Source organism: Pelodiscus sinensis, chromosome 1 (genome assembly GCF_049634645.1).
Source record: "Pelodiscus sinensis isolate JC-2024 chromosome 1, ASM4963464v1, whole genome shotgun sequence".
NCBI classification, from domain to species: domain Eukaryota; kingdom Metazoa; phylum Chordata; order Testudines; family Trionychidae; genus Pelodiscus; species Pelodiscus sinensis.
Window position 1 is genome coordinate 268,144,265 of NC_134711.1, and position 576,716 is coordinate 268,720,980.

The 576,716-nt window shown below is 42.2% G+C and overlaps 1 protein-coding gene across 10 annotated transcripts; it reads left to right on the forward strand.

Annotated features, from left to right (window-relative positions):
• The first annotated feature begins 101,730 nt into the window (after nt 1–101,730).
• On the forward strand, nt 101,731–468,659 carry KLF12 (KLF transcription factor 12). 10 transcript variants are annotated; one of them, XM_075918894.1, is made up of 9 exons: nt 102,046–102,479; nt 105,429–106,753; nt 212,673–212,736; nt 263,866–263,955; nt 337,537–338,074; nt 365,614–365,749; nt 382,315–382,374; nt 444,122–444,279; nt 466,744–468,659. In XM_075918894.1, the coding sequence occupies exons 3-9, from the start codon at nt 212,716–212,718 to the stop codon at nt 466,923–466,925; spliced, it is 1,185 nt and encodes a 394-aa protein (XP_075775009.1). In that variant the 5' UTR covers nt 102,046–102,479; nt 105,429–106,753; nt 212,673–212,715; the 3' UTR covers nt 466,926–468,659. The 10 variants fall into 10 exon arrangements, with proteins under 10 accessions (XP_025043529.1, XP_075775009.1, XP_075775008.1 ...); XM_025187744.2 differs by lacking the exons at nt 102,046–102,479; nt 105,429–106,753 and adding an exon at nt 101,731–101,820; XM_075918893.1 differs by lacking the exon at nt 105,429–106,753 and having other exon boundaries at nt 102,047–102,479.
• Nucleotides 468,660–576,716: the final 108,057 nt, after the last annotated feature.

A 576,716-nucleotide genomic window follows, 5' to 3' on the forward strand; every position in this document is an offset into this window, starting at 1 on the left:
ACTTTGCATTTTAAATTTAACTTAAAGTAAAAAAGTAAATTAAAACTGGTGACTTTTTCAAATGTTTTGATTGCATTAAAACAAAATATTGATTAAAATAATCTGAATTGCTTTTGGATTTTTGGCTCACCAAAATTTTTAAGATATGATTTTTTTTAGTTTGGTTTTGTTCTGAGTCTGGATGGGAAAGTATTTTTTGAATTTGCAAATTCTCATGAGATGGAAAAAATTGTTTTCCATTCTGCTCCACTCTGGAGGAGGATGTACATTTTACATCTTGCAAACTAACTTTCATTTTTAATATTACATATGTCAACTTGTTCAAAACATTGTTTACTTATTTTTAAGAATATACCATGTGCTCATGCGCTTCATAACAGTTTCACTGTTACTGACAGGTAAACCCTAGTATAGAATACTATGCAACTAAATACCTTACGACTAAAATTATAGCACAAGGCATAATACTCATCATGTTTCGTGCTGTGTATAAATACATACTATAGCATTAAACTGAAAATCACTATATTTTCCCCAAGTTACTGGTATTTAATATACTGTTCTACAGTATTGCATATTGCAATGAATCCATGACTGCAATTATTACAACGGGAACTGAGGCAGTTGACTTCAGTAAAAATTTAATTTGCCAATAAAGTTATTTGGATTGTACTCTGAACCTTATAGCTGTAGTATTCAAAATGTATATGCCAAAATGTTTTAAACTTTACAGATCCATGCTTCTTTTAATGATATGTAGAATTGCTTTGCTTGGCTTTATCATCCTACCGCACATTGTAGAATCCTTATTATTTTTTTAATAATTAAGTGAAAAGGGAAGCTGTCCTTAGTTGAACAAGCTCCCATGCCTCCTGTTGAGTTTATCTTCAAGCAATTTACATAATGAGTTTCCTTCAAGTATTTTACAATGTAAGCACTCATTTGAAATACAGAGTAATGATGCAGGCCTTGAGCTTGGAAGATGCTCTGTGTGGCAACAGAGGGTGCTTAGCACCTGGCAGGATCATACCCACAGAGATCAATCATTGCAATGACTCGTCTTAGCTCAGCCATTTATTCTGGGTATTTTATTACTATTATTTATATCATTGTATTATCAGTTGTTAAAAGAGAAACAAAGAGGAGAGTATTTCTGCTTCCCGACTGCTTGCCATGAGAATGTCTCTAATCATAGGACAGGTTGGAGCAGCAAAAGCTTTGTCTACATAGACAGCTTTGATATGACTTTGTGTAGGAGTTGGTTTTCTCCCCTTTAGTGACTTACTGTTTGAGAGGTGCTGTGTACGGGAAGATGTGATGGTTAATTGATATAAAATATGAAAAAAATGATGCTACTTCAGTCAAAAGATAGAAATTCCTTTCTAATAAAAACCCTCTCAGCACTGGCAATGGTCTCTGATTTTAGTGGCTCTTCCAGATACTAAACTGGAAAGGTAGTGCCTTGATTTCTGCAACCATGGAAGAATGAAGTAGTGTTATTACAGTAATACCTGGAGGCCCCAACTATCAGGGCTTCATTGTGCTGGACACTCTAAGAACATATATAGGAGATAATGTCTTCCTTAAATGCATAAGGATCTAAGTAAAAAAGCCAGAGAAAGGCTGAGAGTGGTATCTTCAGTTTACAAATGGGAAACTGAGGCACAGAGATTAAATGAGTCAGCGTTTATGCCCAGAAGGGACTACCAGACATCTAGTCTGACCCTATATATCACAGGCTGCCAACACCCTTGCACATGCTAGTCCAGCATCAGAAATAAAGCCAAAATAAATGAGACCCACAGGAGACTGTACTAATATGTGCCATTGGCAGACAGTAGGAGGAACTGAGGCAAACCAGTGCACAAGCTTTATGCAGTTTCAGGGAAATGATTAAATGAGAGAGACGCAGATAATCCTGGTAAGTGATCCACACACAAATGCTGCAGAGGAAGGTGAACCACCACCCCCATTGTCACAGTTGCAAGGCTGATACGCTCCATCATCCTCGGGGGAGAGGGGTACTCTACAGGCCTGCAGTTGGATTCTATACCATGTGACTCAGCAGTCAAGGTACTTACTATGGCCTTGGATACTGGAACAATAATAATCCATATGATGGATAGGAGGAGTGCTGGTCAGTACCCGGTGACTAAGGGGTTAAATTCAAGTAGCTAGCAAGGGTGTTGGCAGGGAGTCAGAAAAACCAATGGGAATACCATGCCGAAATCTGAATTGTACAAGACATCTTGCCTCTTTTCTTTGTGCAGGGAAGTAAGCCAGCAGTTGAGAGAGACAGAATGATTTAAACCCAGGCAGGACTATCGTGTCTCCAAGGAATTCGGGGCATGGATGTGGACTGAATCAGGAAAGATCATGAGTAAATAAAGGGGAAAAATGTATGTAGTCACAAACAGGGTGTTTTTCTTTATTTTTGTGGTTTTGTTTGAACTGCTCTGTGTGAATCTACCTCCTCTCCCCTATTTGCTATCTGAGAGTTGTTCCCAAAGATTTTCTCTTTGTTTTAATTTGTTTTACTTAGTTGCTTGGTAACACCTACCAATCAAATATGCTTTATCAAGTATATCTCTTGTTTTGTTAATAAAAATCACCTTTTTAAGGCAATGATTTGATTCTTATATCCTGGGAAGGAACAGGGACTCTGTGTGAGTGTCTGCCTGCCTAGACTGAGCAGTCAGATACCCGAGACTACAGCTTGCTTCATTCTTTGTTTTTTCAGGCCCTCTTGTGGCAGAGGAATTTGGGGTACCCTTGGGGAAGAAAGTTCAAGTGCTTCCTTCCTGGGTTCAAGAATAAAGGGGTTTGTTTCACTTTGTGGTGGCAACGGTTTTGTTTATTTCTCAGAGCCAGTGTATACGTGACTCTGGGTTTGTTTTTGTTTTTTGTAAGCAGAGAATAGAGGCCAAGGTATTTAAGGTCTTTCTGAACCCCCACCTTCTGCACTTAGAGTGCCAGAGTGGGGATCAGCCCTGACAGTCTGACAACCACAGTCCATAGCACAGCCCTTCTTACCAGGTCTGCACAAACTGGCAACCAGAGTTAATAACAAGGTATGCAGGGCCATCATCTGGGGGGTTAGGAAAGCCCACAGTGGGTAATGCAGGGGGACTCAGCCCATCCCCTCCACCATGTCCCAACCCAGGGCTCTGAGACTACGTCTACATTGCACAATTATTTTGAAATAAGCTATTCTGGAAGAAATACTCCAAAATAGCTTATTTCAAAATAGTGTGTCTGCACTACAGGAAACCCTAGAAATTAGTCCAAGGCAGGCTCTCCTAATGTGGCTGCATTACCTTGATTTAGGAAGCACTAGGTGGTAATTAATTTGAATGACCTCTGAGTGGAGCTATTTTGAAATAGCAGCAGTGGAACATCCACTATTCTGAAATAGCTATTTTGGAAGAGGCATTATTCCTCATGGAATGAGATGTACAAATGCCAAAATAAGCATTACTTCGAAATTATTTTGAAATAACAGGCTAGTTGTGTAGATGCTTTCATAGTTATTTCAGAATAACAGACTTTACTCCAAAATAAAACTGTTGTGTAGACATACCCTAACAGTGCTAGGCTGGCCAACCACCAGCTTGGTGGGTTTGAACCAAAACATACTGAGCTTGGTTCTGGCACTGTAATCGCTCACTGCAAAATTTCTCTTGGTCACTTCCTATCCAACTCTCTGGGGTTCTCTATCTCTTCCGCTCAGTGGTGTCCTGAGGCAGTGTTGTTGGCAATCCTCCTTCAGCAACTAGCGTAGCATCTCCTTCCCCATCAGTAGTCAGCTGCTCTGCAGGCTTTTATATCTTGCCTGCAGCTGAAGCATGCCCTGAGAGGGGGCTTATCAGCTGGAGAGCAGGGTTAACTCTTGCTGCCCCATTTCAGGGTTAATATGCCCCCTAGCAGTCATCACTAATCTTACCTGGGAGAAACTTCCTTCCAGACTGCACATATGGCAACCAGTGTGAGCAAGAACCAGACAGAACCTAAGAGAGAGAAAGCTCCATTCCAGCTCAAGAGCCCAGGTCTACCTCAGCCAGTGTCCCATCCCCAGTGATGGCCATTCTTGATGATTTAAAGGAAGAAGATTAACAAAAACTATTGCAGAATATACTGAGAAAAAATCCCTTCCTGATCTCTGCAGATGGCCAGCGAAACCCTGAAGCATGAGCTTTAGGAACGTAAGATATGAGCCCTGTAGCCAAGTTGGTACTCAACTCCAATTTCCTGAATCTGAGTCCAGCATCTTAACTACAAAAAACATTCTATGTCTCTAAAGAAAATGAATCGCTTTGGAAAGAATGCTAAGATTTTATCTCCATTCTGGATGTACCCCAATTACAGCCAGAGGTGACCAGTCATCTGTGTGCTTTTCTGGTAAAGTCCCTAAAGTAGATAGGCAAAGCAGCTATTTTGCACCAGTGGAGTTTGCCATTGCTGGAAACAGGTAATCTGTACCAGGCCATTCAGTTTAGAGTGGTTTACCAGTGTCCATTGCAATAGACAAGGCGTTGGTTAAGAATTAATTTTCATTTCACAATTAAAATATATATAATATGAATCAACAAACACTATATCCTCCTCTTTAATCTTGGGTTAATTGAAAAGGCTGAAATGTGTCTAAATGTGAGCCTAGTTTGTATATTTAAAGCAATATTTTAGGAGCATAAATCCATTTCTAAAATTTGGGCCCACAGTCTAGTACATGTCTATGCATATTTTAGCATGAATGCAAATGGCACCTTCATACTCTAGGCAGGAAAGTGAGATGAAAATATATTTGTGTCTGTAATTGCCAGTGTTTAATATCACATAATTAAGATTTTGCTCATGGAGCATTTTCAGATTGGTAGCTGGAAGTAAACAATCATAAAACAATCTCCATAGTAGAGATGGCCAAGCTAGGAAGTATGGATCCAAGTCTGAGCTTCTCAAAAGTTGAAGGGATTTTAGATCTGGTATTCCAGGCCTATCTGTACATATATTATACTATGTATTTTGAATGTATCTAACTAAATAAATATGCTTTTTTTTCTAGAACTATAGCCAGTCACTTGTCTTGCTGAATCTTTCATTCACTTTCTCTCTTCTACATATTTATTCTTTTCTGTTATAATACACAAACAGCTCTTTATATTCAATCCAGCATCACTTCCAATTTTTAGTGCCCATTTCTATGCATTACCATGTATGTTATAGCTGCCAGCACACACGAATCAAAATCCTAACCTTAGAGGTTCGATTCAGATAAGTATTCACAACTGCAGACTCTTTTAACGAGTGCTCATATTTTCCAAACACTGTAAGCACTGTATAAACTTTACCTCATCTTCACAGCATTCCTTTGAAACAGATAAATATTACTATTCCCATTTTATAGATAGTTTCTCTATGTCTTAGTTTTACTTAGGCTATGTCTACACAGCAGCATTATTTTGGAATAACAAAGAGTGTGTCTACATAGCAAGCCGTTATTTCAAAATAATGGTGAGCTGGAGGACTTCTTACTCCGACTCCTGTAATCCTAATTTCACAAGGAGTAAGGGAAGTCATAGGAAGAGTGTTCTTCCTTCAACTTCTTGGTGTGTAGCTCTGTGAATGGCTAACCTCTGCCCTCAGACAACAGGATACTCGATTGAGAGCCACTCTCACCGTGCAGAAGTGTATGGCTATTATCTTCTGGAAACTTGCCATGCCACACAGCTACCATTCAGTCGGGAACCAGTTCAGGGTGGGGAATCCACAGGCGAGGCTGTGCTCATACAACTAGCGAAGGTTATCAACCACATCCTGCTATGGAGAGTCGTGACTCTGGGAAACAGACAACATTGTGCAGGGCTTTGCCACCAGGAGCTTCTCTAACTGTGGGAGTGCCACTGATGGAACACACAGTCCTGGCACCTGATCACTGTGCCATAGAGTACAACAGTTGGAAGAGGTACTTCTCCATGGTGCTGCAGGCGCTCATGGAACACATGGGCAACTTTAATGATATCAGTGTTGGATGGTCAGGAAAGGCACATGATGCATGCATCTTTCAGAACTCCTGCCTCTTCCAAAAGATGTACGCCAGTACTTTTTTCCCCCACCAGACAATCAGAATTGGAGAGGTGAACATGCTTATCGCAATCCTGGGTGACCAGCCTACCTAAGTCTTGTTCCACTAGCTCATGCAATTCTAAACAGGCAGCTTGGACCCCAACAAGGAGAAGTTCAATAATAGTCTAAGCAAATGCAAAGTGGTGGTGGAATGTGCATTTAAAGGGGAAGTTAAGGAGTCTCCTGACCCACTTGGACCTCGGTGAATGGTACATCCCCTTCATAGTGGAGGTATGTCGTGCGTTACACAACCTGTGTGAAAATAAGGGGGAAACCTTTCTGCCAAGGAAGAGGGTTGAGGCAGAGTGCCTAGCCAGGGAGTTTGAGCAACCAGACACCAGCCCCATAAGGAGAACATAGGAAGGGGCAGTGCTCACCAGAGAGGCATTGAAGGACAGCTTTATGCAAGGCCAGTTCTGAGACTCTCCCATGTGGCTCTCCACAAGGGGCCCCTATAGTCCGTGTGTTTGCCTTCATCCTGCACGCATCTTCTCCCCTCCCCTCACGTGTCCTCCCCGCCCCACATCTGCAGTTCAAGCAATAAAAAGACTGTTATTCAATTAACAGGACTGTTTATTTGGGGAAAAACAAAAGAGAAGGGAATGAATTGGGAACTGGAAGTGGGAGGGGGGGCTCAGGAATGGGATTGGGACTGCCGTCTGTCTTCAGAGGCCCTAGAGGCTCTGTCTGCCCAAGAGCACTCCTCCCCTCCCCACACACACACACATGTTCTGGGCCTCCAGCTTTCCCTGAGTAGCCTGGCAGTGGAAGCCATAGGGTGGGTGGGGTTCTGGCTCGTGGCCCATTCCAGGCAGGTCATCATGCACTCCACCACCAAGGTTAGAGTGAAGAACAGTCTCCTGCTCGTGCATGAGTTACTCCCCGGTGGCCTTTCTCGCCTCTCACTTGGCTTCCTCTCCTGCCACTCAGCCCTCATCTCCTTTTGCTCAGCCTTCTTGTCCTCTTGGTCAGCCCTTCTCTCCTCTCGCTGAGGTCCAGGATCTCCTAGGCACTCCAGGCTGGAGCCCTGGGCAGCAGAGGCCTTGGGAGCAGAAGTACTCACAGCAATCAGCGTGTCCAAGGGAGCACTTTTGTCACAGTGTGCTGTTTGCTCACACAGGGCTTGCAAAGCTGGTCATGTAGGACAGGCTCTTCTCCAGGTCTTTTTGATCTCAGCATGAGGAGAGCAATCTAGATGCAAGGTGTGGCCAGAGCAGTCATATCAGACAGCTGCAGGAGGCTTCGTGGAAGCCAATGGGGTCAGATTTCCCTCAGCATAGCATTTACACTAGAGTAATTTCAGACATGCATGCTCAGGAATAGGGTTACTCCTCATGAAAAGCAGGACCACACTGTCCACGTTAGGGCAGAGCAACAGGCTTGGTAGTGTGGATGAATCACTTAGATAAGCAACCACGAAGGGCAAATTTGGGATAAAGTCCTTGTGTAGACCAGGCTTATGGTGCCACAGGACTACTCATGGTTTTTAAAGTTAACACAGCAAAACCCATTAAACAAATATTAATGAAATTATTTTCACAACAGCCCTGTGCAGTGATGTGATAATATCGTCACTGTTTAACAGATGAGACTGGAAGGGTACTGAGGGAGTTGGCAAATGTCATTGAGGAGCCTTTGGCTATTATCTTTGAAAAGTTGTGGAGATTGGGAGAGATCCCGGATGATTGGAAAAAAGCACATGTAGTGCCCATCTTCAAAAAAGGGAAGAAGGACAATCCAGGGAACTATAGGCCAGTCAGTCTTACCTCGGTTCCTGGAAAAATCATGGAAGGGATCCTTAAGGTATCCATTTTGAGGCACTTGGAAGAGAGGAAAGTGCTCAGGAATAGTCAGCATGGATTCACAAAGGGCAAGTCGTGCCTGACAAATCTGATTAGCTTCTATGATGAGGTAACTGGCTGTGAGGACATGGGAAAGTCAGTGGATATGATATACCTTGACTTTAGCAAGGCTTTTGATACGGTTTCCCACAATATTCTTGCCAGCAAGTTAAGGGAATGTGGATTGGATAAATGGATGGTAAGATGGATAGAAAGCTGGCTAGAAGGCCAGGCCCAGCGGGTAGTGATCAATGGCTCAATGTCAGGTTGGTGGTCAATTTCTAGCGGGGTGCACCAAGATTCAGTTCTAGGACCAGTTTTGTTCAGTATCTTTATTAATGACCTGGATGAGGGGATGGATTGCACCCTCAGCAGGTTTGCACATGACACTAAGCTAGGGGGAGAGGTAGATACTCTGGAGGGCAGGGATAGGGTCCAGCGTGACCTAGACTGATTAGAGAATTGGGCCAAAAGAAATCAGATGAGGTTCAACAAGGACAAGTGCAGATTCCTGCACTTGGGATGGAAGAATCCCAAGCATTGTTACAAGCTGTGGACCAACCACTTAAGTAGTAGTTCTGCAGAAAAGGACCTGGGGGTTACAGTGAATGAGAAGCTGGATATGAGTCAACAGTGTGCCCTTGTAGCCAAGAAGGCTAATGGCTTATTAGGGTGCATTAAGAGGAGCATTGCCAGCAGATCCAGAGATGTCATTATTCCCCTTTATTCCGCTCTGGTGAGGCCACATCTGGAGTATTGTGCCTAGGTCAGGGCCCACCACTACAAAAAGGATGTGGACGTATTGGAGAGAGTCCACTGGAGGGCAACCAAAATGATTAGGGGGCTGGAGCATATGACCTATGAGGGGAGTCTGAAGGAGTTGGGACTGTTTAGTCTGCAGAAGTGAAGAGTGAGGGGGGATTTGATAGCAGCCTTCAACTTCCTGAAGGGAGGTTTCAAAGAGGACGGAGAGAGACTGTTCTCAGTAGTGACAGATGGCAGAACAAGGAGCAATGGTCTCAAGTTGTGGTGGGAGAGGTCCAGGTTGGATATTAGGAAAAACTATTTCACTAGAAGGGTGGTGAGGCACTGGAATGGGTTACCTAGGGAAGTAGTGGAGTCTCCATCCCTAGAGGTGTTTAAGTCTTGGCTTGACAAAGCCCTGGCTGGGTTGATTTAGTTTGGATTGGTTCTGCCTAGAGCAGGGGGCTGGACTTGATGACCTTCTGAGGTCTCTTCCAGGTTTATGGTTCTATGATTCTATGATACAGAAAGATTAAAATCAGAGTTGTCCATTTATTATGGGGGTTTCAATCTGAGATCCCTAAGGTTTGCATTTTCAGAGTACCTTGCTTTAGTACTTAATATTTAGTTGAAGATGTTTTCCACCATAGTGCCAAAGACCTGCAAAATTTGTGTGGCATTAAATATGGTAGAGCAGTTCTCACTTGTGTTACTGACAGATCCTCAAATATAAGGGTGAAGTATGTTGTGTCTTTTAAGGGACACAACTAGGTTCCAAACATAAATTTTAAAAATATGCTTTGGTGTCAGGTATTAGGGTTTGTCAAAGAAAGAAAAAAAAACATAGCTGTCAAATTCAGCCAGGATATCTCTTATTTGTGAATTTCTGAGCAGCTTTGTCAGTGGTGAACAGAGACTGAGTAGATGGATCAATACATCCATTCTTCTTCTGAAACCAAGTGCAGTGAAAGGTGAACAGAAAAAAATCATTGAAAGAGAATCAGCAGCAAAGTGACTTTGTGCACCAGCTAATAGAAAAAAACCTCATCTTTTCTAAAAAAAATCAGTGAATAAAAATTAGGGAGAGTCAGACAAAATTGTGTCATTTTTTTATATAAAATGTGGAAAAGATGTGATATTTACAGTGGATACAAATCTGTTTATTTATGTTAGGAAGTCAATACAGTATGCATGTATTTAATGTTAAAGTCCTCTGACTCTATAGTGGTAAAAATAAGACCACTATAGAAGGCCATTTCTGTACATGTGAGATTTAACAAACCAAATTTTCTATGGGACCTTAAGCCTGCCTTTATATTTATATGGTCAATTTTGGGTGCCAAAAATCTTAGATGTGAAAGATCAAACTGAGGGGCTGTGTCACAGAGAGTGTAAGTGACTTGCTCAAGGCCCCAAAGAAAGCCAGAGAGGCCACCTTCACCACACAATCATCCGTCCTCTCTAAAGGGCAGATAAGATGGCAAATGTTAGCAAAGTGAAGAGGGTAGACAATAAGGGTAAGAAAGGCAAAGGCAGATAAACAGGGTTGGATGGAGTTAAAGCCATTGACAAGATGCTTGAGTTTTATGTGACAGAAGAGGAGGAAGCTATAATCTAGTTGATAATAAGAAAAGATTATTTTAATTGCAGCATACTCTCTATGGACTGGAGGGTGAATAACATGGATTTGTGGGAGACTAAAGAGATCCGGGCAAACAATCTGTGTTTTAGTACAGCCAAATGTAAAGTCATACATATTATAACAATGAATGCAGGCCATATTTACAAGATGCAGGATCTGTCCTAGGATGCAGGATCTGTCAGCTAAGCATGAACTCCCAATGAAGTGCCAAAAGGGCTAATGCAATGCTAGGATGTATTAGCATGGGAATATTGAGTAGGAATGGGAAGGTTGTGTTATCTTTGGCACTGGTGTGACCACTGCCAGAATACTGTGTTTAGTGCTGGGCTCCATACTTCAAAAAAAGGTGTTGATAAATAAGACTGTCCAGAGAAAAGCCTCTAGGGTGTCTGAAGAATTGCAAAACATGCCTTAAAGTGAAACACTCTAGGAGCACTATCTATTTAGTTTATCAAAGAGAAGGTTGAGGAATGACTTAAATCAGTGTGTAAGTACCTACAGGTGAAGCCAAAGTTTGATAATAGAAGGCTCTTCATTCTAGCAATCAAACATATAACAAGATTCCTTGGCTGGAAGATGTTGCTAGACAAATGTGCACTAGAAATAAAGCATTTTTTAAGTGCAAGTAATTAACCTTCGGAAAAATTTAGCAAGTATTGTGGTGCATACTCTCTCAGGGTATGTCTACACTACAGCACTAATTCGAACTAAATTCGAACTAGGCGTTAGTCCTCATAGAATGAGATTTACCTAGTTCGAATTAAGCGCTCCGCTAGTTCGAATTAAGTTTGAACTAGCGGTTTGTATGTGTAGTGCCTATTAAAGTTAATTTGAACTAACGTCTGTTAGTTCGAATTAACTTTGTAGTGTAGACATACCCTCAATGGTAATTTTTAAATTAAGATTGGATGTTTGTCTAAAACAGGGGTAAGAATCCTAAGGCCCATGGGCAGATGCGGCCCCTGGATTGCCTGGATCTGGTCCCTAAGGCTTAGGGCCTCCTGTAGTCTTCGGGAGCTCGCGCTACCACTCCAGGCGCCTATGCCCCACTGTTGCCTCTCCACAGCCCCCCTGCCTCCAACTGATTTTTCTGTGGGTCAGCATGCCCTGACCCAAGAAAGGTTCCCCACCTCATGTCTAAAAGATATTCTTACTCTTTTCATCCCAGAGGATGACGGACACGGAAAGCAGAACAATGTCACCATTTGTTCCTGTCCATGGCTTTTTCCTCCATTAAGCTTATTCCGGCATATAATGTTGCATGATCTAGTTCAGCAGTGGGCAAATACCAGACAGTAGGTGACGATCTGGTCTGCCACGGTTAGCCCCTGGTGGGCCCCCACATTGCCGAATTTACCTGCACCTCTGCAAGTATGGGGGAATCACAGCTCCTCTTGGCTGTAGAACAATGATCCTGGCCAATGGGAGCCGTGATCGCTGATATCTACAGAGGTGCACAGAAATCTAGCAGCAGCAGCCCACCAGGGGCTAACCATGGTGAACTGCAAAAGTGACGAGGAGTCCTGTGGCACCTTATAGACTAACTGAAGTGTAGGAGCATAAGCTTTCGTGGGCAAAGACCCACTTCGTCAGATGCATGGTGAACTGCCACCTTTTTATTGCTCTCCCCAATCTAGTAAACAGTCAGACTCTAGGTCTGACTCACCTGTTTTCTTTGGCATCCTATCATTTGTTTGTCTTCCAAAGTGTAACCACCATTGTAATCTTTTTTATTAGAGTCAATCCCCTATCCTGATTTCACAGCCTATTTTCCATCTAAATTCTTCATTTTGTCTTAAAATCAGTCCACTTCATAGTTGCCATCTCTCAAAGAATTCTCATCTCTGCTCCTGACACCCTTCTGATGCCTGTTTCATTTAATGTAACTACTTCCAGGCCACATAGTAATACTGTTAGTATCAAATGATACATTTTCACTTTGGTACCAAACTTAATGTTTTCATCAGTCCATAATCTTGTCAATTTCTGTGCTGCTGTCACAGCAAAAGTACAGGCAGTCCCTAGGTTATGTACAAGATAGGGACTGTAGGTATGTTCTTAAGTTGAATCTGTATGTAAGAGGGAACTGGCGTCCAGATTCAGCCGCTGCTGAAACTGACCAGCGGCTGACTACAGGAAGCCCGAGGCAGAGTTGCTCTGCCCCCGGCTTCCTGGAATCAGCTGCTGATCAGTTTCAACAGGCTGAATCTGGACGCCAGTTCCAACTTACATACAGATTCAACTTAAGAACCCCAGGCGTCCCCAAGTCAGCTGCTGCTGAAACTGATCAGCGGCTGATTCCAGGAAGCCCAGGGCAGAGCAACTCTGCTTCGGGCTTCCTGTAGTCAGCCGCTGGTCAGTTTCAGCAGCGGCTGACTTGGGGACACCTGGGGCAGAGCAGGTGGGGTGCTGCTAGCTGCGCCCCCCTCCCGCCCAGCAGACCAGGGAGACGCAGGCAGCAGGACCGAGACGCGCCACGGTCCTGCCGCTGGTCCTCCGCAGCTTTTCTCCCCGTCTCCCTGGTCCGCTGGGGGGAGCCCCCCCCCAGCAGACCAGGGAGAAGCGGAGCAAAGCCGTGGAGCATGTGGGCAGCGGGACAGACCAGGGAGATGCAGAGCAGCTTTTCTCGCCCCGGAGGACGTGGGCAGCGGGACCGCGGCGCATCTGGGTGTCCCACCGCTCCTGTCCTCGGGGGCGAGAAAAGCCCCGTTCGTAACTGCGGATCCGACGTAAGTCGGATCTGCGTAACTCGGGGACTGCCTGTACACATCCATTAGTTTTGATGGAACTATCAATACTGATCCAAGCTTCCTGGGAATGCACAAGATTTTACTTGTTCTGTGACTGCCCCGCTGATGCATTTCAATGCTGTTTATTCTCCCTTTTCCAAGATTCACCTGCTTCATCACTTGGTATGTATTGTAAGGCCAAACTGACTATACCAATTGTTCATGGTAGCAAAAGGTACCATCATTCATTCAAATGTGTCTGCCAGTTGTACGATGTCATCTGCATAGACTGAGTAGTTTAACTCTAGATCACTCAATGCCATGTCCTCCAACTTGTCAAGCATTCTTAATCTCTAACTTGAGAACATAGTGAAAAGAGTGATAATGATTCTATGCTTTCTTGTCTTACACCAAATTTTGACTTGAATCAGGTGCTTGATTTTCCACTAGTTCTCATGGCACTGCATGAGTTTTTATACATAGCTTTTGTAATTAAAATTATCTCATCTGGAATGCCATATGATCTTGCTACTTTCCATAATGCTGCTTCCAACCCAAATCAGATGCTTTTGTGAAGCTGATGGAAAGAACAAACTTTGCTTGTTTTCTCCTCTCTCCCATTAACTGTTGGAGTTTGCATATTTGAGACAATTTAGGCCTGATGTGAAGCCACACTGTTCCTCACAACTACTACTTACTCTAAAAATGGCTGCAACCCAACGACAATTACTTTAATAATATTTCCCAGCAATGACAAGGGCTCGACAAATCCGTTTATCTACTTGCCTGTGGCGAGTAGATTTCAGCCGGTCGCCCCATTCACTAGCTTCATTTAAATTTACATGGCTGCCGCGCTGAGCCGACAAACAGCTGATCAGCTGTTTGTCCGCTCAGCGCGCTAGTCTGGACACTCCCCTGCCGACATCAAAGCCCTTTGTCAGCAGCCCCGTTATTCCTCGTGGGATGAGGTTTACCAGGGCTGCCGACAAAGGGCTTTGATGTCGGCAGGGGAGCGTCCAGACTAGCGTGCTGAGCGGACAAACAGCTGATCAGCTGTTTGTCGGCTCAGCGCAGCAGCCATGTAAATTTAAATGAAGCCGCGATCATTTAAATCGCGGCTTCATTTGCCTTTGCCAAAACAACAAATCTACATGGCTCTGTCAACGGAGCCATGTAGTTTAGACGTACCCTCAGGTGCCACAGGACTCCTCGCCGCTTTTGCAGATTCAGACTAACACGGCTACCTCTCTGATATTCAATACTCCAACTAAGGCCTAAACAGCGCAGAGTGTCTTGCTCACAATGCTCCTCTTAATGCATCCCAGAATCATGTTTGTTTTACAGCAGCATCATACCGTTGGCTCATATTTAGCTTGTGGTCCACTATGACCCCTAGATCCCTTTCTGCCAAACTCCTTCCTAGACAGTCGCTTCCCATTCTGTATGTGTGAAACTGACTGTTCCTTCCTAAGTGGAATACTTTGCATTTGTCCTTATTAAACTTCATCCTGTTTACCTCAGACCATTTCTCCAGTTTGTCCAGATCATTTCAAATTATGACCCTATCTTCCAAAGCAGTTGCAACCCCTCCCAGCTTGGTATCTGCAAACTTAATAAGCATCCTCTCTATGCCAATATCTAAATTGTTGATGAAGATATGGAACAGAACCAGTCCCAAAACAGACCCCTGTGGAACCTCACTTTTTATGCCCTTCCAGCAGGATTGTGAACCATTAATCTCTCTGAGAACAATTATCCAGCTAGTTATGCAGCCACCTTATAGTAGCTCCATCTAAGTTGTATTTGCCTAATTTATTAATAAGAAGGTCATGGAAGACCATATCAAATGCCTTACTAAAGTGTAGGTATACCACATCTACCGCTTCTCCCTTATTCACAAGACTCATTATCCTATCAAAGAAAGCTATCAAATTGGTTTGCCATGATTTGTTCTTTACAAATCCATGCTGGCAGTTACCTATCACCTTATTAACTTCCAGACGTTTGCAAATTAATTCCTTAATTACTTGCTCCATTATCTTTCCTGGCACAAAAGTTAAACTGACTGGTCTGTAGCTCTCTGGGTTATTCTTATTTCCCTTTCTATAGATGGGCACTATATTGCACTTTTCCAATCTTCTGGAATCTCTCCCGACTTCCATGATTTTTCAAAGATGATAGCTAAAGGCCCAAATACCTACTCTATCAGCTCCTTGAGTATTGAATATTTTCTTTAATATTTTTCCCATACTTCCTTGAATGTTTTTTCTAATGATTTGATAGCAGTTGTCCTACTAGCTACGAGCAGCTTGGCTGTTATATTGTTTAATGTTTCAGCTCTCCCACTGTCAACTGCTTCACTGCTCTTGTTATTTCTTCTTCTGATGGTGGCTCAGTATAGATATCCATTCTGTTTTGCAAACTGCCATTCATCTAGCTGTCTAGAATGCTTGCATCTAGATGAACTAAAGGGTTCTGCACTATGTGAGCATGTTCCTTCTGTACTTCTGCCATTGCTTTGTTGTGAGTTTACTGGTAGTTTTTCCTACCACTTGCATCATTGGCCTGATATGTGTTTCCATACAACTTAACTTTTGTGTGTATTGTTTTCATGTCAGGTTTTCTTAAAGCCTCTCCTAAATGCTGAGCCACTTCTTTCCATAACTGTTGCTTGTCCAATCTTTGATTGACTGGTAAGCTGGACTGTTTTTCCAAATACCAGGCCAAATAACATGACTTGGTCGCTGATGGTAGCTGAGGTAAATTAGTGTTGTGCACCTGAAACCAATGTAGTCACCATCCACTGAGGAGCAGGCACAATAGTTTGCATGGTTCGAGCCATCCCTAAGAAAATAAATGGTGCAGAACAAAGTGGCAATACTTTGTTTAGCTTTGGGGCTGAATAGTGATGCTCCTCCTGCTACAGTTGGATAATAATGAATTGATACTGGCACTCGGTTAATCTAGGTTTGAAAAACAATTCAAAATATGGATTAGATCAAAGAATGTGATTGGCTCACTTTTGATACAGTGTAAAACACAGTACTGTTCAAGGAAATACACAAGACTCTACAGATGCAGCGGTTGACAGACTATGTGACATTTTTAAAGTGGATTTGATGAATACAAGCAACCTCACTGCTGCATAAAGTGAAAAATTGCATCAAAGTGAAAGCTTCTCCCCCTCCTTCTGCCATTCTCTATATTTCTGCCTACTGTGCTACAACTCTCCAGTTCTGCACACCTGTGTGCCACATAGTTAATTTGCTAAACTGCTTAGTTAGTACATTTTTTACTTTAGTCACAGTGGCTTTGCTTTTTTTAAAAGTCCCTGTAAAACACAACAAAACCAAGTCAGAGGTATGTAAATATTTAACATTGTTTGAACATTGCAATTACAAGACATACACTGCAACGGGCAACCATTCCAATGATCTGAACTAAATAAAAGAAAGCCAACAAGATCAAGCCCATTAGTGATCTGCAAGAAAACTATTTTCAGATGGACTTGTAACAAAAAATATGATTGAGTGTAGTATCGATCATTCTGAATAGTTTTCTTTTCTTTGTGTAAGTGTTGTTACCTGGAAAAGTAATCAGGGGATGCTGTATTTGAAAGGTTAATGTATCTATGTCCTACTTATAGTTCTAGACTTCTGAAACACCTATCAGAGTCCATAGGGGTATTGCATAAAAGCTGATGACAAAATATTGTCCTAGGAGTGACTGTTGCATAAAAACCTTTTCAAATGCTATAGCACTATTTAGAAAACAGCGTCTTTGCCTGGTTAATGTGCTCACAGTGTTGATCTGATAGGCTGTGTCTAGACTACATGCCTCTGTCGTCAAAGGCATGTAGATTAGACACATAGGCAAAGGCAAATGAAGCCGCGATTTAAATGATCACGGCTTCATTTACATTTACATGGCTGCCGCGCTGAGCCAACAAACAGCTGATCAGCTGTTTGTCCGCTCAGCGCGCTAGTCTGGACGCTCCCCTGCCGACATCAAAGCCCTTTGTCGGCAGCCCAGTTATTCCTCGTGGGATGAGGTTTACCGGGGCTGCCGACAAAGGGCTTTGATGTCGGCAGGGGAGCGTCCAGACTAGCGTGCTGAGCGGACAAACAGCTTATCAGCTGTTTGTCGGCTCAGCGCGGCAGCCATGTAAATGTAAATGAAGCCGCAATCATTTAAATCGCGGCTTCATTTGCCTTTGCCAAAACAACAAATCTACATGGCTCCGTCGACAGAGCCATGTAGTTTAGATGTACCCTTAGTGAGCACTGCAGGAAAGGAAGCAGATGAAAGTGCAAATGTATTAAAATCTTTCTCATCTAAGAAAGAAAGTTCCACAATGAACCTGACAAATTGGTTAAAGTTTTCACATCAGGGTGGTGGATATTTAATCACCTAGCTGAAGTGAAGGCTGTAGGAAGCCATCTAGTTGCTACGATTTCTTACTCTGAATCAATTGTGACTGACAGGTACAATGAGAATGAAACCAATGAAGCAATAAGTTTACCTGGTTTTCTGAAGAACCCAGGAAAAAAATCTGTTTCCTGTCTTTTCACATAGATTATCTTCCAGTCATTAGGAGAGTGTCCAAATTTTTCTAGTCAAATGGTCTTTGTGTAATCTGAATCATCACAAACCAGAAGCAGAAAATAATTATAGAACTAAGGTGTTAAAGGCCAGTTTAAAGGAAATAAAACATATTGAGTTTTGATTCTATGATGTCATATTTCCTTATTTTTGCTGAAAAAAATGGTTACTACCCTTTCATAACATTTGGTTCTTTGAGAGCCCTGCACACAGTCACCGGAAGTTTTTTTCTCAGTGGTACCCATTAGGGCAGCTTAGGTACCTTGTGCTTCCACATGCCACATGGCATCTGCATAAAGGGCTCGGCCAACCCTGGTCCCAGCTCAGTTTCAGAAACTCTGATATAGAAAGGCATGAAGGCATGTCACGGAATGGATATGTGGAACACATCTCAAAGAACAACAGTTACAAAAGTTTAGTAACAATGTTTGCTTCTCCAAGTGACTACACATGTGCATTCCACCATTGATGACTCCCAAGCAGGAACACAGGCAGAGAGATCAGAGTTCAAGTACATATAGATGGTAGAAAGAGCTTGATCAAATCCATCATCATCTCTAGGCCATCATCCAATAGTTTGGGAAGAGAAAGTGTATGCTGATGACCAGGTTGCTATTTTACAAATTTCCTGTATAAGGATCTGCAGTAGCAATGCCATAGAGGATGCCTGCAATCTTGTAGAGTAAGCAGTCAGTGTAACTGGTGGTGAAACACTTGCCAAACCATAATAAATTTAGATACTGGAAATTATACAAGACTACATTCTTTCTGAGAAGGTTGAAGGACCTTTCCTTCATAATGTCCACTATAGCTATGAAAGTTTGGCCTTATCTAAGTAGAACATGAATGGGTGTCTAATGTGCATCACCATTGCTTATCTCTATTTGCATGTGGTTTAGTGTAAAGAAAAAAACAGGTAAGTAAACTGACTTTTGAAAATATGAAACTATTTTAGTGAGAACACAGATGAGGGCTTATATAATCTGTACCTTTAAAAAAGACTCCTTCTGTCTCCAGATTCGATGGAACCTGCCTAGGTACCAAAATCAACGGTACCATTTTTCTGAAGCAAATGGCAGCTTAAGCCAGGGGTCTCAAGCTCCCAGCACAATCCAGCCCAGGAGTTCCAGTAGGCCTAGTGGGGCGGGGTGAGGTAGGCACTTCAAGCAACCTGAATGTGGATCAAGCAGGGACCTAACATTATTACAGGGAATGCAGGCCTTGAAGCCATGCCTGGAGCATCTCTTGGCTCTGGGAATTGAATAAAACTCTCAGATGGGATAAAAACCTAATCAACTAAACAAACAATGAACTATTTACAAAGAAACACAGGAGAACACAGTCCACTGAGAGTACTTACAAAAGCAAGAAGAGCATTTCCAATGACTCTCATGGGTGGTAAGAAGGAACAAACCCCTGTTGTCCGTCCACACACGCCTTTTTGCACAAGAGCTCTTGCACAAAAAGGCATATTCCTCATAGAAAGAGAAATAACTCTTACGCAAAAAACCCTGTCTTCTGACGATCTACTGTACTCTTTCTTGCACAAAAACATGCTTGTAGTGTGAACGCACTGTGAGTTTTTGTGCAAAAATGGCCATTTTTGTGCAAAAACTCTGCAGTGTAGATGTAGCCCAAGAGTGGAATGAACTTACCCAATGACTCAGAGAAGAATTGTCCATAAAGTTTTTTATACCACAGTGTACAGGCTCTAGTCATAGACAGATTTTACCTGTTGATCCTGCTATTAAGTTCTGTATGTTTTGTAGGACATAGGTGAATATGTTATTTCACTGCCCTGATATCAAGGAGAAATATGTATTATGCAAAGAATAAGTTCCAACTGAGATTAGCTTATTGAGACTGACTTGATTCCTCACATGCCTGTCACCTTGACATTTCTGATGACTCCCTTTGCTGTGCTACCAATGTCAGCCATCTAGATTATGATCTTCACCCCTATCAATCGGTATAAAATAAGGAATTTAAGAGTGTAGATTTCTCAGCCCTGGTTTATTTAGCTGAAGGAAATAAAATCCTTTGTTTCCATGATGATTCTAGCCTGCTACATACGCTCTTACCTCAGTAATTCTGCAGAGCACTCCAGAAACAGAACTATATAATGTTAAAAGTATCTGTGCACATCTTTTATAAGGGCCAGTTCAGGTCAAGAAATTCATGAATATGTACACACATGCAGTGTTTATACTTAAAAAGTTGACTGGTATTCTAGATTACTGATTCTAGTGGTAGTCTCCATTGTTAACACAAAGGAGACATTTGAAGTATGTAAAAATGCAATTCACTTTCTGAGGGCCCAAAAGACTCCACTAACATCAGTGATATTTGGAGCAGACCCAGAGTTCACCCATTGTATTTACATGCTCACACAAATCTTGACCTGACAAGGGATGTTAAGGACTAGTCGACTATCTGATAAGCAAATGCTCTATCAGATAGAGGCAGCAAAGGGGGGAGGGAAGGGTGCACTTCAAAGTGGCAGCACCGCACAGCTGAGCCCGGGATCAGCCGTGCGGCGCTGCTCTGCATGGAGACTGGGGTCAGCTGGGTAATCCTAGGATCCAGCATGGCATTTCCATGGAACCCGGAATCAGCTGGAGAGTCCCCAGCTGGCCCCAGGTTCTGGGGAAATGCTGCGTGGAACCCACGGTCAGCTGGGGGTGTCCCCAACTGACTCTGGCTCCATGTGGCATTTAAAATCAGCAGCGCAGTCCCCCGCTGATCTCGGGCTCCACGCTGGGGACTGTTGTACAAAGTCCAACAAAGCTGGCATGCCGCATGCAGCCCAGAATCAGCAGGACTTCCTGCTGGCCCCGCGCTGCAAACAGAGTTTCACATTCCTCCTTTGAAATGTTCAAGAGCGCTCTTGTACATTTGAAAGGAGGAATGAGGAAGTGCCTATCAATTAGTCGAGTAGTCGATGGAAATGCCTAGTAAATTAAACATTACTTAACATCCTTACATCTGACAGCATACTCTGGGGTTTGGTTGCCTGTTCTTATGCAAAATATGGGCACCATTTGGTAATGGGACAGGCACCCAAGTGAGTTCTCAGATATAGCAGAGAGAATTATGAGACTAGTTGCTCTGCCCACAATTCCCCTGGCTTCCTGGATTTATCCCAAATTCTAGGATGAAAACTGTGAGGAATGCAGCAGGCCCAGGAGCAATGCCAGTATCTGGGTATCTACCCAGATACAACACTTGATGTAGCACAGCACAATGTAGGCACACAACAGCTATGCAAGGAACCTTGTAATAGTGCCGCCATAACAGTATGAATACCCACAACTGAAATAAGATACAGTAGTTTAACTACATTGATACCATAAATTCTAAGACTTCTCTAGATTTGGAAACTCCATTCGATGAGATTTTTTAAAGATTTCAACCACATTTATAGAGAACTAAACTTGATAGAAGAATATAGAGTATTTCTCTCTGACAATGCTCAACCACAGAAGCTTCATTCTTTCTTTACTTACAGTTCCACATAAAGAATCTAAGGAGAAAAATGGAAACATTTATAGCAGAAGTGCAGGAACATACTTGTTTTTCTTCTTCATCAGACTTCATTTATCTGAAGCAAAACAAACAGTGAATTAAGTTTGATTTTCATGGAAATTTTCATGCATGTTTATCGTAACATGAATTAGGAAATGCCTTTTAGTTGTCCTTTAGAACACTTACTCAGCTTTGCATTTTTTGTTGTTGTTCTCAATACATTTCTATTGCTTTCATGAATACGGTCTTCCACAGGTTGCCAAAATACAATCCATAAATGTCCATGGATATTAAGCAATGTCTTTGTGACTGAGATGACAAAGCAATTATTTCATAATTCAGATAAAATGGTTTCAAATACCATGAAAGCTGTAATTTAATTATGTTGCTCTGTTTTTACTCTTCTTGTCTAAAGTATCAAGATAGTGTCAACATTCTGTTATGTAAGTGAAAAAAATAACCTGCCTTTTTAAATATAAATGTTTCTGCATGTTGATAATGTATGAGATGATAATCAGGACATTTGTATTGTATTACCTTGTTTTCATCATTCCCAGAATCCCTTCCTTGAATTCAATGATCATTCCAACTCAAACCTTAACTTTCTCAGCAAAATACTTGGGGAAGTAGCCATCTCTGATTTTTCACACAGCACTGCTACTTGAGTTATGTAATGAGTTTCATTCTGACTATAGATTGCAAATCTCATTTTCATGGTATTACCAATCTTCTTCCTGATTGTTGCTGGCTCTTTTCATTCTCCATAACACCACTATAGCTTTCAAAAGTATGAATCACTCATTCGTCCTGAACAACCGACATGCTAATTTATGATATAACAATTCTATTTTGTCCTCACTCTCTTACAAATTATCAAACTGGTCTTCCATTGTCCTCTTTGCCAAGACATTTTTATTAACTCCTCCAAGACTTGTGCTTTTTTGCCCACCTACCTCTTTTCCATCTTGATGTTTACCTTTAATTTCAGAATCCTAAATGACTCCTGTTCTTCTACTTTCTTCATAAATTACAGATGATATTTTATTCATATTTATTTACCTATATTATAGTACTGCTCAGGGGCCAAATAAGGACTGAAGCCTCATTGTATTATATAGATTAAAATGGTATCCACTTACTCCAATTTCCTTCTTTAGACATTTCAAAGGTACTTTGTTGTCACACACCAAAGCATAGGCCGGGGTGGGGAGCCTCCAGCCCACAGACTGCATGCATTTTGTCAGGGTTAGCAGCTGGTGGTTTGTTCCAGATGGTTTGTTTACCTGAGCCTCTGCAGGCACAGAGCCCAGCAGCTCCCAGGGGCCGTGATTTGCTGTTCCCGGCCAATGGGAGCAGTGGGAAGTGGTGGAATTTTTTGCAGCTCCAGTTGGCTTAGAACAGTGAACCATGGCCACTGGAAGCTATGGGGATGTATGTCTGTGGAGGCTCAATGTAAATAAACTGTCTCACGGCTCATCAGCAGATTACCCTGATGGACCACATGCCTGCTTTAGTATCATCTCAGACATTCAACCCTCCTGCTGTAATCCTCTTCCATACTTCATCTTATCTTTCCTTGAATATTGCAATCCTTTTACCTGTGGCCTGTGCAGCTATCCACTCTCCACAAAAGAAGAAAAGAAATGGTCACTGCCTCAGTGATACAACACTTGACCATCATAAACAATGGTGACTTGGGTGGGCACAATCCATTAGTCACTAAGGCACCTAATGGCTTGTTTTATTTTACTGATAGAGTAAAAAAGCTGCTATGAACTGTCAGAGATCAATAACATAGATTTCAGCACCATTATTATACCTATTAGTGCCTAGTCTAGGACACAACACTGCAGGAAAGAGCTACATGAGCATCATACATAGCACATAATAAAACAGACGTCTGCCCGTATTTGGATAAGGAACGGTAGAAATCTAGATTGATTATGCCAATTCATGCCAACAAGCCTCTCTTGTAATATATGGCTCAGATGCCATGTCATTTCTTAGGCATTCAATATTCCAGTGATGAGCACGAGATGGATAGGTATATAGATTAAATGGCTGCAGCTGACCTATGTTACAGTGTTCCCTTTCACCCATTCATCTCTAGAACCATAATGGCTTGATTATTCAGAAGTGCTGAGCAACCAAAACACTGTTTGAAGTCAACGGGAGCTGTCAAGGTTCAGCAACTCTGAAAATCATGCCCTTTAGCTTTGGCTTTTTTCTTTGGCTCTGTAGCACAATTCACCCCAAAGTGAGTAAGATTTTGAGGAAAGCTAAAGGCGCCCTGCTCAAATCTTTGGTGTAGACAAATATTGGATACACACTCTGAGAACTGTTTGAGACTATCAGCATTGTCCAGACTAGCCAGTCCAAAACAAATGTCCCCAAACATGTAATAATGTGTGTCAAAGGGTTTGCGAGTGACAGAACTCAGTGTATGAAACTGCTGGATTATTTGAAGCATCAATTTTGAATGTGTTTTACCACCAAATCTCTGAAACCTTGATTTACTGTGTGGGTTGAGAATACAATAGAATACGGTAGTACAGGATGGTGGTCATACACACGGCTATATGGTTCATGTGGATTAGTCTTGTTCACTGCATGTATCCTGTTTGACAACAATGGTATTGAAAATATATAAGGGGTAGCAAGTAATTTCTATGAATGCTTCCCCTTCCATAAAGCCTGGAATTTTCTGAATTAGTTCCAAGGAAACAGGAGCTTGCCAAAACATTAGTTCAAGCAGGTGGTTCCAATTCATAGGACCTTTACGTTCTCTGTGCTTGAAAGGTTCCTGGAACAACAAAAAAGCCTCATATGACTATGCTGGCAAGTGTAAAATCTGAAAGGCAGCTGTAATCCTCTCATCCACCTACTGGACTCTTCTTACCAGATGAGTTAGAACCTGAAGTATTCCTTAGCATTTCCACTGGCTACTTCATAAAGCTGCTATAATAATGAAACTATAAGCCTTGTGATGCCACTTATCGTTGTGCCTCTTACTGAGAAAGAAATAAAAATTGAATGGCAGTTTCTTACCTGCTAATTTGGTTTCTCCAAATATCTTAATATGTCCATCCAGACAGCTACAACTTTTCTTTACAGATGATGGACACAGGAAAATGCAAAGCATTTGTGATGTCACACCTGTTATAAAGGGATTTGGCTCCATTCCAAATTTCTTATGTTTTACTAGCTAAACACTTCTAATTCCTTCTTTCTCCTGTCTTGTGTTACCTGGTTGTATCAAAAACCTTTCAAACAAATCATCACATGGCATACTAGAACCCAGTCCTAAAGCATAATTCAGCCCAATCATTTTTCTTCTTCCTTCTCACTGTTTGATTTTATTTTTGTTTCATTATGGCAAATTTTAACCAAAGAAAATATATAACTATAGGAAGGTGACAAGTTAAAATTCATTTTTCCACACAGAATATTCCATTTCTTAAATACAAAGTGTTTACAATGAAATATTTGATTCCCACTGTAAACTTTAGTTCCCATATTTACTTACTGGAGGTGTAACAAGCCCCTGAACAGATGCATACAGGCATAAATGAAGATCGAACCTACCACTGTCAGCACCAAAACACAGCTATCTATCCTTTAAAGTAAAAAATAGTTCGGTCACGAGGGCTGTGTCTACACTGCACCCCTTTTCCGGAAAAGGGATGCAGATTAGACACTTCGGAATTGCAAATCCGTGGGGGATTTAAATATTTCAAGTAGGAATAAGAAATCCTCTGGAAAAGGGCTTATTTTCCGGAGAATCGCGTCTAGACTGGCGCTTTTCTCCGGCTTATCCCCTAGCCGGAAAAAAGCGGCAGCCATGTAAATGCAAATGCCGTGGGGGATATTTAAATCCCCCGTGGATTTGCAATTCCGAAGTGTCTAATCTGCATCCCTTTTCCAGAAAAGGGGTGCAGTGTAGACACAGCCCTTAAGGAGAATGCCTACACGGCAGGGCTAAAATCAAATTAAGCTGTGCAATTTAGCTTAACTCAGCTTTTGGCGCTGTCTACACAGCAGGAAGTCAAATGAAGAACACTCTTCCTTCGACTTCCCTTACTCCGGATTATGGGAATCAGAGTAAGAAGTCCTCCAGCTAGACATTATTTCAAAATAAAGGCTTGTAGTGTAGATATGCACTATTTTTTTTGGAATAACAGCAGTTATTCTGAAATAACTCTGCTTTGTAGACATAACCTACAAAGATTCTTATCCTTTATCGACCAGCCACCAGTGGACATTAGTTAACCAGTTCTGCATGTACACCAATGATTTTGGGAAATCACTACAGACTTGTCATATATTTATGTCGTTCCTGGGTGTATACTTTTGGGCTACACAGGCAATAATGCCAGGCTATCAGTTAGTCGGGGCTGAATGCTCTTTTGACTGCCATTGAAATCAATGGAATTTAGGAACCTAAATCTACTTGTGCATTCAGCCCTCAGGCTCCATCTAGACTACAGGCTTTTTTCGGAAGAAGCTTTTTACAGAAGAGACCTTCCAGAAAAACTTCTTGGCTACGTATAGACTGGCCCCTTCTCCGGAAGAGGCATGCAAAGCAGGCAAGTCAGAATAGGGAAATCCGCAGGGGATTTAAATATCCCCCGCGGGATTTAAATAAACATGGCCGCCGCTTTTTTTCCGGCTTGGGGAAAAGCTGGAAAAGAGTGTCTAGACTGGCGCGATCCTCCGGAATAAAGCCCTTTTCTTGCAAGTAGGAATAAGAGATCCTCCGGGAAAGGGCTTTATTCCGGAGGATCGCGCCAGTCTAGACGCTCTTTTCCGGCTTTTCCCCAAGCCGGAAAAAAAGTGGCGGCCATGTTTATTTAAATCCCGCAGGGGATATTTAAATCATCCCCGGATTTCCCTATTCTGATTGCCTGCTTTGCATGCCTCTTCCGGAGAAGGGGCCAGTCTAGACGTAGCCCTTCTGAAAGAGAGTGTCCACACGGCAAAAGTGCATCGAAAAAGCGATCTGCTTTTTCGAAAGAGATCATCCACACTGAATGGATGCTTCCTCGCATGTAAGCTGTGATTGCTATGGACAGAATGGCCACCGGGGCACCTGTGCTTTTTCCTCTTTCCTCTTCTGCTGAAAGAACTCCCTCTTCCCCATCCACACACGCCTTTTTCCGAAAGAGCTCTTTCGCAAAAAGGCTTCTTCCTCATAGAAAGAGGATTAACAAGGCTGGGGAAAAAAAAACTCTCTTCTTTTGATTTTCTTGTGGAAGAACACAATTGCAGTGTGGCTGTTCCTCAAGTTCCACTTTATCATTGTCTTCGGTCCACCCTCTCTGGGGTACCTGATGCTGGCCACTGTCGGCAGACAGGCTACTGGGCTAGATGGACCTTTGGTCTGACCCAGTATGGCCGTTCTTTTATTCTTATGTACCTCTGCAGACATACTGCTCAGAAGTGGCCAAAGACTGCGGAGAAAGGTACAGTGTTCCCTGCTTCCAATATATTTGCTGTTGTTAAAAGACTTTCAGAAAATGGCTTGCAGATGTTAGAATTACAGCCTTTAGCCTCCTCCTTTGTTCCAGGATTTCGTAAAATTAGGTATTCTGGGCCACATTCTTCTCTCTGTTACACCAGTGAAAATCCAGGGAAGCTCAGTTGGCATTGTTGGAATTACTCCAGATTTAAACTGGCAAAGTTGAGGTCAGAGTCTAGCCTTTTGTGTTTAAATTACTGTAAATCAGGAGGAAAAAAATGAAAAGATTCATAAAATATTATCAGATGCACTCTGCTGATATAAATCTGAAATGCTCCAATTTAGGAACATTACAATAATTTAATTATTGCCCTTCTACTTCACCTATTTCTCTTTTGTTGCTTTTTAACTCCCACATCCGCTTGGTTATTTTAGTCAGTGCCAGAAATTACTGTGACCTTCTTTATCTGAACTCTGATCCGAGACTGCCTAGTTTTCTCCAGGTTGGGTGGGGTGTTTTTTTGTTTTTTTTTTGGCCTTCTTCATCTCCCCTTAAACCAGGAAAGCAGCTCCTGAAAGCAGAACAGTTACCATAGCAACCTCCTGGCAGCTTTCTCAGAGTGTCTCAGACTGAGCAACAGTGTTGATTCCTGAGGCTGGGTGGGAGGGGGTGGGGCTCTGAGGAGGTAAAGGAAGGTTACTGTGCACTTATTTAATATGCAAAACCACTTACTGCAGAACTGGATGAGCAGTGAATGAGTGCAAACAAAGCTATGCTTGATCAGCTAACATGGACTTTACACACAAATTGCTCTGTCCAGAGATGCAGATGGTTGGCTCAATGAGATATTTTGCAATCAGACTGCAGGAGACACCAGAGGTAATACTGAGTGCATTCAGTAATACAACTGTATTTTTCTAATGGCCTATTGACACTATGGGGAGAAAGAAATAGAAATCTGGATTACATTGCCCTATCTTTCTATTTGTGTTCTGTTCAAAGGAACATACTGTAGCACTGAATCACAGTGACAGCCATTTGCCCAGAAGACTTCAACACCCTGAAGTTCAAGTTTGTATTCATTAAATTTCATGTATGACAAACCAATATGTTCTGATGGAAATGAGTGTATCATGTAATGTGGCTTATATTTACACAAATCATAAGGCTCAATAAGCATAATTGACTGAACAAAGAGACAGAAAAATGGTGCAAACAATGAAATCCACTTCTTGGGACCTGGTTAGGTTGGAAATGGATTCTGCAGAGAACAGGGTGTGTGCCTGTGTTCTTGTACCATCATTGCACTGACAGAGTTCACCTGCATTGGAAATGAGAGGGCCATTTACCCTGGGGAGGGAGAATAACCAACCTCTTGCATAATTGTCATCAGCTCTGCACTGCAAAGAGATTTAAAGTCTGCAGGAAATGAACTCTATCCTCACCGGCAGGTGTCACTGGGGATTGAGAGCATTGCATGCCTTCTGGTCTTGGAGGCCACAATTCAAAAGAAAACTAAAATACGAGCATTAACAATACTGAATTAAAAAATTCTTTGTCAAGGGTTTTTTTCTTCGCTGGGTGGCCAGAAGCCAAACTGTTCTAGTGATTGCCTCTTGCTAACTGGGAAAAGCTGGCTCAGTTAATTAATACTGGCCCTTTTCCCCAAGCCCAAAGAGAAGTGTGCCAATTATTGTAAAGCTGGAGAAGCCTCAGAGCTATCAAAGTCATGAAAGACATATTGAGCCCCTCCTTTCCCAAAACAAAGAGGATGAGGGAGAAATATACAGAGGCAAGGGGGAAGCATGGGAAAATCTCAGTGACTATGGAAGAGATTTGATACAATATTGCAATGTTTATTTGCTTGACAGTTGTACCCTAAGGAATTCAAGCCATTGGTAGGTAGCATTTGCTGAACCTCCCATTTAGTGCACAAGTTCACCCACTCACTGTGTACAGAACATACAAAGAACTGCTATGCGTGAATTTGTGATGTCAGAAAGAGATGTTAGAAAAACTATATGATGTGTAGTTGAAGGGGGTGTATTTTAATGGAGAGATGTTTTTCTGGCATGCCTGCTCCATGTTTCCTGTTTTTCTGGTGTTCTCAAAACAATGATTTACTGGATGGAAGAGATGCAACTAGATTATTGGTTTGCGGACATAAAAGTATCAACATTCTGATTGGTTTTAATAAGCAAAGTAAACTTGTTTGTACTGAATATAATCATCAAATTGTTACAATGGAAAGATAGACGTTTCTTTGTTTTTTTCAGTGCTTTGATGTTTTATCCAAGTCCTAAGCTCCTGAGTCCTATTCCCCTGGGGCAAATGTGGTTTAGCTGCAACTGCGAATTTTTCTATATGTTTATAGCACACAGATTTGTTTCAGATTGTCTGTTATTTACTCTTTGTCTTTGACATGGGTTATTTCTTCTGTGCGGAGGAAAGTAGTCTGCAAATTCTTTAATGAGGTCCTATTTAAAATTGTTCACTTATATCTCATGATTCCTATTCCTTCCATTTTAAACACCAAAACTATTATCTGTTTAGATGAATTCAATCATAGCTTTTTTCCATGTTGCACTCTGAGAAAATGATTTGAAATCAGATTTATCTGCAAGCGCCATTAGAACAGTTACTGTAGTCATATATTAATATGGAGAAGGGAAGGGACTCCAAGTAACAGATACATATTGACTGTACTGGGGAATACAGGATTTAAAAGTAGTAGGTCCAGGATGGTATTTTATTTCCTCACTACCTGCCAAAATGTACAGAATCTTCAAACTGAATTCTCTAATAAGCTGTCAGCTCTGAAGATGAATATTAAATTGGGATTGGTATGGGGGGGGGGATGCACTGTTCACAGAACCACACTTTTAACACTTTATTATGAAGCTGAACACAGAGGAGCTTTTGAGATGGTTGCCATTAGAAACTGAGCCATGGTCGCTAGGGCTGTGGTCATGCTGCAGTCCCCACCCCCTCTTTCTCCTCAACAACCTCCTCTTGCTTAATTGACTGACCTTGCTATGGTTGGCTGAGCTGAACTTTGAGGTGCTGCAGAGTGTTTTACTTTACTGAGTTACAGTGCTGAAGGTGTGAGCATGCAAAGGATGGTACCACGGTAGGGGCAGGAATTTTCCCCAGCTGAAAAGCTGTCCAATCAAACTAATCTATGTTTGATTTAATATTATCCAGGAGGAACATAAAAAATAATAAATTGACATGAAAGAGGAAATGTCTCTTCTGCAATTGATTTAGTTTGGAATACAGCATTTACTTTAGGCTACCGTGGAGAGAATGCTCTGTTGACCTATTTTGACATCCAGACAGGGAGGTGATAGCATCATGTGTTAGTTTTCTCCACTCCCCAGATAGGGGTCTGATCCTTCAACAGTGAACTCAACTGAAGCTTTGTCATTTTCTTCAATGGGAACAGGATCTCCTATATATTTGTCACAATTCAAGCCAACTGCACCTGTAGAGCAACCAACTCCCAGGATTCAGGCTCCCCAGCTGTTTCTTCTGCTGCGTGGAGACCTGAATCCAGGCTCCCTGACAGGAAAAGAGAAAGGGGGCAGTTGCCCTGGAGCCCAGGAATTTAAAGGGGCACAGGGCTCCCAGCCACTGCTGCTGCTACTACAGTAGTATCGGTGGCCAGAACCCTGAGATCTTTAAATCACCACCAGAGAATGGTGCCAGGCATTCTGTGTGGCTCTGAGGGTAGAGGGGGAGGGTACAGCACAAAAGGCTGGCTGCTCTTGACTCTGCCCCTTCCATACAAGGCCCCACCCCTTCCAAGAGCATGAAGCCATCTCCCCATCCACTTTGCCCAGGGTCCTAAGGGGCTGTTGGTTCCCCTGACTGCCTCTCACTATGTTCTGACAGGGGCATTCCCAGGCTGCACAATTTCCTACCATGTTCTTATTTACAACAGAGACACTTTGCCTAGGCACATTCTGGATGTTTTCTCTTCAGGTTTGGCTAACAGTATGACTGCCCACAGTTGTAAGTTACCACAGAGGTCTTTTGATACAAGCCTATTTTATTCATAAGGTAAAGAATGCTACAGGTAAAACATTTAAAATCTATAAAAACTTGCACATGTGCTGCTAAGCTTACTAGAGATCACCCCAACTACATTCTTCCAACCCCACCCAAGGGAGTTTCTGTATAGCTTCCAATTCTAAAGATATTAAGAGGCAGGTCATTCACTAATTGCTTAGTTGATATCTTTTTATTAACTACACGACTGGTCGATAAGAGAAGGCTTCCTCAGTCCAGCTCGTGCTGGGTCCAGAAGCTACTCCCGCTGCACCTCTGCAGTTTAAGTGTAGTAGGAGCCAGGTTGCCTGCACACCCTGCTCTCACTACATTTAAACTTCAGAGTGGGGCCAGGTCCAGCAGCCCCTATCCACGGTGGCCTAGGCTGGTCATGGGCAAAGTCTGCTCCAGCAGCAGCCCCTGGTCGTGGCAGCCCTGGCCACTGTGGGCAGAGGCTGCTACGACAGCAGCCCCTATTTGTGGCCAGCATCAGCTGCCATGGGCAGAGGCTGCTCCAGCAGTAGTCCCTGTCATGGTGGCCCAGGCTGACCATGGGCAAAGGCTTCTCCGGCAGCAGCCTCTGGCTGCAGCGAGCCTGGGCCTGCTGTGGGCAGAAACTGCTTTGCAGCAGCCTCCCTTGCCCACCCACCCCCCACACTGCTGAATCTGATAGAGGCAGCAGCATGGGGACGGGCAGGCAGCACCACAAAGACAGTGCTGGGGGAACCAGCTGGTTTTAACGTAGTGAATACAAGCAGAGAGAGGGTAGGTTTAGAAGATAGGATTCACAAAGAACAAGTTAAAAGTCACTTAGGAAAGTTAGATGTCAGCAAGTCACCAGGTCCTGATGAAATGCATCCCAGGATACTCAAGGAGCTGATAGAGGAGGTATCTGAGCCTTTAGCTATGATCTTTGAAAAATCATGGCAGACAGGGGAGATTCCAGAAGACTGGAAAAGGGCAAATATTGTGCCCATCTATAAAAAGGGGAATAAGAACAACCCAGGAAACTATAGACCGGTCAGTTTAACGTCTGTCCCAGGGAAGATAATGGAGCAGGTAATTAAGGAAATCCTATGCAAACACTTGGAAGGTAATAAAGTGATAGGGAATAGCCAGCTTGGGTTTGTGAAGAACAAGTCATGCCAAACTAATCTGATAGCTTTCTTTGATAAGATAACGAGCCTTGTGGATAAGGGAGAAGCGGTGGATGTCATATACCTAGACTTTAGTAAGGCATTTGATACGGTCTCGCATGATATTCTTATTGATAAACTAGGCAAATATAACTTAGATAGGGCCACGATAAGGTGGGTGCATAATTGGCTGGATAACTGTAGTCAGAGAGTTGTTGTTAACGGTTCTAAATCCTGCTGGAAAGGGATAACAAGTGGAGTTCCTCAAGGGTCTGTTTTGGGACCCGTACTGTTCAATATCTTCATCAATGATGTAGATATTGGGATAGAGAGTACGCTTATTAAGTTTGCGGATGATACCAAACTGGGTGGGGTTGCGACTTCTTTGGAGGATAGGGACATAATTCAAAATGACCTTAGCAAGTTAGAGAAATGGTCAGAGGTAAACAGGATGAGGTTTAATAAAGAGAAATGCAAAGTGCTCCACTTAGGAAGGAACAATCAGTTCCATACATACAAGATGGGAAGCGACTGTCTAGGAAGGAGCATGGCAGAAAGGGATCTAGGGGTCATAGTGGACCACAAGTTGAATATGAGTCAACAGTGTGATGCTGTTGCCAAAAAAGCAAATATGATTCTAGGTTGTATCAACAGGTGTGTTGTAAGCAAAACTCGTGAAGTCATTCTGCCGCTCTACTCTGCACTAGTTAGGCCTCAGCTGGAGTACTGTGTCCAGTTCTGGGCGCCACATTTCAAGAAAGATGTGGAGAAATTGGAAAGGGTACAGAGAAGAGCGACAAGAATGATTAAAGGTCTAGAGAACATGACCTATGAAGCCAGGCTTCATGAACTGGGCTTGTTTAGTTTGGAAAAAAGAAGATTAAGGGGGGACATGATAGCGGTTTTCAAATATCTAAAAGGGTGTCACAAGGAGGAAGGAGAAAATTTGTTCCTCTTGGTTTCTGAGGACAGGACAAGGAGTAATGGGCTTAAAGTGCAGCAGGGGAGGTTTAGATTGGACATTAGGAAAAAATTCCTAACTGTCAGGGTGGTCAAATATTGGAATAAATTGCCAAGGGATGTGGTGGAATCTCCCTCTCTGGAGATATTTAAGAACAGGTTAGATAGACATCTGTCAGGGATGGTGTAGGTGGAGCTTGGTCCTGCCTTGAGGGCGGGGGGCTGGACTCGATGACCTCTTGAGGTCCCTTCCAGTCCTATTATTCTATGATTCTATGATTCTATGGATATAAAGTGGATATAACACGGATATTCACAGATTTGCAAGGCTCTAACTATTTGACTCTGCCCAGGTTCCTAGACTGTCTATCCTAGCAGAACAGCTTTTGTTGACCTTGGGACAGCCAACCAAGCATCCAAGAGAGAAAGCTCAGCACCATTTCAGAACTCTGGTCCACTGTAACCAATGTCCCATCTCCAGATGTGTCCATCCCTGATTCTTTAGAGGAGGGACACAGGAAAAACCTCCCAGATTACATTGTGGGGGATAAGGAGAAAGTCCCTTCCTGACCCCTGAAGGTGTCTGGCTAAAACCCTGATGCATGAACTTTAGAACTTATTGAGTAAACTGAAACTGAGACCCCTTTTTCCTCCCTCCCCCCCCGCCCACACACTATCCCAAGTGTAGTATTATCATGGCTTTAGGGGAATTAATAGAATCTCCAGGATGTGGGAGCTGACAGTGCACACAAGCAGTGGGTTCCAGGTTACACTGACAGATGGACCTGAGTTGAGATATAATTTATATACGCTAACTAGGTATGTAATAAACTGTCCTTGAGTACTAGTAATTATTATTATGAGTAATGAATTACTTTAATATAAAACAAATACATGATGCTAGCAATGAAGAAAGAGGGGAAAAAACCATCACAGTGTTTTGGGGGGAAATAGATAAAAGTACTTAGCAGTTGAAAACAAAATTGAACAAATTAGCTGGATGAATTGAGAGTTTCCACATTTCTAATAATGTCAGAAAATGCTGTAGAAAATTGGGAGGGCATTTAAAGAAGAATTTGCTCTCTTATTTGAAGGGCTTTGAGATCTGCTCCTAAGGAAAATTAACAAAAGATTGTCATCTTTTTGCAGATACTGGAACCATTTCATTATGTAATTCTTCTGAGCTTAATGTTAGACAAGAAGCTGAATACGAGTTTGTCTTTAAAAAATTGAAGAATGCTATTTACCAAAAGAAATGAAACTTTTGAAAGATTTTAATTTCACTCAAGGAATCAAATGGAGAAAGACTTTTATATCATGTTAACAGATCTAAAGATAAGAATCAGACATCAATGTCCAGAATCTGAGTTAACAATTACAGGTAAAATAGTGATGAGTATAAAATATATTAGTGTAAGAAATAGACTGTTAGAAAAGTAGGATTTAAATCTGGAAAAAGCAATGAGAATTTGCCAAACTGCTGAACTTAATCAACAATTGTACCTTTTAGAAGAAAAACAAATTGATGTGAATATATATTTAATAAGAAAAATATATTTTAAAAAGGCCTATGGAGGAAAACAGTAAAAGTATTAAAGAATATTCTAGATGTGGAAGGAAGTACCAACCTAAATAATGTCTAGCAATCAGTCATATCCAAGAAACTGAATCATTTCACAAATGGTTGTAAATAGAGACATGTGGAAAAACTTACAAATATATATTTAATTCAAAAGTCTTCAAAGAAGATACTGAATAAGGCATACAGATCTGACATTACAGATGAAGAAACATTGTTTCTGGATATTTTGAAGTTAAGTATACATGAAGTTATACTTTTTGCTAATGGAATATTTGTATATACTAGATGCAGGTGTACAAGCTAATGTAATTTTTGAAAAAACATCTAAAAGTAAAATATAGCTAGAGAATGAATGCATGTTAGTTAACAGTCTTATAACGCTAAAACATCCTGTTATGGGCTATTTATGAATTACATATCATATTTAAAAATAATTTAGGAGATATAAGTTTTGTAGTTGTTAATGGAGAAGGTATTTCTATTTTAGGTTTAGAAGCATGTATAGCACTACATGCTAGATAGAGTTAAGACTACTCAGGAAATAGAATATTGGAATTATTCATTGACATTGGTAAATTGGATTCAATGTATAATATAGAGTTAAATGAAACAAAGTAACCATGCAACTAGAAAATTATCTTAACTCTAAGGAATGGGATACAAAAAGTAAGGAACATTGGCTAATTTAGATATGATTAAAAGTCTGGACATACCAAATGAGTAGATGATTAGAAAGATTTGAAAAGAAAGATAGACATTTAGGTTTAGATCCAAAATACTTAAATAAGTATGTTCAAAAGAACATTTTAAAACACTTATCAGGGAAGAAATACTTGAACAAATGTCAGGAGCAAAATACTTTCTTCTTTAGATGCTTTGAAGGAATTTTGGCAAATACCACTGGAGCAAGAAAGTCAATTATTATGTACATTTAAAACACCTTTTCGACTTTATTGATTTTAAAAAATACCTTTTGAATTATGTTTTGCTCCAGAGGAATTCACAGAGCAATTCAAAAGATTTATGAAAATATAGATGCCACACAATTATGCATAGATGTTGTTATAATATGGGAATGAACTTTAGAAGAGTGTGAGATAAGATTAACTAAATAATTATCTAAATAAAAGAAACATGATTGAAACTGTACAAAAATATTATAAATTTAGAGCTATTGATAATATTGCTTACCCAAAAGATAAACAGTCATTACAGAAATGTTTGAATATGAAAGTTTTGTAGTAAGATACATAACTAACTAAGCGGGGGGAGGGGAGAAGAAGCCCAGTACATTAAGGACTTTACCTTGTAAAAATAATCATTGGAAATGGATCTGTCAACAACAACAAAAAATTAAGCAGTTTAAGTCACTAATAAAAACAGCTACAATAGTTAAAAAAATATTTGATAGCAAAAGACTAAGGGTATGTCTACACTACAGCATTAATGCAAGTTATCCTAATTCAAAATAGTTAATTCGAACTAAGCTAATTTGAATTAATGCATCTACACACAAAATGCAGTTCAAATTAGCATTTTGCTAATTCAAAATACTGCATCCACACTGACTGGACACAGACTCGGATTTAAGGCCAGCCAGAACCAAGTTAGGCAGGGCATCAGGTCAGGAGTGTCTGAGTGTGGCTGCTGTCTGAGGCTATCTGATGCCTGTGCTAAAAGGGACACCCCCTCCTGCCCCCTGGGCAGCCAGTTCTCAGGTGTCTCTACTTGCTTGCCTGTCTTGATGACGGACAGCAAAGCATTTGTGTCTCTGCGTGCTCTGGATGCCCTCACTCGGGACACCACAGCACTCTGTAACATCGAGCCAGAGCTTCCCCAAGCACTCTGGTACTTATTGTGGATGTGTTGCTGCGAGCCTGGCTGCACTTTCTGCAGGCTGCCATCCCAGAGGTCCATCAGGGAGGCTGTCAGTATCCAGGAGGCCCTGCAGGAGAGCTTCCACCCTGAGGAGCACTAAGGGTATGTCTACACTATCACCCTAGTTCGAACTAGGGTGGTAATGTAGGCAACCGGAGTTGCAAATGAAGCCCGGGATTTGAATTTCCCGGGCTTCATTTGCATAAAGCCGGGCACCACCATTTTTAAATGTCCGCTAGTGCGGACTCCGTGCTGCGTGGCTAAACACGGACTAGGTAGTTTGGACTAGGCTTCCTAGTGAAACGAGGAGTAACGGTAGTTTGGACTAGGAAACCTAGTCCAAACTACCTAGTCCATGCCACGTGTAGCCGCGTGGCACGGAGTCCGCACTAGCGGACATTTAAAAATGGTGGCACCCGGCTTTATGCAAATGAAGCCTGGGAAATTCAAATCCCGGGCTTCATTTGCAACTCCGGTTGCCTACATTACCACCCTAGTTCGAACTAGGGTGGTAGTGTAGACATACCCTAAAAGACTCCCTGGTGTGCCCCACTGGGGGCTTGTGCCTCATTCCTCCCTCCTTCCACTTACCCCTTCCTAACCTCCTTTCCTGATGTCAAATAAAAACACATTTCTTGCCAAAAACAAACTCTCTTTATTGACCAAAAGTGGGGTGGGAATGAGGGTGGGAAAGGGGAGGGGGAAACCTGGGAGGAGGGAGTTGGAAGGGGGAGGCAAGGGGAGGAAAAGAGAGGAGAAGTTCAGGGCTCAGGGTTGGGGGGTCTTGCCAGACCAACTTGATTTTCATGCAAACCTGCACCTGGGTTCGCATGTGGCCTTTGGTGGCCAGGCTGGCAGCTTTCCTGCCATAGATACCCATGTTCCTCTGTCTAGTGTGGAGATCATGGACATTGGGGGCATCCCCCCAAACCTGAGTACGGTCCACCCTGATCTCTGCCCTGGACCAGGAAGGCACCTGCCTTCTCTGGTCCCTGGCAGGCTCCTGGGAGCTGGCAGACTGTTCCTGGGGTGCAGTGGGGGGCTGGCTGCCAGTGGCTTGCTGGTTCATGTTTTGGGGCCACTGGGTCGGGGCAGTGACTGCTGGCTTTGGGCCGGCAGGCTTGGAGCTGGCACAGGCACTATGGCCAGAGTCTGCCCCTTTAAGGACTCTGGGGCTGGGGGGAGGGAGAAGAGTTTTCCTGGTTTGGCCCAGAGTGGCCACTAGGGGAACCTGGGAAGGCTGGAGGCCAACTAATTCGGACTAAGCTTCTACACCGCACTCATTCCAAATGAGCTAATTCGAGTTTGGTGTTACTCCTTGTAGAATGAGGTTTACCAAACTCGAATTAAGTGCCCCACTATTTCAAATTTAATTCAAAATAGTGGTTTGCTTGTGTAGACGCTATGGAAGTTAATTCGGAATAATAGCTGTTATTCCGAATTAACTTTGCAGTGTAGACATACCCTTACACAATTGTCTTCAGAATTGTCAAATTTTTCAAAAGTATGGCGGTCTATAGAAACCAACAGTTTATGCATCTAGAGCTATATAAAAAACAGGAATGGAATTATGCTGAAATAAATAGAAAAAGAAGTTTTTGCATTCATTTCTGCATGCCAAAAATTCATGTTTATTTGTAGAGCTGTACTAAAAGAAACAGATCATAAACAATTAATATTTCAAAAAGGAATATGATTGATATGCCACCTCAGTTACAAAAATATTTTTCAATTGTATTTACTTGATTTAAAATTAGAATATTAGCCAGGCAAAACATTAATTGTTGCTGGTACTCTTTCTGGAGCTTATGATATAATCAATATAATTGAAGAAGACTACGTGATACATGTAGTAGTCTTAAAATTGGTTTCCATATAAGAAAGACTATGGGAAGAAATTGAATGAGCACTGAGACAGGATGAGAATTTAAAAAATTTAAAAGCCCTATTGAAAAAGGGATGTAATTAAAGATGATACTGAAGTCATATAATCAATTTATTCAAGCCTCATCAGTAATTCAAAGAATTCTGTTTAAAGGTAATAGAGTAGTAATTCCATTAGGGTTAACAGCAGAGATGTTGAAACATATACATGAGAGACATTTAGGCATAGAAAAATGTAAATGTAGAGTGAGAGATGGCCACAGATGAATCGAAACTTAGAGGATTATGTGAAAGAATATGGTGTCATACAGCTAAAATATAGAAAACTATAGAAATGAAAAATACAGAAATATATAACAATAATATAGACATACTCAGCCTAAACAACCTATGACATTTATTCAAGAAAACTTAAGAATGTGGTGTAAAGTTAATTTAGACCTAACTGAATAAAAATACATGCATATGCTATAGTTCTTGATTATTTTTCACATTTTGCTGAAATAGCTGAATTTCAAAACACATGCACCAAACAAATCATTAATAACATTTAATCAATTTTTACCAGCCCTGGAATTCCCAATTCAGTAATGACTGAGAATGGATCTAAATTTCACAGTTAAACTTGTATTGTAAAAAAACACAAATGACAGAGTTCATATCTATAATGGTAGAAACTGGGCTCAGAAAGCCACTTTGGTATAAGAGGTAGAACTTCAGTCTTATGACACCGAGAGGTTTAATAAATGTCAAATGTATAGACAAAATCAGATAAATTTGCAATTGTTACCTGCAAGACCAGACTCAGATGAATTAAGAAATGATATAGTATAGCAACAAGAACAGAAAGAAAATGAGAATGGCATCATTCTTCTAAATAGAAAAGAACATAAATAATACTGCAAATATAGGCATTAGACCCTAATTGCATCAAAGGACACCTCCTACAGGACTTATAGACAGTTGTTATAACATATCATATTATATTATATATAAGAATACATTTGTGTTAAAAATAAAAGGAGAGAAAAGAGATGTAGTGTTACTGTGATTCCCAGGGAATAGATAAACTCTCCAGGGTGTGGGAGCTGATAGCTGAAGCAGACAGTTGGTCTTAGGTTAGATCGAAAGATTGACCAGGGTTAAGATGCTCTGTTTGTGTTAACTGTGTAGCTAATAAAGACTGTTGTTAAATTATAGCAATGAATAAGACTGGTGGATTACTTGAGATTAAACACCACAAGTCACTCTTACATAGAATTGCTATAATAAATGTGTCAGTCTCTCTCTTAAAACTAATAAAGGTGTTTGCCTCACAACTCCTCTTGGGAGGCTGTACAGAACTTCAGCCTTCTGTTGTGCAGAAGTGTTTTTCTAAATTCTGGCATGAATTGGTACATGGCCAGTTTATAGCCATTTGTTCTTGTGCCAGCATTGTCCTTTATCTTAAATAGCTCTTTAGCCTCCCTGGTATTTAACACTGTGATTAATTGAAATTAATTTTAATCATGTGTTTAATAATTGAAATTAATTTTATTAATCACTTGACAGCCCTAAACAAAACCCTTTGTCACTATGTCCTGTCCTAGCGACTCAGCTTGCTATTCACCTCCATCCAGACTCCTTCCAGGCTGTGTGTTCCAGGAGCACAGCTTCAGTTCTGCTCAGACTTTTTCTGGGACCTGCCCTCCTCCAGGGCTTCCTTTGTCCTCCAGAGTCTCCCTCAATTGAGCTGTAAAAAATAATTTTACTTGGCCCAGATTCTTTCTAGTTTAGTGGTCTGCCATTTATCTAGGCAGTTAACTGTCCCTGGTTGGCTCCTGTGGATCTTCTCAGGAGGCTACAAAATCTGCTTGTGGAGCCTCTGAGCCAGAGTTAACAGACTTGGGTTGCACTGGCGCTCTAATAGGAGGTGTGTGGTCATGCACTTTAAATTGCTGCTGAAACTGGAGCTCGAGTACTAAAGTCCATCCAAGACGACCAACAGGGAGGGGGAACGGGGCAATTACCCCAGGCCCTTTAAATCACTGCCAGAGCTCTGTGCCACATGTTTTAGGCCTCTCTTAGGGCTGCTAGGGCTGGCTGCCCTAGCCCTGCCCCTTTTGCCTGAGGCCCAACCCTGTGTGGTGTCCCCATACCTTGCTCAGGGTTCCCAAGGAGCCTGTTGGCTCCTCTGAATCCATCCCTGTCCCTTTCAGAGGTAAATCTTTCTTACCTGTCATTCAGATGCTACCATAATATTTACTCTTTTAACAATTGTATTTATTTATTATTTTTATTATTTATTTAAATATTTTTACCCTGCCTTTCTATTTAAAATATTCAAGGCAGCTTAAAAGGACAAACAAAAAAAATACAAATATATATAAAAATTTAAAATATGAGGATTTAAAATATGAGACCTCAGAAGGACATAACCAGCTAAAAACATATAGAGAGGAGGAACACACACATACAGACTCAAACATTAATAAAAGCACAAGTAAAAAGGGTGGCTTTAGCCTAACACTGAAACAATGCTAGCGTTGGTGCCATGCAAATATCCCAAGGAAGAGAATTCCACAGCCTGGGAGCAAAAGCTGAGAATGCCCTGTTCCGTGCAGATGTTAATCTTATCTCCACAAGTGGGGGAACACGAAGCAAAGCCTCCCCAGCTGATCTCAATCCCTGGGCAGGTTCATATGGGAGAAGACAGTCCTTCAGATACCCTGGACCCAACTCATTTAAGGCTTTATAGGTCATAACTAAAACCTTAAATTGTGCCCGGAAACATACCGGAAGCCAGTGCAGCTGCTGAAGCACTGGCATAATGTGCTCCGTATAACTAGTGTTAGTTAAAACTCGAGCAGCTGCATTCTGGACCAGTTGAAGTTTCTGAAGGCTCTTTAGAGGCAGTCCTACATAAAGTGCATTACAGTAATCCAGTCTGGATGTAACAAGAGCATGGATCACTGTGGCCAAGTCATGTTTGTTCAGGAAGGGTCGCAGCTGGCAGATCAAATGAAATTGCCCAAAGGCACTCCTGGCCACCAAAGAAATCTGATTTTCAAATGTTAAAAAAGGGTCCATAAGGACTCCCAAGCTGCGTACCTGTTCTTTCAGGGGGAGAGTAACCCCGTCTAGAACAGGTGCCATTTCACATTCATGAACAGATGGACTCCTGATCCACAGGACCTCAGTCTTATCTGGGCTCAACTTCAGCTTATTTGACTTCATCCAAACCATCACTGCCTCTAGACACTGATTTAGATCAGTCACTGCCACACCTGGTTCTAATGTCACAAGGAAATAGAGTTGGGTGTCATCTGCATATTGATGGCACCATCCTCCAAAACTCCTTATGACCTCTCCCAGCAGCTTCATGTAGATATTAAACACCATAGGGGACAAGATGGAACCTTGCAGGACCCCATAGCACAATCGCCACGGGGTCAAATAGCAGCCCCCTACCTCCACCTTCTGAAAGCATCCTGACAAGTAGGACCGGAACCATTGCAAAAAGTGCCTCCAATACCCAACTCTGCCAGGCGTCCCAGAAGGATATCATGGTCAATGGTATCAAAAGCCGCTGAGAGGTCTAGGAGAATCAAAAAGGATGCACTCCCCTTATCTATCTCCAGGCATAAATCGTCTACCAGGATGACGAAGTCTGTTTCAGTTCCAAAACCAGGCCTAAAGCCAGACTGAAATGGATCCAAGTAGTCTGTTTCTTCTAAAAAAGCTTGAAGTTGCAGTGCCACTGCCCACTCAAGTATCGCCCAAGAAGGGAATATTAGCAATCGGACGATAGTCATGTGGGTCCAGGGAGGTCTTCTTGAGTAACGGTTTTATCACTGCCTCTTTCAAGGCAACAGGAACCATACCAGATCTAAAAGATGCATTGTAGTCCCCTGGAACCAGCCAGTTATCCCTTCCTGGCTAGATTTAATAAGCCATGAAGGGCAGGGATCAAGTGAGCACGTGGTCAGTTGCACTCCTCCAAGCACCTTCTCCACATCCTCAGTCTGCAATAACAAACTGATCTAGAGAAAAAAGACTGAGTGGTGCACTCAACACATTCTGTGCCCCACTTACACAGCAACCAGAGTCTAAATCCAACTAGATGCGGGCGATCTTATTTGCAAAATGCTTTGCAAACAGATTGCAGCAGGGGGCCAAGACTCCTCTATTTCGTCATGAGTGCCAGACTGCAACAGGCCCCACACTACTCGAAACAATTCCACTGGATGGCATTGCGTGGATGCAGTACGGGTGGAGAAGTAGCTTTTCTTCGCTCCCAGCACTGCCACAGAGTAAGCTCGCAGTTCAGCTCTAACTCACAGTCAATCAGACTCAGCTCTAGTTCTCCTCCAGCGGCGTTCTAGCCGTCACACAGACTGTTTTTTGCCATCAGCTCCCCAGAACACCAGGGAGCAAACTTGGCTCGACTGGTCCGAAGAGAGCGCTTAGGAGCAATCATATCAACTTCCTGGGCTACCTCGGTGTTCCATGTATCAACTAGGGTATCTACAGGACCATTTGCAATAATGGCTGAACATACTCCAGGTTCTATCCCCAGATTAGGAACTATCAAACAGGCACTATCTGTTCTGATTCTGGCTTACATCACCAGGGCAGCACCTTAGCTAATTGCTGCAAAAGGAGTGGGGCAAGGTAGAACCATGACCCAACTCCTTTTATCTATCAGCTGGCAGAGTTGACCAGCTGTGGAAAGGAGCTCACCATCTACCACCTTAGGAAGTGTACACAGTTTATGCCCACCATATCTGTAGGCATGGCAGCATTCTGCCTTCCGGAGTTCTCACGAGGGTGTGCAACTGGGCACTGTATCCAGTATAATTCTTTGCCTTCAAGACACAACAGAGCCCTCAGAAATCTGGTAATGAGAATAGAGGGGAGTTGACAGAAAAATAATGAGGCTTAAAAAGGTTCATTTGAATGGGGAGAAAACTTGTGAAACCATGGTACAGAGCAATATTTTCTAATCTCTGAGATGTGTCCCCTAAAATGATAGGTTGAGATGATGGGAAGGAGATTTAGAAAGGGTTTCTTTCAGGTTGACAGATTTCATCATGAACAACTAGGGTCCCCAGATTTGGTTAAAATTAAATTAAATTAAAAATGGCTATAGAAGCTTCATAATTCAGACAGTCATTGTCAAGCAATTTAGCAACTTATGCCTAGATGTTGTGTGTGTGTGAGTTCACATGCTTGCCTACATGGGAATGTAACACACACAGAGAATGCATCAAATTTTCACTCACATTAACACCAATGTATATCTAAAGTAATTCCAATGACATCAATGAATTTACTCTGTTAACATTAGTGTTCCAGCAAGCAGAGCTCAGCCTGTTGTACATCCTTGTATGTGTGTATACTGATTGTGTACTGTTCCTACAGTGCTGACATACAATAATTGCACCACTGCCTTTTTCTACATATATTCTGAAAGTCTTCATCAGAAATATTAGAAAATCTCTCCACATGGCCCTGAATTTGAAAGAGTTTGTCTTTGAAACTAATATTCTACATGGGATATGTACTCAGAGGTCCACCAAGAACTACTCCTTAAGGCTTTGTCCATACTGCTGGCTTTTGCCGGCAGAGAGTATGCAAATGAAGTGCTGATTAGCATTTTGTCGCACTTCATTTGCATACTCTGCCAGCAAAAACTGGCAGTGTAGACATAGCCTTACCCTCCTAAGTAAACAGTCATCACAATAACTGACATTTGATTAGCTTTCCTCATCCTGGTACATAGTACTCCACATGTTGTTCCACTGAAATAAACAGGACCTCTTGTGGAGTAAGATTTCACACAGTGTGAGTAAAGCTATCAGACTCTGGCCAATAATATTGATTTTCAGGGAGGTATGCTGCAGCAAATTAATGACTTTTCATATGAGTGTGACCAGTCAATCATGACACGAGATTTTTCTCATACCTGAAACAATATTAAATATTAATGTGTATGTTGGCCTGAACATGTCAGTGCTTAAGATATGACACACAAATATTTGGTTAAAGCAAAGGCTGCAAGTATTACGTAACAGAACTACAAGAAGAATGGCAATGTAGCTGCTCCCCAAAATAGCCATTAAGAAAAGTACTAGACCCACTTAGGGACAGGGACCCAATCATGCAAAAGTGGAACTTAGTAAAGTCTGTCCAAACAGCACTCAGACAAGGCCATCAGAGAGCAATGAAAAAATGTCATTATTCTTCCCTACACTAGCCAGGACCCTAGATATGTTCTTCCCCTGACAAATCACCCCACTATTTCTCATATTGCCGAGCAAGAAGTGTGAGGGGGTGATGGATTGGTTTACAACTCAATTTGTCAAAAAAGAGACACAGAAACAATGTTAAAGTGAGACTCAGAAGATTAAGGGAGTGACTAATGTATAAGCACCCACATCAGGATACGTAACCGTGATTCAGTGACTTTGTTTTTTCAGGATTTGGATAAACTGCCTTGTATTTTGTAACTGTCTTGAAGTCAGATTGGGACTTAAATTTATATTTTAATCATGGGTTTATGCTGACAACATAAATTTTAGGAGTAAGTAAAATCCTATTACTCATAATGAGGAAGGTCCAGATTTATGATATGTGCAATAGATGGATTGTAGTTGAGTAATGTCGTGGTCTCTTATGCAACAGTTTGGCATTCCATAGTTATTCCGAGTAATTAAGCTGCTCTAGATTCATATTGCATTTTGCAAATGTTAATTTCAGAAATTATATTGCTGTTGAGGAAAGTCACATGTTTTTGCAATAATCTAGAGCAAGACTCATTTTTCTCATCAGAGCAGAGTGTGTCCCCACTTCAGCACAGAACTTGATCATATGCTTAACTTTAAACATGTGAATAGTCCCGTTGATTTTGAAGGAACTACTGACATGCACAAATGCTTTGTTAGATTGAGGCCTATGGCAGCAGGAAAGAGCCTTACACAGGACAAGGAGAAATTGTAGCACCAAGATAGCTAGCCACAATTAATAGCCAGAAAGTTTTAGGCTTGATTTTTTAAAAATGCACCCAAAACTCCAGATTAAGGGAATGAGAGCTGTAAGTGCTTAGCACCGCTGAAACACTTGGTTCTAATGATAAAAGAGGTATAGGGAGAAGCTTGAATTTAACTTCACTGTCTAAAAGTGAGAATTATCCCTAGAAGTTTGCAGTGATGCCCATGGATAGTGTATACAGTAGTGATACTTCTGGATAGAGAGAAGAAATGAATTCTTATCTTCCTGGACTCCTCTGAGTCATTCAGCACTGCTGACAGTAACTTATTACTGTCTCACCTAAGAGGTGAGAGAGGTAGGATAATGTGCTAAAACAAATCTTTCCAGGTGGGATGCATCAACCAAAACGTGAGGACAACTACATCTCTACACTAGACCTCTCTAGTGTGGATTTCTACAAGGATCAGTCTCCCCCTCCAGTCCTTTTCAACATCTGCTTCGCGTAGAATTTTGAATCCAGTTAAATGTTTCAATCCTAATCTTCAAGATGCTGGCCAGGGCCAGGATATCTAAAAGACCTCCCAAAGTTCCTAGATGAAGAGCATGATTGACCACCACATGTATTCTTAGCATATGCACAATATGCCTCAGGTGGTACATGACCAGGATTCATCACTGACAAATAAAGATCTCATCTGTGTGGGACAGAGAACTTTCCCAGGGACCACTGGAGAATGCAATCTTTCAAGAACTCATCTCCGAGATGAGTGCCGTAACCACTGGGATAATGCTTATAAAGTGATGCATCATCTCCACTATCTCCTCCATCTTCAGCCATTTTGTGAATGGAACCTCTGTCATGAAAAAAACAAAACAAAAAACTCTGAATCTATTTGGTGAATTTCTGTTTTGGTACCATGAAAAATGAAGTTTTGGTGAATTTACTCTTTGCTGAAAATTTTTTTTCCCAATCTAAATAAGTGACTAACCAACATGTGACAGATGTGTAGTCAGATGGCTTAATGCACTACTGGAAATCACTCAGATACTAGAGAGATAATATAAGAACAATACCAGAACTGAATAAAATAGCCTTTAGGGAGTGAGAAAAGCATTTATCACCTTTGATAAGCTGTGATCATATCTCATGGGCTTAGTAAAATAGTTTTGTGAAATAAAGCAGCCAGCATGTCTGTGAAAAGAAGCAGCTAGAAAACCAGAGCCATGAACAGGTTACTCAAAGGGAATTTGAACAGCTTCTGGTTTGATTAGCAGTTACTGTGGATAGTGCTGCTGCAGAAGGAATAAGAATGCCAAACTGAAATGGGAGATGAGCAGTGAAGAACACCAACACTGCTCTGTCTCCTAAATTACACAATAAGGAGATATGTGAGGCAGAAAAAAGTTAAGAACAACTGGAGCTGGAGTGAAAAACTGATTTACATTAAAATTCTGGGGAAAATAACAGTAGATTGCCAGCCATCCAAATTTATGATGGAAAGAAGTGGAGTAATGTATAGTGTCCCACTGGAAATGACTGAGGATGAAATCTAAAAACGGATAGGTGGGAACCAGGTGCTATTCATTAAGCAGTTTATTAGTAGGTGAAGGGTATAAAGCAAACCATCCACAGCTGTGCAAATAACGTTGGGCGGGAGGGTTGTAGCTGGCAGGATCAAGCTAAGATACCAGACGTTTGGACTAAACCACATGTTCTGCCCCCTTTGAGACATTATAAGGGGAGGTATGACTGTAATGCTGTCTAGAATGGCTCCTGACCATGAATGCCTACTTCAAGATCAGAGTATCAAAATCAGAGCAGACACCCTAAACAGGTGACTTGTTCTATAATTAGGTCTCTACTATTGCCCTAGGGACGTGGACAAGCAATTAAATTAAAAATGGCCAATGGTGAAGATGTAAAACAGAGAAAGAGAGTCCCTACACAGAAGAGAGATCCGACCTGAGAGCCGTATCTAATCACTGGTGGATCACTAGCCACAAATCAGGCATACACAATTTTAGGGCCAAACCATGCATTTGATGGAAATAAAGTGAACTGATATACAACTAACAGCAAATCACAACAAACCAACCCACCCTCACCCGAAGAAAGGAGATAGAACAGTTCCCTAGGTACACAAGGTATATATACAAAGCCTGAGGCGATCAATGCCTGCGACCTTCGACCCTCGGGTTATTTGGAAACCTCTGGGGAGGACAAGCAGGGAGATCCCACGGTGGCGAATCCTCTTTAGAGAGATGAGCCCCGATCTGGATCCTTGATCTGGAAAGGAATCCCCTCTGGAAACAATCTGGTCTGTCCTTCGGCAACACCGTCTGATCCAGTAGGCAGGTAATCCAATGAGGATGATAGAGGGAGAGAGTCCTGGTTCCAATGGCCGATGCAAAAGGAAACCTTGTGAGTATTCACCACACAAGGGTAGCACAGTCCAAAAGTCCAGGCCTCAGATTACCAAGATGGTATCCGAGCTTCAGGCAGAACAATACACAAACAAGGGAGCCACAAAAATGATGAGATCCAAGGTTGGGAAAATCCAAGGACCCGAGCCCTTGATACCTCAGGGCTTTTATTGGCTCAGAGGCGGGAAAAATATGTTAATGAACCTGGGTGTTGAGTGCGGCTTCCCAGGGGCGGTGTACAGCGTTTTAGTGCTGAGTGCACCTCTTTTGATGCTGAGTGCACCGGATAGTAATGAGTGCACAGCCTATTTGGGAGGGGTGCACAAGGTGGTACCATGTGCAAATCAACAGTTTGAGCGGGAAAACCTCCATGATGGAAAAACCTCTTGAGGCAAACTGTCTCTTTTAAAATGGAACCCACTGAACAAAAACTATAATATAGTTTCCCTTTTCCAGGGTAACACTACTAACCTAAAACCAAATGTGAACTTCCAAAATACCAAAATAGTCTTATAATGGAATCATAGGGGATATCTACACAGCATAGAAAAACTCAGGCTTGAGTGGCAGGAAGTCATGTTCTGCAGGGCTCTTTCATTACTGTATGGACTCCTGAGTTTGGCCTGGAATTTGAGCTCTCAGACCCTGTGGAGTGTGGGACATACCCACAATCACCTTAGATACTCCACTCTTTCTTGCCACCCAGCCAAGCTAGACTGTGTGACAAAATAAAATAAAATAAAAATCACAAATATTCCAAATTACTCCCAGTGCCTAGACACCAGTCACTCATTCAGTCTGAGCTGCCTCCTAGATCTCACACCAAAGGTAACCTATTATATTGTAGCCAATTCCACAGTAAACTAACAGTATGTTAGTTAGGAAAAAGAAATAGGGGTTATTGAGAGGTTCATGCAAGTAAAATATATGTACAGGTGAGACACAGTTTGCAATTCCAAGTAGCAACAAAGTTGTAGCAAATGCCAGTTTCCCAAAGAGCTATCCAGAGTAACTCTGGGGAGTAGCTGAAGCAAAATGCAGGACAATGTAGCACTTTAAAGACTAACAAGATGGTTTATTAGATGATGAGCTTTCAGGGGAGTAGTAATCTCTGTCTTCCCATTCAGTTTCTTCTGCTCTTTTAAAATCCAAACTGTCCAGAGACTTGGGCTCTTTCCCTGAATCCATACTTCCTCTTGCAGAAAATGAGCTAACAAGGATACTACCCATGTGGTCTCTTTTTTTGATTGGTGAGGAGAGCGAGAAGTACATAGAGTCTTTTATCTTTCTGATGATCACAGGCAATGATCATTTGCTTTCCAATATGCAAGACTAAATATTTTCATGCTAAAGTTCTTTATTTGCATTTTAAAGGACTTCTTTCTCATTTGATAGGTTATTTAGTTCCAAGGTATTTACAATGTAAATGTTTGCCATTACAAGTATAACAGAATACAGACAAGTGAAAACAATGCATGTAACATACCATTAGTTTTCATGAAGTTTGAACACATTTTTTATACATTGACCACTCAATTGATCTATACTAATGCATAAGTGAATTGGCTGTGAGTTTTTTCGGTTTTCAGATGAGTCTATAGTTCTGATCAGAGCTGGCATACATGTCACAGTGGCAAATATGTGTAAAGGCAAAAGAAGATGTGGCAATTGTGGAGGGGAGCATTACTATGAAATCTGTATAGAAGGAGCCAAGCTAAACATTTAGATATTGTGGGGATAAGCAGCTTATAGAGGATATATGATCACTAAACAAGCTACTGAGATATGACGAACAAAAATTATCAACAAGATACTTTATACAGAAGCTAGTGAAAGGCATTCAATGTGACAAGTAGGAAAGAAGAGAAAACCATTAAGGGGAAGGTACTGTTCCTACAAAATAGTGTTACAAAGGTATGTTATACAAAATAAGAGAAATAGGTGAAGACATATTACTTATAGAAAAAAGGGAAAATCATATCGTTTATGGTAGAAATAATAAACGGCGCTTCACATACAGGAAAGAGAATGGAAAAAAATTAAATGTATAATACGGCAGTGGAAAAGTAGCTGCATGTTAGCAATCTGGAAACAGACTGCATTCATGCTATTTTGGGTGAGGACAATAATGTGGTTTAATGAATATGGTGCTAAAAAATAAGCATATTGTCAGGAACTATAGAAGCCTATTTTTGAAATGGAGGTCAAATTTTATATTATCAACATACAATAGGGATGGGGAACCTCTGGTGTGCAAGCTGCAGGAAGTGGTGAGCTGGCCCCTGCCACTTTCTGCAGCTCATATTGGCTGGGAACATTGAACCATGGCCATGAGGAGCAGCGGGGCTCTGTTCCTACAGATGTTCAGGTAAACAAACCATTGGTGGTCTGCTAGCAGCTAACCCTGACAAACCACATGCGGTCATGGGCCGGAGGTTCCCCACCTATGTTATAAAGTAAACGTGGGTTAATGGAAGAGTTGTCAAGTCTCTTGATATAGTATAGACAGAAATGATAGAGAAATGCAAAGGGGCAGGGTTGTACATTTATAAAGGTAAATCTAAGTTATTTCGAAATGAATGTAAGCAAATTGAGTTGTGAGTGTATTGCTATTGAGATTCCAATGCTGAATAAAAATACCTCTTTAAGGAGCCAGTGATTCCCAGCCCATTCTTTACCATTTTGGGTTGCACATGCAGCTCTCTGTGTGTTATGGGGATCACGTCCACACAAGATATATACTACCTGTGTGGCCCTGAGGAAGTCACATGGATCATACATACATACTGATGTGGCTGTATACTGCCAATGCTTTGCAGATTGAGACTCGTTGATAAATGTTTACAGTCCTATGAAGGATTTCTAGCAGAGAGCCACAAGGATCAGTTCTAGGGCTAGTTTCATTCAACATCTTTATTAATGACCTGGATGAGGGGATGGATTGCACCCTCAGCAAGTTTGCAGAGGACACTAAGCTAGGGGGAGAGGTAGATACTCTGGAGGGCAGGGATAGGGTCCAGAGTGACCTAGACTGATTAGAGAATTGGGCCAAAAGAAATCAGATGAGGTTCAACAAGGATAAATGTAGAGTCCTGCACTGGGATGGAAGAATCCCAAGCATTGTTACAGGCTGGGGACCGACTGGCTAAGTAGCAGTTCTGTAGAAAAGGATCTGGGGATTACAGTGGATGAGAAGCTGGATATGAGTCAACAGTGTGCCCTTGTAGCCAAGAAGGCTAATGGCATATTAGGGTGCATTAGGAGGAGCATTGCCAGCATATCTAGAGAAGTGATTATTCCCCTTTATTAGACTCTGGAGAAATGTATCCAGTTCTGGACCCCCCATTATTGAAAGGATGTGGACGTATTGGAAAGGGTCCTGTAGAGGGCAACCAAAATGATTAGGGGGCCGGAGCACATGACCTATGAGGAGAGCCTGAGCAATTTGGGTTTGTTTAGTTTGCAGAAGAGAAGAGTCAGGGAGGATTTGATAGCAGCCTTCAACTTCCTGAAGGGAGGTTCCAAAGAGGATGGAGAGAGGCTCTTCACAGTAGTGATGGATGGTAGAACAAGGAGCAATGGTCTCAAGTGACAGTGGGGGAGGTTTAGGTTGGATATTAGGAAAAACTATTTCACTAGGAGGGTGGTGAAGCACTGGAATGGGTTACCTAGGGAGGTGGTGGAATCTCCATCCCTAGATGTGTTTAAGTCTCGGCTTGACAAAGCCCTGGCTGGGTTGATTTAATTGGGATCAGTCCTGCCTTGGGCAGGGGACTGGACTTGATGACATCCTGAGGTCTCTTCCAACTCTATGATTCTATGATTTGGAGAACTTGGAAGTACAAAAGCCATTTAGAGATGTATGAGAGTCATATATTACATGTGGAGATTTGAATAACCATAATGAGTTATGGGGAAGAGGGAAAACTGGTAGAAATGTCAAATGTTTGAAACAGTTTCTCGATGAGAACAATCTGGTAATACAAGATAACAGGGCACCAAGTTTCACTCGAATCTAGGAATTGCAAAAGCCTATGTAACTAGTAAATGTAGCTGGGAACTACACAAAGAAGAGTGAATGGGAAGTGATTGTTTCCCTACACTTTTTATGTACTAAGGGAAAGACAATGTTGAAGAACTGGAGGAACTCCTACTTGGAATTTTAAGAGGGCAGACTGGGAGCTGTTCAGGAGTAAGTGTGGTAGGTGTTAGAATAGCAAATGTGCAGGTGATAATACAAAATAATTTAGTGTGATGTAATAAAGGGAATTGTGGCAGCAACCAGAGAAGCTATTCAAAAGATACTGAATTGCCCTATAATCAGAAAATCAGTTTTATGGTGGAACAAAGAATGCGAGACTGCAATTTAAAAACAAGAATATCTGGGATATAGAAAAGTTAAAACTCTGATGAACAGTGGGGATTGGATGAAATATATAAAAAAGCAGGGGTAAAAACCAACAAAAGAGTTAGAAGAAATATTGTGGCAAGTTAGGAGAGCCAACAGAAGCAATAATATGTTTACTAGTTTTATTGAAGAGGTTAAAGTTATAAGTTTGAACAAAACAAAATCAGAAATCCAACCATAAGTGTTCCATAAAGTTTTAGTAAAGTTTAGCAAAGTATGAGAAAAAAAAGTACAGGGTTTTTTTGTAGGACTAAGGAAATTGATTGAAGAAAATTGTGAGATCCTACATGGTTTGGAAAATGATGATATTCAAAATGGAAATTTCAGCAACTAGAGCAGGGGTAAGCAATAAGCAGCCCACAGGTAGGACGAGATTCACCAAGATTCACTGCTGGTGAGCCTCAAGATGCTTTATGTGCCTGAGCATCTTCATGTATGGCTGCTTCCAGCTACTGTTGGCCATAGTTCATTGCTCCTGACCAATGGGGAGCTGTGGGAATCAGACTGGGCCAGGCCACTGCTTAGCGAAGCTCCCATTGGCTGGGAACACAAAATGCCGCCAACAGGAGCTGCAAGTGGCCAAACCTGTGGATGTTCAGGTAAATAAAGTGTCTTGTGATCTGCCAGTGGCAAACTCAGTCAAACCATGTCCAATTCAGAGTCCACTTATTGCTCACATCTGTACTAGCAAAATGTCTAACCATTTAAGAATGAAAATGTTAGTTCTGATATTTTGGATGACAGTGAAGGGAAATAGTGCAGATAAGAATACTAGACAAATATATGAAGAATATTGAGAATCAATCAAAAGAAATTTATTCTGACAATAGACTTCCTCATGCTTTTAGAGTTAAAATGTGGGTAAAAGTTAAGTGAAAAGGAAGGACTAGAAGAGATTAAAATCGATAGTTATGGGGCAGTAAATTATACCTTGAAAATCATTTCTTCAGATAAAGGTTTAGAATTATAGCACAAAAACAAAGGGAATGAAAGGATCATCCCATAAGACAGATAATGTTCATTAATTTTTATATGGCAAGTGAAGTCATCATAACCAAATGTACACTGAGGGATCTAATAATGAAAAATAGGCCTTCAAAATCAAAAGAAATATCCAATTTTGTAGACATTGTTTCCACCAATTCCACCAATTCAGCTGTCATAATATCAGCATTAGACTGAATAAGGGACGTGTGGCCTACCCCTGCTATTTTCTCTTCAGGTTCATTAATAGATATATTGTCAAGGAAAAGGGCTACCTCAGAAAGCACAAGTGATCTAATAAACTAAACATTATTTTTGTCAACAGAACAAGTATGCTCAAGTGTTAAAATAGTACACACACGGATTCCAGAACATATTGGTATATCTAGCAAATGAAATTGTGGAGAAAGAAGTAAAAGATGCTCCAAGATTGAAGAAATGGCAGTTCTTTTGTTTTGTACATTACATGCAGAAATGTAAAAGATTAGTTTAAAAAGATTTTAAGTGGAATAGTAAGTCCCACTGTAAAATGGTGCCCAAGAATAGTGAGTAGTTTACTTGAAATCAAAAGGGAAAGTGTTCTGTTTTTGTTGGAAAATATTTTGCAAGAATGCCAAATGTATGAAGGTTGAGTCCAGGCTCAGAAAACCAGAGGATTATTAATTAAGAAATCCAGTATCGGAGGAACATGCTTGTGCATCTAATCTCAATTACCTTCTTCCTTACAAAAAATAATTTGGCTTTCAGGGCTCATCAGATACGTTGTTCACTGAACATAATGTAATTTCCTTGGTTTGGTAAAGCTCCTTGGGAAATACAACAATGTAACGCATGTCATGAGTGAGCACCTACATTGAGTGGTTTGTAAAGAAGCTATGGATCACTACTGCAGCAAAACAATTGAAAACAAACTGATTGAGCTCATGGCAAAGAAAGTACTTGATAACATATTGATGTGGCTTAGCAAAGCAAAGGCCTATGTTGTAATAATGGAGTGTATTCCTACCATTAGTTACAGCGGTAACATGTCATTTACAGTAAGATTTGTTGATGAGGAGGATGGCTGTATCCAAGCAAAAGGACACTTTAACTATTTCTGGTCTGTGGTTTACTCTGCTGGAAAAAGCCTAACAGAATGGTTTATGAATGTTTTGAATGAGAATAAATAAAGCATTAGGACTGCCGCAGCCAAGGCTATGGCAATGGTGCAAACATGAAGGGAAGAAACCCAGGCAAGGATCTTTGCACTGAATCCAAGAGCTTTTTTCATGCATTGGGGCTGCCCTTCCCTGAACCTGGTTGTGTTAAATGTAGCTTCATCATTTTCAGATTCAATAACTCTCTTTAGAGTATCTCCAAAGGATATATGTCCTGTTTTTCAGCATCTATGATCACGTGGGAGATCCTTATGGGCAATGTTATAGACTTGACTGTGAAGGCACTCTACGACACTTGCTGGGAGAGCCGCATTGATAGCATAAGGCCAGTGAAGGTACGTCTACACTGCAATGCTATTTCGAGATACCAAAGGTACCGAAATAGCTACCCTATGTCTTTTGAATGTGTTCGCTATTGCAAAATAAAGCAGATGTGCTATTTTGGCATCCCTGTAAACTTTGTTGCATGAGGAATAAGGGATGTCTCAAAATAGAGTTTTATTTCAAAATTTGGTGCTGTGTAGATGCCCCAAATCTCAAAATAGCCTACAGTAATTCCTCGCTTAACACGTGCCCACTTAACACGTTTTCACGTTTTCACATTTTCTAAATATATTTTCTGTTTAGCCACAAAACCAAAAAATTATTTGCTCAGTTCAAATTATATCATATAACATCATGTATAAATATATTCAAAAATTGTTTTAAAAGCAATTATACAATTAGATAATGGCATGATGTTGTCGTTTAAAAGTGAACAAACACCAAAAAGTGTGGTTCCCTTCTCATGAATTTCAGATATCTCTCACAGCTGTTTTTCCTTAATGAAATAGGTGAATTCTACCACATAGAATAGCTGTGACCCATTTTCTCACTACAATGTTAAGTAAAACACTCATTTTCCCCCCATTGGTTATGGAGGGTTAAGGATGTTCTTTACTGTATGTTACATTGTATTACTTGGCAATATGAGATATAAGCCCACAAGACAGCATATATTCTGAAGCATATTTCATAATTTCATGCTACTAACCATGAAAATATGTGGGCAGCCAGACCTGTCTGCCTGACCCCTCTGCCTGTAATATATACATATTATATACATATTCTAGCTGTATTATATATTTCCAAGTTTTCTTTGTATTCTGAGGTAGAAAAAGATGTCCTGAACTACATATTGTTATTTAAGCAAATTTGGGTGCATAAAAATATTACTTAAACTTCTAGGTACATGGGTTACACACATGCGCCAAAAATGACAATGTGAAGGTAACCTAAGAAAGTTTCAAGTGATAGGGCAACAAATAACAAAGATAGAAATTATTTTCTTATTTTGAGGAGAATGTAACATTGAATTTCACCAAAAATATTTTCAGTCAGCATTTTTCCTTATTTGCTTTAACAATTTTTATTACATACATTTAGTTAATGGACGTGAGGAAAGAAATCTTTCATAAAAAGAAGCATCTCTACATTCTCTCCCCATCTCTTCTCCTCTACTGCCTCATGTGTCTTACTGGGGAGCCCAATGGTGGGAGTATATTAATTCTTCACACCTATTCAATTCTTGGATTTCTGCTGAAATGCCAAAAGAGTAGAGGTTTTTGTAACACGGACATTGGTCCACCAGGACCTGAAATAAAACTACCAACTAATTTCACATAGGCCAAAATCTATCTTCCATTCAATGACAATGACTTGTGATCAATATTGACTTGAGCCAGATTTTCAATCACTAGCCCACAGATGAAAAATCATGTATTTCATTTCTAGTCCACTTGCACATGCTTTTTCAAACCATTGTAGGAAGATGTATATTGCTATATCACTTGTTCACAGTGCTGATGTTAATGATACAGTGATGTCAATAACTCTGCTTTTAAATAACTGGCTTCTAAATACTTTTTGTAGAAAAAAATGTCCTAAATGTTTTCTTCAGCAAGCTTTATATAAATATCATATCCTCACAAATTCACATTTAATGACTTGTATTCATCACTGTACGAGTGGCTGAGGGAGAAAACTACAGGCCAATTTCATTGCCAGATTAATTTTTACTGCAATCTTGAATTTTTACTATACTTTGATGAAGGGCAATAATAATCTTTCACAAGTACAGTCAGATGCCAGTTATCACTGAATGTAGAATATTGAATTGAATTTGATATAGTGGCTATTATTGTTACCATGAAACAATCTTACTGCTTCATTATTGAGAAGCAAGGGAAAACCAGAATTTGCTTGCCCTATCAATAGGTTAGGTATGTTGTTAAAGCACATTCTTCATCTTCAGAAATTGGCAGAGATACATGGATATTTTTTAAACATTCTCTTTCTTTTTTATGTAAATAAAACATCCCAGGACAGAGATGTAAATGGGTGTGTGCTTAGAATCAAAGTCAAGTCCCCAGCCACGGACCTACAAGTTGAAATGTTTTTGAGAAACATACTTCTACTAACAGAGTCAATGCTGCGGGAGGTGAAGCAACTGCCCCTCCCAACAATAAAAAAAAGTCAATATTCAGCACCTCTCCAAATCTGATCCAGCATATCCAGTGTATACACCTTCTAATATGGCTGTCAAGTGATTAAAAATTAATTGTGATTGTGTGCTCTTTAACATCTTTTGGGTGTTTTCTACATTTTCAAATATATTGGTTTCAATTATAGCACAGAATGCAAACTATACAGTGCTCACTTTACGTCTATTTTAATTAGAAATACTTGCATTCTAAAAACCAAAAGAGATGGTATTTTCCAATTCACCTAATACAAATATGATAGGGTAATCTCTTATCATTAAAGTTGAATTTACAGATATAGAATTATGTACAAAAAATAGCTGTATTCAAAAATAAAATATAAATCTCTAGAGCCTATTGGTGTATCTAGACTATTTGGAACGGTCAAAAGAGGATATGCAAATTCCGTGGGAATTTGCATATCTTTTTCTGATCGCACTTTCAAAAGTGGAGCTTTCAAAACCTCAAAAAAGGAGGTTTATGCGACTTTTCGACAAAGGGGGGGGGTCGCCAAAAATGCCGCGTCTTAATTAATTAATTTCACTTTCAAAAGCTCTGCTATTGAAAGTGCGATTGGAAGAAGATATGCAAATTCCCGCTGAATTTGCATATCTTCATTTGACTGTTCCCTGTAGTCTAGATGAGCCCTATGTGTCCACTTGGTCCTACTTTTTATCCAGCCAATGGCTTAGACAAACAAGTTTGGTTGCAATTTGTAGGAGAAAGTCCTGCCCACTTTTCATTTACAATGCCACCTGAAAGTGAGAACAGGTGTTCACATGGCACTGTTGTAGCCAGTGTCACAACTTATTTATGTGCCAGAGGCACTAAATATTTCATCTGACCCATCATGCTTCAGCCACCATTCCAGAGGACATGCATTCATGCAGGTAACAGGTTCTGCTTGATCAAGATCAAAAGCAATGTGGAATACTACTACTACTACTAAACCCTTGTACTCCAAGTCATAGGCGTGCACAGCACACTTCATTAGAGTGTGCACCCAAAGAATTTTTTTAAATGTACTTTGACCCCCATTAGCCACATGCTGACCCCTGTTAACCACGCCCCTGACCTCCATTGGCCACACCCCCTGACTCCCATTGGCCAACCTCTGGAGGTAACACTGGTGGCAAGATGGGCACATAACCAGAAGTAAAAGGTGTCATGTGACCCCCCCTCTAAGGACTTTTCCCACCATCCTCCTACCAACAGGGATTAACTTGGCCCTCACCAAACCCCCCTCATGCAACTATCCTACAGTTGCATTAACCCAAAGTGTGTGACATTAATTCGGGGGCGGAGAGACTGGGGGAAGTGTCCCCTCAGAGTATCCTCCCATGAGCAGAATGAATTTTGTGTTGTGCACTAGTACTGTGTTCATGTGGCTTGTTTGGATGGGCCACTGTGGCACCCAAGTTATTAAAAAATATCTCATAAACCTCTACCTTTTCCCTCTGCTGCCATGTCTCCTCCCCTTGCTCCATCAGCTCCTCTGGTGCCTGCTGCCCCAACCCCCCATCCGCCTCTGCTGTCCTGACTTCTGCCCTTCTCACTGCCCTCAGCCCTCCTGAGACCTGCCCCCCTCCATCAGCCCTTCTCTCCCCCCTGTGCCCACTCTTCCAATAGCCCCACTCTGATCATGTGAGCTACCCCTCCTCATCCCCTCTCCTAACCCCTCCCTCTACACACCTGCCCTGCCTCTCTCCTCTGGTGCTGGTCCCTCCCCTGCAGGTGTCTGCCCTTCTGCTTCACCCCCAGAATCCCCTGGAATCCGCATCTTCCCTTAGCCCTGCATCCTCCTGGTGCCTCCCCCTTCCCTCACTACCCCTGTCCTCTTTTTCCCTGGTGCCAACCCCCTCACCACCCTCTGCCCCCATTTCCCTCATGCCCGTGCCCTCACACATGCCTTGCTCCAGACTTGCCTTCCTCATGCCCACCCCTTCTTTCAAGCATTCTCCCAGTACTTCTCCCTTCCCCCTCTATCTCCCAGTGCCCTTACCCTCTCCTTTCCCAGCATCACCCTGTCCCCCCTCACACTGACACCTCCCCTCCTGCCCTTTTCCTCATTGTCTCCACTTGGTCCCCTGGCATTTGTCTCTTCTGCACCCTGTCCCTTGGTGCCTTCCCCTTTCTTCTCCTGACCTGGCTCCTCCCCTCAGCACAAGCCCCTTCCTCTCCCACCCCTTCTTCTTATTTTTTTCCCTGCCCATCCATTACCTTACCTTTGGCTTCTGCCTTCCTATTTGCGGGGCTGGAGTCAGAGCCAGCCCAAGCTACAGGCCAGCCGGGCCCTAGCCTGGGGCGACTCAGTGGCGCCGCGCCATGCTCCCATGCCGGGTGGGGGCATTCCCAGGTGCCTCGGGGTGCTGCATGGTGCTGCCATGCTGGGTGCTCCCAGGCACCTCAAGGGCACTGTGCTGTGCTGCCGTGCTGGGCGGGGGCATTCCTGGGCGCCTCAGGGGCGCTGCACCATGCTGCTGGGCCGCACAGTGCTGCCAGGCCGGGTGGGGCCCAGGGCGCAAAAATGGCCTGGGCTAGCCGGCCCGAGACATTAGAGTGTGCCCGGGCACACCCAGCACACCCCGTGCGCGCGCCTGTGCTCTAAGTAGAGCATAGGTCATCTGCAAGTCTCCTCCACTTCACTCTGTCTCAAGACAAAACTTCCAGCTGACTCCAGAAGTACCCCAATTGTCATCCTTCAGTCTCAGTAGATCTTCTCCACGTTGTCTGAGGTCTTTCTCTTTTGCGTTTTCCTTGCGGGTTCTATGTGAGAGCTTGACGGACTATACTGGAAAATGGTTTTCTGAGGAATGTGGACTGAGGTATGTCAGACACTAACAGAAGGTTGATTTTTCTTTTTCAATGATTTGAGTTCTGTAGTTTCTGCATCAGAATGTTGTTCTTTGAAGAGTTTTGAAAGAAGGCTTACATCGTGTCCCTCTCAGATTTTCTATGGCACATCAGATTTTTAAACCTTGAGTCAAATGCTGTAACTGTTTTTAGAAATCTCAGATTGGTACCTTTTTTCACTACTCAAATTTGCTGTGAAAGTATTTTTAAAATGAACATGTGCTGGGTCATCATCCAAGACTTCCATATCATAAAATATATGGCAGAATGTTGTTAAAATCAAACAGGAGACATACCATTCTCCCCTAAGGAGTTCAGTCAGAAATTTAATTCATAATTTTTTTAACAAGCATCATCAACATGGAAGTATGTCTTCTGAAATGGTGGCTGAAGTATAAAGGGGTCATATGCAAATGTTTAGCATATTTGGCAGGTAAATTACCTGCAATGCCAGCTACAAAAGTTCCATGTGAATGCCAGTTCTCATTTTGAGGTGACTTTGTAAATAGGAAGCGGTCAGCATTATCTGCCACAAGTGTAAACAACATGTTTCTCTTAGCGATTAGGACTATACAAGAATTAGGACTGAGTGGCACTGAAGTTTTACATTGCTCTTTTTTTAGTGCAGTTATGTAATAATCCATATTTGCACTTTCACAGTAAAGAGATCTCACTGTAGTTCTTGCATGTGGTAAATTGATATTTCCTTTGTTCATCATTTCTACAGTTTAAATCTTTGTAAGAAAAAATAATACAAAATGACACTGAACACTTTGTATTCTGCATTGCAATTGAAAATGTAACAAAAATACGAAAAAAATAAATGTAAATTGATAAATTGTTTAGCCGTGATATTAAAACTATGATTAATCATGATTAATTTTTTAAATCATGATTAATTTACTTTAGTCATGTGACTTTGCTGCTGCCATTCAAGTAAATAGGAGCTGAGACAGCTATAAACATAATGTTTGTAGAAGTAAACCCAGAACTGAGCAGCATTCATATTTAATTTTTGCTTCCAACATCTTAAATGATAGGTTCATAATTCTACTATCACAATCATGTACAAAACCCACAAACCCAAGCAGGAAAAGCAATGAGCTCCCATGCACTTTACAATCTTATGATGAAAGTAGAAAATAAATTCCTTTTCTTTTTAACTAGAGTCAGTTTTCCTCTGCAGGAAGTGGTGCTGATGTTTCAGTACATGGCAGTCTTTCCTCTCAGGAATTATTGAACTAATGTCCCAGATAGTATAGCATTGTGGTGCCAGAGGTTGAGTCTTTCAAATGAGATGTAAAACCAAGCTCCTAAACATAAACATTTAAAAAAACAGTGGTATTTCTTTTTAGCAAGAATAGGAATTGTCCCACCCAAATTTCATGTTGGCCTATCACACTGTCCTCTGCATATCAAAATTCCTCTACAATTTCTTTCTTCTTTTAGTTCATTCATTTCTTGGTGGATGCAATGGAAATATATTTCTAATTATTTTCTCTTACTCCCCACTGAAGTTTCAGCCAGACATAGTTGATTCTTCTCTATTTCTTAACCTAAAATGTTGGGTTATGCTGTTCTGCAGTAGTAAACATTTATCGAATCCCCCTCTAGAAGTGGCTGCATTTGACTGGAAACTCACATGATTCTTGTATGTATGATTTGGTTATCCCATAGTTGCAAAGTGCAGTATAAATGCAAGTTGCTATAAAATAAGTGATAGCTTATATTTTGGTCATTTTGTTATCTGATCAATGGTTCAACCTAAGCAGCTGTAAAGTGAACATGAAGTACATATAGAGCCAAATACACTTCCAGCACTGCCTCCTGTCACCAGTATTTGCCAGTTAAAGAGCCAGCATTCCAATGGGTGGTTGACCCTTCAAATTACACTGCTAAGTCTAGCCTTTTCAGCAGTTCAGTGGCTAAAGTTTGCCTTGGGTGGTTCTTTTTTTATATCACCTAAGCACTAAATACAATAGAGTATCCATTGTGTATTCAAGTATTACTACACAAGTACACTCAGATCTGTTTCACCATTATTGTTTACATTACTGCAATCTTTTTATTACAGTCGTGTGAGATCTGGATTATGCTAGGCACTGTATAAACGCATAGTCAGAGAATTCCTGTACTCGAGAACATACAACCTAAATAATTAAGACAGAGGAAAGGAGAGAGGTGCAGAGACTTGCCCAACATTAGGTCAGAGACAGAGTTGTGAGACTAGACCTTCACTTATTCCAAGTCCCAGTCCTATGCAATGAACCACACTGCCTCTCCTGCATATGTTTATTTTCTGTCTTTTTAGAACATGTAAGCCTTCAGAATACTGTTTTCTGTTGCAGAGAATTGTTAATGTTTTGCCTATTAATAAGATACAAATATTGAGCAATGCTTTTAACAAATACTAGCAGCAAACCAGCTATCTCCTTACTGCCGTCAAGGCTCACCTTTCAAAAAATTTGTTACTTTCTGTTTCAGTCAATAGTGCAAACTGGCAGCACTTCTTAAACATTTCTTATAGCATTCTCTGACTTGAATAATTAACTCCTCTGACTCTGCCTTGTCATTTATGGGCTGGCATGGTCAGAAACTGTTGTTAACTTTCAGCCTGAGATGTGCTTTCTCATACTTTCCATGTGCTGATGCAAATATCCAAGCTGAAAGCTCACATTTCTAAATGTGGAAGTGCATGAACTCTTCAAAGGCCTCCTCCACAGCTAAATATTCCTTGCAAATGCTGTTGCATTTCTGACAATGAAAGTGTTGTGGTCCCCTCTGTTTTTCTTGTCTTCTTAGGTCCTATATTTCTGAGCCGTCACAGAGGAAATGTGTTGGAGAAAAAACAGAGGTTTACCTCACAGTCGCATTTTTTTATCAGCAAAGCCAGGAAGCTGCACAAACCTCTTGGCAAGCTGCCACTTTCAGCTTTCTGAGATGCAGATAGTGTGTTCCAGTCTGTGCTTCATTTAAAAGAGGCCAACACTGCTTGGAGTGAATTTTTAAGAATATGGAGCATAGCACATCATAATTTTCCTGGCTTGTTTTCCATCAACGGAAACATGCAACCAATGCAATATTTTGAATTCTGCAATTTACTGAGTGGTAAACTCATTAAGACAATGGCACTTCAATGTGTTACTGAGATACTGCTCTTTTCTTTCTTCAGTATTTAGTGGTCCAAATCCTGCAGTTCTTTCTCACTGATGGGAGTTTTGTCCAAGTAAGACCTACAGGACTTGGTCCAGCATGTGAAGGTCTCCCCCTGCACTACCATTGGGCTAGGAAACTGCAGCATAGTTATCGGTCTCTGTCCTCTTGACACATCGGCAGCGAGCCATTTGTCATCAATCTAGATGAATGATTTATGTTCTTGTTCCTTTACATCCCTAGTTTGGATTACACCATTATCTCCAATTTATAAAGCAATGGCAGAAGCTGAACAACCCTTTGGAGACTGTTTACTTAGATTTAGTGTAAACTTTTAAAGTTGCCTACTCTGCATTGCCAAAGAGTGGCATATTTTGAATCTATAGGAAATATGCTGTGTTCAGCATCATTCTAGAATGTTAATTACTGAATAACCCACTCTGTGGTCTTCAGTCTTAGCCTAGAGAGAGAGATGGGAGATGCAAAATTAAAACTATAGCTATGGTTATTAACTTTGCCTGTCACTAATGAAGCTAATTCTTTGATTATGGACATTAGTAAGCAACTTGATTCGTGGATCAAAAAATTACTTGTGAATTCATTGGAGTGGAAAATCTCTGAAATGTTCTTTAGTGCGTTTAAGTGTTACTATGCTTCTTACAGATGCAAAATCTAAAATAAAATGTAGTAGGACAGGAGTAGGATTTGCTCTGATGCCAGAAATTCTTTAATTAATGTATGTGGTCCTTAAGGTGACAAATGAGTCTGTCAAAGGGTAATAATTAATTATTAATAGTATGAACTTCTCAAGGTCATTTTGCCCTTAGTGTTGCCAAAAGTTTGGTATAGCCATAAACAAATCTAGATTCTCTACCGTTGTGGTAGCATTATGTGTTTTGTATCAGTAAACTCAGATCCATGAAGAAAGGAACATTTCATCTCGGTGTTTTGTCTACTGCTCTCCCACCCTTTGTTTGCACTTTCTCACCCATAGTGCAAATGGCAGTGTTGACTCATACTGTCCTGTTCATAGCAAAGACTGATCCACATTCTGTTTTGAGGCCCTTAGCCAGTATGTGGATGGAGTGCCACCATCCATATCCCAACCTTTTCTAGATGGGGACCCATTTTGACAATTCAGGAAGACTTGGTGACCCAAGGCAATTCAAAAACGGGGGGAGGAGAGGAGGCACAGCCACCTGGGGACACAGTTGGAGATCCTTTTGAAATGTAATGGTGACCCATATTTGGGTCACGACCCATAGGTTGGAAAACCCTGCTCTATTGTAACATTCCCATTGTTAAAACTTGTACTGTGCAGCCAAAGGGGCCCACGTTTAGAAAAATATATTACATATTCAAATGGACTTTTAAAAAAGTGGTTGCATGACTAGGAAAAAAGAGGGAAAACATATTTTTATAGAACTATGATCTCTGTTGTTTATCTACCCACTCATTTATTCTCTGAAGTTGTCAGAGACCCATTCCAAACTGTTCTCTCATGGAAAAACTGGGCAGGAAGAGGTCACTGAAAACATTCTTGGGGATTGAGGCTACAAGCATTTGCTTCGGCAGAATTACACAAGCAGATCTTTTTGAAAACAATGTTAAGAAGGAAATAGGGAGCTTATAGTGAACAAGAGAACAGTAGTTACTGTATCTTCATGCCTAGCCCTGAATTTCCAGTTTTTAAATTAGGCTATCCTAAGCAATTACTCAAGAGTAATAACCTAGAAAAAAATTAGATACTAATCTTTATCTTAATCAGTTTTGACTTTGCTCTAAAATCTTTTTCTAAGCAACAGACAAAAATTTAATAAAATTAAGTTTACATTTAAAGTGAAAGAAATGTATTAGTTCTTAAATAAGTGATTTGTACTTAAATAAGTGATTTGTGTGTGTATAGTTTCTTTTTTTTAACATGGGTCTCTTTCAAGGTTTTTGATACAGCGGACTTAGATCACAGAGCTAAGTAAATACAGTTATGGATTCTAATAACTCTTTCATTGCCAATCAAGCTAATGATGATCTTGTCCTAACCCTGTATCTCTCCCACTTTGATTTTTACTCAGTTATTTTGTTTAAGTTTCAAAAAAGTTAAAATCATAATAATAATTAAACTCATTTATATTACAGATGATTTACATCTGATTGTATTTTTCTTAAGTTGTCACTCAAGAGTTCATATGGCTGCCATTGGGTAACAGATGTTCAAAATATCTGCCTTTCTTTCTCCAATCTAAACTAGGGCTCTGAACCTACTCCTCTACCATATACAACTCCTGCCAAAGTCAATGGAAATTCCTTGCATGGAGTTACTGAAGCATTGTGTCCTTAAGATTGTCAGCTGTTGATGTCAGGGGACAAATCTTATCTAAGACATTAATAGAGCTATCAAATCTGACTAACTAGATACTTACACATTTGCGAAGTTAAATTAGCTTTAGTGTGCATGGATCTGCCCCTATAGCTCCAGATGCAAAATCAGGACCTACATTTGTAAAGCACCTTGTAAATCAATGACCTTCTCTTTTAAAACAAAGCTGATGCATTTTATTAGTATTCTAATAGATTAAGGTATTCTAATAGATTAAGGGCTCTTATAAAGAGGACTGTGATCAGTTGTTCTCCTTGTTCACTCAGGGTAGGACAGGAAAGTAATGGGTTTACTCTGCAGCAAGGAAAATTAGGCAAACCTTTCTAAAAATATGGGTAATTAACCTATGGAACTGGCTTCCAAAGGAAACTGTGGAATCCCATCAATGGAAGTTTTTAAGAACAGATTGGATAAAAACCTATCAGGGATTGTTCTGGTCCTGCCCCAGCATCGAGGATTGGACCTGATGATTTATGAAGATCCCTTCCAACCCTACATCTCTATGATTCTGTGACTCCATATTGTACCTCTAATAAGCTTGTTGATAAGTGTTCACATTATACATATGCTTCACTTAAAAACACTGCCCCACTTCCTAATTTAGTATTACTATTAAGTAAATTTTGTATTCTACCATTAAATGGAATGTCATATTAAACTCAATGCATTTCTATTTACAGAATCTGAAGAATAGCTCATATGAACATATGCATTACTTTTCTGACCTGAATGCAGATTTTTTCTTTCACTCATAATCATGCTACCCAATCCCACTGTTACAAAAAGGGTGAAGTCACTGTGCTTGCACAAGTTAAAGAGATAGAATTTTAATTTAATTTTTTTGACTGTTTCCTTTTTGTGTAAAATAGGTCTTTTGTGTAAAATAGGGCCCATGAAAACTGACACTCTCAACTATGCAGATGGCCCTAAGTGACACTATTTTACACTAGCTTCAGAGGGGTAGCCAAGTTAGTCTGTACAGAATAAACTTAAAAAGCAACAAATAGTCTGGTAGCACTTTAAAGACTAACAAAACATGTAGATTTTTGTTTGTGGGCTGTGCCCACAAAAGCTCATGATACCATCTACATGTTTTGTTAGTCTTTAAAGTGCTACCAGACTACAGGCAGTCCCCGGGTTACATGGATCTGACTTACATCGGATCCCTACTTACAAATGGGGTGAGGCAACCCCGCACTAGCTGCATCCCCCCAGCAGACCAGGGAGAGGCGAAGCTAGCGCCTCCCCCCAGCAGACCAGGGAGATGCGGAGCGGCTTTTCTCAGCAGACACCTCAGCTTGAGAATAAAGGACTGAGGGAAGTGAGCTGTGGAAGAACAAAACTGAGCTCTGGAGAAATGTTTGGCTAGAGTTTCCCCTACAATATGTACCAGTTCCGACTTACATACAAATTCAACTTAAGAACAAACCTACAGTCCCTATCTTGTACTTAACCCGGGAACTGCCTATATTTGTTGTTTTTAGAGTTTATTTTACACTAGTGATTTCAGATATCAGTATCATTAAAATTTCCAATATTTATTAGCCTTGTAAACTCCCTTTGTGTATATCTATTTAGTTCTCTTGCTTTGGTCTATTTGATAGTTCCTTTCTATTATTGCTCCTTATCATCAACAGACTAGTGGTATTTTGCACTCACAGCAGGCATTTTTCTTTGCTGTCTATATCCCTTCATATGAAAAAAATATCCCTGAATCCCTTGCTAACATGTATAAAGATTGAAAAAATAACCTAAAAATGCTGGTGTGTTTTTCCCCTCAAAACAAACTCTGTGCCTGTAATTTTAGAAGCTCTAATTTCTGCCTTAGTGTGTGTGAAAGTTGCAAACACCATAAACCCTCATTATAGGGAAGTCAGTTTCTTATCTAAATAATTCCATTGAATCAAGTTTACAACAAACCCACAATGCATTGAAATGTTTCACTGTGAGGCTCATCTACCTCCTTCTTTACATAGAGCAGGGGTGGGGAACCTGTAGACCAAGCCTCCACTTCCCACAGCTCTGATTAGCTGGGAATGTTGAACCACGCCCACTGGAAGCGTCAAGGCTCTGTGCCTGTGGACACTCAGTCTACACTGCAGCACTATTTTGGGATAGCAGAGGCATCCCGAAATAGCTATTCCACATCTTTTGAGTGCACTGATTATTTTGAACTATAACGGGCTTGATGTTCGACGTCCCTGTAAACCTCATTCCATAAGGAGCAAAGGACGTTTTGGAATAGCGATTTATTTTTAAATAAGTGCTGTATAGACAGATCTAAATTTAGAAATGAGCTTTTTTGAAATAAAATCAAAATAAGATACGCAATTTGCGTAGCTCAAATTGCGTATCTTATTTCAATCTATGGTGCAGTGTTGACACACCCTCAGTAAACAAACCATCTTACAGCTTACCAGCAGCTGGCCCTGATGAAGCACATGCAGCTTGTGGGCAGTGGGTTTCCCACCACTATCCATAGAGGTTCCCTTGGCAGCAAAAACAGGGTTACTTCTGCCCAAGAGTTAAGGCGGGATTCCAAAGCCCCGTGGAAGGCTTGTGAGCTGAAGCAAGGGCAGAACCAGAAGTTGCATTGCTGCATAGACACTCCAGTTCATACACACGTCAATATCAGAGATGTGAGGGGCTACTTCAGCCCAGGGGGCTAAAGTTTCACCCCTTTTTATTACCACCTTCCACTCTTTGTTTCTCCCCAGACCGAAATGTTCTACTTGGGCTAGATTTTTAATTGCCATCTGGACTGTGGGTTTGCCCCCTAAGCATATCTCACCAGAACAGAAGAAAAGAAATGATGGAAGCTTTTTGGGAGTGATTTAACCTGACAATAGGCTGCTTCTAATCCTGTGGGAGTGTAGTTGCTGCTTCTGGGTACGTCTAGACTACATGGCTCTGTCGACAGAGCCATGTAGATGAGGTTTCTAGACATAGGGAAATGAAACGGCAATTTAAATAATCGCTACTTAATTTACATCAAAATAGCTGCTGCACTGTGCCAATCAGCTGTTTGGCAGCACAGCGTGGCAGCCATTTTGATGTAAATGAAGCGGCGATTATTTAAATCACCGCTTCATTTCCCTATGTTTAGAAACCTCATCTACATGGCTCCATCGACAGAGCCATGTAGTCTAGACATACCAGCTACATCTCGACTGGCACGATTTTCTGGAAATGCTTTTAACGGAAAAGTTTTCCGTTAAAAGCATTTTCGGAACAGAGCGTCTAGATTGGCATGGACACTTTTCCGCAAAAGCACTTTTTGCGGAAAAGCGTCCGTGCTGATCTAAACACGCTTTTCTGCAAAAAAGCCCCGATTGCCATTTTCGCAATTGGGGCTTTTTTGCGCAAAACAAATCTGAGCTGTCTACACTGGCCCTTTTGCGCAAAAGTTTTGGGCAAAAGGACTTTTGCCTGAATGGGAGCAGCATAGTATTTCCGCAAGAAGCACTGATTTCTTACAGTAGGAAGTCAGTGCTTTTGCAGAAATTCAAGTGGCCAGTGTAGACAGCTGGCAAGTTTTTCCGGAAAAGCAGCTGATTTTCCGGAAAAACTGGCCAGTCTAGACACAGCCACCCTCTCTGAAGTGTGTTTCTCCAGCACACTCAGCGGCATCTACACTGCAGGGGTTAATGTGAAATAAGCTACACAAATTGATCTATGTCAATTGCGTATCTTATTTTGAAACAGCTGATTTCAAAATATGGAGCATCTACACAGCATTTATTTTGAAATAGAGCACTCTTCTTCCGACTTCCCTTAGGCTGTGTCTATACTATGAAAAAAAGTCAGAAAAAGATACGCAAATTGCAGACTGAAAAAGGTTTTTCCGAAATTTGTTATGTCTACATAGCGCCAAATTTTGGAAAAAACATCCTCTTTTGACACATCCCTTCTTCCTCATAAAACGAGTTTTATGGGGATGGCGAAGGAGCGCATCCGCGAGTGTATCCCAGAAAAGAGCTACAGTCTAGACTTAGCCTTATTCCTCCTACAATGAGGGTTACAGGACTCAGGGTATGTCTACACTACCCCGCTAGTTCGAACTAGCGGGGTAATGTAGGCATACCGCAATTGCAAATGAAGCCCGGGATTTGAATTTCCCGGGCTTCATTTGCATAAGCGGGGCGCCGCCATTTTTAAATCGTGGAATGAGGAGTAACGGTAGTTCAAACTAGGAAGCCTAGTTCGAACTACCTAGTTCGTGCCACGTGTAGCCGTGCGGCATGGGGTTTGAACCAGCCGGGATTTAAAAATGGCGGCGCCCCGCTTATGCAAATGAAGCCCGGGAAATTCAAATCCCAGGCTTTATTTGCAATTGCGGTATGCCTACAATACCCCGCTAGTTCGAACTAGCGGGGTTGTGTAGACATACCCTCTGAGTAAGAAGTACTCCAGCTTAACAGTATTTTTACACTATTTCAAAATAACTGCCTGCTTTGTAGATGCGGACTAAGTTATTCCAGAATAAGTGCTAGTTATTTCAAAATAGTGTTGCAGTGTAGACGAACCCGGGGCACTGTATGTGTATGAAAGCCCTTGTATTTTGTGCAAAACACTTGTAATTTTGTCTGGCTTCACTTCACATCTCCATGCACAAGACATGAGGTTGATTTTCTCTAGTTACTGACTCTTGTCCAAGAGGGTCTAACACAAAACAAGGGTTCTAAGATGGGGACGCTGGAGGGATTTTTTTTTTAAATTCACATGGAAAGAAAACAAGGAAATAATGGAACTGGAATGACTTGCAGTAAGAAGGTAGTGTCGGTCTTTTGGCTTAAATCAGACTCTTCAAGTTATTTATACATTGTTTTTTGTCTTTATTTCCTTGGTATCAAAGAATGAAAGGGATTAAATATTTCATGGAAGTTGATATAATGTATGTATTATTTACAGAAACCTGAATGGTTCCTTTGGCATCAAGATACCCATTAAGCAACTGTTGTTAAAAAGCATATTATGTATCAGGTAGACTTGATGGCTCCAAGAGGGCTGTCCTGCTCTGTCTTACATTAAACAGATAGCTATAATATTTTGTAGATGAGATATTATTTGTCCTATAAGGCAGTGTATCTTTCATAAAGTCTACCTGAGTCTACTGTATGAATACACATTTAGGACACAGACAATGTATTGTACAAATGTATATAAGAATAGATGTTACAAGTTTTCATGCATACTCGGTTAGCTGATTTATCAACCTCATTACTGGGGCCTTTAAAAATGTTTTGAAGCTATCAAAATGAATTAGACTACATCATGTAATTATTTGCAACATTTCCTTTTTTAATTGGAGACAACCTACAGTAAAGTATCTGAAAATGAAACTTCAGTGTTCTGTTTTAGTCATCAATTTCTTAACATTTTTATAAGCAAATAACCCGGACTCAGAAAAATAATTCTGGGAGCAAATCACAAGCATCTCCCTGTTTTGTTGTTTCAAAATTTGTCTAACTTAATGGTCAAATGGAATCTTGACAGGTAAAAAAATATGTATTATTATTAGCAAAAGCTGTATTCAGGTATTTGAATCTTCTGACTTGTGCCAACAGAACCTCAGCTGCTATTGCCAATAGCAGAAAGTCCAGCTGCAGATGGCAGCACTGTGGCACATGGCACAAGCCCTCTTCTTCTGGGGGGACCTGAAGGCATCTGGAAAAGTCCACAAAGTGCGGGGAGGCCAGGCATGGCAAGGGTGGAGACTGGGTGGGCAGCAGATGCTCTGTAGCAGGGCTGCTTTTGATCTACACCTGAATCTGCCTTTACTAGATGCATCCCTGGAGGAATGTTGCAATGAGTCACCTCCTGCTCTTCTGTAGGATGAATTCCTTCTATAGAGCATCTGCCCTTATAAATGCAAAATGTGGGCATGGGATAGAATTTGGCTCCTTGTATATGTAGTTGAAAACTGTTCTGACTGAATTATAAACTGCTGACACATAGGGTATGTCTACACTACAGGACAAAGGTGAATTAAGATACACAACGTCTATTATGTTAATTCTAAACTGCAGGAAGTCAAAGGAAGAACACTCTTCCTTTGACTTCCTTTACTCCTGATGAAAGCAGGGTTACTGGCAGGGTTACCGGCATCGACCAGAGTGCCCCTCTCACTTTGAATTAGCTGTCTTAACTAGACCCGCTAATTCGAACCCTGGAAGATTAACAGTGGCAGCTTCAATTTTCCTCTGTGGTATAGACGTAACCATAAGGCCTATAATGGTAAGAATGCCAGACCTTTGACATTGATGTTATAAGCAAAATCTTCTTTCTTTACATCTAATGTCATGTGCCTAGAGCTGGTTGGAAATTTTTAAACAAAATGCCTTTCTTTTTTAGTCAGAAACATATTGATCTCAACAACACTTGAGTTAGGAAGGTTTCTCAAATCCAGAGAGAGATAAACAGACCCCCCCCAGAGTAAGCCAATAGTACAGGGATTAGGGCACTCAGTTGGGAAGTGGAAAAACTGGTTCCTTCTGCTCTGATGCAGCACCTTGAACCATGGGTTTCCTGCAGCCCATATGAGTGCCCTAACTATGGTGACTACATTTTCCAAACCAAAAATGGGGACACATGATATAAGGGCTCTACCATCAATTAAACATTAGCCATACCCCTGACTCCATTGGCCACACCCACCCACCACAGGAAATCCCGCCCTTGGCGGTAGTACTTCCGGGGTCAAGATGGACACATGATCCGAAATAAAGGGCATCATGTGATCCCTTTAAATACTCCTCTTGCCATCCACTTCCCCAACCACTCCCACAGTACCTTCTCCCTGGAACCTTGATGAAACCTCTCCTACTTGCAACCTCCAGTTCTCCACTCTGCACATACTCTTCTCTTTCCCTCTCCTTTGCTAGGGGAAACTTTTTATAGTGGAGCAGCAGGCCCTAACTGGTTGCAGGTATCCAGTTAGCCTGCTGCAACAGCAGGACTCTGAATCAGTCTCAGGTGCCCACCTGTCTTGGTTGCTGAGCAGCAGTCTCTGACAGCCTATGATAAAGGGGAAAGCAATCCCCTAACCCAACTCCCGGCGTACCTGCCCTCCACCAAAGTTCTGCAGCCTGCTGACTTTGGTCTGCCACATAATATACACTACCCATACACATCCTTTAGCACATACACACACACACCCTCTCTCTCTCTCTTTCCTCCATACACCTTTGGACGCAGCCCTGCACTGACACACACACCTGCCATCAATCCCTTATGACCCTTACTATAGAGAAGAACAGATCTGAGGACCTGGTGGGGGGACTCTCCTCATTGCAATCAGTGGTCAATGGGGAAGGTGTAGGCAGTTAGATATGGTGAGGAGCAGGCTTCCCACAGAGCCCATGATGACCCCATAGTCTTTCATGCACCAGGGGCAAATCCCCTTTTGAACCTCTATGGAGTAAAGGGCTTTTTGCAACACACAAACAGTTTGGAAGGCCCTGACTGTCAGTAATGGGAAGTGTGACTCCTGACTCTGGTGTCCTTTGGAAAGGTTGACTGCCTGGTACAGAAGAAAAGCACTGATATCCCTGTCCCCTCTCCCCCCCACACACACACTCACAGGGAGAAAGGTGGGGGGATGTGACACACTCCAATATGGAGGATCTTGGCTTTCAGTGGGGGCCATGACCCCTTCCCATCTTCCCCTTAGTCGCTGGTCCATGGCCGGAGAGGAGGGACTGCCTACCCTTTTTTTTATACCGGACAGGCAGTAGATCCCCTTCTTCTCTGGGGCACTGTGACACTCCCCATGTTGGGAGTCTTGGGCTAGGGAGGAGAACTACAACTCCCACCGTAGCAGGGAGGGTCTGGATGCTGGGGAAGCCTGACCCACCCTCTCCTCCCCTGGGCGGAATAGGCCATTGAGTCTCAGGCCTGTCACTATGAGGAGCTCAGGACAGCAAGGCCTGCAGCTCCCAACAAAGCCCCAGCTTGGAGTTTTCTCTCTGCCCCTCTGTGAAGAAGGAGAGAAGCTGAAGCAGCACAGGGGAGAAGGCACCTGTGGCAGCCCTGGGAGGACACGCGCACAATGCTCCAGAGCCTCTTCCCCCCACCCGGGATGGCAATAACATCAAGCCAACACCCCCTGCTACCTGACAGTGCCTGCTCCACAGCCCTGCTCCCCGGCCTCCCCACAGCCAGGCATGGGGACTGACAGGGGAGGGGAGGAGCTCCAGCCAATGGCCCTGTGTCCTCAAACAGGGTACCTGGAGCATCCCAAGGCTCCCAGATCCATTCATCCCAGCAGGCAGGGTGCCACACTGCAACTCCTCAGGCAGGGGAGACCCCCAGCGCCCACAGCATGTGCTTGTCCCCCAGCAGCCCATTGGACCTACCCTGTTCCTCACTCAGTGACCCGCTCCACAGCACCACCCCCACTCACCAGTGTTCCCTCAAAGATTTTCTGTTTATGAGCAGACTGAGTTTTGTCTTGTGTACTAATACTGAGGTCATGTGCACTTGTGAAGATGTGTGACATAGTGGCACCCAAGTTATAAACCTCTCCCTTTTCCTCTCTGCTGCCATGTCTCTCATCCTCCCCTCACCCCATCTGCTCCCCTGGTACCTGCTGCTGCCCCCCTCCCCCAAACTCTCACCCTCCTCTGCTTTCCTGGCTCTTGCCCTTCTCACTCCCTCAGCCTTCCTGGGTTTGCCCCAGATCCCCATCCTCTCTGACCCCTGCACCTGCCCTTCTCCCCTGTATTTACCCCTCCTCTAGCTCCCCTCCCTATCCCTTCTTCTAACACCTCCCTCTACTCACCTGCCCTGCCTCTCTCCTCTGCCCTTTGGTGCCCGTCCCTCTCCTCCACTTAACTCCCCTCCATATGTCTACCCTTCTGCTTCACCCCTACAATCCCCCTGGCATTTGCACCTGACCTTACCCCCGTACTCTCCTGGTGTCTCCCCCTTCCCTCACTGTCCTTGCCCTCCCAACACCTGCCCCCCTTTGCCCTCTTCCTCCCCACTGCCCACCCCCTTTCCACCCTCTGCCCCAGTTCTCCTCACACCCCTCTGCACCCTCACACATGACTTGCTCTAATCCCCACCAACCTCATGCCCAATCCTCCTTTCACCCCCTCTTCTCACGGCACCCACTCCTCCCCTCTCCTCTTCCTTCCTCTTGCCCCCATTACTCTTCCCCTCTCCTCTTCCAGAATCACCCTTTCCCCTTCCTCCCCCCCACCACTGACACCTTTTCCATTCCCCCCTCCCCCACTCCTCTTGGCCTTTCCCCTCATTGTCTCCTCTTGGCTCCGTGGCATTTTTCTCTCTTCAACCCTGCCCCTTGGTGCCTTCCCCTTTCTGCTCCTGCTCTGGCCCCCTCCTCACCTCTCAGCACAAGCTCCTTCCTCTCCTTACCCCCACCTTCCCTTTAATTATTCTCCCTACCCCTTCCCTTCTCTTCTGCCACCCTGATACCTGCACCTGCCAGGCAGGACAGCATGTCAGGCAGGTGCCTGGTGTGCCAGGGCTGCAGTGCTATTTTTAGTACTGCAGCCTCAGTTCAGCAGCAGCTGCACCATGGCCCAGGTCCTGTCCTAGTGAATGGGATAGCATGCCCCATATGCCGGGACTGGAGCCGGGGCCACAGTACTATTTTTAGTAGTGTTATTTTTAGTACCATAGCCCAGGATCCAGCTCCAGCAGCTGCCATTGAGGCTGCATGGTGACTGCCCACCCAGAACCAGCTGGGCCACAGGATGCTTCTGGTACCCTATTGGTCCTGGGTGGGCAGTCACCCACCATGTGGCTTCCCGCCCCCGGGAGCAACTAGGGCCATAGCTGTGTGGTTCTGCTGAGGGGGTGGGCAGGAATGAATTTCTTAGAGTGTGCCCATGCAGGCGCACACCTTACAGGGCACCCTGTCACTCACCCCCACCCCGGCTGCTTGTGGGGCACCTCACTGGGCTCTGACAGTTTCAGCTCAGCCGGCTTCCAACTCCTTCACCATGCAATAAAGTGCACTTACATACATCTTGTGCTACACCCCCCACGCTAAACACTTTCCTGCAAACTTTGAGGATTTGTGTCTCCCCTACCACGCCCAAATAAAATAAAACAAAAATGAGATGTGAACCTGTCAAACATTTTAGATCATTCCTTAGGGAGCACTAGTCTCTATAGGGGGTGGGAGAGGTTGGAAATGCCACCACAATCCCCACTTTGCCAGGTGAGCATGGCGGAAGGGATGCAAGATGTTGGGAGGGGGGTCAGGCAAAGACTTGGGGGGGATGTTTCCTTTACCTGAGACCAGCCACTGGCCTCCATTGTTGGCATGGCTTTATCATGCCTTCACAGGGTAACCTTAATCAAATCAGTTAAGCATTGTTCAAGTGTTAGGCTGTCTAAAGTAATTGTGTGAAACCTTATTTAAAAAACAAAACCCACCTCCTTGACAGGTGCTATGGACCTTATACTTCTGTCATTTTAGGTAGAAGGAATTTTTAAATCAGCAAGAATAGATAACTTGCATTCAAGAATTTTAAAAGCGGGCTGGACTATTAATGTTGATTTTTCAATAAGTCTTGGAGCACTGGGGCAGTTTCAGAAGAGTGAAAGAAAGCAAGTGTTATGCCAGTTTTTAAAAAGGGTAAGTGGGCAGCCTCACATTTATCTCAGACAAGATAACTGAGCTACTGTTATGGGATTCGATTAATAAAGTATTAAAAGAGGGTAATATAATTAATGAAAATCAGCATAGGTTTATGGAAAATAGATCCTGTCAAGATAATTTGCTATCTTTTTTTAATGAGATTACAAGTCTTATTGATAAAGATAACAGTGTTGAAGTAACAGACTTCTGTAAGATGTTTAACATGGTAGTGTACCACAGTTTAATTAAAACTAGAATAATATAAAATTAACAGGGCACATGTTAAATGGATTTTTAAAAGGATAATGGATAGATCTCAAAATGTATTTGCCAATGAAGAATTGTCATCAAGAAGGTCTGCATCCAGTAGGGTCCAGCAGAAATCAGTTCTCGGCCCTACACTATTCAAGGACCTGGGAGAAAACATAAAATCATCACTGATAAAGTTCGCAGTTGACCCAAATTAAGTAAGCAGTAAATAAGGTTATGTCTGCAGGCTTCTTTCGGAAGAAGCTTTTCTGAAAGAGATGTTCCAAAAATATATCTTCCAAAAGACACACTGAAAGTCCACACTGCCGAAGCGCATTGAAAAAGCAATCTGCTTTTTCGAAAGAGAGCGTCCACACTGATTGGATGCTCTCTCACATATAAGGTCACTCGGAACCACTTCAGGCAGGGCTTTAGGTCACCAGTTGCTTCCGAGTGCTGGTGCCGAGCCTAGCTGAGACACGTGCTTAAACGGACCCCACTGGACAGCCGTTTCTCTGCTTCTGCTGTGTGCTTGCCTACCTCTTCGAGGTACGGAAAAGCTCTTGCAGTGCCTGCTTTGGTTACCCACCTTTTTTGGATGCCACAGCTTTTTTGTTAGTGCCATGGGACCAGAGCTGCCTCTGGGCATGCAATGGTCCCACACGGCCATGCTGCAGTTTCTGCAGCAGTTTCTGCAGGCTGCCTTCCTGGCCCTGCATGAGCTCAACTCTGAGCTCATTCTAGAGACCCTCTTTCTGAGTGTGGGAGGAAGACTTGTGCAACTTCACACCACAGTTGAGAGGCATTTTTGGAGGCTGAACACTAGTTTGGACTGGTGGGATGACCAGCAGAGGCTCCAAAACTTCCTCATGCTGAAGGCCACCTTTTTGGACCTGTGTGCCTGGCTTGCCCCTGCCCTCTGACAATGCAACACCCACCTGTAGCCCATCATCCCCCTGGAGAAGTGGGTTGCAATCACCGTCTGGAAGCTCGCCACCCCAGACAGCTTTCAGTCAGTGAGCAACCAGTTCTGCGTGGAAAAGTTCACCATTGGGGACCTCCTCATGGAGGTAAGGCACTCTCTGGCTGCAGTCCCTGCATGGGAAAGGGGACATGCCTGTACCCTTGTGACTAGCCTGCTTCTCGCTGTAGCAGGTGGTGAGAGGGCATCTCCCCGCACTCTGGGGCCAGACATGTTTGTGGCTTCCCCTGAGCCTGGGAGCAGGAGCCTGGGTGGGCTCAGGGGCTGCCTGCTGAGTCTGCATGGCACGCAATAATGCTGCATATGGTTCCACATGCACGGACTGCAGCATGATGTCCAGCCTGAGCAGGCTGAGTGATGCTCATACCCTTCCCCCTCTGCATCCACATCCCCCGCACTGTATGTGTGACAAACTGAGAGCACTCACCTGAAGATCCCTCCTTGGTGTCAGACGTTGCCTGGGACATGTCTTGACCCACAACAGCCGGCTCCAGGGACAGCACCACTGTGGCTGTGTTGTCCTTCTCCTCCTTCTTGTTGGTGCTTGGTTCGGTAAAATGGCAGAAGTCCCAGAGGCTTGAGGCCAAATACCCAGTGAAAATACCGAATGATGGCAAGACAACAAGTTTTATCAAAGAAGGAATGATTTATTAAACTGAACAACTTAAATGAGTAACTACCTAATATTTGTCACACAACAATTTTTTAAACCCTACCTAAGTTACAGCTAAGTCAAATATATACACATTTAAAAAAAAAACTGTTTCTTTAACACTGACAATAACAAGGGTAAAAGTTACCACAGAGCAATATATTTTCTAATCTGTCTGTTTTAAAGGGTAGATTAAATACTTACAAACTCAGCAACAACAACACAAAGACACACAAGGAAACGGAGCATGCTCGAGATTCGTACACCCCTTTTTAGATTCGGTGGGTGGGAGGCGGCCTTTGGGTGATCAGTCCTAAGCCAGACTCAGATTCTGTCTTCCAATATTCGGGAGTCCTCTCCGAGCTAAGGGCAGAGAGGTTTTTATGTTCTTGCCTATTACCATATTTGGTGTTGTTTGTGCTCTGGGAGTGGCATGGGTGTGGTCTGGGTGTGGTGTGAGGCCCATATATGGTGTTGAGTGCTGGACTCTGACAAGCTCCATTTTGTTGGTAGATAAGCCTTGTTGCTATCCTTGTGACGTGGTGAGGTTGCTGAGGTAGATCTCGGCTTTTCGCGCGAGGCCTGGCCAAGAGAACCCATACTGGACACTTCTGTCCCTCGTCCTTCTCATCCTTCTCCATGATCTCCAGCCAGACGATGATGGATGTCTCAAGAGTCCACCATGACGGGTGGGAAAATGGCTTCCCCGCTCCCCAGGATCTTGTGGAGCTCCTGGTAGTAGAGGCAGTTGTGGGGTCCTGCCCCAGAATGCAAGCACACATATTCCTGGAAGAGCTTCTTCACCATACTCTGGCCCCATTCTAAGGTCTGGGGTGGGTGTCCCTGCTCCGCCAGGGACTCAGCCATCCAATCATAAATCTCTGAATCGCAGCATTTGGAGCGGAGATCCTGTAGTGTCTCCTCCTCACCCCACAGCTCAAGGCAGGACAGGATCTCTGTTCCAGACCACGAGGGTGCCCACTGCTTGGTACCCCTTGATGGGTCCTGGGAGCCCTGGTGCTGCTCCTTGAGAGGGCTTGAGGCTGTGTCATGGGTGAGGAGGCCTGTGGCAGGGAGAGCCATGCAGTCAAGTGCTGCTCCCAGGGCTGGCTTCCTGCCATAAGGCTTGTCCAGGGTCCCTGCAGCTTTAAGAGGGGCCAGGAAATGGCTGGTTTTCTGAAAAAAAACTCTATAGTGTAGACATAGCCTAACAAGGAAGACAGGTCACTGACTCTGTGAAACCTAGATTGCTTTGTAAACAACAGGCAGTTTAATATGGCTAAATATAAATGTGTACTTCTAGGAACAAAACTGTAGGCCTTACTTACACGATGGGAGATTCTATCCTCAGAAGCAACAACATCCACCTCTCCCCCGCAAAAAATGTTAAAGATCATAGTGGATAATCAGCAAAACATGGGTTCCCAGAGTGATGCTATGGCAAACAAACAAACAAAAGCTAATGCGATCCTAGACCAGTAGTGCACAACCTTTTTTCATTCGCAACCCCGCAGCCCCTTTAATTGTCAGGCCACGGCAACTCTCCTACTACTCCCCCCATCCTCGCCACGTGTACGTAGGACACCAAGCCGAGAAGCCAGGAAAAGTGGCCGGCCGGATCCAAGCGCTCTGATCCCCCAGGAAGGCAGTCATGACCCCCAAGGGGGTTGTGACCCACAGGTTGCGCACCGCTGTCCTAGACACCAGAATAGGGTAATCTGGAGTATGAGTAGAGAGATTGTTTTACTTCTGTATTTGGCATTGGTGTGATCTCTGCTGGAATTCTGTATCCAGTTCTGCTGTCCACTGTACAAGAAAGATGCTGATAAATTGGAGAAGGTTCAAAGCAGAGCCACAAGAAACAATTAGAAAACATTCCCTATAGTAAGAAACTCAAAGAGCTATATCTATTATGTATTTAATTTAATTTAACAAAGAGAAGGTTAAAGTTTGACTTTATTACAGTCTATTTACATGGTGAACAAACCTATACTATTATTAAAGGAGAGGTGTCCGTCACAGAGAACATTTGAGAACACTGGAAGACATGAGAAGTCTGGGGCTGTGGTTGTTGTGGGTCCTCCAGTGGCCTAATGGCTGTGGTGTAAGCCTCCAAAACCTGCGGTTCTGTGTTTGAGTTCTGCCCCAGGGTCAGCCAGGAAGCTGATGCCAGCTGAAGGCAAGAAGTTAGCTTTTTCCAGGGCTGGGTCTGTCAGTGATGAGCAGCTCTCAGCATCCTTCTCTCTGTGCAGGCCAGGTTTCAGCCCTGCAGCTGGGGACAAGGGTGGCTCAGGTTTACCCAGTCTACTAGCCAAGCCATGAAGGATAGGAGAGCAGCCCCCCGATCCCACTGGGGCAGAGCTCTCCCTGCAGAGCAGGAACCTCCAGCAAAGGGTTTATTTATTGTAACAGTCACTCTCAGATGACAGCCAGATGCTGCTCCAAACAGGGAATGAGTTAGCAGCCACTTGGGCTGAATGTGGAATGGAGGCTGGCACCTGGATGATGGACTCCAGCAGCCCCACAGCACTCTCCAGTGAGTGTGAGTGGATGGCATGAGGAGGGGGTAGAGCAGCCGGGACACAGCCATGGCAGCAGTAGCTCCTTCACAAGGCAGATGGTAGTCAGGTCTGCTTTTGCCCCCGTGCCAGGCCAACCTGAGTTTACGTCTACCGTCACAAGGGGATGGGTAATGCTAGTATATAATAATGTGCTGTTCAGTCTGCAACTTCCAGCCAAAAGCAGATGGAAAATAAGGCATAAAATTTTTAGCAGTGGGACTAATTATCCATAAAACTATTTTACCAAGGGATTATCCATCACTGACAATATTTAAATCAAGACTGGTGTTTTGCTAAAAGATATGCTCTAAGGATAAATTTGGGAAGTGCTATGCCCTGTGTAATGCAGGAGGTCAGAGTACATGGTCGTAATGGTACCTTCTTAACTTAGATTTTATGAAATTGAAAAATAAAAATACAATGAGGGACAGCTGAAAAAATAGTTAACAAATGAGTGCATCCATATATATACATATATATAAACTGCAGAAAGGAGTGACTGAGATGTGTTACAGATCCTGGAAAATTTGATATGTGATCAAACTGATAAAAAGAACTAGGATGTTTATGACAACAAACCAAACAGATATATAACGTGTATGTAGATAACTTGACTTTTGTGAGAAAATATGAATACATTAAAGAAATTATGGGTGGGACATTTTTACTATAACTAGCATTACTAATTCATGGTGCAGTGATTATTTTTTGCAAAAATTATTCCTTCACATGCAAAAATAGACCCAGAATGGTGCTATCTTATGTAAGGTTCCAGTCATAGGAAATAATTATATTTAATTTCAGTATATGCACCTAATACTTTTACTTATTATTAATTATACTAAGCACTGTACAGACATATACCAAGAATCTCTGCTTTGGAGAACTCGCAGTCTAAATAAACAAGAACAAAGAAAGGAAGGGGGAACGGAGGTACAGATGAGCACCAGTATCACACCGTAGCTAAGTTACAAAAGTAGGATTGGACACAGATTTCCTGAGCCCAAGTCACGTGCCCTGTCCATTAATCATATTGTCTCCCATTTTAAAAAGCTGGCAGTTTAATTGTCCCCTGTCTAAAATAATCTGCTGTAATAAGAGACCTAAATAACAGATTCCTATGCAAATTTGCAAAGAAAAACAGTGTCTGAATTTAAAACTGATCTTAAAGACATTCTTGTTAGTTCCATGTATATAAGGCTTCTTTCTGTGTGGATTATTTATTTCTAGGAGAGATACACAGATTTATATTTAAGGTAATGTGGGTCCAAAACAGTTGCTCTAATCATACTCCTACTAGGCGTATTAATAGACATAAAATCCTTAAATCTTGCCCTTTCATTTCCCTCCTCATCATACAATCAAAAAATATATTAACTCAGCATTCTATTAGTAAAAGAATAAATCTTAAAACATAATATTATAAGTTTTGAATGCCAACAACCACACTAACAGTGCTTTGGGTTTTCCTTAGAGGCCTCCCACCCAAGTATTGATCAAACCAATTACACAGACCTATAAAAAACTAAGCACCCAGCACTCTCATTGACTTCTATACATACCAACACATAGCACACAACAGCACTGGTGGGCAAAGTGGGTGATGTCTACTAGGAAAACTACTGCAGATATTGACTTGGAATAATGGGCAAAGTGCCTGAGTCTGCTGTGATGTCTACTCCCTTTGAGGTTTTGTGAGGATCCCCAAACCACTACCCACAGCCTGCTTTGTATCCAGCTACTGAATAGTAACACAGCTAGTGAGTAACAGGACAGGGACACTCTGTTGTTGCTGTGCATGCTTGTGGTAGGTTCTGACAGTGACCCTGTGTGTCAGATGTGTGAGGGATTGCTCATTTCATGGGCTTACGGTTTGCTATGGCTGAGAGTTCTCTGAGTCTGCCATAGGAAAGCATGTGTGCATGTACATCAAGGTAGCCATGGTTGGCCCGGGCCAACTGAATTGGGCTCACGTGGCTTGGGCCAGGGGACTGTTTAATTGCAGTGCACTCCCCTGGTCTCATGCTGCAGCCCAAGCTTGGAGGTCCCACATACCTAGCACATTCCTAGAAGTCAACTTCTGGGTTCCAGTCTGAGCCCAGAAGTCTATCCTGCAATTAAACAGTCTGGCAGCCCAAGCCCCGCAAACCTGTGTCAGCTGTCACAGACCAGCTGTGGGTGTCTAATTACAGTGTAGAGATACTTCAAATGGTCAAGAATAAAACCTTGGGCAGATAGAATGGAAACTAGGACAAATAACAAAGGATGAATATAGGCAAGCAACAAGGTAATGCAGGGGAAAGATTAGAAAGGCAAAGGCACAAAATGAGATCAAACTAGCTACAGGCATAAAGGGAAACAAGAAGACCTTTTATAAATACATTAAAAGCAAGAGGAAGACCAAGGACAGGGTAGGCCCACTGCTCAGTGAGGAGGGAGAAGCAGTAACAGGAAACTTGGAAATGGCAGAGATGCTCAATGACTTCTTTGTTTCGGTCTTCACCGAGAAGTCCGGAGGTGTGCCTAACGTAGTGAATACAAGCAGAGAGAGGGTAAGTTTAGAAGATAGGATACACAAAGAACAAGTTAAAAATCACTTAGGAAAGTTAGATGTCAGCAAGTCACCAGGTCCTGATGAAATGCATCCCAGGATACTCAAGGAGCTGATAGAGGAGGTATCTGAGCCTTTAGCTATGATCTTTGAAAAATCATGGAAGACAGGGGAGATACCAGAAGACTGGAAAAAGGGCAAATATTGTGCCCATCTATAAAAAGGGGAATAAGAACAACCCAGGAAACTACAGACCGGTCAGTTTAAAGTCTGTCCCAGGGAAGATAATGGAGCAGGTAATTAAGGAAATCATATGCAAACACTTGGAAGGTAATAAAGTGATAGGGAATAGCCAGCATGGGTTTGTGAAGAACAAGTCATGCCAAACTAATCTGATAGATTTCTTTGATAGGATAACGAGCCTTGTGGATAAGGGAGAAGCGGTGGATGTCATATACCTAGACTTTAGTAACGCATTTGATACGGTCTTGCATGATATTCTTATTGATAAACTAGGCAAATATAACTTAGATAGGGCCACGATAAGGTGGGTGCATAATTGGCTGGATAACCGTAGTCAGAGAGTTGTTGTTAACGGTTCTAAATCCTGCTGGAAAGGGATAACAAGTGGAGTTCCACAAGGGTCTGTTTTGGGACCCGTACTGTTCAATATCTTCATCAATGATGTAGATATTGGGATAGAGAGTACGCTTATTAAGTTTTCAGATGATACCAAACTGGGTGGGGTTGCGACTTCTTTGGAGGATAGGGACATAATTCAAAATGACCTTAGCAAGTTAGAGAAATGGTCAGAGGTAAACAGGATGAAGTTTAATAAAGAGAAATGCAAAGTGCTCCACTTAGGAAGGAACAATCAGTTCCATACATACAAGATGGGAAGCGACTGTCTAGGAAGGAGCATGGCGGAAAGGGATCTAGGGGTCATAGTGGACCACAAGTTGAATATGAGTCAACAGTGTGATGCTGTTGCAAAAAAAGCAAATATGATTCTAGGTTGTATCAACAGGTGTGTTGTAAGCAAAACTCGTGAAGTCATTCTGCCGCTCTACTCTGCACTAGTTAGGCCTCAGCTGGAGTACTGTGTCCAGTTCTGGGCGCCACATTTCAAGAAAGATGTGGAGAAATTGGAAAGGGTACAGAGAAGAGCGACAACAATGATTAAAGGTTTAGAGAACATGACCTATGAAGGAGAAAATTTGTTCCTCTTGGTTTCTGAGGACAGGACAAGGAGTAATGGGCTTAAAGTGCAGCAAGGGAGGTTTAGATTGGACATTAGGAAAAAATTCCTAACTGTCAGGGTGGTCAAATATTGGAATAAATTGCCAAGGGAGGTGGTGGAATCTCCCTCTCTGGAGATATTTAAGAACAGGTTAGATAGACATCTGTCAGGGATGGTGTAGACGGAGCTTGGTCCTGCCTTGAGGGCGGGGGGCTGGACTCGATGACCTCTCGAGGTCCCTTCCAGTCCTATGATTCTATAGTGATACACTAGCCTCAAAGAGATGATTTTGATTCAGGTGGGCAATAAAAGATTTGGCCCTATCTGTCTGTCACCCTGGTATCTAAGTGCTAATCAACAGCTGATGATAGCATTTAGCATCCCTTGAAAAATCAATTTTCTCAAATTATCCTGCCACCTGATACAGTGTATCTTCTATCTTCTTCCTGCACCCATACCTTGTTACTTATTTTTCTCTTCTTTTCTTCATCCAGTCTTTCCCCTCTTCCCTCTCCCCCATATCTGCACAGTAAGTTAGATCCTGTTCTAACATATAGGAAAATCTGTGCCCTTGAAATTGGACAGGACAGGAACTCTCAGGAGAACAGGGTTTCTAACAAGATTAATGGACTAAATTCTTCAAATTCTTTTAGATTCTGATTTGGTAAAAAGTAGTGCATGCTTAGACATCTCTGTGAGGCCTTCTGAAGTGTAGAAGTTAGTTGAATATTTCATGGAACTAGACCCTAGTAGAGGTTATTTTTTCTTAAAATAACAAAAAAGTGAATTAACTGCCAAGTCTCCATTTTTTGAACCATGCAATTTGATCCATGGGGAATATGGTTAGTAATTGTTTGGTCATGTCTAAAATAAGGAAAAGTCATACCATTATGGTATTTATCCACTAGCTAAAAACTAAAAAGTTTCTGTTTTGACTTGCAGGTACATTAAGATTCTTCTCCCTATTGTGATAGAGTGGCAAATACCAAGTAATCCCAAGTGGAAAAAATCTCAGCCTAACTTGAGTTATAGGGAAACATTCTTTCCCCTCCTTCATTTCATCTGGTCATGTGCCCATGTGAGCATACACACACATACATACAGTAGCCTGTTCATGCGTTAGTGATTTAGCCTTTTTTAATCTTAAAATTCACCAATACTCACAGGCCAAAACACACACAAACACAAAAAAAGTTTTGTGAGCCAAACTGACAGGCTGTTATAAATTAAAAAACTACAAAAAGCCATCTCAACCAGAAATGTGATACTTTTCTTTTGAAGAAAAAAAAAAAGAATGCCTGGCTCTGAAGGGGCCCTGGAGACATTCCGATATTATTTAATAGGAAGGGAATTTATTCTGGAAACAGGCCATAGTGCACTTTAGTGGCTGAAAGGGATGAAGAATTCAATAGCAGAATCACAAGTTGATTTCTATAACATGAAGCATTTCATTTTCAAATCAGATAAATGGGTGGATCTTGTAATTCAAATGCAGATTATATGTCCATGTAGGAGTGTACAGGTGCAAACTGCAGGGCATGACAGCATGCTGCACTGTAACTCCCCCATGTGGATGCTGTGGGAGCAAACTAAAAGGTACGTAGTTCGTGTTAATTTAGTCTGTTGAAAGAGGACTATGTTAACACAAACTAGGTATATTTTAATTCATACATACAGCTTCCACAATACAGTGTGCTGCAGTTCCCACCTTTGTAATCCCAACTGTGGAACTGTACCAACATAGGCCAAAAAGAATCCTGTTTCAGTAGAGGTGACAGGAATTGTTCCATGTGATGTGACTTCTAAATGCATTTTACAAATACATCATTATTCAAGCACATTCAGAATAATTTGGTAAGCAATTGCACACACAATTTTGTACATGTAATTGCATGTCTGACTGTTTGAAAAAAGCCCCTTGATATGTATTTAAGCCCAAATCAAACTGTCCAAAGGTTTTCGGCCTATGAGACTAGACAGTTAATTTTGAATAGGCTTCCAGTCAATATGAAAATACCACAGTGGACAGCTTATGCACTTGAACTTCTAACTAAAATTTTAATGGGCAGAGGTACTGAAAATGATAGAGATATAGAATTGGAGGATTTTTCTTAATTCAAATATAGGTCCTGTTTGGGTTTGGTGCAGTGTTTGAGTTGGAAAATATTTCCTGGTATCTACCTGGTTTGTGTTCCCCCCAGCTATTCTTTGCCATATAATCAGAAGAGCAACACAGTACTAATAAATTCTATCAGCTTAATGTGTATCCTGGTTCAGTTACAGTATTCTTACCAATTCTCCAAGTCACTGGGCAAGAAAATGTACGAGGATGACTCTGTAATCTGGGAGCTAGAGGACTCCTGCACTCATAACTTTTAAGTTATTTAACCACAGTGGAACAGGTTCAAGAGGAGAGCAAGGGAGCCATACATTATCATAGCCCTAACCTGGTGGCTCAGGGAGAGAGATAGTAGATCCCTAGTCAAATTCCTTTTCCTCCTCAGGCAGATGGAAGATTTGATATGGGGGTCTCCTACAGTTTGGGTTAGTACCCTATATGTTAGCTTAAAAACACAAGAGAGGTCTCTCACCTCAACTATTTTGTGTGAGTTCACCCATTGGAGCCCAATCCAGCAGGTGAGCTCTGAAAACACAAGATTGGGCCCCACAGGTAAGTTAAGTGGAGGGATGCCTCTCTTCCCCTTGTTCATATACCATTCTGGGGCTTAGGTATCTCGGTACTTGGTATAGGGGTGAAGTGAGCATGCTCAGAGGCAGAAACATAACACTGTAGAGAACTTTTACTGCAAATATTTCTGCACCAAGTGGCTGTGTCTACATTGGCAATCTTGCCACCTGTCTACACTGGCTGCGAGTATTTGCGCAAGAATACTGACGGTCTAATGTACAAAATCAGTGCTTCTTGTGCAAATACTCTGACACTCCCGCTCAGGGATAAGCCCCCTTGCGCAAGTATTCTTGCGCAAGAGGCCAGTGTAGACAGGCAACGTTAATTTCTTGCGCAAGAAAGCCCGATGGCTAAAATGGACATTTCTTGCACAAGAGAGCGTCTACACTGGCACGGATGCTTTTACTCAAAAGCACATCTCTTGTGCAAAAGCACATGCCAGTGTAGACGCTCTCTTGCACAAATACTTTTAACAGAAAAACTCTTCCATTAAAAGTATTTGCGCAAAATCATGCCAGTGTAGACGTAGCCAGTGAGTTTAGGACCCTATAGAGCTCAGTGACATGCAGGAATTTATGGATCCCTTTGTTGGCTGAAGACACAATTCGACAAGTAGGCACCTGAATCAATTTTTTAATCTAGCTCTGTCCCTTTGTATAGGAAAAAGATCCTTTATGTGGATTATTATTGTATTTATTGCTTACAGTAGTGTGCCTAGTGCTGTAGAAGACATAGCAATGAGATATTCTCTTGCCAATATAAAAAGCAAGTTTAAAACTTCAAAGACGCATACAGAAAAGCCAATGATACACTGGGAAGCCCAGAGTGACTTACTTTTAACAAGCTATTGTGATACAAAGGAGGAGTTTCCTTGTGCCTTCTTCCACAGAACACTCATGGAAAAGCCAGTCACAATCCAATCTAAAAAGATGGAGACAAAAAAGGAAAGGGGGGCAGGGAGAGAACAGAAAGAGAGAGTAAAGAATTTATTTTGGCATTAGTGTTGTTCCTTCTGAATCTCACTTTTTTAAAAATCAAAACATACTCATTAAGTGAGTGCTGCAGAACTTTCTGAATCTGCTTCCCCAATTTGTGATGCTCATTAGCAGCTGGTAGGAGTACAAATGGATCAAAATTTGACAGAATTCTTTCACCCTGTTATCTTAAAATCTCTGCATTTTAGAGAAGGGCTTCACTAGGCTCAGTCTCTGAACTCCTAGCTTTTAGGGTTTGCCTCTGTACAGTTTGGCCTAAAATCCTAGCTAGAGAAACTATTCACTCACGTATGTCATAGGTTTCAATCTCTCACTTCTATAGATTTAATGAGGTCTGCCTTTTCTCTCTCACCTAAACAAACAGATTCATGTTTTAAACAAATGTCATCCACAATGTTAATAAATGTACTGTCTGTGGGCACAATTAGTTGCAAATAGCCTTGGTGGAGTCTACCCTGCAGATACTCTGTGAAACACCACAGCCATAGATTCTAATTAAGGGATTGATTTCAGAGGAAAGATTAAAATAACTAAATATGCTTATCTTTGCTAAATGGTGACTTAGGGGCTGCTGGGAAATTAGGCTGCAGTCAATCCCTGGGAGGAGTGTTTGAAGGCTGGGTAGACATGTGCTTGCAGCTCCTCCCTAGAAAGAGGGAGTGGTGAAACTCAGAGAGGGGAGTGCCAGGCAGTAAATAGAGGGCTTGGGAAAAAGCAGAATATCTAAAAGGAACAGGCCTTGTCTGCTGACTAGCGGGTTCCTGAGCTGGAACCAAAAAGAGAGGGGGGATCTAGATTCCCCTCCTAGCCACTAAGGCCCTGTCTGCATTAACCGCCTCCCCGCTCCGATTTACCCTATTCAACTTCATCTATGCAAATAGGGTAGCTGAAGCTGACATATTTACTGTGGTGTCTTCCATGCAGTAAGGTCGGCAGGGGATGTTTTTCTGTCAACTCCGGCTACTCTCCCCATCCTGGTGGAGTACTGGAGTCGAGGGGAGAGTGCTCGGAAATTGATTTATCACATCTAAGCAGACGCTATAAATCGACCACCAGTGGATCAATTGCTGCAGTATTGTTGCACTGCATAGTGAAGACAAGGCCTGAGGGAGTGGCACTATGCAGCAGTGAATGGAAAGACTATTTAAGACTGAGAAAGAAACCCTTTGGTACCCCAGAAGGGGAAATGCAAATAGTGACTTGGCAGAAGGTCTGGGTCATGAAAGGCAGCAGCTGTTCAGGGAGAAAGAGAGAAGCTGCAGACCCAGAGAAAGAAGTGGAGAGATAGCATGTGACTGTGGGAAGAGGTGTTGACCTTGTGAGCTATTTCCAAAAGTGATGAGCAGGAGACCCTTCTTAATGTTATGCCTCACTAAGAATACTCTGCTCTGAGTCCAAAGTGTATTCTGGGCTTTGATAGCTGAAATGTCTGTTAATTGGAAAGCTTTGATCTTGGATGTAATCTGCACCCATCCCATTTAGCCCCATTAGAAAGGTATGATCCATTTTCTGTCCTTGAATTGGATCATTATTGGGTGAGTATAGTGTAGTGCCTGAAGAGCTGAGTATTCAAAAGCAGAGAAGAATCCAACAGGACTCTAAGATTGTGCTGTCCCTTGGCAGTTTAATAACAGCCTCTGACATTTCCTCAAATTCCTTCCTTCATCCAAATACCATAACTTCGGATTTACCCAGGCAGAATGTGTGCTTCTTCTCTTCTTCAGGTCCCTATTTCATCCAGACTTTAGGGACAGCTAGGGTCACCAGCAACATAGTGGCATTGCGCTCGCCAGTGTGGTGATTCTAGCAATGATAACCATCAGTTATTCCAAGTGGAGACATTTTTTTTTGGTCCATTATAACCTGTGCATGCACAAGAGAGAAGCAGAGCATTGTTATTAGCAGAGCAATACTTACAGTAATATTACTGTAATGGTAATGTTTCCAAATATCTCATTCTACAACAGAAGGTCAAGAAATAACCACTCAGGCAAGCACAATGACTAACCTCTTTTCTTTTCTGCATGACGTCTTCTCTGAAAATAAGGCAGAATAACCAAGTCTACTTGTAAAGACATGGAGTGAGAGGTGTGTGTGTGTAAAACCAATTAAGGAAAGAATTGCTTTTAGCTGCTATTTTCCTCTGCAATCTTCTGGAAATTTGCCTTTCTATACTAATTAACCTCTGGGTGACTATGTAAATTAGATGGTTCCCTTGCAATATTCCCATGCTAGGGAAGTAAGGGTCTAAAGTGATTTAAAGGTAAGCAACAATGTTTTTCCCCCCACGGGCTCCACAATACAGTCATGTTATAGAAATGGGCAGGATGTCTAGGGAATTAGCTGTGTGAACATTTCATGTAGTGAGTGGAGGGGATGTCAGATGGAAAGAAGTAGGGAGAAACACTACTCCCCCATATTCATGGGCCAGATCCTCAGTTTGTGCAAATGAAGATAGCTCCATTGTGAATAAAGAGATTTGGGTGTACATCACCTGAGGAACTGGTTTCATATGTTTGTGTTCTTTTATGCCACTCTAATGGGAGAAATAGAGAGTGTGAGAAATGTCTTGGGAGTGGAGCCCTTTGTGATTGGGGAATTAATTTTAGTAACTGGGCTGAGCAAGCAGCATTTGTGAATTAGGAGTTTATTTTCCCTTTTGAATTCTCTGTAGTTGTTTAGAGTGGGTATCAGGTGGTGGGAGGAAAGGATGCTTAGGGAAAAAAATAATTGAGGCAGAAAAGGCTAGATATAAGTCAATGTGAACTGGGTGATTAGGTGTTCTTGAAAATATCAATAGGCATCTATTTGCAGCTTAAGATGCCTGAATATCTTTTCAAATCTGGCACTAAGTTCCTTTTGAACCATTGTTTTCCAGTAGGACTCTGATCCGCAAAGGGATTTCAGCACTACAACACTTCAGGCACTGAAGAAATCATAGGAACACGATTATGATCCACAAAGTCTGTGGTAGGCATCTAGACTCCCTAATCAATGAATAGGCAGAAAAAGGCACCAAAGAATGCAGTCCACAAAATTCAGTTCACTGGAGGCAAGCTGTCTAACCTGATTAGCACACCTCTGCCCCTTTCCAAAGACAGTTCCTAAACTTAGGCTGCAGGGATACTCCTTTGTCTGCTTAGTGATTCACGGATGGGAATCCGCTGTCTGGAATCAGGCAGCTGGGGCATCTCAGGTATTCCTTCAGAGAATAAATTAGGTGCCTGCCATGCACCACACAAATGAGCTACAGAAGGAGATGAAATGACCATGTCTATTTTACAACTTTTAAAAGTGTTTAGAGCACTCATCTGGGATGGTGGCAACCCAAGTCCTGTGCTTCCCCCCAACCCTCAGAGGAGGAGAAATGATATAAAGGGGGCTTCCTGTTCTCAGTAAAGGCTCTAGCCACAGGATATGGAATTCCAGTGAGTGGAATTCTCTCCCGTTGAAGCTGTTCCACTGTGGACAAATACTTTTAAAAATCAGAGCCACAGTCAATAATGATCAGGGGACAGTTAAGACAATAGAATAACACCAAGATATGTTGGGAGATGCAGGTGACAAATGTTTACGGAATAAGTCTATATAAAGGAAATGTTATTGTCAGGCTTCATCTGTGGGGTGTGAGATTCTTCAGTACTGTTGAAGTAGGTGTGCAGACCTATCCAACCTAATAGGGAAATTTGTATTTGGGTGCCCATTACTCAGATCCATTCTACCACACAGGTGTTTGGACTGGGTTTCCCTTGATGTTGATGTGAGAAAGCTGCTGGAAGGGGATTCTCAACGAGGGTCCTATTGACACCGGTATTTATTCTCCAACCTCTGCCCACAAGAGTCTGGATTTGTTAACCACAAGGCTCTCCTTATTGTGCCAGTATTTGGACAGGGGCTAGGCGGATGGAGGAGGTGGTAATAACTTGTAGTTATTTTTATAGGTTCAATATAATTGTGGATTATTGTATTTTAAATATTGAAAAAGTGACAATATGGGGAAGGACACTCCAACTGTGTTTTAAAATCAAAAGAAGGCACTTTTTTTAGAAAATAGACAGAGTACATATTTTTAAAGCAACAAAATTACTTAGCTGCCTCCTTACTCCACCCCATGATCAGCCTTATGCTCCAGCTGGTTTCCATGGTGGTTGTTACTGTCACTGTATGGCTTATCCTGGAGTATCACATTGGATGGCAGCCAGCTCAACAAGAAAAATAAAGATAGTTTTTAAGAGGTAATGTAAATATTCTTTTCAGCCTGGCTACCAATATGTGCTGGCTAGCTTCAGGCACTCGACACAGATGGGTAAAGCCACTAAAGTTTTGTATTTTAACTTTGCAAGTCATTTTCTAAAAACAAAAACAAAAAATGTGGAAGGTTAAACTCTAGATAGCTAGGGAGGGGCATGATCTAGTGATCTGATCATAGGTCGTGGTGCCAAAAACTCTCAAGTTTTTCTCCCAGTTCTGGCAGGGTTTTGGAAAAGTAGTGGTAGGGGAATTTTCTAAGGGCCTCCTTCATGTGTTCTGAAAATAATTTAGCCAGCCAGTTTGAAGTGCTCTGATAAAAAGGGGAATATTTAAAGCATAATGTGAGTGATGCTTGTTCTTTGAAAATCTTTTCTCAGCACTGGGTGCCCAAGTTGTCTGGGCGGTTATGCTCAGCTGGGTAATAGCCACCGAATGCTGCATGGTGCTATCCTTTCCAAGCGCAACAGTTATCCTTAGTTATAAGAACTGCAGCCTCTTCTCCCATTCAAGGCACTTCCACAATTCTTTCTGGTTGCACCAGTGGGCTGCAGGGACATTACTGCACCTTTATCCATACCCAGATTGATAGAAAACCCTCAGAATTAGTTGTCCGTAGATGTGGGGAAGTGTGTCTTTTTCAATGAGTGCTATCAATACAAGCTTTACACAGTTACATTCTGCAACAAACATTACGGAGATGGAATAAGAAGTGAATTACAGCCAATTTTTTCAAAAAGTTGGGCAAGTACAAATATCCACTTGGCTACTTGTCTAGGAGTTCAAGTAGGAGTTGGGCACCCACAAATAGCAAATATTCAGATTGATGCTTGTCTGTTCCTAAGTTGTCCGCACACTCAGCATTTAAAAACATTTTTATATAGATTCATGCATAATTCCTGGGTGCTCAGGGACAAGAGGAGGAGAGCTCATGTGCTGCAAAATGCCAGTGATGTCTGGGTGGCCTGTCCTGAGCAATGCAAAAGCAGGCTATTTTAACATACCACGATAGAATGGTCAAACTTTCAGAATTTAGTGTGAGAAATTATGGTATCTGCCCAAGTTTCTGCAAACGTTGGTTTCAACTTTTCTGCCTCAGTCTGATCTGTAAGTGAAAGCTAATGTAACTTAACTAACTACATTACAGGAGTCATAAGGATTTTGATGAGGCAATTTGTAGGTTAAAAATTACCTGTTACTGAATTAAATAGGAGCTTGTCCATTTACTTCAACAGCAGCATAGTTGAGTCTACTGTTGACATTAAGTAGATAATACAGAGGAAGGCTCTGATTCTTCTGAATAAGCTGCATCACTTGTATATCATATGTGTCTAAAAAGCTGGAAGCTAGAATCTGAATCCTGCTGTGCTTAATCCTCACCCAGACAAATCTCTGATAGATGATTTCCCTGAGAAATTGAAGTTGAGGAAGGATGGAAAGGGCTGACTTTGTACTACTTCTACCAGACTGCTACTTCAGGGTCTGATCCTGAACTGGATAGACTATGTCAAGAGGACTGTGCAGGCACAGTAGTCTGCCTACATGCTGTTAGTTGCAAGATTGGGAGTTTTCTGTCAGTTGTATCAAAGGTATTTTCTGAGCTTTGCAGTTAATGAAATAACTTAATTTTTCTCGGTAGAGATGGGCAACAAACAATTATTTAAGAAATAAGTAGAATTATATGCTTAGGATTTACAGCTGTTATTTTTAGCTGTTGTAACTGGACTGATGCCAACTGGTTCTACTATAGGTCACAATCTGTCATGTTTCCTTTCTAAACCTCATTTTAAAAAAATTCAAAAAGTACTCACTCATATCTGAAATGTGGCATACACGATCTAGCAAGGATGCAGCCTCTAAATGCTTATAAGGTTGTAACATTCAGAAAGCATATTAGTCATCCCAAGTTTGTATCTGACCATGATAGCCAGAGCAAAAATCAAACTTTTCAAAGCAAGCTATTGAAATAACATGAAACATGTTCCCACTGGCTATGTCTATACTTGCGGCTTCTTGCGCCAGAAATATGCAAATAAGGCTAAGCGTGGAATATCGGAGAGCCTCATTTGCATACATAATGAGCTGCCATTTTTGCAGAAGAGGCTCTTGTGCCAGAAGGAGCTGTCTACACTGCCCCTTCTTGCTCAAGAAAACCTCTCTTGCGCAATGCTGTTACGCCGATTATTTTCAGGAATAACGGCATTGCGCAAAAGGGGTTTTCTTGCGCAAGAAGGGGCAGTGTAGACAGCTTCTTCTGGCACAAGAGCCTCTTCTGCAAAAATGGCGACTCATTAGGTATGCAAATGAGGCTCTGCGATATTCCACACTCAGCCTCATTTGCATATTTCTGGCACAAGAAGTCGCGAGTGTAGACATAGCCAATATGCCCTGATCTTTTTCTGAAAATGAACATTATTTAAAACCTTTTTCTGCATTCTTGAAACTGTAGTAGTATCTGTTAAAGAGATTACAGGGGCAGGAAAGAGATATGGTACTGACTGAGCATCCAAGCGGTAGTTAACAGCGCAAAGCTTTCTGTAATAATACAAAAAAGGATCTGTAAGATAAAAGAGAAGATGGGAAAGGAAGAAAACATAACTTAGGTGCTTATTTTCTTGGAGATTGATTCTTCTGTAATATATTTAGCACCTCTATAGAGAGCAAAAGTCTTTGCTGACTCAAAACGAAAAGGGAAAACCAGCACTTATTATTATTTGAAATATTTATTATTATACCTAATATTTGTCAGGAAGAATGTAAAACATTTATTGTGATAATATCAGCAGAGAGAAGACTGCAGATGCTTTTGGTCAGTTAGTAAGTGCAAAATCAGCCAGCAGTCTCATATATGCTAAGCTAAATATATTTCATTGCTAATTCATCTCAGAATACTCTCTGTGACATGCCTTATTTGAAAAACAAAACAACCCCCCAGATATTTATTTAGCATATTTCTTCACTTAACACATATAAACATTGAGCCTGATCCTGAAAGCCCTTTGCATGAAGAACTTCTTTTAAAGCCTATGAGATCAGAGCATGGAGAACAGGCAAGACTGAAACCTATACACGTAATAGGATTATACAGAGAAACTCTGGCTAGAATGTAATGGCCAAGTAGGATGCATCACACACCAGGACAGGGGAGATAGGGAAATGTTGAGGACACTGACTCAAGCTCTTTACCTTACAAAAGGTGCCATGAGATCATCAATGTCTACATAGAATAGATAGGAGCTCAGCTTTTAAGGCACCATTTGAAAGTCCCCTTTCCTCCAAGACTGCATATTATTTTATTTATGTACCTAGAAAGAAGGCAGAGAGCTAGTCAATCCTAGAGAGATTTGAATATGAAGTTCTAAAGAACTCCAAGCATTCCCAAAGTGATTCTTAGGTCTAGACACAAAGCTATACATTTGAGTTGTATGTTATTTACAAATGAAAGTCTAGAAAATCCCATTGTATTAGTGATAGTCTAATTGTTGTTGTCTCTTGGGTCATGAGATGACTTTTCCTGCAATTTTATTTTCTTTAAAATAATTAAAACCAGCATGATATACTTACTGGTGATATGAACAACACAGGAGTAGCCTCCTTTTCATTGGTCACTTCCTGCTCTCTGTTAATTTGCTTCAGTGTATAGTTTTCTTATTCTAGAAATATTTTTTCCCTAGGGCTGGCCCTTTAATTTTGGCAAAATCAAGAAGTGGCCTCCCTGAAATGGCCATTCTACAAATGGCTGTATATTTGGCTTTTCTAACATGTATATTTGGTATGCACCTGGCATGTTTTCCCTTTCCTGTTTTGGAGGAGATGGAGTACTTTCAGAACAGGTGAATCTCACTGGACTCAGGGAGTAAAGGTGTGCTATTTTTAAAAAAATTAACCATTCAAGAAGAAACAACTTGACTGAGCAATGTCGTTTGTAAGGGCCATTTGACTCAAGAAAAAGATTGAGGTCTTTGGTTTTGAAAAAAAAAGATAGGATTTCAAACTGATCTTAAATATCCTTGATTTGAATCTACTACGGAAGCTTGGCAGCCTTTAAAATCCAGCAAACGATGTAATGCAATTAATAATATGCAGACCTAGTTTCCTAAAATATGTATCTCATCAATATATCTGCCTATCTACATCTGGAAAATTGAATATTTTTATCTCTGTCCTTGGAGAAAAACATGCACATATTATATCGTATTATAGTTTTTTCTCACTCATTGTAATGGAACTCTTTCTCAGTTAAAAAGCATTATAGTATCAAAAGAGCTCTATTGTATACACGGAGATTACAAGGCCTTCACTCAGCTGTTGTTTTTAAACAAAGTCAATGGAAGAAAAGAAGCTTAACTTGTTGGCATTCAAAAATATACAATGATGTATATAAAGTGCAGGAAAACAAAAATGTGGAATATATTATATAGCTCAGATCAATCATAAGTAAAATGGTGTTGCGGCTCATAGAGAATACACTACCACTATTATCTAGTGGTCATATTCATAAGCTTTTGGGCAATCCGTATGATTAATAGCCATGTCACTATACAGGGGCCACTAGTGTGCTGCATCTCATGCTTGCTATGGATTGCCAAACCCCCTCTCTCTGGCCATTTTTGCTTTCGTCAGAGAGGTAATGACATCATTCTGTTGCCCGGCAGGAAAAACTATTGTATATATAGAAAGAGATAATATGCTTGAAGTAGTGTTGCCAATCCGACAGAGTTGTCCTGGAGTCTCCAGGAATTAAACATTAATCTTTAATTAAAAATTAAGTCATATGATGAAACATCCAGGAATATGTCTAACAAAAATTGGCTATCCTAGTATGGAGCTTTTCAATAAGATAAAGAATGATGTCTCTTCCTCACAAATTGGCCAGACCCTCTACTCATATGCAGTACTGTTGAATTATTTGGGGTCCTGATGGATGATTATATATCTGATTTAAGGACAAAGGGTAGGGGGATTACATCAAGGAGACCATGTGTGCTGATATGATCAGTTCCTCAGAAAAAAAATTTATTTCTTTAGTTTTATTCAGAGGAGTTCTGAAGGGGTAACACAATCCCTCAACTGTAGGTATTTTAATTGATTAGCTATTATCCCAAAGGTTTACCCAAGTTCAGCAAATGAATGCAATCTTTCTTACAACATATATCATGTAATATATGTCCAATGATGCATTCCAAACTAAGGATTTTTGTTTCTTTGTTTTTAATTTAAGTTAGGAAGTGAAATCTGAGTAGAAAGGGAAAAATTTAAGGTGAACTGAAAATTCACTTTTCAAAAAATTACAGAATGACAAAGTAAATACTGAATGTCTCAAAACAGTAGGAAAGAGGACTCAGGGAGTCCATATATGCTTTAATTTAAATGTATCTTTGTTTGTATCAAGTCTAAATTGTCAAAATATGCTACTGATTTCCTGTTTTGACTTGGCTGATTCTTAGAGTCCAGCAAACCTGTGAATATCTGCACCTTCTGATGAGATGGATATCTGACAACCATTTCTGTGGACTGAAGATGGATGGAGATGCAAATTTTATATCTAGAGCCCTGCAAATCTGCAGATATCAACTTTATATCTGCAGATATATGCATCTGGCTGTGGATCCCAATTTTATATCCATGTCAGGTACTATAGTGATGCTCTCTTTTGGTGACATGGCACACTAATAAAGAACCTGACTGCACACAGTCAATTGAGGTAAGTTCTTTTGGAGAAAACAGTGTTCTGTATGGAAAAAGCCTGGAGCATACTGAGACCTTGATCCTGATATGACGTAAGCATGTGCTTAACTTTGAACATAGAATTAGCTAACCAGAGTTCAGTAAAACTATTCCTTGTAGAATCAGAGTCTAAAAGATAGCATAATTAAGGTGCAAAACAGTGAAGACTTTAGAGGACAACAGGAAAGAAATTTCCTTATCAGTGGCAGGGGAGAAACTTAAAAGGTGAAAGAAAAAGAGAATGAGGATGGAGGTTTCAGTTGATCTTACTTTTTAAAAAAATTAGCAAGCTCTGATGCAGAGAGGGAGAGCTTTTAAGAAGGAGCAGAAGGTAGGAAATAAGTGGCTTGGTAGTGTGGGTTTTGGAGAGAATGAAGGTGGCACAGCAAAACTTCCTTGTAAGGAATATGGAAAAACGGAGTGAGGAGAAAATGTATTTGTAGTGAACGAAGCACATGTAGTCTCTAGTGGTATTCAGTGGTCATTATCATCATTGTCCTTTACGCATGCTGGCGTATAGGGCAGGAACAATTTTTTATTGCTGTTTCCATAACAAAAGGCTTTTTCTAGGTAAGGGTTGTTAGCCCCAAGCCAAACCCTCAATCCTGGAGGATCAGTGTGCATGCTTAGTCCGGCTCCTTCCCGCTTGACCTTGCCGGCTTGGTTGAACCTACCAGGAACACTAAGCTCCTGCCGGCATAGCTCCTGAGATCATAAGAACATGCAAGCTGCCCCGCCCCGACAATGCGTATGTACAAGGGGCAGGATATTCAGTGGTAGAGCTGGCATAAACATATATATTTTTAAAAATTAATATTTCAAATACTAGTTTGTTCTACTGGGGTTTAAAAAGGGCTAATTTTCTCTCAGAATTTTATGTGAAAATATTTTATTGATTTAAGTTTTCAAAATATAAACATGTTGTTTCAAAATCTCAGTTTTTGAAAAAAAAGTTTTAAAAACCCTCATCAATTAGTAAGAAAAATGATGAAACACTCCAAACCCCAAAAATAACAAAAAATAGGCAAGAAAGGAAAATTTTGAGATAATAAACATATTTTCATGGGTATTTGGTTTTGAAAAACGGTAATATTTTTGGAAAATTTTCAAACAAAAAATGTGTATCCAGCTCTGATCAGTGGCAGAAGAATGAGAATAAAGGAATCCAGTATTATGAGTGAGTCATGACTGTGATTTAATAGGGGACAGACTTAATAAAAGTATGTGACTGAGAACTATATTTCTCTATATATCAGCACTATATATTAAATATTAATGTACATTATCACTATTTCTGTATCAATTTATTGATATATAATCATGTAATACATCTTGATTTCTATTGTAAATGCAGTCATATTTTTACCTTGGATATAGTTCTGCAAATTCAGGGATATGGGTAATAGTTCCTAGAAACAGGCAACAGACCACATAAACAGCAAACGTAGCACATAATGAAGTTGACAGAACAAATTTTATAACCACAAAATGTCAGCTCAACCAACTCTTCCTCTGGATGATTTCCTTAGATAAATTAGATACATGAATAAAATATTCTCAGTGTGATAAAATAAATATTGATGGTTTAAATATTTTATCAGAAATTCAACAGAAATGAGCTTTACCTGCCTTTCACTGCACAACAGCGTGTATAACATGATGTTTCTCTATTATGTACCTCATCACACTGTCTACATACAATCTTCTTCCTACTATCACTATTCATTTTTCATATGTCAAGTGCTCATTAACCCTTTAACCCCAGTGGGTGAAAGCCAGTGCTATGATTTTTCCTTATGTACACCCAACACAGGGAAATCGCTGCTCCTAGCACCAAGTGGAAGAATGAATGTAAATGCTTTTGCTTTGTATTGATAATTGTGAGTACATGATACAAGTCTATCACTGGAATGTTTCCAATGGAGTGCTATTATAGTCCACTTAATATGGACTAAAGACTGATGTTTAAAATATTGTGCTATAACTCTTAATTTTGACAATGGTAAAAAATTATTTTATATAATTTAATACATTATAATATATGATAAGATTTTTGGAATGTGTTCTGTATAAAAAGAGCATTATGAAGGAAAAGCTGCCATTCACTTTTTGAAAGTTGGTGGCACTACTATTTCTGATTTGTTAGCATTGCATACTCACTTTCCACAAGAGGAATTGTCTACATGTGTTATTAGGCAGTGGAGAAATAAGCCTCATCTCTCTCTCTGTTGTACATGTCTGTGTATAGGCATATTTGTATATGCTTAACTTTGCTTATTTGTTATCTTCCTTTCCTTAACAATGAAGAAAATGGAGTTCAGAACCAGTGACAAATAGCTGGTGACAATAACTAATTCTTTTTTTGCCAAAGGAAGCCATATGGAAGTGGTTCATGTTATAACAGTTAATGACAAATTGCATGAAAAGACACATAGTTGTAGATTACAGAGCAGGATGTAGCTACAACACATCATAGTATAAGGAAGTGGAAGCTGTTTGTGGTTATTTTGGCCTCTTAGGTAAATACTGTCTAGGCAAACTTTACTTTGTATATGCTACAAGCAGTAATATTTTGTAAGTTTCTATAAACTTCCCCAAAACAACAGGGAGCCAGTCTGGTTTCTTGTGTAAATACGCTTATAAACAGGATTGTTGAAATGTAGTTATATATTTTAGCTAACAAGTCAGGTAATAATCTATTGCATCTATTACAAGATGATTTGCCCTGTATGTTTTAATGTGTTATTCACCAAACGATTGTAACAATTGCTTTAAAGATTATAGGTTGGATTTTCTGGACCAGATGAGCTGCACTTGCTGCAGAACTGATGTGGAATGAGAAAGGGTGGAAGTGTCTTATGCCATCTGTACATCCCCTTGATTCTGGGGTTAACCAGGGGTCAGTTTAGCACTCAATTTAGAGCAGCCCTAAATTGAAGGGTAGATAGCATAGAACAGTTCTACTAGCTCTGTACCACGCAAGGATTTCCCTATACCAGGGGACCCCATTTAATTGATTAAAGTCTCTAGGTCGTACAAGGATCAGGATCTTGCCCAAAACACTCTATAGTTCAAGTACATATTTAGGTACATGTTTTATTTAAAAAAAAAATAAAACCTTACAATATCTTTTTAAAGTATATCCTGTACATTTTCAGTCACAGCTTCTCAAAATTTAACAATTTGGACATAGTATTTTTATTTCACAACATATTAAAGATTATTCTTGCTTTTTAATATATTACAATATATACAACATTTGCCCAAGTTTCTAAGTGTTGGTTATTAATTTTTGCCCTGTCATTATTTTAAATAAACTTAAAAAATAACAAATGGTCTGGTAGCACTTTATAGACTAACAAAATGTTTAGAAATAATTTCTGTGTATTTATGATACATGAAGAGCCTGACCCTGCAGTGCTTACAAATACAAATTTCACATTTTAGGATGTTTTGAGACAGAATTGTAGCAATGACACTCAGATTTTCCCACAGGATGTTTTACCACATCTTTCAAGAAAACTAATTTTTTAAATTTAATTACAACCCCTTCAAAGCAGCAGCATATCTATAGGAACTGTTTTGTGTTGCCATAAACCAAAAACAGGTCAATGGTTGATGCTGATCAACAGTGTTCTGTATGTCAAAGCTCAGTAAATAGTCTCCTGTCTTTTTAATTGAAGTACCTGGCCAGTGGGTCTCTATCAGCTTTCTTTTGTCACACCCAGTGGTCAAATTGTTAGCAGGCTAGAAGGAACATTGGTCGATGCCTAGTTCATTGTGTTGTGTTTTAAACTTTGACCATCCTGGTGACTAAGAGAGAAAATCTGGCAATTTTTAGTTTAGTTCCCGTTTTGCTTGTGTCCTAGTCTCACTATTTCTTTGAATGAGACACTCTTAGCATAAAAAACATCGCTTCTGAACCTGCCATTGTTATAAGCAACACACCTCACTCGGTACATCCAACCCACTCTCCTTGCCCCTCCCCTCAGCCAGCGCCTCCTGTCACACACATTCCTCAACTACCCCTCCGCGCCACCACCGACACCCCCTAGCCTGGGTAATCTGCTCTCATTCCTAAACGCCCTCCCATCTGGTTCTCACCCTCCCCCCTCCCCGCCGGTGTACCCCAAAGGCTGAGCTGTTCTTACACTTCCCCCTCCCCCGTCTGCTTCTCCAGCCCACCTCCCTCCCCGCCTCCGCCCGGCTCCTCCGCCGCTTGGCCTCGCGCCCGCTTAGCTCCTTATCCCCCGGCAGAGCTCCTGCGCCGCCCTTCCCCCCGCGGAGGCCGGGGGAGAGCGAAGCCCAGGTAGGGCGCACCGGGGAGGGGAGCAGGCGGCTTCCCAGCGCAGACGGGCGCGTGCAGCCCGAGGCGGAGCTTGTGCACGAGCGGCAAGGGCACGCTCGGAGCCGGTCCCGGCGCAGCAGCAGCAGCAGCAGCGAGCTGCACTAGCGCGCCCGGCGGGGAGTGTTCCCAGCCCACCTCTCAGGCCGGGGAGGGGCTGGCTGCGCACCGGGGATTTCAGCGAGCGAGAGCCGCAGCTGGCCGGCCCCGCCCCCTCTTGCTCCTCCCCCGATTGATTGTATTGGGGGGCGGGCGAAGGGAAGGGGGGTGCGTTACATGCCAGCAAAGCAGTTTAGTTCCTGCTGATCCATCACACGCTCAGAAAAGGGACTTGCCCGCGCGCGGGGTTTGGTTTGTTGGGGGGGGGGAGAGGAACGGGGGCCCCTTTTGTTTGCGTGGCCTTCTCCCCTCCGCTCCGCCCTCCCCTCCGGTCCCCCCCGCTCCGAGGAGGGCAAAGAGAGTAGGAGAAAGGGCTGCCTCGCCACCCCTCCCCCCTCGAGCGGGCCCCCAGTGCAATTCGATGCGTCCCGGGTAAGGCTCCCCCGCGCTATATTGTGTCCTCTCTTGTGTCTGAAGCCTCCACCCACTGGCCCACCCTACATTTAGCACATCATGTGATCCGGGTAAGTCATTTGCAAGTACAACAGTTCTCTGTGTTGCCCCCATTCATTTCCTGAGAACTGCATAGAGCAGCTGAGGGAGACTGTGTGTGTGTGTGTGTGTGTGTGTGTGAGCGAGAGCGAGCGAGTGTGTGCGCGAGAGTGTGTGTGTGTGTGAGGGGGAGGGAGGGAGGGAGCGATCGAGAGGGAGAGGGGACTGTATAAGGGAAAGAAAACAGTTTCTCCTGCTCTGCAGCTTCTGTTCAGGTCTGTGCCTATTCCATTTCTTATCCGAATAAACACCTTTTCTTTTTTCTCTTGCTGTCCCGATCAATCAGCTTTCAGAGACCATTGCATTTTCCGGTCATTAAACCATTTTAAAACGTTAGAAGGCTGATCTCTTGAATGGGGCAAGCATTGGAGGGGTAGGAGGGGGAAGCTTTTGCAAAACAAGGCTATGGGCAAGGCTCTTGTTAAATTACCAGTCAGAAGGACGTTTTCAAACCAACCCAGTCCAAACCAAACCCAGCTTTGTCAAATAATGCATGCGAACGTGTAGTTCACACGGAGTGGGGCTGTTTGGTCACGTAAGTGACAGTGGCAAGGAAACAAGGTGTCATGTTGAATTTGGGGTTTGCTGCTCTAGTTTGTCATTCCAAAAAAAAAAAAAAAAATCGGTGTGCATGTTATTTGGAGGAGGAGGGTAATGGGTTAAGATGGGGATGACACTATTTGGCATTAATAGTGGTCATTGTGCTACAGTCATTATTGTCTCCAGTAGTAATGATGTGTAACTGTCACTTGCCACAGTGCATAGTTCATGGAAGTAGCTGGGAGATGGCCTATGGCTGTTCTTTTCAATTAAGGTGGATCTAGCTAGAGTTGACAAGGGAGAACTTTCCATTGAGACCAGTCATGAAATGAAGAGTGTTGAGCGTCATCTTGGGAGCCACCGCAGCTTGTCTGTTATAAGCTTGCTGTATCCTGACGAGTGAGTGCTGACCTCAGTGACATTAGTTTGCATTAAAGCAAGAGGCTTCTTTGCAAGAGGAATCAATTATGATTTTGTTCATTATAGAGTCTACGATCAGAACTTTCAGTGCATGTTTATATTGAGGGCAAAAAATAACTTGCCAGATCTGATTAACAGTGTATTTAAGCTGACTGTTTGGGGGGGGGGGGGGGGCAGGGGAGGGACAGGAGTACCAAATCCTTTGTGCTATATTCCTTCCATCTCTCCCCTTCTATGCTTCTCTCCTTGCACAAAAAGCTTATAGTTCTGTATTTCTTAATAGTAATAATAACTTTAATTCAACTGATAAAAGCTGACTGTGCTCAGTTAAAGTCTAAGTACAGTGGAATGTGTAATCTGGATAAATAGTCTATGTAGTTGATATTGTCAATCTTACTAATTTAACTATTCAGATGATTAAATAACTGTTCTATACAGATAATTTTAAGAAATTCTAGTGAGTAATGTTGATTTTTTATCAAACTGATTATTAAAAAAATAAGTGACTGCTCTACTAGTTACACTCCAATGCTGGGGAAACAAACACTCTAAAATTTACATTAAAAGCATGTGCATAGAGCTGCTACCGCAGACGAGTGCCAGTCAAGCAAACGTCACCCTGTAAATCCACCTAAACCATTCCATTCTCTTTTCTTACTGGAGGATAGAGTTGTTTAGCCAAGTAATGATCTGACATGAAATGTTACTGATGACAGGCAGGGTGGTGCAGGAGTTTGCAATGTGAAAAGGAGTGGTCACTTTTAAATACTGGGTGTATTCCTGTTAGAATTTTTTAAACTGTCATTTACAGAAACATAATTTTAATTCAGTCTCAAGAAGCAGTCACTTCAAATATGGGTTATGTGGTGTTATTGTCGCCAGCTATTGCCAGTTTTGTTGATATTATTTTATGCATTTAAAATGAGGAAAAAAGTGAGCTGTTTTTATGTAAGATATTGAAGATAAACAGTTTAGTTCCTTTCATTTCTTATATTAGCCTTGTAAAATTCTACATGCCTATGGCAATTTTTCTTCCTGCAGAGAAGGCAAACCATCTCTTTTTTCATGATCAGTCATGATGTTTATTTTATTTTATTTTATTTTATTTTATTTTATTTTATTTTATGCCGTGGCAGGCAGACATTCGTTGCAACTTTGCAAGGGTGCTTTATATAGTACTGGTGTATGCCCTCCATTTTCTGGTTGGTCTCCAAGTCTAAAATGTTACAGGAACAGCAAAGTAGTCTCTATTGTAGAATTAGTAATTATGCTGAATATATTGGAAATGAGGGTGACATGGGTATTTTATTGATTTTATATAGCTATAGTAAATCTAGGCTGAATGCTTGCTTTTATATACTTTGTGTATGTGTGTGTAAAGCTTTTTAACAGGACACGGTCAACTTAAACATTTCATTACTGTCTGAAAATGTTACACCCTCTAGAGCAGTAGTTCTCAATCTTTCCAGACTACTGTACAGCTTTCAGGAGTCTGATTTGTCTTGCATACCCCATTTTTACTTCACTTGAAAAGACATAAAAATACAAAAGCGTCACAGCACATTATTGCTGAAACATTACTTTTTCATTTCATATGAAATTTTTGTTTGTACTGACTTTGATAGTGCTTATTCATGTAGCCTGTTTATAAATTTAGGCAAATATCTAGATGAGTTGATGTACTTCCTGGAAGACCTCTGTGAACTCCCAGGGGTATATCTACCCTTGGTTGAGAATCTCGGATCTAGGGTCACAAATGAATCCTTGTGACCACCATTGCTGAAAGAAGTTAGCAAATACAATGTTCTCTATTTTTTATCTTTATAGCTTTGGCTACATATATGTACAGTTATTTTTGCTGTTTTGGTGATGGTCATTTTGCCTTGTCTGTATCATGCCCTAGCATGATGGCATCACTTGTTCATTGTTCTGAAGGGGCCCATATGCACACTCTTCCCCAGGTGGTGGAGTAAGTGGGATTTGCCAGAAGCAGCAGAACTGCTGAAGTTCCTGAGTTTGGAGCAAGGAGAGTATTTGCTTTTCTACGGATTTCTATTTGGAGACAAAAAAAAGACAGTAAAGAGTGGACAGTAAAGAGAACACCCATCTTTACATCGGACTTTCATGGAAACGGAAGCTTTAGAAAGTGAGTTGGGGAATGCAGTGATGAAACCTATCCTGGAGTGCTGTGAAAACCTCCAGTTTCTTTTTTATATTGCACCATGGAGACTGGGGAGAAGCTGAAGGTTGACATGGAGGTCGGGGAGCTCTCCTGCGCCAGGTCTCTCTCTGTGATCCAGGAGCTGTGGGTGCCTAGGAGGTGGGGTGGCAGCAGGAGGAAACATTTTTGATTCTCTTTTCTACTTTACTATTCCGGATGCTACTGCTGCTATTGTAGAAGCTGGCTGGCATGTGCAGGGGTGAGGGTTGTGGCCAATCACATTTGCTGGTGGTGTTCTCAGGCCTGCATAGCGTCTCTTGTTGAAAAATCTCTTGATTGACCCAAATAGAAAAATGCTCATAAATATTTTTAAAGGAATTGTGTTAAGATTTAGGTATAAGATTCAAAGGCTGCTCTGTTAGAATTTTTGTTGAAACTAGTCAGTTGAAAAAATACTCAAGTTGACTGTCACTTTAAAAGAGAGATCCTCTAATATTTTGGGCTTGATTCTGCCCTTTGCTATGGCGATTCACTGGAATGGGCATGGCAAGGGGCTTAGACTATAAACTCTTTGGAGTAAGGAACCACCTTTTTATTCTTTGTACAATGCCTAGCACATTGGGGTCTTGGTCTATGAGTGCAATGTCTGGGTAACGCCACAATACATGTAATAATATATAGAGCTTTTTTCCTGTGCATATACCAAGCAGGAATGCTCCTGAACAGTCAAGGACCTTTTATTATACTAATGTCAATGGACAAAATGCTCAGTGAATTCAGTGGGATCAGGATTAAACTCTAAGAAAGCCCGGAGGGAGAATATTCAATACTGGAGGTGTGGTTAGGGTTTGGGTGTGCCAAGTAACAGCCAATAGTTATGAAAATGTGGGTACATCTCCTGAATAGGGAAGAAACAATGTGTGTCCTCTGTTTGTACTAACCTGTGCTGAGCCATAATTCTCTGAAGCTGCAGGATTGCATTTGTGAAGCTTGTGTGGCTGGCACTACTCCTCACATTGCTACCCAATCACCTGGTCTGCTCCTTAAAGAAAGGGGATAGCATTTTTGCCTATGGATTGCAGGAAAATACATCTTAAAAAATGTATCTGGGACTCTTGCATTCAGGTAAAACATTGTTTCCTAAGGGTATGATTTTGTTTGAGAAACTATTTATATTTGTCAGATCAGCTGTGTGCCCACCCCTGGATAAATTTATTTTTATTAGAGGAATGAAAAAATAATTAACATTATTTTTGTCAAATGTTTTGTCTGTGGCTCATCAATGTTGTTCCCTCACTCCTTTTGTATGGAAATGACTGTGGTTTACTTTTCTCTGATATTAAAAAAATAATAATTTCCCCTTCCAAGAAATTAGATTTCATTTTTGGAAAAACTGATATTGGTGCAGCACTGAGGCCTTGACCTTCTCAACTCTTGGCTAGTGGTTGTTTACTACAGCTGCAGCTTGTGTGTGCATGGCAGGGGAGGAGCTCAAACACAAGCATGCTCACTTTCTCCAACTAAAATAAAACATATTAAAAATCATATTTCACAGTGAGCAATAGCGAGACAGTGTTAAACAGTCATATTGAGGCTTTTTCTATATTCATACGCAGAATATGCTAGGTTATGTCTGTAAAACAGTCTGACCCTTGAAAGTGCAAATGTGAAAGCATGAAATGGCTAAACTTCTCATGCACCGAAGAAAGTATTTCCTTTTTAAAAAGATGAAATACAAGCTTGATGTTAGGAAAGAGAAACAAAACATTTTAATATAGGTCAGAGTTGTTCAGTCAATCAAGAGCACTTGTGTAACTTCACCCAGAGAGAAGTAAGGGTTCAACAAGTGAACTTTACACAATCCTCTTTTCTCAACTAAACAATATGGAAAGGGAAGATTTTTTTTTGTTTAAAGGCCACATTCAATGAGAAAATAAACAAGCAAAAGAATAATATTTGAAGAATCACAATGTCAAAATGACTGTTTTAGTTTTAATATCTTTAAAAACAACTCTTTTGAAAATCTTGGCAAGAGTGTGGACTCTGGTTCTAGTACTTGTCACCACTGGAAAAGTGGGCAAACTTGGACAACTTCTTTTTGTAATGAAGATTTTGCAGTGTTTTCCAGGAAATTAATTCTCTGTGTGTTTACTTTAGGGTTTGTTCCCAGCAAAGCCAGTATAACTGTGTCCCTCCCCCCTCCCCCCTCCCCCATGGTAGTCTATTCTGAAATCTTTTTATTATTATACAGAATAAATCATTTGGTTATAAAAATGGTTTTAAATAATTTTTTGAGCTAAGATGAGACAAGCATACAATTAGCTTTCCTTTAAAGTCAACGTTGACTACTCTGCATAATGGAAATATACTGGGCCTGGTATGTGTTACTATCTTGCGTTCCACTATATGCTCTGTTTGTATTTGCTAAGGTCTGTGGTAAGTGACACAGATTTGGATTATTTCAGCCAAAATCAAGCTATGAGAAACCCACAAGGTAAGTATTGCATTTTCATGGAACAGTTGTTTTCTGTATCTTGCCTGTGTCTGAAAGAGAATGTAGTCTAAACGCAAAATGGGGAATCTGTAACTCTTGAAGTTTAATACTGACTGGGCCACTTTGTGACCTTGCACAACGTAACTACCCCTTATCTCATTTTCTCTGTCTGTGACATGGGGCTAATAGACTGTGGAAATACATGTGGTAATACTTAGTTCATGTGGAAGAACTAATTTTTTAGTGATTGTAAAATTATTTTGGAGAAGATAAGATAAAGATAGACCAAATCTAAGGATCAAAGTAATAGACTTGCGTGCTGGGTATCTCTGCCAGGTGAAGGAATCCTCTCTTGTCTACTGCTATCTACCCAGGATACAGGTGGTCACTCAATAAAATCTATTTTAGCCTACTGTTTGAAGCAACTTTTATGGCTGCATTGTATCCCTGTTACAAAGCAAAATACTAGACTCTCTGCTGCACTGGATCCTTTGGCATTGCCTTTCTTGCCCCATACACTGTTCTGTAGGGAATCTCAACGCAGCTTGTCCTCAGGCTTCATGCTGATTGCCCCTGAATCATGTTTTCAACACCCATACCCATAACTGTATTGGTTGACTTGTCAAGGGAGCTTCTGTAGCTGCAGACAAGGGCTGGTTTTTTCAATGAAATGCTGTTGCTGATTCTTATTATATACATTAAAACATTTAAAAGAACATTAAGGTTGCAAAGTCAAGTACTCAAAAGTTATGAAATGTCAGAATTAGGTGTGCTTATATAGGATCCTGTAAGAAATAATATGGGCTCATATAATTAAATACTGAGTGTTCACATTATTTTACAATGAAGCCCAATTCAGGTGGCACAGACAACCCTAATTTGGTATTTTCTAACTTTTGAGCACATGACTATACAGCCATTAACATTTTAAGGGTTTTTAAATGTAACCCCTTAGGTCTCGAAAAAGAGAACTGAAAAAAGAGAATTCTGTTATGGAGTACCATATTTATCCCCAGATGACTCATCAGTTGTGAGGGAACCAAAGAGCTTTAGATTCACCCCTCCAAGCACTACCACTTGAGTATAAGTGCAGGCTGTTTTCCTTTATGTGAACTAATTGTGAGAGAGGGCTGAGTCATATTCTTCACTAGGGGCTTAAACAGCCAGTTGTCAGATAGCAGAGTAGTTCAGGAAAATGGAAAGCCTGGGTGCTATTACTGGCTTGGAAGGTGAGCATTATTAGTCTTTAAATGCAGCACAAACACGCACGTAGATTTGGAAAAGCATAGTAGCCAAGGCCAGGTCTACAGTGGGGGAGAAATATGATTCAAGATACATAATTCCAGCTACAAGAACAGCGTAGCTTGGGTTGACTTACCTTAAATCGAATTTCCCCAGCAGCTCCACTGCAGGAAGTTGATGGGAGAAACTCTTCCAGTGACTACCTTTACTCCTTGGCTGTGTCTACACTGGGCCACTTATTCCGGAAAATCAGCCGCTTTTCTGGAATAAGATGAGAGCTGTCTACACTGGCCCTTGAATTTCCGGAAAAGCAACGATGCTCTGCTGTACAAAATCAGCCGCTATTCCGGAAAAACTATTCTGCTCCCGCTCGGGCATAAGTCCTTATTCCGGAACACTGTTCTGGAAAAGGGCTAGTGAAGACAGCCCAGTAGTCTTTTCCGGAAAAAAGCCCCGATCGCGAAAATGACGATCGGGGCTCTTTTCCGGAAAAGCGCGTCTACATTCGCCACAGACGCTTTTCCAGAAAAAGGGCTTTTCCGGAAAAGCAGCCTGCCAATGTAGATGCTCCTTTTCCGGAAAAACTGAAAACAGAATAGTATTCCGTTTTAAGCATTTCCGGAAATTCATGCCAGTGTAGACACAGCCCTTGTGACCTCATGGAGTACCAGGGTTGATGGGGATGAGCATCATCAGAGTTTGATTTAGTGGGTCCTAAAATCAATCTCTGTGTAAGTATAGAGAGCCTTAAGTAGGTGACACTTAGCTCTGTCATTTCAGAGACTAAGTTCTATTCCCAGTTCTGCCAGGGGTCATCTTAAAACAGCTGTCTCATATATAAAATAGATTAATGATATTTGTCTGCTTCTTAATTGCTCAGTAGCCAAGGCTATGTGAAGTACCCAGAATTATCAACACAAATAATGGATTCTAATTTATGATCTCTTCATACTTCCCACTACATCTTCCCTTATTTAGAAGCATGTGTGCAGTGCACTAGTATATTCAGAAAGTTTCAGCAGCAGGCCTCTAAGAAGCTCTGCTGAACATGTGGAAGTGGTGATTCTAACATGCCTACATCTCATTCAGATCTGTTTAGGTTTTCACTGGAATTTCAAAAGGCACTTCACTGACCCCAGGATTATTTCCTCTGCCAAATATAAATTCCTAAATTTTCCCCACTAATCCCATGGTCAGAAGTAGCTGAACAGTTTTTCTTGAAACAAATAGACGGAATGAAAAATTTCAGACCAAATTGTTGAAGTGTTTTAGATATATATGACGTTGGAAATAATAAAAATGAATGTGAAAGAAATCCCTGATCTTCATGCACAATGTAGTGTCTTTCTTTTATGAGGTCCAAAAGCTTTCCAAGGAGTCAACTGCATAATGAGGCCACAGAATTCCTGATGAAGAGGACATACACACGAGTGTCGTGAAAATAATCTGTAAAAAATTGCAAAACATCTGACATGTTTCAGTTTAAAACCGTGGTTTTCAAACATTTATATTGATAACCCTTTCACATAGGAAGTCTCTGAGTGTGACCCTCCCTTATAAATTAAAAACACTTTAATATTTGTATTTAACACAATTATAAATGCTGGAGTTTGCCAACTTAATAGAATTACATTCCTCCTATTCTGGAAAAACAATTTGTGACTTTGACTTCATTGGGACAGACTCTGCATTAGTCATATCAAGCAATAAAATTGAAGCATAATACAGTAGCATATAATAGTCACAATTTTTTTTACATTAGATTTAGTACATATGTTCCTGTAGACAAGCCAATGTCCAGATTTGGTTTATTTTGTTGTTCTTGTTTCACGTTCAAGGTCTTTCTTCCTCTATACTTTGTTAGTCATATGTGTTAAGGGTCTGCTCTCATTCCCATTACAATATTAAAAGGGAAGCATTTGAGATGCCTTGAATTATTGTCAATAACATATTTAATGCAGGGACAAACAATTTAATTTCCTTTTACAAGCTATGGGAAAAGTTATATGTTGAATAACTAAAATACCAGAGAGAGTGAGTTGGACTTTAAAATATAGTTTTTTGGACTGGAGTATTTACTAATGCCCCTCTGCCTTTTGTGATAGAGGTCAATCAGCATAACTACTTTCATATGTCATCTTCAAAGACTGGTGCTTGCACAGGTCTCAGTTGCTGGTTAGGTTCTCATCTGAGGACTAAACCTACTAGCATAGGGACAATCGCTTGTGCTTCTATCACTTCCAAATACTAATTTGCAGATTTGGAGGGCTGAAGAACAGGCAAAGGGCATTTCTCTGAAATGAAAAGTCTGTTTTCCTTCTAGTCAATTGTGTCCTATGCTCTATGTCCCATGTCCCAATGGTCTGATTTCTCTCTGCCCCCCTTTCCAGTGCTGCTCTGCTGCCCTTGTTATTTTGGCCAGGAAGGAATCTGTTGGCCTCTTGGATGTTCCTACTTTTTCCTATACCCGAGCTTTGTCCCCACTTCGAAAGCAGTGCCTAGTAACTCAAATGCTGGTTTGATCTTTAGTTCCTTACAACCCCTCTCCCATCCTGGCCATTATACACCCTATATTACCTCCTCTAATTCTGTAAAAAATGTAGCAGGCCTAGCTACTCTGCTTCATTTCTTGCTGTCCCTTCCCTCAAAGAAGCAGGTCCACAAAAAGGATTAGTGGTGGTTGAGCAACTTTGCTCCTTTCCTGCTCTCTCAGGAAGAAGCCACCATCTCCTTAACTCACATGATGAATAAGACTCCTTGTCCTGAATGAGCAGGTAGGGAGATTTTTTAACCATATGTAGAAATTAATCTAAGGTTTCTATCTCAGTATCAAAGCCCTTCTGGAGAGGACTGTCTACATGACGATTCAATCACCAATAAATATTTTATATTTGTACAAATATTTTCTATAAGCAGGAATAGAAGTGAACACAATTTATTATCTGGCTAATATGCCCTAAAACATACAGCGGTGAGAGTGTTATAGTGAAACTCAAGCCAAATTCATCCTGGATGTAAGTTCATTAACTTGAAAGGCATTTTACGTCATTTCACAGGGCCAAATTTGATCCTGAGTCTTGAAGTCACTTTATTTCTCTACCCCCCAAATTGACATGGGTCCTGGTGAGAAAGTCAGCTGGTTTGTGTCCCAAAATATGTAGGTTTCTTTTTTGAACATGAAATTTTTATTTGGTGGGTATAGCAGTGGATTCTCACACACTTAGGACTTCTCACACCACATTCCCTGAGGTTTAACTGTTAATTTGAACTATGGAGTTTATCTTGGAATCGCGTTTCTCTGCCGCGTCTAGATGCAGGCAGTTATTCCGGGCTAGTCAGTTTCCAAAATGGCGACCGCCCGGGAACATGCTAATGAAGCGCAGGATATTTAAATCCCGCACTTCATTTGCAATTTCAGTCGCCCTTTTTAGCCTCGTTCGAAGTAGGGGGCTAGTGTAGACTACCCTTAGTTATTATAAAAGCCTTATTTGTGCATGAGTAATATTGTTTGTCTAGGACTAGATTTTTAGCTTCTTTAATTGTAACTTTTTCACTTGTTCTGTGAAGCTTAATTGATTTTTAGATCTTTGAAAACTAGAGGAGGAGAGGGAGAAGTTATAAATAGGACTGTTAATAGACAATGAATCTGATTCTGCCAACTCTCACTATGGTAGTACCTTTGCACATGTGAATAATTCTCTTTAACTCAATGCGACTATGCACATATATGAGTGTTTACAGGACTGGGCATCCAAAATTAATGGATCTTAATATTTTAAGTGTTTTTGTTTGGGTTGAATTCTTTGGGGTATCACAATAGAAAAAACAAACTAAAAAGTACTTTCTTAAAAATGGAGAAGTGCAGTTAGAGTGAAGAGGCCTAACAACCCAGTGGAAGCATGGGAGAACAATAAAGAGCAGTGAAGTTACCTATACAAATATCTGCTCTTTGTACCTTATTTTGAGCCGTGTTCGTCACCCATCTTTATTATTTACTTTAGCAGGAGGAAGAATAGGCCCTTCGTGTAGTTTTTTGGTACCTATTTATATCTTCTAATTGTGTGTAGAGCTGAATTGCTTAATATAATTAATATTCTTGAACATAATTAATTAATTACAATTATTAAGTTGAAAATTAATTATAAGTCATTTATTAATCCATAATAACCAACAAACCCACAGATATTTACAAACTAGTAGAGCTGCAATAATTTGAAGTTCAAGGTAAGCTTGCTGCTGTTTTAAAGAATAGATGCTTCTTTGACCTGTTATTTAGATTATACCTAGTTGTATCTAAAATCTCCTTGGGTGATAGAGATATCACCACATAAGCAGACATCAGACGTTTGTTATTGTAGTAAATACAAATTGAACTACATAAAGTGAGGGTCAAGAGGGTAAACAGTTCTTAAGTTACATGGCTGAAAATAACTTATTTTTAAACTGGCAATGGAATAACACTTCTCTTGAAAAATGTAAATTTCCCCCCCTTTCTCTGCTGAATTCCTGCATCCTTTTGCCATGGCTGAGTTATAGAATCATAGAACACTAGAACTGGAAGGGACATTGAGAGGTCATCAAGTCCAGTCCTCTGCCCTCACGGCAGGATCAAGCACCATCGAGATCATCCCTGATAGATGGCTGTCTAATCTCCCTAAGCAATTTATTCCAGTGTTTAACCACCTTGACAGTTAGGAAGCTTTTCCTAATGTCCAACCTAAACTGCCTTTGCTGCCATTGAAGCCCATTTCTTCTTGTCCTATCATCAGAGGCCAAGGAGAACAATTTTTCTCTCTCCTTCTTGTGACACCCTTTTAGATACTTGAATACCATTATCATGTCCCCTCTCAGTCTTTTCCTTTCCAAACTAAACAAGTCCAATGCTTTCAGTCTTTCCTTATAGCTCATGTTCTCTAGACCTTTAATCATTTTTGTTGTTTTTCTTTGGACCTTCCCCAATTTTTCCACATCTTTCCTGAAATACGGTGCTCAGAACTAGACACAGTCCAACAGAGGCCTGATCAGCGCAGTGTAGAATGGAAGAATTACTTCTCGTGTCTTGCTCACTACACTCTGGGATGGTGCGTCGGAGAGCCCCCAACCCTGCACCCTCATCCGCAGCCAGATGTGACTCTCTGCTAGCCTGCAGAATAGAAAGTTTTATTGCTTTTCAGAGATACAGCACAGCATAGGCTCGATGTTGACATAGGAGCCAGGGCAGATAGCCTTAGTCCTCTTGGGGGGAAGGGACTTCACCCTCTTCTTTGTTCTAAAAATATTTTCTCTTCCCTAGTCCAGCCGAGACTGCCCCAGCTCCCAGGTCTTACTCCCCCTTCCGCCCCGCCCCAGCCAGGTGGCCATCTACGCCTCTCTTCCTTTGTCTCTCTCTGCCTTCTTATCTGCTCCGGCTGGGACTAGGTTTCTGGGGCAATACACATGTGAAGTGAATCAAACAACACACAGCCAGGAGAGAGCACTGATCAAACAACACAGCCAGTAGAGAGCCCTGAGTTACAAGACAGACAGCATCTCTACTACATCACACACTCCTGTTAGTACATCAAAGGATCATGTTTGCTTTTTTTGCAACAGTGTCACACTGTTGACTCATATTTAGCTTGTGGTCCACTATGACCCCTAGATTCCTTTTAGCAGTACTCCTTCCTAGACAGTCACTTCCCATTCTGTATGTGTGAAATTGATTGTTCCTTCCTAAGTGGAGTACTTTGCATTTGTCCTTATTAAACTTCAATTTATTTACTTTGGACCATTTCTCTAGTTTGTCCAGATCAGTTTGAATTATGACCCTACCCTCCAAAGCACTTGCAACCCCTCCTAGATTGGTATAATCTGCAAACTTAATAATTGTACTCTCTATGCCATCATCTAAATCACCGATGAAGATATTTAACAGAACTAGTCCCAAAAGAGATCCTTGCAGAACCCTGCTTGTTATGCCCTTCCAGCATGATTGTTAACTGTTTATAACTACTCACTGAGGCTTAGTCTAGACAGTGGCACTATTTCAGGATACTGGACATATCCCAAAATAGCTATTCTGCGTCTTTAAATGCGCCCGTTGTTTAGAAATAGATTTTGAAATAATGGGCACACTATTTCCACAAGGGTTAAGGAATGTTTCAGAATAACACTTTATTTTGCAATTTTGAAATTAGATTGAAATATGATATGCAATTTGTGTAGCTCAAATTGAGAATCTTATTTTGATCTATGGGTGCAGTGTAGATTGACCCTGAGAACGATTATCCAGCCACTTATGCACCCACCTTATTGTAGCCCCATTTAAGTTGCATTTCATGTTGGTTCTTACCTGTCACCTTATTATCTTCCAGGTGTTTGCAGATGAATTCCGTAATTACTTGCTCCATTGTCTTCCCTGGCACATAATTTTAAATTGACTGGTCTGAAGCTTCCTGGGTTGTTCTTATTTCCCTTTTTATAGATGGGCACTATATTTGCCCTTTTCCAGTCTTCTGGAATCTCTCCCATCTTCCATGATTTTTTCAAAGATGGTAGTTAAAGGCTCAGATTCCTCCTCTATCAGCTCCTTAAGTATTCTAGGATGCATTGCATCCGGCCCTGGTGACTTGATGACGTGTAACTTTTCTAAGTAATTTTTAACTGGTTCTTTTTTTATTTTAACTTCTAAAGCTACCCCATTTCCACTAGCAATCACTATGTTAGGCATCCCATCACCATCAATCTTCTTGACAGAAATGGAAACAAAGAAGTCGTTAAGCACCTTTGCCATTTCCAAATTTCCTATTACTGTTTCTCCTTCTTCACTGAGGAACGGGCCTACCCTATCCTTCGTCTTCCTATTGCTTCTAATATATTTGTAGAATGTCTTCTTGTTACCATTTATGTCTCCAGCTAGATTGAGCTTGTTTTATGCATTTGCCTTTTTAATCTTGCCCCTGCATACTTGTAGTTTGTTTATCCTATGTAATTTGACTTAGTTTTCACTTTTTATATGACTCTTTTTTTGATTTTTAGATCATGCAAGATTGCCTGATTAATCTAAAGTGATCTCTTATCATACTTTCTGTCTTTCCTACACAGTGGAATAGTTTGCTTTTGGGCCCTTAATAATGTCCCTTTGAAAAACTGCCAACTCTCTTCAGTTGCTTTTTCTTTTAATCTTGCTTCTCATGGCTCCTTACCTACCAGCTCCCTGAGTTTACTAAAATCTGCTTTCCTGAAATCCATTGTCTCTATTTTGCTGTTCTCCCTTCTACCATTCCTTAGAATCATGAACTCTATGATTTCACGATCACTTTCACCCAAGCTTCCTTCCACTTTCAAATTTTTAACCAGTTCCTCCCTATTGTTAAAATTCCTGCTTACCAGTCCTTCTTGAAAAAACATTCCACTGTCAAGGAACCCAAAGCCCTCCTGATGACACCATCTTCGCAGTCAGGCTTTGACTTCCAGGATGCACCTGTCTGTGCCTGGGCCCCTACCTTTGACAGGAAGAACTGAAGAAAATATCACCATACTCCTGCATTCCATACTCCTTCACTTGTACTCCTAGAGCTCTGTAGTTACTCTTGATCTGCTCAGTATCATTAGTGCCCACATGGATGAGAAGCATGAGTTGCTGCTTTCTTACTTATTCTTTGAACATGCTCAAAGACAGCATAGTGCCCTTTGCTCAAGTCATTAATGTGGGTCCTATGGAGATGCTCTAGGCCTGAAGAAGAGGTGTACCCTACCTATGTTGCCACAGTGAGCCATATAGCTACAGAAAATAACCAATTGCCATTGAAGCCATTGGAAAGACTTGTCTTTGAATCAACCACTAAATAAACATTTTTAAGCCCATCATTAGTTTACTGTACATGCATATATGTTTTAAGAGTACATTCTAAGATCTCTCCTTTCTTTTATATAATCAGGATAATTTTTCTGTGATGATGTGATTATTCAGGCACTAGATTTTCATGCAGTTTCTACATCATTAATTAGACCTGTTTTAAGAGTAAATTAGACAGAGTAGCCTCTTACTCAAAACTCTGCTGAGGAAACACTTTGACTGCGTCTAGACTGGAATGATTTGCAGAAATACTTTTAACGGAAAAGATTTTCCATTAAGAGTATTTCTGCAAAAGAGTGTCTAGATTGGCACGGATGCTTTTGCACAAAAAGTGCTTTTGCGCAAAAGCATCCGTGCCCAATCTAGATGCGCTTTTGCGCAAGAAAGCTCCAATGGCCATTTTAGCCATCGGGCTTTCTTGCACAAAAAATTAAGGTTCCTGTCTACACTGGCCCGCTTGCGCAAGTATTCTTGTGCAAGAGGGCTTATCCCTGAGCGGGAGCATCAAAGTATTTGCGCAAGAAGCACTGAATTCTTATATTAGAACGTCAGTGCTCTTGCGCAGATTCAAGCGGCCAGTCTAGACAGACGCACCCTTATATACTTCTTCCAGGAACCTATGTTTTTCTTTGTAATTCTACAGTTTCTATTCTAGTAAGTAGTAGGATAAGTTAAATCCTCTCCTAATAATTGTCCCTTCTTAGAGACAAAACATATGCTAAAAACATTATGTATTTCCTGATGTGTTTCCTTAATCTGTCCAGGACATAATAACTAATTTCAATGATTCCTTCATTTCTACTTTTTCTGTGTTTTTGTTTCTTTGCAAATTGTGGTTGCTGAAAAGATAAGATTGTTTTGTAACAATAACAAACCAACCAACCAACCAACCAACCAACCCCGGCTCCCTATATTTCCCTCCCCGAAGTGTTCAAGTGGCAACTGAAGACTGAAACATGATTCACATAAACTTTTTTTACTATGTAACTTTTGTTAAATGTCCTGCACCCATTCTTCCTTGAATCATTTTGGAAGTGAACAAAAATTATGTAATGTAGACTCCAAAAGCGTCCTTTGTAGACTAACTTTCTGAGCTAGAAATGTAATCCCCTTTTACTGGGTAAAAAAAAAAAAAAATCCATTTTATTAACTCTGTTTCTCTTCCTCTTTTTTAAACGAGTGTGTTTAATATAAACCATACTAGGGTAGGCTCCTCTGAAACTAGGTCAGGATTAAGAAAAGGAACAAGGAGAATTAGTGCAACAGACTCCTTTGAATGTAGCAGTCTGAAATCTCATTTGGAGACATGACTGTAGTGATACTCCATTCTGTCCAGGAAGAATATGCATAAGTTGCTCAGTAAAGAGCACTAAAAATGTATTCAGGTTTAATGGCCGAAAAAAAGAAAAAAAACAACCAAAAATCCTCACCATGCCCTGGAGGGAGATTTAAATTAGTATACTTTTATCCATTAAAAAAATACAGCATAAAACAAACTTTATATAGCACTACTACAAAACTATTAGACCATAGGGAAATTGCTCATCACCTATCTGATATATTACCATACCAGCGTTTTCTCCAATTCCTCCTTCTAACAAACCCTCTTTTATTTCATAGTGCAGCATCTTTATTTAGGTTTCCACTGGGGTACTTTAAAGCAGCTGTTTCCAACTGCCGGTCCGCGGACCGGTACTGGGCCACAAACCCCTGCCTATCAGGCTGCGGCATACTGCCAGGCCATGCTCCTAGCTGGGTTCTGCTGTGAAGCACAGCAGTGTTCCCTCTAACATGTGCGCCTGAGTGGTGCACACCAAGAATTTGAGACCCACGCGGCTGCTCGGCTGCTCTGGGGTGGGGCCACATGGCAGGCAGCTGTCCCACCCCAAGAGCAGCACAGCAGCCACCACATGGCCCTTGCCCTAGCTTCAGCCCTTCCCCAGGGCTGGAGTTGTGAGGTGGGCAGCAGCTGCTTTGGTGGCCCCAGCTAGGGCCAGAACTGTGGGCCGCGTGGCCAGAGCTGGAGCTGTGGAGAAGTGAGGTGAGGGGGTCACATCAGTGGGCTGAGTAGAGTGCAAGGCGCGGGCAACTTGAGGTCCATGTGCAGGGAGAGCTGCTGCAGGACGAACTTCCAGGGCTGAGGAGGCTGGAGCTGCATTTCTGGCCCTGCATGTACCAAGCGCGGATCCTGCCCCACTCAGGCTGTACCATGAAGGAGTGACAGGGACCTCCTCATCTGCTGGCCGCTCTGCCTGAGCCCTGCCCTGTCCAGCAGGGGAGCCCTGGGAGCCGCCGGATCTGATTTGGACCTGGAGTCTGGTAGCAAGATTCTCCTGCGCAGCACCACTCCTGGGGGCTGCAGCTGGGCAAATGTCGAGCTGTTAATCCTTGTGCAACCGCCCTCTGACTTTGCAGCGGCTCTGGGGGCTGGGGCTTTTGACAGACTGATAACATTTTATTTGCATAATGAATACACAAATATACAAATAAAATGTTACCGGCCTGACAAAAGTTTGTGAATGAGTTTGTTGGTCCACGGTATAAAAAAGATTGGGAACCACTGCTTTAAAGGATCCATACTGTATTGGTGACTTGCTACTATTCATGATGCTTGTACTCTTTTCAGACTACCAATAAAAACAAGCATTTTACAGTCAAGTGAAGGTGTTTGAGATTTGTAAACAATGCTTTTGAGGTTTGAACTTTGTCCTCTGGGTGTAGGTCTTTACTTGAAAAAAATGAAGACAAAAAAAAATCAGTTTCAATCATTAACTTAAAAATAACTCATCTATCTTGGGTGAGTTTTCTATTAGGATTGTGTTGTTTACACTCCACTTGTTCTCCTCATATAACATCTCCTTCAGTGTTCATGTCTATATGAGTACTGATATCTGTAACAAAAATTCATTTTCATAGCACACGTTTCCATGTGTGGAAAATAGTTATTTTTATATAGATTTGCATGTTATGGATGTGCCAATATATAGGTCCACAGAGTCTTAGAACTGAAAAAATCTAGAGAGAATGTATTTCTCAAGCTCCCAGGAGCACTGCTGTAAAGTAGTAAACCAGAGTTATGTTCTGAGTTACTGCATGATATAGATTTCATGTGGCATCTCTGTTGACTGTATGGAATTACCTTTGGGAAAACTTGCGAGATCTCACAAAATGCTGCATGGAAAGAATTTCCACTTCTGCTGTTTAAGGTCAGGCTGTCATTTTCATTACACACCCTGCTGTTTATAATTAGGGCTTTTTAAAGTTCATGGTGCTAACCCTGATGAACAATTTCCCTTCCAGAATTATTTTCATTGGGCCGTTTCTGGCCACCTTGATCTTCAGGAAAAGGCTACCCTTTGTGCATTGCCATCTATTTCCTTGCAGCTCTCCACTTCTCCCCACATCTTTTCTCCTCCTTGCAGAGATCTGCTACGGACTGGGATGTAGGTGATCTGGCCTGCTAGTCAGAGCTGAAGAAATGCAAGTGGTCCCTCACTGCCTAGGAAATGTACTATAACATGGGCCTCAAAACTTGTATTTCTTCTTGAATTGACTTTTAACACAGTGGTTTCTCTTATTGCAACACTCACAGATGCCTGCTTATATATTTCTTTAGAAATTCTAGAAACTGCAGCATATGTATCAACTTCTATTCTCCTATTTACAATTGTGCCAGACCCTTAGCTGGTGTAAATTGATATAGATCCAGTGACTTGAATGCAGCTATACTGATATACACCAGTTGATGTTCTGGTTCAGCATTTATCTTAGCCCAATAGTGTTGGAGTGGGTTCATTCTTTCACAAGAAAATGACTATATTTTGATGGTTTCCTCCTCTGCTTTGGAATACTGTACTTCCTTTGCCCCCATATTAAGGGGATTTCTCTTGCCTTAGCCTGCTTATTGAAAATACATTTTATTTGGTAGTGTTAACAAAGAGAAATATGGATCCCATCTAGCCTCCAGATATCCTCGTTGGTGGAGTAATTCCTATTATCTTTCTTGTCATGAGAAGGAAGAAAATTTCAGTCCATAGGCATGTAGGTAGAGGGCTGTCACAGAGGGAGAACCACACTGATATAATGTACACTTTTCTACCTGGAATGAGTTCTTTTTTGTGTCAACAGTAGTCAGCAGCCTATGAAAAATTCTAAGCACTAAATCAAGAAGGCAATAAGCAGCCCTCGGGCCATATTAATTTTGCCTGAGTTAGATCCTGGCGAACCGCCAGATACTTTATTTACTTGCACATCCGCAGGTACAGCCACTTGCAGCTCCCATTGGCCGCAATTCACCATTCCTGTCCAAAGGGAGCTAAGGGAAGTAGTGCGGGTTTGGCCAATGGGCCACTTCTTTGCCCAGCCCTGATCCCTGAGGGCTTCTTGCAGAAAATTACCAAAACAGCCAGTTGTGGACATCTTGGTAAGTCTGTCCCAAAAATTGTGAGGGTATGTGTGCATATGTATCTATATCAATATCATATTCTCTTCTACAAGTTCTGGGAGGGAGTTGTGATCTGTGACAGGGAGGGGAGTACAGAGGGTTTGGGAGGTGACCCAGGGCAAGGAGTTGGGGCGCAGGAAGGGATGCCAGAAGCAGGCTGTGTCTTTGAGGTACTTATGTAGGCAGCTCCTGGTCAGCAGCCCAGCAGGACCTTCAGGCAGACCCCCTGGCTGCCTCAGCCCCAGAGCTCAGAGATGCTGACTTCTCCATGTGCCTCTCTGTGCCACATGGGGATGGGAGTATGAGGCTTCGCAGTACCGTCTCGCAGCTCCTGCTGGCCAGTTTCCATTAGCTGCCATAATCAGCCAGTGGGAGCTGAGAGATTGTGCTGGGGGCAGGGGCAGTGCGTGAAGTTTCTCCCTCCTCCTTGCCATGCAGAGAGGCAGTTGGAGCAGTTGGTCCGAGCCCTTGATCTGCTCCTTGCTGGAGAGTTCTGACAGGGTTGCCACAGGATGGATTGAAAGGCTGCATGTGGCCCATGGGCTGCATCTTGCCCACCTATGGACTAGCTCCATCCTTTCTGGAATCCCTTCCCCCTTCAGGTACTTAAAGGCTGCTATCAGATCCTCCCTTCCCCCATATTCCTCTCTTCTGCAGACTAAATGAGCCTAGTTCCCTCATCCTCTCCTCGTAAATCATGATCCCTAATCATTTTCATTGCCCTCCGCTGGGCTCTCTCCAGTTTGTCCACATCCTTTCTGCCCAAAACTGGAAGCAGTATTTCAGATGTGGCCTCAGTAGAACCACATAGAAGGGAATAATCGCATCTCTTGATTGGTCCACACTGCTTCTACTAATGCAACCTAATATGCTGTTAGCCTTCTTGGCATCAAGTGAACAATGTTGACTCTCATTCAGCTTCTCATCCACTGTAATCCCCACATCCCTTTCTAGAGAGCTGATCCACAGCCTGTAGCAGTGCATGGTATTCTTCCATCCTAAGTGCAGGACTCTGCACTTGTCCTTGTTGAACCTCGGCTGATTTCTTTTAGCCAAATCCTCCAATTTGCCTAGGTCTCTGACCTCCAGAGTATCTACCTCTCCCCTCATCTTAGATGTCATCCACAAACTTGCTGAGGATGCAATCCATCTCATCAGATAATTAATGAAGATGTAGAACAAAACTGGTTCCTGACAGACTTCAGCTGATACTGGCTGCCAACTGTTGATCCACTACCCATTGAGTCCGATGATTTAGTGAGTTTCTATTCATCTTCTAGTCCCCTATAAATACATGGAATGCCTGGAGGAGGGACAGCACAATTCCAGCCTAAGTCAGGACGACTACATATAGGGACTGGAGCTGCAGGGCAGAGTGGGAAGTTGAAGTAGAAGGGACGCACCTAGAACAGAGCATGGAAGGGGTCCCACCTCACTGTTTGGGGAGGCAGAGCTTCCCCCAGCCTATGTGTTCTGTTGCCTATATTCCTCTTGTGCTTTATCTTTTAGGACACTGATCCATAAACATTCAATGTCATTTTCTTTCAGATGAATGACTAGAAAATGGGTAGTGCCATTTCTGTTTGACTGCTAATGCCTTTCCTGTTTTGCTTTCTTAATCCTTCCTAAATTGGTTATAATAATTGATTTTAACGGTCTAATCATATGAATCATCTCACCAGGTTTTAAGTAATACATGTAACTCTCATAGGATTCATTAAATAACATACCATTGAATGAGAAAGGAATAAAACTTTAATAAAACAAACTGGAGAGCTTTCTTATAGTGAGCTGCTGTACATAGCCATGTGCTGTTCCCACCCCCTGCTTCCATTGCATATCTCCACATTCCTAAACTCACAACACTGTCCCTTATGAGGGAATGTCTCCAAATCACAGTCTTTCATAAACATGACTCTGTATCTTCCTTTCTAAAGAAAAGAAATGAATTAACTTGTATGGGCACATATACAAGTGAATTATTTAATAATACATACATTAAATGATCAACCCACCTAGAAAATTTCCATTAATTCAATGTGTCAGCTACCTGGAGAGGAGAGGTTACTAATGCATCACTCTTGAGTGAATTTTTACCACTCACTCTCCTCAGATACCCCTTCTCAGGGAAGGTTAGCAGGTCTTTGTGAGTCTTTCAGCATATTTACTCTTTCACTCTGATCTTCTGTGTATCTGCCTTTCATTAGAATCTGAGTTGTTCTCTTGACCCTTGACATTTTCTCCTTTGTGCATTGATGATAAAGGATCAGACAGATGGGAAATACCAAAGTCCACCTCAGCTGTCAATAACTGTGTTGGAACTGTCTGGGATTCTTTTAATTATGTTGAAATGCATCCCCCAGTCTGTCTGGACTGTATAAGAACTTGGATGCAGCAGTTCTTCAGTGGTATCTCTTTGGCTCCAAGTATTAGAGGTGTGACTCCCCCTCAGGCACACTCTATTTCACCTGGGTTTTCCTTCATCTTCCATATGGCTGAATTGTGATGATATTTCAGCAGCATATCAGTAATTGGTAAATAGACTTGATCCTTCTTCCCATTTAGAACTGGGCTATAGGAAACGCTTTATAAAAAGGTGTACTTTGGTAAACGAATAAAGCTTTATACACATGAAAAATCTTTTTCATAAGGTTCTTTATTGTCTGTATAGACCTTTCCAGAAGGTGATTTGATAGAGGGTAATTTGGATTGTTTTATTATGAAAATCACGATGTATGGTAAATTGCTTAAAATGTGCTGCCCATTATCACCACTGGAAAATTGTGGCCCATTATTGCTAAAAACTTCATCTGGAATTCCATGTCTGTAGAAGATTCCCTTCATGCTGATTATTACTGACTTACTATTAGTACTCTATAGTGTGCACATTTCTGGATAAAAAGAATAATAGTCTGTGACTATTAAATAATCCTTTGTTTGACAGATAAATAAATCTGAGCCTTCCTTCTCAGAAGGCCTTTGTGGAACTGGAGGAAGTGTCAGAAGCTCTGCTTGTTGGCAGGCTAGTATTTCCATCATGAAAAGCAGTTTTCTACCACTTTTAATAATGTTGCCATAGATGTACGGCTAACATAACACCTCACATTCAGCCAAAGTAACAAAATAAGATTTCATATGGTTGAAAACAGAGGATAGCAGATCTGTTGAGTCCACATATTGTGCAACATACAGGTACAATTGAAACTACTGAAAAACAGTGGCTCACAATGCTGAACTTGAATAAAAAAGCACTAAGAAAATTGTGCTAAATGGATTGTGGTGCCACATGTAACCTAATTAACTATTTGGATTCTTGTAAAACAAGACAAGATGAAAACAAAAATTTACAACATAGTAGAGTCACACTAAAGTTATGTGATGGATTTTACATGGACAGCCATTAAGCCAATACAAATTAAACTGCACACTAAAGGCTTGTTTGCCTAGTGAAAGGGGTACAGAAGCTCTATCTCTCAGCTCAGATATATGAGGAAACGGAACTATTTTCTGTTCACATGGAAGAAGTTTTGTCCGAGTCAAAAAGTGAAAATGTACAAGATACTCACTGAGGGTATGTCTACACTACCCTCCTAGTTCGAACTAGGAGGGTAATGTATGCATACCGCACTTGCTAATGAAGCCCGGCATTTGAATTTCCCGGGCTTCATTAGCATAAGCGGGGAGCCGCCATTTTTAAATCCCCGCTGCTTCGAACCCCGTGCAGCGCGGCTACACGGGGCTCGAACTAGGTAGTTCGGACTAGGGTGCCTATTCCGAACTACCGGTACACCTCGTTTCACGAGGAGTAACGGTAGTTCGGAATAGGAACCTAGTCCGAACTACCTAGTTCGAGCCCCGTGTAGCCGCGCTGCACGGGGTTCGAAGCAGCGGGGATTTAAAAATGGCGGCTCCCCGCTTATGCTAATGAAGCCCGGGAAATTCAAATCCCGGGCTTCATTAGCAAGTGCGGTATGCATACATTACCCCGCTAGTTCGAACTAGTGGGGTAGTGTAGACATACCCTGAGGTAATATCAATATTGTAGGGCAGGACCCAGGAGATTGGTCTATTCAGATTTATATAATCGATTTTGGGTGTCTAGTTGGAGAGTAACACATGGAGGGTCACTGAAAGTTAAACCAGTACAACATCAGCCAGATAAGGTACTAGTGCCCTTAAACACATAGGTTGGAAAATCTTTTTGGTTTTGTGGTTTAAGTATACCTTGCTCCTCAAGGGTATCAACAATACAATGGCAATTAAAAAGCAGATCACTACCAAGTTCACAGTTATCCCCTGTCCAGCTACTGAAGCATATTGCTAGATCTAGTAAAAATCTTTTCAGTTCTAGCAATTATAGCTAGACACAAGAAGCAATTATATGATAGTTTTCTGGCCTCTGCTTGAATGATAATTGTTGGTTCAAGAATTTGCAACTGCTTCAGAAGAATTTCTGCAGGAACAGCATGAAGCCCTAGAAGTATTTCCTAAGGCAAAGGTCACTGCCACTGACATTCTGGTAGTGAGATAATGAAAGAGGCAATAGCTGAACATGACCACAAACTCATTGCTTTGCTGGAAAGAGCCAAAGAGAGCAATCTCAATTTTGAATACAAAGAAAACATACACAACAGCGTTTTTTGTTCCCTACATTCATCACCTGCTCATATCTGAGGATGAATGTCCAGATCCTGAAAGTCTGAGCATTTCAGTTTCTACCAATTTGATATGTGTGAAAATCTCTGTTGATGATAAGATGCTGTCTGGGCATGGGTCATGTGACAAAACCACCAAATCGAGAAAAGCACTTTGCATCCAGCAGGCATTGTGATCTGAATAAATATTTACAATTTTGTGTGGTGCAAGCAAGGACAGACTAGGTGCAACTCTGCTACTGAAAGAGTAACTTGTAGCTTTCCCATCAAGGTCTTTGCCATCTACTGTGAAGAATGCATTGATGATTCAAAAGCACTTTTTCGTAATAGTATTAGTTCATGAGAAATTAGATGAGTGCATAGCTGAGATGCCATGTATATGGATTCAGACCATTTAGCATCTTCCTCTATATGTTTTACTCACAAATATACAGTCTGAAGATGCACTGATCACAGTGAAATGGGATCCAAAATTGAAATGGTAGACTTCCTCTACAGCTGAATTACTTCCCAGACAGGTGAGATCCAATATACCCGATTATAAAATGTTCCATATACAGGGACTCTGCATCACAAAATGTAAACAAACTAACAATGCTAAATGCCTGTGTGTGTCAGCTTAGTGTTTGGCCCTGATTAAAAAATCTATCTAGCAAGATGAGATACTTTCAGTCTTGCAGTAAGTAACATATCAAAATGGCCAGATGTAAAGGATGAAGTTACAAACAGAATTAGGGAATACTAGGCATAATGGGAGAAAATTAATATGGCAAAAGAAATCTTGTGGATAGGATCCAGAGGTAATTCACTCAAAGTTCTAAGACTTGAGATGTTTGCAAGAATTCTCTCTTGTTAACTGACTGCAGAAAGCTGTCACTGCAAAGCTAGGTTTGTTCCATACATACTACAAACCATGTAAGTGAATATTTATTCAATCAAGAGAAGGAGCTAGTTTGAGTACATGTGAAATTCCTAAGAGGCAAACTTGGGATAGACAAGGGAAAGACTAGTTACCAACAGCTGATTCTGACTTTAGGGAAGTCAGTATTTCTTATGAATGCAGCATCTGCTACAATTCAACTAATAGTCCACAACTCAACAAATTGTTGAGTTGGTGCAGCTTGGTAAAATAAGAGCCTAAATTTAGCTGTATCCTGTCCCATCATTTGATCTCAGGCTCATGCATGCTCATTGCCAAAGTAAATGTCTCCTGAACCAATCATTTGATCAAGGAAGAGAGAGAAAAGAAGGAAAGAGAGCAGAGGTGTATAACAACTGTGGGATCTATGAGAACTTGAGGGGAAATAGTTCACTGGCTAGAGCTGATGAAAGGATGGGATCAGGAGGGCATAGGATATAAGAAAGAGATGGATGCTTTCCTGGTAGACATGAGAAGTTATTAGGATTCAGAGGGGTCTTAGAAATGTGGGGGAAGGTCCTTTAAATTTCCATTTTAAGGGTATTTAAAACTTAAGAAAATACCTGCCCCCCACTCCACTCCCAAAAAAGAGCTTAGTTAAGGTTGCAGACGTGCATCACTTTTCAATAAAGTTATTTAAAAAGATAAATCCAAGGACAGAAACCAGAAAATAAATCATTAAAGTTGCACTTTTCACACAAGGCAAACTACAGTAACTGCTATTGTAGAAATGCCAGAGTTCCATCTTCCTGTCTTTACATCTAAAATATTGAAAATGTGTCTCATGTGATACACATATTTTAAGACCTCCAGATGAAGAATTGTGATTCAGAGGCAAATCAAATTCATAATGCCTTTTGGGACTACTCCTGGCCTGGTTTTGTCTAAGTGTATCCCACACACCTAGGGTACGTCTAGACTACCGGGTTTTGTCAACAGAAGTTTTGTCGACAATATCTGTCGACAAAACTTCTGTCGACAAAGAGCGTCCAGACACATTGAGTTCTGTCGACAAAGCAAGCTGCTTTGTCGACAGAACCCGGTAGTCTAGACGCAACCCTACGGGCAATTACACCTTCTGTCGACAGAACTCTGTCGACAGAAGGTGTTATGCCTCGTAAAATGAGGTATACCAGCGTCGACAAAACTGCTGAGTTCTGTCGATGTTACGTCGACAGAACTCAGCAGTAGTGTAGATGCTGGTATAGTTTTGTCAACAAAAGTCCACTTTTGTCGACAAAACTCAGTAGTCTAGACACACCCCTAGTGTGGTTACTGAGCAATGCAAGTGGTACCTAGACCACAGTAACAGTTAAGATCAAGAGACCTCTACAGCATGGGCTGGGAACCAACTGGCTTTTAGCTCAGAGGATAGAGGCCCCTATACTCCAGTTCAGATATTGCAGGCTCAAATCTGTCTGGTGGCAGTTACAAGTAGGGGCTCATCTGGGATCTCAACTGGGTCTGTGAAGCTCAGGATGTGCTTCCTCACCTAGGAGAAGTATGTAACCCACATACCTAGTGTGGTTCACTGTCCTATGCAGTAGCACCTAGACCACAGCAAGAGCTAAGATCAAGAGACCTATACAACATAGGCTGGGAGCCAGCTGGCTTTTAGCTCAAGAGAGTAGAAGCTCCTATACTCCGCTTCAGATGTCCCAGGTTCAAATCCACCTGGTGGTGGTTACATAAGCACCACCCCTTGATTAGGGCTTTGTCTAAAAACAGAATCTAGCCTTTAGCTCTCTTTAGATTGTACATGACTGTTTACAGAATGTGGATTATGTTTTCATAGCTTAGAGGTATGGAGAATAAATGCACTTATGAGAGTGTTAAGCTCTCAGTTACTTAATGGGGCCATGTAAGTAGACAGATAACTTTCTACATAGAAACAGTAAACACATTCGTCTTCTCGTATTTGCTAACCTCCACAAGTCCCAACTCACTGAAGATTATTTACTGAAGGAAGTAATATCCCAGTGGCAAAGTCCAAGTAGCATAAGCAGGAATTCTTTGAAATAGTTACCCTTTAAAAAAAAGTCAGGAAGATGAGTCTGTCATAGAAATTAACAAGCCCATTTATGTTTAGAGCAACTGGGATATTGCAAAAGTAAGGTTTCAGTGTTTTTTTTCTTCACTGCTCATGAAAGCTTATATTTGTAAGTAATGGCATCTTAAGGATTTTAGCCTTGTTAGATTTATTATTTGGACAGTTGTTATTGCAGGTAATGTAAGTGACATACAAGTACTATTGATTCAAAGTACTGTCTGATTCTTGAGATTTATAATAGTGAAAAATTAGTTAATCGTGTAATGCTGAAGACTCTGTAGACATGTTGAATTAACAACATGTTGAATTAACATATTAACAATGTTTTTGACTTTTTGTTCAGAAATCAAAGTCACTTATCCCATTTTCCAAAGGGAGAAATCTTTTTTGTTAAATAACAATTCTTTGAAGTGCAATCTTACTCCAGAAGGTGACTATAAACGTGACATTGTAGGGTTCTAAGTTTTTCATTTCTCTGTGACACAAGTAAAATATTCTCCTTATGAGTAAAAAGATCTTGGGGTTTTGGAGTTTTTTGGATGTAGTAAAAACTCAACTTAAACTCTGAATCACATGAACTAGTTCCTTTTCTCTCCTTAACACCCAGTAATAAATATTCAGCAGGCCAGATTAGGTCCTTATTTACATCTGTGAAGTACACTCCTAGAGTATAAACTTGCCTGAGTATAGAACTCTACCATACATTAGCTTGCTGAGCTAGTCTTTTATAGAGGCCATTAGTTAAATCTTAAATAACTAAAGCAAGAAACTAGCAACAAGACAGAATGGACTGAAACATGTACTGTCTGGAAAAAAATTATGTGTATAATTTCAATTTCTCTTTTTTGTGGCTCTGAAACACTCTCCTGTGTTAATCTAAGGGTACGTCTACATTTGACTGAGAGAGGTGATTGACAGCTGGCACAATCATACCTGTCTGAGCTAGCACACTAAAAATAAATACATAAATAAACAATAGCAGTATAGCAAAGGAAACATAAATGACAGCTTGGGCTGCTATCCACCCTATGTACATTTTGAGAAGCTGGAGGGGAAGGAGAGCAAGGCTTTGTACTCAGGTGACTAGCCTGAGTCATTGTCCATGCTGCTTGGCTATATTGCTATTTCTAGTATACTAGCTCAAGCAATCATGTCTATGCCAACTGGGAATCACACCTTCGAGTTATATTCAGATGTATGCTAAGAAACAGTTTTCTGTTTAAATGTATTTTGAAATTAACTTGAAACGTGTACAAAACACAGCACATTAAAATGTAGACGGGTATTCTTGTAGTTAAGGCAAGGGTGGGGAGTATGTACATACTGTCCTCCAGTGATCTCCCAGAGCCGTAGAGGAGCAGACAACAAACCAAAGGAGTGCTTGATGATCGGTGAGAGTGAATGGTGTTTCAGTGATCAGCACTTTGGTTTTTTGTGCCTTATCTTCTGTAAAGGAATTAGAGTCTGGCTCAATGCTATTTTGCCATCAGTTCTAGAGTGATGTCATGAGAGCCATCAAGTAGCTTGGCAAAAGTGTTTTTTTCATACTGACCGTGTCAATTGTAAACACAGTACATAAACCCTGAGGAAACAAAAGATCCCGTTTTCACATTAGTGTCCTCAGTTGTCTGGGAAGTTAATTTATTGCAGGTTGTAACATTGTATGATAGCAATAACAAGATTTTCAAAGTGATGGAAGAATTGTTTTAGGAGAACATGCTGCTTGTACAAGTGATCCCCCAACTATAAGACCCAAAGAAAATTTTGATCTTTGCTTAAGGAACTGCAAATATAATGAATTTTCACATTTTGGCCAAGTTAAATATATTAGTAGTAAGACTGGCAAAGAAAGAGTAGAAAAATAATTCTACACTTTACTTTTTATTCTCTGAGGGTATGTCTAGACTGCATCCCTCTGTCGGCAGAGGGATGCAGATTAGGAAGGTCGACATTGCAAATGAAGCAGCGATTTAAATATCCCGTACCTAATTTTCATAAAAATGGCCAACAGGAGGCATAAGGAATCTGTTGAAAAAGTCTTTCTTTCTCGACAGATCCCCTCTAGACTGCCACTTTTTGCCAACAAAGTGCTGAGTCAGCAAAATGCGGTGGCCATTTTAATGCAAATTAGGCACAGGATATTTAAATCGCTGCCTCATTTGCAATGTTGACCTACCTAATCTGCATCCCTCTTCCGGCAGAGATTGTATCAATAATGCTATGCTTCCAAATGGATTATTGTTACTGTACAGCACATCCAATAAAACAAATACTGTGGTCATGCTATTTGCCTAGAAAGGCCTTTCATCTGTATCTGTAAGTATGTAAGGATTTTTTTAAAAATACAGTAACAGCACATGTCCCTTCCCCTCCACAAAAAAAAGTTTCCATCCATTAAGAATTTACCAGTTAAATCAGACAGATTACAGTGAAGTATGAGAGCAAACAAAAGATGCCAGAGATGGCATTGGAGAATCAGTAATAGAATGGTGAGATATATATGGTCTTTTTGCATGCTTCTTGCTGGAACTTGGCATGGAAGGAGTTCAAAGGTTCTTGCAGGAGGAGAAGTAACAGCATTGTGCTTGCAGGAAAGAAAGATGACTTCAGTACCAGCATGTTCAGTAGACATGAGCAATGCAAGTACAAATGGGAGAGGTCAGAGAGAAAGATGTTGCAGTAGCCAAGATGAGATTATCAAGGTATGGAGTGAGGCCTTGATGGTGAAGATGACTAGGAAGTGGCAGATTATGGTAGAGGAAGAACCAGCAGGATTTAATAATAGTATGGATGCTGGTGCATAAAAAGAAGATGGAAAAGACTGATATGTCCTCAGGTTGGGAAGATCCCCCCTTAAAGGAGACTTTAAGGGATGTGAAGAGTAAGACATTGATTTTCATCATAGTATGTATGAGTTGGAAGCTAGTCATGAAGGAAAAGATGTGGGGTATTCTGTTGCCAATGTATGACTGAATCGAGTTTCTTAGTTATCTTATTAAAGTACCCAGAATTTGTATTTACAATTTTTTATTTGTTTTTGAGATTGTAAACTCTTCAAGGCAGGGACTAAGTGTTCTTATGTATTTTCACACTCTCTGCTACAATGGAGTCTCAATCCCAAATATGTTTTCGTGCACAATTTAGATGATTAATTAGTAGAATCTTTTTTCACATTGTCCTTCCTTGACTTTTGTGGCCCTTCTCATCTGATTCTCCTTTTTCTGACCATTCTTTGCATTCAAAATGCAGCTGCTAACATTACCTTCATTGCATGTTGATAAGACCATATCATTCCAACTTTCCAGCTGTATCAAGTTAATATTTCCAACACTGTCTTTCAAGGCCCTACATGAACCTGCCCCAGTCTTCTTCTTGGATCTTGTTTCTTTCTGTTGCCCTCTCGCTCTCTTCATTCTTTTAGCAACATCAGCTCATTGCTTGCTCCAATGTTTTCTGACTGTTTTTTTTACCTTTCTCTGTGTTCTTTATGCATAGAAAAATCTCTGTCCCTGTGAATCAATTCCCCAAGCACTAATCTGTCACCCTCACTCAAATGCTATTTTATACAAGAAGTGATTTTCCCCCTCTTGTATAATAACTCCCTCTTGGTTTTTCAGTTGTAAAGTGTAAACCGTTTTGCGAAGTGACCCCTTTATAAGGGTGCTTATGAAATAACAAAAACAATTAAAAACATGAGCAGAAAAGGATTATTTGGGTGCGGGAGTCAGGTGGAGAGGGAAAAGGACAGATCTCCAAGGGAAAGTGAGGGAATTTTGGGAGAAGAAGAAAGGAGAATTCACTGAGGGAGATGGTAAAAGAACAATTCAAAAGGCAGGAGAGCCAATCAAGTACAAGGAGGAGGGAGTGGTTGACTCTGTCAAAGGCAGAAGATGGAATAAGGAGTATGAGGAGTGAAAAGAGTCCCTTGGACTTGGCTGGAAGCAGCTCAGTAGTGACCTTTAGTGAAAGTGGTCTCAGTAGATTAGAATGGAGTGGGCTGAAGCCAGATGTTAAAGGATCCAGGAGAGAGCAAGTTAGAGAAGAGAACACCAAAGAAGCAGGCACAGCCAGCACTCTCAGAGCTTCGATGTAAAAGGGAGGAGGAAGATGGGATGATAGCAAGAGAGGAAGAAGCTCTCAAGGTAAGGTTTTCATACTCTGGGTATCTTGAAACACTTCACAGCAATGAATTAGAAACAGATAGAGCAGGTGAGCTGTAAATGTGGTAGCTTCTAAGCACTCAGTAATAGTTGACACACAGGCTTAGCTGGTATAACTTGCTTTATTGAGACAGTATTTTGGCCGGGAAACAGGGATTAGTTTCTACTCTTTCTTTGTACTTCAGTGGTAAAGAAATGTTGTGTTATTATGTCATCCGAAGGACAGCATCCTTAGCAGTGCAGCACTGCACTGCAGCATCAGCAATGTGTTCAGGCAGGAACACAAAAAATGTGATGCCTTCTAATCGACAATTGACAAATCAAACAAGAAAAAAGGTAGCGTTAACAGTTTTTAGCAGCAGGGAGGATATTGCAGAAATCTCTACGTTTATGGCATTGTTGATAATAGCATGCAAATCTGAATATTTAAACAAGCCTTATTAGGCTATCAAGTAACATTAGCTGGTGACATGGTGCTTAACAATTATGTCATACTGTATGCTGCTGAATAAATAATGTAAAAAGTAGGCTACTTTTGATGTTTCATTTTTGGCTGGAAAACCACGATAGATGTTAAAATGTTTGGCTTTCTTTTGTCATTCTTACTGCTTGTGTAACAGTATCTTCAGGCAACACTGATGTGCCTCATACTTGTTTCATGGTTAATGCATTTTCTGTAATTTGCTGTAATAATTTTGTGTTTGCAGTGGTTTGTTGGTATTTTCCATGTTTATGAACTCTTGGAGTACATCAAATGATCTTCTGTGTGGCCACACTTGAAACAAAGCTTTCTACTTTCAGTGTAATTTACTCAGCAGCTGGTGCAACTGAAATCAGATCCTGAAATGTTCAAAGGACAAGTTCAGTTGTGGACTGTTTTTTCTAAAACATCCTGAACAAAGAATTTCCTTAAGGAACACTGAACAGGATTCAGTACTTCCGAAGCATTATTCCTTTCCTTCCCCTGCCCTCTCTCCCCAAAGATTTACGGAAGTGCAAAGGTCACATACTTTTCAGGGATCACTTGTTTCAGTCTATGACAATTGAAACCCATATTTTTTTAAGCATCTGATTTGAAATTATAGGCCAACACCTCCCTTCCCCCAAATACTCCATAGAAGTGTTAACATTATGCATAATATTAGCCATGGTTGGAGGATTTGAGATCAGCTCAGTGCCACTGTTTTTTTTTTTAAATAAAACTTTTTATGGGTCTTCAATGCTGTGTCTACCTTGTGGCTGGGAGGTGTGATTGCCAGGATTAGAACCCTGCACACATAAGAAGTTCGTGTGCTCAGCTGATCTACAGTTCACAAACATGCTCCATGGACATTCACTGATATAAAGTTGATATCCAAAAATTTGCAGAGTTCTAGATAAAAATTTGGATCCATATCTATTTGTAATCTGCAAACATAGTCTGTATAATCATGGCAACAATAGTTCCTTAGTCTAGCTGCCATTACTTGGACTTTAGGCTAGTCCTGGTGGCTAACCCAAGTTATTACCAGTGCTGCAGTGTCCACTCTGCTTTTTTAAGTGTGTGAGCTAGTGTGAGTTTATCTGGATTTATTGAATCCTGACAGTGTGAACTCACCACTGTGGCACCCCTGCTTAATATGCTGGATATAGAATAATAGAATCATAGGGTTGGAAGAGACCTCAGGAGGTCATTAAGTCCAACCCCTTGCTAAAAGCAGGACTAATCCCAACTAAATCATCCTAGCCAGGGCTTTGTCAAGCCGAGACTTAAAAACCTCTACGGATGAAGATTCCACCACCTCCCTAAGTAACCCATTCCAGTGCTTCACCACCTTCCCAGTGAAATAGTTTTTTCCAAACTAGACCTTCCCTACTGCAATTTGAGACCATTGCTCCTCATTCTGTTATCTGTCACCACTGAGAACATCCTTTCTCCATCCTCTTTGGAATTCCCCTTTAGGTAGTTGAAGGCTGCTATCAAATCCCCCCTCACTCTTCTCTTCTATAAACTAACTAAGTACAAATCTCTCAGCCTCTCCTGAGAAGTCATGTGCTCTAGCTCCCTAATCATTTTTGTTGCCCTTCACTGCACCCTCTCCAATGTGCCCTTTCTGTAATGGCGGCCCAGAATTTGATGCAGTACTCCAGATGTGGCCTCACCAGTGCTGAATAAACGGTAATAATTACTTCTCTAGATCTGCTGGCAATGCTCCTCCTCATCACTCCAATATGCCTTTAGCCTACATGATTACAAGGGCACACTGTTGACTTATATGCAGCTTCTCACCCACTGTAATCCCCAGGTTCATTTCTGCAGAACTGCTGCTTAGCCAGTCGGTCCCCAGCCTGTAGCTGTGCTTCGGATTCTTCTGTCCTAAGTGCAGGATTTTGCACTTGTCCTTGCTGAACCTCATCAGATTGCTTTTATCCCAATCCCCCAATTTATCCAGATCACTCTGGACTGTATCCCTACTCTCCAGTGTATCTACCTCTCTCCTTCTTTCCCTCGCTTAGTGTCATCCATGAACATGCTGAGGTTACAATCCATCCCCCCATCCGGTTCATTGATAAAGATGTTGACCCTTGGGGCACTTCTTGATACTGACCACCAACCAGACATCAAACCATTGATCACTGCTCATTGAGCACAACAATCTAGCCAGCTTTCTATCTACCTTACAGCCCATTTATCCAATCCATACTTCTTTAACTTGCTGGCAAAAATACTATGGGAGATTGTATCAGCTGTGGTAGCCTGTGTTCCCTTTTCTGGTGGTATCTTGTCCCTGACACTTGTGCTCCAAGGATCTACATTGCTCACAGGAGCATGGCATCTTCCTTGTGACAAAGCTCTCCAGCAATGCCACACTCTGTGCTCCCCCCTTTCCGGAGTCATTTCTGTAGTCCCTGTTCAGCGACTTCTCTCAGTGGTGACCATAGTCTACTCTTCAGTCACTTCTCCAGCGGCGAGTAGGGAAGGCCCAGGCCCACCCGGTACTCTGGGCCCAGGGACCCTGTAGAAAGCCGTTGTTTGTGGCATCCCTTCTGACTCCTCTATAGATCTCCTGGACCTAGCCCAGCCCTCATTCGCTGCTCCTCACATCCCCTCTCTAATTGGCTGCCTCTTGCACAGCCTCTCTATGGCTTTATTAACCCCTTATGGATCAGTGTGGTACACACACCCCATCACAAAGGGGTTCAAGCTATAGATAGATTCTTTTCCCTTCACCTTTGAACAAAGTGATCACAGGTACTGGGAAGGAGCCTGAGGCAATTAGCAAAGAACAAACAGGTAAAGGGATTGGGTATGACCTATTAGTCATCCCTCCTCAAATCACCTCACAAAGGAAAATATATTTGCAAAGTTTGACAAGAACCTGGAGTTCCTTTGAAAGGCAATAAAATGAAATTTTCCCATTGTGTGATCCTCCGCTCACCTTTTCTGCAGCATACAGCAGTCATGGGCTGTTGGTAATCCTGCTACATCTGTTCTGGGCTGCTGATAAACAAAGAGAACTGCACTGTGGCAATTCACACTCGCAGAACCTTCTGTTGAGGAAATGGACTCGGACCACAATACTCATACAGGGTGTCCCCATTATAAGTTGCCATGGTAAATATCCACTCCGCACTAAAGTTGTTAACATTTGTAGAAACTGATGCGTTGTAAGTCCTCCTGTTTTCTGCTCTTAAGTCACACAAAATAAATAAAAAAATAAAACATTGCACAAATGGAAGCTAGCCACAGAAAAACAATTCCCCACTTTAAGTTGTTTTGCTATAAGTCCAAGTTTTTTGGAACATACCTTGGACTTATAGCGAGGATGCCATGTACCAGAATGCTAGCAAAGGTCCATTTTGGAGGTAACAGATTGGTTTTCTAAGAGGGTAATAAGAAGTTTTCTATGATCTCTAATTTAAGAACCTGTGTACAAATGAGTATGTTCAATTATACAAGTAGCTTTAGAGAGGATCATTTTAAATAAATGGAGTCTCATTTAAAGATCTATATGGATTTCATTTGCATATAGCATATATACTCAGCATAAATCTCAAGTAAAAGTTTCAGAAACCTTCAAAATTATTTAGGAGTCTAAGTCACATTAACTCCCAATGGGATTGAATCTCCTAAATGACATAGAGGCTTTAAAAATGGGATATAAGCTCCTAAATCAGTTAGACACTTTTCAAAGTGTTACCCCTGAGCTCTACACAGTAAGAGTCAGTTAGGATACATCAACACAGCAACATTATTTCAAAATAACTTAGGGTATGTCTACACTAGGCTACACGCGGCACGGACTAGGTAGTTCGGACTAGGCTTCCTATTCCGAACTACCGTTACTTTCTAGTCCGAACTACCTAGTCCGTGCCGCGTGTAGCCACGCAGCACGGAGTCCGCACTAGCGGACATTTAAAAATGGCGGTGCCCGGCTATATGCAAATGAAGCCCGGGAAATTCAAATCCCGGGCTTCATTTGCAACTCCAGTTGCCTACATTACCACCCTAGTTTGAACTAGGGTGGTAGTGTAGACATACCCTTAGTCTGCATCTACACAGCAGGCAGTTATTTTGAAATAATGTCAAAATACTGTCAAGCTGGAAGACTTCTTACTCTGACTCCTGTAACCCTCATTGTACAGGAGTAAGGGAAGTCAGAGAAAGTGTTCTCTATTTTGAAATAAGTGCTGTGTAGATGCTTCCAATTTCAAAATAAGCTAGTTCAAAATAAGCTATGCAATTGATGTAGCTCAATTTATGTAGCTTATTTTGAATTAAGCCTTGCTGTTTAGATGAACCCTTAATAAAAATAAGCCAAATTATATCTCTTTGTGTTGGCATCTACCATGGGAAGAAATTAATGCTGTAATTTTGTGCCATACTGTTTTGTGTCTGCATCATTGCCAAACCTCAGTCCCTGTTGAACCCCTATGGAAATCACCCATACCCCTAAAAATCTAAAGCATGAGCAAGTATATAATGCCTTGAGTTAATCAAAATGTCAACAAGAATATGTGTTGACCATGCTTGTTGGTCCTTAAACAGAGTTCAGGATTCTCTTCTCTGGTTCATGTATAGGGTACCCCTTGTGATTTTACAAAATACCAGTCTTGCAGTTTTGGGATAATTTGGATCCTGGTAAGGATGTTAAAGAGGTTATCTGGCTAATTTCATAGTCAATACAATTTGTATCAACTACACAATTAGTCCATAAGGAGCCGCTCTGCAGAGCCACAGTGGGGGTAGTTCCTGGAGCTGGCTGGAGTTGGGACTCAGCAGTCCTGGCTCGTGCCAGCTCTGGAAGCCATCCTTGCTGTGGCTCTGCATTTTAAATGTAGTAAGAGCCACCCGGCCACCATGAACAGGTGGCAACAGCTCCAGTCCACAGAGGGGCCCAGCTCCCTGTTGAGACCCCTGTGGACAGAGGCTGCTACTGGAGCCTTCCCCCCCACTGCCTCTGGTTGAGGTAGTGGGGGACAGGCGGCACTGTGGAGACAGTGCTGGGGGGAACCAGCTTTTAAGCAATCTCCCCCCAGGACCAGCTCCTGTTTTCGCTCCCCCCCCCACTTGCTGCCTCTCATACAGAGGCAGCAAGGGGGGAGGAGAAGCTGTTTGTACAGAGCCAAATTTCAAAATAAGGCACTATTCTGACAAATCCCTTAACCCACGAGGGTTACAGGGATGCTGAAATAGTGCACCCGCTATTTTGGGAAATAGCAGGCACTTTTAAAGACACAGCTTTGCTATTTTGGGATACTTCCGGTATCCTGAAAGAGCAATGTAGTGTAGACATACCCTTAGATGTATCAAAGCTCTAAGTCTTCTATCTTTCTCTCAGCTCTCCAGCTGCTCTTAGGGACATTTATATATCTCTGCCACTCTCTCCCTTTCTGAATCTGGTGAATATCTGCAGAGCCTTCCTCCTTTGTTGCTCACAGCCTAAGTAGTAGCAGAGTGAAATTTGATCTGATTTCTTGTCAGTTTCATTGCTGTCCACAAAGTTGTTGGACAGCCATACAGCTTGTGGTACTGTAGCCTGGAAAAGCTCAGAGCAGCAGTGTGCAGCACTGGAGATATATCTGCAGACTTAAGTAGATAGCATCACATTAGTTTAACTTATTGTGTGCTTGGATGGTTATCTTTGCAATCATAAGGGCTAGAATTCTTTAAAGGGAAAGTTAGATTCTGAAGAAGCAGTTGACTCTCGCTCAGGCTTCCTACTCACTGTGTGTGGGTAGGGAGTGAATTTTTCAAGTTGTGTTCAAAAGCAAGATTTTTTTTCCATAGTCAGAATGAAAGTGAATTTTCATATGGGGGAAAAATCCCCAGCTTTTTTTACCCAGGAGCAGACTGTTAGAGGTCTGCCGACTGGCCTATTTGAGAGAACTAGTGAAGTCATCAAGCCAATTCTATTTTAATATGCTGATACAGTGCACTGAGGCAGCTGGAGGTACAGACACACAGAAAGAACAAGCAAGAGAGAGATGTTTTTCCTCCAGCAGAAATGTTCTGTAATAACTGACAGCATTGTAATTTCAAATCTGTTGAGATTCTGATAGATCAGAAGGATTTGAGGAAGTTTGCACAGGGTCTTAGCGAAAAGGTCTTGAGGGGTATCTGTCTCTTTGTTGTCTGAAACTGTCTCAACATCACATTTACGGCGCTCTCTAGCAAGCTACTGTGACACTGGCTATTGAACAGGTTGCCATGGGTAAGCAAAATGGTGATTTTCAAAAGCTGCAGACAGAACCCTTTGTTTAAACAGGATGTAAATTTTTTTTACTAAATAAAGGTCAGAAATGCCAAGGCAGAACTGACACAGTCTTTCAAGGGAATGACGAGAAAAGTATTATTACAAGAAATAGCACACACATCATATATAATTTATCAGTATATTGGAATATGCATCTAAAGTCATGCTGGGCAATAAATGTATCCACTACAGGATCAGGAATTAGTGATAAGAGGCTGTTTCCAAAATTCAGCACCCCTAGAAGAACCCTCCTTTCATCAAGTAAAAAGATATTTTTAATTTCCTTGATTAAGAGCCCCATTTTGTGTGTCCATATTTGTATGTTTAGTATGGAAAAAATTAAGATTTTGATTCTGGGACCCTGAAATGAGAAGCTGCTCTTTCTTCTGTAGCAACTATGTAAAAGTATATCACAGGTTTCATATCATAAATCACTTAATGCAAAACAGTATTATTTCTCAAGCTTTAAAATGCTAAGGATGCAAGTTAAGATATTCAGTCTAACTGAACATGCTGGCAGATTCTTTGCTGTTTTTGAGGAGGGTGCTTAGCCTGCTTTGAATCGGTGCATCTGAAATGCTATCTCACACTGTAATGCATAGTTAACAGAAGCCAACACCAGTCAACACTGTGCATGCATTCAGGGGTCATGACTGTGAAAGGTGCCATGATTCAACCTGATTTAGCAGTGGGAACCCTGAGACAGGAAGTTGCCTTGTTTACAAGAAGAAGAGAAACCGCAATTGCAAACAAACCTGAAAGATTCCACTGTGACTTTCATTATGAATAGCAAGCAAGATGCTGAGAATTAGTGCTTTTAAATCTAAATACAAGCGGAGAGACACAGGAAAGATTACATATATTGTCACAAAAGTCTCCAAATAAAAAGTACACAATGGTATTGTTACATCTGATAAAGCTGCTTTGTATGCTGAAGTAAATCTAATATGAAATTGCTGCTGTTAGGATAGGTAGGGAAAGGAAGGGGCAGCTTTCATCTCCCTGAAGCTATTTGAATCTGAAATTAGCAATATATAGTGTGAACCCTATTCGTGAGTTTCTCGCTTGACTGGGTTAAAAGACAACTCAAGTCAATATCTTTGCTCCATTATAGAAATAAAATAGTATTCCACTAACGAAAAGACATGCCAAAAAAGATAGGCCTCACTAATCTGACTTTTGTCAAAACTCTATGTTCTTATTATGATTTGAATGCCAAGTAAATCCATTTCTTTCTATCACAACATGACTTGGTGTTCAGATTGAGACAAGTGACCTGGAAGAAAAACCTAAGGATTACAGTTTATTTATAAGGAGCACATTCTCCCTCAATCTGCCTGCTGTTCTATGGGAGTTCCAGACATAGGTCATGGGGAGAAAAAGCCCCCAAGTGATGCATCTGCTCCTATATAAATGGGCTATATTTATGCATGAAGCACCATATGCAAGCAGTTATTAATCTTTGTCTATAACAACAAATTAAACAGACATACAAGCCATACTTTTTGGCTAGCATACTATGATGAAATAGTAAGTTTCAGTCAACTACTGATACTCATCCTTAGTTTAATTAATGTGAGAATTACTAAGATTACAGAGAGTGTGCTAAGAATTCTGACCTCTCCCTCCCCCGCAAATCTGTTATTTTCAAGAAAGCTGCAGGAAAGATGAATTTGGCCTTTGACTTGCTATTTTTCTTGTTGGAAATGCTTGCATTAACCAACTTCAGAAAAATCTGTTGTTTCACTGCTATTTTCCCGGCTTTTCATTTCTTAGATTTTGCACTTTTCATCTCGTTGCTCTTCAGATACAGGTGAATGGCTTTATTAGTTGCATTTCAGCAGATGTTTAAAGTGGACACTAAACATTTGTTGGCCCATCCTTTGACCTGCTTGTGGTTTGCACTACACTGTAGGTAGGAGAAAAGTGATATTAGATAGTAATTGAACAAAGGCAGGTCATCATAATATTAAATAGAATATTGTAAAGTAGGTCTGGGAAAAATATGGCCTGTGGACCGCATCCGGCCCACCAAGCCACCAGATCTGGCCTGCGGATGTTGCTGCGAGCCCCAGGTAATCTCCCTACGTGCCTCACACCACCCACATGCTGCTCAGAAATGCAGCTGTCGGGCGGTTTCACTTTAAAAACTGAGCCCAGAGGGGAGGGAAAAGCTTTAGGAGTTGTTTCCACCCCTAGCAAAATCCCATTGGCCGGCTTCTGGCCAGAAACTGGCCAGTGGGAGCTTCCTGTTTCAATAACAGGCAGCCACAAAGCACAAGGATCTTGTAGTTATTTACAGAGTACATGGCTGCAGCCTTTGCGGGGGCAGGGCAGGAAGGGAGGCTGATTGAGGAACCAGCTGCTGGCTGGTAAGTCTGGCAAGACCCTGCCTTTGGCACCCCAACCCCTCCCTTGTCCAACCCTCTGCCTCCCACTCCACATACCCAAATCTTCTGCCCTGCCTCCCAGATCCGGCACCCCAATCCCCTGCCTCAGATTACAGTCCCCTCCGATCCTAGCTCACAACCCAAACCCTTGCATCTACCCCCATATCCCAATTTCCTGCCCTAGGTCACAATCCAACCCCTTACACCCAAGTCCAGTGCCCCAGGTCACAACTGCCTCCTTCACCCGAATTCCCTCCCTTGCCCTAATCTCCCTTCTGCACCTACTCTTCATTCCAGACCCCGCACCTCCTCTATTAATATCATGGAAGGGTGCGACCCTCGATCACGTTCCAAATTTTTGGAGTGTGTCCCCCCCCCATGAAAAATTATTTTCCACCCCTGTTTTACAGCCTTTTGGGTATGTCTACACTACAGCACTAATTCAAACTAACTTAATTCGAATTAGTTAATTCGAACTAAACTAATTCGAACTAGTGCATCTAGGCCTAAAAACTAGTTCGAATTAGCATTTTGCTAATTCGAACAAGCATGTCCACATTGAGTGGACCCTGAACCGAGGTTAAGGATGGCCGGAAGCAGTGCCGGCAGGGCATCAGATTAGGACTTAGAGCATGGAGCTGCTGTCTCAGGCTAGCCGAAGGCTGTGCTTAAAGGGACCCAACCCCCACCCTGGACAGACAGTTCTCAGGGGTTCCCCGCTTGCAAGCAGTCCTGGCTTGGAGTGCCCTGAATGCCCACACTCGGCACATCACAGCACTCGGCCATCAGCCCGGCTGCACTTGCCTCAGGCTGCCATCTGAGGGGGGGGATCAATCGGGAGGCTGCAGGAGAGCTTCCACCCTGAGGAGCCACCCCAGTCCTCCCCATCGGGGGCTCGTCCCCCATTGCTCCCTCACCTCCTTCCACTTATCCCTTCCTAGTCCCCCTTCCTGATGTACAAAATAAGGGACACGTGTGTTCAAAAATAGAAACTCTCTTTATTGAACAAAACTTGGGGAGACTGGGAAAAGGAGGTGGGAGAGGGGAGGGCAACTAAAATGATCAGAGGTTTGGAACAGGTCCCATATGAAGAGAGGCTAAAGAGACTGGGACTTTTCAGCTTAGAAAAGAGGAAACTGAGGGGGGATATGATAGAGGTCTATAAAAGTATGAGTGGTGTGGAGAGGGTGCATAAAGAAAAGTTCCTCATTAGTTCCCATAATATAAGGACTAGAGGACACCAAATGAAATGACTGGGTAGCAGGCTTCAAACTAATAACAGAAAGTTCTTCTTCACAAAGCAAATAGTCAACCTGAGGAACTCCTTGCTGCAGGAGGCTGCGAAGGCTAGAACTATATCAGAGTTTAAAGAGAAGTTAGATAAAGTCATGGAGGTTGGGTTCATGGAGTGCTATTAGCCAGGGGGTAGAAATGGTGTCCCTGGCCTCTGTTTGTGGAAGGCTGGAGATGGATGGCACAAGACGAATGGCTTGGTTATTGTCTTCGGTCCATCCCCTCCAGGGTACCTAGGGTTGGCCGCTGTCGGCAGACAGGCTACTGGGCTAGATGGACCTTTGGTCTGACTCAGTACGGCCATTCTAAGCTCAGGGCTCAGGGTCGGGGGTCTCAGTGGACCACCCTGATTTTCATGCAAACCTGCTCCTGGGTGGCCAGGCTGGCAGCTATCCTGCCCTAGACGGCCACTTTCCTGTGCCTAGTGTTGAGGTCGTGGACGAGGTCCACGATGTCTGCACTAGACCAGGCGGGCGCCCGCCTCTTGCGGACCTGGGCAGGATCCCGGGAGTTGCCAGCCTGGTCCTGGGAAGAGGCGGAGGGCTGGGTGGCAGCGGGTGGTTGGCTCGTGCCGTGCCAAGTGCAGGGTCTGCTGGCTGGGTGCTGGCAGGCTTGCACCTGGCACGGGCACCGTAGCCAGCCTGTGCCGGGAGGGGGACAGAAGAGTTTTCCTGGTGGTGCCCAGAATGGCTACCAGGGAAAGCTGGGGAGGGCTAGCCTCCCACTAGTTCGAATTAAGTGGCTACACAGCCCTTAATTCAAACTACTTAATTCGAACTAGGCGTTAGTCCTCGTAGAATGAGGTTTACCTAGTTCGAATTAAGCGCTCCGCTAGTTCAAATTAAGTTCGAACTAGCGGTTTGCCTGTGTAGCGCCTATCAAAGTTAATTCGAACTAACGTCTGTTAGTTCGAATTAACTTTGTAGTGTAGACATACCCTTTGTTATAGAGGGACATGTTGCATAAAAAAGCTTCCGCCTGAACGCACTAGATTTATATACATGGATTTTCTATAGCTACACCAAACTATACGGTGTAAGGTTTTAAACTGCAACTTATTATGATCCTTTTCAATCTTTGCAATCTGTGTAACTCTCAAATTTACTGTAAACTGCAACTTTGTAATTTTTGTAACAGAATCACCAGGCTTTTCTGTGTTGCATGCTCTGTGTTCAGTGTTGTGTTTGGGAAAAGAGAAATACCTAGTGTACACTCATTTTCCTACTTTCCCCATCTCTAACCAAATTACCAGCCACTCTCCCACCTCTGTGAAAAAGCCTTAGTCCCCAATACATCAGGTTTACTTTTAGTTTCTCTGATTACCATTTTGTTTGTTTTGTTACTGAGATACATTTGTATTATCTGTTTTTTTCCCTGTTTGATTTTGTTGTTGATACCATTTTGTTTGTTTTGTTACTGATATACATTTGTATTCTGTTTCATTGTTAAACTCTCTCCCATCTCCAACCAAACTGTCAGCTACACCTCCATCTCTGTAAAAAAGCCTTTGGCCAGGTTTTTTCTCTTATCATTTTTGTTGTTGATATACATTTGTATTGTTCTGATTATCATTTTGCCTTCCTTGATATACTGGTACATTTTCTCTATCTGTATGAAAACCTCTGAAAATTGTCCTAGTAATTGAAATATTGGTATGGATGGGCGGAGGCACCTTTGTGTGGTCACCATAATTTGGGGTGACCAAGGGGCAGATAATGTTGCATAAAAAAGCCTCCGCTTGAGCTCACTAGATTTATATACATGGATTTTCTAAAGTGGCACCAAACTGTAAGGTCTAAGGTTTTAAACTGCAACTTATTGTGATCCTTGTCAATCTTTGTAACTCTCAAACTTACTGTAAACTGCAACTTTGTAATCTTTGTAACATGCATCCACCCTGCTTGTAACTTTCCCTAAGATGCATCCTCCCCTGAGCAAATGTGTGTGTGTTTGAAGAAGTCTTGGAACAATGGACCACATGGCAATGAGTCATCACAATATGGGCATGCTCCCTGCTGGATAAAGGGAAGTCTGGGCATGCTCTCTGCTGGATTTGTCAGGCCAGCATGAGTGCTGTGAGAGATATACCTATCTCATAGAGCTGGAAGGGACCTTGAGAGGTCGTCAAGTCCAGTCCCCTGCCCTCATGGTAAGACCAAGTACCATTCCTGGCAGATCTGTCCTAGACCCCTAAGCAGGCTCCCTCAAGGATTGAGCTTACAACCCTCAGTTTAGTAGGCCAATGCTCAAACCACTGAGCTATCCTGTTGGGTAAATGAAAATCTGGGCATGCTCCCCGATGACAAGGTGAATGAGTCACAGGAGCCATTCAGACACTAAAGAGAAGGAGCACATGTGAAACTCTCTCTTTTTCCTTCCCCTGATCCTGAGAAGCTCCACTCCAGTGTGTCTCCTCCTGACCAACTTCCCCAGCCATGATGAGCAGACAGATCCTCCAGGATCCACATGCCTTGGCTCCTTCTGCAACCCATATGTCTGTGTGTAAGTGTGTGAGTGCTTGAGGGCAGGAATGAATGGGTGTGAATGAATGGAGGGGTGTGTGCTTGCTTGTGTGTGTGTGTGTGTGTGTGTGTGTGTGTGTGAGAGAGAGAGAGAGAGATCTTCTTTAGTTTAAACCTTTGGTGGCTGCTTTCTCCTCTTTAGTTTTACCTAGTGGCAATAAACCTGTACTAGTGTAACCCTGTATAAAATATTCCAGTGAGAATATTTTTGGGGTAACAGGACAGAGTTCAGGTTGGGAGTACAACCTTCACAATGGGCAGGCAAGAGTTTTAATAATGATTTGTGTGTGTGGAGGGGGTGCCTCAGCTTGAGACCTTAAAGAGGCCAGATTTTAAGAAAGTATTCAGCCTCCCTATCAAGATGTCTGAAGATGAGCACCTAAAAATTGGAAGAGGTAGGTTCTGAGCACTTCCTGGAAATCAGGCTCCTTTAAAGTGTCTCTGTCCATTTTTGGGTGCCCTAGTCCCCTTGAAAGGGGGGCTGAGTATATTCCAGAAATCAGGCTTCTTTAAGATAGCTATTAATGTCCTCTTTGAGATGCATGGAACCCTCAGGTTATGTCTACACCACCACCATAGTTTGAACTAGGGTGGTTAATGTTGGCAACCGAAGTTGCAAATGAAGTCCGGGATTTAAATATCCCGTGCTTCATTTGCATCTTGCCGGGCGCCGCCATTTTTAAATCCCCGGTAGTTCGGACTCCGTGCCTGCAGCTACACGTGGCATGGAGTAGGTAGTTCGAATTAGGCTTTCTAATTCGAACTACCGGTACACCTCGTTCCGAATTAGAAAGCCTAATTCGAACTACCTACTCCGTGCTGCGTGTAGCTGCGGGCACGGAGTCCGAACTACCGGGGATTTAAAAATGGCGGCACCCAGCAAGATGAAAATGAAGCCCGGGATATTTAAATCCCGGGCTTCATTTGCAACTTTGGTTGCCTACATTATCCACTCTAGTTCAAACTAGGGTGGCAGTGTAGACATACCCTAAGAAAGTTGTGAGAAAGTGTCCAGTGTCTATTTTGATGCAAAACTGAAGACTTACAAATATATGTACTAAGGCTGCTGCAGTATTTCTAACAAGAACATTAGAAATAATTGCAAGAACAGATTTATTTTTCTAACTCTGATTGGAATATAGAGGTTTACAGTTATTGAACACTTGTATTCCCTTTAAGGAGTAGGTGACATGGAATATAAGGACATAATGAAATGCTTTGAAAAGTACAAGGTGTCCCAAACAGCTTAACTGAGTTATGAATTTCACCTAAGAAACCACAGAGAAGAAAGAAGTAAAAAAAACCTGTCTGCTTTCCTGGATACTTTTAGCAAGCTCTCCATTCCTTGTCCTGTAGATAAGTCTTCAAAAAAGTCCTCATGGGTTATTTGTATTTAGGATCAGAAATCCAGAATTTAGGAAGCGGTGGCCAACCATCATTTTTATAAATGAACTTACTGTGGAAGAGCACATGGGCTATCTATTTGGTGTTAGTATGACAAATGAAACATATGGCAGTTTGATAAAACATCTCTGCCTGCATACTGTGTAAAGGAAGGAAAGCACAATCCACAGGCCATATCAAATAATAGATGGGAATTTTCATCCTTATTAGTGTAGAAAAATGGAAATGTCAGTAGAGAAGATTTGGGGCGTGAGGGTAGTAATACCACAAAGCTTTCAACCTACAGAGTCAGAAATATTGCCTCAGTATTACCAAGGTATATTATTTTTTTAGTCTTATAGTTTTTGTTGTGTGGCTTTTTAAAAATAAAGTAAATTCCATTATATGGATCATAAAATACTAGGAATGGAAGGGACCTTGAGAGGTCATCGAGTTCTGTCCCTTGCCCTCATGCCAGGACCAAATACTGTCTAGACCATCTCTGATAGACAATTATCTAACCTATTCTTAAATATCTCCAGAGATGGGGATTCCACAACCTCCCTGGGCAATTTATTCCAGTGTTTGACTACCCTGACAGTTAGGACCTTTTTCCTGATGTCCAACCTAAACCTCCCTTGCAGCAGTTTAAGCCCATTGCTCCTCGTTTTATCCTCAGAGGCCAAGATGAACAAGTTTTCTCCCTCCTCCTTATGACACCCTTTTAGATATCTGAAAATTGCTATCATGTCCCCCCTCAGTCTTCTCTTTTCTAAACTAAACAAACCCAATTCCTTCAGCCTTCCTTCATAGGTCATGTTCTCTAGACCTTTAATCATTCTTGTTGCTCTTCTCTGGGCCTTCTCCAATTTCTCCACATCTTTCTTGAAATGCAGTGCCCAGAACTGGACACAATACTCCAACTGAGGCCTAACCAGCACAGAGTAGAGTGGAAGAATGACTTCTCATGTCTTGCTCACAATGCACCTATTAATGCATCCCAGAATCATGTTTGCTTTTTTTGCAACAGCATCACACTGCTGACTCATATTCAGCTTGTGGTCCACTATAACCCCTAGGTCCCTTTCTACCCAACTCCTTCCTAGACAGTCGCTTCCCATTCTGTATGTGTGAAACTGATTGTTCCTTCCTAAGTGGAGCACTTTACATTTGTCTTTATTAAACTTCATCCTGTTTACCTCAGACCATTTCTCCAATCTGTCCAGATCATTTTGAATTATGACCTCATCCTCCAGAGTAGTAGTAACCCCTCCCAGCTTGGTATCATCTGCAAACTTCATAAGAGTACTTTCTATGCCAATATCTAAATCATTGATGAAGATATTGAACAGAGCCGGTCCCAAAACAGACCGCTGCGGAACCCCACTTGTTATCCCTTTCCAGCAGGATTGTGAACCATTAATAACTACTCCCTGAGTGCGGTTATCCAGCCAGTTATGCAGCCACCTTATAGTAGCCCCATCTAAATTGTATTTGCCTAGTTTATTGATAAGAATATCATGCAAGACCGTATCAAATGCCTTATTAAAGTCTAGGTATACCACATCCACCACTTCTCGCTTATCCACAAGACTCGTTATCCTATCAAAGAAAGCTATCAGATTGGTTTGACATGATTTATTCTTTGCAAATCCATGCTGGCTGTTCCCTGCCACCTTCCAAGTGTTTACAGATGATTTCCTTAATTACTTGCTCTATTATCTTCCCTGGCACAGAAGTTAAACTAACTGGTCTGTAGTTGCCTGGGTTATATATCTGTCCATCAGAGCACCCTATCCCAAGAACCTGACAAGGCCTCTCTTTTAAAACATTTCAGGAAGTCTGTATTAGAGACCCCTGCATGTCCAAGCCTTAAGAACTACACTGCTCTAATTTCATTAAATGCAGACAGAATGAGGCGGGCAAAGCTGCTTTTCTACCCACAGCTGTGTTTATATTTGGCAAAGTATATCTTTCCACTATCCTCATGCTTCAAAATGGCTGAAAAGTTTTATTCTCCAACTTTCCAAACAAACCCTCCTCTTGAGACAGAGACCAAGCCTGGAAAATTTCATACCAAATGATGACTTTCTGAAAATTTAGTGACTGCAAGCAGTTAGAATGGCAATAATGGAGAATATTTTTGAAATTACATTTTGAGTTACTTATTTTAGGAATGCCTACATTACAGGACAAAGTCGAATTAAGATACGCAACTTCAACTATATTAATTGCATGGCTGAAGTCCAAGTAGCTTAACTCGGCTTCTGGCATTGTCTACACTGGAGGGCTACATCTATACTACAAGCCTCTTCTGCAAGAGGAAATAGAAATTGAGTGCTGATTTGTATATGTTGCGCTCTTATTTGCATTTCCGCTTCGGATCCCTTTTGCGCAAGAGGTTTGTGAGCAAAAAGAGCCGTGTAGACAGCTCCTTTTTGCACAAAACCCTCCTTTTGCAGAAGAGCCATTCTTCCTCAAGGACCAAAAGGAATCCGAAGAAGAAATAAAATGAGAGCGCGACATACGCAAATGATCACTCCATTTGCACTTCCTCTTGTGGAAGAGGCTTATAGTATAGACATAGCCTAGGAAGTCAAAGGAAAAACACTCTTCCTTAGACTTGTAATGCTCTGAGTGAAAGCAGGGTTACTGGCATCGACCAGAGTGCCCCTCTCATTTCGAATTAGCTGTCTTAACTAGCTTCAGAGAGGTAGCTGAGTTAGTCTGTAACTGGAAAAACTTAAAACACAACAAATTGTCTTACAGCATCTTGAAGACTAACAAAATACAGGCAGTCCCTGACTTACGCGGATCCGACTTATGTCGGATCCGCAGTTACGAACGGGGCTGCCCCAGAGTACACGGACTGCGGGACCTCGCGGTCCTGCCGCCCGTGTACTCTGGGGCTTTCTCTGCGTCTCCCTGGTCTGCAGACCAGACAGACGCAGAGCAAAGCCGCGGAGGGGCTCGGGCAGCCCAGGGGCGCCTGGGCTGCCCGAGCTCCTGCCCCCCCCCCCCCCCCCCCGCGGCCTTGCAAAGATGCGGGGAAGCCGGCAGCGGAGCGGTCCAGGCGCGCCTGGGCTGCCTCGCTGCCGGCTTCCCTGCGGCTTTGCAAAGCTGCAGGGGGGCTCGGGCAGCGAGGCAGCCCAGGCGCGCCTGGACTGCTCCGCTGCTGGCTTCCCCGAGGCTTTCCAAAGCCGAGGGGGGGGGGGGCTCAGGCAGCGGGGCACCCCAGGCACGCCTGGGCTGCTCTGCTGCCGGCTTCCCCGAGGCTTTGCAAAGCTGCGGGGGAAGCCGGCAGCGGGACAGCCCAGACGCCCCGCGGCTGTCCCGCTGCCGGCATCCTCAGAGGCTTTGCTTCCTGTCTCCCTGGTCTGCTGGTCTCCAGCAGACCAGGGAGACGGGGAGCAAAGCCGCGGAGGACTCAGGCGGCGTGACCGCGGTGCGTCTCGGTCTGCCGCCTGTGTCTTCCTGGTCTGCTCGGGTGGGGGGGGCGCAGCTAGTACGCCCCCCCCCCCCCCAGCAGACTAGGCTCTTCTCCGGACGCCTGTGGCAGAGCAGCTGGGGTGCTGCCGGTTGGTTCCGCAGCGCCGCTCTGGGCGCTACTGGTCCAACCCAGCAGCACCCCGGCTGCTCTGGTCCTGATTCAGCCGCTGCTGGTCAGTTTCAGCAGCGGCTGAATCAGGATGCCTGGGGCAGAGCAGATGGGGTGCTGCTGGGTTGGTCCAGTAGTGCCGAGGAGCGGCGTTACTGGAGCAACCCAGCAGCACCCCAGCTGCTCTGCCCCAGGCGTCCTGATTTAGCCGCTGCTGAAACTGACCAGCGCTGACTACAGGAAGCCCGAGGCAGAGTTGCTCTGCCTCGGGCTTCCTGGAATCAGCTGCTGATCAGTTTCAGCAGCAGCTGACTTGGGGACGCTTGGGGTTCTTAAGTCGATTCTGTATGTAAGTCAGAACTGGCGGTCAGTTTCAGCAGCGGCTGAATCTGGACGCCAGTTCCGACTTACATACAGATTCAACTTAAGAACAAACCTACAGTCCCTATCTTGTACGTAACCCGGGGACTGCCTGTATGTAGATGCTATCATGAGCTTTCGTGGGCACAACCCATTTCTTCAGATGAATGGAGTTATTAAAGGTCCAGTTTCGAAATAAAAGAGGGATGGGGGAGGAGAGAAGGAAAAAAAGGGAAAGAAATAGTCAATTAGAGTCTCCATGCTACATGAAGCTGAAAGTGAAGTTGCAAATTGTTTTTAAATACCCATTATTTGATTTTTTTATGTCCTTAGGATGTGGAATGTAGCAGCCAATGTCTTTATTCATACCTTTGTGATAGGAAGCAAACCTGTAAATGAAGTTAAGTTCCAAGGCTTCCCTGTGTATTTGGCTTGCGGAATTGGCCTGAAACAGTACGGTGGCTGAGATCCATTAGTAAGTTCCCAGGCAAGTTAAAATGTTCCCCAACAGGTTTCTGTGTGTTACCTTTTCTGTGTGTCCATTAATTTCTTCCTGTAGAGAGTGTCCAGTTTGGCCACTATACATGGCAGAGGGGCATTGCTGGCATAGATCACATTAGTGGATGTGCAGTTAAATGATCCTCTGATGTGGTGACTGATGTGGTTAGGCCCTATGATGGGTAGATGTATAGCTTGTATAGATGTGCGGACAGAGTTGGCTTTTAGGGTTGATTGGAAGGGTGGGTTTCTAGATGAGTATGATGGAAGTATGCTGTGTGGTTACTGGAAAGAATTTGTTTGAGGTTAGGTGGTTGTCTGTAGGCAAAGATTGGTCTGCCCCTCAAGGCCTGTGAGAGTGAGGGGTCATTTTCCAGGATAGGTTGTAAATTGTTGATAATGCATTGGAGATGGGCTGTTGGTGATGACAAGTGGTGTCCTGTTGTTTTCTTTTCTTGGCCTATCTAGAAGTAGTTCATGTCTGGATACTCTTCTGTTGATCTGTGTTTTCACTTATCCAGGTGGGTATTTCTGTTTTAAGAATTCTCAAAATAGATCCTTCAGGTGTTTAGCTTTGTCTGTGGGATTGGAGCAAACCAGGTTGTATCTTAGCACTTGGCTGTAAGCAATAGATTAAGAAATGTGTCTTGGATGGAAGCTTGAGGCATGAGGGTGAGGGTGAGGGTAAGCGTAACGGTCGATAGGCTTCCGGTATAAGGTGGGGAAATGTGTCCGTCATGTAAATGTATTTGACCCTGGAAGATCGACAGTGGCAGCTTTTATCTTCCTCTGTAGTGTAGACTTACCCTTTGAGATTATCTTACAATATAATTGTGACCAGAATCCAGAGGTGCCAAACTGAGGTTACTCAATTAGAACAAACTGCAAAGAATGGGTTAGACAGTCTCCAAATATGGTGGATATTCCAGTAATTTAGAAAGATGATAGTCTTGTGGAACTTTAGAGACTAACAAAAATACAGGTTGGACCTCTCTGGTCTGGCACCCTCAGGAATCTGACAGGTCCCAGATGAAGGGAATTGCCCGAACAGGGAAGGTCTTTCCCGTTGTGGCTGTGCTGCCAGCAGACTAGGGCTCCAGCCTTCCCCCACTGCTGCTTGGGGCTCTTTCTAGCCCCACTGCTGCTGGGGGCTCTCTCCAGCCCCTCTGCTGCTGGAGCCAGAGCACCACAGCCAGAGCTGCGTAGCTGGGACAGAGCTCTGCAGCCCCCTGGCTCTGTACCTGGGGCCAGAGCTCCGCAGCCTGGTCCAGAGCTCCCTCTTTGCCACTGTGCCTTGGGTTGAAGTTCCCCAGCTGTTGGAGCCAGGACATGGCCAGAACTCTGGGAATGGGGCCAGCGCTCCCTGGCTGCCGCTGGTGTTGGCGTTGGTGTTGGTGTTGGAGCTCCCTGGCTGGGGCTGGAAGTCCATGACTGCGGCCAGGCTAGAGCTCTCTGGCCACTGGGGCAAGGGAGCTCAGTTGGTGCCAGAACTCCCCATCATGCCACCCGTCCTTTTCCTCCCTCCCCCCACACACTGGGCTTCTGTCTGAGTTATCGGTGCCCCTTACGGTGCTTCTGCCCCACCACAAGATCTCCCTCTTCCTGGACTCTGTGGTCCAGGAACATCCATGGTCCATGCGTGACCACGGATGTTGCCGGACCAGGGAGTCCCAGTTAAGGGAGGTACAACCTAGATATAGTATCATGAGCTTTCATGGGCAAAACCCACAGACCACACATTGTTTTTAAAATTATAGACTAACATGGCTACCCCTCTAAGACTAATGATTTAGGTTTACCTAGCCAGCATAAAACAGCTTCTGTATAATACCTTAAAGTAACCCAGCCTTAGGCCTCTACTCAAACAAACCAAGTCAAATCTGATGAAGTGGGTTTTATCCACAAAATCTCATGATACAATGTTTCTGTTAGTCTCTAAGGTGCCACAGGACTACTTGTTGTTTTTCAAGTCAAATATGAAAAAGATAACTGAAAAGCTTAGTAATCATATAAGAAAGTTCTATCAGTCTCAAAGAATTGGAAACATTACCTCCCTGAAACACGTAGTCCTGTGGCACCTTAGGGCATGTCTACACTAGGAAATTATTCTGAAATAATTTATTTCAAAATAGTAACTCCTGAAATAACTATTTCAAAATAGTGTCCACACTAGAGGGAAGCCTCAAAATTATTCTAATGCAGGCTCCCTTAATGCGGATGTATTACCTCGACTTAGAGCCCCAGGAAGCACTGGGGAGTAATTACTTTGAATGACTCTAGAGTTATTTCAAAATAGCAGCAGTGGAATGGCCACACTACCGCTATTTCAAAATAACTATTTCAAAATAAGTGTTATTTCTTGTGGAAAGCAGTATTATTATTTTGAAATAACCAGCCCCTTATCCACACTACCAAACCCATTGTTTCGAAATAAATAATATATCTAGTTAAAAAGACTGAGAGAAAATCTGGGCTCTGTAGTGCTAAACTCGAATCTTGAAATTGTGTGTTCTCTGCCAACTGCTACTCTCTATCAGTATGCCATACAGACTCAGAGAGTTATTTTTATTTGAACTTGAGGTAACTTTAGCACTGGAGAAGAAGCATGAATTTGTGTTTGTAACACTGGACTAGGCATTGGGAGACTTGTGATATATTCCTATCACTGCAACTCACTTATGCTACAACTTTGAAAAAGTTACTTAGCTTTTCAAAACCTGAGTATCCACATCTGCAATTGCGAATGATAATGTTTCTTTCAGAGGCAGCAGTGAGCTAAATTAAACTTCATAAAATGCTTGAAGATCCTTAGATAGAAGGAAACATTTGTTGCTGATAATAAAAGCACTATACAGTACTTCTTTTAAACATCTACTATTACTTTCAAGAATGAATGGTGCTGTAAAGAAGTGAAAAGCTTTTTTATGTATTCATCAGTAGTAAGATTTTTGATATATTTCTTATTTCTTGCATTCAGAATTTATAGTAAGATGCTGCTATTTCCATGTTAAGCTTTTATTAATTCATATTTTTTTGTAAGAGTTGGTGAGAATGTAACAAATCAGAAGTCTATTCTTAACACTTATCACAATGCATAAGTTTACTTGGAGCTCTCTTGTTATGCCTCTTGGACAAATGAAATGGGTTAAAGCAGTGTTTCCCAAATGGTGTTCCGCGGAACCCCGGGGTTCCACAAAGTGAAAATAAAGGTTCAGCAGGAAAATTCCATTACAATAATATTTTATGATTTAAAAAATAATTAATATTATGTGATTTTTGTTTTAAAATATGTTCAATTAAACTAAACGTTGATCTCATGACCTTGTTTAGCATTTGTTTATTATTATCCTTACTTATTCATGGTCTATATTTTCAGCTCCATATTTTAGACTGTTTTTAGGGATTCTGCAAAATCCTTTCAAGTTTAAAAGGTTTTTGTGGCCAAATAAAACTGGGAAACACTGGGTTAAAGGAACCAGCTTCTTCAAACACATTTTCAGTTTTCAATTTTCTCTAGTGAAAGCTACAAAATAAATATATATTTGAAACTGGAGAATAAACACTTTAAAAAGGGATACATTCTCTTGGTTTCAGTCTATATAAACCAGTGTATAATGGAAGATAAAACTCCATAATGAATTTAAAACTGAAAAAAAAATGTTAAAAGAAGATTTTGTGTGTCCGTGCCCCACTCTGGCACTCTGAGTGTAGAAGGTGGGGACCTGCAAGAGACCTTAAAAAAACCTTGCCTTTATAGGCTTCTGTATACAAAAACTCCCCAAAGTCACAGATTCACTGGCCCTGGGAGAAAGGCTGCCACCATCCTGTGAATTAAAACCCTGAGAACCAGGAAGAAACACTTGAACTATCTCTGATAGCTGACCTCTCAGTCTAGGCAGGCACACACAGACATCCTATTACTTTTCAAGACACAAGAATCAAATCGTCGCCTTAAAAAAAGTGATTTTATTAACAAAACAAAAAAGATATACTTGATAAAGCATACTTGGTTGCTAGGTGTTACTGAGCAACTGAGAAAAGAACAGATTAAAACACAAAGAAACGTAGTGTCTTTGAGCTGCAGCTTAGATAAGAAGCTTAACGAAACAACAACAACAAAAAACCTAATCACAACTAAATATACATTCCCCCCTATTTACTCATGATTCCTTCATGGTCTGGTCCATTTCCATGCCCAGTATTACTTGGAGGCATGGTAGTTCTGTCTGGATTTAAATCATCTTGTTTCTCCCAACTCCTGGTTTAAACTCACAAAGAGAGAAATGGCAAGCAGATAATCTTTACAATTCCAGTTCCAGCACTGTATCCCATTGGTTCTTCTGACAACACATCCTAGCTACCTGAGTTTAACCCTTTAGGGTATGTCTACACTACACTACAGTTAATTCGAACTAAGCTAATTCGAATTAGTGCATCTAGACTTAAAAACTGCCCCAGCAGACCAGGTAGACGTGGAGCAAAGCCGCTGAGGACCTGGGCGGGACCGCGGCGCGTCTGGGCGCTCCCGCTGCCCGGGTCCTCCGCGGCTTTGCTCCGCGTCTCCCTGGTCTGCTGGGGCCCCCACCCCCCAGCAGACCAGGGAGACACGGAGCAGCTTTTCTCACCCCGGAGGACGAGGGCGGCAGGACCTCGGCGCGTCTGGGCGGTCCCACCGGCCGCATCCTCCGGGGCGAGAAAAGCCCCTTCGTAAGTGCGGATCCGACATAAGTCAAATCCACGTAACTCGGGGACTGCCTGTATTCTTTCTGACTTCAGTATCTTGTTGGCTGTTCAGAATGATTTTGCTGAGGTCATGTGACCTGAGCACAAGAATTGCCCTCCTCTTCTCCTGTTGAGAAGACATGTGGTGTAGCATTTCTGTAGGAAACAGACTACTGTAGGAGTGGCAAACTTCTATCCTTCTCAGGTGCAGATTTTCTGACAGCTTCCTACTTATGACACTCTTATCCTGGCTTTTTATCATGTGGGCGATGTTTATATCTAAAGCCTCCTGTAATCTGTGGCTGTGGGAATGCTGAATTCACCTCTTTGCAACAGAATTGTGCTTCAGCATCTGAGTTTTCATTTTGAAAAAAAAAGTAGCCTTATGTTAGCAAAGAAAGCCTTCCATGCTTGAACAAAGAATGTAAACTGATGTAAGTGGTGTGCGTCAACAATTTGAAATCTGGCTCCAAGAGGTATGCACAATTCCATTCATCCTCTTTGGATTTTAACTCTGAAACAAACTGTCAGAATTGTTTAACTACTTTACTGGCGATTGTTTGACCAGAACATACTACTAATTTCCTCCTCATACTCCCAAATCATCTCTTCTTTCCAGGTGCAAAGAGCACCATCTTTTTCCAAAACCAGATCCTTCCTACTAAACTTAATCATTACCCTTGCACATTTTCAGTAGTGCTTTGAAAATAGAAAAAAAATAAAGGCAGAGGAAATTGTGTTATTTAATATCAAATAAACAACAAGGAAGTGGTTGTACTCATCTCATATACATTTCATTCAGTCAAAACGTAACTTTATTTTAAAAATTTATTTGAAGTTGCCACAGAATCAGAAGAGTGTCAGTGCATCAGAAGTTAAGTCAAGCTTGCTGCAGTCTGTGACACCGTGTTTTTGACTCCTTGTTTTAAAGTACTGCCACACAAATAATCTGAAGGTAAAATACTGCACATTTTAAATTTGTCTTTTATAATTGTCCTGAATGTAAATTAGAGCTCTCATTGTACCTTCTCAACTCCTCCTGCCTTGCACAATAGGCTTCACTATTTATTTTTTGTAAAATGCTTAGGGTACATCTCCACAGCAGTGTTATTTCGGAATAACTGATGTTATTCCAAAATAACATAGTCCACATCTACACTACAGGCAGTTATTTTGACATACAGTCAAAATAATGTCAAGCTGGAGGACTTCTTACTCTGATTCCTGTAACCCTCATTTTATGAGAAGTAAGGGAAGTCGGAGGAAGAGTGCTCTGTCTCAGACTTCCAGCTGTGTAGACACCGCCAAAAACTGAAATAAGCTATTTTGACTTAAGCTACGCAATTGACGTAGCTTAAGTTGTGTAGCTTATTTTGGCTTTAGCCCTGCTGTATAGATGTACCCTTGGTTTGTTGGCTGGCGTGATTGACCCTTTATCTGGTATGCTCTTTTGACTCAAATAGCCCTTTGGGCATAGTGACAAGTCCTCCATCTGTGCACAGGGTAGGAAGGTTTTCATGAATAGTATTCTTGCAGTATGTATTCATTCTTTGGCTATTTCTACTGGGTTTTTATTCATATTACACAGAAAAACTGCAGAAATACAATGTAATTTAACAAATTGGCCTCCTCTGCACTCTACAGGATTGATGTACAGTAATTTCTGTGTATAAAAGTTAACACTAGAACAGGAGTCGGCAGACTTTTCAAACCAAACAGCCAAACTACATCAAAATTCAGAACAAGTGGTCAACAAAGAGCTGTATAAGAATGCCAATTTTCATGACTGAAAATATATAACTTAATGTTATTGATAATTGACATAATGATTAATAGTAGCATAAATGAAACATTATACTCATAGACTTTATTTAATGAGACTTCTACTGCTGCATCTTTTTGCACATTTCTTCAAAGTCTACATCATAAGTGGTCATATCTGGCTTCATGCACGCATTCAGGCTATCTTCCGTCAATCTTAGGGCAGAGGCTGGGGATGTGGGGATGCAGGAGTCTGGCTTGGGGTATATGAGGGACTCAGGGAAGGGGATTGAAGTGTGCGTGGGGGTATAGGAATGTTATGGCAGGGGACTGGAGATGTGGGGGTGCAGGGGACTGGGGATATGGAAGTATGAGGGGCTCACGGCAGGGGGCTCAGGTATATTATGGACTAAGGGTTGATGTGTGGGGGATGTGGGAGTGTTATGACGCTGTGGCCAGATGGGGGCTGGGCCCCAACTGGGGGCTTGTTGGCCAGGCTTCATTTTAAAATAAAGTAAAATATTATGTCCATCACATTGTCTTTATTCATGGCAGGAATGTGTTACCTTTCTTGGGTTGGGGGCCACTGAAAGTGTCAGCTCTGTGCACTGAGCCCCGAGCCTCTGACTGGATGGAGCTGATTAATCACCTGTGAAATTATTCTGCTGCCCAGTTTAGAGGGAACACTGGCTACTGACCCACAGAAAAATCTGTCGGGGACCACACAAGTGAGAAGCAAAATAAAAACACCGTCCAAAAACCTCCAGCCCTCACTGATGTAGCCCTCAACAGAAACACCTCACTCCCTTGATATACCAGCCCTGTGGTAGGGGGAGGAGCAGGGAGGACTAAAGTTTAAGGCCTTAGGCCACATTAACTCTTCTGGGGTTCCAGGGTTATGGGGTAGGCCCAAAAATGAGGGATTAAGTATGTGGGACAGGGCTTCCAGTGAACAGGATAGGGATGGGGGTGAAGGATCTGGGCAGGAGGTGGTGTCTAAGAAGGTGTGAGGATGCAAGGTCTGGGTGGGAGGTAGGGTACAGAAACAGGCTCGGAGTAGGTTGTCTGGCTGGGGACAGGAGGCAGGAGTAGGTTCGGAGTAGGCTCTTTGGGCAGGAGTGGGCTGGGGGCAGGGTGCCTGGCCAGAGAAGAGGAGTGGCCAGGAGGCAGGGGGCAGTAGGCAGGAGAGGGCTGGAGGCAGGAATAGTCTTGGGGCAGGATATATAGCCTGGGGGGGCAGGATATATAGCCTGGGGGAGCAGGAGTGGCAGGGGGTAGGGTTTCTGGCCAGGGGATCTGGGCGGGAGGTGGAGTGTAGGAGGGGGTGAGGGAGTGAGGTCTGGGTGGGAGGTGAGGGGCAGAAGCTGGCTGGGAGTAGGGTGTCTGGTCAGGAGGAGAGGGAACAGTGTTTGACCAGGGGGCAGGCTATTTGGCCAGGGGGCAGGAGCGGGCTAGGGGCAGTGTTTCTGACCAGGGAGGAGGGGGCAGGAGTAGGCTGGGGGCAGGAGCGTGCTGGGGGAAAGAAGATGAGTGAGGGGGAATGTGGGGTTGGGGCATGAGGGTTGGGGGGCACTTACTTGCTTTCATGCTGTGTGTAACACAGCCTCCTGGTGCTCCCATTTGCCAGGAAGGATTCCCAGGAGAAGCCTGAAGGAAGTATTTTCTGGGGGAAAGAAAAAGGCGGCGTACAGAACCATTTTTGGTTCTGCTTGTTTCCTGCGCTGCTGGATCCTGCAGGGAGGCTCGGGGTTTTCTCCCCCTGTACTCTGCCCTGCAGAAAGCTGGCGCTGGTGTTCCAGTCTTGTGGGAAGCCGTAAGGCTGTAGCACCAGCGCTGGCTCCATGCTGCGGGGGAAGTTGGAGGGGGGAGGGTCTGAATTGGGGCTCCAGAAGAGCCATATCTAGCTCCCTAGTGAGCCATTCTTGGCTTGCGTGCCATTGGTTGCCAATGCCTGCACTAAGTTGCCATGAGGTTAGAGTCCATTTAGAATGTTCTTTATTACACCTACTCCCCAATTGCTCAGAGACTCAGTCTTTGCTGTGGTAGAGTTTTTTTTTTGCTGCTGTGCAGTAGCAAATGTAAATGAAAGTCCTTTTACCACCTTTCTATGGAATAAATTACTTCTGAAATAGAGTGCTTTGTCTTAGTGGATATTAAACAAATATATACACTAGTCGCTCCCCTCTTCTCCCCACCCTGCATGCTGCAGGGCTAAACTTCATCCCTGCAGCGTAGAAGGGTGGGCGGGGAGCCGACTGCACTCAGAGCCTCAGTCGCTGGAGCCCCGAGTGCTGGTGGATCCTCTCCCTCTTCCCTCCTCCCCACCCACTGCAGGGCTGAAGCCCTGCGTGCCGGCGGCTCCCCTCCCCCACCCTGTGCAGCTGGAGCCCCAAGTGCCGGCGGCTGCCCTTCTCCCCCCTGGAAGTGGTGACATGTTCCTCTGACTCCTAGACATGGAGGTGACTCCTCACCGAGAGGAATACAGGACTGGTGAAAGAATATGTCTTATTTTTCAGAAACTGTTTCAAAAAAGCGGATGCATTCCTTGGACGCGGCAGAGCTCTGCAGTCTAGACATAGCCTAAGGGTACGTCTACACTGCAATACTATTTTGAAATAACAAGCACTATTCCAAAATAACTTAGTCCACGTCTACGCAGCAGGCAGTTATTTCAAAATAGTGTCAAAATACCATCAAACTGGAGGACATCTTACTCTTGACTCCTGTAACCCTCATAGTACAAGGAATAAGGGAAGTCGGAGGAAGAATGCTCTATTTTGAACTAAGTGCTGTGTAGATGCTCCCTATTTCGAAATAAGCTATTTCGAAATAAGATATGCAATTGATGTAGCTCAATTTGCGTAGCTTATTTCGAGTTAAGACCTGCAGTATAGACATACCCTAAAGGAATAAAATAATTTTATTTCAATAAATACCTCAAATGGGTACTGTTGACTCGTGTTTCAGTATCCTTGGACTAGTATACTCTATTTAAAAAATGTGTAGGTGTACAACATGCTCAATTACTTTTTTTAATTATACTTTACAACTTGTTTCCTTACTTCAGGTGAGCTAATTACTACATGCAGTTTAGAGATTCTTCACAAATATATTATATAATAAGAACTACATGTAATAAGAGAGAAGTTTCTATTCAGTGTATTTTTGCCTTTCAGTTTTCCAGGAATATTTAGTGGGGAAGAGATTGGCTGCAAAAGTGGACCTAGTGCCTTATACATCTGCAATTTAGATCAGAAACATAATAAGCCATTCTTGTTCAGAGTGCACATATGTGTGCATCATAAATACTTCCACACAATCTGGCTCAGTTTGAGAATTACCAGCTCCTATTTAGTAGAAGGTATTCAGTGTTAAAATATTAGTATTTCATAAGAACCACTATTTCCTCTCATTTTTTCTTTCAAATTAACTCCAAAGGATTTTTTTCCTGTTTAGTTTTACTGGACATTATCTTTCAGCTTCTGTGTGTGGTCCTTAGAATCTGGTGGGCAAAACCACTAGGTCTTCAAATTCTAGAGACAAATTCTGCTGGTGTTATTCACTTGTGTGGTCCTAATGAAGCCAATGAGACTGCACAAATAAAGTGAGTAGAGCCCCTTTTGTTAAATCCATCAATCTGGTATAAAGAAATAGAAAAATAACCGATAGCCAGTCATTTTTATTGAGTTATTTTCCACTTTTTTCTTTTACCATTCCATAATTGGCTCCACTTTGAATGTGTTCCAGGATACGTCTACACTGCATGTCTGTTTTGGGATACGGGAAGTATTCCAAAATAGGTACCCCACACCTACACAAGCCACCTGTTATTTTGAACTATTTTTTGAAATAATGGGCATGGTATTTCACCATCCTGGTAAACCTCATTGCACGAGGGATAAGAGATAGCTCAAAATAGTGTGTTATTTTGAAATTTGGCGCTGTTCAGACACACCAAAGTTCAAAATAAGCTATTTTGAAGTAATTTTGAAATAAGATATGCAATTTGCGTAGCGCAAATTGCGTATCTTATTTCGAGTTTAGGATGCTGTATAGACATACCCACAGAGAGAGATATTTCCATTCAAAATTATTTACAGCTTTTGGCAATAAATAATGTCATTTATTCTTTGCTTTTTTTAGAGGCAGCCTTGAATCCATCAGAGGGAATGTTAAGTTAGCTCACTGTCTTTCTGAGAACTGTACTGATATATGGGATGCTGATTCATAAGTACATAAGCTTGGTTATATGCTCTAAGGGCCTCCAGCAAAAGCAGTGCTGAGTTTCTTTAGGGAACGCTAGGGAGTTTCCTCCATCTTCGGTCATGAGTGGGAAGGTTGGGATTTACCTTCCTTTGCAATGACAAGTTAGCACAAGACAGAGGGCTCTGAAGTAATCATTTACTCTGTTTATTTGAAGGGATGGCAGTACAGACAGAAAGAAAGAAGTAAGCAAAGAGATGTGGGCTTATAGAATCATAGAATCATAGAATACTAGGACTGGAAGGAACCTCGAGAGGTCATTGAATCCAGTCCTCTGCCCTCATGGCAGGACCAAATACTGTCTAGAATATCCCTGATAGACATTTATCTAATCTACTCTTAAATATCTCCAGAGATGGGGATTCCACAACCTCCCTGGGCAATTTAATCCAGTGTTTGACTGCCGTGACAGTTAGGAACTTTTTCCTAATGTCCAACCTAAACCTCCCTTGCTGCAGTTTGAGCCCATTGCTTCTCGTTTTATCCTCAGAGGCCAAGGTGAACGAGTTTTCTCCCTCCTCCTTATGACACCCTTTTAGATACCTGAAAATTGCTATCATGTCCCCCCTCAATCTCCTCCTTTCTAAACTAAACAAACCCAATTCTTTCAGCCTTCCCTCACAGGTCATGTTCTCTAGACCTTTAATCATTCATGCTGCTCTTCTCTGTACCCTCTCCAATTTCTCCACATCTTTCTTGAAATGCAGTGCCCAGAACTGGACACAATACTCCAACTGAGGCCTAACCGGCACAGAGTAGAGCTGAAGAATGACTTCTTGTGTCTTGCTCACAACACACCTGTTAATGCATCCCAGAATCATGTTTGCTTTTTTTGCAACAGCATCACACTGCTGACTCATATTCAGCTTGTGGTCCACTATAACCCCTAGTCCCTTTTCTGCCGTACTCCTTCCTAAAAAGTCACTTCCCATTCTGTATGTGTGAAACTGATTGTTCCTTCCTAAGTGGAGCACTTTACATTTGTCTTTATTAAACTTCATCCTATTTACCTCAGATCATTTCTCCAATTTGTCCAGATCATTTTGAATTATGACCCTAAAGTTTTTCCATTAAAAGTATTTCCGCAAAAGTATGTCTAGATTGGCACGGATGCTTTTGCGCAAAAAGTGCTTTTGTGCAAAAGCATCCGTGGCCAGTCTAGACGCGATTTTGCACAAGAAAGCCCCGATCGCCATTTTAGCCATCGGGGCTTTTTTGTGCAAAACAATTCTTCCCTGTCTACACTGGCCCTCTTGCGCAACTATTCTTGCGCAAGAGGGCTTTTTCCCGAGTTGGAGCATGAAAGTATTTGCGCAAGAAGCACTGATTTTGTACATTACAAAGCCAGTGCTCTTGCGCAAATTCAAGCGGCCAGTGTAGACAGCTGGCAAGTTTTTGCACAAAAGCGGCTGCTTTTGCGCAAAATCTTGCCAGTCTAGATGCATCCTAAGAGTTTGGATTGTGATCCCTCATCAATTCATGCTTCCTGTTTTCATTTGTGTGTTTCCAAATTCCTAGTGTGGAAGAAATATATTGCCTGCATACCACAAGTTCATTTCATATTCCATTGGCTCTTTAAATATAAAGGCTTTTCTCACTGGTTATTTTTTTTATCTGGTTGAGAACGCCTAATCATTCTAATTTAAGTCAGTTTAATTACATTGATGTTAATTCCTTTTCTGTGAAGTCCACCAGCCTTCTCCTAGAACATGTTTTGACAATATTGAAAACACACGAATCAAACTGTAGTTATTGATCTGTGTTTGTTCCTTTTCAACAGACTGTGGTTCCATCTGGCCACCTGATGGTAAGAATGTCCTTCTATAGCATTACCCGTGTTTAAAATGAAATTATGGCACTCTGCCCTGCAATGTGGTCTGTGCTCCCTAAAGGGTACCTGAGTGGGTGATGCAATCACAGGGCATTTAGCCACTCTTTCCTTGAATACACCACCCACTTAGGCACAGTGCCATGCTTTCACTTTAAAATGTATTACTTTGTCAAATCTGCTCACAAGAGTAGTTTTGCCAAAACTATTCTGCCATTCTTGTAACAGGGAGAACTCCAGTAGCATTGTGCTACCTTTTTAGTCTATTTCCGTCTAATGCACAGGGAGACTCTGCCTTTTCTGTAATGAATCAAACCACGTGTCCATGTGAAGCATCTCTGTCTCATTGGGTCTGCACATGAGTGCAGGGTCGCTTCTGCAACTGACTGCGTGCAGGAGCTTAGCATTGCTCACTATGCAATGGCAAACAGTGAAACTGACCTACAGCAAGGTCCTCTCATTTTCAGAAGCAAATGGCAAAACCAGAAATTCTGTCTCATCCGGGCCCTTTCAGTTATAATAATCTTGGGTGTTGCTTCCAAAAAGAATAGTAATAGGTTAAAGTAAATTGATAGGAGTGTAATTTTGAAATAAGATGAGCCAGAGTCTCTATTACAGTAAAGGACGCTGCATTGGCAATGTAAGAGGGCCTTGAACTTGAAGTAATTTATGGTTGCACGCTATATAAGGCCCCTTTTCAATGTCAGTAATGCAAAGGGCCATAGTGTAAATGGGAATTTGTCTTGATTGTGTCTATTTAATTCCCTGATGAAAGCAATGTGTTGCACAAATAGAGGAACATTTATAGAAGCCCTGTTGAGGAATCCCAATAACTAGTACAGGTTGTATTTCCCTGAACCATGACTCTTTGTGCTGACCATGGATATTCCTGGACCAGAGAGCCCAGGAACAGGGAGGTCTAGTGGCAGGGCAGGCATGCAGGAGGGGAGACCCATGACTCAGCTGGGAAACCCCATCATGGCAGGATTGGGGGTGGGCAGCAAGGCAGAGAGTTCTGGCCCCAGTGGCCAGGAAATTCCTAATCGGCAGCAGCTCTAGAACTCTGGCCTGGACTAGGAAGCTCTGACCCCAGCCGCAGCCAGGGATCTCTGGCCCCACCTGCGGAGCTCCATCACCAGCCACAGAGCCAGATAGCTGTGGATCCCTGGCACCATCTGTGGAGCTCCAGCCCTGGCAGCAGCAGGGCCTGCGGCAGCTAGAGAGCCCTGGGAGGCAGAGGGGCTAGGGCAGGTTGGACTTCCCTGGTCCAGCAAATCCCCTCATTCAGGACTGGTCAGGGAGGTCAACCCTGTAGTGCAGCAAAGACAGGGACACAAAATAAGATACAAGGTAACATTTTCAAAAGTCCATAAGTGACAGAGGCACCTGAATCCCTTTCACTTTCCCTTGGACATAGGTCTGTAGCTTAAGTACCACTGAAATTTACCAACGGTGAATAAGCAGTGATTGTAAAAATAAAACCAATAAACATGCATAAATAGGAAATAGGTGATTGGATAATCTGTATTCTTACACATGCAGCTGCTTCATGGGGCTGTGCAAGTATGAGGGAGAGCAGAATTTGTCCCACTTAATAGTTTATATAGAACTGAAATGGATTCTGTGCCCAGTGTGCCATTGCTTAGAGAGAGATTTAGAAACAGTAATTCCATTTCTTCTTTTCATTCTTCTCTGTATTGTTTCTAAGGCTATGTGTCTTCCTTGTCACTGCAGCTTGTGAAATTAAATTGAGATATTATAAGAGGAGAGGTTTCTAGCAAAGGAATACTTTCTATATGGTTTCAGGAAAGGGTGAGTTATTTGAATTTTTTGGTGGAAATTGCAAGAAAGGATAAAAGACAAATAGAAAAATAAAATTCTTCATGGCTCCGTGGAGACTGGCATTGTGTGGAATTGTTTTATTATATTCATGTATGTTTCTGTTTGGGGAAAATAGCCAAAAGTGCTGCAAGAATCCAAGAAATTCACTTCTTGAAGATTTATAAGAAAATTGGTAGAGTTGTGTGGCAGGCATCTTCACGCTGAATGCTTCTCATATTACAGGTGAACCAGATGAGGTTTTCTTCTTTGTGCAATTTTTTTAGCTTGTATCTAAACAATGTTTGGAAACTAAAGTGTGTGGAAAGATGATAGGATAACAGAAATGTATCCTGTTCTTTGCATTACAGTTTTAGAAAAATTCACAGTACGTAAGTATTTCAGTGGCTCCACTGCGAGACAGAGTTGGCAGCTCCAACAGGATATTCTACTGTTAACTACTGTTACTAAACTTGTGTTAGGGTTGTGTAACTGCTTGGAATATACAGATATCGCATACACTGAGGTGGAGAGGCATTCATATGGGTCTTTAAACTTTCTGAGCAAGACCAAATTTTGGCCTAATTCCCTGCCTCACTGATGATTTAAAATAGTCCTGTAGGGACTGGAAAAATTAGATAATTTTAATACATGTCCCCTTTGCTGTAGGTGACATGGAGTCTGACTGCTTAGGCTCTGTGCATGGTAGCTGACATTATTTGAAAAAACCCTTTCAGAGCACAGTTCTTGAAATAATGTAGAAGTATGGGTCGTAGTAATCGCCTATCTGATGGTTGATTTTGTAAGCAGCCTGGCAAAATATAGGTTTTGTTTCTTGGTCTGTTTTTATCTACAGCTGTTTATCTGTAGAATTCAGACTAGACAGTGATGTTATTACTGTATAATGTAGTAATGCAAAATAGTCATGTCCTCTTTTTCCCCATCTGAACAGAGATATAGGGAACCTACCATATAAATACACTGTTAAAATAAAGAAACCACAAGAATTGCTGCTGACTGTCTTAATTTCCCCCCATGTTCTCTTGTTTTTCTATACATTTTCACCTTTCCTTCCATCTGTGACTTATTCTGTCCGTCTCCATTCCAATGTCTTTCATGCTTGTCTGCTGTTCTGTTTGTTGTGCTTTTTTTTGTCTTTCCTTTTCTAGCCTCCCTTGTTATCTCTCTCCCATATGCCCTCGGGGAAGGATGGGCCTGTGATTTAAATATTGGAAGTCAGGAACCCTGTTCCCCTGAGTCTAACAGACTTGTAGGTGTGACATTGAACAGCTCACTTCACCTCCTTGTATTGCTGTTACTACTGCCTTATCTGGCAAAGGTGCTGTGAAGGTTATTTCATTAATTAGAATGATTTAAAATACACATTTGGAAGGTTCTGTAGCAATGTGCATCATTATTATTCTCTCCTTTCTGCCACTCTGAACTCTCTCATGTTTATGTTTTTCTTTCCCTTTGCTCCCCTTTTCTGTTCTCCCTGAACATTTCCTCTCCATAGATTCCCCATATCTTCATCTCTTCACTCTTGCTCTCTTCCTTATCGGCCATCCCTTCCTTTCTATTGCCATCACTTTCCCGTTATGATGGCATATTCTTGTAATTCTCATGTTTTTTTCAAGGCAAAAACATGGGTCCCTCTTTCTCAAGCCTCAAGAGGACAGAGGCTACATTCTCCTCCCATGCAGCACAGTATCTTATCCTACAGCTGAGCTGTTTGACCTACTGAACTGTCCCCTCTTGACTAGGAAAATTATTTTTTCAGTGCATTGGTGGTTTTCTGAATCTACAGATTAATTGGAGAGCTCTTCCAAACATTGGAGCTGACCTGTAACCTTTCGTTCATGGCTTAAAATGCTGATGTTCAGAGGTAATGGGGAAAGAGTAGTCAGTGGGTCTAAGAAAAACTCATTGTGACAGTGTTTCAACCCTGGCAACTGGTTTATGGTTGGGAGGCTATCTTTACAACAGATGCTAGAAATGAAAGTGGTCATTAACGTTATCAATTTAAGGGTCCTGAAAAACCCAGTACTAACAGGATTGCAAATTGCATACATCCAAGTTAGTGTGCCTGCTAAGATTTCCCATCCGTGAGTGGAGCGAGTTTTGTCTTGTGCACCAACAATGACATCATGTGCACTTGTTCAGATGTGTGGCACTGTGACACCTACCAGTTACAAACAAAATTATATATATATCTCATAATTTAAATTATATATATATATATATATATATATATAAAAGAAAAAAATACTAAACCAAGGATAATTAACAGGGTTCATGACCCTGCGGCACAGGAATCTGACCAGAGGATGGGAGGTATGGATTGGCTCAGCCCAGGGGGTGCAGTATTCAGGGCTGTGGTGATCTCAAGACGGGGGTCTGAGAGGTCATCTCCTTGCTAGGGAGAAGCTAGTGTTGGGCTGCCCATTCCTCCAGTGGTCCCTTGCAGGGGGTGGCTGCCCAGCCTCCCAGGAAGATGCTCGCTGAGGGGGAAGCGAAGCTGGGCTGCCTGACCCTTGGCCAGCCCACAGCTCTTTATGGGAGAAAGGGCTGGGGCTTGGCTGTCCGGCTCCCTCAACCGGTGGGCAAGGGGGGACCTGGGGCTGCACTGCTCAGTGCTCCCAACTGGCTGGCCAGCAGCTCTTGGGGTAAGGGGGCCAGAGCTGCTGGCTGGCGGCCGCCCACCTGGCTGGTGCTGCAGCTGAGAGCTGGGGGATAAGTTTGGGGATTATGCGGTGGCTCCAGCCTTGGTGAAACTGCTGCCACCAACGACGCTCATCATGTGGTGACTCCAGTCCCCGTCGCCAGAGCAGTCACCACCGCCTGTTACGTTGCAATTTCCAGCCTGGCTAGGGCCATCTGAGTAGCCGCTGCCTGCCATGCAACCCCACCAGCCAGGCCATGGCGTTCCACCCGCCATAGCTGGAACCGGGGCCAGTGAGGCTGCCCCAACACAGACAGCCTCACCACATTCCAGCTCCAGCTGGAGCAAAGGGGGGCAGGGCAGTCACCTGCTGCCACTTGGCCCCGCCAGAACCCACCTGGCTGCCATTCACCTTCCAGTCCAGAAGGAAAGTCAGTGGTGGCAAGTGCTGCAGTGCAGCTCTGCAGGCGAGGTGGGTGGGCGTGAAATTTGTTGTGTGCGGCTGCGCAGGTGCACAGCTTAGACGGATCCCTGATCTCAGTAATTAGCTGATCGTGGAAATTACTTATTTGTAGAGAGATAGCATCGTGCTCTTGATTGGAGTTAAAACTATTGCCCATGCATGGCTGTTACTTTGAAACCTGCACAAGAGGCCAACCTTCTTAAATAACTTTCTTGTTTTTAGAGACCCCCAATATTCCTGAATGAATGCATGAATGTTTGCTGCTCCATGGTTAGTATACTACTTCCAAAAACAAGCTCTCTTTTAGTCCCTTCCGTGGTCTGTAAAGGGAAGTTTCACTGTAATTTTTGTTTTTATTTTTGCTTTCTTTACTACACAGTCACCCCATAGGCATATATATATATATGACTGTGAGGCCGTGTCCAGACTCAGGGGTTTTTTCGGGAAAAGTAGCCTTTTCCCGAAAAAACTTCCCCTGCGTCCAGACTCAAGCCGCGTTCTTTCGAAATTATTTCGAAAGAACGCGGCTTTTCTTTCGATGGCGGTAAACCTCAATTTACGAGGAAGAACGCCTTCTTTCGAAAGTTCCTCTTTCGAACGAAGGCGTTCTTCAATGTAAAGAGGCCGTCTTCGAAAGAGAGCATCCAGACTCGTTGGGTGCTCTCTTTCGAAAAAGCGGATTTCTCTTTCGAAAGATCCACCTGCAGTCTAGACGCGATCTTTTGAAAGAGGCTCTTTCGAAAGATGCTTTCGAAAGAGCCTCTTTCGAAAGAAGCCTGCAGTCTAGACATAGCCTGACTGTGTAGTAAAGAAAGCAAAACAAAATTATCTATATATATACATGCGCACACACACACTACTAATATAGCCACTAAGTTGCTTATTGTGAAGCAGCCTGAAGAGGAAGAGACACAATGGAGCTAATCACCTTTCATATGATGAAGCCAGAATACAGACTACATCAGTCTCTTGATAGCTTACCCCATACATATTGTGTTTCTTGGCTTTTCCAGAGGCTGCATTGGCACAATAGCTAAATGTTAAATAGAGCATCCAGGTTGTGCACATTTAGAATGTAAAGAGCAAGTGTTGAAAAATTAAAAATACAACATGCTCTCCTCATCTTCATTTCACTTAGCAGACCCCTCCTCATGCATCATTTCCTGTTACAGCTGAGGTCCAGTGACCTACCCATTAAGGTTTGAGCCTGCTCTAATCGAAGTTTAATGGCAAAATTCACATTGATTTCACTGATAGCTTGATCAGACCCTAAGGGGATCCTGAAGACCTGGGGGGACGGGGACGGGGAAAGGTCTCTCCTAATCCTAGTATTCTAAGATTCCATGAAAAAACAAAGCCTCCTTAAGTGTGTAAAAGTCCATCCTCTCAATGTCTGATGTTTGTAGTGTCCTTGTAGCTATGTTGGTCCTTGGATTTTAGAGAGACAGGGAGGATGAGGTAATATCTTTTATTGGGCCGTCTTCTGTTGGTGAGAGGGACAAGATTTCAAGTTGAGAGAGCTTTTATTCCAGTCTTGAATTGTGTGGTATTTAAAAATATCTTACAAGCCTAAATCATATTTAGCACTTAATACACCTTCCTAGAGCTTTGCATACATTAACTAGTTCTTTTAATATTTCTGTGAGGTAGAAATAGTATACTGTTTAACAGGTGGGGAAACTGAATCAGGAGGGTGACAGATTTACCAGATCCCACAGAGGGGAACAAAACCAGTGTTATAATTTGGGATTTCCTAGTTTGGGCCTAGACTATACCTCAAAAATAAAGGGCATATTTTCCTAGCTCCCTTGCTATGGGTAAGTTTTACAAGGAGTTCTGAATGATGAATTCGGTTGGGTCCCACAACACAGTGTTTGTAATGGCTTTGATAACACATGTCTTGAACGGCCTAGCTAAAAGGTGGTAAATTAGGGATGCCATTTTGACACTCCCTGAATGCAGGGATTGGGGTGGTGTAAAATAGATCCTCCATGCTACGTAAACTTATTTTTCTGCATGTTCAGTCTAGTTTGAACATGTAGAAAAGATTAAAACTATTGATTGCCACAATCATAACCTCTTGTTGGTTAAAGTATTGGTTAAAGTTGGTTAAAGTTAATGATCTTATTATAGAGGCCAGTCTCACAAGATGCTGCGTCTCTTGCCAGGTTCTAAGTGAAGTAGACGCCCACTAACTTGAGGATTAGACAGGGGTTCTCGACATCTTGCAGAATTAGGATAGATATTTTTATACAAGAAAAGCAAACATTAACAATATTCTACCTTTAAGGATTAGTTAAAATATGTATTAAAAACTTGAGGGTTTCAATTTAAAACCACAGGGATTTTCCTCTCTCCAGTCATGTTTATACAATGCAATCCTAATTAAATGTGCTACAAAGCTGTATTTTTCTGTTATTTTCAGTGAAAACTAATATATAAAACTGTAAATGCCATACCTTTGGTAATACTCGTTCGTGTTACCATTATAATAATTTATTGTAATAATCCCCGATGGTGGCCACTTCAAAATCCACTGGGGTGAAACTTGATTCGTACTCAGCACAATTCTGTTCCTTTCTTTTTAAGAATAATGGTTTAAATCGTGAATCATTTATTACTAACATTCTAAAATGTTTATTGCCATTTTGTTCATTTTTTTAATATTCAAGAACAGACAAAATGTAAAAGAATGAAAACATACAGGTGCATTCTAAAAGATCAGATATTTTGCTTTGTTTTTTGAGACTAGAATTTGCATGTTGCTTTCTGAACACGAGTTAACAACTTAAAAATCTAGTGATTCCACTCTGCATTGAAGTGAATGAAATAGCAGTAGTGGCTGCAAGGGGTGTGTGCATGTGGTATTTTTGAGGGAAACCCACATTTCATTCTTATTATTTACCTATAGTTTTGTGGATCAGTTGGACTTTACCTTGGCCCTTTCTTAAACTGTTTAGGTTCTGACAGTGCTTGGTGCTGTATAAGACCTAGAGGAAGCCTAGATCCTGATTCTGCAATCCATGGGTGGCTTTGTCTATATGAAGCCACACTGAAATCAGTAAGGACTCTGCACAGGTGCCCACAAGTGCAGTGAAATGCAGGGGTTGGGAGCAGGTGAAATCCTCTTAAGTTTTCACAGGTATGTCCTAAGGGCAGATTGGCCACACAACCAAAAAAGATCTCCCTGTTTTATGGCAGAAAGGCAGTCATGATTCTCTAGGGTAGGATTTCAAGTAAGAGCCAGATCACATATTTATGAGGAATAATCAAAATGTTAGCGAACAAAATGTTAAAACTTTACCTTATTTTATTGCAGGGACACAGCTGTAGTTTTTAAAAAAACTATAGATTAAATAAAATAAGATACCAAAGATGAGCAGGAAAGTGAACCTGGTCTCCTAAACCCCAATCTCATTAGCCCAAGCTCCCTAACCACAGACCTGTTCTTCCTTCCATTTCAGCTCTAACTGTATAACATCTAATATGCTATAAATATTAAAGTTGTTATTATTCTACATATAATTCCACTGTAGATGTATGAGCAATTACCACTTACATTTCTTAGTGTTTCATTTATAACTGATTAGACTTTGCTTCTGTTTTATAATAAGAGTCATATTCTTAGTTTGTATAAAAAAATCTGTAACTCATAACTTTCTTGCCCAAGAACCCTTTATTTCAGTTGTGTAAAATAGATGCTTACAAACTCAATGCTAATAATTTTTTTTTGGGGGGGGGGGGGAGAAGGAAGAGAGAGAAAGAGACTTGGATTTTTTCTTTGGAAATCTACATGTTTTTCTGAACACCAACGTGAACCATTGAGATGAACAAGTTCCCATAATGTAGCCAAACAGCACCTGCTGGTGGTCAGGGGAAACTGGTATGATACTGGCTCTTTACTTCCAGGTACAAACATGGCAAATACCTTTTTAGTATTACTTTCCCATAAAAACAATTGCTGTTATTGTTACAAGATTATGAATGGGAAAGATAGAGATTTATGACACAATCTCTGCAGTAACACAAGGTCCGCAATATGAATAAGTTTGAGAATCCTGGGTATAGGTCCTGAACAACAAAAATAGATTGCTGTTTTCTAATCTTAAACTGTACATATTTTGGTTGCTTTTCCTAGGGCTGTGTGGAAAAAACTCAAAGCTTTCACATATTTTTGCAAAAAATAAAAAAACATATTTTTGGTCACAGTTATGAATTTCAGTGAAAAATGTCATCTCATTTTTGAGCTCTCTCTTTAGCAGGTCTTCATATGGAAGTATTTTGGGATTTTTTTATCCTGGAAATTAAGGTCCAGTAGTTCTTGTCTCCAGATTTTTCTCCCCAAGCCCATTTCTTATCAATTACCCTTCTTTTTGAACAATTTGAAGCCCTCTGAGATTATCTTTGTCTTTCATCAGTGATACTGTCCTCTGATATGTAACAAAAGGCTTACAAGAATGCAGTGTTTTCTTCCCATTCCCACAAAGTCCACTGTAGACCTAATATTGAAGGGAGAATGAACACAGGAGAGCAGCTCTGTGCAAAGAGGCCAGGGGAGGGCAAGATATGACCTGGGGGCTGGATGCAGCCCTTTCAAGCCTATCAGTCTGGCTGGACCCACAGCCAGGGAGCAGCCTCAGGGCTCATAGTGGCTGGCTGCTCTAGCCGCCTCTCTGTGCCAGGTGGGGGCTGGGAGAAGGGCGAAGCTTCATACACTGCAAATCCCTCCTTCACCCAAACTCATTCTAAGACCACACACCCTCTCCTGCACCTCAGCCCTCTACCCCAAGCTCTCTTTGGCACCCATGCTCTGTCCCAAACCTTGAGCATCTTACTTGAATCTATCTGTTCCTGACAGCCTCCTTGATGCCATCTGCAAAACACCCATTCAGCTCATGTTCTAGTGCCCCTTCATAGACCTTGCTTTCCCTCTGTGTTGCAACTAGAGCAGTGGTCTCCAATCTTTTTAAGCACAAGATCACTTTTTGAATTTTTACGTGCAATCCAGGATCTACCTTAAACCCAAATACCTTTGCCCCACTTCCTTTCCCACCACTTCTCTGAGGCCCTGCCCTGCTCATTCCATCCTTCCTACTTTCAGTAGGCTGGGGCAAAGGAGTGTGTGTGGGGTCGGGGGGAGGTTACATGCTCTGGTCTTGAGCTAAAGAGTTCGGAGTGTGGGAGGCCATCCAGGCTGAGCAAGGGTTGGGTGCAGAAGGGTGCTCAGAGTGCAGGAGGGGCTCAGGGCTGTGGTAAGTGTTTAGGAGTGAGTTCTGGGCTGAGGAAGGGGTTCAGGATGCAAGCTCTGGCTGGGCACCGCTTACCTCAGGTGACTCCCAGGTATTGGCACGGTGGCTTACCCTGGTCCTACACCGTTCCCAAAAGCAGCCAGCATGTCCAGCAGCAGCTCCTGGGGGAGAGGGGCAAATGGCTCTGTGTGCTGCATCTTGTCTGCAGGTACCACAAACCTCCCATTGGCCGTGCTTCCCAATTCCCAACCAATGGGAGCTGTGGGGGTGATGCCTGCAGGTAAGGGCAGCATGTAGAGACCTCTTTCCCTCCCTCCCACCAGGGGCCACAAGGACCTGCCAATTGCTTCTCAAAATGATGTAGGGCCAAGGCAGGGGACAGTCTGCCTTAGTTCCACTGCGCTGCTGGACTGTTAGTGGCCAGTCTCCTGATTTGGCTCCAGGAACATCCAGGAGTTTGAGCCCGAATCTTGGAGGCTCCCAGCCAGTGTTCCGCATGTGGATGGAAAAAATGAGAGGGAATGAATTTTGTTATTTACACTAGGGATGTGAACAACTCCTCGCTCTATCAGAAAGAGGAGGTGGGGAGGGAGGAGGAGAAGGAGTACTTCAAAGTAGCAGCGCCGCTTGAAGCTCAGGGCCAGACCCCGGGCTCCATGCAGAGCTGCTGCTTTGAAACACAACGTGAAGCCCAGGGCTACCTGGGGTGTCCCCAGGCTCCTTGCAACATTTCAAAGCAGCAGCTCTGCGTGGAGCCCAATATCAGCGGGGGACTCCCCCCACTGATCCCGGGCTCCACACGACGCTTTGAAACACCCCCGGGCTCCATGTGGTGGTGCCACTTTGAAATGCCATGGAAAGCATGGGGCCAGTGGGGGACTGCTCCACTGGCCCTGTGCTCCCCACAGCACTTTCGCCTTTGAAGTGTAGCAACAGCCCTACAGCTGTTGCTACATTTCAAAGACAGAGGCACCCTATCGATTATTTGCTTCGACTATTCGATTAGTCAATTACTCGAAATTTAACATCCTTAATTTGCACCAATATCAATGTAATGTGCAGATGTTCACCACCAGTAGAAACCAAAAACCTAAATACCATATATATTTTTTAAAAAGTTACCCTCGGAATAATGACTCCAGCTGGGCATTTTAGAATTCACTACTGAAAGAATTAAATTAAAACGTAAGAGAAATAAAAATTATGAAATGCCGAGGCCAGTCAAAAATCAACACACTTTGAAAGAAGCAAAAGAAGTAACAACGATATAAGTATGTGTTGGGGTCAGAAGGTGAGTGTGAAAGTGTGTTTGTGTGAGTGACAGAGACTCATTGGCTACGTCTACACTGGCCCCTTTTCCGAAAGGGGCATGCTAATTTCACAGGTCGTAATAGGGAAATCCGCGGGGGATTTAAATATCCCCCGTGGCATTTAAATAAAAATGTCTGCCGCTTTTTTCCGGCTTTTAGAAAAGCCGGAAAAGAGTGTCTACACTGGCCCCGATCCTCCGGAAAAAAGCCCTTTTCCAGAGGATCTCTTATTCCTACTTCAAAGTATAAGAATATACTTATCTCTTATTCCTACTTCAAAGAATAAGAGTTATTCTTATTGGATATTTAAATATTGGATATTTAAATCCCCCGCGGATTTCCCTATTACGACCTGTGAAATTAGCATGCCCCTTTCAGAAAAGGGGCCAGTGTAGACGAGCCCATACAGTGTGTGGGAGTGACAGAGATTCACATTACCCGTTTAAATATGCTGAGACATAGGAGCAGCTTCCCTCTTTTTCAGACCCTGTTATGTCCCTCTGGAGATACAGTACAGAGACACCCAGACATCAGCATCCCTCTGCTCTGCCTCCCCCACTTAGCACAGCAAGCAGGAGGCTCCCAGGTGAGGGAACCTGAAGGCAGAGAGCAGGAGAAGTAGGGCAGTGGGGGCAGGGGCATCTGAAGTGCCTGCATTTGATAGCCTCCCAGCCAAAACAATCGGGATCATGTGTTGGGGTCCAGGACCTACCAGTAGTGACCACTGATCTAGAAGAATCCTGCTGTTCCTAGACACAGGAAGTTAGCCTGTTGTAGAATCTAGTGCTTTCTCTTCTATCTGTTGCCCTGTCACTTACTAGGCTGAAATCTGTTCCTCTTTAATGTTATTTCTTGTCCCCCTTCTAGTTACTTTTGTTCAAATCCTTTCCCTTTCAGTCTCCATCTTTCTTTTTATTCTATATTTTCTAACACGTTTATTTTACAAAGGCTCCTCTCCTTGTGCGGCTGCTTTGCATGTCTCCCCATTGTGTAGATTGGCACTTCAATTAGAGCCAAAACTTCCTGTCTGTTACTGATAGGAGGCCTGATTCTCATACATGCTGAATCACACAGGAAAGAACTTACAAAACATTAGTATCAGGGTGTGAGACTTCTACAAACCTCAACTTGACCAAAAAAGCGAGTACCTTTTAAAGTTGGTGTAATGAAGAGAGAAAGACTGGGTCAATGTCAAGGTACTGTCACCTATTCCTTGACCTCCATTTAAGCTAATGAACCAGAATTTAAAATTATTTAGAAGACATATATATGCAAAAAACAAGATAAACTTCAGATTACACAAAGTATACCATAGAGTTCAGTGACTTTTTCCAGGAGAAATTTGAGCAATAGAAAGCTATGGAATTTTTGGCACAGTGGCACAGTAGTTGAGTTGCTTGGCTGCTATACTAGAATTTGTAAATTCAAATTTTGCTTGATCTCCCACAGAAAGGCTGTCTCTAGTCCACCCAAGGCAAAAGGGCACCAGATCCATTGAGTTAGAGAAATCAAAGGCCGTTGAACATGGTGCTAGTCAAATCACTATCTTGCCTACCATTGGTTATGGAAGATGGTCTCCCTTTTCCTGTGCCCCCCTACTTCCTCGCTGCCTCTGTCTCCTGCTCCCCTCTGGTCTTTAAAAAATATATGTCAGTATTTGAAGCAAAGATTTGATAGCTGTTTTTAAAAGTGCTTTTCCATTGTAGGCCAGGACATCTTATATCTACATGAGCGCAAACTTCTGGAAATGTGTTCACAAATATTTTGTTTTCAAACTTTAAATTGCTTTGTATAATTTAAAAACTCTGAAGTAGTTTAGAGAAGAGAAATATTCATATTGGCAGCTTCCAGGTAAGGTAGATTTTAATTCCTGTGATCTCCTGTGACCCTAAAAATGTCCATCTTATTCCTCTAGCTAAAAATTCTAACATTTTAATGATCAATTTCTTCTATTTAAAGTAGCTAATAGTGTTTAATTCTGTAGGTGTGGTTTTCCTGCAGAAATTAAATCCTCAGCGATTAAAGGTATTTTACAGCACCTGTGCCCTGTAATAACACATTCAGCCTTGTGATTGCCTTGAAGAACTCTTTGTTTTCTAATGTGTCCTATTAGTTTGGTTTATATTATATTGGTGAGAACATTGTGTTCACAAATATTCTTTGATAACACATGCCCTGTTCTGTGACACAGATTTGCTTTTTTTGGCTTGACCTGTTCTGACTCATGATATATTGTCTGCCTACAAAAAATGTAGACCATATACTGACTTCTGTGTTTCATGGGGAATCACAACCAATTAGACCACCAACTGCAAGGACCTTGGTAATGACCTAGATGTGCTAGTATTATAGAGTATCCGGACACTTTATCTGACTGGGATTAACAACAGTTTCCTCTTGTCAGAAAATAGATTTAACTGAGGGACATGGCATTTGCATAAGGGAACTTCCTTTTGACACTTTAAGGAGAATGGTTTAGCCTTGCTTGTATATCAGGAAGCTGGGTTTGAATCAGGCTTCTCTACAGGCTCTGCAACAGGAAAGAAAATAGAGAGGAGAAAATAGTCTCTGGTTTTTGTTTATTTTTTCTCTTGCTCCTGGCTATCAATATCTATTATTATGGAATAATAATACACCATTCCTCTGTACCACTTCTTCATCTTTAAAGTGCTTTACAAATATCTAGAGTAATAAAGCATGAAACCACTTTGTAAGGAGAGGCAGTTATGAATTCTGAAACTTTGATTACAGGCAGTCCCCGGGTTACGTACAAGATAGGGACTATAGGTTTGTTCTTAAGTTGAATTTGTATGTAAGTCGGAACTGGCTCCAGATTCAGCCGCTGCTGAAACTGATCAGCTGCTGACTACAGGAAGCCCTAGGCAGAGTTGCTCTGCCCCTGGCTTCCTGGAATCAGCCGCTGATCAGTTTCAACAGCGGCTGAATCTGGACTCCTGGGACAGAACAGCTGGGGCACTGCCGGGTAGGTCCCCGCAGGACCAACCCGGCAGCACCCCAGCTGCTCTACCCCAGGCGTCCCGCAACAAAAGCCTGGTCTGCTGGGGGGGGGGGCGCTAGCTGCGCCCCCTCCTCCCCCAGCAGACCAGGGAGACCCGAGCAAAGCCGCGGAGGTGCAGAGGTCCCGCCGCCTCTGCGGCTTTGCTCCTGTCTCCCTGCTGTGCTGGGGGAGTCCCCCCCAGCACAGCAGGGAGACAGGAGCAAAGCCGCAGAGGCGGGAGACCCCGTCGCCTGTGCGGCTTTGCTCCGGGGCAAAGGAGCAAAGCCGCACGGGCAGCGGAGTCCCGCCGCCTGTGCAGCTTTGCTCGGGTCTCCCTGCTGTGCTGGGGAGTTCCCCCCAGCACACCAGGGACACCCGGAGCACCTTTTCTCGCCCTGGAGGACGCGGTGGCGGGACCGCTGCGCTCTGGGCAGTCCCGCCGCCCGCGAGCTCTGGGGCGAGAAAAGCCCTGTTCGTAAGTGCGGATCCGACATAAGTCGGATCCGTGTAAGTCGGGGACTGCCTGTATTGAAAAGGGAGGGGACTCCATCTCTCCCCTTTTAAAACTTTATCTAACTTAGCTTGCTCTTGAAACACCTCAGGTAAAAATATCAGCATTAGGCTTCCTAATCCGAACTAGCTAGTTTGTGCCGCGTGTAGCCGGGCGGCATGCAGTCCGAACTAGCCGGCATTTAAAAATGGCGCCGGCCGGGATCATGCAAATGAAGCCCGGGAAATTCAAATCCCGGGCTTCATTTGCAACTCCGTATGACTACATTAACCCCCCTAGTTCGAACTAGGGGGGTAGTGTAGACATACCCTTATTGAGCAAAAAAAAAAAAAAAGAGTCTCGTGTCCCAAGTGGACTACCATTGCAAGCCCAGCCACCCCAGGAAATGAGATGCCAGGATGCCCAAGGGGAATGCAATTCATTTAATTTATGCAGGGAAAATAGGTGCCGGTATGCCATCCTGGAGTGTACCGTACCAAAAAAAGAACTGGATGTGCCCTACATATATGGAGAACAGAACCTGTGAGGGAGAGGAGGTGTTGTCTATGGCAGTCAGTGGGGGGCAACCTACAGCCCGTGGGCCAGACAGCTCATCAGGCTAATCCACTGATAGGCTGTGAGACATTTGTTTACATGAAACATCACAGGAATGGCCTCCCGCAGTTCCTAGTGGCTGCAGTTCACCAATCCATTTTGAGGCACTTGGATGAAAGGAAAGTGATTAGGAATAGTCAGCATGGATTCACAAAAGGGAAAGTTGTGCCTGACCAATCTGATTAGCTTCTATGATAAGGTAACTGGCTCGGTGGACATGGGGAAGTCAGTGGATGTGATATACCTTGATTTTAGCAAGGCTTTTGATATGGTCTCCCACAATATTCTTGCCAGCAAGTTAAGGGAATGTGGATTGGATAAATGGACGGTAAGATGGATAGAAAGATGGCTAGAAGGCCGGACCCAGCGGGTAGTGATCAACGGCTCGATGTCAGGATGGCGGTCTGTTTCTAGTGGAGTGCCCCAAGGTTCGGTTCTAGGACTGGTTTTGTTCAATATCTTTATTAATGACCTGGATGAGGGGATGGGTTGCACCCTCAGCAAATTTGCGGATGACACTAAACTGGGGGGAGAGGTAGATACGCTTAAGGGCAGAGATAGGGTACAGAATGACTTAGACAAATTGGAGGATTGGGCTACAAGAAATCTGATGAGATTCAACAAGGACAAGTGTAGAGTCCTGCACTTGGGACGGAAGAATCCCAAGCATAGTTACAAGCTGGAGACCAACCAGTTAAGTAGTAGTTCTGCAGAAAGGGACCTGGGGGTTACAGTGGATGAGAAGCTGGATATGAGTCAACAGTGTGCCATTGTAGCCAAGAAGGCTAATGGCATGTTAGGTTGCATTAAGAGGAACATTGCCAGCAGATCCAGAGATGTCATTATTCCCCTTTATTTGTCTTTGGTGAGGCCACATCTGGAGTATTGTGTCCAGTTCTGGGCCCCCCACTACAAAAAGGATGTGGACGCATTAGAGAAGGTCCAGCGGAGGGCAACCAAAATGATTAGGGGGCTGGAGCATATGACTTATGAGGAGAGGCTGAGGGACTTGGGACTGTTTAGTCTGCAGAAGCGAAGAGTGAGGAGGGATTTGATAGCAGCCTTCAACTTCCTAAAGGGAGGTTCCAAAGAGGATGGAGAGAGGCTGTTCTCAGTAGTGAGATGGTAGAACAAGGAGCAATGGTCTCAAGTTGTGGTGGGAGAGGTCCAGGTTGGATATTAGGAAAACTATTTCACTAGGAGGGTGGTGAAGCACTGGAATGGGTTACCTAGGGAAGTAGTGGAGTCCCTATCCCTAGAGGTGTTTAAGTCTCGGCTTGACAAAGCCCTGGCCGGGTTGATTTAGTTAGAATTGGTCCTGCCTAGAGCAGGGGGCTGGACTTGATGACCTTCTGAGGTCTCTTCCAGTTCTATGATTCTATGATTCTGAGCCAGTGGATGCTGCAGGAAGTGGCAGCCAGCAAGTGGCCCTCTGCTTCCCACAGCTTCTATTGATGGGAAACAGCAAACTGAGACCATTGGGAGCTGTGGGAGGCTGTGCCTCCGGATGCTCAATGTCAGCAAAATGTCTTGTGGCCTGCCAGCTGATTACTCTGATGGACCACGTGCAGCCCATTAGCCACAGGTTGTCCACGACTGGTTTGTGACGTCCTCCTTTCTATGAATAGCAAAACAATGCTTATACTGTGTAAAGAAGCATTAACATAGGCTCCATGCCTACTACTACTATAGAGTTTTTCTGCAAAGGTGTGGAGTTATGGGAAGCAGAATCCAGATCAGGAACATGGAAGTGAAGGCTTGCCATGGAAATGAATGAGAGCTCTCCAGCACTGTACTATGCAAAGATGACTCTGCAGTTTACTAATCCTTCCACACTGAGATCTGCAGTGCATGTTCTTTACATGTCTTGGGGGAAGAGTAGGGTTTATTCCTTATTATCTTTTCAGTTTTGTGCGTGTGTTCAGAATTCATTGCAATCTCTGTTGTTTTTGCCTTTTAATATTAAGTTGAATGTGAAACAGTACACTGACCTGCCCATGCCGATACCTCTATCCCAGTACTGTTTGGCTTTTTTGCCAAGTCAAAAAATGTAGTTCTTTCAAGAACATTGAGTAGAAAGTATTTGAAAAAGCATAGAACTATTTCTGATACTTTAGTTGTCCTGATTTGCATTCACTAGTAGGTAGGATTGGTCATAAATAAATCTTTCTCACATTCTAGAGATTTTTATTTTATTTATTGGCATGCTAGTAATCTTAGGTGCCAAGCGTCAAAGTGTCTGTGAAAGTCACTTGTGAACTTCACTGGTGGTAAATGATTCTGACCATATAAGATAGTATTTTAAGCTCATTTACTGAAGCATTTATTTATTTGTTTGTTTGTTTCCAAACTATGATAACAGTAAAAAAAATGAAAATCTGAAATAGATTCTAAATACTGCACAGTTAAATTGTATTCAGTTAACTTACAGGACTCCTGGTAAGTTTGGTCCTTGCAAAGCTAGACCTGATCAGTAGCTACTTCTTCAGTGTTAAATTGTACTGTTTTTTTCTAATCTTCCCCAATATTTCAAAGCTTTGCTTCAAGAAATTTTCCATACAAGAAAATGCCTTCTCGTATTTGCTATCCTAAAAGTTAAGGAAAGTGTTAACATTTTCCTGACTCCTGGTATTAAAATATGCTGCTGTAATCATTGAGACATGAAAGAAGACACTGGATGGAACTTGCATTACTGTCACATGATCAGTTGACAACAGAAGTGAAACAAAAAACTTCCACTATACAGTAGATTATTGACTGGAAAATACATCTAAAAGTCATTATTTGGGCATAATATCTCAGTGAGCCAAAAATAGAAATAATTCTCCCAGTCAAAATTACCATCAAATGTAAAACCAAACCCTTGAAAGAAAAAGTATGATTGTGAATGTGGGGAAACCAAACCCTCAACCCCACAGCTAAAGCTTCAGTTCACTAACAACACACAACAGGCCACAGTAAGCTGATACTAAGGGGTTGCATAATATAGCCTTAGTGGTGGAGGGTTGAGCCATAACCTTTTGAGTATTTTAGTGGGTCCATTGTTAGCATTATTGATTCATTTATTTATATATGAACATTTCTCTAGGGCTAATAATTCAAAGATCTGCAAACATTTATGCTGGGAAAATCTAATCTGACTCCTGGTGTCAGATGAAACATTGTTTTTGTCAGGGTTTCTTTTAGTCTTTTAGGTTGTGATTATGCATTTGCATTGCTTCTTAAATAAATAATAGAAATGATTAAACTGATCACCTGTTGAACTTAGTTTGAAAGCAAAAACAAAAACAAACCCCAAACCTCCACTAAAATCCCCCCATGATTTATTTAATTTTTAAAAAAATGATAAAACATTGCTCCTAATTCTTTTCCCCCAGACCTCTTAATATTAGTTAAACTGGTTTCTTTAAGTGTTTTCTGTGTTTTCTATCAAGTACATTTCCTTGTAAAATATAAACAAATTATAACCTACAGCAAATTTTTAGGCGGAGTTACAGTTTATTAAATATATGAATTTATAATGGAAATTCCAATAGAACCTTCATTGTGGTAACTCTTTGGGTACGTCTAGACTACATGCCTCTGGCGACAGAGGAATGTAGATTAGACTACCCGGCATAGGAAAATGAAGCGGCGATTTAAATAATCGCCGCTTCATTTAAATTTAAATGGCTGCCATGCTGAGCCAATCAGCTGTTTGTCAGCTCAGCGCGGTAGTCTGGATGCTCCGCGGTCGACATCAAAGGCATTTGTCGACCTCCCAGGTATGCCTCATCCCAGGCATTATTTAAATTGCTGCTTCATTTTCCTATGCCAGGTAGTCTAATCTACATGCCTCTGGCAACAGAGGCATGTAGTCTAGATGTACCCTTTTAGAGGTTAATAGGAGGAGATGCCCTCTGTTCGCTATGCTTACCAACCTCCTGTCTCTGGGAGTAAGCAGGCCTGGCTCTCCCATTGGGAGGGCCGGGGCTGCACTAGTTCCGGCCTTTCAGTCCCCTCCACGCATTGGGGAGCTAAGGGAGGGGGCCATGCTAGCCCACAGCCAGCCCCATCGGTCTCTCGGTTCCCCCCAGCCTCTCGGCCCCTTCCCCTCCCGTAGCCAGCCCCAGATTTTTGGCTCCTCCCTCCTGGCCTTATTGCTGTCCCCCCACCTCTTAGCCCCGCCTCCCCTTCCCAGTTGCAACCCCACTCTCTCAGCTCCCCTCTGGCCTCCACAGGAGGGCTGGGAGCCAAGCCAGAGGGCAGCAGGGGTGGTGGCAGCAGCTCTTCACTACGCTCCGGAGCCCCAACACTCTGGGACCCAACAGGGAACCGCCGTCTGCCTGGCTCTCCAGCCTCAAACCTCCCCGCCCCCTGCAAGATTACAGCGCCAGCTTCTTGAGGGGGTGAGGGGAGAGGAGGAAACCCTGAGGATCCATGCCAGATTGGCTTGGGGGGAAGTGCATGCACTGCTGTGGGGAGGGGAGGAGCAGGGAGATCCAAGAGCCTGGCACTGCTTTGCAGTCACTCCTGCTCTTTGATGAGAGTGCTTTGGCATCTGCAAGGGTAACCAGAACACACGGCATGAGTTTTGTGTTCCTCAAGGAGATAGTCAGTGGAAAAGAGGAGTGTGGACAGGAGCCCCTTTAAGCATAAGACTCAGCTAGCCTCAGGAAGCACCTACAGGAAACGATTGCTCTCCTGATGCCCTCCCAGGAGTACTTCAGGGGGGAGGGGCGCTTTAAATGTGATTTACGCTCCAAGGTGTGTGGACGTGCCAATTCGATATTATTTTATGCTGTTTCGGTGGTGCCTTTAATGTGGATGCGCTAGTTCAAAATTGTTAGTTCAAGAGTTATTATTTTGAAATAACGTATTTCAAAATAATTTCTCAGTGTAGACATAGCCTAAGATACCATAGGACTAGCCATTGATTTTAGGTCATTCCACTTAGTACTGTAATGTAATTCATAGCAGACCAGATATAACTTTATATTTATTTAGGAATTACAGAGTATTTACCATACAATTCAATGGCCAATTGTTAATATATAATTAAATGGTACTGGTTCTTACATGAGATTTTCTCCCTGAGTCTTAAACTCTTAGCCAGATAACTTCTGAAAATATGAACCCTCTTGTGTTGAAAACAGGAATACAAGTAAACTCTCTTCAGTTCCACTTTAAAACTCAGTGGGTTTAAATAGAATATATAATTTCATTAGCTTGATGAGGACAGTGTTAAGGAGCACTGACTAATGAGCAGGGGAGTGGGCACAACACTTGGCACTTTGTGGGGAAAAAGAGACAGCATGGCTACTAAGACAAAATCAGGAGGAGGCAGTCTGCACCACTTTGGAGCTGGCTGATACAGTGAAGGCAGGCATGATGGTTTTCACCTCATTGACCTCTTCTTTCCCACTTGGGTTACATCTATAATGTAGCCTTCTTCCGCAAAAGCTTATGCAAATGAAGTGCGGAGTAGAATATCCCCGTGCTTCATTTGCATAATTAATTAGCAGCCATTTTTGCGCAAGAGACTTTTGCGCAAAAAGGAGCCGTGTAGACGACTCCTTTTTGTGAAAAAACCCCTCTTGCGCAAGAGCCATTCTTCCTAATTTTTCAGCCTCTTGTGCAAAAATGGCTGGTAATTAATTATGCAAATGAAGCGCAGCACTATTCTACTCCACTCTTCATTTGCATAAGCTTTTGCGGAAGAAGGCTGCAGTATAGACGTAGCCTTAAAATAGACTAAGAGTTCTACAAAACCTCTAATGTCCATCCTGGTTCAACTATCTGCAGAGTGAAGGGTTCAGTTTTTGTCCAAAAACACCCAAGCAATGACTTTTCATTTAGCAATGGTTACAAAGATGACTGAAATGTGTCCCATCCTTGGTATGTCTCGATACAAAACATCTAGATTCATGCAATTCTGATTTATTAGAACAATGAGCAAAGCATTAATCTGAATATGATTATCCTGAACTCTTGCTTCCTTCTGGATTCAGTTTATAGAGAGGACATTATTTGAGGATGGAGGCAGTTTTATAGAGAGTCAGTTCTTTGAGGACATTATTTTAATTAATGTAAGATTTGTAAACAAATAGAAGTATTCCTGTCCTGAAGAGATTAATCTCAAGACATCTCCAAAAAGTATTACAGTGTAAAACAATGGCACAAAAATATGTAAGCTCTGCCTAGAGATGTGGTTTAAGCTTCTCTCTTTGCTGTCAGCTTAGAACTGCTTCTTCCTTTTGACCTCAGGATGCGGGGTCTGAGTTCTTTATCTTGTGGACATACATCCATGAAATAGTGCTCTTTCTAGTGCATAGGACTTCTTACAAGGTATTTGTCCTTGAAGGGGTAGGCTCATCCTGAGGCTCCCTGGTCTGGAGTACAATGGACAATTAGGCTGGCTCTGGGAAGCCTTATCTGGAATTATTCCTCAGTCTTCTGGAGTGCTGATACCCTTCAGTGACCCAGTAACTACCAACAAAGCTAAAAGTTTTCCTTTGGGTAGGAATGGGAAGTTTAATGGAGACCTCCCAAGCTCTGATGCGTCTCTCTCTGATCCTCATCTAAAAATAAAACCAAACCCTTTATCTCTGAGTTCTGAGTTCTGGTTCATTCTGGTAGCAGCTTCCAGCTTCTTCTGCCTCTATCTTGGAGTCCCAGTGTCTGGGAAATTGAGTCTTGAGCCTCTGAAGCCATTGCTGTTGTAGTCCAGGGAAAAATCTGCTAGAGGCATAGAGGAAACATCAGCAATAGCCAGCTCCAGAGAGGGGCATCAATGGGTAAGGCTAAGGAAGGGAGGAAGTCCACCCAGAACAATCTCATAATGTGTCATGTAGCTATATGGGGCTCCATGTTTTTTTAAGTGTGTGTGCGGGGAACTTTATCATTTCCTCCTATCTGCAGCCTTAATAAGATCCCTTTTCCAGTCCCAAATTGTTCTATTTGGAAAGTTACATTGTATTTAGGACTCCAATGACAAGGACTTTCTTCTCTCCCTTCACCTGTTGCTAACAAATACCTTGACCTCCTTCCCTTCCAACAAGATGGTTGTCCTCTCACAAATATACTTTACTGTTCATTGAAAACTTGTTATCTAATGATCTAGTGAGAGTGTTTGGGATTTATTATGCCTGTGACGGGACACACTGACTTCTTGTGAGTGCCTCTTGTGGGAGGGTGTAATCCTGCACTCTTTCAGTTGTCTGCTTTTGGCACCCCTATTGGATCTTGTCATCATTGGGTAGCTCTTCAATGGCTCATCCCTCTGGCCACATCACATAGAGTCAAATGCATGAAGAACCTCCTTCCAACTTACAAAGAGCCAGCAAAGCCTATTGTTGGCTAGCTTAGGGTATGTCTACACTACAGCACTAATTCGAATTAACTTAGTTCGAATTAGTTAATTCGAACTAAGATAATTCAAATTAGCGCATCTAGATTTAAAAACTAGTTCGAATTAGCGTTTTGCTAATTCGAACTAGCATGTCCACACTGAGTGGACCCTGAACCGAGGTTAAGGATGGCCGGAAGCAGTGCCAGCAGGGCATCAGATTAGGATTTAGAGCGTGGAGCTGCTGTCTCAGGCTAGCCGAGGGCTGTGCTTAAAGGGACCCAACCCCCAGCCCGGACAGACAGTTCTCAGGGGTTCCCCGCTTGCAAAGCAGTCCTGGCTTGGAGTGCCCTGAGTGCCCACACTGGGCACATCACAGCACTCGGCCAGCAGCCCGGCTCCACCTGCCGCAGGCTGCCATCCGGAGGGGGGGTCAATCAAGGGGCTTCAGGAGAGCTTCTACCCCGAGGAGCCCACAGAGCCAGCCCAGTCCTCCCCATCGGGGGCTCGTACCCCATTCCTCCCTCACCTCCTTCCACTTACCCCTCCCTAGCCCCCCTTCCTGATGTACAAAATAAGGGACACGTGAATTCAAAAATAGAAACTCTCTTTATTGAACAAAACTCGGGGAGACTGGGAAAAGGAGGTGGGAGAGGGGAAGAGAGAGGGTGGGAGAGGGGAGGGCAACTAAAATGATCAGGGGTTTGGAACAGGTCCCATATGAAGAGAGGCTAAAGAGACTGGGACTTTTCAGCTTAGAAAAGAGGAGACTGCTACACGCGGCACGGAGTCCGCACTAGCGTACATTTAAAAATGGCGGCGCCCGGCGAGATGCAAATGAAGCCCAGGAAATTCAAATCTCGGGCTTCATTTGCAACTCCGGTTGCCTACATTACCACCCTAGTTCGAACTAGGGTGGTAGTGTAGACATACCCTAACAGAGTTTAAAGAGAAGTGAGATCAAGTCATGGAGGTTGGGTCCATGGAGTGGTATTAGCCAGGGGGTAGAAATGGTGTCCCTGGCCTCTGTTTGTGGAAGGCTGGAGATGGATGGCACGAGACAAATGGCTTGGTCATTGTCTTCGGTCCATCCCCTCCAGGGTACCTAGTGTTGGCCGACAGGCTACTGGGCTAGATGGACCTTTGGTCTGACCCAGTACGGCCATTCTAAGCTCAGGGCTCAGGGTTGGGAGTCTCAGTGGACCACCTTGATTTTCATGCAAACCTGCTCCTGGGTGGCCAGGCTGGCAGCTATCCTGCCCTAGACGGCCACTTTCCTGTGCCTAGTGTGGAGGTCGTGGACGAGGTCCACGATGTCTGCACTAGACCAAGCGGGCGCCCGCCTCTTGCGGACCTGGGCAGGCTCCCAGGAGCCGCCATCCTGGTCCAGGGAGGAGCGGAGGGCTGGGTGGCAGCGGGTGGGTGGCTCAAGCCGTGCCAGGTGCAGGGTGTGCTGGCTGGGTGCTGGCAGGCTTGCACCTGGCATGGGCACCGTAGCCAGCCTGTGCCCCTTTAAGGGCTCCGGGGCCGGGAGGGGGGCAGAAGAGTTTCCCTGGTGGTGCCCAGAGTGGCCACCAGGGAAAGCTGGGGAGGGCTAGCCTCCCACTAGTTCGAATTAAGTGGCTACACAGCCCTTAATTCGAACTAGTTAATTCGAACTAGGTGTTAGTCCTCGTGGAATGAGGTTTACCTAGTTCGAATTAAGCGCTCCGCTAGTTCGAATTAAGTTCAAACTAGCGGTTCGCGTGTGTAGCGCCTATCAAAGTTAATTCGAACTAACGGCTGTTAGTTTGAATTAACTTTGTAGTGTAGACATATCCTTAAAGTCTCTCTCCTGCCCTGTTTTAGAGCACTGGCCCCAGGGCTTTCTCCCCAGAGACTGTTTGTTTGTCCTCAGTAGCTCTCTAGTGACCCTTTTAACCCTCCTGCCCTTCACTCAGGCTTCTCAACCAGCCTTTTCCTCTTCTCAGGACTTAGGCTACTTTCCCAGTGGCCAGTGGGAGCACCCAGGCCCACCCATCACCTCAGGTCCCAACCCTGGGACCTTATAAACACCATCCCTTTAATAGTTGCTGCTGCCTCCTCTCAGCTGCTTTCCACTTGGTTCCATCACTGACTTAGGTTTTCTGTCATGGGTTGTCAACCCACTGTCTTGGCTTGTCTGTCATGCCTCCTTGTCTAGGAAGTTTCTCTGTTTGAGTCCCCTTCTTCCTTCTGGTCCCAGCTAACACTAGCTTGCTTGGGCCCTGTAGCTCTTTTTAACTGAGTCTGCTGTATTCTGATTGGCTGCTTCACTGCAGCCTTTCTAGGCAGGCCTGGAGGACCCATCTTCACTTCTCCTTTCTTAGGGGTGTGGTGTGACTGTGGGGCCTCTACCATAGGGCCTCAGAGGGTCTGGCGCTATCCATGACAGAGCCTCACACACAGAGTGAAATGTGAGTGTATTGCAAACCTACTAAAGCAAGGCTGGTCAAAGATTTTTGACATATGAATTACATGGTGGTTACAGACTGAGGCTCTGGGTTCACAAAGTTTCCAATCTGGTCTTTTATCTTGCAAACAGATTACATAGCCTCAGACCCTGACTCTTTGCCCACTCAGCCATTTAACCTGCCCCTCCACTCTTTTTAAGGAGACAGTAGAAACACTCCCATTATTTCTGCGTTGTTCCCAGGAAGTCTCAAGTTTCTGCAAGAGTATGAGCAAATGGAAGCAGGAGACTGCACATTTAGTTGCTGCACTTGAGCTAGGGGTGTGAATGTTTAATCAGTTTACTAGGTACGATTAACACCTACCGCAGGCAGGGGCATTCCAGTCCGGCTGGAGCAGCCCCTATCTGTGGTGTTGGGCTCCTCGTCAGCTCGGATGTAGCAGGGTGGTGGTGAAGGGGTCCAGCCCAGCTGGGCTGGTGTGCCCTTTCCCCCACCCCTGCTCACCCCATTTAATTGGTTAATCAGTTAAATATAACATTTAATTGTTTAGCTAATTAAATGAGATTTCACATCTCTAACTTGAGCAGAGCAGTTGTCCAGCAGAAGGTTGCAAATCTGAATAATTCTTCTATCGTTTTGAGTACTGTGATGGATGCCACTCAAAAGGGCTGCTTTTAAATGATTGTTTACACAATCAAATATTACCTGCTGACTGATTGTGTCTAACGTACCCAGTCCTGCTTCCACTGAGGCCAGTGGGAACAGCAAGCATTCAGTACTTATGAAATTGGGACACTTTTATTGATATACCTAAACATGGACTAAGATACGTAATGTCAGTTACTCACGTTTGAAAACTTGACCTTAACTTCTCTGTGCTCCAATTGCTGTAATATGAGTATAATACTTATAAGCAGCATTTCCCAAAAGGTATGTGAGGCTTAATGCACAGAAAACCCTTTGATATCATTAGATAAAAAGCACTAAAAAATACAGTAATTTAATATGCTCCAAAGAGTCACAAGGGACTGCATTGTGGTAACTGACAGTAGAGAAATTTCAGTTTATAAAATCCCATATTATTTTTGCACATCTTCAATTTGGGATTTGGGTCTCTATTGGAAATTTCAAGCATCATCTGCTAGATAAAAATATATCCCCAATTTCTTTGGACTATAAAAAACAACACTGACTTTCAGAACTCACTCTTATTTCTTAATATTACACTTGTAACTCTAAATAATGCAGGTTTAATCACCAATTTCCAGCTCCAGTTGTTGCTGTCAGAAAATTATCTGGAAATGCATTTAATTTTTTTTAAAACTTATTTATTTTACATTGGTGGTACATATTTATGTGCTCAGAACCTGCATTCACCAACTATCAACTCTTTCTTATGGCTTCTCTTTATTTCCTTTGGAGGGTGTTATATTCTGGTGAGATAGTTTTACCAGCACATTTGGCACATCATGAAAGAGACATGAAAGCTGTGTGGCTTTGGGCATAGATATGGTAGAGAAATTTGGTTGACTTAAATGCTGATGACACAAAAATAATTCTGATTAGTAAAGAATAGTAAAAATTGTGAGACCAGATCAGCTCCAAACCAGAGAATTTGCCAAACCATGGGAAATCAAGATTGTCTAGCAACATTGCTGACACTTCCACTACTAAATGGGGTCTTAAAAGACATGTTGGGGTAAATTAGAGCTAAGTAACATCACAGAAAACTGAGACAAGACAGGTGGCTGTAAACAAATGTTATGGGAGTACAGGAAACTAGGCCATGCCCATGATAAGTGGACATCCAGTTAACTAAAATCATGCTGAACATTGGTATTGCCAGATCAGAGAATTCCAGACTGGAAAAGGTTCAACGTGTAGACGAAATTCAGTGCAGACAATACAAAGTACAGTAATGTACACTGGAAGGAGGAATTTCAGCTACTTATGCATATTATTGTGCATTATTAACTACACCCAAAAGAAAACACTCCCCACAATTAAAACAAAAAGAAGTTGTAGCCTTCCTGATAAAGGGCTTGTGCTGAAACCTGCATGCAGAGCCATCTATTTTCTCCCTTTTCAGAGCTCTTTTGACTGTAATGTGCCTGATCATTAAGAGTAATACAGCTAATATGTACTACTTTCAAGTAAGTACATTTTATATAAAATATCATAAAAATGATGAATGATAACACTAGTGGTCAATTGATCAATTTTAGGGTATATACACTACTATTAAAATAGACACTTATCAGCCACTGTTATATCATGCTGGTTGAATAGACTAGTTAAACTGATTAATAACAACATTGCTGTCATGTAGTGACCCCAGGCTAGAGCCTATAGATATTTATAGAACCCATCAAACTAATTAAACTTTCAAATTCTCCTTTAATGTACATACCATCTATGTCCTCCTCCTGTAAAAAAACACCATTTCTAATACTACCAGTTTGAATATTATTTCTAAATGCAAACAGATTTTAACCTAACTCTCTTGAACTCACTGATGAAACTTTTATTGGGTTTGAGGAAACCAGGAATTGGATGCTAAAAGATAACTAATATTACAAGTAGCATTGCAGATTCAGTTTTTATTTTTTTTCTTTTGTGTTGCTTCCATGTTTCACTGAGGTACCACAAAAATATGGTTGTGTTCTTACTTTTGCCTTCCCAGCTGAGCTTTCACCTGCAGCCCATGATTCCCCTGTTCCCTTTCCTTTTCCTCCCTCCCTCCCTGAGCTTGAGTGCTACAAATTTACTATTTGTGCTGATCTGGAAGCTCTGGGAGGGTGGGGGAGGAGTTACTGACCCTGGGTCCAGCTTTTCCTCATGAATTGTCCAGTTTGGGGGAACCCAGTGCTTTTTTTGTGATGGTACTGCCCGGTACGCAGTACCGGCACCTCCAGACGCAGTACCAGCACCTCCAGTCAGAGCTCAACAACTTTTCCCCTGGAGTACAGGCATCTTTTTTTTTTAAACAAAAAAAGCACTGAGGGCACCCATTGGGTTTCCGGACCATAGATGTTGCCTGACTAAGTCCAGACTATCAGTCACACAGCCAGGAGAGAATGCCAGGGTTGTGGATCAGCTGCAGAGGAGGCTTCTGCACTGCTCCATTATTGCTGATTATTGCTTTTATTTTCCATTGTATCCAAGTTGTCTTGGTATATACTTTTAGAGAGAGGCGCACATTGGTAGCTTGGCTCTACCAGGCACCATGTGAAGGCCAGAACTTTGTCTGTGTTCAGACCATTTTGCTTTCTTCCAGTTGGTCAAGAGAGATGACAACTGCCTTAAGCCGCTAGCTGAGGATTTCCTTTCTGGGCTGCTAGGCGGCTGGCAATCATCAGAATTCAGTGTGTCTGGTCACAAACTTCCTAGCCTCTACCAGGTTGCACTGAGCACTGCTCCAGTATACCTGAGGACTTACCCATATAATCTTGCATTTGATATAGGATTTGATAGGAACCTGGTGTAATGACTGGAAATTTCGGGTGATGGGTTTTCATTATCCTGAGTTGTTGGGTTATCAAACCACCCAATGGGTTAACTAAACTGCTGCCATTTTACACTGTAGGAAGTTTGAGGTTCTAACCATAGGTAAGGCACTTATTGAGGACGTCTCTTTTTAAAATGGGACGTTTGCCTTTGCTTTTTGTGTTGTGACTGTAACATAATGAAAGATTTCACAAGTCTTTTTTAGTTATATTTAACTCTTTAATGACCTCTAGTTTGCATATTCACCTTTCTCATTTGTAGGAATAATCTACTTTTTTCCTAAATGTGTTTGTTTAAGGTAGCTTTTGTTTTGTTTATCCTCTGAATAGTTTTCTTTTCTTTATTTAGGCAAATCGGTCCTGAACTACTGCACAGGGGCAGCTGCATAACATATTGTGAACGCTATTTTAATCTTGTGTGTTGATCTTTAACTTCTTTACAACATCTTGCAAAGCATAAAAGGAAAAGACATGCCAGAGTTTACATAAGCTACTGGATATAAACAGACTGTTAAAGATTTTCTCCCTGTTCAGATTTTTCTGCTGTGCTGATGTTCCTTTATTCTTCCTGGGGGCAAATCTGAGAGTGACTCTCTACTAAGTTTTGGGACCAATTAGTGAATATTTTCAATGTCAGCCTGGGATTCTTACATCTTGCATCCTATTTCACAAGTAGCATTTTAAGTACATTTGTTCATTACCAAAAAAGGTGTTTTTGAAAGACGTTTATTTCTTTAACAGACCTTTATGTAAGAAGGCTTTGTCAAGCGGTGGAGGTAACTGGCTTAGTGCATGGAAAATTAATTCATTCATCAAGTCTGCTCATTGTATGGGCTATCTTTCAAGTCAGTTTTGCATTTCAGTGAGATGGATGTTCTTATAAATGAATTTTATTTTAGCAGTTATTTTTTCATTGTAAAAGATGTGCACTGTAGAGCATATTTTTGTGTGGAACACAGGAAAGCAGTCTGATTCCATACAGAGATTGTTTTGTGTGGTATTTCCATTGAATTGTTTGTCTACAGCAGGGCCATCATGCAGCCCATTTGTTTGCAGCCTGCAGTGCGGTTTGGGTTTACGTGGGGCTCAACACATGGCCCATCAGTGGGTGTCAGCATTTCTAGCTCCTAGGGAGGAGGTGCTGGGAGCGCTGGGGCATTGTGGGAAGTGCTGACTGCTTAGCCTTGTGGGCAAGGCCTAAGAGGTGCTGACTGGCTCACACTGCCCACGTTTGGGTCCAGTGCCACAGCTTAAAGCTTAATCTTTGTATTGATTCCCATCAGTGTGAAAGAAGCTATTTGTATATATTTGCATATATATTTGTATGTATATGCAACCACACTTAAGTTGTGGCCCTTGGCATGAGCTATGAATATCATTGTGGCCCCTAGGGCTTGCAAAGTTGAATAGCCCTGGTCTATGGTAAGAGCATGGCAAGATATTTATTTACTTTTCATTTCTTTTAAATGAATATATTCAGTACTTCTGATCTTGTACGAAAAAAAGGATGAAAATAATGAGTAAAATCTCCCCTTAATGATCACAATTAAAATTAAAATTTAAACAAAATGATACCCTTTATCCCTTTAATACTTGCTGCTGTCTCCTCCTGGAAATGTAGATATGCATAATTGCCCCTGAAAACCAACAGATTGGATGAAGATGGACCCATAAGTAATATGATCTTGCCCGCAGCCCCAAATTTATAAATCCAGAAGGGCAGTTGATTTGAATACCTCGGATGATCTTATCTGCCAAAATATCACTAGTGGAGAGATACAATCTCACTTTTTTTAGGTACCAGTAAGTTTAGGGCTGTAAAGGTCAATCCTAGCCCCTTGAATTTCTGATATGTCAAAAGTAGCAATTAGCCTGGGGACTATCATGCATATATCCTACGTAGGTTTAGTTTTAAGCATGATAAAGAAAACTAGTGATGTCATCTTCTTGAATGCATTATGTCATATTTCATTCTATAAACGTGTACCAGGGCAAATATAGTGTTTGTTCCTCCAGTTGCTCTGACAATTGGCAACTTCTTAATAAGAAAAAATGTCTTCTTTTTGAAAATGGGCAGAAAGATAAATCAATGTTATTTTGTAACTTCAAGCACGACTATGAAGACAGATAATACTGCATTCCTACTTGCAAAAAGGATTGGTGTTGAAACCAGTTTGGAATATATCCAGTGCTGAACCTAATTTGAAATACACCTTAAAGATGCTAAATTTGTATGTGGGGATGACAGAAGGCAATTGATATGGGATAAGATGGGGAAAGGAGGAAGAGAAGTTGTGCATGAAACCTACATGTCTCAAGCTACTTTTACATAACTGCAACAAACACATAAATCACTATGTTCAAGATTACAAGTCAAAATTATTGTTAGTTCTATAATTATGGAGACAAGAATCTGATGTTCCTTCCCCTTGCTGCGGTGCAGAGATGGGAACAATTTCTGGAGAAAGGCACAATGAGAATACTGCCTTTCCAAAGCCACGGGGGGGTGGGGGGGTGCAGACCAGGGAGACGCATAGAAAACCCCAGAGTACACGGGCGGCAGGACCGCGAGGTCCCGCAGTCCGTGTACTCTGGGGCAGCCCCGTTCGTAACTGCGGATCTGACGTAAGTCGGATCCGCCTAAGTCGGGGACTGCCTGTATACTTATGAAAAAAGTGGCTGTGTATGGAGACCACTGTTTTTGCAGCTGGTCATATATAAAAGGTTGAGGAGTGATGATTAGATAACAAGAACTGAGTGTCATTAAATGGTTTGTTTTGCCGATAGGGGAGCTTTTAGTCTGTAAAAACACTAGGATTGATTAATCCTGCTCTGTGATTTCCCTTTCCTTCTGATTATAAGGCTGAGGGTGTTATTAATTTCACATGTGAGTGGCTTTCTTTTCTGCAAATTGGATTTCATATTTTGACCTTCATTTTGCATTTTTACACTAATTAACTAAGCATATTTGATGTGAAATTAAAGTATGATGTTGAACCACTACAAGAAATTAAGGCTACATGAATGTTTCCAGTCTAAAGGTTTATTTTCAGACACTTCTATATGACATCTCTCACCTTCTTTCTCATCCTGAGAGTAAAAGATTGACGTTGAAAGCCTCAGCAAAAATGGTTCCAACATTTTTGAAAATGAAAGATCTGAAAATAGTTCATTTTTGCCACTATTAAAAAAAGAAAATGCTGCATTTTTTGAAGTAGCAGTTTGGGGCATGTGGTAAAAGTTTGGCCAGACCTGCTGATATATTATGTTGATGCAATCTGTTGAAAATAGTTGATAAAACAGAGAAGTGTGGCCTTAGAAACTCTGTGCACAAGTCTTCCTTTTTATTATATGAAAATGGAATGTTGGTCAATTATTAGTAAAATACATTGGTAATATGTATCCATATGTTGTACAGAAAATATCATTTAATATGTGAATTCTTCACATCCTGATAACTTTGCAAATGCTATAGATGGATGAGGAAATCTCATGGAATTTAATTTTAATTCAATGTTGTAAATGGAATATGAGCTATATGAAGGTATAAGGAATAAGGAAAAATTCACCAACAATTCTCCTTGTTCTGAGTGTATATATTATAGTATAGCTCAGCATTCTCTTGTGTCTAGGAAATAGTTTTCTGTTTATAAAATAATTTTCTTAAAGCCAAAACCTAGAAAATTAAAAGAATTAGATGGTTTCAAATTAGTCCCGTCAAGTGTCTAGAAATAACAAAGTTAACCATCAGCATTTGTTGGAGAGAGGAATTATTCTGTTTTTCTTTGCTGTATGCAATTAATTGCCCTCTTGTAATTTTAACACTACTTATTATTAAAATGAAACTTTTTGGGATGGTGAGACATAAGAGGTTCAAATTTAAATTTTTTAAACTTCACAAAATGGAAACAAGCTATGTTAGCTTTAAAAATGTAGTTATTCCATAATGCATTTTGACATTTTTTAATTTGGTGTACTGGAAGGCTTTTGTACATTCATAGCTGCATTTCAGTTTCCTAATTCTTATTGTGATATAAGATATTGTGGAAGAGCCAACACTTCCAGATTAAGGAAGTTTTAAAAATACATATAGGCTACGTCTAGACTTGCATGATTTTCCGCAAATGCTTTTAACGGAAAAGTTTTCCGTTAAATGCATTTGCAGAAAAGAGCATCTAGATTTGCACGGATGCTTTTCCACAAAAGCACTTTTTGCAGAAAAGCGTCCGTGCCAATCTAGATGCACTTTTCCGCAAAAAAGCGCCGATCACCATTTTTGCGATCGGGGCTTTTTTTGCGGAAAACAAATCTGAGCTGTCTACACTGGCCTTTTTGCGCAAAAGTTTTGCGCAAAAGGACTTTTGCCCAAATGGGAGCAACATAGTATTTCCCCCAAAAGCACTGATTTCTTACAGTAGGAAGTCAGTGCTTTTGAGGAAATTCAAGCTGCTAGTGTAGCGGAAATTCAAGCGGCTGATTTTCCGGAAAAACTGGCCAGTCTAGACACAGCCATAGACAATATTTCAGAAGGGCAGCACATTCCCTATTATGTTCTACAGTACATCTGCTTTTGACAAACCAGGTCTTAAAATATCAAAATAGTATTGGTACCTTTAAAAATAAAACACCAGAAAAGTGCTTTTCTCTATCTTCATTGAAAAGTAAGAGTTTGTGGAGTCCCTCTTTCAAATATCTTCCTAACTGAAAGCAAGAAAGCAGAGATGAGCAATAAATTATTTCTTTTAAAATAATTCATTAGTTTTAAATAGTAAGACTTCATAAAAAAAAGATCAATTTTGCCACTTTTACTCAGGTGATATTGGGTATATTAACTAGAATAAGAACTACTAATTTGAATAAAGCTTTGAAAGGACTGAGATAAATATACATAATTCTTGCAAATTGTGTATGTTCTGTTAATGAAACTTCTACTCCTAGCCAATAGGTCACTCAGTGCACTCCTTTCTTTTAAAAAATATCATCATAATTAAATGGTAAAAACTAAACTCTACAACCAGGTGAGGAAAGTATGCAGCTGCCCTTCCTGTCAAGACTTTTGCAGTGTTGTGGTCACTTACTGGTAGTGTTACCCTCTTTGAGCTACAAGTAAATACTGTTTTAAATATCATCTGCCCATGTGTTCCAGTTCCAGTTCCACTCCAATTAAAGTCAAGGGTAATCTTTCGGTGGGATTTGGATTAGACATCCATGTTCTCAGAGGGTATGTAGTAGGAACTAGACTGGTGGCACAGCTGCTGCTTCTTACCTTACTTATGACGCATTCCAGTAAGAATGTCTCTGATTTCTCAGTTTACTCGTTATCATTCTTTGTAGAAGCTTTTATAGATATTTCGTGCTGTAAGAATTTGAGAGCTAGGTATCACCTATTGCTTAGCAACAAGCATCCCACTTTCTGTGACTCTTCCTCCTCTTTCAGTTTTACTCGAAATAATGAAAATCATATTATGAAGCACTAAGTTTATCTTCAGAAATATTTAGATTGAACTTCAGATAATTTTATGACAGACCATAATAATAATAATAATTATTATTAATAATAATAATTAATAAAAATCTGCTTATAGGCGCAAAGAAAATTAACCATAACCAAACATTTTAAGAGAAGCTACTATGAAAAGCAATTAAAACTTTTTTGTAAGAACAAACTTAAACACGTGGCTCCATTGTAACAGGCTAGTACTGCAGATATTTCAAGTTTCTCTTCAGTCCCATATAAGATTATAAATGTTAATGTTAAACATGTAATGCATATTGGCATTTTAACCTATTTGTTCCCTCTGGCAAAATGTTGTGATCATAGTGGACAAAACAGCGGTTCACAATCTGAATTATAATTGGAAACACTTTTCTGGCAGAAGATTTAATGGCAGAGTGGGTTGAATCTTAAGTTTTGACGGGTTTGAATTAGAACAGTGGGAAGACCCTCCTCTGAAATATTAAAAGATTGCAAATGTTGTGTAGCCCCTGTCTAATATATAACTGTGAACTCTGAAGAATCACTACTCTGCATTCCCCATGAAGCTTTTACATTTAATTGTGAAATAGGAAACCAGTGAAGAGGGCACACCTAGTGGTGTCTAGTACCAATGGTGCTGCTGGAAAGTTGAATTGGGAAGTCCCTTTCTGAAGACCTTTCACATCAGAAAGGAAGAGAGTACCTTGTCTTGGTCTCAAATAACCCGGCTCTCAATCTGATGCTTAGAGCAGCATTGATTGGCTTTGAAGAAGTTGTATTTAACCCACCTCCTCAGGGAGGACTGCTGGGACTCAAGGCATTTGAAGATTGTGAAGAAAGTATACGTGCAAACTTAAGGGACACCAAAGGAAGACAAAATGCTTCCTTTTTATAATACAATAAATGATTTGACAGAAGAGTCTGGATATTTTTAAAGGTGATTTTTTCTGTCTAGAATGTGAAGTCATTTAAATCCTGATTTAGCAAAGACCTTAAGTGTGTGAGTAGCATATTGCATTTCTATAGCGCAGCTTGAAGGTATGGAGGCATGTGCAACTGAGACAAGGTCATCTTCTGCAAGGATGGGTGGGTGTTAGTTTTCCAGCCAGAAATGATGGAAAGAGTTCAATATGGTTGCTGCCATGGGAGAGCTTAGGGTACATCTAGACTACATGCCTCTGTCGCCAGAGGCATGTAGATTAGGCTACCAGACATAGGAAAATGAAGCGGCGATTTAAATTATCGCCGCTTCATTTAAATTTACATGGCTGCCGCGCTGAGCCGACAAACAGCTGATCAGCTGTTTGTTGGCTCAGCGCGATAGTCTGGACGCGTGGGTGTCGACATCAAAGGTATTTGTCGACCACCCAGGTAAGCCTCCTGGCGACAGAGGCATGTAGTCTAGACATACCCTTAGTGTCAACAAGGAATTGCAGGATGGCCCCTAAACTACTGTCTGTATTGTCAGTGACTGTCAGTTGTGGCTCTGTGCCTTCAGCTGAAAGAGACTGGTGTGCAGCTCCCAGATCTTCCAGATGCTTTCTCCTGCTCACCAGTTGTGTTCAGGTTCAGCTTCAGCCAGCTGTCCTACAGGCATGGGCTGATCTCAGCCTTGTTAGTTCTGTGGGAGTAGTAGTGTTTGCAGTGAAGAAAAGACAGATATTTGTCAGCTGCATAACACCCCCCACCCCCACCCCAAAAAAAACCCCAAAACCACCAGGAAAAAATTCTGTTGAAGAAAAATGGAATATGAGCTATATAAGGGAAAAAAAAGGGGGGGGGGAGACCAAAGTTGTTGAGGAAAAAAAAAGGCCTCCAAGACTTATTAAGAAAAAAAAATTAAAATAAAACAGCCTTAAAACAGCATATCCCCTTTAAGAGTGAGTGCAGGGATAGGAACAGGGGAGCGGTTGAGCACTAAGACCCAATGCTTCCCCTTGGTTGGCAGCCATTTTGTGCTGGCAGCCTTGCAGAACCAGGTAAACATGGGGGCTGGGATCAGGGGGCTGGGGATGTTGGGAGCTGGGCGGGGGCTCGGGGTGGGGAGGAGACCAGGCGCTAAGTGTTTGTAGGGTTACCAGGTGTCTGTCATTTTCGCCTTCTGGCCAGGGAAAAATAAAAAAATACCGGACATTTTAGGTGTCCGTTATTCTCTGAATTTTTTTACCGGATAGGAGGCGAAAATACCGGACTGTCCGGGTGAATATCGGACACCTGGCAACACTAGGCTTATTTGCCCAAATCCTTGAAAGGAATTTAACACAGGAATAAACCAATAATTGTGCCAGTGAACATTTCTAAATTAATTTATAAAATACTGTATAAATATCATATTTCCAGTATATTAATTATTTGTGACTTGGTTTGCCTCTTCAATGTCCCCTCATGCCCATTAGGGCATGGCTTACTCAGGTGCTGTTGGTAGGTGGTTATTGCTTGTGAGGGCTGAAGTTTTGGTGCTTTAGCTCAGCGGCCAAATCATACTTCAAGTTTACCATACCCAGAGAGTATTAAGGTACAAAAAAAAGTATAAACAATGCAGCCCAAAACAGGTCATTTGATGGATCTTCCTGTTCTAAATTAATAGAGATTGCCTATCTCTTAGAACTGGAAGGGACCTTGAAAGATCATCCAGTCCAGTCCCCTGCCCTCATAGTAGGGCCAAGTACCATCTCTGACAAATTTTTGCCCCGAATGGCCTCTGCAAAGATTGAACTCACCACCCTAGCTTTAGCAGGCCAATGCTCAAACCACTGAGTTATCCCTCCCCAACTGAAGTCAAGTTTTAGTCGGGGCTTGTCTTTAAGCAGTCTGTCCTTTAATTGGCTTGTCTTGACTGTCAGGCTCTCACCCTCTGGTTTGCCATCAGGCTTCTCTCACATTTTGAGACATGGAGCTGTGCCCTCCTTCCTGGTCAACCCAGAACTGGGGTTTCTTCCTTTTTAAGTCTTCTTTCTATACCTGACATCTGCTGCAGATGCAGGTGGTAGGCTCAGATGGGTCTGCAGATCTTGTGACTACTGTCTTTGCCATTGTGAGGCCTATAACTGCATTATCAACTTCTTTTTTATATTATTTATACTTTTTTAAAAAAGCATTATAAAAGTAGGAAGATAAACAAAGCATATATATTATGTTCATTCAAAGTCTGGATATTAAGATCCACCTGAGATCCCATTGCTGAATCTCACCCAGTACATATTTTCCATTTCCTCACAGTAATGTTTTGTAAATCACTGAGGGTGTCAGACAGACTAGGAATTCTTTAGTATTGCTTTGTGACTCACAAGAACTCACATGAGTTTGACATTTCAATTCCTGATGATTTACTGCTGGTGGGAAAATGAGTCTATGGCAAATATGTGATAGCGTTGGTGAATGTTTACAAGTTTTTAAAATCCTGAAACCCTCATTTTTACGATGGCTAGGTTTTGGTTGGAAAGGGACACAACTCTGTGTTTGCTTTCTGCCAGTTCTTACCAGACTGAGGACTTGTCTTAAGTGCAAACTTAGGCTGACATAAACCACATTAAGTCAATCTATTTGTGTGTCTGTTAACACTTATATTTGTTGTCAGCCAATGCAAACTCTCCATTACATCGTAACAGTAGCACCCAGCTCCACAAACCACATTGAGCAATGGTTGATTTACTGAGGCCGCTATAGTGTGAGTATAGATGCTGCATTACCTGTGTTGACTCTCACAGTCTTCCAGCAGGTGGTCACCATTGTTAATTCCATTCATTATGGGTAATAGATACCGGAAGACACTCTTTTCCCCTTTAAAACCTGACACATTTTTAAAGGCCTTTTCCTGGTTGTTCATCTTGGCAAGTCCAACTGTAGCAGCTCCCCGTTGTCATGTTCAGCTGCTCAATTAACCATGCTGGCTATGCTCCTCAGACACATTGGTGTTGACAGCAGATTTTGAATTTCCTGGGAAAGTGGGAAGAAAGTTTTTTTTTTTTCAAGGACAGTTACAGACCAGCTGCAGAAATGTGGATATCAGACTAGACTGGAAATACAGGAGGAGGGGTATGACAGGAAGCAGCAGCAGTGCTGCCTGAAAGAAGAGGAATAGCAGCAGGTAGTTCAGAAGGCCAAAGAGGGCAACAATCAATCCGGTGCCAAGATGCAGACCTGCCTCTTTCAGAAAGTGCTGTATGCCATGTCATCTGCACATATTATAGATACCTCTGAGAAACTCAAATCAAAAGCCCTTGACATGAACAAGGATGGAGGTGGAGGATAGGGGACGTGTGACTGGGGTGATTCTTTATGCTTTCAGCTAGAACATGTTTGAGACCTCATGACAGTACAGTCAGTCCCAGTAGTTGAGCATGGGCAGTCCCGAACAGGGTAAGGGACATCTGGTAAGTATCTTAAGTTCATTTCCCATTATAGTGATGGCATCCCCAACTTATCAGGACGTAGCTATCAACATTTCATTAAAACACAACTAAGTGAGGTAGAGTTGTTATTTACTTTTCATTCCCCTTGTAGAGTTAGGCCAGGGTGTCCATGTGGAACAGTTTGTTCATATGCAGAGAGATGTCTCTCAAATCCTCTTGGAAGTTCTTGATGAAACTACCATGGAAGTACCTGCAATTTTCTCCCAAAGGTTTCTAGGTATGGCAGCCTTATGTCTTCCTCCACAGTAGAACACTTTTCTTCCAATGCCAGTCTGCTGTAACTTTGGAGGCACATTGCAGGAAACAGTGTAGCAGCATAGGGTCCTGGGTGACTTTGAGGCACCAGCAGCAACTGCGCTTTCTATGCCTCTGTTACCTTCAGGAATGAGATACCAGCTAAAATTATCACCAGCTATTCAAAATGGTACTCTATTCAGTGCCACTGTCCTATGAGTATAAAGACAGTGGTATCTCTTTGTGTTTTATCTGCATTCATGGCCACTGCAGTCTTGAGGTGTTTCCCTTTATACCTGTGGAATATGTGACAAAGAAGAAGATGAGAAAAAAAGGGCCTTGGATGATTGAGATGCTAAAGGAGCACTCAAGGATGATAAAGTCATTGCAGAGAAGCTAAATGAATTTGTCACTCCAGCTTCATGGCTGAGAATATTGGGAGATCCCCAGAGCAGAGCCATTCTTTTTAAGTGACAAATCTGAGGAATTATCCCTGACTGAGGTGACATTAGAAAAGGTTTGGAAATAAATTGATAAACTTAACAGTAACAAGTCACTGGGATCAGATGGCATTCACCCAAGAGTTCTGAAAGAGCTCAAATGTGAAATGGCAAAACTATTAACTGTGGTTTGTAACCTATCCTTTAAATCTGCTTCTGTACCTAATCACTGGAAGATAGCTAATGTGACACCAATATTTAAAAAGGGCTCTAGAGGGGATGCAGGGAATTACAGACTGGTAAGTCTAACATCAGTAGTGGGCAAATTAGTTGAAACTATAGTAAAGAATAAAATTGTCAGACACATAGATGAACATAATTTCTTGGGGGGAAGTCAACATGGTTTCTGTAAAGGGGAATCATCTCTTACTAAGCTACTAGAGTTCTTTGAGGGGGGTCAACAAACATGTGGACAAGGGGGATCCAGTGGATATAGTATATTTAGATTTCCAGAAAGCCTTTGACCAGGTCCCTCACCAAAGGCTCTTAAGTAAAGTAAGTTGTCAAGGGATAAGAGGGAAGGTCCTTTCATGGATTGATAACTGGTAAAAAGACAGGAAACAAAGGGTAGGAATAAATGGTAAGTTTTCAGAGTGGAAAGAGGTATCTAGTGGTGTCCCCAAGGGTCTGTCCTGGGACCAATCTTATACAATTTATTTATAAATGATCTGAAGAAAGGGGTAAGCAATGAGGTCGTAAAATTTGCAGATGATACCAAACTGCTCAAGATAGTTAAGACCAAAGCAGACTGTGAAGGGCTTCAAAAAGATCTCACCAAACTAAGTGATTGGGCAACAAAATGGCAAATGAAATTTAATGTTGATAAATGAAAAGTAATGCACATTGGAAAAATAATCCCAACTATACATACAATATGATAGTTACTAATTTAGCTACAGCTACTTGGGAGAAAGATCTTAGACTCATTGTGGATAGTTCTCTGAAAACATCCACTCAGTGTGCAGCAGCAGCCAAAAAAGCAAATGGAATGTTAGTAATCATGAAAAAAGTGATAGAGAATAAGACAGAGCCTCTATATAAAACCATGATATGCTCACATCTTGAATATTGCATATAGATGTGGTTGCCTCATCTCAAAAAAGATATATTGGCATTGGAAAAGGTTCAGAAAAGGGCAACAAAAATTATTAGGGGCTTGGGACGGGTCCTATTTGAAGGGAGATTAAAAAGATTTGGACTTTTCAGTTTAGAAAAGAGGAGACTAAGGAGGGATATGACAGAGGTCAATAAAATCGTGACTGGTGTGGAAAAAGTGAATAAGGAAAAGGTATTTACTTATTCCCACAATATAAGAACTAAGGATCACCAAATGAAATTAATAGGCAGCAGGTTTAAAACAAACAAAAGGAAGTTTTTCTTCTCTCAGCACATCGTGAACCTGTGGAACTCCTTGCTAGAGAATGTTGTGAAGACTGGGACTTTAACAGGGTTCAAAAAAGAGCTTCTAACCATTAGAGGAGTGAGGTTCTGGAACAGCCTTCCAAGGGAAGTAGTGGGGGCAAAAGATCTATCTGGTTTCAAGATTAAACTAGATGGATTTATGAAGGGGATGGTTTGATGAGATAACATGATCTTGGTAACTAATTGACCATTCATTATCAGTGGGAAATAGGTCAATGGAGGGATGATAGGAGTTACTATAGAGAACTTTCTGGGTGTCTGGCTGAGGAGTCTTGCCCACATGCTCAGGGTTTAGCTGATCGCCATATTTGGGGTCGGGAAGGAATTTTCCTCCAGGGTAGATTGGCAGAGGCCCTGGAGGTTTTTTGCCTTCCTCTGTAGCATGGGGTACAGATCACAGCTAGAGGATTCTCTGCATCTTGGGGTCTTCAAAGTATTTGAAGGCTTCAGTATCTGAGAGATAGGTGAGAGGATTAATCTAGGAGGGGTGGGTGAGATTTTGTGGCATGCACTGTGCAGGGGGTCAGACTAGATGATCATAATGGTCCCTTATGACCTTAAAGTCTATGAGTCTATGAGCTAGATAGATTCATGAAGGTTAGGTCGATTGATGGCTAGAAGCCAGGATGGGTATGAATGGTGTCCCTAACCGCTGTTTGTCTGGAAATGGATAACAGGAGAGTGCTCATTTGAGGATTACCTGTTGTGTTTCTTCCTTCTGAGGCATTGGCCTCTGTCAGCAGACAGGATACTTGGCTAAATGGATCTTTGGTCTGACCCCGTATGGCCATTTCTATGTTCTTATGACATGTTCAGTGAGATCCTGCAACCATTGTATCAAACCATGCAAAAAAAGGTCAGAAGAGGAATATTACAGATTTCATGGAGAGGAAAAGAGCCAAAAGGCCCAGGAGTCCCAGTAGGAAAAGGAGAGGCAGGTGCATCAGGACATAATGTTGCTTCTCTTGTGGACCTACAAGTTCAACAATCTGGTGCTTGCCTCTATTTGGAAGCCATAGAGTACTTGAGTACAATACCTTCCTACTACACCATTTACATTTCATGTAGTATTAGGCACTGCATCCCTATTCTTTCCACTCTACACTGAAGAACATTAAGGGCAACAACAGCTTCATGCACACTAACCTTTCAGAGCCACAGCTGATATATATGTAGCTAAAATAGACATTAATGTTCCTTCCTATTCTTTAACCTCTATTCTGTAAGTTTTAATTATTTGCTTTTAAATTGCACAGAAATTCTTGAGGTGTTTTTGTCATTAATTGAAACTGTATTGTTTTGTAAACAGTTCATATTTATTGATTCCCAACCTATACTGCATAATGTCTGGTGATAGTGAAAGTACCCATTTACCCATTAACTTGTTGTATACTGTGACGGAATTGATTTTAGCACTGACAAACACAAGTGTAATAACTATAAATGTATAGGGAGCAACAACTGATTGGTGCATTGTCAGCATTATATTCATAGATGTACACCAAGCATCATGTAATTCCTAACAGGTCCTTAAATTGTAAGGTTAAGTGTAACACAGTAAAGCATACAGCATTATTTCTCACTGTTAAAGTGCTCTTTCAGTGCCTCCCTAAGCTGAATAGCTCCATGAGCTCTTCTGAAGCCTACATGCTGGCTATTTAATTCCTCCTCCACCTCAGTGGCAACTGTCCCCTTTTTCTTTGCATATGTTGTGTAGAATGCAGCAGGCAGCTATAACTGTAGTGATATTTTTGTTATTGAGATTGAGTCTGGTGGGTAAACATCAGCAAACTTTCACTCTACCAAAAGACCATCAGCTGTCATTCTGCTGAGATGTTAATCAAATCTTTCTTTGGCGCTGTCAAGATGGTCAGCATGCAGCTTCATGGACTATAGAGTAAGGGCTAATGCCAGGACCACTAGTGGCATTTCAACAATCAGCATCATCAGCATCATCGACAACCATGGGCTCAACACCCGTTGGTGTCTGATGCCTCCCTCACTATTTCCTTCCATCTTTCCCTGTCCAGTGCAGAGTGGCTTAGTTTCTGTAAACTAGCTCTGCATCAATCTACTATACCATCTACTCATTCTCTGTAGGGTATGCCTATCCTATTTGGATCATCCATTAAGCTGAATACCAGGGTCTTAACTTTTCCCTTGTTGTTCATTCTGCAAATATGCCCGAATAGCTGTAACTTCTGTTGTATAACCTTCTGCAGTAGGTTCTCTTTCGGCTGTATCTTCCTATATAATTCCTTGTTGGTGACCTTCTGCATCCATCCTATTCTCAGGATCTTTCTATAAAAACTCATCTCAAATGCCAATATCCTTCTCTTCGAAACTTTCATTATCACCCATGTCTCACATCCGTACAACATGCTGCTAAATGCACACGTTTTCAAGACACTCAGCTTCATTCCTAAGCTAATTGCTTTATTTTTCCAGATCTTATCCATCACCTTCAAACTCACTTTTGCTTTCACTATTCTAGTCACTATTTCCCAATCGTTAATACATTGGCTAGGGGGAAAAGTACCAGGTTGTAGCTTTCTGAACAGTCTTGTGTTCATAAGATGTGACTGGCAAATTCCTAATGATCTGCCAGTGCTTGCATAACTATAAAAAATAGCCCTTTCAGTTTGATGTATTCTCTGGCAAAGCTGTGTTGATGCTACAACCTGGTACTTTCCCCCCTAGCATTCTCTTGCACCAGCACAGTTCCATTGCTACAGATCCATCCATTGTGTCCTGCACATTGCTGAGGGTCATGGTCCTGCATAGCAGCAGACCACTTATGACACTGGACACCTACATGGCAGTTGCACCTACAGTGGATTTTCCAATTCCAATTTCTCACTGACCGGTACCAGTCTAGCATTGCAAGTTTCCAGAGAGCAATCACCACTCCTCTGTCAGTGCAGGTCTTATTCTGGTATGTCTGCAGTGCAGGGCTGGGTGCACTCTGCACATAAATATAGGAGTGTGGCCTTGTACATCCAAAAGTTCTGCAGCTGTTGCGCCTCACCCCAAGCCTGTGTTATGACATGTTCCCACCAGTCAGTACTTGTTTCTTTGGCACATAACCAGCCCATTTGCAGCTACTCCATGAATGCCACCAGTAATATGCCCTCCAGGAAATCATTGTGTTCCCCCATGATTCTTCTTGTGGCTCTGCAGATATCATAGCTGCGTGCATCTTATTCTTGAAGACTTACGACAGTAGCCTCTGAGCTTCCTTTAGAGATATTGGAAGCCGTTTGTAGGTGGAATTTTCAAAATAAGCACAAAAATTATGTGATAGAGGATGTCATTGGAGAAAGTTGCTTGATGGGAACTTGACCTCACAGTCCCCGCCACCCCTTTTGCTACTTGATTCTGTCTCACCTTGCTTTGCCAACACTTCCCTCAAAACAGTTGCACACTGTGTTAGCTGCATTGAAACAAGCACTCCTGGTGAATATATATAGTGTCGACTCTGGCACACAAGTGATACGCTAACTGCTGCAACTTTGTGCCAATGTAACTTGAATCAGCAAAAGATTGTAGTGTGGAGCTAGCCTAAGATTGACACCTCATGTTTATTAGAAACTTTGCTCTGTGATTACATAGAAAGCCTTCAGTCATTTAAGAGTCTTGGATCAAACAAATGTGCATTCTCTTTTCCAGTCCTCTAATCTTGTGCCGTAGGATTTTTACTTGTACTAAAAAAGCATTTTTGCAAAATGATACTGGTTGTAAGTCTTCCTATTTGGACTTTTCACATCATGATCAATTTACTACTTAAAACAAGTAATTCATAACAGCTTTCTTTAAATGTGGAAGAATAAATTCTCTTAAAAAAATCCACGGTGTGTCTCTTGGTGGCTATTTAATTGACTAAAGGAATGTAGTTGGGATTTGTAAGTGGTATGATTTTTTGGTTAGTATTTCAAAATGACTTTATCTACATTGCACACTAACCTGGCCTTGTAGATTTAGGGATTCCAAGCCCTTATTTGATCATCTACCTTACATTGTAAATAAGATTGCCAGATGGTTTCAACAAAAATACTGGACACACTTGACATTACATCACAATCTACATTACATCTTATTTAGAAAATACTGGACATTTATATTTTCTCATTTATATTTTTTCAATTTGTTTCCCGAACAGAAAGCTCAAATATTTGACTGTCCAGTTCAAAGCCAGACACTTGGCAACCCTAATTGTAAACCTGCGTTTGCAATTGTCAGACCTGGGTCTCACAGCCATGCTAATGTATCCATACTGCACTTGGCAGACATTCTGACTCATGTTTGTGATCAGCTTTGTCCACATGGCAATACAACAGTGCTTGGGCCTAAGTCATAATGGGACTGGGTCTCTGGCCCTTTCCCCTCCCACCAGGAAGGTCCTCAGGTCAGGTCCTAGTGGTTGCTAATCTGAGTTAAATTGATTTGTGTGTACATGGAAGAGGGGTTAGAACTCAAACCTGAGTCAGAGCCCAGGGTGAGTAAGCAGTGTAGACATACCACCAGTGACTTTGAAATTGCAATTTGATCCATAGCTTTCTACCTCCAATTCAAATCCAGCCCAAGTCAGAAGTGATTAACATTTTTATCTTTAGATAGCTTTGTCATGGCCTGTGTGAATTGTAGTGGTGGTGGTGTCTCTACATTGCAACTGATGCTATTTGCAACTGATGCCACCCATCTGGTTGGACAGTCCAAGGATTGAATATGTCCTGGAGAATTAATTCCCTTCTCATCCCTGAAAGTGAATTATGTGATGAGCAGCCATAGGTTAGTGTTGCAGGAAACCTGATTGCTGGTATTTGTGATGTACTTACTTTGTGTATTGAGAACTTGGGCCAACTAAGAAAATTTTCATGAGCCTTCAATCTCACATACAAAGAGGATGAAAAAAGGCTGGCATTCTAAAGGTGAAAGGGAACTAACAATTCAGTGCTCAGTAAATTGAGTAAACATGTAGAGGGGAAGATATAAGCAGTACCAATCATTCATCATTGTTAATGAAGTAGTTGTTTCACCGGGAGGGCCATTGTACACGATTTAATAATGTAAAACAAATGCAGCTATGATTAGTAAGATAGTGACACTTAAGCAGTTTTGAAACACACATCCCTGTTCTCATTATTACTGTAGCCACAGTGAGCTAATAGGACTTCCAGCATTCACTGGTAACATGAAGCTGAGTTGCGCTGTAGGATGTTTGTGTAGAGAAATAACTGATGAGAAAATATAGAGAACTGGAAACAATTACAGGTCAAAGGAGCTTTCCTTTTCAGGGACACCCTATGGAGTTTTGAATCACTGTTACATTTAACTTAACAGTTTTGTGACTGAATTCTTTCATAGTCAGGTTAGATAAGCATACCATGTGTATACATTTAGGACACAGGAAACCTGGCTTGAGTGTCCAGTATTTGGATATTGGCACAGAAAGGGGGCTTCTAGGAAGTCAAAGACATCTCCCTACAGAGTGCAATTAAAAAAATGTGGATACTGTCCAATGCTCCCTGGCTCAGTCATAAGCCAAAGAAAATTTGCCTCGTGAAATGGAAATTCTGAAGCAATTCAAATAATGCCAAAGGAAATTAAACAAAAAAAGGCACTCTCCAAGATGGGGCAAGTACTCTGCAAAAGTTAGAACACTCCAAGCCTATAGAATTTAATTACTTTTAGTGAGGTCAATGTTTCTAGGGAATTTTTAACCATTTGTGACTCATAATAGTGTTAATTTGGAATTTATTTTATTTCTAAGAAAATATTGGATTAAACGTTAATAATAAAGATATATGGATTTGGTGCTTACGTACTGGGATGTTAGTGTATTTCATTAATATTTACTACCTCTGTATCTTTTCCATATTCTCCTATTGTTTTAAAGGTAAAAGGCTGCTCAGAATGTTTAAACCTAATAATTATGTTAATGAATGCATAGCAGAAATGAAAAAATGATTACGGCTTAAAAATGAGCAGGTTATATGTTCACTATATGAGAGAGAGCCTCAATCTGAAAACAAATCAAATTGTAACAGATTGTTTAAAATAGATCCTTGACAAAAGACTTAATCTTAAATTCATACAGTTTACTTTATTAAAAGAGACATATATTAGTGGAAGTCCATTCCGGTTATATGCATGCAGTGTAGCATGAGGTTTAAGGTGTAGTGTTAAGTAATTAACAATTGCAGTTTTGGCCTCTTTTTAAAAAGTTTTTTAAGGCTTTACAGACATTGGAATATACTTTTTGTAAAAAATCTATTGGATTTTTGTATTCTTTCTAATCTCAAGAAGCTAAGAAAATAAAAGTATTTTGTTTGTTTTTTTCTGTCTTGTAGTTTCCCCCCACAGCTTAATGCTGAGCTATGAGAAAAATTTGCCATATGTATAACTACAATCATTTTAAAATATGTATTCAAATAATTATATCTGAAAGTCTTGCTTAGTTGTGTTCCCTTTCTAAGTTCTGTTTTCATTCCTTATTCTAGTGAATGAGTTTACTAGCAAGAACATTTGCCTAAAATATCAAATATTAATAAAATTTTATAGACTATTTATAGAAAATATTTTTGAAACAAAATGGTGAATATTTAAAATGGACATATGCTAAAGAGTTACTCCATTCACTCATGAAGTACAAATATATTGTGATTCATTGTCAGTACAAAAAACCTCAATTTTTGAATACTCAAGTAATTGCGTGGAATTGAATACACAGAAAAATATTGACTAAAACATCAATTAACAGAAAAGTATGAGACACAACTTAGTATTTGATATATTCTGTTTAATTTAAATTACTGAAAAACTCAGTGCTCTTCCAGCACCTACAAGACCACAGAGTAAATCCCTGTACTTTTGCACAGTTATGCATTAAAAATTGTGAAACAAATTTTTTTGAGGAAGTTACTTCTCTTCAGTGCCCATTTCCTAATTAATTCAAAATTATTGATTTTTTTCAGGATTGAAGTGGATCTAGGAATGAATGGATGACTGAATATTCATATGAAGAGGAAAGCCATAAAAGTTGGTTGACAATTTTACAACAATATGCATTATAAATATTGCAGGTAGCAATAAAATATATATTCTTTAAGGGTACGTCTACACTAGCCCCCTAGTTCGAACTAGAGAGGCTAATGAGGGTGACCAAAATTGCAAATGAAGAGCGGGATTTAAATAACCCATGCTTCATTAGCATGTTCTCAGGCGATCGCCATTTTGGAAATTGACTAGCCCGGAGTAACTGACTGCGTCTTCACGCAGCAGTGAAACGGGAGTTCAAAGTAACCCCTTAACTTGAATTAGCTGTTACTCTTCATGAAATGAGGTTTAACAGCTAATTCGAGTTAAGGGGTTACTTCGAACTCTCGTTTCACTGCCGCGTGTAGATGTGGGCAGTTACTCCGGGCTAGTCAATTTCCAAAATGGTGACCGTCCGGGAACATGCTAATGAAGCGTGGGATAACAATATTTCTGAACTTCATGTTCACATTATATGTCAGACAAGGTTCAGTTGACAATTTATACAGGGTTTAATAATATACTTTCTGATGCTGTTTAAAAAGCTATCAAAAGAAAACAGAAAACTAACGGAAATTATTTAGGTCGGAATACTTATTTTTATTTGAAAAGTATGCTTTGAGACAAATTCTGTGCTGGCTTAAGTCCCGTGCAATTCCATTGATGTCAGAAAGGTTGAATGTCACAAAATTGTAGGGTGTTTCTTCTTGACATGCAGTAATTGTTAAATGGAGGATGCTAGTTATGCAGTTTAATGCATTATTGGTTGAATGCAATGATGTGTTGGATAAATGCCAAACTGATGAATGCAATACGAGAAACAACAGAATAGGGTATCTTTATTAGATATTTGGTGCTTTCTGATCTTTCTCTGAATTATCAACTTTTAAGAGTGATTCGACAGCATCATTTCCTCATGGTTATAAGGGAACAGGCACTTTGGGTCCTCAGTATTACACTGTCTTTAATTTAATGCTTTATAAAATTATTAATATGAGTATATTTTGGAATCTGCCTTTGTCCTCTGAACTAATAGCTACTAATGCTTAGACTTTAGCTGTGATGCTACTTCAACCAATATCCCTTCCAGTCTGCACCACATATTTACTTTGTTTCCTTGTCTGCCACTAGTAAATTAATTATAATGGCAAATACAAGGAGCAGTATCAAGATATGGGTTACTGAAACTCACTTAAGCAGTGCCTTCTGAAAGACCTTATGATCACTGTCAACAAGTGTAAAAAGATTTAAGCAAAGATTTCCTCATCATTCTTAGACATTCCATTCACGGAAACAAAACTAAGCTTTTTCCTGGAAATGCAATACCTTTTGGAAGCAGTAGTTTTTATTCTATGCATTGTCCCAACTGTGTTTCACCATACCAATGAGATTAGTCATCTCCTGAGGTCCTTCGGCTAAGGAAGCTAATTTACCTAGACAGACAAGGTGAGTGAGGTAATATCTTTTATTGGTGTAACTTCAGTTGCTGACACAAGCATTTGAGCTACACAGAGCTCTTCTTCAGGTCTAGGAAAGGTACTTAAAGTATGAAGTGGCCACTTGACCTTAATAGTCCCTTAGAATATTCATTAACTACTTATGCTAAATTGCATGTTCAGTCTTGTATTTAGCTGTGACAATCTGATCCGAAGAAGAGTTCTGTGTAGCTTGAAAGCCTGTTTCTGTTACCAGCTGAAGTTGCTCCAATAAAAGATATTACCTCATCCCCCTTGTCACTCTAGTATCTTTGGTCTGACACAGCTATAGCACCGCATATTTACTTAAGAGAGTATTTTGATTGTAAGAACTACAGAATGGCTCAAAAGCTTCCTGTTTTGGCAATAATCCACTTGAAGTTTTTAGCAGGCACAGAAAAGACTGTTGTGATTTCTTTTCTGTTGAGACTTTCTAGTAATTACCACAGATGGTAAGGTTCTCATCTTAAACATACCATGATTCAAGAGATTACTATTGGTTCAATACCACTTGGTACCATCGTGCTTGGTGTTGTGCAAAACTGGGCCAGCAGGTGACGCGTGCAGCCTCTGTAATCTGTAGTAGGGGTGAGCAATAATTTTTAATGGGGGGTTTAAAGGGGTGAACACTGCTGGAGCGCTAAAGAGTTGCCTACTTAGGGTCACGGTGTCACCAGCTCCTACTGCGGCTGTCCTCAGCCGCCTTCCCTAGCCCCCTGTGGGCTCCGCCCTCTTTTCCCTCCTCTGGTGCCCCTGCTGTCCTTTTAGCAAAGTCCACAGCCCTGTTGGGGAAAACGATCTGAGCCTTTAATACACTCCACTATTCTCCAGTCAATGCACCAAGGCCCCTCTCTCCTGCCCCCGCTTCTCCGCAACTGGGGGAAGGGGATGGTAGGGGGACCCGGGCCCACCCTCTTCACCAGGTCCCGGCCCAGGGCCCTAAGAGATAAGAGATTACATGCTCTCCACCTCTTTATGGTCAACAGGGACACTGCCCATAACACGCTGACCCATGGGTTCCCTAGAACCCCACCTTGGGTCACTTCCTACCTTGCCGGGTCTCATCATACCCCTATTTACACAGTTGGTTCCCCGGGGCCACCGGCCCACTTTAAGTTCATGAACAATCACCCGAGTCTTTCCGAGCCTCCGCGTCCCCACCGAGAGTGCCCCCGCCTTCCTGGTCAGCCACCCCACTCTTGCTCACCTCCACCTCCCTCCTCACAGTCCGAGGAACGCCCTTTTCAAATGAGGTGCCTCAATGCCACTCTGGGCGTCCAGCATGCCTTGCGGCATGCCTCTCCTCCTCCCCCTTCCTTCCTCTGCGTGCTGGCGGCGTAGACCTGCTGCGGCTGCTCGGCATGCCGGCGCCTGTGCAGTCCAGTCGCTGCCGTGGTGCTACCCCTCCTTGGCACAGTGGCGGTGGAGCTGAGGAAGTGTGGGGCCCGGAGTCTCCGTCACAGAGGGCCACTCCAAGATTTTGGTAAGTGGTCAAGGACCACACTTCTATGGAGGGAGTGCAGTGGCTGGGATGGAGGTTGGGTGCAGAAGAGAGCTTGAGGTAGAGGACTGGGGTGCAGGAGAGGGTGTAGGGTCTGAGAGGGAGTGTAGGTGAAGGAGGGGGTGGTTCTCTGGGACAGGAGCTTGGGTGCAGGGTCTGTAAAGCAGTATGTGTATAGGATTGGATTCTGGTCTGGGGAAGGGGTGTAGGAGGGCATGTAGAGTCTGGAGGGGAGTTGTGACCTGGGAGAAGGGGAGAAAGGAGGTGCAGAGAGTTTTGGTGGTGGGCTGTACCCAGGAGGAGGTATGGGTACAGGAGAGGATTCTGGCCTGGGGAGGGGCATAAAAGCAGGTACAGGGTCTGGGTGGGAGTTGTGACCTGGAGGAGGTAGGGAGCGGGGGTACAAAGGGTTAAGGTGGAGACCTGGCGCAGAAGTGGTTAGTGGCCTGGGGTAGGAGTGAGGGTTAGGGTGCCAGAGGTAGGCTACGGCTGGGAGGTGCTTATCTAGGTGACTCCCAGCCAGCAACCCTGCAAGAATCTGATGGAGGCTCTCCGCCTGTCTGCTGTGGTCCCAGGCTGGTCAAAATACCTGGCTGCTCCATGTGGCTCTTCTCCAGCATGGGGATTGGGGAGTGAGGGAAGAAGGCTTTGCAGGTTGCCATTGCCCTCAGTAAAATGTCTCAGCTCCTATTGGCCAGAAACTGGCGAATGGGAGCTGAGAGATTTTGCTAAAGGGTAGGGACAGCAGGCAAAGCCTCCCCCTTCCTTCCCAGCATGCTGAGCATAGAGCAGCCAGCTACTTAAAGTGGCATGAGCTGCTTTGTGCCTAAGATGAGGCAGCTGAGGGATGGATTTGGCTCGTGGGCCACATATTGCCCATCCCAATCTACAGAAAACTAACAAGACTCCTGAGTAGAGCCTATCCATATCTGTGGATGTGGATATCCATGGTTTTTTTTTCTGATATAGATGCGGATACAAATTTTATATCTAGAACCCTGCAAATTTGTGAATATCTGCTTTATATCTCCAGGCATCTGCATCTGTGGATGTGGATGCAGATATCTGTGGTTCATGTTTGAGGATACAGATGTGGATGTGGATACAAAATTTTATATCCACGCAGCGCTGTATTCACAAGATCTTTCTGAACTAAAATTTCTGACTTTTCTATGTGTCTTCTCTGATACCAGTGTATGTTGGATCGAAGGAAACTAACTTAGCTGGGGAATCAGTATTTGCATGTTGCAATATGTTGGCTAACTCAGATATAGAGAAGGGAAAAAAGTAATGTTATTCAACTGAACTTCTTGGACTTATACATTCCTGAAATGTAGCAAACAGATGTCTTAAAAATAGACTAGAGAACCTGTCTTGATTGCCAAGAGAGCTAGCAAAGATCCCTTTATTTATATGTAAACAAGCTGGAGTTCCTGTTGGTCTGGAAAGTTCTCAATGTGTTACAGATCAAAAAGGATACTTACACACCTATTTTGCTAGGTCTGCTCAGACAACACTGTTGCAGTGTCTCTTACCATATGTATTGAGGAAGATCCAGGCCAGACTAGATGATCATGACCATTTTGGTCAAATTCACAGTCATAGTATTTAAAATGTAATAAATTTCATGATTTCATCTATTTAAATATGAAATTTCATGGTGTTGCAATGGTAGGAGCCCTGACCCATAAAGGAGCTGGATGGGTTGCAAGATTATAGTAGGGGGAGTTGTGGTGCTGCTTCGGAGATGGATGGGCAGAGGGCAGGAACTATTGACTGGGAGCCCAGCTTTCAGGACAGAGCTGCTGCAAGCAGCAGTGCAGAAGTAAGGATAACATGCCAAGGCACTGCGCTGCTGCCTGCTTAGCTGGGCCCTCAGTCGGCAGCCTATGATGCCTGACCACCTATCTCTGAAGCAGAGAAGGGTGACAATACTGCTACTCACCTAAATTAACTTTGCGACCCCCCCCCCACAACTTGCTTTTGGCCTCTCATTTTGAGAAATGTTGGTCTCCCCCATGAAATTTGTATAGTATAGATAAAAGCATGCAGATGACTAGATTTCACAGGGGAGATTTTACAGCTTTTGATGTGTTTTTTACGGCTGTAAGTGTGGTAGGGACCTCATGATAGGCATTAGAATTAGGAAATTTTGTCAGGGCAAAAAGCCTAAATGCTCATCACATCCCTGAGACAGAGAAAATTATGACCAAAATTCCAAAAGAGGGGAAAGCCTGTGGGGAAATCAAGAAACTACTTACCATCATTTACTGGCATAAAACTGAAATGTTCCTACATTTCCTGGATAAAAGTGCATTTTCATTTTTAATAAAAGGGGAGAGGTGCATTTTCATCCACCTGGTGGTGTCTCCAACTTCTTTCCTTATTTTCCTCTTTCTGATTTTCTACAAGCTAATGAAGAACTGCAGAGCATGGTGATGAGTAGGTATGTCCAAGTCATAGTTCTTCTGTCTCATTCTGTTCAGGTCGCACTTAACCAGACGTCTACACTATGGGTGAAGGTCGACCTAAACTACTACATTAGTAGCGTAACTCAAATCAACAACACTTAGATCTACTCTCCTGTTGATTTCCCCTTACACTTCTCGATCTGGTGGAGTACCAGACTTGATGGGAGAGTAATTGGTGGTCAATTTATTGTGTTTATATTAGACTAGGTACAATCAATCAATCCCTGCTGGATCGATTGTTGGTGCAGGTGCTAGTGAAGTCATGCCTTAAGTTCCCTCTAAGATGCCTGGCTAGGCAGCTGCCCAGCAAGTTATCAAGTGTCACAAACTTCAGGTGTCCCTCCACTCACTGCTGTGCTGCTCCAGCCCTCTGCCTTGGTACTGCTTCCTGGAGCCTCTTGTTTGCTGTTTAGAGTGGAGGAGGAGGAAGAGGGTGCTGATGTCAGGGTGTCCCCCTTTTCCCTAATCCCTGCACCACCTCTCCATAGAGCAGAGATAGGTGGCACTAGGGCTCAGGACAGAGGGAGTTTGCTGGCAGCAGCTGTTTTGTCTGAACTTACTGATCTACTTAAAAGAGCAGCATACTTAAAGTGGGGCCAGAATACTTAAAGGGGCAACACATGCTTTTCTCTGTCTCACACATACATTGTTTCTGTCTCTCACACATATACAATTTGTGTCTTGGCCGCACACACACTGTGTTATGCCCATACAAAGCACACGAGATTTTTTTTTAGAGAAGGCAGCATGCTGCATTTATTGAGAACACAACAGTTAGCATATGCTTTTCAGTCACCCACACATATACACAGCATGCACACAGTTCCGCCAGTCAATCTTATAGTTACCAGTCCAGAGTCTGGATCAATCTAGTGGCCAGCCAGATTGATCGCAGAGGAGAGCCAGGCTTTGTCGGTCACGATCCGATGCTTCTGGAGTTGGTGGCAAGACAAACCCAAAGTCCCATGGCAAAGCACCCTGTCCTTATAGTCCTTTTTCTCTGCTGAGGTCAATGGATTTTTCTGTGTCACTTTGTGACCGGTTACTCCTTTATTGGTGTTATCTTTTGATGTTAACATTCTATAACACCTCCGAGAGGGTCATCCTGTCCTAGATTGAGTTAATCAATTGTCTTTAGGGGTGCCAGCCTCCACCTTAGGGTCATCAATCTGCCCTTCCTTACTCATGGATGCACATTGATGGTTCTCTGACGTCGATAAGTCTCATTAAATTTCTTCACCCCTCCTCTCTTGACTATCTGGTTTTAACAGTGGCCTTCACACCTTATCTTTTTCTGATGCATACATTCCTCATTCACACAAGCAGTCTTTTACAGAGACCTTCAAAGGTATACCAACAGCAGTGTTTTATATTGAGCAATAAAAAAGCATTGCAAATTAAACCTTACTAAATCTTGTAATCAAAACAGTTCACATTATGGCCTGGGCCTTCAACATTCCTCTAATCTTATTAATATAGACACAATACAAGATCCTGTCTCTTACTTACTAAACCTTAAAACAAATAAATGTACAGGCAGTCCCCGGGTTACATGGATCCGACTTACATCGGATCCCTACTTACAAACGGGGTGAGGCAACCCCACACTAGCTGCTTCCCCCCAGCAGACCAGGGAGACGCGAAGCTAGCGCCCCCCCCCCCCCCCCCAGCAGACCAGGGAGATGCGGAGTGGCTTTTCTCAGCAGACACCTCAGCTTGAGAATAAAGGACTGAGGGAAGTGAGGTGTGGGAGAATAAAACTGAGCTCTGGAGAAATGTTTGGCTAGAGTTTTCCCCTACAATATGTACCAGTTCTGACTTACATACAAATTCAACTTAAGAACAAACCTACAGTCCCTATCTTGTACGTAACCCGGGGACTGCCTGTATATTTAACTAAAGGGCCTAATGGTCTGTCACTGCATTAACATCAGTACAGACACTGGCAGTCTGTCAGATGCGTTTCTACCAGTGCCCCAGAGGGTCACAAAAAAGGGTGGCTGGCAGGATGAAATTAAGTCAGATATTACTACATTATTAAACCTGAAATATAAATATAAAATCCCACTCCTACAACTGCATATGTCTCACACAGACACATACATGCACTATTTTTGAAAGTTACCTCTCAACACATACTTGTGTTGTTGTTGTTGTTACTTCTTGATACTTCTTCCAAAATGTGTTGTTATAAATTTTTGTCTGGTCTACGTATTTCATAGTTTTTATTTCTCATGCTTAAATTTAATTCTTTTGAGTAGTGAGCTCTAAAATGCCTAACCTATCCTGCCTGGAGTAATATTTAGTAACGTTTTAAAAAAATATATGTTATATCTATGTTTTTGGTTTCTACTGGTGGTATGTATCTGCACATTACCTCATTATGGTGCACATGTCAAAAATCATTCCCCTATGGATGAAAAAAATTAGAGGAAACATTAGTTATGCTCCCCAGTTGCTTTGGTGAAGTTGATAACTGATCTAGGTATACATGGATGAGGTAGGAAAAGAGTGAATGATGATTATTGCATGTTTTCTGTATGGCAATCTATGAAAAATGAAGGATTCTACAACCAGATTGCTGAACTTCTGCTTTCAGATTAGAAAAATGTGATGATTAAATCACACAATTGTTTTCACAGAGACTTGTTGTATGGATAATTTCAGCCCCTAGGAGTAAAGATTCTCTTTTGGAGATAAGATTGGTCCTGGACAATTTAAGCAACAATGAGATGGGTAGTACTTTTACTGCCACTATTAAAATCTAAGGTTGAAATTGTGGCTCCATTGAAATCAGTGGGGCTAGGATATCATCTTAAGTCTCTGGTTTGGCTTCTTTTTTCCCCTACAGGGAAAGCCACCAGGCAGTTTAACATCCACTTAAGATGAAATACGACTTTCCTTGGGAACATTCTGATTATGGTATATCATTAGCATCATCGACAACTGCTCTTTCATCATCAAGGATTTGTTTGTTACATTGATATGCTTTAGCCCTGTGTTGGTCTGTTTGGGAATCTGATTGGTTCTCCTAAAAGCCCAGTGAAACCTGGGCTACGTCTACACCACATGAATTATGGTGTCATAATTCATTATAAATATAAAAATCCAGGATAGAACAGCAAAATAAATGAGCATATAAGATGGTTGTCAGTCAAATTCAGGGCATACTGAGACCATTAATTCTACTAATTTCTGTTGTTCCTCAGCATTTATTAGGACCAGTCCATTCCAGAGGTATCCTGAAATAGCTATTCCATGTCTTTTGAGTGCACCTGCTACTTGGAAATATAACAGGCTCACTATTCTGACATCCCTGTAAACCTCATTCCATGAGAAGTAAGGGATGTTAAGGAATAATGATTTATTTAGAAATAAGTGCTGTGTAGACAGCGCCTAATTTCTAAATAAGCTATTTAAAAATTAACTCAAAATAAGGTATATAATTTGCATAGTTTAAATTGCGTGGCTTATTTCGAGCTCTGGGTGCAATGTAGATACACTTTTGGTGAATAAAAATTCTAAGGAATATGTATTTCTGTGGTCTAGGATAATCAATGCTTTAGATGGCTTTAATCATACACAACTTTGTATAGTCACAAATTAGTAATCTGGAGGTGATAAACATTTAGGTACATAATCTTTTTCATTTACTTCATTTATATGGGGATTGTAGTTTGCATAGAATAAGGGAACATCCTTAATTTCCCTTTTAAGAGAATGGCTTCAGCAAGGCTAAGTTTACATCGGAAACATAGAGGGTCCTTCCTATTGCATAACGTTTTAACAGATGTCTACTCAAGGAATTGAACACGTATAGCAGAATTGAAAAAATTCTTTTTAACTTTTAGCTTCTGAGAAAAGACACACAACATAATGAATAGGCACACTATGACTCATGCCAGACAACTTTAAAGATGCAGATGTATCTATCAAAATTTGCATATGACCCTCATTACTGTGGTATCTCAGTTACTCCAAAAGTTGAAATAAAAGATGTTATATAAAGCCAACTCCATTTTTTTACCCAGTTGACTACTTAAAGTCTGGTTGTTCACAAAACACACTCTAACACTAAAAAAACTGTCAGATAAAGATTTTTTTTTTAGTGATCAGTTTTCATAAATGCATTTGAGTTTTACTGAGATGTTCCTGTAAGTTTCATATTTTCATACTTACATTTATTGAATTTAGAGACATCCCCTTACCAGGATTCCAGTACCAGTGTGATGGGATGTTGATTACCATCATACGCTGACCTTCCTGGATCCACAATCACTCTTTTCCTAGAAAAGAAATGACTGCGCCGAAAAGAATCTGTCATCTTTAACTTCATCCATGGGAGTATAACTAAGACTAGAAATAAAAAAGGAATGTGAATATATGAATCTCAGGAGTAGATTTTAGTGCTGGGCATCAATTAACTTTTTTTTTTTTATTCCGTGCAGTTTATATCATACTAAAGCAAAGACACTGTAGTTCGATATGGTGTCATAATTCATTATAAATATAAAAATCCAGGATAGAACAGCAAAATAAATGAGCATATAAGATGGTTGTCAGTCAAATTCAGGGCATACTGAGACCATTAATTCTATTAATTTCTGTTGTTCCTCAGCTTTTATTAGGACCAGTCCATTAAACATAAAAAATAGATATTTTAAAACTGCTGTTCTTTATTTCAAAAATATTTGTAATGTACAGTTAACATTCATTTTGTCAACTGCGATCTGATATTGAATAGTTGCTGGGGCACAATCAGAGGCATGTAGCCCGTTTGCTTTAACTTGTGATGTATACTCTATACAGGGAAACCCATGAAGATGAGGGGGAACTGAATTTTCCCAAACAGTAGAAAGTAGAGTAGTAGAGATTTTTTTTTTCTTATTCTGTGCCAGGAGTAGGTTATCTGCTGTATCTTCTGCTTTTGCCTCTTTCTTTCGGACTGCTAGGATAGCATATGTATGCTCTGACAGATGCACATCCAGAACAGTGCAGCTTCTGTATGTTCAAATCATCATTTAATTCAGCTTTGAGTCAGTTCAGGTCGGATGTGGGCAGGATGAATTTGGAACTGATCCTGATTGCTGAAAAATAGCTGGGGGGAACTCCAAAACTGATGTACTCCAAATAGTAAAGACATTTTAATATGTCTGCAGTGAGCCCTTTCTGCTTCACACACTTTCATTGCATTTGAACTGATTCCTTTTCCCCTTGACATTGTAACAGTAATGAATTATTTCTGGGAAGATTTCAGCTTTCCTATTAGCCTTTCTGACTAATAGCAGTATAAAACCTATTCTATACCACTTTTTCAATGTCTGCTCTGCAGTTACTTTCATAGCCTAAATGGGTTCTTGTTTATGGGTCTTGGTTTTGGCTCTGCTCCATTCAGTATGCAACTATTTTGGTGTGTTTATTCAGCGCTCCTCAGCAGCTGGCTGAGGGCGGGATTCCAAAGCATACATACTTAGATACACACAAGAACAGTTCATCAAAGCCTAGCCCTGGAGTCGTATTTGGTGGCTGGTTTGTGAACTGATCTTTTTTAGATCAGGTGGGGTTACAGTTAAGTTATTTGATTCTTTCTCTTGGGGAGCTCCTAAACAGAGTTGTATTCAAAACAATCACATCTTAGGAACAAATATATCAAATATACTTATTGAAAGGCTATTTCGTAAAAATGTACCATGCAGTGCTAGATATCTGTGGTCATTCTGGACAAAACTTCAAGAGACAGTGGGTGGAGAATGGTACTAAGATAGGTTGATCTTTCCCTCGTGAAAGGTTGGCCTGCTGAGAAAAAGACAACCCGTGCTTAATAAAAGCTGCTCTTCAGAATCAGGAGCAGCCTCTTGGCTGAGAAGTCTGACAAGTTTATGTGGGCCAGCCTCTATATAGAGTTTCTTTCCGTTGGGAAAGACCCTATGATATTTTTGTTGCATAGACGTTGTAGTAGTTCTTAAATTTAACTTGCATTTACCAAAAAACGCTTTCAAAACAAGAACTGAGAAACAAAACTGTACAGGAGCTGGAAAACTGTTTTGTATGAAAGCTGCAGAAGAAAAAAAAGGATATGATCACATTTTACAATAGAAGTTTTTAAAAATATATTAATTTAGCTTTAAAGTAAAATTGGCAGAATGACCAAATATTGATTACTGATTAATGTTTGATAACATAGTGTAACAAAGCTCCAATTCAAACTTGGTGGGTCCTGTGCTTCCAGGCAGATTTGCTTGCCTCAGAGGCACACAGCAGCCCCCCAATTCTAGGCACCACTCCTCGGGCATTAGTTTGCTGTTTACTGAGCTGTTACCCTGTGAACACAGATCTCAGTCTGAGGTTTATATATCCCTTCCACTACTTTCCAAATCAGCCTTCTGATTTGACCCTGTCACAATATATGCAGCAGAAACACAAAATGTTGCTATAAAATAAACAACTTTTTTTTGTTGGGGTCATTGCTCCATGAAAAACAGTTGTTAGTGGTAATGAGTCCTGGATGAGCAAAACTTCATTATCTGTCTCTTCACACATGCATGCTTTCTAATAATACCATGGTGCTTAAACTGTTTTTGGAAGTTATTAGATTTGTTAGTATTATAGGCAGCATAGGTAGTGATGTCTATAGTTAAGGTTTCCTGCTACTTTCCATTACAGGACTCTGTTTTCAGTCTCCCAATTTTGCCAAACTGAAACCATTCAAGTTGAATTTTCCCTGGCTGGTGTTTACCCCAAACTGAGATGATGGGAGAAAGTTTTACTTAAAATGGCTCAATTACTTCTGAGAATAAGATTAGAAAAAATAGTATGTGATCATGTAATTAAAGGCCATATCATACCACATATGCACAAGGGAACTGATTTAGGGTTGCATTACACATCCTTAATCCTTGTATTTCTCAACTTTTGGATGCTTGATTTTGCAACCTTAACTTTCTGTTTCCTTATGTAATATTATTAAGCCTACGAACTATTTGTTTAGTGTCAACAACGTGCCTGTCCCTGGTAAACAAGATGGTAAAACACAATTCCAGCATTAGAGAATGGAGAGTTTCAGTACATAGCCATGAACACATACCTTTTGGTGCCATGCATGCTTGGATCTTGGACCACCAGAAACGATGACAGCCATGAAGGAAGTCATCCAATTACCAAAGAACCCACCAATAGAGTATCAAGACACAGCCTTAGAACATTCAGTTGTGAACACTCTGGTGACACATACCTGTTCTTGTCAAAGTAAGTTATGCTGCATGGAATGGTGCATCTTAGCCCTAGTGGCATGGATTGTGTACCTGGGGTAAACAGAAGAGAGATCAGATGAGGGAGAGACGGCCTCACTGAATTGTGGCATTGGCAGAGTTATCAGCCTTGTGGAAGTAGACAGGTCAGAAGTTAGTTTTTCTCTTCCCTAGTAGTGTTCCCCGTTCTGTGATAGTGCATCAGCTGTCCCGTTTTGCTTTCCTGGGATGTAGATATCATAAATTTGAACTGAGAAAAGAACACAGCCCACCTTAACTGCCTCTTGTTCATTCTTGGGTCTTGTGAAGGTACTTGAGGTTCTTGTGATTGGTGAAAACCTATAGTGGGGTGTTGATTTTCCTCAGGGTGGCTATGTTATTTTTCAAAATGAAGTTTTTATGGTGAACACTCCCTGTTCAGTATTTCATAGCTCATCTTCGTGGGGGTAAGCTTTTGAGAATAGAATACACAAGGGCACAGAACTGATTGGGGACTGAATTTCTGTAAGAGTACTGCACCTACAGTCATATTGGATGCTCTGCTTCCACTGTAAATGGATGAGTCAGGCTGGGCTTTGGGTAACTAAGGATATGTCTACTCAGCGTTATTTTGAAGTAACTTAGGCTGTGTCTAGACTACATGCCTCTTCGTTAGACACATAGGCAAAAGCAAATGAAGCCACGATTTAAATGATCGCGGCTTCATTTAAATTTACATGGCTGCCGCGCTGAGCCGACAAACAGCTGATCAGCTGTTTGTCCGCTCAGCGCGCTAGTCTGGATGCTCCCCTGACGACATCAAAGCCCTTTGTCGGCAGCCCCGTTATTCCTCGTGGGATGAGGTTTACTGGGGCTTCCGACAAAGGGCTTTGATGTCGGCAGGGGAGCGTCCAGACTAGCGTGCTGAGTGGACAAACAGCTGACCAGCTGTTTGTCGGCTCAGTGCAGCAGCCATGTAAATTTAAATGAAGCCGCGATCATTTAAATCGCAGCTTCATTTGCCTTTGTCAAAACAACAAATCTACATGGCTCCGTCGACGGAGCATGTAGTTTAGACGTACCCTTAGTCTGTGTCTACACAGCAGGCAGTTATTTCAAAACAATGTCAAAATACTGTCAAGCTGGAGGACTTTTTATTCCAGCTCCTGTAACCCTCATTATATGAGGAGTAAGGCTAAGTCAGAGGAAGAGTGGTCTGTTTTGAAATAAGTTCTATGTAGACGCTCCCAGTTTTGAATACGCTATGCAATTGAGGTAGCTCTATTTGCGTAGCTTATTTCAAGTTAAGCCCTGCTGTGTAGATGCACCCTAAGACTTTGTCTACACTTCAGGGTTTTTGCACAAGAAGCTTTTTGTGGAAGAGATCTTATGCAAAAACTTCTTGCACAGAAGTGCATCCACACCTCAAAAGCGCATTACAAAAGCAATATGCTTTTTCTCAAGAGAGCGTCCACACTTCACGGACATTCTTGCGCAAGAAAGTTCTGATTGCCATTCACAGAATGGCCATCAGAGCACCTGTGCTTTTTATGATATGCTCTTTTTATGCAAGAAACCCCTGTTGAGTGTCCACGCACACCTTTTTGTGCAAGAAGTCTTGCGCAAAAAGTAGTTATTCCTGGTGGGGAGAGGAATAACTCTTCCGGCAAAAGCCCTCTGTCCTGTCGATTTACTGTATTTTTTTTTGCGCAAAAAACCGCTTGAGGTGTGGATGGTCTGCGGGTTTTTGTGCAAAAACAACTGTAGTGTAGACATAGCCTAGGGGAATAGCATGGTTTTGCAAAGAAGTGAAGTCAGGGGAGCTATTAATTAGAAGTTTGCAATGACTCTCCTATAAAAATTTTGCAAAGCCTAGGAAGTGTTCAAGTTCCTGGGAGGGTTTAAGGTGCTGTTCACTTCCAGATGTCATTCCCCTTTTGCGAATCTTCATTGACTCTCTCTGGGAAGATGTTGAATCCCCAAAATTCAAATGGTGGCCTAGTGGGAGGTTTACTTTTCCTATTTGACAAACAGTCCATGCTTATGTAGTCTTGAGAAAGATAAACATATACTGATCGAGGGTATCCCTGAAGACATCATTTATGAAATTTTGAAGTGTTACAGGGGCATTGGTTAAGTCAGATAGTATTACCAAGTATTTGATATATCAATATGAAGTAAAAAAAAAGGCGGTTTTCCATTTGTCTACAATATTTATGCACATTAAATTATATGTCTCCTAGAGTATGTCTACACTTGCCACCCTAGTTCGAACTAGGGTGGCTAATGTAGTCATTCGAACTTGCAAATTAAGCCCGGGATTAAAATATCCCGGGCTTTATTTGCATGTTCCCAGGCGCCACCATTTTTAAATGCCCAGTACTTCAAACTCCCTGCCCGGGGCTACACGTGGCACGGGCTAGGCAGTTTGAATTAAAACTCCTAATTCGAACTACCGTTACTCCTCCTGCAATTTTGGTCTCCCCCTTCCCCCTTTTTTTTCCTTCAACAGAATTTTTTCCTGGTGTTTTCTTTGGGGGGGGGGGGGGGGGAGAGGGGCGTGTTCGGTATTTTTGTTTCAACCATCTGGCAACCCTAATCTACACTGCAATTTGTAACCACATAGCACAAACCCTGTGTACCTGAGTTTACTGATCCAGGCTCTGAGACTTGGTGGCATCAGCCTTTACAGCTCTGTAGATGTACTGTATGTGTTTAAACATCATGCAAAATAATAATTAACTGAGATAAAATTGTTAATTACTAATGTTGCTTACAATGGTTATAGCCTCAAAGTATGAAGTTCCCTACATTATATATGAAAAACATGGTACTGCCCTAAAGTAAAGGCAAAGATAGGAGGGTTGCAGAATATTAAGAGCTTTTTTATGGGTAAAGATTCACACCATAATTCATTCAAATCAGTTCACTCCTCTCTAGTTTTTCTACATTAGTGGCTCGAGTATGTTTTCTCTCGAGGATGGAAACTGGAGGATCAGAACCATAGAAATAGTGCAACAAATTGTTTGTTCTTTCAGCTTAAAATAAGAGCTTGGGTCTTAGTTTGTGCAGAAACTTAATCTACCATTGCTCTCTGGTCCAAACCAGTTGTTTGGCATTGTGATGAGGTATACAATCCCACACTGGAGAACAAAGGGTTAAGGAACAGCTCTTGGCTCAGGCAGCCCCACCAAGCCTGAGCCAAGCATGCAAGAATTGGACACAGGGATTAAAAAGTGAAGCAGAGCATCTCCGAGGCACGCGGGCAGTGGGAGGAGTTGGCTTCTCTGATCAGAAGTGCTGCTCACAAGCTTATTTTATAGAACCTGACAACACAGACCTTCACATACCTACAAAGAGTAGGAAGGTGACTGAACGTTCAGGTCACAGACTTGGTTGAAGAGTACTCTTTGAAGATAAAGAAAACAAGGTAGGAAGTGGACCAGGGGGTGGTCAGTTTCAGCAGCGGCTGTATCGGGGACGCCTGCAGCAGAGCAGCTGGAGTGCTGCCGGGTTGGTCAGGTAGCGCCGACCCTTGGCGCGGCGAGACCAACCCGGCAGCACCCTAGCTGCTCTTGGGGACGCCTGGGGCAGAGCAGCTGGGGTGCTGCTGGGTTGGTCCCGCAGCACCACTCCTCGGCGCTACTGGACCAACCCAGCAGCACCCCAGTTGCTCCGCCCCAGGCGTCACCAAGTCAGCCACTGCTGATACTGATCAGCGGCTGACTCCAGGAAGCCCGGGGCAGAACTCCTCTGCCCCGGGCTTCCTGGAGTCAGCCGCTGGTCAGTTTCAGCAGCGGCTAAATCAGGACGTCTGGGGCAGAGCAGCTGGGGCGCTGCTGGGTTGGTCTGGTAGCGCCAACAACCTGGCAGTACCCCAGCTGCTCTGTCCCAGGTGTACCCAAGTCAGCCGCTGCTGAAACTGATCAGGGGCTGATTCCAGGAAGTCGGGCCTCCTGGAGTCAGCCGCTGGTCAGTTTCAACAGCGGCTGAATCAGGGACAGCTGCTCTGTCCTAGGCATCCCCGATTCAGCTGCTGGTCAGTTTTAGCAGCGGCTGAATCGGGGAAGCTGGGGGCAGAGCAGCTCCAATGGTCCGGCTGCCTGGAGCACTTCCGGGTTCCTGATGGTGCCGGACCATCAGGAGTGCCGGACCAACAGATGCCGGACCATCAGAATTTTACTGTACATACAAAAAGAAAGCTGCGACATCTACAATAAAGCTAAACATTCATAAAATTAAACTCTCTGAAAGATAGAAGCCCTACTGAGAAGGCATTACATGAAAGTGCATAAATTGTTAGCTAGCTACAGAATCACTCAGAACTAGAGAGGAAAACATTGCTGCTGGACTAGGAGCTGCATCTCTAGATGTAGCACTGTGGTTGAGGGATATAGGTAGGGTAGTCATTGCTTCACTAGTCTTGAAGAATAAATGATTGGTGTTTGAAGGTGCACACTTGCTTTGCTGACTGACATCTCAGAAATATTGTGGGTTAAATTCCATTCTGTTGCACAGCTTCACACTGAAGTCATTACTCAGAGCCTCTCCCCACCCACCTGTGGAATTCAAAGACAGTCCAACATCGTTAATCCAGAACTATACTTTTCCCTTCACTTTGTGCCATCAGATTTTCTGCCTCCAGTGCTGGAACAAATTAGTTCTTTCGTTTCTCCTAACCATTTGGTTTTAAAACCTTTATTTTTACTCGGTTTCATGCAGATGTGATTTATAATCTTCCTCCTCCACCTCTTCCCTGAATTGAGTTAACAGTGGCACAGTGGCTTAAGCTAGTTAGGTTTAGTGTTTCCTGGTATCCGGTTTTCGCCCGAACAATCCATTATTTCTGGCCCCGTCCGGTAAAAAAAAACCCCAGAAAATACCAGACACGTAAAAAGTCCAGTATTTTCTGTTTCTCTCAGACAGAAGGCTGGGGGGACATTCTTCTCCTGACATGTCTGGTGAGGGCAGGGGGAGAGAGGAGTGTGGGGATATTTAAAGGCGCAGCAAACTTATATTTTTCTTGTCATGTTCAGGATTTTTTGTGAAAGTATCTGGCAGCCCTACCTGGGTCTGCCACTGTAGTGCCCCTGTGCTGGACTTCTCTGCCCTGAAACAGGCTTGGCAGAGAAGTCCTTAGAACTCCTGGTATAAATCTTGCTGTTCCCTGCATGAGGCAGCACTTACAGGCATTAGAGAGGGGGAATTACATCTTGCCTGAGGCCAGACTGCTGACCCTCGCACTACTCGAGCATGAGGCTCAGAGTCAGATCAGCATGTTGGGTTCACAGCCTGCCCCCAGGGAGAGAAAAGTCCAGTCAGGAGATTCTGATATCTTGGGAAGAAAGTCTGAGGATGAGGAGGAAGACTGGCCTGCATGGGAGAAAAAAGCATAAAATAATCCAGAGTGTCAGAGCCCCTTGTTCCGCTAGATACCAGGGGTATGTCTGCACTACAGCGCTAATTCGAACTAAGCTAATTCGAACTAACGCATCCAGACTAAAAAACTAGTTCGAATTAGCGTTTTGCTAATTCGAACTAGCATGTCCACATTAAGTGGACCCTAAAGCGGGGTTAAGGATGGCCGGAAGCAGTGCCAGCAGGGCATCAGATGAGGACTTAGAGCGTGGAGCTGCTGTCTCAGGCTAGCCGAGGGCTGTGCTTAAAGAGTCCCGACCTCCACCCCGGACAGACAGTTCTCAGGGGTGCCCCGCTTGCAAAGCAGTCCTGGCTTGGATTGCCCGGAGTACCCACACTGGGCACATCACAGCACTTGGCCATCAGCCCGGCTGCACTTGCCGCAGGCTGCTATCTGAGGAGAGGGGGCAATCGGGGGGCTGCAGGAGAGGTTCCACCCCCAGAAGCCCGCAGAGCCAGCCCAGTCCTCCCCATCGGGGGCTCGTACCCCATTCCTCCCTCGCCTCCTTCCACTTACCCCTTCCTAGCCCCCCTTCCTGATGTACAAAATAAAGGACAATTGTGTTCAAAAATAGAATCTCTCTTGATTGAACAAAACTGGGGGAGACTGGGAAAAGGAGGTGGGAGAGAGGAAGAGAGAGGGTGGGAGAGGGGAGGGCAATTAAAATGATCAGGGGTTTGGAACAGGTCCCATATGAAGAGAGGCTAAAGAGACTGGGACTTTTCAGCTTAGAAAAGAGGAGATGGAGGGGGGATAGGATAGAGGTCTATAAAAGCATGAGTGGGGTGGAAAGGGTGCATACAGAAAAGTTCTTCATTAGTTCCCATAATAGAAGGACTAGAGGATACCAAAGGAAAGGAATGGGTAGCAGGCTTCAAACTAGTAACAGAAAGTTCTTCACAAAGCAAAGAGTCAACCTGTGGAACTCCTTGCTGCAGGAGGCTGTGAAGGCTAGAACTAGAACAGAGTTTAAAGAGAAGTGAGATAAAGTGATGGAGGTTGGGTCCATGGAGTGGTATTAGCCACGGGGTAGGAGTGGTGTCCCTGCCCAAAGTTTGTGGAAGGCTGGAGAGGGATGGCACGAGACAAATGGCTTGGTCACTGTCTTTGGTCCATCCCCTCCAGGGTCCATAGGGTTGGCCGCTGTCGGCAGATAGGCTACTGGGCTAGATGGACCTTTGGTCTAACCCAGTACGGCCATTGTAAGCTCAGGGCTCAGGGTCGGGGGTCTCAGTGGACCACCTTGATTTTCTTGCACTCCTGCTCCTGGGTGGCCAGGCTGGCAGCTCTCGTGCCCTGGACGGCCACTTTCCTGTGCCTAGTGCAGAGGTCATGGATGAGGTCCACGATATCCGCACTAGACCAGGCGGGTGCCCGCCTCTTGCGGTCCCGGGCAAGCTCCCAGGAGCCGCCAGCCTGGTCCTGGGAAGAGTGGGAGGGCTGGGGGGCATCGGGTGGCTGGCTCGAGCCGTGCCAGGAGCAGGGTCTGCTGGCTGGGTGCTGGCAGGCTTGCACCTGGCACGGGCACCGTAGCCAGCCCGTGCCCCTTTAAGGGGTCCGGAGCCGGGAGGGGGGCAATAGAGTTTCTCTGGTGTTGGCCAGAGTGGCCACCAGGGAAAGCTGGGGTGGGCTAGCCTCCCACTAGTTCGAATTAAGGGGCTACACACCCCTTAATTCGAACTAGTAAGTTTGAACTAGGCTTAGTCCTCGTAGAATGAGGTTTACCTAGTTCGAACTAAGCGCTCCGCTATTTTGAATTAAGTTCGAACAAGCGGAGCGATTGTGTAGCGCCTATCAAAGTTAATTCGAACTAACGTCCGTTAGTTCGAATTAACTTTGTAGTGTAGACATACCCCAAAGGACCCTTGCCTCCAGCTCCCCTTCCTTCCCTTGTGAATCAAGGGATTCTCATGATATGCGGTCGGGGTTAAGTCCTGCAATCTCTAGAGAGGGCCAAAAAGGCAAAAACAAGTATCTCCTTCACCAGGCTGGAATTAACATTAATAATGAAGAAGCAAGGGTGAAAATTAAGGGTTAACCTTTCTCCTTGCTTTCTGTCCGTGAAGGAGCATTTGTCACTGCGTCAGTTTATTCGTTTCCTTGATAACTGCTGCACCCTGCAGTATGTCTACATGGAGCATGTGCAGCCCTGCCGCAGGTTGGCGCCTAATGGAAATTGTGCCTGTCTGCTTTTAAGACCAAGGAGCTTTGTTCTGCTAGGGGAGGGGGTTCAGTCTCTGAAAGATGAGAAGGCAACTCTCTTCTCTCCTCACCTACTTACAGACTGGCTCCACTTTGAAGCCTTAGCTTCAAAGAGCGTGGTGACCAGAACAGAAGCACATGAGGATTCCATTTAACAGGAATCATGGGATTACAGAAAATGAAATAAGAAATCCCTTCCCATGTTGAAAATGATTCTCACTTACTGAATACAGCCCAGAGTGGTACTGGTTTTTCTCCTACAGTGCTTAGGTGGGAGCTAGCCAGCCTGATAGAGCAGGCAGCCTTTCATGCTTCTGTGGACATCTGGCAAACTACTTCCATAATGTAGTGTGTATGTCCTTCTTCTGTGATATGTGGTCCCCATTCCAGGTTGAGTGGTGTACATACTTCTCTTTGGAGATTTTCTGGAGTCCTACAAGCTAGCAAACATGGCTACCAGCTTGTAGACAGGCATATTGTATTCTCCATTTGAGTATCAGTTGCCAAGTTTAAATCACACTGACAAGTTGGACAGACAAGGCCTATGACTGGCCTTTCTTGTCCCCATTACCTCTGAAAGGAAAGTTTTGGAATTCGTTCCCATATCCATACAAGAACCACACTACCTTTGTCATGCAGAAAAGATTACTTTAGAGCTTCAGAAACCTGTCTTTCAAAGTAAGTCCTGCTTCCACAATTCCTGGAAAATGGTTCTCCTATCATTTTGTTCTAATTCTTGGAAGATAGCAGCATGAATGAGCATTTCAAGAGTTCTAAAGACATATCTCAGTGATATGGAGCACATCAGAGGTGAGGAACTTCTAGCGTGCTGGCTGCTCATGGTTCATCAGGGTTAGCCACCACAGGAAGGTATGCTAACTTTTCCCAACCAATGGAAGCTGCAGGAAGTTGCCTGGGCTGGGCCATCTCTTCCCACAGCTCCCATTGGCTGGGAATGATGAACCATGGTCACTAGGACTTGTGAGTTGCCTCGTCTGCAGATGCTCAGGTAAGCAAAGCATCTGGTGGCCCATCAGTGGCTAACCCTGATGAACTTCCTGCAGCTTCCATTGGTTGGGATCCACTTGTGGCTGGCACACAGGAAGTTCCCACCTTGGAGTACGTGCTCCGGCTATGATGTCTTCATCCCATTGAGTCCATCAATCCATGACTTTGGAGCCAAGGTTGCTGCAGACAGTATGTAAAAATCCTGCTCTGCTTGGCATGCTAGACATCTTGGAAAATAAAGGCACTATATTGCGAAAAGAGAAGTGTGTGAGCCTTAGCTGAGGAAGGTCTACAAGTCCATCCTTTGGTAGGAATGTGCTATTGGGTTAATTCCCACATAACTTTTTAGTTTATAACTCTTGCTTAATGGGGAGAGGGGGACATCTATTTCATTCCATTTTGGGAGGTTGTGGAATCTCCATCATTGGAGATGTTTAAGAGCAGAACTATTCCTGTCTGGAGTAGTCTAGATAATACTTTGTTTAGTGGACTGTATTAGATGATCTGTTGAGGTTCCTTCCAGTCCTGTGATTCTATTCTACAATCATAATTATCTCTGCTTAACTTTTCCCATTCTTAAATTAGGGATGTAAAATCCCATTTAATCGGTTAACCGGTTAGATGTTATGTTTAACCAGTTATCCACTTAACTGGGATCCCCTGGGCAGGATGCCACTGCAGGCAGGCAGCTGCTCCGGCCTGGACTGAGCCTGCTACAGGCAAGGGCAGCTCCGGCCAGGCTAGGCCTGCTGTGCTGCGGGCAGGGAGCTGCTCAAGCCTGACTGGGCTGGAGGGTGCCCCTCTCCACTGCTGTGATGCAACATGGCGGGCCCGGCTGGGCTGGAGTGCTCAGCCACAGCACGGTGGGCCTGGCCAGGCTGGAACTCCAGCCCGGCTGGGCCACCAGTTAACCAGTTTCCAGTAAGCAATTAACCATATCGGGTGATGCTTATTGGTTAACCAGTTATATCCCTATCTTAAATCCCACAGACAGTGCTTTTGGAATTAGGGTCTATGAGTGAGTATTCCCTACATTCTTGTGAACTGGCTATACGATATCCCAGGGCAGGCTTTAGGCCGATTTTCCCGAGTCCCCCAAATCGGGCCCCATGCCCTGAAGCCGGAGGGCCTCGTGCCCTAAACCCGGAAGTGTGCTGGCATGCCAGGTGCGCTGTGGGAGGGAGCATCGGCCCCGGAGGAGGAGCGCGGCAGCTTCTGCGCCGCAAAAGGGGGAGTCGCTCGTGTGTTTGGCTGGAAGGTGGAACTCTGCCCTGTAGCTGGGGATTTAAAAGGGCTGTGAGTTGTTTCTTTGTGTGCTGGGTTGTTGTTGGGTTTTTTTTTCCCCTCAAGCAAAATTTGGTTTGAATTGGGCCCCGCACTTCCTAAAGCCAGCCCTGCGATAGACAGAATAAAATGTTGCAATGAATTGCCTGTGAAGGATGGATGAATGACTATTTAGAGATTTGTATCCAGCATCAATCACACATGAAGTACCATTGCTGTTCTGTGACTGACTGTTCAGTGACTGCTATGATTTTTTCGAATGTAAACATGTTTTAGTACTGTTAACTAAGCTACCATATCCAAAACAGTGAAGGGATAAAATGGGGCAGTTTGGCATCCACACATATTAATAATCTAAGTGTTGTGCAGAGAGGTGTAGGGGGTATGTGAGTTCCCGTGTGGCCTGACAAACTTCGTGCAGAAAATACTGCTTCCAAATACTGGCAGTTCAGCAAACATGGAGCTTATGACGCAAAGTAGTACTAACAACAACATTGCATTCTAATAAATACATTATATTGTATCTGAGACAGAGTCAGAATGAACAGAAAATCATTTTCAGCATACTGTACAGTATAACTAAACTAGGTATGGCTTACATAATAGCAAATTGTGCCTATGTATTAATGAGGAATGTTAAATGTATTAATATGACTAAGGGTTTCACACAAGCAATAAGGAGTGCTGCCAAACAACCAGTTATCTCAATGCATTATTTCTAGAAAGCTTTCACTTGGGTAAGGTCACTATACATTTTTAATGGGAATGTGATGCTGTTTTAAAGATAATACAATGCTGTGTTAGATCTGCATGCTGTAAGATGTGTAACTAGATGCACTGAAGTAAAGTTCATTAAGAAGGGCTTAAAGACACAGTGGGACCTAATTAGCAGGAATATGCGTGATTATATCAAACTTGCACAGAACATCACACTGAATACTGTTATTGCTGACTTGGTCTAAATATCATGTATAAGATGTGAATTTTGTTGATAGGGCACTACCACATTCATGGTCCATTTTGGCAAATTTCACCAACACATAATTTTTAAAATCTTAAATGTCATGGTTTCAGATATTTACATCTGAGACTTGATGGTGTTGTAACTCTGGGGGTCCTAGCACAGAAGGGGTTGTGTGGGAGAGGGAGGTACAAGGCTATTGCAGAGGGGTCATAGTATTGCTATCCTTACTTCTGCACTGCTGCTGGATGGGGAATTGCCTTTAGAAATGGGCAGCTGGAGACCGTTGGCTGCTGGTAGGGAGCCCAGCTCTGAGCCAGGATGACCTGGTATGGTATTGCCACCAGAGGCAGCAGCATGGGGTGGGAGCAGGGGAGGTTGCCCCTGTCCACGAGGGGGTCTGAGCTCCCTTTGGACAGAGGCTACTCCTTCATCCCATGGAGCAGCTTCTGTCTGCTGGGCCCGCCGCAGGCAGAGGCTGCTCCGCAGCAGCAGCCCCTGTCTACAGAGGGTTTGCATAGCTGCCTCTGTCTGTGTGGCGCTTGAACCCCCACGGACAGGGGCTGCTGCCACCCTGCACTGCTGCCTTTGTATCAGAGGCAGCAACGTGGGGCAGTAGGGGGGAGCCATTCTGTGTGGGAAGCCGGTTTTTAAACTGGCTCCCCTCATGGACCAGCTCCACCTGCCACCCAATGCTTCTGCCTCTACTAGAGACAGGGAGCTTCCTGGGAGTGGGGCTGGGAGCACACTGACCCTACCTCTGGGGGCTATCGAATAGTCATGGATCCGCTAAAATTTCATGTAGTTACACAACTATTCAGTTATACATTATCTAACATTCCTATTTGTCATGAAGGTTTGTACCTAGTATGCATTAAATTACTATCATGCACATGAACAGACTGTAACACTGAGCTTTCAAAGTAATGGAAGAAGATAACAAGAGATCCATGGTCTGCAGCCTTGTGAAGAGTTCACTTAGAATCCAGCTCAAGTCCCAGTGGTAAATCCTAAGATCTTAGTCACTTATGGAATAATTCACAAGGAACTTATCCCTACAAAAACAGAGGATTTGCCACACCAGATCAGATGATTGGTCCATGTAGTCCGTGTCCTCTCTCTGGTAGTAACTACAGGTTGAACCGCTCTAGTCCGGCACCCTCAGGACTGGACCAGTTCTGAACAAGAGAATTTTTGGACCAGGGGAGGTCAATATTGTCTAGTAGCATTACCATTCCACTGTTTACTGGGCTGTTAGGGCACATTTAGGGGTAAATTAGAGCTAAATAACAACACAGAACATTGAGACGCAGGACTGGTGGCTGTAAACAAACTTTTTGGGACCACGGGAACCTTGGCCACACCAGTGAAAAGTGGACATCTGCCTAAATAAAATCATTCTGCCCAACTGAAGTTTCTGGACCAGAGAGTTCTGTATTAGAGAGGTTCAACCTGTAATACCAGGAATTTGGGTCACTATCAGGAGCAGGAAACCCTGAATTGGGCAGTTCTGTTTCACTTTTCAGCCTTGTAGGAATCTTGTGAAGAATTTCAGAACTTTGTGTATTAATTAATTAGCTGTTGAGTTTCCCATGTGTGATCCATTTGAAGATTTTCAACAGATAGGACAAAGGAGGATATTAGCTATCAACTGCATTCCCAGAAGGAATTCAGCAATTACAATGTGTTCCAGCAATTACAATGTGTACTTCAAATAAATATCTCATAAATTTCTTAGCACATTTTTGTATTTTTTTCTTTGTGTTGATTTCTACATAGTCTTCAGATTACTTGTCAAGTTTCCCTGGCATGTGTGACTATCTGTTTAAATAAAGCTCTTTATATGAGCATGGCTTTTTAACATAGTAATTGTTGGGAGAAGGGTTTTTTATATTTTCTATTCAAATGAATGGACAAGACCTATGCTCAGTATATGCTGCTTTTGACAGTGCTTATCTAATACAAAATTAGGCCACAAAGATTTATGCGCCTGAAAATATTGCACCAGTTGCTCTATTCACTATTCATCACTCATTATTCTCCTACAGTATTTAAAAATTTCAAATCATCCAGTCAGACATGAGAAAATAAACAACGTGAAGAATTGGACACTACAAATAGTGAGTATCTAATAGTTGAGGTGAATAGTTTATAAACAACTCATTTGAGTTACATATTACATATCCAGACTGTTTGGCAAATGCTTAAATTCCAGTTCACACACTGAATCCTAAAGAGAATACAGTTCACTCACCAACTGAAAAAAACCTGGAGTTGTCACATTTATGATCTAAATAATACTATTTGGGTGGTCTTATAGTGAATGTTTGTCCAATAATGCTTCAGTTGAAATCAGTTACAAAATTACTATTGACCTTAGTGGGATCAAGATCAGATTCCCTACACTGAGCTAACATTTGAAGCTTGAATATCATCAGTTCACACATCCAGTCTCCCAATGTGTTCAAATAGGCTGTTTGCTTAATTCAGAGAAGTAATGTACACAAGCAATTACTATACTCTAGTGCATGATGAGTAGCAGTGTGCAAAAGATAAACTGCAAGGCAGTGAACTATTGTTTAGTTTCTATGGAACTATTTCTCTGTTCCACTTGCAGCCACTTAATTTTAGTTTATTTATTCCCTTATTCTTGTATTGTAACCATGAATTAAACTGTATTGACTCATAATTGCAAGTCAACAAAACAAATTTAAAATTTCTTAGCTCTTCTACACTAGTTTAAGATATAAGTTAGAGCTATAGTTCTTCATTGGGAGGAGGGATAGCTCAGTGGTTTGAGCATTGGCCTGCTAAACCCAGGGTTGAAGAATTCAATCCTTGTGGAGGCCATTTAGGGATTTGGGGCAAAAATTCATCAGGCATGGTACTTGGTCCTGCTGTGAAGGCGGGGGACTGGACTTGATGACCTTTCAAGGTCCCTTCCAGTTCTAAGAGATAGGCAATCTCCATTGGCATAAGGTGAAGACAGAACATTTGAGACATTGTTTGGTGATATTGTCCACTAAAGAACCTGATGTGAGGTTGTGTACAGTACCAAGTCTTTACCATCTTTTCCCCTTTGGGCTACATCTAGAATGCAGTCTTCGACATCTAGAAGAGATCTTCCAAAAAAACTTCTTGCAAAAGAGCGCGTCCACAAGCGCATCGAAAAAGCTATGTGCTTTTGTGAAAGAGAACAATCAGACTGATTGGACGCTCTCTTGCATAAAAGGCCACTTGGAACACTTCAGCCAGGGCTTTAGATCACCAGTTGCTTCGGAGTGCTGGTGCTGGAGCCTTGCAGAGACATGCGTTTAAAGGGAGCCCCCTGGACAGCCATTTCTCTGCTTCTGCTGCCTGCTTGCTACCTCTTCGAGAGACAGCAAATCTTTAGCAGTGCCTGCTGTGGTTGCCCTGTTCTTTTTTGGATGCCACAGCTTTTTCCTTTTAACCATGGAGTGGGAGCCGCCCCATGGCATGCGATGGCCCCATACGGCCATCCTGCAGTTTTTGCAGCACTTTCTGCCAGCTGCCTTCCTGGTCCTGCACAACCTGGACCCCCAGCTTATTCTGGGGATCCACTCTGTGGCTGTGACTGCTCCACTCTGGCAACCGCACCTCACAGTGGAGAGGTGTTTTTTGAGGCTCGACACCAGTTCGGACTGGTGGGACTGGCTGGTCATGGAATGATGGGATGACCAGCAGTGTCTCCAAAACTTCCACATCTGGAATGCCACCTTTATGGAGCTATGTGCCTGGCTCGCCCCCGTCCTCTGGAGATGCGACATCCCTGCAGCCCACCATCCCCCTGGAGAAGCGGGTCGCAATAGCCCTTTGAAAGCTTGCTACCCCCGACAGTTGCCAGTTGGTGGGCAACCAGTTAGACGTGGTGAAGTTCACCTCATGGAGGTAAGGCACTCTCAGGCTGCAGTTCCTGCAGGGGGGTGGGGACAGTGTTGCATAAGGGGGATCCTCAGGAAAGGGGAGCTGGGAGTTGTAGGGGTAGAGGGGGGGTGGGGAGGAAGCCCTGTCCCCAGGGGCTTGTGCTGTCCTGCCCTCACACAGCCCTGATGCTGGAGGGGAGTGGCCTCATTGGAGGTGGCTCCTGGGGAGTTGGGGGGGCCAGTGGAGGGGAGCAGGGGAGGTACCTCTGAAGGGCTCAGGCATCCCCTTCTCATTCTCTGTTTTGTGTGTTTCTTTGTCTTCTTCTGCTGGTGGTGAGGGCCATCACTCCATCCTGCTGTGGAAGGTCATCCACTTGGAAGACCTGGATGCAACCGTGGCCAGATTTGCCGCCCTGGGATTACTGAACTGCGGGGAAACTATTGATGGGACCCACATCCTGATCCATACACCGGAGCATCAAGCAGCCCAGTACATCAATTGAAAGGGCTACTTTTCAAAGGTGCTGCAGGCTCTGGTCAAGCACCAGGGACACTTTACAGACATTTTTGTCGGTGATCAGGCAGGGCACACGATGCCTGAGTCTTCAGGAACTCTAGCCTGTACCACAGACTGGAGGCGGGCACATTTTCCCTCACTGTGAACTTGCCATTGGGGATGTGCAGATGCCACTGTGCATTGTGGGGGATGCAGCTTACCCCCTGATGCTGTGGCTGATGAAGCCGTACACTGGCCACCTGGATCCCAGCAGGGACCAATTCAATGCCTACTTGAACTGGGCCCAGATCCAGGTGAAGTGCACCTTCTGCCGCCTCAAGGCACATTTCTGGTGCCTACTGACGTGCCTCAATGTGGGGGAGGTGGTGGCAGCATATTGTGTCCTCCACAACATTGTGGAGAGGAAGGGGGAAGCCTTCCTCCTGGGGTGGCCGGCCATGAGGGGCGAACTTTCCAGCAGCTATGGACAGCTGCCATCCTCCAGGCGCATCAGGCCAGGGTGTGTATTCAGGAGACCCTGAGGCAGAGGTTCTCTCAAGGACCCCAGTAACTCTCCCCAGGGCCTCTGGCATGCGGCCCTATCCCTTCTCCACCACAACCCCTCCTTTTGCCCTTTCCCTGACCTCTCAATAAATACACCTGTTTGGTTTTCCAAAAAATTTAAGTCTGTGTTTATGAAACATTCTGAAAAGGTGAGCAGGGGGAGGAGGGCTCATAATTGGGAGGTGGAGGGGGGCTTATAACTTGGAGCAGAAGGGCGACTCAGGGCTTTGAGGGATGTGAGGGGTGGGTTGATGTGCCAGCCAGGACAGAGTGCGGGGAGCACAGGAGAGTGGACGGGTGGGGGGGAGGAGGGTTGGAGCGGGGTCAGGGTTGGCAGTGGGGCAGGAGGAATGGGCCTTAGTCATCACTTGAGAAGGGGGCATGGGTATTGCTAGGGGAGGTGGCATGGGCATCACTTGGGATGGGAGCAGAGGAATGGCATGGGGAGAGAGCAGAGGCATAGCAGGGGGGCTGGCAGATGGGGAATAGGCATAGCATGGGGGGCAGGAGGGTGGAAGCCAGGGGCAGTGGCATCAGGCAGGTGTGCCGTCATACAGGACATGATGGCACACATGTTGTCACACGGCTGCATCATCTGGTCCCAGGTGCAGTCCCGCCACTCCAAGTCCACATAGACCTTGTGCGCCAGGGTCTAGTGGATGTCACAAAGGACACTGATGTGCTGATGCATCATGTCTTAATGGACCCTAGTGCACCTTCGGGTTCCCCGGGCGGGTGGCTGCAGTGGTGTGGTTCGGCTCTGTGTCCCGGCTGGTCTGATTATGGAGAACACACAAGAGGGAGAGGCATCCAGTCATCCATGCAGACACTGTCCCTGAGGACGTGCCTCCTCTGTGAGTAGCGACCAACAGTCTGCGGACCAGAGAAGGGGGATGTCCCAGGTTTAAGGCTGTGTGTGGACTGCACAACGGGCCATGTTTCACAGGGGCCATGACATGCCCAGAGGGCCACGCTGCCCGCTTCCCATGGCTGGACATATCCCTGGCACAGCTCCTTCTCCTTACTCTGGACCTGTTCCAAGGTCTGGAGTGGGTGTTTGCACTCTGCCAGGGACTTGGCCATCCGGCCATAAATGTCCTCATTGAGGTGCTTGGCCCAGGGATCCTGTAATGTCTCCTCCTCGCCCCACAGTTCGAGGAGGGATTGGATCTCTGGGCCAGACCAGGACGGGGTGCACCTGTTGGCCCCCCTGAGTGGGTCCTGGGACCCCTGGGGCTGCTCCTGGTGAGGGCCAGGGGTGGCATGGGGGGTTTACGGCTGTGCCATAGGTCTGAATGCCTGTGGCAGGGAGAGCCGTACAATCAAGGTGCTACTCTGAAGCCGGCTTCCCGCCACAAGGCTTGTCTGGAGTGCCTGCAGCTTTAAGAGGGGCCCGGAGACAGGAACTATAGAGTGATTACTTTGTATGGAGTGGCCCCAAGGGTACCTGTGCTATTTCCTGGAGGCTTCTTCTTTTGAAAAAAAACTCCTCCTCCCTGTCCACACACACCTTTTCCTGAAAGAGCTCTTTCGGAAAAAGGCTTCTTCCTCATAGAAAGAGGAGTACCAACATCGGAAAAGGCCCTCTGTTCTATTGATTTACTATAGAAAGAACATGATTGTAGTGTGGATGTTCCTCAAGTTTTGTCGGAAAAATGTCCATTTTTCCAACAAAACTCTGTAGTGTAGACATACTCTTGGTACTGCCTGGGGATTTCTGTGGCAGCAAGTTATGCTGGACTGATGGAGTCTGGTGTACATGTAGAAAATCCACAACAAAAGAACAAATAACCAAGGTATTTCTAGGGGAATATATAAACACCTTAAAAGTGTTTCTATCCTTTTGAAGAAGGGAGTCCCTGCTTGAGTGGAAGGCCATCAGCTGCAGATTTATGACAGCCAGACTGAAATGGAAATGTAATCATATCACCTTGATGCTCTGACAAATGACAGTGATAAAGAAGCAAAAGACTTTACATTACAGGTGGAGTTAGAGTATTAAGCCATGATGTAACTACTGTCATGGGAGACCCGAATGCCAAGGTCAGTAAAGACAACACAAATAATGACAAATCAACGGAAAGACATGGGTGTGACACCAAGAATAAAAATGGAGAGAGGCTTGTGGATCTCTGCAATACGAACAATACGCTCTTTAGGGATGTAAAATCCCTATATGATTCTTAACTAATTAAGGGTATGTCTACACTACCCCGCTAGTTCGAACTAGCGGGGTAATGTAGGCATACTGCACTTGCAAATGAAGCCCGGGATTTGAATTTCCCGGGCTTCATTTGCATAAGCGGGGAGCCGCCATTTTTAAAACCCCGCTGGTTCGAACCCAGTGTAGCCGCGCTGCACGGGGTTCGAACCAGCGGGGTTTTAAAAATGGCGGCTCCCCGCTTATGCAAATGAAGCCCGGGAAATTCAAATCCCGGGCTTCATTTGCAAGTGCGGTATGCCTACATTACCCTCCTAGTTCGAACTAGGAGGGTAGTGTAGACATACCCTATCTGACTAAACGGGGTGGGGAGGGAGGGCAGATGTCACGCTAAGCCTGATGGTTAACCATTCACATCCCTACTACTCATTGGCAGAACCCTGTTTCAGCATCATGAAATTCACAAGCTGACATGGTGCTCTCCAAATGGCAGAGATAAGAACCAGAGTGACCACAGGATGGTCAAAGGCAAATGGCGATATTCATTGACTGATGTGAAAGTGAGAAGGAGAGCAGATGTTGGCAGTCATCACCACCTCGTGACAGCCTCCATCAGGCTAAAATTGAGAAGTGTGGCTCCACCAAACAAGGGACATAGACATTATGACACTAACAAGCTGAAGTCCACTGTTTGTGCCAGGAAAATGGGATGTGCCTGGAATGGGATTGCTTCTCATAAAACCAAACAGAAAAAAGACAGACTCACCAGGCAGATGAAAGGGGCTGGCTGGAGACGTACTGCTCCCGTCCGGGATTGCCTCAACCCCAAGCCTCCCACCCCTCAGGCGCACTTTAGTGAAGTGGGGGTGAAGCTCGCCCTTGCAGGTTTGTACTGGGATGTTGCTTGCAGTCCCTCACCCCAACAATCCCCAATCCTCTACCTTGAGCTCCCCACACTCCACCCCGCACTTAAATTTCTTACAGTACTGGTATATCACAACCCGCCTCTGCCCCCAACCTCCTGCCCTCAAGCCTCCCTAGAGGGGATTGTGAACCAGGATGAACCAGAAGAATAGGATGAACCTGCAATAGGATTGCTTCTCAATAAACCTTATAGAAAAGGGATAAAATGGAGAAATTTGGAGTACTGCTTTGTTGTTGCAGAGCTAAAGCAATGCATACAGTTTGAAAAATCCTCCTAAATGGTAAGAGCTAGGATCACCAAATTCAGTATACAGCTTCTTGTAATCATAACTTAAAGCAACGTAAAGGGTTGGTTGCGCCAGGAAAATGGGATGGGCCTGGAATGGAATTGCTTCTCAAAAACCAAACAGAAAAGACACAGAATCCCTAAATCAAGTACAGTCTTCAAAACTGATATATCAGAGTGAATTTTGAAAGGAACTGATGCAAAATGAGCCAGAAAAATAGGATGAACCTGCAGTAGGATTATTTATCAGCAATCCTTGTGGAAAAGAGATAAAATGGAGAAATTTGGTGTAGTGCTCTGTTTTAACATAGCTAAAAGAATGCTTGGGTTTGAAAACTAGAAGAAAATGTTATTGGAAACCACATTACCTATAGCTTTTTTTGTTAAAAGGTAGCAAATTATAAGTGTTCATAGGGATGATGAAAACTGGTACCCAGGAGCAGCGCTGTGAGGGTTGGGAGCCCAACCTCTATCCCTCACTCACAGGGAAGCTGGGAGCAGAAGCTGGCCCACCTGAGCATGCAGCTGCTGGTAATAGGTTAACGAATTAACTGGGATTTTACATCCCTAACAGTGATAGATATAACCACACATGATTAAGATCTTATGGCAAAATTTGGGCTGTTAATCTTATTTCCTGGAAAAATATACAACTAGAAATTTACCTTATATGTAAAACATTTTCCTCCCCCATCCCCCAGCATATTTGTTTTCCTGAATTGTTTTTATAATGTTGTAGTTTACTATTAAATATCTGCTGTGTTTCATACTAGAAACAGCTGCATTTAAGAAATGATTGTGGGGAATCCACTGTATAGTTTTTACATGCTCCTTTGGGATTAAAGACTTTCCATGAGTATTAGATGATGCTGCTGATGAACAGTAAGTACATAGATAGTTTCTGTGGGAACTTGGAATGAGAGAAATCCTCCTTGATGTCTGTTCCCTACTATGCAGCATCAGTGAAGGTGCTTTTGAGGTCACAACTACAGAATCTAAGAGATACACTCTCCTTTTTCTTAATTCTGAAAGCCCCTCCTTTGGAGGCTGTTTGGACATCACATATGTGAATTTGGTCATCAGGTTTATGGATCTGGAGGGGTGGTGAAGCACCCAGTGATTAATTGTGGGGGCAAGTCAAGATTTTGAATTTACGTAGAGCTCTTTACCAACCCTGGGAAATTCATAGAGTTTGCACTCTTCTCAAAGGTGTTCTTTGCATTTTAAGTAAATGCATCAAAACAAACTTTTATATGGTGAATTAATATTATATTAGTCAAATATGTTTGAAAGTGTCTTCCTGTTGGATTGTTCTCTTTTGCCGCGGCAATGGTTTCATGATTGTTATTCTATAATTAAGCATGTACATATTCACAGACAACTAATATGAGTAACGATATATTGATTACAAGAAATTGAGATTAATTACAGCATATAAAGGGCCTCAAGATAATTCTTGTCAGTGAAAATGGGAATGAATCCAACATCTGTTTTTCTTCCTGTAACTCACCTTGCATATTTTTCCACAATAAACAGAGATTATAAATGTAGTTTCTTTTCAAGGCTAGGTACCCATTGCCATACCTGTTGCGGAGATGGTCCCATTACAAAAGTGGCATTTAAAACTAAACTGGACTGGACAAATTACTTTTGAATAGACTATAAGGAATAATACGGCATTAGCAGGGAAATGGTAAACAGAGTTGTAAGTAGAATCATAAAATGATGAGGTCATTTAGTCTACCCACTTTTCTGATGTAGAGCTATCTTTTTTTTCCCTTGTGAGCTTGCTATTGATTTGTCCAGTGTAATTTTAGTTAGCTTCAGCGAGGAAGCTTCTCCCTTTTTCTCAGGTAAATTGTTCCACAGAATTATAGAGCTGAGTTTGAGAACGCTTTTCTCATAATTAGTTTATTTTTTCTTAGCTTCCTTATGCCTGATTCTGCCATCTTTTTTCATGCTAAATAACTCTCTTTTATCTTGAGCCCTCCTGTAACCAGGCTACACATTTCACATTTTAAAATCTTTCAGAATTAGTCACAATTAGTAGATCCTTGATCTACTTGTTTTTGGACTCTCTTAGTTTGGCTTCAGTTTTCTAGAAATGAGTTGGCTGCTGATGAATCTTCTATTTCAAGTGCAGACTCACTAAAGTGCAATATTTGCACATTGACCTTGGGTGCTTCTAATTATATTTATCAATATACCTTAACTTGTCCTTTTTGTTGGATCTTATTATATCTGCCCATATTTTTGTTCAGTTTAGGTCCCTAAATATTATTTCATTCTGGAAAATACAAATGCTTTTTTCTAATTTTTGGCATGTGTTTATATATCCCCAAATTTCATTAAGCTGAATAAGAATGTTATACATCTGTGAAATCATTGCCTTATTATCTGTTTAATTTGTAAAGGTACTTTCAAAATGTTGAAAGGTAAAATGTTTTTAAAAAGATTCTCTGTGTAAACAGGCATTTCTGTAGGACAGTCTAATTCAGAGTTATTTTGTGTATGGATCTAAAAAAAATAGAAGAATCATACATAGTATAGTTGTAGGTTTGGAAAGTATACTGAAACAAAGTGAGATTTTATTCTGCCAGTGCCATAGAGAGTAAATTATATTTTGCAACAATTACAGTTCAAAAAGTCTGTTGTAAATGCTTGTTATTTATTTTTTGTTTTCACCAAACACACACTTCTAAATTTTATCTCAACCTAGATTCTAAAATAGATTTTTTTTTCAGAGACACTTATTTGACTTCCTTGTATCAGATTCATTTTTCTAGCAAGAATTGTGGGTCATGCTGTTGTAACTTGAACGTGAACAAACTGACAATTATTCCTAGATCTAGGATTTGAAAACATTACAAAATAAACAGAGGACTTCATTCTGCTCTCCTGCATATAAACATCAAGAGTAACTTGATGTAAGAGCCAGTTTCATCCAGAAGCTATTTTTAAAATTGCTTTGTGTTGTAACAGTGGTGAAATGTATCTAGAGGGTTCTGGTGGTCCAGTTGAGGTACACTGGAGCAAAAATAGAGTGAAACTGGAATTGAGCCCAGATTATTTGCATTAAAACTTTTATACAACACTGGCAAAACTCTCATGAGTATCTCATTTTTTCTAAAGTAATTGATGTGTTGCACTGTCGATACATCAATTTGATATATATCATATTGGCTTTTCCCTACAAGGCTCTGTGCATCTTCAGCTTTCATTAATATTGTTGAGAGCCACTGATACCCAGTGACTCACTTGGGTTCTATTTGGATGTGGTAGGAATGAACTAAACATCAACTGGGTTAGCGTTAATCTAGGTGCAGTTGCCAGGGTACAATTTGGACTTGTGAACAACAGTGCATCCTTAATTTTCTACCTGAGATGCCCTTTGTACTGTTTTTCTGGTGAATAAACACCTCTTCAAGTTCTGATCACAAGTAGCCTTTATTGAACAGTGTAAACTTATAGCAAGGCCGTCATTCCAACACTGAGTAATGATTATGTACCAGTCTTGTTTGTCACATAGACATTCCCCACACATTTTAATCCGAACACGCACTGGTTAAGATAAAACAATAAGGTATGTTTATTAACTACAAAAAGATAAATGTTAAGTTATTACAAATACAGATGCATATAAATTTAGATTGGTTGCAAAAGAAATAAAAAGATAAAAAGATAAGTCAATTCCTAATTTTACCAAGCAAATAGGCTTAAATGCAAAAGGTTGTCTAAATGTCAGCTGCAATACATTTGACACACTGTGTCCCTTTCCAGTCTGGGACCACTTCCCTGGGTTTTTTTCCAGTTCTTTGAGCATGAGCTGAGAGCTGGAAGGAGGTCTGTTGAAGAATAGTCGCTTATGTAAGTGATAGCCCATTTGACATTATTGATACCTGTCGAGAACTGCCCACACGTCTTTTTCTCTGAAAACTGATTTGTGGGAGTTACCCAGACTTACAGCATACGTCAGAAGAATTTCATAGCTTCACAGATAATGTTGACAGTTGTTTTTCACCAGGAAAATACTATGCAGCAGATTGTGAATTTTCGAATGATATTTCACAAGACATACCTTTTTTACAAAATATATCATACCATATAAAAGTGGTGAACGTGGAGGACAGAGGCTCACACCATGTTGTATAGTGCTTTGTCACCACAGCAGTAGCTATCTTAGATATACCCAACATAAATAAGGAATTTATATCTGCTGGAAATAACTCCTTTTAGCTACAAAGTAGCAAAAGATGAGTAAAAATTGTATTCACTTGATGGTGCACAAGTGTAACACTTCTTTGCCATGTCAAGGTGAAGCACTACGATTTATTTATAGTGGGAGGGAGCCCTGACTGTGTCCAGTAGGCGTAACTCTCCTCATCTACCTCTTCTTAGCAATATAGGAACTCTGCTCCAGGCTCCATGTTTCCCTCTGCAGGCTAGCAATTTACCCATCCCATTTTATTATACTGAACTGCCCAGTACCCTATCCTCTGGACATACACAGTGTACCCCAGTTCACGAGACAGCCTTTGTTGGCTGAATGACTGCAGTGTGGGATACCCACTTGGGCTGCCACCATCCCTTTTACAGTCACAAGCTATTGTCTCTTAGCCCCTGTTGCGAGAACTCTCCTGGGGTTCATTTGTCTTTGTTAATATCCAAGTAATAAACATAGGCTGTCTCTATGGATGTTCATTGTCCTTATGTTGACTGTGTCAGTTCTCAGGCTTTGCCTCCTCAGGTGATACATTTCATTCTTAACAGGATTGGAACCTAATATCCCATAATGTACAGAGCTCTAAAATAGTTTCCTGTGCACACATTTTTCAATAACCATGAAAATCGACTACTTTTTAGCTTTTAGCATAGACCACACATGACCCCCTTGATGAAATATTGAGAAGATGGTCTGACCCAGGTATAGTATTGTATGCTTGGGCATGTCTGTATCACATCAAGATTCTGACAAAAATATGGAATGTATGACTAATAGAGTATTTCTGCCACTAATCCCAAAGGCTGTGTCTAGACTGGCAAGTTTTTCCGCAAAAGCAGCTGCTTTTGTGGAAAAACTTGCCAGGTGTCTACACTGGCCGCTTGAATTACCGCAAGAACACTGACGATCTCATGTAAGAAATCAGTGCTTCTTGCAGAAATACTATGCTGCTCCCATTCAGGTAAAAGTCCTTTTGCGCAAATCATCTGTGCCAATCTAGACACTCTTTTCCGCAAATGGACTTAACAAACATTTGAACTATCTCACCCATTACCAAGATAGTTTCCCCAATTATCACCTCTAATACCATTAACTCACAAACATCCCACTCTCCCTACCTCTAATATCATCAATTCACAGACACTTACCTTCCTTCCTTCCCCCCCCCCCCCTGCATCCCCCTCCTGTTCTGCAATGTGATTTGTCCTTTTCATATTTGTTCATTTTTTTTAATTGTATCCTTTGGTATATATGGTTGTGACTACTTTCTTCCACTATTTGATCTGAGGAAGTGGGTCTGGCCCACGAAAGCTCATCACCTAATAAACCATCTTGTTAGTCTTTAAAGTGCTACATTGTCCTGCATTTTGCTTCAACTACCCCAGACTAACACGGCTACATTTCTATCACTTGTCTAAAGAGTTATTCCTTCTTTTGGGCTTAAATACAAATAATCTGGCAGAATTAATGGCATTCTTCCCCCTCCGAATAACAGATGCTTAATTTTTGAAAAATGGAAATAAGAGTGGTTTTTCATCCCACATCTGCATTATAATGTGAAAATTGAAGAATTTTCTATCATTTGTAATCCTTTAAGAAATCCCATTTCTGAGATGGAAATGAAGTTATCCCATCACTGTGGGCTATTCAAGTAATTATGGAAATGTGTGAATGTCCTACCAAAATCAAGACAACGGAAAATGCTTCAGGAGCAGGTGGAGGTAGCCTGTATTCTTCTTGATTTAGAAGATCTGTCAAAGGAATTCTTTGGTAAATAGCCGATAGGGCACTTGGTCCTACAGGAGTTCAAATGAAGAATATGAGAAAACAGCACAGACTTCAGGGTAGGACTGCTGAGAATGGTGAATGCTCACCAGCAAGACAAAGTGAGAGGAGGTATGTGGGTGCTGTGGGCTTGCATACATTTGGCAACTCTGGGTGCAGAATATATCAGGAGGCATTAAGCATCTGCCTGACAAAATGTTCCATATAATGGGAAGCTTTGGATGAATTTCAATCAATGGCTGGCCCTATGACTGCCTGTATTCTTACTTCCCTCTATGTGCAGTTTGCAAGCACAACCAAGTGAGCTGCTTCTCCTGTTTGGCGATAGCAGCAATTGACAAGTCCAAAAATGGCTTTTGTGTGTCTCATTTGCATTCGCTGGATGTCATTTACAAATCTGTCCCCTAACTATGCGCTGCCTGGCTGTATACAAACTCTCCTTCTGTGCAGGCACAGAGTTTTTCTCCCAGTGAGAGAAATTTGGGGGCTTTTGGTTTCATTGAGATTTTTTGCATGGGAGGATATGAGAGTCAAGGAATTATATGGAAGCTCCTCTGGTCAGAGGCTAAACAATAGTGGTTTATTTCTTCTCTGTGTACTGATTTTTTTTTTCAGTGCAAAGCTGTAAAACACTATTCGCGGTCATTCCTGGTTTACAGCCACTGTGTCCATGTAAAAGGGCCTGATTCAGTAAAGTACTTAATCACGTGGCAAATTTAAAGCACATGAGTTGTATATGCATTGATTGCAATGAGAGTATTTGCATAGCTTGCTGAATCAGTACTGAATCAGTACTAAGCAAGTTGCAAGGTAGCTGAAGTTAAGTCCTGAGCACTCAGCACTAATTACTAGGCTTCCTGCCCTTACTGTAGTAGTACTGGTTAATTTGTGGGATTAAGCCCAAAACATTTAAAGAATGAGAATGTGCAGTTAAACTAGAAAAAATACAACAATGGTATATTTTAAATTAAAATAACTGACTCTGCAAAGGTTAATTAAAACATTGTCCTTTTGGGATTAGATAGCTGTAAGTTTAAAGCTAACTGTAGTTTCTTTGGATTTGAATCAGTCATGAGCATACAGGACTCCGAATAATATAAAACATAATATAATAATATTTTTAAAATATTTCACAATGAATTAATCACTGATGAGCCAAGACAGAAAGGAGAACATTCAAAGAAGACATTGTAGATGATAACAAGATCTGCATTACTAGTATAGTGATATTTAAGTTTGAAAGGAACAAATTGAAGCATATGTTTAGACAATGACTTGCTGTCTGATTAAAAATTCTTCACCTTTTACTGGAGTTGGCAAGAGCACTTCAGGAAAATTGAATGGATGGGAAGAGAAAAGAGTATTGAAATCAATTAAAAGGAACTGAGGTATCTCAATTTGCCTTTAATTTTGATACATGAAAATATATATAGTTGGCTCTTCATTCTGAAGTACACTGTTTTATAACTTTTAAATTTAAAATTGTATATGTTAAAAAAGTGAGCATTTTTTTTACAAAAATGTGTTATTGTAAATGACAGACACACTGTACAGGCAGTCCCCGGGTTACGTACAAGATAGGGACTGTAGGTTTGTTCTTAAGTTGAATCTGTATGTAAAACGGAACTGGCATCCAGATTCAGCCGCTGGACGCCAGTTCTGACTTACATACAGATTCAACTTAAGAACCCCAGGCGTCCCCAAGTCAGCTGCTGCTGAAACTGATCAGCAGCTGATTCCAGGAAGCCCGGGGCAGAGCAACTCTGCCTCGGGCTTCCTGTAGTCAGCCGCTGGTCAGTTTCAGCAGCGGCTAACTTGGGGACGCCTGGGGCAGAGCAGCTCGGGTGCTGCTGGGTTGGTCCAGTAGCGCGGCCGCTCCTCGGCGCTACTGGACCAACCCAGCAGCGCCCCAGCTGCTCTGCCCCAGGCGTCCTGATTCAGCCACTGCTGAAACTGATCAGCAGCGGCTGAATCAGGACTCCTGGGGCAGAGCAGCTGGGGTGCTGCCGGGTTGGTCCAGTAGCGCCAAGGAGTGGTGCTGCGGGACCAACTGGCAGCGCCCCACCTGCTCTACCACAGACCCCGGGCTTTGCTCCACATCTCCCTGGTCTGCTGGGGGGGGGGGCACTAGCTGCGTCCCCCCCCAGCAGACCAGGGAGACGTGGAGCAAAGCGGCGGAGGACCCGGGCCGGACCACGGCGCTTCCAGATCAGCACCGCGGTCCAGCCCGGGTCCTCCGCCGCTTTGCTCCGCGTCTCCCTGGTCTGCAGACCAGGGAGACGCGGAGCAAAGCGGCGGAGGACCCGGGGCCGGACCCACGGCCGCTTCCAGATCAGCTGGAAGTGCCGCGGGTCCGGCCGGGTCCTCCGCCGCTTTGCTCAGCGTCTCCCTGGTCTGCTGGCTCCCCCAGCAGACCAGGGAGATGGGGAGCAGCTTTTCTCGCCCCGGAGGAGGCAGGCGGCGGGACCAGGTGTCCCGCCGCTCCAGTCCTCCGGGGCGAGAAAATCCCCGTTCGTAACTGCGGATCCGACATAAGTCGGATCCGCGTAACTCGGGGACTGCCTGTACTCTTTAGGACTTTGTTGTAACTATCTCAGCCAGAGGTTTCTTAATGTTTCTGGGATAGAATCCTTGTTGCTGCAGCTTGAAGGAAAATCTTTAGAGGAAAAAAATCTCCTTTTATCTTTTAGAGATATATAGTGCCATTGTGCTGTTTTTATAAAAATATTTCAAAACCCCATTGTTACTTATCCATGAAACAGTGCCTTTGGTATTCTCAGATATAGTACAAAGGGAGGCTTGAACACACATGCTGTGTACACATTTGTGCTGAAAGATCTTTGCTCTCACAAGAAGCCGTATTATTACAACATATATTGAAAATTCTTGGACAAGGATCCAACTTCTGTCTCCCCTGAAGTCAATGGGAATTTAGTTTAGCTATTGGCTTCTCTATGGGGTTAGGGCTGGGGTCTGAATGTGTTTTAATGGTAAAACACTTAGTTTAGCTTGGACTGTGGACTTAATGAAGACAGTAAAGTCAGAAATTACAGATGGAAAATCTGTATTAGGTCATGTATTTTTCCCTCCTAGAGCAAAATTTCTCCTTGTGTCACATTGCCAAGGATCTTGGTCAGCTGACTTCTGAGTAAGAAGTTTTTCCAGAATAGCTCTGGTAGCTAGGTGAGTGTGTGGGTGTGGGGGGTGGGGAAGGTCATACTGCTGGCTAACATTGCTATGCCAGGAAAAGGTTTGGTGTAGGTGCAACTATACAGATAGAAGAGTGCTTCTGTTTGCTTATATCAGCGGTGTCTTAGCCCTGGGGCATGCCACCCTAAGGAGGCTTGGTGGAATGTTTGGGGCAGGTGTGCCCACTGGGCCATAGGCCAGTTCCCACAGGGGCGGGGAGAGACCACTGCTCTGCTCTACCTCCATCCCTGCCCCATCTCCATTCTGCCTCCTACTCCTCACCACAGCCCAGCTCTGCCCTCATTTGCTCTCCAACCCCAGGCCAACTCCACCTCTAGTCCCAGATCCTCCCTCAAACCCACCTCTGTCCCCAGCTCTGCAGACCAAGCTCCTCTGCTGAGCCTACTGTGCAGTAATTGAGTGGGGACGTGGACAGATTTTAATACGGGTAAGACTAGGAATAGTTTGGGCACCACTGGCTTAAATAATAGTGTTTGTGGAGGTGGTTTAGCTGTGCAGGCAGAACTCTTTCTGTGGACTTCTGTTGCATCTCCACTAAAGTGCTCTTTCAGTTGGTATGGCTGTACCTATATAGCCATTCTTTCAAAGATGCTGTAGTGTAGACAAGCACTAACCCTTTCAACAAGGGTTCTACCTTAGGTCACCATTATGTGTTTGAATCAAATGTATTATTAAAAACGTTGCTAATCTTCAGCATATGTTTTCTTTTGCTCATGCTCATCACCTTTTCTTCATATATTTCTTGTGGGACTACTATAAACACTTCCCTTTCATTTAACTCTAAAAACCAGTTAGATATCTGAAGTTTGTCAGGTCACCTCATTTTTTTTCAAACAAGCTTGCATATTTAGGAATGTTGTGTTTTTTGTTTTTAAACTGTTCTTCCCTGGTCATGCCTCTCAAATATTTTCATTCTTTTTTTTATTGTTCTCTCCTGAATTCTATATCGGGTCATTCAAAACTGTATATAGTACAGCCGGTCCCTGAGTTACGAACGCATCAATTTATGATCGTTCGTAGTTATAACCAACTCCCATTAAGCATGTTACAAACCGGTCCCTGAGTTACAAACACGATCCGCGCTTATGAACAGCGCAGCTGCATTTAAATGAATGGGGTCCGACTTAAAAACAAATCGAGTTACGATCAAGTGTTTGGTACATAACTCATTCGTAAGTTGGGGACCAGCTGTATTCCAAATACAGGCAGTCCCCGACTTACGCGGATACGACTTATGTCGGATCCGCACTTACGAACGGGGCTTTCTCGCCCCGGAACTCGCAGGCAGCGGTCCGCCACCTCGACCTCCGGGGCGAGAAAAGCTGCTCCCGGTGCCCCTGGTCTGCTGGGGACCGTCTCTAGCAGACCAGGGGCACCGGGAGCAAAACCGCAGCGGCGGCGGGTTCCGCGCCAGAGCAAAGCCTCAGAGGCGAGGCACCCCGCCACTGCGGTTTTGCTCCCCGTGTCCCTGGTCTGCTGGGGGGAGGGGGCGCAGCTAGTGTGCCCCCTCCCCCCCAGCAGACCAGGCTTTTGTTGTGGACCCTGGGGCAGAGCAGCTGGGGCGCTGCCGGTTGGTCCCGCAGCGCCGCTCTGGGCACTACTGGACCAACCCGGCAGCACCCCAGCTGCTCTGCCCCAGGCGTCCCCAAGTCAGCCGCTGCTGAAACTGACCAGCACTGACTACAGGAAGCCCCGGGCTTCCTGGAATCAGCGGCTGATCAGTTTCAGCAGCAGCTGACTTGGGGTTCTTAAGTTGAATCTGTATGTAAGTCAGAACTGGTGGTCAGTTTCAGCAGCGGCTGAATCTGGACGCCAGTTCCGACTTACATACAGATTCAACTTAAGAACAAACCTACAGTTCCTATCTTGTACGTAACCCGGGGACTGCCTGTATGGTGAAAAAAACCTCTACAATGGCATATGCAATATGCAAGTAAGGAGATTGCAGATGAGAGACATTTAATGCAATGAGAACTAGGCGATTGAGCAGTGAACCAGGATTTAGAAGACCTTAGTTCTATTCTTTGGCTGGTGTTCTTTGGCTGGTGTTTGGCACGTCACTTCACCTGACTGTGTTTTAGCTCTGGAAAATGATAGCAACCTGCTTGTAATATGTTTTGAAATCTATCAACAAAATATGATATATAAGAGCTAGGTATTATTGTAAAAGGCTCTGTTCCATTAACAACGATAAAATATGTTTATATTATAAGTTTTCTATTTGTTCTTGAATATGCAAGACAATTACTACTCAGACATGAAAATACATTCACCTTGTCTAGTTTTTAAAAATCTCACTCAATATTTAATAACTAGAGCAGTACATACCTTAGCTTGATCAAATTTAAAACCAGTTTACAATGAAAGGCTCTTCTCTGCGACAGAGAAATTTCCTTTTAGAGCTGTTCCAAAAATAGTCATGGGTGGTTTTTTTAGTACATGGCAAAGCATTCCGCTCTCTCTCTCTCTCTCTCTCTCTCTCTCTCTCTTGCTCAAGCTTAAAAATGGCTAAGCAAATTTTGATTAAACTTCCAACAAAAAAGTCACCTTCATTTAGGAACAAAGCATGAAAAAGTCACCACAAGGGTAAAACTTCAGCAGATGATGAGCGATTGCACACGCACAAGAAGAGGTGCATGTAAAATTACAACATTTTTGCAACCTTAATAATGGTGTTCCTTCCCACTGTAGGATGCTAGATTAGAAGATCAGGGTTCAATTCCTACCTTTGTCCCTGACCTGCTGGGTGACCTTTAGGTAAATCACAACCTTTCTCGTGCTTCAGTTTCCTCATCTGTAAAATAGAAATAATGATACTCACCTCCTTTGTAAAACACTGTGAGATCTACTGATGAAAATCACTAGACAAATGATAGGTGGTTGCTAATCACATTTATTATTACACATGAAAGAAGCTACACAGACTACAACTCTGGGCCTGATTTTTATTTGCCAAACTTTCCATAGAGTGAACATCAAAACAGGAAAGCTGTGTCTACACTGCACCCCTTTTCTGGAAAAGGGATGCAGATTAGACACATCGGAATAGCAAAATCTGATTCAAGCAAAATTCAAGTAGGAATAAAAGATCCTCCGGAAAGGGCTTATTTTCCGGAGAATCATGTCTAGACTGGCGCTTTTCTCCGGCTTATCCCCAAGCCGGAAAAAAGCGGCAGCCATGTTAATGCAAATACCGCGGGGGATATTTAAATCCCCCGTGGATTTTGCCATTCCGATGTGTCTAATCTGCATCCCTTTTCCGGAAAAGGGGTGCAGTGTAGACACAGCCGAATAGTGAGGGGCCTGAACTGATGATATTGATAAATAAAAATTTCTCTTTTTCTGTTAAATTGATGTATCAATTCCAGAGAACAGATATTTTGGTTAGGAACATATTTTGGTTAGATCTCACCAAACTAAGTGATTGAGCAACAAAATGGCAAATGAAATGTAATGTTGATAAAAGACTAATTTAACTACAACTTCTCAAGAAAGAGATCTTGGAGTCATTGTGGATAGTTTTCTGAAAACATCTACTCAGTGTGCAGCAGCAATCAAAAAAGCAAACAGAATGTTAGGAATCATTTAAAAAGGGATAGAGAATAAGAAAGAGAACATCTTATTGCCTCTATATAAAATCATGGTTAACATTTTGAATACTGCATACAGATGTGATCGCCTCATCTCAAAACAGATATATTGGCACTGGAAAAGGTTCAGAAAAGGGCAACAAAAATGATTAGGGGGTTGGAATGGGTCCCATGTGAAGAGAGATTAAAAAGACTGGGACTTTTCAAATTAGAAAAGAAGAGACTAGGGGATATGATAGAGGTCTATAAAATCATGACTTGCATAGAAAAAGTGAATAAGGAAAAGTTATTTACTTATTCCCACGCTATAAGAACTAAGGGTCATTAAATGAAATTAATAGGCAGCAGGTTTAAAAATAACAAAAGGAAGGTTTTCTTTATTCAGCTCACAGTCAACCTGTGAACCTCCTTGTCAGAAGATGTTGAGAAGACTAGGACTTTAGCAGGATTCAAAACGAGCTAGATATATTCATGGAGGTTAGGTCCATAAATGGCTATTAACCAGGATGGTAGGACTGGTGTCCCTAGCCTCTGTTTGTCTGGAAATGAGTGACAGGGGAGGAATCATGTGAGGATTACCTGTTGTGTTCCCTCCCTCTGGGGCATTAGGCATTGGCCATTGTTGGCAGACAGGATACTGGGCTAGATGGACCTTTGATCTGACCCAGTATGGCCACGTTTGACAGTGTCCCTGTTTTGGAATACCCATCTGCTGCCTTTTGAAATTAGGTGATCAGATGTCCCTATTTTATAGGAACAGTCCAGATATTTGGGACTTTGTCTTATATAGGCACCTATTACACCTGCCTCCCCCCCCCACACGCACACATACACTCCAAATAGTGATTCTTCACATTTGCTAGTCACCCTAGCTGAAATTATCATTTTAGTTAGATAGATGATCCCAATCCTATCCCAGTCCCCAGGGAGTGGGGAAGAAAAAAGGGGTATTAGGTTAGCTCGGATCACTTACAATCTGTTCTATCTGGGGGAAACTGAAGCCCGATGGCACAGCCCACAAACTGGGTAAATCCAGCCAGGTGTGGCCTGAAAGATGTGCTGTTTCAGAACATCTCTTTGGTGGCCTTTTGAAGGGTTCTTATGGAACCTGACCATAATAAATTAAAGCTAGTCCTCTCGTGTGGCAGCAGTTGAGAAGCCTGGCTTCACTCAGGCATGAATGCTCCATCTGGCGTGGTTGTCTGTGGAGAAATGAAAGGGAATATGATTTGTACCTCTTCTGTAGGGATGAATCGAGGCCATTCTCCTTAGACGATTACACATTGTATGCAAACGTTGGCAATTACATTCTATTTCCTAAATGGTTTTGAGCATACTGCAGAGTTAATGCTTGTTAGAGCAGGAAGGCATAGCTTTGAAAGATCAGCTGAATATGTGAATATTGGGCTAACCATTTCATTTTTACTGATGTTATACAGAAGAATCTGCTTGGGAGGTAGCAGGCCATGTCCAATGTTAACCAGTAAGTTATAAGACCAAAAGGATTAAATGATTTTGGAGAGGGCTGTTTCTGTGATTATTCCCAGTTCAAATTATACATGATCCAAAAGCCAGAACGGTTCACTATGCTTATTTTTCAAACCACAGCTCAAAATGCAGAATTTAATCTCTAAAGAAAAATGATTTTAGGCAACAAACAGAGGAGGTAGCCATGAAAATTTAGATAAATGTAAATGTGTTAAATGATACACGCTCGAGTCAGGTTTCCATGATTTATCAGTTTTAAACTTCAAAGACTCTGGTTAGCTTGTATTTTTAACACTAATGCGTTTATCACAGCTAGTGGGGAAAATGGTTAAAGTATATCAGCTATAAATTGGTACAAAGCACTAAAAGGGACATTAGCCACTAATCAGATTGGAACAGTTCATTAAACTGGCCTTTTCCAAATTGCTCTTTTGTCTCTTTTTTTCCATCCCCTTCTGTGTGTGCCTCCTGCACAAGAAAGTCTCTTCCCTTCTTCATTTGGGTAAGACCCTAGAAATATGAGGCAATATCATCTCATTGTTCTTTTCTACAAACTAAACAGCCCAAGGGATGCTTTGTTATGATATGTTCCTGATTTTGCTTTAAAACTCACAACAGTGCTTCTTATAAATCATGAAAGGGAAGGGACTTCCTAGCTAGTGGAACAGAACTTTAGAGAGCTTGGAATGCCAAGCTGGCTGCCTTTGCTGCTCCACCCGAAACCACATCCAAACCACTTAAGCTAAGTGACGCCCTACGACATGAGATTCATTCCTGATAAGTAAACAATACACCACCCTTGCTGGGAAGTGGAATTTTAAGACTGGAACAATTTCTCTTGAGTTACTTTGTGGTGGCATAATCCCTTCCCCTATAACTCCTGATAAAAATCAAGGTATCCAAACTGATTTAAAAAAAAATACATGGAAACACTGTATTTTTAGTTTTCTTGATCTTCATTCTATCTCACATTTTAAAGTCTGCCACACTGTGGAGGAAGATCTTAGTAGGGAACAGCTGAACAACTCAGTTTGCCTTTTATATGTTAGTTATTTGTCTGAAACTGTGTAATTTTTGTAGTGTCTAAGATCATTATTAAAAGATTAGAGGAAGTTTTGCTCAGCTTGTTGACCTTGGATCACATGGCACCATTTTATATGGAGTCAGTTTCAGCATTCACCCCTACCCCTGTTCCTGCAAGCTGCTACACACAGAGCCCCTTTTAAGACAGACCCAAAATGGACTCATAGGTCTGCCATTGGGGAGTACCTTGAGAACTGAGGTGCATGTTAGTTTTCCTTTTTTTGAGTTTGTTTTAAAGTGTTGTAAGTACTACACTTACCACTTTTGTTGGTATAACTTATGTCCCTGAGAGATATGAATAAACCAGCCCTCTGAGGGTATGTTTACACTAGCCCCCTAGTTCAAACTAGGGAGGCTAATGTAGGAATTCGAAGTTGCAAATCAAGCCCGGGATTTAAATATCCCGTGCTTGATTTGCATCTTCCCGGTCGGTTGCCATTTTTGAAATTTACAAGTCCAGACTAACTGCCCACGTCTACACGTAGCAGGGACCCAGTAGTTCGAATTAAAGCTCTAGTTCAAACTACCTGTTAAACCTCATCCCAGGAGGAATAACAGGTAGTTCAAACTAGGGATTTAATTCAAACTTCCGAGTCCATGCTGCATATATACACGGGCAGTTAGTCCGGACTTTTAAATTTCAAAAAATGGCGACCGGCCAGGTAGATGTAAATCAAGCACGGGATATTTACATCCTGGCCTTGATTTGCAACTTCGAATGCCTACATTAACCTCCCTAGTTTTAACTAGGGGGCTAGTGTAGACATACCCTGAGAGACAGACAGCGTAAGTTATACCAACCTTAGGGTACATCTAGATTACATCCCTCTTTCAAAAGAGGGATGTAAATTAGACACTTCGAAATTGCAAATGAAACCAGGATTTGAATTTCCTGTGCTTTACTTGCATATTCACATCATGGCACTCTTTTGAAAAAGCGCGATTTCTAGAAGCCTTTTTCAAAAGATCCTGTAAACCTTCTGTTTTTGAAAGAACCACGTCTAGACTGTGGTTTTACTTTCTAAATAGTGCTTTTTCGAAAGAGCGCCATGACACGAATATGCAAATGAAGTGCGGGAAATTCAAATCCCAGCTTCATTTGCAATTTCGAAGTGTCTAATTTACATTCCTCTGTCAATAGAGGGATGTAATCTAGACACAGCCTTAGTGTCAAGGCACCATATTGGAGGGAGAGCTTCTCCCAATGATATGTCTTCTACCTCTCATGGAGGTGTACCACCGGTTGTACCACTTCCAACCGGAAGAGCTCTGTCCCATCAGCATAGGGGGCGCTGTCATGCGGCAGTGCTGTTAATGTAAACTAGCCCATAATCTGAGTTTTCCTGTTATATTGTCTTTATTCCTCTGTTATTGTTGTGAAAACTGAGACTGTTGGGTAAGTATAGTACTTAAAATACTTTAAAATATGTTTTTGCTGTTTTTTGCTTTCTTCTTTTTTAAGTTGGCTAAATTTCATGTTAATAGTCTCTCTCTATGTACATATAAACGTTTTTCCTGATGGATGATAGAATATTCCTGCCAGGCGACAGAAAGACGTCATTATGTCGTCCGTGTTAACAGGCTCTCTCAGCGAAGTGAAAGCAGCCAGAGAGAAGGGAGGGGTGTAGACAAGTGTAGCGAGCAGAGGGTGCAGCCCCTTAGTATTCCTTTAAGATCAGTTTTCCAGTCAGGTACATTTCTCCAAAAACTTTACAAAGGTAACCATGCCATTTAAATTAGCGCCGCTTTTCTGGAGTTGTTCCTCCTCTGCTGCCCTGTCACTTCCTTCCCCCTCCCCCCTATCCAAGGGACACTATACTCAGGTTAGCACCAACTTTCACAAATTTCAATTTATAAAATAAAAATAAATTGTATGAAAAAATGTAAGAACAACAAGAAGTCCTGTGGCACCTTAGGGTATGTCTACACTAGCCACCCTAGTTCGAACTAGGATGGCTAGTGTAGACATACACTTATAGAGTAAGATATATTGGCGCATAAGCTTTCGTGGGCAAAGACCCACTTCGTCAGATGCATGTAGTGGAAATTCCAGAGGCAGGTATAAATATACAGGCATAAGAAAGAGTTCCAATCAAGAGTAAGATTAGAGATAACAAGGTCAATTCAGTCAGGGTGGATGAGGCCCACTTCTAGCAGCTGATGTGAAAGTGTGAACACCACAACTGAATTGACCTCGTTATCTCTAACCTTACTCTTGATTGGAACTCTTTTCTTATGCCTCTATATTTTTACCTGCCTCTGGAATTTCCACTACATGCATCTGATGAAGTGGGTCTTTGCCCAATATATCTGTTAGTCTATAAGGTGCCACAGGACTTTCTCAATGTTCTTGCAGATTCAGACTAACGCGGCTACCCCTCTGATACATGAAAAAATTTGTTAGTGAACATATGCTTTCAAATAAATACATGCACTGGAGAGTATTATACTGCTGTACTGGCAGCAAAATATGTCTGAGGAAGATTTCCCATTAGATTACATTATGGAGGAATGAAGACTAGTGGTTACAGTAGGGGGGTTAGATTCATGACTCAAGGATTCTGTTCCAGAGTCTGCCCCTGATATGGTGTGTGACTTACAGATAATCACTTTTAACCAATATAACATAGTTGTAGCAATATAATGGTTTTGCAGTGATGATGGGTTGTACATAAATCTCAGTGAAAGAGAAGAGGATGAAGGAATTACCTTCACCCACTCTGTTGTATTCATTGGTGCATCTTTTTACCTGTTACTGTGAAGCTATGTTTTATAGGCACAGTATAGTGCCTATTTGTAAAAAGTAGTTGAGGTAGCCATATAAAAGGTGCTAGAGAAATGCAGTGTGTTACTTGTGAAGCTTTGTCCCTAAATATGATCTGTGAACTTTCAGTTAATGTTGCTGTCTTGTCACTCCAAAAGACACCATTCTTTTCTTTAGTTACATTAAAAATTGCTGAGCATGAAAACAAGGCATTTGGGAATACAACTACTCCATTATTTGTGCACTCCCCCCCCCCCATCAGATCTAGGTCTACACATGACGTTATTCTGAAATCACTATTCAGAAATTGTTCTTCCTGAATAACTCCATATGTAGTTGTAAGGGTGACAATTTTAACCTTAAAGTTTTCAGTATTTGCAAAGAGGAAGTGTGTGTGTACATATAATAAATATTAACACCCAAGACCCATTATGCTCAGTACTGTGTTAACACAGAATAAAAAGAGGGTCCTTGCAATCTAAATATAAGGCAAGAAACAACAGACGAGTACAGATAAGTGAGATGTACAAAGAAATGACAAGATAGGCATAATAGACAGTTGTTTCAGCACACCAACTCCCTTATTATTATTGGGGTTTTTTTTGTAGGTTTAATTTCAAAAGAAAATTCTGAGGATGGTTTCAGAGGTGGGTGATGAATGTTTATGAGGAGCTCCTATCGAGCATGTGGGGTACCATGGAAAAATGTAACAAGTGGGTGATGGAGGCTGTCATCTGGGGTGGATTGGAAGTGAGCATTGATAGCTCAACAGTGAATCAGAGATGTATACAGATCTTTCTGCTTCAAATAAAGAAATAATTCAGAATATTGTTACCTGCTACGCCACTGGAATTTAGTTTCCGTACATACAGGTAATTGATAGAATCATTGACAGTATTTTAATGTAATTAACTAGTGGTGGTAACTGTGTACTCAACAACATTAATTCCTAAACTTTTGTGAATGTTCATGTTAGGGATTTATCAAATTCATGTGCCAACATTCTCATTGTAGTGAACTTACAGAAACCAGTGGACTGGTTCTGATCTGCAGCACTGTCTTTGAACTGATCCAATTTTTTTTTCCTTTTAAGTTGACCCTTGCTTCTCTTTTTTTCTTCTTCCTTAGGACATTAACACCTTTGAGAACAGAATGTTAATGCTTGATGGGATGCCGGCAGTCAGAGTCAAAACAGAACTGTTGGAATCTGAACAAGGTGTAAGTAGGGGTTTCCAGACAAATCCCCCGTTTCCTTTTCACTGTTTTGGTAATCATTTCAGACTTCCCAGTTGACCGCTTCTCCCCAACATGGTGTGCTCTTCTCTCTGTTGTCTTCCTGAGACTAGCTCTCTGGGAAACTCAATTTCATCCATTGGGAGTGGAGAGCAATTTGTACTCTAAGAAGATACATTGAAACTTTTGGGAATTATGTAGATTGTTATTTTTTTATAGCTTGGCAAACGTTTTGAAAGTGCTGTCGAAAATGCTAAATAAAAAAGTGTGTGGTGGGTACAGTAGACTACATTCTACTCTCTGTTATTCTTAATGTTTTGTTGCACATGATAGTGAATTTTGGGGAACTTGCCAAGTAGCAGCTGTCCTATCTCTCCTTCCTGTGTCCACCTGGCAAACTCCATGCTTTTCATGCAAAACCACTTCATTTTTTGAATGGAATACAGCTGATTTGAGTGATTATGAAAATATAGGAGGAGGTGATCTCTGTTTAATCTGATCTCATGGAAGACTTCTAATATTGGGACAGAGACATTGAACTGGATTTTGTATTCAGTGGTGGGCAAATGCTGAATGCTAGGATGTTAAAATCACAGCAGCCAATGTTTCTAAGCTATCGCATTTTCCACTAGCTGAAGCTTTTCCAGGAGGTGTTAGCTCATTCTTAGATATGAGTTGCAAGAATTAAGCCTGGAAATCATGAATGTATGGATGATCATGGAGATGGCTGACAATGGTGACAGGGTATTTGTTTTATGGCAGTCCCTCTTTACGTGTCCGGTAGTATTGAGAAGTCCAAAGGGATTTGAATATTGCACAGCAATGTATCCTTCTGAAGATGAATGCCCTCATTAGGCATCAGACATAAAAGCAGGGGTAATTTTGTTGAGATTTAGAGATGACTGTTAGCTGCTAGCCAGTCAGACTGTGTTTTTCCAGATCCTCTCCTGGTGGTTTCATTAGATTTTGAACAATACAGGGGAGAGGACTGAGCCCTGTGGGGCTCACTTTGTCAGTGGAAGAACAGTTGCCTAAGATATCTTAGCTTCATTCTGACAGGAAAGATGCTATTTAAGCGAATTCTGGTTTATCCGTGTAGCTTGTTAAAGGTAATACTGGAGCACACTCAGCACCCAGAGGAAGATGGACTAATGCAATACAACCTGGAAGGTGAGAAGTCAACAAAATTAGGCACTTTTTATAAACCATAATGCTGAACAGACAGACTGATTAGTGGTAATTTTTAAAATATCTACTGGAGGGTTTGCATGATGCCCATGTACATTGATACTCTTTCTTAATACTGACTGGAAGGCAAATATATACTTAAGGTATGTGTTTTAATAGAGAAAAGCAAATAGTTATCCTAAGTACTGCATGTTCCCTTAATAAAAAAGCTTCCATACTTCAGTCATGTGTGAGCTGATACCAAAAGGCCTACTTGGGGCGCGGAGTGTCTTAGAAACTGGAAGGAAATTACAGTTTATTCAGTTTCCTAATTTCCTTGGTTCTTATCTAAATACACTTGTATGGATTTTTGCATGTTCAGAAAATGATGTTACTGCTCTTTTTCCAGTAATTAAGGACTGGACAAAGACTGAAATTTAGTTTGGAAGTTTTTGTGCTTTGCTGCAAATTGAGGCAGGATAGTAGTGTCTAGTCAGAAGGAAAACATACCTTTATGACTGTTTAAGGGGAAACCAACCAATAGGCCATGAAAGTGATGATTTAGGCTGAATAGTAGGAAAACCTTACTGAATAGAATCTGTTACACTGTAAAATAGTTTTAATTAATTAATTAATTAATTTCTATTGCAGTAGTGTCCAGAACTCCCAGACAAGGTCAGAACTCCATTGTGCTAGATGTGGTAGTAACACATAGGAAGCCATGGTCTCTATGCTAGGAATTTACTATCTAAGTTACGTAAAAGAATGGTGGAAACTCCTTTTCTGTTTGTTTAAAATTACTATAGACTAGGCCACTGAAAACTGTACCAATAAAAACCAATCCTTCATTGTTGGTGAGATGAAATAATGCAAGGAAGTGTATTAATATAACATACTGAAATTAAAACTGGTGGAAAAAGAGGTAGTACAAGTATGAATAAAAGTTGAATAGAAGTTGAAAAATGAAAGAATTTGAGGATGCAGAAGCTGCAAAGGGAGGTGGACTTTTAATGTAAACTGCAACAGAGTTACTAGAGATTTCTTGTCTGCTTTGGGTTTTGAAGCTTAGGTTATAAATTTTAGGATTCAGACATAGCCAGAAGATTTTTTTACACAAGAAACAGATTTGTGAATTACTACAGGAATCAGATAATGGTGTCTGACTGCTGCTTGTCATAAAAGGCTATAATCCTGTTTGTTGATGATATTGCTTTCCATGAAAATACACAACACAAATATGAACATTTGTCTTCCGGTATACCAGCTGCTTTGATAATAGAGATAATCCGAGTATGTAACATTCTCAAAAACAGCATTGTTAATAAACGGGTTGAGCCTCTAAAATCTGGGACTCTCTGGTCTGGCAACATCCATGGCACAGCAGGACCATGGATATTGCTGGACCAGAGAGCCCCTGCTTGCCAGTCTCTGATGTGCAGCTCATGCAGCGTTACACAGTGGGAAGTGCAGTCTCAGTGGGCCAGTATGGTGAGGAGCACAGTCCTGGCCAGAGCTGAGAGCAAGGAGTGCAGCCCCAGTCTGACCTAGAGGCAGTGGGGCCAGAGGCCAGGAGCACAGCCCTGGCTGGGGCTGGCGTGATGGGAAAACCAGCCTCAATCAGGGCTGTTGTGGCGGGTGGGGTGGAAGGCAGGGGCACAGCCCTGGTCAGGGTTGGCAGCAAGGAGTGCAGTCCCAGCCAGGACTGGAGGCAGAGTGGCCAGCAGCTGGGTGCGCAAGCTGAGACTGGAAGCAGCAGGGCCAGCTTCTGTCTGGGGCTGGTGCAGTGGGGGGACACAGCCTTGGCCAGGGCTGGCACGAAGGGGGGCTGGAGACATCAGGGCAGGGGCAGGGAGCACGGCCCCCACTGGGAGTAGTGCTAACAGCCAAGTAGGGAGCCTTGACCTCCCCTTGTCCTGCAAACTCCATGGTTTGGGCTCTCTGGCCCTTGTCGGGAACCACTCAGATGCCGAGGGTGCCGGACAAGGGTGGTTCGACCCATACAGTTACTCTGGTGATGTATTAATGTAATGTATTAATTCAAGAGCTGTGTGTTGGAAAACTTAGAGTATTTGACTCAATCAAGATGTGCCCAATTTTGGTTGCCATCCGTATCTTGACTTCAATTCCACTTTTGGAAGTAGGTTTTGGTAGGGGCTTGTCTTCACCACAGTGTTAGCTTGATTTTTTTGCATGCAAATTAATTCCTCTTGTGTTAGCCTAGGTTGCATGAGAGTGGGCCTGCTCTAAAACAGTGTTTGAGTTGCACAGAGAGATTGTATTAGCTACACAGAGTTGCCTATCCCCACTGCATTACTAGTGCTAGCAGCACTTCAAATCAGCCTACCCCAGTACTCCCCAACAGCTGAGCTACAGTGGAGTTGAAAGCATTATTAAACTTGAGTTAAATGAGTGGAGAAGAGTTAGGTTAAGGACAACACTTGAGTTGTATCTCAGGCAAACATGGCAATGAAGACAAGATCTGGCAGAGATAGTGATCACTAGGCAAATATGAAGGAGTTGCAAGGAGAAAGGATTTTCTATTTGCTTTGAAAAATGTTAAGCAGTTGAACGCTGAATAGCTTTACTGATTTAGCATAAATTTATAATTTTTAGAAAGCATCAACATTAGTGAGAGTAGATGCTTATTTTTCTAGTGAATACTATTCTTAATTTTACATGGGAAATTTAGTGCGAACTATTGTATGGTGCCTCAAAAAGACACAGTGCTGCTTTAATGACTATCATAAGTGAAGAAAAGGCCTTACAATAAAAGCTACTGCATTGCCCTTTAACAAAGCTTCATTATTACCTCTCCTACTGTGGAACAAGAACTAGCATTGCTCATAAATTGGTAGAATTACCTTAGAAATCTGAATTTGCTTATCATTTAATATTCTCTGGTGTCCTACAGATTGAGCTCTTTTGATCTTCAGTAAAATCTTTGTCTGGCATTACCCAGATTCAGAGAGAAACATATGAGAAGCAACCTAGCTTTTTACATGATATGATGCCTTTCAGAATGTAAAAAGTGTATGTCCATGCTGTACCAAGAAATATTTTGAAACCCCCCCCCACCCCTGCAGCAAAGTTAGTGACAGAGAATTCATTAACAGAATTAATGTTAAGCAATGGGTTAAAATGTAAGGTGCTAAGGTTTGAATATGAAGCCCTAATACATATTGCAGTTTATAAGGTTCAGATCCTGAAAAAATTTAAGAATGTGCATAACTCTTCTCATATAAGTTACACATTTGCTTAAGTTTACAGGCCCTAATTTTCCTAAAACTATTTTTTTTTGCAATTGTAAATGCTAAATTGAAACATATGCATCATGAATAGGTGATGTAACATGATCTCTAATTGATCTGAATCACTTTGGTAAAATGTATCATATGTACCCATATGGCAGTTGTTTTATATGGATATATGTGTAGGACCTCCCAAGTCTGGGACACATCCGTGGTCCAAAGAGTCCTGGAGGTGAGGAACACATGCCAGCAGGGAGTCCCACGGGTGCTAGGGAGCCCTAGCTGGGCCTGCAGAGTTTGGTCCTGCAGTGGATGGGGAGTCCAGCCCCTGGAAGCCCTAGCCCATGGAGCTCCGGTGGTGGCTGAGTAGGAATCCTCAGCCTTGGCCAGGAACCCTGGTGGCAACAGAGCTGTCAACAGCCAGGGGGAAACAGCAGCAACAACAGTCAGTGCTGGCTGTGGGGGAATCCCAGGTAGTGGTTAGAACCCATGGTGGTGGGGGGGCTAATATTGAAAGAGAGGAAAAATAGACTGAAATACTAATTATTGATGCAATGGCAACCTGGTAGGCTCAAAGTATATACTGTGATATCCTTTTTGACTTTATTTGATTATATGGTATCACTTTTTTAATACGATGTAACTGATTTTAGTATAGTGTTTGTGAGTTCTCTATGTTGTAAGTAGAACAAAATTACTGCTACTTTTTATTCATAATTTGACATTCTCTCCTCCACCCAGATGGCGAATAGTGTTCCTCGTGGAATGAGGTTTACCACCTAATTCGATTTAGGGGCTTTATTCCAGAATCCCGTTTCACTGCCATGTGTAAACGTGGGCAGTTATTTCGGGCTAGTCAATTTCTAAAAATGGTGACCGGCTGGAAACATGCAAATCAAGCGCGGGATATTTAAATCCCGGGCTTGATTTGCAATTCCAGTTGCCCTCATTAGCCTCCCTAGATCGATCTAGGGGGCTAGTGTAGATGTACCCAAACAGAGCAAATCATACTCTCAAAGGCCATTTGAGGTTATAATCCTGAACACCCCTACTGATGAGCATTTTTCTGACTGAAGAGAGAGACTGTCAGACTGGACCTGATTCAGGAGAGCAGTTTTATTAAGGGTTTGAAGATTCAGGCCCTAATATTCTCTGCAAGACAGAGACCAGTCATTATAGTAACAAGATGTATCCCCACCTATGTCCAGATCCAGATCCTGCTCATCTTTAAGTTGATGGAACTTTACATTAATTTCACTGAGATCAGATGGAAGCTCTTAATGTTAATGGCTAGCCTTCTCACAACTTTTAATTATAAGAATTTTGCTTTCCTAATTGTAGAATGGATCTGTTTAAGCTGCCTATGCGGAAATAATACCAGTGATTATACAATCTCTTTGCCAAGTTAGTCAAATTTACAAGTTTAAAAAATATGGGTAATATCTGTTCAGAATTTCCACTAACAGTAGGACCTGCGATCCTCTGAGATGAAATTTACTGACTGTCATGTGTCATTGCTCACCCTTCCAAGATAGCTGAATCAGATAGCTGTTATGAAGCTTTGCAGAGAACATGATCCCCATTCCTGTGATTGAGTTTGGTTCTCTTTTTATCTGGCTCAAAAGTATGTTTAGCTGCTTTTTCCAAATACTTGCAATCAGTGTTATTGTTATGTATTGTGTGAACTAGGCATATTTGTCCCAGTATAAAATACATAAAAAGATCCTGTCTCCAAGCACCTCACAGTCTAACTTAGACTAATATGACAAGTAAAAGTGACCAGTACAAATGTAAGAGAGCAAAATGGCTCCAGAGAGGGGTTCACTGAGGGAAGATTTAGCATAAGAAATGCGCTTTATTGATAAATTTGAAGAAGAGGGATGGTGTTTGATGCTTAGCTGCTCGGAGAATGTTCTACACATTCTGGGTGCTATTACATAACTGTTCAATTGATTTCCAGTTATTGTCATAAAATGATGGTGGCATTCTCATCTATTAGAACTAATCTTGACTTTCTGGGCAGAAAAAAAACCCAAACCCAAAATATTTTCTCATAAAATAAAAACATTGATTCAGTTTAAGTGATTCTCACCACAGTTCTTCTCTGTGGGCCTGGCTACATGTCTGATGATCTACCACAGTCTTCTCTCTTGTTGAAGTGACAAATTGCATCATGGGAGTTGCAGTATAGCTGAGGAGAAAAGGCAATAGAGGTTAACAGGGCTATAAGGTTGATGAGCTACAACTCTTAATAGGGCACTGCATTTATGAATCATACTCTTTAGCTGAAAATGTCTGGGTTTTTGAGTGTCTTGTTTTATATAATAGGTAAACAGTTTCTCTCAAAAGCAGACACCTCCAAAATATAGTTTAATTGGAAGGCATACTTTACAGTCAAAACAGTTCAAGTGGAAAATTTTCGATCAGCCGTAACATCTGTCTGTTTCTGAACTTTGATATCTGCCTGCTGTGAGGCTGTACAATACATAACTGAATATAATACATTCACTAAGCCACTTGAATATAGTATTTAGCAATATTATCTGTTACAGTCCCACCTTCAGTGTAAATATAGGGTCGAAATAATATAAAGCAGTTCCCAATTCTTGATGCAAATAATTTCTTTACGTGCGTACCCATCCTATGTGTATATATTATGCAACAGTTGATATCCCAACTTTAGATTAGTTTACAGCAGGTGAAATAAAATAAAATTGATTCAAACTGGGAGTATCTCCTTTAGAAGAATTACTAATATGACCAAAAGAGAATTAACTACTCCAAAATAAAGGTAGGTAATAAAGCACACATGGTTCAGATGGAACTGATCTGCCACACTTTTTTGAGGTCTCTCCTTCAATTGGAGCAAGTTGATAGGCGGCCGTGTGAGGAAGCTTAAGGTACGCACAGCTACTGCCCATGTTGTCCATGGATAAACTGAGAGCTTCATTTTCCATGGCTGCTGTTCTGGCCCATTTCTTGATCATTAACCTGATGTTAAATAAAAATAGATTGTGTGTGAGTGGGGAGGGTTTGAGGAAAAGTTGAGAAAAAAACAAGGAAATTGGGGATACAAGCAGAGCCAGGAAAAGGGGAAACTGGGGGTACGTCTAGACTACAGGGTTTTGTCGACAGATACTGTCGACAAAGCTTCTGTCGACAAAGAGCGTCTAGACTACATTCAGTTCTGTCGACAAAGCAAGCTGCTTTGTCGACAAAACCCTGTAGTCTAGACACAACCCTACATGCAATAACACCTTCTGTCGACAGAACTCTGTCGACAGAAGGCGTTATGCCTCGTAAAATGAGGTATACCAGCGTCGACAAAACTGCTGAGTTCTGTCGACGTTATGTCGACAGAACTCAGCGGTAGTGTAGATGCAGGTATAGTTTTGTTGACAAAAGTCCACTTTTGTCGACAAAACTCTGTAGTCTAGACACACCCTGGGAGAAGCACATTGGATGTCACAGTTAAGTGAAATCATCAGTTTTACCTGCTTCAGAGTAGTCACTGTACCACAAATGAGACAGAAGTTCTGTATTTTGAACAGGAAAACATGGTATTGCAGTTAGAACATTGAATAGTGAATCAAAACACTGGGCTTTTCCCCTGTGTTTACCACTCATTGTGTGAGTGTGTGACTCAAACAAACAAACTCTGTGTCTGTTTCCCCTTTTGTAAACTGTTGATATTTTACCTGCTTTTATAAAGCATTTTGAGTGCTTGAGATGAATAGCACTGTAGAAGTATAAATTGTTGTATTATATGCAATGCAACTTAGCAGAAATAAAACAAATATAAAGCTATACAATATAGTAATTTATAGCACTATAGTGTGTGTCTGTAGTATGATATAAATTCCACCCTCTTGCAGTATTGCTAAAATTATTTTAATCTTGTTTGTTTATTATGAGAAAGGGATCGTTTTTATTATTCTCTTGTTTATTGCTGTTCTTTAACTGTATTTTCCCTATCCGAGGCGGTTTTACAAATGGCATTTTTAATGAATATTTGACTTTCTGTCCTAGCGGGAAGTATTATACTGAAAGAACACTCCGTGTGTGCGTGCGTGCGTGTGTGTATGTGCACGCATGCGCCTGTTTTAGCATTATTGTTTTTTCTCATTCTCTCTATGGAGATGGGTGCTTATGTAAATTATTTTAATGATTCTGCTTTATTGGTTTTTTTTTCATTTATTTCATGCTGTGAGAATGAGTATTTAATGAACTATTATTTAAAGATGTCTGCTTTCACATTTATTCTTCTGTACATCTTGTTGTTTGGCTGAGATTTTATAGAAACTAGAGAAGTAAAAGACCTTTGACTATTCCTGCCCCCATTAGCAGGTCATTCTCTAAGTAGATTCAAATCCATCTGTAACAAACCTTACCTTTCTTTTAAACATGTGTTTGTTAGTTTCCCCCTTCTTGTAGTGGTTATCAGCTTCATCGTTACAGAAATAATTTTACTCTCAGATTAATCCAAACCTCTCATTCTATACCAGTCATTTTCACTGTGTGGTCTCCAGCATTAGTCTCCATATTTCTTTATTCACAATAAATATCAGAACTAAGACTGACTTCATTGACTTTAGCTTCAGTTTCCATATTTGATTTTATCTGCTGAGTATAAATGGAACACTTCTCATTAAGGAAGCAAAATCCATTTAATTAGTTAACTGGTTAAACATTAACTATGTTATGTTTAACCTGTTAACTGATTAAACGGGAGTGGGAGAGGGGTCACTTGCACTGGAGAGGGGCTGCTCCAGCCCTGCTGCTTCTGGATTCGCATGTGGGGCCGGAAGTGGAATCCCTTAGGGGTTGGCAGCTCCTAGTCCGTATGGGCTGGGAACTGGCATCCCTACACAGAGGCCTGGTGGGACTGGCGCAGACCTCCACCTGTTGTACACGGAGGCCTGGTGGGACTGGTGCAGATCTCCACCTGTTGTGTGCTGCTCCCCGGGTACCAGTTAACCATTATCAGTTACCCGTAACATCCCTACTTTGCATTGTTATTAACTGCAATGACTAGGTATTTCCTATCATTCTTTCAAATTTGTCCTCTCCCCCAAAACGCATCATACAATTTAGTGCTTTTTGGATTGTGGATCGAGTGATGGAAGAGGAAAGAATGGTGCTTCTAATGATGACCAGGGAACCCAGATACTGCAGGGATGGGGGTGGGTCTGGGAGTACGAATGGTGTAAATACACTGTACAAACAATCTACAGTATCTGCAGTTTGCCTCGTTATTGTTTTATGTTTAATTTTATGTAAATAATGATAAAAGGCATTTGGATCATTTAAAAAATTGCCAGTATAGTACTTAAGAAAAAATGCTTTAGTATTTGAAATATTTAGGGCCTTTTATTTTTAGTTTTTGCTTTAATTTTTCCCAGAAATTTATCAGAGTTTATTACAACCACCACAAAAACAGATGGAAATAAGTACAAAAACTATTAATATTTTGGGAGTAAACATTGGGATTTATTTTGATGGACAGAAAGCCGGGGGGAGAGCGAGAGGGGAAGAAGTATTCAGTTGACTAATGCTTTGAATTGTGTTCATCAGTGTGGTTTGTTGCAGAACTAAAATAAACTCTGAGGTGTTTTGCGTTCTAAGGAAACAATATAGCTCTAATCCCCAAAAGAATTTTTTTTATTTGAATACACAGTTTACTGTTATAGACTTAGAACTATTAGTCTATAAATATATACAGTTAATAATTAGGCCATACCATTTGCAGGCCTGTTGTTCAACTTTATCCTTTTCTCCAATTTTAATTTTTTTTAAACCTTTCAAATGCTTCTTTTTGTTCTGAAAAGTAGTCTGAAACAGATTTTTTTCCATTTTAGTGTCAGATCTTTAAATCGTTATCTAGCAATATCTTGAAATGTGTATGTGGTGGATATGAGAGCCATCAGAACGTTCAGGTACAAATGCACTTCAGAGCTTGTGTGTGGGTCTGTTTATTGTGCATATCCTCTAGACTGGTGTTTCTGAAAGTGTTCCATGAAATCACTTTGAGAAACACATTAACTGGCCGCCCCAGTTTGTTTATTTACTGGTGCTGCAGCCACGAAGCCTCGTGGCTCCCATTGCTTATGATTCGTCCTTTGCAGCCAAGGGGAGCCGTGGGTGGCCCGGCTCATGCTGCTTTCCACGGCTTCCCTTGGCTGAAAAGTATATAACGGAGCTAATGGGAGTGGCGAGGCTTCGTGGCTGCAGCTCCAGTAAATAAACAAACCGGGGCAGCCAGTTAATGTGTTTCTCAAAGTGATTTCGCGGAACACTGTCAGAAACACTGGTCTAGACAAATACATAGCCTTATGTCAGCAGGCATATTTGCATATACACACAGACTAATGTGTTATCATAACACATATATCTCAAGCAATGTATTTTCATAATAAAACAAGCTATTTTATATATTTGAATTATATAAAAGGGTGAATATCAGAACAAAATGAATAATACTTTTTTATAAAATTGGATATAAAATTTTCAGTGAAATTACTTAAATGAAATTACTTTTGGACCTTTCCAAAACTACCAAACATTTTTATATTTTTACTTTGGTCTGACAGAAAAAAAAGGGATGCTTAATTTGCAATTTTGCTTCCTGCTACTACAGTTTTAGATTCTTCTTCTATTCTAGTTTCTGATTCCTATTATTTCAGTGTCGCTCCAGAAGAATTTCACTAAAGCCTGTGCAGTTTCTTGTGGTTGACACTTGTGTAATTGTGATCAGACTTTGACCCATTCTACAAAGTTGGTTATTCAGGCTCATACCTTGCGGGAGGTTTGGGATATCCAATTATTGTTGAATGCAGGTATTACAACAATGCTATAGTACCTGTTACATATACTGGGTAACATGACACCAAAGGCTTTATTCGATTTGTATCTGAAATCACGACTTTTATCTGGCTTTGGAATTTCAGACTTAATCTACATCAGATTGCCTTTTAAATTAATTCATGGATTTTTGCAGAGTACCACATTCAGCTTGGTAAACAGCATAGCTCCCTAGAAACACATGGTACCGATCCTCTGGGTTCTGCACTGATTTACTGTACTGGTCTTCTGGTAGAGTTAGCTAGTTCATTTTGATGTATAGAATCTTAAATTATCGAGAATCTCTCTACTTAGAGATACCTGTTCCACACTGAGATCAGAGGAGGCAATGTCCCTCATTTTAAAAAAAGCAGCAGGAAGAGGGCCCTTGATTTTGAAATTTATTCCTGTTCACCTTAGTCCAAAATAGCCTGGATTTATGGACCTTTGGGAGCATTGTAAGAGCCAACTGACAAGGCTTCTGGGGAGGGCTGAAGGTGAGGAATTTTAGTTAGAGTGAAATGGGAATGTTTTATTGATGTTTTTATTGGCTAGTATGATTATCTTTATTATGTAATGGTGTTGGGTGATATGATTATGGGGCAATCCAGTGACTGTTAGGACACCTAGAACAAACAGTATAAGTGTTGCTATTTATCTAGTATATATCTATCATAGTGTTTTAATATGCAATGTCTCTCCATCATAATTTATTCATGAGAGTGTTAGATTAGATATGCCAAGGGATATCCACAGTTCTGTTTCTACTATGGAACACCAGGAACAAAGCTTTTCTAAAAAACGTATTTAGGAAAAATCCCACACAGGCAGATAACGAGATAGAACACGAGTGACTATGAATCTGTGATGCAGGTGCCATGTTACTGAATGCTGCATATTCAAAAACTTTAATCACCATGTTAATAATATAGTATGGAACATGACACTCAGATTTCTACTGATACTTGTGGCAGGCAATCCCAAAAGTAGTATTGAAATATGCCAGAACCACTAAGGGTGTGTCTACACTGCAGGGCTTAACTCAAAATAAGCTATGCAAATTGAGCTACATCAGTTGCGTTTCTTATTTTGAAATAGCTTATTTTGAAATAGGGAGCATCTACACAGCTGTAGAATTTTACTTTAAGTGAAACTGTAAACTAAAACTAGATAACTTAAGTGTATGATATTTATCTTTGCTTTAAAGAAGCAATTGTTAGTTTGGCTCATTGAAACTGGAGTTAATATTTCTCCCCTGCTGGATTTAATCTGGCTTGTTTGAAGCATGAAATGTACTTGAATGTATTTCTGAGTAATCATTTAGACTACCGGTGTAATAAGTGACAGTAATTGAAGACAGTAATAAAATAAACATTCATGCTGTTAGTTCTGAGTCTTTTAAGTGTTCAGTTACTTCTGGTTTAAACTTCCTAAATTTTTTTAATGAGCTCAAGAGAGTTTTTAGGGTTTGATCCTTCTTCAAGGACAGTTGGATTAGGACCTTAATCTTGAGAGTAAACAATCACACATTTCCCAGAGGATTTAAGATTAGAACATCTGGTTTCTCTGGAAATTTGACAATCTAAGTAGCTTATAAAAAGTAACTTGTTTCTTTCCAAATAATGGCACTGTAATAGCCTACCTGCAGTCTTCACAGGGGCAAAACTCCCACAGAATTAAGTTTCATTTGCATAAGGAATGAAAGATATCCACAGAGGTTTGGGGCAAGAGCAGCTTCCAAAATTGAATCCTAAATGAATGAAATTTTAGCTGAACTAAGCCTAAATCAATTACAAAGGCGTACTAAATCTAGAATGAGGTGAAAGTTCCCTGAAGGTGTGTAAAATTGATGCATTTATAACAAAATGATTGCCCATAATTAGGATGACCAGAGAGCAGTATGAAAAATCAGGATGCTTTTTACTTTCATTTTGGGGAATATAGTTGCCCTATACAAGTTAAAGCCACTAATATTAGCATGATCCCATTATTATTAGGACATCTGGTCACTCTTCTGTTAAATAGCTTCAAACCTATTAGTAAAAGTAATGCCTTTCCTTACAAATCTTTAGGAAGAGAACAATTGGGGGTGGAGATTTGGTCAGTAGAAGGCTAGGATATTTATTAATGTGTTTCTTGGTTCTATTCAAATTCTTCAGTGAATCGAATACAGGTGGGGCCTTCCCGGCCCAGCCCCCTCTGGACCTGAGCAGTCTCGAACAATGGAGTTTGCCAGACCAAGAGAGGTCAAGGCTCCCCTCCCAGCTGTTGGCCTGGCTCCCAGCTTGGCTCTACTGCCTCCAGCCCTTCCGGGGCTATCCTCCCACCTGCTGATGAGGCTGTGCTCTCCACTGCAATGGGGGTGTCAGGTTCAGCCGGTGTTCTCTGATCCAGCAATATCCTGCCAGACAACGGATATTGGCGGACCAAAGAATCCTGGATTTTAGAGTTTTAACCTGTAATCTATCTCTTATAAGAGGCTTTTTTCCCCCCAGAAAGTACAGGTAGTAAATGGGGGATGCTAATTGTAATTAGGGTATACCATGAAGATGTACTGTATTTGAACATGTTAGGCCAAAATAATTTTCTGTAAAAAACAACAGGCCTGGCCATTACTTCTGCAGTGTCAGCAGATAGATTTATCTTACTTTCATAATATGTAAAAAATATATTTTTTCAAACATAGATGCTCAGGATATTTTTTTTTATTTTAATAATATTTATTAACAGACCACCAACTATAAATTCTTATGTTTGGTGGAACAGGTTTTTGTGTGAACATGTGCTCAGTGAACTATATCTACCCCAAACTGTATCACTGGGTGCTTTCACCAAAGAACAAGATGACTGAAGTTTGAAGCCAGTGCAAAATAATTAAAAACCTATGTGGAGTACTAGGGTACAGACAGTAACACTTTGAAGAGGTGGGAGGGAATAGGGATAGTTGCAGTCTTTGGAAACTGAAAGAAAAAGCACCATGATGGAACTTCAGGGTGGGAATATGTTGCCATGGAAACAAAGTATTTTCTCTAACAAGACAAAATCTGCAAGGGAGAACTGCAGAGTGGAAATTTAAAGGGAAATATGCATTAAAAATGAAAGGACACATTATTTTTAATACTCTACTTTCACAATCCCCCTTTGAATATATTAACTAGGAATATCTCTGTAAGAACTGAATACTCTATGCCAGGGTTGGGCAATAATTTTTGATGGGAGGACTACTCCCAAGATTTTGGAAAGTGGTCAAGGGCTGTACTCTTCCACGATATTAATGAAGGAGGTACGGAGTCTGGGATGAAGGTTGGGTGCAGAAAGCAGCTTAGGGTAACGGATTGGGGTGCATGAGAGATAATGGGGTCTGGGAGTGAGTTTGGGCAAAGGAGGAAGTTGTGATCTAGGGCAGAGAACTGGGGTGCAGATTTTGGGATGTGACCTAGGGTAGGAGGGGATTGTGATCTTGGGCAGAAGATTGGGGTGCTAGATCTGGGAGGGGGTATGGCTGCATGTGGAGTAGCAGGGCAGGAGAGTGGGGCAGAGGGTTGGGGAAGGGAAGGGCTGGAGTGCCAGAGGCAGGTTCTCACCAGGAGACTTATCAGCATGCCTGCCTGAAGAGCTAAAGGCTTGCAGATTTTAAAATGTTTCTGCCTGCTCTTCCATGTGGTTGAGTGAGTGAGCAGGAGGGCTGTGCTTTGTGGCTGCCTGTTATTCAAACAGGCAGCTCTCATTGGCTAGTGTCTGTCCAGAAACTGGCCAATGGGATTGTGCTGGGGGTGGGAGCATCATCTGAATCTTCCCTCTTGCCCTCCGGACTCAAAGAAAAAGCACCCTGCAGACGTGTTTCTGAATGGCTTGTGGGGCAAGCAGGGGAGCCTGCCTAGCACTCCCCACTGCCTCTGTGGGCTGAATCCAGTGGCTTGGCAGGCCGGATTCAGCCCGTGGGCCATATTTTGCCCAGGCCTGCTCTATGCAATTCATTGCAAACAGGGGCAGATGAGAGTTTTGCGGGGCCCAGGGCAGCACAATTTCACGGGGCCCCCCTTTGGAGAAAAAATAGAAAAAAGGCGCCAAATGAGCAAATTGAAGGCTATTTTCATATTAAATGTGAATTGGGTAAGTTTGATAGAAACTTAATTTAGTTGGATAATTTTTATTTTAATTATATTGTAATTAATTCTTAAACAAAATTCTGCATTAAAAATTTTCATTTGTATTTAAGTCTATTATAGCTGTCTAGCTCTTTTGGCAGCACATTCTTCAATTATGTCATTAAAGTCCATTTCTTTACACAGGTCGTTTTCAATCGATATAATCGAAAGACCTACAAAAGTTCCTGGCTCATAGTAGATCTTAAGTAATTCTTTATTACTTTCAGTTTAGAGAAACTTCTCTCTGCAGAAGCTACTGTCACTGGACTAGTTAGAAGTATCCTAAGAGCGATATAAATATTAGGATATATGTCTTCCATATTGTTCAAACAAATTATTTTCTAACAATCATGCACTGTAATACAACTCTCTCCCCTTTCTTCTCCTGACCTGCTCCCCTCCCTTCAGCACAAGCCCCGTCCTCTGGCATCCCTTCCCCCTTTTTTTCCCTCTTCCCCTACCCACCTTCTGCCTTCCAGTCTGTGGAGCTGCTCCAGGTGCTGGCCCAGGGCCAGGCGGAAGGTCTCCAAGAGACACATGAGACTGTAGTAACCACAGAGCTCAAAGCCCCAACGCTCTGGGCGGGACCCGCACACAGAGGCACCGGAAGCCACATTTATCCTCCAGGCTCAACATCCCACCTGCCTGGGAAATTTAGCTCCCCAGAGCAAGCCACGCGGGGCCAAATTGGTGATTCCTGTGTGTCGGGGCCATTGAGCCCTAAGAAACACACAGATATGGGCTGCCCTTAGGTGAGAAAGCCATGTTAATCCCAAGTCTCTGCTATGGCTGGAAGATGTAGGTGACCTATAGAAAACAGCAGCATTCTTTTTGGAAAATCCACAACAAAACTTGGGGGGATCTATTACCTCAGTAATGCCAACTCCTTTAGAATTGAGGCTCTGATTATCCAGCACCAGCTGAGGTAGAGCAGGCACTGTGTGCATATGTCTGATATATTTTTACCAAAACTCTTGCCTGCCCAAAGGTTTCTCAACCTTTTCTTATAAACTTCAGAGGAGGTAGCCGAGTTAATCTGGAACATGAAAAACTTAAAAAACAACAAATAGTCTAGTAGCACTTCCAAGACCAACAGAACATGTAGATGGCATCATGAGCCTTCATGGGCAGAAGTGGGTTTTGTCCACAAAAGCTCGCGATACCATCTACATGTTCTGCTAGTCTTCAAAGTGCCACTAGACTATTCGTTGTTTTTTAGGTTTTTCCTTTTTTATAAAGTATCTTTTTTTTAAAAAAAGTTATAAGTACCCCCAATGCCCTCCCCCTCCTGCAGAGCCAGGCACCCCAGCCCACAGCTCTATCCCAATGCCCCACCACTCCCCCAGAGCCAGGCACCCTCATTCCTGTTCCCCCCCCATCCCAAAGCACCCACCCCTCCCACAGAGTCAGGCATCCCCAGCCCTCCCCTATCCCACTGCATCCACTCCTCCCCCAAAGCCAGGCAGTCTCAGCCCTCCTCCCCCCCCCGCCACCAAATCCCCCTCCCGCAGAGCCAGGCACCAGAAGTACGGGACAGATAACCCTACCTTTAAAATGGCCAATCCTGCCACCCAGCCCAACTGCCTCGGCTTGAGTGCAGTTTGCATAGCCCGCCAGTCGCTCCCGGCTTGCTGCAATGCATGGGGCTGTGCGCTCCATTCCCACCCCAGCCCCGTGCCCCCAAAGATTGGGGTTCCAGTGCGCGCTGTGGCGTGCGCACATGACCTCTCCTCCAAGCTCTCTCTCTGGACCGCTCCCTTTCTTCAGCAGTGCGGCCCCGGCTTTTGAAGTGCCCATGTGGCCGCCAGAGCATGCGCAGCAGCTCCGAGGCACGCCAGGCAGCGCAGCTTCTGACCCATGCCCGCCAGCGTCTTCTTGCGGGGGTGGGGGGACAGGCTTTCCCCATCACACCCCTCCTCCTCCAGCAGCCACCAGCTGGCCTTTTTGAAACACTAGGGTGTGCCTGGGCACACCCGGCACATCCCATGCGCACGCATATGGGTGCAGGGCCTATTGAAGTGCGAGGCCTGGGGCAGCCGCCCCTCTCGCCCTGCCCTATATCCACCGCTGATTGCAAAAACCTGCCATGTTAGTCTGTTAGCTCCTATGCCATGGTAATGGCTACCAGTATAAAATCCTCAGACTGGCATGAAAGCTGCAGAAAATTAAATGAGGACACCACAAATTAAGGAGCAATTGTGAAAATAAGGAAAAAATAAGAAAGTAAAAATTCTTTATTCCATAATATTTTGAACCATTCCTATACATAAAGTACTACAGTGTTTTCTTTCTTCTCATACTTGATCTGGTATAACATGAAAAGTTGCTGAGTAGACTTGATTTTAAAATGCAAACCCATTACATCACTTTTCAAATTCAACAATACCAAAGAACAGTGATAGTAGGGGGAGGGGTTTCTTTTTTGCTTGGTATTCAGCTCTATGAAAACCTCTAGGTTTAAAAAATGTTAACCTACTGTTAACCTGAAGTACTGGGGTTTTGTCTAATCTGATGAATAGATGAGAAACTTCAGGTAATGGTATAAAGATTTCAGAGGTTGTAGAGAATGTGGTGTGTGGAGGATTGTTAAGGGCCTGAGTAAGCTCTCAGTTTGGTCAAGGCTGGTTTTGCCATTAATTTTAGTGGCAGCTAAATCAGGTGCTAGATCAGTGTCAGTAACTCTCTGGGCATGATTGTGTTAGGCTGCATATAAATGTGTACCACAGAAAAACTAGTGAGAAGGGTGGGGAATTGATCTTGTATTGTGAGTGCAAGAGTTGACAAGATATTCTTGTTGAAGAGCAAAGCCTGACCAAAGGGTGGTCTGCATACATAAGGATCTCGCTAGAAATAAAGATGGTTCTAAAACCATGTCCTCTCAGAGACCCTGATTCTCAACCAGAGCAGTTTGCCTCTTTTTGATTTATTTTTTATTTAATTTTTGAGGCTCACAAAGGGCTTTAACCCTACTGGGGTTAACTAGGTATATCCTCCACTCTCTCTTGTGATGGAATACATTATCCTTTATGCTATACAAGGACTTACATGACCAAAGTCTTTTGTGTATGGGGATAATGTATTTGTAAGTTATAAACCTCAGAGCATGCCAAAAAAGAAGAGTGGTGGTACAGATCTGTTAAGATTTATTGCATCATTATTTCACATGAAACAGGAAGATCATCCTGGCATGACTGAGCAAAAACAATGTATTAGCACATTATTTTTTCTGATGCCCTACTGATTGATTATCTCTGGAAATTTCAGAAAACTGAAACATTGAGTGTTTTTATTTTTTTAATTTTTTGTTTCAAATGGTTTCAAATATAGTGTTGATGGGGACAAAGGATGGAGCTTAATTTCAAACACCTCGTTTTAATTTGATAGGATTGTGGTTTGGAAGTACATGCTCAGATGTGAATGTGATTCTGTAGGCTGCCATGATATAAATCTTCACCTGACTTTTGTTGTTAAACTCTGTTTTCTAAGATGAAGCATAACTGAACTTAAGTAAGGGAATTCACTTTAAGTGGCTGAAGAAAATAATCTGATCCCTTTTGTTACAAATGTGGAGCAAATCCCATTTTATTCTATTTCTCATTATCTTAGAAATCCTAATGTCACTACTCCTATTTGCAAGATATTTAATAAACTGGTAGGGTCCCAGTTAGGTGCCAATTACTAGATATGGCTAAAAATGAACAATGAGCAAAATAGTTACACATACTATATTTGATCATTTATTTTTGCAACATGTTAGTACAGGCTGAACCGCTCTAGTCTGGCACACTCTGTCCAACAACATCCACGGTTTGGCATGATTTTAGTTAGCCAGATGTCCACTTATGCCATCACCCAACAGGCTCAGAATGATGCGGCATTTGGTAGGGCACTTCTCCAGATTGCTACATGGTAACCTCTGACCTCTCCTCCAGGTAAACTGCTTTCATGTCACCTGTTGGAATGCATATGAGCATTCATTCGAAGAAGAAAAAAACATTACGTACCTTTTGTAAACAGTTGTTCTTCAAGATGTGGTGCTCATGTCCATGCCAAATCTCACCCACCTTCCCTCTGTCAGAAAGCCAGCAGGAAGGAACTGAGTAAGTGGAGGGTCAGCTGAGTATGATAAACTGTTCCATGGAGGCACAACACTAGGGGGCTCCACAGCTAGCCTGACTAGGAGAAAAAAGCTTTCTGGTGATCGTGCAGACGTCATGCAGACACCTGTTGGAATGGACATGAGCAATACAGCTCGAACAGTATGTTTTGGTATAACATAACTATTATCCTATTTACTTTTTGAAGGTTTCGCTGAAACCTTTTCACAGTCGACTGTTGGGATATATACAGAATAGCAAATAATCATAAAAAAGTTAACAACAACATAACTTTTGGCAGCTAAATTGGTGCCCCCTCTAGCATGGCACCCGGGGGCAACTCCCCCCACCCGCTTGCATCGCCCTCGCTACGCCACTGGAGCCTGGGTAAGCTGGAGACTCCCCAGCTGGGGACTCCCCAGCTGACTCTGGGTTCCATGGAAATGCTGCACAGAGCCTGGGTCAGCTAGGGAATCCCCAACAGACTCCGGGCTCCACACGGCTCTACCTTTCAAAAGGGCAGTGCTACATGGAGCCCGGGATCAGCTGTGTGCTCCGGGCTCCATGCGGCGCTGTCACTTTGAAGTACTCCCTCTCCCCCACTAGCGGACATTTAAAAATGGCAGCGTCCAGCTTTATGCAAATGAAGCCCGGGAAATTCAAATCCCGGGCTTCATTTGCAACTCCGGTTGCCTACATTACCACCCTAGCTCGAACTAGGGTGGTAGTGTAGACATACCCTGATAGAGGCAGCAAGGCGGGGAAGCAACTAGTCGACTAGTCCTTAACATCCTTAAATGCAACCAGAGGCACATACAAATGCTTCTGGAGTGTTTCTTTCTAATTAATTAGATTAATTTGTTATTTTTTTAATTACAAATAATATTTTAGCATACAACACTCCTCCCTCTTTTCTTTCTGCTGTTTATCAGGTCTGACTTTTAGATAGTTATGCTGAGCAAAGTTTATACTTAAAATGAAACTTTGTAACTGATTTTCTTCTATATTCAGTCTGCTGGTGCAAATTTCGGGGAAGGGGACAGGGTTAGAGTGGGAATGGGTGTGCTGTGCCCATCTCCTCTCTCAGTTTATTGCATAATTTGATAAATTGGTAATACAGACTTTGACTTTATAAAGATTTTTTTTCTGTGGAGCTCTGGGCTCAGAAGGATACACCATACAAGGGCAATTCCATTAAGTTCTCATGGAAGGAAAGGGAAATGGAGTTCAAGCTGCCCCAAACTCATGTGCCCCTGATATTTTTAGCCTGTATGACTGCTACTTCCTCATCACCAATGGCATCCATATTGCTATGCTGATTATGGACTGCAGTGGAGCACTGCCAGTTTGCACCAACTGAGCATGTGCAGGTTGTGAATATATCAGAGATTTCAGTCACCCAGGCCTCATTGCAAGAAGTAGCTGAATGATGTGTAATGAATGAAACAAGATCACACACTGAACAGTGTAGTTAATATATCTAAAACATTGAGCTGTTGTCTCATACATTGATTGCCATTTATCCTGTTCATTTAGTGAATGGAGCTTTGGGGTTTTTTTCTGTATTTGTTTTGGGGGGTTTTGTTTGTTTTTTGTTTTGTTTTGTTTTGTTTTAGTAAATGGCTCACAAGCTTTGATGGAAATGCAGATAGAGTTCTGAAATAATGTTTCTGGGATTCAGTCCTGTGAGGCTCTGAGAGTCCTCATTTCACGAGAGATAAGGTATCTTTTGAAAAAGGCTTTATTTTTTGAAAGATCAACCTCTAGACTGCCACTTTTCTCCAACAAAGCTCCGTGCTGAAAAAAAGCAACGGCCGTTTTTATGCTAATGAAGCGTGGGATATTTAAATCTCCACTTCATTAGCAATTTCGATGTGCCTAATGTACAGCTCTCTGTCGACAGAGAGGTGTAGTCTAGACACACACCCACTGATGCCAGTGAAATTGAGAGAACTCCGCAGTTTGTAGAATCAAGCTCACATACTACACTGAGGGAAGACCTCATCTGAGCTGGGATTGTGGAAAATGTAGCTAGCGCTGTAAAATTTGTGTTCCTTGTTTTTTGAAATGTTTTATAACCTGAGATCCAATATCATTTATAATAATTTGATTAAGGTGAATTAGCCCATCATTTGTACTAATATACATAGAAAAGTGTAACAATAGTTTAATGTGAAGGTTATGTTTAGAGAAGAGGACAATGTGGCCTGAAGATATTTCTATGGCAACAGGGTCCCTACAGATGTCTTCCTTCTAAACTTGATGGTGTTTATTAAAGGCTGTCTGTAACACAATCTGTAATTATCATTAGGTAGAGAAAGGTTGTGAATGTAGGTGTACTGCGTGGCTGATGCTCTCTGACTGATTTGTTTAGCACAGCTTTGAAATACAATTTCAAAGGAATATTAAGAACACAGGATCATGGTTCTGTTCCTCTCCATAGGTGAATCTACTTCTAATTCTAGACTGGTAGCCTAATAAGAGTTGAAGTGTCTCATTGACAATGTGAGGGAAAATATTTGTTTTCAAATAATTTAAGCATAGCACACTAAGGCCTTTCAGAAATCTCCTCTTTTCCATGGTAGGAGAAAGGGAAGTCCTGTGAATTTTTCAGATTATATGATCTGCTATCTATAGACAATAATGTATCAGTTTATCCGAGGTTTTATTAGGCTTTCAACAGCAAATGCAGAACAGATGTGGAAACTAGAATCAGCCGGCTGAGCTGGAGTGTTCCTTCTGTTCTTTGTAGTGCATTTGTCTGATTAGTATACGCTTTTGGGGACCAACTAAGTCATTCCTAGAAGAAATTCAGCAATAATGAATTTGTTAGTGATAATAAATTATGCCTTTATGAGTTTTACTCACTTATCTGTCTGGAACTGAACTTTTAAATTGTAATTCAGCCAGAAGATGTTAGTTTTCATATTTAAGTCCACTTATTCATTTGAAATGTAATGATTTTTGTCAGCTAAATAAACAACATGCACGAGTAAAAGAGAAATGTGGCAAATGGATTTGGAAAACAGTGTCTTTATGAAATTTTGTATGAATGACATGGTACAGTGCTCCTCTTCTGTTAAGCTAATAGTAGAAGTTAAGCATTTTGCATATTCCAACATGGTACATGAACGCAAGTTGAAAGAAAAGTCAGACTACATTAGGCTAATAATGTTTGTGTCTGACCTTCCCTGCTCTTCTTCTTTTCTCTTCCCCTCTTCAGGGACTCTTCTCATGAGCAACTACCCATTCATGAGGTTAAGAATATCTTGTGCTTAGGAGCATTTGAGGAGGTCTCTCCGGAAATGAAAGGGAACACATTCTACTACTGTTATCAGGAGCAGCCCTAGACGAGCTGCCGGCAACTGACGCCATAGGCGAAACGTGCGATCGGCGCGCAATCGACACCCCCACCTCCAAAGCCCTCAACGGCTGTTTATTTTGGTGCTCTAGGTGATTGCCTAGTTCGCCTGTATCAACAGGCCATCACTGACTGTTATTTCCTAATCCCAAAACCAAAAGGGGGCCTCATCTCATTTTGGATCTGCACTTCCTCAAAAACTTTCTCAAGAAGTTTCTCAGGGTCTCTTTGGCCTCCATTATTCCCTCCCTGGATCCAGGAGGCTGATATGCTGCCCTTGACTTGATGCGTATTTGCATATTACCATTTTTCTGGAGCACAGGAGTTTTCTCTGTTTTGTGTTGAGCCATTGCCATTTTCAGTTCACAGCTCTGCCACTTGGTCTTTCATCAGCCCAAGAGGGTTTACAAAGTACATTGCACCAGTAGCTGCTTACCTAAGGCTCCAGAGTCTGCAAATTTATCCATAACTTGATGGCTAATTAATAAAGGGTTGATCCTGGGATCAGTTGCGGCGTCATCTCGACCTGGTTTGCTTCACCTGTTAATAAACAACAAAAAGGCAAGCTCAATTCCAGCACAGTGCAGTGTTCATCAATGTAATCATTAACTCAATTCTGGCCAGTCCTCCCTGAGACCGGGTCTGGGCCTTGGCAGACCTGATCTTGTGTGCACAAACACATCATCTTTCTATCACTCATATGACCTGCAGTTGCTGGGCCACATAGCTGTCTGTACTTAAATGGGCCGGCATGTGAGGCTCCACCTCAGGCTGCTACAGGGATGGCTGGCATTAGTCTAAGTTCCCAATAGACACAGCATGTGTCTAAGGTCCCAGAGCATGTCCTGTCATCATTTGCATGATGGCAAAATCCTGTATCAGTGTTGGAGGGAGTTGCATTTGTGACTCCCACCCTCCCTCTGTCAGCTACCCTTGTCTCCAATGCTTTGGACTTGGATGGAGAGCCCATCTAGGCAGTCTCAACATTCAAGGTTGTTGGTCCTGCCTCAGTTATTCCCTACACCTCAATGTCAGGGAACTCAGAGTGTTCCTCTTGGCCTATCACACCTTCCTATCTCACATAAAAAGCAAAGTGTTCCATGTTCTTACAGGCTATGTTCTGTATCAACAAGCAAGGCAGATCCAGGCTGTTTGCCATTTACCAAAAAGTCCTCAAGCTGTGAGATTTATGTGTGCAACACATTTTTTTGAAAGATCGTCCAGAGTCTACTCAAAGAACTACTATGATCAGGCAAAGGTGCCATCTCCAGCAATCATAACTGCACATTCAAGCAGAGTGCAAGCCTGTTTGACAATTTTCCTAGCCCAAGAGCCTATGCAGGACACCTGTAAGGCAACAACCTGGTCGTCCATCTACCTATTCGTGTCCTATTAATCACTTATCCAGCAGGCCTAGGACAGTGCGGTAGAACAGTGTTGCAAGCCACAAGACCATGAACTCCAAGGCCACTTCCAGGGATACTGCTTGTGAGTCGACATGAGCAAGCACTTGAAAAAGAGGAAACAGTTACCTACCTTTTTGTAACTGTTGTTCTTTGAGATGTATTGTTCATGTCCATTCTATTACCTGCTCCTCTATCAGAGTTGCCATCAAGAAGGAATGGAGAGGGCGTAGGGTCAGTGGCTCCTAATATACTAATGCATTAGTGCAGCATTCAAGGGAGTGCCACAGCTCACTCTACAGATACCACCAAGGCAAAAGTCTCTGATGAGTGTGCACATGGATGAGCACACACCTACAATGGAATGGATGTGAGCAACACATCTCAAAGAACAACAGTTACAAAACAGGATTTTCTTCTACTTCTACTTCCTCTATACTTTGCTTGGACTTGTTTTCACCATATACGGTGCTGTGAGTCAAGAAGAGTGGTGATCCGAGGTAAAACTGGTGAGCTCGAGCATACTACTTCTTTGAAAGCAGTGAATCTGTAAATACTGTGAGTGCCTAGTAGAGCAAGGGTGAGACCAGCAATGGGCAACCAAGGCTAGTGAGTGGGTCACATGAGTGGGTGCAAGATTGAAATTGGGCATGTGCACAAATCATGATGGTAAGAATAAGATTAAATACATTCCATTTGATCACCTTTTCCAATACAAGATTATTAGGGGTAAATTAAATTGCTAGCAAAAGTAACATAAAAAAACAGAAGGCGTGCATGGTTCTCATAATGTTGTGTCCAGTCAGCATGCACTTCACACGTCTACTTCTTTGCTTTAAATGTGTGTCTCTTCTCATTTTGTCAGGGGCTGCTCGACCCTCCCCTCCGCTGCAGGTCCCATCCCTGCTCCACCCCTTCCCTCACACCCCCACCTGGCCTCTTTCTTGCCTCCTCTCTCAAGCACGCCACATCTCTTCCTTCTTCCTCCCCACACCCAGCATTTTCAGAGCTGTATGAATTGTCTGATTTGCAATGCTCCGGAAGTTCTCGGAGCAGGGGGAGAAGTAGGTAAGTGCAGGGCCCTGGAGCGTGAGGGACACAGGAGACTTATGTGGGTGCATGTAGAACCTCAGTGAACCAAATGCGGGCCACAGATTGCCCACACTGGGTTACACACTCCAGGTTGATTCTCAGAAGGCTCAGGGATCAGAGTATGCCTTTTGCTAACCTGAAGAGAGAGAGCAAGCCATGTGTAGGCTTACAAGGGGGTGTTTGTGTTGCCTGAAGATGGTGGCATTAGGGCGTTAATTCATGGCAAGTATGGACGAGGCTTCCTCACACTAAGACCATGTGGTAGTGAGGGGCTTCACAATCCTGAATCCCTCTAGGAAATTTAAGATTAGTCTACTCTACACTGAGAGGAAACAGAATTTCACTTACAATCCAGTTTTTTAATCTTTTTTCTTAGAACTGTGATCAAAAATAACCAACCTGCCTTAAATGTCACACATAATTTTAAGCCAGGATAGAATTTTTCTAGAATGTGTACTGCTGGTAATAAAATGTGTTTGGGGAGGAGGGGGATGGAACAGAAAGGTTTCATAAACTGAGCTAAGCTGTATTCTTGAGTGTTTTCCTGATTTTTTTAAGCATCCCAATTTGAAATGGCTTCTTCTAGAAGCATCACACATGGTTTATTCTGTTGTCCCTGCCGTAGACTGGTGCATTTTCTATATTTGAGTTATTATACTATCTGATGGAATTACTAAGAGTCAGATACATTTACTCACATTAAGTAACACCTTATTCAGGCAGTTTTACTGTCTATTTAAGAAAACTTTGCCACCATAGCAAGAATGACATTCACAACATTCCTCATCTAACCAAACAGCCTGGAAATGTTTTTTTTTTAAACCCATACAATTAATAAACCAACAACAACAACAAGAAAGGATCCGGGTTTTTACATGAGAAAGAGAAGAGACCCAAAGACTCTCCTAGGGACTTAATTTTTGCTATCAGTTTCATGTGAAAGGTGCTCATATACTTCAGAGATAGGCAGCAGTATAACATCCTAAAATAGATTGAAGAGTATGATATTTTTAATGTGTTTAAGAGTAGCAGAATGCGGCCCTTAATTATGAAGAATGTATCACACTGTCTGGAGTGGTTAATGACTATGAATGGCAATCTCAGGGCAGGTTGTAAAAAAGCTGGGTAGACACCGCAAGCTATGTGTGTATTCTATGATTAGACTTCACCAACCCAGTAACAAATGTGAATTCCTGAAGCACTAGAACAGTCCTACCAGGGAGTCACAAACAGTCCCCTGGGCCACTCCAGTTTATCTACCCAGGCAAGCTGCATGTAGTGATTCTTTGTTGCCATGCATCAAAGATCACAAAATATCCAGGTTAGTCTGTTATTCCAGGTCAGCATGCGCCTCAGATTTCATACCAAAGATAATGCTGTAGCCCATCCTGTAGTAAAATAACTACGAATTTATTAACTAGGACAAAGAAATCAGAGAAGGCATGTCTACACTACAGCTCTAAGTCGACCTGTATTATGCCAACTTACAACCACCACAGAGTTGTAAATTATTGAGTGGCTCATGTCCACATTAGGGATGTTAGATAGCGTGTAATTAAACAGTCGTGTAACTGCATGAAATCTTATCAGTTACATGACTATTCAGTAGTCCCTGGAGGTGAGACTGGCAGCCAGTGCACTCCTGTCCCCACTCCTGGGGAGCCCTCTGACACTCCACACTGCTGCTTCTCTATCAGAGACAGCAGAGTGGGGATGGCAGCAGCTCCTGTCTGTGGGGGGTCCTAGCTCCCCAAAGACAGGGGCTATCCCACAGCAGCAGGCCCTGTCCGTGGGGTGGGGGGTGCTCTGATAATGGCAGAAATGTGGGTAGGGGGAACATACAACACCGAGGAGCTGGTGCTGGGGTGAACCAGCTGTTAAATTGGCTCCTCCCAAGTACCAGCTCCTGTTCCTTCTATATCAGAGGCAGCAAGGGGGAGGGATGCATGTAGTCAACAGGATTAACCAATAAACCCAGGCTTAATCATGTAGTCTACATGTTGACATCCTTAGTCCACACATGTGTGACCTGACCAGGAGCACTTCCGCCCACTGGGCTGGAGCTGAGATCCCAGTCTTTTCTCTGAAGCCCAGCTGCTTCCTGGGGCTCTCAGCTCTCCACTCCCAGCAGGGAGGGCAGTTACGTAGGTTTCTCACATCCCAGCTGGAAGCAGGGGGAAGCAGCCACACAGGCTTCTTGGCTCCATGAGTGGGGAACTTCTAAGCAGCAGCCTCACTGGGAGTGGAGAGCCAGGGACAGCTGGGCTCTCGCTGCCCAGTTTTCTTGTCAATTTCACACCTCCATTCAGTTGTGAAATTGACAAGACAGCCAACATCCAATGTAAATCGTTCTTACCCCTAACTACTCCAACGTAAGCACTACGCTTCTCATGGAGGTGAAGTTATTATGACAATGTAACAGGGCACTTACATCAGCAGGACAAGGCTGAGGTATGTACACTGACATAATTAGGTTGATGTTAGCTATCTTGTATTGACCTAACTGTGTAGTGTAGAGCTGGCCTGAGTTATGTACGGGTTAAAGCAGGCAACATAAATACATAAATTAATTGTAACCGTGATTCCAAAAGGCAGCAGTTGTAAACTGTTGGCACTGAATGTCTTTTAGGGCAAGTACAGGTTTAGCCTGGGGAACTCACCCTGTGTTTCCTCACTCCAGCCCTGAAGAGTCCAGACAGTAAAAGAGAGATGAAGAAAAATTCCTATCAGCTATTTTTATTTCCTTCTTCCAGAATTCAGGCTGACGGAATGAGCTTTCTTCCACATAGCACCTTCATAGATATGAGAGGGCCATTAACCCTGTTCTTGTATTGTGATGTTCCACAATGGCTTGTTTAGTTTTGCTACGCCTTCTGGATGGGAGGGAGACCATTCCTCCTGTCTGGGTTCACAGATTCAGAGCAAGCAATTTCAGTTATAAAGCAAACACCCTAACCATATAGCATGAGACACAGACATTGTAAGTGGTATTAATACATATTGCAACTTACAAGCATTTCATAATGTTTAAATCCTGTTATAAGTCTACTACCTATCTTGAGCAATACTAATGTACAATTGAGCTGGTCTGGTTTCCAGCTACAAATGTCAATGCTGAGCTGACACCTACATCTTTGGCAAGAGCAGGCAGCACCTGGTCTGGCAGTGTCACAGCATGTGTGTATACATTCTGAGTGCACAAATGTCCAAAGAGCACATGTCAATTTGTGCAGACTTTTGGAATAATTTATCTGTGTAGTTAGAGCATAAGGACTGTGTGGCATTATGAAAGGCAAGCGGGAGTTATGCATGATTCAGAAATTGCAGGTGATGTAGGGTTTCTAAAAACCAGACACAGGAGAAGAAATGTAGTGGCATTGACACCAATTTTGCTCCTGCTCTCACTCCTTTGAACTTTGGAGTCTGATTTCACATTTGCGAGTCTCTAAGCCTTAATCATACTTTACATTTATATGGTAATTTACAAAGGCTGTTTAAATAGGCATTTCTAAAACCTTTGATATAAATTTGGCAAATATTGTTTCCCTGTTACACAAATGGAAGAAACTGAGGTTCAAAGTTACTGGTTCATGGCGCACAGCAAATCAGTGTCAGAACTGGGTGAAGAATTTAGGCACTTATTTATTTAAAAGTATTCCACCTAGAGTATACTTTACCTTTCCCTTAGCTTTTGAACGGCCTTGGAATTTTTCACAGGCATTTTTTTCTTTTAAACTATACAGGGCATGTGTCAAGAGAGCCTCAGTCAGTGTTCTGTTTACAAGATAAAGTAACTGAAAGATTCCAGTTAAATGTCCAGTCTATCACTGTGTGGTTTAGAATAGCCAGGCATAACTGCAGTCTGGATTTTCTTAGCTGTGTGCACACTCAGCTTTCTTTATATATGTGTGTTTAGATCTGAGATTTCTACTGTGCTAGAATAGAGGGGGGCCTCGTCATAGACTAGAACCCATTATTCTAGGCACCGTACAAACACATAAAAAGATCTGAACATAACCATGTCAACTCTGGAGTTGCTGTTTGAAAGAAGTAATTGGGAAAACTTGGGGATTTGTTTGTATTCTATTTCTTACCATTCTCAAAACTGTCAACCTATGTTTTTTCAAGCTGTCCAGAGACATACTAGGCAGAGAAAAATCTAGGCAAATTTTGTTCTTAATGTTGCAAATTTCAGAAAGGAGTGCTAGAATGCAACATCTTCTAAGTACAGTGATTGTAACTACTGTCTGATACTTAGTAGTCCTCCATAGAGAATCCTGAGGATGAGTGAATTTTCTATATCCCAGTTGTTAAAGAGAGAACTGTTCTAGCAATAGCAGTTGTGGAGTCTAGGAAAAAAATAGTGATACCCTTAGCATGTTTCTTTATGTGAATGACTTGAAACTGCTTTTTCAATACTCAGCTACTTCATAGTATTGCTGGTATCTGAGCAGTTTCAGAATCATCTAGAAAAGTTGGGGAATGTTTATATGCCCTGAGTTCCTTTCTGTAGTGTACTTAAAAGAGAGAATGGTAGAAGCTTATCCCACTTGACCTCCATGTGATGCCCGCCAATATATACTTTGCTTGCTTAAAAGAAAAAATGTTTTGAGTAGTATTGCTAGCACAAACTCATCTGGTCCCATATCCTGCCCCACCTCATTTTCCCAAGCCCTTGTGGTAAAAAATAGATACCAATCTCTGTGGGCATAGCTCAGAGTTGGTACTCAGCATTTTCCCTTTGTTTGGGTCAGTTGAGGTAACTACTTTTCTCCAAGTGGTAACAGAAGCAAAAGAGCTTCCTACACTGACATATAAAAGCTTGTAATTTCCAAGCTCGTTGAAGCTCGGAAATTGACTTCAAGATATTTTTGTGTAGCTGTAGTTATAATAACTTTCTGAACACAACGTTGGGCTGTAAGACAGCTGTTATCTTAAGGAAATAAGTTTGCTGCTTCTGGGAAATACTGCTGCAGAGAGGCTCATTTTGAAATGTTAGAGACAGACTTATTTTACAAGAGAGAACAGAACTGCCAATAGCTGAATGACTGGAAAGATGCAGCCGACTGGGTCACATGGTGACATGCAGGTAAGTGGTTCACACGCAAGCCCTGCAACAGTGGCTAGTGTCATCTTATTCCCAGTCCAGGGATCATGTGGAAAAGATCATCACCTTTCCCCCAGTGGAACTTACCTCACTGCGATGGTGGACAGATCACAGGAAGCTACTGGAGGGAGATCTGTTTGTCAGCCCCCCACTTCCATAGAGCTGATGTTGGATACCTTGGATCTTGGCTGCACTGTGCACATTAGAGATCTGGAGACTCATGTGATGTGATCTGCAGAGGAAATGATGTTACGCATAAACATTAAGGAACTCAGAGCAGTCTACCTGGTATGCAGTGTCTTCCTGCCTCACCTGTTAGGCAAAATAATGTAAGTTCTCAAGGATAACACAACCTCAATGTTCTGTATCAATGGGAAAGAGGGAGCATGTTTGTTGGCCCTCTGCTGAGAGGCACTCCATCTTTGGGACTTCTGTGTTGGCCACAATAGCCACATGGAATCTTTCTATCTCCCTCGCATCAGGAATATGCCAGTAGATCATTTTAGCAGGGCCTTCTCCTCTTACCATGAATGGTTGCACTACTCAGAGGTGACCTGCATGGACTTTTGGAGGTGGGAAACTTCCCAAGTAGATCTGTTTGCCACCAGGCAAAACAGAAAATATCACTGGTTTTGCCCCCAGCCGAGCCTGGGCAAGGGATCCATCTCTAATGCCTTCCTCCTGTTGTTGGCCGAGGGTCTGATGTATGCATTCCTGCTGATCTTTCTCATCAGCCTGGGTCCCAGTAAAGCTCAAGAGAGACTATGCATGGATCATTGTGATCACCCTCTCTGACCCTTCACAACCACTCTGACCTGCTGTTGCTGGACCACATACCTTCTTCCCCAACCTAAAGTCTCTGCACCTCTCAACATGGATGCTTCATGGTTGAACCCAAAGAAGTGAACCTGCTCTTAGGAGATCCTGCAAATTCACATGGGCAGCAGGAAGCCATTCACAAGACTTACTTACCTGGCCAACTGAACTGGATTTTCTTGATGGGTGTCAGATACTGATGAGGGAAAACCTTTTGACGCTGGAGCATGTGGTGAATGGACATGAGCAACACATCTCAAAACATACCAGTTGTGGAACAAGTAACTGTCTTTTTCTTTTTCCTATCCAGGAATGTAGCTAAGCTCAGAATAAAGCCACTTTGCTTACAGTACATTGGTAATGATTCAAAAAGCAACTCTTAATTTCAAACTGAAACAAAAGACAGGACTATTAGTCTTTAAAGTACTTCATAGTCCTGTATTTTGTTTCAACTAAACTAACACGGCTGCATCTCTATCACTTAATTTTGAGGAAGGACTTCTTCACTGAGAAGAAATTCTGATATCAGATTTAACCTCCTCCCACAGTTCCAGTTGATGGACTTTGTGTGTTAGTTGGCAAAAAGCCAAGGTAAGATATTATATCATAACTATACCACATAGTGGGCTTTGGGTTGAGTGCTATTATGTCTGTTTGGAGGATGCTTTTTTGTGCTGATCTCTGTTATGCTGCCTAAAGTAGAGCTTGGGAGTGCCATACTCTGTGATCTCTGTGGGAGGCAGAGGATAATGTTTAATCCATGGAAATGACTTTTTTGGGACATAATCCTTATCTATAAAGCCTTTCCATATTAAGAGCCATAAAAAACATGTCACAGACCGCAAAATTTGGTCTCCTTCTATGAAATCTGGCCTTTTATGAGCTTTTACCCATTGCTAAATACAGATTTCATGGTGGGGACCAGTGTTTCTCAAATTGGGGGGCCTGACCCAAAAGGGAGTTGCAGGGAGATTGCAAGATTATTTTAGAGGGTTGTGGTATTGTCACCCTTACTTCTGTGCTGTCTTCAGATCTGGGCAAGCAGAGAGGGCAGCTGTTGGCCAAGTGCACAATTCTGAAGGCAGAGCTCCTCTCACAGCAGTGCAGAAGTATGGATGCCAATACCATACCATGTGATTCTTTAGCAAAGCTGTTGGTATGGCCCACCGTATTCTTGCTAGCAAATTAAAGTAATATGAATTGGATGAATGAAGCTGGCTAGATTGTCAGGCTCAATGAGTAGTTATCAATGGCTTAATGTCTAGGTGCAGGTGAGGGTAGCTGATGGGTCTGAAACCCTTGGTGAGTTAGGGATTTGCTCATTCCAGCATGTGAAGACTGCTTCGATGGATCAGGTGGAGGAAACCTTTATGATTCAATGGCTGAGAAGGCATTGCAGCAGCGCAGTATGGAGTTCGTGGGGCATGTCAGAGCATTTAAGGTGACATGGCCATCCAATACAGCCAAGGTAGTCTCCAGAAGTAACGATTTTTCCTGCCACTGGATTCTGACTTCTGAGGTCAAGAGAGTAGGATCGTCTCTGTGCAAAGGCTTTCCCACTATAATATTCTTCATGCACAGGTTATGTTGTGCAAAAAAAATAAGTTGGTAATGGGATCATGGAATGTCTGTATGCTCATGGACAGTGAGAACACAGTAAGACCTCATCAGAGAACAGCCCTAGTCGCTAAAGAACTTTCATGCTATGGTATTGATATTGCTGCCTTGAGTGAAACCAGGCTTGCTGAAGAAGGATTTCTCACTGAACTAGCTAGTGGTTACACCTTCTTCTGGAAAGGTAAAGCGCAGAATGAGGATAGGATCCATGGAGTTGGCCTAGCCGTCAAGACTAGTCTGATGAAACAACTTTTGGACCTGCCTGTCAGTATTAACAAGAGGCTTATGAAGCTACACCAACCCCTCAGTCACAAGCAATATGCAATAGTCATCAGTGCATATGCTCCCACCATGAACAGCACAGAGGAGACAACAGATCAGTTCTACATCGACCTCAGTTCCATTCTGTGCTCAGTGCCGGCCAATGACAAGTTGATCTTGTTGGGAGACTTCAACGCCCGAGTTGGCTGTGACCACAGTTGATGGGAGGGAGTGTTAGGCAAACATGGCGTTGGCAAGATGAACAACAACAGTTGTTGCTGCTGAGAAAATGCGCAGAACATGACGTCCTCATCACAAACACAGTGTTCAAGATGGCAAACAAATATAAGACTATCTGGATGCACCCTTGATCGAAACAATGGCACATGAAAGATTATGTCATTGTTCATCAGCGTGATATTTGGGATGTCCTTATCACCAGAGCCATGCAAGGAGCAGAGTGCTGGACTGACCATAGGCTTGTCCGCACCATTTTCAAAATACACATCGCTCAGAATCACCCAAAGCTCACCCGAACAGCCTTTAACATTGCCAGACTCCAGCAGCCTTCTCATCTGCGCAAGTTCCAGTCAAGCCTTGATGAAAAGCTGACTACCAACGGACCATTGATTGGAGGTCCAACTCAGAAGTGGAGCCAGTTTAGAGAAATGGTGATGGAGACAGAGAAGTCAGTGCTTGGTCCCAAGAAATGCAATAATCAAGACTGGTTTGATGAGAACAACAGTGCTATTGAGGACCTGCTTGCCAAGAAGAACAAGGCATTTATGGAGTGGCAGAATGATACAGGCACCATCTCTAAGAAAGACAGGTTTAAGTTCCTCCAGGCCCAGGCTCAGCGAGAAATCTGCAAAATGCACAGCCAGTGGTGGGAGAAGAAAGCTTAAGAGATGCAACACTATGCTGACTTAAACAATCCAAGGGAGATCTTCAGCTCCATCAAGTCAGTCTTTGGTCCTTCCAAGTCTGGCTCTGCACCCTTGCTATCTACAGATGGAGCCACGTTGATCAGGGATAAGGCTGGCATCAGTAACCGATGGAAAGAGTATTTCAGTCAGCTCCTGAATTGGCCATCATCAGTCGATCAGTCAGCACTGGAACAGATCCCTCAGAAGCCAACCCTTGAAGATCTGGGAGATCTTCCATTTATTGAGGAAGTTAGAAAGGCCATCAGGCAGATGAGTTGTGTCAAGGCATCTGGCAAGGATGGAATTCCCACAGAACTGTACAAGGCATTTAATGAGGAGTCACTTAAGGTTTTCATAATGTCTTGACCAGTATTTGGGAAGAGGAAGAAATGCCATCTGACCTCCGTGATGCCATGATAGTTGCTCTGTATAAGAATAAGGGTGCAAGAGCCGACTGCGGGAACTACAGAGGTATCTTGCTGCTTTCCGTTGCCAGGCAAATCTTCTCCCACATCATCCTGAACAGGCTGATTTCGACAATTTCAGAAGTGAGTCTCCCCAAGTCACAATGTGGCTTCCGCCCTAAACTCAGTACTGTCGATATGATCTTCATAATGAGACAGGTACAAGAGAAATGCCTTGAGCAGAATATGAACCTCTACTCTGTCTTCATTGATCTGACAAAGGCATTCAACATGGTCAACAGAGATGCATGGTGGATCATCCTCAGGAAGCTGGGTTGCCCGCTGAAGTTCATCTCACTCATCAAGCTGTTTCACGATGATATGACAAAAGAGGTACTCTCAGATGGTGTGCCATCTGAGAAATTTAACATCTCCAATGGCGTGAAGCAGGGCTGCGTACTTGTCCCGGTGCTTTTTTAACCTGTTCCTCACTCAAGTCCTCATGCATGCTGTCTGAGACCTAGATCTTGATATTTACATCAGATACCGTTTGGATGGTTCACGGTTTGATTTGAGACATCTTACTGCAAAGACCAAGACACCGGAGAGGCTTATCACTGAAGCGCTGTTTGCCAATGACTGCACCCATATGGCACACCAAGAGAACCACCTGCAGACCATCATTGACCAGTTCTCTGAAGCATCCAAACAGTTCGGTCTCACAATTAGCTTCGGAAAGACAGACGTCCTCTTCCAGCCTGCACGAAACAGTGCTCCTCTACAGCCATGCATCACTATTGATGGCACACAACTGAAGGTAGTGGACAGCTTTAAGTAACTGGGCAGCACAATATAAAGTGATGGATCCCTTGACAAAGAGATTACAGCGAGGATCCAGAAAGCCAGTTAGGCCCTTGGGAGATTGTGTATTAAAGTTCTCCAGCACAGAGGGTATGTCTACACTACCACCCTAGTTCGAACTAGGGTGGTTAATGTAGTCATACGAACTTGCAAATGAAGCCCGGGATTTGAATTTCCCGGGATTCATTTGCATGTTGCCGGGCACCGCCGTTTTTAAATGTCCGCTAGTGTGGACTCCATGCCCGCGGCTACACGCGGCACGAACTAGATAGTTCGGACTAGGCTTCCTATTCCGAACTATCTGTACGCCTCGTTCCACTATCTAGTTCCACGAGGCGTACAGATAGTTTGGACTAGGCTTCCTATTCCGAACTATCTAGTTCGTGCCGCGTGGAGCCGTGGGTACGGAGTCCGCACTAGCGGACATTTAAAAACGGCGGCGCCCGGCAACATGCAAATGAAGCCTGGGAAATTCAAATCCTGGGCTTCATTTGCAAGTTCGTATGACTACATTAACCACCCTAGTTCAAAGTAGGGTGGTAGTGTAGACATACCCAAAGATATTCGCCTTTCAACTAAACTCAATGTATATAATGCCGTGGTCCTCACCTCTCTCCTGTATGGCTGTGAAACATGGATCCTGTACGGTAGGCACATCAAGCAGATGGAGCAGTTCCACATGCGCTCCCTATGATCAATCATGCGAGTATGCTGGCAGGACCGAATTACTAACCAAGAAGTGCTTGATAGAGCTAATTCCACAAGCATCGAAGCCAAGATCCTCCAGACCCAGCTTTGATGGTCTGGCCATTTTCTCCGCATGGGCGAAAGCAGGATCCCGAGGCAGCTGTTCTACGGGGAGCTGGTATGTGGTAGTCGCAAACAGGGATGCCCGAGGAAGAGGTATAAGGACAACCTGAAGACCAACTTGCAGTGAGCAGGCCTTCAGCCTCGACAGCTTGAACTAGCTGCTGCAGACAGGACTAATTGGTGTTCCCTTACAAGGAAAGCGGTGACAAAGTTTGAGGACGACTGCTGCCAACGCCTCGCAGCTGCACGTGAAAGACGACATAGATCTGCATTCCCTCCTGTCCTGACAACCGGCGTCCCATGCCCTATCTGTAACCGCATGTGTGCTTCGACCTTTGGGCTCCAGAGACACATGCGTTTCCACAAATGAAATGCACAACATGTCTTCCTCGGCTCCTGACAGACAACCAACAAACAAATGTCTAGGTGGCAGCCAGTATCAAGCAGAATGCTTCAGGTGTTGCTCCTGGGTCTGGTTTTGTTCAACATCTTCCTTAATGATTTGGATGAGGGGATGGATTGTACCCTCAGCAAGTTCACAGATGACACTAAGCAAGGAGGCGAGGTAAATACACTGGAGGGTACAGATAGGGTCCAGTGTGACCTAGTCAAATTGGAGGATTGGACCAAAGGAAATTTGATGAGAGTCAACAAGGAAAAGTGCAGAGCCCTGCACTTGGGACGGAAGAATCACATCCACCGCTACAGGCTGGGGACCAACTGGCTAATCAGCAGTTTAGCAGAAAAAGGACTTAGAGGTTAGAATGAATGAAAAGCTGGATATAAGTCAGTGTACCCTGGCTAGCAAGAAGTCTAATGGCATATTGGGCTGCATTAGTAGGAGTAGTGCTTTTTCTGTGACAATATGTCCCTTTTTTTGGGAGCACTTGCCACTTTCCTCTGGCACAGCCCCTAGCCGGCCCTGGGAGCACTCACGCCGCACTGGACGAAAACCCGCTCGGGACACACATTTCGGCCCCGACCTCTCAGGTGTTTTTTTGGTTTTTTTGCTTGACAAAACCATCTAGTACCGCCACTTTTTTATTTTTTATTTTTTACAAAAAAAAAAAAAAGCACTGAGTAGGAGTATTGCCAGCAGAACACAGAAAGTGATTATTCCCCTCTACTTCGCACTGATTAAGTCATATTTGCAGCATTGTGTTGAGTTTTGGGCCTCTTCCCCACTACAGTAAGGATGTGGATAAATGTGAGAGTGTCCAATGGAGAGCAACAAATATTATTAAGGAGTTGGGGCACATGACTTATAAGGAGAGACTGAGGGAACTCCACTTACTTAGTCTCCGGAAGAAAAGAATGAAGGGGATTTGATAGCAGCCTTCAACCACCTGAAGGGAGGGTTCCAAAGAGGATGAAGTTAGGCTATTCTTAGTGTAGGCTGATGACAAAACAAGGAGCAATGGTCTCAAGTAGCTGTGAGGGAGGTCAAGACTGGATTTTAGAAAAAATTATTTCACTAGGAGGGTGTTGAAGCACTGGAATGAGTTACCTAGGAAGATGGTGAAATTTCCATAGAGGTTTTTTAAGCCAGTCTTGACAAAGCTCTGGCTGTCATAATTTAGTGGGGGTTGATCCTGTTTTGAGGAGGGGATTGAACTAGATGACCTCCTGAGGTCTCTTCTAACCCCTTGATTCTATGATTCTGTAACTCTTACTTCAGTGCTTTTTGTCTTCAGAGCTGGGTGGCCAGTGTGTGGTGGCTGCTGACTGAGGGCCGAGCTCTGCAGGGACCAGTGCAGAAGTCAGGGTGGAAATGCCATATCATGCCATCTTTTTGCACTGCTGCTGGCAGCAGTTCTACGTTCAGAGCTGGACTGTCCAATGGGCAGCATTTGCCACCAGCAGCAATGCAGAAGTAAGGATAGCAATACTGCATTTCCTTCTACAATAACTTTGACTCCCCACAGTTCCTTTTCAGGTTAGGACCCCTACAATTACAAAACCATGAAATTTCATATTTAAATAGCTAAAAATAATGAAATTTACCATTTTTAAAATCTTATGACTGTGAAATAGACTAAAATGGACTGTGAACTTGAACTTATCCGGCTATCTGACTCCCACCTATAAATAAGATTAGACATGGCTTATCTGTGAACTGGGTACATTCAATGTACATTCTCTCTAGAGTATGTTTCAGAAATGTGTGGTAAAAGCAAAAACATCCCAATATGACAATCTCCATTTACCATTGTTTTAAATAACATATATGACATTTGTGGTTACTTCCAGGTCTCTTTGCTCTCTAAACATACATTTTCTCCTTACATCTTCTGTGGCAACTCCTATGAGCAGAAACTGCAGTATCTCTCTTAACTTGCAACCAGCAATCAAGCTGTCACTCACACATATTTGACTTGCCTCTGATAAGAAGGCAGGGCAATGTTCTCTCCAGAACCCTCGTGTACCTTTCTTCAAAATAAATTAAATATGGCAGCCACTTCTATATGTCAGCTTTTAAAAAGCTGAACCATGGAAAAACATGTACAGATAATAAAAATAAGCTACATCTTTAAATCATCTCTTCAGATTAGAGAAGTGCTGTACCATACTCCCTACTGCACTCATGAACAATAATAATAAAGACAACACTTTTTCTTACTTTAAACCCAATCTTCAGACAAGGTGTGTTGCCTCTAGGACCATTGCTGACAACTGCAGCCTCTCCAACAACATGCAGGAGGATTCACTCTTGTGGAAGGATTGTATCCTGTTACTCAAAGCCTGCGTTGATTACAAACACATTCTCTCTGAAGACTGTTAGACTATACAAGGGGCAAACAGATGTAATTTTCATATTTACATTTCCTTACAAATTGACCCCTTCCTGATAAATGCCTTCCTTTAGTAAATGCCTTCCTTTAGTAATGTGTGGGATATTGTCCCCATTGACACAAGGAAAGATTTGCAGGGGAATGGTGGTGATGGCAGGGCTTCTGTATCTGTTTATGCCCTGATCAGTGTGATATAGAAATGAATGCTGAGAGCAGGATTGAAGAGAGGCCAGTAGCCTTGTGGAGGAGGTACAGTTGACGAGTTGTCTGTTAGGGTGTGTCTAGACTGCAGGGTTTTGTCGAGAAAAGTGGACTTTTGTCAACAAAACTGTACCTGCATCTACACTACCGCTGAGTTCTGTCAACATAACGTCGACAGAACTCAGCAGTTTTGTCGACGGCTGTAAACCTCATTCTACGAGGAATAACCCCTTTTGTCAACAGAGTTCTGTCGACGGAAGGCGTTATTTCATCTACATTGTGCTTTGCGTCCACACTGTCAGAACTGGATATAGTCTAGATGCTCTTTGTTGACAGACGCTTTGTCGACAGTGTCTGTCGACAAAACTTCTGTCAACAAAAGCCTGTAGTCTAGACGTACCCTCACAGAGCAATTGGATAGAGTTGGCGTGGTTTGAAGAAGAGGTGTGAATTATCTCTGCCTCTCTCATGCCTCTTTCAGTGGCAGAAGAAATATGTAGGTGAAAACTCAAGTGCTCCTTTTGCAAGCCAGTCTAGGCTGTTTTTAGAGCTCTTTCTCCATAGCTGTTCACCTGCAGCAAAGTTAACTGTCTTCAGTTCTAATTGTTTTGCTTTCTATGTATGATCAGTTATCAACAGTGCAATGGAAGAAGGATCAGAAACCTTTAAATCAGATGTTTCAGAAATCAAGCCTCTAGACCTCCTATTGCTTTATAAGATTAAACTTGTTTCTCCTTTTGAAGACTTTTCCCTTTCCCCCGGAGTTGTTTTCTTGGATGTGAAACCAGTTCTTTCCTATATGTCTGAAGAAGCCCCTCTAGAATATGGGCAATTTGAAGAAATATCCAAATTGTGCTTCATTTCAATGCAGGGGTTTTGCAAATGAACTGTTCTTTGTATTCTATTCTGTTATTCACAGATAAAGCTGAGCAAATTACATAGTCCTATTGTCTGGCAATTCTTTGGAACAATTAAAAAAGATGAGGAGTCCTGTGGCACCTTATAGACTAACTGAAGTGTAGGAGCATAAGCTTTCGTGGGCAAAGACCCACTTCGTCAGATGCATGTAGTGGAAATTTCCAGAGGCAGGAATAAATATGCAGGCCAGGATCAGGCTGGAGATGACCAGGTGGATCCAATCAAGTCACCTGGTCATCTCCAGCCTGATCCTGGCCTGCATATTTATTCCTGCCTCTGGAAATTTCCACTACATGCATCTGACGAAGTGGGTCTTTGCCCACGAAAGCTTATGCTCCTACACTTCAGTTAGTCTATAAGGTGCCACAGGACTCCTCATCACTTTTGCAGATTCAGACTAACACGGCTACCCCTCTGATAATTAAAAAAGATGTTGGTCATACCAGAAACATTTTCAGATGATCATTCCAATTTAAAATCCCTAAAGATACCCCCTACCAAATTAAACAGTTTACTTAGAAGAATGTCTACAGGAAACATTTTAAGTTGTCAATTCAAAATGTCTTTTTATTTAAAAAGTTTCCTTTAAGTTAATTAAAAACAATCCGTCAGAGTCACAATTCTTGAAAATGTTTCAGTGTTGCTAAACTTTGTTTTCCTGAGAAAAATGTTGTGTATAAAATTGGGTTCAGGTCTGTTCTCAGGAAGATGTACAGGCACTGGATGGCCTGCAATGGATCTTAAAATACTGGAACAGCACCAATAGCATCATATTGGGGTGATCGGGTGAGAGCAGAGGGGTATAAATCAAGTGTAGAAGAGGATTAAAGGAGCTACGAGCATTCATTAGAATATAAGAATTGCCATATTAGATTAGACCAGTGGTTGGTCTGCTCACGTAGTAGGTGCTTCAGAATAAACTGCTGGGATCCCTATTGTGGAGAGTTATGGAATAACCTGCTCAAGGGGGAAGTTTCTTCATAACCCTCATCTTTTAGTAGTAGGGTTGCCAACTTTCTACTTGCATAAAACCAAACACTCTTGGCCTGCTCCGCCCTTTCTCCAACACCCCTTTCCTGCTCACTCCATTCCCCCCTTTTTCACTTGCTCTCCTTTGCTCACTTGTTCATTTTGAATAGGCTGGGGCAAGAAGTTGGAGTGCAGGGGGAAGAGGGCTCCAGCTGGGGGTTCAAGCTCTGGGGTGGGGCTTTTGAAGTGCAGGAGGTAGCTTCAGGCTGGGAGAGGCTTGCAGTGCAGGAGGGGCTGCAGGACTGCAGCAGGAAATGAGAGTATAAGATGGGATATGGGATCAAGGTGGTGTTGACCTTAGACAGCTCCCAGAAGTAGCATATCCCTCTATCTCCTAAGAGACTCCTTGCACTACCCCAATCTGCACTGTCCCTGCTGCTCCCATGACTGCGGTTCCTGGCCAGTGGTAGCTGCGGAGCCAGCTCTTGGGGACGTCTCTTGTTTCAGGGGCAGAGTCAGTGTATGGAGTCCCCCTGGCCACTAGGGATGTAAGAGTATAGCTGTTTAAACAGGTAACTGAGTTACCCAAAGGCTACACACCACTTCTGGGGAGCCGTCTGCTGCCTCGTGCTGCTGCCTCTGTCTCAGAAGCAGCAGCACAGGGTGGCAGGTGGGAGATGGGAGAGGCAGACACATGACGCTCTTTTAGTCCCAGGTTCAGTTCTGACTTTTGGCATTACAGGTGGGGGCTCATTCAGGATTTCAGCTGGGTCTCTGAAGCTTGGGATAGACTTCCTCAGCTAGGGGAAGTATGTAACCCACACACCTACTGAGTATGGTGTACTGTGCCATGTAATTTCACTTAGAGAGAATGACAGCCTTAACTGAAAGCCAGCTGGCTTTATAGCTCAAAATGTAGGGGCTCATGCACTAAGCTCTAGAGGTCCCAGAATGGTTCTGCCTGTTGGCATTACTCAAACAGGAATATAGGGGTCAGGTAGGCAGGAGAGGTCAATATTAGCAGACAGCCATGAATTGCTCTAGTTTTTCAGACAGTTTCCTGTGTTACTTAATGGTTTATATAGAGCCCCTCAGTTAATTAGGGTATAGATGCTTCTCTAAACTGGGACATTCAGGGGCTCTGAGTTAGCAGATGTCTGGGCCCTTTCTCTAGTTGCTTCACTGAGCTATTGGGTGTCAGCTCTGGTCTGAGCACTGCCTGGAGACACCTAGGCATGAGCTCAGTGCCTGTGATCCCTCAAATCCCCTCACTTTTAGGCACCAAGAAAATCTGTGTGCCAACAGTGATCCATGAAGCCTGAGGCAGGCACCTAATATAATGTGTGGGGAAAGAAATGCACCGCAGAATGGAATACACAAAAGCCAGCATGCTAGGCAGAGAACTGCCTAAGCTATACAATGGGAGATGCTCATAAGAGGAATGTTGTCCTAAGCCCAACCCCTCTCATGCAGTAACAGACCTAATTCCAGGCTGCACAGAGGTGCCTATCTTTGCTTGAAATTCTCAACTTAGAACTCTTCTTCGGGAATCAAATGGCTCAGGTGCTTCTGCCATTTCTTCTGAGGTGGAGTTAGACACTAGCTACACAGATAGCAGGGGCAAAGAGGAGGAGGTTGTACCCTCCATAACCTGTAGTTCAGTGCAGAGAGTGCTTGATCTGGAATGCGGGAGGCCCCAATTTCAGGTCTCCTCTCTGCTTGATGAGGAGAAAGGAAGAGAACAGTCATCTTCTCTGCACTTCTTAGGTGAGTACCCTGACCACAGGCCCATAGAGTGATTGTCACTCTTTCTCTGGAACAAATAATATTTAATTCTTCAATTCAATTGTTTAATTAAAATGCAGCAACTTCAATAGGAGAAACAATGAGAAGTCCTGTGGCACCCTATAGACAAACAGATTTATTGGAGCATAAGCTTTCATGGGCAAAGACTCACTTTATCAGATGCATACTTAAATCTGGGATTTTGGCATCTTTGCACCTTTGTGGCTCTGGGCTTATGCCCTCAATCAAATCCTTTCCAAACATTACATAAAAATCAGGTTGAGTCTGAGATCTAACCAACTGTCATTTTGCCAGACCTATTAAGCAATCTCTAAAACAAGTCATGGCCAGGATGTTTTTCTTAATTTGTGTTTCCTTGAAAGTGTTCTAAGGTTTCTGCCTTTTTTTCTGTAATTTATGCTGCAATATTGAGAAGAATTAAGCTGAATAACTTTACTTAGTTAACTGGTACAGAAGAAAGAAGTGGAAGAAACCATTATTTTGCTGTCAAGATTTCCCTGCAACAAAGAGGTACAGAATTATGCATGCTGAGGGATGTTGGTGATGCTTTTATTAACATCACAAACTCAATTTCACAATCAAAAGCATTTTTAATTATAAGCCCTGCTGAAAATACTATCTAGAACATTGTAGAAATTGATATTACAGGAAAATGTTGTTTTTGGTTAAGGTGATCGGCAGATATTTTGGAGATCATTTAAACAAGCCACTTAAAATCGTAGATAAATATAGAGCATCCATTTAAGTACTCCGGTTCAAGTAAAAAGAAGCAATGAATCAGTAAAGAATTTGGATAGTTTGATCATTATTTTAATATAGGAAAGTTTCCTACCTTGGTACCTTTTGGAAGCTGAGCAAATCCTGTACAAATCTCTGTACAGCTGAGATATAAAGTGTAACACAAGTTCTTCTTGAAATAAAAGACATCAGTCTGTGTTATTTTATGACTTTGCTGATTAACGCATTTTTATGGTAATTACTGTAGTAAGGAAAATGCAGGACAATATAGCACTTTAAAGACTAACAAGATGGTTTATTAGATGATGAGCTTTCGTGGGCCAGACCCACTTCCTCAGATCAAATAGTGGAAGAAAGTAGTCACAACCATATATACCAAAGGATAGAATTTAAAAAAATGAACAAATATGAAAAGGACAAATCACATTGCAGAACAGAAGGGGGATGCGGGGGGGTGGGAAGGGGGAGGAAGGAAGGTAAGTGTCTGTGAATTGCTGATATTAAAGGTAGGGAGAGTGGGATGTTTGTGAGACACTTACCTTCCTTCCTCCCCCTTCCCACCCCCCCGCATCCCCCTTCTGTTCTGCAATGTGATTTGTCCTTTTCATATTTGTTCATTTTTTTAAATTCTATCCTTTGGTATATATGGTTGTGACTACTTTCTTCCACTATTTGATCTGAGGAAGTGGGTCTGGCCCACGAAAGCTCATCATCTAATAAACCATCTTGTTAGTCTTTAAAGTGCTATATTGTCCTGCATTTTGCTTCAACTACCCCAGACTAACACGGCTACATTTCTATCACTGTAGTAAGGAAGGTACAATAGAATATAAAATGTTAATTTACAATCTGTCTGCTGACCAAGTGTCATGTGATAATGAATGCATCTTAAAGACTAACAAAAAATGTAGATGATATCATGAGTTTTCGTGGGCACAACCCACTTCTACAGATGAATGGAGTTTAAGGGATCCAGATTCCAAATAAATAGCAGAGAAAGAGGAGGGATGGGAAGGGAAAGGAAGGGGGAAAAATGGGAAAAGAATAGTCAACTAGGCTATGTCTAATCTCTATCCCTCCTTTAAAAGAGGGATGTAAATAACACAGATCGAAATTTCAAATGAAGCCGGGATTTGAATTTCCTGCGCTTCATTTGCAATTTCGATCTGTCTAATTTACATCCCTCTTTCGAAAGAGGGATATAGTTTAGACCAGTGGTCCCCAACTCGGTGCCCGTGGGTGCCATGGCGCCCCCTGGGGCATTTATCTACGCCTGCCTAGTGACCAGGGCCGGCCTGAGCCATTCTTGTGACCGAGGCACCCGGCGCATGCGCGGCCCCTGCTCTGGGTGCGCAGCACATGCGCAGTACTGGCCCTGGGTGCATGGCGCATGCGCAGCCCCCGCCCTGGGTGCACGGTGCATGCGCAGCTCCGCCCCCGCCCAGTCCAGCAGCCCCAAAAGATTGGAGACCACTGGTTTAGACATGCCCTTAGAATTTCTATGCTAAATGAAGCTGATAGAGAGGGTTCTAAGTACTCTTACGTACCTGGTGTTTGGTTTTTTATGTCATTGAGATGTGGAATGTAGTTAAGGTCTTGTTTAAATCTCTGTTGTAGGTATCATACTTGCAAATTAAATTAAGCTCTGCAGTGTACCTTTCAAGCTGGTTTTTGAAATTGGCTTGTAATAATATAGAAACTTTGAGATCTATTAATGAGTGCCCAGGCAAGTTAAAATGTTTCCCAGCAGGTTTCTCTGTGTTACCTTTTCAAATATTTGATTTGTGTCCATTAATACTTTGTCGTAGAGACCGTCCAGTTTGGCCAATATACATGGGAGAGGGGCAATGCTGGCAATGGCATAAATCACATTGGCAGATGAGCAGTTATATGAGTTTTGGTCCTATGATGATGTGGTGTGTTGCAAAGTTGCAGGAAAGAATTCATTTGAGGTTAGGAGGTTGTCTTTCCAGCAACTACGCAACAGGCTGCACACCTTCATCATACTCATCCAGGAAACCACCTCTGCAATCAACTCCGGTGTCAGCTCTATCCATGTATATTGTCCACACATCTATAAAAGCAACAGGCAGCAGCACTTTGTCCCAGTGCGGGGGCATGACTACCTTTATACCCACCTGCTGCCCTACTCTTTCATGGTGGAGTCCGTGAACCATAGGGAGCACTAGGGCCAGCCGGCGCCCACCCCCAAGAATAAAGATTCCAAATGGCTGGACTTGTCTGTTCGAAAGGTTTACTCCTTGCCCAGCTTCCAGCCAAGGGTGGTGAACCAATAGGCCCTATTCACACAATATGGCATGAACACCTCAAGGGCACTGGTAAAATTTGAAGGTTCCTTGCCCAAAGGGTCACAAGGCGTTTAAGGCCCTTGTGGAGGAAGTTTCCTTGGTGGCTCTGGCATCTCTACAAGCAGCATCTGATGCTGTGGATTCAGCGGCTTGATCCATAGCCTCAGCCATTTGTATGAGGTGGGTGGGTTGGCTCCTGCTATCAGATCTGTCCCCGGAGGCGCAGGACTCCATTCAAGACTTCCTGTTTGACATGGGGGCCCTGTTCGCAGAACTGATGGACACAAGGTTTCACGGACTTAAGGACTCCTGTGCTGCCTTGAAAACCTTGGGCCGCTACGTCCCTGGGTTTGAGAGGAAGCGGTTCAAGCCGCAAGCCCCCCAACAAAAGGGCCAACATTAACCTTATGTTCTGTTCTTCTTTTAGAAGTTCTTGGGGCTCAGTGGACAAGTTTCTGAGCAGCTTCAGTGTTGGTATCATTCCTACCCACAGGACTTGGGGGTTCCCAGAACCTCTCAGGTTTCTGTACAAGTTTTATTTAATTTAAAACGTAACTTAATTATGATGTACTCTGTGATAAACGTTTGTTAATGTTATATCAATTACAATAAGCAAAATTACTTTTACAGAAAAGTACAGGGTTTAATATAGGGCCAGTTTCACCTCTATTAAATACTGTAGAAATTTTATACAGGGATATGCTTCCATGCAAGAACTGCTTAATCCTGTTCAGGGCTCTTGATACATCACCATTGTGCAACTGTAATTGTGACTGTCTTGATGTAATAATAAAATGTGACAAAATAATATTGATTGTTTAAGTTCTTTTGTCAGAAAATTATATTATATTGTTTAAACAATTGTTTGCGGTATGGAATACCTAACATTTTTTATTCATACTGTCTGAAGTAAAGATATTCTGTATTAGTTTACTCTAGAAAATATTAATGTGTCTCATGACTTCATGGAAAACCCATTATTCATTTCTTTGGAAAACAAAAATTTACTACTGTTATACGTGATAAATTGAAAAATAAGAATACAGCTTTAACGCAGGCTCATTATAACTGAAAAACAGATTTCTAGGTAGACATGATTGCTTTACAGAGGAGTGATATATGGAACAATGCTGCACCATCCTTTAAATAATGCATGAATTACAAATGATCGATTACAATCGTGCTTTAGAGGTGGCAATAAAAAAGAAGTGTGGAAATTGTTTCATGGCTTTACATATGCTTTGAGTACTGAAGACCTGCAAGTTAAAATCAGCAACTGAATAAACATCATTGGATTAGACATCTTTTCAAATTACAAATCCTGTCTCATTCGAGATTTTAGATTATTATATATAAACTAATAGCAGATTTAGCTGACATTGCTTAGGTTTTTACCTATTTTTAAAAAAAGAGAAATGTATATGCTTTATTGAAAAGATTGTATTTTTAAAAAATATTGTATTACATTCATTTCAGTAGTTTTTAAAATAAGAATTCCAGATATTGTATTATTTCTTCATCACTATGAACTCTTATTGCTATGTTTTAATTAAAAAGGGCTATACTGTAGTCAATTTTAGGGATGTAAGTGACTAGTCGACTACCCGATAAACTTAGGCTTATTGGGTAATCGAATCACTACTCAATTAGTTGCTTTCCCTCCCCCCCCACTCCCATTTCTGCCTCTGTATCAGAGGCAGCAAGGAGGCGAGGGGGGCATCTTAAAAGCTGGTTCCCCCCATCACCATCTCCATGGGTGACAAGGGAGGCAGATGTGCAGCACGGGAAACAGTGCAAGCATCCCCACTCGCGCCGGGTCCAACTGCTATGCCTCAGCCTTTTAAATGTAGCAAGAGCCCTCCAGAGGCATTTAAAAGTCAGAGGTGCAGAGGGGAACCCGGGATGAGTGGGGACTCAAGCAGTCCCCACTCGCACCAGTCTGAATGCTGCTCCTCAGCCTAAAGGCATGAGGCCCCTGCTCGTCCTGGGTTCCCCACTGAACATCTGCTTTTTAAATGTAGCTCTTGCTATATTTAAAAGGCAGAGTCATAGCTGGAATAGCAAGCTCCCCTCCCCAATTGAGTTGTCAATGGAAAATCCATTGACTACTCAATTAGTTGATTAGTCAAAATTTAATATCCATAGTCAATTTAGTTTTCAATAACATTGTCTTCTAGTTTTCTAACCTTAAGCACTGATTTAGCTGTGCCAAAACAAAGCACCACTCCTAATTTCTCCATTTTATCTCTCTTTTGTAGTGTGTTTTGAGTAGCAATGTTATTCTAGGTTCATCCAATTTTTCTGGCTCAGCTTGGTTCAGTCTCTTTCAACATTCACTCAGTTATGTCAATGTTGAGGACTGTCTTCTTTGGTGATTCTGTCTCATTTCTGTTTGGTTTTATGAAAAGCAGTTTAATTCTGGGCATGTTGCATTTTGCTGGTACAACCAAACCCTTACGTTGCTTTAAGTTATAAGAGGAAATTCCAGTTGATTTCATTAGATTGTCCATTAATGTCTTTCGATAGTTCCAAAATCCAATAAACCAACAGAGTAGTTACTTTGTGAAACCAGAGTGGCCACTTCAGGTGCCAGACTGGGGGGGGTGCCACTAGGACCCAGAGTGTAGAAAACTGGGTATGCTACTGGTGCATATGTAGGTAGCAGAGCAGTACCATGAGTGGAGTAGAACAGGAAGAAGGCACAATTGAGACCTTTCAAAGTTTTGGCCCAAGTGAGGGACATGGGGGCATCATTTGAGCTCCCCACCTCAGGTGCCAAAATGTTGTGGGACAGCCCTGTGTGAAACCAAGCTGCCAGCTAGAACGAGAAAAACAAAACCAGTTGAATTTCTTCAATTAGAGATTTTGAAAGGGGTGATATGATTTTAGTAGGATTTCCATGTCGAAATCTTTTTGTACCACTTTGAAAATGTAAAAGGAAGAGTTAGTTTTAAATGGAAAAAAAGCCCAGGAAACTGTGAGGCATCATTATGTTTTAATCTTTATATTACAGTTGCCCTAAGTAAGTTTGCACTAGAGTTAGGAGGTGTGATTCCCAGTACAGGCCAACAGATTTACCCTCCCTTAACTTGAGCTGTAGTGGATGGTTCATTTAAGTTTTTGATGGGGGTTGGAATCTATTTGTGATTGATCTATCCTTGATCAGAATAACACAAAAAGGAAACCTGGCATCAGCAGCCACCATACTGTACTATTGTGTACTTAAAGAATAACACCAAAAGTAGGAAGGAAAGATGCAGTCAAGAGGAGTCTTAAGGGAGGCTAATGGGAAAGGGTGTGGACTAGCAATTGATAGACCTGGGTTCCACTTATAAATCTATCATTGACACATTGGACTCCTGACTCAGTTTCACTGTCTATCAAACAGATGTAAAGATAATTCTAGCCTATTATCAAACACTTGGCAATTTACATGGGGGGAAGGGATAGCTCAGTGGCTTGAGCATTGGCCTGCTAAACCCAGGGTTGTGAGTTCAATCCTTGCAGAGGCCATTTAGGGATTTGGGGCAAAAATCAGGAATGGTACTTGGTCTTGCTGTGAAGGCAGGGGACAGGACTGGACTCAATAACCTTTCAAGGTCCCTTCCAGTTCTAGGAGCTAGGCAATCTCCATTAATTTTTTTAATTTTACATATTAAAGGCACTATCTAGATGTTAAGTATTCTTACTATTGAATGCACTGGATGACCACGAGCCACCCACCTCTATGCTCTATCATAATATTTTCAAGTTTAATGGGAATAATCTCTTAACTTGAGTCTAGCTAAAAGGATGTTTGTTGTCTTGCCCCCAGTACCATCTGGAAAAGAGATTTTCTGCAAAGTGAATGTACCAGCACTATGTGGCAGGGATGAAAAGTGGTGACTCATTATTCAAAATAAGCACGGTGCTTATTATAACTGCCAAATACTGAGTCATTAGTTTTCTCCCATATTAAGCATTTACTGCTTCCCTCACTCTTCAAAAAGCAGCTGGTGTCTAGAGAAAGAGGAGAGGAAGTTAATCATTGCCGTAGTTAAGTTGATACCCCTCTGACCAGGGATGATGAGATGGCTCGAGACAGAGGGCCATATTTAATTATTTTATTGCAGCATCATGATGTAGGGTAAGGTGGAAGAGGACAAAATACCCCTCAGTTGTTCTGATGGAAGAGGGGTAGGGAAGAAACTAAAAATCGGGGACACAAAGGCCTACTTGAACTCTCCACTAGAAATCAGAATCAACACTTATGTGTATAGTTCACTGCTAATGGTTTCAATGGAATTGCTATACCACTGCAAGGACCTCTGAAGTTAATATTTCAAGTGGCAATGGTCTGTCAAAATGAATGAATAAAAATTATACTCTGGAACAACAAAGGCTTTGGGGCAAGTAATCTTACTGAATGTACAGTAAGTAACAATTACTGAACGATGGGGTTATAAAATTCAATGGCAAAACTCAGCATAAGATAATTCTGTGGCAGTACATTCACAAAACATAGAAAAAACACTAACTGATTTGGTCTTATCATACACAATTATATCCTTTGTGGCAGAGCTCTCATTGTGCCCCTGGGTGCTGCGCTTCCTGGTGGATTTATAGTATGCCTGAGAGGCTCACAGTGACTCTGCCACTGCCTCTTGTTTCCCTCTGAAGTGAGGGTTCCCCACTTAATGAGCCATTGTCATCATAGGCCTGTCACTAGCTTGGAAGGGAAAACCCATTCACAGTCCAAAGGTCCCCTTTTCCCTGGTGGTGGCCCATCAGGCATGGGGAGGGTTGGGGGTACCTGGTCCCATCTATTTACTCCAGATTTGGGCCCAGGGCCCTAGATAGCAGCCACTAGTGGGGCTGTTGCACTTATCCCCATAAAACAACAGCCTTTCCCTGAGCCCCTTTCCCAACCACCTACCCTGCCTGCCATCTGCAGTTTGCTTCCACTCTGTGCTTCCTTCTCTCTAGTCCCTCACTCTTCTCCTTCCCCTTCGTTGCCTGAGGGGAAACCTTTTATAGTGGACCAGCAGGCCCTGACTGGCTGTAGGTGTCCCATTAGCCTGCTGCTGCAGGTCATCTCATAGGCTATGTCTACACTACAGAGTTTTATCGGAAAAGCAGTCATTTTTTCAAAAAAAAACTTCACTTATGTACAAACTGCAATCATGTTCTTTCGAAAGAAAATCAAAAGAAGAGAGGTGTTTTTCTGACATTGGTAAACCTCTTTCTATGAGGAAGAAGCCTTTTTGAGAAAGAGCTCTTTCGGAAAAAGGTGTGCATGAACGGGGAAGAGGGAGTTCTTTTGCAAGAAGAAGAAAGAGGAATCACAGAAAGAGGAAAAATCATAGTAATCACAGCTTAAATGCGAGATAGCGTCCATTCAGTGTGGCTGCTCTCTTTTGAAAAAGCAGATTGCTTTATTGATGCGCTTGGGTAGTGTTGGACACTCTCTTTCAGGAGAAGTTTTTTCGGAAGATCTCTTTTGGAAAAGCTTCTTCCAAAAGAAGCCTGCAGTCTAGACAAAGCCATAATGAGTCCCGGGTTCCTGCCTGTCTTGATTTCTGGGTAGCAGCTTCTGGCAGCCTGTGCTGGGAACAGGAACCTGCTCACCCAACTATCCAGATACCTCCATCAAAGTATTGCAGCCTGCTGCCTTTGGTCTGCCATGTACATTCTGGCTACTTCGCATAGATTCAAGACAGACCAGAAAACTTTTCTTATGTTGCAGTTCAAAACTAATAGCAGTTATTGAGCAAAACCAGTTATTATACCAGTTATTGAATGCTTTATGGAAGTGGGATATTTTGTTAAATTTCATATTTACACATTTTAAAGGTTTTTTTCTGTATAGAACTTCACTTTTTCATCATGTCATGGGCAGATCTGCAAGCAATACAAAAGTACATTAGTAACATTCTCATAAATAAGAAAACACACACACATCCAGCATGTTCATAAAGTTGTGATGATACTTCTTAGGGACATATTCTGCTCTCAATTTTTGTTTTTGCTTGGCACAAGTAACTGAAAACAGAATTTGTCCCTTAAAAAGGTATGTGATATAATGTTAAATAAAAAATTAGTTCAGGAATTAGTCTTTGATGCAATACATTTCTCCTTTGGATTGCTCCCAGTCCCACTTTTGTGAATTATTTTATTACCTACTCTTCTCACTTCATAACCATGCCAGTGTTGTTTTTTCTTCTCAGTTTTTTGTTGTTTGTATCATGCTAGCACTGAAACATTCATATCTGGTTTGTGATTGCATTATGAATTACTTAGTTTTCCTTTTTTATGACTTAGTTCCTTCATGGACAAATAGCATAGCACTCCTGAAAAAAAATCACAATTTTCCTTCCAGAAAGAGGGAAGGGGGAAAGAGACACATATGTCAGATGTTAGTCGCATCATTAAACACACTTTCGGAAGGCTCTTAGATTTCATAATGATGGGTGAGGCATAAAAGCAGCGGAGAATACAATACTTGTCAAATTATTATATAGGTTTAGTACTGAGAGTGAACTAGTTCTGCTTGAATTCCCTACATACTATTAATATCATTCTTATTAAAGTGTCTCTGTTATTAATACAAATAGAATAGTTTATCTTATTCCACAATATCAAAGTCTTTCATAACTTTAAATATTATATTGGCCAAAGCTTATATTGAGAATAAACAAACTACAGGCAGTCCCCGGGTTACGTACAAGATAGGGACTGTAGGTTTGTTCTTAAGTTGAATTTGTATGTCAGTCAGAACTGGTACATATTGTAGGGGAAAACTCTAGCCAAACATTTCTCCAGAGCTCAGTTTTATTCTCCCACACTTCACTTCCCTCAGTCCTTTATTCTCAAGCTGAGGTGTCTGCTGAGAAAAGCCACTCCGCATCTCCCTGGTCTGCTGGGGGGGGGGGAGGCGCTAGCTTCGCGTCTCCCTGGTCTGCTGGGGGGAAGCAGCTAGTGTGGGGTTGCCTCACCCCGTTTGTAAGTAGGGATCCGATGTAAGTCGGATCCATGTAACCCGGGGACTGCCTGTACTTCATTAGATTTTAGGTGTAAAATTCTGTTAATCTCCTGGTTGTCCTAAGGACATTATTCTTTGAGTACTAGTCCTTATGTGTCTTCCATATATGAGTAGACATGCACACCATGTGCCTGAGTCTAAAGATTTCTAGCATATAGCATCCTTTTATCTACACATGCACAGTTCTCCTTGTTCTCCAAACCAAGAGTATATGGGGCAATAAGGAAAAATTCTTCACAGATCCTTTTTACTGCAATGGCTTTCATTGGAATTGCCTATGTCCATAGTGACCTCCATGTTTCCTCTGCTTAACCCCTAATATATTGTAAATAGTTCTTACTATTAGTTTTTGTATTCAGCATAGTGAGTATGGCTTAGCTAGTTTTTTCACACCTTGAGTTTTTACCCTGCAGACAATGATTATGCCCAGAGTTTAAGAATTGCATTTCCTGCCACCGCTCCTTTGCAGTGAATGATGAACATCAGTGCAGCCTTTTAATGTCCTGGAGAGGCTCATATCTCAGCAGCATCTGCCACCTCTTCCCTTCCTGAACTCCTGAGGATCCAGTGCTCCTATTGAGAAAACATCCCGGGGAAAATGCCATGAGACCTTGATGGAATCTGGGCTAGGGAGAGCCCTCCATGCAGTTTGCTCAGTTAACAGGTAGAGCCCTTCTCTGCACAAGCTCAGGAGCCAAAGCTAAAACATTTGTGCCTGAAAATTCCTTTCCAAGAGCTTCTTGTTCCAGCCAGGATCCAACCCTCCCAGAAACAAGTACTGGTTTCTTTGTTCCCTCAAGAGAGGGATACTTCAAAGTTTTTCAACAATTTTTCATATTCCCAAAGATTGTCTTTGACTTCAAAGTCAGGAAGGCCTTTTGGGGGCTCAACTTCCTATGTCCACTAGAGATCTGATGCTGTGTTATTATTACAATCTCCTATGATTCTGCACTGCAAATGGTCTTCCTGCAATCTCTCATGCAAATGAATTGCCCATTGACCTTGTCTGTGGTTATACCTGGGTTGGTTTACCATTGAGCCAAGGAGGTGTTTGTCTTTTTCTTTGTAAAAAAAAAACAACAACAAAAAACACGCAAACAAACATAGTTTTGCCTGCTTAGTCTGTTTACTGTCTTCAAAATATATCAGAGAATAACCCTACATTTCACATACAGGGTTATTACATACATTTCACAGTGATATTAATAACCATGCTATTACTAGGTTGATGATTTCTATTATGTGAATTATTTTCACATGATATATTATGTGAATTATTTTCCTTTTAAATAAATAGGACAAAAGTGACTCTCACCAACTGAGTTTTAATGTTGCATTCTAAGAAGCCCTTTGCTATCTGAGATTAGGGTGCTTTTAGGTCACATAGTAACCTCCATATATCTTTCCTGCAAAAAGCAAGCTAAAACTAAAATTCAGCATTCCTGGCATGTTCTAATGCTGGTGCCTTATAAAATCTCCTAAGTGGTGCCTTGTTAAATAACTATTCCTTCTTTTGGTGTTTTTCTTATTCTATTTTAAATTATTAGATGACGCAATTTCCCTCTCCTTGTCCCCTTTATCTTTTTACTATCTTTTTCTTTATCTTTATCTTTTTTTCATATTCTAAGCTACTTTTCTGAACAGTTGCTGAAACTTAATCCAGTTGAATTTGGTGACCTCAGGAAAATATTTTTGTCATATATGGCAAGGACTGCGCCTGTCCTCCTGACACAGGGTATTTGTCCCACCTCTCATTTGTTTTGTGTATTGTAGTTTATGAGTTGAGTGAATTCAAACCCAGTTATTGCTGATCAAGTTTCAGCAATAGTAAGGATGGCCACCTTTAAGATTGTGGCCATTTCTTTCATGATTCAGACTTTGCTTCCATCACGTTGCCTCAGGATTAGTCCACATCAGTATGTTTAGATGTGAGCCTTTGCTTTGAATCCTTTCAGAGGCTGATACAGAATATGACAGCCATCTTGTTCAGTGCAGTATCTCCTTGCAAGTACGTGATACAAGAATTGTATGGTTTGTGTTGGCTGTTTGTTCGTTTTCAGATAGAACTTAAGTTATTGTTATTTTGATCTATCAAACCTACATGACTGTGTATCTGCCCACCTGAATGTCTTCTTTTCTCTCTGGTCAGTAAACCCAAGTTGTGAGGAGAGCCACCAGAGCTCTCTGGCCATGTCTTCACTATGGAGAAGATTGATGCTGCCACAGTGGATCTTCCGGGCTTTGATTTATAGAACTCAGAGGACACACTCAGAGGTACTCCTGCTCCTCATGAGGAGTAAGGGAAGCTGACAGGAGCAAATCCTCCTGTCAACCTCCCACTGCATGGAGGGCAATTTAAGATATGTTGTCTCCAACCACATAATTAACATAACTGGAGTTGCATATCCTAAATTGACCTTCCACTTTAGTGTAGTCCAGGCCTCTGTGTGTGAGAGGGAAAGCTGCTGGTGAGGGCTCATCAGCTTTGGAGCTCACCTCTATTTGTGTTGGGAACAGCTTTGCCCCCTTTGGGGAACGCTGCAAAGCCCATCTTTTGTACCAGGGCTATTGTTGGTTGAGGGTAGGGTATGTGGATTTTTTCCTTACTAGTTGGCTAGTTACAGCCAGTTCATGACAAAACTTGCAGATGATTTGTTGTAATATCTGTGCATTATGTGTTAAATCATTGCCAAAGCTACTTAGAGTCTGGGATAGAAATCTTGAATCCTGTTTAATTTATTTTGATTTATGAAAATGCATTTATTGACAGCTACATCCCTTTCTTGATCACTGTATTTACTGACTGATTTGTATTATATGCATGGTATCATCTATTATGGTTCACTGGCTTCAGCTGTACTATTTTATCCTGTTTATTTGCAAGTATCCCACATGAGATTAGATTAAATTGAAGGCTTCTCTCAAGAGTCACAGTGGTAATCCAGAAGCCTATTGACCCAGATTGTAGAGAGACATGAGTCATGTGGTTTCAAACTAGCCAGGTTTTTTTCCTCCATGTTGATTTCCAGTTAATAATAAATAATAGCAACATACTATAATTTCTTGGAACTTTGAGCAGATGAGCAACACAGATGTATAAAGACTTTTAGGTCTTTGTGATCTTCCTTGTTAACGTGTGCTAATTTAGACAAATAATTTTGTTTTGAGCAGTATATAGATTGATAATGTTTAAGGCCAAAAGGTTATCTACTTTGACCTCTTATATATCACAGCCCATTAAATTCTACCCAGGTACCCATGTACTGAGTTCAGTAATTTGTGTTTAATTATTACATAACTAGTGCTCGGCTAAACCAAATCTTTTGGAAAGGCATCAAGTCACAATTTGAAGTCTTCAAGAGGTGGGGAATCCAGTGCTTCCCTTGGTAGTTTGATCCAATGATCAATCCATCTCACTGCTAAAAAATTATCTGATTTCTAATTAGAATTTGTCTGGTTTCCAATTCTATGCATTGGTTCTTGTTAAGCCTTTCTCCATTAGATTAAAGAACCCTTCAATACCTGTGAAGGTGCTTTTACACTGTAATCAAGTCACCTCTCAATATTCCTGTTCATAAACAAGACAGATTGATTTCTTTATCTCTCACCATAGGCCTTTTCTTCATCACTTAAGTAATATTTGTGGCTTTTTTCTGCATTCGCTCCAATTTTTCAACATCCTCTCTTAAAATGCAAACACCAGAGCTACATGCAGTATTCCGATATTGGTCTCATTAATGCAATATACAAAAGTAAAATCACTTCCTACTCCCATTCACTAAGGGTCACATTAGCCCTTTTTGCCACATATGAACATTTGATTTGCAGGTCTCAGAACAATTGTCACAGATACTTATCCCCAAAGAGTTATGACTCACTGAGAATAGCTGAACTAGTTTTTTCACTAAAGGACTAATATGGAAAGGGCTATCACATCATTCGTAACCTTTCAAGCAACAGGCTTATTGAACTTAACAGTACCATTTCAAGAAGAACCTGTCACCATATTTGTTGTCATTTTGAAATATGATTGCTATGGAAAGCTCTGCATTTATATCTTGAGACATACTTTATGTTTTTCAGGAGCCGTAGAGTGAACACATACACAGTGGATAACTAGCTTAGTCTCACAACGATAAACATGTCCCTCTTTGACAATCATTCTGTCCCTTTAGAATGCATGTAATGTGATTGTAGATGTCATGCTTTGAATAACCAATATATCAATGATCAACTATTTTATAAGTATTAATATGGTTAGATACACTGTGTACCCTTTGAAGACAGGTAAACTGAAAGCAAAGCAGAAGTTATGTTTTACATACCAAATGTGGGGTTTCTCCTGAATGCATGTCCTATGTTATGTAAGTTGCTTATTATTTCAATTTAAAGTTTATGTGTCTTACAGAATGCCTCCATACACTGTTTTCAGTTGTGGGTTATTAGTGTAAGGTGCAAACTTTGGTTTAAACAAATAATCTTCCTTTGTTTACACTCCCTATCAGACAAAAATCTAACCAGTCATAACCAGATGTTATATGTCCAGTAATCTATTACTATTGACAACTTCAAACTGTCTCTCTTAGAACAGTTTTTTATTAAAGAATGTGAAGCAGTCTTTAACTTATCTTACCCAACTATTTGACTATCCATTCCCAGGATAGGGAATCACTGGGGGCACTGACCCACAATGATGTGGCAATGCCTCTCTCAGCACACCTCCACTTGCTGATCCACAACTGCTAACAGAGCCAAGGACAGTAGCTTTTTGGGCCTTTTCCACCCTTTCCCCACCCCTTCGATCTGTTATTGAGATCAGGCAGCCTGGAGAATATGGCCTGTGTTCATAAAAGAATATAAGCAAATGATAGAAAACATTATGCTCTCACTTTATGTAATTAGACCCCAGTGTGCAGAACTGACTACTAACCAAGGAAGGAGCATTTACATGTACTGTAATAGAGTTGCATCCTCTTAGACCTGCACTGAATTTACTAGATTTCTTGTAGAGATGTAAATTCCCATTTAATTCGTTAACTCTGATTATTTTCTTTTTTTAAAAAAAGTATAGAGATGGATGATGAAAATTACTGGAGATACAGAAAGGCTTCCTTTGGAAGACACAGGAAGAAGATTGATATTGTTTAGCTAGGCAGGCCATCAGAAGGAAGGGATGTGATGGAGATGTATAAAATAATGAAAGCCAGACAAGAGTATTCATATTTTCTTTTTCTCATACTTTAATAATAAGGGGATATTTAAGGAAAGTGAAAAGCAAAACTCAAATTAATTAAAGAAAATTCTTTTTGTTCAACCATACTCAATTAGCCTGTGGAGTTCATTGCCACATGTTATTGAAGCCAAGAGCTTGGCAGGATTCAAGAGACTATGACATTAACATATCCACAGTTACAGTCTTTTTTAAATTCCAAAGTTAGGAAGAGACAAACCCTCATGCCTCAGGGTAAAATCAACCTCTAACTAATAGGATTAATGTGTATCTTCCCCTACAGTTTGATTATACCATAATTGTCCATTTTGTGGTTACCTCAGCCTTTCTCTGAAATATCTTGTACTAGTCACTGCAGGAGACAGAATACTAAATACTGTTGGAGACAGAATACTAAATAATGTGCCACTGCTTTTTGCTGGTATGGCAGTTCCTGTATTCAGAAGTTGATTGCTACAAATGAGTTTCTCACTGTGCCCACTACTGTTTATACAGAGAAGTGGCACCTATTGAAAGAAGATCAGATGAGCCATTTAAGCAACAAACATTGCTGGGGAATGATATTAGATGGAAGTTTATAGGGAGGGAGATGGTGATTGGTCTTGTTTGAAAATAAGTGTACTTCAAACAGTCATAACACCTGTGCACCACTGGGAGCACATTTGCCTGTGGTTGTGAGGTGTATTACAGGAAAGATAAAGGGAACAAAAGGTGATTATCACATCAGAATTCTCCAATACCAGCAAGACCTTATAGACACAATCTGCATGTGGCACTGCCCCAGGTGGCCACACAGGAGAGTGATAGTCATGCTTGCTTTCCCACATTACTTTTGTGTCAGCTGCAGTCTTAGTCTGTTTCATTTGAATATAAAGAGTTTATCTTATTGAATCAAATCCATGAGACAGCAAATTATTTGTAAATCAGCTGCAATTCACAGCTTTAAATTTTATCACATTCAGACTTTAGGGTTATAACATGCAATTAAATGTATGCTAAAGCTAAAGGTTTTATTTTTTGCTTTTGGTGGGGAGGAAAAACAAACATTAATTCTTCCATTTAATATGTATTATAGTCAGACTCGCCTGTACTAACTAGTGCTGTAAAGTACCTTAGAAATAGAAACCACATGTCAATAAGAAGAATAACAGTAGCTGTACTTCAACAGAATCAGCCTTAAATCAATCCTCAGATGTATTTGATGTGCTTGTCTTGATTTTTTTTTGTCCTCAGTAATAATAAATAAATAAAAGAATAATAAAACATACTGGCCTTTTTTGCTTCTTTTGAAGCCACTTTATAGTAAAGAGGGCTAAACAAACATAAATGCTTTTAGCATAACATGGCACTCCTCTCAAGACAGGTAAATTAATCAGCAGAGCTTCAAGTTTGAACCATCTCTCACATCTGACACTTGACTGTTCCTTAAACATTTAAGGGCCAAACTTTTGAAAGCGTGCAGCTGTTCACATTTAGGACCCTTATTAGGAGCTGCAGCTGATGCATAAGTGGGAACTTTGGCTCTTGTGAACATCTCGCCCTAGATTCCTAGAAATGGCATAAACACTGAATAAAAAGTCCCGTTTTCTCTGACCTATTACATAATACTGCAAAGTATTTTGGTTAGGGTGTGGTGAACGAATGCAGTGAAGCTGCAGGACTTCTCTGCTATGTGAATTAATTAGTACATAGTTGAAAATACTAATCATGTGAGCAAAAGTATTTATTTTTAATTGTGCCCCAGCAGTGTGTGGATATAGATACATGTATCTTATATAGATGCACACTTCTTATAATGTAGGATCTATCTGTGAATTATTGTATTAAATAACTAAATAACTATTTTATAGATTATTTATTAAAGATAAAAAGGAATGCTTAAGCTGCCTTTTTTCTTTCAATATCTCCATGTTTGTAAAAGATGTCTGTTGGGCTGGTCCAAAACCTTTCTCTTCTTCAGTGCACTTTGGTTCAGGCACTTTGTTCCTGATTGGCATCTACATTAAAGTTAAGAATGTTATTATTCCTACTGGTATACTCATGCATAAGGTTAGGTATGTGATTAATTACCTTGTTGTATCAAGGCCTATATGTATGCACAACTTTGAGACTATGGGTATGTCTATACTGCATTCCTCTTTTGAGAGAGGAGTGCAAATGCAGCTGAGTGAAATTGCAAATGAAACGCGGATTTGAATTTCCCATGCTTCATTTGCATGATCGCGTCCGGGAACTATTTTGAAATACCCTATTTCAAAAAAAGAAACGCTATCTAGACGCGGTTATTTTGAAAGAAAACCCTTCTTTCAAAATTACCCTTCCTCCATATACAATGAGGCTTAAGGGTAATTTCGAAAGAAGGGTTTTCTTTAGAAATAACCGCATCTAGACAGTGTTTCTTTTTTCAAAATAGGGCATTTCGAAATAGGACCAGACGCGATTATGGAAATGAAGCATGGGAAATTCAAATCCGTGCTTCATTTCCAATTTTACTCGGCTGCATTTGCATTCCTCTCTCAAAACCCTATGTGATTAAGTGAATTCATGTTACCAAGGGGAAGTATAACAGAGCCAGTACAGGCAGTCCCCGGGTTACATGGATCCGACATCGGATCCCTACTTACAAACGGGGTGAGGCAACCCTGCACTAGCTGCTTTTCCCCCTAGCAGACCAGGGAGACACGAAGCCAGCGCCCCACCCAGCAGACCAGGGAGACGTGGAGCGGCTTTTCTCAGCAGACACCTCAGCTTGAGAATAAAGGACTGAGGGAAGTGAGGTATGGGAGAATAAAACTGAGCTCTGGAGAAATGTTTGGCTAGAGTTTCCCCTACAATATGTACCAGTTCCGACTTACATACAAATTCAACTTAAGAACAAATCTACAGTCCCTATCTTGTACGTAACCCGGGGACTGCCTGTACTAAAATGCACGCCCCAGAACACAACCAGACAATCATTTTATATCCCTTATAATTTTGGACAACTAAATCGTTATATATGTGTAATGCTCAGTTATTGAAAAGTTTTTTTGACAAAGTTTAAATTAATTGGAGGAAATGTGATGTACTTTGAGGTTGGTCAATGGCTGAAGTAGGATTATAATATGGGAAGTTATTGAACCGTTGCTGATATTAACAAGAGCTTCTTTCAAAGTGATGTTTCCTGTCTTAAAAACAATTACTCTGACGCAAAACTCACCCATAACATCATTCTGATTATTTGAGTTCCCTGCTACTCTGTTCTAAGGAAAACAATAAATGACCCAAACCAGTCATCTATGTTGGAACACTCCTAGTAATATAAATGGATATTTCAAACACATATTTTTAAAATATGTATATTTAGGATCATTTTAGTTGAGTTGCTTAGGTGGATATTAGAGTTTGCAATGAAAATGGAAAGAAACAAGAACTCACTGCTGGCTACCAAAGATTATAAATGTGACATTTGTGTATAGTTAAAATTGGATTATAATTATGTAAAATCATATTTGAATATGAAATATGTATTAATGAATGTTGGTTGATTTTGTTCTAGATTGCTTTTATTGAATAGACTATTCAAAAAAAAGTGAAAAAATAAAGAGCACAGAACAAAGAGCTAAGGAGCTCTGATTCTGATTCTGATCCTTATTCTCTTTGTGATCTTGGAAAACTCCATAAAATTCTTTGCTTCAAGTTTCCCATCTGTAAAATGGGGCTGATATACCTTTACATATTATCCCCATATATAAAAGGAAACTCATGTGGATGAATCATGAAACATTAAATATACATTAATATTATTTTGACACTATGTTACTGACTGAAAACTGAGGCAAAGAGAGTTTCTTCAGGTCACACAGAGCCACAATACTACATATTTTTAGAAATATTAATACATGCAGGACTAGGTATTAATTCTTTCCCATTCCATAATTATAAGTACTATGGCATTCTGACTCTGATGTGATAGAAAAATTATTCAAAAATACATTTTGCCAAATAAACGATAACTTTTGGTAGTTTTTGTACAAAATTACAAAGTAAATGGCACGCTAAAAGAACATTATTAAAGTGGCAGAGTCAAGTGTTCAAAAGTTAGGAATTGTCATAATTAAGATTTCTTGTAGCCTAATTTGACACCCTTGTGCGAGTGCTTTATGATTCAGGCTCTTGAGGAGAGTGTGCTTTTGTGGGCAATGTCATCTCTGCATTTGAATTGGACAGCTTCCTCCTCTACGCTGCATGGATTTAGCAGGGGGCATTGAAAGCAAAGGAGATTTTGGTACAAATCCTTGGAAGAGCTCACAAAAGCACATAGCTGCCACTGCAGGCAAATTACTGATCATTGCCAGGCTGGAGAATGCTCAGAGTGTATAGCTGCAGCACTATCACCTCTCTTTTGAGCAGGTGCAAACTATGATTTTCAAAGACTTATAACTTGAACAGAATTGGGCAGATTCTCACAAGGATGTCAAAAGGCCCATGTTTGACACAAAGGTTACCATTCTGCCAATTTTCAAGTCTCTTTCAAACCATAGATGTGCCAGAGCTTCTCAAGGTAAAGGTTTGTAGAATTTTTTAACAGAAAGAACAAGACAGTTTTCATTAGTCTCATTCTCAAAAATGACTCACCAATTTTGAATGAAATTGTCCCATAAAATTCAGTCAGATCGTCCAGCGTGGAAACTTTCAGCTTGATCTAATGGGGTTCTCATCCATAACTGGAATTTCTTGGTGCCAGAGTAACACAAATAATAAATAATCATATAATGGGAAATGTTGAACAACCTTAAGAGTGGGTGCTGCCACCAGCCGTGCTTGTACATAATGGATGATAAAATGTAGCAGATGCAAACTATTTGGAGTTTAGTATGCCATTTGATAGAGGGCATCATGAAATCTTGCCATCAGAATTAATTTGAATGGGTTGGTCTAGGACTGAAAAATATATAGAAATTTCAAATAAAGATAACGATAAATATTGTGGGAGGTTCTGGTGAGGTGCCCCAAGGATCAATATTAGATCCACTATTGCCTAACATATTTATTGCAGTTCTTTCAGAGAAAATAATCTACATGGTAAGATTTAGAATTGTTCTAAATAGGGAGGTTTTGCAAATATCACTAAGGCCAGAAAAATAAAAGGGAACTTGGAGAGTTTAGAATTAAGGGCAATAAATAAAAGGCTCAGAATAAGCCTGAAAAATGAATATACCCGTTGGAAAATAAAATGCATGCATGTAATTGGAAAGATAGTCTTGGAAAGCAGTAATGCTGAATGAGATGCTCTAATGGAAATGGGTTGGCCAACATCTCGTCCCACCACAGAAAAGCCCCTCACAGTTTTGGACTACCTATGGAGTCATGACGAAATAGATCAAGAGGTAATTGCTCTCCCTCTATATAGCTCAACTACAACTTCATCCTTGAATATTACTGTTATTTCTGTGCACTGCAGGTCCAGACAATTATAGTCAGGTTGGACGAAGTTTAGAAAGAACAACAAAAGTGATCAGAAGCTGGAGGCATTGAGTAATGAGGAAATATTAAAAGAACTAAGTGTCCAGTTTTCATTCATGTCAGTAGGTACTTACACAAAGAGTACTACTGAAGTAATTGTCTTAATTCTATGATAATTTTCTGCCATTTTTTTATAGGTTTTTATCTTTTTTCCCTGAAATTAAAATACAGGTATTGGGCTAACATATACATTATAAATATGTGTTGTGTACCATAGTTAAGCAATATTCTAGACTGCTTTATGCCTTTTTTAGATTTTTGTTTCTCTTGAAATATTGCCGTCTAGCCTACGTATCAATTCCTAAGTCATTCATTGAATTTCTCCTAGTTACTGGAGATAATAGTCATACAAAAAATATAAAGTATATATCTGTGCTGGACACTAGCTTTTTTATTTACATTTGTGGGACAGGATCAGTGACACCAGGTAGAGGTAAGCTATGTCTACACTAGCACTTTTGTCAGTATAACTTATGTTGCTTAGAGGTGTAAAAAATATACATCTGAGCTATGTTAGTTGCATGAATAGAAACACCAGTATGGACAGTGCTGTGTCAGTGGAAGAGCTTTTCCCATTGACATAAAAAACAACAAAAAAGGAGGAGTCCTGTGGCATCTCAAAGTCTTTGAGGTGCCACAGAAGTCCTTGTTATTTTTACTGGAACATACTAACACAGCTATTCCCAGCCTATGTCTAGACTACAGTGATCTATCGAAAAAAGGGATGCAAATTGCGCTCCGCGTACCATTTTCCGATAGTTTTTTGGAAGAGGCTTTTCCAAAATTTGGCCTGTCTACACTGGGCCAAATTTTGGAAAAGCCTCCTCTTTTGGACGAGCCCTTCTTCCTCTTGGAAGGAGGAAGACACGGCTTCCAAAAGAGCTCGTCTACTCTTCCACAAAAAAAAGTGGCAGAGTTTGTTCACGTAGCCCGACTGACATAGCTACTGTTGCTCATAGGGGGTTGTTTATTTATGTCAAGGGAAGAGCTCTCTCCAGTCGACATAGGGTAGCTACACAAGAGATCTTATAGCAGCACAGCTGCACCACTGTAAGCTTTCTAGTGTAAACATAGCCTTAGCAATGCCAAAGACAGTTAAGCTTCATGAAATGTATCACTCTTGTATTTCTTTTGCCAGACAACACACGGTTTAAGTAATATTGGCTCTGGAAGGAAGCAATCACAACCCTTCCTAAAGTGCCAGTGGGAAAATTCCTTTGGTGCCTCTTCTGGGAGTCTTGGGAATGGAGGTGGAATAGCAACTAGCTTTAATGCTAATTCAGTCTTTGGAAATACATTATTTAAACATTAAGTAATTTGAAAATGAAATGTATTTGTTTTCATTGTTAAACTTGTGTTTAAAAATTAATGCTATTTGGAAAGGGATCTTTTTCCCTTCCAAACCACTTCTCCCATGTCCTGGTCTCAGCTGCTGACAAAAGTATGTTGTAATTGTGGCATATTTTCTTTTTTGCTGCTGTGACAATATGATGTCACAGTTCAATTAGTGTATAATACCTTAATAATAATTCCTTAGCGTGAATAAGCAAGATAAGGACAAGTTAAAGAAATATTATCAAGTAGTTTTGATGATGAATTATTCACATCAGGAAACTTTGATGTCATCCTCCTGTTTATGCATGGTTATTTAGAAACTCAATCTTCTCATCTCTGACGAGGTTCTTTTTTTTAATTACATCTTTTTCTGTATGTCCCACAAATATATGAACAAATTTATATTGCAAAGAAGTGTACTGAATTAGCAGTGTAATGGAAATGTTCTAATAGTATTAACATACATATACTATATATGTGTGTGTATGTATGTATGTTATATATATGTAAGTATACTTCTATACTTAGAATACCTCCATTATATACTTTAGATAAATTATCTTTATAAAAACCAAGCTGTATGTAAGAGTTGTTTGCAATACAAAGCATGTGTGCTCAGTTTGGTTTTGACTCAAGTATCATACAATAATGGTATTTTTAGTTCTAAATGCTCAGAGCTCGAGGTATCGATTTTGAAATCAAACATGCAAGTATTACACTGAGGCGATGGCTTATTATTCTAATTTCACTCGTTACATTGACCTTCTACCATATGTTTTCTCCACCTGTTGGCTCTTATCACATAATAGACTGTAAACTCTTTGGGACAGTGAATTTTATTGTATTACATTATTTAGTTATATGTGTATATGTAATGACTTATGCAGTGCAGCACTCTGGCCCTCTCTAGCAGCTGGATTGATCAATTTGCAGTACCCTTGGCCAAGAGTCTCTTAGGTTGTGGGTTCAATCCCTGCAGCAGATAACCTGATAAGCCATATGTTAGTACAGTGCCTAGCACAGGGAACTCCAGCTTCTGCCACTGAGGGGTATGTGCATGCAGCACAGTAGGGTCCAGTATCTATTTGCAGTCTTTAGGTGCCAACATTGTACAGATATTACTTGGATTCTGTCGTAGCTCTCTGACTGATGTGATCTAAGGTAAATCATTTAGGCTACAATTTTCAAGCTTTAGTACCTAGTTTGACAAAATTAATGGAGATTGCCTATCTCCTAGAACTGGAAGGACCTTGAATCCAGTCCCCTGCATTCACAGCAGGACCAAGTACCATCCCTGATGAATTTTTGCCCCAAGTGGCCTCCACAATGATTGACCTCACAATCCTGGGTTCAGCAGGCAAATGCTCAAACTACTGAGCTATCCCTCCCCCCACAACTAAGCACTAAATCTAATGTCGGCACTGGTGTCAGCAATAGAATTAGACCTTTGTGGCCAATCTGTGTCAATTGACTCAGGCTTGCAGGTCTCGGACTAAGGGGCTGTTGATTTGTTTTAGAGTGTTGTTTTGCTGGGTTTTGGGCTGCAGTGGATTGGCTGGTTGGAGTTTTTGAGTAACGTGGGTCGTCAGTATTGTGTTATTTCCATCAGGGAAAGGCCTTTTATCTACTTTATTACTTTAAAAAAGTAAATTAGTTCATAAGGTTGTTAAATTTAAACAAAAAATGGTCATAAGAGAATGCTAAGGAGTGGGGTGTATCCCTATTCTGAACTCTACTTATGTATCTTTTTGAAAAACATAAATTCCAGAAGAGCATGTAAATTTAGTCTGTGCAAACTTTCCTATTCCATGAGTTCCTTGTCCAGACCAGAGAGACTGAGGAGGAGAAGCATGCCTTCTTTGTGGAATGGGTCGCACTGAGCATAGGGAACTCATAGAAATAAGCTCTCTACCCGCAACTGCATGAAGTAATAGGAAACATTTCCATTTTTATGAGGGGAAACTGAGCTATAAGATTAAACCTCCTTAAATCCAATCTTTTTACATGCATTTTTCTTGTATAAGAAAGAGTTCAAAATATGTTACTTAAAGCAGAATAGTTTGTACTATGATAAGTCATTTTCTTTATTTGGAATCTAGTATGGTTTTTTTTGAAAGTGAAGCATTAGGAAAACTATAATAATAAATTCTTGGTCACTTAAATCTTGTTCTCCAGGCATGATAATCAAAAGTGAAAGCTTTGGCACTTAAAGCTCTCTGACAGCACAGAGAGCTGAGCCCAATTGTGATAGAAGCAGTAACAGCTCAGTGGTGAAGATTGTGGCTCTTTTTTCAAGACAAGTTTAGTTTTTTCTCCTTTTTAACTTTGCCAAAACAAAATAATTACATCTGAAACTGCTCATGTAGTTTCCACTGAGAGTGCAAAATAAGATGGGACAGTTTGATGAAAATCAGACAAAGTTCATGATAAATAAACAATTTTGGGTTTTCTGACTTGTTTTTTTTTAACTTCCTGTCTCAAAGCCAGTTTATTCTATGAATTCTAAATTTAGTTTATTCCATTGTCCTCATCAAGGACTTTTGATGTAGCTTATAACAATGTGTTTGTCCTGGTGAGAACACTGCCAGGGAGCAAAAAGAGAGGAATTTAAATTCTGACTGCTCTTTGCTAGAGCTTATAAATTCCATCAGGCTGGGCAGTAAAATTGCACAAGAGTAGATAGTCTTATTGCGGCTGAGTAACCTATGAGGTTTATAAATTGTACAGCACTAAGAAGGGTTTGCTGACCCCCAAAATCTCTCTGGGCCTGCTGTGTTTATTGTCTTTGCTGTTTCCCCAGATCTGTTAGGTATCTTTGGTGTGCAGATTATAAGCTCTACATCATTTAGATATAGACAAGAATCAAGGAAGCGATTCAAAGGATTAGTGACATGACTGGAGTAGATGTAGGAGAGGACTTTAGAATATAGACTAAAGTATGGCAAGGAAAGGTGAGATTCAAGGAAACAATTGGTGGGTGACAAAGTAGAACTTTGTTTCTGTGCAGGAAGTTTTGAAAAGTATGCTATGAGGTGTAATCCAGCATATTTGAATATGAATCTTGCAATGCACAATACTGGTTTTGTTTTTTGGTGGAGGGGTGTTTTTGTTTGTTTTGTCTTTATGCTGTATCAGATTAACTTTCTTTTCCAATTTAGTAGCAGTGGAGTGATACATATAGAGGTGCTTGTAGTATTTGTTTCTGTGGCAAATTTATAAGCAGAATACCATAGAAAGAGTTGATTTCAAGTTTTAGAAAGGCGATGATACATATGCTATAGTATTGTTAAATGCAGAGGCAGTAACTTTAGTAAAAACCCTTAACTACTGGGGACCCACTTCTGAAGCTACCTAATTAGACTGTTCCAGTTCCAATGTCAACTCAGTGCCAATAGTCCCAGGCTCTACAAACCTGACAGTGAGTATGAGAGAAATGCCCCCTCTAAACCATCAGGCATACCCAAGAACCCCCACATAAGAGTTGTGACAGACATGGAGCCAAATGCTGTGTGAGACAGGCACCCACATCACCATGTTATGTTGTACTCTGGGTCAGACCTAAGCAGTCCATTTGGTTACCATGAGCTTTCCTTAGACCTTTTTGAACCTACCAGCTACAGTGGAACCTGCCAAAGTTGTGACAGTTAAGTTAACCCCCTGCAACCAGACTCCCTGGGTGTCTAGTGGGAGGTAAAACAATCCACACAACAGTTTGGCAGTGTTGCCATGTACGAAAGTGCTTTCCAGATACCTGGAAGTACTAAGCCATCTCCTCATCAGCTCATGTGATAAAGGTGACTAAAGGGCAGGGCTGAAGTGGAACCCCATTGGCTTTTCATTCAACATGCTTCATAAGCTGAATGAACTGCTGAAGAATGCTTGCCTCTTATCCTTTAGTGATGGAAACTCCGCTTTGCATTATTGAACAAAAAGTGGTTAGATTCATGACTGGCCTTACCATGAGGCGAACTGAGGCGGCCACTTCAGATGCCAGACTGTGGGGGAGGTGCCACTAGGACCCAGAGTGTAGAAAATTGTGTCTGCTGCTGGTGCGTATGTATTCTCTCTGCTCTAGATGCAAAGTACCATGAGAGGAGTAGAACAGGAAGAAGGCAGAATTGAGACCTTTTAAAGTTTTTGCCCAAGCAAAGGGGCATCATTTGAGCTCCCCGCCTCAGGTGCCAAAATGTTGGCCATCCCTGGGTAGATTAATGTAATTAAACAGCAAAATTCGTTGTTCAGTAACAGGAAGGCAACAATTAATTACATTTTAGGGAGATGCTAAAAAATCGCATGCTGAGAATTCATTTATCTTTATATAAAATGGGGGTTAATACATTTTCTCATTCAAAGAGTTCATGCTTTTTAATGCTTCTTGGTGGAAAATGTTTGTTTATACCATACATTTCCAGGAAAAAAATATTATCAAATATTTAGAATTTGAATTCAAAGGCAGCTGATATATGAACATTGGCAACCTCAATTAACATCCTAGATGGCAGACAGATCCATACAGAATGACAGATTATTTCTGGAGTAGGTCAGTGTCAAGCAGGCAGCAGTAGTGCAGAGCTATATGCTCCCATCCACCCAAACAAAACAGGGGCTTCTGTTTGAGACTGTACCATTTTTAGTTTAAGTACAAGATTTCCAAACTATTTGTGGCTTCAAATACATCCTGCTGTTTCTTGCAGTACAAAGCTAAAATGAGTTATTGGGATCCTGAATATACTGAACTACAGACCTGGTAAAACACACTTGATTTTTGAGGGTTTTCACTTCTGTTTTATGAAATTCTTATGTGGTTTAAGTTTTCCAATGCAGTTGTACAGTTTAAAGCCTCTGTTCTGAGATTAACTGTGCCAAATTCTGTTTCATGATTGTGGTAGCAACCTATCTACCTTACAACCTGTCCATAATTTTCACTTTTGTTAAGAAGGAAAAGAGCTATAAAGTGTTCAGTGTCAACCTATTCAAATCGCTAACATTTCATTAAAACAGGTGATAATAAGCTGTCTGCTATTTAGAAATTCAGTGATATACAGTAATACTGAGCTATCAGCTTTACAAAGGCATTTTTTTCAGGTTGAATGTTATTAATTAGTTTAGCAGGTATCTCTAGAAAACACAGTTGTACAACACTAGGGGTAAAATCCTGGCCCTATTGAAGTCCAGAGCAAATCCTCCGTATTTTCAATCGAGTTGGGATTTTGCACATGGGAGGCATAGGGCTATCTTTTATTAATATATAGAAATAACAGTCAGACACATGGAAAAGGGACTATCTTGTGTTTCTTCATGTGCTTGTATTTTTATGTGGAAGAGGCTCAAAGAACTTGGCTTATTTAGCTAAAAGAAGGCTGAGGAGAGCTATGATTGTTCTCTCTCTCTATTCATCAGATGGATAAATATAAGAAAGTGAGAAACATTATTTGAGTTAAGTGACAATGTGGAAACAAGAACAAATGTCTATAAACTGGCCATCTATAAGTTTTAGGTTTAAAATTAGGTGAAGGTTTCTACCCATCAGAGGAGTGAAGTTCTGCAGCTGCCTTCCAAGGGGGCAAAAATACTAACCGGGCTTCAAGACTGAGCTAGGTAAGTTTATGGAGAGAATGGTATGATGATATTGCCTACAATGGCATTTGGCCCACTAGTGACTGCCGGTAGCCAAAATCCCCAATTCCTGGGGACAGGACACTAGATGGCGAGGGCTCTGAGTTATTAAGGAGAATTCTTTCCCAAGTATCTGCCTGACTGGTCTTGATCACATGTTCAAGATCTAATTAATTGCCATACATGGGTCAAGAATGAATTCCCCCTTCCCCATCCCCAGGTCAGATTGGCAGAGACCCTGGGAGCTTTTCATCTTCTGCAGCATGGGGCACGATAAGGGTATTAAAACACGGATAATCAGCTGATGGAGTAGTTGATGGGGGCGGTTCGCTTTCCCTGTTGTGACTCTGCAGTTTAAATGTAGTAGGAGTCAGACTTCTGCCCAACTTCTAGTACATTTAAACTGCAGAGCTGCAGCTGGGTTAGCTCCCCTGTGCGGCGCAAGCCGGGACTAAGCAGTACCTGCTTATGCCACCCTGGGAGCTAACCTCACTGCAGCTCTGCCTTTTAAATGTAGTAAGAGCTGCTAGGCTCTTACCACATTTAAAAGGCAGAAGCGCAGTGGGGAACTGGTCCCCAGTCTCTCGCTGCGCCTCTGCCTCCCCTACCCTCCCCCCCCCCCATGGAGACAGTGCTGAGGGAACCAGCTTTTAAGCCTTTGATAGAGGCAGCAAAGGGGGAGAGGGGAAGCGACTAGACTAGTCAAGTATTGACTCAACTACCTGATAAGCCTAGGCTTATCGGGTAGTTAGCTATTCGACTAATTGCTTACATCCCTAGGGTGCAAGTCACTTGCAGGATTAAACTAAAGTAAACGGTGGATTTTCTCTAGCATGAAGTGTTTAAATCATTCTTTGAGGACTTCAATAACTGAGTCAGAATTTAAAGGTCTATTTCAGGAGTCTGTAAGGTTCTGTGGCCTGCAACTGGCAGGAGGCCAGACTAGATCTAGTTCACGAGGATCCTTTCTGACTTTAAAGTCTCTGAGTCTGTGATTCAAGGTGGTTAATTGTTTGGTCAAAAAGATACATTTTCCTCCGTCCTATTCTCATAACTACTTACAACTTTACCAAAAAATCAGTATAGAAATTCCCAGAACAGTGGTCCGCATAGTTCAGATGATACTGGCTAGTGGAGGATGCTTCAAAGGAAGAAGCAAAAATACATAGTGGACAATGATAGAATAATTTTCACATTAAGAATATTTATTTCTAACCATTTTAGTCAGTGATTGGTGTATGCCATGAAGATAGGTGTATTTCCTATCTTATATATCTTATATGGAATTATCTATCATCTGAGCCTGTTCTCATTATCCATGTAATACAATTATTGTTCTGATTATTTGCACTGCAATAGCATGCAGAGGTCCCAGTTGAGATGATGGTACATTTTATACATAGGTACATATGTTCATATATGTAGAATCTCATTCCCAGTGATCTTACCATTGTAAGTAGGCTAAGGGAGATAGGAAGGATTAAAAAATATATATTCTTTTCCACATTATATGGATAGGGAATTGAGGCATCGAGAGCATAAGTGAAAATCAAAGAAGATGTATATACCACAGCCAAAAATAGAATCCTGGTCTGCTTAGTCCTGATGAACCACTTCAGCCACAAAACCAACCCTGCTCTCTCCATTGTGCAATACAACATAAATGGCTACTCCTTCTTTAGGCTTCTGCTGAACTCTTAAAGTCAAGATCATCTTTTACCGAGGAGGTCCACAGGTTCATTATGCATTGTATGAAGAAGTATTTTTTTAATCAATTTACAATTTGTTACCATTGAATTTAATTAGATGCCACCTTGCAGAGAGAGGACAGATGATAAAAAGTGTTTAATTGGCCTTCTTTATAACATTTGGTTTAATTTATTGTATATATCTATCTCATATTTATTTATTAATTTCCACTCTAAACTAAACAGTATCAATTTTTTCACTCTTTCCACATACAAAATTAATGTCTCTAAACATTTTTGTCACTCATCCATTGAACTTTGGGGGAAGGGAAGGTGAGAGAGATGGTGAATGAAGTTTAGATCATGATCAGTCAAACCCCCAAAATATTCCTTTCCTGAAATGGACAGGAGCTTTTAAGCTATTTTATAGTTTCATATTTAGGAATTTCAAGTGTAAAGTTTCCCAGTCAGATCAGATTGTTATGATTATAACTCATTATTATTATTTTACTTGATATGAAATGTTGCTACTTTTCTTTATATTATATCTTCTCAGTATGCTGGATTTTTTTTTCTTGCTCAAAATGGCAATAGAAAGGGCTTCTACAAAAGCATTTAACATAATTTAATTTAAAAATCTCCGAAGAGGCTTTTATCATTTATCAATATAGGAATTACAATCAACCACATGGAAAAGGAAGTGGAAGAATTGATTGCATTTTAATAGTTAGTGTGTCTGAAGCAATGGACTTTGGGCTTTTCTTATTAGCTTATCAGCAACAATATTCTGACATATCTGGCATTCTAGAGCTTGTGAGGCTATATTCTGAACAGCTTAGGGGTAGAAGAAGCAAGTAGAAAGATTATTAATTGTACCTTTGTATGAAAGAGTTTTATTAGATTAAGCGAGGTCTGGAAAAACGCCCAGCAATTGCTTTGTACAGGTCATTTTGCAGTGCTGTAATTTGGAATCAAATCATGTCTACTATTAATGGTAAACCAGTGGAGAAAAGCTGTTATGATTCAATGCCATGGAAATATTAGTTGGATTGTATATTGCTGATCAAGGACACAAACATTTTTCATCTCATGCTTGATGTTTTGCTCCTTCAGCCACAAGCTGCCACATTGAACAGAAAAAAAACCTCCAGTGGCCTTCAGAACCAAGTGTGAACTGCATGCTAAGTGTGCATTATCAATTAACTATTTAAATTATCTTGGCCAATTATTTAATATCAGCTTCTAAAAATATAAACATGTCCCCTTTTTTTCTCCCACAGTCTCCAAACGTCCACAACTATCCAGACATGGAAGCTGTACCCTTGTTGCTAAATAATATGAAGGCAGATCCCCCAGAGGATTCGTTATCTACGGACCATTTCCAAACACAAACTGAACCAGTGGACTTGTCAATAAACAAAGCCAGGTCATCCCCTACAGCAGCCTCATCTTCACCGGTTTCCATGACAGCCTCAGCCTCCTCTCCTTCTTCTACTTCAACTTCTTCTAGTCGGCCAGCTTCCTCCCCTACAGTAATAACATCAGTATCTTCAGCGGCATCTGTGCCATCAGTATTAACTCCAGGCCCTCTTGTGGCCTCTGCATCTGGTGTTGGAGGCCAGCAGTTTTTGCACATAATCCATCCAGTACCACCCTCAAGCCCCATGAACTTACAGTCCAACAAAATGAGTCATGTGCACCGCATTCCAGTTGTGGTGCAGTCGGTACCTGTAGTCTACACAGCTGTGAGATCACCTGGAAATATGAACAACACTATAGTAGTACCGCTGTTGGAGGATGGGAGAAGCCATGTTAAAGGTAAGAAAATATTGGCTTTGCATATCCTACGCTTAGTTGAAACCGATGCATATCAGGAGCCATAAGCTTGGCTGATCAACATTGTAAAAGCATAAATTAACTTGTGGTAGCTGAATGATAGTTCTTTTGAAAATGCTATTAACTTTAAAAACCTATTTTTTCATCGAGTTATTTTACCCCTAAGCTTAAAACCTAAAGAACACTTGGGGCAGATTTATTCCTTCATTAAGGTCAATAGAGTGGCATGGGAAATAAATGTAATATTTGAGTGAATGGCATGGAAATTAGGAAATAGAAAGATGGAAGAGTAATAATAGCAAGCCACTCAGAAGGACAGGGAGAAAGCAACTAGTTGGAATGGACATAAGAAAGAAAAAGAAGTGAAGCAAAGGAGGGAGAGAGGTTCAATTTGACAACAGTCCTGTTGCAGGAATATGAGCAGGAAAGATCTCCAAAGTCCAGGTCAGTCAGGGGTGCTGGTCCCTGTATAGTGGACATGCTGTGAGTCATTGAACGAAACTGCATAGGATAGAAACTATTTAAAGACAGGGAATGTGGTAGCCATCTGAGCACCTGCATTCCAGAACAGTGACAGGTGCAGAGTGAAAGGTATAGAGCCAGGTTTCATTCAGCCTACAGAGGGCGAAAGGGACCCTGCGTCAGATTGTTTCTGTTAGAATGAATAGAAGAATGACAGGAGAAAACGGGGAATATGAATAGTGCAAATCAGTTTTATGGAAATAGAACCCACGAGGCAATATGAAAATGTGAGAGAATGCAGGAGAAAGGTCTCCAAAGAGTAAATGAGAATGGAGAAGAATTAAAGATTTGTAAGGACAAAGGAAGAGAACAAAAAGATGGCACTGAAGTTACAGGAAAGGAGGAAATATCAGAGATTTCGAGAGTGGAAGAAGAGTAATTGTGATGAGCTGTGGGGAGGAAGGGAAACAGGAGAAGGGTGCAAGGGGAAGAATCCATAAAATAGATATGCCTGGATACAATGACAAGAAGTTAGTGGCAATGGTGGGAACATGAGGGAGGCTGGCACCAAGTATTGTTGCATGTTGATAAGAAGAACATAGACACATCTCTCCCCTCCCCACAAAATGAGCTGTTTCTCCAAACAGAAGGGGGGAGGAGGTATTAATAGCTAATCACACTTTTAGGGCGTATGAGGCAGAAAAGCATTTAGCATTTTGCTTTATAACATTACTATTACTTAATAAAAAAAATCATGTCTTCAATCCCAAGGGTTTGTCTCTTTTATCTCTTCTGTCTGTTTTTGGTGTAATGGTGAGGTTTTATGTTTTTAGTAGCATCATGTTGTTCATAAATCTGCTTTTACCCTCCCCTTGCCTCAGTCTCCTAGTGTTAGTGTGGAAGTTAACCAATCAGTCCGCTTGCAGAAATGGAATTTATCCTCTTTATAGATGCAGAACATGCAAAACTAGCATAGAATGTATCAGAGTTTTTTTCTGAGACTGGAAATGATGAAGTTTGAAGACTTTTTATTATATTTTATACAATGACATCATTTTAGGGTCCTATGCCTTTATGTACAAAAAATATAAATGAAAGCAGCATGGTGCAACGTACTGTAAAACATTATAAAACTGTAAAATGAATAATATTTATCTGCTGTTTAGTTTTGGACTTATGCATTGGGATAGAGCTAAAATCTGTTCTTGATTTTGATGGGAATTGTCCTAAGATACAGAAACTGTATCACTTCAGAGGTGATAACTGGCAGTGATTCCAGTTTCATCTGTTTGTGGGAGTGGAAACTCACTACTCCAGTTCACCAGCAAAATTCTAGAATTTAGTGTACTGTAGGGATTTCAGCCCGCAAGCTTCAGATGAAGACATATTGAGCTCCCTTGACAACCTCCCCTTTGTGCTATTATTGGCAGAGATCATTACCCAGCAACACTGTACCTCTTAATGCACAGCTACAGAAGAAGAAAGGATTAAGCTGTCCTTTAATTTTTTTCTCGGCAGCTGCCCCCCTTCTGCTGTCATTGGTACCTCTGGCAGAAATGTACAAGTTAATTTGAATAATTATATTAAAAGGATAATAGTGACTATCCACAATAGGCACCCATCCTTTGTTAGCTCTGTCTGGTGTGCTTTCTGTCTTTGTTATGTAAGCCAATACAAATAACATAAAGGTAATAAACTATATATAATTACCCATTGGGGTGAAGAACCTTTTTTTTTCTATCAGGGGCCACTGACCCACAAAAAAATACAGTCACAGGCCACACACCGCCTCACAGGGTGGGGGCACGAAGGCTCATGGTTTCCCCTCACAGTGGGGTGAGCCAGTACTAGTGACTCTAGCCCTGTCAGGGGGCACAAACACTCGACTGGAGTGATAAATGAGGCGTTCGGTGTGTGAGGGGGCTCTGGGCTGCCGCTGAGGCAGAGGGATGGGTTGTGGATCTGGGAAGATATTATGGCATGCGGGGGAGGGGGTTCTGATGTGGGGCAGGAGGGTTAGGGTAGGGGTACAGGATCTGGGGCAGAGTTGGGGTGTGGGAAGAGGTTCTAAAGTGGAGCAGGGGATTGGGGTGGGGATGGAGGGACTAAGAGGGAGTTTCGGTGCTGGAGGAGTTTCTTATCCAGTGCAGGGTTTTCAGGCTGTGGGCTCTGGCTGGTCTGCACTAGGGATGTAAGTGACTACTTGACTAGTCAAATGCTTATCAGATAGTCGACTAATGATTCAACTAGTTGCTCCCACACACACCTTGCTGCCTCTATCAGAGAGCGGCACCAAGGGTGGAGAGCAGGATCCAGTGCTGGGGAGAGCCAGCTTAAAAGCCGGTTCCCCCAGCACCGTCTCTGTGAGGAGAAGTGGCAAGAGCACAGCATGGAACTGGAGGTGCTTCCGCCTTTGAAATGTAGCAAGAGCAGGACTCTTGCTACATTTCAAAAGCAGAAGTGCTGCAGGGAGCCTGGGATGAACTGGAGACTCAAACAGCTCCCCACTGGCCCTGTGCTCCCTGCTTTTGAAATGTACAAGAGCCCCGGGAGGGCTCTTGCACATTTCAAAAGCAAAGCGCTGCTGGGAGTGGGTGGCCAGCGGGGAACTCAAACAGTAAGAGTTCTCAGGGCTCTTATACATTGCAAAAAAAGGGAGGACGGGGCCAGCGGGGGTCCCCGTTGATTGAGTCCCCGTTGGCCATGCTCCCAGTGGCACTTCTGCCTTTGAAATGTAGCAGGAGCCGGCAAGAGGCGGAGGAGCCCTTATCGACAAATTGAATAGTTGATGCAAATTACATTGACTATTCAATTAGTTGATTAATCTAAATTTAACATCCTTGGTCAGCACTTACCTAAGTTGGCTCCTAGTCAGTGGTGCAGTGGGGCTAAGGCAGGCCTACCTCCCTGCCTGCCCTGGCCATTCCTGGAAATGACTGCCATGACCGGCATCCCCCTGAGGAGCATGGAGGAGGAACGTTCAGAAGATAATGTGGGGAGCTCAGGACAGCCCCCACAGAGGAGGGTGCCCCTCAGCCCTGCTGTGACCCCAGCTCCAGCTCAAATGTCATTCCTCCTTTATTCCTTCTCTACTCCAAGCCCTGCTTCACCTCTAGACCCAGCTCCTACTCCAGTCCCAGTTTAGCCCCCGGATCCAACTTCAACACAAGCTCCTCTGCTAAGCCAATTGTGCAGTAATAGAAGGGAGTTGTAGACAAATTCCATTGCTCATAAGGGGTCATATGACAGGAAGTTTGGGCACCCCTGCCATAAAGTTTAAGCAAATAAGAAGGTAGCACTTGTAATTGACCTATCAATGATACTCTTGCTGGAAACTAGGCAATATGGAAGGGAAAGGAGGAAACTTCCTGGCTGGAATCCAGATGGAAGAGGAGGGAGAGAGAAGGGGAAGAGATGCAAGGTGGGAAGTGGGGAGGAGAATAAGAGTGTTAGGAATGATGGAAGGAGGATAGAAGCAAGAGCTTTGGAGAAGAGCAGGAGGTGCAGGCACAGAACTGGAGAGGATAGGAGCTGGGGACTGGGAAAGAGGAAGGAGTCGAGGGGGTGGAGCGAAAGAGAGGAGATGATGATAGCAGCAGAAGGTGACAGGGAAAGGCTCCAGGAGAGATAATTAGGAGATCTTGTGGCCAGTAGAGCACCATTCCCTCACAGAACCTAAAACCGACCCCATTATTTGTTAGTATCACCGTTCACTTGTCAGAAAATACCTGTGAAACCTACTAGCAAATTATGACTCTCCATCCACCACTAATGGCAGAGCCACACAAAATATAACAGCCTTCTAATGTTACTACGCACTCTGTTACTCAAGTTATGATGACTAGGGGATCTTTCACATGATGGTATATTTGTTTTATCGGTGTTTAAAGTTTTTATAAAATTAGGAAATTACATCAAAAAATGATATTTAGAGAGCATTAAGGTAACAAAGTCAAGCACTCAAAAGATAGCGCATACTTGAGTGCATACTAGTTTTTATGTGATTGTGTGTGTGTGTGTGTGCACGCGCGTGCATTTTAGATCAATCTCGGGTGTACCTATGTTGCATCCAGTTATGTCAGATAAGGAATCTGCTCCACATGTACAGGGTGTTCACTATAAGTCATCCCAGTATACATCCATTCCACACTATTGATGCTTGTAGGAACTGATGCATTATAAGTCCTCCTATTCAGCACTCTTACATCGTGCAAAAGAAAAAAACCCAATTTGCGCAAATGGAAGCTAGCCGTGAGGAAGAAAATTCCCTGCTTTAAGTTGTTTCACTAGGTCCAAGTTTTGTGGAATGTATCTTGGACTTAGAGCGAGGACCGACTGTATTTTACATGTCCTCCAGTAACTGGGGGTATGTCTACACTACAAACTTAGTTCGAACTAACGGACGTTAGTTCGAACTAACTTTCCTAGGCGCTACACTAGCGCACCGCTAGTTCGAATTTGAATCGAACTAGCGGAGCGCTTAGTTCGAACTAGGTAAACCTCATTTTACGAGGACTAACGCCTAGTTCGAAATAGCTAGTTCGAACTAAGGGCTGTGTAGCCCTTTAGTTCGAACTAGTGGGAGGCTAGCCCTCCCCAGGTTTCCGTGGTGGCCACTCTGGCCAACACCAGGGAAACTCTATGCCCCCCTCCCAGCCCCGGACCCCTTAAAGGGGCACGGGCTGGCTACGGTGCCCGTGCCAGGTGCAAGCCTGCCAGCACCCAGCCAGCAGCCCCTGCACCTGGCACGGCACAGAGCCACCCACCCGATGCCCACCAGCCCACCCCCTCTTGCCGGGACCAGGCTGGTGGCTCCCGGGAGCTTGCCCTGGACCACAAGAGGCGGGCACCTTCCTGGGCTAGTGCGGACATCGTGGACCTCGTCCACGATCTCCGCACTAGGCACAGGAAAGTGGCCGTCTAGGGCAGGAGAGCTGCCAGCCTGGCCACCCAGGAGCAGGTGTGCATGAAAATCAAGGGGGTCCACTGAGACCCCCGACCCTGAGCCCTGAGCTTACAATGGCCGTCCTGGGTCAGACCAAAGGTCCATCTAGCCCAGTAGCCTGTCTGCCGATAGCGGCCAACCCTAGGGACCCTGGAGGGGATGGACCGAAGACAGTGACCAAGCCATTTGTCTCGTGCCATCCCTCTCCAGCCTTCCACAAACTTTGGGCAGGGACACCACTCCTACCCCCTGGCTAAGACCACTCCATGGACCCAACCTCCATGACTTGATCTCACTTCCCTTTAAACTCTGTTCTAGTTGTAGCCTTCACAGCCTCCTGCAGCAAGGAGTTCCGCAGGTTAACTATTTGCTTTGTCAAGAAGAACAACTTTCTCTTACTAGTTTCAAGCCTGCTACCCATTCCTTTCCTTTGGTGTCCTCTAGTCCTTCTTTATGGGAACTCAGGAAGAACTTTTCTGAATGCACCCTCTCCACCCAACCCCTGCTTTTAGAGACCTCTATCCTGTCCCCCCTCCGTCTCCTCTTTTCTAAGCTGAACAGTCCCAGTCTCTGTAGCCTCTCTTCATCTGGGACCTGTTCCCAACCCCTGATCATGTTAGTTGCGCTCCCCTCTCCCAGCCTTTCTCTTCCCCTCTCCCACCTCCTTTTCCCAGTCTCCCCCAGTTTTTTTCAATAAAGACAGAGTCAATGTTGGAAGAAACGTTATCTTTATTTTGTACATCATTAAGAAGGGGGGCTAGGGAAGGGTAAGTGGAAGTAGGTGAGGGAGGAATGGGGTACGAGCCCCTGATGGGGAGGACTGGGCTGGCTCTGCGGGCTTCTGGGGGTGGAAGCTCTCCTGCAGCCCCCCGATTGCCCCCTCTCCCCAGATGGCAGCCTGCGGCAAGTGCAGCCGGGCTGATGGTCGAGTGGTGTGATGTGCCCAGTGTGAGTACTCCGGGCACTCCAAGCCAGAACTTCTTTGCAAGCGGGGCACCCCTTAGAACTGTGTGTCCGGGGTGGGGGTCGGGACCCTTTAAGCGCAGACCTCGGCTAGCCTGAGACAGCAGCTCCATGCTCTAAGTCCTCCTTTTATGCCCTGCCGGCACTGCTTCCGGCCATCCTTAAGCCCTGTTCAGAGTCCACTCAATGTGGACTTGCTAGTTCGAATTAGCAAAACGCTAATTCGAACTAGTTTTTAGTTCTAGACGCGTTAGTTCGAATTAGCTTAGTTCGAATTAACTAGTGTAGACGTACCCTAAGATATTAATCAGTAAGAAAAACATTACCAGTTTGGAAAGGCATTCTGTATATTTACAATAGGAAATACCATATTACTACTGGTAAATTGGTAAGGGTGCGCTCCACTGGAGACTTTGTCTTAAGTAGCAGTATATATTATAAACTTAGAAACTCAATAGTACAGCTATTCAGTTTCTATCATGACACAAAGGTCAGGTAATATGGGTCTATATAAACTGTGTTTGCTGTTTTATGTGGAAAGATTGATTTTTCTGTGTCTCTGCATCTCCATTTACCGTTATTTTTTATCTGATTTCCAACAGGGTGGAGTTTCTCTTTTTTTTTTTTTCTTTTGGGTATCCACAAACATCCATAGAGGCTGAACACAGTCCATCCAAACTTTCTCTTACGCATTTATTGGATATATCTAAAATATTTGCAAACTTAATAAACCCCCTGCTTTATTTGGCAGAACCCTCAGTGGTTATGGGAAAGGAGCAAATGAATGGCAGCAATTAGCCACGGAGTGAAACAGAAAGAGTTCCAACTTACATCATAGGGTGGAACTCACATTACTCTAGTAGACGCTTCATTTATTTAAGAACCCGGGAAAATAGCACGTCCTCTGGAATGAAGGATCTAAAATATTGGTTGGGTACAATATGGTTTATCCTGCATTTGAGACAGAGCTTGTTTTTAAGGGAAGCAGAATAAAATAACTGTGGTTAAATATGATGACTCATATACAAGCAGTCCCCGGGTTACGCGGATCCGACTTATGTCGGATCCGTACTTACGAATAGGGCTTTTCTCACCCCGGAGGACACTGGCGGCGGGACCGCCCAGACGCGCCGCAGTCCCGCAGCCTGCATCCTCCGGGGTGAGAAAAGCTGCTCTGCATCTCCCTGGTCTGCTGCGAGGGTGTGGGTGTGGGCTCTGCCCCAGGCGTCCTGATTCAGCTGAATTTGTACGTAAGTCGGAACTGGCGTCCAGATTCAGCCGCTGCTGAAACTGACCAGCAGCTGACTACAGGAAGCCCGAGGCAGAGTTGCTCTGCCCTGGGCTTCCTGGAATCAGCCGCTGATCAGTTTCAGCAGCAGCTGACTTGGGGACACCTGGGGTAGAGCAGCTGGGGTGCTGCCGAGGTGCGGCGCTGCGGGGACCTACCCAGCAGCACCCCAGCTGCTCTGTCCCAGGCGTCCAGATTCAGCTGCTGTTGAAACTGATCAGCGGCTGATTCCAGGAAGCCCAGGGCAGAGCAACTCTGCCTCGGGCTTCCTGTAGTCAGCCGCTGGTCAGTTTCAGCAGCGGCTGAATCTGGACGACAGTTCCGACTTACGTACAAATTCAACTTAAGAACAAACCTACAGTCCCTATCTTGTACGTAACCTGGGGACTGCCTGTACTGCAAGAATTTTATATTAGTTTTAGAATAAATACTAAAGACTTGCCAATGTCTACTTCAGTTTTGTCCTGCCTGGAACTACTGATTCATTTGCTCAAAACTTTTTGACTTCTTAAAAGTATATATTTCATTCTTACATTTATTTCCCCGCACCCCCTTTGATACCAGTAAAAAGTCTGTGGTGCTCTACAATGCCTACAGAGGGGCTGGCATCAAAATGTTCTCACCACATTGAGATCTCAGAGGGTATGTCTACACTACCCCGCTAGTTCGAACTAGCGGGGTAATGTATGCATACTGCACTTGCTAATGAAGCCCGGGATTTGAATTTCCCGGGCTTCATTAGCATAAGCGGGGAGCCGCCATTTTTAAATCCCCGCTGCTTCGAACCCCGTGTAGCGCGGCTACACGGGGCTCGAACTAGGTAGTTCGGACTAGGGTCCTATTCCGAACTACCGTTACTCCTCGTGAAATGAGGTGTACCGGTAGTTCGGAATAGGCACCCTAGTCCGAACTACCTAGTTCGAGCCCCGTGTAGCCGCGCTGCACGGGGTTCGAAGCAGCGGGGATTTAAAAATGGCGGCTCCCCGCTTATGCTAATGAAGCCCGGGAAATTCAAATCCCGGGCTTCATTAGCAAGTGCGGTATGCATACATTACCCTCCTAGTTCGAACTAGGAGGGTAGTGTAGACATACCCAGAAGGATTGGAAATGGCATGCGGGGTGTTTCTCCCTTCTTGAACCTGCTTGGCTTCCTGGCTCCCACTGTCAGGCCTGAAAGGGAGGAAATATGTTACATCTCATTCCTTCCTATACCACAGCTGGAGATAGTTTGTTGTTGTTGCTGTTGTTTTGGGGGAATGGCAGGAAGAGCCCAGACACCTAGGCCCTTTAAACCTTCTTGTAGAAACTATAAGGAGCGTTGCTGACTATGCCCTGAAGCATTTGGCCACTATCTGCTTTTGTGAACGAAGGTTTCCTCTAGTGTTAATTTGCATCCCAGTCAGCACACATTACAGTAAAAAAAAAAGCTAGAACTGTGCCCCGAAGCTGTTTCTTTGTGATAATTGATACAGTTTAGGATTCAAACAAAACATACAGGCAGTCCCCGGGTTACATGGATCTGACTTACATCGGATCCCTACTTACAAACGGGGTGAGGCAACCCCGCACTAGCTGCTTCCCCCCAGCAGACCAGGGAGACGCGAAGCTAGCGCCTCCCCTCAGCAGACCAGGGAGACGCGAAGCTAGCGCCCGCCCCAGCAGACCAGGGAGACGCGCAACGGCTTTTCTCAGCAGACACCTCAGCTTGGGAATAAAGGACTGAGGGAAGTGAGGTGTGGGAGAATAAAACTGAGCTCTGGAGAAATGTTTGGCTAGAGTTTCCCCTACAATATGTACCAGTTCCGACTTACATACAAATTCAACTTAAGAACAAACCTACAGTCCCTATCTTGTACGTAACCCGGGGACTGCCTGTATATGAAACTAAGCCCATCAAGAGAAATGTGGAGGCCTGCTATATCTAGGGCTGCCAGGTGTCCGGTATTGATCTGTACAGCCTGGTATTTTCACCTCCTGTCCAGTAAAAAAAATTCAGAAAATACCGGACACCTAAAATGTCCGGTATTTTCTGATTTTTTTCCTAGCCAGGAGGTGAAAATACCGGGTGCTTACCTGTTTCTGCAGAGGACCTGTCTGGCCTGGAGCAGGAAGACAAGATGGTGGACGGCCATGCTGGGTTTTTTTAATTATTTTTTTAATTTATTTTTGCTCGACAACTTTGGTCTCCCTTTTTTTTCCTCAACAGAATTTTTTCCCCAGTAGGTTTCTTTTTTGCGGGGGTTGGGGGGTTGTTTGGTATTTTTGGTTAAACCATCTGGCAACCCTAGGTATATCATTTTTGCTGGAGTTCCACCTTTTTCCATTTCTCTTTATTTTTACAGATGTTACAGGTTCAGAGCCTTGATACAGTTGTTTCACCTTCCTCCCTCTTATCAGCCTTTTGTCTAAGCTCCTATTTGTTTAATATACCTCTATATTTTAGTGTCATTTGGGCCAAACTATTGCAAATTTTCTAGGGAAAACTAACTTTTCTACTGGTGGATTCTTTAAGTGTGTTAGTTGTAACTTTGAATCTCTTACTGTTTTATAGTTTCTGTGCCATATGTTGTTCAAATTATTCCTGGATATATTTCTCTTGTTGTCTTCCTTGGTTTGTTTTATGTTGGCGATTGAGTATTTGTATATTAGATGATTGGTGTGAGTTAGATCCTAATAGCTTCAGTGGTAGGGAAGTTAAATAGTGATTAATTTGCTAGTCAAGTAGTCAATGGAATTTCCATCATGCGGATGGATGGATATACATAAATATGTGCATATATTACATATATCTGTAGGTGTATACACACAGCTATTATTAAGTTATAGTGAATTATTTTACTTGTGAAATTATTTGTTTAAATAATGCCTTTGATTGGAAAATGGTAATAAATAGCATTTGGAAGATTAGTTACATAATATGTATGAGAATGCCAATTCCCATTCACCATGAACCATTGCTACATTGCTAGCCTAGTGCAGATAACTGCTGCAACCACATAGACTCATAAAAATCTCAATAAAATCTGAAAACTGTATAATATGGCTAATCTTGCTATAAATTTTAATAAAAATTACCCTTGTAGACTCTATATTCTGACCATTAAGTTCATGGATACTGCTGCTTTGTACATAAAATTTTATTAAATACATCGACTAGTTCTGTTGGCCCTACAAGACAGGAAGATGTTTTGATTTACAATCTGATTAGTGTTCTCAGAGTAGTTTCAGAAGCACAAACTGTTGATAATGTACATTAAATAGGAGGAAAAATATGTTATACGTGTTCCATATAGTAGTTTGCCCGGGGGGGGGGGGAGGGGAAGGGAGGGAGAGTAAATGACATCTTTCCCAAATTAGTACAATTGTTATGCCTGTAAAGCAAGGTTTTGGTTTCCAAACACGGCTCTCTTAAAGTATATTACATAAACTAGAGCACAACATCCACTCTCAAAGGGTTTTATTTGAAATGCTTCTTGTGCATCTGTATCTGGAAGAGCTGCTTCCATTGTTGGAAATAAGCAGCGGGATATATGACATTCACTATTTCCCTCCCTAGTGACTAGCTGCTGGATTCCAACACATGTCATGAATGGTAATATTTAGAAATGGTCAGTATCAAATGGTGGGGTGTGCATTATAGGTTGAACATCTTTTTACCTATGTGACTAGGGATCTAATAGAAAACTCTCATCACAATAAAGATTTATTGATATTGGCTTACTTTTCCTTTCCTGTCATTATTCATAGTGGTGAGCATCCTGCTCGCTAGCATTCTGCAGTATCCACAAGGGACAGCACCCATTTCTATGACAGTGGTGCACCAGGCGTCATGAAAAATGTCAAAGTGATGTTCACTGAGCTTTACAGACCATCATCCAGCGTGTTACGTGGGTGTCTCTAATCCTCAGCCTCTAGGCCAATACGGGATGTCACTTCAAAGTAAATGCCTGATATTAATACAGCAGTCATATCCACTCTCATTCTGGGAATAGATTCCAAGTTATGGCCTGTGACCAAACTTTTGTAATTCTAATATATTTTCTGGGATTAAGTGAGGAGGGATGAATTTCCTGGATTTTTGATTATTTAGGAGTTTGTGAAACATTGGCAGCCATTAGGGTTGCCAGGTGTCCGCTTTTCACCCAGGCAGTCCGTTATTTCTGGCTTCTGTCCCTTATTTCTGTCTCTCTCGGATGGAAGGCCGGTGGAGACATTCTTCCCCTGGTGAGGGCAAGGGGAGCAAGGAGCGCGGGGATATTTAAAGACGCAGCAACTTTTTTTTTTTTGCTCAACGACTTTTTTTCCTGCCATGTTCAGGATTTTTTGTGAAAGTATCTGGCAACCTTAGCAGCCATTAAAAAGTCACCATTTACCAACATTTATCACACTGACATATCCTACTTCGTTCCTGTTCTAAGTACAGGGAAGTACTGCTGCAGTTTAGATACAATGAGATTATTGCAGATATACGATGACTTTTTAATCATGACTTTGTCATCAGAACAACCTGTTAATTGTTCTTCCTCTTACATTACTCCCAGTCAAGAGCTCAAAGGCTGTGGTGTCCAACCAGTTCTGAAGCAGTAGCCACTATAGTGGCTATTGCTATAGTGAACTAGCCACACTCAACTGGCCAAATAGCCACATTGCTCAAGCCAACTAGCCACACTCAACAGACCAAACAGCCACATGTGGCTAGTGGCTAACATCTTGGACACCACGGCTCTAAGGATTTGTTCTCCGTCACAAAGCTACAGCATCAGTGCAGTTGCAACTGTGTACCACTGCCAGTGGGAGAGCTTCTCCTGTCAGCATAGTTAATCCACCTCCTCAAGAGATGGTGGCTATTTCAGTGGGAGTAGCTCTCCTTTCTACCTAACACTGTCTAGCTGGGGAAAGAGGTAGGCGGTGAGTCACTATAATGAGATGAGGGGTGTAGATTTTTCACAAACAAATACCCACCAGAAATCTCCCCTTTCATAGCACAGAAGGTAAGAAAATACTGGCTGAGTCATAGGCTAGGGAGAACCAGTCCTTCCCCCCTCCCAGTATAGATAGACCCTCATCTTCTGCTCCAGCTCATGGCAGGAAGACATCTATACTCTTTCTCCTCCCAAGTCAGACATATGTAAACATTAGTCAGTGCTTCTAGTCCCCATGCAAACTGGTGATACAATGAAGTATTGTGGCTATTGGATGAAGCATGCAGGTTGGTGGTGCCCTGTGTAAGTGCACGTAAATAGGGTTGTTGGGACTTATATTTGTGCAGTATGGTTGCATATTCTTGTGACTCATATTCTTACCTATCCGTGCATATTCTTTTTAATATGGTCCAGGATCTGTTCTTTCCTGTTAATGTTTGAACTAGTTCTGACAATATTTCTGTGCCCTGGCAAGTCATAAGCACTGATGCGAAGGCCTAGAAACTGTATAATTTATTAAATTATATTTTCCAGTACTTTATTATTGTTAGTGCAACCAGAATAATAACAGTTTTGTTGAAATTCTTATGAATGTGAAAATCATTGGTATTCAGAGGGGGTTGTTTTCGGATTCCTGGAGAGATTCCTGGTAGCAGAAATAATGTTACTTCTAGAAATAATTTTGTTAGCTGATATTTAACTTTTGCATATTAAATTTGCAAAGATAGGAATGAAAGAAAAGCTTCTCACTTATGATAGCTAGAGTGAGTTGAAATTTCAAATTAATCAATCCACAGTCCAGAGACTAATGTGAAAGATGGATCCCCAGCAGGTAGAGATGTACCTAGTTAATCAGTAAGCATCACCTTTACTGGGTAATGCTTAACAGTTAACTGGTGGCCCAGTTGGGCTGGAGCAGACCCCCTATCTGGCATGAGTGGGAGGGCTGCCTCAGCCCAGCCAGGCCCATCACACCACAAGATCCTGGTTAATCAGTTAACTGGTTAAATATAGCATTTGACACCTGTTAATGTTTAACTGGATAACTGATTAAACTGGATTTTACATCCCTGCAAGCAGGGTCTCCTCTTGACTACACTCTAACAGAAATTCCAGTACCCTTCTATTTCCAGCTTTAAAAAGAGGCCTAAACTATAACACCAGACAGAACCTAAATCATCTAGTCCAGGGCTTTTCAAACTTTGGGTAACAGCTTGTAAGGGTAAGTCACTAGCTGGCCATGAGATGCTTTGTTAACTTGAACATTTACAGGTATGGCGACTGGTAGTTCCCAGTGGCTGTGGTTTGCTATTCCTAGCCAATGGAAGTGGTGGTCCTCATCGCTTCCCCCAGCTCCTGTTGCCTGGGAATGGTGTACAGCGGCCACTGGGAGCTTCAAATGGCCATGTCTGTGGATGTTCAGATAAAAAACGTGTCTTGTGTTCAGCTAGCAACTTACCGTTACAAGCCATAATCCAGAGTTTGAAAACCTCCTGATCTATTTGACCTCCTGCATAAAACAGGTCATAGGATTTCACTCATTGATACTAGGGATGTTAAATTTCAATTAATCAGCTAATCGAGTAGTCGATGGAATTTCCATTGACTGATACAGAGGCGGGGGGGGGGGGTGGGGGAGTGATTAGTCAAGTTGACTCGACTATTTCACTACTTGCTTACATCCCTAATTGATACCCACATCAAACTTCTCATTTAGGGCATTTTCCTGGATCTCAATGATGGTGGAAGGTCAGAGAGCTTCATTTGTCTGGCTGGCAGACTTGATGCTCCAGATAGTAGGTGTCAAGGTCTGTTATAAGCAATCACTCTATATTGAAACAACTGTGATGCTATTTGTTAGATTATCATGAAGAATACTGTGCATTTCGTCATAGAAAGCACAGTGTGAAGTTTCACATGTGAAACAAAAACACACTGTTATTATCATATGCTCATTCAGAAGGCAGAAATTGATTTTTAATCATTTTAAGTGTGCAACTAAAAGCATGATTTAGTTAGTAATATATTATGATATGGCAGCATGTCTCTGTGTATTTACAAGGCTATTAGCAAAGAGATTATTTAATTCAGAAGACAGGTATTGGAGTTAAACATAGCACAGTCTTCAGCATTTTACAATGCTGATATTCTATTTTCTCTCCTTTTTATTTTCATGCCACTAAACACTGGTCTCCTAGTAAGACATTTAAGCATCATCTAACTCTGTATGTTTAACTAATAATGGAAGCAAAACTCCTGATGATTACCTAGCTTTCTCCGGCTCTTAAATATTGTGTTCATCTTAAACTTCCAAGGCCAGGATTTGATTTAAATCTAAGATAGTGTATTTATGTGAAATTACTTCTTTAGGTCTTAGCCTATTGCTGGGATAACTTTCTATCACATCAAGCTTCCAGAAAACTTGATCAGAAAAAAATCAGATTATAACTGGAAACTGTCAGGAACAAAAGCAGTGTACAACTTTATACCTTTAAACATTTTCTGTATATCTTATTAGATCATAGTTGCATTTGGTGGGCTCTTCTCTGGGCTGCCAACAGGGGGAGTTTAAAAGGGGGTTAAAAGGCAGCCATACTCCTGTTCCCTTTAAATCACTGCCAGAACGCTGCACATTATGGTCCAAATGGTGGTAGATTGAGGTGCAGGATGATCTGGTTGGCACTGAGGACTGGCTGCCTCTAGTCTACTCCTTCTGCCTGCAGTCCCAGCCGTTCCGGGACCTGGAGCTGAACCCTCCACACACTGTTGCCCAGGGCCCAGTGAAGTCTGTTGCCATCCCTGGTCATCCTTTGTGCAAATCACTAAACCACTACACAGCTCAGCACCAATAAGAATCACTGCTCTGCGCAGGGCTGAGACTTGAAAAGCAATACCCAGTCAAGGTTGAGGTGCATTGGCAGAACTGCACTGAGCAATCTTGCGTAATGTCTACCAGTTCCTTCACTGTGTGATTCCAAGACAATGCTGTTAATCCTTTGGTTTCTAGAAATCAAACTCACCTAGTCTCTTTTTCACATAATTGGAAGCTGTGATGCAGTACATAGTGCAGAGAGGAGAATGTCAGTGGCACAGCAATAAAATATTTGTAAGATTGTGGTTCAAATTGTCTACTATATATTAGTCAACATATATTATTTCAAATTTCTTAATTAATTATTTATATAGTTATTAAAGGAACTTTTGTAAAACTTGAGAGTGAACATGAGATGATTGAATCCTTCTAGGTAGTTTTTTCCACAAGTTGGAAAAATGATGGTATGTGTGTGTCTTGGTGTAAATGAAATTCTGGTAGCTGTTATAATATCAACAAACATATAACAATTAATTCTCTGTCGAGAGATTTCCCTGTGGATGCCCCTCTCCAAGTCAAGGTGTGACCCTGCTCCTTTGATGGGAGATTTTCACAGCAGTTCCCCTACTGGATGTGTGTGCATGGTGCCTGTCTCACAAGTTGTCAGAGCTTGAATAGTGCTTGCATGATCTGGAATCCTCAGCTCCTTCTCTACTGTCCCTTGCTAGAGACGGAGTTCAACAGCCCCACTTCCCTTCACTTCCATACCTTCACTGCTTGCATCTATTCAGAGTTAGTTATAATTACCTCTGTTTTCCTGTTTATAGACTAGGCTAATTAATACTTACTTTAAAATATTGTTTACATCAGCTTGCCAACATATCTGACTCTCCAGGCTTCAAGAGATGCATCTGTTACAGAAATGCCATCCCCATTTCAGATGACTATACACTGTGTATATGTTGTTTGGGGAGATTCTTGGGTACCCCAAAAATGTATCCACTGTAACAGACTCAAAGCTTGGACCCACAAGGATAGGGAACTTAGACTAAAATTTCTCTTGGAAAACTTGCTCAGACTAGTGTCTTACCCCAGCCTGCAGAGCTCTTCTCATAAATCCTCAAAGGACAAAAAGCCAGCAAAAAAAAAAGCCTGCTTCCCCTCCCCTCAGGGGATGTTTGTCTGACAAATGATCCTCTCAGACAACTTCTGCTGCTCCAATGCTGGCCACTCCGCAGCTCAGCACATATGACTCTACAGGCCCCTGAGGCATCAACCGCCAGTCGGCTGCTCATTGATCCGATGCATAGGCTCAGGGCTGTCAGTTACCTGCCTCAAATCCTTCTTCTCTGTCCACCATTTACAACATGATGCCGACAGCTTCTACACAAGTGGCTGCCTCAGTCCCAGCATTTCAAGTCCCTGCACCGCTTCAATGCTCACCCCCTCCGCTGGTCCCCACACCATCCATGTCCTTCCTCAGACACTTGCCATACTGGAGTCCATGGAACTGTTACAATAGACACTCGTATCTCTGTCGTGCTTCCCAAAAAGAAGATGTTAGTTCTCCTCCCCCAAGTTGTCTCACAGATACGGAGCTCTGAGCTGACCCGGCCACTCAATCTCCACAGAATGCCATTCTTGACACCTCTCCTACTGCTGGACTCTCCTCTGTTCCACCTCACAAGGCTAAGATACCTCCACCAGCTAAAGCTAAAGATTATTCTTGAGGAAGTATTTGAAACCCCTCAGGAGCTCACTGATATATTACAAGCCACAACTCTTCCAAAATAGTGCTGCCTACCAATAATGCCATCATGGAACCAACTAAAGTCATTTGGCAGATCCCAACCATGATACCTCTCACAAGCTTCCCCAGGGCTGGAGCTGGCATCAGCTGAAGGTAGGGAAGAAGACAGGAAATATTTTGTACATCCAAAGTTTTCAAGTTCCTATTTACACACCCAGCTCCCAATTCATTAGTGGTTGAGATGGCCAACCATAAAAATAAACAACAGCATTTCCAGTCTGCCCCATTGGACAAGATAATAAGAGAATGGACTTATGACAGGTATATTCATCTTCCCCTTACAATTTAGGGTGGCAAATTATGCAGTGCTCCTAGCAAAATATGAACACAGGAACTATTCCAAGCTAATGGACTTTATTGCTGACGTTTCAGAAGACAAATGACAACAATTTAAAGCAGTGGTCTTTGAGGGATAATTGATCTCCCATACAACTCTTCAGGCCACCCTCCATATTATAGTCATGGCCACCAGATGCACCGCCATAGCCATTGTTATGCCACATGCCTTGTGGTTTGCTTCTTCTGCCTTCCCAGGGAGATACCAAACACCATTGATGATATCCTCTTCCATGTGAACAAACTACTTGCAGCTACCACCAGTTAAGTCCTCCATACCATGAGGGACTCACGTGCCATGCTCAGATAACTCAGCATTCCAACACTTGCCACAAGAAAGAAACAGTATAGATATCAGCCACACCAGGGCCCACAGTAGCCCACCTATGCACAATAACATCAAATGACAATATGACATGCATTAATGACAAGACCCGGAACCCAATGACTTCGCCCTCCACAATCAGCAGGTACCCAACCTTCTATTTCAAACAATCAAATCCAAAGCCTTGGTTGAGGGTATAGAAGACCTTATACCCTACTGAGAGCCTAATGTAACCATCCATTCATTTGCACATTTGATAGCTTCCCACTCTTCACCAAATGGGAAGCGATCAGCATGGACAGGTGGATCCTAAAAATCATTCAGTCAGGCTAAACCTGACTCCTTAACCTTAATCTGCTCCTTAACCTTCTCTGCCCCTCCCCCCCGTCTTTTCCAGGACATCTCCCACAAGCAGTTGTTTCATAAGAGGAACAACACCTCATACAACTAGGAGCACTAGAGTTGGTAGTCATTCAACGCAGAGGGAAGAGGTTTTATTTACACTATTTCTTGACAGAAAATAAAATTGGAGGATGGTGCCTGTCTTCGATCTTCAACAACTGAATATGTTTGTCAAGAAACAAAAATTCCAGATGGTTACCCTGTCAACAGTAAATCTGGTGCTGGAGCAGGGAGATTGGTTTTCTATCTTTGACTTCCAGGACACTTATTTACATGTTATTATACACCCTGTCCACCAATGTTTTTTCAGGTTTGTCTTGTGGGTGAATCATACAGGGCCTTGCCTTTTGGCCCTTCTGCTGCACCTCGGATCTTTTCAAAAGTGCTAGCGAGATTCCACACAATGTGCACCCTCATTGCTATGATATGGAGCAGCCCCCAGGTCACAGCTCAAGATTGCCTGCAGTTGTTAGGCCACATGGCCGCTTGCACATTCATTGTCTCCAATGCCTGTCTATACTTTCGATGCCTTCAGCCTTGGCTAACCACCATATGCAAACTGAATGTACACAAATTAAATAGGCTGCTCCCTGTGCCCTTGAGGGTCAAAGACTCACACTTGTGGTGGACTTCCCATATACTAAATTCTTCAGTGACAAGGTCACACTCCACACACATCCTACGTTTCTGCTTAAGGACCACTCCTCCTTTCACCTAAGTGAATTGATCCATTTGCCAACATGCTTCTCAAAACCACATGATAATGCATTTGAAACTTCAATGCATATGCTTGATATGCATAGAGCATCACTGTAGTGGGGTACCCCTCCCCCTTTGTTACGGGGTACTCCCCCTTCCCATCACCCACGGGGTCGTTAGTCCAAACCCCTCCTCGTGGTCGCCTATGTGCGTCCCAACTAATTAGGTCATTAATTCGCCGGGTCTCCCCGAGACGTCGGCTGAGCGGTTTCCTCCTGGTGGGGAGAGGGGAGTCCGGGCCCGCCCCCTCTCACAGACCCCAGCCCAGGGCCCTAAGGACTCAGACGGAACTTTCGTCCGGTCCGGCTGATGGGGCCGTATCCGCAACTCGTCAGCCCACAGGCTCCCTTCGCCCGCCCTAGGCTGCTTCCTCTCCCCACTCTGGTTCACCCTGCTGAGCAAGGCTTACCCCTTCGGCTTCGAGCCCCTCCACCTAACGGCCCCGGGGAGGGAGGCCATTTGCGGCCTGCTTCCTCCTCCTCCCTCCCTGCCGGCGGCGTTTAAATCCCCCCGGTTCTGCTCCGCCGCCGCGGCCCCACCCAGCGTGGTGTGGTGACGTCTCCCGCTGGCGGCCGGAGTAGTGCGATGGCATCATCCGCCTGGCCGCCTCCCTGAGATCCTCCGGCATTTCTAGCCGGAAGGCGGCCACCGCCGCCGCCGAACAGCTGACGCAGCGGTTGGCGGGGTGTGCAGGGGCCGCACGGGCAGCTGTTCGCGGCGCGCCCCGCTCGGGGCTCCCGGCCTGACCCTCGAGAACCGCCGCGTACGCGGTTGGGGGGGTCGTCTCAGTGCAGGGCGTCCCTGCCCTGTCACAATCACCCTTCAAGCTATATAGGACTGAACACTTTACACAGAGTACAAAACTGTTTGTATCTGTTTTTCAACAATCACATCTCCACACAGAGACTCCGAATCAGACTGGGTACGTCTCTCTTTCCAACTAAAATGAGTCCAGCCTCCTATCGCAACCAGAGCACGTGCTACTTGATCTGTGTCCACATCTGCAGCCTTCCTTCAAAATGTCCAACTTTCTGACATATGCAAGGCAGCCACCTAGGCATCAGACCTCACTTTGCTAAGCATTTCAGTCTCATGTGGGGCCCATTATTGAACACTAGACTGGATAGAGCTGTCTTGTCAATGGTCCTGTTACCTGATCCAACCATGCTAAGAGGTACTGCTTGTGAGTCACCTGCAGTGGAGCACCCATGGGAACATCTCTCAAAGGAGAAGAGGAGGCAACTCACCCTATGCTGTAACTGATGTTCTTCAAGATGAGTGACCCTGTGAGTGCGCCAGTATTCATCCTCCTCTCCTCTACTTCAGAATCTAGAGCACACTCCATTGTAGAGAAAAGAACTGAGGCATCTGGGATGTGTTTTTGTAACACACGTACCTAGTGTGGTTCACTGTCCCATATAGTGGTGCTTAGACCACTTACAGCAAGAGATAAGTACAGCCTAAGCTGAAAGGCAGCTGGCTTTTTAGTTCAAACTGTAGAGCAGTGGTCCCCAACGCGGTGCCCGCGGGCACCATGGCGCCCGCCGGGGCATTCGTGGGTGCCTGCCAACAACCTGGACCAGCCCCGCCCCCGGCGCACGGGAGGCGCCGGCCCCAGGCGTGCGACACGCACCGGCGCTGGGTGCGCGGCGCTCGGGCAGCCTCATCCCTGGGGCACATGCGGGCGCTCGGGCGCGCGGTGCTCGAGTGGCACCAGTGCCGGCCCCAGGCGCGTGGCTCGGGCGGCAGCGCCGGCCCCGGGCCCACGGCACAAGGCGCTCGGGTGGCTCCAGCCTCGGCCCTAGGGCACACGCCGGCACTGGGTGCAAGGGCATCCCAGTCCCCTGGCGTGCCCCCGGACGCGCGGCCCCGCCCCCAGGCGCTCGGCGCGTGAGTGGCCCCCACCTCCCGGGCGCCCAGCGCGTGAGTGGCCCCACCTCCCGGGCACCCGGGAGCCTCTAAGGGTTGGGGACCACTGCTGTAGAGGCTCCTGCACAAAGCTCCAGAGATCCTAGATTCAAATCCAGCTGGTGAAGGTTACGTTTGCACTATTTAGGCTTCGACAGATTGAAAGGCAGGCACTGTGCATGCATGGCCCCCAGGACAACTGCTATGAAAATCTCCAATCAAAGGCACAAGTACATACCTTGACCCAGAGTGAGCACCCACAGGGGGCACTCATCTTGAAGAGCATCAGTTACTGCACAGGGTGAGTAACCTCCCTTTTTGTCTCTGAGATTAGCTGAATTTTATTACAGTGACATTGTTGTAATTGTGTATTTTTAATAAAAGGTCAATTGAGGTTTTGAAGTAATAGTCCTAGTGCTGGAGTGGTTGGAACAGGCTTTTGCAGGGCTGTTCTGTGGAAAGATTGACTTCTAAAGGGAAATACTCTTCTCATTAATTTTGGTAATGGGGACAATGAGAAGGGATAGGACCCTACTGAATATGTGTTACACCAGCAATTCTCAAACTGGGGGTCAGGACCTCCAAGTGGGTTTCGGCCCCCATTTAAATGGGGTGACCAGGACAGGCTTAAAGCCAAAGTCAGCTGCCTGGGGCTGAAGCACTTGCATTTCAGCATTGTCTTTCCCCTCCCTCCCCCCAACCCGGAGTGGTGGGACACAGGCTTTTGGCCCTGTACCCGAGGCAGTGGGTTTGAGCAGGCTTAAGCTTTGGCTTTGGTCTCTCTTCCTGGAGTTGGGCAGCAATTTTTGTTGTCAACGGAAAGTCATGTTTGATGCGATGACCTTTGAGAATCCAGTTCTCCACTATTTCGACTAAAAGGAACATTTGTCCTTCTGGTTCATATAGATATAAGAGTCTTATGGCCTCCTCAGCTCTCAAAGTTCACATACATCCTCACATAATCCCACTTCCTCCCCCATCTTTTCTGCTTCCAGCACAGAATACTTATTTGTATTACTTTCCATGGACCTTTTCCAGCATATACATCTTCCCCTCACAACACTCTCCCACTCTTTTCCTCATTCTCTCTGCTTGCGTAGCCCCAGCCTCCTTCGCACTTCACAAAAGCCACCAGACTGCTCAGCCCAGTTGGGATAGTCTGCTCAAAGGAGGAGTAAGACTGGAAAGCAAGTTGCAACACAAGATAAGGTTAAGATGCACTGCGTGGGTACATTGTCTGCCAGTTTCATCGCATAACTGGCTTTTCATTCTTTTGCATATTCCATTTGCTGCATAGCATTTATCCCTTTTCTAAATCTTTTAGTTGTCTCTCACAAGCTGTCCTTTGTTAGTCCAATAATAACTCTAAATTATTATTTAATACCTGAAGTCAGCATACACAACCCTGGCAGCAAAAATCTCTTAAAGTGATATTTAGACATTTAAATAAAAGTGGCTTTCTTTTCAGAGCTACCGACTTCAGTGGGATATGTGAGTGGTCCTCAACTGAAAAGAAGGCTGCTTTTTCCAAAATACAGATTTCAGAATCTAACTCTAGGCCCTCTGAATTTGAACCTTTTGGGCTGTATTCTTAACTCTGTAAAATAATTTTGGATGCTGTTTATAAGGAAAAAACTATAAAGAAAAAGGTCAGAATCCTCAGTTGACTCTACCCCAGCAGTGAATTGAGCCAAAAGTTGCATTATTTTATCAGGTTCCAAATGCACAGGCTGTGGAGCTGCTTTTCAGGTGTTCTTGCATATCTACTTCCTGCCCACAGCCCCAAGCTCCACAGCCTGTAAGCAGGAGATCTCGCTACGTGGACGTCAGTGGAAGGTTGTTATAGGCAGGAGAATAGCTTAGATGCTGCATTTCCCCACACAGCAGTTGCAGCTGCCAAGAGAAACAATGAGACTTTTTTGGGATGGAAAAGGAGGAGCTCAGTCTGCTGCAGAGGGCCTTACTATACTCTCAACCAATTGTCAGCAATGTGTATAAGAGAACCTGAAGGAGAAGGATAGTATCCATCCTGCTGAGAGCCTCACTGAGTTCTTCGACACATTAGGCTATTGTGTGCCAGGTTTTCAAGGCAGGGAGCCAACCTCTTCTCCTGAGACTTACAAAAGCCACCCTAGTGGCTGCACGTCTGTTTGGAAATAGGGGAGAGCAAAAAAAGAGTGAGAGCTCTAAGAAGACATATAGGAGAACAGCATATATGTGGTTACGGGAAGGAGCAGAGGCCACATACGGAGAGAGGGAACTAAGGAGAATGCTCAGATGATGGATATTTGGGGTGACAGAAAATGAGGGGGAATAAAAGTGTATTCCTTAATGCTAAAATGTGTATTTGATTAAAATTTGGCATCAATCCCATTAACTATCACCATAAATTACATTGAAAAACCTCTCCTCTGTGCTTACAGTTCTGAATTTCCCCGACACAACATTTTTAATTTCACTGTTTTGAAAATGTTGAAGATCCTACACTTTGCAGAGAACATGCAACACAAGACACGGGGGCTGTGTCTACACTGGCCACTTATTCCAGAAAATCAGCCGCTTTTACGGAATAACTTGCCAGCTGTCTACACTGGCCCCTTCAATTTCCGGAAAAGCACTGACGATCTACTGTAAAATTGTCAGTGTTTTTCCGGAAAAACTATGCTGCTCCCATTCGGGCAAAAGTCCTTTTCCAGAAAACTGTTCCGGAAAAGGGCCAGTGTAGACAGCACAGTAGTGTTTTCCGCAAAAAAGCCCCGATCACGAAAATGACAGTCGGGGCTTTTTTGCGGAAAAGCGCGTCTACATTGGCACGGACACTTTTCCGGACAAAGTGCTTTTCCGGAAAAGCATCCTGCCAATGTAGACGCGCTTTTTCCGGAAATACTTATAATGGAAAACTGTTCCGTTTTAAACATTTCCGGAAAAGGGTGCCAGTGTAGACGTAGCCAAGGTGTTGTCATGATTATAGCCTTGCAAATTGTCCAGTGGGCCACAATGCAATTTCTTTAACTTCAGCAGGGCTGCATCAGCATAACATGGAGCAGCATTTGTCCTATTGCGTATTCATGATAATCAGTATTGTCAATCCCAGAATTAAAATAATCATAATTCATTGTCTCAAAATCATGAAATTGGCTTTATAATAATGAGATTTTGAAAGATAATATACATTTTGTTTGCCATCTAGTGTTTGAGCTTTTAGGGATACTTGGGTCACAGTTTCAAGTGTTTTTCTGTAGCCATTAGGGCTACATATTTACTGTTTTAAATTAAATGAGATTTTCACCTCATCACAGGCCTCAAGAACCTGGTGCTTTAAGAACAAAAAACAAATATTGAAACACACAACAAATACAATAGCGATGAGGAGTCCTGTGGCACCTTATAGACTAACTGAAGTGTAGGAGCATAAGCTTTCGTGGGCAAAGACCCACTTCGTCAGATGCATCTGACGAAGTGGGTCTTTGCCCACGAAAGCTTATGCTCCTACACTTCAGTTAGTCTATAAGGTGCCACAGGACTCCTCGTCGCTTTTGCAGATTCAGACTAACACGGCTACCCCTCTGATACTTAACAAATACAATGTAATAAAAAGCTAGATGGCATGTTGTCAGGGCTGGATTAACTATTAGGCTAATAATGTGACAAAATGTTTCCCAAATGTTGAAACTGCATTACAGCTATATCGGTCACTAATAATCACTAACTCTAGTGGAGAACATTCCTTTTTTCTTCTAACAAGCATCAAAAATGTCCTCTTATCCACCACAACTTATGACCATCTCAGTGCTTTGTCCCTCTTGAGCATTGAGAATGAAATTGTCAGGTCTTTGAACTATGACGACATCACGTATGACTTTGCCACAGCTAAAGTGGGAAAAAAATGGTATGAGTGTGGTGAGAGTAGAATAAATGTGGTAATTTTACTTGAATATGTATATATATGAATAAGTGTATAGATAAATGTGTGTATAGATAAATGTTTGATGACTTCATAATTTTTAGCAATATGCCATTCCTTCTTAGGTCCTTCCCTCCCATTAGCCTTAGGCCCCTCATAACCTTAATTCGGCCCTACATGTTGTGTAATGAATAAACACACCTCAGGCAATTTTCAGCTTTATTTTATTTAAGAATAAGCAAAGTTAAATGCACAAATTAATAGATAACAGCAGCCGCATTATAAACTAATTGTTAAACATATTCACAAATCTACATTTTAGTGTAAACACCCAGGAGGCTTCTAAATTGGCCTGCATGTTAAAGGAGAGCAAAACTAAGCTTCTGTTAGCAGAAAGTATCAAGTACACTATGTTTTGTTCTTTTTCACTTAAACGTCATTAACGTCACATATTTGCATTCACACATTTAGGAACATGTGCCTGCCGGTTTCATATAATTATACAACTAGCGTGACAAGCAACAAGTTTCTCTTTTTAAAATCAGCAAAAATAGTTAACATTGATGGTAATTATTTCACATATTACAACTGCTTCTAATAGCCCATAGCCATTTGGCAATTAGGATTTCTCAAACATAACATTTCTGATTTGTTTTCTCTCTGGTAAAATAAGATGTGATGAGCAATCAACCACTTTTAAATCAAGTTGCCATCTAATCTCTGATGTTTAAATACAAGTCACATATTGCAGTATGCAATGTATGACTTGACTGTAGCGCTTGTAGTTGTCAAAGAATGAACCATGTTACCAATGTCTTTTCAAAAATTAAAATATAGTAAATATATAGCTCAATGCAGTTATATGGTATAGACTTTATCCCTGTCAGTGTCAACAGTCCCTCTTGGGACAAGTGACATATATTTTCTCTACTGTATGCAACAACCAATACACACAATGACAAGCCAATCAAGGAAAATTAGGGGTGCTAAATTGTGCTATATGTCTCAGAAAAAGTAATATTGTAAAATAATTAGTTGATTTCTGAGGGTATGTATACACTACCCCGCTAGTTCGAACTAGCGGGGTAATGTAGGCATACCGCACTTGCAAATGAAGCCCGGGATTTGAATTTCCCGGGCTTCCTTTGCATAAGCCGGGCGCCGCCATTTTTAAATCCCGGCTAGTTCGAACCCCGTGCCGCGCGGCTACACGCAGCACGGAATAGCTAGTTCGGATTAGGCTTCCTAATCCGAACTAGCTACTCCTCATTCCACGAGGAGTACAGCTAGTTCGGATTAGGAAGCCTAATCCGAACTAGCTACTCCGTGCCGCGTGTAGCCGCGCGGCACGGGGTTCGAACTAGCCGGGATTTAAAAATGGCGGCGCCCGGCTTATGCAAAGGAAGCCCGGGAAATTCAAATCCCGGGCTTCATTTGCAAGTGCGGTATGCCTACATTACCCCGCTAGTTCGAATTAGGAGGGTAGTGTAGACATACCCTGATAGTGGACCCACTACTGTATTTCTTGATATGTAAATATCTGACTTACTATGTTAGCCTACTGATTTTTTAAAAATATCATTTTTATTATGATTTTTAATAAAAAATGACAATTGATAAATAGCTACAGACCATTATGCCTACATCCAACAACCATGCACAGTGTATTGATAAAATATACTTTAAAACCAACATTTTTAAGTGGCAGCTGACTCGGCTGTCTTATTTTAGATGTCCCTTTCACATAAGTATCTGTGTGCCTAACAAACTTTAATGTATCACAGTACCACTGGGAAGTAGGAAAGTACTTTGTCTCTATTTTAAAGTTGAGAAACTGAAACACAGGGCCACATGTGATATCTGCGCTGGACCAGGGAGTTGGACTTGGGCCTCTGTACATACCCACGATAATACCTAACCCACTGGTCTGTCCTTCCTCTCCAAGGAGCACTTGGAAGAGCACAGTGGGATATTGAGGGAGAGCTGCAATTGCTCTGCTTGTCTGAAAAAATCTCATGTTTTAGATGTCTCAAGATAGGCAAAAGCGACCACTAAATGTTTGCCCTAAATCTCCATCCAGAAATGTGTAAAATCATACAAAGAAAATCAGAAAACATTCCCAAAAGACAACAACAAAAATAGGTGACTTAAAGGTAAAATGCATGTTTTAAGATTAGTATGTGTGCGGTTTTATTTCATGTCAATGGTTGTGGGCAGGTAGTATCCATATATATATATATATATATATACACATTTTGTGCATGTACAATAATGTTTGTGTCTATCTGTAGCTAACAGAAGCTGTACATATGTAACCCACACACCTAGTGTGGTTTACTGTCCAATGCAGTAGCACCTAGAGCACAGTAAGAGTTAAGATCAAGAGACCTCTACAGCATGGGCTGGGAGCCAGCTAGCTTTTAGCTCAGCGGTAGAGGCTCCTCTACTCAGCTTCAGAGGTCCCAGGTTTGGGTAGAGGCTCCTCTACTCAGCTTCAGAGGTCCCAGGTTCAAATCTGCCAGATGGTGGTTACACATACACTACATGATTTCTTACATTCATCATCTTACCTGTGAAGCTATTGGAGAAATGTTGTATATGGTATAACAATATGGAAGAGCTGTATACCCTGATGTTGTTTGTTTCATCACCCTAACTTTACTCCATTATATTTATCTTTTCCAGCACAAATGGATCCCCGAGGCATCTCTCCCAGACAAATTAAAAGTGACAGTGATGATGATGACCTGCCAAATGTGACCTTAGATAGTGTTAATGAAACTGGATCCACGGCTCTTTCCATAGCCAGAGCTGTACAAGAGTAAGTATCACATTCTCAGGATAAGTATTGCCAAGGTGTTCAATGGCTAGTAGAAACACCAGTCTTCATCTGTTCTGCAGATATGTCATCTGAGCTCTGAGCCAGCACACACGACAGCATCTTTGTGTTCAACATCAGTCTCTTAAGGAGGAGACTGCTCTCGCTCTCTCTCTCTCTCTGGTTTTCTGTCCTGACTCACTGTTAGAATACACTTTAGAGTGAAATTCTTTCTTCTCCATTATTCATTTTGTCTAAAAATTTCCTTGACTCGTGGCAGAATTGAGAGATTTCTAACAGCTGCTTTCTCAAGAAAACTATCCAGGTTTCCTAAGGAGGTGCATAGGTGAAAGGAAATTAGTAAAAGACTCCAGTTTTGCCATTACTTTTATTTTTCTGTTTAGTTTTAGGCACATTACAAGTCTTTCCTCCAACAAAATGGCAAATGAAATTTAATGTTGATAGATGTAAAGTAATGCACATTGGAAAAAATAATCCTAACTATACATACGATGTGATGGGGATTAATTTAGATATAACTACTCAAGAGAGAAATCTAGGCGTCATTGTGGATAGTTCTCTGAAAACATCCACTCAGTGTGCAGCAGCAGTTAAAAAAGCAACTAGACTGTTGAGAATAATTTTTAAAAAGTAGTAGAGAATAAGACAGAGAATATCTGATTGCCTCTATATAAACCCATGACGTGCCCACATCTTGAATACTGTGTACAGATGGGGTTGCCTCATCTCAAAAAAGATATATTGGCATTAGAAAAGGTTGTTGCCCTTTTCTGAACCTTTTCCAATGCCAACTGAAACGTTGGTACAGGTTGGACCTCTCTAGTCCAGCACTCTCTTGTCTGGCAATACTATAGTCCGGCATGATTTTAGTTAGCTGGCTTTAGTATGGCCAGTTGTCATGGCTGTGGCCAAGTTTCCTGTGGTCCCATAAAGTTTGTTTAGAGGCATCTGTCTTGGCTCTCAGTGTTGCTATTTAGCTCTAATTTACCACAAATGTCATCTAAGAGCCCAGTAAGCAGTGGAAATGTTGTAATGTTGTGAGACAATATTGACCTCCTGTGGTCCAGCACTGGTCAGGTCCTGAGGATTCCAGACTAAAGAGGTTCAACCTGTAGTTTCAAAGTCATCCATTATTTGCTCAAACAAGTCTGTGGAGATAGATATTGGTGAATCCATTTTTGTATGATTTTAGCAGGTGGAGTGCATCTAATCCTCCCCCAGAATTTTTTAAAGTTTATATCCCAAATACCACTCAAAAAGAGAGAGACTGTGCAGTGGCAGTATAGATTATCTAAGTAAAAATTGCATGCGGATTTGGCAGCCGAGAGTATGTGAGGATATGGTTAACCAAATAGCTAATAGTCATAGTATCTCAGGGAGGGGCTGCATCTCAGAACTCAAAAACCCAGCATGAGATTCACTCAATGAGACTTCTGCTATGTCTGTACTGTGAGTTAGCATTATGATTCACCAGCTAGTGTGCACATATTGTTTAGCTCCCTTCAAGTACAAATAACAGCATAGGTCCAGTAGCACTGGCAGCGGAAGCATGGGTAAGCCAGGGTGAATACGAACCCACCTGAAATCTGTCTGAGCCATGATTTTGTGGTAGCTGTGCTGCTATTGATATTCGATGAGAGCTGGCGCAGTTACACATTCACAATCAGGGAAAACACACCTCTAGCTCACTGTATAGAGATAGCATTCGATTCACTCAGGTCCCAGTTAACCACATTAACAACCAGGCACCAATCTATATCCCATTCAGCGAAAGAGGGCTTAAGTTATGGAGAGGACATTGTGTTGTCTCTATTGCTTTAATTGGCCTCATTCAATGTGATCAGGAAGTTTTCAGGATGGCAAGATGGGAAAAGATGTTTCACTGTTGAGGACTCTGTTTGATTGATGATTTAGCACAACATTCTGGATTTACTGGTTACAAATGTCAGCACATGAAATGCCTAATGTTTCTCTTCCAGTTTATAGAACATGTAATAAGGCAGAAAAATAGAAACAACTCATAATTGATCTATTTTGTGCTAAATAGTGCTGATTATTTAATGGAGTAGTGAGGTCGAATTGCAAATATATTAATATATGATTGGCAGGCAAATGTTAGTTATTTTAATTTATTAATATTATTTCAACATTGGCAAAACTGGTCAAATAATGAAAAACTTTTTTGTTAATAATTTATTTCATGATTGATGAAGTGACAAAGAGGGGAAATGTATTGAATATTATTTTACCAGTTCTAGAGATTAAGAATTAAATTAAGACGTTCAGCCACCTAAAACCAATACATTCTTGCTACAGTTTTTTATTTAAATAGTACTCTCTTAGTTTTCTTCAAAAGCCACACTAAGGAAATGTAATTTGACTCTGAAGAATAAATGTATCATATATATATATATATATATATATATATATATATATATATATATATATATATATATATAATCTGTTTTACATAACACATATGCAGCTGTGTCACTAGAAAGAAGTGTCAGTTTATTCTACCTATCTCAATCAATCTGTTCCCATCCTGGGAAGTTTCTTCTTATAATTAAATACAGAATAAATTTAGTATTTCAGATAGCCATAGAATCTAAGGCCAGAAAGAAACATTAGGTCATTTAGTCTCATCTGCAGTCTGTCATGGACTCTTGTATTTCAACCAATTACCGCTGTTTCAAGGCCAATAACTTGCTTTGACTAAAGGACATGCCATGCCTGTAAGTGCCGGAAAGGGAGGTAAGAATTGAGAGGACAGACCATACCCCAAAAGGGCATGGTGGGATATGCCTGCTAATGACATTTTTCTTGACTTTATGGGTCTGATATTGTGGAGTCTTGAATTTTATTAGAAATAAAAAATTGGCCAGTAGTTGCTGTGAACAGGTGTTGCTAGGCAGAAGTGGGGCTTTTCCTACTTCACTTTTGGAAATTAATTTTTATATGGAATGAACAATGAACTATATATATATGTAGTTGCTGGTGAATTTGTGTTCAGAATATCATTGCTTAGTTTAACATACTTGCTGAAAACCTTTGTTTAAACTGAACTAATGTAACAGTGAATTTTAGAAAACACCCATCCTTCTACATTAACTCTGAGGGAAGTGAAATGAATGGGTGCCAACTCACTTGCAATAGCTAAATCCGCCAAGTGGAGTTAAATATGGTGAAAATCAATGAAAGTTTTATAGGAAATCCTCTAGTTAAAGGATCAGTAACTGTAGTAACAGGCTCTGATTTATATTATTCTTTCATTTTCATGATCTAAGAACTAAGGTCACGTCCATACTAAACCAAAAGTTTGTCTTAAGATATCCAACTCCAGCTACGTAAATAACTTAGCTGAAGTTGACTTATCTTAAGCTGAATTCCTCAGGCATCCCCACAGCGGGAAATCAACAGGAAAAACTCCCCCATCAACTTCTCTTATTCTTCACGACTGCAAGAAGTACCAGAGTTGATGGAGGTGCCCTTAGCATTCGATTTAGAGGATCCTCACCAGACCCACTATATCAAAGGCTGGAAGATTAACCTCTGCAGTGTTGATCCTCCATTTAGTATAGACATGGCCTAAGGTGGGTTTTTCTGTTATTGGTTTTTTTTTTTGTGGGGGGTGGGAGGGTTATATATAGCTGAGGTTTTAGATTTGTTATCTTTGGAAATTGCTCACTATTGGGAAGATCTATATGAAAAGCCTTGTTCTTTACCTGTCCACTAATTAAATACTGCACTTCATTTTCCTGTGTGGATGCCCATTACCTCTACAGTAAAACATTACCATCTAAAACCAGATATTAATCTAAATACTAAAAACTACTTGTGTGTTATTATGCCTTAATTAAATAGCATCCTGGGGGCTTTTATGTTTTTAAACAGTCGAGTAGTTATTTTTTAGCCAAAAATCTTGTTTTCCTGCCTACCTGTTTTGTTTCATGCATCTTGAAACTTTTTGGCATTCTTCTTTTGACCACTTTTCATAACCATTGTGTAATTGAGCAAAGCTAATAAAAAAACATAGTTGTAAAGTTACACTGTATTATTTGACAGAAAACAGTGCAATATTTTATGTCATATCTGTTTACAGGGTTCTAATGTCAGTCTAATGTTAGCCCTATGGTGGTAGTTATATATTATAAAATTGAGGGAGTTGAATTTGAAGATATGTTCTACCAAGTGTGTTGTGTCCACAAAACCTCATGATACCATCTACAGTTTTTATTAGTCTTTAAGGTGCTGCTGGACTATTTGTTGTTTTTTAGGTTTTACCTGCTAATGGTCATTTGTTTGAGTTGCCTTAAGTCTGTAGATATTAGATGTCTGTAGGTTGTGAGCAACATGTTGCATCTATGTTGGTAGATCTATGCTGAAGATTTTTATTGATTAGGTCCTATCAAATTTACAGCCATGAAAAATGCATCGCAGACTGTGAAATCTTGTCTTCCCCCAATGAAAGCTGGTCTTTTGTGAGCTTTTACCTTATACAGATTTTCTGGGGAAGACCAGTATTTCTCAAATTGGGGGGTCCTGCCCAAAAGGGAGTTGGGAGGAGGCATGATATTACCACCCTTACTTCTGTGCTGCCTTCGGAACTGGGCAGCTAGAGAGTTTACTAAGGGCCCAACTTTGTAGGCAGCAGAACAGACATAAGAGTTGCAACACCATCCCATCCTATCTGTATTTCTGAGAAAACACCTAATCAGCAGCCTATACAACAATCAGAAGAAAATCAATGAGGAGCTCTCAACACTAGAGAGTCTCATAAAAAAAACAAGCTTCTACATGAAAAACCATCTGTACTTCTGTTCTGCTGCTGGCAGTAGCTCTACCTTCAGAGCTGGACTCCCAGGAAGCAGCCACTGCTCTCCAGCTGCCCAGTTCTGAAAGCAATGCCACCTCCGTTAGCAGTGCAGAAGGTAGCAGTACTGCAGCCCTCTCCCCTATATAATAACCTTATGACCCCACATATACACAACTCCTTTTTGGGTCAGGACCCCTACAATTGTCGTATAAATATTTCTAAATAAAAAGAGGAAGTTTGACACTGAATCGTATCACCATTGATAGCTTAGCACTCAGCTTCATGGGTCACAACCTCTATTAAGAACTGGCACCATGCCACAGAACAAAATAGAGCACCCAAAGATAAACACATTGACCACTGCCTCTCCCTGTCCCCCTCCCCCCAACACACACATTTCATGTAACATGTTGTCCCCCTCCCTTAGCCTGGTCTCTTTCCCTTGTCCAACCAGCTTATGCTCATGTGGCTCCCAAGAACTGGTTACCGTGGTGCATGGGGTGCAGATTATTATATGAGGCGATGGAACCCTGTTTCCTCATTACAATGAAAATACAATCATTTTGCTGTACAAGTTGGAGGCCAGATTTGAACTGATTTAAAATTGATCTCTTGTGCTTAAAGAGTTTAAGATGAGCGATCCTATTGAGGGAAGAATTTAAAAAAAAATTAAAGGTGGGGAAGTAATCCAACACTACATAAGGAAGCTTTTCACTTGTGCCTTCTAGAGCACAGGGTCACAGAAAATGCTGGTGTTGGTGTCAAGTGTTTGGAGTGGGGAAGACTCTGGATACCGGTGTATGTACTCGTGATGAATTTAATAAATGACTCATTTGGGATGTTGTATCATCTCATATGGGGTATTGCTGATTATCCAGACAGTGGGACCTCAATGCCTTGGGCTGGATTCTGTTCACTGCTCAAATGAATGAAGCTGAATACAAGGGTGCTGTCTCTTTTCTAAGTGGATCACAAATTCTTTTCTAGGTGGATCACATCATTATGATGATCCTCCTTTGTTGGATGGTTATGATTGTAATGTGCACTGTACTTCTAGTAAACTATCAATGGGAAAGGAATACCATTGTAGACCTAACAGTCAACATAGGTAAGGGACCAGTAATATTTTGTGTGCAGCACTGTTATAGAGACAGTATGTAATGGTCAGATCAGAGTCTGCTTGTACCCCTCTAACTTGAATAAACATATGGATGATTTTCTCTCCTGAGACTTACATTTCTGTTGCCTTCACCCATTCATTGTTCACACTTGTTTTGTCTCTCTCCCTGTTCAGCCAATGCCATTACTACCTCTGTACTGTGCATACTAGAGATCTTTCACTTCAATGTGCTGCTCACACAGCTTTGTCCTGAGTCTCTAAGGTTGTGTCTAGACTACATGCCTCCGTTGACGGAGGCATGTAGATTAGCCAGATCGGCAGAGGGAAATGAAGCCGCGATTAAAATAATCGCGGCTTCATTTAAATTTAAATGGCTGCCCCGCTCTGCCGATCAGCTGTTTGTCGGCAGACCGGGGCAGTCTGGACGCGCCGCATCGACAAAGAAGCCTTTCTTGATCGGCACAGGTAAACCTGGTTTCACGAGGCATACCTGTGCCGATCAAGAAAGGCTTCTTTGTCGACGCGACGCATCCAGACTGCCCCGATCTGCCGTCAAACAGCTGATCGGCAGAGCGGGGCAGCCATTTAAATTTAAATGAAGCCGCGATTATTTTAATCGTGGCTTCATTTCCCTCTGCCGATCTGGCTAATCTACATGCCTCCGTCGATGGAGGCATGTAGTCTAGACACACCCTAGGAGCTGTAATGAAAGTGCTTTCAGCATTTCCATGAGCATTGCTTCCTCAGGTAGTTCATTTTTACTCTGTGAAACCATAACCTCTTGTTGCTATTCACTTTGAGAAATGTCAAGGATTTGGTGGGATGGTTTTACAGTTGGGGGAATGTACATTGAGAGGCTAAGTGACTTACCGAGATTCACACAAGAAGTCTGTGGCAGAGTAGGGAACTGACCTAGGGGCTCTCAAATCTTAAACTGGTGCCCTAACTGTGAACTATTTTTCCTCTGAACAATGTTTTTCATCATTTAATATGCATTTAATGTGTCTGTCATTTAATATGATTCAGCATATTTACTGTGGCCATTTATAACACATAACAGATGATACAGTTATAATTTTCAGAATCATAGGTGTTCCAAAAGCTATATAAAAGGAACCTAGCTCAACAACATCAGGGCCTGTACACCTTTATAGATTAGCTCCTTGTGTGTACTTGGCATGCTTCAATGCCTATAGCAACAGAAATGACCATTTACTGTTTAAGGATCGATTTCTTGGTGATTTTAACCCCATCTGTTCTCTTCATCAAGGTGATAAAGTACATCTTACATGTAGCAATGGTTTTTGGACAATTTGCGCTAAACAAAAAAATTATTTTCATTTATGAGGTTGGTCAGTAAAATCAGACAGCATTTTTTGGAGTATGCACATTGGCTCAGGTTTCTGGTATGGCATTTTGCTAATGTATTTGAAAGTGCCTCTTGCCAGGATAACAGATTTCACGTCAGCCAGCGATTTTCTTGACCAAGTGCCAGGTTGACTAAAGCTATAAATCCAAAGCAAACTCATGCAAAATTGACATAACTGTCTGTTTTCAAAGGATATAGTATTGTTTAAATAATGATATATTAGGAAACTGAGATACTGTCAAATTGTTCCTGAACAAAAGCTAATTTGAAAAAGCAAACAAACAAAAAATGCTTTTATCTTGTACTGCAAGAATGACAATTGAAGAAATTAGGATGTAACAGAGAACAGTGCCATTAGGATATGTGTTTCTCTTCATCTGTATTACTTTGAGACATTAAGCTTATGCAAATATTTATACCATGCCATTACAAGTAGTAATATTTTTAAAAGAAAAATATTAAAATATGTGCTAAGTAAATTGGGAGATATAATTGAGTTTAATACAACCATGACAGGTTAAATCCTAGGAGCTCCTGAAGCCCATTCAGCTTTGCCATTGAATTTATTGTGGCCAGGATTCAACCATAAAACTTTAACAAAAGTTTGGATGTTTACAAAAGCAAAGCCTTTGTTTACGCTTTTACAGAATCTGCAGAAAGACTGTGTAGTTAATGAGGAATCTGGGTATGAGTGGGTGAGAGTCTCTCTCTCTCTCCCTTTCATACCTTCCACCCACCAAAAACAACATGAATTTTTAAAGATCCTGTTTCCTAGACTCTGTATAGTTCTACATTCCTAAATGTGTGTGTTTTAAACTACAGGCAGTCCCCGGGTTACGTACAAGATAGGGACTGTAGGTTTGTTCTTAAGTTGAATCTGTATGTAAGTCGGAACTAGCATCCAGATTCAGCCGCTGCTGAAACTGATCAGTTTCAACAGCGGCTGAATCTGGACACCAGTTCCACTTACATACAGATTCAACTTAAGAACCCCAGGCGTCCCCAAGTCAGCTGCTGCTGAAACTGATCAGCAGCTGATTCCAGGAAACCCAGGGCAGAGCAACTCTGCCTCGGGCTTCCTGTAGTCAGCGCTGGTCAGTTTCAGCAGTGGCTGACTTGGGGCTGAGCAGCTCGGGTGCTGCTGGGTTGGTCCAGTAGCGCGGCCGCTCCTCAGTGCTACTGGACCAACCCAGCAGCACCCCAGCTGCTCTGCCCCAGGTGTCCTGATTCAGCCACTGCTGAAACTGATCAGCAGCGGCTGAATCAGGACACCTGGGGCAGAGCAGCTGGGGTGCTGCCGGGTTGGTCCAGTGGCACCAAGGAGCGGTGCTGCGGGACCAACCGGCAGTGCCCCACCTGCTCTACCACAGGCCCCTGGCTTTGCTCCACGTCTCCCTGGTCTGCTGGGGGGGGGCACTAGCTGCATCCCCCCCCAGCAGACCAGGGAGACGCGGAGCAAAGCGGCGGAGGACCCGAGCCGGACCACGGCGCTTCCAGATCAGCTGCGGTCCGGCCCGGGTCCTCCGCGGCTTTGCTCAGCGTCTCCCTGGTCTGCAGACCAGGGAGACGCTGAGCAAAGCCGCGGAGGACCCGGGCAGGACCCGCGGCACTTCCAGATCAGCTGGAAGCACCGCGGGTCCGGCACGGGTCCTCCGCCGCTTTGCTCAGCGTCTCCCCGGTCTGCAAACCAGGGAGACGCTGAGCAAAGCACCGCGGGTCCGGCACAGGTCCTCCACCGCTTTGCTCAGCGTCTCCCTGGTCTGTAGACCAGGGAGACGCTGAGCAAAGCACCGCGGGTCCGGCCCGGGTCCTCCGCCGCTTTGCTCCCCGTCTCCCTGGTCTGCTGGCTCCCCCAGCAGACCAGGGAGACGGGGAGCAGCTTTTCTCGCTCTGGAGGAGGCGGGCGGCGGGACCAGGCGTCCCGCCGCTCCAGTCCTCCGGGGCGAGAAATCCCCGTTCGTAACTGCGGATCCAACATAAGTCGGATCCGCGTAACTCGGGGACTGCCTGTAGTACACACAACTGATTTTGTAGTTTATTTATATAATAAGAATTATATAATATTTTCCTCTGCAAAGTGCTTTTCAAACATTAATTAATTAAATTGTACAGGTCCCCAGTGTGGTAGGAAAATAAAAATGATTATCTTCAGGTTAGTAACTTGTCCAATGCTACATAGCAAATAAGTGAAGTGCTGGGATCAAGAATGTCTTGTAACCTCCATATCAGTCCACTGGACTGTGCTACTTCAGAATGAATGTATATTTTTTTGCTTTTAGATATGTGACACATTTTGGTGACAGGCTGGTATAACTTTGCTTCAAGAGCATGACGCCAGTGCAGATTTTATGACAAATTATGCCAGTGACATTTTTAATGCTTTGTTGTTGTTCAATTGTTGAAGTCGGTATATATTTGGAAAGAGTGTCCTCAGACTGTTCATTATTCAGATTTGTGATATCAGGCTTTAGTGTTTTTTAAGGGAGAGAGGTTGTTGGATTATATTTTTAATCAACCCAGAAATCCGAGGGAAATATTTGTGCATTAGAAAACTCAAAATGTAGCAAATATTCATCCATGTGGATTAGATAATAAAACGCTAAGGCTATGCCTACACTGGCATGATTTTCCGGAAATGCTTTTAACGGAAAAGTTTTCCGTTAAAAGCATTTTTGGAAAAGAGTGTGTAGATTGGCAGGACGCTTTTCCGCAAAAGTACTTTTTGCGGAAAAGCGTCCGTGGCCAATCTAGACTTGGTTTTTCGCAAAAAAGCCCCGATCGCCATTTTCACGATTGGGGCTTTTTTGCGGAAAACACTACTGTGCTGTTTATACTGGCCCTTTTGCACAAGAGTCTTTCGGAAAAAGACTTTTGCCCAAACGGGAGCAGCATAGTATTCCGGAAAAGCACTGACGATCTTACATGAGATTGTCAGTGCTTTTCCGGAAATTCAAGCAGCCAGTGTAGACAGCTGGCAAGTTTTTCCGCAAAATCAGATGATTTTGCGGAAAAACTTGCAAGTCTAGACACAGCCTAACAGAAACAGCCATAACAAAACTACTTCATCATGCTGCTACCTTGATGTATTGATTAGAAAAAGAGGGAGTTTTGTCATGTGCTGTCACTGGAGCCAAAACTACTTTTTGCAGTATCTAGATTAGATACATTTTTATCCTGCCTTCCCATGATTCTGTGAGATTGTGATTTGATATGACTAATTCTTAACAACAGCATTCATATAAAATATCATAAAATGCTTCATAGCTGGTTGCAGCTATATATGCAAACAGCTGGGTAGCTTTAATAGCTGTATAAATGGCTAAGTCTTTCAGATTCTTTATTGACTGAATGAAAGGATACTGGAAACTCCAAAACCAGACTTTTTTTTTTTAACCCCTGCTCTCTCTGCACATATTATGATAAACATTTTTTTTATGCTGTCCCCACTATTCAAATCTCCTGGTCACTGTTCCCCAACCTTTTCTCTCCCTAACCAGTCAAATCCTGTTTAGATTTGTATAAATTGAAAGAATGTTGGCAGGCAAGCCAACTGACTCATCAGACGCTTGGGTAAGGGTGGGGTGGGGGAAGGCAGGCACAGCCGTCCCAGAAGGGGCGAGGCTTAGGTGAGAAAGGGCGGGGCCAGCATAACCGGCCCTCGATGCCATCTGGAGCGTGCTGGCCAAGGCTCCAGTGGCAATTTAAAGGGCCCTGGGCTCTCAGCACCACTGCTGCTGCAGTAGCAGTGGTGGACACCAGAACTCTGGGACCTTTGAATCACTAGGCCCCAGAGCAATTGCCTCTTTCGTCTCCCTGATTATTGGGCCTGAATCTTGGAGACAATGTGTTAATTTCTTTAGTTTATTATTATTAATCATATTTATTGCAGTAGTGCCTAAAGACCACCAAGAGTAGGCCCCTTTGTTGCTAAGCAGTACACAAACAAAGCAGTAGAAAGTCCCTGCCCCCAAAGAACTTAGATAAGTGGAGATAAGACAGACACAGAATCCAGAAAGAAGTCTACCTCACAAGCAGAATGAAGACATGTTAGCTCTAATGTTTTTGGCAGAGGGCTAGCTGGCTAGGGGTAAGCTGAAGAAAAGGGGGTGATTGGAACAGCACAGGAGAGGATGGCGTGGAGTGAAAATGAGGGGGAAAATTGTTAGAAATAACTATTGGAATGTGTAGAGTTGGTCCATTCAGTCAACCGGCAGAAGGCAGAGAAAATCCAGTCAAAACCATGGAAACTTCTCTGGATGTTCAAAGGATGAAAGGCCCCTTCTATCAACTAGAGAGTCTGGCTTGCTCCTCTGTGCAGTTTTCTCCCAAGCTCATGTAGTGGGAGGAGGGGAGACATCACCTGGATCTTAATGCCTCTAAAGTGTAGGTGGACTCTCCTGCATAGTATTTGGTCTGTGTGAATTCTAGGGGATGGCCCCATTTCACCTGTTCAGCCTCAGTGCCACAGTTCCTGCATTTGCTGTTCATGTTCCTATCAACAGGCATCTCAGGCTGATGATTAGTGTTTTGAATACTTTAAAATGTGGGTGATTTGTGTTTAAAGAAACCACAGAGAAGGAAATTACAACAGTCATGATAATAGGAGCCCAAGACTGAAATAAGAATTTTAGTAGAGCAGTGTTTAAGGAAGTGACTAATAGTGAGGATGTATCAGGTAATAGTAGTCAAAGGTTTTGTAGTCAAACTGAAAATCTGAATCTCCGTAGTAAGGACAAATGAGTGAGTCAAAATTGAAGTTTTGCCTGAGGTTTTCATTTACTTACCTAATTTGGACACATAGAGCTGTATGAAGTTTGGTGTTGTAAGGAACTGCTGAAGTCGAGATGTTCAGAAGGTGAAGAAAAGTTTAAAGTAAACAAGAGGTTATATGTAGAGCCATGTCCAGATACAAAATTAGTATCTGCTTCCTCATCTGCAAAAATGATCAGCAGATACCCACATCTGCAAATGTGGATGCCCATAGATATAAAGTGCACATTTGCAAATTTGCGGGGTTCTAGATACAAAATTTGAATCTGCATCTGCATCCACATCAGCAAAAATGAACCACGGATATCCAGATCAACATCTACAGAGGTGGATACCCATGGATATAAAGTGGATATCTGTAGATTTGCAGGCCTCTGTTTATATGAAAGAGAGAGCAGTTGAGCCATTATTAAACATATGTATGTTTGCTAAGCACGGGCAACATGCAAATCTTTTTCTGTTCCATAAAACTTGCAATAAGGTGTGTGTATACTAGCTCCAATTTCAGCCATTGAGAGATGAAATCCCCCTGGTCATTACAAAGACCAGACAAATAGACAGCAATCAAATTTCACCTGCCCGAAAGCTCACAGGGAGGTTTAGGCTTGTGTACTCTAGGTGGAATTTTTAAAAGCTTGTCAAAATGTACAAAATACCCTAATACTGTTTTTCTTCATCTGCTCCATAAACTGACAGAGTCAAAGCTCAAGAGGTCTCTGTCATCAAAAAATAGAAACACTATCATATAATTTACGTGACCAATCACAAGCTAACACAGCTTGAATTGCAGATATCCAGTACTGGCTTTTCTACTGAACTGGACCTGATCAAAGTGTAGCGTTAAACCTTGTGTCAAAGTCTATAGAGAAAATTAGAATAATAAATAAATTTAGGGAAATCACAATCCCCTCATGAACATTCCATAATCAGAAAAATAAAGAGGCTGTTGTAAAAAAAAACCAACCTGTTCTCACTCATTAAGTTCATTGAGAGATTGCCCTCTTTACCAAATAGTTTTCATATTCTCCTTCAGAATAAAATGTGGTATGTATTTTCATCTTAGTAATATTACATTTCTAGTGATATTTAATTTCCATACAGGATAAGCACAGCAATGTATTGTATGGCGAAGAGATACCAATAGGGATGTAAGCAAGTAGTTGAGTCGACTATTCGACTACTCACATTCCACCCTCACTCCGCTGCCTCTATATCAGAGGCAGCAAGGGTGTGAGGGGAACAAGAGCTGGTGCTGGGGGAGAGGGGAAGGTGGTTTAAAAGCCAATTCCCCCCAACACCATTTCCATGGTTCTACCTCCCCTACCCCAGCACAGCTGCCTCTATTAGAGCAGCGCAGGGGAGGGGTAGGGGAGGCTGCCATAAAGCAGCCTCTACCCACGGCAGGCCCAGGCTTGCCCTGAGCAGAAGCTGCTCCACATCCCTCTGAGCAGCCCCTGACCAGCCTCTGTTCACAGCCAACCGTTGCCGCCACATACAGGGCCGCTTCGTGGCAGCAGCTCCTGTCCGCAGGGGGTCTCTGTGATTCTGTGAAACTGCAGAGCCACAGAAGGGGTAGCTCCTGGACCCAGCGCAAGCTGGGACTGAGCACGTTCCCTTATCAACTAATCATGTAGCTGATGGAAATTGTATCGACCATACGATTAGCCAGTTGCCCACCTCTTAACATCCTTATGTAACCCACACACCTAGTGAGTTTACTGAGCAATGCAAGTGGTACCGGGACCACAGCAACAGCTAAGATCAAGAGATCTCTACAGCACGGGCTGGGAGCCAGCTGGCTTTTAGCTCAGAGGGTAGAGGCTCCTATACTCCGCTTCAGAGGTCCCAGATTCAAGTCCACCTGATGATGGTTACACTTAGATATCTCTTTCTATGTGCGCTAATGTCATGCTTGGTATACTACAGTTTAAGACCCTAATTTGGACCTCAGATCATGGATAGAAACAAAAGAGTTAAACTGTGTTCTCTTAGAAACATGATTTCGGCTCTCTAATAATTTGTGAAACATTTTGTAAAATGAATACTCCTGGTGAGTAAATCCACTACTGTATTATTCATGCAGCAGATAAATTCTATGAACTTAAGTCTATCACATGTTTAACTTTAGCAACACCAAAAAAAATAGATAAAGTCAAGGATAGTTCAGTTTGTATTTGAAATTTTGTTTTAATTAATAAAAGTGGCCACGATGTTGAACTATTTTTATATCCCCTTACCATTGTGATAATGGAGCATTCTGTAAGTGTTACACCGCAGGTATGTATCCTGTTCCTCCATTTTGATTAAAGATGGTGGTAGAATTTTCAGCAGATCAATTAAGCTAAGTGGCTAGAACATTCTTAGCTGGCTCTTGATAAAGTTTCCATTACCTGCAACTTGAGAAGCTATCTTAGTACCCGCTGACTTGATTTAAATTGCTGGTGCAGTGGAAAAGTACCATTTAGTGAATATTCATATTTCTAAGATGTTAACTCATGGCAAAACGTCATTTTTGTCAGAGAACGATAGCATTTTCCAAGAAAAATGTCTAATTTCACCACGTTGTGCAACATTGTGGGGTTGTTTTAAATGAATTAGTCACAAGTGGAAATTTTGCCATTTTCACAGCAAAAGCACCAGTTTTTGAGAGAAAATGATAGTTTTCAGCTGCATATAAAAATGCCTCTTGTGCTTGTGTAAAATTAAATATGACAAATATTTTATTTTCTCATAAAGCTGGTTTTAGCCTGCCTTGTCGTATTATCTCTAATGAGTACTTATATTTCTGCTATCTGAGCAGAAGGGGTGGTACAGGGTAAAGCGTAAAATGGGAAGCCTAGTGCTGCTTGAGTGTCATTCAGCATTATAACCCAGGTTTCATTTTTCTAGTGCAAACTAGAGTCCAGTTTCTGCTGTAGGAGGCACATGTGCATCTTGCATGGATTTCACATGAAAGCTGCTTGAGAACCTCTGAGAGGAGAATTTGTCCCAGTGCCTTTTGATTACAAGCTGGTTCAACTTTGAGAAAAATTGTGCATCACTTTGTACCTGATAAGCAACTAATAAGTTCAGGAAATGTTTAATATCAAAGAGGAGGATTGTAGTCTACAGTAGAAAATAGTTAGATATGATTAAGATAAAGCCAACATACCAGGCACGTTGGACATAATGATTTCTACTTGTGCTTAACATTCATTAGGTTCTTTTCTGTCTTATCACTCTAGCAGGTTTTTATCCTGTTATTACATTTTTATTACTTGATTGAGGCAAAACCATAGAAATAGTCCACAGAAAAGATAAAAAATGGTTGTTACATGCTTGTGAAAAACAAATTAAGAATAATTTAAAGGTGTACTGCGGTATCTCAGAAAAAGTATTTGGGGTTATTATATTTTAGTATTTCCCCAATTTTGGAAATATTTAAGTGTAAAATAAGAGATTTTCAAAGACCTATGTGGACATCAGTGAGGTAAAAATGGCGACGATCAGTGGAAGTTGTCTGTGTGTTTTGAAAACGTCTTACTGGACATATTAATATTACCGATGGTATCTGTATCTGGTATCTGTATCTGTATACAGGAGTCCTCCATTTACTTCATTCTAAGTCATCTTTCACTAAAAAATAACTTCAAGGCTTCCAGTGCAATGTTGTCCAATTATTAGTTTGCTAGAGAAATGAGGTTGTTTTTATTTCTTTATTTTTGCTAGTTTCTTGGGTGTTGGTCTCAGACAAGTTTCATGGAACATTTGAGGTCTGAACCACAGGGAGCAAGACTGAAGAGAGTTATTCATGAACTTGGTTTTCCACGATTCTTTTTTTTTTTTTTTTTTAATGTGGTGAAACTTTTTCGGAGAGCCAGCTGTGCTCCTTTTTCAGGCACATGTAATAGATCAGAATTCATTAATATAGAGAAATATTCCATGTATTCCAAATTACAGCATAAATATTTATATAGTTATTATATAGCATATAAGTAGTGTTACATATTCCAAATAATATTGTAGAAAAGTAGTTAGCATTCCTGGAGTTATAGTTTTGATAAGAAGCGTTAACAGCTAGATTTTTTTTGGCACATCAGGGATTATATTACTTTAGCAGCAAGAATTCTGGGAGTAGAAATTCATTTGTGCTTTTCTCCCTCTGTACAATGGCTACCTTATGTTAATTTCTATTAACATTGTATTCTTTGTGGGATGATAGCTTGTTTAATGAGAAAATACTCAAACCAATCAAGGATTATCAATTATTGAGGATTAGCATTTTAAGACTGGCCTCTGCTCCCATTTAAGGCAATAACAAAACTCCCATCTGACTTCTTCAGAGGCGTTTTAAATGAGTTTTGGGGAAAATTATAATTCCCTTCCATTTCTGGAGCACATGCTTTTGCAGTAGGTATTCCTCCAGATTTTCTAGGCCCCATGAAATGTTTGGGGTATCTTAAAATTCCTAATTGTCTGTGTTCAATTTCCAGAGAGAGCATGTGGGGCTGTGCCAGGTCAGCTGTTAACACTTTTCGTTTTTTCAACTCCAGGTATGAAGTATTTTATTGTGTATTATATAATGTTTTGTGTGTTTGACAAAGTTTAGTGGCAGTTCATTTTAAGCTTTCTTTCCCTCTTTCTTTGGCTGGCTTCAATAGGAGACAGCATTTGGGGCTGTGCCAAGACAAGTAGTTACAGGGTTTTGGGGTTGGGAAAGGCTTACATTTGAGTACAACAAAAAATTATAACTCTTCCGATGTTTGATAAGAAACAGAGTGCAGCCCAAGTGGACTGCTAAAATTAAATAACTTTTTTCACAAGATTCGAAAACTGAAATTACTTCAAAATAGGTTTTAATCACTACTGGCAATCCCAAGGTTCACAAGATTATAGAGTGATAGACCAACTGTCACAAAGGAACAAGTTATCCACCAACATACATTGTTTGGAAAAAAATGAGGATAAAATTATCAGAAATGTGTGTTTCAAGTTAGGTTCCTAATTCCATATATTGGTATCTACATAAATACTCTGCTTTTTGAAGCGATGAGCTCCCAGAAAATCTGACTGACGTAAAATGTTGAATATTCCAGCAAATATTGTGAAATCATTGGCAGTTCCAGGAATCTCTAGTTTGCACAAACAGCACTTATGTATAGTTCAGTATGCATATGACATTGATTTTGGGATTAACTGTTTGTGTTGCTATAACTGTTTTTGTTTTTTTCAAATTTTAAAACATTCACAATGAAAATGTCCTAAATTATTTGAGATCATAGCAATATGTGTTTAGTATAAACAGATTTGTTATAGAAAAATCTCATTCCTTAAATTTATAGACTTCAGATTCATAAGTAAATTCAGAGAGGGAGAATATTTGGAAGAAATTCTATTTTGTCATTCATAATTTAACGGTCAAATAAATAAATGATTCCCCTAATCCATTAATAGCATTAATATACTGTTAAAGAAACTTATATTACTGAAAATTCAAACTTCCATTTCTCAGAAATTTACAAAATGGCAGCGGTAACTCACCATCTTGGGCCAGCTCCAGGCACTAAGGCTTTGGGAACAAAAACAAAATATTATATAGATTCATAGCTGTTAAGTTTTAAATCTTGTCCATGATCACTGACACATCTCCTCTCATGTGAGAATATCCAACCCTAAAACCTTTGTTTGAGCTAGTCAAAAGAGCAACCCAGTTTTAGAAATTGTTCCTTGTTGGAGAGAGAGCCCATTACTGTCCTAAAATGTTGAGTTTCTAAAGGAATGTATGTTTAAACATTCCTGATACCATTTCCAATACAGGCTTCTTTTGATCCTCAAACTGCAGTCTCTCAATTTGTCCCTAAAAGGAGGACTTTGGTTTTTAAATTATGACACTCCTTAATAGTATTCTCATTTTTCTATGATTTTTCATAAGATTAAAGTGTCCCACTTAAATTCCACTTAGCATCCGCATATAATATGTTTGAGCAGCTGACCACAAAAAGAGGTGTCCATAGCACTTTAAACACAGCTCTCTCACTTATTTTTTCTAAGAAGCACATCTTCTTTATTCTGTTTTTCATTTTCTTTTTTTAGGGGTAATCTCTGCATATTTTATGTTATTATATAATCCTTAAATCAGGAAAGTTAGGGAGATTTCAAATATCTGCACTATGAATTTACTGTTTACATCTTAAAATGCTAGCTTTATGACTTAAACAATGCATACAAGTTAACTTTAATAAGATTCCTTAGAGCTCGTGGATAAACCATCTGTAAGCTTAATGGGCCTCATTCCATTATGGCACTAGTTATTTTCTACATATTCAGTAGAGTTACTCTGGATTTATATTAGTTTAAGATGAAAATAAAGTGCATTATTTTAGTGAGTCAAATAAATCCAAATATAACTAGAAAACTTAGGATATGATTTATAGGTTCTTCTGAATACTTTAAACATAATTAGCTGAATTGTGCCCTTCTGTTGCAACTGTGCATCCTTACTTAAGCAATGGGGAACAATCAGTGTGCTTGCACAGATGTAACTGAGGATACAGTTTTAGGCCAATGGGATAATCTCAGTGTATCAGCCAAAATTGTATCATCCACTTAGGTCTTCATCACACTGCAAGGAAAATTCATTACAATTTTTCTTACTGGAGTTATGGATTATTGCAGTTAGGGAAAATAACAGAATACTGAAAGTCTTCAGAAATGGTGTATTTAATTATAAATTAAATGCAACTATGTGCATAAATAATTTATTTTCAAGAAATTTCATTCAAGTAAGTTTCTTTATTTTGTTTTGGACAATGTCATGTCCTTGAAATTATGCTTTTTCATGAAGTTTCAGAGAAAGTGTTAAATTTTCATCAAATCATGTTTGTAATTGTAATATTTTCATTATTTTTATTGTAAAAGTACACTCTCACTTTAAAATTTTGTTTAGATGTAAAGCAAGATAACAAACATCTCTAAGTTCATTTAATTATTTGTTTATTTATTTATTTGTGCAATGGATGTGTAAATTGAGACAGAAAATATGACCTATCATTGCAGGGTTTCCCAGAACTAACTATTAAATTAGAATAAACTTTAAAAACAACAAATAGTCTGGTAGTATTTTAAAGACTAACAAAACATGTAGTCTGCGTCTAGACTGGCCGCTTGAATTTGCGCAAGAACACTGACGATCTAATGTAAGATTATCAGTGTTCTTGCACAAATACTATGCTGCTCCGGTTCGGGAAAAAGCCCTCTTGTGCAAAAGTATTTTCTTTTCTTTGATGTTCCAGTTATTCTGATATCTGAGGCATTATCTCTTAAACATTGAAAGTCACTTTATTTAGTTTAAATTTCTTTGCATCCCTTAAGAATTAGTGGTACCATCAGTTGTCATTGAGGTAGCCCAGAACCCTGAACTAAACATCACAAATAAGTGAAAGGGAATCTTATTTTTAAATATTTCCAATAAAATTCTGGTGCCATACAAGCCACTGATTTAAATGGGGTCAGAATGTTTTCCTTCTGTGTCCTGTGTGTCTTTGTAATTTTGAAACATGGGGATAAATTGTATGTTCATCCTTACAAGTACAGATGACATGATTACAGTGTAGTAGTGGCTCTGCGGAAGAGCCCTGTGTAGGAGAGGCATGCAGAATGGCTCAGGGACCACTGGGTAAGCATTTCTGTGTGCTCCTTTTTTCAGCTTTATTATGCTCAGGAAAACTACTGAAGGCTGTATGTTCTGCTCAAATCAATTCCCTGGCTCTGCAGTCAGACACAGGCAAATTTATTAATCCTTTCAATGCAAAAGAGGAATTTATTCTGATTTAGTAACATAAAGATTCTTTGCACCGAGGGAAGCCAGCAATAAAACTCCCATTGATGTGAATAGCCACAGTTCCCTAAATGGTGCTCATGCTCCTTTTCCAGCAAAATATTTCTCAGAACCCATTGCATCCTTGCAAATATCTCTCCCAGTCCAGATTATTATATTGGCTGCATGTAGCAGCATTTGTATACTACTAGGTTGGCAGGTACAGGATGCTCCTTCATCCTGTTTGTCCTACAGACAGTACTTCTTTTGCTCCTGTATAGTTTGCTCCAGCTCTTCTATTAGCAGCACACTGCACAGCTTTGGCCAGATGGGAAGTGTTTGGCAGCTGCAGGACTCAGATGCCAAATTCTGGAATATAGCTTTCCTGTACTGGCATGTGGATTTGTTGTTGGCTTTTTGGCTTGCACCTCTGCTTGCTTCTTGGCAGGATCTCTAGCTGGCAGCTGTAAAACTGCCTCTGGGGCCGAGCTAGGGTCAAACTAGCTGTGCAACTAGATGATTTCTTGGTCAGAATTATCCGGCTGGACACTATTTTCACCATGGATTGCTTTGATTTTTAGATTATTCAGAGACTAAAACTGGCACTTTTCTCTTGTGTTTCAGCTGTTTACAGGGCTAATTGAAAGCAGCAGTTGTGCCCAGTTAGCAGATTTTAATTATACTGTTGCACCCCTAACTAATGCTGTTAGGCAGATAAAAGTGCAAAGACTCAGATTTTTCCTCTAGTTCTGCTTCAGGAAAGAGCACTTTTTTCTTTTTTCCTTTTTTCTTAAAGAACTTGGCCCTATGCCTGGATCGGAAATGTCATCTGGACTCAAGAGTGAGTCCAGCTTTTGTCAATTCCACATTTTTTCAGATTGCCTGGAACATGATTTTTTGAAAGTTTAATTTTTTCTTCTAATGATAATAAACAACAGTGCACTGTGAGCAACACAAACGTAAGAATGGCCACACTGGATCACACCAAAGGTCCATATAGTTTAATAGCCTGTTTTCTGACAGTGCCCTGTGCCAAGCCCCCCAGAAGGAATGAACAGAACAGATAATCATCAACTGATCCATCCCCTGTCACCCATTCCCAGCTTCTTACAAACAGAGGCTAGGGACACCATCCCTGTCCATCCTGGCCAATAGTCATCAGTGGGTCTAGCCTTCATGAATTTATCTAGTTGGTTTTTGAATTCTGTTATAATCTTGGTCTTTACATCTGCCAGCAAGGAGTTTCACAGGTTGACTATGGTGTTTGCAGAAATATTTCCTTTTGTTTTAAACTTGCTGACTATTATTTTCATTTGGGACCCCTCGTTCTTGTGTTATGAGGAGAAAATAGTACTTCCTTACCTACTTTCTCTACACCAGTCACAATTTGATAGACCTCAATCATATTACTCTTTAGTCAACTCTTTTCCAATCTGAAAAATCCCAATCTGGACTCATATGGAAGCCATTCCATTCCCTAATAATTTCTGGTCCCCTTTTTTGAATCTTTTTCAATTCTAATATATATTTTGAGATGATACAACTACATCAGCACACTATTCAAAATGTGGGAATACCATATTTATAAAGTGGTTACATTATAGTTTCTGCCTTATTATCTGTCTATCCCTTTCTTAATTATACCTAGCATTCCACAACTCCAAGATTTCTTACTTGAGTTGTAATAGCTAATTTAGATCTCATCAGTGTATATTTGTGTGGGTTTTATTGTGCATTCCTTTGTCTTTTTCAGCATTACATTTCATTTGCCATTTGGTTGCCCACTCAGTGTTGAGAGACTCTTTTGTAACTCTACATAGTCTAGAACTTAATTATCTTCGGGTATGTCTACACTAGCCCCCTAGTTTGAACTAGGGTGGCTAATGTAGGCATTCGAACTGGCAAATGAAGCCCGGGATTTAAACATCCCGGGCTTCATTTGCATGTTCCCGGGCAGGCACCATTTTTAAATCCCCTTAGTTTGAACTGACTGCCCGCGGCTACATGCGGCAGTCAGAAGTTAATCCGAACTAAGTCCTTAGTTCAGATTAACTGTTACTCCTCCTGCAATGAGGTGTAACAGTTAATCTGAACTAAGGACTTAGTTCGGATTAATTTCTGACTGCCGCGTGTAGCCGCGGGTAGTCAGTTCAAACTAAGGGGATTTAAAAATGGCGCCCACCCGGGAACATGCAAATGAAACCTGGGATATTTAAGTCCCGGGCTTCATTTGCAAGTTCGAATGCCTACATTAGCCACCCTAGTTCGAACTAGGGGGCTAGTGTAGACAAACCCTTGGTTAGTTTTGTATGGTTTGTAAATTTTCCTCCTCACTGTTTACTCGAATGATGGGCAAACTGCAGCCCGTTGGCCACTTGCAGTCCAGTAGGGGTCCACCTGTGGCTTGTCCGCCTCCTCTTTGTCCCCCTCCTCCACAAGCCTCTCGCACACTGGGGCACCAGAACCCTGCACTTCCTACTCTTCCTCCTCTTGCCCAGCACTTTCAGAGCCCCACGAATTTGCTGATTCGCACTCTATCACACTCCTCTTCCTCCCTGTGACTCAGCAGTTAAGGCTCTGGGAGGAGCAGGGATAGAGTGCAAATCAGCAGGTTCATGGAGCTCTGAAAGTGCTGAGAAGGAGCAGGGAGGAGTAGGAAGTGTGGGACTCCACTGCCCCAAAGGAGCTTAGGGAAGGGAGAAGAGAGAAGTGAATGGGCTGCAGTTTGCCTACCACTGGATGCAGCCCACTGAGATGAAGGAGGGAACACTCATGCAGCCCAATCACTATTCTTGATTGCCCATTGTGGGTTTACTCCTTTTTCCAAATCATTTAATAGATCTAGTCCCAGAACTGACCCCTAGGAGATACCACTATTTATCTCTCTCCCTGAAAACTAACCATTCCTATCCTTTGTTTCCTATCCTTTAACCAGTTTCCAATCTGAGAAGACATTCTCTTTTCCCATGACAGCTTACTTTACTTAAGAGCCTTTGGTGAGGGACCTTGTCAGAGACTTTCTGAAATTCTAAGTACACTGGATCTCCCTGGTACATATGCTGGTTGATACCCTCAAACCATTCTAATAGATTGGTCAGAGATAATTTCCCTTTATAAAAACTATGTTGATTCTTTTCCAACAAATTATGTTCATCTATATGTCTGAAAATATTGTTCTTTACTATAGTTTCAATCAGTTTTCCTGGAACTAAAGTCAGGCTTGCCAGCCTGTAATTGCCAGGATCATCTCTGGAACCCTTTTTACAAATTTGCATCCCATTAGCTATCTTCCAATCATTTGGTAGAGAGGCTGATTTAAAGGTTAGGTTATAAACCAGTCTGTAGTTCTGCAGTTTCACATTACAGTTCCTTAAGATGTCTTGGGTGAATATTATCTGATGCTGGCAACTTATTACTATTTAATTATCAATTTGTGGCAAAACCTTCTCTAATGACACTTCAATCTATGACAGTTGCTTAGATTTGTCACCTAAAAAGAATGACTCAGGTTAGGGAATCTCCCTCACATCCTCATCCTGATGCAAAGAATTCATTTTTTTTTCCTCAATGGCCTTACCCTTCCTTAGTGCTACTTTCACATCTTGATTGTCCTGTGACCTCACTGGTTGATTAGCAAGCTTCCTGCTCCTTGTGTCCTTAAAAACATTAGTAATACTTTATGAATCTTTTGCCGAGCTATCTTCCTAATTGTATTTTTACACTTAATTTGCTAGAGTTTATGATCCTTTTTATTTTCCTCACTAGAATTTAATTTCCAGTTTTTAAAAGATGCCTTTCTGCCTCTTACTGATTCTTTTATTTTGTTGTTTACCCATGGTGGCACTTTTTTGGTTCTCTTTTTATATTTTTTTTAATTTGGGATATACATTTAAATTAAAATGTTTCCATGCAGCTTTCAGAGATATCATTTTGGCACTGTATTTTTTAACTTCTGTTTATACGGCCTATTCAGTTTTGTATAGTTCCCCTTTCTGAAATTAAATGCTACAGTGTTGGGCTGCTGTGTTGTTTTTCCTGTCACCGAGATGTTAAATTTAATTATATTATGGTCACTATTACCAAACGGTCCAGCTATATTCACATCTTGGACCAGATGCTGTGAACCACTTAGCACTAAATCAGGAATTGCCTCTCCTCTTGCGGATTCCAGAACCAGCTGCTCCAAGAAGCAGTCATTTAAGAAGTGAGGAAACTTTATCTCTGCATCCCGTCCTGATGTGACATGTACCCAGCCAATATGGGGATATTTGAAATCCCTTTTTGTTACTGAATTGGTTTTGTTTAATATCCTCTCTAATCTCCTTGAGCTTTTCACAGTCAATATTACTACCCTGGTTAGGTGGTTACTAATATATGCATGCTACTGATAATAATTAGATGCGCCTCCGCAAGAAAATGCTTGATCTTCTTTTTGCCCAATTTTGAATGCTCTCATTACATAGTTTAAACTTGCCTCATTTTTTTTTCTCCTAAATGAGGCGATGAAAAATTAATGCAGCTAGGGACAGCCAAGGCATTTGAAGTAATTCCCTAAACTATGCCTTTCCCTCCATGCCGCTCAGCACATAAACCTTATTGTCAGTGGAAATAACTGCAAAAGAACCAATCAAGAATACTCACTAAGGCTCAAAATACCTACATTAAAGTACAGATTAGTCATACTTGTTATAAAGTTTTCATTCCTTTGGTCATTTACAGTAGGAGAATGGGTTTTAGAAAGATTGGAGACACAAAATATTCATATAACTGCCTGTCTTATACCATACTTTTAAAAAAAAACTTTTTTGCATGTTAATCTTGTAACTGTGATTAGTAAGAACAAATTCAACTACTCTTTCTTTTGTCCTTCGTTCCTGTTTATTTCTTCCAGTCCTGTTAAGCCCCACATATCAGAACCAATGGCTCTTCATGTTTATCTTCCTACCACAGGTTTCTGCCTTATTAATGAGAGTTTAGTAGCTCTCTATATCCGGATGGGTTTTCATCCTACACATAGGAAAACCTCTAAAGGGTTCTTTGTGTTTCAGTACATGTTGAAATATTGGCAGACTTTTCACAATAAAACTCACCTTTGCGCCTTTCATGTTAGAAGGAATGACCCAGGACAAATTCTCTTTTAATAAAACAAAACAAAAATAGTGGATTTTGTTATCCATGTACACTGTTTTTATGTGTACAGTATAATTAATGAGATGCCAACGGTTAAATCACAGTAGGGAGGAAAATATTTTCCCTTATTGCACTTGCAGTAGTCTCTGTGATCTTTACAAAAATCTCTACATTAGTATAAGTATGGGACCTTCTCATTAGACCAATGAGACCCTAGGGCAGGGGAAATTATGACTGAGCAAACAATTACATTTTCCTCTCATTAATGACTCTTTTTTCTTGTTGACAGATATCTAGTGAGAGAGAATATATTTCTATGGCTTATCGCAAGGCAGCAAGAGAAGGCACAGTCTCTAACTTACAGGGTATTTGTCAGTGCACGTGGCGAACGAAAGTCATTGGTGGATTTGTAGCTTGCATTTTTACATGATTAAATGTTTTAAGTCTATTGATTTCACGCTGGGGATTAATGATGCTGAATGAAAGAGCATCAAAGAATACGGCATGTTTACATGCTTGATTAAAATAACTTTTAAAAGATTCAGAGAACTTATTATTGGCTAGGAATGAGATAGTGGCAATGTAGGACCAATCATGCATTCTGCATTGAAAGAAGTCTGAATTAACTTATTTAGGCACTGAAAGAAGAAGAGCGAAGGTTTGAATAGGATTGACTGTACCTTCCTGAATACTTAACTCTAGTGTTAGACTTGTTTCCATTGAAACAGAGGATTAAAAGGTTGTATTATCAGTTGCTGCAGATCGCTTTTACTGAACCAATCAAATCAGGATGCTTAGCTGCCAGTGATTAATGAGCAGATCTTTTAACTCAGGGACCTGTTGGTTAAAGAACAAACCCACAGACATGCAATGGGCATATGAACAAGAGATGACATTTGTAGTTTTTGCTTGGAATTGACTTAAGGCTTTTCTATCTGTGTGTTTCATACCTTTATTTGAAAAATACTTCACATTTATCTTCAAATGTTCAGAATACTAATTTGATTGTGGCAACTCTCTGCAAATGATTTTACTATCTAGAGGAGAGTGATTCAGCGTATTAGACATCACTGTCATTCTGCTAGGAGTGCTAGTTTCTGATCTCAGGGCAGACTGTCACAAAACAGGGCAAACACCCCAAACGGGTTGTAGGGTTTAAAATTAGAATCCACTAACCCAATAACAAATGTGAACCCCTAAAGAACTATAGCAGACTAACTATGGAGCCACAGACTGTTTCTGTTAGGCAGTCCAGTCTATCTTGCCTGAATGGTGATAAATGGTCTCTTACACCAAAGATCAAAAAAAATTCAGGTTGCTCCCAGTCCAAAGAGAGCAGTCATTTACCCCACAGGTCAATTTGTACCTCAGATCTCACACCAAAGAGAAGGGGTTCTTGGCCTTCAGACCACATGCAGCCCAATTAGCACACAGCTTTTGCCCAGCTTAGCTTTGTGCTAAAGGCTGGCCAGTGTGCCAGGAGATGCTGGTTTTCTGGTATGGAGGGAACTGGGCTGTCATGCTGCCCAGCATAGTAGGGTCAGGGATGCCCCACTGCCTAGTTCTGCAGGGTTGGAGTTGGGGTTTGAGGCAGCCCAACTCCTACATTTAAACTTCAGATCCACAGCCGGGCTAGGTCCCGGATCCAGTGTGAGCCAGGACTGAGCAAGCTAAGTTATTTTGAAATAATTTCCTAGTGTAGACATGCCCCAATGGAGTTGGCTGATTATTTAAGTATAATGTATAGATCTTTGTTTACAAGCTTTTTATTTAGGGTCAGAAGCATCCAACATCCCTTGCCGGGGCAGAAGGCAGGGAGTTAGTTCTCCTCATAGGCAGCTATTAATGTAAAGAAATGTTTCTCTGTTGCAGATATAGAAAGAAAATAGCAGCAATCAGAGACTCAGTTTAAGCAGAGCTTTCTTTTAAATTATTGTGTTCTACATTTCCTTCCCCACTCCCTTTGGCTCCTATATGAAGCAGCGAGGTCACGTTGCAATCATCTGTTTTTGTATTTCCTTCATTTGAGGAGCTGGAATATAAGCTGGCTCTCATTTCTAGCTGATTCTGTCAGTTCCGCTAGGCCCCAGCTTGGGTGAATGCCAACACCAACAGGTGATCTTTGTAGCTGCAAAACAGCAGGAAGTAGGCTGCGCATGTATGAGACAGTTCACCAGAGGGGCTGTCTGGCCTGTCTCCATCTTTCTTTGTAATTAACACACCCTCCCCCCATACCGAGCAGAAAATCTGTACAGAACAGCTCAGCTGTGGCAGCCATTGCACAGCATGTAAGGGAAAGAATGTTAATAAAGGGTCTTGGAAGAATACAGGCTGCACAAGTGCAAAGGTTCACTCTGGTCTTAAAGGGAGACTGTGGTTGGTCCTTTGAAGGAGTCAGAACAAAATGATATTTGCTGTAAAATCATATCCAGTCTAAAAATTATGGAAAAATGAGGATATAAGTGAATTGTTGGCCTAACCAACAATATCTTTATAGATAAAGAGTAGCTTACAGCAGTATAGCAATTCATTTTTACTTTTTTTCTTTAAAATAAGGAGTTTCTGTGTGACATAAAGAGTGATTTACACTACCAGAGAGAAAGTGACATGGCTGCCTTGAACTAGCATCATTTTGAGTTCTGGAACAAGGAGTGGATGCCGCAGGAGCAAGGCAAAATACTGTAATAACTAGCTGTTTCAGTAAGATATGCAGTCTGAGCAGACTACTGCAGAAGCACTTTTAAAAGACACATAAGCCTTCTAGGACTTCTCAAAATAGTTTCAATGAATGAGGCAAAATTAAGATATTTTCATGTACACAAAGCTGTATATAAAAGACCTTGATGGCTTAAGGAAGGCAGTTTCAAATCATTTACCTCCATGACTTACAGTAACCCCTTAATATCTGTCAGTATATCCCATACTGTGATATGTTGTGTTATCAGAAATCCTAACTGCATGGTTTACATTTACAGTGCAGCCTAATATCCCTAGTTTAGGGACTTGATAGCCTTAATCCTTTACAAAATTGATGATATACCAAGTTCCACTTTATAAATATGGAAGCTAAATTACCTATCATGGCCAAAAGATTCTGTGTTCCTCTTCTTTTCTACAGCTGACTGTTCATCTAAGCATTGAAGTAATGAGTGTTTGCCATTTTATCTGTTCCTGTGCAACTGCAAAGGTCAAGAGTCCAGTTTTGGAACAGACTTGATACACACATGTAATATGGGGGCTGCCTCGACCCCTAAGCTGGTGGAATTTTATCCCAGATGTTACAAACCACCCAGAGAACACCATTGCTGGAACCTCTTCTGGCTGCCTCCTGACATGTCTGAAAAGTATGACATGCCATTTGCAGACAATGGCCTCAGTAGTCTGTAGATTGGAGTAACCCTAAACATCCATTCCATTTTATGCCCAACTTACAATGATGGCATTTTGTGTGGAAAGACTCCAGGTTTGCCCAGTCTGAGCAGCATAGTATGTATGTTTCACAGCTATATAGCAGTGTGGACAGGATACAGCTCAAATAGATCCTGAACTTGATTGCAATGACAAGATTATATTGATTCCATAACCACTGCAGATGGCCTATGTTATGTCAATCGAGTGGAGGACCTCAGTGTGAGAGTTGGAGGAACTGGTGGTATAGAACCCAAATAGCAAAAGGTAGAGATGATGTGGTCCACCTCCTTCTGAGTACTGTAATGCCACCATGAGAGATCCAGGAAAGCCAGTGTATGCATTACCATTTAAACCATGACCCAAGAAAGGAAAGATTCTAGGAGGCACAGAACGTGAGCAAGTGGCAGGAGTTACCGTTGGATATACCTGAACTTTAATGGCCGATGACCTCTTCACACATGGTTCAGAGGGTGCCAGTAACTACTTTTAGGCTTTAGAGGGGAAGCCGAATTAGTCTGTAACAGCAAAAACTTAAAAAATAACAAATAGTCTGGTAGCACTTTAAAGACTAACAAAACATGTAGATGGTAGCATGAGCTTTTGTGGGCACAGCCCACTTCTTCAGGTTCACGAGATTATCATGTGAAAGGACAGTGCATACTGGAGAGTCTAACTGATTGTACGTATAGTTGGGGTTATTTTTCCCAATGTGCATTACTGTCAGCCGACGGTCAGGGCAGTGTGTGTGTGTATGTTTCCGAGAAAAGGTTTAACGTCCGTGCCTTTACTGCTAGGACCGGGGTCCCATCGCAGAGGGTGGCCAGCAGGCCAACAGACGCCCCGTTATATAGGAAGAGCTTATTACATCTTAGATTTCAGCTGCTAGAATTTCATAATTCCTTCGCAGCGGGCAGCCTTGAGGAAAGACTGAAAGATGCCCCAGTGGATCCTGTCACCTGGGAGTGACACAGATCCAAACGCCCAAGCTCTTCCTATAACTGTCCCTTTAGACCGGCTGAAGTTCTTTTAAATTGTGCTTGGTTCTGTTACAGCAACTGAAGGAGTCAGGTTAAAACTTAAACAGTTACAGGTTTATTGAGGAAGCTTATAAATCATATGGTTGCAATGGCTATTGTTCTATTTCTTAACTATTAGCAAAATATAGGTCTTAAAAATGGTTACAAAGAAGATAAAGATAGAAAAATAGAAACAATGGTACCAAGTAACAGCTTACTCTTTCTATGTGTACACTTAAGACATAGGACCACATCCAGGTACCATTTTTACCCCCTTCTGTGCCTCTCGACTCCAGCATGTCAGGCCAGGGCCGGTCCCTCAATTCCTAGGAAAGACGAAAATACGAGGTGGGCGTCCCCATAGAACCTCGGGAGGTCAAACACCTAACCCGACCAGCAGGTAGAGGGTAGAATGACACTCAAAGTGAGTGTGTGCTGGGCCCATCTTTTATACCCATGGGGTCACGTATTTCTCTTTCTTATCTGTAATGCCAATTGATGCTGGTCTGTCTGCTGTGAGACCAGTTCTTACAAGGAAGTTGTGAACTTAATTTACACTTGTAAGAGAGATTTGAGGTGATTAAATTTTGAAGTACTGGACATTGTTTTCTCAGTGGGAAATTCCTCTCAGGGACTGTGTGTGTGTTCGAATCAACATAGGTGCCAGCCGGTGGCAGTCTCACATATCCTGATCTCTCCTCATATCTATGTTTCAGCTTCTCAGGATCAGATGAGCCAGCATAGACTATGCTGATTTTATTGCTCCTTCTCTGTCCTGTATGCTTCAGAGAGGCAAATAAGATGGATGATATAGGGGTTAGTCTGTCTGGCCACAATTACTTTACATTTATCCACATTAAATTTCATTTGCCATTTTGTTGCCCAATCACTCAGTTTGGTGAGTATCCAGTCAATATGGGGGTAATTAAAATCCCCCATTATTATAGAGTTCTTTATTTTGGTATCCTCTCTAATATCCCTCATCATTTCATTGTCAGTATCGCTGTCCTGGTCAGGTGGTCGGTAATATATCCCTACTGCTAATTTCTTATTATTGGAGCATGGAATTACTATCCATAGCGATTCTATTGAACATGTTGATTCACTTAATATTTTTATTTCATTAGATTCTACATTATCTTTCACATACAGTGCCACTCCGCCACCCACCCGGCCTGCTCTAGCCTTTCTATATATTTTATATCCCGGTATGATTGTGTCCCACAGATTTTCCTCATTCCACCAGGTTTCAGTGATGCCTATTATGTCAATCTCCTTATTTAATATGAGGTACTCTAGTTCACCCATCTTATTGCTCAGACTCCTAGCATTTGTGTACAAGCACTTTAGAAATTTGCCACTAGTTATTTGTCTGCCCTTCCCTGATGCATTGGATTCCTTTGTATTCGGTTGTTTGTCTGCTCTGGCCCATGGTTTGTCCTCTCCCCTCCTCTCTTTCTGACTACAGCTTAGAGAATCTCTATCAATGGAGTCTCCTCTAAGAGAAGTCTCCTTCCGATTTACGTGCATCTCCGCACCAATCGGCTTTCCCCCATCTCTTAGTTTAAAAACTGCTCTACGGCCTTTTTAATGTTTAGTGCCAGCAGTCTGGTTCCACCCTGGTTTAGGTGGAGCCCACCCTTCCTGTATAGGCTCCCCCTCTCCCAAAAGTGTCCCCAGTTCCTAATAAATCCAAACCCCTCTTCCCTATACCATCATCTCATCCACTCATTGAGACTCTGAAGCTCTGCCTGCCTACCTGGCCCTGCGCGTGAAACTGGAAGCATTTCCGAGAATGCCACCATAGAGGTCCTGGATTTCAGTCTCTTTCCTAGCAGCCTAAATTTGGCCTCCAGGACATCTCTCCTACCCTTCCCTACGTCATTGGTACCTACATGGACCACCGGCTCCTCCCCAGCCCTACACATAAGTCTATCTAGATGCCTCAAGAGATCCGCAACCTTTGCACCAGGCAGGCAAGTGACCATACGGTTCTCCCGGTCATCACAAACCCAACTATCTATGTTTCTAACGATCGAATCACCCACTACTAACACCTGCCTCTTCCTAACTGGCATTCCCTCTCCCTCAGAGGTATCCTCAGTGCGAGAGGATACCGCAACATCCTCTGGGAGGAGGGTCCCAACTACGGGATGGTTTCCCTCTGCTCCCATTAAATGCTCTGTTCCCTTGAGACTTTCATCCTCCTTAAGAGCACTGAGGCTCTCAGACTGGAGGTAGGACAGTACTACAGTGTCCCAGAAAGTCTCATCAACATAGCTCTCTACCTCCATTAGCTCCTCCAGTTCAGCCACCCAGGCCTCCAAAGCCCGAACTCGGTCTCTGAGGGTCAGGAGCTCCTTGCAATGGGCGCACACATATGCCACCCGCCCACAGGGCAGGTAATCATACATGTTACACCCGACGCAATAAACAGGATAGCCCCCACTCTGCTGCTGGGCTTCTGTCTCCATTTTTCTAATGAATAAGTTTAAGTATAAACTGGGATTGTTTTTAAACCTCTGGAGTATAGATTATTCTAAGAGTTATGTTTTAAAGAAGGTCACAAGTGCCCTCTAAACTCCCCCCTCTAAACTCCCTCTCCAAACTCTCCTGTTAGCTGTTCCTGGTCGCTGAGTCACAGACTTATATAGCTCTGGTAGCCCCTCCCCCTGACTGAGGCTCAGCCAATTAACAGAGGCTTCTAGATTTCATACCTTTTAGAAGCTCCTTCAAACAGACAAACCAACCAACCAACCAAACAATCCAGACAAACACAAGCTTAGCACACTGCAAATAACTCCCCCACACACAAACACACACTCCAGACAGCCACTTACCACAAGGGTCCCGTTTTTACTTCTCTTTTACCTGGAGAACTCCCTCTCCAAACTCTCCTGTTAGCTGTTCCTGGTCGCGCTCTTCAGACGCGTCTGCTGACATTGCAGGACACACATTTCCAAGGGGACATTGACACAAGTGCCTCACAATTCACTAAGGGAACATAACACTGACAAGGCATCTGCAGCTGAAAGCAGAGAAATGGCTTTAACGCTGGTGCTGAGTGCTAAGTTGTTAGTGCTGATCAAAAGCAAGAGTGAACAATTGTCCTAAAGAATGACCTATTCTCAGTCATTGAGACAGAGGCACAGTAATGCAAACTTTTTCCTAGGCTAATAGTACTGGCTTCATGCTATGTAACCCGCGCTGTTGAGTCTTTCTTGATGATTTCCATCACCTCAGGTCGCTAGGCTCAGCTTGTGCCATGCATCTTCTCGTCCTGTATCAGCCATCATTTTAAGGGTTCTCATTGGAAGTGAAGAGACACCTGTCACATGTGATGATATGTGCCAAATCCTTAGATCTGGGGGTATGCCTCACCACATGAACCATGACCCAAGAATAGAAAAATTCTGGGACGCACAGAATATAAGCAAATGGAAGGACTTACCATTGGGTATACCTGAACCTTAATGGCCAATGACCTGTGCAAGTCCAATTCAGCGAGTGCCATTTAGATTGCCCACTGATGGCATAGTTCCTACAGTCAATCTTCTTTTATATTCCTCTACTACAGTAAGGTGCAGGTCAGACTGGGGAGAGGGGCGCTAGGCTGCAAGGTTGAAAACTAAACATAGACTGGAAAGTAGATTTTTCCATTTAACTGTACTCAGTTACAATAACATAGCCCCACAATACACCTCAAAGAAAGATAGCTGTCTGAAGTTCACTGGGAAGCCTGTAGCAAATCAAGTTGCGGAAATGAATGATCTCAGTAGAGCTGCAAAAACCAAGCATTGTAATGGCCAGGGCCGACTTATCCATTAGGCACAGTAGACACAGTGCCTACGGCCCACGATACTTTTAGGGGCCCACAAAAATGTTTTAATTTTTTTCTCACATCAGGAAAAAAATGAAACTTTTAGGGTCCATGAAAATCTATTAAATTTTGCCTAAAACAGACAAAAAAAAGTTGAAGTATTTAAAGTTATATAAAAAATAATTTTTAATATTGATATTATTATGGTGGGAGGGGCCTATGAAAGTCATAATGCAGCCCTGGTAATGGCTGGACATTCTCTTGCTGTATGCAAACCAAGAATGCCCATAGTAATGAGAGTAAAGCGGAACGTGATACATTAACATATTTAGTAAAGACTGCAGCTTAGCTGGCTGTATTTACTAAGCCAAGAGTTTGAAACTCCATCTCGCTGTGAAGGGTATGTAGTTCTGCAGTTTGTCAGGCAGCTGGTGAAGCCTAAAGTTAACAGATGATTAGTAACTACAGCAGTGAGGCACAAGAGGTAGTGCATTAATAGGCAATTAGCATACAATTTAGTAGTGAATTAGTAAACCACCGAGCCTAGAAAGGGCTTCATAATTAGGGCCCTACCAAATTCACAGTTCACTTTGGTCAATTTCATGGCTGCCAAGGTCTTAAAATTGGACAGTTTCACAATTCCAGCTGTTGTAATTGTGAGGGTCCTAATCCAGAAGGGAATTGTGGGGGTCCCAAAGCTATGGGAGGGGGTTTTAGGATTGCCATGCTCATCTCTGTTCCACCTGCAGAACTCAGCTCTGAAAGCAGCAGCTGTGAGAGTTCTGTCACTGAAGGAGGGTCCCAGAGGTGAAGGTAGATTCTCTCTCCCCAGTACAGCTGGGAGCGCCCCAACTAGGGACTCCTAGATGCTAGTCAAGGCCAGTGGTGGATTAATGTATAGGCTTATGGAGCCCATGTACAGGGCCCTGGACTATTTGAAAAATAGATGTCCCAGCTCTGACAAGAGCTGTGGGGGGGAGGGGGATGAAGCCCTGAGCCTGGTTACCCTGAGCCCCAGTTGGAGACACAGGGATGCAGGGCAGAGCTTGGGCAGGAGCTGTAGGGGTGGGGCAGTGGCAGCCTTGGAGATCAGGTTTCCCAGGAGCCATGAGCTAGAGGCAGCCCCAAGCCAGACAGGAGCTATGGGGCTGGAGCTCTAGAGGGCGGTAGCCCCCAAACCAGATCCCCAAGCCAGGCAGGAGCTGTAGGGTGTGGAAGTCCCAAGTCCGTCTTGAAGCCTGGTGCCCCCATCTCCAGCAGGAGCATGAAGGGGGGCAGTATCCCCAAGCTCAGGCTTGCAGAGCCTTGGCAGAAGCCATATGGGGGGGTGCACCAAGTCTGGCAGGACCTGCCAGGGCTGGAACTGCAGGGGGAGGCAACCCCTAGTCCCTATGAGTGGGGAGGAGCTGGAGCCATGACACTCTCAGCCCTAGCAGGAAGTGGGAGGACGCAGCATCCCAGAGCAGCGTGGGGTGCAGACAACAGCTGTGACATATTCATGGGCAGAAGCCTTGGCCCTAGGGTTGAATCAAGCCTGGGCAGGAACTGCAGGCGGAGGGCGGAAGTCCTGGAACTAGGGCACGTGGAGCCACCGTGGGAGCCACTGGAGCAGCAGTCCCAAGTTTGGGTACCCTGAACCCTGTCAAGAGCTGGAGGGAGCGGGGCAGCAGCCCAGAGCCCAGCTCCAGGGTTGCTGCAGCACAAAAGTGAGGGTATATCACCCTGGTTACTGCTCTGCTTCTGGAGGTGGGTGTGGTCTCCTCCCATAACAGCCATGCAAGGGAAAGAAAAGTCTTGTCTCTCCCCAGCCCGGGTGATTTCAGGAAGATCATATTTCAGGGAGAGGGGCTTATTTCATGGTCAATAGCATGTTTTTCATGGATGTGAAATTGTTAGGGCCCTATTCCCTTCAGAACAGAAAAAGGAAGTAATGTCAGAGGCTGGGTGAGCGCTACTCCTAGTCCTCACTCTCAGTTGTAGTGCCCTACCCAGCAGACCATGGTGCCTGCACTAACAAGGGAAGGCTACTCAGTTTCTGAATAATGAGCCCATAACACTAAAAAATGGTCAATAAGGGAAATAAGTATATCACACCTTTGCCCCAACTCAGCTGAAGGCGAGTTCGCTTTATAATGGTATGAAAGGTGATCTTACCTGGGAGCCACTGTATTACTTGTCCATGCTACTTTACATTCAGTATGGTGAGGTAGGTTATTTAGTGTGGTATATCTTGGCTCATAGTCACAGATTTTATCACTCCATCATTGTGAAATCAATGAAAACTTCAAAATCTGTGGCTGTTATTTGCTGACCTGTAAATCTTTCATAGCCATATTTACTTTGGAATCTGCAAATCCTTCAAATATATCTTCTGTAGGCTGCAAAAAGTAAGTGAAATAAGATATGCTTCAGAGTACAAGTACATTATACTCCTGGAAGCATAGGTATTGAATGTCCACACGCACTAAGCCTCCTTTTAAAAAGTGAGTTAATAATGATAATAATAGATAACTTTAATTAAAGCCTCAACAAGTATAGATGCCTAAACTGAGTAATTGCCTAATTTTATTGCTACAACCCATATCCTTCCTCACTCTGTCACCTTGCTGTTTTTTTATTAATCCCTACTAGTTGTCTTGTTTCACACTATACAAGCTTATTGGAGCACAGAATTTGTCTAATTGTTCTGTAAAGCACCAGTTCTCTTTTTAGACTACTATAAAAAATGATACTATTAATAATTTGGCATGTGCACTTTGTCCAGCCTTGTGTGTGCTTGTTTTTTGGTACACAGACACAAAATAAAGATGACTGCTATATGCTGGTAACTGAGCCATAAAGTAGACCGTCTGGCGCTGGGAAAGGAGAAATGTAAATTGATTGTTTGTGAATATGTACAGAAATAGCATCTTTCAATACACATATGCTTTTTTCTGGAATCATCAGAGGTCAGTAACAATCAAGCCTACATTGCTTACATCACACAGAAGTAATACGATCTCATTACAAAACTGATCATCATTCTCATAGTTAATTGAATGCAGTTTAACTTTTCACTTGTCTCTCCACAATAAATGTGGCAATAGACAACCAGACTGAGCCATCTGGCTCTAGTGTTTGAAAGATACAAAAGGCAATGCAAAGAAAATTGATTGGCTGCTATGACCATATTAGGAAGAGACCTTACTTGAACCTGAAGTAACTTGAGGGAAGTGAGAACTGGTTTGAATTCTCTCACAGACTACTGAATATTGAGGATATATACAGCAGTTCAGAAATACATTGACAGTCTGGTCATGTTCAGATCATGCTCTTTGGTTTTGTTTTATTTCTGTTCATGACAGCACTGGGTATTTCCCTTGTTTTTACAGATAGCCCTAGATGTAGGATTGTGTGAAGAGCTAAATACAAATGTAATTATAATATTTTAGTTTAGTCTCTACTGCCTTCCATAAATTATGACATTACTGATCATCTAAGTATTAGCTTATATTTTCTATATTATGTTTTGGTGCAAATACAGTACAACGTGAGCTATCCGGAATTTAAGCATCTGGAAAACTGTAGAAACTGGCAAATTTCTGACACCGGGAAAAGCAAAAGCAAAAGCAAAAGCAAAAAAAATAAAAATAGGGAAACTGGCCCTTTAAGTACCGGGCTGCTCCTCAGACAAGCATGCAGCATGTACCTGGAGGTAGGGTAAACAGCAGCTGGAAGCAAGCAGCAAGTATCTCGGCTTCCCCCGCAGCTCCTGGCACCCCGGCAGGCCAGCCCCCCCTTCCCCCGCCCCAGCAGGCTGCCACCACCATCTCCACCTCCCACCCCCTGTCTTCTACCCCCCCTACCAGGCCGCATCCCCCCCCACACACACACACGGCTCATGCTCCCCCTAGTAAGCCAAATCCTAGCCCCCGCACAGCTCCTGTGCCCCCCCCCGTAGGTCCCACATGGCTTCCCCCCCCCCTCAGATAACCAGAATTTTTAGGTTACTGGCACGCCCTAATCCCCAAGCATGCCGGATAACACAGGTTTTACTGCAACCTGAGTTCTGATTTTTTTTGTAAAGCTACTGCATGCATTCTTCTTCATGTCACCTAAAGGATTGGCTGCAGGGGAGAGGGAAGACAGTTAGGGGAGGTGGTTATCTGATAGTGGTGTCCCATCCTTAGTCTAAGAGGATCACGGTGAAACGATATGGGTGGAGAAGGAATGAGAGGGGTGTATTGGAGATGCGAACTATGCCTGATCCTCCATTGGCATAAGCAGTTATAACTTAGGCCAGTGATGGAAGTTAGCATGAAAGAGGCTCCCTGAAACTTCCACCACCTGGGCCTCAGCTTCCCATGGCTCCCCTTGGCTGTAAACAGCAAACAGGAGTTAATGGGAGCTGCAAGGCTCCGTGGCTATGGAGCCTTTAGATAAACTGGAATGGCCCGTTAGCAGCATTCTCAAAGTAGGCACTCAGTCCACTTTGAAAAACACTGGTATAACTGTATTGCTTAGGGGTGTGGATTTTTTCATTCCCCTGAGACATAATTACATTGATGTAAGTTTATAGTCTAGATCTTGTGAAAGATACAGGAAAATTTTTCATCTCCCTCTTACTGTTTTTACTCTGCTAGGGCCAAAGACTCTAAACTGAGGTAGAGAACCAAAAGGTTTACCCATGGATCTCCCCTGAAAGACACTTTGAATTGACAGATCGCTACAATTCTGTCACTCTTAGGATTTAAATGATATGAGCTAAACTTCTGAAATCCAGGACTCTCTGGTCTGGCAACATCTGTGGTCCAGCAGGACCACAGATATTACTGGATCAGAGAGTTTCAGCTGGCCAGGTTCATGGGCTGGGTTGGCAGTGGGGAGCGCAGTCCCGGTGGCAGCAGGGCTGGCACCTGGGAGCACAGATCCAACTGAGCCAGCAGAGTAAAGAGTGCAGCCCAGGCTGGGCTGGAGACAGCAGGGCCTGGTGCTCCCTGCACAGCCCTGTCCCCAGGTGGGGGCTGGGGACAACGGAGCTAAGAGGGGGAGCAGGGGCAACAGCAGGAAGGAGAGCCTTGACCTTCCCTGATCCAGCAAACTGGTTTGAGACCGCTCAGGTCCCAAGGGTGCTGGACCAGGGAGGTCCTACCAGTCATTCATTTGTGCGCATATATGTTTGCTTGCTGTAACCTGTAAATAACTGTTTTATGTCTTTTTCTTAGTTAATAAATCTTTGGGTAGCTTTTTACAAGATTGGATATAAGCATTGTCTTTGGTGCAAAATCGAAGGCAGCAGTTGATCTGTGCTAAGTGATTGGGACCGTAAGCTATCCAACTGTCTTACCATGAAGTCACAGACCAGCTCCTTAGACTCCCCAGTCTGAGTTGCCACCCAGACAAACAGGACTTAGTGAAAAAGTCAGACTGGAGCGTCCAAGGAGCTGGTCTGTGACTCCATGGTAAGACTGTTACGGTGGTCCAGGATTTCACACTTGTTACTGTGTTGGTGAAATCTAATTACAGAATATGCCACTAGTTTGGGGTGTCTGCCCTGTGTTTAACACGTTGCCCTGAGGTAGGCAATGACGGCCGTGAGTTACTCCAGACAGCATGACACCCATCATTAAGGCTAGGGTTAAAGACACTCACTGCTTTCCATTCATACATGTAATCCGCTTATCACATTTTAAATTCAGCACATCACTTTTCATCTTGTTTCACAGTGCAAAACATTTGGAAGCATAGACCTACTGGAATATCATGGACTGCCATACATCCAATGGTTGCTTCTCATTAGATAGAAGCCTAATTTTTTGAAAGTTCTACCCAGAAATCTTACACAATTATTGGAATTGGTCCTCCTGCTTGTGATGAAGTTACTTCTTCCATGTCAAAAAGAAGAGGGATTATACTATCAAATACTATAAACATAAATTATTTTCACCTCTAGATTTCTCTGTATAGTGCTGCCTGCAGTGGCTCAGGAGCATGAATACCAGACTCAGGACAGTTAGGAACCAGAGCACTAAGATAGAATTGGTTGTGAGTTCTATACTTAGATTTCACCAACCAATTATCAAGTATAAGCTCTTTAAACAATGTAACAGCCTAAACATGGAACCATAGAGTGTCCCCTCAGCTACTCCAGTCTTTCTGGACACCCAAGTGTACATATCTTTGTGATAGATTGTCCCTTACACTAAGAATCACAGCAATATTTAAGTTACTTCTAGTCCCAAAGAGGCAGTCAGCCCAGATCAGTTGCATCTTAGATCTCACACAAAAAACAGTGCTTATTGTCAATCCTATAATAAATGCTATAAAGATTTATTACATATAAAAAGGAGGCAAGAGAGTTATTGCAGGATCAAAGCAGGTAAACATATATGCAGAATGAGTTACAATTTTCAGTTTCCAAAAATAATAGAGGTTTCTGTAAGCAAGTTCCATGTGTCCTTTAAGGCTAACTGGCTAATCAGCTGGAAATCTTTTGATTAAGCCTAGAAAATCCTTGACCCCAAAATCTAAGCATCATAGATTTAGTAAGTTCCCTTGGTTTGGGATTTTTATCCCCTTCCTGCCATATACTCTGGTCTGCAGACTCAGCTGCGTTGAAAGGAGGAGTCCACTTCTAAGACTTATCTTCAAAAGTTGGAGAGCAGGACACCAAAAGTCTTTTCTCCTCTTGTTGCCAGTAGATAGAGAAATTCCGATTGGAACATCTCACAATAGTCTATCTGATGTCGACAGACCTTTCATTTTTGGAAAGAGTGTGACACCTTCTGTTTAAGATCAGCCCTTACACTAAGACTACGACTACACTGTCCCCTCTTGCGCAAGTGAATATGCAAATGAGGTGAAGCGGAGAATATCGCTGCATCCCATGTGCATACTTAATGAGCCACCATTTTGGGCAAGGGGCTTTTGCGCAAAAAGGAGCCATCTACCCAGCTCCTTTTTGTGCAACAACCCCCACATGCGCAAGAGCTGTTCTGCGCAAAAAGGAGCAGTGTAGACAGGGGCAAAAGCCCCTTGCAAAAATGGCAACTCATTTAGTATGCAAATGAGGTGTGACAATATTCACCGCTTCACCTCATTTGCATATTCTCTTGCACAAGAGGGGGCAGTGTAGTCGTAGCCTTAGTGTAAATAAGGGCTGATCTTAAACAGAAGGTGTCACACTTTTTCCAAAAATGAAAGGTCCATCGACATTAGATAGACTATTGTGAGATGTTGCAATCGGAATTTCCGTATCGGCAACAAGAGGAGAAAAGACTTTTGTTGTCCTGCTCTCCAACTTTTGAAGATAAGTCTTGGAGGTGGACTCCTCCTTTCAACACAGCTGAGTCTGCAGACCAGAGCATATGGCAGGAGGGGGATAAAAATCCCAAACCAAGGGAACTTACTAAATCTATGATCAATGTCTCTCTTTTATCTGGTTATTTACACACAGTAACATATTAATAGAACCATGCAAATATTACCTTACAATTTGGACTACAGAAGTTATATGTGAGGTCAATTCATGCAGCAACTCATAAAAAATCAATACAACTTAAACACATTTTTATAATTCTAATACCTATTTTAACAATACTAACACAGAGATGAGCCACACTAATTCCAGGTATGTATTTGTCAGTGTTCTGTTGAGACATGGAGAACTTGATATGTGTTGCCATCAGATCTGCCAGCATCCCACTCTCTGTCCTGTCCTCTCTAGGCCAAATTCTGATCTCATTTACACTGGTGCAAATCTTTGCTTCAGATGTACACTTCTGTAAATGAGAGTAGAATTTTGTCCTTTGTAGCCATGATTTAGAGTGCAGTGATTGCATATTTTGGTATAAATTACAGCAATAAGCATATTGTCTGTGATAAATTATTAATAATAATTACAAGAACAATTGATCTTGCCTGGTATGAGAAAATGTAAATACATAAGTGAAGACTTTCAATTTTGATTGCTTGAGTTATAGGTTCTAATCACTTGTTTTTACAGAAGACCTTAAATAGATATATCGCAAGTTTGCTCTTCTAGTCTCTGTGACCCTAACAGTCAACATTATTGTTAACATATGGCTTGGCAAATGAAAGCTGAAATAACAAGGAACTATCGTCTTGGGTCTGTTTTTAAACTTGTTTTCTATCACGCATTTGCAAATGCTGTATTTGAAATGCCTAATTAGAGTCAATGAAACTATAAACCCATTTGGACACATCATGAATTTTGATGTGGAGGAGCTAACCACCTAGAGACACCTGTATTTGTTGTTGCTTCTGCTGCTCCATGTCTTCTCATTTGTTTTGCGTGTCTGTCTGTTATTAATTACTTCATACCCATCATATCACATTTAATTGTTTCATTTTATAAGATCTAGAATGCTAACTTTCCCCAAATCTACCTGAGGCCTCCAGCTAAAATCAGCAGTTGTCAAGATTGACTGCAGATTTGTGGTGGGGTCAAGGAACATGGTGGTTTATTTGGCCATAAAGGCTGCCTTTTTCCCTGTCTTGTTTCAATGGTAGCCCTCTGTGCTACGTAAGTATTTGTGATATACCATAGCACTACAGTGGGCATTCAAGCCTTATAATTGTGATTTAAAAAAAAGATACAAATTAGATGTCTTACTGCAATGATTTGCTTAAATGGAACACAGATGGGGCTATAAGCCCATGCCGAGCATAAAGGTCACAGCTTCTGTGAAAAGTTTCTCTATTAATAGTCTATAAGTATGTTGTTTCTGACAAGCTACTGCTTTGAACCAAATTAGTCCCTCATTACACGTTTGATATTCAAGGTGTATCAACATGCCCTTTGCTATCTCTAGACCCCCTGCTTGGTCACTTGATCAGACTGAGGTTTTATAAACAGGAGTAAGTGTTCTATAACAAAAATGGCAGAGGAAAGCTGGATAATCAAACAATCTGTAAATGTGAAAACCTGTGGTTTTTTTTTTCTCTCTCTCAATATAGAGGTACTAAATTGGAGCTCATCTCTGTGGTACTCTTAAGAGCTTGTTTCTCTCACCTGTAGTACATATAACTTCACCTGCCATGTTTCTCTAATACTGTGAGATCCACACTGCTACAATTACACTATCTATAACAATGGAAGATATCAAATCATTGTTTTCTGGCATTTAACTTACCTCCTGACCCTGCTCCTTTGTATCTCTTATGTAGAGAAGGTCCCATTGCTTTTTTTCCATATTAAGCTTTGCAGGCTCCCATTTGGGTATAAGGGTAGGGATGCATGCACACATGCGCATGCACACACATACACACACACACTGGCTACGTCTACACTGGCCCGTTTTTCGGAAGGGGCATGCTAATTTTGAAAGTGGGAATAGGGAAATCCGCGGGGGATTTAAATATTCCTCGCGGATTTAAATAAACATGTCCGCCGCTTTTTTTCCGGCTTGGGGAAAAGCCGGAAAAAAAGCGTCTAGACTGGCGCGATCCTCCGGAATAAAGCCCTATTCCGGAGGATCTCTTATTCCTACTTCAAAGAATAAGATATCCTCCGGAATAGGGCTTTATTCCGGAGGATGGCGCCAGTCTAGACGCTTTTTTTCCGGCTTTTCCCCAAGCCGGAAAAAAAGCGGCGGACATGTTTATTTAAATCCACGGGGGATATTTAAATCCCCCGCGGATTTCCCTATTCCCACTTTCAAAATTAGCATGCCCCTTCCGAAAAAGGGGCCAGTGTAGACATAGCCACTGTGCGTAGAGCTTAAACACATGGTACCGGATCTGAGGAGTTTATAGCCTGAGGTTCTGATCCTGCAAATGCTTAAGAATATCCTTAATACTAAGCAGGTATATAGCTCCTTTCAATTCTGTGGGGCTACTTGTGCTTCATATTAAGCATTTGCATAAGCCTTCACAGGATTTGTGCCTATAGTAGATATGATTTACCAGATAAGATAGTGGGATTGCTTATATTACACTATGAATTCTGTGCATTTATTTTTTTTTATTTAGATATTCCTGTAGGTCAGCGGTTCTTAACTTTTTTACCTTCACACCTCTCCTGAAAGTGAACGTCATGTTCACACCCCCCTGAGAGCCATTTTGTGCACAGCCTAGCCCCGCCCCCTCACCCGACAAGAAGCTAAGGGGCATGGTTAGGACTATAAGAACTCTGCCAGGAAGCTCAGTTGGGGCTCAGCCTCTGAGGGAGACAGAGGCCTGCCCAGAGCTCCTGGCTGACGAGGCTGAGACCTGGCCCGGGCCTCCCACAGCCGCCTTCCCTCAGGCCAGCGAAGGCTTCCCTGACTGGGCCGCCGAGGCCTGGCGAAGCAGGCCAGTAGGGCTACCCTCTGACCTAGAGGAACCCAAGGCTCTACTGGTGCCTGGTGATTTGAAGGACTGGCCTGAGCTGAAGGCCCGGCTCGAACCCCGAGGCCTGCCTGAACCCTGGGACATGGTGAACCAGCTGGACGCTGGACACAGCCGTCCGAGCTAATTCTTCTTCAAGTGCTTGCTCATGTCCATTCTGATTAGGTGTATGCGCGCCGCATGCACGGATTCCGGAGCTTTTTTCCCTTAGCAGTATCCATAGGGCCAGCAGGGAGCCCCCTGGAGTGGCGCCGGTATACCGGTGCATATATACCCCTGCTGGGTCCTCCACCCCCTCAGTTCCTTCTTACCGCCCATGACGGTAGCTGGAGCATGCTTTCAGGGTGTTAGCCTATCTCTGAGCAGCTGTATTCCTTATCTGTTGTATTATAGTTCTAGTTGAAGTTTTATCTAGTTAAGTAGTTAAGTGCTGTAAATATTTAGTTAGATAGGGGAGCACAGCGGAACCCTCCCCATGAGGGGAGGGCATGCCAGGGCTCCAGGGCTTTAAACCCTGTGCTTCCTGCTCCAAACCTATGCCCTGAAGAGATCCCCACTCCGACTGCCTTAAGTGTCTGGGTGAGGCCCATCGAGCTGAAAGCTGCTCTATCTGTAAGAGCTTTAAGCCCCGGGCCAAAAAGGAGAGGGACTCCCGGCTAAAACTCCTACTAATGGAGTCGGCACTGCAGCCTCAGAGCGAGGAGCGGCCTCACTCTGTCTGCAGTGCACCGTCGGCGGCACCTGTGTTGGCCAAGCATCTTCCTGAGACCGACAAGGCACCGAGGCACAGATCGCAGTCCCCGGTGCCGAGGGCCTCCAAGAGCTCGAGGGGACATTTGGCAGAGAGGAGTGCCCAGATGGTGTGCCCTAAGGAGGGGCACCTTTCTTGCCAAGGGAGGTGGTGGAATCTCCCTCTCTGGAGATATTTAAGAACAGGTTAGATAGACATCTGTCAGGGATGGTGTAGACGGAGCTTGGTCCTGCCTTGAGGGCGGGGGGCTGGACTCGATGACCTCTTGAGGTCCCTTCCAGTCCTATTATTCTATGATTCTATGATTCTTCCATGGCCTCCAAAAAGAGGCGCAGCCCAGACAAGAGCAAGAGCCCGGGGCAGCCCGCGGGGATAGGAGAGGTCCGTCGTCCCTCCACCCCAGAAACCTTCGAGGTGGCCCGGGACCTAATCCAGATGGCCGCGTACGAAGGAGAGGGCCCGGTGCCGCAGGAGCGGACCGCGCTGGCATCGGCCTCAAGTGCCCCCCAGCAGGCTATGGCAGCCGGGTCGTGGGACCCTCTGGGCGAAGGGCAGGCCTCGGCCCAGCAGCAGCTTTTCCCGGTGCCGGCAAGAGCACTGGAGCCAGGACGAACGCCGGCACCAACCCCGGGCCCTTCCTGGCAGCACCAGCAGTGGCACCGGGAGCGAGCGCGCTTGCGGCGCCGGCGGCACCGGTGCAGGGACCGGTGCTGCAGACGGGCCCTTGGGCGGTGCAGGGCCCCGCACCGTACTACACGCTGACCGCGGTGTCACCTAATCAGAATGGACATGAGCAACACATCTCGAAGAACTACAGTTACGAGGTAAGTAACCTCTTCTTCCCAAGTCTGACGGCTGGTGGCGCTGTGGGGTGAGTGAACCCCGTTACAATGCTTAAATGTATAATATGAGCTTTTCACTTTGAACCTTTTCCTAACAAATGTACGTAATATTTGAAGATGAAAGTCGGCAATGCTCACGTACTGTTATTGTAGTGTGTCGTCACATAGGCCTGATTGAGTTGCACTGCTATTGTAGTGTGCCGATCTCTAGACGTTAATAAGAAATTAATGTTTGTAATTTTAATTCATAATATTAATTATGAAGAAATCTAAACTTTAGAATTTTATCCAGTGAGAAGGCAATTGCGATACATTTTCTGGGAGGCACCTCACACCTCCTCTGTATCCCCTTCACACCTCCCCTGGGGAGGCGCACCTCACTGGTTAAGAACCCCTGGTGTAGGTTAATATTGTAAAGGGCCTGAAGAACCATAGGCTTTGAGAAGGAAACGAAGGTTGAATGTTATACTTGAAGGCAGGCCATTCCAAGTGCAGAGAAAAGGGTGAGACAAGGATCACTCGGTGGAGAAAGGTTCCATCCGGCTTGAAATTTGATATGCAAGGTATAATGTGAAAAAGCCAACAAAAAGCCTTGAAGCCATCCATCACTGGTACGTTAACAATGTATAATTAGCAACTATGCCTGAAGGGAGAATTTTAAAGCTGTGAAGTGCATTACACCGATGTTCTTTTAAAAGATGTTTTTAGCACCAGTTCAAAACCATTTTGAAATGGTTCCTTTCTGTTCCTTTCCCTCTACCATGATTTCTTCCTCTTTGCTCCCTTTCTTTTTATTTGGAAGGGGGAGTCTTTAGAGTAAAAGAACCATTTTTCTAACAAAATTGTAATTGATGATATGGAACAGGAAGAAAATTACTGTTCCACCTTAGTGTTTATTTCAGACGTCAGTTATTTTGTACTCTTTGGAGAATCCTGTATCTTAACTGCAGGAATGATCCGATTTCTTCTAGTGAAAATACTTTGCGGTAATCTTCTTCAAATTGCACAGGGCACATGAAGTTTTTATTTTGGGGAAAAAGAAGGAAGCATGGAATTATCTGGAGGGTTAAAGAACAAAGACCAGGAAACTCAGGTTACATTTCAGAAAAGAACTAAAAGAGAATGCTGCCATCTAGAGTCAAGAATTGATAGTAGCCATATTTAAAAGTGGGATATTTGGCTCCAGATTCATGTATTGTGAAAACAATATTAGACAAAACCTTAGTCTCACAGAAATACTTGAATGATTTTTTTAATTCCAGTGAGAACAGTTGGTTAAGGTCTTGTGGTTATTTTAAATACAATTTTGTCATGGATAAGTAGCATACAAAAAACTAGTATTCCAGTTATATGAAAGTTAATATGAAATAGAAATGCAAAAAGCTAGAATACAAAAGAAATGGTGTACAAATAAGTAGGTATTAAATGAAAAGTAGATATTCTCTGCAGTGTTGCAGTTGAATCACTTCCATGCCTATTCATTTGTCAAAACTGTGTTTACTGGAATTAAAGAAACAACATACTGAATTGGTTTTATAAAGCTTTATGTTTAACGTAATATTACCAGAGACCAAATAGGTCTTTTGTAAATGTTAATGTATTAAAACACAAACACTGCAGCACAAAAAGCCACCTGAAAATGTAGTTGTTTAGAAGCTCAGTATAATCAAAAGTGAAAATAATTGGTTATATTGCTTGAATAATTGATTATATTGGTTATAAGTGCAGAAAAGGAAACAAATTGAGTAAAAATAAATTATATTTTAAAATTCTCAATTCCAGTCATGAAATGAGAAGATGTTTTAAATATGATCTGTAAACCTGAGAAAGTCCTTTGACATAGCTTCCAAGTGTACTTATTTTGTACTTTGCAAAAATCAATTCATTGAGCAATTAAATATTTTGTGGTTAGATATGACTCTTTCACCAAGTTTCTGTCATATTTAACAAACTTGGACTCCAATTTTGAAAACACTTGAACCTGTGAATAGCTATAGCTGTGAAGGCTATAGCCTTCAAGTAGCCACACTGATATCAATGAAAATACTAATTTTCATAATTGCTTGTTGGATCAGGGCCTAGAGAAATACCCTTTTTTCTTTTCTCAAAGTTGGGAAAAGTTAGCATATTTATCAGGGTGGATTGATTTAAAACTCAATTTAAATCACCAAAAACACCATTGATTTAAATCAAGTTACTAAAAAAGCTAAGAGAGTCTGTGCTTAGAGTGCACTTATAATTTTGGAGTAAGCCCCATTGAACTCATTGGAACTTCTGGTTTTTTTGAGAAAACGAGTGTAGAATGGGGTTCCCTTGGAAAAGCTGAGTTATGCTGAAGTAAAATGGGGAATAGCATTTATGGCATCACCATTATGACCTCTACCATGATGTTCCAAAATAAGGGGCATGATGTATTCTGCAATATAAAACAAGAAAATGACACTTAGTGGCCCCTGGCAACTGTAGATGTCTCTTACTGCAGTTTTCTGTATTTTATTCTTGAGTGATAGATTCTAAACCTAGTTAACTAATTAAAAAAGCCATAAGGATTAACTAAACTAAACATTTTTTCTAGCTACATCCAATATAGCAAACAGATTGGGAATTTACTTGTCAAATCACACTTACAAGTAAGAGCACAGCGAGAGTCTTCAAGAATGATACATTACAAAGTTACAGAGGGGTAGCCAAGTTAGTCTGTAACTGGAAAAACTTAAAAAACAATGAATAGCCCTGCAGCACCTTAAAGACTAATAAAAAATATGGATGGTATCATGAGCTTTTGTGGGCACAACCCATGTATTTTATTGCAAAGTTACGGTAGTTATTTATGTTATTAACCATTTGATCCACTCAGCCATATGCCTATCTTCATCTACATCAGGGCTACTCAACTTTGGAAGCCCGGGGAGCCACAGTGATACTCACAGCACATGCTGAGGGCCGCAGCTTAAGTGTGGTTGCATAGATATGCAAATATTTATGCAAATATATGCAAATAGCTTATTTCACATTGACAGGCATGAATACAAAGCTTAAGGCAGGACTACTCAACCCAATGCCCCATACTCCAACCGAATGCCCTTCTCCTCCCCTAGAACGAGGTACCCCCCCCAACTCTCTGCTCCAACCGTATCCCCCTCCCCTCCTCCAAAACTAGGCATCCCCAGCCTCTGTGCTCTAACCCAATGCCCCACCCCTCCCTCAGAGCCAGGCAAGCTCAGCTCCCCTGCTCTAACCCAATGCCCTTTCCCTCCCACAGAGCCAGGGACATAAATCTAGTGGGGTAGAGAGTAACGCCCTGGATCTCACTGGAGCCACGTGTTTTTCCCTCCAGGTACTGGGGCACATGTGCAGAGCGGCTGTGAATGGTTCAGGCACGCAGCTCCGAACGTTCCATTGAAAGCATGTGTCACTGTCCCCTCCCCGATCCCCTTTGCAGAGCAAAAAATCCTGGACATTTTTTGCCTTTTAAAAAAACCTGTCCAGATCCAATTTAACATGTGAAAACAAGGACATGTCTGGGGAAAAACTGGACATATTGTAATCCTACCCAAGCCCCGGCGCAGACCTTTCTCTGCCACTGCCTTGCCACGTGCCTCACTACCCGGCTCCCCCGCTGCCTCTTCCTGCCCCTGGCAGCTTCTGTGCGGGTGCCGATGCGACCTGGCACAGTGTGGTGCCATGCAGCTCCACTCGTGGGGAGGCGCTGCTGCTGTGGCCAGTGTGACAGGTGTGCTCTGCCACCACGTCTTGCTTCCACCCCTCCCCACAGCCGGCAGCTCCTGCGCACGCTCCAGTGCAGCCTGGCTCAGTGCTGCACTGCATGGCTCCTCTTGTGGGGCCAGCAGCTCCTGCACACGTGGCCTGGCTCAATGCGCCTCCTGCACCTGTGGCTCAGCTCATGGGAAGGCGCTGGTGCCCACAGCTACAAGGAAGGCAGGTGGCCCAGGAAGTGGCTCAAGGCACCGCGGGCCACATACAAATGGGTCACGAGCTGCATGCTGCCCACAGGCCACGTGTTGAGTAGCCCTGATCTAGATCATTTTCCTCCAATAGGCAGTTTTCCTTATGATGATTCATTCTTGCAACTAGGCCTTGCATTTTCTTCTTGTGCTGCTTACACTTGACACGTTTTCCTTTTTTACCCAGGGAATGTGTTTCTTAAAATGTTCCCAGATAGGGCCTCTTTTATGCCCAGAAGCTGTGACAATTTTTCTGTGGCAAAAGTGTGGAGGAATATAGGAAGCTGTGTATGTGTGCTGAATGTTTTCCCTTTTTCTTTCCTTTCCACTCCACTGTTCTTTTCTATGCTTCCACCGTCCTTTCCTATATATTGTCTCTCTGCCTGTAAAACAATATCTTAACTAACTTCTCTGCCAAGATCCACCACCACATAAGCCCAGAACAAAAACAATCCCAACAAGTTTGTGTCTTATTTTGAACGTGTTACTTTTTAGTCTGCTGAGAAACAGAAATGGAAAGCCAGAACTTTCAAGAAGCAAGAGCTAGGAGTTAGGAACTAGACAGACTAGAACCATTAGTTCATTTTTATGAGACTGTAAGTGTATGTGTAGCATGTTAGTGATGAGATTTTAATTCTAGTTTTTTTATTTTTAAATAAGAAATTAGTATTTTACTGATGATTTTGTAAAAAATTAAAAAGTCCAGCTTAAATGAAAAAAATCCTTTTTTCTTATTAAAAGAAAGCATTGATTTGTATATACCGTGGTATCTATCATGTTGAATTCATGCAACTATATGATATTTTTATGTTGTTCTCACATTCCCTGTGTGTGTGTTGCTCCTGTTAATGCTGACTGTGAATATTTACCTCCAAAATCTGGAAATAATAATTCATTTACTTGCAAAACATGTTATATAGCTGCTATTTTTAGGCTCTTCCCTGCAGCAATGTTAGTAATTTGGCAATATTATCATTTTGAATGTGAAAATTATTAATAGAGGCTGGTTTCACATCTTTTCATTTACATATCTGGCAGTATTTCCAATATATGCTTTTTAAAAACAAAACAACCAAAATGAAGTTTAATTTTGAGCTACCAAAATATCTTTGTCAAATGCTGAAACAAATGGATTCAAATTATTCAAGTGTGTGAATTGCATCATATGCATATATATACATACATTTGTGCATGTACATGTAAGCCTCTCTATTTAATGGCGCATCATATTTTCACTCCTCTCTCTTTCTCTGTTCCATTTCTTTCTTCTGAACGAAATGAAGAACATTGTTCTATTTTCATGGACGTCTTAGCCCAGGATCAAAACGTTTTCTACAGTTTGACAAAATCTCCTCAGCCATATTTTTAAAAGAATGCCATCATATACGTGCTTTATACTTTTACTTTTTCTTTTTGTACTTTGTTGTTTGAAATATTGTGGTGGAATCTTAAAAAGAACTTTACACTTGTTAGCAATGTTGTTCTTTTCCATATTTTTTACTTGGGTTCCTTTTTTTGTCTTTGCAGTCCAGATTGAGCTATTAAGCACCTAAATTCACACCTTTGCCTGGCTTCTTTTTTCTTTCATTCCCTTTGATCTACTTGATCTCTGTGTTTAATTCTGAAATTTGAATTAAAACCCTGACACCAAATCTTTTTTCAACCTTGCTCAGTTTTCCATGATTCCAAAGATAAACAGTGTCTCTTGAAAGCTCACCCATATTATTTTTCTTTGTACTTATTCCAATTAAATGCAGTCACTCAACTTTTTGAGATTTTGGGATTAATATTCTCTGTCTGCTCTGTTAATATGATTAGTACTTCCATATCCTTATTTTTTCCTTTGATTTAACAGATCAGAAACACAGTGCTTCAATTTACTTTTTTGCTTAACTTCAGATATATCAGCAAAGCTCTGTGAATAAGGTAGTCTCGTTCATTTGTACTCTAAGAAGTTTTCAATAGTAAAGTATAAAATGTCAATTTTTCAAAAAATTCAATGGCACTTTCAAGATTTAACCACCAGTAATGCGTGTAAATATTTGTTGGATGAAGCTCTTGAGCATTAATAATTTCATAGCATCCTTTAAAGAGGGCCTTTCACAATGAAGCACAGGTAGAAAAACATTTATATAATAGAAATTTATTATGCCAGTAACTTTCTGAATTCCTAGTTCATTTCTTTGAGAGAGGTGCAATCTGTACTACATAGCTTTGGTTTTCATCACCATTATAACTTATTCTTTTACAATTTTAAAAATGCTGCTGCATATGCCTCTCATGGGACCAAACCTTGGAATATTAGATTTAGTTTAGGGCACTTCAGTGCCAATAAGATATGTACAATTTTGAGGAAATATGAAGAATAGCAAACAGTATAGGTGGCTGCAAAAATTGACTACGAGGAAGGATTTGGAGTAAAATATGTATAACCTGGCAAAGCAACAATTAAGGGGCATATAATAGCATATAAAAAATTGAAAGGTATGAGCACCAAAGATGACAAAGGAGGAATAATTTATGGTAATGCATGAAAGGAATGGATAGAAATTAGAAGCATAAAAAGAAAATTATTTTTATCACAGTTGCTTCTCAGATCTTACATTTACAGACTCTGCCAGCCTGCTCTCTTCCCCATATTATAGGTGAAGGATGGGGAACCTCTGGCGTGTTTCTTTATCTGAGCCTCCACTGCACAGTGCACTGCAGCTACCAGTGGCTGCAATTTGCCATTCCCAACCAATGGAAACTACGAGAAGTCGTGGCCTGGCCCACACCACTTCCCATAGTTCCCATTGGCCGGGAACAGTGACCTGCAGCCATTGGGAGCTGCAGGGCTCTGTGCCTGCAGATGCTCAGGTAAGCAAATTATCTGGCAGCTCGCCAGCAGCTAACTCTGATGAACTGTGTGCAGCCTGTGAGCCAGAGGTTCATGCACAGAAGAAAAATCTGTTAACATATTTAATATGCACATACAATAAGAAGCATCAGATCCTTTCTCTTATTGGAGGGGTCATGAGAACACAGCTGTGTGGAACAAATGGCAAGACCACTGGCATGTTCACTGCCACTCAGATTCTGTCTTCAAAGCTCTATTAGTGTGTCTGACTGCCAGTAATATTTCTAAGACATCTCAGTGTTGCTCTCCTGTGCTATACATAACCTCATGCAGTTCTGCAGAGGCGGTCCAAGGAGAGAGACTGAAACATAATTTCCCCCCACTTTTCCTTCAGAGCAGGAGCTCTGTACTAAGGGTGCGTCTAGACTACCGCTGCGTTCTTTCAAAATTAAATCAAAAGAACGCGGCAGTTTTTTCGATGGTGGTAAACCTAGTTTTACAAGGAAGAACGCCTCTTTCGACAGAGATCTGTCGAAAAAAAAGGCCTCCAGGAGAAGCCCTGGTCCATCTGCATGTCTTGCACCTCTATTGTTCCTGTCTACAGCCATGTTTTAAAGGGGCAGGCACCCGGCTAGCCATTTGTGGCAGGAAGGCAGCCAGACCACACTGCTCTTTCTGTCCCATGGTATCCCAGCCATGTCTCAGCCCCAAGACCCCCCTGGCCCTTCCAGGGAGACATCTGAGGACCCACCCAGGGGCTCCAAATGGCGGGCACCAGCGTGGTCAGGGCCAGAGATCAAGACTCTCCTTGAGCTCTGGTCTGAAGAGGAATCCTTGCAATCCCTCCACTCATGCCACAGGAATGCGGAAATCTATGGCCGCATGGCCCAGAGACTGGCCAGGAGAAGGCACCACCCCTGCACGCAGGACCAAGTGTGGGCCAAAGTTAAAGAATTGTGCCAGGGGCATGCCAAGGCCCAAGATGAGAGCTCCCACTCTGGGGCAGCCCCACACTACTGTCCGTACTATGCAGACCTGGTGCACATTCTCGGCAGTGGGGAAGTCCGGACTCCATTGCATCTGGTGCAGTCTGGATTATCATACCCTACTGTGGAGCAACCCGAGCAGGAGCACGAGCAGTCCAGGGAATCTGGAGAATGAGACCTGTTGCTGGAGGAGGAGAACGACGACAACACTGTGACCATCATCCTGGAGCTGGTCACCCAGACCCCAGAGGCCTCCCAGGTGTCTTCAGACATCGGGGAAGAACCAGTAGGTGAGTGCTGTGAGGTTGTTCCACACACAGGGTGGAGGAGGTGGGTGCACCATGGCTGATCCACAAGGGAAACATGTAATGCTCATCCTGGACATCGTTCAGCTGGCTGTACATGTGCAAACACATGCAGCGGTAGCGTGCGACACGTGGATGTGCACCACATGGTGCCAGGAGCCATTTCCAGAACACACACAGGCAGATTGGCAGTTCGGGGGGGAGGGGAGAATGGTCCCATTTGCACTTTGGGGCCCCTGTGATGCTCAGGCTGCTGCCCAGCTCACACATGGTGTTACTTTCAGAACCTCTGAGTTCCCTGTCTGAAGGAGAGACCATTACAACGACTTCCTCTTTTTCTCCACAGCTGGACCACCCATGCAAGAGGGTCACAGCACCCCATCCCCACCTCCATCTCAGGGACATGGGAGCCACAGGCGTGAGTACACAGACATTTTGAAGCAGCATGTGGCGGCCCTGCAGGATCTGAACAAGACTCTGCAAGAGAAGACGCAGGCAGAGGTGCTGTGGCACGACCGCCTGCTAGATGAACTCGTCTAGCAGTGGACTTCCATTTGTACCAATATGCAGGAGGTCTTTGCCTTGCCTGCTTCTATCCCTGGTACTGCTCCTCCTGCACGCTATGACCCTGCTTCACCGAACCTCCCTTCCCCACCACCAACCCCTTCCCCCCTTGCACCTCCCTCTCCCCTAGCCCCCCCCTCCCCCAGCCCCCCCTTCTTGCCCAGCCCTCCTCTCCCTTTGTCCCTACTCTCCCCCAGCCCTCCCAGACACAATTGCGCCCCCCCCCCCCCGACCCCGAGGCCATGGTGGTCCCTGGACGCGAGGCAGCAGGAGTCTGCAATCAGAGAAACACCATCTGACCTGAACCCCCTCCCCCATCCAGGTTTTAAGCCCTCTCCCCCATCCAGGTTTTCAGCACCCCACAATCCCAGTTACAGATAATTTTGATTATTCAAGAAAATGTTTATTTTTGACTCAGGAACTGTGCTTTAAGAGAAAACTATTTACAATGAACATAAGAAATTATATTTTATCAACATTTCTAGATGCTTTCAGTTATTGATATTGATTACAATAAAACAGAAACTTATGTTTTCAAACAAAACCTGGTGTTTCTCTATTATTTCTAGAAAGAGGGTCAGGGTGAGGGTTGTGGAGGGAAGGTTGTATTAGGCCAGGGCCAAGCCCCCATAGAGGAGGCCCTGGGGTGAGTCAGTGGGCTCCTTCAGAGAATCACTCCCTCGGGGCGTCCCGAATGCGAAGACCAGACTGTGAGCCTGGCTGATGGCAGCTGGCCAGGACTGCTCAAATTGCCCCTCCACACCATCAGCACCTGTACCCCACCCTGGGAGGAAAGCCTCCATTTTTTCTCGATGAGATTATGGAGAATGCAACACGTGGCCACCACCTCAGGGATGTTGCGTTCCCCCATTTCTAGTTGTGTGAGCAAGCAACGGAAGCTCCCTTTTAAACATCCAAACGCTCATTCCACCTGCATGGAAGCCCGGCTAAGATGTGCATTAAACTGCTCCTTGCTCACAACCAGGTGTCCGGTGTAGGGCTTCATAAGCCACGGCATCGGGGTAGGCCGCATCAGCCACAATGCACTTCGGCATATGCACGTCCCCGAGCGCAAGGTCCCAGTGCGGGTAAAATGTTCCTGCCTGCAGCCTGTGGTAGAGGTAGGAGTTCCTGAAGATGCGGGCATCATGTGCCCACCCCAACCACCCAACACAAATCTCAGTAAACTGTCCCCGGTGGTCGACCAGGACCTGGCACACGATTGAAAAGTAGCCCTTCCTATTAATGAATTGGGCTGCTCGATAGGGCAGTGCACGGATTGGGATGTGTGTCCCATAGAGAGCTCCTCCACATTTCGGGAAGCCAAGGCCAGCAAAGCCGGCCACGATGCTGTCTGGGTCTCCCAGACAGACAAGCTTGTTCAGCAATTCCGAATTGATGGCCCTCACCACCTGCAGAAAGAGACAAATAGACAAAAAAAATGTTAGATGGGGTGCCTGAGCCCTTGGAAGGGGAACTCCCCCACACACACCTGCCCCCTCAAACACCCCGGGAATCCCCTCCTCAGAAGGACTCCCCCCAGAGCAGCACAGGGTGAGTCAAGGAGATCCTTCACACTCCATCTCATTCCCCTTGCCCTTTCCTGACAGTACCCCTTTTTCACACACACCCCAGCAGTGACTGTCCCTCTAGAGTGACTTACCTCCATCAAGACGGACCTGACAGTAGACCTCCCCACACCAAACTGGTGTCCCACCGAACGATAGCTGTCGGGTGTTGCAAGCTTCCACAGGGCAATAGGGACCCTCTTTTCCAGGGGGATGGCGGGCCACAGGTGGGTGTCCTGTCGTTGGAGTGCAGGGGTGAGCCAGACACACAGCTTGTGGAATGTGGCCTTCCGCATCCAGAAGTTGTGGAGCCACTGCTGGTCGTCCCACAGCTCCATAACGAGTCGGTCCCACCAGTCAGAACTGGAGTCAAGCCTCCAAAAATGCCTCTCCAGGAAGAAGTTTGGAGGCAAGGTCATTGGTCCGGCATCCCGGATGAAACTTTCATATCTCTGGTCTGGGTCCAGATAGGGAAGCAGCATCATGACTTTGTCATGCAGATGCAGCAGAATTTGCAGCATGATTGTGTGGGGCCATCGCCTGCCCAGGGGCAGGGGCAGCTCCAGCTCCATGGCAAAAAAAGGGTTCAAAATCAGAAAAACCTCAAAAAAACCCAAACTGCTGTGATGTCCCAGAAAGCAGGGCAACGAGAGCAAGCACTGCAGCAGCTTTGCTGTCCCTCTGAGAGATAGGTAAGCCAGCAGCAGCAGCAGCAGAGAAACAGCTGTTCAGAGGAGTCCTTTTAAGCACTCGTCTCTGCAAAGGCCATGCAGCAGCACCAGGAAGTAAATGCTGCCCCAATGCTCTGCCAGAAATGGTTCCGGGTGCCTTTTTTTGGAGATAGTATCCAGGCAGTCTGGATGTGCTTTTTCGAAAAAGCGGATCACGTTTTCCATCCACTTAGTGCAGTCTAGATGCGTTTTTTCGAAAGACGCTTTTTCAAAAAAAGTGTTTAATCTAGGCATAGCCTAAGAGAGTCCTCACCAAGGCAAAGTTATCATCATTTTTTTCCTGAAAAGTGACAATACTCACAATAAGACTTCTCAGAGTGAATTTTGTTGGACTATTCTCCTCTTAATACTTCTCTTTCTTTTGGAAATATCCAGTTATGATCATGCTTTATGTTTAGGAACTACAGGCAGTCCCCGAGTTACGTGGATCCGACTTATGTCGGATCCGCACTTACGAACGGGGCTTTTCTCGCCCTGGAACTCGTGGGCGGCGGGACCACCAAGACGCACAGTGGTCCCGCCACCGCGTCCTCCGGGGCGAGAAAAGCTGCTCCGGGTGTCCCTGGTCTGCTGGGGGGGGGGTCCCCAGCAGACCAGGGACACCCCGAGCAAAGCCTTGGAGTCGGCGGGGTCCCGCGCCTCCAAGGCTTTCCTCCGGGTGTCCCTGGTCTGCTCGGAGGTGTCCCTGGTCTGCTGGGAGGGGCCCCCAGTAGACCAGGGACACCCCGAGCAAAGCCGCAGAGGAGGCGGGTCTCACGCCTCTGCGGCTTTGCTCCGGAGCAAAGCCTTGGAGGCGCGGGACCCCGCCGCCTCTGCGGCTTTGCTCGGGGTGTCCCTGGTCTGCTCGGGACCCCTCCCAGCAGACCAGGGACACCCCGAGCAGACCAGGGACACCTGGAGCTAAGCCGAGGAGGCGGCGGGGTCCCCGCCTCCAAGGCTTTGCTCTAGGTGTCCCTGGTCTGCTGGGGACCCCTCCCAGCAGACCAGGGACACCCCGAGCAGACCAGGGACACTCGGAGCAAAGCCTTGGAGGCGACGGGGTCCCGCGCCTCTGCGGCTTTGCTCCGGAGCAAAGCCTTGGAGGCGCGGGACCCCGCCGCCTCTGCAGCTTTGCTCCGGGTCTCCCTGGTTTGCTGGGGTCCTCCCCCCCAGCGGACCAGGGTCACCCGGAGCAAAGCCGCAGAGGCGCGGGACCCCCCAGCTAGTGCGCCCCCCCCCCAGCAGACCAGGGAGACCCGGAGTGCGCCCACCCCAGCAGCTAGTGCGCCCCCCCCCCAGCAGACCAGGCTTTTGTTGTGGATGCCTGGGGTAGAGCAGCTGGGGTGCTGCCGGGTTGGTCCTGGGGGGACCTACCCGGCAGCGCCCCAGCTGTTCTGTCCCAGGCTCCAGATTCAGCCGCTATTGAAACTGATCAGTGGCTGATTCCAGGAAGCTGGGGGCAGAGCAACTCTGCTTTGGGCTTCCTGTAGTCAGCCCCTGGTCAGTTTCAGCAGCAGCGGCTGAATCTGGAGCCAGTTCCGAGTTATATACAAATTCAACTTAAGAACAAACCTATAGTCCCTATCTTGTACGTAACCCGGGGACTGCCTGTATACTGTAATTTGCTACATAAATATCCTGACCCTTCTGACATCCAGTTTGGTTATTGACTTCAGTGGGGTCAGGATTTCACACCATGCTTCTTCTCAAGTTAGCTGATCTATCCCTTGTTGAGTTGGCTCTTTTGTTGCTTTAAAATTTGTGTGCAGAAAAGGTTCTATTCATGTATAAAATCTTATTCCTTTCCAATTGTCATTGGAAAGCTCCTTAATTTCTGCTAGGCTTTGCTTAGCTCAGGAGAAACTATTTATTTAACATGTCTCCATTTAAATGGGCACTATTGTCCTTGAAATGTCAAATATAATATGACATATCAATTACTGTATGTCTAGTAAATGATGTATTTGCAGTCCCAATTGATTTAGATGGGATTTGACATGTGTTTGATGTATTGTAATGGTGCTTCTTCAGTTCAGTGGATATCTTGAAAACAACAATGAATGTCATATAAATCACAGTACCACCTTTTGCAGAGATATTTACCAGAATATAAAATAGAGGCTTGGATTTCCTATTACTGTTGGTCAATAGTTGTTTCCTTGTTCCAGGTTTGGGGGCCTCTAGTACCTGGTAGGTCTGCCAGTAATACTCAAGCATATCCTGACTGTGCACTATAATTAAGGAGGAGGAGGTGGAGTAGTAGTAGTAATCGTGCTGTTCTCAGTAGTGACAGATGGCAGAACAAGGAGCAATGGTCTGAAGTTGTGGTGGGAGAGGTCCAGGTTGGATATTAGGAAAAACTATTTCACTAGGAGAGTAGTGAAGCACTTGAATGGGTTACCTAGGGAAGTAGTGGTCTCCCCATCCCTAGAGGTGTTTAAGTCTTGGCTTGACAAAGCCCTGGTTGGGTTGATTTAGTTGGGATTCGTCCTTCCTAGAGCAGGGGGCTGGACTTGATGACCTTCTGAAGTCTTTTCCAGCTCTATGGTTCTATGATTCTAATCAGGGCAGGTCTACACTGCTGCTTCAGTCTATCTAACTTAAGTCACTCTACAGTGTGAAAAAGACATGCCCTGAGTAGTGCATGTTACGGTGACTATGCAATATCCACTCCTACATAGTACATCTTCCGCCAACATAGCTTCTGCTTCCCACAGGGGTGGAGTAATTATACTAGTGGGGGAGCACTCTCTTGTCAACATGCAACATATTCACCAGAATCTAGATAGACAACGGGTAGGAGACAGGAAGTGGCAGTATCCTTCCTTTAGAGATAAAGAACTGAGGCACAAAGAGATTAAGTGTTTTATCCAAATCATATAGGAAATCCATAGCAGATGCATGGACTGAACCGAGTCTTTTGAATTCCAAGACAGTGTTGTAAGACCATCCTTTCCTGACTTTTTGTGGTGGCTGAATATGCAAATTTAACGTCACTATATTGCGTGTTTTGTTTAAATAACATTCTTAACACCCCTTTTTGTTTTATTGTATAACTAGATTTACCCAGTACTGCTCCAGTCCTTAAGGGCAGGGGGCTGCAGGGCAGAGAGATGGGGCCGGCCTGTCCGGCAGTGCCTTGGGTGAAGGCAGCTCCTTGCAGGGAGGGGTGGGGCCAGGTGGCTGCCCTGGCTGGTGGTCAGGTGGCTGGCTCTTTGTGGAAAGGAGGGTGCTGGTGCTGGTGCTGGTGCTGGGTTGCCTGGCCCCCCGGTAGCTCCTTGTAGGGAGAGTTTGTCATGGGCTGCATGGCTCCCTTGGCCAGCGGGGTGGGGGAGGAATTTCTCCTTGAGGGAGCGGGCTTGGCTGCCTGGCTTCTTATGGAGCGGAGGTGGGGGGCTGTGCTGTCCAGTGGCTCCTCACGTTGGGGAGGGAATATGCTGCCCAGGCTTCTGAAGAGGGGGTCAGGATTGCTGGCGTGCAGGGCTCTACCCTCTCCCCACCAATCCAGTGTTGCAACCAAAGGCCGGGGATGGGTTTGGGACAGTGGCCAGCAGTTTGGGGAGAGCTGGCCATTCTCTTCCCTGGTGTGGCCGCCTCCCTTGATCACTTTGCAGTATAACTGTCACCTTCTCTTGCAAGTGGTCATTACGGAGCATAACTGTCTCTCTTAATAGATCCCTCCCTTTCCATGTTATGGAAAACAGTTCCATTCCTGGCACTTTCCATTTTCCTGGCACAGCCAACATCTGAGTTTGCTTTAAGTTAGGGTAAGAGGAAGTTGCCTACCAATTTTGGTGGTCCTAGCTCTTACTGTTTAGGAGGAGTTCTTGAACAAATGGACTCACAAACAAATGGATGGAGGGACAGACAGATGCACAAACTCTCTAAAATATATGTAGAGATGATGAAACTGGGATAATATGAATCTCTGTAATTAAATGTTTGCTGTCCCTGATTTGTATCTGCTAAATGGTATTCTACTTAGCAGTTGTTGGTAGGGAAAAGTTAGACTGTGGAATATCAGAAAACAGCCCAACCAAAAGTGCATAAAGTATATTGGGGCCTACAGAAACAGCATCTTCCCCTTTGAACAGCAGAGGCTGAAGTTAAAACATTTTGTTAACGAAGTAGAGTAATGTTCAGCCATTTTCTGTGCTGACTTGAATCTGTATCACAAAAATGAAATAGTTGAATTAAATCCTCCTGAATTGGCTAATGAGCAGAATATTATATTGGGCTTCTTTGTCCTTACTGGTATTCTATGATCCATGATACCAACAGTCTTCCCTCTGCACCTTTTCCAAAACAGGTTAGTCAGGCTCCTGTTGAGCCTGGAATGTGAATGGTCTGCCACTCAAGCTACAGAACACTGAAAAGGTCAAAGATGTACTGAAAACAACTATAATTTACTGAACATAAGAGACTCTGAGATTCTGACATCTCATTTTTGAAGGAAAGATTGTAATAGGAGCAAAAAATAGCTGTGAACTCAGCCTTTTGACACTGATTGTAACGAATACCGTGTCAAAAGCAGTCTATGCTTATTCTGTTCTGATTGCAGCCTGACACCTATATTATTGGCTATCCTTCTTCATATGTTGTACCTCCATTATCTCAGAAGTGGGACTTCACTGGGCCACATGACAGTTTTACATGACATTTAATTAATCCTTTTACAAATAAAATCCATGACATCAATATTCAAGATTTCTTTCAATTTCTTTGTGTAACAAGTACAACCTTATGTTTGGACAGCCAAGGTCGGAGGCTCAAATAAGCGAGAGGTTTTTGGTTTTTTTAGGAGAAGATATTAGCCATGGCACTTAGAGCTGTGATACTTAATTTATTTTTAAAGGGATAACAAAGTCCTGAAAGACAGGATGCACAGGTGACGGCAGCAGTGGTAAAATCAGTGACATGTACAATACTTAACCTGCTGTTCTTGTGCGTGAGGGAAGAGGAGAGATGTTAGAACAGGAAATTAGAACTTCTAAGTCCGTGGTCACCAACCGGTAGATCTCGGAGGCTCTAAGAGTAGCTCTTGAGCCCTTTTTGAACTGCGCACCTGCGCAGTACATTTACATTAGATTTCCTCATTTGAGGAGCAGCTACTCACCGAACAACAGCACAGGTGAGTAGCTGCGAGGAATGGTGGGAATTTTTTTTTAAAGTAGCAGTATAAGGATTGGGGATAGCAAGTGATGGAGAGGAGGAGAAGAGAGAGGACAGGGCTTCAAGGAAGGGGCGGAGCGCTAGATCTTGGCTTGGTCTGTCATTTAAAAAGTGATCTTGGGTGTAAAAAGGTTGGAGACCACTGTTCTAAGTGGTAGTATGAGAAATGTTAGGTGCGTGCAAACACTCCTAAAAGAACTGAACTATTGGGAAGCCAGACATTACAATACAACGTTCTCCTTAGATCCAGTTTGTGATGGCATCAACATTAATGGGACTTTTGTAACTGATTTAACTGAAACTGAGATTAGATGCTCCAAGCATAAGATAAGACAACTACTTTAATAAACACAATAGCAGCACAGTGCCCTTAACATTAAGGATACATTAGCCCATTCTCAGTGCACTGCAAACACTTGGAGGTATGCATGTGGCTTTTCTTTGCTGTTATAGGACTGATCTACAGAGAACAAAAGAAGCACACAGTCAAATGAGTGAAAGTCTCTTCTTTCCAAACAAAGCCAGAGTAATTGAGCTTTGTCTGAACTTCTAATGGAGCCCTCATGTTCTGCAATATTAAACAAATTGGGCCTTGTCTAGACTGGCACATTTTGTTACCAAAAACTGCCTTTGATGATAAAATAGTGAGAGCATTTACACTACAATGCAACTTTTTCAGGAGAAAACACCAAGTTTTGGCCACAAAAAACTTCCAGCCCTGAAAGAGACCTATGTCTTTTCCCCTATCTTGTTGACAAAGAGCCAGTGTGGTCTCTACTGTTTGTTTTGTCAAGAGAACTGACTTCTGCCAATATCCCACAGGTCCTGCTCCGATGGCTATGCTTAGTGTTTTGTGGTCACTGCTGCCCTACAGGCATGCACCCTCCCCTTTCAAAGCTCTGGGAAGTATCTGACAGCTGAGTAATTTCTCAATGGCTTAAATGACTGCTTCTTGGAGCAGCTGGTACAGGAACCCACAAGGGGAGATTCAATTCTCGATTTAGTCCTGAGTAGAGTGCAGGATCAGGTCCAGGATATAACCGTTACAGGACCGCTTGGGAATAGTGACCATAATATAATAACATTCAACATTCCTGTGGTGGGAAGAACACCTCAGCAGTCCAGCACCCTGGCATTTAATTTCAAAAAGGGGAATTACACAAAAATGAGGAGGTTTGTTAAACAGAAATTAAAAGGCACAGTGACTAGAGCCAAATCCCTGAAAGCTGCATGGAAACTTTTTAAAGACACCATAATAGAGGCCCAACTTAAATGTATACCCCCAAATTAAAAAGCATAGTAAGAGACCTAAAAAAGAGTCACCGTGGCTTAACCACCATGTAAAAGAAGCAGTGAGGGACAAAAAGGTATCTTTTAAGAAGTGGAAGTCCAATCCTAGTGAGATAAATAGAAAAGAACATAAACACTGTCAAATCAAGTGTAAAAATGTAGTAAGAAAAGCAAAAAAAGATTTTGAGGAACAGCTAGCCAAAAACTCAAAAAGAAATAACAAAATGTTTTTTAAGTACATTAGAAGCAGGAAGCCTGCTAAAAAACCTGTGGGTCCCCTAGATGATCGAGCTATAAAAGGAGCAATCAAGGGTGATAAAGCCATTGCAGAGAAACTAAATGATTTCTTTGCTTCAGTCTTCACGGCTGAGGACGTTGGAGAGATTCCTGAATCTGCACCATCCTTTATGGGTGATGAATCTGAGGAACTGTCCCGGATTGAAGTGTCATTAGAGGAGAATTTGGGACAAATAGAAAAACTTAATGTTAACAAATCTCTGGGACCGAATGGCATTCATCCAAGGGTTCTAAAAGAACTAAAATGGGAAATTGCTGAGCTATTATCTGTGGTTTGTAACCTATCCTTTAAATCAGCTTCCGTACCTAATGACTGGAAGGTAGCCAACGTAACACCAATATTTAAAAAGGGCTTTAGAGGCGATCCTGGCAATTACAGACCGGTAAGTCTAACTTCAGTTCCAGGCAAATTAGTCGAAACAATAGTAAAGAATAAAATTGTGAAGCATGTAGAAAAACATAATTTGTTGGACAAAAGTCAACATGGTTTCTGTAAAGGGAAATCCTGTTTTACTAATCTGTTAGAGTTCTTTGAAGGGGTTAACAAACATGCAGACAAGGGGGATCCAGTAGATATAGTATACTTAGATTTTCAGAAAGCCTTTGACAAGGTCCCTCACCAAAGGCTCTTGTGTAAATTACATGGCCATGGGATAAGAGGCAAGGTCCTTTCTTGGATTGAGAACTTGTTACAAGATAGGAAACAAAGGGTAGGAATAAATGGTAAATTTTCAGAGTGGAGAGGGGTAACTAGTGGTGTACCCCAAGGGTCAGTCCTGGGACCAATCCTTTTCAACGTATTCATAAATGATCTGGAGAAAGGGGTAAGCAGTGAGGTAGTAAGGTTTGCAGATGATACAAAACTGTAGTCAAGACAGAAGCAGACTGTGAGGGACTCCAAAAAGATCTCACCAAACTGAGTGATTGGGCAACAAAATGGCAAATGAAATTTAATGTGGATAAGTGTAAAGTAATGCACATCGGGAAAAATAACCCCAACTATACGTACACTATGAGGGGGGCTAATTTGGCTACGACAAATCAGGAAAGGGATCTTGGAGTTATCGTGGAGAGTTCTCTGAAAACTTCCACGCAGTGTGCAGCGGCGGTCAAAAAGGCAAATAGGATACTAGGAATTATTAAGAAAGGGATAGAAAATAAGACACAGAATATCTTACTTCCCCTGTATAAAACTATGGTACGCCCACATCTTGAATACTGTGTACACATGTGGTCTCCTCACCTCAAAAAAGATATTTTGGTCTTGGAAAGGGTTCAGAAAAGGGCAACTAAAATTATTAGGGGTTTGGAACGGGTCCCATATGAGGAGAGGTTAAAGCGACTGGGACTTTTCTGTTTAGAAAAGAGGAGACTGAGGGGGGATATGATAGAGGTTTATAAAATCATGAGTGGTGTGGAGAGGGCCGATAAAGAAAAGTTATTTATTAGTTCCCTAAATAGAAGAACTAGAGGACATCAAATGAAATTAATGGGGAGCAGGTTTAAAACTAATAAAAGAAAGTTCTTCCACACAGCATGTAGTCAACCTGTGGAACTCCTTGCCAGAGGAGGCTGTGAAGGCTAGGACTATAATAGAGTTTAAAGAGAAGCTAGATAATTTCATGGAGGTTAGGTCCATAAAAGGCTATTAGCCAGGAGATAAAATGGTGTCCTTGGCCTCTGTCTGTCAGAGGCTGGAGAGGGATGTCAGGAGACAAATCGCTTGATCATTGTCTTCGGTCCACCCTCTCTGGGGCACCTGGTGATGGCCAATGTCGGTAGACAGGATACTGGGCTAGATGGACTTTTGGTCTGACCCAGTACAGCCGTTCTTATGTTCTTATGTTCTAAGCTGCTCCATTTGGGGAACAAAGATCAAATGATTGAAATGCTCCTGTTCTGCTCTGCTAGAAACACAGCAGCAGGTAGACTCCTGCTACCGGTGAAAGACTAGAGAGACTGTTGTGCTCCTTTGACATTCCTTAGCACAGAGAGCTCACAGAGCTACGAGGGAATCCTGAGAAACACAGGGATCGGCTTTTCCTTTCCACAACACTACTCTGTGGGATGCTCACCCACATTGCTTTGCGCTGACTGTCAAAAGTGGAGTTAGTAATGTGGCCATGAAATGTTGACAATGTTGACCAATCCTTCCCAAGGTTAGACATAGCCTTACAGTCTCTCTCCAACCGCTCCTTCAATTTGAGGGATTGGAATAGCTACTCCCTTTTGTGCCTGCTCCTTGTGGATTCTATGGCCATATAGTTTCAATCCAGTCTGCACCCAACAGTCCCTTTCACTGTATCCTATTAGGAGTTTGCATGGAGGCTAATTGTGTAGTCTGATGAAAGTGTAGAAGCCCCCAGACACAGTTCTTCTCCAAGGCTTAAGAGATTCAAAGTAGCCAAGAATAGACCTTCCACACCTGGGGGAATTTCACCCATTCTTAATAGCAATCTATGCCAAATCTGCCTGAACCTGTATAATGTACTCAAATAAAACCCTCTTGGCAAATAACAGGGTTAGATCACGCTGCTGCGAAAGAAGGTTTAAGGTTAGTATGACAGGATCCATTAAAAAAATTTAGTGGGGAGTTTGATCCTCACTCCAGGGAAGCTGTTTAACAAGAGTCTTTAAATCAAGATTGGATGGCTTTTTAAATGGTGGGCATTATTTCATACATGGGTTCTTGGGCTGGATGCAGTTGTCGTCACATGAAATTTGTAGCCTGTGTTATGCACGAGGTCACACTAGATGATCATAATGGTCCCTCCTGACCTTGAAATGTGTGACTGATTTCTTCACATGACTCCCCTGACTTTGAACATTTTCCTTCATTTTTACTCTAGTTACTGTGGCATCACACAGCTGCAGGTTTTGTTTCCATGCATCTTTGTAATGATCTACCCAGATACCTGTGTGCTTCAGTAACTGTAACTATGTGCTTTTGCGCTTATCTGTGTATTAAGGCCCCAAAATGTTACACAGTGATATATTGTCTCATCTTTTAAGGTCTAGGTGTGTTCTCTTTCCCCTCAATTCCCCCATCTTATTTTTTTGGAAAATAAAATGAAAATGTACCTGCTTCATTTAAATCCTTGATCTGAGGTGGGGCTAGGGTGGAGTGGTTCAGTATGCAGGCTACTCCAGGGAGAGAGGACTCCCCAGTTCACTCTCACTGCAGCAATTTGAGAAGTTCCTCTCCATGGCTGCTCTAGCTGTAGCGGGCACAGACAGGGGGAGGGGTGCATGTCCCCTAGCTGAGGTAGGGCCAGTCTTGTCTGCCCCCTGTACTCCTCAGCCAGAGTAAGGAATGCAGCAAACTGTGTACTTTCCCCTCACTCCCTGATGAAGGGGAACAGCCCACAATATCCCCATACAAACTGGGGGGAGAGGGAGCTTCAGACATCCCCACCTACCCTCCCTAAAGGGTGTCTGGAAGATCCAGGGCTGGTGCAGTCCTGGATGGGGGAGAGGGAGCATGCCCCGAGCCAGCTTCTCAGATGTGTAGAGCTAAATACAAAGTACCAAAAACAAAGGCTATATTCTGACCAGACATAAATGTATTAGGAGTTTTCAGCATTACTTGATCATAAATACAATTGTGCAAGATTTATATTGACTTCTTAGGTTTATTAATATATCAGCTTTGTGAGGTATTCTCTAACGCTCTTTGATAAGGACCCTCCTTTCAATGGGAAAGAGGAAGGCAGAGAGAAAAACTGAAATTGTATTGATTTAGAAAAGCATGTTGGAAAGAAAAATCCAAAAAATCAGTGACGTAAGGCCTTGTTCCACGAGGTCTTCACTTTAAAATGAATAAGGGATGAATTTACTCAAAGTAAAACAAAGATAAACATTTAAATCCTTGTTCATATATAGGCCAAGTGGTGTTTGTAACAGTAGTAGATGTACTTTCTGCAGTATTTACACTCACAGACAATGATATTGTAGGATTCTTGTGGTGGTTATGAGGTATATTCTGAGGCAACATAGATTATATTGGGGGAGAAGTGAAGATTCATATTCAGATTGGTGTAACTGACCATTTAGACCACAGGGGGCAATAATTTTTGAAGGCGGGCCACTTCATCAATTTTAGAAGCGGTTATAGGTCGCCCCAGAAGGGGCAGGGCCTCAAGCAGAAGGGGCTGGGACAGGAGATTTCACATGCTCCCCCACCCACTCACCTTGATTGGCAGGGGAGTACCTGAAGTCTTTGCTCCCCATCCTGCCAGGGGCGTGTGGTACCTAGAGTGAACTGCCAGCTGTTTTGAACAGCTGGCGGATCCCTCTAGGTGCCATGCACCTCTGGCGGCAGGAGGTGATTTTGCACACTCTTTCCGCCCCCAGGACGATCAGGGCCTGGGGGTGGGGGCAGTGCATGAAGTCTTTGCCCTCCCCCCCATCCCTACCCTGCCAGGGGCATGTGGCACCTAGAAAGAACTGCCAGCTGTTTTGAACAGCTAGAGGTTCCTGGTGGTACCGCATGCCCCTGTCAGGGAGGAGGAGACTTTGTGCACTCCTCCATCCCCAGGCCTCGATTGGCCTGGGAGCAGAGGAATGGCAGACTGGCCATGGGTCAGCTCAAAGAGCTTGGTGGGCTGGATCCAGCCCACGGAGGCTGTCTTAGCCATCCCTGGAGTACAGGATCTGGGAGAAGGTCATAACCTGGGGTAGGAGTGCAGGAGGGGGACCATAGCCTGGGAGAGGGTTGTCACCTGGGGCAGGAGTTCAGGAGGGGGTGCAAAGTCTAGGAAGATGAATGGGGGCTGGAGCGGGGATGCTGAAGTTTTGGGTTACATGGAGTAGGGGTACAAAAGGGGGCAGAGGGTTTGTAGAGAGAGGAGCTGGGGTGCCAGAGGCAGGCTCTGGCTGAGAGACCTTACCTGGGTGGTTCCCAGCCAGCAGCCCAGCAGGTTCCTTAACCAGGATCCCTGCCTTCTATGCCCCTGTATTGCTCACGGCAGCTTCAGGGGCCATGGGAGCCCAGAGGATGGGGGGGCATTTTACATGCTTCCTATCCTGCAAACAGGTAGCTGCTATTGGCAGGAAACTGGCCAATGATCGCTACTGGGGGCAGGAGTGGTGTAAGAAGCCTCTGCCCCCTCCTCCAGGCTCTCAACATTCACAGAAGGACATGGCCCTGCAGCAGCTGGCTTGACTGTGTGCCAAGCAAGGGTGGGGAAGGAAGGGAGCCGGCTGAGGCTCTCGTGGGCAGGATCTGGCAGTGTGCCGGGCCAGATCCAGCCCACAGCTCATATTTTGCTCAGCCCTGATCTAGCCTGTTATTAAAGTCTGCTTGACAACACAAAGTATGATGGATGGCCACCAACAATTGCATTATGCATTGGTATCAGCAAAGGATATGAGTCAATCAAATATTTAGCATACTGAGCAGGAAGCAAGGCAGAAAAGGTAATTCTTGTGAACTTCAATGTCTATGAACACAATGGCCAAAAGTGATTTTCCTGACATGGCAAGACATTTTGAGAAACTGCTGTCACCTTAGCGTATATAGCCTCAGATAAAAAGTTATGCAGTCTTAAAATAACTAGTGTTAGGAGGAGTTTTGGAATGTCCAGTAAGGATCCAAGAGGTCAATCCTAGCATTTTTCTGGATAGGATTAGAATTTGAAGCAACCTTGACCAAATGGAGAATTGGTCTGAAATCCACAAGGTGAAATTCAATAAAGTACTACAGTTGAGAAGCAAAAATCAAAAGCACAGCTACAAAATGGGCTACTACTACTGAAAAGGATCTGAGGGTTTTTCCTGTGGCAGCACAGCACGGGGTAGCAACAGTGGAGGCTTGAGATGTAATAGTGTACTCGACTGAACAATTAATAAATAAGCAGGTGCTTCCCCCTCCCCCTCCCCCAAGTAAATTTTCTAGGCAGCATGCAGGCAGGCTGGCTCAGTCCCAGCTTGTGCCAGGAACCGGCATCAACCCTCGATGCGGCTCTGCACTACAAGTGCTTGCAATGCAGAGCCACAGCGGGGATAGTTGCCAGACTTGGCAGGAGCTGGGATTGAGTGGTAGCAGTGCTACTCCTTATCAACTAATTGTGTAGTTGACCAAATTCTTTCTTAACATCTCTAGTGGAGGCACAACTTAGTGGTGCTGAGTCCATGCCCACTGGTTTCATGCAGGTTTGTACTTGGTAGCACTAAGCCATTCCTCCATGTTAGCATGAGCATGAGTATACAAACAGGGGAATCATACCCCTAACTCACCGTTTAGATATAGCTTTTAAGGAAGATGTGGACAAATTGTCCAGAGAGCAGCAACAAAAATGATAAAAAGTTTAGAAGACTTGGTTTGTGAGGAAAGGTTTACAAAGTGGTCACATTTAGTCTGAGAAAAGAAGGCTGAGAGGGAATCAGATAGCCTTCACATAGGTTAAGAGCTGTTATACATCCGATGAAGACAGGACAAGAAATAATTGGCTTTATCGGCAGCAAGGGAGATTTAGGTTAGGTATTAAGAGAAGCTTTCTAACTACAGGTTAAACTTCTAAAATCTGGGACTTTGCTCTAGTAACATCGATGGTCCAGCAGGACCACAGATATTGCTGGATCAGGGAGAGCCCCGGCTAGCCTGGTTCAGGGGCTGGGCTGGGCTGGCTGCGGAGAATGCAGACCTGGCAGCAGTGGGCTAGCGCAGGGGAGAGCACAGCCCCAGCTGTGGCTGCTGGTTGGTAGTGCAGTCCCGCCCAGGCCGAGCCAGCACAGCGGGGAGCACAATCCCACCTGGGCCAGGGACAGCAGGGCCAGGAGCACCCAGAAGTGCGCTCTAATCAGGGCCATTACAGCTGGCCAGAGACACAACTTAGTTATGTTGGGCACATAAGTAGTGGCCCCTATCTGGGGCCCCCAGGTTGGTGGGGAGAACAGCTCCATCCCCAAGCAGGAGCACAGCCCAAGCAGAGAGCCAGAGGGGAGCAGTGCCGACAGACAGTAGGGGAGCCTTGACCTTTCTTTATCCAGCAAACTCCATGTTTGGGGACCATTTAGGTCCCAAGGGTGCTGGACCAGGAAGGTCCTACCCGTATAAGGATAGTTAAGCACTGGAATAGGCTTCCAAGGGAAGAACAGATTACACCATCTGTCAGAGATGGTCTAAGTGTGTTTGGTCCTGCCTCAGCACAGGGGACTGCACGAGATTCCAGCCCTATGTTTCTACTCTTATATGATAACAGAGACTGTGAAAAGCAGGTTTTCAACCTCTCAAAGCAGTGTTTGAGGCACAATGGTGAACCTTTCCAGTTTTTCTGTTCCATTGGTAAAAGAAAAAAATGAACTCTGCATTGATGTGATTTGTCCTTGAAGGGTATCTTGGTGCTTTTAGTAAACCTAAGTACCCTGTGTCTGACCCTCACTCTTCTTCCATCAGCCCAGTGAAGAGATGATGTAGCTGTACTTCCTCATCTGGGTCAAATGCTGCGTTCATTCATTAGAGCTGAGCCAGAAAAGTTCAGATGAGGATGAGATGTAGCATTTCAGCAGCTATTTCTTGCCTTTGGGGAAATACTTAATTGCTTATCTTCAGTACAGATCTAAAGAAATGTCTTCATGTACTTTTCTGTGAGTGTGAGTTCATTGTGATTAAGTTAATTAACAGAGGTTTCCTCTTCTCCATGGATTTTACTCTAACACACATTAGGCAAGAACATCATTGCCTAAAGTGAACTAAGTTAATTCAGGAAAGAAGAGAAAAGATCATATTGGTTTCTGATCATTGCCGTGTTTTGCATTGTGAAGTATATATCACAAAAGTTTTATCGACACCATTTAGATTTCATGTGAGTGTGATGTAAGAGTTTTATACTGCATGAGTTTGGACTGACCTACAATACTTAGGGTGGTAGAGCAATGAAGGAGTTATACAGATTATTCTAAATGATTGCCAGTCAAAATGCTCATGCATTTTAAATAGGACACACATATTGGGGTATGTCTACACTTGCATCCTATTTTGAAATAGGGATGCAAATGTAGGCATTCGAAATAGTAAATGAAGCCAGGATTTAAATATCCCATGCTTCATTAGCATAATCGTGTCCAGGTGCTTTTTCAAAATCACGCTATTTCGAAATAAAATGCCCTGTGTAACCGTGTTATTTCGAGAGAAAACCCTCCTCTCGAAATAACTGGTAAACCTCATATACTAATATGCTATTCGCCTTCTTGGCTGCTAGGGGACACTGTTGACTCATAACCAGCTTCTCATCCACTGTTGTCCCCATGTCCTTTACTGCCAAACTGTTGCTTAGCCAGTCAGTCCCTGGCCTGTAACAGTGCTTGGGATTCTTCTGTCCCAAGTGCAGAACTCTGCACTTGTCCTTTTTGAACCTCATTAGACTTCTTTTGGCCAAGTCCTTCAATTTATCTAGGTCACTCTGGACCCTATTCCTACCCTTCCAAAGTATTTACCTCTGCCCCTGGCTTAGTGTCATCGGCACACTTTCTGAGGGTGCAATCCATCCCCTTATCCATCCAGGTCATTAATAAAGATGTTGAACAAAACCGGTCCTAGAACCAACCCCTGGGGCTCCACTTGACACCGACCCCCAACCGGACATAGAGCTCTTGATCAGTACCCATTGAGCCCAACAATCTAGCCAGCTTTCTATACACCTTACAGTCCATTTATCCAATCCATACTTCCTTAACTTGCTGGCAAGAATACTGTGGCAGACAGTATCAAAAGCTGTGCTAAAGTCAAGGTGTGTCATGTCCACCGACTTCCACATGTCCATAGAACCATTTACCTTGTCACAGAAGGCAGTCAGGTTCGTCAGGCATGACTTGCCCTTGATGAATCCATGTTAACTATTCCTGATTTCTTTCCTTCCAAGTGCTTCAAAATGGATTATTTGAGGATCCCCACCATGATTTTTACAGAGACTGAGATAAAGCTGACTGGAATGTACTTCCCTGGATTGTCCTTGTTCCACCTACTGTGCAGGGGTGGTGTTAGTGTAGGCAGTAGCATCATGATCAGACCAACAGACTGGGCAGCCTACCATCTATGGTCCTCAGGCCCTGCAGGTAAGGGCCCTAGACCAGCACAGGCATTAATTAGCTTCAAGCCCTCAGCCAAGGGTTTAGCATGGTACAGTGGCCTCTGGGGGCATAGACAGAGCTGTCCCAAGAGTCACTCAGTTCTGGTCCCTTGATGCAGCAATGAAACCATCCAGGATACAGTTAGTTCTGGGCTCTGATAGCAGACACTGAGACAGGGCACACCCACCCCTGGGCCTTTGTTACAGGACCAGCTCAAACCTAGCAGTCAATTAGCTCTTGGTTCTTGCTGCAAAGGCAGGGAAATTCCAGAAGCTTGGCATCCTAGCTCCGGCAGACTGCCGACAAACCACCATGAGCTTTGGCGCGAGGAGGCTGCCACCCGAGGGCTGGACCCACCTTATTCCACCAGACCCCAACTCAGGGTGCTAACAGTAGTGAAGTATTCCACCATTGTGTCAGCACAAATCCCAACTACAACATACTGACTGTTCCTCAGGTAAAGCTGTACCCATACTGAGAGTACGTCTACTCTGCAACACTATTTTGAAATAACTAGTGCTATTCCAAAATAACTTAGTTGCCATCTACAGAGCAGGCAGCTTTTTCAAAATATGGTCAAGCTGGAGGATGAGGAAGTCAGAGGAAGAGTGCTCTATTTCGAAAAAAGATACACAATTGACATAGATCAATTTGCGTAGCTTATTTCGAGTTAAACCCTGCGGTGTAGATGCACTGTAAGGTTGGCTTTGCCTACGCCATTTCCTTCCCTCCCCTTGGGGTGTACTTGGGTAAGCAGGGTGTCATCTGCTTCCTCTGTGTACCTGACAGACAACTGTGGCAGCAGTCAGTCAACTAGCGGGAAGGATATCACTGGGCTCAGTAGCAGGGTCAGCAGCTGGGAGAAAGTCAGATCCATCTGCTTCCCTCAGCATCTCAGCTCCAACTGGGTGGTAGACACTACCCTTTATACTTGCTGTTCCAGCAACTGACTTCTGGTTTAATAATGTAGATGATGGTAGCTCTGATAAGACATATTTTATAATTCTTGGATATTGTCACATTATACTCTTTCCTTCTGAACCCAGTTTCCTTCCAGCTGGCAGGGGTTTGTTTTGCATTCCTTATATGTTCAGTTACATCCCAACGTGAGCTGTGATATAATTCACTATATTCCAATAGGGCAAATCAACAGTTCAAGTTCAGTGCATTTTGTCTCTTCAGGTAGAAAGTGCAGTGGATAAAGCCATAGTCCCCACAAATGCTCATGTTCCTTTGTTTGCTGGCTACACTGATTGTAATCAAATCATCCAGCTCTGTATGCTGTATACCATGGATATAATTTTTGCTTCATTTGTGTATAGCTAGATGCTTTCTTTCTCTGTTGAAAACTTTCTTGCCTTAAATTCCCAGTGTAAAATCACTTTAAAATATATTAATTGCAGCAAACATAACTAATAAAACGAGTAATGCACATCTTCCATTTTTTATTATCTTTAAGCACATTCAACTTGTTTTACGTTCTGATATCCTAAAATTTATGTTAACCATGCACAAAACAGTACTTAATAGATAAGACACAGAAGAGGGAAATATAATAAAATGTATATACAGGCAGTCCCCGGGTTACATGGATCCGACTTACATCGGATCCCTACTTACAAACGGGGTGAGGCAACCTCGCACTAGCTGCTTCCCCCCAGCAGACTAGGGAGACGCGAAGCTAGCGCCCCCCCCCCAGCAGACCAGGGAGACGCGGAGCGGCTTTTCTCAGCAGACACCTCAGCTTGAAAATAAAGGACTGAGGGAAGTGAGGTGTGGGAGAATAAAACTGAGCTCTGGAGAAATGTTTGGCTAGAGTTTCCCCTACAATATGTACCAGTTCCGACTTACATACAAATTCAACTTAAGAACAAAACTACAGTCCCTATCTTGTACGTAACCCGGGGACTGCCTGTACAAACATACCATGAATAGGATATTGTTAAGAAGATTGTAGAAAACAGAAATAAAAGTTATCGGTGTTACTTTAAATTAAAGGGGATTGAATCTCTTCTGTAATACCAATTGAAGGTATGAAAGTCATCACATTTCTGTGTAATGAGTAACCTGGTGATAATGCTTGGAATTTTGTAAATAGCATAAGTTATAATGAAATAAATATAATCCATAGTTTATATAATTGTTCCAATAGAATGTATCATGTGTACTACAGTACTTTCAAACATTACTCTTAATGAGAGCATACTAAGAACAACGTTATCAGAGGAGCAGAAAAAAAATATTTTCAGAGGCCCAAATTTTGACTGTGAAGTTTTGTGGGACTGGAGCGTATTTTCAGACCCAGAAGCACACTTTCATTCACCCTGCAGCAAAACCAGTAGATACTATATCAGTATGCAAATGGAGCACAGAAAAATAAAGGTTCTTTCAAGCTTGGAGAAGTATGGATAGCATGCCCACCGGCCAACTCCGTCAATGCAAGTTCACAAACTATCAAAATTGCTACAGGTTGAACCTCTCTAGTCCAGTACCCTCAGAACGTGACTGGTGCCAAAACAGAACATTTACCAAACCACAGAAGGTTAATATTTTCTAGCAGAATTACCAACCTTTCCACTGCTTTCTGGGCTCTTAGAAGGTATGTAGGGAACTAAATAACAGCACAGAACATGGAGACCCAGAACTGTCGGCTGTAAACAAACTCCATGGGACCATAAGTGGATATCCGGCTAACTAAAATCTTGCCAAACCAGAGATGTTCAAATTGTACATCGTCATATGCGTGCAGAACGTTTTCAGAAACAAACTAGAACTAATCAGCATTTATGCTGGGGCCACTTTTTCTCTACTCTGGGCTGACTCTTCTCTTGGCTGACCCTTTGGGAAGCCATGAGAGTAGAGAATAGCTGCGCGAGTTCCAGTCCTGGCTCAGCATCATCAAGGAGACAGAGAACCACAGTGATGGGAAGACAGGGCCTCCAGTCTGGTTACGCTGAATAAGTCTGCCATGGAGGTGTCACTTGCCACTGGACCTGAAGACCAAGATTAAATTGAAAGTTAGACTATAAAATCTAGATTTAGACAGTTAAGTAAGTGTCCTGATTTTCATCTGTGTAAGCACTCATAAGCAGCTATGTCTCGGAGGCCTGTGTATTGCTTTGAACTAGGAAGGTGTTGTACAGACCTAAAGATTTTCTTCAACTGCACAATCTCCATTTCTGTAATTTATAATGCTGAATGCGGGCATATTATGTTCTGCTTTTATTTCATTTGTGTGCACTTTTGCGCACACAAGGGAAAATTTGGCTGAGAAGGTGTAAATTTTTCATAAATTACTGATTCTTATTGCTAAACAGTTATTCCTTCTATGTAGCAGCCAGGAATTTACTATAATTACAGTAATAAATGTCTCATTTTATAATTGTTTTCCTTTGTTAATACTGAGAAGATTTAAAACCATTTCCTTTCCTCTAAAAAGCAGCACAATATTTAATAGCTGAATTTCCATATGCTCACTCACCAGCATGGGATCTATAATAATATATCTGTATTTGTATCTATATCAATATTTAGATAGATAAAGATATAATAAATATAGGTATCCTATATCATGAACGTATCTGAGCACCTCCCAACTAGTACTTTAACAATAAAATTAACAGGGACAAACTTTCACACACTTTTCCATTTCATCCTATATGAGAAATACTTTGATTAGGAAGAGGAAGGAATTGCGTGTTATGTTCTGCTTTGTTTTGTTTTGTAGTATGAGAGAGAAGGAAGAGACATAGGCAAAAAAGAACCTGTTTAGCAAAAGCTATGTTAAAGAGTCGAGTTTATATTTTGCTCTGAATATGATGAGGCCTTTGACTATACATTGAATTCCACAGTGTAGGTCCATCTCCTGTGAATCGTATTTCCAGTCAGCTAAGTTATGCTTATTTAAAAAGAAAATTGAAGACCAAATACAGAAAGTAGCTACTGTAAGATTATGCTTGATTTAATAGTTTGGAATTGTCTGTTGCTACATGGATCAAAAGCAGAAAGGTTTTTTTTTTTCGTCTATGCAAATAGTGGGAAGCAAAACACATGGGAATTAAACTAAGTATTTTGGCAGGAATGACAGCAAAGAAAAGATAATATTACACTAGTTCAGTTCTAATGCCCGTTGTAATGAGAGCTGAAGAGAATGGGCTATTCTAGAGGACTAAGGTGCCATCTGCTGGCTGTGTCTACATTTTCATTATATTGCAAAGGTCTTTTTTTGCGTGTAGTGTACAAGATAAATGTTCAGCTTACTGGACATGGATTTTAGCCATGCAAGTCATTTTGTGGGTAAAGGTTTATAGACTATTCAAAACCTTTAAGTTTAAATATTGTTTGATTGTGTTTGTTTTACCTCAGGTTTTGTTAAATAATAATGAATATAGTTATTGTTGCTGCTTACCTGAGAATAGCAGCTCTTCCCGGTGATAACTTTTACATAATTACACAACTGTTGATATAATTAATTAAAATTAAGCAATTGTCCAATTGACATTAAGAGCCTAATTCTTCTCTTAAACAAGGCTGGATGTGGAGTAAGTCTGTTGGGTTCACACTGTGAAGTCTGACTATCCAGTTGGTTCCACTGGGATCCTCCAGAATCCATCTGTACTGCATTGTATGTGCCCATCCTAGTGTGAAAAAGGAAGGAGTTAAATCCCTTCCCTGGGTAAAAAGAAAAAAAGATAACACTTGAAGACTAACTGAGCTGTTAGACTTAGAGCTACACACTCTCATTTGTGCCTTCAAGCAGCCTAAGAAGCCTCAGCTACCAGTTTAATCTCCAGGTCTGGTAGCTCAGGTAATGATCAGTTTCCTACTTGTTGCTTTAGACCCCTTCCTGATTCACACAAGAATAGCCCATGCTCCCTATTCTATGCCATTTCAGCTACCAAGTGAAGACTACGTTTAGACTTCAGGCTTCTTTGAGAAGAAGCTTTTTTCAGAAGAGATCTTCCAAAAAAACTTTTTCCAAAAGAGAGCATCCATACTGCAAAAGTGCATTGAAAAAGCGATCTGTTTTTTCGAAAGAGATCCAGACCGAATGGACGCTCTCTCGCACGTAAGCTGAGGATGGAATGGCCACCAGGGCACCTGTGCTTTTTCTTCTTTCCTCTTCTTCCGAAAGAACTCCTTCTTCCCCATCCAAACATGCCTTTTTCTGAAAGAGCTCTTTCTCAAAAAGGCTTCTTCCTCATAGAAAGAGGATTACCAATGTCGGAAAAACCACCTCTGTTCTTTCAATTTTCTTGTGGAAGAATGCAATTGTAGTGTGGACATTTCTCAAGTTTTGTCGGAAAAACAGCTGCTTTTCTGACAAAACTCTGTAGTGTAGCCATACTATCAGGTGCTACGGGACTATTCATTATTTTTCTCACTGTTAGACATCACAGCAATATAATGGGCCTTCGCCTTTTCTATTCACCAGACATTTAAGAACTGTACTACCTGGAATTTCATTCAAGATCAAGGTTTTCTGGTGCTGTGGCTTTTGCTCAGGGTATATTCTGCACATAGTGTTTGGGACATAGGTCGTTGTATTGTGTTGGTTTCGTTTTTTACACATTCAGCTTTTATCTTAGTTGGATTTTTTAAAAATATTTTCTGGAGTAATGTGATTTATCTCCATGAATCCTGTAGCCCAACTCTAATTCCTGCTGTATTTACCAAACTACAATTCCTACACCATTTGCTTATCAGCTAGATCTGTTTCAGTTCATATCATATAGTCCAGTAGCCTATGTATTCTCCTGGGACAGTTTTCTAGTTATTTGGTATTGATTTCAAGAACTGTGCATTTTTGCAGACTCCTTGGAATATGGATACAGGTCACACACTCTCACATTCAAGTTAAGGGTTAAATATACATCAGTTAAGGGGAATAAATTCTCTAGCTTTCTCAAATGGCATTATGTTAGGTAAACACTAAAGTAAGATATTTAAACAAAAGGAACCCTGTAGTTCAAGCCACTGTGGCTGGTAACATCCTAGTTTGGAGAAGCCCTAAAAATATGATCATGGATTGAAAAGTTTTATGCATGGTTTTTATTTACAGACAAATTTCTAAAAAACCCTAAAAGTACTTTGCTTTGGAAGCACTAGAACCACCATAATTGTTGCGATAAAAATAATACTTTTTCAGTATATTGTAACAAGATTTTCAAAAGTAGTGTTAAGCATGACTATGGATCATAACAATTCCTTTTTTAGTACTTTAGTTTCCTAACAACCCAAAATATTCTTACTGGTTTCTTTTTATAAATGAATTTTGTTTCCTTTTCTGTGTCCTGTAATTACGTGTCACTAACAAACCAAATTGCATGCCAGGTTATTGTATTCTGCGATTTGAAACACTTATGGCCAAGTTGCATTATATCCTCTGTCTTACCTTTTTACTTCTGTTATATATTACAGTTCAATTTCACCATTCAGTATTGAGAGCACAAGGCGCCCAAGAAGGTCCGAGTCTCCAGATTCCAGGAAGCGGCGCATCCATAGGTGTGATTTTGAAGGATGCAACAAAGTATACACAAAAAGTTCTCATCTGAAGGCTCACCGGCGGACACACACAGGTATGGCTTTGCTGAGACTATAGTAATACTGCTTAGTACTTATATGGCATATTATAGTCTCAAAATATTGTACAGATAGCAACTTTTCCTCATGACATTCCCCTTTGAAGGAAGTTACAATATCAATAAGTGAATGCTATAGTTTGTACAAAGTGAATGTTATAATTTTGTAGACAGGTATGCTCAGAAACAGGCTGTTGAAGTGGCTAGAGATAGAAATGGAGGGGATGTGTCAGCTCTTGAATAGGGCATTGAGCTAACACTCAAGAGACCTGATTTCTGTTCTCAGCTCTTCCAGTGGGCAAGCAATTCTACCTTTGTTTCCCTTCAGCCATTTGGGGTTTTTTGTCTCTTCTGATTGTATACTTGGGAATAGGAAGGGTCTCTTATTCTGTGTTTGTATAGTGCCTAGCACAGTGAAGCTTTGATGTCAGTCGAGGCTTGTAGACACCTCTTTAAATGAGTAGAAGGCCACATAGTAGGGATGTTAAATATCGATTAATTAATTGAATTTCCATCGACTATTCAATTAGTCAATAAGGCATTCCACCTTTGAAATGTATGGGAGCCTCAGCAGGGGCTCTTGTGCATTTCAAAGATTCAAACGCTGACAAATGCTTTACGTATTTCATGGTGATGTTTTGTGTTTGTTCTTTCTGAAAATATTTGTAAGTACCACAAAAAAAGCTCACAGCATATACATGATTGTGTTGATTGCTTTATACCATCGTGCTTCCATCTCTGCTTCCATTTACATAATAAAATTAAACCAAAAGAGAATGCCAAATTTAGGCAACTAACTGATCAGATAAGAAATTCTGTAATGTGATGTTGAAACTCAATGTATTTGTAAAATACTTTTCCGGTCTCTGAAAGAAGCTCACATAGTCTTCCTCAAATGCAGCATTGATTGTGAATGTACAGTAGGTATTAATCTCATCTTGCGTATATATCTTAGTTTTCCCTTTTGCTTCAGGTGAGTTGAGTCAGTTAGTGTGTAGTATTGGACATTTATAAATGAATTACGACATCTGTGCTCCCAAGGGTGAGCAAGTTCTTTCTGAAAAAAGATCACAGAAACTTGGCATTGCATAATTATAATTGTTCATGCAGTATGCTATTGCGCCATTTGATCTTGCTACAAATAATTTAGCTAAGCAGAATGGTTGTGAAAAATCCTAAATATTTATTTGAACAGTTGATATTTATTTACAGAAAATGAAATAGATACACAATCATTTTGAGAGAGTAAACTTTTAAAAATATTTCATTAAGGATTTTGACAGAAAACTGTAGTTCTTTTAAAATTAATTTTCAAAAAAGAACAGTAGATAGTAACATCAAATGATTGTTTCCCTGTGTGGCCTGGATACTTGACAATACCCTCAGTAGTAAATACTGTTCACCAATGTTACTTCAAATGCTAGTATAGACAATGACTCTTGAATCCACTAGGTGGTGAGCTTGAATAACGAATTGTTTCTGCAATTAGAAAACTTTGAACAGATATTGCTAGTAAGTTAGAATATTTCATAAGTCACAAGTATCAGCTATTACATTTATTATAAGGTTTTTATTTTATTTTGCCAACTAATCAAAAAAGATTGGGAAATATCAGGTGTGATGGAAGCCTGAGGGTCTTATAGTCAACATGTATCAGCTCAAATTTATCATCTCCCTTAAGAAGAAACTATGAGAAATCAGATGACCTGGGTTTTCTCAGGCTAGTTTCTGCCTCACTGAACTCACAGAAAACTGCTAATATATGACTCGTCAAATGAGTAATCTTTATAGATCGGAAGGGTGAAAGCACTGCATTCATACCCAAAGTATGTATTCATTGCATTCTACCCATATACTTATATGGTTCTAATCAGTGTAATAACTGAGTTTTTGTCATCATTCATACCTATTGTGGAATCTAATTGCATAACATTTTGGGGGAAAGGTTGATTGGGTGATGGTGTTATTAGGCAAACACCTGGAATTATAAAGGAACTTGATATGTGGAAGGCAAAATCATTAATTTTAAAAACGTTTTAATAGGCCCTACTGTATTAAGCTTCTTTTAACTCTTTAGAGTCTTCCACAGAATTGGTTAGACATTTCAAAATTAGAAATGTTGATGGAACATTTCAATAAATAAATAAATACTTTTTCGTGGAAAATTTTGCTTCATTTTTCAGTCAGCTCTAGTTTCTAGATTTTTCTCTGTTATTGGAACTGGATGCAAATGTCAAACGTTACAAAACTTGGACCAAAAAAAGTGTGTTTGGGGTGAGGAGGAATTGTGCAAAAATGTTTCACTTTTGTGTGAGTATGTTTTCAGCTCCTCTGTAATGTAATAGAATGGAATTTTTTGAAATTTATATGACAATCTGGCAAATATTGCAAAAATGTTCAGAATTTATCTATTTTTTTCAAACAGCTCTAAATAGAATCTATCTGCATTCCAAGGAACATGAAACAAACATTTTTAAAGTGTTAAGACAAAAAGCCATATCCTTGGGCAGAATGTTCTTTTTCAGGACCAATCCAAGTGTGTTTATTATTCTGAATTTACTAGTGAAGTAAATATCTTCAGGATTGTTTAGGCTAGCTGCCATACCATTGCAGAGATGTTACATGTAGTGGGGGCTTTGGGAAGGAGGGAGTTGTGAAATGAAGAAACATTGAGATTCTTTTTCACCCATAACAGCTTCACTTAACTTTGTTTTAATTTTTATAACATCAATAATTATAATATAGGATTATCAAAAAGGTACGGCTGGAGCTTTTCCTGTCTGGTGGTTGTGTTGGTTTAGGGAAGCCAGCCTGTATATTGGCATCTTTGGAAATCTAATTCTCTTTAGCAGCTTTCCTGCACTGATAGAATCTTTCCCTCAAATGTGGCCAACGTTTGTGTCCTGGTCTTTTACAATGTGGCTGGCATTTCTCTCATCTGTAACTGCGTGATCTGCAAGAACTGTGGTTGCCATCTTGATTAAAACAGCTGGACCATCTAGACCAAAGCTGGTCTTTTTATTCAGGGCCTATAAACTCAACAAACAACATTAATAAAACACACACAGAAGGAGAGAGAGAATTTTTAATCTCAAACATTTTAGGCAAATTTAAGACCCAATAATCCTCAGATGCAAAATGGACCAAACGTGGGTGTAAATGTAAAAATCAGGAAATGGAACAATGCACTGCAGGAGCCCATGGCAGCAAGACTGATAAAGGTGCTAATGGCTCAGGAAGTGGAGCTGATTTTTGTACAGAAAATAGAGGCCTGGAAACTGGCCTTTTCCATTGATCTTTGGTGCATCTGTTCCATGAAAGGACAGCTTATAGCCACAGCTTCTCTCCCCACACATCAAGGACAATGTGCTGTGAGCCGTGCAGAACAGATGGATTTTTCCCACAAAAAATATAAGTTCCTAGGTATGGCCTGCAGACCTCTGACAAAATATGTGCCCCTTTGATGCTACCTGAGAATACCAGGGTTCTGAGGCACCTTGTTACCACTGGCTCTTAGCACAAGGAAGTGTTGTCGGTGCCTGCTGTGGGTCCCTGCTCCAGTGGTCTTGGGCAACATGAGTTCACCCTTGTAGCTCTGAGCAGGCCCCATTCTCCCTATACGAGTTAGCAATAGGCACACTCCAGCCCCTAAGCCCTCTGACAGTTGGCCTGGAGTGTCATGCCTCAGGTCTACTGGATGCAGCTTTTCTGCTTCCACAAAAGCAGTACCCCCTGGCTTACCAGTTTCCCAGCAAATCACCATTCTGCTTGATGCACAGCACTAAGGTATGTTCATAAGTGAAAGCAAGTTACATGTTATTTACTCACGTGTAGAGAGACAAGTGATAGCAGGTACAGGTATTGGAAACAAATGGTTACGTATAAATGTAATCATGACACACATCTTAGAGCAACTAGATGCTTTCACGTTTTAGAGAATACTTTTCACCCAAAGTTCTTCCAACAGTTTACAGCTAGCCTAGGCTGTGAACCATTCATGAGACCTTCATATCAACCTGCCTCGTTGGTGAAAGATCCTGGGTGTCTGTTTGCATCCCCAGATATATCAGAACAATCCATTGTTGTTTCTCGCAAGCAGTACATTTCCCCCTCTCCCCTGTTGCTGGTAGCTTTTTCCTGAGTACTCCTTTCATGTAGATTTCACAGTCTCTTAATCAGCATATGACTCAGTATGCAAATAAGCCTACTTTGTGGGACACATCATAGACAAAGTCTACAAAAGTGTCTATTACACTATGTTTGAAAGGAACCTGTCCAAGGTATAGCATCTTGACACCTGGTTGGTTACCTATCTTAACTATGTAATTTTCAGTACAAATAATCCCTTAAATGTTATCAGTACACTTCACAATGATTGTGATGCCCTGTGGGATACTGGGCCCACAGAGAGCTCACATGCCACCCATTTTTGAAATATATATATATATATGACATAGGGAAACCCATAAAATCCTATGCATCCCATATGCCTTCTGCCAGTTCAGCTGGCATCAAGAACTCACTAGGTCAGAAATGTTCTGCTCATCTCTCTTTTATCTGGTAAATCTTATAGTACATTATGGAGGAAATTTCAGTTTATACCGGTTAATATTTAACTTTACTGATTTTTTTTTTTAATTTTCATGAATATAACAGCAATGACCAAGGAAGCCAGATAAGTTAACTTGGGAAGGGGGATTGTCTTTGATCAGTTGCATCCCTTAAATTTGAGAGGAAATACCTGGAGACTTAGACATATTGAAGGCCTTTTGTCAGTGTTGGGCTTTTCAACGGTGTTATGTAGAGACATTACATTTTTCAGTTATGCATTTGTGTACCTGAGAAAGTACCAGTGTTTCCTGTGACAGATGTTGTTTCTTTTCAGCTGGTTTGTAATGCCAGCCAAGTGGAGAGAGGGCTAGTGAATACATGGGTGTTTTGTTTAGTCTCTGCTTTTTCAAACTTTACATTCCTCTCACTCACTCTTGCTCCATATATTATTTTAATATGAAAGGACACCTGTCATTAGTCTTTGTTCAGATTTTCCTTTCAGCATTTCAGAGAAGATTTAAGTAAGAGTAGGTACCAAAAAAGTTATTTTTGTTCTGTTGGTTTTAAGACTCCATTCACTACCTGTTGTTTTTTTAAGAATTGTTTTATGCCTTTTGCCAGCTGTACCGAAATATATTTATTGGCTTGTAATCCAATCTTTATACAAATATTAAGAGGAAGCATCATCCTCCAGATAATCCATTTGGAATTGCTTTTAGTTTTCCTACTCACTCCCCCCATGCATGTCCTGCATGCTCCCTTAGCCCCACTCCTGCACTCCTTCATGTGAATGTACTGAGGAGTTAAAGGGCTGCAAGACTAGGCCCATATCCTGGGCCAGAAAAGTGGAATTTTAAATAAACAAAACCAATTTATAAATCACTGTATTTTAAGTAAAATAGGAAGGTCTGTTTGTCTTGGGTATCACTTTTATTTTTAAGCAAGACTTTCTAAAATTTAGTGCCAGATTCAATAAACAACAGAGCCTTCCACTGTGAGCACCGGCACATATCATGGAAGTCCTCACTTCTAGGCTTCCTATCATTTCAGCAGGCTGCTGCACCATGGAAGATAGCCATGTTCATTGGATTCATAGAGCCTGATTCTGTTCCCAGTGCAATCAGTGGCTTCAGCGTCATAGGATGGGGCCCATAACACTTAAATTAGGCACCATTTCATGAAATTGACAATAGACTATCGGTCTGGCTTGCCAGTTGTACCACATCCTAGGTAAATTGTATAGCACCTGCTAGCCACACTGGGTAAATCTTTAGGGCAACAAAAGACCCATGTGATCATCATAGCCATGGTTTGCATGGGTCAGCTGACCTGGAATCATAGGGCTCAGGCTGTTAGGCTATTAAATTGTAATGTAGATGTTCAGGATCAAACTGGAATCCAGGCTCTGGGACCCTCCTCCCCACACAAAATCTCAGAACCAGGACTTGACCCAAGACTGAACATCTGTACTACAGCTTTATAGTCCTTCCTCCTGAGCTCCATGAGCCTGAGTCAGCTGATCTAGGCCAGCTGTAGGTCTAGACATACTCATAATACACGTTGAACCTCCCTGGAACCTGACTGATCCTGGATAAGGAATTTTGCTGGACCAAGGGACATCATTTCTGCCTACCCCCCACTTCCCAGCTGCTGCCAGCCCCATTGAGCTCAATGCCAGGCTTTCCTGGGGAGCCCAGCGGAGTTGCACATGCCAGGCTTCCCTTCACAAACCAGCTGGTCTGCAGCCTAGATGGGCCACACACCAGGCTCCCTTCCCCCACATCGTACCGGGTTCCAAGTTTCCCCACCCTCCGCAGTGTGCTAGGACTCTGTGATCTGGTAGCATCTCGTTGGACCATAGATGTTGCCAGACCAAAGAGCCCCAGTTTATAGAGGTGCAACCTGTAGCTTGAGTGTAATGAGATAGATCTTTTAGTTCGGTCCCCGTGAGGAAGCAGACACTAGGATGATTCTGAATGCTGTATGAGCTAGGCTGGCTTCTGAGTTTCCTGGTGTTAGAGCAACCATGGCAGTTAGGTCCTGGCTCTTCATTACTTTCAAAAAGTGGAACACATAGATAATGTGGCTTGAAACAGGCACCATTACTAGCATAACTAAGGTCACTTGATGCAGGTGATTGCAATTTGTGATGTACTCGCTCATAAGGACTGCCTCACACTTCCTGCTGGACATATATTAACTGGATGCAACTCTGTGTCATCCCTGTTTGATATCAGGTACAGGAAAGGGAAAGGTGGGAAATGTGTGTGCCAAGACAAAGGATCTTGCCAAAGACAAAGGGAGAGGGTGATGAATTAAACTGCAGTTTCTGCAGCAAGAAATTTGGTAGCAGTGCTGAATGACAGGAGCGAGAAAGAAAAGGAGATCCACAGAGGCCAGGATTGCTTGTGTCTCAATCTAGCCATCTAAAAGGACAAGTCACTGGCCAAACTCTCCCCTTCCTCCCTCCCCCCACACCCTCCTAACACGAGGACACTTGAAGAATATGTCAGAAGAGAATCATGGCAAGCAAAGATGTGGAGATGTCTTTGCACAAGGGTAAATGAGGTCACCATTGCAATATGGATGGCAAAATATGGATGATGAACTACTTTCTGTATTCCTTAAAAGGCCTAATGGCATCTGAACTTCTACTAGACCGTATTTGTGCGTGTACCAGTAGGTGTCACTACTCAGTCAACTGTTCTAGAGCTGGAACAATCTTCCCTGCACAATGTACATCCAAGACAATGAAAATTCTTGACAGATCATACTGATAAACAAGATTATGATAATGATCATTGGTGTTGACTTGAAATATCACTGGTGCTGTTACATTTCAATGATACAAATGTATTATTAGAGTTTGTGGTTGTGAGGCATGGAGGTCACATAAAAATCCATAGTTACATCCGGAAATAATTAATAGAATCATTAAAATAACAAACTAATGCAAATATTTCAAATATTTCAATATTTTAATGTGTTGATGGTGTTATAGTTTATCCCTGTTTCTAAGGTAATGATGCTACTTGACAGTGCCACATCATTCCTCATCTTAAAGTAGACATAATGAGCTTTCAAATTATGTCTGATATGCATCTGTGAGACTGTGGAGCATCTCCCATCGCATTGTTGTGCATTTGTACAGCACCCAGCTGGCCGTAGAGGCAGTATGCAACCTTTCACAAAGGAGAGTGTGGTGATGTCTACACTGGGAAGGTTTGACAACAAAAGTGGCAACATGCTAAAGTTGCCAAAAGTGAAAACCGGTCAAACGATTGTCAACATTTCGTGGCCGCATTGCTAGCACCCCGCTGACAGACAGAGCAACGTAATGTGGGTGAGCATCCCACAGTGCAGTGTTGTGGGAAGGCAGAACTGATCACCAAGCCAGTAACAAATGTGAATCTCTGGATCAATCCTACCATGAACTCATAGACTCCTTAGACTCTCCAGTTTATCTTGTCACCAGGAGAAACTAGACTTACTGATAAATGGTTACTCTAATATCATACAATGGTGAGGTTGCTCCCAGTCACAGGATACCAGTGATTTAGCTGCAGGCATTGTCATAAGATTTAAGTTACCAATTAATCTGGGGTAAATCTGTAATAAAGTCTCTAAAAGTTTATTGACTAGGAAAAAGAAACGAGTCATTTACAGATTAAAGCAAGCAAACATATATGCACAAATTAGTTATAGTTTCTACCCTAAAAGTAACAGAGTTGTGATTATCCATCATTTCAAAGTGTCTTTCAGGCTTTGGTTTGGTGTCTCGAGCCTTGTCAGAGTTGAGTTAACACAGTCAAAAAGAGAGGGATGGAAAATTTTCCCATGTCTTTGTTTTTTTTCTTCATTCCGCTTCCAAGTCCACAGGATGAGCTTCCTAGCACGTAGCATTTCCAAGGTATGATAGGGCTATTAACCATTCCTTTGTATTGCAATGTTCCCTGATGGCCTATCTGATTTTGATCGTCCTGCTGGATAGGTGAGAGAAGGGGACAATTCCTATTCCTGGGTTCAGAAGTTCAGAGCAAACATTTTCAAAGTTATAAAGCAAAACTTGCATGTTTTCTTATAGCATGGAATACAAACATTACAATGAAATTAACACAGACAACAACTTGCAAGCATTTCATAGTCTAAAATATTAAATACATTCTTTCTTATAAGACTAATATCTGTTTACAGAAAAACTAAGGTTAAGTAAAAACTTAAAAAACAACAAATAGTCTAGTAGCACCTTAAAGACTAACAAAGGTAGTAAAGTGAACTGGCTTCATCTCCTGCTATGAATTTGTTAGTTCTTACTAATGCGTGAAGTCTTGGCAAGAGCTGGCACCTGACCTTCCAGTGTCATGGCTGTATTTGCATATCTTTCTGCTTCTGAGGCATAAAAGTAAATTCAGTAACACCACCAAAGACACATAGTGAGTCAGTGGCTTAGACTAGGTGTGTACACAGATTCTAAAGTTGTCTTCTAAAACATTTAAAAAATTCACAGAATCATAGGGTTGGAAGAGACCTCAGGAGGTCCTCTTGTCCAACCCCCAAGCTCTGAAGGCAGCGCAAAAATAATGGTGGCAATACTCTGACCCTCCTAAAATAACTTTGAGATCCCTCTGCAACTCTCTTTTAGGTCAAAACCCTCAGTCTGAGAAATGCTGGTCTCTCTTGTGAAATCTGTACAGTATAAGGCAAAAGCAGATACAAGGCCAGATTTCACGGGAGGACACCACATTTCATGGGCTGTGTCATGTGTCGCATGGCTGTGAATTTGGTAGGGCCCCACTTATATGTCACCCGCTATTGGCCTCTTTCCAATTTGTCCACATCCTTTCTGTAATGGGGACCCCCCATCAGTGCCAAATAGAGAAGAATAATCAGTTCCATCAATCCGCTGTCAGTGCTCCGAGGAAAGCAGTCCAATATGCCATTAGTCTTGGCTACAAGGGCACAATATTGACTCATATCCAGCTTCTCATCTACTGTAATCCCTGGGTCCTTTTCTGTACAACTGTTGCTTACCCAGTCGGTCCCCAGCCTGTATCAGTGCTTGGGACTCTTCCATCTTAAGTGCATTCTAAGAGTTCTTTCAGAAAAAGGCTTCTTTCTCTTTCAAAAGAAGAAGAAAGAAGAAAAAGCACATATGGCCTAGTGGCCATTCCATCCATAGTAATCATAGCTTAAATGCAAGATAGCATCCATTCAGTGGGGATGCTTTTTCAGTATGGACGCTCTCTTTCGGAAGAATTTTTTTCAGAAGATCTCTTCCGGAAAAGCTTCTTCCAAAAGAAGCCTGCAGTCTAGACATAGCCTGAGGTAAGGCTAACCAGTCTATAGTTTCTCAGATCCTCCTCCTTCCCTTTTGTTAAAGATGAGCAATATATTTGCCTTTTTCCCCCATCATCTGAGACCTCTCCCAATTGCCACAATTTTTTGAAGATAATGGCCAATGGCTCTGCAGCCACATCAGCCAGCTCAGTATGTTCAAATGCATTAGATCCAGCCCCATGGACTTATGCATCTCCACATTTTTAACGAATCCGTAATCTGTTCTTGCCCTACTAAGGGCTCTTGTCAACCATTTGGGAGCTGACCTTGTCTGTGAAGAGTGAGGCAAAAAAAGCATTGAGTACTTCAGCTTTTTCCCCATCATCTGGTGCTAGCTTGCCTTCCCCCATTCAGTTACTAAAACACCTGTAGAAACTCTTCCTGTTATACTTCACATCCCTTACTAATTGCAATTCCAACTGCAGTTTGGCCTTCCTGATCACATCTCTGTATATTCAAGCAGTGTTTTTATATTCCTCCCTAGTCATCTGTCCGGCTACGTCTACATTGGCCCCTTTTCCGGAAGGGGCATGGTAATTTTTGAAATTGCAATAGGGAAATGCGCGGGGGATTTAAATATCCCCCGCGGCATTTAAATAAAAATGTCCGCCGCTTTTTTCCGGCTTTTAGAAAAGCCAGAAAAGAGCGTCTACACTGGCCCCGATCCTCCGGAAAAAGCGCCCTTTTCCGGAGGATCTTATTCCTACTTCAAAGTAGGATCCTCCGGAAAAGGGTGCTTTTTCCGGAGGATCGGGGCCAGTGTAGACGCTCTTTTCCGGCTTTTCTAAAAGCCGGAAAAAAGCGGCGGACATTTTTATTTAAATGCCGTGGGGGATATTTAAATCCCCCGCGCATTTCCCTATTGCGATTTCAAAAATTACCATGCCCCTTCTGGAAAAGGGGCCAATGTAGACGAGCCCTCCATGTTTCCACTTCTTGTACGCTTCCTTTTTGTGTTTGAGCTCATTGAAGATTTCTATTAAGCCAAGTAGCTTGCTTATCATATTTTCTATTCTTTCTGCACATTGGGATGTCTTATTCCTGCACCCTCAATAAGCCTTCTTTAAAATATAGCAATCTCTGCTGGACCCCTTTCCTCTTCATATTAGCTTCCCAGGTGATCCTGTCCCTAAAATGTTTTAAATCTTATGCTGTAACAATATTCTGGGTTTTATAGAATAATTGATTTAAGGTCTGAGCACAGAGTCAGGATCTAAGATGTGCAAGTCTTATTCTACCATTCACTCTCTGCCCGTTTCCTTATCTGTACAATATTTACGTCCCAGCAAAGCAATAATCATTTTTAAAACAGGCTTATAAAGCACTTTGAAGACAGAAAATGCTTTAAAGTATTGTTTATCATTAAAAAGTAAGAACTATTTTACATTGTTGTTTAAAAATAAATTGAATAAAACTTATGAGATGTCTTATTTGGTGGGCCTTTTTTACTGCTTCTGCACTATGTTGTCTTCCTGCACTATGGGAGTGCCTAAGGCTACTAATTATACAATGGCCCTTTTGTTGTAAAAAGATTCCTGAACTGCCCAAACACTTTGCATTTGTTGAGTTCGCTCCCAAACCTAATTAGTCATCTGTTGTCACTGTCAGATTGTGACTCCAACCCAACCATTGTTCCAGGATGGGTGTGGTAGGACTTTTCCTTTAGGAATTAAGTTGATGGCAATGGAGGCAGTGCTACCAGGTAACACTGGGCACTGGGCATTTTGTTATCCATGTGCTATAGCAATTAGGGATGTAAATTCCTGTTTAGCTGGCTAACCGGTTAAACGTATTTTTAGCCGGTTAACCAATTAAAGGGAACCAAGATGGAGCACCCATCCCTAGCCCAGCTGAAGCAGCCTCTGCCTACTGCGGGCCAGTGTGCCCCACAGGCAAGTGCTGCTCCAGTGTCCCAATCAGAGCAATCCCTACCTGCAGGGTGCCTGAAACCCTCCACGGACAGAAGCTGCTCCAACCGGGAAGGGAACTGCTCTAGCCTGCCACGGATTAATCTTAACTGGTAAGCCTGATGCATCCAGGGTAAGGCTTATTTGTTAAGCACTTAACCATTTAAACCTTCATATCCCTAGTAGTAATAATTTCCTCAATAGTGAGAAGTAACTCTAAAGCTTTCCATGGATTTTCAATATGGCCCCGATCCTACAAGCATGTATTCATACATGTAATTTTACTCACATGAATAAGTAAGGGATAACACTCCTGTACTCTCCTCCTGCCCGCCATTCCCAGAAGAAATCTTCCTGCTGTCGTGTGTTTGATGCTGCTCTCAGCTGAGGCCTGCGGACTTGCAGACAGTATGGGCTGATCAACTGACAGAAGAGCAGATTGAGAATTCAAAGAAGCCTTTTCACTATATAAGAACTTAAAAAAGGCCGTACTGGGCCAGAACAAAGGTCCATCTATCCCAGTATCTTGTCTTCCAACAGTGGCCAATGCCAGGTAACCCAGGGAGAGTGAACAGAACGGGTAATCATCATGTGATTTCCAGCCTCTGACAAACAGAAGCTAGGGACACAGTTCCTACTCATCCTGGCTAATAGCCATTGATGAACCTAACCTCCATTAATTTATCTAGTTCTTTTCTGAACCCTGTTAAATTCTTGATCTTCACAACATCCTTTAGCAAGAGCAAGGAATTCCACAGGTTGACTGTGCGCTGAGTGAAGAAAAACTTCCTTTTGTTTGTTTTAAACCTGCTACCTATTAATTTCATTTGGTGATCACTACTTCTTAAGTTATGGGAACCACGGTATGTCTACACTGCAGAGTTTTTTTGGAAAAATGGCCGTTTTCCTGAAAAAACTTCACTTATGTCCACACTGCAATCATGTTCTTTCGAGAGAAAAAATCGAAAGAACAGAGGGGTTTTTCCGACATTGGTAAAACTCTTTCTATGAGGAAGAAGCCTTTTTGAGAAAGAGCTCTTTCAGAAAAAGGCGTGTGTGGATGGGGAAGAGAGTGTTTTTTCAAAAGTAGAGGATAGAGGAAAAAGCACAGGTGCCCTAGTGGCCACTCCGTCCATAGTAATCACAGCTTAAATGAGAGATAGCATCCATTCAGTGTGGATGCTATCTTTCGAAAAAGCAGATACAACCGGTAAAGAAGATATTAGAGAAGCAGTCCACATGAGTGATGAGGATTTTAATGCTGCTGCAGAACTTCACCTTGTGATGACAAATTTTGGAGAGAAGCTAGCGGATGACATTGACGAGATAATGAGGGAAGCAGACATAAATGGTGATGGTCAAGTAAACGATGAAGAGTTTGTGCACATGATGACAGCGAAGTGAATACGTCATACTGAATATGTTAAGTTTTTTGTAAAAAAAAAGCTTAATGGGCTTTACTGTATTTGTAAATTATCTGTAAAAGAGTTTTTCCTTTAGTGTCAAATGAATATGCATGTACAGTAGTTAGAATTGCATTCAGGAGCAGGAAAAGGACCCTACAATTAGGGGAAGGACGATGGTACCTAACCCATGGCCCCACCTCCCCACCCCAACCTTTTTCCCTGAGGTCTGCCCCCTCGCTGCCCCTTCTCTCTCAGATGCCCATTCTTCTAAGCCCCCTCCCTGGCCCCACCCTATCCCCCATGGTCTTGCCCTCGTATTGTCCCTTCTCCCTGAGCCCTTGCACCAGCCCTTTCCCAAAGCCCCACTCCAGCACCTTCTCTTCCCCCACAAGAGCTTGCATCCCACTCACTCCTCTCTGCCCTTCCTCCCATCTCTCTCCCATATGGATGGTAAACAATGGGGGAGGCATGGTCTAACACCCCTAACTCCATTCCTCCATGTCTGTTTCTCACTTTAAGTGACTTTAAGTGACTCTCATTGGTCTGATACATTTTTGGAAAATTGATCAAATATTGAATGTTGCACATGGCTTACTCTAGATCAGACGTGGGGAAACTGATGCAGCCCCTGGCTTGCCTGGATCGAGCTCCTGAGGCTCAGAGCTCCCCACCAGCATTGAAGAACCCAAACTGGCACTCCAGTCCCTCCCCACTGCTGCCCCACTCCTAGCTTGGCTCCCTCTAGGCATGTGGTGGGAATGTGGGGAGTATCCTTTTCCTTCTCATTTGGGGCCAAGTCAGTGATGAGGATTTGGTGAGGGAGGTTGGCTTTTTTTGGGTTGTAGGGTTTTTCTTCTTACTTGTGAGACCTGACAGATTTTTCTGTGGGTGTGTAGCCCCCAACCCAAAAAAGATTCCCCACCTCTGCTCTAGATATTTAAACCCCTTTGCACCTCTGAAGTTAGATCGAGTTAATCAAAGGAAGGAACATTTGGGCTACACCAGTTAAAGTGACTTTCTTTAGGAAAGTTTGCCTAGTGTTGAAATATGGTATCAAAACTGTGGGGCTATGTCTACACTCGCGGCTTCTTGCCTGAGTAATATTCAAATGAGGCTAAGCGTGGAATATTGCCGAGCCTCATTGCTTACCTAACGAGCCACCATTTTTTTCAGAAGAGGCTCTTGCGCAAGAAGGAGCGTCTACACTGCCCCTTCTTGCGCAAGAAAAACCCTCTTGCGCAATGCCGTTACACCTATTACTTTTCAGGAAGACGCTCCTTTTTGTACAAGAGCCTCTTCTGAAAAAAATGGTGGCTCATTAGGTATGCAAATGAGGCTCGGCGATATTCCACGCTTAGCCTCATTTGCACATTACTCGCGCATGAAGCCGCGAGTGTAGACATAGCCAGAGTGTGTGGACAGTTGACAGTCAACAGCAGGAAACTCTAAAGTAGCACTATTACAAATTAATGTGTTATCCAGGTACTTGTGCTCTGTTGTTGGGGAGTGGGCAGCTTGTTTGGCAGTGTTGGTTCTGTACTAGAAAACATTCTCTCCTATTATAATTATACTTTTGAAACATTGTTAGCCTCTTATTTTCAAAAGAATCTGCTTATGGCACAATTTGCCTCCAATCCTTTTGAAGTTATATATTTCTCTTTTTTTAATAAAATAATTACAGTTACTCACCTTTAATCCGGCAGTACTGCTCACATCAGCAAAGTTATGCACATGCATCTTTGTAAGCCTGAGGTCCATGTTTGTCAGGGGTTTTTAACTCTCTAAGGGCCAGATCTATAGGTCTTTATTCTGGTTTTACTCAGGGAATACTTCCAGTGATAACCGTGAAAGCATTGCCTGAGTAAGAACTACATAAACATTTCAAGAGAGAACTTTAGATTTATAGGCCCAGACTTCCCATTTAGCCAAGGGCTGCTTGACACCCTCCTCTGGCTCCGCCATTACTCCACCCTTCCCCCAAATCCCTGCCCCTTTTTCATTATTTTTCTCCGTGAGTGCTCGAGCCCTGGAGTACCCACAGAATTAATGCCTATGTCTGGATTAGTGGGACTGGGGCTATGTGTAGACTATGGAGTTCTTTCGGGATATATCCGAGAAAAACTCCGCCGCATCCAGGGAACACGTCTGCGCTTCCAACATTTTTTGCAGAAGAGCAGACGCGCTCTTTTGGAAGCCCTGTATTCCTCATTTTATGAGAAATAAGGGGCTCTTCCGAAATAGGAAGTTTTTCCAAAATTTGGCCCAGTGTAGACAGTTTGGAAAAAACAATCAGAAAAAGGTATGCAAATTGCAGAGCACGATTTGCATACCTTTTTCTGAAAAAAAAAGCAACAGTCTAGAAGTAGCCTGGACAAGTGTAGATTCTGCCACTAGTTCTATGATAAATTGGTAGTAGACTTACTTCCGTTTCATCATTCTAGACATCATCATTCTGGGATAAATGTAGACCTCAGTTAAATCTATTTAGCTCAACACAATCCAGTTAGGTTACGTGGTACAAAAGAAAAGAATTTAGCCCCCAGTTTTAAAACATGAGCATAAACTATATTTTCTTGTAAAACTCAATACAGGCAGTCCCCGGGTTACATGGATCTGACTTACATCGGATCCCTACTTACAAACGGGGTGAGGCAACCCCGCACTAGCTGCTTCCCCCCAGCAGACCAGGGAGACGCAAAGCTAGCACCCCCCTTCCATCCCCTCAGCAGACCAGGGAGACACGGAGCGGCTTTTCTCAGCAGACACCTCAGCTTGAGAATAAAGGACTGAGGGAAGTGAGGTGTGGGAGAATAAAACTGAGCTCTGGAGAAATGTTTGGCTAGAGTTTCCCCTACAATATGTACCAGTTCCGACTTACATACAAATTCAACTTAAGAACAAACCTACAGTCCCTATCTTGTACATAACCTGGAGACTGCCTGTACTAGAATTTGGTTGTTTGCCTATTTCACAGATTCATGAAAGTTAGAGGTGGAAAAGACTTTCTAGATGATTCAGTCCATCTTCCTGCCAGTGCATATTTTCTACTGCATATAGTCTAATTTTTAAAAAGGACAGTGTTATCATGAGGCTTTAAAATATGAATACTGTTGTAAGAAGGATCCACAGAAGAATGGTGAAAAGGATGAGACACATGGAAAGATTTCCATGAAACAAGAGATTGAAAGGATTGGGACAGTTTAGTGTAGTGAGAAGGCAAATAAGATAGGATGTGACACCAGTGTATAAAACAATAAATACACTAGAGAAATTCATCCAGGTACCTTGGCTTATCCTTTCTTATAAGAACAAAGCAAATCCAATGACACTTAAAGGCAACGGCTACGTCTAGACCGGCATGATTTTCCGCAAATGCTTTTAACGGAAAAGTTTTTCCATTAAAAGCATTTGCGGAAAAGAGCGTCTAGATTGGCACGGACGCTTTACCACAAAGGCACTTTTTGCGGAAAACCGTCCGTGCCAATCTCGATGCAGTTTTGCGCAAGAAAGCCCCAATCGCCATTTTCACCATCGGAGCTTTTTTGCGCAAAACATTTTTCAGCTGTCTACACTGGCCATTTTGCGCAAAAGCATTTCCGGAAAAGGGCTTTTGCCCGAATGGGAACGTCAAAGCATTTGCACAAGAAGCACTGATTTCGGACAGTAGAACGTCAGTGCTTTTGTGCAAAATCAAGCAGCCAGTGTAGACAGTTAGCAAGTTTTTCTGCAAACTTTTGCGGAAAAACTTGCCGGTCTAGATGCAGCCAACATGTTTAAAATTGAAAATTGGGACTTTATAGAAAAAGGGATTATTCTGTGGAACTCATTGCTGCAGGTTATCATTGATTTCAAACACACAGAAGTTGATATATTAGGGCTGTCAAGCAGGTAAGAAAATGTCAATCGCAATTTTAATAGGTCTCTTAAACAATACTAGAATCCCAGTTATGTAAGTATTTGGATGTTTTCTACATTGTCAATATAGGGTGAGGACTCTGGGCATCAGACATGCTTGGGACTTCAGCCTCCCTTGAGACGCCAATTTTCAAACTCCCTTCCTCCTCCACTGCCTGTATAGCTGCTGGGTGGGGCTTCAAATCCCATCACCATTGTACAGCTCTGAGCTGGGACTTCAGACCCCCCATGGAGCTCCAGCAGCAGCTTCAATCCCCCTACCACCTCTGGAGCTCCAGGTTGGAAGCTTCAGCCTCCTCCTTGCCCTCCCCCACTGCCTTTGGAGCTCTGTTCTGGAGCTTCAGCCCCCTCAGCGCGGATACATTCCGCCCCGCCCATGGGTATACAATGAATTCATTAAAAAATAGTATGTTCTTTGTATTTTCAGTTAATCACAGTCAGTAACTGACCAATTGACAGCCCCATATATACGTACAAATTCATATGGATAATTAGAACAATCACTATTAAAATACATAAAATTGCTTGTTACAGGACAAAAGTCAACCACAAACTGCCTGGGAGTAGAAAGAAATTTCCCCATAATTGTTTACAGGGAAAGTAAAGCATTTGATAGTCAATATGCAGTCCCTGTTCCTGGGAAAAGCTTCAGCAGAAGATCAAATCACATCTGTATTGCAGGGGAGAGACCATATGCCATGAGATCCCTTTTGACACCTGAGGCTCTCCCCTGGTCACAGAATTGTATACCATCACAGTTTTAAGGTCTCTGGAGTGTCAGTGGATGGTGAGACACAGGGCACACTTTCCTGAGATGACTGATCTTATTAGCGAGGCCGGCAGCCACCACAGAGCCTTTTTCTGTGCTCCCTGGGAGGGGCGGGGCCGAGAGGCAATGGGCAGAGCCTAGGGCAAGCAGGGCCTAGAACAGTCAGTCCTTAGCGCTGCCCAGACTGCGGTACTCCTCTTCCCCCCGCAACCCTCAAAGTCACGCAGAGCCCTACTCCTATGGCAGTTCAAAGGAGTCCAGCCCTCCAGCCGTCTCCACTGCCAAAGTAGTAGCGGCAGCAGCCAGGTTCTGGGCCCCTTCAAAACACCAGGCCCCACTTTGTTCCCCACCTTTGTTGGCAGAACTGCCCGTTATGAAAGTGCTCAGGTCATAGATGGGATGTGAGTGATTGTTTAGGCATTGCAGGGCCTGAGAAACAGCTGGGAATAGGATATACGTTGGGAAGGGCAGAAGTTAGATTTTGACTAATTTACTGGGCACAATAACATACTTAACTTGAAGGTAGTGGAACTTCAAGTTATATATGTTCTGAAGTGCTTTGCTCTGAGAGTAAAATGGGTGGAGAGAGATAAGATCATTTAATAACAATAATTAGGGTACTTGGGAGGGTAGCATCTGGATGAGGACAAGGTATGTTTTGGAGAGATGTTAAAATATTTGCATTATTAATAGAAAGTAGAAATGACTAATTCCATTTTGGACTTGAATCATACCTGCAACTTATCAAACATATTTAACCTTTCCTTACAACAGTAGAGTTATTTCAGACAAGAAAATTGACATTACTGACTAGAGCCTTCTCCTCCCACAATGGTCGTTTTTCAGTCCTGCCTAATCCATTGAAACTGTACATTGCACAATGGTAGTCAAGCGGCAGAGCTCGGCAAGCCACTTCTCTGGGTCTAAAAGCACACTCTTATTGAGGTGCCTTACTTTTTCTCAGATTTTCTTACCCATCGGATTTCAATACAAAACTCAGGAAGCCGTAAGATAGAGCAGGAGATTAGGAGCCAGCCCAAAATGGGGGGAAAATTGCAGATTCATTAAACTCTATTGATTCACAAGATTGCAGTAACCTACCTTCTGTGTTTCTTCTTCCTTTTTCTATCCTCCTTTTTTCCTTCTCTTTCTTCCCAAAGATTCCAGGCTCATTCCCAGTGCCTGTTTTTCCAGGCTGAGCAGACAGAAGTTCAGGTATGTCTACATTACAGAGTTTTTTTGGAAAAATGGCCGTTTTTCCAACAAAACTTGAGGAACGTCCACACTGCAATTTCATTCTTCCACAAGAAAATCGAAAGACCAGAGGGGGTTTTCCATCATTGGTAATCCTCATTCTACGAGGAAGAAGCCTTTTTGCAAAAGAGCTCTTTCACAAAAAGGTGTGTATGGACGGGGAAGAGGGAGTTCTTTAAGAAGAGGAAAGAGGAAAAAGCGCAGGTGCCCTGGTGGCCATTCTGTCCATAGCAATCGCAGCTTACATGTGAGAGAGTGTCCATTCAATCTGGACGCTCTCTTTCGAAAAAGCAGATTGCTTTTTCTGTTCACTTTTGCAGTGTGGACACTCTCTTTCGGAAGAAGTTTTTCCAGAAGACCTCTTCAGAAAAAAGCTTCTTCCAAAAGAAGCCTGTAGTCTAGATGTAGCCTCGATGGGAAGGAAGACTGGCCACTGCACCTGGAGTACTCCATTTGGGCCCTTGTTTGAGTGGAAGGCTAAGATGGGAAAAGGCCATGATGGGAAACAGGTCCTGAGTCTTATAGAGCTCTCAGAGCTTCAGGTTATCTGTATATGATCCAAATAAGCACCCACACTGACTTAATGTACTGCACGTAGACTAACTGGATCCTTACTGTGCCTTGGAAGCATCTACCACAAGAGGAACCAAAGAGGTCTGTTTAACTTAGCTGGAATGAAAAGAGATTTGTGAAGTGTTGAGGATGGGGGTACAGCAGTGGCGTGGCACATGCTATAGTTAGAAATCAGTTATATGACATGAGGAGACTATTAGTATAGATCTGTCAAGCCAAGTGGAATATTGTACATTTGTACAGCATTCCATACCAACTGTTTGTGGCAAGGGTAGGTAAGAGAATTGGATTGCAAATCTGAGTGCATTCTGTAGCACTTTGTCATTGGCAAGAACACATAGTTAGCCATCTGCCATTTAGCTCATGCTTATGTGGATTATGTCAGCTGCAGAATTTCCAGAACCAGATGAGATGGACATCCAGAGGACAATAAATACTATTCAGCATTTTGCATGCAATGCAAGATCACAGAGTTAGACTGACAGAATTCCTGTCCTTGCTGTTGCTTTTAGCTGTGTACTGTAATGATGTCAAAACCCAGAATACTGGATTGTCTTGGAAGTAATTGCTTCAGACAGCAGCAGCAGTGCAAATTATAGTATATTAGCTGGCATATAAGTACAGTATATGGGTATGTCTACACTACCCCGCTAGTTCGAACTAGCAGGGTAATGTAGGCATACCGCACTTACAAATGAAGCCCGGGATTTGAATTTCCCGGGCTTCATTTGCATAAGCGGGGAGCCGCCATTTTTAAAACCCCGCTGGTTCGAACCCCGTGCAGCGCAGCTACACGGGGCTCGAACTACCTAGTTCGAACTACCTAGTTCGAGCCCCGTGTAGCCGCGCTGCACGGGGTTCGAACCAGCGGGGTTTTAAAAATGGCGGCTCCCCGCTTATGCAAATGAAGCCCGGGAAATTCAAATCCCGGGCTTCATTTGCAAGTGCGGTATGCCTACATTACCCTGCTAGTTCGAACTAGGAGGGTAGTGTAGACATACCCACTCCTAGATGATGTGCAATGGATATAGCTCAAATGTTACTATATGTATGCAGCCCATTAATTCTTATAAAGTCACACACTGTCATTTCATCTGGATGTTTCAGGTCTTATCCCACTAAAACGTGGCAACAATTTTCTAAACTGGGAAATGAGTGAGATTTTTCCTTTGAAATTATAATGAGTTCAACAAGTGTTTGTTGACTTTTGGAGAGACACCTGCAAGGAGGTGCTGTAGGGGGCTAAAGCAAGTGTTCTCTTGCTATTTATGTAATTGAAGTAGTATTTTGCTACTCATTTTGCTCAGGATTCCAGGGAGCCTAAGTATGAACCAGAACAAGAGCATAAATAAACTAGTGTGGATGATTTCTAATAAAGAAATTATTGAGAAACAAAGAGATTATTTTTTTCCCTCATAATGCTGCTAGTGGCTGGCTGATTTAGGAACTGCAACCACAGTATACATGACAAGTTTCAAAATGCTAACTCGGTTTGCCAGTGGAGTTTCTTAAAGCACACATTTATGTGACCAAAGCTGATTTCTTATCAGTTTTTGAAGCACAGTAGACTGCTGGATATCCTAGAGCAGTTCATGTCACCAAAGAATGCTGGGGTGATGATTAAATTATATCATTGCATGGCCTGTAAGAGGAACAGAAATTAGTTTGCGTAACAAAATTATTATTTGGTAAATGAATAAAATGCAGATGTTTTGAATTGTTCTGCTAACGTTGTGTGGACTTGTATAAAACCTACATTGTGCCGCACGGTTTACTTTTCCAAAGCATTCCAAATTGGCCTAATGCTAGTTCCATTGAAATAATTGGAGTTTTACCATTGGCTTCGATGGGAGAAGTGTCAAACTGCTTTTTTGCAGATCCCACACTGTTAACATGAATTTCACCTACATGAAGAAGCACAAGGAGAGAGCCTCACTTACTGTTCTTTTTCTATTTATTTTGAGAGAGGTATTTTATTTGTATAGACTTTATAACAGGGATGGGAAACCTCCAGCGTGCTGGTCACATGTGGTTCATCAGATTTAGCCGCTGATGGGCTTCCAGACCATTTGTTTACCGGAGTGTCTGTAGCTGCAAAATCCGGCAGTTCCCAATGGCCATGTTTGCTATTCCCAGCCAGTGGGAGCTGTGGGCCAAAACTGACACCCCTTCTTGCAGCTCTCATTGTCCAGGAATGGCAAATCACGGCCACTGGAAGTTGTGTGAGGCCATGTCTGTGAACACTCAGATAAACAAGCAGTTTGGCAGTCTGCCAGCAGTTAATCCTGACGAGTCGTGTGCCAGAGGTTCCCCACCCCTGCTTTGTAATGTGCTAGTAAATGTCCTGTTGTATGGTTTGTAAAATCAATGAAGCTTTTATAAAAAGAGACTTTCCTTTAGCACTCTTTGAATGAAAACTGAGGGGAGTCTGCCATTTTGAGAGCAGGTGTGGACCGGGGAAGTTCAAGCAGACAGGATTGCACTGTCATGATACTCAGGTTGGCACAGTGCTCTGTCCTCAGATAGTTGTTACCCTAAACTAGTTGACTCTCTTAGTCATGTGACTTCTGCAGGACTAAAGAACTCTGGATCAGAGTAATGTCTAATATTCCGCAGATCCAGAGTAAACGTTTTCCTTAAACTGCCCAAGAGGCAATGGGAGTGAGACACATGCAGAGGGGTTTGGAATGACTGTGATCAACTGCATAGAATGTCACTACCTATTTCTTTCTCTCTTTTTCTGTCCTAGGAGAGAAACCATACAAATGTACCTGGGAAGGGTGCACTTGGAAGTTTGCTCGCTCAGATGAACTGACAAGGCACTATCGCAAGCACACAGGAGTGAAGCCATTCAAGTGTGCAGACTGTGACCGCAGCTTTTCCCGTTCAGATCACTTGGCACTGCACCGCCGCAGGCACATGCTGGTGTGAGAAATGCTACTTGTCATCAGAGTGTAAGAGCTGGGCCTCTTAACTACGTGCATTCAGCAGGGCTGAATCCCCTTCTACAGTGTTAACACAAAAGGACATTCCATGATGTCCATATCTAAAAAGCAGGAAAAGAAGTGCCACTCTTCTCCTTTCCATCTGAGGTTAAAGCCCCCCAGCATGGTAACCTCCTCCACACCCCAAAAAATGTCATCATGTTCACCTGGGAGAGAGCAACTTAAATGCTACAAAAATGGGCATTATTTTCCATACTGTGTCCTTTAACAACATTTATGACCTGTGCATTTTCTCAGTTATTGGACATTTTGTTCTTGAGAATAATTGCTATTTTGATGATCGGATAACACAAACCAATGACAAGAACAAGACCTCTAGATCTTCAATTTTCCATCATCTTCCCTTTTTTTGAGTGCCGTCTAATCAGTATAGAAAAAATACCTGATCTGTGCTACAAACAAGCTGCAGGAAAGTCAGCAAGATGATTTTGCTGGAGAGGTTCCACTATCTGAAGCATAGAGCACATAAGCAGACTTTTGCAATAATGATGGTGGCATTTTACTATTTCATCACAGTTTGTCATTACACCCTAAAAGACACCAAACATGTAACCTTTTCTTTTTTTTTCATATTGGGGGGGTTTTTTGTGTGTTGATGTCTGTAAAACAAAATGGGGTTTCAGCAGCATTTCAGCTGAAATACAGTGTGAGAACCTATGCTCTGCCGTGAATTTGTTTACAACAGTTTGTATAGAACGACATCACCTACAAGTTATTGCCCTGTTTTCAAAGTGCAGTTTTTTGTCACCTATGCATTCTCTCCTTCTACATCCACGTATTTGATTACAAGTTAACAGTGAAACAAATCTTATATCCATTTGCAGCATGATTAATGGTATGGCCATCTATAAAATGGAATTGAATGTACAACTGCTAGTGGGGAAAAGCAGAAAAGAAACAGCTGCATCTCTAACAGGTGAAAGCAATAATGAATGAAATGGCTTTTAAGATAAAAATACAGTGAGGACTTGCAAAACTCAATCTTTGTGCCAACGAAGGTGGCTGTAAAGAAATAGCACATTGGATTTCTTGTGTTATGTTTACTGCTTAAGCTATTCTTTCTGATGTTTGTCGGCCTGCTAGGAAACACAGTTAGGTATTTTTATTCCCATCAAATGGAATAGTTACTTTGTGTCTGGAAAGGTGAGAGAGAAGTGATGGGATAGGCAAACGCCCACTGCTAATGAGTTAATAGCCTAAAAGAGTTGTTCTCTGAAAGAGATTCAGAGGGGTAGCTGTGTTAGTCTGTAACTGAAAAAAACTTAAAAAACAGCAAATTGTCCTGCAGCACATTAAAAACTAACAAAAAATGTAAAGGGTATCATGAGCTTTCGTGGGCACACCCCACTTCTTCAGATTTTACAATACCATCTACATTTTTTTGTTAGTCTCTAAGGTGCTGCAGGACTATTCACTGTTTTTTAAGTTTTCTCTGAAAGAGATGATCCCTGAGGTGATTGCAAGTACAGGGTAAGGAGGCATTAGTCAAACCTTCAGTATGCCATACATAGCCCTTCACATGTGGTCTAGTGGTTGCTGCTGCAGGCATCTTCAACCTCCAAACCTCCTTAGTTTACATGAAAGCAAATTGTTTTATCATTCCCATGCAGCCCTCTAATTGTGAGCCAATTATTATTCATTAAATTGTGTGTTAAAGAGAGGAGCGCTTAGCCAGCAATTGTACTTTAAAACAGAATAGGATTTTTTTCTTCTTCAAAAGGATCTGTTATTCAACTCAAAGTGACAAAGAGTCTTGGTAAGATTATGTGTTTGTTGGGATGCTAAAATTGGAGATTAAAAAATAAACACATAACATCTTCTACAGTACATTTAATTATGAACACTTGGTTCCATGAACACACTTGATGCCATGATGTTTGAGCAATCTGAATTAACTTCAGATTCCTGAAATAATAATACTTATGTTACTGGGCTTCTTAAATCAAAACAATCTTTAAGAAACATTCAGACAACAGCTAAGGAAGGCATAACTAAACACGAATACAATTGCAAATAAATTGAAGAATAACATAAAAGGGGCACTATTGTATAAGATTGGCAGGCTCACAATTTGATCATCTCTAAATAGGTTTATAAATGTTCTCCTGATACTGAACAAATGATCAGCTCTCTCACATAAGGGGACAAGGCTATTCAACTCCAGCTGCCCAGCTCAAAGAGCAGCACCAAAAAAGGCTTTGTTGTCACTGCATGAGCTTGCTTCTTCCACTGCTTATTTCCTGCCGTATTCTTATGATCAAGGAGGTCATCCAGATCCACAAGAAACAACATTTCAATATCTAGCACTGGAGACCCCAGGATTGAGAGTCAAAGGAACAGGGTAACAGGCTGGGACTGAAACAAATCTAGAGCACACTATTGCTGGATGGGTTGCCATGGGATCTCCTAATTATACAGTAAAACTTTTTACTAACAGTGTTTCATTCCTCATATAAAGGGCTGACTGTTTAGAGTATGTGAGATGCCATTAGCATTGTCTATAAGTTAAATCTACAATCCTCTGTACAACTTCAGTGTCCTTTTAAACATACCAGTTCTTCTAAAAATGGTTCAAGCACAAGTATGAGACTTCCTTTAATGAACAATTAGCAATTACTCAAGTATCAGTCATTAAACATAAGGAACCAGAAATTATTTTGGGCTGATCTTTACTGGTGAACAAAGAAATTCCTTTCAGCACATAATGTGGTGTCTCTTTTTGCTTTGTGTTTTTTTTGGAGCTAGTTCATCTTTAGAAAATAAAGTTTATTGGCCAGCCGGAGATTGATAAGTCAATCTGGCTAGTTTTCAGGAATGGCAGTTAAGGGATGTCATCATTTCTCTCATCTGGCTAGATATTAAAATCACTAAAGCAGATAACAGAAAGGGTCTGATTGTACTCTGGATTAAACCAGTGTGAAATGGGTAAAATCATTAAAATCAATTAACACCAGTGTAAAACTAGTGTAAGAGAAATCAGAAACAGGTGCCCAAGAAGAAGTATCAAATACTGGAGTTTTCAGACAGTCCCCATTTATGAAATGTGTCAACGAGGACTGTCCAAAAACTCTTATCTTCCCAGTCAGGAAAATTAAGATAAAATATCTCTGTGTGGAAGAGCTTTCATAATGCAATTCTGTACAGACTGGCTCTCCAATAAGCTATAATCTGCCTTTGGATTTGTAGGCACCCATTAAAATTAATGGGAAGCTTCACATGTATATTTGAGTGCACAGAATTTGCCCCTGTATGTTCAGTGAGACCATTTTTAAGGCTTGTGTTCTTGGTCTAAAATGATTTAAGAGAAGTTATCTTGGAAGAGAGATGATCGGCAACCCATAATGTTCTGCTCCAGATCTGATTGTGCTCTGACTCCCAGGCTACGTCTACACTGGCGCATTCTCACGCAAAAACTCTTTTACGGAAGAGTTCTTCTGCAAAAACTCTTCCAGAAGAGAGTGTCTACACTGGCATGTGTTTTTGCGCAAGAGATGTACTTTTGCGCAAGAGCATCCATGCCAGTGTAGATACTTTCTTGCGCAAGAAAGCTCTGATGGCCATTTTAACCATAGGGCTTTCTTGTGCAAAAAATTTATGTTGCCTGTCTACACTGGCCTCTTGCGCAAGAACAGTTACGCAAAAGGGTTTATTCCTGAGCGGGAGCATCAGAGTTCTGGCACCGGAAGCTCTGATTTCATACATTAGAATGTCAGTTTACTTGAACAAGAACATGCGGCCAGTGTAGACAGGCAGCAAGTTTTTGCGCAAAAGTGGCTGCTTTTTTGCGCAAGATCACGCCAGTGTAGACACAGCCCCAGAGCGTTCTTAGACCAAGGGTTTTGGTTCAGAGCTACCTCCAATCTTTTGCATTCATGCAAAGTCTGATATTCCCTATTATAATTTTCTTTAAAACGCCAAATTCTGTTGCAGATTTGCAATATGAATGGCTTATAAGGCTTACAACTTAAACAGCATGCAGGATTATCTGGAGTCATCTTTACACGACACACTAGTTCTGTACATATGCAGGTGTAAAGCACATATGTGAACCATCCCATTCTTTCAATAAGAGCAAATTTTTATCCTTTTCAGTGTGAATAAATGGTAAACGGTATGCTGTATGAATTACATTTTGCATGTGTACTGAGGCTACAAAATGCTACACTCCACATGATTTTAAATGGCTGTGTTTGGTCGGGACACTAAAGCCTGGTAACCAGTAGTATCAGAAAATACATTGAACAGGAGTTCTTTTTTATACCACATTTTTAAACTTTAAATTTTCATTACTTTTTTGAGACACCCGTGTGATCCAGCATTTTGGAATCAGATCACTGCAAAGGCAATTTATACAGGAGATGAAGATGCAGTATTCCTTATTTTCCATTGTCTTATACTTAACACCATTAAAAATAAAATAGATTTAAACTAATGTGTGTGTGAAACTGTTAGCTGAAGTCATGTATAATGAAATTAACAGTGTTAAAAATGCCATCAGTAATATTGATATTGGGGGTAGATTCACTATGCAGAGAATGGACAAATAGTTGGTCCCTACACTATAACTAATAGTAGAATAATACCAATCACAGGTCTCAGTTCCCATTAATTAAGTAGAAAACATATTCTAGGTTGCCATTGATAAATGTATCTTTTGATAACAAATGTTCTTTAATGGAAAAATTCTCTTTCTGATTTATAGAGAGAAGGTGGATGCTTCAAAATGGAGATGAGCTTGTAACCATTAATATCTTTTTTTGAGAGGTCAGTGAGGTAAACTGTGTCTTCTACAGCATACAAAAATGAGGCCATTCACCATGTCCATGCTGTCCCAATACACACACACATCCATACCTGCATACAAACACCCACGTGTTCACATACCTTATCATGTATGTAATTAGAAATATTTAACCATGATTTCAAAACCGGATGAAGAATTGGACACATTTAGTACTGTAAAAAGTAAATACCTTCATCTTATTAAGAAACCAGTTTGTATTCCTCTATTATGTCTTTGTGTGTGTTTTGTAACTGAAGATGTACATAAAGAAATTTTAAAACTGCTCTATTTTCACAGTTTCATTACAGAGTAACAGTAACTGTGCAATGTATGCTTAGCAAGTCATGCCCATTGGTACTTTTAAATATGTTAAATCTTAATCAATTTCAGTAGCAATTGAGTTTCTAGTTATAAAACCTAACTATAAGGATACTGCATCTTTAAAAATAATAGAATGAAGGTATTTTACTGTACTTGTAACAGTTTAAATATTCTGTAATATATATGATAGTCAAAAAGTATTTTCAAACTTATCGTTTTACACAGGATGTAAATAGTTTAAATGAAGTATGTTTAAAAAGAATTGTAGTTTTCATTGCAAAAAAAAAAAAATTAAAACCTGCTCAGATATGCCCTGTAAAACTTATACACAGTTAAAATATAGGAACTAATTTTTTCCACTTTGTCAGAGCATGTTCAGTCTGTGCAAAAATAGAGTGCCATTGGTCTTGGGTTATTGCCAGTAGTATTAGATTCAATGAAGTAATTAAGGGCACATCTACACAGCAGGGCTGAAGTCGGAATAAGCTACGCAAGTTGAGCTATGTCAATTGCGTAGCTGAAGTCGAAATAGCTAAACTTGGCTTTTGGTACTGTCTACACAGCAGGAAGTAGAGGGAAGAACTCTCTTCATTTGACTTCCTTACTCTCATAAAATGAGGATTATGATGAGTCGGAGTAAGAAATTCTCCAGATCATCATTATTTCAAAATAATGGTTTGCTGTGTAGACGCACTCTTTTTTAATTTCAGAATAACGTCAGTTATTCTGAAATAACATTGCTGTGTAGATGTACCCTTTGAGTCCTTGAAAGCTGAATAAGACAAAACTCAAGATGCCTTAGTCTGACCAAGGTAAAAAACAAACAAAAAACGAGCAACTGCATTGGTGCTTTTTCATTTAGGGTACACTACACTTGCTCCTTAGTTCAAACTAGGGATGCAAATGTAGGCAACCGAAATTGCTAATGAAGCGGGGATTTAAATATCCTCATTTTTTGAGGAGTAATGTTAGTTCGAACCAAGGCTTTGGTTCGAACTAACACGTCCCGGTACACACTTTCACTTTCGGAACAGCTGTTGAGCAGGGTAACACGCCAGCAAGGATCATGCTAATGAAGCGCGGGATATTTAAATCCCTGCTTCATTAGCAATTTCAGTCGCCTACATTTGCATCCTTAGTTCGAACTAGAGAGCAAGTGTAGATGTACCCATAGTCATAAAATACACGAAAGATATAGTAGCAACTCACTCTCATTTAATGTGTATGTGGTGATTATCTTCCCCTGGTAAACTGCATTTTGAATGAAAGATTGCACAGCTAAAACAGATGGTCAACTCTTTGCTGATTCCAGGGAATTTGATCTTTTAGGTACAGTTGTGTTTCAAGATGAAGTGCTATAAGAAAATTGTGACATTTTTAGTGCACATATGCTTGTAACAAGGACAACCCAAAGTCCATTTACAGACATGAAACAGAAAGTGAAAGTGCCTGTTCATGAATATTAGAACTGATGGGGTGTTCTTTTACTTTTACACAGCAATAACTAAGATCTTGTTGTCAATAAAACAAAAATAAAATTACACTTGGACTGCCATGATGCAACTCACAGACAAACACAAAGTGTTGTTTGTTGGGTTTTTTTTTTCTTCATTTATTAACATGGTGTAGTAGAGTTTTTATCTTCTTTCTCTGGTATGGTCTTTTCCAAAATCTGCAGGGAGAAAACAGAAGTCATTACCCAGTTCTCTGTTGGGGCTTCTTCCCAATTTGTGTCCAGTTTGCTTGAAAATCATCCAGGTATACAGGGTATTCTCAAGTTAAATGATCCAGAAAAACAGCAATAAAACCAGTGAAACCCTAGCTACAGTTTGTAGAGGAATAATGTGGTGCATTGCTTTTCAATGGAAATTCCTTGAAAAAGCTCTCAAATTGACTTTGAATTCTTGAAACTTAAATTTCACGTTACTTCCCTCTCTATTTTTTTTGACTTGTATAATAAAACTTTTTATGAAAAATTTTGAATTGCCAGGGAACTCACTGAAATACTTTTATCAGATGGTGAAGAATGGATCACTCTCTTTTTTTCTTTTTTGCAATACGCGAATGGGAGCTTAGAGCATATTTGCAGTTATTTGTAAAATGATCCAGAGAGCGCTTTTTATGTCAAATGATCTTACTGTCCTGTACAATTACATTAAAAAAATCATTGATTCTATTCTAAAAAATAGCCAGCCATGACAACCAGGGCTTTTTCATGCTGCCTCTCTTTTTTACATATATCTGATATGTTTCTGACAGACAGTTAATTAATTGATGTGCTAATGAACTTTTAAAATACCTCAGTGGTGTCATTTCTAAAGCCTTTTCTGCATCTTAAAATGAATTTACTGAAGAACATTGCCTTCTGTGCTTAAATAATATAATGCAGAACATATTTTTTAAAAAGCCTCAAAATGAGTAACTGCAGTTTTGCAAACACTACATTTTGTGTATGCAAAAATCCTCATTTGTGTGTGAAATTTGAATGGCATAACATCTGCTTGGTTTGCACAAACCAACACAGGATTCTGTGTAAACAAAAATAGTTGTGCAAAGAAATATGGCCGTTGCAAATTTAGATACTGTGTTTGAAGATGCGGGGCTTGGTGTGCAAACACTACTGCAGATATTAGTGTGTGTCAGTTAAAAACTTTTTATTACCACTAGATCAGTGACAAATCATTTTTAATCCTCAGTGAACACAATCGCATCAGGACATGCAAATATTTACTGTGTCATCCTAAATGTAATGTCCAGACATCAAGCATGTAAAAGAACTCAGTGCACACTGGGGATAGTAGTAGAACATCAGTAAATATGTGAACAACAGGCTGAAGGGCAAAAATGGTTGTTTTGGTTTGGGTTGTTTTTTTTTCTGTGTATTTTCTCTGATGGAGCACTGCTAGAAAAAGGCCCCCATAGAATCTCATTTAGGTTGATTGGTTTACTGCAGCTGCATGTGTCTGTTGGCCATTCGTAAGAAATGAAGTATAATCCTCATTATGCAAAAATATGCAATTCTTCTTGCTTCATTCTGCAATACGGACATAAACACACACACACACAAACACACACGCTTTTTGTTTCATTGATTGCCAGTATATCTCTGTAGTAGTTGTGGTTTTCACTGATGCTGAAATAAACTGAAATAGTTTTGTAGTATCATTGTATAATATTATGGACACACTCCTCAGCACAGGCAAAAATTCAGTACAAATTTTGGCTATTATAGGAATATAAGATCAGGCTCTTGGTGGTAGAGATTATCTGAGGCATTGCTGTATGAATTCATGATCTTTAATATTTTCCAGAATTTAGTCTTTCAGAAAATTTTAGCAAGCTGAAATATTAGTGACTGTAAAAATGCTTTTCCTTTCTGTGTGGTTAGACACGTTGATTTGCTTGATGAGATATATTTTTGTATTTTGCAAATCCCCCACCTTTAAAAATTAACTTACAAATATATACAGTGTTCAGCATGGTGACACTGGAATGTGATATGGTTTTTATGGACTGTATTGAGATAAAAACCTGAGCCATGAAGTTTGGAACCAGATATAAGCACTAGCTATCTCTAAATCCAGGCCCATCAGACTTGGGATTGGGTTTATCAAAAGTGACAGGTTTGAGACATGCTCTTTGGATTGGATCTGAATGTGTCCAAAATTCAGATTAGGTCGTATATTTGGTCCTGATTTAAGCCCATTTCTAATAGACATATATATATACTTCTAAAAACAACTTCTTTCTCTCCCAGTAGTTCTGTAAATATACATTACATCACTTCTTGTGTAGTGTGAGTTTTCCAATGAATACTTATACGATACATTCTCTTTACCTCTTGTCTATTCCTGAAAAATTGTATTTTCCATTTGCAACCACAAGAGAACATACACAGATATAAAATGATTACCCTTCAGACATTAACCATGAGGTCCTTAATCCACCTCACCACTACTCCCCACACACATACAACCACACACACACTCATTCAAAGTGTCTGAAGAGCTGAGACTCTACCTTCTACATGTGAGGTCAAAAATAATATCAACTTGAAGTGTTCTGTCAGCTGTGTTTGTGAAGAAACAAAAGCATAATAAAAAATATCATTCTTGGCCAAGCCAAATATGGATGGAGAAAATGCCGTCATGATCTTAGGTGTAACACTGAGGCCAGGGTTAAATTTGGCCCCGTATTTTTCTCTTCAGTTAAGTAATTATTTTTGAAAGTGCCAGTAATTGTTCGCATGATCCTCTTGTGTAAAAATACAAAAACATCCCTTAATTTCCAAAACTACTGATTCAGGACCGAAGCTTCACAGCAGTGGAATTGTATGTGCAGCATCTGATTCTCTTTCTTAGACTGTGATCTGAAAGGGTCCCTAGTCCATAGCTCAATAGAGATAGGTGTGTCAATAGAAAGTCCTGTAGTGAAAAGAATTGCTAGCAGGCAAATGTATTAATTCCTTAAATCTTTCTTTTGCATTCTTTTCAAAGGGTTTTAACTGCAAAACATTTCTTTAAAAAAATCATCTGACCATCTGATTTCCCAATAGTTTCCTCTGCATTTATATACTATGTAGTGTTTAGGCAACACCTATGTTATAAGTTTATTAATATTATGTAAGTGTTGTTCTTGTATTTATGTATAGTGTATGTACTGTAAATATACTCAGAGCTTTTTTCCCCTTACTGTAAAATGGTGATTTTTGCCCTATGATAATGTAAAGGGAGTCCCCTCATGAAATTCTGTCAGAGGATGACTATTCCAGTCTATTCTCAAAGATTTAAATGAAGAAGTGTTACTGTTTTTAATGGTGTCTCAGACATATTTTGTTGGTGCATTGCTTTTCTGTATTCAACTTTCCTATGAATTGAGCTGTGAACTGAAATAGAATTTAAACCTTTAAATGTATGCATTTGTATAATTATCTGAATGGAGGCATGAAGGTTAAATAAAGCATTTTGTATAGAACAACCACCCTAATTATTACTGTGGATGACTCAGATCTTCTGGAATACAGTTATTAACTTTTTAAATTAAACCTTTGTTACAAAAATCTTTTCTGTAAACATATAGTGATTTTTAATGGATGTGTTTAAAATGGATTTTATTTGCTTCTCTAAAACCTACCATACAAAAGTACAGATTTTTTTTTTACATCAATGTAACATGTTGGGACAAATGAGAGTAGCAGTTAGTGATATAAGTCAGAAAGTCCTAGGATGAAAAAAATAATTTGCTTATATACAAATATTTAAGGCCAAATTTTCCACCCACATATAGTATTGCTCTGAAAATTAGATGAATAATTTTCTTTCAAAAGGTTAGAGTTTTTGTTTATGTACTGTGTTATCACTACTGTATGTTCAAAAGTTTCAGAGGTATCTGAGTATCTAGTAAGTATTTTAAAATGTAAATATGTCAGTCTCTCCTTTCCCTACCCCCACCAACCCAGCCAAGAGGGAATATAGCTTCACTGGTTTATAGTTTCTTTGAATAAGGGTAAGTAGATTTGGCAGTGTCTATGTAAATGGATGCATTATGTGTGGGTGGGGGATTGTGTTCACATGACTGAAAGAAGGAGAAATCAATTATCAAAGGAAACCATGATAAGTCAAAAAATAGTTTTTGAATTTAGAAAGCTAATGGATTTGTGGGTTTTATCATCATTCCATAACCTAGGGCTAAGGCCTATGAAAGTTCTGTATCCTGGACTCACAAGCCTCTCCCTAGTGTTTGATTTTTCCATGGTTTCAGTGGATCATTGGGAGATCATGATTGCAAGCAACAGACAAGCTCTAAGACAATTTGGGTCAGTCACAAGGATGGTTTGGACTACAGGACAGAGGCTTGAACTGGACTCTGTATTCTTTGATGAAATATATTCCTACATTTTGTACATTTTCCATTCCTTTCCATTTCTATTCACTTTTAACTGGAATAATTATTTTTCTAATTGAAACCAGAGCTCTAAATGATTAAGGCACAGAAACAAACAATGTGCTTTAGATTTGGAGACCTCTGGGCTTTATCAAACAATGTGCCTAACCAAAGCCATAGCCAATAAAACATAATTATAGTCTCTTAAGCCACTGATGGATTTAAAACCATATAGCCCTGTGGTTCCCCTGCTCCAAGTTATTGCTGTTGTCTCCCACACAATATATTGTTTGTTCTCTTTCAGTGCACTGTCTGGATTTAATATCTTTCTCTCCCAGCAGTGCTGTAAGTATAAAATACATCACTTCCTGTTTAGACTGTTCTCCAATGAACGCCTACATAACATACTCTCTTGACCCATTGTCTGATTTTGAAGTTATTTCTTCCATTTACATGAACAATAGAACAATTGTCATCTATTTTTCCCTCTTGTGCTTTTGGCTCAACATGTTATGAAGTGATTAGTCTCTTTATACTAATTAGCATATTAGTGCAAAGTGATTTTCCATTAATTTGAGAATCAATAGGCATTAAAAGCCACCTTCATCTTTGATCATGTAGACCCTGAATCAGACAAACATAAGACATTTGTTATTTGATGTAGCTTTGCTAGACCAGCTAGATGGTAGACAGTATCCTTGATCTTTGTGATTCATTACAAATCACAAATAGAGGTATGGTCACTCAAATCCGTATTTGTGGATGTGTAGTGAGGGTAGATTTGAGAAAACTGAGCCAGCGTGCATGGGTCTTCCAATGCACTGTTGATGAGGAGCAAGTAGTAGTGGTCTGAGAATTAATAGAGCAGGGTTACTGCATCTACCTTTATGTATACAGCCGGTCCCCGAGTGGTGAATGGTTGAGTTATGACCATTCGCATTTACAACCAAAGCTCCCATGGAGCGGTCATAAAGGCGGTCCCAGAGTTATGAACGTGACCCGCGTTTACGAACAACAGTCACTATGTAACTTAATGGGGTCCGAGTTACGAACAGATCAAGTTACAGGCAAGTGTTTGGTCCATAACTTGTTTGTAACTCGGGGAGAGGCTGTCCTCCACAAAACTAGGAAGTTGGAGCCATAGAGCATACTGCTACTTGATAGGTAGGATTCCTTCTTCAGTTCCTGTGAAATTCCCAGGCTCTGTCTACATTGGCATCCCTTTCTGGAAAAGGGATGCTAATGAGACACTTCGGAATTGCAAATCCGCGGGGGATTTAAATATCCTTTCAAGTAGGAATAAGGGATCTTCCGGAAAAGGGCTTATTTTCTGGAGAATCACGTCTAGACTGGCGCTTTTCTCCGGCAAAAACCCCAAGCTGGAAAAAAGCGGCAGCTATGTAAATGCAAATGCCGCAGGGGATATTTAAATCCCCCGCGGATTTGCAATTCCAAAGTGTCTCATTAGCATCCCTTTTCCGGAAAGGGATGCCAATGTAGACACAGCCCCAGTGTATTGAGATACTGGGCAGTACACTGGAAAATAATTTTTCTCTTGTTAACCAGCCCTCAGAAATCCTTTGTCAGGTCTTGTACCCATTTTATATATGAAGAAATAAAGACAACAGAAGTTTGAGTGGTTATAAATTCATACAGAAAGACAACAGTAATATTGGAAATGAAACCTAAAATTTCTCCATTCTACTGCTTAAACCATTAGTCATCATCACTTCCATCACTTAAAGCTTTTGCCACTCAACTGCTGACCATGTATTCTGTTGAATACCTTCCCTGGGAGGCCTTCAGGGTCCTGAATTGCAGGAGTAGCCTCTATCCTTGTTCTTGAGGCAGACTAATAAAGCCATTTATTGTCTCACATATTTGCCTTAGCCTGACTATACAGCCCACAAAAATCAGGACTGCCGCTTACAAAGAAAGAATTAACTTTAGATTTAGCTAATAAGCTCAAATACAGCAGGAGTTTTGATTCTTTGTGCTTTTGTTTCTAAATTTTGCAGAACCCTATTTTGTACAGCCAATTTTGCAGCTGTGCTGTGCCCTTCTTAGTTACCTTTCTGGGTCACTGGGGAGACTGATCTATAAAATTCCCTTGTAAAACATTTCAAATAACCACCTTTTTCTGGGGCGATGTTTTATTGTGTCTGTTTTCTGTGTCTGTACAAAATGTTAACAGACAGAAACTAACAATAAAGTGCAGAAATGGATACAAATGCAAATAGTGAAACCAAGGTATTTGCAAAGCTCTATAAATCTCTGCTAAACATAGGTTTCATGTTTAATCTTTATATCCAGGTATGTCTCAAGGTTATCTACCTCTGTGAAGCTCAGTGGAGGCTTTTGTGATTTGTCATCTGCTGTTTCTTATCAGTTAAAGGCATTTCCTCTTGTAACATTTATTGTCATCCTCACTGTGTTTCTCATGAATATAATGTATGAGATACTGCTATACCTAAATTTAAGGAATCATTATGTTTCCATCTAGCCCTTGATGAACCCGTTCATAAACTTGCCATGTTCAATTGAATGTATATGTGCAGCAGCTGACAAGAGGCCTCTCTCTGCCATTGGTCGAAAGACTGTGCATATGTTGTATTTTTTTAAATACTATTTCTTAAGTTGCAAACAAGAGAGTTGCATCTCTGGAGAAGTGTGGGTTTTTTCACCATGGCAACCAATGTCACTAGAAGACAGGGTTTTGATGAAATATGTCAACACCAAAAGTTACTGTAGAAATTGCACAGTGTCCCTAAAAGGGACATCGAAGAACTTAAGTTTATATGTGCTCCTATAGGAAATCAATCCAGTAGGTGTGCTGTGTTTTGAACCACAACAATGTTTAACCTTCCATCCAGCATTAATAGCCTTTTCTACCAGACAACATTAAATACCCTACTGTGGTTCTTACACAGGTTTCTTCTAACTGAGGTAAATCCAAACCTTGTTCCTACCACCACAGAGTGTCTCCTGGTTGAACCTCTGCAACAAATGCTCAGGACTTACCTCATAGCTACAAAGGTCAGAGCCTGCGAGGGGCCAGAGGATCCATCAGTGGTGCATACTTCTCTTTTCTCTCCTCTTTTCTCTCTGTCTCATAGACAGAACATGGTGGAATAACAGGAGACATTTGCCATGGTGCTCAACTAGCCTATGGAACTGCTCCATAGCTATTCCTTGGCCTGGTAAGAAATGTTCCTTTAACACCCATCCCTGTGGAAAGATAGAAACCAGTCCTGTACTTGCCTGCTAAGAACCTGAAGTTTTCCCCACAATGTGGGGCAGCCACATTTTAGACCCAGGCTGACAATAATAAGAGGAGTGGGAGAAGACGAAAAAGAAGTTCTCTCTCTCTCTCTCTCTCTCTCGCTCTCTGGGTATGTCTACACTTGCAGCCTATTTTGGAATAGGGCTGCAAATGTAGGCATTTGGAATTGCAAATCAAGCCCGGGATTTAAATATCCCACGCTTGATTTGCATCTTCCCAGCTGGGCGCCATTTTTTTTTTAAAATTTACAAGCCTGCAATAACTACCTGCATCTACATGCGGCAGTGAAACGGGCGTTTGAAATAAAGCCCTATTGAACTACCTATTATTCCTCCTGCAATGAAGTTTAACAGGTAGTTCAAAATAGGGCTTTATTTCAAACGCCTATTTCACTGCCATGTGTAGACGTGGGCAGTTATTCCGGGCTTGTAAATTTAAAAAAAAAAATGGTGCCCGGATGGGAAGATGCAAATCAAGCGCGGGATATTTAAATCCCGGGCTTGATTTGCAATTCCAAATGCCTACATTTGCAACCCTATTCTGAAATAGCCTGCAAGTGTAGACTTATCCTCTCTCTCTCTTTCTCTTATTATCAATTATATACATTACAAATACTGAGTCAGAAAACAGGCAATGGGCCTGATGCTAAGAAGTGCTCAGAACTGCAAAAATTATCAAGGTCAATGGACCTCATTTGTTAGGGAGTCTGACTCAGTGTTATCCTTGCTTAGAAAACTTATTTTCAAATTATTTGATACTTCCTCTTCTGTTAGTATATTGTAATTCTGGATTCTAGTGTCATGCATTCAATGGTTGAAGGTGGTTGTGAGTAATCATATGACATTTTCACGTCACTTTATAAAATGGTTGAAAACTTAGTGGCCGCCCAACCCCCCCTTTCCCTCATCTCCAGATTAAAGGGACATTTTAGCCCAGTTCTAATGTTCACTTACCTTACACTGCTGCTGTTTTTCATGCAGGGCCCCACACAATGACGGGTCCCTGCTCAGTGTGCCCGTCTCCCATACACTGTACTGCAAACAGGACTGTGACTGGAGCTGGAACTGGAGGAGGGTAAGTAGGTAACTCCATTTTCCCCATCTTTGTCCATTATAATGGTGTATCAATGGAGGATAAAACTCCTTTTACTTTGCAATGTACTCTCGTACTTCATAGTTGGAGAATGCTGTTGCCTTTGTGACCCGTTGATCTCAAAGGAAAATGAGGAAAATGAGGAAATGAGGAAAATGAACAGTGTATGTATGGAGCCCTGCAAGTCTGTGGCTATCTGCTTTATAGCCATGACCATGTTTACAGATCACAGATCAGATGCAGATATAAATTTTGTATCCACACAGAGTTCTTGTTATGAGAGTCAGGGCATTCAGATGTCATTTTCCAGACACTGATCGCATAACTATAGGGCAATCAAAGGGTGAATATGGTTTCTTGACTTACATTTTTTTCCTTTTCTGAGCAAAGCTTTCAATAAAATACACCATTATACTGTAAGGTGAGAGCTATGTCCTGCCACAACGGGAACCGCAGCGGTGAAAGGAGCAGAATGTAGTGCTGAAGAAGATGCTAGTGTGTGTGAGTCCTTGCTGAATGTGGTCCTCCTCAGGCATCTGGGGAAGGGCATGTGACCTTTTTTGCCCCTCCCATGTGTCACCTTTGCAGAGGGAATTGGACCTCTCAAGATCTCTTCCAGCCCCACAATGTTATACGATTCTCTGTCATAGGCACATAGATCACTATGCAGCTCAGAAATAGCAAGGTCCACTCCTGGCACTAAATCATTCCATGTCTGGAGCTGAGAAATGGCTTAAGTTTCCAACTCTGGACTTGCTGCTTGACCTTTGAGAGGGATGGTTGTCCAGTGGCAAAGTCACACTGGGTTCAATTCCCTTCTCCACTGTAATAACCTTGATCGAGTGGGGCTCACAAGGTGGTTTAGTGCCTAATTCCCCATTGAAACGAATAGGAGTTAGGTGTTTAACTGACTTTGTGATCCAATCCCTCTTCTCCAATGACTCTTTAACTATTTATCAGCAGTGGAGCAGCTTCAACAGAAAAGACCGAAGGAATCATCCATGGGACTATCCCACAGGTCGGTGGTTGGGGCCCTCACCTGGAGAGCAGCAGATTTCTGTTCAAATCCCTTTCTTCCACCCCCCAGGCAAAGAGGGTCTCCCACATCCCTACTGTGTGCCCTAGCCACTTGACTGAAAGATATGAAGGAGGTGATCCTGCCTTTCCCCCCATACACTTATTTTGTTTCAGCTCACCCATGGAGATCCTGATCCAGTAGTTGAGCTCTGAGCATGATCATTGGCTGAGACCCCCACAAGCAAGTCAGGCAGAGGAAAGCCAAAATATTTGTGTGTCTAGCCCTTAGTCCCTGGGTGCCTCAGTTCTCCATCTATAAAATGAAAATGATAGCATTTGCCTACAGCCCAGAGGCACTGTGAGCATAAATACGTTAAGAATTGTGAGTCATTCAGATACTGCAGTGATGGGAACAATTAAAAATAAATCGATATTTAAGAAGCCCCTTACATAGAAATGAATTTAAGAGATATTTTAAGTACAGGGGGAAAAGCTTGTAAATGAAATTAACCAACTTGATTACTGCAAACTGAAATAAAGCTGGACTTTTCTTATTTCAGAACTGAGGGCAAAAATGCTTCTAGTTCCCAGATATTTTTGCCATGTATGGACTCTCTTAACTGCAAGTAAACTCAGAGCTTTTCAGGATTACACAAATAAGATTAGAAGTGAAGGCTGCCATAAATATAATAAAACTAGAAAATTTGTCATTTTTTATACATCCACTGTTACAAGGTTATTGTGAGGCCTGATCAACACTTGAAAATTGTCAGTTTAACTATGTGGCTCAGGGATATGACAGATCCACAGGTGGGTTACCTACTGCGACAGGAGACCTGCTCCCATAGGGCGCAATTACACGGTAGGGCTTAACTCAAAATAAATTATGTAAATTGAGCTATGTCAATTGCGTACCTAATTTCAAAAGATCTTATTTTGAAATAGGGAGCATCTACACAGCGTCTACACAGCGCTAGTTATTTCAAAATAGTACCCATAGGCTACGTCTACACTGGCCCCTTTTCCGGAAGGGGCATGTTAATTTCACGAGTCGCAATAGGGAAATGCGCGGGGGATTTAAATATCCCCCGCGGCATTTAAATAAAAATGTCCGCCGCTTTTTTCCAGCTTTTAGAAAAGCCGGAAAAGAGCGTCTACACTGGCCCCGATCCTCCGGAAAAAAAGCCCTTTTCCGGAGGATCTTATAAGGCATCCAATAAAGGCATCTTATAAGGCATCCAATTGCAGGCATCCAATAAAACTAAGACTAGAGTAGTTTTTGAGAAAAGCCAGTTGGCTCCCTATATTGCTAACTATTAGGGCTTATAAGATCTTATAAGATCCTCCGGAAAAGGGCTTTTTTTCCGGAGGATCGGGGCCAGTGTAGACGCTCTTTTCCGGCTTTTCTAAAAGCCGGAAAAAAGCGGCGGACATTTTTATTTAAATGCCGCGGGGGATATTTAAATCCCCCGCGCATTTCCCTATTGCGACTCGTGAAATTAACATGCCCCTTCCGGAAAAGGGGCCAGTGTAGACGAGCCCATAGTGTCTACGCTGAAGCAACAGTGATGCAGCAGTGATGCATTTCAAGTGTAACAAGCCCTAATAGTTAGCAATATAGGGAGCCAACTGGCTTTTCTCAAAAACTACTCTAGTCTTAGTTTTATTGGATGCCTGCAATCAAAGCCTTAACACCTTTGTTTTAGTTAAACAAATACATTGTGTGTATATATAAGATACATGTTTCTGGTCTCCAGCTTTGGCCACTCCCCAAACAAAATGCTCAATCTTGTATTACAGTGGGTACATCCACTCTGTAACACTATTTCAAAATAATTAGCGCTATTCCAAAATAACTTAGTCTGCATCTACACAACAGGCAGTTAATTCGAAATACTGTCAAAATACTGTCAAGCTGGAGGACTTCTTACTCTGACTCCTGTAACCCTCATTGTATGAGTAATAAGAGAAGTCAGAGGAAGAGTGCTCTATTTTGAAATAAGTGCTGTGTAGATGCTCCCTATTTTGAAATAAGCTATTTTGAAATAAGTTAGGCAATTAACATAGCTCAATTTGCATATCTTATTTGGAGTTAAGCCCTGCTGCGTAGACACACCCAGTACGCGTACATCTGAAAGTTTAATTTATCAAAAGGCAGTTCTATAACTACAAGAAAGGTACATAGAGAGGAGCCAGGGGCTGAAAATTTGGTTTGCCATTTAGTTCATCAACAACTCCGAAATTCTGATTTCTTGAGTATCCACAATTCACTAAACATTTTGAAGGATGTGTGCAACTCGGACACTGTTACTTCAGATTAAAATCAATTGATAAACAGCAAATTGAGGGAGAGGGCACAGTTGCCACATTGATATTTTAGGGGGAAAATAATTGTACATACATTTACAATGTGGGGATTGTTATAACAATTAGGGCAGCAAATATACCCTAATTGCAAGGTAACTTGTAAAAGTCAGTGAAAGTTCATGAAATGTCACAATAGCCTACAGCAACAAATGATGATGGTAAAAGGTACAAAAAGAAGACAGAATTAATCCAAACAAAAATGCCTATTGATGTAATTCAAGTATTGCGTTGAAATCATGCCTAGTAAGCAAGAAGGGCGCAGAAATCAATGAACCAAACTTGGTGTCAATAACTAAGCCTAATTGGGGGACAAAACATAGAGAGGATCCCAACTATCACTCCCTTCTTGGATACTTAAAAGAAAGGTCTTCAGAGACTAAACGGATTTTGGTAGACCAGAAGACAAGGTAGGAGCAAGCTTCACTGTCATGGTTGCAACAACCACTGGCTTTTAGGACCTTGTAACATCCTAGGGCTTTTGTTGTCCTGATTCTGACAGATGTCTCGCCAGATCAAGACAAGAGAGGGAGACAGATGACATCATCACCTCCACTGGATGCCACTGAAGACCAATCACCATTTCAAATGGGAGACTTATATTTAAAAGGGTGTCACAAGGAGGAAGGAGAAAAATTGTTCCTCTTGGTTTCTGAAGACAGGACAAGGAGTAATGGGCTTAAAGTGCAGCAAGGGAGGTTTAGATTGGACATTAGGAAAAAATTCCTAACTGTCAGGGTGGTCAAATATTGGAATAAATTGCCAAGGGAGGTGGTGGAATCTCCCTCTCTGGAGATATTTAAGAACAGGTTAGATAGACATCTGTCAGGGATGGTGTAGACGGAGCTTGGTCCTGCCTTGAGGGTGGGGGGCTGGACTCGATGACCTCTCGAGGTCCCTTCCAGTCCTATGATTCTACGATTCTATGACTTTGTCACTTACCCCCTTCTTTGAGTCTTCTGTCCCTTCTGTCCCTATTTCTTTTCTTTCCTAGCCTTTTGCATTCTATTTAATAAGTGTCTAACTTATATATTTTGCAGCACTGCTGTGAGCCTGTGATGAAAAAACGGCATCTTAAAGTAATATACTTATCATCTGGATTCTCAAGGTTCCAGTGGATGAGGGGAGATTGTAGTGGCAGGCCTCAGGTAGAAGGAGTAGAGCCATGTGGCCTCCCAAAACAGGCCTGATGACAGGCGGGCAAAGGAGACAACTGCCCCAGGTTTCAGCAATCCAAAAGGGCCCTGAGCTCCCAGCCACCACTACTGTGGCAGCGGTGGCAGCCCAGAGTCATGGGCTGGTTGTACTCCAGGTAGCACTAAGGGCTGGCTAGGGGTTCAGCTCTGAGGGCTGGCTGATCCACAGCCATACCCCTTCCACCCAAAGCCCTAATTCTTTTGGGACCACAGAGCCCCACTTCCACCCCCCCCCCCCCACACCTTACCTTAGGGCTCGGCAATTCTGTCATCCTCGGCACATCTCTTCTGAAATCTGCTCCTGCTCCCACTGCAGTTTATACTGAGGCTCCTATTGATTTTAGTGTGTAAGATCCAGCCTTTAAGCCACAAAACTGGGGGAGACTGGGAAAAGGAGGTGGGAGAGGGGAAGACAGAGGGTGGGAGAGGGGAGGGCAACTACAATGATGGGTTTGGACGAGGTCCCATATGAAGAGAGGCTAAAGAGACTGGGACTTTTCAGCTTAGAAAAGAGGAGATGGAGGGGGGATATGATAGAGGTCTATAAAAGCATGAGTGGGGTGAAGAGGGTGCATACAGAAAAGTTCTTCATTAGTTCCCATAATAGAAGGACTAGAGGACACCAAAGGAATGGGTAGCAGGCTTCAAACTAATAACAGAAAGTTCTTCTTCACAAAGCAAATAGTCAACCCGTGGAACTCCTTGCTGCAGGAGGCTGTGAAGGCTAGAACTAGAACAGAGTTTAAAGAGAAGTGAGATCAATTCATGGAGGTTGGGTCCATGGAGTGGTATTAGCTAGGGGGTAGGAGTGGTGTCCCTGCCCAAAGTTTGTGGAAGGCTGGAGAGGGATAGCATGAGATAAATAGCTTGGTCACTGTCTTTGGTCCATCTCCTCCAGGGTCCCTAGGGTTGGCCGCTGTCGGCAGACAGGCTACTGGGCTAGAGGGACCTTTGGTCTGACCCAGTATGGCCATTCTAAGCTCAGGGCTCAGGTTCGGGGGTCTCAGTGGACCACCTTGATTTTCATGCAAACCTGCTCCTGGCTGGCAGCTCTCCTTCCCTAGATGGCCACTTTCCTGTGCCTAGTGCGGAGATCGTGGATGAGGTCCACGATGTCTGCACTGGACCAGGTGGGTGCCCGCCTCTTGCGGTCCTGGGCAAGCTCCCGGAAGCCGCCAGCCTGGTCCCGGGAAGAGGGGGAGGGCTGGGGGGCATCGGGTGGCTGGCTCGAGCCGTGCCAGGTGCAGGATCTGCTGGCTGGGTGCTGGCAGGCTTACACCTGGCATGGGCACCGTAGCCAGCCCGTGCCCCTTTAAGGGGTCCGGGGTCGGGAGGGGGGCAATAGAGTTTCCCTGGTGTTGGCCAGAGTGGCCACCAGGGAAAGCTGGGGAGGGCTAGCCTCCCACTAGTTCGTCAAAGCCTTTTGCTTCTCAAATCTACAAAGTTCCTGCATGACCTTCAATAAATCACTAAAGCTAGGTCTAGACTACGGGGCTTTATCGGAAACAGCTACCCAAACTGCGCTCTACAATTTGCGTAGCTTTTTCAGATCGCTTTTGCAAAAGAGGCTTTTCCACCATTTGCCACAGTCTAGACAGGGTCAAATGGTGAAAAAGCCTCCTCTTTCGGCAGAGCCTTTATGCCTCGTGAAACTAAGTGTACAGGGCTCCCCAAAAGAGTGCATTTGCTCTTCTGTGAAAAAAAGCAGAAGAGTTAACGCATTCCTTGGATACAGTCTAGTGCAGTGGTCTACAACCTTTTTAACCACAAGATCACTTTTTCAATTTAAGTACAATGTAAGATCTACCTCAAACCCAAATACCCTTGCCCCCACTTCCTTCCCACTCCTTTTCAAGGCCCTGACCTTGTTCCACTCCTTCTCTGAGGCCTCAGCCCGCTCACTCCATTCCCTCTCCTCCCTGAATCTCATTTGCTTTCACCAGGCTGGGGTAGGGGGCTGCAGTTCAGGTTCTGGTCCAAGGAGTTTGGAGTGTGGGTGAGGAAGGCATTTGGGTGCAGGGGGACTCACATCTGGGGCAGGAGGTTGGGTGCAGGAAGAAGTTCAGGACTGGGACAAGGATTCAGGAAGCAGGCTCTGGCGGGGCATTGTTTAACTGAGATGGTTTCCTGGTGGTGGAGCAGTGGGGTTAAGGCAGGTTTACACCTGTCCTGGCCCTGCATCACTCCTGAAAGCAGCTGGCAGGTACAGCAGTGGCTCCATGTCCTGCCCCTCATCTACAGGCACTGAGCCCATAGCTTCTACAGGCCAGTTCCCCATTACTGATCAAAGGGAGCTGCAGGAGTGGTGTCTGCAGGCAAAGACAGCACGTGGAGACCCCCTGCTCTGCCTTTTCAGGGGCTGCAGGGACATGCCAGCCATGTCCAGGAGCAGCAATTGCCACAGAGATAATTACTCCAGCCACAACAGGTTAGGTATTTAGAACTCACTGCTCAAAGAATTATATGTAAGTATAAGAGCCAAATGAAAATTATGAAATGCACAGACCAGTCAAAAACCTGAAATAACCCACTTTGCAAGCAGTAAAAGTAACAACAACCCCTCATATATGTGTTGGGTCGAGAGATGAGAGGGAAGGACAGTGTGTGTTTGTGAGAATGACAGAGACACAGGCTATGTCTAGACTGCAGGCTTCTTTCGAAAGAGGCTCTTTCGAAAGCATCTTTCGAAAGAGCCTCTTTCAAAAGATCGCGTCTAGACTGCAGGCGGATCTTTCGAAAGAGAAATCCGCTTTTTCGAAAGAGAGCACCCAGCGAGTCTGGATGCTCTCTTTCGAAGACGGCCTCTTTACATTGAAGAAAGCCTTCTTTTGAAAGAGGAACTTTCGAAAGAAGGCGTTCTTCCTCGTAAATTGAGGTTTACCGCCATCGAAAGAAAAGCCGCGTTCTTTCGAAATAATTTCGAAAGAACGCGGCTTGAGTCTGGACGCAGGGGAAGTTTTTTCGGGAAAAGGCTACTTTTCCCAAAAAAACCCCTGAGTCTGGACACGGCCACAGTGTGTGAAAGTGACAGAGATTTGCATTGCCAAGCTCCCTCCATCCCCTTCTCTCTGTGTGGAGACGGGGTACAGAAGTGGGAAGAGGAGGGACACCCTGACATCAGCATCTCCCCTCTTCTTCCTCCCACAACCTGCACAGAAAGCAGGAGGTTCCCAAGGCAAAACCTGAGTTATGTCCACAGTACAATCACATTCTTCCAAAAGTAAATCGAAAGAAAAGAGGGTTTTTTCCAGCATTGGTAATCCTCGTTCTATGAGGAAGAAGCCTGTTTGTGAAAGAGCTCTTCGGAAAAAGGCATGTATGGACGGGGAAGAGGGAGTTCTTTCGAAAGAAGAGGAAAGAGGAAAAAGTACAGGTACCCTGGTGGCCACTCCGTTCATAGTAAGCACAGCTTAAATGAGAGAGAGAATCCATTCAGTGTTGATGCTCTCTTTAAAAAAAGCAGATTGCTTTTTCGATGCACTTTTGTGTGTGGACGCTCTCTTCCGGAAGAAATTTTTTCAGAAGATCTCTTCCAAAAAAAGGTTCTTCTAAAAGAAGCCTGCAGTCTAGACATGGCCTCAGGCTTTTTTAGTATCACAAATCCAACTTTACAGGCCTGGGAAGGAACCGAAAAATATAATTAACATTTTAGAAACATTTACAACTTACCGAAAATACTTTTATCCAGAATATCATCCTTTTCGGGTTCTGTTTTTCAGAATTTAACAGACCTATAAAGCAACTCTTTTTGTGTCCTGCTGAAAAACTAGATTTTCCCATTTTTAGTGGCATGAAACAGCTAAGTCTAACTCTACTAGGCAATATTATGAAATACTGGATTTTAAGGGCCTGTTCTAACACTTGCTGAAATAAAGGTAAACACTGGCAAGCTAAACTATTTTAAATGGCAGCTATTCAAAGCTGCTTAGGGAAATGGAATCTCAGACAAAGTCCTTGGGGGAAATAATTAGAAATTGTAGTCCAGTAGCAACAGCCAACTGTGCAAGATTAAATTAAATTTATTACATGACTACTAGTTTATCTCTTGGCTATCACCTCAGCATAAAGAGGGCATATATTCTATGCCATAGGTGATGCTATAAGTGGAGCTATAGGCAGTGAGGTATGTGCACTCTGTTGTCAATTGCTCAGACAGTGCTTTCATGGAAGTAGATACTTTCATACTGAAAATATAATGAAAATAAAGTTTACAATGAAAACAAAATTGTTGGCCCCATAAGTTTAAATGTAGGGTGGGTCTGAACTTGCTAGTACACATGGGGCATGCCAGCAGTTTGTGGAATTGAGAACAATATACTGGGCTTCTTTTGGTATCAAATTCTTCACAACAGAAGAAAGTATGAAAAGGGGAGTTACAGAAATGTTTTTACACTGGAGGCTCATTAGTTGTATTGGTTGGAGAAATTACAGCCTCCACCTGCAGAATCGTGCGTGGAGGGGATTTACTTTATGTTCTGTTCATCACAACAAACAGACCTCCCGAGAAGCAATGGGCGCTGTTATATAACGTCCAATGTTGGGGTTCTGAAGGCTTAACATTCAAATTTGGTCGTAACTATTAGGAGGTCACCTAGGAATTCTAAAATCGTTTGTTTATCCTGATTTCAGCCTGCTATGTCCAAGAAAATGTATTTAATTCAATCCAGGTGACTCTCCATTAAGTATAATCTTGTCTCAATTAGTGCCTCCGTGACCTCTACTTGTGAAGTCTGTTTTGCGGTCTAGAAGTCTAGCTTTAAATGCTCTCACACATCTTTTTCCATTCAATTCACCATGATTTTATTATGACCACAAATGCACTCCATACCAGGCGTTCCATGAGTGCAAGATGCAAAGAAAGTTTTGTAATAAGGCTGAATCTAAGCAGGTTAAATGATTCCCCAAACAGACAGTTTTTTTCTTAACCAATACACGGTGGACCACATTTATCACTACAGTTCTTATGTTGACTTGATGGATTTATTCCAGGGCTGAATTTGGCCTACTATGTTTCTTCCAAAAGGTTCAAGCCGTTATCAGTTTGTTTTGTCCTTAGCTGCTGGAATCAGCAATAATAGAAAGGATGATTTACTTTTAATAAATAAAAGAGCAACAAAGTTAGTTCATTAATTAATCTAAATATAAAGCAGTAAGACAGCAGTGCAAACCAGTGCATCAAATTCCTGGCCTTTTGCTGCCATGAATTTGAATCCTATCAGGTATTGCAAGCAGATGAAAAGATTGCTCAGAATATTTAGCTCTGTCCATGTTAGAGAAACAGAAGGTTTATTATTTCATTGGGAAAAAAACTGTGGAAGGGAATATTTGTGTTGTGTAATTCATTTCAGAGGCAATAGCCAAAAGGAAACTTGTCTTGTTTGATCAATTCCAGCAAGGGCATTTGTAAATCACTAATGGTATAAATATATTTCCAGTGACAGGATGTATAAAATAGACTCAACTACTGACATAAATTAATGCATGAATTATGTTAATTCTGGGCTACAAATCTTGCTACTACTTCAAAGGTTTTTAATGTTCTAAGGTTTGAATTATGCATCAAATCCAGACACACATACACATATACACCCCGAGTGATCTGGCAACATTCACAAATATCAGATTTACGCTTTGCGAGCTAAGAAAAATGGAATTTGCTTTAAGATCTCAGCAAGCTTGAAAGAAATACAAATTTACATTGAGCACTTAGTACAAGTAAGATTAGGCATTAAATTTCTTGGGTTATAAGTCAGAATGTCATATACATACCTCATATTTTTCATATAAATTATATGGAAGCCATATTAACTGGCATAATTATAGCATATTACAGAATAAGGAAGCAAAAAAGGTACCTGGTTTCAGGGCAAAGACATATTACTTCCAGGTACAGAATAATACAGGTTGTACCTCCCTAAACCTGAACTCTCTAGTCTGCTGACAACATCAGTGGTCTGGAAGAACCATGGATGTTCCTGGAGTATAGAGCCAAGGGAGAGGGAGATCTGGCAGCAGGGCCTGAAGTGCAACAGGGGAGGCTGGCAACTCAACCAGGACCCCGTGTTAGTTGGGGCAAGTGGCACAGCAGGGAAATCTGGCCCTGGCAGAAGGGGAGCCTCAGCCTGGTGGTAGCAGGGATAGTGCCGGCCAGGGAGCTCGGCCGTAGCCAGGGAGCTCCGAGCCTGGGGATACCTGACCAAGCCAACAGCAGACGGATTGGGGGCCAGAGCCCGGCAGCAGTGGGGGCCAGCCAGAGCCTGAGCCCAGGAGCAGCAGGGGCCAAGCATGGGCCACAAGGAACAACAGGCCAGGAGGCCAGTCACAAGGACCTCCCCTTGTCTGGGAAATCCCCTCATTTGGGACTGAAGGTGCCCCACCAGGGAGGTCCAAGCTGTACTAACTGTGCATGAAGAGATTTGAATAGTGACTGTCTTTTGTAAATGGAATGTTTGTGAATTTCATGATAGTTGGGCGTTATTTTAAAGCCCCAGTGCCTGGAGTTATGTGATTATTGAATAGTGATAGAAATGTAGCCGTGTTAGTCTGGGGTAGTTGAAGCAAAATGCAGGACAATGTAGCACTTTAAAGACTAACAAGATGGTTTATTAGATGATGCGCTTTCGTGGGCCAGACCCACTTCCTCAGATCAAATAGTGGAAGAAAGTAGTCACAACCATATATACCAAAGGATACAATTAAAAAAATGAACAAATATGAAAAGGACAAATCACATTGCAGAACAGAAGGGGGATGCGGGGGGGGGGAGGGGGAGGAAGGAAGGTAAGTGTCTGTGAATTGATGATATTAAAGGTAGGGAGAGTGGGATGTTTGTGAGTTAATGGTATTACAGGTGATAATTGGGGAAACTGTCTTGGTAATGGGTGAGAAAGTTCAAATTCTTGTTAAGTACTTGTTGGCAAGTGTCGAATTTTAACATGAATGACAGTTCAGAGAATTCCCTTTCAAGTGCAGATGTAAAAGGTCTTTGTAGCAGAATGCAGGTGGCTAAGTCATTTAGAGAGTGTCCTTTCTGGTTAAAGTGGCAAGAAACTGTTTTCTCTTTGTGATCTTGTCTGATATCTGTTTTGTGGGCATTAATCCTTTGGCGAAGTGTCTGAGATGTTTGTCCAATGTACATAGCAGACGGACACTTTCGGCACATGATAGCATAGATTATATTTCTGGATGCGCAGGAATATGTGTTCTTGATCTTATAACTCACTTGGTTAGGTCCAATAATGGTATCAGCAGAGTGAATATGTGGACAAAGCTGGCAACGGGGTTTGTTGCAAGGGAAGGTACCAGGGTTGGTATTAGTGTGGTATGTCCTGTGGTGGTTGGTAAGAATCATCTTGAGGTTAGGTGGTTGTCTATAGGAGACTATGGGACTACTTTCTTCCACTATTTGATCTGAGGAAGTGGGTCTGGCCCACGAAAGCTCATCATCTAATAAACCATCTTGTTAGTCTTTAAAGTGCTACATTGTCCTGCATTTTGCTAATACCAACCCTGGTACCTTCCCTTGCAACAAACCCCGTTGCCAGCTTTGTCCACATATTCATTCTGCTGATACCATTATTGGACCTAACCAAGTGAGTTATAAGATCAAGAACACATATTCCTGCGCATCCAGAAATATAATCTATGCTATCATGTGCCGAAAGTGTCCGTCTGCTATGTACATTGGACAAACATCTCAGACACTTCGCCAAAGGATTAATGCCCACAAAACAGATATCAGACAAGATCACAAAGAGAAAACAGTTTCTTGCCACTTTAACCAGAAAGGACACTCTCTAAATGACTTAGCCACCTGCATTCTGCTACAAAGACCTTTTACATCTGCACTTGAAAGGGAATCCTCTGAACTGTCATTCATGTTAAAATTCGACACTTGCCAACAAGGACTTAACAAGAATTTGAACTATCTCACCCATTACCAAGACAGTTTCCCCAATTATCACCTGTAATACCATTAACTCACAAACATCCCACTCTCCCTACCTTTAATATCATCAATTCACAGACACTTACCTTCCTTCCTCTCCCTCCCCCCCCCCCCCCCGCATCCCCCTTCTGTTCTGCAATGTGATTTGTGATTATTGAAGAATCTCAATTTTCATTTGGAAGAAAAAAGTCAGTTTCTAGACCTCATGGTTGAAGAGAAATGTGAACATTTGAACCCTAAAAGCTCAGACCCAAGAATGAAAATGAAAAGAACACACAGTTAAAAAAAATTGGCAGACTTTTAAGCCAGTTTCATGGTGCAGTATCTGAGAATTAGAGTGACTGAGGGAGTTCATTGTCCTCAGTGACTCAAGTTCAGAATGAATGACCTCAGTGCTAAGGTTTCTGATGGATGCTCACGAGACCACTGTGACTCTCAAAAGTTTGTTCAATCTATGCCTGACAAGGTAAGTGTACATTTTATTTTGGATCCAGATCTTGCTGTGCTTATCAGTGTCTTTGCCACATCCACACTAGACTTGTGTAATGTGCTGCAGGTGAGGTTCCATTCTAAAAGGAAATTCAAGTTAGGATGGAATGAACCAGATCTTTTGCTATGTAAAGCATCCCGCACTTTGAATTGCATCTGGACAGTCAGAGGCAGACAATGTACCTCGTGGAGCACCAGTTTATGTGCTCTCAACCAGATACTGCATGTCTCCCATACATCCCATAATGTCCTATGCTGGGCTTGGGAGGAGCAGCTAATGTAAAGACCTTTATCCCACTGTGAAAAGTTCTCTAGACAGAGAGTCTGGACCAATGCTCTTTTATAATCTTTTTATCCAAGATGAAATAATTAAAAAGACAATGCCAAGCCCTTAGAATATGTTTTATCTTTTAGCTTACATTCAACTGATTATGGTTTGCAATGCGCTTTATGTGAATGAACAAATCTCTTCTCTTACTTAGGAATACTTTCCCCCATTTAACAAGCAGATTTTATTTCTGTATTTTAAACTGAGTTGAAATTCACATAGCTGATGTTTTATTTCACAGTGACTTCAGTTTATCTGGCATTATCCAGGAGAGACATGTTTGTTTGTGCCATTGTACAATCAATGGCACCAGCAGAGTACTGGCAATAGTACATAGCAGTTTTTGCATCCGCGCCAATAGAATCGTCTTAGGATTTATAGTGTCATCTCTAAAACTCATTGGGGCAATTCACCTTTGTAAATCATTACTGAGTGTCATGTAGTCCGTATTTAAAAGATAGGACCTACTGCCAGCCAAAGAAAAATAATTGTATGATGTAGCTCTCAGATGATAATATGTGTATTTTTAAATACACTGGCGCAACAGAACGAAAAGAAACTATTAATAAACACAGAGAGGTAAGAACAAAATAGAACAGTGCACGTATTAGAATACTGCCTAGCACCATTTTCATTCCCCTTTGATATTTTAAGCTGATAGAAGCTTTGGCAGTGGCACAGAAATTAAGGGACCATTATCTAAATATGACTTAGGGTTATGGTACTGTTTGACAAAACCAAGTTAATTCTGTAGTTAATTTTGGTTGAGCAATTAGTTGCAGGTATTCAATATTTCAAATTTAAGATATGCTTCTATAGCAAAGGGGAAAAAAACCCATAAGCCACATGGTATTTGTCTGTTCTTTTATTTGATTAGCAGAATTCTTAGAAGCAAATTTCTAGTAAGAATGCTTAGGTTCTTCCACATTCACTTACAATGCATCTTTTCTGTGAACTTTCCTACCAATAAGCTTGTACATTATAACATGAACCCTGAAGCTGGTCAGAAAGTGGAGATTTTTTTTCCCATGGACATTTCTAAGAGAAAGAAAAACTTGTTTACATTGAAAATTTCCACACACAAAAAATTGAATTTCAGCAACATTTAATAAAGCAAAATCTTTTGGCTGGAAATTGAAAATGGCTATTTGAAATGCCACTGCAGTATCTCATGGGAGCTGTAGGTTGGGAAAGTTATATCTTTATTCTCATCTATGAGCTTGGCTCCTGGCTGCACTACATCTCCTAAGATTGACCACAGTCTCTCCTGTTGATAAATGGCTGAAATGCATCATGGGAGTTCCTGACCATGACACATGAGGAGAGAGGTACTCAGGCTATGAAACCCAGCCCACAAATGAAATCTGGGGAATGAGTACCTGAACTATAGCTTCTATAAGGTGCCACAGCAGCATTTTTTGACTGAAAACGGGAAAAGAAAAAAAAACCTTGCGGTGTTTTTTTTCTCTTTGGACGTTATTTAGTCAAAAACAAACAAACAAAAACAAATTTGCCCCTGAAAATCAGTTTCAAGAGAAAATATTCAACCAGTCTTGGGCTACATCTAGACTGCATGCCATTTTCGACAGCGGCTTTGTTGATAGTATCTTTCGAAAAAGCCTCTGTCTAAAAAGAGAGTCTAGATTACATTATGCGGATCAAAAAACCGATCTGCTTTTTCGAAAAAGAGCGTCCAGATTTCTGGACACTCTGTCGAAAAAAGAAGGCACCCAGAAGTGCTTCTGGCAGGGCATGGGGGCAGCCTTTATTTTCAGGTACTGCTGCATGCCCTTTGCAGAGACATGTGCTTAAAGGGATCCCCCTGGACAGCCATTTCTCTGCTCCTGCTTCTGGCTTGCCTACCTCCTAGAGGGAAAGCAAAGCTGCTGCAGTGCTTGCTCTGGTTGCCCTGCTTCCTCAGATATTACAGCCGTTTATTTTCTGGGGGGTTTGTTCTGCTTTTCACTCTTTTTGGCCATGGAGCCTGAGCTGTCCCATGATAGGCGATGGCCCCACGCTGCCATGCTGCAGCTTCTGCTGCATCTTCATGACTCTATCATGAAGCTCCTGCCCCATATGGACCCAGACTGCACCATGGAGACCCTCCTCCAGGATGCAGGAGCTCTGTCCTTGCCCCCAAACTTTTTTGGGGACAAGCAGATTTGGAGGCACAAGACGAGTTCGGACTGCTGGCACTGGCTTGTCATGCAGCTCTGGGACGATGACCACTGGCTCTGCAACTTCCGGATGTGGAAGGCCACATTCCTGTAGCTGTGTGCCTGGCTCGCCCCTGCTCTGGAACACCAGGACACCCACCTGCAGTCCGACATCCCCCTGCAGAAGCAGGTCGCAATCGCCCTGTGGAAGCTGGTCACCCCTGACAACTACCGTTCTATGGGACACCAGTTTGGTGTGGCGAGGTCTACCGTCGGGGTAGTCTTGATGGAGGTAACTCACTTTTGAGGGATAGGCCCTGCTGAGTGGTGGAGTTGAGAAAGGGGGCCTGCCAGGCAAGGGCAAGAGGGAGTGGGGGATGGAATGGCACTTGGAGGCGGGATGGAATGGCACTGATGTGGGGGAGTGGGGCGTCCCAACAAGGGTAGGTTGGAAGGGGGAGGGTTCTCCTCCCGAGCACTTAGGTAACCTGTCTAACTGCCTGGTTTCTGTCTGTCTATTTGTCTCGTGCTGCAGGTGGTGAGGGCCATCAATGCAGAGCTGCTGAAGAGTCTCGTCCATCTCGGGGACCTGGACAACATCATTGCTGGATTTGCCGCCCTTGGCTTCCCAATCTGCAGAGGAGCCCGTGATGGGTCACACATCTCAATCCACGCACCGCCCCATCGAGCAGTCCAGTTTATAAACGGAAAGGGTTACTATTCCATGGTGCTGCAGGCCCTCGTCGACCACTGGGGACACTTCATGGACGTTTGTGTTAGGTGGTCAGGGCGGGCACATGATGCCTGCATATTCCGTAACTCCTACCTGTACCGCAGGTTGCAGGCAGAAACATTTTTTCCCCAGCAACACCTTGCGCTCAGGGACATGCAGATGCCGGTGTGCATAGTAGCCGATGCGGCCTATCCCCTGATGCCATGGCTCATGAAGCCCTACACCAGCCACCTGGATGCGAGCAAGGAGGTTTTCAACACGCATCTTAGCTAGGCTCTCATCCAGGTGGAATGCGCCTTCGGCCATCTTGAAAGGGAGGTTCTGGTGCCTCCTCACATGCCTGGAGATGTGCGAACGCAACATCCCAGAGGCGGTGGCCACATATTGCACCCTCCATAACCTGGTGGAGAGGAAAGGGGAGGCCTTCCTGCTGGGGTAGGAGACAGGTGCTAATGGCAAGGACAGGCCATTTGAGCAGCCCCAGATGGCTGCCATCTGCCAGGCACACCAGGCTAGTGTCCAAATCTGAGAGGCCCTGAGGGAGAGATTTCAGAAGGAGCCCACTGACTCTCCCCAGGGCCTCCCTCATGCGGGGTTTGGCCTTTCCCTCCACAACCCTCACTCTCTTCCCATTAAGAAGATATAAACCCGGTTTTCTTTGTAAACAGCAATTTTTTTATTAGAAACACTAGCAGTACAGAGCAGGTGTGAACTGTGTATAAAACACCTTTCTCTTCTTACTGTTCAACTGTTTATAAACCAAGTAAATCTGCCAGTCAAAAATAAAGACTTTGTTACATAACTGAAATGTTCTTTAACTGGAGTGGTAGGGGACTGAAAACCTGGAGGGGGGAAGGGGGCTCAAGTAGGCCACTGCTTCCCTGATCACAGGGTCCTGCCACCTTCCTGTGTCCTAGCATCACCACGGCCTTGGGATCGGGTGGAGCGAGAGCCAATCCTGGCATGGGCGGGGGGGCGGGACAGCTGTTGGGCCTGTGAGGGCTCAGGAGCAGGAGGGGCTGGAGAGGAAGGGGGGAAAGGGAGGTTGGAAGGGCTGGGAGGAAGGAGGGACTGGAGGAACAGGGAGGGCTGGAGGAGCAGGGGGAGCAGGGGCCTGGTGTGCAAGAGGAGCAGTGCCGATGACAGGGGCAGGCAAGGCTAGGACCTCCCGCATTGTGGCACAGAGGAAGTGTGCTTCTGGACCAGCTCATCCAGCAGCCTGGTGCACCACTCGGCCTCTGCCTCCGTCCTCTGCTGGAGGGTCCTGCTCAGGTCCTGCAGGGCCACTACGTGCTCCCTCAGCAGGTCAGTGTAGACCTGCCAGTGCCTGCGGGTGCCACAGGTCCGGGATGGTGGTGGGGCGGGTGTGGTGCTCCCCTGTTAGGTAGAGGGTCCGGCTGTGGAGGAAAAGAAGAGGAGACAATCAACGTCTATGTGCATCCCTGCTGTCCCCGAGTGCAGGCCGTGGCTGGCAGGGGCTCTCCTTTGGACAGGAGACTCAGGGGAGTTACATGGAACATCGCGTGTGAGTTGGGCAGTGCCCTGAAAGCCTCACAGGGACTCCACAGTGGCAATGGGACTAGATGGCCCCCCACACTGCCAACCCGCCCGTGTGTGGTGACCCCTCAAAGCACTCACCTGATGATCCCTCCCCGATGTCCACAGAAGCCTGAGAGGCCTTTGGGGTCTGGAGGACCGGCTCCTGGGAGAGGGTCCCTGCTGCCTCCTCTTCCTCCTCCTCCAGGTGCAGCTCTCCTGCCTCTCCTGCCTCATCTTCCTCCCTCAGGGGTTGGTCCACGATGTGCTGGGGTAACCCGGACTCCACCACATACAGTGGAATCCAGACTTCCCCACTGCCCAGAATGTGCTCCAACCCCTGGTAGTAAGGGCAGCTCTCTGGGGCTGCCCCGGAGCGGGAGCTCTGGTCCCGGGCCTTGGCATATTTCTGCTGCAGCTCTTTGACCTGGGTCCTCACTTGTGCCATGGTGTGGGGGTGATGCCCTTTGGTGGCCAGTCCCTGGGCCAGGCGCTCATAGATGTCCGCATTCCTGTGGCATGTCTGAAGGGCTTCTTCCTGGGACCAGAACTCCAGCAGGCTTTTTATTTCTGGGCCTTACCAGGCCAGTGCCTGCCTTTTGGTGCTCCTGGATGGACAGGGGTTCCTTGAGGCTGGGACATGGCTAGCACAGCTGGCTTGGGTGCTCTGGCTAGCTATCGGACAGCAATGCCTGTCAGGGTGCCTGTGCCTTTAACAGGCTGCATCCTGGAACCCCAGAGGTGTTTTACATGTAAAGGCTAGACTGTCCATCTTCTTCCTGGAGGCCTTTTTTTTTTTTTTTTTTTGACAGACCTGGCTCCCTGCGTCCACATGCACCTTTTTTTGACAGATCTCTGTTGACAAAGGCGTTCTTCCTTGTAAAATGAGGTTTACTGCTGTCGACAAAACCGCCACGTTCTGTCGATTTACTGTCAACAGAACGTGGTGAAAGTCTAGATGCAGGTATAGGTTTTTTTTCGAAAAAAGGCACTTTTTTCGAAAAAATCCTGTAGTCTAGACATACCCTTAGTGAACATAAAAAGGGTGAAAAAAGAATTGAAGCATGTTTGCTTTAGAATTATTTAACCAGCTCTAATTTATAAAAGATTAGAAGTGTGCCTATTGTAGAAGGATTTGTAATTGTGCCTTTTCAAAATTTTCCACATTGCAGTAGGAGAGAGAGTAGGAATGGGGCTAGCTATACAAATTTATCTATATAAGCTACACAACCTGCTAGGAATAATATTAGTCTCCCTGATTCTGTTAAATTATATGGTATGACATAGAAACACTTGCATTTTTCTTCTTGTTCCTGAAATGTAGTGAAAAAGAAAACAGTGAACGGATCTAAACCCTTAGGGCCAAATCGAAAGGTTGGTATGTTCTCCTCACTAGAGATGCTTACACCATGGTTAAACTTTATCCCTACTGCCAAGAGGCAGTAAGCGCCAGTAGCTTTACAGCCACTGTCCTACAGTTTATGAATCAGTGACATTGTGTTATCGCCAGGAAAAAGGAACGCGTTGAAAGAGATGTGCTCTATAACAGTGGCAGTCATAAAGAAGGCTACATATTTAACCACATTAGTGAGCAAAGCCAAGCAAACTGTCTGCAGAAGCATGTAAAGCGGAAAAATCCAGTGAGAGGCAATATTTCCATGACTATATGAGACCAAAGAACAGTGAATGCCTTGTTAAATGACTTACTAAAATAGCTATAATTTGTGTCCTTTACATTAGGGAAGCTATTTATTTCCACAGATCATCTTCCATTAATGCTAACAGGAGTTCAATGTACATATTGAACAGAGATTGATGCTTAGCTGGGCCAACTGTTCAGAGTTTCTTCTTCAAACTGTCTGAAATGCATTTTCTCCTGCAGCTTCTCATAGACTCAAAGACCAGAAGGGACCATTCCAGACATCTAGTCTGACCTCCTGCAGAACCTCACCCACACGCTCCTGTAATAGACCCATAACTTCTGGCTGAGTTACTGGTCCTCAAATCATGATTTAAAGACTTTTTAAGGTACAGAGAATCTACCCTTTAACTATTGTTTGAATTGGCAAATTACCCATGCAACAGAGGAAAATGAAAATCTCCCTTTTACCAATCTCACTGTGGGTGGGAAGGGATTCCTACCTGACCTGAGAGCCCGAAACATTAGTACTGTAATATGTCAGTGGCTAGATGGGATAGGTGAGTTATTTTGCATTTCTCCATTATTCTAATTTGTTTAGATTTCAATCTGTATGTTAACAAGCTTCAGAGAACTATTTCTGTAAATATTTCTCCTATGACTATTCACATAGCTGTTTGCGACAGTAGTAAAAACTACACTTGCATAAGTTAGTTCTATGGTAATGTATATAGTCCATGTTACTTTTTCTTGATACTTACTGTCAGTGTACTGTAATAAGAAATAGCATTTGGCTTTCCAGCGCTTGGATTTTATTTTTAAAAAATTCCAAGGAATAACTATAACTATTTCCCTACCAACTTATGCTTGACTGACACATATTTGCTATTTACAGTTCACAGGCTGATGAAACATTCTTCTTCATAATACTGTACTACAAAATAGTACTGACAAAATACCCCATAGCCAAGGGCTTCTCAGTTTTATACATATAAAAACAAATGTTGCAAAAATCAGTAGCAATCTCTTAGTATGGGACTAAATACTAAAAGTGAGGCAGATATGAAACAAAATCTTTCCCTCTAAGCACGTGCACAGCCAGCCCACCTAAACACCACTAAATAAAACACCACTAAATAAAGGGACATTGAGTTTGTTTCCCATTTAATGCAAAGGCTACTACATTGTAGCACCAGAGGTATGCTATAAAGGTTTGGCATGGTGTTTGTTTGACGTACTCTATATAGTTTGTATACTTCTTCCTGGATTAAATGCAGCCATATATTCCACTTAACTGTATGCATGCCCAACACACCAGAGCCAGAGAAATTTTCCTAGTAGGCAATGTTCAATCCCCATTGGCATAGTCCCTCCACCAGCCACCAAGGCTGTGCCACTTTGAGCCTCCCTCATTTCCTTCTGAATTGGTGGACGAAATCAGAACTCTGTGTGGTGTTAACCTAACAACCCCCTATTAGTTAGCTCTTCTCTTGTTATATCTAGTTAGCAGCACCCTTAGTGTTAGTTAGTGTTTGTTAGTTGTATTAATTTATTTTCCTCTGTGAGTCCCTTAAACATTGTCCTTCATGTGGAGAAGGGACTCTCAACAATGATCCCCACATTAAAGAGTGTTGTGTAATCTGCAGATCATTGAAAAATGGACTCAGTTGAAATTGATCAGGACCTTCACGTGAAATAGCAGCGAGCAGAACAGGCCAAGTGGCCTGCTTTGCCACAGAGGCCCTCTTTAGGTTGGAGATTGCCTCCAAAACCAGTCATCCTCCAGGTCATCCTCAAGCTCAAGGTGGATTGAGCCAGGTTCACTCTCATTGCCCCAGAATGCCTGTGGCAGTGCTGGTTCTCTGACTTTCTATCACTATCTATTCAACCTCCCATACAGCTGCTTCCCCATCCTGACTTACTCACTCAGAACCAAGGCTGCACTTTGCATCCTGTGCTCAGCTCCATGTATCTCACGGTGTGGCTGCAGCAGGGCTGAATGCGGAGGAAGAGCAGTGTTCAATGGCTGTCCAACAGGTCCTCTTCAACAGTGGAAAACTCTCCACCAGTCAGTAGAATGGAAGCGATTTTTGTTGCGATCATTAGCCCATGGACTATAGCTGATGTTGGCCCTATCCAGGACATTCTGAAGTACCTGCCGCACCTTCAGTAGTTGGAGCTTGTATTTAATTAATGGAAAGTGCATTTGGCAGCAATACTGATATTTTGTCCCCCTGTAATGGGGCTTCCGCCCTTCACTGACCTGTGAGGGATTAAGATAGCCCTAGGAAGGCATGGAGCAAGGTAATAACAAAATATTATTCACTCCTCATAACACAAGAACTAGGGGTCACCCGATGAAATTAATAGGCAGTGGGTTTAAAACAAACAAATGGAAGTACCTTTTCACACAATGCACAGTCAACCTATATGACTGTTTCCTAGGGGATGTTGTGAAGACTAAAATGATTACAGTGTTCAAAAAAGAACTACTGGTAGGTAAGTTCCTGGAGGATTGGTCCATCAATGACTATTAGCCAGGATGGGCAGGGATGCAAAACAATGCTCGGAAAGTCCCTATCCTCTATTATCCAGAAGCTGAGCGTGGATAATAGGGGGTAGATCCCTTAATAATTACCTGTTCTGTTCATTCCCTCTGAATCAGCTGGCATTGACCATTGTTGGAAGACAGAATATTGGGCTAAATGGACCATTGGTCTGACCCAGTAAGGCCGTTCTTATGTCTACAGCCTTTGGTCTGAGAACTGGTTCCTATGTGGAATCTTAATGCATTCCTATCACCTAAATGGATCCCCATTTTAGACCTTAACATCTTGTCCCTTTGTAATTTTATGTCAAAAAACTGCATTCCTCATGGTGATGTTTGCTGAGAGTGTGTGAGAGGCAGGCTGTGTTTGCAGATACTCCTTATACCTAAGTCTATAAAGGCAAAGTGACCCTATGACTGCATCCAGATTTCCCCTCTGCATTGGAGGCTCATTTCTGAATATTCAGTGTGAAGGAACTGAGAGGGGGTGGGGTGACACTTTCTCATGTATCCAAGGGAGGAGTTATGAACACAAAGAATAAACACTTCCCCTTTACTAGTTACATTTTTCAAGCCTCTGAGCCCTGGGGGCTCACACCCCTAAGTGGAATACATGACTGCCCCTAGATAAGGCTGATGGCTATCTACCCACATTTAAGATTTGGGTTCGGTGATGGATCCAAAACTGAACAGGGTCCATTTTCTGGTCCTAGTTCACATTCCAATGTAGACTGAACTACAACAGCTGATCTGTTGAGATTGCTAGCATTTGGGGCCAAAACTTACTGAGAAAACAGTATTTTAAGAGTGCCACATCATTAGATCCAAAAGTATCTCTAGCTCTGGTTTGCTATTGTGTATGAACATTGGCCATATCAGTTCTGAACACCACTGATAAATCATATATACACAACATGCATGCCAGGAAACAGCACATGGTTTGTGAGAATTGAAAGGAAAGCTCACCATTTATCTAAAGCACAAAATGCATTTATTGTCTTTAAAATGCTACTTTAAAGAGCAAATAAAAATACAGAAACTTCCTTATAATCCATTGTGAACAAAAGAGGTGGAGTTTGTTTAGAAAGTGAGGAAGTTTTGACAGCCTTTCATCAGACTGCTGATGAATAAATCCAGACAGGACCAAACCTGTTGATTCTCAGGCTGCACAGTTCATATATATGACACATGCTGCAAACAGAAGAAAATCTTGTTGCTGTGAATCTGGTCACATGATCATCGAGAGGTTGTGTCCTTTCTTCTCATGTGCAGATCTAGCCACTGTCATCCAAGTCTTTTCGCTTGTGGTGGAATTACTCCATGTGGGACTAAACATCAAGGTCACTGGAAGCTCTGGCCAATGACTATGTGTCTTTTGAGCACAAAGGAGCATATTTAATAGTGTTCCACACTTGGCACTGGCTGCCAGTCAACTATCAAATGGAATTTATGATGTTATTACATGGCCGATGGCCCAGCTATCCCGGGGATTGCCCCTCCCTCTCTGATCTGCAATGCCATCAGTGTTCATCCAAGGTGCTGAACTGGGTGAGGCATAAGGGTGCCTGTGGTGAGGTGGTTTTGGTGGCAGGCTTTCATCTCTGGAATTCTCACTCCTGCTAGAAATAGATCTAAACCTGAGCCTTGGTACGTTCAGAAAGCTCTGTAGTCCTACCCCATTGTCAGTGGTATTTGCCAGCTTCCAGCTCTGATAATTATAACAACTAACAGTGAATGCGACACTTAACGCTTTATGTAGTAACTGTATACAGCATATTGGCAACATTTTCTTCATGCTGTTTCTTTCAAGGTTCAGTGCTGCCAAAGTTCATGGGGTATTTTTTTCCTGAATTTGGGAATTATGTTGGTTTTAATTTAAGCTATGGGAAGTATTCCCAGATACTACAGTGACTAGCACCAATTAGGAGGAAATAGAAATGTCATTCAGTGTATTGAGGAAAGTTACTTTTACCTAAAACTTTTCTCCCAGACACAACACCCTGCCTGTTTAATGCTCATCCATGTTATGTGGCATAAAGCTCTAAGGCCCTGGTCCTTCATCAAGGCCTTGGTTCAGGCCTAACATCATTCCTAGAGGGTCCTGTTGGAGAATCCAGGTGTAAGTTCACACTAATCTGGTACTGACTCTCCAGCTTTTCTTGGAATTATGTAAACATTTCATTCTGCTCTTGGGCTGTGGTTCAAAAGCTGTCACCTCTCGATACAATGTGGTCAGTAAAGCCCGCTCAGGACAGACTGGTGATCTCATCAGTAATATGCCACTGAAAGATGCAGTTAGGAGAATGTTAGGATCTGGGTTTTCTTTATCTTAATGAACCAACAAACTGCAGGGTGCCAGTCTACAGAGCCAAAAGAATCCATACCCCTGTCCTCTCCCCACCCAGGTGGAACTAGGAGCAAAGCCCTTGGGGGCTTGCAGCTAGGACTCAGGGCGTGGACATAGCAGTAGAACCTCTGAGCGCGTGGGGATGGCAATTGGGACCTCAGGCATGAAGCCAGCAAAAGAGCGCCCTGGCATGCAGGGCCAGCAATAGAGGCCCGGGCGTGTGGGACAGTAGCTTGGTCTCCAAATGCTGGGCAGACAGCAGAGCTCATGGCAGCTGGGATTTGGGGCACTAGGTTAGGAACATGGGGGTGCTATCGCACCCCCTCCCAGGCACCTAGTTCTCCCATCTGTGAAAAAATCACAGTCGATATGGAATGCCCCATTCTACTCAGCATTCCCTTTCCCCTCTTTTCTTTCTAGCAAAATGACAGAAGGAGAGTCTATGCTTCCGCCTGGCACTGCTTTATTTACAAATGGATCACTAAGTAACTTCACTGATGTGCAATGCAACCTGCTTGCCACAAAGCTTGGCTTTGAACCCATTGTTGAACTTCCAGGATAATAGCCAATGCTATAATACTCTGGGTTCTGCTTTTGGATGCAGGTGTGCAACTCCCAGTGACTTCCTCTGGAGTTGTGCCTATGAATTAAAGGGCCCTATATCTCATATTGTGTGTTTGTATGAGCTTTTGAAGGATAATTCACTTTGGGAAATAAAACAGCTGAAATAGAAGACATTTTCCTTTGTGAGGCTACAAGCTGTGTGAACAGAATCCTCTCAAGTTCTGGGAGAAGAATCTTTTCCTAGAGCCCTTAAGTAATGGCAGTCTTTCTAAACAAACTAGAAGGTCCATCAGAAATGGGGCTTATTGCATGACAAGAGGTTTTTGGCCATTTGTGTAATTATTCCACGTCCACTCTTAGAAGTCTTCATTATTCTGAATTCCATTTGTGTTGTTGTAAGACATAAAAAGGGAACTGAACTGTGTCCATTAGCAAAGGTGAACTGGAACTCATACTAAATGTCAAGCCTCTTTTAATTGTGCTTTATGTAATGGCTGCCTAGCTAAGTAAGTATCAATCTGAAGCCATTAATTATGAAGAGGTAAACATGTTAAGGGTTTGTTTTGTTTTTGTTGGTGTAGGGATTTTTTTTTTGCCATCTCATGTCTATGTGATGAATCTTTCTGCACAACTCAGTGTAAAGTTCAGAAATAATAGAGGTTGTTTATGACAGACAAAGTGAGGCCTTGTTATATATGAGCATATAGAACTAAAAAAATGAAAGTTTCAAAGCTGTTTCCAACTTGCACAGTTTTTCATCATTTGTCCAACAGGCTGAAAGAACTATAAGACTTACCCTTGCTTATTGACCTAACTTCCTTCCCAGCTTATTATTTTAAGTAAAACATCTTCCTCTAGCAAGAGTAACAGATGTTGGGACCTTGTGTGTCAGCTTTCCTTTGGAAGAGAAATCAGTGATGCAGAGTCTGTGTATATTTTGAGGGTAACTTGTTTTATCCCAGAATAGAGGTGTTCACAAACAACATGCAGCTTGTATTCTTCTTTCAGGGATCTCAGCCCAATACTTTTATCAAATTCCAATGTAATTCTCTGCCCCAAGAACTGACAAGTCAGTGATTAGGTAAAGTGAAAACTCCTTTGCTACTTGCAACAGCTCTCCAAAAACGACCACATCATAAAACCCACTGACACAGAACTTGTAAGACCATATATAATAGCATCATGTCGTGCCCCTGCCCTCACAAACTACAATGATCAATGGCACAATCACACATTAAAGCAGATAACAGGCACTAATCACCATCTGAACACCTACTGTCGGAAATCCATTTTTCTACAGAATAGCTAAATGTAATGAATATTTATCTTTAGGGTATCATAAAAATACAACTGGAATCATAAGATTGTCATGAAACCTTTGGGAGAAGGCTGAGGTACCTAGCTTAATCTCCACAGATGCAAGAACTAATTATTATTAACATTTTACTGATAATTTACACCACATGTTGCTGCTTTCTCTGTCCTGGAGATCTTATGGTTTCAATAGAACAAGGCAAAGACAGGCATGGGGTTATTGACCTGGGAAAATTTGGAGGTATATTTTGATAAGGTAGATTCTAAGGAGAGATATGAAATGGAAATACTCGGAGGAACTGGGTAGCAAGATACTGCAATTGGGACAAGATGAGAGAAAGCATTAAAGGTTTAAAAATATCTGATATTCAGTGTGAGCATCATGAGATGAACCTTATGATGATCCTCTTCTCTTACCAAAGACAGAAGGTTTTGAATGAGAGGAGGCAACTTATTACCTACCAGCTCTTTCTCCCTCTCCTGCCATACACACATTCAAAACAGAATTTTCCAGATCTCTCTCCTGGTAGGTCTTTCTTCTTCCCACATCACAGGACAGTCTCTCTCACTGTCAGGCTCGTTCTAATTTGGAATCAATTAAAAAACAAATATGAAGCAAACAATAAGAAAACTTTGGCTCAGTTTTCATCTCAGTGTCTAGGAATTAACATGTTATAAAATGTTATGGGGGAGGGGTGTTAGAGGTTGGCAGGTTTTTTGTGGGCGAGAGGGTTGTCTTTTATGTGGGACTGTTTTACAGGAAGGAGTCCTTAGGCAGGTTACAATACTGACAGTAAATTGCACCGATCATAGTGCATTACCAAAGCAGTAATATGCTATCATGCTGTAGAGGCAGTAAAACTATATGGAGCCCCTCAGGTATGATATAAAATAGTTATTAGAATTCATATACTTATGAATGTTAAAAAGTCTCAGGGTATGTCTACACTACCCTCCTAATTCGAACTAGGAGGGTAATGTAGGCATACTGCACTTGCAAATGAAGCCCGGGATTTGAATTTCCCAGGCTTCATTTGCATGAAGCCGGCCGGCGCCATTTTTAAATGCCGGCAGTTCGAACCCCGTGCCGCGCGGCTACACGCGGCACAGAGTAGCTAGTTCGGATTAAGCTTCCTAATCTGAACTAGCTGTACTCCTCGTGGAATGAGGAATCCTGCTTCCTGGCACGGCACAGCACAGCAGTGTGATTTTTTTGGGAAGGTTTTCCCAAACCTTTGTTTGCCATGGAGTGAGAGCTGCCCCTGGGCAGGCGCTGGCCCCACTCCACGGTGCTTCAAATGCTGCTGTAACTGCATGAGACTTTCATGCTGTTAATGCCTGGCCCGGATCCTGAACCCAGACTGGAGCCCCTCCTTCAGGATGCAGCAGCACTGTTCCTGCCTCCAAACTTTTTCCCGGAGAGACGCTTTTGGAGGATGGAAACAAGTACGGACTGGTGGGACCGGTTCGTAATGGAGCAGTGGGATGATCAGGCTTGGCTCCAAAACTTCAGGATGCGGAAGTCCACCTTCCTGGAGCTTTGCAACTGGCTTGCCCCCACCCTGCAATGACAGAACACCCACCTGTGCCCTGCCATCCCGCTGGAGAAGAGGGTAGCTATTGCCCTCTGGAAGCTGGCCTCTCCTGACAGCTACCGGTCAGTGGGATACCAGTTTGGTGTGGGGAGATCTACTGTTGGCGTTGTGTTGATGGAGGTAAGTTGCTCGGGGGTAGAGGGGGAGAGCAGTCCATGAGAGGTAAGGGGACTGTAACAGAAAAAGGGTGGGTGGGAGGCAATGGAGGGGAGGTGGTGGAGGGCTCCTGTGCCTTACACCACCATACTGCTGGAAGCAATAGCTGGGGGGAGGAATACTGGGGTTTTGGGGGGGGAGGGTCTCCCAAGGACTTGAGCAACCCCTCCTACTTCATATTCTGTGTGTGTTTGTATGTGTCTATTTCTGCAGGTGGTGAGGGCCATCAACTCACAGCTGCTGAACTGGATTGTCCACTTGGAGACTTAGACACCATCATGGCTGGTTTTGCAGGGTTGGGATTCCCAAACTGCGGAGAAGCGCTCGATGGCACGCACATTCCCATCCATGCACCACCCATCGAGCCGCCCAGTATATCAACAGGAAAGGGTACTTTTCCATTGTGCTGCAGTCCCTGGTTGACCACCGTGAACTATTTACGGACCTTTGTGTGGGGTGGTCGGGCCAGGCACATGATGCTTGGATCTTCCACAATTCGCACCTGTACGAAAGGCTGCAGACAGGAACCTTCTTCCCCCAGTGAACCTTTGCTATTGGGGATGTAGAGATGCCGGTCTGCATTGTGGCCGATGCGGCATACCCCCTCATGCCCTGGCTTATGAAGCCATACACAGGGCATCTGACCCCGAGCAGGGAAGTGTTTAACGCGCACCTGACACGCGCACGTTTACATGTGGAATGCGCATTTGGCCAGCTGAAGGGAAGGTTTAGGTGCCTGCTAACTCGCCTTGACATGGGGGAACACAATATCCCAGAGGTGGTGGCAGCATGTTGCATCCTCCACAACTTGGTGGACAGCAAAGAGGAGGCCTTCCTCCCAGGTTGGGGGCCAATGGCTGAAGTGGATGGGAGGCGGTTTGTGCAACCTCGGACAGCTGCCGTTCGCCAAGCCCATCAGGTGGGGGTTCGCATCCGGGAGGCTCTGCGTGAGCGCTTCTCAGCTAGAGCCCAATGATTCCCCAAGGTATTCCCAATGGGGCCTGTGGGCCTGGGCACCCCATCCCAAAACCTTCCCCCCCATAATCCATCCCTGCATCAGCCTCTGAACAGTTAAGACACACACATCATGTTAAATATGAAAAATATAATGTTTATTAACAAGTAACGTTAGAATTAGGAACTGTTATAAAACATAGAATTGTTCAACAACTGTTAAAAAATAAACTTTTGGGGGAACTATTAACCTGTGTTTATAACTGTGGTAGGAAGGGGGATTTCAACCTGGAGGGAGGGAGGGAGGGCAGACAACTTAAGGGTAATAGAGGTATCGCCTGGGCCGCAAGACTTTTCCACCTCTTGTCCGTGGACCCTGTCATCCTCGGGCTCAAGTCAGGGCTGCAGATGACTCTGCTCTAGTGGAGGGGGGGGGCAGGGCTGGAGGGATGGCAGGGGCTGAGGGAGAGGAAGGGGGGTCAGAGGGGGCTGGAGCTGGATGGGCAGAAGGAGTCGCCAGGGCCTCCCGGACGGTGGCACACATTGCACTCCACTGCGGTAGGAAGTCCTCAAACAGGCAATTATGCCAGCGAGCCTCCTCCCTGGTTGTTTCAGCCATGGTTTCCTGCATTTGGCCACGGTCCCCTCAATGTTCTCCATCACCTCCACATGCCTCCGCAAGAGGTCATTATAGGCCCTCCAATGCCTGTGGCTGCTGTGGGACCGGGTGGGTGGTGGCACAGGTGTCACTCGGCGGTCAGCAGCAACAGGTCCGGCTGTGGAGGAGAAGAGGGAGAACCGCTCAGTGTTAGGAATTCACACACAAGTCCTTACAGGAAGGAATGGGAAAGTTGTTACTGTAAGGCCACATCTTGCCCTGCCAGATGCCTGGGCTGCACAGGGGTCCCGTTGTGGCTAGGACAATGTCCACCTCCACCCCCTAAATCCTCCCTCCCTCCACCATGGCCGTCCAGGCCAGATCAGTGTGCAGCCACAATAGGACAGGGGCCTGCAGCACCTTGAGTCTCTCATGGCCCCCACCCACATATCCACCACCTGCCCGCCTGCTTGAACATGCACAGAGAGATGCAAGCTGTCCAGGAGGACCAAGATGTGAACACTGCTCTGCATCCTCTCTGCTCCCACCTCCCCTGTTCTGTGTCTGTGACCTTGACTGCACTCACCTGATGTTCCTTCACCACCATTGGAGGATGCCTGTGAGGCTTCCTGGGTCTCTGGGACAGGCTGCAGAGTCAGGGTCAAGGTGTCCTCTGTCTGCTCCTCCTCCTCCTCCTCCTCCTCCACATCTTCCCCGGGGACCTCCTGTTGGCTCTGCTGCACTGGTGTGTGCAACCCTGTCTGCACGAGCACCAATGCAGACATAGATTCCTGGCCTCCCAGAATGTGGTCCAGTTCATTAAAATAGGTGCAGTGCACCGGTGCTGCACCTGATGCTGAGCTCTGCCGAAGCTCTTTGACTTTTGCCTGGACCTGCTGCAGTGTCCCGGGATGGTGCCCTTTATTGGACAGCCCCTGAGCCATGCGGCCATAGATGCTGGCGTTCCTGCGCTGGGTGTGCAGGTCCTGGACTGCTTCCTCCTCCCCCCACAGTTCAAGTAATGTCAGGACCTCTGGCCCTGACCAGGCTGGGGCTCTCTTTTTCTCACCTGAAAGAACTTGGGCTGGCTCCCTCGAAGGTCCTTGGGGGCAGGGGCAGATGAGGATTTTGTGGGACCCAGGGCAGCACAATTTCATGGCCCCCCACTTGTCATGGTGCATGCGCGGTGCTTCTTGAAGCGCGGGGCCCAGGGAGGCTGCCCTGCTCGCCCTGCCCTATATCCACCCCTGCTTAGGGGCCATGTGGCTCTGGAGATGCACACATGGCCACGTGCAGGTGAAGCTGGGAGAGCTCTGTGCTGACAGGCTTCCTCTGTGGCCAGCTTACTGTCAGAATGCCTGCCAGGGATATCTGTGCCTTTAAAACATGGCTACAGACAGGAACAAGGAGAGGTTTCTCCTGAAGAAGGACTGTTCGGCTGGGGGTTTCCTTGGAGGTCTTTTTCTGTCGACAAAAGAAATCCCCGCGTCCAGACTGCCCTTTTTGTCAACAGAACTCTGTCGACAAAGATGTTATGCCTTGTAAAACGAGGTTTAGCCCCGTCGACAAAACTCCTGAGTTCTGTCGACCTTATGTCGACAGAACTCAGCGGTAGTGTAGACGCAGGTATAGTTTTGTTGACAAAAGTCCACTTTTGTTGACAAAACCCTGTAGTCTAGACACACCCATAGGGTATGTCTATACTACAGCGCTAATTCGAACTAACAGGTCTAGAACTAAAAACTAGTTCGAATTAGCGTTTTGCTAATTCATACTAGCATGTCCACATTAAGTGGACCCTAAACCGGGGTTAAGGATGGCCGGAAGCAGTGCCGGCAGGGCATCAGAGGAGGACTTAGAGCGTGGAGATGCTGTCTCAGGCTATCCTAAGGCTTCACTTAAAGGGACCCGACCCCCACCCCGGACAGACAGTTCTCAGGGGAGCCCTGCTTGCAAACCAGTCCTGGCTTGGAGTGCCCGGAGTACCCACACTGGGCACATCACAGCACTCGACCATCAGACCGGCTGCACTTGCCGCAGGCTGCCATCTGGGGAGATGAGGCAATTGGGGGGCTGCAGCAGAGCTTCCACCCCCAGAAGCCCGCAGAGCCAGCCCAATCCTCCCCTTCGGGGGCTCGTACCCCATTCCTCCCTCACCTCTTTCCACTTACCCTTCCCTAGCCCCTTTTCCTGATGTACAAAATAAAGGACAATTGTGTTCAAAAATGGAATCTGTCTTTATTGAACAAAACTGGGGGAGACTGGGAAAAGGAGGTGGAAGAGGGGAAGAGAGAGGCTGGGAGAGGGGAGGGCAACTAAAATGATCAGGGGTTGGGAACAGGTCCCATATGAAGAGAGGCTACAGAGACTGGGACTTTTCAGCTTAGAAAAGAGGAGACGGAGGGGGGACAGGATAGAGGTCTCTAAAAGCAGGAGTTGGGTGGAGAGGGTGCATACAGAAAAGTTCTTCATTAGTTCCCATAACGAAGGACTAGAGGACACCAAAGGAAAGGAATGGGTAGCAGGCTTCAAACTAGTAACAGAAAGTTGTTCTTCACAAAGCAAAGAGTCAATCTGTGGAACTCCTTTCTGCAGGAGGCTGTGAAGGCTACAACTAGAACAGAGTTTAAAGGGAAGTGAGATGAAGTCATGGAGGTTGGGTCCATAGAGTGCTATTAGCCAGGCGGTAGGAGTGGTGTCCCTGCCCAAGGTTTGTGGAAGGCTGGAGAGGGATGGCACGAGACAAATGGCTTGGTCACTGTCTTCGGTCCATCCCCTCCAAGGTCCCTTGGGTTGGCCGCTGTCGGCAGACAGGCTACTGGGCTAGAGGGACCTTTGGTCTGACCCAGGACGGCCATTTTAAGCTCAGGGCTCAGGGTCGGGGGTCTCAGTGGACCCCCTTGATTTTCATGCACACCTGTTCCTGGGTGGCCAGGCTGGCAGCTCTTCTGCCCTAGCCGGCCACTTTCCTGTGCCTAGTGCGGAGATTGTAGACGAGGTCCACGATGTCCGCACTAGCCCAGGTGGGTGCCCGCCTCTTGCAGTCCCGGGCAAGCTCCCGGAAGCTGCCAGCCTGATCCCGGGAAGAGGGGGAGGGCTGGTGGGCATCGGGTGGCTGGCTCGAGCCGTGCCAGGTGCAGGGTCTGCTGGCTGGGTGCTGGCAGGCTTGCACCTGGCACAGGCACCGTAGCCAGCCCGTGCCCCTTTAAGGAGTCCGGGGCCGGGAGGGGGGCAATAGAGATTCCCTGATGTTGGCCAGAGTGGCCACCAGGGAAAGCTGGGGAGGGCTAGCCTCCCACTAGTTTGAATTAAGGGGCTACACGGCCCTTAATTCGAACTAGTGAGTTCGAACTAGGCTTAATCCTCGTAGAATGAGGTTTACCTAGTTCAAACTAAGCGCTCCGCTAGTTCGAATTAAGTTCAAACTAACGGAGCGCTAGTGTAGCGCCTATCAAAGTTAATTCGAACTAACGTCCATTAATTCAAATTAACTTTTTAGTGTAGACATACCCTATGGGTACATCTACTCTGTGGAGCAATTTCAGGATACTGGAAGTATCCTAAAATAGCTATTCCATGTCTATTGAAGCAGCCTGTTATTTTGAAATAGATTTCAAAATAACTGGCAGCTATTCTGACATCCTGGTTCCACAAGAGTTAAGGTGCATTTCGGAATAGCAAGTTATTTTGAAATTTGGTGCTGTGTAGACACAGGACTACTCATAGTTTTTATACTTATGTAGTAGTTTTTTTTATAGCTTATTTGTATTTTAAAATCTTTGCAGATTTTTAAAAGTTCAATAGTACTGTTATGCAAATGGAGTGAAAATAAAGCAGATTTGCACATAACTTTAACTCTGTTGTTAAAACACTGATAAAATATTTAGTTCCTGGTGTTAAAACCCTGCATAAAATCTTCACTTTTTACAATAACAGTAACTTACATTTATAGCATGTATTTCAAAATAGGACCCTGATTCAGCAAAGCGCTTGGAATTTATGTAACTTTAAGACCATATTCTATATGTAATCATAGGCATGTTGATAATCCATTGAACGGGACTACATGGCTATGTCTAGACTGGCCAGTTTTTCTGGAAAATCAGCCGCTTTTCCAGAAAAACTTGCCAGCTGTCTACACTGGCCACTTGAATTTCCGCAAAAGCACTGACTTCCTACTGTAAGAAATCAGTGCTTTTTGCGGAAATACTATGCTGCTCCTGTTCGGGCAAAAGTCCCTTTTGCGCAAAACTTTTGCGCAAAAGGGCCAGTGTAGACAGCTCAGATTTGTTTTGAGCAAAAAAGCCCCGATCGTGAAAATGGCGATCGGGGCTTTTTTGTGCAAAAGCGCGTCTAGATTGGCCACAGATGCTTTTCCACAAAAAGTGCTTTTGCGGAAAAGCATCCATGCCAATCTAGACACTCTTTTCCGCAAATGCTTTTAATTGAAAACTTTTCTGTTAAAAGCATTTCTAGAAAATCATGTCAGTCTAGACGTAGCCCACATGCGTTTAAATACCTTCATATGTACAGATGCTTAGATGTGGGATTAGGTTGCATGATTCCAGCACTGCCAAAATGCAGCAGAGAAGGAAAATAACTGGGTTACGGCCCGCTGCTTCCCAGTGTGTGGAGAGGAACTGTTGTGAGGTTATTGTCGTGTAGAGAGTAAATCTTTACTTATGCAAGAAGTGCCAGAGGATATTTAGAGTGGGATTTTCAGAGGTGGATATCCTTGACCTACGCGGGACTATTAAATTCATCTGTAGCTTTACCATTGACTACTGGGAAAGCAGAGTTAGGACAACTGTCTGTAAATGGAATTAAAATAATCACACTGCATTATGGTAAAATCAGATGAGCTTTAAATACATCCTTTTTAAAGTACTGACTTTTTCCTTTTCAGAATCTTAAAAGAGAATGACTGAAAAGTTTTTTGTGCAATTTATCTTGTGGTGCTAAATTCACCTCTTTACCTGGGTGAGTTGATGAATAAGGGCAAAAATTGCAAAAGCATAAACCCTACCAACTGGTTCTAAACACACACATGAGATAATTCATAAGCTTAATGCTGCATGAAACTCAGAACTAAACAACTCCAGAAGCTCTGAAGTTCATTTATTTGAATGTAGAAGTATAATCAGGGTGGAGAATGTATTGTGCTGGTGATTAATAATTGCATGAGTGGAGCAATAAATAGGCTTTTAATCACTTTCCTTTGTAGTCATCTTAGATCAATATCATCACTTCTGATTGTTGTACTTGAATCCTATTCTCTCTCTTTTTGAAAAAGGATATTGCATGACTGTACAAGTACAGGTATGGAGAAAGGATATTAAGGGTTTGGCACCTGAAAGCTGAATGCCTGATGGAAGTGGCATGCACGCAAATGGAGTCTCTGAAGGAGTCTCTAGTGGCACAGTGAGGTTTTTTTTAACAAGATAACAACAAGAGCCAAAAGCAGTGACTTGTAATCTTATGCTGATCAGCAAATTGGGCCTCTATGGTACCTCTCAAATAAAGCAAACTGGAAATGATTCAGAACTGTGCTCTGGAGATAGAAAGGTTTTATGAGAATTATCGGTGCAACAGAGGAGAGCTGTGTCAGCTTTGAGGGTGAGGGGGGTGAACAGAGAAAAAGAAACCTCTTTTGATATACATTTGGGGCAGACCTCTATTTCTTCACCTTCTTCCACATTAATTGGCTCCAGTCTGAACTCTGCTATTAGCATTCGACTTACCAGAGAATTCCACAGCATGCTTCCCTTTCCTGACTACTGAGAACTGACTGATTAAAATGGCTTATATTCTCTTCCTTGTTAGACTGTCACTAGCCTGCTCACTTTAGTGACTTTACACCACTGTAATTGAAAGGAGAATTTGGCCAAAAGATCAGCATTTACAAAATGTGTATGAAATAAGATGTCAAATTTAGACAAAAGGCCCAGACTGATGGTGCATTCAGACAACCTGGCAGTAGCTGAAGTGAGAAAATCTGAAGGTTTGCTTAGTTACATGTTCAAATAAGTTTGCTGGATAATATAAAGATTTAACATTCAGTAGGCAAAATTATATCCATTGTACAGGACTATTAGCTAGAGAGCAAGTGCATCAGGAAACCCAGTGACCTAAGCCATTTTATTTAACTGGTTATTAGGTCAAACTCACAGAGAGGAATCTATAAAAGTTTTGCCTCTTGGACCAGTTCTCAGACAGTGGCCCAGTCAACCAACTGATTATTAGCAGTTATGATGAAAAAGAGTAAACCTTTTTTCCAAATATTTCAAGGTGAATTTTTAATGGATATGACATCCCTGAGGTGGTAGAAGTGTGATGGCTAGAAGAGCTACCCACCAACTTAGGTTTCACTGAGACTGCATATTTTGATCTGTTTCTCCTATGTAATTATTGTGCTTTATTTTAATTACCTGATGAATGCCCCGAGCACTTGCCAGAAAAAGGCCTTTTGTCAATAGCCCTATTATTAATTATGATAATTACAGATTTTAATAGGTGCCCTTTGCTGCAGTACATTAACTTGCTTTTCCATAGCATTTCCAGCACTTAAGTCAGGTCAAAAATCACACAAGATTGCTCCATTTCCAATGAATGTGCTCAGTTTGTCCCCAATTCTACAGTCTCCTTTATGGAAAAGTTCCCATAGAATTTAATAGAAAATTATCATTTTTCTACAAGTACATTTTGAACCATTTAATAGAAAATTGTGTCCTTTTAATTAAATTTTATTGTAGGATTCAGAAAACTCATAGAAAGGGTTATCAGTTTCAGTTAAACTCCCTAAACTGAGAGATTAATTTCTATATATTTTTTTGATTTATCTCCATAACATTTTATAGGACGTTTCCATAAAGGTTTACTTGTTTGAGGAAGGACGTAGAAAACAAGAGCAACCTGACATAACTGCTGGAATACAAACTACTTCTCAAGTATAAGAGCCTATTGAAATATATATATATAAAGTTAGCCATTTCATTTATCATTTATGTCGGGACAAATCATCTGAATTCAAGCCACTAATGTTGGAACACTCTAAATGTCGCTTTTAGAAATACGTTGTGTCATCCTGAGTATTTTGGCTCACTAAGGGATTGTGATGTAAGTCTCTGTGTAATGGTTCAACATTACAAATCATGAATGAAGGACAATACTCCATCTGTCACGCTGTGCTGCATGCAAATCCGCATTCATCTCACACACTTCATGCTGCTGGGTAAGTCTGAATCATTCTCACAATCAGAATGTTATCATCAGCCACTTGATTAGCCATTCCACAAATCTAGAAAATCTATTCTCCGACTTCCTCAGAATTTAATTTCTTTCCTCTCTTCCTGGCACAGCTAAGTGCTGTATTGTTTAAACTACATGCACTTTGTTTTTAAGTATCAGAGGGGTAGCCGTGTTAGTCTGAATCTGCAAGAACAACGAGAAGTCCTGTGGCACCTTATAGACTAACAGATTTATTGGAGCATGAACTTTCATGGGCAAAAACCCACTTCATCAGATGCATCTGACGAAGTAGGTCTTTGCCCACGAAAGCTTATTCTCCAATAAATCTGTTAGTCTATAAGGTGCCATCGGACTTCTTGTTGTTCTTATTTTGTTTTTAGTTATTGTTAGAGAGGAGCAGGTTCTGTGAAATTCGGAAGTATAGGTTAAACATCCCAAAATGTACAGGTATTCAGATCAGAGATTTTGGTCCATACCCTTTCAGTATGTAATATTTATCTAATTATCTTTGTGGCTCTATGTAAGAAGCTGTTTGGGTGAAACCCTGAAGTACTGGAAATCTCTTTTTACAAAATCTATACTGCTGATTTTAGGCAAATTTCCAGAGCAGTCAGAGAATCATCTATGGGCAGATCTTTAGCCATTGTAAACAGAGAAATGCTACTGAAGCCCATGAAGCTGTACCAATGTATTACCCCTGGGGTTCTGGTCAAAGGATTTTTAAGATGTTTATCTAAATAGATTATTTTCATCCACAGTACTCATTTAACTAATTCCTTGGTGCTCTATGGTCTGAGTACATATGGAGAAAAGTCTCTCTCTAGTGCAGACAGAAGTGTGGCACATCAGAATTTTGAAACATGGAGATCCACAGGGACCTTATTTGTTTTGCACAGGGACAACCTTAGGAATTTTGTCATCAACAGTGGAAAACATCCTTCTCCTTCCCCTCCCCCAAAAATACAGGCAAAACAAAGTGTGTGGGGATTTAGCACCCATGAATGCAATGGGTTTGTGTCCACAAATGTTAGCATGAGGGCACCTGCCATGATCATCAGCCTCTAAGACTGGCTCGGATTGCGAATATTCCACTTCAGAAACTCAGGTAGTTTTCTACCTTGTTGGAAATAGCACCAAAAAAAGCTTACCTTGTGGTATGTTGATGTTTTCACTTTACCCTCAGCTACAGCATCCCACTTGGAGCTCGTGTTCAGTTGGTTATCTATCATGACCCCAAGTCCTTTTTTAGAGTCACTGCTTTGCTGTATATAGTCCTCTCACTCACAAGCTTATGTTCTTTGTTCCTAGATATATGATCTTGCATTTGGCTTCAATAAAATGCATGTTATTTAAATAAGCACACTTTATCAAGTGATCTAGGTCGGTCTGTATAATTGACCAGTCTCCATCATTATTTATTGCACCTCCAATATTTGCATAATTACTAGTAAAATTTACAGATGATTTTTTAGTTTTCTTCTAGATCATTCATAAAAATATTGAATACCATCAGATAAGCAGAGGGTCCTGTGGGACCCCATCAGAGACATACTTTCTGAATGACAATTACATATTTTTTATTATTTTTCAGACTGTTACCCAATTTTTACTCCATTTAATACAGGCTATAATAATTTTGTAAAGTGTTCATTTTTTATCAGAATAGCACACAATACAAAGTCAAATGCCTATAAATGTTATGTCAACAGAGTTACTTGTATCATCCAAACTTGTGATCTCATAAAAAAATGATTTATTTGACAAAACCTGTTTTCCATAACCCATGTTGATGAGTATTAATTTTGCTATCAGCATTTAATTATTAACTGACTGCATCCCATATCAGGCATTCCATGATTTTCCCTAAGATCAATGTCAAGCTAATTGGCTTATAGTTATCCTAGTCAGACTGTTTCCCCCTTTTAAATATTGACACATTAGTGGGAAATTCACGAGAGTTCTGAGATTTATTAAAACCAAAAGTTAACTGTGCAAAATGCTCCTCAGCTAGTTCTCTTTAGAATCATAAAATAATAGAACTGTAAGGAATCTTATGACTTGCTCAGGTCCAGTTCTCTGCCCTCATAGCTGGACTAAGCACCATTCTAGACCATCCCTGTTAGGTGTTTCTCTAACTTGCTCTTAAAAATCTCCAATGATGGAGATTCTACAACCTCCCTTGGCAATTTATTCCAGTGCTTAACCATCCTATCAATCAGGAAGTTTTCCAAATGTTCATTCTAAACTTCCCTTGCTTCAATTTAAGCCCATTGCTTCTTGTCCTATCATCAGAAGTTAAGGAAAATGATTTTTCTCCCTGTACCTTTTAGATACCGGAAATCTATGATCATGTCCCCTCTCATTTTTCTCTTTTCCAGATAAACAAAGCCCAGTTCTTTCAGTCTTCCCTCATGGGCCATGTTTTCTAGACCTTCAATCATATGTGTTGCTCTTCTCTTGATCGTGAGCATAAGTTAGCCACATCTGTAGATTAAAAATGTGTAACTTTAATAGTTGTTACAAAAAAATCCTGTCTCCTGACTGATGGAGTCAAAAGTATTTCATCATCACTGTAAGATGTGATAAATCATCCTGCTTCTTCCCAAATACAGAAAATGAATGTTTGTTGAATAATTCTGTCTTTTTTGCCTCTCGTATTTCTGTAAGTAGATGCAAAAGCTTCAGGGGGTAGCTGAGTTACTCTGTACAGGATAAACTTAAAAAACAACAAATAGTCTGGTAGCACTTTATAGACTAACAAAACATGTAGATGGTATCATGAGCTTTCGTGGGCACAGCCCACTTCTGGTCATCTCAAGAAGTGGGCTGTGCCCATGAAAGCTCATGATACCATCTACATGTTTTGTTAGTCTTTAAAGTGCTACCAGACTATTTGTTGTTTTTTAAGTTTATCTAAGTAGGTGGTTCATCCATTTCTAGTAACTTACACTGGTTCCACAAGCAGAGCTTCTAGAAACATGAATGACCTAAAATGAAAATGGACCAAAAAATATTTAGCTTGTGTATATAGTCTTTATTTAATTCAGGGGTTACCTGAGGTGTGAGAATACTGGCATTTCAAAAGGTAATATTTGCTCCATAAATATTAGTCAGTAGAACACAGAGGTAGGTGATGTTCTGGTGTAGTATAAAATTACTTCAGGATATCAACCCAGCATATTCTGACTTTAAATTTAGGTTTTTTAAATGCATCTTAAGTAATTTTACACTTTGACTTTAGAGTGCCTCAAAGTGTATAGAGAATATCTAAATAATTAATTGTCTCGTATTGAACTTTATTAGCATATCTTCTGTGTCAACCCTTATGTGGTATATCATTGCATCTCTGTATCTGTGGACCCTTGTTGTCCTACCCTGGCCAGTTGAGCTAGAAAATCCAAAATGTCAGTTACCTTGTACTATATTTGGCAATCTCTTATTAAAGCTGGTGATTTGAGGATACCTCCCCCCGTCCTCTGCTCATTAGTTTTCTGTCATAGGCCTTTACCAGATATCTGTACACCTTTTTACACTGCTCAGACTATAACTCCCAGCCAAAGCGATGAACCACAAAATTTATCAAAGGGCTGCAACTTCCACAAAAAAAGCAGGGGGTAGAAATTTTCTATGGTTCCTAGATAATCACACAAGGATGTTAATGGCATATTCAAGTGCTTGAGATTTTCAAATCTTTCTAAACTACCTACATAAAGTGCATTTATTTTTGTCAAAGTACTATGTGAGCCCCTTCAAATCAAATGTTCACTATATTGTAAAATCAATTCATCGCTCTTAAAAATTTTCACCTCAGGGTGAACTGACACAAAATGGCAGCACAAATATGCCACATAAATAATATAAAAAAGAGATCTATGATAGTTTGTTGGTTTTGCACATAATTTAAAAAGTAAAGCTCTGACCGTTTTTGGTCAATAAGGAGTAATCTTAAAAAGGGTCATCAAACTAGCTTCCATTTTTTTACCTTTAGCTTTTCAGTCTCAAATAACTCTAGGTGTGAATGATGGCATTTAAATATCTCACTCCCTGATTGGCTAGTTGACTAAAAGTTAATATTTGCACTGGCAATTATTTGAAAGTACAAAACTGTGTGTATTGCTAATTGCAGGTGAAAAATCTGTGTGTGGGGGAAAGTGGGCTTAAAGTTGTAAAATCAATGAGAGATAGGTGCTTAAATGCCTTTCAGGGTCCAGGCCAAAGTGAAATCTGTTCCCATAACAGTATAATGTCCCAGTCTTGCATCAGGTTCTGATGCAAACCCCTTCCACCTTTCTCCTAGAAGTTCTTGATCATGCCAATATTTACACATGTAAACAATTTTCCCTGTATGAATAGTCCTGTTAAATTAAATGGGAACAATGACATGAGGAAAATTACACCCATGTGAAAGTGTTTGTAGGATTGAGTCCTAACTTTGTAAAATGTTTTGGGATAGATTAAATACCATTTTTATACTGGTGAAAATTGTACTTGTGTATATAAATATTTCATGAAAAGGGATACCAAATTCCCCAGATGGTTTCTAGCATTGATTGGGTGAGCAAAATTCTTCTGAACTTACATATGTTTTACTATATAGTCCACTTTTCAGCATCAGTAGAGTGAAAAATGTGCGTATTCAGCAATGTTTACAAGTCAAAATGATCTTTCAGGAATTAGTGTATTTTGATTTTTCCATTAAAAATAAATTCTGAAGACCAGAGCTAAATATATATCTAATTTCACATAAAAGTTCCCAAACACCATAAAACTGTATAAAGTCACTAAGAAAATGTTTATGTTCACATATTGGCTGTATTAACACAAATATTTTGTCACCATTAGCATTCCATGGCAGCTTAAAAATGGAAATGCGTGCAATATATTTATTTCTAAAGTACTGAATAGATTTATTTTCAAAATATTTTCCAAGACACTATAATTATTAGGATGGATCACAAATTTTCTCTGTGTTTGGATTAGCAGGAACTGCCATATTTACTCTCCTGTTTACATTGTTAATTGAGCTTCTGGCTAATCTCCAGAAACATGCTCTAACCTGAACAGGGAACTGTAAAGGGGTTAATAGATAAACAGCATCTCAGAATCCACATAGACAAAATGGAGCTTGCCCTTACTCCTTCAAAACCTCTTCACTATGATAGGACTGTATCTGTCTGCTCAAGTACTATGGTGGTGGCTGAGCTTAAAAAACATGGATAGATGAATAGGTAACAAAACTATTCTTCTTGAAACCCAGGCCTGTAACTTTCATCTCTTCTGTCTACTTTTCTCCTCTTTCTCCAGGCTCTGACCAGTTCCTATTGCTTTTCACTACACAGCATTCCAAACATTGTTCTTTCATACCCATATCATCTCCCAGTTAGAGTACTGTGACCACCTAACCCGTTTTCCCCTTTCTCCTCTCAGCCCATCTAACTCTGTTACTGCCAGAGTGTCTGTCTAGCTTGCCATTACAGCCACATCGTTCCTATTGATTCCCCAGTATACCATACATTAATTTTCTACCGCAGTGGTGAGGAACCCCCAGCCCACATACAGTTCATCAAGGATAACCACTGGTAGGCTGTGAGTTTCTTTACCCGAGTGAGCAAGGAGATAGGGAGGTGGGGTCAGCCCTGTAGCTTTCAGTAGCTGCAGTTTGCTATTCCCGGCCAATGGCAACTATGTGAAGTAGTGGCCCAGCCCACACCACTTCCCTTAGCTCCCATTGGCCAGGAATGGTGAACTGTGGCCACTGGGACTTGTCAGAGGCCATGGCTGTGGATGCTCAGGCTACGTCTAATCCCTGGTTCATTAGCAATTTCAAAGTGCTTGATCAGTGGCACAGCCATGGGTACATGCATGGCCCCACAGTACGCTAACATCTTTATGGCTGACTTAGAACAACGTTTCCTCAGATCCCGTCCCCTCTTACCCCTTCTCTATTTACGCTACATCGATGACATCTTTATGATCTGGACCCATGGCCAAGAAACACTGGAGACATTTTAACAACCTAAACCCCACCATCAATATCAGCCTGAAACATTCTACATGAGAGATCCATTTCCTGGATACCACAGTACAAATCACCAATGGTAAATTAGACACCACTCTCTACAGAAAACCCACTGACTCATACAGTTACCTTCATGCCTCCAGCTCCCATCCAGAACACACCATACGATCCATCATCTATAGCCAAGCCCTTCGATACAACCGCATCTGCTCTAATCCCACTGACAGAGACCAGAAACTTCAGGATCTCTACCAAGCATTTATAAAACTCAACTACCCAACCGGAGAAATAAAAAAAAATTGAAAGAGCCAGACGAATACCTAGAAACCATCTACTTCAAGAAAGACCCAAGAAAACCAACAATAGAACAACACTTGTCATCACCTACAGCCCCCAACTTAAACCTGTCCAACACATTATCAATAAACTACAATCTATACTAGAACAGGATACTAAACTCTGAGAGGCTCTGGGAGACAGACCCAGTCTATAGTCTCTTATAGACAACCACCTAACCTCAAGATGATTCTTACCAACAACCACAGGACATACCACACTAATACCAGCCCTGGAACTTTCCCTTGCAACAAACCCCGTTGCCAGCTTTGTCCACATATTCACTTTGCTGATGCCATTATTGGACCTAACCAATTGAGTTATAAGATCATGAACACATATTCCTGCTCATCCAGAAATATAATTTATGCTATCATGTGCCGTCAGTGTCCGTCTGCTATGTACATTGGACAAAGGTCTCAGACACTTCTCCAAAGAATCAATGCACACAAAACAGATATTAGACAGGATCACAAAGAAAAAACAGTTTCTTGCCATTTCAACCAGAAAGGACATTGTCTCAACGACTTGATTACCTGCATCCTGCTTCAAAGGCCTTTTAAGACTACACTTGAAAGGGAATCCTCTGAACTATCATTCATTCTTAAATTCGACACTTTACACTTAAGTTTGAAGAAAGACTCTAATTATCTTACCCATTACAAAGATAGCTTCCCCAATTATCACCTCTAATATCATTAGCTCACAGACATTTACCTCCCCATCCCCCATCCCCCTTCTGTTCTGAAATTTGATTTGTCCTTTACATATGTGTTCATTTTTTTAAATTGTATCCTTTGGTATATATGGTTGTGACAATTTTCTTCCACTATTTGATCTGAGGAAGTGGGTCTGGCTCACGAAAGCTCATCACCTAATAAACCATCTTGTTAGTCTTTAAAGTGCTACATAGTCCTGTTTTTTGTTTCAGCTAGACCAAAATAACATGGCTACATTTCTATTACTTTTCTTTCATTCAGGATTTATATGGATAACTAGATCATAGTATCTGTTTAATGTGCTACTTTATTCAAATCCCTCCTAAAATCTCAGGTAGTAGTCTTACGGAAGAGTTATTAGTCAATTGCTTTTTATATTCCAGACCATAAATTAGAATCATATTGAAGCCTATGTGATATATGACTAGATTCATATGGGAATTTAGGTTCTTAAGGCCAACAGTTGGGCTACGGCTACACTTCAGGCTTCTTGCACAAGAACTGTTTTGCACAAGAGTTCTTTTGTTTTGCGCAAGACAGTTGGTCTTGCCAAATGTTTTGCCAACAGCTGGGCTACATCTACACTTCAGGCTTCTTGCACAAGAACTGTTTTGCACATGAGATGTGCTTTTGCACAAGAGCACCCTGTCGCAACTTGGTTCAGTGATGTGGTGGGAGCCCCAAGGGTTAAAGCCGACTACCCAGTGAAAACGACTGGATGATGGTGAAACAAATGATTTTTTTTGTATTAAACAGAATGGTTCTTTTATCAAAATCAAATGACTTTAAAAATGAGTTTTAAACAAGCAAATGCCTAATGCTTTTACAGGAGGGAAAAACTGAACCAAACTGCACTTAACTGATTACAAACTTTGTGATTATAATTCAATTATATCAAATCACTATCTCTAATTCGCTTAAGGCAGTGCAGCATGCAAGCAAAATATACAAAAAAACAAAGCCAATATAATAATAATAAAAACTCCGAAGACAGCCAGTCCCTCGATGGTTATTTTAGGGCAGCTGGTGGAGTTAGTCATTGATCTACCTCTACAACTTAACAACTCATGGGTTTTAATTTCTAACACTTATACTTGGCCTAAATACAACACTATTACACAGCATAAGATTATACAATTTACACAGTGTGGTTAATAGGACTTAGGGTGTGTCTAGACTACCTAGTTTTGTCGACAAAAGTGGACTTTTGTCGACAAAACTATACCAACGTCTACACTACCGCTGAGTTCTGTCGACATAACGTTGACAGAACTCAGCAGTTTTGTCGATGCTGGTATACCTCATTTTACGAGGCATAACACCTTCTGTCGACAGAACTCTGTTGACAGAAGGTGTTATTGCCTGTAACACTGCGTCCAGACTACGGAGTTCTGTTGACAAAGCAGCTTGCTTTGTCGACAGAACTCAATGTGTCTGGACGCTCTTTGTCGACGCAAGTTTTGTCGACAGTATCTGTCGACAAAACTTCCGTCGACAAAATGCGGTAGTCTAGACGTACCCTTAGTTACACTTTACGGAATTACACAGTTAAATTAACACAATTCAACTATTAACCAAACCAATAACTAATATATTTAAGCGATACTTACAAATCCAGCAACGGTAACAGCATAAAAACACACAAGAACTTGGAGCATGCTCAGGACTCGCGCACCCCTATTTTTGACTTGGAGGGGTGTGAAGGCAGCCTCAGGGTGATCAATCCTTCAGCTGGGCAAAAAAAGACACATGCCCGCAACACTCGGAACCTCTCCGAACACAGGGGTCGAGGGTCTTTTATAACATAACCTGATGTCTGGTACCATATTAGGGTTTGTACTTTGGCAGGGCCTGATAGGCTGGTAATGAGGTAATGTGCAATATTGCCCTATAGGATTTTTCATGATGCCCACCTGATGGCCCTGTGGACAGTGCCTGACGCGCGCATGGTCAGTGTGCATGACAGTTGAATCTTATCTCCTTATGCCTACCTTCCTACTTCAAGGACCAGTCAAGTCTTATCTAGCTCTTGCAGCTGTGCTCTATCTTCTCATGCTCACCTCCCTGTTCTTTGATGCCTACAAGGTTAAATTCTGTTCACTGAAAGCTGCATTGTGCACTTACAAGTTATGCTTTCTCAGAGTGTGTCAGCAGCCTACATTTTCTGTGAGGGGCCTTTGTGTGGCAGAAAGGGCAATACACACGCGAGGCCATGGTCAAAAGGACCTGCTCTGCGACACGCCCATGGCAGCGTGGACGTTCCCTTGTGCAAGAAAGCTCTGATGGCCATTTTAGCCATAGGGGTTTCTTGCACAAGAAACCCCTGTTGCCTGTCCACACTGCCTTCTTGCACAAGAGCTCTTGTGCAAGAGGGCTTATTCCTCATGGGGAGAGGAATAACTCTTGCACAAGAAGCCCTGTTTTCAGACACTTTCCTGTAAATTTACTTGTGCAAGAACATGCGTGCAGTGTAGACACTCTGCGAGTTTTTGTGCAAGAACGGCTGTTCTTTCACACAAAGCCTGAAGTATAAATGTAGCCTTCTTGCGCAAGAAGCCTGCAGTGTAGACATAGCCTTAGGGACTGAGACTCACTCAAAAACACTCCACAGTTAGGGTGCATCTACACAGCAGAGCTTAACTCAAAATAAGCTACGCAAATTGAGCTACATCGAAATAGCTTATTTTGAAATTGGGAGCATCTACACAGCACTTATTTTGAAATAGAGCACTCTTCCTCCAACTTTCCTTACTCCTTGTACAATGAGGGTTACAGGAGTTGGAATAAGAAGTCTTCCAACTTGACAGTATTTCAACATTATTTCGAAATAACTGCCTGCTGTGTAGATTCGGACAAAGTTATTTCAAAACTAGATGGAGTTACCCGTCATTGCTCGGTCCCACTCCCTGCCAGACGATTTGCTTCCCCCTCCCCTGCCAGCCCTGCTTCCTGCTGGCTGGTTCTCCTTCTCCCGATCTCCCCTGGCCAACCCTGCTCCCGTCGGCCGCCCCCCCACCCCGATCTCCTGCGACCAGTCATGCTGCTCCTGACCTCCCCCCTGCCAGCTCTGCTTCCTGCCAGCTGCTGCTCCCCCAATTTCCCCCGGCCAGCCCTGCTGCCCCTGATCCCCCCCCCCCCAGCTCTGCTTCCTGCCGGCTGCCCCTCTCCAGATCTCCCCTAGCCAGCCCCGCTGCCCCCAACCTCCCCCCGCCCCTGACCAGCTCTGCTTCTGGCTGGCAGCCCCTCTCCCTATCTCCCCCAGCTGGTAATACAACACCAAAATATCTTTGAGGGTTTCGTTCCCAGTGCATACCCCTCTGGACTGTGATTTGGGAAAACTGGATTTTATTCTCACCTTTACCACAAGAATGCTGATCCCCTTTTTAAGTCACTTCCCTTCTCTGGAGAATAATACTTACATCACTTTGTAAAGTTCTTTAAGCTCTACAAATGAAAAGTATAATAAAATAGCTTGGTTTATTCAGGGGAGCAATGGGTGTGCCAACTTATACAAGGTTCTGCCTAGGTCAAAACACTTAATTAGGACCTTTTATTTAAAATGTACAATTATGTTCTGTATATCTAATCATTCCTGTTGCTGTGCCATGGTGTTTCCAGACAATAGATGCACTTAAGCCTGTAAATATTTGGACACCCGCAAACTCTGGGGCAACTGCTTAGCTGTTGACTGGCAGCTACGGGTCATTTGATATGCCTGCCCCTGTTCTGTTGTGGGTGTTGTCAGTTCTTAGATGTCATTCTTGAAAAATACCATCTCCAGAAGAGAATGCCTCTGGAAATGCCATGACAGAAATAGAACTGCAATGCCATTCCTAGAAATGCGGCTTGCCCAGGAGGACACAAAATTGTTAACATTAGCGATGAAAGATCGATTCGGCCATTTTGTCCATCCACATGTCAAAAAGGGATTTTCCCTCATGTGATACATTAAAATTCCTTGTGCAATGGGGGTCTTTCAGGAGCATGATTTATCTCTCCATATTTTCTTGATAATCACCCTAATTTTTCCTTGTGTCTAAGGAGGTGCTATGCCTCCTGATCTTACTAGTCATAAAAGAGACACTCAGAATAAGTAAGAGCTTGAACATGCAAAGCACATAAGCCTGTGGCTTCAGTGGACTTGGCTAAAGTTTGGCAGATGCTTAAATACCTTGCTAAATCAGAGCCTTGTGACCAAGCATTGTGATTTTTTAAAACATTGTTCTAATAGTAATTTAGACCTTAAATACCAAGACATGAGACTTTTGAAAAACCATGATTGACTAATTAGGTAGATTCATGTATTTGTAAACCCCAAGTAATTTGCCTTTACATTTGCAGTAAGAAAGGCAACGTCACTATTTCATTCACTTCCTATGTCTTTGGAACTGTGTGAGGCCAGTGGTTGGATATTCAGTAGATCTTGACTACAATTGGATGAAGAACTAATGAAGCATCAGCAAGGAGAAAAGCATGTATGCTCTGGAGGGACACTTAAAAGACGCAAAGGCTCAAATTCAGAATATTTTTTTTTTGCACTGGACTACATGAAGTTCACTGTTGTCCAGTGCAAAAATAACCAACACTGTCCAGTGTTGTATTTATTTAACTCTATAAATGAATAATAAATATCACAAAAGTTAGACAGGAGAGATCTAGTAGGTCATTTATCCTATGTCTGCTGGCAATGCAGGAATGTGCATATGATCGTTAACCCATATCTTAGGTGCAAAAAGGTTCATACAGCTTCAGTATGCTGTAGGTTACAGTATCTGGGTGTGATGTAGCCTTGTTAGTCTCATCTGTGACACGAGATGGCTGAGGAAATATCTTTCACTGAAGCAACTTCTGTTGATGGGAGGGACAAGCTATTGAAGAAGAAGACCAGATCAGAAGAAGGATAGCTGAAGAAGAGCTTTGTGTGGCTAAAAAACTTGTCTCTCTCACCAGCAGAAGTTGGTCCAATAAAAGATAACACCTCTCTCACTTAATATCCTGAAGCCAACAAACAGGGCTGGATTTGCAGTTAGGAACAGTGGGTGCATGTCTAGGGGTGCTGGCATTCTAAGGGTGCCTAAAAGTTAAAAGCGGGTTTAAAGTTTCATTTCTTATAGAAAATGAAAGTCAGCTGTAGGCAGGGTTGGAGAGTTATGATGATGCTGTGCCTAGGGGCACGTAAACTGTAATAATGGCCTTGCCAACACAGCTACAGCTACACCGCACACTGGGACTATCTGTATCTGGTAAAGATGGGCTAGCCTGCATTCTTGTCCACACACTGTGATTAAAAATATAACACTGTTTGCTTATGGCAGGGGTGGGGAACCTCTGGTGTGGGCCACCAGGATGTGGTTGGTCAGGATTAGCCACTGGTGGGCCACCAGAATCTTTGTTTACCTGATTATCCCCAGGTACCACCACCCCAGCTCCCAGTGGCTGTGGTTTGCTGTTCCTGGCCAATGGAAGCGGCACAGTTCCGTGCTTGCAAACTCTCAGTTAAACAAACCATCTGGCAGCCAGCAAGCAGCTGGCGAACTGTAGGTTCCTCACTCCTGACTTATTGCTTCTGTTCCAGCACAGACTAAACTCTTCAGTCGTGTCAATAGCTAAGAGGATTTCCCATAACACTGGATTGGCACTTCACATCTATCTTTGCTACCAGTCAAGGGAACTACTGTCATTTTTTTTCTTTTCTAACTTTCATAATTCTATAAGGCATCTTAATTTTGTTATAGATACAGCCGTTCGTGTCCTCATTTGGGTTACAACGGTCATTAATCTTATCACTTTATTCTCATAAATCCCACAATAATTTCCGGTGGAATCCTTGCATCTGCTTTGATTTATAGAGCCATCCTTGAATTGCTAAAGCTACTTCAGCTTGGATCTAATTTCTTCCACTCTTCTGGGCATGGTTTTGGTTTGGTAATTAGACATTACCTAAAGAGCATATATTTATCAAAAGAGCAGATATTAAAAGTAGTGAATGCTAGTTTTCAGCCTCCAATGGTTTTAATAACTACTCTTTGCTAGATTTTCTACCCAAATAAAATGTATATCAGGGTTTTGTACCACTGTACATCACCCTTGCAATATTGTCCTACCTCCACAAATGCAGACAGTTCATTCTGAATCTGGCCATTTTTGTCAATTTCTTAACCATGAATAAGGTTTTTAGTTTCCCCAACACTAATCTGAATATTATTATCGTTACTGCTATTTTAGATTGCCCTAGTGCTCAAAATGAGCACACAAAACATGGAGCCTGAACACACAAAAGATGGATCTTGATTCAAACATACCTTACAATCTAGATCCCTGATCTGAATTGAGGTCTATCAGGTAATATATACACAAATGGTAGGAGAAAGGAATAAAGCATACAAGGCTGATGATAGGGACAAGCCCTCTTCTTTTTTTTATGCTTGCCTGTTTTCTAATTATGTATTTTTGTAGCACTTATTTCCTCAATCATTATAAAATCATTCAACAGATTTACTCCCATAACTATTTCTTCCCTCTTGGTTATTATACTAAAATTTAAAATACAATCTCCCCTTATTATGCTAAACTATCATTGGCATACACAGCCCCTCTCCCCAATGTTAATTGAGATAGCTGTGAGAATGCATACTGTTTCTTTACGTTTATACAAGGAAGGCAAGCAGGAGTGGGACTAAGAAATGTTCCAGACAGAAACTCCAAAATGAAGAACAGAATGTATAGAATTAGGGAGAGTACAGTTTTTCTTCTAATGAAGCTCCTTTCCCCATATTGGAAGATTACAATACTTTCCGTGACATTTTTCCATGTCTCATAACCTAGTGTCAAAAGCTGGTTCACTCTGAAGTAGCAAAATAGGAGGGACAGGAAAATGTCAACATGCTAATCTCCACAAAAATGTTCAACTAGATAAACCCACACAATGGCTTGCATGGAAAGACCTTCATTGGATGCTGGATCAAAATGAAGCTTAATATAGAGACAACTAAAGTACAAGTGAATTTAAATGTCTTTATGCAACTGCGGTTGAAGCAATGGAGATAGAAGTAATTCACTTTCTCTGAGAAAGGAGGTGAGACTATGATTTAGTTAAGCCCTTTTGTCCAAAAAGAAATGTAATGTACAACTGAGTGTGCTTTCACACAGAGGCATGAAGAAAGTAAGGTAGCCTTTATAGGATTCTGTATAACAACCAGAGCCTTATGGCTTGGATAGCCATCAGAAAAAACCCCAGGGTGTGTCTAGACTACATGCCTCCTTCGACGGAGGCATGTAGATTAGCCAGATCGGAAGAGGGAAATGAAGCCGCGATTAAAATAATCGCGGCTTCATTTAAATTTAAATGGCTGCCCCGATCTGCCGATCAGCTGTTTGTCGGCAGATCGGGGCAGTCTGGACGCGACGCGCCGACAAAGAAGCCTTTCTTCATCGGCACAGGTAAACCTGGTTTCACGAGGCTTACCTGTGCCGATGAAGAAAGGCTTCTTTGTCGGCGCGTCGCGTCCAGACTGCCCCGATCTGCCAACAAACAGCTGATCGGCAGATCGGGGCAGCCATTTAAATTTAAATGAAGCCGCGATTATTTTAATCGCGGCTTCATTTCCCTCTTCCGATCTGGCTAATCTACATGCCTCCGTCGAAGGAGGCATGTAGTCTAGACACACCCCTAGGGACTGCAGTTAAGGTTTTCACAAAAAACTTCACCAGTATCTCTGGTTTTCCATAGAAAATGGCTCGGGTTGGAGTGCCACAGCTCCATTCTTAATGCTATTGATATAATCAGATTTTTATGAGTGACACACATTATTATTCCTTGTGGTTATTATACTAGTTCCCAAGGACCAAGCAAGTAGGGGACCCCATTGTGTGAGGTACAGTACCAGCCGAGTCCTTCTCTCAGAGAGTTAACAATCTAAATAGACAAGGCAGCTACCAGGTGAGGAAGGGCAAGAACACAGAAATAGAATCAAAACTCTGCTAACAGAAAACATCATGGTTGGGTATTTTTTGGTTTTTTTAAGGTGGGTTTACTTAGGAGGGAATGAGCTGCATGTTAAAACAAAATTAAAGGGACCAAGGACATTGAAGAGAAAGGGGAAGGGGGAGAGGGCAGAAGAAAAAGAGAGTAAAGGAAGCAGGTATGGAGTGAAGCTGAATTGAAGAGACTGTAAGAGAGGGAGAAGATTGGGCATAGTCACCAGAAGCCAGTCTGCATATGGGAGTGAAAGTCCAGCTACAAAATGTAACAAGTTCTCTGCATGTCCAAAGGTTCATCTTTGGCTAGCCTTTGTTGTCAGACTTTTATGTACACGGTGACAAATGAGTTTCTTTTTCAGTCATGGATAGTGTCTTGGACACACTAACATGAGCAGTGGCATGCTGTCTATGTATGCAAGGCATGCTTTGCTTCCCTCAGGACCAGCTGCATCCTTGGAACAATTCTGTTTGGCCTACTGACAGGCATGGAGGACACACAAGGTGACCTGACACATACTGTGCATGTGATCATACCATGGAGAGGATTCTAGTTCGCAAGATAGTAGACAGTTGCATACCTGACTAAAAAGTCATGGCATGCCACTGAACATGATAAACCACTAGTAAATGTACTGACTAAATGGCAAGTACTATAGAATTCAACAGCTGAAAAATCTTTGGGAAAATACTTGCCTTCTTCCAGCTACAAAGGAATTTAATTGGTGAAACTCAAAGCAATTTGGTGTATGCAACTGGAAAAAAGAAAGGCATAACTGGTAGAACATTTAATTATAACAGCAGTACAATCCTGCTTACCAGCTGGTGAGTATCTACTGTACCTTAGCTATAGACTGCCAAGTAACTCACTCAGAATGATTTAACCAGTAGATGCTGCTTTTTTCCCCCTTTTATTCAGATTGACTGTGAGCAATTTATGATTTTTTCAAATGTAATCATTAGTCAAAAACTACTTGCCAAGAGATTATTCAGGTATAATAGCCTGATAGCAAAAGGTACTGATCTACTCCAGCCCCAGCCAAGGTCAGTGGGAACTTCATATGCTTTGTACAGGGGGCCCAACAGACTTACTGGGCCCCTTAGCAAGGTTGGGGGGGGACCCTGGCTCTGCACTCCTGAAAGGGGTGGGGCCTCAGATGGAAGGGGCGGGGCTCGGGCAGCTAGCCCTCAGAGCTGCCTAGACCATGCCATAATGTGTTCCCCCTAAGCAGCCCTCAAAGTTGCCAGAGTGTGTGCCATGTGGGGTTCCAGCAGTCATTTAAAGGGCCTGAGGCTCTGGCCATTGCTACTGCTGATGCAGAAGCAGTGGGGGCCAGGAGCTCGAGGCCTTTTTGAATTGACGGACCCCAGGGCACTTGTCCCCTAACCCACCCCCATTAGTGGGCCTGGCTCTGCATCTTCAAAAATCTGTCAATTCATATTAAGCCTACGATTAAATAGTCAACATGTGGACAATGCTCATTAGTTTTCAGTAAATATATAGGTCAGTGGTGCTCAACCTTTTTTCATTCGCAACCCCCAGAGCTGGGAAAATTTTCGTTGAGCCCCTTTAATTTCAAGCGCCGGTCTGCTCACCTTCAATACCCCTCGTCCCTGTCGGGCACCAACCCTGGAAAAGAAAATCCCGGCCGGCCACTGCAACCCCTCAGGAAGACAGCTGCGACTCCCCTGCCCCATCCACAGGTTGTGCACCATTGATATAGGTCACATGGTGAATTTCTTCATACTGTTTGGAGATTCATAACAGATTTCCAGTGTTTATTCACATTTATGAATTCAAACTTCACTTTCCATTGATATTCTTCCAGCTCACTGAACATTTATGGTTTTGTTGATTACTTGTTTCAGCAAATTCATTCACTAGAATAAATGCAGAAAGAGGCATGAATGCAGATTAAAATTTACATTTTGTTTTACCTATTTGCAGAATATATTTTGGTAATATTTACCCAGCTCTGATTATCTAGATAACTTCTAATAGCATGATAAAGGACAGTACAGATAACATCAATACCATCTTATAAATGGTCTTTAAGCCATATCCTTCACTTGGTGTCATATTGCATATCTGAATCTTAATATAATTTTTCATCAGAGTCAAAAGAAGAAAAGCATAAGCCAACAGGAAAGAATGTAGCTCTATGAAAACAGACGTCCATCTTTCAGATACATTGCAGAAACTGAAATGAGGGATGTCTGTTAAGTAACCAATAGGATAACATTGAATGTCCTAGAGAAAAAACTTTCATGGCTAGAATTGAAGTCATTGTAGTAACTATGGGCTGGCTGGTCTTTAAGCAGATTGATTAAAGTTCCATCTCTCAACATATTTTTCAGGATGGTCATGAGGGTGTGTGGTATCATTTTCTTTTTAAGTAGTATTTATTTTCTTACATCTAGGTCAAAAGTAAATTGAGAAGTAACTGCCATATCAGTTAAAAGGATGCAGTGAATGCAAAAATAGTTTTTTTCTGTATAAATAATGAATCCTTGAAAGATGGAGATGGATTTTTTTTCAATCTCCACATATATTTGTCAGCTGGCTCATGAGCAGTAGGCTACTGGAATGTATGTAATTTTTTTCAATAAACACAGATGGAACCATACCATACTCATATATCTAACTACTCCCAAATTAATCAACATTGACTAATATTTTCACATTCGTATGATTAAAGTTAGGAACTGGAATTGATGTTTAACTCAACACAAGACATAAACAGATACATTTTGATCAGCTATAACAACTACATAGTCTAGGTGTTGACCTAGAACCCTTAAAACTTGTGACCCAGTCCTGGCTAGATCACTAATTTACTGTTAATTTTGGGGAAGTCTCTGTTTTTTCCCTGCCTTTATTATGGGTGGAATTCTTTGTCCTGCCTTATATAAGAGGTCAAAAAAATGGTCCTGAATGTCCTTAAAATCTATGAATCCTTCCCCATTGGTGCCAAGATCCAAAGCAGTGGTGGGCAACCTGCAGGACACATGCAGCCATCAAGGTTCTATGTGTGGCCCATGAGACATTTTGTTTACCATTGCTCATGTGCAGGGTTGCAAGTTTCTGCTGGTTTCCATTCAGCATACTAAAGTGACATGCACATAAAGCAAGGGTACAAGCAAAGGCACATGAACTGAAGCATGTGCTAATTGACTGTGAGAACCATCCAATCAAAGTACTGCTGTGGTCCAACTGGTATACCTCGCAAATACTAGATATGCAAGCATAGTTAGCAAAACTACCCTGCTTCAGGAAACCATCCTAATTATGACATTCTTATGGCCCACTGAGATGAAGGAGGGCCACTCATATGGCCCACTCACTAGACCAGTTTGCCCATCACTGATCCAAAGGCAGCCTTCCATGGCACCCATCAACCATCCCAAGCACCTTCCATTGCCCCAAGTCTTCTCAGAGTGGTACTAAGTTACACAGAGTGAGCTTCTGATAGCCCAACTTCCTTCCCAATATTAACAGCAGAGAGTTGATGAATCCACAATCATAGGCTACAATCGTAACTCCCTTTGCGCAAAGTTGAACCTTTCACTGTTGCCACCATTAAGTACCTTATCCCTAGTGGTTTGCCCACAAAAATGAATCTGGTGGCCCATATTAGACTCCAACCATGGAAAATGAAGAAACCGTGAGCAGCCTCTATTATCTCAATCTGAGATAAGGAGAAGCGGTTCTAGTGAGAGTCTTAATGACCTCTCAGCATAACTCCTATTTTAATTTGGGATAGGGCAGTGTATTGCATACTCAAGAACAGGAAGTGTGTGCAGCTGGGGCCATGGAATGAAGAACACTTCAATTCAATGTGGAATTTTAAAACAACACAAACACAGTCTGTCATAGCCCCGGCTTCTCTCACGTGGAAAAATAAATAAAGCTAAAAACAAGTGTGAAGAAAGATGACAGCTGGGAATGTTCTAGAAATGCAAAGGCTACAATCATAACTCCCTTTGTGCAAAGTTGAACCTTTCACTGTTGCTACCATTAAGTACCTTATCCCTAGTGGTTCGCCCACTAAACTGCAGTATATTGTGACTAACTGAGGGAGCTACCAAGACCTTGGACATAACAATGCTGGCAGAGACCAAGGGGAATGCGAAAGAAATCTGAGCTGGCTGCTGGGACTCCACTAGGACAAGAGTGAAGAGTGTGCTGGAGTCATAGAGAAGTGGCCTAGGGAACTATCGCAAGTACAGTTTGTTTAAAGAAACATGGCAGATGGCTTGAGAGAGACATGACAGAAGGCACTGAAGCCCCATTTGGACTTGTACCCCAGCAGGAGTTTGCTTTGCTTTTACCTCACAGTGTAGGACTTGTCCGGAGGAGTAAGTCAGTGAAGACCCACCACAAAAAGAGTGAAAGTGTGCATGCACACACACTGAAATGGGACACTTGTGAGAGGTGGGTGCCCACCATTACAGATCCCGAAAGAGGGAAACTAGTAAAACAATACTCAGAGAAGATTAAAACAATTTATTTTTCTGGTACTAATCTTCAAATTTAACAATGCACATTTCAAAAACCTTATGGATCAAAATATAACTTTATCCCAGAGACCCTAACATAATTTTCCTTTTAGAATGGTGAGACAAAAAGCAGAGCTGCAACCTAAAAACCTCCCCTCATGTAAACAGTCTTCTAGTGACCTCCAGACTTCTGATTTATTTTAAGATAGAGCCATGGTAAAAGTTGCTTTCCTTCTGCCCTGGGATCTCTTTGATTCTTGTCTTGTAATTGTAAAGATTCAGGTCCTGCTCCATTGATGCAAATAGGAGCAAAAATGAGATCCTTTAAGAGTCATAATCTAGGAGGCATTAATTTCAAAAGCAGCTCTTTGGACACTGATTACTTAACACGTCTCAAGAGTTTCAAGTGCATTCCCTGAAATGCTAGCTTGGGTTTTCTTGTGAGATTAAGACCTGTGCATTAAATGAGTCAAGGTACTGAAACATACATATGCGATACCTGTACATGAAATGTCCATGAGTGCAACATGTTCCCACAACGTCAACAATTAAATTCACATACTACGGTTGGAATTGTTTCCCTTTTCTTAATAGCTATGAACATTCTCAACCAACAAAAGCACTTTCTTATCCTGTCACACACTGAAATGCAGCATGAGAGTGTAATGGACACACACACACACATATGCCTTGGATATTGTTTTAACTGTATAATGAATTGCAGCTGAGATGATTTTGCTTATTTTTATTAATTACAGTGTTACCCCTTTGTACTTTCCCCACCTTCGTTAGGATTCTGTAAAAAGCTTTTGGGTTTATTGTTAGTTTTAGTCCTTATTATAGAGCTCTGAAAATGTATTTGAGGTTTATGCGGAGACTTGTAGCACAAAAGTTATATTTAAGAGTCTACTATTGGGTTGCTACAGTTTAAGTGATTTTATTTTCTTCTTTCGCTTGTTATATTTTTGCCTGGACTTGATAAGCTTTTTGGGTTTTCTGCTATATTGGCTTGCATATCTGGCAGAGATTATTATTTGCCTCTCTGATGATATCCTATCAGAGCCCCAAACAGCAATATTTTCTTTCCTTGTGTGTAATGCTGGGAGATTTCTTTTAATGAACTGGAAACATTTATTAGTTTAACAGAAATGAAAGCTTGTAATGAATCCCTGTGGAATTCTTTAATCATATCTTTGCTATTTTATAATTGTACCTTGAAGTGGAATGTGTTTATATTTGTTGAGAGAAGTTCTCTTGTTTAGCATTTCAACATTGTGCAAGAATTTTCAGTGCAAAGGGTTGCTCATCTTTTTTTTTTCCAAGAGTACAAAAAGTACTAGGGACTGGGGAAGAGCAGAGAAGTACGCTTATAGCCTGAAAGAGATGGAAAAACAACAACTCCTCTTTGCCATGAGAACATGATCTTCTGGCAGGCTAATCTGTACATTTTGAATGAATGAATCAGATGCATTTTCATTGTGTCAGGATTTGTTCAACATGTGTCACTGCTATTGAAGCTGTCACAATAAAATATTCTCTTTTTGGTTGCTTTCAGTTGAACTAATTAGCCTTTTTCTCTCTTCAAAATTGAGTAGAAGTGATATCAAAATATTAAGACTGTTTTGACTTACTCAGCATCCTAAATATAGATATGATGTGCTGTTGTTGTTTATTCTATCTATATGCCATTTTGTAGTGGAGGACAATAAATAAACTAACACTAGCATCATAAATTTGGGTTTGGTTCCAGTCCTGCATGGGGTATAATACAACAAAACTTTTCCTCGCCAAACCCACAACCAGGGTTGTTTATACTGGGGGAAGTTGAGCTGCTCCTGGCCCATTATACCATCACCTATGATGGTAATCAATATAAAAATCCAAAGATGGATAAGGAACTGGTTAAAGGTGAAACAACAATTGGGCCATACTAAAAGATGAACAGTCATGCTGGAGGGAGGTTACTTGTGGAGTTCCACAATGATCTGTTGCGGGAACCATTATTATTTAACATGTACATTAATGACCTTGACACAAAAAGTGGAAGTGTGCTAATAGTATTTGTAGGTGCCTCAAAGTTGAGAGATGTTGCCAATGCAGTAGAGGACCAGAATGTGATACAAGAAGTTTTGGATGACACTGAATAATGGAATAGGAGAATAGTGGAAAGGAGATTAAATTTAATAATACAAAGTATAAGGTCATGCTCTTAGGACTAACAACAAGATTATTTTGCTGGGGATGTACTAGTTGGAAGTGGCAGAGGAGGAGAAAGACCTGGGTATACTGGCCAGTTGCAGGATGACTATGAGCCGTCAAGTGATATGGCTGTGAAAAAGGTTAATGCAGTCCTAGAATGCATCAGGCAAGGTATTAGCAATATCACTTCTCTGTGTCTACTGGTATTATACGAGATTTCACTTGTGTGTAGTTCTGTTATTCCATGATTAAAAAAGATGAATTCAGGGGCAGAGAAGAGATACTAGATCAGAGGACTAAAGAATTTACCTTATGGGAGGAGCTTGGCTTGTTTAGCCTAACAAAATAAAGGCTATGTAGAAGTATGGTTGCTCTATATACTTAACCAGAATCTGAATGATCTATCTCCAAGTATCTAGTGATAAACTGTGCAAGAGGACTTCAGAAGCTGGGCACATCCATTCTGCCTAGGTGCTTGGTGTGATGGGATTGTTTTCCCAAATGGTCACTTTTGGCTGATGCTGGATTCCCAATTGCCTTGTTCTTGGGGCAGAATAATAAAGGGTTTTTATTCTTCTGTGTGAAGAAAGGACAGCAGAACTGTGATTGGAATGTGACTATGATGGAGGGATTCACCCTCAACTAAATTGCACTCAAGAGGGAAGGGACATGGGTTCCAATGCCCACTGAGGGAACGTCTAGATTACATTTTACTTTCGAAAGAAGATATGCAAATTTGGTGGGAATTTGCATATCTTCTTCTGATTGCTTTTTTGAAAGATTTTTTTTTCGAAAAAGCAAGCAGTCTAGATGTGGTTCTTTTGAAAAAAAGACACTTTTTTTCAAAAGAACTTTCTTCCTCAAAAATTGAGGTTTACAGGCTCTTTTTGTCTAGACTGCTTGCTTTAAAAAAAAAAAAACTTGTTCCACAAGGTGTACAGCTAGTTCAGATTAGGAACTAGCTAGTTCGTGCCGTGTGTAGCCGCGCGGCATGCAGTCCGAATTAGCCAGCATTTAAAAATGGTGCCAGCCGGCTTTATGCAAATGAAGCCCGGGAAATTCAAATCCCGGGCTTCATTTGCAACTCCGTATGACTACATTACCCCCCCTAGTTCGAACTAGGGGAGTAGTGTAGACATACCCACAGAGTGGAGACAAGTAACTGTACTTGGTGGGTGGATCTTAGATGTCATTTGACGCTTCTTTTCCCACTGTGTAATGAAAGAGATAATTTCGGCGCGATGGGAAATCTTGTTACATACTGAAATCACTGGTATTTAGTTATCATTAGACCTGCTTTAGAACAGTGTCTCTGACACAAGAGATTGTCCAGTGTGTACAGGCAGTCCCCGAGTTACGTGGATCCGACTTATGTCGGATCCGCAGTTACGAACAGGGCCCTCCCTCTCCCTGGTCTCCAGCAGGGTCTCCCTGGTCTCCAACGGGGCCCTCCCTCTCTGGGCTGTCCGCTGCCCGCGTGTTCCGCCGCTTTGCTCCCCGTCCCCCTAGTCTGCAGACCAGGGGGACGGGGAGCAAAGCAGAGCAAAGCCGCGGAGCCTGGGGTTCTTAAGTTGAATCTGTATGTAAGTCAGAACTGGCGTCCAGATTCAGCCGCTGTTGAAACTGATCAGTTTCAGCAGCGGCTGAATCTGGACGCCAGTTCCGACTTACATACAGATTCAACTTAAGAACAAACCTACAGTCCCTATCTTGTACGTAACCCGGGGCCTGCCTGTACTAGCATTGAAGCTCTTCCGCTAAGAGCTGAAGTCATTGAGAGCTGGGTTAAATGGTGGGACCTGAAGTCATCCTGGTAGATTGGCCAGCAGGATAGATGGGAGAGAGGTGTAACAAGCAGAGTGAATAAGGTGCCTTCTTAGCCCTCCTCCACTCAGCATAGGTGATGAACTCTGCCAGTACACTTCTGAACTCAAGATCTGCACTGACCAAAAACAACTGTCAGTGGGGTACAAAGAAGGGGTGGGCCTATTAAAGGGATTTTTGGTTGGTGGACTTGAGAACCTGAGGAAAAGGACACTGCCCAACTTCCTTGGGGGAGGGGGAGTCTTTTGCTAATTGTTTATGTTTGTGAACCAAGTTTGTGGCATTTTCCCAAATTAATGCTGGGTTACTTCCTTCCTTTTAATAAAAGTTCTTTGCTACACTCAGACTCTGTGCTTGTTAGAGAGGAAATATTGTCTCTTTGGATACGGCTAGACTACAAGTTTTGTGTACCATTTTCTGATTCTTTTGTTGGAAGAGGCTTTTCCAACATTTGGCCCATCTTGACTGGGCCAAATGTTGGAAAAAAACTCCCTTAGAACAAGGAATACAGGGGCTTCCAAAAGAGCATGTTTGCTCTTCTGCAAAAAAAGTGGAAGAGAAAACAAGTTCCCTGGATGCGGTGGAGTTTTTTCAGGATACCTCTGGTATCCCGAACCCTCCCCCCCCCCCCCCCCCCTGTAGTCTAGCCATACCCTACTAGGTATGTAATAGTGGAGTTTGAGCCGGTTTTGTTTTGTGTTGTATTGTTAAAAAAGATGCTCCTAAAATACTGAACCTGTCCCCTGTTGCTGCCAACTCTGACTGGTAGGAGGGTTACACATCATGGAAAAAGGGCTGAATATCATGGAGCAAAAGGAGTTATTTATGGTAAGGGTCAATGTTGGAACAAGTGCAAAAGGATGGCTTGAATATTTAATGAAGGCTTGAAATGTTATGAAGGTTTCTAAACATCAGAAGAATAAAAGGAATCAACCCTGAAAGTCGGATGATTAAGATGTCAAACATAACTTTCAATGAAGCCTCACCTCTGTATCAATGCTTACAAAAAAGCTTAAATAAAATCTCTGCCCTTGAGGACTAGACAAAGAGAATGTTCATTGATTTTTGTACAGCACCTGGTCACATAGACATCTAGCCTTGGTCTACAGTAGGGAATTATTTCAAAATAATTCTCCTTATTTCAAAATAACAAGTGGAGTGCCCACACTACTAAGCCCTTTCTTTAGAAATAAGGGGCTGGTTATTTTGAAATTAGTAACTCCTGCTTTCCATGAGGAATAACACTTATTTCAAATTAGCAATAGTGTGGATGGGCCACTGCTGCTATTTCCCCAGAGTCATTCAAAGTAATTACTCCCCAGTGCTTCCTGGGGCTCTAAGTCAAGGTAGCGAGTCTACATTAAGGAAGTCTGCCTCAGACTAATTTCATGGCTTTCCTGTAGCGTGGACACACTATTTCAAAATAGTTATTTCAAGAGTTATTATTTCAAAATAAGTTATTTTGAAATAATTTCCTAGTATAGACATGTCACTGGAGGCCTACATCAGAGATGTTGTACCTTCCGTCCTCCCTCACCTATTATGTTTCAATGACTGAATAGATTTTTTAAGATCAGAAAGGGTCATGATGATCCTCTAAGCTATATCTACACAATCAGGTTATTTCAAAATAAGTTATTTTCAAAACTAAGCTTATTCCTCTTCACAAGCAGAAGTTATTATTTCAAAATAACAAGCCCATTATAAGCTTGGTACTGTGGATGCTCACCTTGTTATTTCAAACTAACTTCCAAGTGTAGGCATGCCCCTAGTCTGAGCTTCATAACATAGTCCATAGGATTTCACCCATATATTCCTGCTTCTAGCTAAACATTTGTGTTTATAATTTTATTTATTTATTTGTATGATTGTAGTGCCTAGGAGCCCCAGTCATAGATAAGGGTCCTTTTGCATTAGGCTCCATACAAAGAAAGGAAAATTAGAGTCCATTCACCAATGTGAACTGAGCTAGAAAACCTTATCTAATATATAAAGCAGAATGTTTGTAAGTTTGTGCGCTAATAACTTGGACACTATGGGTATGTCTAGACTACATGCCTCTGTCGCCAGAGGCATGTAGATTAGGCTACCAGACATAGGAAAATGAAGTGGCGATTTAAATAATCGCCGCTTCACTTAAATTTACATGGCTGCCGCGCTGAGCCGACAAACAGCTGATCAGCCGACAAACAGCCATGTAAATTTAAATGAAGCGGCGATTATTTAAATCGCCACTTCATTTTCCTATGTCTGGTAGCCTAATCTACATGCCTCTGGCGACAGAGGCATGTAGTCTAGACGTACCCTATAAGAGCTACCACAACCAAACTTTGCATGGGGTAACTTTAATCCAGAAGAAAGTTTTAAGGTACTTTTGGACCCGATCAGGCTGGAGCTCAAGCTGTAAAAATCAAAACGTAACCCACCGCACTGCACTGCAGGGGCCGCCCCACCTTCCCTAGGTCCCATGCCCGCCGCCTGCGGCCCCCAGTGCCATCTGGGACTCACCGCCTCCCACCTGCGAGGTTACATAAGCAACCCTCTTTCCCACCCACCCCCTCCCACGCCAACACACAGAGCCCTGACCCCCATGCGCACAACGGGTTGGGCACCCGCAGCCCTGGGCGCGAGCTGGGGCGCCCCTCCTGCATGTAACCTCCCCTCCACATGGGGTCGCACCCCCCCGCCCCCGGGAATGACACAGACCTATATTTTAATCCCTATAGAAATCAGTGCAACTTTTCTACCATTAAAAAAAAGATAATGTACTACTATTTTTCTAAATTTTGTTCCTCCAGTTTCCCGAGCAATGCCGGGTAACTCCATCTAGTCTTTTTTATATAGTTAATGGTTTTTGTAAGTAGTTCAGATGCTTGATGGGATGGGAGGAAGACATGGCTTTTAGCACATGACTGAAGATGGCAGAATACCGTGGTGATGGAGGACTGTGTGGGCACATCTACACAGCAGAGCTAAAGCCGAAATAAGCTATGCAACTCGAGCTATATCAATTGCATAGCTTATATCAAATAGTTTATTTTGGCTTTTGGCACTGTGTACACAGCAGGAAGTCTGAGAAAGAGCATCTTCCTCTGAACTCCCTTACTCCTCGTAAAATGAGGGTGAGAGGTATCGCCCTGGGGGTCCACCCCCTCCAGGATGACCCAGTGTGAGCCACTTTCCACTTTTCTCTAGCCCTGAGGCAGGGAGAGGACCGGGACTGTGGGGCCAATGCCCTTTTACCCGCGATCCCCGTCCCTGGGTGACCTCCCATCTTAATAGGGTTTGCTCTGAGGTTATAGGCGGCCCCCTGGACCCATTTCTTGGTCCTTTCTTCTGTATATGCTGTAGTCCTAATCCCCTGGCCACCTTTGGCCACCCCTGGTCCTCAGTTCGGCCTGATACGGCCAGCGTGCACCATACCTGGCGTTGTGGCTAACTAACCTGCCTGTCTGCACAGGCGATGTCTCTCAGCTCTGTGGGGTGGGAGGTAGGTGAACCCAGGCCCTCCCACTCCTCTGGGTCCCAGCCCAAGGCCCTTATGGTAGGGACAACTGCCACTACCTGGCTAACGGGGGAAGATCCTGAAACCTGCCAACTGCTCGGGGTCTTTGATCTGCCCTGGACCTCATCCTACCTGCACCTGGACTCACCATTCGTGGCACTTTCCCAGAGCTGTCTCTCCTTTGATCCGGTGCCCCAGAATTGCTCTGGAGTCCTTCCAGTGCCTGGGTGGTTCTGCTGACCCCGGAGGCTGGTGCTTGCTCCTCATTGCCCTCCTCGGCTTGGCCCCTTCCAAGCCCCTCCCAACCTGCTCGCCTGCGGTCGGTGGGGGGGGAACGTTCCCCCCTTCTATCGGGTAAGTTGAAATTTCTCCCACCGGTGGCCCGACTCCTCCTTCCTCCCCCTTTCTCTCCCTGTTGCTGGCGTTTAAAATGCCCGACACCCAGCTTGAGCATGTGTTGCAGAGGCGCAGGGCCAGGGCTGGCCGGCTGTGCTGCTCGCCCTCCACTCCGACCCATTGACGGGGGTTCTTTGCCCCATCACAGAGGGTTACAGGAGTTGGAGTAAGAAGTCCTCCAGCTTGACATTATTTCAACATTATGTCGAAATAACTGCTTGTAGTGTACACGTGGACTATGTTATTTCAGAATAACATCAGTTATTCCGAAATAACACTTCTGTGTAGACATACACTATGGCTACGTCTACACTGGCCCCATAAAACGGAATAGTCATGCAAAGCGGGTAAGTCAGAATAGGGAAATCCGCGGGGGATTTAAATATCCCCCGCGGATTTAAATAAACATGTCCGCCGCTTTTTTTCCGGCTTGGGGAAAAGTCGGAAAAAAGCGTCAGACTGGCGCGATCCTCCGGAATAAAGCCCTTTCAATAAGAGATCCTCCGGAATAGGGCTTTATTCCGGAGGATCGCACCAGTCTGGATGCTCTTTTCTGGCTTTTCCCCAAGCTGGAAAAAAAGCGGCGGCCATGTTTATTTAAATCCCGCGGGGGATATTTAAATCCCCTGCGCATTTCCCTATTCCAAAGTTCTAAATTAGCATGACTATTCCGAAGAAGGGGTCAGTGTAGACACAGCCTATAAGTACTGAAAGAAGGAGAGAGACAGAGAGGTTTGGGCTGCCCCTATATCCTAATGCAGCAAGATGAGAAAAATGCCTGAATATTTCCACTTCTTAGCATAGTCTAAAAGTATCAGTGAAAGGTCTAAGGGCTATTTGGCTTGTGTAATTTCAAAAATGAAATGAAGGATAAACAACCAGAATTCTGGCACCTTCTGACATTCTTGCCAGCTGTGCAAAAATGTACCTTTTCTTCCACACTCCTTCCAACAAGCATTAGGACTACTTAAAATAATAGTATCATTAGAACATGATAATGTAATGATTTTCTTTGATAGAAACATGTTTAGAAGAATACATTTATTATTAAAAAGAATTTTAAAGCATCCTAGTGACTTCCAGATGGTCTGGCTTCTCTGCTTAGATTATGAACTAAAAAGTAAGGAATCCCTCAGGATTCTTGATGAATATGACTTCTTCTCTTTATAACAAGTACCCCCCTCCCTCAATGTACATCAGTAGATTCCTTGATTACTTATGAATTTGTTTCCTTTCCTTCCATCCTACCACATTCCCACATATGTTCATTGTACTATTATAGCTGTTAGTTTTATTTTTATTTCTGAGAATAATTAAATAAAATAAGAAAGAAAATCATGACAATCCTTATGCTGAACATTAGAAAAAGAGACAAAATTCCTAATAATATTATTTGTGTCTTACATTATTTAAATGTGAGTTCAGTCAGACACAACTTACTGAAGAAAAAGGGCATTACAATATAATAATAAGGGCTATTACAATATAATAACAACAGCTCTCTCACAGAAGGTAGCACTCATGCAGTAAATACAACATCACTCAGTATATGCCACTTCCTGCTCATTCTCTTGTGTCCCTCACTATCCCCAAGGTGTGTGTGAAGGAGGAGATTGGATGAGGCATGTTGTTTCCCTGTTGTCCCAGCTGAAAGTTGGGGAAGAATGGCTCCCATATGTCCCCTATCTCTTCCTAAAATGATACCCATGATGAGCATTCTCAAATTCAATGTTTTTTATCTGGTCCATTAGATAAAGAAGGCTTAACTATAAAATTTATATCAAGAACTAGATATAAGTTCTCATGCTGCCCAAAAGCTGGAAAGCACCTAGGTATTTGCTTCATGCCCAAGAAATCATATATAAAAATAAGTGTGGCTATAATAATTTTAGAAAAGCAAATACTCATCTTGGGGAGATAGCTGTTACTGTCAATTAACATGTGTTAAACTCCTGGCAATCCTGCCAATCCTCTCCCAAGAGTGTCCCATCATGTCCCATCCAATTTCCTCCTTCACAATTCTACTTGCATACTTGATGAAAAGTAATTACTCGTTTATTAGGATTCAGTCCTTCCTGTCCACTGTTGATGGGTGATTGGTACCCTGAATTGTGTCTGGTGGACCCTTTCCTGTTGGTTACCTCAGATATGCAGCAGAGATCTCATATGCATAAAACAGGTAATTTCACAGTTTGAGCCTAATTTTCATATAGGATTCTGCGAGATAAGTCTAGGAAAAAATACAGAGCCTTCCCTGTTCTCTTTTAAAAACAATACTGTTATATTATCTTCAGTTTCCAGACTTACTACTGGCCCATTGATTTAGATAGAGCTTGTTGAGTTTCAAGCAGTACACATTTTACCTAAAGTGTATTTTCAAAATGTGAAAAATATATAGATAGTGAACCAGAATTAGCTCTGGGTATTACCTGCAGAGTCAGCACACACATTAATAACACACACATTTGCTGTCCAACAGCTTAAAACAGGAATTGAAAAATACTGTCTTATTTAGCTGAAACAGGGTGGAGAGTTTTCATAGATAATTACGTCTGTTGGAAATCAGAGGGCACACTGGATTAACGATTGCATTATTAAAATTTACTACTGATTGTTAATGCTGGCAAGTCATGGAGCTCTCATTTTTATGGCTCATCCAAAAGACGGCGTTCATTAGAGGCATAGCTATTCTACCAGAATTCTGAGGTATTGGTTTGGAAAATAATAAGAGGGGAAAATAATAAGTGCCTTATGAACATATTCAAAGCAGTGAAAACTAAGTCCTGTTGTGAAGACCCTTAGGATGTGTGTTATGACTGTTATTTTAGGTCAAAGGGAGGTTGATATGGGTAGAAGTGAGATAGAGGTTTGAAACCGTAGGGCTCTGTGGGGGCCCACTGGGTTGCTAAGAGCCACTCTCAAATGTTTATTTGAAAATCAGCGGTGGGAGGAAGAGCACTAGGAGAGGGAGGCCAGAGACTTTGCCAGCTGGAAGTGGTTTGCTCAGGGTTGGCTGAAGTTGCTAAGCAGGGTCTCTCCAGAGACTGATCCATCATGGATGGTAGAAGTCTGGGCTATAGAAAGGGTGACATGAGACCAGATAGGAGAACATAGGACTCTGGGGTTTATGAAAAAAAAAAAAAAAGCCTGAACTGAGGTAGGAAATAAGATTGTCTGAGGCTTGAAAAAGACAGTGTTCAGATGACTGGTAACAGGGTTCCTTTTTAGCTTTTAATTTTCAAAAATAATTTTCAAGTTCATTAATTGAATCTAGAATGGAGCTGTGATAAATAGGGACTTCTGGCATATTGTTCAAAAAGCACTTACCAAATCTATCCGAGGCCCCTCATTCCTGAGGTAGCAGACAGAGGGGTGCCCTGCACTAAAATTTCCAAGTGTGGAGCATAGTGATAGCAGCAAGTAACCAAAACTGGGTTGCAGGAAACCTGTGTTTGAGACAATCAGTAATAAACCTTTATTTTACACACAAGAAGAAAGAAAGAAAGAAAGAAAGAAAGAAAGAAAGAAAGAAAGAAAGAAAGAAAGAAAGAAAGAAAGAAAGAAAGAAAGAAAGAAAACTCAGCACCCTAAAGGCAGTTATTTGCCCCATTTCTCAAATCAGTACATTCATATGCCAAAAATAAAACCACTATCAGTAATTGTGCAGTTAATAGTATATTTTAATTTCTGGAAGTCTTGCACACTCAGTGATGCACTGGATCACATCAGTTGACATAATGTACCTTAACAGGACAGTTGTATTTAATTTTACCACTTATCCTGTGGGTGGCTTTGGAGCAAGTATATTTCTAGCCCATTACAACTCCTCTTGTCCTGCAGAAACCATGTGTATATTTTTATACAGAAACTTTTTTACGGTTCTCCTACAGAATTCACCCTTGCAGGGCAAGTAATTTTCTACCAAACAGGAGAAATTTGAAGTGGGCACATATGTAAATTAGCACAAGGCTAAGAAGATGTGAAAATATATTAATGCTGCATATCATTTGGGAGTAAGATCATCTCCTGAGCTATGAGAATAATTGCCTGGGAGTACAACACACCACCCGATGCTTTTTAGAACACAATTGTTGTTAAAAAGTAAATGGGCACATAATATAGCCTTGGTGGTAGAGTACCATATCATTCCATAATTAGACATTCTGCATTGTTCTCTTCTACCTGTGTTAGCAACAGAACCTGTGTTGGTTAAACAGGGCCAGGACTATAAGTTACACAGATGAGCGCTGGAATGTGATTTTCAGCAACATCTGGATATTGAAGACTCCACCGACAGCTGCTTTGGTGGCTCTGGAACTACTTCTACAGCTATTTGGGGGTCAAACTGCTGTAGGGCTGGCTGGAACCATCCTTTTTATTCCCACCAATGCTATTTGCTTTTCCCATCAGTATTCTTGAGTCTGGATGTTATCAAGTTTTCAGCTTTTCATCAAACTCATGAGAAACATACTCACCATGTTATGCTACTAACTAGTGTAAGGATTTTCTCTGATTCTTTAAAATGCAAACATAAAAGCTCCCCTCTCTCAATTGTAACTTCTCAGTCTGTCCTGAGAGTATGTCTACACTACATAGTTTTTTCGGAAAAACTGCGGCTTTTCCAAAAAAACTTCACTTAGGTCCACACTGCAATTGCGTTCTTTCGAAAAAAAAATCGAAAGAACTGCGGGTTTTTTCCGACTTTGGTAAACCTCTTTCTATGAGGAAGAACCCTTTTTCCAAAAGAGCTCTTTTGGAAAAAGGAGTGTGTGAATGGGGAAGAGGGAGTTCTTTTGCAAGAAGAGGAAAGAGGAAAAAGGAAAAAGCATAGGTGACCTAGTGGCCTTTCCACACATAGTAATCACAGCTTAGATGTGAGATAGCGTCCACACTTTATGGATGCTATCTGTCAAAAAAACAGATCACTTTTTTGATGTGCTTTCGCAGTGTGGATGCTTTCTTTCGGAAGAAGTTTTTTTGGAAGATCTCTTCCAGAAAAGCTTCTTCCGAAAGAAGCCTGTAGTTTAGACATAGTCTGAGACAGGTACAGCTGATTGCCACTGCTTCACCCTAAGAACAGACCAAAAGGATGAATGCTGACCCATGTGAGAAGCACAGTTCTTCTGCTGCTTCCTGCTTGCTCTGGAAAGCAATATTATTTCATTACATTTAGAGGAGTGACTTATCCTTCTTGTTCATCTAGGCAATTGCTCCACATAGCAGGATGGGAGCCGAGGTGGGCAGAATCAGATCACCTCGCACTCTTGCCCCTCCCCATTCACCTGCAGTTGTTTCTAATAAGGGTGTGTCTAGACTACATGCCTCCGTCGACGGAGGCATGTAGATTAGCCAGATCGGCAGAGGGAAATGAAGCCGCGATTAAAATAATCGCGGCTTCATTTCAATTTAAATGGCTGCCCCGCTCTGCCGATCAGCTGTTTGTCGGCAGATCGGGGCAGTCTGGACGCGACGTGCCGACAAAGAAGCCTTTCTTGATCGGCACAGGTATGCCTCGTGAAACCAGGTTTACCTGTGCCGATCAAGAAAGGCTTCTTTGTCGGTGCGTCGCGTCCAGACTGCCCCGACCTGCCGACAAACAGCTGATCGGCAGAGCGGGGCAGCCATTTAAATTTAAATGAAGCTGCGATTATTTTAATCGCGGCTTCATTTCCCTCTGCCGATCTGGCTAATCTACATGCCGTCGACGGAGGCATGTAGTCTAGACGTACCCTAAGTGTATAAAGTGTGTTGCCCTCATTCCCCATACTGCAGCTAGTGAAAATATGTGGGGATCATACTTACCCTACCGTGCCCTTCAGTAAGGGCTATGACAATCAAGCTCCAGAATGAGAAGTATGAAACTAATAAATGTACCTGGTTTCCCAGCAGACCTAAGTGAAACTCACTGGTTTTAGTTCAGGTTTTCTTTAAGGCTGTGTCTAGACTGGCCAGTTTTTCCGGAAAATCAGCTACTTTTCTGGAAAAACTTGCCAGCTGTCTACACTGGCCGCTTGAATTTCCACAAAAGCACTGACTTCCTACTGTAAGAAACCAGTGCTTTTTGCGGAAATACGATGCTGCTCCTGTTCAGGCAAAAGTCCCTTTTGCGCAAAACTTTTGCGCAAAAGGGCCAGTGTAGACAGCTGAGATTTGTTTTGCGCAAAATGGCGATCGGGGCTTTTTTGCGGAAAAGCGCGTCTAGATTGGCCACAGACGCTTTTCCGCAAAAAGTGCGGAAAAGCATCCGTGCCAATCTAGATGCTCTTTTCTGAAAATGCTTTTAACGGAAAACTTTTCCATTAAAAGCATTTCCGGAAAATCATGCCAGTCTAGACGTAGCCTAAGAGTATAGCTACAGTGTAATTAAAAAAAAAAAAAAAAAACTTTGACACTAAATCTGAGAGCCCAGCTCTGCCACTCTGCATCATAGGCTAAATGGAGTGATACATTCAGGGTACATTTACAGTGTGACAAAAGACCTGCAGCATAACCTTGGCCCACTCAGGTCAGCTGACTCTGGCTCATGGGAACTGAGACTCTGGGGCTAAAAATTGCCTTGTAGACATCCAGGCATGGGATGGCACATGGGCTTTGAAATCGTGCACCATGGTAAGTCTTGGAACTCGGGTGCCAGTCAGAGTCAGAATGTTTGCACTCCAATATTACAGCCGTACAGCCTAAGCTCCAAGACCCTGAGTCAGGTGACCCGAACTAGCCACAACCTGGCTATTGCAGTGTGGATGCACCCAGAATGTGTCAGTTCATATGCACCTGGCCAGCACAGTGGCAGACAAAAAAACACTGGGTTTTACACAGATCTGTCCACAAGCAATACAGTGAACATAGGATAGGGACAACCTATGTTAGTGAGTGTCCTTCCTCCATCTCAGTGGGCCACAAGATTGTCATTACCAAGACAGTCCCTGGGAAAGGGTAATTTTGCTAATTGTGCTTACATACCTAGTTTGTGGGTGTGCCGACTGAACTATAGCAGCACTTTGGATACAGAGGGAGCAAATGGCTCTCACAACATTGTGTGCAATTAGCAATGACCTCAACCTTCATCTGCCTTTGTTTAAGGGCATGTCACTTTTGTAATATTGGTAGGAAAAAGCCTCTGCTGCTGTCAACAGCGAGCTAAACCTTATCCCTGTCACTTCTTTCACTTGTATTTAAAGTAAAAATCCTGGTCAGTAGGAAACTTGCCCTTTAAAAATGGCTACCCTCTCCTGACAATTTGCATTTTGGGGGGGGGGGGAGAGGAGTCAAAGTCAGCCACGCAAGCGATCTCACTTCTTTGCCATTGTTGTGCTCATGGCTGCATTACACAAGTTAGTTCCTATGAGATCATCATCTACAGTCAAATGTGAACATTCCCCTTTCATCCTGCTTCTGGATAAATGCAAATTGAACTGATAGCTACTCCGTAAGGCTCATTACTGGAAGAGGAAAGACTGTGTTGTAGGGGGATTTCTTTTTAAAGGATGTTCAGAAACTTAGGCTGTTTTTTTCCGGTTGGCTGAAATATGTGATCTGTGATTAGGTTGTTTTGCAAAAGTCAGATTACTTGCTTTACTAGGAAATTGTCTTTCATTAGTATAGCGGTTTTGCAACCTTGTAGTTTGTCTACCGCTCATCCCTCAGGGAACTGCAGTGTACACAAAGGACTTAATCTAACTCCCAATCAAGCTGAAAACTCTAGGCATAGAATAGTCTCACCCCATCCCCAACATGATAAAGTGTGTCCTCCTTGAATGTGCACTGTACTGTCTTAGGTACTCAGCGGGCTATTTGTAATATTCTCAAGATGAAGAACAAACTAAAGGCACTTTGTCATTGACATTAATAAGATGAGGATTTCAACTAATGGACACGAATAAAGAACGCAATATATCTTTACCTGGTCCCAATTACTTTTTTTCTTACTAACTTACATGAACATGTAATTTTGAAGTAATAGTGATGCTGTAAAAGCAGAACTTGAATGTAGTCACACCTGATTTACACCTATTCTTGATTTCTGTGGAATTATATTTGATGCAGACAGTGGGAATATTTTCATTGACTTCAATGGGCATTGGGTCAAATTCTTACTGAATACCAAAAAGAAACCTATATATACACATATTTCCTTTCTCAAATTCAAATTGAATACTTTTAAATATCTGGATGAGTGTTTGCTTGTTTTTCATTCTTTACTTTAAATGGGGTCCTTTCCAAATCAGGGTAAAGTTAAAGGTTCCAAATGAAGATCTCTTTTTAGAAACAACTGTAGTTATATTGTATAATTGAGCATTAGTTACTAGGGAAAAGGTGTGTGAGACATTTTTTTCCAACTGCAGTACTGAATCTGGGATTTGGCTTTCAGTTGTTCCTTGGCAAAAACACTTTGCATGTTACTATACTTGCTTTGAACTTATTTCCCATGGGAGTAGATGTTGCTCAAGAAAACAGGTGTTTCAGTACAATACCTCCAGGGTATTATTTAAGTAAGTTTAATGTTTAAAGAATCCACTAAAAGTTTCTGGTACTTTGTTTTGACATAGTTCATCAGAAGATATTTATTAAGATTTAAATAAACCAGGATTTCTAATTTAAAATGTCCATGACTAGTACATAAATCTGTTTAGACCTGTTAAGTATGTGAAACCACAGAAGTTCTCCAATTTTCCAAGCCTCATTTTGTGCGTCTCAAATAAAATCTGGATGTGCATTAGCCCTTCATTAATAATATTATTTCCCTTTATGGTCAGAATCTTGTACATTTACTCACTGTGAGTAGCATGTTACTCCCTGTGAAATAAGGTCCTAACTCACTGTAAGGCGTTGACAGCAGAACTTGAGTCCCACTGAAGCTGACACTGTAATATGATATAATCCATACAAGAATGTGTCTTAGAGTTTCAGAATGTCAGTGAGAGTAGTCCCCCTTCTCCAGAATCTAGGAGGGGAAAGGGGTAGGGATCAGAAATTGCAAAGACAGAAAAGAAAAATGTCCCATAAGATCCAAGTAATAAATATGAGATGCCTTTTCTTTCAAAAGACCATTAGGCTCCAATTATACTAAAAGAATCAGAGTTACATGAATTCATAAGCCAGACTTTGAACAGTAGCAAATGTTCCCCATCCAAGCCCACCTCAATGTCCAGATCTCTCTGAATATAAAGCAGATTCAGATTTGTCTGGGATAAAGCTGCTTTTAGTGCTTTTTTCTGTGAAGTTTTGGAGATCTGTTTTTGTGGTAGAAGCACAGTAGTTTTATGAGAGCTTCTTTGCAAACAACCTGCTTCATGAACTTTTCAAGAGGTGACAAATTGCGAGATTCAACAGAAGTTTTTTTTTTTAATTTGCAAAGAAAACTATGAGCATTACTTTTGTTTGCTTTTAGTTTAACTCTGGTATTACAGAGTTTAAGGCCAGAAGGGAAAATGAAAAACCTTTCATTTTCTATGTAAAACTCCATACTGACTTAATTTAGTAGTGTGCCCATTGGTTTTGGAGATAATTCATAAAAGACTTTGGATCCTCTTTTGAAGAGTGGCTTCAAATTTAACCATAAAAAGTAAAAATAAAATAATAAAAAAAATAAAAAATGTTTGAGCAGTGTAATAAAAGGGAATCTGATTACCCAGTACACTGCATTAACAGGTGTGTTGTGAGCAAGACACGAGAAGTCATTCTTCCGCTCTACTCTGCGCTGGTTAGGCCTCAGTTGGAATATTGTGTCCAGTTCTGGGCACCGCATTTCAAGAAAGATGTGGAGAAATTGGAGAGGGTCCAGAGAAGAGCAACAAGAATGACTAAAGATCTAGAGAACATGAAGGAAGGCTGAAAGAATTGGGTTTGTTTAGTTTAGAAAAGAGAAGACTGGGGGGGGGGGGGGATATGATAGCCGTTTTCAGGTATCTAAAAGGGTGTCATAAGGAGGAGGGAGAAAACTTGTTCATCTTGGCCTCTGAGGATAGAACAAGAAGCAATGGGCTTAAACTGCAGCAAGGGAGGTTTAGGTTGGACATTAGGAAAAAGTTCCTAACTGTCAGGGTAGTCAAACACTGGAATAAATTGCCCAGGGAGGTTGTGGAATCTGGAGATATTTATGAGTAGGTTAGATAAATGTCTATCAGGGATGGTCTAGACAGTATTTGGTCCTGCCATGGGGGCAGAGGACTGGACTCGATGACCTCTCGAGGTCCCTTCCAGTCCTAGTATTCTATGATTCTATGATTTGACTACTAGGCTAATTAAAAATGGAATGTCTATGTTGAAACCCAGTACCGGGATAAGAGCCTTTCAGATCCAAGGAGTTAAACTGTTGCTAAAATCCTCATGTCTTTCTTTAGAGTATGCAACAAAGCTTAAATAAGTCTGAATTAACACATTTTGAAGATATGCTTCCTAACCCTAATCTCCACATCAACAAGGTGCTGGGATTACTCAAAATAAAAAAAACCGACTTGATTAAATATAGCTGATAGTCCAGGTCCTCTTTATGAATTTCCTGGATATGTTGTACAATAATGTCAACTTTTTGGATAGACACAGGTTCTTGAATCATAAACAACTTTGGATCAGTGTGATTTCAGATGCACCCTGCGTGACGGCATATCTTGTACAATCAGCTATTGCACAACTATTGATGGGCTGACTTTTTACAAGCTATTTGACAATACAACAGATTCTGTGTTCTGTCTTCAATATGTATTACAGAAATATTGCATTGTTTGCTCAATGTGCCTGCAATCAAGGACAGTGCAAGATGGCATCATTGTGCTGGAAGCTGCAGCAAAGTATGAACTTCCTTTAGAAGAAATGGCATTTGCAGTGTTCTTCTTGCTATTTACTGTCTGCAGCACCAGCTAAGCATGAGTCTCCATTGTGGTAAGGCCTAAACAAACATATAGTAGGAGACACTCCCCACAATCTAAATAAACAAAAAACAAAAAAAACAAAGGGTGGATGAGGAAGCAGAGGCGCAAAGAATTAAATTGACTTGCTCAATGTCAGACACATGTCCTGACTTCTATTCCCCTACCCAACCCACTGAATCACAGGTGCCTCTCTGAGTAGGCAGCTCATCTAAACTCATGATCATTGGCACCTATGCTCTTATGAGATGGAACAAGCAAGTTGTGATTGGGCATAGTGCCATCCTATTACATCCTATGTAGTTAAAAGTGCTAATATTTATTTATTGCATACAGAAGACTCTGCTGTTGATCCTGTTTCATGCACATATAGTAAAAGAGGTAATCCTTTGATACTCTAATTGTTGGAGGGCAGAAGCTTCCATATCTGAAGAAAAAGAAAAACCTACCATTTTGGAGCTTGCTATTATATCTATTTGCCTACCTTATGTGATTACTATTATAACTATGTAGAAATTTCTAGGGCAGTCATCGGTGTGATATGGAAGGACCTATCCAAAAATTAAGAGTTGCATTAATTTTTTTTCTGTAAAATACCCTTATTTCAATCAACTGTTGTTCTTTGATGTCCATTTAACTGTGTCATCATTAATGAGAGTAGTCACAGGACATTCTTTAGCTGCTGTCATTAAAGGAAAGCCTTCATGAAAAGATGGGCTTAATTGTGTCTCTTGGGCTCATCCTGAGCTGCACTGGTAGCAAATGTCACAACAAGGGCCCTCTACTGAGAGTCCTTCCACCTCCTAAAAGTTTCATTCTAGCTTTTGTCAGCATTCTTCTTCTTCACATATGTGTACTTCAAGACAACACATGACCAAGATTCATCACTAAATGTGATCCCCTGGTTGGATCATTAGCTTCTCTGGCCCAGGAACCGACAGGGACTTCACTCTGCATGCTGATCCATGCCCTCTTTGTTAGTATTAACACTCATCCCCCCAGAATGGTTATCTCACTGGGTCTTGGATTTCTTTATATTTTGGCCACTGTCATTTTTTAATATAACATTATAGCCACTTAGCACTTGGTCTTGTAAGGTGATGAAAACCTTTGAAATGTGCTGAGCAATTTCAAACTTTTTGACTGTGGAGGTAAGGACGCTCAGCAGCCTCCCAGACTTAGGAAGACTGATCCTAGACAAGCCAGGCACTTTTTGCATATTGTTATAAATGTAAATAAAAATGAGATACCCAAGCCCAGCCTGGGGGGTCTCACCACTTTTTGTCGCTTCCTGAAGTCTCTTCAAATTCTGCCTTATTGACTAGCATTATTGGTTAATTTTTTCCAGTGAAAATACAGGAGGAGACAGCACTCTGTGATAAAGAAATACAGCATATTGTGGCATACCAATAACAAACCAGGAATATGGAAGAACTTTGTTATAGTGGAGTGGTGGTCCTAACTATATATTAATATTGATAAGGTAAGTAAAATGTTTACATCTGATAACAGAGTTCATGATAGAGTTCAACTCTGACATAGAGCTCGTGATTATAAGCAATGGTAGAAGTGACAACAGCAAAATAGAGACAATGGATTTCAGAAAGGCAGATTTTAGAAAACTCAGAGAGCTGGTAGGTAAGGTTCCATGGGAAGGAAGACTAAGAGGAAAAACAACTGAAGAGAGTTGGCAGTTTTTTAAAGGGATATTATTGAGGGCCCAAAAGAAAAGTATTCCACAACATATGAAAGATAGAAAGTATGGCAGGAAACCACTTTGGATCAACTAGGAGATCTTACAAGATCTAAAAATCAAAAAGGAATCATATAAAAAGTAGAAACTAAGTCAAATTACAAAGGATGAAAATAAGCAAACAATACAGGTATGCAGAGGTAAGATTAGAAAGGCAAAGGCACAAAATGAGCATATAGTTAGCGAGAGATATAGGGTACGACTACACTGTGGGGGGCATTTCAAGGAAGGTATGCAAATTGCGCTCGCATTTGCATATCTTCTTCCTTTTTTTTTTTTTTTGGATGAGGATTTTCCAATATTTGGCCCATCTATACGGGGCCAAATGTCAGAAAAAAACCCTCTTTTGGAAGCCACCTGTATACCTCCTTTTACAAGGAATATGGGAGCTTGTGAAAGAGGGTTTTTCTCTGACATTTGGCCCCAGGAAAGATGGGCCAAATATCAGAAAATCCTCTTCTGGAAAAAAAATGGGAAGAAGATATGCAAATATGAGCACATTTTCCATACGTTCTTTGAAAAAAAAACACAATGTACCTATACCCATAAAGGGTAACAAGAAGTCCTTCTACAAATATATTAGAAACAAGAGGAAGATCAAAGACGGGGTACTCCTATTGCTCAGTGAAGAGGGAGAAACAATAACAGGAAACATGGAAATGGAAGAGGTGACTTCTTTGTTTCAGTTTTCACCAAGAAGTTTCATGATGAAGGGATGCCTAACATAATGAATGATAGTGGAAATGGGGTCAGTTTAAAAGTTAAAATAAAAAAAAAGAACACATTAAAAATTACTTAGAAAAGTTAGATGCCTTGAAGTCAGCAGGGCCTGATGAAATTCATCCTAGAATACTCAAGTAGCAGAGAGAGGAGGTATTTGATCCTTTACCCATCATCTCTGAAAAATTATGGAAGTTGGGAAAGATTCCAGAAGACTGAAAAGGGCAAATATAGTGCCTATCCATAAAAAGGGAAATAAAAACAATCCAGGAAACTACAGACCATTCAGTTTAACTTCTGTGACAGGAAAGATGATGGAGCAGGTAATTAAGGTATTCATCTGCAAACATCTGGAAGAAAATAAGGTGACAGGTAACAGCCAGCATTGATTTGTGGAGAACAAATTATGTCAAACCAATGTGATAGCTTTCTTTGATAGGATATCAAGCCTCATGGATAAGGAAGAAGCAGTGGATGTGCTATAGCTAGACTTTAGTAAGGCATTTGACATGATCTCACATGACCTCCTTATCACTAAGCTAGGGAAATACAGCCTAGATGGGGCTTACTATAAGGTGGGTGTATAATTGGATAACCATTCTCAGAGAGCAGTTATTAACAGTTCACAATCATGCTGGAAGGGCATAACAAGTGGGATTCCGCAGGGGGCTGTTTTGGGACCAGTTCTGTTCAATATCTTCATCAGTTATTTAGCTATTGGCATAGAGAGTATGATTATTAAGTTTGCAGATGATACCAAGCTGGGAGACATTGCAACTGTTTTGGAGGAGAGGGTCATAATTCAAAATGATCTGAAGAAATGGTCTGAGGATGAAGTTTAATAAGGACAAATGCAAAGTACTCCACTGAAGAAGGAACAATTGGTTTCACACATACAGAATGGGAAGTGATTGTCTAGGAAGGAGTACTGCTGAAAAGGATCTAGGGTTCAAGTGGACTAAAAGTTAAATCTGAATCAACCGTATGATACTGTTGGGGGAAAAAAAAGCAAACATGATCCTGGGATGCACTGGCAGGAGTGTTGTGAGCAAGACACAAGAAGTCATTCTTCCACTCCACTCTGCACTGTGGAGTATTGTGTCCAGTACTGGGCACCACATTTCAAGAAAAATTTGGAGAAATTGAGAAAGTCCAGAGAAGAGCAACAAAAATTATTAAAGGTCTAGAAAACATGACATGTCAGGGAAGACTGAAAGAACTGGGCTAGTTTAGTTAGGAAATGAGAAGACTGAGAGGGGACATGATAGCAGTTTTCAAGTATCTAAAAGGGTGTTACAAGGAGAAGGGAGAAAAATTATTCTGCTTGGCCTCTGATGATAGAAGAAGTGGGCTTAAATTGCAGCAAGCAAGAAGTTTAGGTTGGACATTAGGAAAAACTTCCTAACAGTCAGGGTGGTTAAACACTGGAATAAATTGCCTAGGGAGGTTGTGGAATCTCCATCTGTGGAGATATTTAAGAGCAGGTTGGATAAATATCTGTTAGGGATGATCTAGACAGTGCTTGTCCTGTCATGAGGGCAGGGGACTGGACTTGATGACCTCTCGAGGTCCCTTCCAGTTCTAGTATTCTATGATTGCATGATAGCCACAGCACATTTCTTTTCATTATCCGGTGAATAATTGATGCTAAATGTTTTAAATTCACTGTTTTCTCTTTAAACTAACTTTAGGTCGCAGTTCAGGCAAGCATTCCTATTCAGGACCTAATTTAGGCACATGCTGAAGTATATTCCTAACTCAGGGCCATAGTTTAAGCACTCAGGGCCTGCTCTAAAGATGATTGAAAATGTCATTAGACTTTGCTTCAGACCCCTACAGCATATTAGTCTCATACTGGTACAAAAAGGATCGGAAAACTAAATTGATGTGTTATATTAATGCACAATCCTTTTGCCTCTAAAAATTTGGCTTAGAATGCAACAAGAAGACATTTTGGCTAATTGGAATTGTGTGCTCATTAGAAGTTCAGAAGCGGAAAAATAGTCATGTTTCCAGTCAGTATTGATGTGAACTGGCAGAGCTGTCTTCGAAATTGTTCACAAAATGACTTAAAAACCAACACCAACTTTAATAAGACTTGGAAAAAAAAAGTGGTTTCACCATACCATGATGACAGCAGCATTGCATGATTACAAACTAATCATGGGCAGTTATTTTCAGTTACTAACTTTTTTAATAAAAATAAATAGACTTGTCAAATGTGCACCTTTTGCATTACAAAAGTATTAAACAGCAAGTATGATAGTCAAGTATAAGAAAACAGACATGAGAAAATAGAATATATAATAAGTAATTACATTATTATATCAGCTTTATAGCAATTTTTATCCATCTGTACCAATTGGTTCATTGTTCCTCAAATATTTGTTTCTCTTAATTTACTTATTCTGGCCAGACATTTGTATGCATGTCTCTAAGAGGCTATAACTAGCCCTTTTGCACAAAATTGAAATGTTGCCATAATTGATTCTGAAATGACAAAAATAAGAGCTATTGAGTTGGTCAGTTCCTCCGTTTTCAAACTTAAATAACAAGTCCAAATGTAAGTTTGGTATTAATGACGCAGCTAGGTAAAGCCTCCTGGAACCATTTTCCACCAATGATATACAGAATGCATCACGTTTTTCACATTCCTCGTCAGATTTATTTGATTCCCTGTCCAGTTACTGACGCAATAGCCCTAAAGGTAGGTATTACATTTATGGCACGGAAGGCCCTCTCTGAAGACTTCTTTCATTCATTCTTTTGTTAAAGACTTTTCTTGGAGTCCTATTACATAGCAACATTCCACTCAAACACCCTCATGGGCAAAAATGTCACTAGTTACCAGAAATATGTCATTCAGTAATTCATGGTGAAATTGATGTCAGAAGATTTAGTGATAATTCAACCTTTCTAGTTATTCATTAAAAATATTGGTTTAAATAAAAAATCAATGTGTCAAATATTCTCTGAAGTATTTTGACTTTTAATACCCTAAAATCTAAATTCTGTACCAAGTGACATTGGTGTAAATCTGAAGTGACTTGATTGTTTTAAAAGAAATTATATATGTTTACACCAGTGTAACTGAGACTGGAATATGCCTCCATTTAAGTAAATAAAGTTCTCTTTACCTTTCTTTGAGGCGTTTATGTAGTTAAGGACATATGGTCCCTTTGTATTAAAAGTTAATGATAAGAATTATACAATTCTATTATAGAAAATTCACTATTTCCATTAATTCACTATTCTGAGCAAAATTAGAGTAGTAAGCGATATTAGGTGTGGCTATAAATACTCATTGACTAGAGTAATTGACAATAGATAGCCTGTTGGAGAAGATGTCATGTATTATATGGCTACATAGGCGATATGGGTTCCATGATAAACAGCAGGATCCTCATGATTACCTAGCAAATTTATCCAGCTTTCTTGCTGAGGACCATATGCACCTATTGTGATAAACATTGCAAACCCATGCAGTATCTTAGGGGACCACTATATTACATTTATGAGTGATTTATGTATGTGTGTCCTACTCAGGACCACCCCGTCAGGTCTCAGGCCTCCAGTCATCACCTGCTGGAGGGTAGGGACTTGTGTCCCATTCCCTTCTAACCAGAGATTCGAAGGCTGCAGAACCCTGCATCAGGGTTTCCCCTGCTCCTCCAGGAACTAAAAACAGTTGATTAAAGCTAGTTGCTAAGACTATAAACATCTCCAGAGAGTTACCACTACTGTGTTGATTTGTATACAGTACACTGGTTGAAACCGAGCTGGCCAAGAAACAAAGACATGACTTAGTTTATATAAAAGCTCAGTTTAAATATATGGAAGGCCATCCTTTTGATTCAGCAAATGAACAGGGCCTTCGGTTCTAAGAAAAGTCCAATCCTTGCTGAAGGGTTGGAAAGGATTCTGACCTACCAGACTCCATGTGGAAGATGGGTAATTTCTGGTCTGTTTAGGAAACATGTAGGAAATTGTTATTGTTATGTTTTCTCTTGGATGTTTTCATCCTAAAATAAATTATCTCAGCTGAGAAGGTGCTGGGGAGCCACTTATAATTGGTGGGGCACAGTTGTCATTCACCTCAGAGAGAACCCAAAGCTTAGATGCCCACCTGATGCAGGGTTCTGCAGCCTTCGAATCTCTGGTTAGAAGGGAATGGGACACAAGTCCCTACCCTCCAGCAGGTGATGACTGGAGGCCTGAGACCTGACGGGGTGGTCCTGACATAGTAACAGACTTCATGGGTGCTCCAGAAACAGAGCACCCATGGAGAAAAAATAGCAGGTGTTTAGCATTCTCTGACAGCCAAACCCCTCTCCTCCCTCTCACTCCCACCAACTGTCAATCCCTGCCATCAATTCCTCCCTCTCACTCCTAGCACTTCCTGAATGCTGTGGATCAGTGGAGCTTTAAGGGAGAAGGCAGGAAGAGGTGAGAGGGCTTCAGAAAAGGAGTGAAGAGGGAGCGAGGCCAGGGGCTAAGCAAAGATTGAGCATCCCTGGGGAAAGTTAGAAGCTCGTGACTGTGACTCCTGAAGTGGACCATAAAGGGGATACAGGTGAAATTACACTGAAATGGAGACACGGAGCAATCACCTAAATGTTTATATAATTCCATAGTCGGGCAGATATCAGCAAATAGTCAGTCATAGCTGCTGTGAAGTTTTGCAGTGGTTCTCCACAGTATTGTAACTTGCCCATTGCTTGTTCTTTCCCACATTTCCATTGTTCAAATCATCACTTGTTCTCTGAGGATAAACTGGGGTCAGGATTTCAGAATCCAAATCTGTTATCTGAAAACTTGCATTACCAAAGATACTCAAATCCACTAGCTAACTAGCTACACGGATACATGCACACATTAAAGAATGCTAAATGCTTCCATGAATGTTCACCATGATTCACCCTCACTCTATTCTTTATATTCTCTCTATTCTTTGTTTATTCAATTATTTAGCCCACGCAAAATCTATTTCCTTCTTTTATGTGTAGAAAGCCTGATTCTATAATCTTTAGAAACAATATGTTACTGATGGTATAATGATGCCCATTCTGTAATATGGTTACACCCTCTTCAATAGAGAGCTGGTAACTATATTCCTGAAGAATGTCTCTTGAAATAAAAGATCACTGTTGTAAAGATTATTGTTTTGTTTCTGATATTTACATTGCAAGGATTTGTAAATCTGATCATACTTACTAAATAAATGAATAGCTATATGTGGATAATTGAAACTTGCATACAGCATAAAACAGAGTCTCTTAAATAAATGAATGGCTATATATGGATAATTGCAACTTGCATACAACATATAACTGAGTCTCTTTACAATATTTTAAAGCAGGGTCTCTCCATGCCTTACACAGAAGCCCAATCTTTAACAACCAGCTTACCCCCTCCAAATGTTAAAAAGCAGAAAGAAATTTGAAAGTTTTTAGAAATGTTAATCACTTCAGATTGGTATATGGGACTTTAAGATATAGGGGGTTTTTAACCTATAACTTATTTGTTACTGAGAAATTAAAGATATGCCCTGCATAAAAATTAATATCCATTGGTATGCAGCAGATTGACACCAATTCTGCCAGCCCCCTATGTATGCTATTCCCTCTGAACATACTGAGACAAATGTAAACATGGATAAAAGGGGTAAAACTATATTGCAACAACAGTTTATGAGGGTTTGAATTTAGCCCATAAATACATAAATCCTAGTGGGAATGAAAAATATTTTAATAATTAAATGCCATTTTCTCTTCTCCAATGCCAATAGGATCTCAAGGTAAGGCTAGTTACATTCATCCATTGGGAAAGCCTAACATAAAGGAGGGAGTGAATTATGAGAGTACAAATTCAGTGTCGCTATCAGCTTCCTTTTGAGCTATAAAGATGTCTCAAATACAAGAGATCTCAGAGTAGACTGACATTTGTTTGTTTCCTTCTAGGCATATTTAATAAATGTACTTTCGTAGAAGAAAATTCCTACTTGCTTTACTAGTCTACTCGATTTGTGATAATATAATTTATTTAGAAACCATTTTATTTTCTAGTTTCCTATCTTTGGCCTAGGCATTGTATTTATTTCATACTATTTCCAGGGAATTCAATTAACATAGTCTCATATTTGATATTATGGGAAGCATTCATATAAAGGCCATACATGTATTTATATAGGCAGATCTGTTAGCTATGACAAACCAGAGAGAGTTTAAATTAATAGATTCTTCTCCTTGTTTTAAATTCAAGATAAGCCAGTAAGTTTTTTGCCCCACTATGGTGTAATTTTGAGCATCTAATTTCAATTTCTGTATCTGTTGTAGTGCAAATATGGGTAAAAGTTTAATAGAACTGCAATTCATTTTCTTTGTTTTTTTAACCAGAGAATGAGTAAGTCATCATTTGCAAAGGATGTGAAATCTTAGCACAGAGTGTACTTCAGATGTATGCTTTGTAATGAACAAGGAAGAGACCAGGAATTAATGCTTTGGGAGCTTCCGTGGGAATGTTATGAACAGTAAAAGAGACACACGGTGAGTGAAATATTTTTTTATTGGATCAACTGTTGTTCGTCAAAGAGATAAAACAGGTTGGTCCTCTTCAAATTGCTCTAATAAAAGATACTACCTCACCCTCCTTGTCTAATATCTTAGGAGAAATACATCTAGAACAACACTGAAAATGAACAGTACCAAACATAGTTTCTATTTGTTTGCGTGTGGATCTGTAATTTAAGGAAAATGCAGGACAATGTAGCACTTTAAAGACTAACAAGATGGTTTATTAGATGATGAGCTTTCGTGGGCCAGACCCACTTCCTCAGATCAAATAGTGGAAGAAAGTAGTCACAACCATTTATACCAAAGGATACAATTAAAAAAAATGAACACATATGAAAAGGGTAAATCACATTGCAGAACAGGAGGGGGACGCGGGGGGGGGGGGAGGAAGGAAGGTAAGTGTCTGTGAATTGATGATATTAGAGGTAGGGAGAGTGGGATGTTTGTGAGTTAATGGTATTAGAGGTGATAATTGGGGAAACTATCTTGGTAATGGGTGAGATAGTTCAAATGTTTGTTGAGTCCTTTTTGGAAAGTGTCGAATTTTAACATGAATGACAGTTCAGAGGATTCCCTTTCAAGTGCAGATGTAAAAGGTCTTTGTAGCAGAATGCAGGTGGTTAAGTCATTGAGGGTATGTCTACACTACCCCGCTAGTTCGAGGAGTAACGGTAGTTCGGAATAGGCACCCTAGTCCGAACTACCTAGTTCGAGCCCCGTGTAGCCGCGCTACACGGGGTTCGAAGCAGCGGGGATTTAAAAATGGCGGCTCCCCGCTTATGCTAATGAAGCCCGGGAAATTCAAATCCCGGGCTTCATTAGCAAGTGCGGTATGTATACATTACCCCGCTAGTTCGAACTAGCGGGGTAGTGTAGACATACCCTGAGAAAGTGTCCTTTCTGGTTAAAATGGCAAGAAACTGTTTTCTCTTTGTGATCTTGTCTGATATCTGTTTTGTGGGCATTAATCCTTTGGCGAAGTGTCTGAGATGTTTGTCCAATGTACATAGCAGACGGACACTTTCGGCACATGATAGCATAGATTATATTTCTGGATGCGCAGGAATATGTGTTCTTGATCTTATAACTCACTTGGTTAGGTCCAATAATGGTATCAGCAGAATGAATATGTAGACAAAGCTGGCAACGGGGTTTGTTGCAAGGGAAGGTACCAGGGTTGGTATTAGTGTGGTATGTCCTGTGGTGGTTGGTAAGAATCATCTTGAGGTTAGGTGGTTGTCTATAGGAGACTATGGGTCTGTCTCCCAGAGCCTCTTGAAGAAGAGGAGCTGTTCTTTAATGGTCAAAAAACAGCTTATAATTTGACAACCAGCATTTAGCAATATGTGTCCAGAGTTCCATCAAAATAAGGCCTTTTTTTGCCTGGCTACTTAATGGCCAGTTTTGCTGAATTGCACACTGCTGGCCAGTGTGTATGCAGATACAAAACGTTAATTTAAGATTAAGCTTTTTGTTCTTTTTTCTTAGATGGATTAAAATTCTTAATGCATTATCTTTATTACTGATTAAATCAATCTAAAATTAATTACATGGTTCAATCTTTGTTCTCATCTTTATCAAGGAGAAAGTTATAATACCACTCCCTCTTCCTTTGGCTCTGCAATGATACCTGGAGGTGTTTATTAACATAATTCGTATATCTAGGACCTACCTCTCTTGTATATACATTGCCTCCTAATACTCTCCTGACCCTTACACGCTTCTCAGCCTGCCCTCAAACATTATCGCTTGTTTCTACCTACAAACCATAACTCCCTTACTTTTCTTTTGGGCTTGACTCAAAGCCCACTCAAATGACTGGAAATACGGCCATAGATTTCCATGTTCTTTTAATCGGGACCTGTGTACACAAAACAGCTACTTTGTCTTCATCCAGACACACTTGTTCCAAAAATACTGTTTATCTACCAAAAAGAACAGGGTTCACATTATTCTGTTTGGGTTACATTTTCAGGTTATGGTTGGTGCATCAAATAGCTGTCCCATTGCCAGTCCTGAGGGCACATGAGGACCCATTCAACATTTTGTGCACCTTAGAGTAACCTCATGACTGCTAAAACTTAAAAAACAATGAATAGCCAAGCAACACTGTAAAAACTCTCATGTTCACACATGCTCACAAGCATTCACACAAACTTCAAGACATGCTTAATATTTGGTCTTCGAGTTTCTTTGTAATTTATTCTGAATTCTCAATCCAGTTGAGAATCTATTCTTTAAAAAATTTACACCAGTGAATAATATTTCACAGATGTGCAATACCTCAATATATTGTACCCTTCATTCTAAAGTACCTGACATACGATGTAGGCAAGTGCAACCACTTCTGGGTGGAGAATGACAACTAACCAGCAAACAGCATACTATAGCAAAGCAGTGGATGGGGCATTTTGGTGAAGCTGACGGGTTAATCTATACAAAGAATAGATATTAAAGACCTATATCCAATATAAAAAACAGGACTATGTAGCACTTTAAAGACTAACAAGATGGTTTATTAGGTGAGTAACTTTCGTGGGCCAGACCCACTTCCTCAGATCAAATAGTGGAAGAAAATTGTCACAACCATATATACCAAAGGATACAATAAAAAAAATGAACACATATGAAAAGGACAAATCAAATTTCAGAACAGAAAGGGGATGGGGGAGGGGGTAAATGTCTGTGAGCTAATGATATTAGAGGTGATAATTGGGGAAGCTATCTTTGTAATGGGTAAGATAATTAGAGTCTTTATTCAAACTTAAGTATAAAGTGTCGAATTTAAGAATGAATGATAGTTCAGAGAATTCCCTTTCCAGTGTAGTTTTAAAAGGCCTTTAAAGCAGGATGCAGGTAATCAAGTTGTTGAGACAATGTCCTTGCTGGTTGAAATGGCAAGAAACTGTTTTTTCTTTGTGATCCTGTCTAATATCTGTTTTGTGGGCATTGATCCTTTGGCGAAGTGTCTGAGACGTTTGTCCAATGTACATAGCAGACGGACACTTTCGGCACATGATAGCATAAATTATATTTCTGGATGCGCAGGAATATGTGTTCTTGATCTTATAACTCACTTGGTTAGTTCTAATAATGGTATCTGCTTAACATATATCTTTAGACAGGATCACAAAGAAAAAACAGTTTCTTGCCATTTCAACCAGCAAGGACATTGTCTCAACGACGTGATTACCTGCATCCTGCTGCAAAGGTCTGCAATGGCTTCCTAGAAGCAACATTAGTAGGGCTCACCAAAGCACAGAATGCTCTATCTACTCCCTGTGCTGGCGTGGGGAACCAGGAAAAGGTGGTATAGGCCTAGCTGGTGAAGTCAAGCATTCCTTCACAATCTTTTAGGACAGATTTAAGTCCCACTTGCACCACGGATCGGTGCAAAATATCCTTAGTGGGACCAAAAACCTGGTCCATTAGACTGAAGGGGAGTCACATGGTTGAAGGCCATGTGAACAGCCACTGAAAATGTAGAAATGGACTGTTTCCTTAAGTTATGCTAACTGCTGTTAATAGTATATGCATATCTGGACAGGCATCACTGTAAAAGCATATCTGGACAGGCTTTTTAATTAATAGCTATTTAATTTAGAAAGAATGTTGCTATTATTAAAGACATGTTAATACCAATGGATAAGCTAGCTGATCTCATTTTATAAACTGCCAACATGTAGTGGCGCTTTTTGCTATTTTATGATGGGTTTCACAGTGAAATGCTGCTTCTGATATATAATTCAATCCACTTAATGACTCATAAGGGGTGGAGTGAAATGACAAGTTCCTTAGGTCCTTCAGTTAAAATCTTTTTATATTATTGAGCGATTATGCATTTATCTACTTACTCACATAATGTACAGTACTGTGTGAACACAAGATTAGTAATTACCATTCTAGAACAACCTTAATGTACAATAGAACCATCCTTTCATGTAAAAGAAGTATATGAATAGTTTGGATAAAGAGTGCAAATAAAACTAAAAGACTATCATTTAAGAAAAAACCTGGAATCCTGCCCATAAGTTTGCAGACTCCATTCACTAACTACTACCAAAAAGTCAGGATTTATTATGACTTACATACACTTTTGCTTGCCTTGTGTAAAATTGATACAGAAAACCAGAAATCCCTATAGCATGAAAAGAGTATGAGAGAGAAAAATGATCTATAAAGGAATGAGAACTAGGAGGATATGAAGAGAAGACTAAAATCACAACAATATTATTGTGTAGTTCCTTTGGTTAGCAATGCAGTGATCTTGACATTTTATTGGTGTATTTAAAATTAGGGCTGTCAAGCAACTTTTAAAAACTATGATCAGTCATGCAATTAACCACTTTGTGAAACAATAGAATATCATTTATGTACGTATTTCTGTGTGTTTTCTACATTTTCAAATATTAATGTCAATTACAACACAGAATATAAAGTGTACAGAGCTCACTTTATTTTGTTATTACAAATATTTGCACTCTAAAAAAGAAATAGGTGAATTTGAAAATGCTACTAAAAGTACAGTAAGACAATCTCTTTATCATGGAAGTTGAACTTACATATATATAGAATTATGTACAAAGAATAACTGCATTCAAATAAAAAACTTAAACAACAAATAGTCTTGTAGCACCTTCAAAACTAACAAAACATGTAGATAGTATCATGAGCATTCGTGGGCACAGCCCACTTCTTCAGATACATGGAGTTATTAAAGGTCCAGTTTCTAATGTAACATTTTAGAACCTATAAATCCACTCAGTCCTACTTCTTGTACAGCCAATCGTATTTGCAGGAGACAATGTTACTCATTTTTGTTTACTATGTCACCAGAAAGTTAGAACAGAAGTTGTAGCTGGTGTCAGAAGATATTTACATACCAGATGCGCTAAAGCTCCATATGCCCCTTCATATTTCAACCACAATTCATGGACATGCGTCCATGCTGATGATGGGCTTTGCTTAATAACAATCCAAAGCAATGCTGACTGATGGATGTGCATTATCATCTGAGACAGATGCCACCAACAAAATGCTGATTTTGTTTTTTGGTGGGTCAGATTCTGTACTTTCTACATCAGCGTGTTGCTCTTTTAAGACTTCTGAAAGCATGCTCCACACCTCGTATCCCTCAGATTTTGGAAGGCACTTCCGATTCTTAAACCTTCAACTGAGTGCTGTAGCTGTGAAAACTTGTCAAATCTGCTGGGAAAGTATTCTTATAATGAACAACATACACTGAGTAATCATCTAAGCAGGGCCAGCCCGAGCCGTTTTGGCCGTGTACACCCAAAGCATGGGATTGAATTCCTAACTATTTTGGCTAATAGCCATTGATGAAGCTCTCCTTCATGAACTTAACTACTTTTTTTAACCCAATTATACTTCACAACATCCCCCGGCAAAGAGTTCCACAGGTTGACTGTGGCATGATGAAATATTTCCTTTTTCATTGGTTTTGGTTTGTTTTTGTTTTGTTTTGTTTTTGTTTTGGGTTTTTTGTTGTTGTTTGGAGGTTGTTTGTTTTTTATTTTGATTTTGTTTTTATATTTTAAACCCACTGCCTATTAATTTCATTAATTTGTTTTGTTTTGTTTTTGTTTTGGGTTTTTGTTGTTGTTTGGGGGTTGTTTGTTTTTTATTTTGATTTTGTTTTTATATTTTAAACCCACTACCTATTAATTTCATTGGGTCACCTCGAGTTCTTGTGATATGTAACTGTGTAAGGGTACGTCTACACTACAGTGTTATTTCAAAATATCTAATTTCAAAATAGTTAATTCAAAATAAGATATTTCGAAATAACGTGTCTACACACAAAATGCATTTCGAAATAGCATTTTGCTATTTCAAAATAGCGCGTCCACACTGAGTGGATGCTGAATCGCATTTAAGGATGGCCGGAACTAGTTCCGGCAGGGCATCAGGTCAGGAATTACTTTGTGTGGCTGCTGCCTGAGGCTATCTGAGGCCTGTGCTTAAAGGGACTCCACCTGGACAGCCGGTTCTTAGGTTTCCCTGCTTGCTTGCCTACCTCGATGAGGGACAGCAAAGCATTTTTTTCTCTGCGTACTCTGGTTGCCCTCACTCAGGACACCACAGCATTCTGCAACATGGAGCCAGAGCTGCCCCTGGGCACTCTGATGCTTCTCTTGGATGCATTGCTGCGAGCCTGGCTGCACTTTCTGCAGGCTACCATCTGGGAGGTCCATCGGAGAGGCGGGGGGGCGGGGACTGTCAGTATCCAGGAGACCCTGCGGGAGAGCTTCCACCCTGAGAAGCACTAACAGTCTCCCTGGTCTGCCCCAGTGGGGCTTGTGCCTCATTCCCCCCTCACGTCCTTCCACTTACCCCTCCCTAACCCCCCTTGCTAATGTCAAATAAAATACATATATTTTCATAAACACAAACTCTCTTTATTTAAAAAAACTGGGGCAGGGGGGGAATTAAACTTTGGTGAGACTGGGGAAAGGAGGCGGGAGAAGGGAGGAGAGAAAGTGGGAGAGGGGAGGGGGAAATCTGGGAGGAGGGAGCTGGAAGGGGAAAGCAAGAGGGAGAAGGAGGAGGGGAAGTTCAGGTTGGGGGTCTCGCCAGGCCAACTGTTTCCCAGTACCGTGGGTGCGGGGGCCTCAACATCCCTGGGGGGATGGGAAGGGGATGGAGGATGTGGAGGGTGTGGAGGGAGAAGCGGGAGGGGGAGAAGGAGTGGGAGGAGGAGCGGTAGCTGGTGAGGCAGCAGGCGCTAGAGCGGCAGGAAGCAGCAATCTGTGCACCAGGGTCTGCAGGTTGTCGCAGATGGCACAGCCCTGGGCAAGCTGCTACAAGTCTTCTTGCACTCAGTGCTGGAGGGTGCGGTGCAGGGCTTGCAGTGCCCCTAGGTGCTCCTGTTGGTACCCCTCCACTGCACAGGTGGGCCTGCAGAGCCCTTGGGTGTGGGAGGATGTCCCAGATGGAGTGCTGTGCCCTGTCTGTGCAGCTGGTGTGGCTGTGGAGAAACAAGAGAAGTGGTCAGTTATCCCTGGGGACACAGTGGGTGAAGCCCAGCCCCCCTCTGCAAGGTGACGATGATGGTTCCCTGCACCATCAGAGCTGATGTGCTTTGCACACAGGCCATGTTTGGAATTTACTGCTATCCCCAGGAGTGGGAGCTGCCCCGAGACCACACCCATGCCCCTGTACTCTATATAGTGTGGGGGAAGAGGGAGATGTCCCTTGCCTCTGAGTAGAGTGGCCTTGTGGAGGGAGGGCGTCCTGCTGTGTCCCACCCTGGAGTCAGGAGAATGTCACGTCTCCTCACACATGCATGGGGCTAACAGGGTAAGGCCTCTGTGTGGCAGCCAGCTGGGGCCACATGCCCGGGGTGGCATGGCACATGCTCGCACATGCACAGGTTGCTGCGTGATCCGTGGACAGCAATGCCCACATGTGGAGTCCCTGGTTTCTGTCCCCCCCCCCCCACACACACACACACATAAGGGGACAGTGATGGCACTCACTTATTGTTGCCTCCCCGGCCTTGGCTGACACCTGCGACAGGTCCGCTGGGGAAGCTCGGGGGTCCTGGCTGCTCAGCACACTCTGTCTGGTCTGCTGCGGCTCCTGGTTCTCCTCCTCCTCGATGCCCTGGTCAGGGCCCTCTGCTCCAGGGTTGATGACCACCTGGAGGGCACAGACTGTCCCGCCCCCCAGGATGCAGTCCAGGGTGTTGAAATAGGGGCAGCTTGGTGAGTCTGCTCCTGGTTGGGAGCTGCCCCCTGCGGTCCTGGCATATGCCTGCTGAAGCTCTTTTATTTTCATCCACACCTGCTCCTGGGTGCAGATGTGGCCTTTGCTGGCCATGCTGGCAGCTATCCTGCCATAGACAGATGCATTCTTCCATCTAGTGCGGCTATCATGGACGTTGGGGGCATCCCCCCAAACCTGAATGAGGTCCATGATCTCCACCCTGGATCATGGACCTCATTCAGGTTTGGGGGGATACCTTTTCCAGCCCCTAGCAGGCTCCTGGGAGCTGTGGAACTGGTCCTGGGGAGCAGTGGAGGGCTGGCTGTCAGTGGCTTGCTTCTCATGTTGGAACCCCTGGGTCAGGGGCAGTGACTGCTGGCTCTGGGCTGGCAGGCCTGGAGCTGGCACAGATTCTGTGGCCAGAGTCTACCCCTTTAAGGGATTCGGGGAGGGGGGAGGGAGAGGAGTTTGCTTGGTTGAGGCCAGAGTGGCGAGCAGGGCACCCTCAGAAGGGCTGGAGGCCCCCTATTTCGAAATAAGCATCTACACAGCGCTTATTTCAAAATAGCAATTTTGAAATAAGCCCTCCACTATTTCAAATTAATTTAGAAACAGCGGTTGGCTTGTGTAGACGCTAGTAATGTTATTTCAAAATAATGGCGGTTATTTCTAAATAACTTTGCAGTGTAGACATACCCTAAAACAATACTTCCTGATTATCTTTCTACACAGCAGTCAATATTTTATAGATCTCTGTCATATCCCCCTGAGGTCCAAGACTGTTCTCTCTCCACATCTTCAATATTTACAAGTTGTTTCTGCAAGTGAACTATATTATTGTCCCTCTTCTGCAACTGTCAGGGTGTGTCTAGACTACAGGGTTTTTTCAAAAAAAAGTGGCCTTTTTTTGAAAAAACTTCCCCTGCATTTAGACTGCCGCCATGATCTTTCAAAATTAAATTGAAAGAACGTGGCGGGTTTTTTGACTACGGTAAACCTCATTTTATGAGGAAGATTGCCTTATTTAAATGTGCTCTTTCCAGAAAAGATGTTCTTGAATGTGAACTGTGCTTTTTCGAAAGAGAGCATCTAGACTCTCCTTCAAAAAAGCGGCTTGCTTTTTCGAAAATTCTGCTTGTAGTCTAGACACTCTCTTTCGAAAGAGGCTTTTTAAATTATCCCCATATTGACTGGGAAATTGCAGAACTATTATCTGTGGTTTGTAACCTATCCTTTAAATCGGCTTCCGTACATAATGACTGGAAGGTAGCTAACGTGACACCAATATTTAAAAAGGGCTCTAGAGGAGATCCTGGCAATTACAGACCGGTAAGTCTAACTTCAATATGGGGCAAATTAGTCGAAACAATAGTAAAGAATAAAATTGTCAGGCACATAGAAGAACATAATTTGTTGGACAAAAGTCAACATGGTTTCTGTAAAGGGAAATCATGTCTTACTAATCTGTTAGAATTCTTTGAAGGGGTTAACAAACATGTGGACAAGGGGGATCCAGTAGATATAGTATACTTGGATTTTCAGAAAGCCTTTGACAAGGTCCCTCACCAAAGGCTCTTGTGCAAATTACATTGTCATGGAATAAGAGGGAAGGTTAAAAGACAGGAAACAAAGGGTAGTTATAAATGGTAAATTTTGAGAATGGAGAGGGGTAACTAGTGGTGTCCCCCAAGGGTCAGTCCTGGGACCAATCCTGTTCAATTTATTCATAAATGATCTGGAGAAAGGGGTAAGCAGTGAGGTGGTAAAGTTTGTGGATAATACTAAACTGTTCAAGATAGTAAAGACAGAAGCAGACTGTGAAGAACTTCAAAAAGATCTCACCATCTGAGTGATTGGGCAACGAAATGGAAAATTAAATTTAATGTGGATAAGTGTAAAGTAATGCACGTTGGAAAAAATAACCCCAACTATACTGGCTAATTTGGCTATGACAAATCAGGAAAGAGATCTTGGAGTTATCGTGGACAGTTCTCTGAAAACGTCCACACAGTGTACAGTGGTGGTCAGAAGGCAAATAGGATGTTAGGAATTATTAAGAAAGGGATAGAAAATAAGACACAAAATATCTTACTGCCCCTGTATGAAACTATGGTATGCCCACATCTTGAATACTGTGTACAGATGTGTTCTCCTCACCTCAAAAAAGATATTTTGGCCTTAGAAAGGATTCAGAAAAGGGCAACTAAAATGATTAGGGGTTTGGAATGGGTCCTATATGAAGAAAGGTTAAAACGACTGGGACTTTTCAGTTTAGAAAAGAGGAGATTGAGGGGCGATATGGTAGCAGCCTTTAACTACCTGAAGGGAGGTTCCAAAGAGGATGGAGAGAGGCTGTTCTCAGTAGTGATGGATGGCAGAACAAGGAGCAATGGTCTCAAGTTTCAGTGGGAGAGGTCTAGGTTGGATATTAGGAAAAACTATTTCACTAGTAAGGTGTTGAAGCACTGGAATGTGTTACCTGGGGAGGTGGTGGAATCTCCATCCCTAAAGG

Coding starts and splice junctions, on each gene's coding strand:
- KLF12 (XM_025187744.2), top strand. CDS start 212,716: ATGAAGAGGAAAGCCATAAAA. Junction 212,737..263,865: donor TGAAGAGGAAAGCCATAAAA/GTTGGTTGACAA, acceptor CTTCTTCCTTAG/GACATTAACACCTTTGAGAA. Junction 382,375..444,121: donor TTTCGTTTTTTCAACTCCAG/GTATGAAGTATT, acceptor TATATATTACAG/TTCAATTTCACCATTCAGTA.